Source organism: Panthera tigris, chromosome D4 (genome assembly GCF_018350195.1).
Source record: "Panthera tigris isolate Pti1 chromosome D4, P.tigris_Pti1_mat1.1, whole genome shotgun sequence".
In the NCBI taxonomy this organism is placed as follows: Eukaryota; Metazoa; Chordata; class Mammalia; order Carnivora; family Felidae; genus Panthera; species Panthera tigris.
The window spans coordinates 50724343-51301058 of NC_056672.1; the positions used below are offsets into that span (position 1 = coordinate 50724343).

At 36.6% G+C, this 576716-nt stretch overlaps 1 protein-coding gene and 2 long non-coding RNA genes across 25 annotated transcripts; 2 read left to right on the forward strand and 1 right to left on the reverse strand.

Moving 5' to 3' along the window:
• Positions 1–8053: 8053 nt before the first annotated feature.
• Positions 8054–437524, reverse strand: LINGO2 (leucine rich repeat and Ig domain containing 2). Of its 23 annotated transcripts, none has more exons than XM_042964782.1 (10): positions 437423–437524; positions 384175–384207; positions 370017–370107; positions 368865–369072; positions 358841–358900; positions 357479–357562; positions 348799–348987; positions 315924–316082; positions 203925–204012; positions 8054–10693 (listed from the first exon to the last, which is right to left on the reverse strand). In XM_042964782.1, exon 10 carries the CDS (start codon positions 10656–10658, stop codon positions 8838–8840), a length of 1821 nt encoding a protein of 606 aa, XP_042820716.1. In that variant the 5' UTR covers positions 10659–10693; positions 203925–204012; positions 315924–316082; positions 348799–348987; positions 357479–357562; positions 358841–358900; positions 368865–369072; positions 370017–370107; positions 384175–384207; positions 437423–437524; the 3' UTR covers positions 8054–8837. The 23 variants fall into 23 exon arrangements, 20 of the variants coding, with proteins under 20 accessions (XP_042820716.1, XP_042820718.1, XP_042820713.1 ...); XM_042964784.1 differs by lacking the exons at positions 348799–348987; positions 437423–437524 and adding exons at positions 404071–404109; positions 406772–406835; XM_042964779.1 differs by lacking the exon at positions 348799–348987 and having other exon boundaries at positions 203925–204009.
• Positions 31803–33002, forward strand: LOC122233175. The gene is made up of 2 exons (XR_006210670.1): positions 31803–31903; positions 32386–33002. It is a non-coding gene; the product is annotated as an uncharacterized LOC122233175 (long non-coding RNA).
• On the forward strand, positions 406951–459306 carry LOC122233176. The gene is made up of 3 exons (XR_006210671.1): positions 406951–407029; positions 410013–410070; positions 459225–459306. It is a non-coding gene; the product is annotated as an uncharacterized LOC122233176 (long non-coding RNA).
• Positions 459307–576716: the final 117410 nt, after the last annotated feature.

A 576716-nucleotide genomic window follows, 5' to 3' on the forward strand; every position in this document is an offset into this window, starting at 1 on the left:
AGGTGTTTCCTTCTAAAATTTTTTGATAGAAGGTTATAATTTTTGCATTTTGTTGTTCATAAGGTTCATGAAAAGCACCATAGTGAGAAGTCTTAGCAGCCCGTGTTTTCAGGTTTTGCACCAGCCAGTGGCAGAATTTCTAGGTGAATTTCCCCTTGGGAATTCCATTAAGGTTTCTCAATTTCTTCCTCTTTATTCCACATTAATCTTCATGTCCTAGGTTTTAGTTCTGACAATGAGGTAATTAAGAATATCGGGTTCTATAATAAACTTACCTGCTTTAAAGGGAATAGGTAGGGACTTAAAATATTTATTTTCACTATATTAAATAACACAGAAAAATTAACAGCCAGCTAGCTGGAGCAGTATGCTCATAACTGAGGAAAATTAGGGGAAAACAAAACAAAAACCTGATTAACTTCTAAGTGTACAAAGCAGCACATGGCCAGAGGGTCTCTATAAGTAGAACCAACAGACAGGCTGAGTTAGAAGTATGTTTTAGCTTCCATTTAAAAATTTGACTTAGTTATGTTACCTTCTTCCCATTGTTAAAGACTAAGTCCTGAAGTACTGGAACCATTTTCTCCCTGATCAGTGTGTTTACTGGCCAACCTAACTTGTGATATATTTGTTGGTTTAGGTGTATACTCAACAATTCAAAATTCCACTCATGGATAATCTGTTTTAGTCATGTGAGTTTAGTAGTATAAAATGAAAGTCACGTCAGAGATGTGACTCTTACCCACGCAGCTGTGGCATTATTAGAAAATCTTCAGGGAGAAGGAAATCCCTCTCTGGTGGCAAGCTCTTCATTTTGCAATTAAAGAGGCCAGCAGTCTCAGAATTCTAGTATTTGTTGCTGTGTAGAGGTGAATCCCAGGCTTTCTTGTCATATATCAATATGGCTTCCAGGTACCATTCCTGGCAGCATGGTGCCACCTCCTCCACTTATTTCTTCCCTGGAAGGCACCTGACAAACTACGGGCAGAGGGGAGATGATATAGATGACAGCTACCTGAACACAACTCCCCTGAAGCCCATTCCCTTAAGTACCAAAGGTAAGGAGAGAGAAGCCCTTTCCCTTAAGCACCAAAGTTCAGTAGAAAGATTGCATGTTGGTTTTTATGTTCTTAACTCTTTCACTCTTTAACACTGGGCAACCTCCTTCCTTTGTTACCAATTTGCCTGAAGACAAGATATTTTTCTTCTTAAATTCATGGTGCCATCCTATCTTATGTCTTGAATCATTGATAGTTGGCTGAGTGAAAAGTAACTCAGAATAACTAGATGTTATATGTATGCCTGGCTGAAACCTTCATGCCTAAAGTCATGCCCATTACTTGCTCATGTAAATAAGTCAAATGGCTTTGGGGTAATTTTTCAAGTGATATTAGGATTTATCTTCACTAAACTAGAATATAGTGTGTTAGTATTACCTAGATTTGGATATCCAACAGATCAAACCTTGGCCCCTTGGTAATTTTGTGTAGAAAGAACTTAACAGCTTGGTCTCTGATTTGTGCTCTGAGAAGTCTTCACGTACTGTGGCATTAGAATCAGATTCCACTGGATCTGCGTTTTCCCTGACTGAAGATTATTAGATTATTAGATCTAGTAACAGTGCTAAAAATACTTAAGCAACCTCAGGTTACTGGTAAGGCTCATAGACCTTACCTCTATCAATAAGGAAGTATTTTCTGATGTATGACTCCAGTTAGCTTTTCTTACTCTCATTTCTTAATAATACCCCATTGGATTTAACTGAGATGTCAGATGCTTAAGCCCTTCGCATCTGTGAAGAAAACATGTTTTCTTATTTTACGTATTAATAAGTGAATAAGTAAAAATAAGTGAACTTGTTTTTACATGTTGAAAAACATGCCTGCAACAATAAATCAATCATAGTCAATAAGACACCACAGACCTAAATTGAGATACTTTAGTCATTAGCACTGATTGAGAACAAAAACCATGAGGCATTAAAAAAAAAAAAAAAAAAAAGAGGGTTGTAGCTTCCAATCGTGGGATGTTCCCAGAATCAGTTTTTTAGGAAAAAAAATCAAAGTAAAACACAGACACATAATCTTTTTTCTTTTTGTCTTTTCCCCTCCTACTCCATATCAGTCTTCAAAACAGTTACATTTTAAACACTTATAAAATCAAACCACCCTCTCCCACATATTTATATATGCATATATATAAACAATAGTTCTTAAATTATGATTTGGAGCATTACAAACTATATGGAAAAAACATAAGACAATTGACTTGCATTTCAAACTACCCATGTGTGTAATATATCTGATTTTAGAACTAGGGAGGAAGAGTATGTTTTCTTCCAAATAGCCTCTTAACAAAGTTTGTGACTCAATTCCTGTCTCTTGCTATCACATAGGTATGTATATGAATCAGTGTGTTGCTAAACACACATGGTTTTTTGTTTTTTTCAAGTCTGAATCTCCTAAATATAACAAATCTCATATTTGTTAATTATGTGGTATAATAGATTGTACTGATTATATTGTAGTGGAGATTAAAGATATTAAAGTAATTTAGAATAGGAGGTGTGCACCAAAATGAAGAATGTTAACATGGCAACCAAATTTCTCGACTTTTTTCTCTTTGGTCATATAGAGTAGATGTAAAATATTTGACCCATTTTCAGTATAGAAAGTTATCTTTTGAACTCTACTGGAATTAATACAGTTAACCAATTTAATAGTATGTAAATTTGCATTTTTGTTGTCTTCTAATGGCTACTTTGCATATTAAAGGTAAAGCCTTCCTTAAAATATGCAGTACACTCTTGATTATGCCAGCTCTTTTCTCATTCTGCTAAGGCTATAAATAAAGCTTCTATTTAGGGCTGGCATTATATCAACCCACCTGCTTCTAGAAGAGAGAAAAAAAATCAGAATCACTCAACCCGCAGATTGCTGTCAGCTTGTGATTATGTGAATGGTAAGTCTTAACTTTTAAAGTGTTATGTGAGATAGGTTGGAGCTTCTCTTCTCTTTTCTTTTTTTTAAGGCAATTTCCAGTTTAACAATTACCCTAAAATTTCTGAGTACCAATGAAAGAAGACATTTCCCTGGAGAGAGCATTCATTGATGAAGTGTGACAGCAGCAGGGAGATAGATGACGATGCAGAGGAGGGCAGAGCTGGAGAATGAGGGGTAATTTCAGTTGTGGTCTCAGGAAAGGAGGCAGGAATGGGGGGAGGCACCAAAGCTTTCCTCTCTGTGGGCTCTCAGGGAACTTCCTAGTCCCTGCTCTCTTCCTCCTTCTCATTCAGGATCTTCTTTCCAGGGAGATGGGGGCAGGGGAGGGAAAAGTAGTGTTAAAGACCTTGACAAACTGAGAAGGGCTGTCTGAGGCACAGGCCAGTGTATTTTGACCAGATTCCCATATTTTGAAGGAAGAACATCAGCTCCAGGCCTGTTTTAGAAAAATAAACCTTTTATAAACCTCTTACTCATAATATATATATATATATATATATATATATATATATATATATATACACACACACACACACACACACTTATGTATATATATTACATATATTTTTTCTTTCTTTTTTTTTTGGCTGCGAACATTTTTTCTTATTTTTCTTAGGCAAAGCTCACACAAGACAAGCAGTTTTCTTTCTTTCTTTCTTTCTTTCTTTCTTTCTTTCTTTCTTTCTTTCTTTCTTTCTTTCTTTCTTTCTTTCTTTTTCTTTTTTTTGCGAAATACAGCCACATTTACAGCTCCCAAAACAGACCAACCAATTTCAGAATTGGAAACTTGTCATTGTTGATTTAAACCATGATTTACTTGGCTAAACCTTGCAAATCTAGACTTATGGCCCCTAGACCCAGTTTTTGTTATGTGACTTAGCTAAATATCATAGTAAATCAGCTATCATTTTGAGCATGTAGACTTCATTTGTGAAGTTGTCCTTTCCCTATAGCCATATTTTCACTACAGTGAGAATAAGACGGCTCTCTTGGGGATAAGGAGCTAAGGGAACAATGACCTAGAGATTTGTCAAGTGTTTGCCAAAGTACCAGGAAGCACCTACTGTGCCTAACCAACACATGTCATTCTGAAATCAACAATTCAGATAAAATTTCATTATCAAGGCTTCCCACAAAAAGAGGCAGAGTTGCTCTTAAACTCCTCAATCAGAAAATATCAAGGACTTTACAGAAAGAATGGAGCTCCCAAAGGCAGTGGTGGAAGGTCTGTGGAAATAACCAGGCACATACATGATGTACTTGTCCCATGGGGAATGTTGCTAGGCCCTAATGCTAGTAATAAAGAATGATGTATCTTTACCTAAGTACCCAGTAAAATGAATAGCTTTCGCCCCAAAGGTTTGGTTACTAGATTCATATGTCATAAAATCCCTTTGGAATAGATCATGTGAGCTATATAAAGGTGACCAGGACATAGGAAACAGGGATGAAAGATAACCTAAGTTTAAAGAATTTAGGATTCTTTCTTGGAAGATAGTAACTACGAATTTTAGCAATAAAGGAAATAGAATTAAAATGGATTCAAATATCTCCCTCTAACCTTTCATTAAATTTGGTAATGTCCTTTTGTCAGGCCTTAGCTTTCTACACTGAAAATGATGTATTTTTTCTTTTCCAAAAAGCCTGAAGACATATTACATGTTGCTGAACAGTTTCTGAGCATAGCCCATGGAGTTAAAATAAATGTCTTGACGCAGAGATGAAGGGAAAACCTGGAAGGGTGAGTTCATTTACATGGAGCTGTACTTAATTTTTCTTCTCCAAGATCACATCCTCTCTTTCATACTTTCTAAAATATAAATATGTTTGTTCCTACTTAAGTCATGGAAAGTGACAAAAGTCAGGCTTCAATGCAGGTGAAATTTAAATAATCCCTTTAAAAAATAGTCATCGAAGGGGTGTCTGGTTGGCTCAGTCAGTATAGCACATGACTCTTGATCTTGGGGTTGTAGGTTTGAACCCTATTCTGGGTGCAGAGATAACTTAAAAAATAAAAACCTAAAAAAGATACTCATAGAAGATTATACAACTTCTGGGTTTCTCTGAGAACTGAGGAGAACAAAATACTTGACAGAACAATGAAAAAAGAATCTGCCTTCAACCCTGTAGAACACATCCTGAATGCTTTTGTACTATGGGGGAGTTGTTGGTGATAAGCAAAATTTCTGAGAAAGCTTGAGCAAAACTAGAAATCTGACAAATGTCCTCAGGAACTAGGAAGTATAAGTCTGGCAATTATGTTTTACATTTTTACATTTTGAGACTATTGGAAGGGTTCATAATTACAACTGCAATGAAAATGAAATGAGGTTTAAAAAAGTGAGTACTAGGAAAATTTGGACAAATAGAAATCCCTCACCAGGAACACACTAAGTCAGATTGTTCAGTTGGGTTACCTTACTCTAATGATATGCATTTCAGACACCTGGGAACATAGATCAATTCTCTCAGACTATTAGAACTCTAGCCAGAGAATTTGTTCTTCTAGAGATTTAATGCCTAGAGAAAATAAATATTTCTCTGAAAATGCTTCATATATATTATGTATGTGATACACACACTCACACACACAAAACTGAAATGCTGAACCAACCCAGCAGTTCAATTCAGAACTAAATGCAGAGCCAAAGAACTGTATTTCTTCTTGAGATACTTTAAGACAAATCCTCTGGGAAGAAGAGGAGTCAGAGATGACTACTAAGAAGAGAATTTGGCCCATGTGCTCTCTGAGCTGTTACTCTCTACTATGGCCTACTTTGCTTTAACAAAGATGTAATTTAAAGCTATAAGGGAAAATTCCTCCTGTGTAACTCCATACTAAGCCCCAGAGCAAGTTAATGGAACCCCTGGTCAGAGCTTTACAGATGTAAAAAAGAATCCAAGATCTTCTCCACTAGTGAAGACTGTAGACAATTAAGTAGCCTCAAGTTAACTGTAAATCCATTAGGTGATATTTCTGGCAGAAAGCAGCAGATTCTCCTAGAAATATCTGGCTAATACATTTTTATGATCATATCACTTAATGTAGGTGGTATTTTTTTTGTAATCTATTGGAGCCCAATTCAAGTAGTAAATTTTACTCTTATTGGAAACAGTGGGTTTAGGAATACTTCAGAAGAAGACTACTTTAGTCCACTGTTGACCAAACTGAGTTTGCTGGAACTCTAGTTTTTCAAGATGTTAACCATTACATCATAAAAGGAAGTGCTTCAGGCTCAAGTAAATTAGAGAAACCCTAAGGAGACAATATTAAACAGAATTCTTTTTTACAGGACTTTCAGAGGATTTATTAGGCTCATGTAGATTTTGAACTTCAAGAGGTGGTTAAAGAATGCAGCATTTTCCCCACTTAGTAGTCTATCAGATTTCTTTTGGAACAGTGCTTGTTAATATCTTAAATACATATTATTCCACAGATCAGGGTATGGAAGCCCCTGAAAAAGTGCAGTCTTTCTTCTTCCAATGGAATAATCACAAAATCTTTTAATTCTTTCATGGATGGGTTAACTTTAATCCAATTTCATTTGACTAAGCTGTGTTTGGTTAACTTTTAACAGAAAATAGCAGAATCGAAAAGCCCTTTTGTTAATTGCTCAGTGTTTTCTCTTTTGTTGGACAATAAGATGAAGTATTTTCTATTAAGTTTTGAAAGACTAGCCCTCCAGTTTGTTCTCTTTTCAGTTTGAAAGATTGAATTCCACCTGCACACAAGAAATAGAAATTGCAGAAAAATCTTGATCTGTATTATTGGATATATAATATAAAGTAATTGCCATGAGTGGAAAATGAATTTCTAAAAGATCGATGATAATCACTAGGAAAGTCAAATGAAAAATGACTTAAACAGGCAATTCTTCAATCTTTCTATCTCATTTCTACCCTTTATTAAGGGAGAAAGGGGTTTTACTGTGCTACTGTCCAACTGGCAAAACAATTTCTAGACCTGTCACTTTTTTATTGGGTTCAATTTAATTTTATTGAAGCTCCTCAAAATTTCAAATGCTAAAAAAAAAAAAAAAAGCCAGCTTTTTGAACGTCATACCCCCAATCAGTTATGTCAAGAACCAAACCTCAGACAGCTCCTATTCACTGTCCAAAAGGGGGCTCATTTTCAGGTCCCTCTCAAAATGTAGAAAGTATAGACATTTCCTATCTTTTGCTGATTAAATAGATATTTCATGAATACACTCTATATTCAGTGCTTTCTCAGGTCATATGAATATATGCCTTGAAAATCATTCACTGAACATTTAGCCAAATGGAATTATGGCTCATTTGAACCAGATCATTGGTGGTAGTGGCGGGATGCCATTTTTTTTTAAAACTATGTTTTAAGTAACAATCATTAATACAAACTGAATTGGACAGAGATTCTTGGGTTAGAGGGGTAAAAGTATCTGCACCATTTAACATATTTGTAGGGCTAGTGATCTTAGTTTTTCCTCACTGAGAAAAAACTAAGTGCTGTTTAATTCACCTTTTTTTCCTCACCTCTCTATAAACAAGATCAATACTTCTTGTGTACAGAAGATAATTTTCAAAATAAAGGAAGCAGGGAAAAAACCCTGAAGTTACCCATTCAAGATAATACTGTATGTACAGTAAATAGTTGAATAGAAAACATCAGAATGGTAGCTAGATATTTCCTGGCAGCAATCCAGCCTTCAGACAGCTATCATTGTAACAGATCCTCAGTTGCATTAACATCATGGTATGCCTGGATCACCCTGGTTTGTGTTGGCATCTGAGAAAAACTCCTTTTCATCCAGAGAGCTTTTGAACATCGAATTCTTGATCTCAGCTACAAGGTAAATTATCACCGTATGAGTATATACAACGACTATATGCGCTTCGATTTCCTATTAACCCATTAGTCTCAACTGATGAAAGTAAAATCAAGTTGTGTTTAAATGGATCATCTTCATTATTAACACCTACCTTGCATTTTACAGGTACAACTAGTGGCACACAACCTTCTGGAGAAACCAAGGGCTTTGTTACAGTAAACTGGTCCAGTGTGATATCACAAGTATAAAAAATATTCCATTCTGTATCAAAACTAGGCACATGCCTTTATTTATAGTAACAGAAGTTAACAGAGTTGAGCAGTTTTTCCTTGGGTCCTATTTCTTGGCATCCTACATCAGACAAACTCCTCATTCCACATATCTCCGCCCATAACTCCAGGGATCTAGTCTCAGGGTCATCTCTATGTAAAGGAAGGTGAAATCACACTTGGATCTATAATGGTGAGTAACTAAAAGCACAACCTCTCATTCATATTGCTTTAAAACATATACAGCATATATGTTTCAAAAAAAAAGAGTAAAGAATATATTGATTTCTTTGTGGTGCTGAATCAACAATATGGTATGATGCAAGGCTTTAGCAAATGATAATCAGAGATACAAATTTTTCTGTAGAGTATGTTTTAGACAAATGTGTCTTTTTAATATGTAAATCCTACATTGTAGGTTGTTCCTTTTTATTTTTTTTTCTTTTGTTTTTGCAGTGGTAGAAAATGTTGAGTAATTGTCCATGAGCATGAGCCAAAGGTTCAGGTTCATTACTGAGATCCCCAGAATGCCAATATTTGCAATGCAAACAATTAGTATCCCACTGTGAAGGGCTCTGACACATGTCTGCCTGCCTGTAGGTGGAGAGTCTCCATAAGAAGTCCTCCTGGTTCCATGGACCCTGCTTTGACACAGGGGCAGCTGTACTTGGCTGCCTTTTAACCTGGTAATTCACTGTGCCAGCTGTCTCACTGGTTACCCACAATGACACAGAAACAATAGTGTGAATGGTAGACCCTCAAATCATTTTCATGTTGAACCTCCTGGGTCCAGCCACCTCCCCTTCCACAACAGCACCATTGTTTTTTCGGGGTACATACTCAAGGTCAATGCTGTTTTTGTGCTTGCCTTTCCCTCGGCTCCACACAAAAAGGAGGAGAAAACAAAATAAAACCACTCCCAGGAATGTGAAACAGCCCATGGCTGTAGATACCAGTATTGTTTTAAGGTCCAGGGAAAAGGTATTGACATTGGTGCCATTGGAAATGGTGTCATTGGAGTCAGTCATGTACATAGGGGTCCTGTTGGCATAAAGGAAGCGATCTGAAGTGAATCCTTTCACCGTTAAAGAGGCTGTGAAGGTGTCGTTCCCAGCGGCGTTGCTAGCGATGCAAACATACATCCCACTGTCTTGATCCTGGGCAAAACGGATTTCCAAGGTGCCGTCGCCCAACACGGTGGCTCTTCCATTGGACTTGGTGGTGATAAAACGCCTTCGAGGGGTCACCCAGGAAATCACAGGCTGAGGGTCTCCATCAGCATTGCATTCTAGCTGGACCGTCTGCCCTTCATCCACTAGCAGATGCTGCAACTTCTTTTCACGGATTTTGGGTTTTTTGCAGGTAAAGTAAAAAGAAAGGGCAGTGCTGTGGAAATCCTTGAAGGATCTCTCACGGATGGTGTCTGGACCAGCACACATGGGCTGCTGGCCGCCAAATTGCAGAGTGGGATGCCGCTGCAGGATCCAGAGGAGACGGCAGTCACAGGCCAGCGGGTTGTTATTGATGCTCAGGACCTCCAAAGCCCTAGGGGAGGAGAAGACATTCTCTTCCAAAGTTTCCAGTAGGTTCTGAGACACGTTGAGCACACGAAGGAAGCGGAGCCCTTGGAAGGAGTGAGGCTCGATGGTGCGGAGCTGGGCCCCCACAATATGGAGCTCCTGAAGGCGGATCAGGTCAGAAAACATGCCTGCTTCGATAGTGCTGATGGGATTGTAGGAGAGGTTAAGATGGGTCAGATATACCAGGTGTTTAAAGGCAAGGAAGGGAACAGTGGACAGGTTGGTATTGGTGATGGAGAGGGATGTGAGGTTAAGACCATAGAGGCTATTGGCAGGCATCATATCCAGTAAAGGCCAATAGTCAATCTCTAGATGTTTCAGGTGGAACAATCTTTTAAAGGCATACACGGGCATATTGTTGATATTGAGATGCTTCAGATGCAGGCTGATGAGGCTGCGGAGGTGGGAGAGGGCTTCTGTTGGTACTGCTGTTAGGTTGCATTTCTCCAGGGTGAGCTGCTCCAAGCTCAGCAGCCCACTGAAGGCCCTGTGTGATATGTAAACCAAATCATTGTCCCCCACTTCTAGAAACTTCAGGTTATGAAGGTCTTGGAACATGTAGTCCAGTAAAATGACAATCTTATTCTCACTAATGTCCAGCTTGGTGAGGTTGGATAGCCCCGTGAATACTCCCAAAGGGACCAGCTTCAGGCGATTGCCTTTTAGGCGGAGGGAACGAAGGTTAAAGAGATTGTTAAATGCTCCTGGCTCTACATTGGCGATGATATTGTCACTCAAGTCTATCTCCTCCAGCAGAGGATATGATATGAATTCCTCAGGGTTGACACTTTTCAGCCTGTTCTTGCTAAGGTCCAAGATTTTGGTCTCGATGGGAATGCCCTCTGGGATGGCGATCAGCCGCCTTCTGTGGCAGCTAACAGATTTGTTCTGGGCGGAGCACTCACAGCGAGCAGGGCAGCCGATGGTGGATCCCATGAAGAGTAACACCACAGCCAGACCCAGGAATGGCTGCCAACATGATATGGCGGTGTGAAGCATGACTCCACTTCTTAGTCTACACCTCGGTCACGGGCCTGCAGGAGAAAGGAGCACGAGAAGTTGAGTTTGGACATGGATAGGTAGATCCAGCAAGTACAATGGAATGGACCCTGGATATGGAATCACACCCATGTGGGTTGAAAGCTGAGAGCTGCCCTTATTGCTACATGAGGTAAGTTGTTTTGCTCCCTGTAGTTTGGTTTTCTTGGCTGTAAAATGAGGGTGATAATATTAATAGCATCCTATACTTATGACAATGTCAGTATTTGACAATGAAAGAAAGACACTGGCAGAGACTGTGAGGCCCAATAGCATATATTTCACAAAAGGCTCTATTTTGAACGCAGACAACAACAACAGAGGTCAATGGTTAAGAGGAAACCTATTCAGTTTGAATCCTTGTTTGTGTCTCTAATGTTGGGATATCATCCTCTGTTCAGAATGAAGCTAATAGAAGCTTCATTCAATGTCAGGCTCTGAGGTTCAAAGTACAAACAAAGGTACATCCACTATAAGAGGTTGGGGCTTTCTTTGCTTCATATATAAACTTTCTATTAAAAACTTTCAGTTAGAAGGTATACATCCTTCAGAATTCAGTCCGTCTTAATTTATGAAGGGGTTTTCTTTTTTGAGGTAAGCAGAAAGATCTTAAACATATCTTCATATTCTTGGTATTTTAATTATAGGGGAGAGGCAGAAACAAGGCACCATAATGGCTACTATGATGATGAAAATGCTTTCTTTAAGAATTTGGGTTACACGGACAGCTGGGTGGCTCAGTTATTTAAGCATCTGACTCTTGATTTCCATTCAGGTCTTTACCTCACAATTGTGAGTTTGAGCCTGACCTTGGGCTCTGAACTGACAGCATGGAGCATGCTTGGGTTTCTCTCTTTCTGCCCCTCCCCAGTATGTATTCTCTCTCTCTCTCAAATAAAGAACAAAAAAAAAATTGGGGGTTACATAGTGAAGAGTGTAAAGAGTCGTACTTTTAAGAAAAAAAAAAATAAATGAACTTTCATATTAAATTCCAACCCAGTGAACATGTTCAACTGCAATTAAATAGGATCAGATGATGTTGGAAATGAGTATGCTTTAACTGGAGATAGTTAACAGACACTGAACTCGCTGTTCATGTGAAGAGCAAAAGATGTGTTGTTGAGCTTTGCTTCTCGACATGAGATCCTGAGGCATACACTTCATCCACAAACACCTTTTCTGTTATAAGTCTCAGTAGTGAAAACCAATATTTGTAGATAAAAAGTTATTGATCAATTTTAATATTTACTCCTAGATTGTACAAGAGCAATTAAAAGTACATTCTCCAATCACAGTGTTTACATATATGTTATACATGTAAAGCTATGTCTACATCCACATAAATGTATCTGTGAAAAAATAACTAGGATCAAACTTAATGGTGGATCACTAGAGGAATGCCTCCCAAATGTAGAAACAAGGCAAAGATTGAGAAAGTGCTAACGACATCAATTATATAGAAACACAGGAATTATTATTATTGGAAAAGATAACGGTAAAACTATCATTGTTGGTAAATTAATGTCTACCTTGAAAATCAAAGCAAATAACCCAAAAATAATTAGAATAGGAGAATAAGTAAATTAACATGTTACAAAATAAAAACATTTAGAAAACATAGTCGCAAATGAGTAGTCATGGCACCTCTGAGAAAGTTAAGTACCTCAGAATAAATTTTAATGAGAAATACATAGAATGCGACAAATATTCAGTCTTGAGAAAACAAAACTTACTAAAAAGAGACATATACTATGTATTTTAATAGATTCAATATTATAAAGACATTGGTTCTCAATATATACATATGTCACAGAGATAATATTTTTGGATTTGAATATTCTTAAGTTCATTTCAAAGAAGATAAAGTGAGTAATTAGAAATATTAAACAATAGGGGCGCCTGGGTGGCTCAGTCGGTTAAGCCTCCGACTTCAGCTCAGGTCGTGATCTCACAGTCCATGAGTTCGAGCCCCGCGTCAGACTCTGGGCTAATGGCTCAGAGCCTGGAGCCTGCTTCCAATTCTGTGTCTCCCTCTCTCTCTGCCCGTTCCCCCCCCCCCCCATTCATGCTCTGTCTCTGTCTCAAAAATAAATAAATGTTAAAAAAAAAATTAAACAATAGTAATGGCAATAGAATTACTCTACAAGATATTTAAATATAAGTTGTAAAACTACAATAATAAAACAGCATGATACACAAAAATGGAGTCAATGAAACAGAAAATAAGGAATTATATATAAGTATATCTGAAAAGTTAGTATAGGTAAAAGGTGGCATGTTAATTTAGTGAGAAAAATATAAATGTTTGGCTATTTAGTGGGAAAAGTTACACGACTTGTTCCAATAAAATAAATTCTAGATGAATTGAGAACTAAAATGCATGAACAAATAATGTGTTAGGAGGAAATTCAATAATTTTTTAATAGAGCTGAAAGGCATTTTCTAGGAATAAAGCTAGAAACTGTGAAAGAAAATGATCTATTTGATTGTATGTATTTAAAAAACAATAGCATAACAAACGAATAAACAGCATATCTATTCAACACCCAAAGGCAATTGTCAAATTGGAGAACAGAGTCATAATAGATAAGGGATTAAAGATAGTATTAAATAAACAGCTCTTATTAATCATCAAGGAAAAGAGGTAAATGTCAATGGAAAATGAGGCAATGAATGTAATACAAACTTAAAACAGCTAATCAATATATGAAAAGGTGACCAACCTCACGGGTATAAGAGAAGAAATGTAAATTAAGCAACAGGGGCATATCATTTTTACCTTTCATATTAACAAAGTTTAGTAATTCCTTTTATCCAGAATTAACAAGAGTAGAAGGAACTGATAGAAGAAATACAAGCTGAGACAACCTTCAAGAAGTTCAGGGAGAACAATGATGAAGGTTACTTGATACATTAAACTTAAATATATCTCAGTTCCATATGTTCATCCCTTTGAACCATTTTTTTTTCCTAACTTGTGATTTTTTTAAAGTTTTTTTTCCATTTATTTAGAGAGCATGACAGTTTGTGCTCACATGCTCACCTGCAAGTGGGGGAGGGGCAGAAGAGAGGGAGAGAGAGAATCCCAAGCAGGCTTTGAGTTATCAGCATGCAGCCCCATGAGGGGCTCCATCTCAGGAACCATGAGATCATGATCTTAGCTGAAATCAAAAGTCGGATGCTTAACTGACTGAGTGACCCAGGTGCCCCCTAACTTATAATCTTTAAAAACTACTTTATTGAGGTGAGATTGACATATTTAAGACATACAAGTTGATGAGTTGGGAGATAAGTACACATCCGTGAATTCATCACCACAGTCTATGCCAATAAACATATCCATGCTTCAAGTGGAGGGTGGATCTGATGAACAATTTTTTTTTTCTGAAGATCTATCATAAGGAAATAATTTAATATACATAGATGGATGTTTGGTACAGGTTCATCTGGGTTCACTTTGCTCTTTTTATTTTCTTATCTTCATTGAGTGGAACCCTAGATCATTGATTTTGAACCTTTCTCATTTCTAATACAAGCTTTTAAAACTATAAATCCATGCATTGCTTTAACTGCATTTCAGAAGTTTTAGTGTGTGTGTGTGTGTGTGTGTGTGTGTGTGTATAATTATTCATTGAAAATATTTTTCTAATTTACTTTGTTCTTCTTTTTTGACCCATGGATGATTTAGGGTTGAGTTAGCTTATTCCAAGTATTTAGGTAGATCTTTTCTAGAATCTTTATTTTATTTATGTAATTCTGTTGTGGTCAGAGAACTACTCTGCACCTTCCAATCTTTTGAAATTTACTGAGATTGTTTTACAGATCTTTTATGATTAGAAAGAGTCCATCTTGGTTTCTGATAATACTCATTGTCTTCAACTCATTTTGAATGATTAATATAGCCACTCTAGCTTTCTTGAGCTTAATGTTTTTATGGTATATCTTTTTCCATCCTTCAACTCTAAACATATTTGTGTCTTTGTAGTTTCTTTTAGAGCCAGCATGTGGCTAGTTCTCACTTTTGAATCAATTTCATGATCTCTGCAATCTCTGCCTTCTGTTAGATTGGTTTCTCCACTTACATTCTGATTGCATTCTCGGGTGCCATTTTGCTATTTGTTGTCTATTGGTCACTATTTGAATTTTTTGTTCCTTTCTCATCTTAATCTATTTTTAGTATAACATTTCAATTCTTTTGACTTTCTCTATATTTATGTACATTATTTTTATTTAATGCTCTAGGGATTACAGTACACATCTTTAATTTATCACAATCTATTTAGAGTTGTTATCAAATTGCTTTAGGCAAAATACATGGTAACCTTGCAACAGTGTATTTCCATTTCCATCCCCTCCCCTCCAACATCATCCTTCATGGAGAGAGATACAGTGATTTCTAGGCACAGAAAACAGTACAATGGCATGGACACAGTGGAAACACTCTGTGATTGGAGAATTAAAGTAATCCACAATAGATGGAGCAAATACAGGAGAGAAATAGAAAAGAGGCTGAAGAGGTAATTAGAGGAATGATTTAGAATGGGCTTGTAAACTGTGATAAGCTGTGTGCACTTTATCCTGAGGGCAACAGAAAGCCATTAAAGTGTTTTATGCAAAAGAGTGATATGATCAGATTTATATTTGGGGACGATTAATCTGACTGCAGCATGAAAAATAGATAGGCAGGAGGGAAAAAGTTGAAACTCTGGAAGCTGTTAAATTCATTCAAGCCAGAATAAAAGTGGTCTCGATTAGGGCCATAGGAATAGGTTTGGGTAAATGGACAGACTCAATATGTGTTTAGAAATGATTTAGTTATGGATGGGCTATGAGAGATATAGGAGAAGAAGATGCCAAGATGATTTCTAGCCTTTTGTCAACTGGATAGGACTTAGTGTCATCCACTGAGATGGCAAGCTTAAGGAGAGTTACTGGATGAGGAATTCCTGGTTTCCTCAAATTGTCCATCAGTGGGCCAAGATGTGTGGGTTCTCTGGGCAGTGTACTATTTTACTCCTTGAAAATAATGTTTTTCAAATGCTTTTAAAGTATTTCTTTGGTAGAAAAGGGAAAGTGTATTTTCTATTACAACTGCAGGACTCTTTATGTTCTAGATAAAAGTTTGATTACACACTCTGTATTTCTCAGTTTATTTTGAATTGAAGGTTAAAAGTGAGGTTTTCTTTTCTTTCTTTTTTTTTTTTTTTATAAATTCTAGAGAGTTTAATCTTCTTTGGCAGAGTTTGTCCAATCTGCATATCACCAGTTAGATAAGGAGAAAACTGGCATTCTATTTCAGATTTGTTCCAGTAATGCTGTAGGGAAAGTTTATTTTATTGTTTGCGTCCCTTAATCTGGCTGAGTGTGTCTAACATACGGAATGACAGTATCTAATTTCAGTCATAGCTGCAATTTAATCAGAAAGGAGCTTGAATAAGATGGATAGTATCTGGAATTTTTTCCTTAAAAATTGGTTATTTTGGTTTCAGTAGAAGGGTGGGTAAGTACTTAGCAAGCAGGCAGCAGACTAGCTCCCATCAGATGTGGAGTACCTTTCCTGATCGACCACAGTCTTTCAGTGAGGCAGAAGTAGGTACTTTGGGGCCATATCTCCTCATCATTCTTTGATGTAGTTTGGAAACTGTGTAGGAAGGCTGTGTTTTATTATTCTCATCACAAATATTGTTCACTTTTAGTCCAGAAGGGCCAACTGCTGACTCCACTTAGCTTTCACTGTCAGCAGAAGCCTTACAATCAAAGCTTTCTTGTCATGTCTGACTGTGACCAAGGTTTGACAAGATGAACTTCATTTCATTAAGAATAAAGCAGGAACTAAAATCTGTAGGGAGCTGACTAGGGCCTTTCTATTAATTCTGATCAAAGGGACTCTCAGGTACACTGATTATACCTTTCTAAACCTAGTAGATAAAGTTGGATATTTTCATACTTAGACTTTTTGTGTGCTGGGTATTTATTTTAGAGCTTGTGCTATTAATGTAAGAAACACAAACTAAAACATCAGGAAGTAGACTTAAAGAAGGAACAGAAATAGCAAAAATGTGGGTCCAGAAATACCTAGATCACACTCTGAGTTTGACCTTTGTTAGCTGTTGAACATAAGTAGGAAGATGATGTCTCTGATTCTCAACTTCTCTGTGAATTTGTGATAATAAAGGAGAATAAGTGTAAGGATCAAAGATGGTCCATGTAAGGTGCCTAGCACATAGATAACAGTGGTCATTATCATTTTTTTATGGGATAATGGTTTGGTTTGTTGAGAAATCATGCCAAATAAAAAAAAAATGCCAAATCATGCATTTCCTCTGAGTACAGATTGTGAGAATATTAGAGAAAAAGGTCCTCAAACGGATGATACAGTGAGAAGGAAAAATGGAAAGCTTTAAGCAGCCTACATTTAAGAAAACAAGCAGTAAAGGAAAGAAGTGATAGTTGCTGGATGTTGTTTAAAAAGTAAGTTTAGAAAAGAAACAGCTGGATTAATAGATGATAAGGTATTGATAAATTGTTTATGCTGGGAATCCTATGATTAATTTAGTTTTCTGGCAGATGAACAAGGGAACAAAAACAATAAATGGAGAGCAGAGAAATCTCTTTAAATGTTCACACTCGCTAATGGTAGGATTTTTTTCCCCAATAAAGCTATTTTGCAATAGAGAGAGGTGGGTGCTGAGGGAGGTGGGGAAGAAAAAGAAAGGATTTAATGAAAAAGGTGTCCAAAATACACCTGCAGGGATAGTGTCAAGGTGTCTAGAACTGTAAATTCAGAAATTCAGGTCTGTGCTAAAATCAGATCCTGAAGAGCTGTGAAAGTTGTTTAAGACATTTGAAAACTAAGAAATCAATTTTAGTGTAAGTCTTGAAATTCACGAGGGTTACCTATGTTCTTTGAAGGACCCCCTGTGTACACTGGATTTGAACTTTCTACATAATAAAATTTATCCTTCTACCTGATCTCCAATTACCCTCCAAAGCATCGTATTTTTACCTTTTTCTCTTGACTCAATTTTTGTAGGGTGGAAATAGAAACTTTCAATATCGAGGCTCAACCTGAAAAGCATTCAAGGAGAAAGTGAAAACAGCCAACATGAAAGCCAGATTTGGAGAGCATCCATGTTTTTTTATATTACAAAATAATATTTTTTAAACACAAGTCACAAATGTAATGATTAAATCACTCAGTGGCTCATGTAGGTAGGTGTATAGTTACCCACTACTGCAGATACCTCACTTAATTACATGCAGATTGCCAATTGTGTAAATACCTGAAGATAGCATTTTGATCTGTAGTTGGTTAGATAACTCACATTATCTATGTAGGCTTGAAACCAAATGATAATTGCAAATATCTATCTGTATGAAAAATAGCTGTTAATATGATTTAATGCAATGAAATTAATATAAAATGGTCATACAACTAGTAAATTGAACAAGCAGGACTCACAGATGTAGTCAGACAGCATATTAAGAATTTTTTTTCTATTGTCCCTTTGTAATTGATTCAAGAGAGATCAGGAAACTTCTTATTTACCTGGAGCTTTTATAAATAACTTAGTGTCCTCTGAGACTGGGATATTTGAAAACTGGTTCCTCTTATGGGGCAAATTCTGGGGCTCTTTGGGACTCACATGATCACAGGCTATCTCAGCTATATTTCCCTTGATCTGGAAGAGGGAATCTCTATTCTGGCTTGTGGAGTACTCCTGCCACTGTCCCTAGGAATAATCACCAGCTAATTTTTGCTGAGGCCCCATTAACATCCCAGTGGCATTCTTGAAAGGACCTGAGACATGTATTGGTGCTCTCATGCTTATTGCTCTCATTTTGCATGGGGAAAACTCAGTTGCCCAGAAAAACTCTGTCAGTGCAGGATAATCCCAATACAGCGGCAACTTCGTCCACTCTGCCACAAGAGGCTGTCTAGCCTAATATGTATTCTCTAGATTTCTCAGGAAGAAGTCAGAAGTCATGATGTGCCCTTAACTACAGTGGAAGACTAGGAAGGATTCCACACATCTTCTGGAAGCACTTATGTCTCTACCCTGCTTGTTGGTTGAGTCATTTGCCAAAGGTCATATAGCCTTAATCAGTAATGGCACCACCATTTCTATGAAAATTGTTCAGCTTCATAGCAGAGCTCTTAACTTTTATCCTGTGCTCCTTTAATCCTTTCTCATATAGTATGACTAAATACAACTCATCTCAGATAGCAACTATTTAAGCAACTAAGAAAGTAATGCTTCCTTTTAAAATTTCCTCATTTTTCCCTCCGGGCTATGCTTTGGTGTCTTTTTTCATGGTTCTGATTCCACTTTCCACTGGACTGTATCTATTTCAAAACACAAGTTCATTTTGTATTCAAGTGACTAGTAAACAATTAGCAGAGCTTGTTTTAAGTCATTAATTAATAGTTTCCATTTAATCTTTCCTCAAATTGGAGAGCCCTCTGTTCTTGTGATTATTTTCATCTCTTTGAAATGCAAATTATTTGCTCTTCTCCCACAGTTCTGAGTTTTTTTGGCCTACATAGAAATACTTGGACATACAGAATATGCACATTCTACTTAAACCTTTTAAAGATGAAAGTGCTTTTTGTCTAGCTTTGAGATCTCTCTTTGAAATTAATATTATTAAAGGGTAGTTGGCTAAGATGCTGAGGGCCTCACAAATGTGATATGCAGTGCTTCAAATCTGTATGGCATTATAAGGTAATGGCTAAGAGGATAGATACACAAAATAAAGTGTTTAAGTCTGAACTATCTCTTATTCTCAGTTTTCTTACCTTAAAATGGGAATTATAGTAACTACCCTACCGTTATTGTGAGAATAGAATGTCATATGCATATGATGTCAGAGTTCCATACATGTTGGCTATTACTGTTCTTTATTTGGAGAATTTACTTGAGAATTATTATTGTTATTTATCTGGAGAAAGGGAAATATTACAGATGATGGCTCTTAGACATATAAAATTTCTTACTTGAAGGGAGTACTAAAAGTCTATCCATCCTGCAGGGAAAGTTTTCTGGAAGCACTGGGTTAACCTTTTGAGGTAGATGTTAAGATTTGGTTAGGTATCTCATATCATAAATGAGAAAATTCAGGAAACCGCAATCTAGGGTAAAAATTCCTGCTGGTTAGTCATTTAAATCCCTCTGAAGGTAGAGTTAAAAAAATAAAATGTTGCCTGCCTTTCTGTACTAACTGCTCAGTCCTCAAGATCCACTCAGGCCACTCTATGAAATGTCCACATTTCTATGAAGAAATGTCCACTTTTCTATGAAGTGACCACAGAGGACCAGTATTTCTATTTCATAAGATTATTAAATTTTACTTGGGAAAATAAAATCCAATGGAGTAGAATTCTGTTAAGTAGTTCCCCTTTTAAATTCTTGATTTTTATCTATTGTCTTGTGAAAAACTGGACTCTTTTTGAAGTATGAGTCTTCACGAATGAAGGGGAATCTTGCTGGAGATTACCTAGTTTTAATTAGTTGGTGCTGAAAGCACCTAGACATTTTAGCTCCTTTCTTATTTAAAGCTGTTCAGACAAGATAGCTGTCTTAAATCCCATCTGGAACATTCTGGAAATGAACAAATATAAATTTCTGCAGGCTTTTGTAACAGATAAATCCTGAAATCCCAGGGGCTTAAACCAGTAGTTTATTAGTTCTGCTCCATTAAAACACCGAGGGACTTGTGCCTGTGTATTTTGTGTCTCCACACTCATTGAGATCTTTGAAGTCCTTTCCATTCCATATGGAGAAAGAAGGAGGATTATGGGTAAGAGAGCCAGACCTGACAATAGCACTTGTAATTACTGCTCACATTTCTTTAGCCAGAACTCAGTCTCATGGGCACATCTGACTGCATGGGAGGCTGGCAAATCGGTTTGGTAAGCAGCTAGCCATTCTCTTCCCAAAAAAATATTAATTGATCTTAATTATCAATCTAGTATGCAAGGATATATTAAAGCTTCTATTATTAGCTTATTTACAAATTATTCCAGAAAAGATTTAGACATCTGGAAAATCACCTTATCATCTATCTAAAATATCATTGATGTAATTTTGCATTCAGCTGACTTTTTTACACATTAGAAAAACAATCATATCTTGCTACACTAAGGTTCAATTGTGGCATTTAGTGTTGTACCCATCTTTGTCAGATACAGAATCACATCTAAAATTCCCATTTTTCTATTCTTAATTCATACTAAGTCATTATTAGATTCCTAGGTGACAGGATTTCTAACATTTTTCCAGCTACTTTCTAGATGAGAAAATGCAGCTTTGTGTTTTTTAACAAAAAAGCTATACAGTAAACAGGCTATGTAAGAGTATGTAATTTTTATATCCCAAGACATTCATAACAGATTTTAATGTCTAAGTAGATAGTTGTAGAGGTTCCCTTCATTTAGCAACTGATGACTGCCAAGTGATTTCTTAAATTCCCTCCGCAAAAGAGCGGGGAAACTATCAAAGAAAAAAGTATATTTAATTCAACTCCATATACATATACTAGGTACCTTCTACATGCAAGGCAGAGCTGGGGACATAGAGATGAGTAAATGGGATTCTTGTTTTCAAACATTTGGTAGTCTAGTAAGGAAATTCTGTCCAGTAAACAAATTAATGATATTAATATCATTCTCCCAAATTGGAATCAAATTATAACTTTAAACATCAAAGACACATGTTACTACATTATTTAATAAATTCAAATATTGCATAAAACCATGACCAGTCATGGAGAAGTAATTTCATTATCTGTGATTCATCTTCTCACGTTGACTATTATGCAGGCATTAAAACTATTGTTATAGGAGATACTTAACAACTTGAAAGATTTTTACATAAAAAATGTAAATTGAACAAAGTGGGATATGAATTTGTATCTCTATTGTGAATATAGTGAAGGGAAAAATACCCTTAGGTATTGAAAGATTGTAAAGAAGTACACCAAAGTGTTAAGTGTCAGAATATCCACTGCTCATAGCACAATCTATCAATTCTATTTGTTTCTTGTTCAACAAATGTTTTCAATGTCCATTATATTACACTAATTTTGAAAAAAAAAAAAACAACATAAAAACATGATGAAAACCTTTTGAAATTCAATCACAGCAAACCTCTGTGCTAGTGGATAACTGATATATTGACATGACCTGCTATGTTTTTTATTAGTTACTTAAAGGGTCGCCTTCCAAAGTTAGGGAAGAATTTAAGTCCCATTTTGGTGACCGTTTCTGTTTTCACTGTGACTATCATAGTGCTTGTCAGTATCTTAGTATTCCCCTGCATGTATTAGGTATGCTCATGTCTCATCTGCTCTAGTAGAATCTAGGTTCTTGAAGTTGCACCTATTTGCCTTCTTGGAATAGCACTTCTTAACCATGGTACGCTCAAACTGCAGGTGGAGAGTAAGTGAGAAAGGAAGGACTCAAAGTCATGGATGCTGGAAAGGGAACCATCCACAAGCCTCAGCCCGACCTGTAGAGTAGATCTTTCCATGTATACATGTGCTTTTTGTTGCCTATTTGTCTCATGAAGGAAGAAAGGTGGAGGACAGTGCTCTTTTGCTCAGCGCAGTACCTTGAGCAAAGCAGGTGGTAAGCCTCTGCTGATAGGTGATAATAACAGTAGCAGTTTCCAAATGTCATTCTTGTTATCATTGTCTTAACTTTTGTTGACTCTATACAGTAAATAGGATAAACAACACAAAATTTTCTTTAAAAATTTTGAGAGAGAGAGAGAGAATGTGCGAGCGAGCAAGGAAGGGGCAGACAGAGAATCCCAAGCAGGTTTCCTGATGCCAGCACAGAGCCTGCTGTGGGGCTCAAACCCACGAACTATGAGATCATGACCTGAGCTGAAACCAAGAGTCAGACGTTTAACCATCTGAGCCACTCAGGCACCCTTACTGTATAATTGAAATAGAGAATCAGAATGGAAATTAATAAAGGGAAAAGAATTAAAAAAACATACAATGGAAGCAAAAGGCTATTTTCTAGCTAAAATTTCTTATTTTCCAAAGTTCTGAACCAGAGACCTGTTCTCCTTCAGAGAGGTGTTCAAACTGAGTCTCCTCACTGTAGTAGGAGCATGGTAAAGTTAAAAGGCACTAACTTTATGCTTATTAATTCATGGTTACTAAACGTTTTGTACCATCTAAATTCAGAGTATTGCATTGGAATGCATCGCACACTTTGGGGGAAATACATTAAAGACTTATGGAACAGGCTTTTTGCTCCTGACATTTCATGTGTTGGGATTCTGTAAGAGCGGTAGGAGTCAAACATGGGACAGATGCTGGAATGGGAACTCTCACTCAGCCCTCTGTGGACACTCTCTACCTTCCATGCTCCCACTCTCTCTCCCAGTGCAGTGCTGGGCATGGCTTTCCATCTTACTGCTTGGCACCAATTGGTACAGATAGAGTGTTAGTGAATATTCTTCTTTCATTTGAGTTACTTCCTATGAGGGAACTGAGAAATCACATCTTAATTGATTTCTTGGTTTATTTCTTTCAGTTGCAAATATATACAAAGGGATGAGAACTTTATATGTACACATATACACATGTGTGCATGTGAGTTGATACCTATTTATCTCTTTGGAGATTATAGTCACACACTACATACAAACACACTATACATGGTAATACTGTATAAAGTATGTGTGTGTATACACTGTATAAAGTGTGTGTGTGTATAGTCACATGTATTAGGGAAGCTTGTATGTATTTGCCAGTTGATTTGTATTTTGGTAAACATTTCCTAGAGTCCTAGGGAATCATATTACCTGCTAATTAACCTCATCTGGATAAATTGTCTTGAAAGAAAACTAATAAATGACTCAGCAAACCCAAATTTTCATGACTAAAAATTACAGTCAAAAACAAAGTATGAAAGAGCTCAGCATTTAAAATAGCTTGCATAAGGTAATGGATTGTAGCAATTCCAACTTTGTTTTATGGAAAACAATGTCATTTGAGGTTTTAGTTCAGCCACTTCAAGGGTATAATTAGTGTTATGTTTGTGTGAAAACTTGAGTATTTGAAAGCAAGTGAAACCTTAATTTGGTATTTTGATAAGAAAACTGATTTAAACTAGGCCTATTAGTACCTAATAATGTGTGGCCAGAAAAAAAAAAGTCAATACTAACTAAATTTCTGGTACAATTTATTTATAGGCCTTATTAAGGACTGTCCCATTTTACATTTCAAAATAATGATAATAAATTTATGACATGCTTACTTGAATATGCACTATATTCTTCAGTCCTCAAGACAACCTCCACTGAGAGAGCAACTGTTCTCCTTACCATCTTATAGAGATGTCGAAACTGAGTTCTAGGTCAATTTTCTTGTACAAGGTTATACAGCAAAGAAGGGGTAGAAGTGGGATTTCAGCTGAGGTCTTTCTGGCGCTAAAGCCCAGTTACTTTGTTAAAAACAACTCTGGGGATGCCTGGGTGGCTCAGTCAGTTAAGCATCTGACTTCTGCTCAGGTCATGATCTAGTGGTTCGAGGGTTCAAGCCCCACATTGGGCTCTGTGTTGACGACTCAGAGCCTAGAGCCTGCTTCAGATTCTGTGTCTCCCTCTCTCTCTGCCCCTCCCCCACTCACACTCTGTCTCTTGCTCTCTCAAAAATAAACAAACATTAAAAAAATAATTAAAAAAACCTCAACTTATGCTAACTAACTTGGATGTAAATTAACAACAACAACAACTCTGGGTGACAGGTGGTATTATTTCTTTTCTATTTTTTTTTTTATGAAATTTATTGTCAAATTGGTTTCCATACAACACCCAGTGCTCATCCCAACAGGTGTCCTCCCATTATTTCTCTGTCCTTAATGGAATATGCAATTGGGGCTTAGGGAAGTCTGAGCAACTAGATCAAGGCCATTCATGCAGTAAGTGGTAGGGCTAGGATTCAAACTCAAGTCTGTCACTGACTACATAGTCTAGCTTAACCTCCTCCATCTATCTTTGCAAAGACACAGAATCCACCATAGCAGAGGGAAAAAGAACTGTTACTTCTCAACATATTTTATAGATTAAATAAGTAACATTCATTATATAACTTACTGGTTTTAGCTTTACTAAGGTCTCATAATGGTGTATTAATATTGCATGTTCTCAGCATGGCAAAACCCAAGGTGGGAAACACATTTGTGTTTGCTCTGGTGATCCAAGTTTTCCATAGATAGAATGGCCACAGAATACACCACCCAAACTGGGACACTTCTGTAAAGGGGTGGAGGCAGTATTCATAATAATGCTGGGTAAGAGGTGAAAACACTGCCCAAGGCAAAGAAGGATACATGGCCACTATCCTGGAAGCATATAGATTTCCTTCCTCATAGCCATATGTCGGTGTTTCCCTTGGATTCTGGGGTTCTGCTGTAACATTTTTTATACTGGAGGCTGATCTCAAAACTGAGTACTTTCAATGTAAATCTGAAGAAAAATATATTTGTTTCATCTTGATTAATATAGTTTTAGGAAAAAACTCTCTAAGATCAAGTAAGAGGTATGGGGTTAGAATCAAGAAAATTCTCCTGTCTTTTGAGGGCTATGCTATCTTTACAGCCAAAAGACTATAATAGTAAGGAGTTTGTATTTTAACCCCAACTAAACATCACTGATTTTTGTGTTGTTTTTGCTGTGAGAAGAGAGATGCTTATGAATTCTGTTATCCCTTGAGGAAATATGTTGCCTTTGTCTCTCCATTATTGTTTTGAAGTCCAATGTGAGAAATTCTGGATAATGGGCTGTGCTATTTTCATATCAGCCATTTCATAATTAGGGGCTGAGTTCATGCTCAAAGACTTGGAATTCACAACCAATGATCAAGAAATCATAGACATAAAGGCATGCCATGGAAACAGAAACACATCATGGAAACAGCACAGAAAGGTTCCAATGCCTGATCTTATAACTGCTGATTAATTCTGTTAATCATGGCACTTAAACCCAGGGAGCCTGTTTCCTAAGGTCAAAGATAATACATATTTTTCAACTATTTGTTGAGGTTTTTAAATGAGTTGAAGCACACAACATGGTTGGCATGTAGGAAGCCCTCAGCAAATCTTGGTTCTCCCTTTGTTTTTAACTTAAAATAGCAAAGTGTCACTGTAAGTTTTATGACTACACTGCATAACTGCATTTTTTCACATCAATAGCATAAAAAGTCACTATCTTTCTTTTCTAATCCCTCTTTCCATTTTCCTTTTTTTTTCTTGTTCTACTTTATTCCTTCTCCCCTTCTACCTCCCCCTCCTTCTCCTCTTACTCAAAGATTTAAGGTAGCCAACATGTTGTAAAATATACATAATGTATATGAAAAATTCTATTTGGCCTTTTTAAAAATACTTATCTTTTAGAGTGAGAGAGAGAGTGAGTGGAAGAGGGGCAGAGAGAAAGGGTGACACTATCTGAAGCAGACTCCAGGCTCTGAGCTGTCAGAGCCCAACGCAGGACTCAAACTCACAAACCCCAAGATCATGACCTGAGCCAAAGTCAAACGCTTGACCAACTGAGCCACCCAAGTGCCCCAGTGATTAATTTTTAAAAGGCCAAATTTGGGGGGCACCTGAGTGGCTTAGTTAAATGTCTCACTTTGGCTCAAGTCATGATCTCACAGTTTGTAGGTTTGGGCGCAAGCATCAAGCCCAAGCATCAGGCTCTGTGCAGACAGCTCAGAGCCTGGAGCTTGCTTCGCATTCTGTTTCTCACTCTTTCTCTGCCCCTCTTCCATCCTCTCTTTCTCTCTCTTAAAAAATAAACATTAAACAAATTTTAATAAAATAAAAATTATTAACCAATCTAATAAGTCAAGTTTGTAATGCCTTTGGGGAAAGATTTCAATGACCACATCTCTTATAAAGCTAACACTTAAAGAACATGCAAACGGATGACAACATTTTTCCTCTGGAGGGTAAAATTCTCTGGAGCGAATACACACATGAATATTAACTTTAGATAAAATGCTCTTCAAAATTAGTTTGATTCCTTAAAAGCAAAGAACATGTAAATATTTAAATCCCTTACTATCCTTACATGGAAACTTCTGTGTTCGTGTTCAGGTTTGTCTTTCTTTTTAAGTTTATTTATTTTTGAGAGAGAGTGTCGGGGAGAGGCAGAGAGAATCCCAAGAAGGCTCAACACTGTCAGCACAGAGACCCACGCAGGGCTTGAACTCACAAACTGTGAGACCATGACCTGAAATCAAGAGTCATTCCCTTAACCAACTGAGCCACCTATGCACCCCTGTTCATATTTTTTTATTCCTTTTTTTTTTTTTTGACTCTTGCCTTGTGGCCTTCAGTAATGGGTTTGGGACAGAACAAAAGTCACAAAAGGATTCATAAAAAGGGAATGAAGGTACATGGGTAAAAGAGGGGGCAGTTGAAGAATCAAATTGCTTTGTCTTCATTTAGGTGATGATGAGGGCATTTAAGGATTTATTGTAGGAATTTGATTTTTCAGTACTTTTTAGCATCAGCAGCTGGGTTCCAGTAATTGAACAGTGATTACTGTGTAAAGATGTGAAAAATAGATGTTAATTAGATAAAATTGCCTGAAGAGAACAGCAACGTTTGGGAAACCTGGGACAAAAGAAAGACTTTCTGCAGGTTTAACAAGGGAACGTTTCCCCTCCTCACCCCAAATCCTCCTTTCTCTATCCACTCAAAAATCCCCCTAAAACTCCTCCAACAACTTCTGTTTGTCACAAACAAGTCACTATTCCAGAGTACCTGGCCTGGGGCAACACTGAGTTATACAGGAAGCAAATGCTGTGATTTGAACTGGACTCACCACCACCACCACTCTTGTATCTTTTTTTTTTTTTTTTTAAACCAGTGAGGCCAATGTAAAGAATGAAAGGCTTTACTGTATTTTTCATGCAAGTGGAGATTTTTGGTGTTCCCAAGGGAGAGAGCTGGCTTTGTATTTTCTGGTCCTGAGAGAATGAATGAAGGTCCTAGGCAGCTGTGCTGGGATTCAGGAGAGCAGCTGCCCAGAGCTACAATCCTCAACGATGCCCCCATCTGGGTCCCTTTCCCTTTCTGTCAGGACTGAGGAAAACAGCTGCCATGGAAGATCTTTTGATTCTCTGCACTCTTCTATTAGGAGTTAAACAGGTTTTCAGAGAAAGCTTTTCAGTGGCTTTAGAGTGCTGGGGGTAGGGGGTCAGTGTAGTTTTGTAGAACGAAATTCTACAAATTGTGAAATCCCTTGAAAAACCTTCAACACCATCCGTACAATGCTGGTCACCATAAATGTATTCATTGCCACATGGTATTGCATGTTTTCATTCAGGGATTATGATAGCAGTAAAAGTTCCATCTAAAAACACTTTTCTAATTACCAAATTGAATTCTTGACCATCAGTTTGGGGTTAACAGGGAGTAGGTTAGTAACAAAAGGTTAGTATATAGAATATATAAAGAACTTATACAACTCAAAACCCCAATAAAACAAATAATCCAATTAAAAATGGGCAAAAGTCATGAACAGACATTTCTCCAAAGACGACATATAGTTGGCCAAAAGATAATGAAAAGTTGCTCAACTTCACTCATCATCAGGGAAATGCAAATGAAAACCACCATGAGATACCAACTCACACCTGTCAGAATGGCTAAAATCAACAACACAAGAAATGACAAGTGTTGGGGAGGATGTGGAGAAAAAGGAACCCTCTTGCACTATGGATGGGAATGCAAACTGGTGTAGCTACTTTGGCAGACAGTATGGAATTTCCTCAAAAAAATAAAAATAGAACTACCATATGATCCAGTAATTGAACTCCTGGGTATTTACTCAAAGAATACAGAAACACTAATTCAAAAGGATATATGCATCCCTATGTGTATTGCAGCATTATTTACAAGAGCCAAAATATGGAAGCAGCCCGAGTGTACATCAATAGATGAAGGAGAAAGAAGATGAGACATATGTATATACATATATGTATAATGGAATATTATTCAGCCATAAAAAGAGTGAAATCTTGCCATTGGTAAGAACATGGATAGATCTAATAGCACTAAGTGAACTAAGCCAGTCAGAGAAATAAAAAAAACCAGACTTTAACTATACAGAACAAACAGATGGTTACCACAGGGGAGATGCATGGGGGAATGGGTGAAATAGGTGATGGGAATTAAGAGTACATTTATCTTGATGAGCCTTGAGTAATATATGGAATTATTTAATCATTATATTGTACACTTAAAATTAATATCCTACTCTGTTAATTACACTGGAATTAAAATAAAAAATTACGAGGAGTAGGTAATTAAAATACTATTGAATGCATTTAATTTACTCAGAGATTGAAACTGCAGCCACTACTAATGTAAGTAAAGAGAAAATTTCTTATCATTTTAGGGAAAGAAAGGGTCAACAGGTTGAGATTATTTACATATTTGCCCTAATTATGTGGGGAAATTCCAAGCCTATTTAAAGCTAGAAAATTCCAAAATGTGACTTGATTTTAAGAAATGATACAACACTCAAAGACAAGAAACTTAGAAGCAAAGTACGGTATTAACTTAACAAACCTACTCCAGATACACTCCACATTCTTCATTCTGTTGCCAGAGGAGTTATTACAGATCTCAGCTTCTGATCGCCATTCTAGGACTCTAAGAACAAGAACCTGGGGGCACCTTTCCCTAATCATGTGTTTTAGCTTTAGGGACGTTGACTACAGAAATAATTATTTAGATACTTAATAGCAAAGGGATAGGAGATAAATTCTGTGTGTCTAATCTACATTTTTGGTTACTGGCAAGAATTCAGTGATTAAAGTTAAGAAGTCAATACTGTGATTAACATTCTACTTAATGTGCCCATATTAGTAACGTACCACTTAAAATATCTTCCTTCTTAGAAGTCACTATTCAGGAAAAATGTGTGTAATGTGTGTATTTGGTTTGTAATATACGACCAGTGGTATGCTGGTAAGTGTTTAACAACCTGTTCTCCAAAGAAAAAAAATGTTTGTTGTTGTTGTTTTTTACTTTTTGATGATTTTCATGGTGTTAATACTACCACCAGGGCCAACTTCCTGTTGACAGTGTGTTATCAGCACATCTATATAGTATGTGAAAAATTAACAGTTGCCTTTTGCAAAGCTGGTGTTGGATCCATCACGCATAGTAAATACACCCAACTGCTTTGAATTAAATAGCTCCATATATATATTAACCAGGGCAATATTTTGTATGTTGTATACAATTTTTTATATCAACCTTATGTGATCCACTACACTTATAAAAAGTTGTTACTGGGTATAGGAGCGTTTGGTTGGCTCAGTTGGTAGACCATGCACCTCTTGATCTTGGGGTCCTGAGTTCAGACTCCACATTTGGTGTAGAGATTACTTAAATATAGATTTTTTATAATTGTCATTGGGTACAAAATGCTGGTATGCCTCATTTTACAGCACTTCCTATACAGCTGCAACTAATTTGTGAATTTCTCAAATTCATTACAGCAGAAACTAACAAAAGGAATTTTATTTGCATGTGTTAAAATGAAAATTCCCTCTGTCAAAAAAAAAAAAAGCACATATTTATCTTTTGTGTTACTACATTTTACATCTGGGAGCTATGTGGTAAGTGAGAGGCTCTCAATCAAATTTGGTGCTGAGGATTTGTAAGCAAGTGTCTGTGAGGCTTTGTCTTGAGGACTGGAAGACAGCACAGACTGGTGGTTCTGGGGTTTGACTGGTTCTCTCACTAACCACCTGAATGAATGAAGTTGGGGAAGTTACTAAACCTGTCTGCCTCAATTTCCCCTCAGTAAACTGGGATAATAGTATCTCCCTCATGTAACTATTGCAAGCTTAAAACAAGTTAGTATATTTAAGTGGTTGAAACAGTCCCTGCAACCTAGTAAGGACCACAAATACTGCTGTTTTTATGTCCATTTCAGGTTTTATTTTGAAAGGAACTTAAGTTATGATTGTAGAACTTCATAAATACTGCTTTGGATGGCTGATTCTCCAAGCAGAGGAGCCAGCAATCTGTGTCCAAGCCCTGCAGTTCATTCCAATACACACTCAAGTGTGAAGAGGACTGTTTGAGCTTCCCACAAGGGACTTCTGTGTTCTAGAAGCATCAGTATTCTTTCCAGAGGAGTTGACTGATCAGCTGAAGACTACCTGCACTGGAATCATTGGTGGAACTTGCTTAAAATGAGCCAAATTATGTGAAAATATTGGGGCATCTGGGTGGCTCAGTTGGGTAAGCCTCAAACTTCGGCTCAGGTCATGATCTCATGGTCTGTGTGTTGGAGCCCCGTGACGGGCTCTGTGCTGACAGCTCAGAGCCTGGAGCCTGCTTTGGATTCTGTGTCTCCCTTTCTCTCTGCCCCTTCCCTTACTCACACTCTGTCTCTCTCTCAAAAATAAGCATTAAAAATTTTTAAATATTTTCTCATAATTTGTTTTTTTAACTATGTCTTTGCACGGTATGTTAATAAAATAGCTCTAGAAGAATACCAAGATGATATTGGTTCCAGGGACAGAAATTGGGTAGATGAGAGGCAGAGGAAGGAAAGAAAAATTTTTGTCTATTCTTGTCTCTTTTGAATTATAAAGGGTACACAATTTAAATATTAAATATTGAAGTTAATAAGACATATCATTATAAATATATGTAATAAATATAAATTTATATATAGTACATTATATATAATTTAAATTATATAAAATATATAATTTCATATATAATTTAAATTATATATATAATGTAATATTAATTTAACTTAATATAATTTAAAATAATCTAATTTATATATACTTTAATAATTTAATGTATATTATATATAATTTAATATATAATTTAATAATTATATATATATATAACATTTATATATAATTTAATAATTATATATATATATATATATATATATATATATAACATTTATATATAATTTAATATATAGTGAGATGTTTGGGTTTTACCCATAACATACTAAATTAGAACCCAGAATAGAACCTGCCCAATCAGAATCCTTGTGATAGATTTTCAGAATCTTCATGTAGTTTAGTTGCCTTGGTTATCATGGTAATAGACAGGCAGAAACCTACCCTGTGCTGGTTGCTTGATGTTTCATGAATTGCTCTCTTCACTAGACCAAAGGACAAAAGGAGACTTCTCTGTATGTGGATTGATGGAAACCATTATTATGGCTTGTATCACTTAGAAAGGCTTTATGTGTGATGGGATATTATTGGGACTATGAGATAGGAAACATGGGTTCTAATCTAGCCCTGCCACTAACTGCATAACTTGGTAAGACCCTTACCTTTTCTGTCCCGGAGTTTCCTTATCTATCAAATGGGGACATTAACAACTGCTCTATGAACATCACTGGGTCAAATGAGAATAGATCTAATTCTGACACAATTTCTAAAGTAAAAAATTAATGTAAAAGGTAATTTAATCTGGCATTGATTGATGGCACATTTTTGACATTTTAATAACATTTAGAATCTAGTTGGGACAGAAATCTCTTATAGGAAAAATGGGACACGAGTTTCTAAATAATTTAAAAATTGTACAAAACTTCCGTCTAAAAATCTATTTTCCCTGATAAGAAAATGCAGAGAAGATTAATTACCTGTCTTTAATCCCATTCAGGTTGTACACAGTCTGTGGATTTTATAGTATCTCTAATACTATGAAAGAGTTTATTATTCCAACAGCACTGGACATATTTGACTTAAATTGATCTACAGTGCCCTTGCCAAAAGAAAAGCATTTGCTTTATCTGAATTATTATTAATTAGCTTCCCACAAGCTGTAAAATTGCCACATGTGAACCTGCCCAAACATAAGATGGAAGTAAATGAAGTGATGGCTTGAGCAATAAAATAAAATACAGGCAAGGTGCTTTTACTTCCTGGCACACAGGCCTTTCACCTCTCTGCCCTTTGCTACAGCAGAGAAGCCGACATCTGAGTACTACATGGAAGCTGCTGGGCCTCCTCAGTCAGGACACACTCCTCGACATCTCTGCCTGGAAGTCAGTTTTCTGGGATGGAAAGTGAACTCATTCTCATGAGCCATTAAATTCTCCAGTTTCGAAGGAGAGTCCTTTCTTCCTTGCAATCGAGCTGTTGCCTCATGATGCAAATTAAACTACTCTTTTCAGCTGAGGTAGGTCCCACGTTTGCTTTTCCAGAGAATAGTTTTTGAGACCAAATGGCCTGGATTAAGAAAACTCCGTGATAATAAAAGAATAACTATAATGTATATGCCAGATGTTGTGCTGGGTTCTTTCCGTGTATCATCACATTTACTCATCACCTCTGTGAGGGAGGAACTGAGTCACCTCTAGACACAGGAGACACAGATTCTCAGAGCCCTTTGGAAATGTGCCTGATTTCACAGACTAGTAATAGGTCTGGCTCTATCATCTCTACTTTCACCGACTGCAAACATGGACCCTTCTTTCTAAAAGGAGACTATTTAAAACTTTACTTTCATTTTTTTTTAAGGGATGAAGTGGTAGGAAGGAAATTCGCTAGGTTGTAGGAAGGTACAAATTTAAATTTTGTACCCTTTATAGAGTTCCCAGGTGAGTACGCACTAGGGCAGCAGGCAGGCTAGCTGGGAAAGAATTATTTGTGTGACAGTAATATACTATGAGATCCATCACTCCCATGATACTTTACAGAACCTTCTGTATACTTTTTTTGATCTAAGTTTGGTTCCAAACACATAAATCTCTGAGAAATCCCATGAGAAGATCCCACTAAGGCACTAACAAAGATGCCTGTTCCAAGTGACTTTCTATGTAAATGCAAAAAAAAAAAAAAAAAAAACCTGTAAGCAAATACCTTCAAATTCATAAGATACTATCTTTCAATAATTATGCAATATTCATGGAAGAGTCGCTAGGCATTAGGATAAAATTTGGACTTTGTCTACATTTTCAAAACACGTTGGACCCAAAGGGAGAAAAGATGGTAGCATCACACCACGGCAGAAGGAGGCACTTCACCGTCACTCCTACTGGTAAGAACCTGACAATTAAACCTTCCTGGACAACAGGGCAAGCTTCTGCTGCTGGGAACATTCATACCCTTCTGGATGACTAATTCATTACTTTAGTAGGTAGAAAGCTCCACGGGTGCCGAGCAGTGTTTTTTCGGTGGCTTCCCCTTATCTCCTCAATGATAATTATTTTTTTTTGCTTTTGTACTTCCCCCGGTTGCCATGACTCCCTGGCTGCTAGTATAAACAAAAATAAACTATATAGGAGCATCCATTACAAGTGATGATATTCTAGGGAGAGCTTTTGACTGCATATCCTCAGAAGACAAGCTTTCTTGGAAATAAAGGAATGAGTATGATAAACAGCATTATCACTATACACTTTTTAAATATTTACTACTGTGTTAGTGAAATATTTAAAGTGATTATCTGAAATGTGCCCCCCCCCATCACAGGGGAGCCTGAATATGTCACTGTCTAATACAACTGCCTAACAATCTCACATTGCCACAATGCTTTCCAGAAAACAATTCATGCTGAAGAGTGAATGCAACTGTTTTTATTTTTAATAGGCAAGAAATAGATCCCAAATTAACTAAGTACTGAGACTAGGCATTAAGAGATGCAGCAAGCTGTTTGCCCCAGATTCAGGCTGTGCAAACAAGCCCCAGTAGGCTTCTATGAAAACATCATTTTTGTTTCAGTGGAGTGTGTGCTTGACTGCTTTTAGCTTGCTCTTCCTGGATAGTGTCACTGGAAAGAACAGCTAATAAAAGTACCCATCAGACCTGGCTACCCTGTGTGTGTTCTTTGTGCCTTGCACCCTTTGCTCCTGGGATGGGATGTAAGAATGCTTCATCTCCAGATTTAGCTTTAGTAATGATTCCATCCTGCATTCTAAAAACTTTTCAGGCTTCTTTAGACTCTAAATGAGCCATCTTTAGCTGAACTGCAGTTCAGTGTAACAGATACCTTTAGAGGGACACTGAACATGTGGCTGAAAGTGGACTTAGCAGGTCCTAGCAGCTAGATTTTATTTAATAAAGTGTCTCCGTGACTGATATATAATTTTCTTTAATATAACATGTAGCAGCAAAGCCTAAGGCACCACCAGGTAGCTCTGTAGAACTCTCCTGCACACCTTTTACTAAACCTAGTGATGCAAAGTTGAAAGCTGGAAAATACAGAGAAGTAGTTCTTTTGGATTTGTAATCAATATCATTGAGAGTTTACTGTATGCCACATACTGTGCTTAGCACTTTCTACATCATCGAACTCCCCTAAGAGAAAAATGGCAGTATTTCTATTTTATAGAAGAACACAAAGCTGAGAGAAATTAAGTCATTTGCTCAAGCTCATGTAAGTGGTAGAACTGGCAAGTGGTAAGTGGTAGAACTGGAACTTGAACATTGGTCTAAACTCCATGCACTCAACTGCTGAACCAGAGAGAGGAAATTCACTTCACATTGTGAATTCACTTCACTAATCTGTGGGAGTGGCTAGATGCAGCACTGGGTTGAGATGGCTTCAGAGGCTGAGTGTGTGAAATCAGCAACAAGGAGAATCAGATTGATCAGCAGTGCCAGGATTTGCCATCTTTGCTTCATCTTACTGTCCCTTGGTCACTCATCCATATGTCCTATTTTGGTTTCTTGTAAGTTTCACATTACGGAAAGAAAAGCAGTGAGGGGGAAGACTTATGGCTGGGTATACCCCTGGCCTCTGTTTTACTTGGTGATCTTGGGGGTAGTCACTTAGTGTGTCTTTTATTTATGATTTGAAGAAATAAAATTGGTTGGTCTTCACTATTACAGACTTTATGTGTAAATATGCATTTTAAAATGATAATATCAACTAAGTAATTTCTAAATTGCCTTGTGAATTTTGTTTTATATTGTTTTATAGTCCCCTTCTGTTAGTAATCTACCTAAATGACAAGAGAAAATAGAGTAGAGGTACATTAAAATATATAATGCTCACATAAAGCAGAATCTTGCCTTTACTTCCCCTCTAGCTCAGGTCTGCACCTCACCACAAATATTTGGAAGAGTATTCTGCTGTGACCCTTTGATATTAATGGCAATAATAAAATGAAACATCTCCTGGTTATATAACATTAAAAACTTCTGTTGTCACATATTGAAGGACAAAGGCTTACAAAGGAAAAAAAAAACCCTAAAAGCAACCCCTTCTAGATTTAAGAAACCAAACCCTTCATGTACCTGAGAACGGATGAAAATCAGTGTTGTTTTATGGTCATGAAAATGTGGCTCCTCAAAGGAGGGATCACATCTCTGCTGTGTCGTAATTGCCACTTCACTAATTAAGGCTGCCGGATTCCACCTCGCATCCTGTGTTGACATATGAAGGGGCCGGAGCCTGGGGTATGTAGTTCCTTTCTCCATCAACAGATATTCTGAGTGCTTTCGCTTCTCCTTCAGTGGGTAACATGAATTTTGTCTTGATACCAAAATGCCAAGGTGCAAAGGAAGGATCCCTGTCTAGTCAGGAGGAAGAAAATAATGTGTTCCTTTATTATCTCTTCCTTTGACACTGAGGAAGACAAAGGCCTGGCTCTAGCTGTAATGTCCTCAAACCTGCAACATGCCAAGTACCTTTTTATGCCACCGCTCACTAATTCCCCTGGAAATGAACTCACAAGAAAATTTATGAATAATCCATGTTGCAGGTTAAATCTGAGGCCCTCAAAGTGAACTGCTTTTCTAGCAAGATGGTACAGGACATAGCCACTGGAGGCACACTGTTCAGCATTCTGACCACCCAGGGTTGCACATTATTTCGTTTCCCTCTGAGTTCAGGAGACAGAACATATTGCCATTGCCTTTCAAGAAAGTATCTTCAATGTTTTGACCGCCATCGACAAGATGATTAGCGTGCCTTTAGCCATCTTTGTGAAACAGCAGATGTTTGCCTTGGCATTTTTCCAGCCCTCCTTGTGTCCTCAAGCCTAATGTTTGTTTTTCATTAGTCGGTGTGTTTCTCATCTCTCATCCTGTGTGATGGGGTTGCTTCTTGGCCTTGCCATACAGTTGCTTTAATTTCACATATAAGAAGTTGGCCTACTTGGGGTGGCTGAAGATATTCCCTTAGCCCTGGCCCATGTCATCTGGGAAGAGGCTTAGGCAGGTGGGGGTGGGGATGGGGGATGGGGGGGCGGGGAATGCAGAAGGCAAAAGGATCCTGAAGTGCTATTTTCTTGATGAGGACTCTGTGTTTCTGTTTAGCTTCTAATGTGACATAATGAATTATGAACTAAAGGTAATTGGGAGATTTGTGCCCTCAGTGCAGAACAGAAGTTTAATGTATGAAAGCAAACCACAGGTCAATTAGGAGAGTTGATCAATATTTATATTGCTCTTTAATGAAAGGAAATAACCCTGATAGATTCGCCTTGAAATTGCTGATGAGTATGTATTTGTAGTCAACACATGGAGCTTTTCATTGATCTCAGTCAAATTAAAATTTTATTAACAAGTCAGACACCCATCTGTCTATTTCCAGAAGTTCCCTTTAAAAGCCAGTTAATACTACTTGCCTTCTGTTTCTCTCCCTCTGCCCCCTCCCTCTCTCTCTGAACTAACATGTAAGTACCTGGTATGTGCTAAACACTTTCCCGTTTATATCTCACTTAATCCTCCTAACAAAGTTGTAAGGCAATATTATCTCCATTTACAGATAAGGAAATTGAGGCAGAGCAAAGTTAAGTGTCCTGCCCTTTATCACACAAGAAATCAAAAGGAAAACAAGGACTCAGAGAGTCCAGGTTTTCTCTGACCCAGAAGTTCATGTTATTTCTGTAACCCCACACCATCTCCCGGAGGCAGGAGGAGGGTAATTTTGTAGCCGGCCCTTATTTGAGTGTAGAAGATGGGGAAGGTTGAATGATGACGTTGACAGGAAATGTGCCCAGACAGTGAGCCTAGGAGTTGACTCAACCCACCTGGGAGGGGAAGGCCTTGGGGCTGCGGCTCCTGCCTCATTTAGAGAGCAGAGCTTCATGTCCATCTAGATTAGTGGAGGACCAACCAGTCAGCATGGTGCCTCCAGGTCAAGTGATAGAATTTAGCACACGCGACCCCACCACCTTCTGCAATTCAGTTTGGTCCCTTGGTTTTTAGAGGCTATAAAGCAAATACAACAGAATTCTGCACAGTATTTTTACTCCCTGACTGTTTGGATTGAGTCTCCTCACTTTGTTCAAAAGCCGGTTTTAGACATCCAAGCCACATGCAGCACGTTAGATAGCGTGAAGTTTAATCAATAAAATTGACTAGGAAGGAACTCAAAAGCCACACCGCCTGTTTCCATGCTTGATACACTGGGAAGACACTTAGTTCTCATCTTGTGTTTGATCTACAGACTCTTTGTGAGAACTCTAACTTTTCCTTCCTGCATGAAATTTTAAATTATAGCTTGTGTTATGTGCTGTGGGCTGCGGGGTTACTGTGGCAATTCACTCTGAGAAGCGTCTTAATGAAGATCACACTAGAGGTCAGAGTTTTTTCTCTGTTTCTCTTCTGCACATTGGGACCCTGTTCCCAAATGTGTGGTCTGATGCATATTCACAATCTCCTCATGAATATACTACACATAATTCATAATTAGGCCACTGTTAGGAATCAGCTCTTTGGTATAAAGGAAATGAAACGTACTTAAGGAACTAATGTGTGAGAGATTTCCAGAAACGTGAGCAACAGTTCAAACCAGTGAAAACACACACTGGCATGCAAATGGACACACACACGCATGCCCATGTACACCCACAGGCCCAGATGCACACCCACACTCAATTCAGTGCTGCCTGCCGGTCAGTTCTGTCATAGGAACATTACAAGCATTAACTCAATTATGGTAGGTTCCATTTTCTTCCTGCTTTGAGAATGGGAAATGGAGGCATGAAAAGGTTAGGTGACTTGCCTTATTTTGCTCGCCAGGCTGATAAAGGGCAAAATGGGGATGTTAATACTAAGCAGTCCAGGTATAAAGGACGCATTCTTAACTATGCTACTATCCTGGCTCAAGATTTGTTCTGAGAGCAGAGACCATAGATGTGAATCTCAAACCCAGCTCTGTGATCTTGGAGGAGTCACTTAAATGATGCTCATCTTCAGTTTCCTATCTATACGCTGTGGTTAATAATATCAACCCCGTGTGACAGATGAGAGGAGTTAATCAGAACACAAGGGCATTATGTAAACTGTAAAGTGCCATACCCATGGCATGAATCAGTTGTGGATGCAGCGCACAATCTACATTGTGTCTTCCCTACTTTGTTCTCCTCTGTTACCGACTCCATCCCACAATGGATGGGACACTTAAAAAAACATAACACTTGAAAATAATTTCTAATTAAATCCAAGCAATTCTTGAAATGTCTTCATAAATCATGATGCTAGCAATAAGTGTATGAATATGTGATTTTATGTCTCAGAAAAATGAGGAAATAATTTCAGAGCAGTGGGAACAATTTTTTTTGCTGCCTACTTATGGAAAATATGTGCAACTCGGAGGCTCTGTAAGTCCAAGTGCTAACTCAATATTTATTAATAGAGACACTGTCATCATCAAAACCATGAAACAGGTGAAGACTGGTATTCTGCACCCTAAGTGCAAGGACCAGAAGTGCTCATTTGTCCAACGCAGGTGCAACCTCAGCAGAAAAGAGTCACCATGAGGAGGTGATGTACAAAGTGGGATAGGTCCCAGGTTAACTCAGGGTTTACAAAACTGAGTTCAAGTCTGGCATCCATCCCCAAGTCATGGAGTGCTTACTACTGTGCCAAGCCCTGTAAGGTAGGTAGGGGAGCTAAAGAAGCATAGAAGGATCTGGTTCTTGCATTCCCTGGGGCTCTCCTGCTTTGCTGGTAGCTATGTGGCCTTAGGTCAGTCATTCATCTAAGAAAAACCTTGGTTTCCATATCAATAAAAGGGAGCAAATGAAGATTCAGAGAGGTAAAGTCCCCTTTGAAAGTTCATAGGCTAACTGGAGTCACCACAAACACTGGAATGAACCCTTTAGACTCCTATTCTGTGCTTTCCATGCCTGGATTTCATTATCCCTTCTGCAATTTGTAGCAGAGCTCGCTGCATTTACTTAAATTTGGCTACAAAATGCTGAGATACAGGTAATTAATTTGTGTTCACATTCTGCTAGGGTTTGCTTTTCATTGCCAATGTCCTCTTTTTTTTTTTCCCCAAGACTAGAAATGACTGCTCTTTGAAAAAAAATAAATAGTTAAGATAAGCCACAGACTGGATATATTTTTGCAAATATGTATCTGACAAAGGGCTTTAATCCAGTTTATAAAGAACTATAAGTGATTAATTGTAGAGTGTTCTCAGATTTTTTTTTTCTCTTCTTACACACTAGAGATTTCTGGCAAGGTCTGCATCAGAACCTCCCTTCTCCGTCCCTCCTCTGCCCCAGATGGGTGTAGTTTGGGCCAGTTGCTGGGCTCTGCAGGGGTAACTGATAGAAAAGGGGACAGGAGAGAGGGAAATAGGAGAAAACAAAACCAAGGGCTGTGGGAGTTTTCGCAGGTCTGGGAAGGGGAGCTGTAGTTGTGTGGGGCAGTGGATTGGGAAGAATCTACAGAGATTTTAAAATTTATTGCTGGGGGATTTCCTGTCCCCTTTATGATATAGAATCATGCTGGTTTGAGTTGTTTTAAAATTATTCTTGGTTGCTGGAACTATGTTCATTTAAGTACAATACTGCTCTGAAATTGATCCATGAGGGTCACAGGTTTATGAACCTTACAGCAACTGCTGGCTTAATCGTATTAGCAGTGGAAGGCTACATGTGGACCTTCCCAATGCATCTTGGATGTGAGAACCAACCAGGCTTTAATAGGTGAGCAATGAGCTGTAGCACAACTGGCTGAAATCTACCAGGGGAAATGGTATCAGCAAATGGAATGGGATCTTCTGAACATTTGTCTTGTTAAGTACAAATACCTACTTCAACACTTCTTCAAAGCTCCGAGTTAGAAGGAAGATATCTTACAGTCTATTCTTTCATTATTATGCCACCTGGTGGCTGAAACTAGCAGTCAATAGGCCTGAGCTTTGGTCACTCTAGATTGAGGTCTGGGGAAAATACAGAAAGAGCTTTGGTCTTTTCTGGGCTGAGGAGATGGAATTCGAGGACACTGACAAAATCAGCGTAATATTTAATCTACTTTATGTGCTTCGAACTCTGAAGCAGAGATCATGGCTAGCTCTTACCCTTTAAAATGTTACATTCTAGAAACAGAGGAGGGGAGGAGATTGGCATTTACTGAGATCTATTAGTTTATATTCATCCTCTTTTACTTTTTAAAGTCACTGCAACACCCCATGTTGTGGTTTTAGTAGAATTCCCATTTTACAATTGGGGAAAGACTTAGCTTAAATGACTTGCTCAAGTTATAATTATCACAGTAGATGTTGAGGAGAAGAGAATAGGGTATTTAATTATAAAATAAAAGCTGTAAACAATGGTGTTTGGGGGGAGAAGTTTAACTGAAGTAAGAATTTCTGTTTAAAAAGAGAAATTTGGCACATGTGTGTCTTGACTCTGAATTATTTTAGTTTGACAGTTTAGGTGTGATATAAATACATGGAAATGAGACAACAGAACTGTTAGGACATTCTTTCTGAATGGGAAGAGAGGGCGTGTCTAACTGTAGCTTCTCACTCCTCAAGATGGGTGTCACAACACATCAGCTATGTGCATCATGTGTATACAACATGGATTTATTTTTCTCCCACTCTTTGGTTCTGAATGTGCTTTGATGTGAATATGTGATAATTTTAGTTAGTCAAAATAGTATTTCAAAGTTTACAGCTATACAGGATGAGTAAGTTCCCAGCAATCTGCCGTACAAGATAGTACCTATAGTTAACAGTAAATATTGTGTACTTAAACATTTGTGAAGAGAGTAGGTCTCCAAGTAAGTGTTCTTAACACAAAACAAAGAACAAAAGGACAGAAGAAAACTTCTGGAGGTGATGGAAATATTTAGTACCTGAGTTGTGATGACGGTAACAAGAGTGTAGACATGTGTCCAAACTCACAAAATTGTATATGTTAATTAGATGCAGTTTTTTGGTATACCAATTATACCTCAACAAAGCTGGGGCAATGAGAAAATAAACGTGATCCTATTTTCCTCTTAGAAAAAAATAATTAAGCAGCTGCAGGGCAAGGAATGAGGCATATGGTTCACAGTATGCATCCAACAAAAAATGTCACGATACCCCTGTTTTTCCCTCTTGTTCTTAGATACAAACAAGATACTGCTATCAGATTCTCAAAGTCCTTGGCTTGAACCCTGACCTTAACACTTAGTTGTACATCTTTGAATTTTTTGTAATGGTACCAACTCCCTCAGTCTTTGTTTCCTCATCTGGAAAGATGATAATGCCTTTCAGGTATTATCAGGAGTATTACTGGTATGAAGTGAAAAAATAAAAAAAGAAAATACTTGAGCACAATGTAAAGCATATAGCAGTTGGTAAAAATTATGGTCCCCAATTAGTCTTTATTATTATTGTTATTGCTCTTACAACTTATATTATTTTACTATTCTTCCAGTGGTTTAGAGAAAAGAGTCTTTATATGCAAAATCATCTTGCAGTTTCCTACCACTTTCCCGAATATTTCAGTTAACAGAGCAGAAGAAAGGTAGATAACATATCAGGTGCAAACAGATAGCAGTGAGGTAAAAATTGCAGTGGTGAGAGGTTGATAGTAAAAATCAAACTAAACATGTTCTTTTGTCATTGACTGACTGGAACTGAGGATTTTCAATTCCCTCTCTAGCTTGAGAAACTTCTTCCCACTGGGAAGCTTTCACACCATGTTTATAACAGAGGAGAGACAATGTTATTTTCAGAAATTCCTCTGAGAAAGGGAATTGCATTTTGGGGGAAAGTATTTTGCTGGGTGGTAGATGTTGAGGTACTGAGGGGCCTGGTGTGGGCAGAATTATTATTATAAGCCTTCGGGTGGACATGATTTGGGAGAGGGAGAGAGAGAAGGGAACGAGCATGAGAAGACAGAAGGAAAGAGCAGAAGACAGCCTACTGCCTGGTGTGATGTCCCACCTCTGCCCCTCCCCCCACAATCTTCAGTACATCCTCGAAAAACAGAAAAGTAAAAAGAGGGATAAAATCACCAACCACTAATAAATGATTGACTGAGGCAAAGGGGCAGAGTACTTTTGAAGAAGTACCAGTGACCATGGAAGCAGGAGTAGATGTAAGAGCAGGTATGAGGAAGGGAGCCATTCATGGCCATTAAGGAATGAGTTTAATACTCCCAGGCTATGTGTTGGGTGTGAGGGCACAATTTAACCAGAATGTTAGGAGTTGGGCTTCTTAGTAGCATTCATTCATTCAACAATACTTACTGAGGGCCTACGATGGGCCAGAAAGGCTGAGGACCTCTCTCTGGTTTAGCACAAGAATGCAAATGAAAGAAGAGAAATACAGGTCTGACTCTGAGGGGAAGTGAGGTGAAAGTAGACCATGATTGGAGCAAGGAGAGCTTCTTCCTTGAGCACTTTCTCCCCAAAGGGTCCAAAGCTATTCTCTAAATGATGCAAAATCATACATTCTAAAATCATTTTTTTAACGTTTACTTATCCTTGAGACAGAGACAGAGCATGAACAGGGGAGGGACAGAGAGAGAGGGAGAAACAGAACAAAAACAGGCTCCAGGCTCTGAGCTGTCAGCACAGAGCCTGATGCGGGGCTTGAACCCACAAACTCTGAGATCATGACCTGAGCCGAAGTCGGACGCTTAACCGACTGAGCCACCCAGGTGCCTCTAAAATCAACATTTTAAAGGTAAGTATGTGACAGGATGATGTTGAAGACTACAGGGAAAGAAGCTAAAGAGAGTGAGATACACACAAAGGTAGAAAATCTATGGTACCTTTTTTGGGATGCTCTATCACCACCCAAGATGATAAAGGACATGAAGAAATCTCCCTGCAGATCATTTTCTCAACTCAGACTCAGGAAGAACTACTCATGGGGAGATCGTCTATGGGGTGAGGGTGGGATGTAGTAATTGCCACTTTTTCATACCATCTCACTTAGGATTAACTTGTTTTGTGAGCTTGCATACCTATTATCCTTTCTACATCTCAGTCTCCTACTCAGTTGAGTTCAAAAGCCCACCTGAAAAGGTATTTATGAGGATAAATGATATGACATAAAATAAGCCAAATTTCTGTCACTCTAGATTTTCTTGGTAAGTAGTTACTACTTTTGAATTTGAATGATAAACATTTTCAAGGTGGCAAAATATGTCTATAGTCACAGAACAGTTTCTCACTTTAAAAATTAATTGGTTTAAGTACAGATTAGAATTTGAACTTTAGCTTTGAAAGTCCCATGCTCCAAACAGCTGAGATAATAACTCTAGATGACTTTTACAATAAATAAACAAAATGTTTGTTTTAAAACCATTTGCTCTGAATGCCAAAAAAAAAAAAAATCATTTGGCCCTGGGAGAAATAAGATTACATGTGTAAGTAACCTCTTGGCTTTATACATGAATGCTATTATCTATTGCTCAGACTATAGTCTTAGAAAAATATCATAAATTCATGTGGAGCTAAGTTCAATTTATATTGGAATGAGGTGTCCAACTTCATTTATGACTCTTATCCAAAAGAAAAAGACCCAAATTCAACTGACCTCTGACCAAACCCCATCTTCTCTAACTCTTCTCATCTCTGTCCATGGCACCACCCAGCATCCAGTTACTCTGGGCAAAAACCAAGAAGAGCTATCCTGATTACTCTCTTTCTCACACTCCCCTCCTCCCTGCCCCACACCGATTCAATCCATCAGCAAGTGGATTGACTGTGCTATCTTAAAAAATAATAAAACTTGAGATATTATTTTGCACTTCTTCCATCCTGCTACCCTCATTCAAACCATAATTATCTTTTGCCTCAAAGACTGCAACAGCCTCTTCATACCCTGCCTCTCACCTACCTGCCCTTCTCATTTCCATGAAGTATCCAAGGCAATCAGGTCACTCTTCAACCTCACTGTTTCCAAAGTACACATCAGAGACTCTTGCATATTTTTATTATTATTTTTTTATTTTTGAGAGAGAAAGAGAAAGAGACAGAGAGTGGGGGAGCAGCAGAGAGGGAGACACAGAATCTGAAGCAGGCTTCAGGCTCTGAGCTGTCAGCACAGAGCCCGATGCGTGGCTTGAACTCACCAACCGTGAGATCATGGCCTGAGCCGAAGTCAGCCGCCCAATGGAATGAGCCACCCAGGAGCCCCTATATTTTTAACATTCAGGTTTGTCTTCATCCCTTAATCGTTCTTCTGCAGCTATGCTAGCTTTATTAATACCTTTGAACTTTGCCAGATCTTTCCCACCTTGAGACGTATGGCATCTCTCTTCCTCCCACCTGGAAAGCCTTCCCAGAAAGCCTTTTGCATGGCTTGCTCTTTCACTTAGTTCAGGCCCCCATCCAAGGTCCTCTTATTATCCTTTGCTCTCACCCTGATTTATTAGTGTCCAAAGCCATTCTCCTTCTCTGAAACTGTATTGTATGTTTATTTACCTTGATCATGTAGTTTCCCGACAGAATAGAAGTTCCATTCAGACGGGAGCTTTGTCCTATCCACTGCCTCATTTTTAAAGTATGCAGAGTGTTTCTAATAAACACATGCTGAATGAATGACAGATTGAGGTGGGCATGCGTATGTATACAGAAACACCATTAATGGAAGGTTCTGGTAGGCACTGGGTGACAACATGCTTTGGGCAGACATGAGATCATTGAGAAAGGCCAGCATCATCATTGTTTATGCAGCAATTGTATCATCATTATGTTCATTATATAGCCAAAGACCTATGACCAGAACAAAAGGACAAACAACCATGGGTCAAACACTATCTGCACACTTGCATACACACTGTCTCACTTAGTTCTCACCCCAGTGAGACAGTTAGTTTCCTCATTTAGGCCAGATGAAGAAATAGAGACATGAAAAGGTAACATCACTTGACGAAGTTCACACAAAAAAGCAGTGGAGCTGGGATTTGAACTTAGGTTTTATGACTTTAAGTCTAATGTTCTCCCCTAAACCTGTTCCTCCTATATTGCTACTAATTTTAGAAAAGATCAATAGAAGGAAAGAAGATGAGCACCTGGGTGGCTGAGTCAGTTAAGCATCCGACTTCAGGCAGGTCATGATCTCATGGTTTGTGAATTTGAGCCCCATGTTGGACTCTGTGCTGATAGAGCCTGGAGCCTGCTTCAGATTCTGTCTCTCCCTCTCTTGCTCTGCCTCTCCCCTGCTCACACAGTCTGTTTCTCTCTCAAGAAAAAACATTATTTTTTTTTCTAAGTTAGAAGAACATTTATAAAAGAAAAAATTACTAGCAATAACTACCCACTATGCTAAGCACTTTATGTATATTATCACAATGAGTCTTATCACAGTCTTGTGAGAAGAAATAACATCCCCATTTCAAAGATGAGATTAAAGTATTCAGTGGTTGACTAAGTTGACCAATGTTACAAGGCTGGTAAGTGCAAGAGTCAGAATTAGAACTCAGGTCTGTCTGACACAGAGTCTGTGTGCTTAACCACTCTGCTCTACCACATGATCTCTGACAACAGGCATCAAGCTCCTTGCTCCCTGTAGGAATGAGATGTTAGGAGTGTCATGGAAACAAGCCTCACACACTCACTCTGCTATCTGGCATCTATTTCCTCACTGTGCCTAAAAACAGACAACTAATTTTGATTTGCTGAAGAAGCCCAAGAGTTCGGGGGCACTGTTGTAAAGAGCCACTCTTCATGGCTAAGTAGCCTCTCTCAGCTTAGTTCTCACTGAATACAGAAGGGTCAGGGCCACCCCAGGAAACCTCATACTTAACACAGAAGAACTAACAAAGCATCAAAAATCAAGGAAAAATAATGCAAACCCTAATTATTCTAAGCTCTGCTTTTCTTCCTCAAAGCATTTATGTGCAGGTACTCACACCACTGCATAAGGACTATGGTTCAACGCAAATGCAAACACACACACACACACACACACACACACACACACACAGAAGGGCTTCTCCACATTAAGGTGTCCTATTGAGCTTGTCTATAGCTTTCTCTGAAGGGCTTACAGAGGGTGTAGTTTTTCTCTCCAGGAGGATTCATTTGTGGTTTGATCTTTTTACCTCAGAGCAAGCATATGGACTATATGGCCTCTAAGGTTGTCCCATAAGCCCTCAAGATCTGTGCTCATATGATAAATCAAAACAAGATAGTTCAAGGCTCTACTTGCATTGTTTTTCACTGGCAACCACAATAGTGTACTTCTTTCAGGTTTGGGCAGATGCCAGTGTGAGAATAGCTTTATTTTTAGAACATTGGAATCGGCTGCCCAGGAAAGGATCTAGACAGAAAGGGAGGACGAGACAATATGAAGGGCAATGTCATACACTTAGGAACATAAGTGTTCCTAAGTGGTTATGCAAACATAGGGATGATATAACTTCACATCTGGCAGACATCGCCACTGGTTGTTTCTCCCACCTCACCAGACTCCTATAGAGCATTTTTGAAGACAAACACTGAGGAACACATATTATGTTCTTTTTGTCCAAGAAAGTCTATTAGGTATTTGCATTATTTTGTGAGGAACAGGCAAGCATACTAAAATATGTATTTCAATGCTTGCCACTAGTCATCTCAGATATCTTCCATTTAAAAAAATTGTCTTTGTGTCCAGTCTCCCTTCACCTGCCTCTCAATCACAAGATTCCAGTTGTTATCAAAAGCATACATGCACTTTCACTGCTATCTCTAGTCAAACCCATAACCTGGTGATGGAAAATCCCCATCCTGGTTATTCAGATTGATTTCTATTACTTTTCTGTTTCTGTTGAGTTACTGGAAAACATAATACTGATAATACAGTTGGCTGTATCCCCAAATAACTCACCATTAGTTTGATTGCAAACACCCCTTCTGTCCTTTACTGTAACCTATTACTGACAACACTCACTTTATATACCTTCTAAGATCCTTATATATTCTAACATTTGAATCCTAATCTCAGGAAGGGCTAAAGATAGGTGAAAAAATAGTAAACCATTCACATCTCAGCCACAGAAATAATAGCTACCTAAATTATGATATTTTGGCTCAGATTAATATATACAACCTTCATTAATTTATTCAACATTTATTCTTTGCACCATTCCCTGTGCAAATTGCTAGAGCAGAGGCAAAGGAAAATAATCTCTTGGTGGAATGGTGGGTAGATAAGGAAAAGAAGAAAAGCAGAGCAAAGCAAAACAAAATAACCCTAAAAACTACAGTTCTACAACAGGGTAAATAGTATAAGAGAGGTGAGAACAGCATGCTATGAGAGAAGAGAGGAAGGAGTGATCAAAGCAGACAGAAAACTAGTAATTATAGAGGTTTGTGTGACAATATAAAATAGCCTAATGATATAATGTAAAGTGAAAATGAATAAATAATTCATTGGGTTGATACTCTGGACCCATATATGGATAGGCATGAAAAGACAGTGGAAGTTGATAGGGTAATATGGCAGATTTCTGGCTGATTTTTGTTTTACTTTCTCTTTAATTTTTGTAATAAATAAAAAATTTAATGAGGAAGCATTAACTAAGCTAATGGAACCTCGTGTGAAGCATCACTTTCTAAAATAGATCTTGCCTAATTAAGACAAGGCACAAAAACCTGACAGACTTCCTGTAATAGGAACATGAAGGCAATGTCAGGATCAGTCTCAATGCCACTGAAAAGACCACATGTGGCAATGATGGGAACTATATTTTCCTTTTATTAACTAGAATATGTTGTCATTAGATAGGAAGCCAACCGCAGAATCAATAATTCTCTGGATAAAAGGCATTAATCACTTGACCATGGATAATGCAAGAGATATACCGACCAATATGCTAAATTTATGGGCATTGATAATTTTCTGGACAAAGGGCTAATGTTTCAAGTATAGGTGAATTTGGGGTTCTTTTAATATTATACAACATATTTGGTAACTTTTTCGTCTTTTTCTTTTCCATTTCACACGTATCCCAGGTTAAGACGTAGATTTTTTCTTTTTTGGTAACTAGCATTTTGAGGCTGGATTGTGGATAATTTAAGGATTATCCTTGGTTCTTCATAAACAATATGTCATTATTATCTTTGACTTCTTCCTGTTCATATCCTATTTATCACTAAAAGTGCATCTCAAAGGAGTGCATACTCCTTCTATGTAGTCTTTCTTGTCAACACAAACCCTAAATGGATGATTTTTTCCCCTTTCTTCTCTCCTGCCTCTTTAAGCATAGGTTAGTAATCAATTGTTTCTTAGTGTCTAAATATTTATGTGTACTAGCCTTTATGCATACACTTAATTGTGAATTCCTTAAAGAGAGGCAATTTGGTCTTTTACCACTTACCCTTAGTAAGTAGCACAGGGCCATAAACATATGAAGAACTCAATAGACACCTATTTTTTTTAAAGGATCGATTTATATTATCATGGCACACACATACATATCTATTGTTTTCTGCTTTAGTTGACTTGGGTTTCAAAACACCTCTTGTGTAGGCATATATCAAATTGAATTTTTAATCTCCCAAAGAGGAATGTAATATTCACATACTTATAGTCAGCAAGATTCCTTACAAAACCATCAAGTTACTTCTGACACATAATGGTTTTTGCTGGTTTTCCACCAAATTTAATCAAAGCCCAGGACAACTTTCCGCAATATCTTTGGGTGAACCACACAGTCTGCCCAAGGTCAGGGCTAATTATCCACATTTACACCCACCTGGCAGATGTGAAACACTCAAGACATGCATGCACTCGTTAATTGGGGGTCAAGCTGTTCTCCGCAGAATTCAGCAAAACTCCAGCTGCAATATAATGGCATTCATTTTGAGGTAAAATTCCCAGGTCATTAAGCACTTTGAGATGTGGTTCATTTTGTATCAAGTGAGAGGATCTGAGTCCAGATAAACTCCATTCTGGATCTGTTCCTAAAACTGTGTGACTTCAGTCAGCAACCTTCCCCTTGCTGAGTGTCAGACTCCTACCTTAAAACATAAAGTTGTTTTTCTAATGCATTACTAAGTACTGTTTCTGCTCAGACTATGATGCTCTAGTATTTAATTGAATACTTAAAGCTATTTTTTATTGTGCACTTACTATGTGCTAAGCAGTATATTTTTATGAGTTTGCACTGTGAACTAGGCAGAAATTAAGCCAGCTTGGGTTCAACCATAATGAAGATGTCTTTGGTAAAATAGGTCTGTTTTTTGCCTTGTCTGAAAGCTACTCATAAAGCCAGCATTTGTTTTCTAAGTTCTAATGGTTCTAAAGCAAATTGCATACTACTTTTAATGCTGTCATTTTCCAGCTACCAAGTAAGTCATTCATTCTCAAATTGTGTTCAGTGGAGCAGTTGATACTCCTTCCAAAGTGTAGGCTTCCAAGGTATTTATTCTGAACGGATTTCAGGAAATAACTTTACACAAGCTTTTTTTCTAAAGTGGACATAAGTCTGTGATTTAAAAATTAGAATTAAAAAATTGCTATTAAAAATTAGAATGTGTTACTTTTTGTTTAAAATACACTTTACTTGATACCTACTGTGACAGCTTGTCTCCAAGATGACAAAGGCCTTGACATCTTTTATCCCCATATACATGGCCATTCTGCTCTTGAAAGGGAAGGTCCTTTCTTCTTCCCACTTGAATTGGAGCTGGCCAATGATTACGTTGACCAATAGAATATAAAGAAAATGGTGCTGTGGCTTCTGAGGCTAGGTCGTATGAAGTTTTTCAGCTTCTACCTGAGCATTACAGAACGCCACTCTGGGGAGGCCCGCTGCCATGTCAGAAGCCTAAGTGTTCTTAGACCACCATGCTATGCAAAAACTGAAGCTAGCCATGTGAAGAAGCTTCCTGTAGCCCTCAGCTGTTTCAGCCATTCCAGCCCAGGCATCTGTGAGGGAGCCTTCTGATGACTTCTGTCTCAGCCATCATCTGACTGAAGGTGTACAAGAACCCAAGCAAGTACTGCCCATTTGAGGTCTATAATTACCAGTGCATGAAAAATAAAAACAAATTATTATTTTAAGCCACTACATTTTGGAGGTGATTTGTTGTCACACTATATAAGTGGAAAATATGCTAAGCTCAAAAGACCGTCTTAGGTAGAAATTTATTTTTATATACCTTGAGTACCTCAGATTCTACTAGAGGGTATAGATTTCAGGGTCAACCCAGAGTTCCTACATACTTTTTGTGCTGGTTAAAATCTTATAGAGAGTAGAGAATTTAGGCATACTCAGGAATGCAGAATCAAGAGGGAAAAGGTTCATAGAGCCAAACCTCAAATATATCTAGAGGAGGAAAGACACCTTCGGCCCTGGACCTCAGGTTATTCAGACATACTGATTGGGTAATTAGAAGGAAGAGGAATAAAGGTCTGAAAAGAAAAAGAGAGGCAAGTGAAGGACTTCTTTGTATAGAAGAACACCAAAACCAGTATCCTGCCATACTTTGGATAAAGCTCTTAATGGCCTCAGGCCTAGAGAGCAATCAGAAACAAAGGTATTCACTCCCTTGGTGACCACATGGTGACTGAAAATCAAACAAACAAAACAACACACACACACACACACACACACACACACAAAACAAGACAGAAAGCAGATGGTGTAGGAAGGCCAGTGTCACAAAGCATAAAGCACATCAAGGATAATGGATGAATGCCTGGCTGAGAGGCTTCGGTGGAAAGAGAAAATTATACTGTGCGTGCAGTATTCACGCACACAATTGTAATTCACATTTGATTTCCCTGTTTCCACTTAATTGTGGTGCCTAACTGTGAGAGCATGAGGGTGTGCATGTGAGGGTGGGGTAGATTTTCTATGAAGGATGCCCATTAAACTTCTGTCCTCGAGGTAATATAGTTATGGTGGGTGACCTGTTCCCTCTGATGTCTCCCTGGCAGGGACTGCCTGCTGCCCATGGCACCTGGGATGCCATGCTGGAAGTCTTCCTTGGAAATGTTAGAGAAGTCAGTGTATGTGATAATGGTATCTCTAAGTCCATTAAAAGACAGACTGTCCAAATGAACATTAGGAGAGAGAGAGAGGCAGATGCTGACTCTGAGGACTTGGGAATTCTTAAGTACATGTTACTTAACATAGAATGGAAATTGTACGTAAACAGAGGGCAGAATAGATTTTAAATGACAAAATTCTCCTCTCATTCAGTATTAGATCCTCTATACATGATGTCAAATAATTGTTGTTATGGTACTTGAAATGAGCTTTTGAGGGGATTGAATTGTTTTCTAAAACATCTTTCTCAGATATGCAACAATGATGTGATATTGATTTTAGATACTTACAAGGATAAGCTCAATGAAGAGATCAGACGTAAGTGAAAGAGAGCCTAAACACCACATGTTTACTAAAGAAGTGCTACAGAGTAGGGATCATATTAAAATATGAGAAGTAGGAGCAGCATTCAAATCACAGAATGGCAAAATTCCAAAAAAATCAACGTCTAAGCAAATTTTTCCAACTTGCAATATGTTTTTAACTGATACAACATTAAAAAGGATGGTTGGCTTTACTGGGCAGCCTTCAGAAGATAGACACAATATAGCATGGAAGCAAACAATAGTACGAACAGGCCTAACAGAAGGGATAGGACAAAGAAGAAGAAAATGAGAAGGAAGATCAGATATTTTCCTTCTGGCTCATTCATTATAAAGTTAAAAAATTTGAGCCAATCGGATTTGGCCGAATTCTTTAATAAAGGTATTGTAGAAAATCCTCTTTTTAGACAAAGGACATTTAGATAAACATTCCATGTTTATCAGGTATCTAACTCTATTGACTAGAACACAATCACTGCATTCTTGACACCCTATTCAATCAGACAAGCATTTATTGAGTACTACCTGAATGCCTAATACTGTGCTAAATTTTATAAGGGCTAGTTCTGACATTTTTGCATTTTAGAGACTTAAAGAATTTTAATAAGTGGAGAAAGTACCATAAAGTTGACAAGTTTTTAAAAATTTTGCCAAGAAAGCACACATAAAAGAATATAACTCCTGTCTATTCTTACAATTATGCTTCACTATAGCCTAGTAGAAACATTAGCCAGACTCTCAGTTGGGAGCCACTGCATTGTGCAGTACCTAAAATTAATATAAAACATATTTCCACCTGCCTAGACTCCTTCTTATGTCACTTTAACTTAATTTTTAGTTGAGCAGTGCTTAAACCTGATATCACTTTCAAGACAATTGCAAATTAGTGTTATAAACTGTTTTAGATTAGCTGATCAGTACATAGCCTTTCAATCTTTAATTTGGACATTATCTGTTTAGGATCCATAATCACCATCAACTTATTTTTACACAATTTCAAAGGAAGATTCTTAATCTAGTACAGATATGTTCAAAACTCCTTTAAGAGACCATAGAATCCTTTCTTCAAACGAAATCATATTCAGGAAGACCAATATCTAAAATAGATCAAAGTGAGCTGTTCTGATTGAAGCAGTCTGCTTGCTTCCCCCGCCCCACACACACCGAAGTAGGCTCCAAGGCACCTCCACACAACCCCTAGGGCTCCAGAGAGCAGTCGTGAACAGCTACTGATCTAACAGAGCCATAGACTTACAGAATTTCTAAATCAGAAGATACCTTAGAAATGATTACAAATGATAGAATAGCAGAGCGTAAGAACTTTAGAGCTCAACTAGTTTACCCCTCTGAAATCACAGATAAGAAAACTGGGGCCCAGACAGGTTTCAAAGGAATTCCCTAGTGTCACATTCATTGCTACTTAGCTGCAGACACCTGACTAAACATTAGGGCTCTTTGACTCCATTCGAATGCTTTTCTTATCTTAATGCAACTCTCCTGGAAGTACTATGCACAGGGAAAATGGCAGGGCCATTTGGAAAATAATTAATTAAAGCACAGACAGTATCTAGCAGAGAAGAGGAAAATCAGACAGGAAGAAAAAGGAACGGACAAGTGGATCGTATCTATTCCTAATTCCTGTTGAATTCAGAAGAAATAGAAATGGAATCATTGTCACAAGAGGCTCACAGTCTAGTTAGTATAACGACAAAGAATGAGGTGCAAAGGCATGTTAATGACTCCTGTGAGGTTCTAAGAAAACCCAGCTCCAAGTGATGATGTGAAGTTACCCAAACTCTTGGTAATCAATTGGAAGTTACACAGGATGAGGAAAACTTGCTGCCTCATAATCATAGTGGGTTAAAAATTAAAGTTTGGAACATAATGTGACAATCACATTTCTTAAAGCTTGGTTGTTTCCCCACAGCAAAACTTTCATAGGCCAGAAAGAGGTTTGTATTTTCATCTGACATAATTTATAAAATCACAAAGAAACCCAGTAATACTCAATAGTGGCCGATATGAAAGACATTTATGAAAAAAATTATTTTTAATGTTTATCTATTTTTGAGAGAGAGACACAGAGACAGAGACAAAGCACAAGCAGGGGAAGGGCAGAGGCAGAGGGAAACACAGAAACTAAGGCAGGCTCCAGGCCTCTGAGCTGTCAGCAGAGCTCAATGCAGGGCTTGAACCCAGGAACTGTGAGATGGTGACCTGTGCCAAAGGTGGAAGTTTGACTGAGCCACCCAGGCACCCTTGAAAGGCATTTATTTAGACACCTGTAGTTAGGCTGTCTTTGTTACGCAAGAAGAGGAATTTTCCATTATGCACATAAATAGGCAGTGTTTTTGAAAGTGGCAGGTTACTGTGGTTTCCCTAAGTTGGAAAAAGGAAAGATTTAACCACTTTTTTTCCAACAGCATGTGACTTTCAATTGGGTTTTTATTTTAAAAATGGTATGATTAGCTGAGATCATACCAATTCAGTGGTCCTCCTTCATAGTCATGTCAGAACTTGTCTGTTTTTCTGGAATGTTCTCTGCCCACCATGGACATTTCTTAAATTTAGAACATAAGCAGCCATTTTAATCTTAGGTGATTTGGTTGCCAGGCTTCTTATCTTGATCTGGTGTGGACATAATTATTTCTGTGCTTCCCAAATCCTCTGAGAGGATGTGAGAACAAATGAGATTAGATTCCAAAATTTTTCTCACGTCTTCTTTTTTTCCTCCTTCTTCCTCCATTTTTTTTTTTTTTTTTTTTTTTTTGCTAGTTCTGTTTCCCTCCTCCCTTCTTCTCCATAGCATATATACTATATCTAATTCTCCACATATCTTGGGACATTTGGAGTTCAATGTCCCAAACTGGTATATTTATTTTGTATGTAGAAAGTTCAATCTTTACTTTTCCCCCCAAGTTTTATTCAAAGAATGTGGCTACTCCAAAGCGTCTTGCTGGGCTGTAGGCCTGTCTACTTTGAGTGTGTTATGTTTGGGTGATTTCTAAGATTCCTTTTTCAGTTGCTGAGCAAAGTAAAAGTGGCAGTGAGTTTGGATATATTTTTTCATATATAATCTTTTATTTTGATTGTAGCTTTGACAGGAATGCATTTTGCAAATCCTCACCTCTCCAGGGCAGCCAATTCAGAGCAGAGGGAAAAAAAAGACTTCATGAGAAAGCATCCCAAAATGCATAGATGGTCTTATCATTTTGAGATAGTCAACCTGGCCCAGTATCCCTTCTTTGTCTGGTTTCTATTAAAGCTATTAAGAATGGATTCAGCAGACTGCACTTCCTGTCTATCTTCCTGGAGATGTAAACCCCCATGGCATCAGAGTCATATGAATAGGCCTGTATGTACAGATAAGCAATTATCACTGGGGTAGAAGAAGAATGATAAGGTCTAGGCCTATCACAGGGCAAAGACATTAAGATTTATTTCCAGTGTTACCAGGAGAGCTTTGCTACCCATGCAAAGCTCCTTCTGGGAGGAAAAAAAAAGGAAGAGAAAAGCATAAGAGGAGATTATATTTCTTGCAAACATTTATCAATCAAAACAAGTAACTCTGAATGCAAAACTGAAACACAATCACAAAGTCAATTTTAAATGGGGGGAAAAAGCCACAGAAAACATGGGTCTTCTGAGGATTAAAAGGAAGAAATCCTTACCTAAGATTAAACACACACACACACACACACACACACACACACACACACCTTACCGGAGATCAAAATAAAGAAAGGCTATGAGAGGGAGGAATCGTCAAGAGATTGCTTTTACAAATGATTTGGGATTGAAATAATTTATACAGCTCGTATTCTGCCATTGAGAGCAAGATGAAAAATTTATGGAACTGTATAAAATGACTTGCATTAGATCAGAACTATAAAAAATAGAACACAAGCTCAACTCCAGAGATTCAGCAAGATTTTTTTTTTATTAGGAAGTCCAAGTTGTCCATGGAATGCAATTTTAATCAGGAACTTGATGATGATGCATATTAATTCCAACAAACCCTTTTAACCACAGTATCTTTTGCCCCAATAGGTCTACAATGAATTCTCAAGGAAAGATGAAAACACTATTAGGGAACACTTCCTACTGTGTGTTCTTTCTTAAGGGCCTCCTGTATGAAATGAAAACTTCAAGGAATCAGCCAGTTCAGGAGCTAACTAGTAGATCAAGGAATACTAAAATAATTTATCACAATCAACTTCCATGGTTCCATGTCTTAGAAATGCCTTCCACTAACAGTGAACAGCAATGCCTGATGAATATTTATGACTGAACAAACTGAGGGAGCAGCTAATCCACATATAATGAGGTAGTCTTATTCATTTCATTCACTCATTCATTCACATAACAATTTTTTACGGAACACCTAATATGTGTTAGGCACCAAAGTGCTGGAGATGATGAAGTCAACAGACAAGACATCTGTCCTTTTGTGACTCACACAAACTTGTATTTCACTAGTCTGTTAGTTTGTATTTAAATCCTTTTTTGAAGCCAGGAACTCCTTCTTCAAACAAAATCACTTATAAAGCATAGAATAACAGACTTTTACACATAGAAAGGATTTTAGATAGTAAAAAAGCTCAGAGGCATGCCATCTAAAACAACTCCTTAATTTAAGAAATGTAAAACCTAGAGTAATTTGTCCAGTGCATTACATTCTGTATCACAAGGAAGTCTAAAACCCAGCAAATGGTGATATGCACAATAATAACTGAAACCTAAGAGAGTGCTTTATAGGAGAATTGAAGACAATTGCATTGGTAGAAGAAGTAGGCAGGAAAGGCAAAAAGAGCTATGCATGACAAAAGCAAAGAAATTGTCCTTGGTCAAATAGAGCCTTCAGATTCCTACTCCAAAAATAAGCAGTAAGCCTGACTATGAAAATATCCTTTTAATTATTTTCTTTCCAAAAGGATAACCCCACTTATCTTTATTTCTGGAGTATTAAATTACTCTATTGAGAGTTAAAATGAAATGTCCTTGGTGGAACTTCTATCAGTCACCAGATGCCCTTATGAACAGAACAAAATGTTGGAAAAAACAGAAAGAAAATGATTTTTTATCACTGTTATAGCTAACTTCCAACAGATTCATACCTATTAAGAGTCTGTATAACTGCAATAGCCATTCCTAGCAGTTGCAGAGCAATGTACCATTTCCTAAGGATTATCACATTGTATGTGCACAACTAACACCAATTTCTAGTCAATTAGTGACTTGGTCAAAACCAAAAGAAATCAAGATTAGACACCAGGTTTTCTGACTCCAAGTTTGGTCTTCTTTCTACTGTATCATGATCCCTCTCATGATCAGCCTTATGTCCAAAAGGTTCTGCGGGTGACCTCTTTCTCTACTTATGATAACATTCATGCGCCATCTTCCACAGAACTTGGACATGTAGATTCTCCATGCATGTTTGCCAAATGACCATTTTTGGTGAAACCAGGGGGCTTTTATTATATGTTCTAGCAATGCTCCCAGCTCATAACATCTGTCAGGAGAATTACTCCACCCCACTCTCTGATCACTTTCTGTGACAAGTAATAAAGTAGGGAGAAATTCAAACATTCTTTGTTAATGTGAAAACTAATGGAAAACACTAAAGTTTCACTTAATTCCCTTATGATTTTTCTCAGTATTCTAGTATTTATCCATCCAGTAGCTGTAACATATCTGTTCTTACAAAATATACATTTATCTATCAGTATTATACATAAAATTATATGATAAATAATGTGTATAATATATACTGTGACCTATGCAAATATAATTAGGAAGGCATAGCTATACTTCTCCCAAATCACAATGAATATATCAAAGTTAAGTATAATTCTACTCTTGCTATTTCTATGCAACACTGTATTGGAGTTTTCACCCAGGGTAATTAAGCAAGAAAAAGAAATAAAGGACATACAGATTGGAAAGAAAGAAGTAAAACTATCTTTTTTTTTTTTTTTTGCCATATGATCTTGCATGTAGAGAATTCAAAGGAAATCGTTCATAAACAATTAGAGTAAATGAGTCCATCAGTGACTCAGGATACACTATCAATATAAATATATAAATGTAAGTTGCATTTTTATGTATTAGCAATGAACAACCTGGAAATTCAATTCTGAATTCAATTCCATTTATAGTAACATCAAGAATAAAATAGGACTTTATCTATCTATCTATCTATCTATCTATCTATCTATCTATCTATCTTTTAAAGTTTATTTAGAGAGAGTGAGAGTGTTGAGCAGGGGAGGGGCAGTAGGAGGGGTGGAGTGAGAGAGAGAATCCCAAGCAGGCTCTGGGCTGTCAGCACAGAGCCTGATGTGGGGCTTGATCCCAAGAACTTGAGATCATGATCTGAACTGAAATCAAGAGTCAGATGCTTAACCAGCTGAGCCACTCAGGTGCCCCAGGACTATATTTAACAAAACAAATGCTAAGATATAAAACATTGCGAAAAAATCTTAAAAGACCTAAATAAATGGAAAGACAGTCTACATTCATGGATTGGAAGATTTAATATTGTTAAGACGGTAATACTGTCCAAAAAATAATTTACAGGGTCAGTGTAATCCTTATCAATAACCCAATTACCTGCTTTGGAGAAATGGAAAAGCTTATCTTATAATTCATATACAGTAATAAAGAACACAAGTAGTCAAGACAATCTTAAAAAAGAAAAATAGAGTCAGAAGACTTCTACTTCTTAATTTCAAAACTTACTACTAACAGTGTAACAACCACACTTATCTTTATTCATAAAGGATTGTCAATTCACTATGTTGTATACCTAAAACTAATACAACATTGTAAGTTAACTATACTTCAATAAGAAAATTTTTTTGAAGTAACAGCACTTAAAATACTGTGGCAATAACATAAGGATAGACATACAGACCAATGGAATAGAACTGAGAATCCCAAAGTAAATCCTTACATTTACAGTTACCAATTTTTAATAAGGTGCCAAGAAAATTCAAAGGAGAAACAATCATTTTTTCAATAAATAATCCTGGGGTAACTGGATAGCCATATGCAAAAGAATGTAGTTGGACCCCTACATCCCAATATACTCTGAATGGATCATAGGCCTCAGTGTAAGTGTGAAAACTATAAAATCTGAGAAAAAAAAGGATGAGTAAACCTTTACGACTTGGCATTAGGTAAAGCCTTCTTAGATACAACACTAAAAGCAGAAGTGAAAAAAAAAAAGATGTATTGGACCTCATCAATATGAAAGACTTTTGTGCTACAAATAATACCATGAAGAAAGTACACAGATAACCCTCAGAAGGGGAGAAAATATTTGTAAGTCATACATAAAGGGGCTTTAATCTAGACTGTATAAAGAATGCTTTTAACTCAGTAATAAAAAGATAAGTAATTCAATTAAAAATGGGCAAAGGATTTAAGTAGATGCCTCTCCAAAGAAGATGCAAGTATGTAATATTTTACAGACACTAAGTATGTAAAAGGATACTCAACATCATTAGGTGCTGGGTGGGGGTGGGGGGGAGGCATATAAAAATCACAGAGAAATGTCACTCACCCAGTAGGATAGCTATAACAAAAAAAGACAAACAACAAGCATATTGGCAATTATGTGTACACGTGGGAACACTCGTACATTCGTTGCTGATGGGAATAAAAACCAGTGCTGTCTCTATGGGAAACAGTTTGGCAGTTTCTCAAAAAGTTGCTATGGTAACATTGATTTATAATATGACCCAGCAATTCCATTCCTGGGTATATACCCAGGAGAAATGACAATATATATCCACAAAATACCCCTGTATGTGAACATTCATAGTATCATTATCCATAATAGTAAAAAAGTGGAAACTACCCAAATGTCCATCAACTGAATGAAAAGATAAAATCTGATGTATCTGTACAAAGAATTATTTTTTGGCAATAAAAAGAGATGAAATCATGATACGTGTTACAATATGGATAAACTTTGTAAACATTATGACAAGTGAAAGAAATTAGTCACCAATGACCACATATTGCATGTTTCCATTCATATATAATGTTCACAGTGGCAGAAAGTTAATCTGTATTTTTCAGGGACTGAGGCATGGTGGTGAAAGAATAGATAGAAAGGTCACTGCGAAAGGGTACAAGGTTTTCTTGGTGGTGGTGAGGGGGAGGTGAGAGAAATGTTTTAAAATCGATTGTGAATAAGTGTACATCTCTCTGAATATTCTAAAAACCATTGAATTGTACACTTAAAAATATGTACAGTCAACAAATTTTGGCCATAAAACCATTCTAACAAAGGAAAAGTTAAGTATAACTGATTTATAGGGAGGTACTTTGAGTTTGAGAACAATGACTCAGCAAGATTCTGTCCTAACTAGTTTGCAGTCTGGACACTGAGTCTCAGTTTCCTCACCAATATTATTCCAGGTGATTATTTTTCAAACGTTATAAAGGTTTTTTGTTTTGTTTTTTTAAACTTTGTTTATTGATTGATTGATTGAGATAAAGAGACAGAGTACAAGCAGGGCAGGGGTAGAGAGAGAGGGAGACACAGAATCTAAAGCAGGCCCCAGGCTCTAACTCACACACCTCAAGATCATGACCTGAGCTGAAGTCAGACGCTTAACTGACTGAGTCACCTAGGCGCCCAAATTTTTTTTCTTTTTTAAATAAGTTCTTATAGGGAATCTCAGTGTATAACGAAGAAAAGAGCCCAATATCCTCGGCTGAAATGGGACTGGTGTTTCTAGGTCCTGCCCATGCAGGTTTCTCAGGTAGCTCCTGCAGCATCCTCAGGCAGGAACACTGTGGGCTCCATGGTGTTCCATAGAACACTGTTTAAAAAGCAATCTAGGGGCACCTGGGTGGCTCAGTCAGTTGAGTGTCTGACTTCAGCTCAGGTCATGATCTCACAGCTTGTGAGTTCGAGCCCCGCGTCACACTATGTGCTGACAGCTCAGAGCCTGGAGCTGCTTCAGATTCTGTATCTCCCTCTCTCTCTTCCCCTAACCCACTCGCATTCTGTCTCTGTCTCTCTCAACAAAAAAATAAACATTAAAAAAATTAAAAAAGAAAGCAATCTAAATGGGCTCAGGGATGCTTTCCAACCTTAACATTATAGTGTTCACTGCACACTGCCTACCATCATGGGGTTTTAAGCACTCAAGCAGGTGTGACCCATGCATGCTTCCAGGAAGAGCTGGGTGAAGATCAAGGACATTAAATCAGTCAGTTGGTCTGGGGATAGGGGGTGTGAGTGAGTAGGGATGCAAGAGAATAAGGAATAATGTCAAAAGTATAGAACTGGGTCAAATTGATTTTCAGATCAACACTGAGAAACAAAGGCTAGATTTTTTTGTGACATTAAAAAAAAAATTAACTGATGGCACCAGAATTCTTCTGATGGAAAGAAATACATTTGTTTAGGAAAATTCCTTTAAATGTCCTTTGGGAGTAGATGAATCCCTAAAGGTGTGAGTATTTGGAGTAAAGGAACCAAGTACTGTGTAAATTCTTCCATATTGGAGAGTAGCAGGAATTTGGGAGTATAGGGGTGCAGGGAAAATAATAAGAATCCCTGACTTGAGAACATGAATGGATATGTGAAAAGGTTTTTAAGAAAGGAAGAAGTAAGCATTTCTGTGATGCTAACTCTTCTCTACCTCCCTGCCCCGACCCTGATCTTAAGTTTGCTGCACACATAAATGCCTGGTGATTCAACAGTAGAAAGTGAGGCAGATGGGTGAGGTTAGAAATGTCTTTGTCCCATTCTTCTGCATTAGAAGTGATGGAATTTGATTTCCTGTATATGTGGGTTAGAAGCTTCATCACCCTAGAAATTGTTGAGGTCTGTGCATTGGCATTCTTCAAGGAAAGATTAAATACTCTAGCCATAGTCACAAACTATGAGGAAGCCTCAGGCTAATCATTTGTGATGGTATTTCCAGCAAGAGAAGTGGCCTGATGAAGATCCCTCCTATGGTGGACAGCCAGAAAAGACAGACAGAACTTGAACTTGGATCCAAGGAACAACTCCTATGAGCCAACACCTGTCCTACAGTCCCGGAAAATGTGTGTCGCACCTGGAAACCCCATGTTTCTTTAGGATAGGCACACTGTCACTCTTACAATAATAGGATTATGAAATGTACTTCTTCTAGAGCCCAGTAGAGCTAGATTATTTTCTTTTATGCCAGCTTCATGTCAAAACAATGCTACCTTGCTTTTTTCCTATATGGGTTGAGAACCTCACTACAGGTAATTAGATTCCTCTTATCATGGTGCAAAATAAAGCACATTTCCCTATCTGTCTTTGGGGTACAGGTATGGGTAGGAGTGGAAGGGAAGGGCAATTCTGAGTTCACATGTACGTGAGTTCATTCATGGGGAGGGTGTGAAGGTGGGTAGGAGTTACTCTCATGTTGACTTTTTGCCCTTCCTACTTCTGAGAGGATGGAGAATTTGTAAAGTGCTGGCTTACCTTGCTTTCTAGATGTGACCAAAAGGGTTATAGATTTTTCATAGTTTACCCTTCAAGGGTAAAAATAATGGAGCATTTGTTAGTCAAAGTCAGGGTCTTCTAGTTTTTACCCCCTCTACTGCCTTTACCAAAGTCCATTCAAGGACAGTGAATGGAAAGTAATGCTGATCATATAATCTGGCACACTTACTCAATCTGATCTCATGCTCATGAAAGAATCCCTCTAGGGCAATAGCCAACTTGTCTCTTGCCGACCCCTTTACATAGCCTGTCTAAGCCACTTTACTCTACAGTTTATATTCAATTGAGATAGGGAAAATCAAAGACTCCATAAAAATTTGCTTTTTATGCCTATTCCTCCTTCTATTCTTGATAAGACCTGCACCTCCACCTTATTCATGCCTCAGAATGCAAATAGTGTATGTCCTCCTGGTAGGGGATGAGGAGTTAATTATTTCTTTGGAATAGAAAACATTTTTTATTTTTTTTAACGTTGATTTATTTTTGAGACAGAGAGAGACAGAGCATGAATGGGGGAGGGTCAGACAGAGGGATACACAGAATCTGAAACAGGCTCCAGGCTCTCAAGTGTCAGCACAGAGCCTGACGTGGGGCTCAAACTCACGGACCGCGAGATCATGACCTGAGCCGAAGTCAGCCACTTAACCGACTGAGCCACCCAGGCACCCCTGGAATAGAAAACATTTAAGGAAGGACCAGCTGAGAATGACCAAAGCTATCGTAAGCATATTCCAGACTACCAGCACTAGATATCTCCATGCCAAGATCCCCTGGCTTGAACCCTCATCTTTGTTCTAACCGTTCCTGGATGCCTGAGAGGACATGTACAACAGACCACAATCCTCAGTAAAGACCCCCCAGATCCCAAGCAAGGCCAAGACTCCCTCCTTTCATGAGTCTTCCAGACACTCTGCACCTGCACTCACTCTATACCTTCAATAAACTCTGCTTTCACCTCCCACTGGCTCGAGTGTGCTTTCTGTCCTGCAAGCAGCCAAGGACTCTCTTAGGTGCTTGGACCTAGCCTGACAGCATCACAATGACTCACCTAGAGTTTATATTAACTAGGGTTCACAGCTTCCCAAGATGATCTTTTGCTCACAGGTGTCACTTACCTGGACAACACTCAGTAATACACCAGGGAGACTTCCTTTTCTTGCCATTGACAGTATTCCCATTTAAAAACTGTCAATCTCAAATTGACTATTAAAAGAAACACCGTTGCTTTAAGGTTCTATTGCTTTTCTGTGATTCTCACTCTTTGGAAAGCATTAGAATCACCTCTAAGGCTTGTTCACACAGTATGCTGGGCTCCACCCTGATTCTGATTGTGTAGATATATAGTGGGGCTTGCCTGACAATTAGCTTTTCTAACAAGTTGACAGGTAGGTTTGACATTGTCGGTTCAGGGTTAGCAAGTTGAGAACTATTGTTTTAGAAACTTTAAAGCTATAAAATATTTCAATTCTATCTTAGCATAGGATATCTTGGGTGTCCTTTCTGGGCACTGGAGTGTTATTCACAATCATGTTTTTAAAAGGGTGGTGACAGATAAGACATTTGATATACAGTTTTTTTTTCCTATTTCTGCTTTCTATTTCTTAAAAAAATTTTTTTTAATGTTTGTTTATTCTTGAGAGAGAGAGAGACAGAGTACGAGTGGGGGAGTGCAGTAAGAGAGGGAGACACAGAATCCAAAACAGGCTCCAGGCTGCAAGCTGTCAGCACAGAGCCTGACACGGGGCTCAAACCACCAAACTGCGGGATCATGACCTGAGCCGAAGTCAGATGCTTAATCAACTGAGCCACCCAGGCACCCCTCTGCTTTCTATTTCTGATCTTCTTCTTCCTTTGTGTTTGTTGTTGTTATTCTTGTTTTATGGCTCTTTGGTTTTGTTCTTTCTTTCTTCCTGCCCTCAGCCTGAGTCAGGAGAATGGCTTCCCACATTCCTGATGATTAGAATTTATAATAGGAATAGTGGGAGAAAGAAGCACCAAAGTAAAGCTAATCTGCTCATCTGCTATACTTAGGGAAAGCTCTCTTAAACTGGTGCAGTCAGTCCTTCTGCCTAATCAGTTAGGAATCCATCCATCCATCCATCCCTCCATCCAGTAATCAATCATCCAAATATCCGATTTGATCCTATTTTTAGAAAAGCTTATTCGTTTATTAAAATTTTTTTTAACATTTATTCATTTTTTGAGAGACAGAGAGAGACCACAAGTAGGGGAGGGGCAGAGAAAGGGGGAGACACAGAATCCGAAGCAGGCTCCAGGCTCCGAGCTATCAGCACAGAGCCTGATGTGGGGCTTGAACTCATGAAACTCGAGATCATGACCTGAGCGTAAGTCGGGCGCTCAACCGACTGAGCCACCCAAGCGCTCCTATTTATTTATTTTTGAAAGAGAGAGAGAGAGTAGGAGGAGGGGAGGGGCAGAGAGAGAGGGAGAGAGAATCCCAAGCAGTCTCCATTCTGTCAGCACAGAGCCCCATGCGGGACTCGATCTTTCAAACCACGAGATTATGACCAGAGCTGAAATCAAGAGCAGAGCACTCAACCAAATGAGCCACCCAGGTGCCCCTTGACTTGACCCTTTTATTACTATTTATAAATATTAAATACACCTGTCCAGAGGAGTGTGGAAAATATGGGTACAAGTTTAGCAGAGGCTGACTTTGTTAACTCTATCATTAGTTTCCTATGTCTACATTGGCTTTCCACTTTGAAGGCTTCGCCTTGCTTTATGGAAGGGTTCTAGCTTGCTAATAGGAAGTAAAGTGTTCCCACAAAGAATAAACTTAAGATTCTTCTTTTCTGTACATAGACTTGTACTTGGAATCAAGTAAATCAATTGCAAGGTCATTTATTGCCATAATTCTCTTAGCATTGCTAATTGGTTGATGACAGGGTTTTAACTAATCTTCTGAGTTTTAGATATAAGGATATTTTTAAAGAATGCAGCATTCATTGCCCTTCTTTTCTTTTCAGTTATTTCTTCAATTCCTAGAAAGTACTAGTTACATCACTAAGGTGAGGAGGCACATGACCTGATATTCTGCTCTGTTATTTCTGCAGTGAAGTTCTTCATGCCTTGGTATTTTGTGATCCCACATATCAATCACCATTTCTAGCATGTACAGTCTTCTTGCCACCACTGTGAAGGATGTGGTTACCACCCAGAAATTACAGCAAGTTAATTTAAAGGTTTTATTAAATCACTCTTAGAAGCACATGAACACAGCTGGTGTTCTTGAGCATTTGGAAAATTAAATCACTCTTTAGAATTAGCCAACTGAGCTAGAAGAAAATAAAGAACACCCACCAAAGGGGGAAAACTGAGAAAAATTCCAATGACTAATGGTTTTTAATTATAATTGCCTAATAGTCCCTTGGTAGAAGTGCTACTTAGGGTTTTGTTAATTCCTGCCACTGATCCATTAGGCGGCTTCATACATGCGCAGGCACCTAGACCAGAGCACACAAGAACATCAGAATATTATCTAACTGCACTCAAGTGCCTTGAATTAGATCCATTTGATGGCACTCTCAACCATCCTATTAGCAAATGCTGGGAGTATGAGAAATGATAAGCAGCTTCCAGATGATATAGTAGTTAATAGTTTTACGCTGGGGCGGGGAAAAAAATAGAATGTAACAAAGGAAATATTTAGTTTATGTTAAGATTTTAGTTTTAAGTCCCTGCTGATCATGAACGCTATTATAAACATTCATATGCTAGTTTTTATGTGGCCATAGTTCTCATTTCTCTAGAATAAATTCCCAGAAATTGGATTGTTGTGTCACATGGCAATGTGTAGAGGGCCTGACTATGAAGGATCCCATGAGCTAATTCTGTCTGTGATGGTGGTTATAAATCTAGGCATTTGTTCTATGTGTCAGTACACACAGAACTATGTACAGAATTGAGTCCACAATTTCTAATGGACATTAAAAGTTTTGATTATGAATATGCATAGGACAAGCACCAAATGGGACCATCATGTATTGAAAATTTCAAACTAACACAGAATTTTTATAGCCAAGTCCCTAAAGAGCAAATCACTAATGAAAGAATTTTGAGGTTTGATGTTTAACTAAGAAGAGAAGACCACTACTCTTTCTTCCATCTCTAAACTTTTAAGTGTTTAAGACCATCTGGCAAATTTTAACAATAATTATTTGGCAATTTTTAAAACCCTCATTATATTAGGAAAACAGGCCTTAGAATCAAAGATCATTTCCATGAAGGGGAAGAGATACCAGAGTAATCCTGCTTTGATGAACATAGTAAATAGATATAAGAGCAATCATCACAAAGCTGGAGGTGTTTCTGTCCTTTTTCTATTCTCAGGAGGAGCCCCACTTAGATGATCATTCCAACTTCTCTTAAATGCTTGGATGAGAGATGAGATGTAAAGAAATCTTGAACTCTTAGTTATTCATTCGTTAGTAACAAGTATACTTTGGATACAACTACATACCATGCACTCTGCTAAATGTTTAGGATTCAGTGGTGAGCAAACCAGACTCTGACTTTACAAGAGAAGAGGGCAAATAATCGTACAAATATTTAATTAGAGATTGTGTCCCATTTTGAAGGGAAATTTAAAAAGACCCCTGAAAAGATACCTCAGGGATACTTTAAGGAAATGTATCATTTCTCAAGTTCAAAGAAGGTGTCCTTGGGGAAGTGGAATTTGATCTTAATTTTGTGACCAACTACCTGCATTTCCAGATTCTGTTTGCTTCTGCCTTTGCATTCTGGCTAATATCTATGAATGGTTACTTAGGTTATTTGCTTTAAGGACCTAAAATTACATTAACCTTGCTAGTAGATACAATGGCAGAGGCTTAGGCAGCACTCTGAGCAGAGGCCTCGCATTATCCCCAAGATTTCTGATCAAATTCCCACTGATGAAAACACTTACACCAGATCATCTGAGGTACAGCGTTAAGTTGCAAGCCCTCTCATCCCCTAATTTACTTTGATGATGAAGGGTTTAATTCTTAGATGTGTTATCTGGAAATAGGAAGGAAAAATGATCTCTGTCTGACAAACAGAACATTTCCAATTGGAGGCAGAAGCCATTATATTGAGAAATAGCCATTTTCAACTATGGGAAATAGGGGAATTCTTTTTTCCATTATTTAGCAATGGATTAGCAAACATACACTAAAAACTCACTATGATTAGGGAGCATTGGGTTAAGTACTTTGAGAGGAAACAAAAGAAAACAGAACCTTGATCTGGTCCTTCATGGTGCTCTGGATGGAGAAGTACAAAACACACCAGTTAAATGAACTAAAGACAGTATCAGGGAATATTATAAGTGAGAAATAACCAGACATATTTACTCTATGAATGTGAAAGAAATGCCAAATAAAACATTGGTCAGATACATAAAAATTTAACAGGGTTTATCTTGAAGCAGTGGACTTATGGCAGATTCCTAATTTATTCTTTTTGCTAGTCTATACTTTCTAAATTTCCTTCCATAAACTTTTTTCTCTAGGAATACGAAAACAATAAAAGTTGCATTAAAAAAATTGTGTTACTATGGACCTCATATCTTCAAGCTCATTGTTTCTTTCTTTGGCTGTGTCGTCTACTAATGAGCCCATCAAAGGATTTATTTTATTTTTATTTATAGCATTTCCTTTTGATTTTTTCCCCTCAGTTTCTACTTCTCTGATTACATTACCTACTTCTGCAGGTTTTCTACATCTTCCACTAAAGCCTTTAAGATACTTATTTTAAATTCTCTAGTTCCAAAATCTGTTTCATGTCTGAATCTGATTCGGTTGCTTACTTTGTTTCTTTAAATTGTTTTTGTTTTCTTTTGTTTGTTTGTTTGTTTTTGAGTTTTAAAAGGCCTTGTAATTTTTGCTGAGAGATGGACATGATTTATCAGGTAATAGGAACTGAGGTAAATAAGCATTTACCTACGAGTTTGATTTTTCTCTGGCTAGCAGTTGGATTATTTTTAATGTTTACTGGATCTGCAGGTACCAGAGGCTTCAAATTCCTCAAATAACTTTGCTTTTGCCTCCTAAAATAGTCTATGCCTTGCAGTTCTTTTAGCTGTAATCCACTACAATTATACCAGGATACTTAGTGGTGATGAGGTATGAGGAGGAGAAACGTTTTATAATCTTATGAACAAATCTCAGCCTTTTAGTGGTACTACGCTTCTTGGCTCTGACCTTCACATGTATTTTTTAGCTTCTCTAACCCTCAGGTCAACAGGAAAGCTAGCGAGTGCCAGAGTCAGAGAAATGTCCTTTCCCCTGGAGGGATAAAGCTCTGGTAGGCTTTTTTTGTTTTGCTTTGTTTCCTCAGTTGACATTTGCTATGGAGAATGCTGTGGGCACAGTTCACAATAGTTACTCTTCCCCTTCACTGTGAGAACCCAGTAAGGTTTCTGGAGTTAAAATCCACAAAATATGGAGGTCCTCCTAAGACTGTGGCCCCTAAGAATTTCTCACTCTTCAGCTAGCTTATACTCTGCCTCTAGCAATTTACTGTAATTACCATTTAAGTTTTCCTACCAGCTTATGTCTCCAGAAGCTTCAGTCCAGCTAAGCAAATCTCAGCTATGAGTCCTCAGAGTCATTTATGGACTGAATATTTGCATCCTTATAGAAAGGACAACAGAAAGAGGAAGACATTAGAATGTGCTCTCTCCACCACCTGAGGATGAGCAAGAAGGCGGCCATCTGTAAGCCAGGAAGTGGGTCCTCACAGACATCAAATCTGCACCCCCTTGATCTTAGACTTTCCAGCCTCCAGAAGTGTGAGAAATAAATGTCAATCTTGTAAGCCACTCAGTCTATGGAATTTTGTTATAGCAGTCTGAACTAAGATGTCCTCTCTCTGTAGGTTTCAGGGAGAAGTTTGCCTTGCCTCCTCAATTCTCTGATGGGTCCAAGAAAAATCACTGATTTTCATTTTGTTTAGCTTTTTCTAGTTATAAGAACAGGAGTGACAGCTTCCAAGTTCTGTATTGGAAGTGGAACCAGAAATAGCCCCTTCTTTTTTATAATTAGGCATATCTGGTGATACCTTTGAACAAAACTGTATGATTTTAAACATATAAGTGTTTTCAGAGTCTGTTGTTTAAGTGGTGAAGGCTGTGCTCTACTCATGGGTGTTCAACCTAGGAGACAAGAAGAGATGGCATTTAACTCGTACAAAGGTGCCCCAAGGGCTGACTGCTGACTTTCCTTGGCAGGCTGAGGCAAGGGAGATCCAAGCCCGAACTTGTCCACCGCAGCCATTCTAGGAAGTGATCAGCGGCCCTTCCCAGCTGTTTTGGAGTACATTCAGACCTACCCTTAGAATTTCTCTGCCCTGCTGAGGACTTGATAGAACAGGACCACCAGCAGAAAGTCCTTTCAGATGCTTCACTCACTCCCAACCTCACTCTCTCTGGGAAGATCAGAGTTTTCCTTGGTAATTCCTTCACCTCTATTGTGTTTCTTGCTGCCTGTTGCCTGCCTGGGGCCTGGCTGACAATTAACATTTGTAAGCAACAAGTGCCTCTCCGTGTTCCATGGTCACTGACACTTAATGGACACCCTCTTCCTTCTGGGGAGCAAAGGGGTGAATGTGAACTTGACTTCAGTAGAGGGGGGTTGGGCAAGGCAGCCAACTTCCCCAGTGTGGAGCCAAAGGCTGCTTCTAACGGAGCAATTTGACCAGCATTTTCCCAGCCCCGACAAGGAAATCAGGCCCTTACTGGAAGGGAGGGGCTGGTGGCTATCGAATCTGGTAAGGATTCTGGCACTGCACAAACAGCAGGCAGCCCTCATTTGTTTTGCTGCCTAGCACTAGGGCAAGATCATTGTTTATTATGGCTCCAAGGCAGTCATCATTTCACATAATGTGAAGATTTTTTTCACTCAATTTACTTTCATGCTTTGGGCTGATGAGAATAATAATCACATGTTGATTACTGGTACCTTGACAGATGATGCTTGGAAAAACGCAGGTCACTGCGCATTCTAACCCTGTTTTCCCCTCAAACATTGAAGGTTGTGATTTGGAATCTCACTCAGTTGCTCCTTTTCACATCCCCAAGTTTCTGATGCCAGGAAGACCAAGACAAAATATTTCTTTCAGGGGCCCCCAATTCCTGCAGTCTGTGCTATGGGATAATTTATGCTGATTTGTTTTAAAGAGACAGGCATACATAATTCATGTCCCGTGCATTGCAGTTTTTGGCCATTGAAAATACTATCTCTCTTTTGGCAGCACTTGCAGGAACTAGCTACAATAAACATTTCATACCTCAGTGGACACTCTTTTCTCAGCTAATAGGAGCCTGACTAAATGTAGAGACTCCATCATGAGAGGAGTGTATTTAATGGTGAATTCAGCTGAGTATTTTTTTTTCTTCCAAAGCATAAAATGAGCTTATTATCAGTATCAATTGTTGGTTTTTCTCGAAAGGAGTCAAGGTGTGAATGGGCATGAAAGGGAAATTAAATTGAAAGTCTTGGTGGTTTCATGGTTGGAGGCCAGTTTAAAACTCAAACTTACTAACTGCTTTTGAACTAGCCAGGAGAGTTGTAGGGTCAGAAAGTGCGTAGATATGAAGGGAGGCATCGGGACAAGGCTTCCTACTTGGAAGGCAGAGGGCCAAACTGGAGACTTCTGTGGCTATCGGGGGGCACTGCTAAGGATGGCTGAATTTATACCTGTGTAGACTATAGTGGTATTAAGTATAATCTACACAAATAGAGCCAAAGTGGTCTTTAAAAATGCAAATCTCATCAAGCTGTTCCTCTCCAGAAACCCCTTCAATGGCTTTTCTATTCCAAATGGGATGAAGGCCAAGGAGCCTGCATGACCAGGGCTCTGCTTATGCTTCAACCTTGTCACGCCTGCTGCCCCCTTCTTTACTGTGCTCTAGCGAAGAAGGCTACTTTTCACTTGTCCATAACTGCAGGCCTTCACCTGAGAAAGTCTTGCTCTTACTGCAAAATTCATCCTAAGTGCCACTTCTTCAGGGAATTGTCCTATTTTTTCTGGCAAGCTTAAGTCCTCCTCATAAATGTGCTTAGGTACATTTTTGCTTCCGTAATTTTTTGGTTATTTGTAATATTTGACTTTTCTGTCATTGCACTAAATAGACTAGTAAGTTCCTTACGGGAACCTAGACTCTGACTCAAAGATACATCCTTTTAGGGCATAATAAGCCCTCTATAAGTAGTTGCAATCTGAGTGAATCAATTAGAACAGTGGTTCTCAAACATTTTGAGCAGCTGGTTAAGGCACAGACTGCTGGGCTTCAAGTGTTCTGGTTCATGGGAGTAGGATTCCAAAATCTGCAATGAGTTCTCAGATGGTGCTGGAACCATGCTTTGAGAACCTCCAGTATTGGGAAAGCTTTCTACACCTGCACTCGTACCATGGGGATCCCAAATCAGAAGATTTGCACTAGATTCCATCTCTGCAACTAGCCAGCTGGAAGTCCCTAGGCAATCCCTTCTAGTTTCTTCCTAATCAGTTAATAAATCCTTTTTGCTTCGTCCTTTATGGTATTCCTTGTACCTCTCTATTCTTTCCCTTCTGCTATATTTCTGGGTGAGGACATTATAACCTCAAACTTCAACTACTATAACCACATCCTAATCATTTTCTTGGTCTCCCTGTCTGCCCCTGGAATCCCTCACTTATTTTATTGCCAGTTTTAAGTGCCTCAGAGTCCTGTGTGACCATGCCCTGCCCTTATCTAAAATCCTATTGGTGACATCAGCATTCAAGGCTTTTCACAACTTGGACCTTCTGCTATGCGTGTTGCTTCCCTGGCCCTAATTCAGCATGAGACTCCTTGTAGCCTACTGCACTTACTATTTATCCATCTTTCCTTACAGCCTGCCACCTCTAAAGGGGCAATCACCATGCCAGCCTTGACTTAACTAACATAACCTTGACCTATAGGTGTTGCAACATAAAACATTACTTATATTTTTAAGTAGGTTCCACTCCCAACATGGGGCTTGAACTCACGACCTTCAGATTGAGTCATATGCCCTACCAATTGAGTCAGCCAAGTGCCCCAGAACATTACTTAACAGAAAAGTCACTGAACAACAGTGAGGCCCCCATGCTAGTAATAATCTTAGAAGGCACTTAACTGGGGTTATTCTATGCCAGATTTTTTCTCATCACTTTACACGTATCAATTTACTTAATCCTTACAATTCCCTCATCTTACAGACAAGCAAACTGAGGCAGAGAAATTAAGTGACACATTCAAGGTCTTGCTCAAGGATTCAAACCCAGGAATTTGGCTGTAGGAGTTCATGATCTGACTTACCATGCTATACTGATGGAGGAGTAGCCCGAAATCATGCCTAGAATTATCTAGAGTATGAAGAATTTGTGCCAGTTTATTGAGCATAACAGAATAACATGAGAAAATAAATTTTTGAGTACCTACTATGTGTGGGGACCTAAGACACATACTGGGGAATTAAGCATGGATATGATACAGCACCTAAGAGGCAATCTAGTACTATTGATGGAGTCACTGAGTTACTGTGTCCTATTTCTCACCTTTAAGTGAAGAAAATAAATTCTATTTCGCAAAGTTTCTACCAGGATTAAATGTGAAGGGTGTATTGAAAGCATGTATCACAATGACAGACACACTGTGGCTCTTTAGGAATTGACAGCTACCATCTTATCCCTGTTCTTGAGCAGTTTTCTACATATTTGGGAAACAGGAATTGGTTGTGGTCCTCTTGATTTAAACATTCAGCTACTGTAAATAGTAGCCTCAACATATCCAAGAAAGAACGCCAATTATGTCCAGGGTAGCCCCCAAAAGCTGTTTAGGAGGGATGGGTAACATCAAACTAAAGAGGAAATCAAACTTGTAAGTCATAAAACTATTCCCAATGAAGTTTTTTTTAAACCATTCACTTATTTAATAGTTACTTATTGAGAACCTAGGCATTAGCAAGTATGCTAAGCTCCAAGAATACAAGAAAAAAACAATAGTGCTTATCTTCTTTCTCTCCAAACTGTTTTCATCAGCCATGCTATATTTTGATTGGCTGGTATTGACCCCTTTGACCACGTGTTAAGAATGATTCTGAGGCTGAGTTGGGCTTATATGGAAAACATAGCAAAGACCTTACACTTGAATGAAACTGGAAGGCGTGGGTGGGTAGGTTCTTTTTCTTTTTTTTTTTTTTTTACATTTATTTATTTTTGAGAGAGAGAGAGAGAGAGAGAGAGAGAGACAGGGCACAAGTGAGGGGGGGGCAGAGAGAGCGAGACACAGAATCCGAAGCAGGCTCCAGGCTCTGAGCCGTCAGCACAGAGCCTGATACTCACTGACTGCGATATCATGACCTGAGCCGAAGTCGGACGCTCAACCGACTGAACCACCTAGGTGCCCCAGGGTGGGTAGGTTCTTAACATAACTTTTCAATAACTAGGCAGGTACAATACCACGACATAAAGTCTATACTTCTATATCCATTCTCATCTTCCATTTTCTCAGCTTTTCAAGCTCCTCTGCCTGCCAAAGCAACAGTTGTATCATGAGCTGATATTATGGACATTTAAAATATAAATGATAGAAGTAGGATTTGGGTTTCTATATCTACTGTATATACATAATACCCACAAGAGACTCTACTGATACACATATGATCATTGAAGGTAACACCTGCACATGTACACCTACACATAATCCATATGCATGTTTGTATACAGACACACATACTCAACACATATGTGTAATAATCCAAAATTTACCTCTTTGGGACATATGGGACCGGTTTAATTTTGGTGTAGCAGGCCCTAAGGCCCATCAAACACTGCACAGATAAGCACTTATTAGATGCTTACTTGGAAGGCTCACAGAAGCTTTCATAAATAGGACTGGCAGGCATAGATGAGAGAAGTATATAAAAAGGCTCTGTGTAGAGAAACTCCAGCACTGTGTCTTTCTCCCTATGAAGAAATCTGTTTAATTCTTATTTTGTTTGGTGATTTTAAAACATCCAAAGTAAAGACAATTTTCCGTCTCAAACAGTGACTTTCAAATTTTATTGCATATTAGTATTACTAGAGACTATCAGACAAACACAAGGTCAGACCCACCAATCATCATTTCTTGAGGGTGGGATCCAGGAATCTGAATTTTAACAAGTGTCCCAACTGTTTTGCTGCTTTTCATCTGTGGCCAACACATTGAAAATCGCTAAGGTGTAAATTAAAAACAGGCAGGGCACTACTCCCTAGAGCTGTTCAGAAGACAGAAAGAAGATGCAAGGCTTGTTGATCTATTTGGCAGGAGAAATGACTAAGCCGCTTCAAAATTGAGAGGCAGGTGGGGAAGTTTAGCACTCAGATTACCAGCAGCAGGAGCAGCTAGGATGGGAACCACATTGACAATGCAAAGAACAGTCAAAAATAAGACAGGAACTTGCTGTCAGGGAGATACACGAAGTGTCCTGAATACGCAATAATAAAAGACAACTTTAAACAGCATATATTGAGATATTAAAAGTTTATAGGGGCGCCTGGTGCCTCAGTCGGTTAAGCATCCGACTTTGGCTCAGGTCATGACCTCAGCGTTAGTGAGTTTAAGCCCTTATTGGGGTTTGTGCTGACAGGTCAGAGCCTGGAGCCTTTTTGGATTCTGTCTCCTTCTCTCTCTGCCCCTCCTGTCTCTCTCTCTCTCTCCGTTTCTCAAAAATAAACGTAAAAATTTTATTTAAAAATTTTCTAATACTTAGTATGAAGGTATTAGATTGCTTTCAGATTTTTATTTCTTTTAAAACTTCTCTGAGTGGTTATTTTACTACTTAAAAATAGAAATACCTTTTTTCTGTTGTCTAAATAAACATTTTCTCTTCACTCATATACATATGCATATGCTGATATAGGTTTCACATAAATTTCATCACTGGCTAATGGGAATTGTTAACTGTTTTAGAGAGTAAGGATAAATATCATGACATGCTGTGAAGATTAAATGCAACACTGTGTGGAAAGTACTTAGAATAGTTCCTGGCAACTAGACATTATCCAACAAATTATATTTATTATTATTAATTATTAATGTGCAATTACATGACTTCAAAAGCATTTCCTGTTGGTTCGATCAAGGTTGTCGGTCAGAGAGCAAAGCTATAAAGGTGCCATCATTCAATAGTCCCCAGGTAAGTAGCCAGGCTCCTACTGAAGGAGGACACAGATCTCAAGTGATGAATCTGGAATCCCAGAAATCAGAGCGGATGGTGCAAGATTCCAAAGATCAGAAGATAGGAGTAAACCTGATCTCTAAGGAGAAGCTATTCTGACCTGTAAAATCCTTCTTATATTTTAGGACATACCTGTTTGTCACTGAAACTGCAGGTAAAGTCAAAGTTTGGGGAAGTAGCAGTAGGTGTGCACTTGGGCGTCAGTAACTCGTGCTCAGCACAAACAGAGGCTTGAGAAAACACCTTCCTTGAGTGAAGCCATTTCTCAGATTCTGAGATAGAAAAGTATAAAACCAAGTGCATATTTACCTTTCACTTTTTTTTTAAGTTTTATTTATTTAGAGAGAGAAAACACAAGGGGGGAGGGGCAGAGTGAGAGGAGGACAGAGAGAATCTCAAGCAGGCTCTGCACTGTCAGCTCAGAACCTTATGTGGGGGTTGAACCTATGAACTGGGGGATCATGACCTGAGCCGAAGTCAGATGCTTAACTGACTGAGCCACCCGGGTGCCCCACTTTCTACTTTTTCATCTTAATTTCCCTTTATCAAAGATGTTGAATTTTATTGAATTGACACACTTGATATTTACATATGGACGAGTAAGTACAATACTCTAAACTAATAGACCCACTGGGATTTAAGGAAGTTACAAAAAAAAATCTTACAAAACTCCTATTGCACCCAAGATGAGACACAAGGCCCAGACACACTTGCCTCATGAGCTAAATATCTGGCAATCACAAATACATAAAACGGCTTGGGAATGTCAAATAAAGGAAGCACTGATCAGCCAATGTGCTTTAAGTAACTAACAGCAGACACTAAGTGGCTGTGCAGGGTCCTCGTATCACTGACCCTGAGGTAATATGCACCATCACTGCAGTCTGAGGGAAGCTAATAAATATTCTTAGAGGCAAAATTCTAATATGTTGCGGCCCTACCATACATTATAAACAACAGACCAGAATGTAGTTTGAGAAGGTGGTACTGGTAAGAGCAGAAAATGAGAGGGACTGGTCCGTTTATGATGGAAGAAATAAAATCTGTAAAAGGCAGACAAGGATTCCAAATGAAACCATGGAGACATTTAGCTACTATTTCTGAAATATTATAAACTCATGTCGTCTTTTAAAAATGGAAACAAATCGAAACAACAGGACATAGCATTATTTTGTTTGCAAACTATACATGATTCCGTCACACCCTCAGAGACTCTGATAATGTACATCTTGGCGTGCAGGGAGGGCCTTAGCGGGAGTTAACAAGATGCCCCTTAATTCAAAGGGTAATTAATTACACAGGCTTTAGTAAGTGCCTATGTGCTAGACACTCTTCTAGGGTCTGGGACGAGAACAGCAAACCAGAGGGACACGAATCCCTAGCCTTGTTTTGCTTGCATTCTGGTGTGTGTGAAATCCAAAGAATGAGGGCACACCTATAGTCTGTCAGCGCTAAGTGCCATGGAAAGAAAGCTGGGAAGGAGGAAAGAGAGTGCCAGGTAAGGAGGCGATAATTTTAAACAGGAGGCCAAGGAAGGCCTCACTGCAAAATAACATTTGAACAAACACTTGAAGGGAGGCAGCAGGTGTGTTGATACCTGGAGGAAGAGCATTCCTGACAAATGGAACAGCAGATGCAAAGGCCTCAAGATGGAGGCATGCATGGCATATTTGAGCACCAGCAAGGAGGAAGTGGAAGCAAGAGGGAGAATGGGGGTGGGGTGCTGGGGTGGGGAAACAGGTGAGTAAGATGAGCCAACTCGTGGAGGTCTCTATAGACTGTAAGACCTGGCATTACATGCAAAACCATCACAGGGTTTGACACATCTTACAATGAAGAAACATTTTTTTAATGTTTATTTATTTTTGAGGGACAGAGAGACACAGCATGAGTGGGGCATGAAATGGGGCAGAGAGATGGAAACACAGAATCCAAAGCAGGATTTAGGCTCTGAGCCATCAGCACAGAGCCTGATGCAGGGCTTGAACCCACGAAGCGCAAGATCATGATCTGCGTTGAAGTTTGACGCTTAACCAACTGAGCCACCCAGATGCCCCTTGTCTTACAATTTTAAAGGGTAACAAAAGATTCCAAGGAGGAAAGAGCAGAAACAGAGGGCTTTAGAAAACTACGGGAACAATCCTGCTGAAAGAAGATGTGCCTTGCACCAGCAGGCGAGGGGGAAGGTAAGAAGCCATCAGATTCTGGGCATCTATTGAGGGAGACCTGATAGGCAGTGTGAGAAAAAGGACTTAAGATTGATGTCCAGGCTTTTGGGCTGAACAACCTAAGGATAAAGAAATCAGTGTATGCTGTTCAACAGTGCATGCAAATGTACTCAGCCCAATGAAAAAGATATGGATCTGGAACGGATATCACAAAACTATGTTTGATGCTTAAAAGGCAATGGATGCAGAATTGGAAAACTCTCACATGATCCTTTCAGTCTCCAGAGATGGTGACAAGAAACATTGCTGCCCTTGAGAATCAGGCTCTTCCTTTTTCTTTAAAAGGTACCAAGTCTTTCTACTTCACATTGAATAGCAATATCAATCAAGGACATAAAATTTCAATTTCTTAATATGTGCTAATACGAACATTTACATGGCAGCTAACAAACCTATTTGGTCTATGCAGTACAGATTAATCCAGAGTCGTGTTTTTCAGGGGACAGTAGATAGCATTGGTCATTCTTGAATTCTTTCTACCCCAGTACTGCCCATGTGGTCTTAAACACTTATGAGTGGAAAACTTATGACCTCCTGAGAACAAACTAAAGAATTAAACTTCTGTGGGCCTTTTCTAAACAGGAATCCTATCTTACCAGCTTCTGGATTGCCAGTGCCCAATAGTACCTGGCATGTAGCATGCATTCAATATATGTTTCTTTCATTTCAGTTTGGGGGTAGGAAGGCCAGATGCCTGTATAATCCAATGGAAAATCAGAATTAAAATAGTTTGTTTTCCTAAGATAGATATGCGGTTCTCTATATTCAGAAATGGTAACTTGAAGTTGTACCTGATATAGGTCCTTAGGGAGCAGGCTTTAATGAAGAGATAAGAATGACTTATAATTAGTGTATCAATCATTTGCATGTGAATGGATGCTTGAAAGCAATTTATTCTCTTAAGTAGCTTAAATATTCCATGGTAAGTGTGTTTACCCTATTAATTTGCTAAGCAAACATTATCTTCTGAGTCAGAACAAGGCTAAACTTCAGCCCACCCTCCTGTCCTCATCAGTAGAAATTCTGAATCCTGTATTTGACTTGTACATCTTTGACAAACTGAACTTGCCAGGCCCACACTGCATTTTGTGGGAGCCAGAGGGTCTGAGGGAGCAGGAGGGTGGGTAGGGAGCAGAGAAGAAATTTTCCTGAGAACAAGGTTTTAAACCATAAAATCACTTCCCTACTTTTCTAACTCTGAGGTTTGGTTCTAGAATCATTGATGGAGTCTAGTTGATGGAGACTTTATAATGTTAGGTCAAGTTCTCCCCATACCAAGCTCCTTTTTGGCTCTGAACAGATTATTAAAATTCAAGAAGTAGTAACTCTTTCTGGAGACAGCCCATACAGAGGATGTAATTTCTCTGTTACATTCAAAATATCAGTGGTGGGTATTGTTAGGGTTTGGAGACTCTTATTAAAAAAACTGGAACCACCCACCATGTGTTTATTTTGTTTGGCTTTGCATAAATCGAGCAGTCTATGCCTCTATCCACTTCAGTAGAAGTGGATGCATTTTGACACATTGTTTTCGCGGGAACTTGGGGTCGGCCATGGTCTTGCAATGCAACCTTACTTAACCTCTCAAAAACTCAGTTTCCTCATCTATGAAATGGGGACAGTGAGCTACCCGCTCTGTATGTTGTTAACCATGATTATTGTTTTTCCAGGGCTGGTTGGGCACATCCGGGAGAGGCCTGCCAGCTCCTTTTCAGTTCTATACTATAGGGCAACAAGCTGTCTGGAACACATTCATCTATCAAAGGAAAACAAATCATTGCAGGGAGATATTAGTGATTCTATTCTTAAACTGTTGGGCAAAATGACACTTCATCATAATCCTCAGGATCCTCCTTAAAATACCTGCAATCTGGCATGTTGTTGTGGTAGCCAACTGCGTGCAAGGCAGGCAATCCCTATTAAAAGTTGTTTGGAGATTAGAACTCAGAGAACAGCTGGGTACCTTTGTTACCAGCAGGCTGCTGACTCAAAATGAAGGGAAGAGAAAAAAAAATCCTCACTGGGATGAAGAGAGGAGAGAAAAACCGCAGAGCTGGGGGCGAAAAAACAGCTTTGGCCTTTGAAAACAGATTGCTCTGCTGTCCTGTTATGAAGTAGGTGTATGGGCATTCACAATTCCACATGGAGCCTCATCCAATTCTTTGGGAAAAAAAAAACCCACAACAACAACAAAAAACACAACATGATAAAAAACCCAGGGCCAGGTGCAGGCTGTTTTCTCTTGGTACTTCCTTTGAGGAGGCGTTTGTTGCTCTATTTATATTATGAAAGTGCACACACTGCCCTGTCTCTCACTGCCCGCACTCCCGTCAGCCTCCAGGACTGCAGGAGTGCTGACCGTAGAAAGGATCCCTGGGAGGAAACAGAGGGAGATGCTGTCCTTGTCAACAATTTAATATGATTCACATAACTAACTGCTCACGCCTCACCCAGGCAGGCAACTCTTCATGGATTTAGGTGCAGAGAGGTAAGAGAAAATATTCCAACTCGAGAGTACTTCAGGCACTCCCACACAGGCTTAATGTAGCTTGCTGAGATGGGCAGAATCGATTTTCTTAGCCCCTTTTACAGATGAAAACACAGAGACCCAGAGTGGTCAAGCAACCTGCCCAAGGTCACAGAACGAGGTCACCAGAACTAAGTGACAGACCTGGAACCATGGCATGAGAACTCATGATCCACTGCTGAACATACATGTACATAGGCAGATCCTGTGGCATCCCAACGTACTTTGGTTTAGCTGAGTCATAACTGATCCAGGCAGCAGTGCCCATGACACGGAGGAAACAGTGGACAGCCAAAGGGATACAATGTTAAAATGAGGATTTCCACTGGGCTTTGCCTTATCTTGTTTGAGAAAGAGCTCTGAACCTGAACATTTGAGAAGATCAGCCTTTGTAGCTTCCTCCTTTCTCTGGTTATTTATCGAAATGAAATTCCTTCAGCTCTCAAGTGAGATGAGCAGTGTGCCAGAAAACTAGAATACACAGCACAAGCAGAAGCCAGTACTAATGCAACGAATAATTCAAAGTCTGTACCATTCTCAATTTGCTTCCACCGTCTCATTAGTTATTTAGATGGTGTCAATGGTCTATGTGAGGATGGAGGTAGCTTTGGTTCCCTTTGCGCACGTCCAATGGGCACAGCAGCGTGCGCTACACTACATAGGGACTCTTGAATTCTTTTACCAAATGCTCACTGAATTAGTAGTGTGTCTTCAGAACAATATTCACTCAATTAAGAAATAGTTGCAAGAATGCCAGGGATGGTGAAGAGCTGGGAATGGGGAAAGATTCAGTGCCCTCTGAAACGGGAGAGTGTTGGAGACACTGTGGCAATTCTGGTGGGATGGGGTGAGGGGTGGCCTAGTAGCAGTTATCAAAGGTTCTTGCCCCTCTGCACAGGCTTACTGCTCTGCCATACTAAACGCCAGGCAGGCAGCTTTATAGGTGGTAGTGAGCGGTACAGCAGAAGGGGTATAAGTTGCTATGTTACAGGGTTTTTTTAATGTTTATTTATTTATTTTGAGAGAGAGAGAGAGACAATGTGTCTGCATGCACATGTGTGAGCAGGGGAGGGGCAGAGAGAGAAGGAGAGAGAGAATCCCAAGTAGGCTCCATGCTCTCAGCACAGAACCCCACCTGGGGCTTCGTCTCAGGAACTGTGAGATCACTGACCTACGCTGAAATCAAGAGTCGGATGCTCAACCAACTGGGCCACCCAGGCGCCTTGCCATGTTATGGTTTGAAAAGCCTCCTGGGAAGTAAATACATCAAAATTATCAATTAGATAATTTCATCATGGGCTGATTTTTTCTCCTCTTTTTTGTATATTTTGAGGATGGGATTTACTTTCATGTTGGCAAAATCCCAATAATTACCTTAATTTTTTTGAACTGTTTCCATTCTGCCTATGATTAATACTGTTCATAATGAGCTCATGTCATCTGTGAAATATTAATAAGCATGAAGAAATAACCAGGATCATCTACCAAATTTATCAGGAAGAGTGAAGATTTTGCTGAGTTCAGTTAGTCAGAGCTTGGCATGAATTTGGCCTGGTCATGTGTTTAGTCTCCTCGAAGGGCATTTATTTGGCAGATAATGATTTCATCCCCGCCCCAGTCTGTCCCTTTCCTCTGGGCCCTTGTGAGTTCTATTCTTGTAACACAACTTCAAATATCACTTTCTCGAAGAAGGGGCGGTTTATTTTTATGAACTTCGGCAGGTATTCCTTCTAAGAGATGCCTTCGCAAAGCTTCATTTGCTCTGGAGGTCTTCAGCCCTCCCCATAGCCTAGCAGCCTCTTCCTAAGTGAACCAGCTGTATCTCCCCTTTTGCTCTACCTTAAACATGGGAGGTGTTTGCTTCCTGGGGCCAGGGCTTGCTAGGGCGTTCAGCCGCCTGCACACCAGCTGCTGCTCTGTTCCCCAGTGCACATCTTGTAACAACACAGCTCCTTTGCCAGTTGTTGAATAGGGAGAGGGGCAGCTGTGAAGGGCAGAAGAAAGCTGATTATTCATTTTCTTTCCTTTGGAAATTCTGCTTTGGGATCCTGGTCCTACTCAGAATGTTTCCCCAGAAGCCCATTCCATTTAGCGCTTTTGCTGGGGAGCATTTTCTGTTCATTTTCCAAAATATATCTCTTCCAAGCAGTTGGTTAGTTGGGAGAATACACACACACACACACACACACACACACACACACACACACACTCCTAGTTAGGAAAGCTCAGCCTGGCGCCTGGCTTTTCTTTGTGTCCCAGAAGCCTAGAATTTTAGCAATGCACAAAGAACTCAAGTATCCTTAAGTGTGATACTTGAATGATAGGGATTCTCAATTCAGTCTATAAAACAATGATAGTATCTCTAGGCTGCAGAGCACACTGAAAATTCATCCTGTTCTGGCTTGGAGAACAAGGTTTTATTCCCAAAACAAGTTCTCAGGGATGACAGCCAGTGACCTGTCATTTTTCTCTTACGTGTTCAAAAACACTAGGTAAGCTAATAATTGCTGTCCTGTCTTGAGAGACCCTTTGTTTCCTCATACTTGTGTGGCTCCAGTCTTTAGAAGCCAAAGCCAACTACCTCTTCAGGTGGGTCAGTTAGGAAATGCTCAGAAGTATCAGTTGTGGATTTTTGAGTGTACAGGAGTCTGGGGCTAGCTATGAGCACTGGGCAGACTATATCTACCACTGGAGTTCCTTTCCATTCCACAGCTACTGCAAACCACAGAACATCGATGCATCTCATTAACTAATGTGCCTGTTTTGATATTCAAATATTTCCTAAAGAAGCAAAAATTATTTATTAGCTTGTAGCACCTGCACTCGAGAAAATTCAGCCCTCAGGGTCTTTTGGTTACAATGGTCTGAAGTTGCTTTTATTTTCCTAGTTCTTGTCAGCACAGTGCTGCTCAGTTGATACGTGTTCTTTTCTGTTTTATGATTTATGCTTCAGAAGGATTTGTATAGGCAAAATGGATAAAACCATAAATTTCCTTATAGGACATATTTTAAGGGACATTACTTTGAATTTGGAACCTGTGTTCTCACTGTGAATATCAATGGCTTTCTCAATACAATTCAATAAATAATTTCAAGGGCAAAGTCTCATTTGTGAAGGCCCTTGACAGTTAATAGGACTAACTTCAGACAACTATAGTAGTGATTCTGTATGCTACCATGTAAAATAGAATCCAGTATTAGTAACCAGGAACTAGAATAGTAGAATTTGTTAAATTCAACATAATGTGATCATCAGCCACATATGCTATTATCCAGCACAGAGCCTCATAATTAATAAATCTTATACACATTTGTCTTCAGTTTGAAACATTTAAGTATCTTGATTTTTCCCTTAATAATTACATGCATTTCAGGGGCAACATTCTTATTGAAATTTGAAGACTGTCTTAGGGCATTAAAATTGAAGTTAAGTCAATCTTTCAAACATACAGGACTGACATCACAGTAGGGATATGTATATTGAAAATGTATTGTTACTTATTAGTGAGAAAGGTCTGTATGAATGTAAAAGATTATTAGCTTTTTTAGAGCCTCTTGCTTTTAATCTTTTATTATTTAAACAAGGCAGAAATTGAAAGAGCAGAATAACACATGCATTATAATACTAATACTCATCAGGGTATTGATCTGATGTGGTCATTCAATTCCCATCCTTCAGTTTTGAAAATTAATTCTGGTTGGAATGGTGCCAAAGAAGAATGTAGTTCCTTTATTTAGTAAAGTGCTTTGAGACGTAGGAAATCCTCCTGGAGAATGTCAGAAAAGGGTTAAATTTAAATGAGCCCCACCAATACAAAGGGGATTTTGTATTGGTGAGGCAGCAACTATAGTAGAAGCCAGAGCATCACACATTAAGCAGGTTTATTTTGTTTTGTAGGTGAAAAGGCAAATTTTTGAAAGGGAAACTCTAGACCATGTGGAAGTTATGTACTGTTCTGAGGTGATCTTCTTATCAGCAATTGCCGCATTAGTTATTTATTTTCACCAAAAGCAAAAGGACACATGGGTGCTCCAGATGATGGGAAAGAAGAGGGGCCATCATGACAAGGTGGAGGTGTGTGAAATCCAGGGTAGGGCAAGCTTTATCTGGAGAGCCAGATTCTGTCCTGGGGCTCCTGGTTAGCTAAACCATGGTTGTCAGGAAAACCACAAAGATTGAAGTTGGCAATCTAGCTCTAGTAGACTATGGCTATTTCTTTGTCTAGAGGGCAGAGTTTGTAATTGATGAAGGCAATAATCTTTTGGCGAAAAATGGCTTTCATTTGAGAAATGTCCAAAGAAAAAGTGCTGCTTTGGGAAAGTTGAAAAGGATGACAATCAAAGGGAAAATACGTTAGCTCAAAGACTGACACAGCCTAAATAAAACAAGATGCCTCCTGAGAATCTCTTTAGATGGAGGAAAGAGGTTTCTTCTCAGCAGGACACTTGAGTATCATGAATGGAAAAATGCAAATAGACATGTGTCAGACTGAAGATGAATTAGGGGAAAGGGCTCTTTAGCAAGTTAAAAAAATTCAGAGGAAGTGTTGATAATCAAGAATATTTCTAGAAACAGGAAATGATGGGGGTGCCTGGGTGGCTCAGTTGGTTAAGCATCTGACTTTGGCTCAGGTCATGATCTCACAGTTTGTGGGTTCGAGCCCCGTGTCGGGCTCTGTGCTGACAGCTCAGAGCCTGGAGCCTGCTTCAGATTCTGTGTCTCCCTCTCTCTCTCTGCCCCTCCCCAGCTCACACTCTCTCTCTCTCTCTCAAAAATAAATAAACATTAAAAAATTAAAAAAAAAAAAGAAACAGGAAATGATGGTTAGCTTAGTCTGGACAAAAGTTTCTAAACAAAACTTGGGCCTGGAAAATAGCAAACTATCTATCTCTGCAAATGAGGAACTGGTGTTTAAATAAGAAAGGTGTCATGCTCATTATATATCAGGGCCTCTGCACACATCTTGATGCATCTGTGTGTAATCCATTCATCTGTGGATGAATTTGCTTATTCTGGATGAGTTCTTGGTTCCAAAGTTCCAAACTTCGGCACTCCATTCAAGTGGTGCTAATATAGGAAAACAGGAGTCTGGGTGGAACCAAGCAAGGGACTGGTCATAACCAATGTCTGCTCCAGGTACAGAGGCAACTCTGAGTTGGACCTATGGTTACACGAACACTAGTTTTGCAACCAACAGCAGCCCTCTCTGACTTCAGTCTAGGTTCTTAGCAAGACCCACAAGGTCTTTTCATGTCTTCTGTCCACTGCTCTAGCACCATCTATTGCCATTCTTTGACTCAAACTATAGACTCCAGTCAGACTAAATTGCTCACTGTTTCATAAATTTGAACACTATTTACTTTGCCTGGAATTGATTTCTTCTGCTTGTTTGCTTGGTAGGTGCCTATTCACCCTTCAACAGCTCAGATAATCTTTTATCTCATTCAGGAAGTCTTCCCAATCCCTTGGATAGTTTTATTTACTTCTTTCTTTGCACTGGCTTTGTACCTTATAGGCTTTTTATTCATTGCACTTTCCCATTGCATTTAAATTTTTTTGTTAGATGCTTATTCTCTCTGTTGTCTATGAACACTTTTGGGGGCAGCGACTGTGTCTTATTCATTTTTGTGCCATGATTGCTGGCCTAATGCCAGAACTTCCAAGACAGGGGTTCAGTGAATCATCACTGAATGAGTGAATGAATAAACTAAGAACTCAGGAACTCAAATAAGGATCACTATATATCGTCGCCTTCAACTCTACCAACTTTTGATGCAGTATCTCCAAGTTGACTTCTTAAACTACCTCCTCTTGCAAGGCAGTTATGTTAGGTGCCAGCTACTCTTGAGTTCTTTACATTAAATAACTCATTTAGAATGTCATCACAGCAGTGTGAGGTTAGCATTAGGAATATTCTGAGGCATAGCAAGGTCAAGTAATTTTTCCAAGATTACACAGACATCAGTAACTGAACTAGCACTGAAACATGAGAATGAGTTGCAGAGCTGAGCTCTTAACCACCAGGCTACACAACCTTAATAATGAGTGAATTTATGAGTATAGGGCTCTTAGCTACTTCTGAAAAATGAGCTTGCAATTTCATTTTCTGGGATGATAAGAGTATTTTAGCCTAAGCAACCCAACATTTATAATGAATTTAATTTGAGATCATGCTAGGATAGACATTTATCATGGTTCACTTAAGTAACTGTTCATTAAGTGGCTGGGGAAAAGGAAACCACTATGAGACCAGAAGAGGCCTCTAATGAGAAAAAGAAAAGGATGTGGGAAACCAAGAATCTGAGGTATTGGGAACATGTATTATAGAAATTTATGTAGATGTGCACATGCTCATCTTCATAAATTGTAAAAGCATTGCTTATATAACTATTATACATGTAGTTGTCCATAGCCATGTAGAGGTCACAGAAAAATACTCTAACAATGTATTTCCAAAAAACACAGGATTTTTTACCTGTATTTTTCAAACATTCATGAAATATATTCACAAACCACAGTAATGTATTAAAATGTATTAAATATATTAAAATTCCTATTTGTTTTCTGTATTCATAAAACCAAGGTTGCTTGCCTCCTAGCATATTTTTCTAAATATTTTCTAAATGAACTGTCTGAATTTCCTTCTCCTGGGCCATGATTCTTTTTGATTCTCTACTACAAAATGCCAAAGAAGGAGCTTGGCATGGAGAGATCATCCTGAGAAAATAGGGCAGGAAAAGAAGTTTAGGGCAAAGGCAGATCTCTTTTAGTAGGAAAGGGGAAGAGGGCCTCTGTATATCATTGTTGTTCCTCCAACTCACAGAATTGAAACACAAATACAAGCTGCCTGTGGGGCTCCATTAACTGAACGTTCAAGAAATATACTTTTCTATAAATGCTTCTCAATAAACTAAGGTTGTGGCCTTAATTTAAAAAAGTTACACTAACAAAGGTACATATCAATAGATTTGACTATATAATTTAAAAAGTTTTTAAAGTTGCACACATAATGAATTTAACTGCAAAGAGAATCAGACTTTCACATAGGCAAAATGCAAGAGAACACATTACTGTCTATACATTCTTATAGAGGAAGCACAATTCATGGTTGGGAGAAGGAGAAGAAATATAAGAAAGCTTAAGAAGAAATGCCAGCTAGGCCACCTTGAAGTATAGGAGGTGTGCATGTGAGCATTTGTGTGTATTTGTGTGTGTGTGTGTACGTGCAATTTAAGTGGGATCTCTTATGATTCCACTGAGTACGTATAAGACTTTAGGACCCTGAGTGTAAACAGCCTCATATCTGGGCTGACCTGCTATCCACTGCTGAAGAGAAAGGGGTGAGAATATTTGTGACTTTATCACATATACTCTCTGAGTGAGGGCTAACTTACTCATGAAAAATCTCAAATTCCTGATGTCATTTGACCAGACGAACTATTTAGTCTAATAGTCTCTGAGTTAAAATTTTGTTCCTTAATAGATACAAATACCAGTGCCCCACTTATTTGGTGTTGGGGCTCACAAGAATGTCAATTTCTGTTAGATTTTGTCTAGGAAAGTTTCCCTCTCTGACCCACTGCTCCATGGGGTCACACAGGGCTGAATTTACTCCTCTTCACACATTTACCACATTCCCCCAAAATGGAAACTTTATTAAAACACATGCCAAGCTTGAGCCTATATGCTAATCAGCATTAGATAAGGTAAGCTATTTTATTTTGGTCCTAGCAAAATTTTCAAAACCATTTTGCTACATTTGCTCCATTCAGAGTATAAATCAAATGTTGAATGATTATCATTGCCTCCTTACACACTACACTTTGCCTTATTATTTTTTTGTTGATGGTAGCAAAACAGAACAATGTGGCTTGGTGTTTGGGAAGCCTTCACTACCAAAAATGAACCCAGATTTCAAAACCTGTTGAATTGGCAATTTTCTAGCAATGGTCTAGTGTGACTTTATTCTCAACTTTAAGTGGTTATTCAAACAAAGAGTGCTTGAAGTCTTTTTTTTTTTCCTGAGCATAAGACAGATCACTCAATTGTTAAAACAATTTTCTTTTCTTTGCATTTTAAATGAGAAATTTCTTCTTGATAGATTCATGAAAGTTGCTCTATTATGACACATTGGTTTATAATCCAACTTTTTATAATGATTCTATTGTTCCAACATTGACTTAGTGCTGCCTACCTTAAGGACTGCTGCTGTTGGCTATCACCCCTTGAGCTCCTACTACTCAAGATCTACTTTGCCCAAGCTGCCTCCAAACCTGAAACAACATTCCAAGGAAGTTTTTATTAATCCTAATTTACTGACAAAACACCTGAGGCTCAGAGAATTTAACCACCATCTCTCATAACACACAGACTAATTAGTAGAACCACAACTTTGAACCTGGGGATGACTGGTTCCAAAATTAATGCTTTTTTTCCCTACTACAAAATACATGCTATTTTCTTGATGTACTGCCCACTACATATTGGGTACTGAGCTGGGTGCTACAACAATAAAGGGATGTCTACAGTATATGTTCTGCCCTTGAGAAGTTTTCAATGTGGAAGGAAAGACAGTCACTTGCTGACAGTATCTATGGTAGGAAGGCTTCATCAAGCGGAGTCTCATTCTCTGGCTAGGTATAATCATATCAGAGGACTGCTGCTAACATTTCCTCCATAGAACCCAGGGTATAAATACAGTGAAATACCAGAAAGTTACCACTGTGGAAGCTGAAAAAATGTCCTTTCAAAAGATAGCCAAGACTTGCTTTGTCTAAGTCAAACACCTATCTTTTCATATAACACTTTGTTAACTGTTTTCCCAGAATTTGGAGGTAGAAGAGACTAATAGCAAAGAAGCCAAAGTCTAGCCTTAGGTCCAGATCAACAACCCTCCATGAGTTCATAAGGAATGGTAGAGAACAGTGGAATGGACACTTACGCTGTTGTCTTAATATTCAAACTGTGCTGAATAACTGAACTTCCGGAAACCACTTCTTATGTGTGTGCTTTGCATATAAAATCTACTGTGAATTTCCCTTGAGTAAAAATAGTAATACTAATTGTGTAGGGTATAAGGTGTGCTGCATGTTTTTGTGCACATATGTGGGTGTATGTGTGAGAGAGAGTATGCAAGACAGCATGGCAAATATTGGCTAAAACAGAAGGTCATTTTAAGAAGGGGATTTTTAAAATCCAATCCAAATGAACTTTCTGATTTTTTAAAATCTCAGTTCTGATTTACCAAGGCTTACAGTCTATCAACAACAAAAAAAGAGAGTTACAGAAGAAAAGGATAATTTGAACTTGATATAATCAAATCACTTCATATTTGGCAGAGATGATTTGGACCCAGAGAACTTAGACATTCTCTCAGGGCTGCGTATGTAGTGACAGATTATAATTTATGTATTTTTTTCCTTCTTCATGGCACTTTACCTTACAACATACAAGTTTGTATTTGTGATTATTCCAATTTGGAATTTTTTTTTAAATTTTTTTTTAATGTTTATTTATTTTTGAGACAGAGAGAGACAGAGCATGAACAGGGGAGGGGCAGAGAGAGAGGGAGACACAGAATCGGAAGCAGGCTCCAGGCTCTGAGCCATCAGCCCAGAGCCTGACGCGGGGCTCGAACTCACGGACCGCAAGATCGTGACCTGAGCTGAAGTCGGATGCTTAACTGACTGAGCCACCCAGGCGCCCCTGCAATTTGGAAATTTTTACAACTTGTTCAACTTGGAGTGAGGAGTGCAGACATAGGCATCAACCCCAAGTAAAAAGATTTCTTCTTTCAAAACCCACCAACTATTCTAGCACCACCTCCTTTGCAGTAACTAAGCCAATGAGGTATGGTAGAAATAAAACAGTGTTAGATTCAGACAGAGCTGGTTTAGAAGTTTAGCCCTATGACTTTGACTTTCCTAGCTGTATGATTTTGGCTAAGTTACAGAAATTATTTGAAGTGGGGAGAATAAAATTTACCTCGCTACATGCTTCTGAAGATTTAATTAAATAAAGTATATTAAGCACCCAGTTTAATACTGGTACAAATATTAGTTACTGTCCAAGTCTGGTGAAAATGGTGGATACAAATGAGTTAGGGTCTACATAGGTCATACTTCCTTTTTTTCCACATTTGCTTTCCATTTAAAACTCTAACTTCCTGACTTTGAAAGGCTGACTGTAGGACCACCTCTTGAAATAAGATAAGTGACCTAATTTACTTCATTATGAACTGACTTGATTTACTTTGTTATGATACGTGGAGTAAGATGCTAAGACGATACATGAGGGTTCTAAAATAATGGCTCTGTGAAGGATGGAGCCTCAACTTAGTGCTATGGAATGTCTGCAACTGGGTCCATGGCAGTGTCATTCCTTAAATCCTTATCTATGCCCTCTTTCATCAGGAAGTATCAACAGCTGACGTTACCCCTATCCCTCAAGAATGAGAAATGGTCAAAAGCCAGGATGTCATTGGCCCACAAGAACCCAACAACTACCATTTTGTTGCTAAATCTTTGCTACGTTTATTGCCTGTAAAACATCTGTCTTGTCACCATTGCCTTGCATTGTTGATGTTCTGTCCTGCTGCATCAGGAAACATCTTCTTGTTGTGGGAATAGCTGTTTTTGAAAGACTGAGAATAGAAAATTCACCCCATTAATACCTATTAATCCACCATAATCATCACCTACCATTTGGCCCTTCTTGCTCTACTCTGCAGAAATCAGTGTGTTCCAAGTCAAACTGTCAACTTATATAAAACTGTCAAGGCCAACAAGAGGGTTTGGGGAGGAAAAGATATGAAAAAGTCACTGGTATACATTGGGAGTTTGATGATGAGATAGGTCTTTGACTGTCATGTGAATGTTTTTAATGACATACTCTGGTTTCCTTGAATTTTGTATAGATGTTATAGCAAAGAAGGTTACTTAACCAAAGGCCATCATTTTTCATCCTGAATGCTGGTATTAGCTTGTACAGGATATGAAAGGGAACTATAAAGCTTAAAGGAATTTTTTTCTACACATTAAATTTCATTGTGTGCCTTATGGAAAAATTCACACCTTTAATCTATTTTTCAGTGTTTTGTATCCATTTCAAAATCCCACTAGAATCTCAAGATGATAATGTGCTTGCTTCCTTCCTGTTCTGCAAGGAACAATACCTTACATTCTTTACTCTCCCTCCCCTTCTCCTCCTTGTATGTTACGTTTGACTGCTTTCCTCCTTCTTCCCTTTAACAACTATTAATAATTATATAAGTGACAATTCTTAATAATATCAGAGAAAAGTAATTAATGTTGCCTTCTCTTATGGATCTAGAATTGCCAGATGCCTGGTGCAGTAGCATGGGGGAGGGGTGAGGAGCAGAAATAGTGTAAACATTTCCACAGAAAACAAGTACACTCTGGTCTCATGTAATGTAATATAATTTTAGTACATTTCATGAATCAAATAAAAACAGTTCCCAGAAGCACCCATGCAAAAATAGGGGCACCCTGCCTGATCTAACCCCTGGTGCTAATGAGACACTCTGTGGGACAGTCTGGCTGCACTGACCAGACAAGTAGAAGATGTCAGTGTGTACGTCTTGGGCATTTGAAGCTGGCACTTTTCAAATTTCCTTGCTGCCTGGCAGGGGAAACACTTCCTCAGACACATGTTAAAATTGTAGTAAGAGTGGAATAATAAGGCTCTGGCAAGTCCTATTTCAGAGAACCAGCTTGCTTACCAAGTGTGTTGATCATGTGTCCTCAACACATACATACACACATCACTTAAGAGCATTGACTACTCTTTATACCTCATATGGAGGAAGAATTTTCATTTGAGAAAGCTCACCCAAAAGTAATCTGTTGAGTGATATACAGTATGTAAAAGAAATGTGGTTGAGGGTGAGGAGGAGATGGGAACCAAAATCATGCAAATGTCTATCTGCTTAATAATATTAAAAAAAGAACACTTCCTTGTTCAAAGCTTAAAAAGTATAGGAAATGCTATTGTAGCTGTTGCTCTATTTTTAAAAATATTTCTTTATGAAAAGTTTCAAACATATACAAAAGAATGAGATAATGAATTCCCATGTACCCATCACCAAACTTCAGCAATGATTAAATTATGGCCAGTTTTTTTTTCATCTGCCCTCCTCATCTCCACCCAATCCTCCACCCTTGTATTAGACTGAAACAATCCTGACCTGATTACATTTTTAATAATTCAGTATATATCTCTAAAAACTCTTTAAAAGTCAGTGAAAGCTAGAAACTCAAAACTTCCTTATTATCATCAAATATCCATTTAATCAATGTTCACTTTCTCCAATTAATTCCATTTAAAAAAAATTCTATTTTTTACATTGTGTTTGGATCAAGTCTCAACTAAGGTCATCAAATTGCAATTGATAGGTGATATATCTTTTACTTATCTTTCAATCTCTAAGTTTTTAATCACAGGGTTTCAAGTAACCTTTGAATTCTAAACTCCTGTTCCTTGTACTAGAGATTGTAAATCTGCCTTTAAAACAACTTGAGCCAACATAAATGTCCAAATATGGATAAGTAGTTAAATAAACAGTGGTGTGTGCTTTTGGTTAAATATAGTTGAAAGAATGCCCTCTCTGGGGAACCTAGGGGAAGTTATTTTTGAACTTCATTGTATCATTTGTAAAATGAGAATAAAGGAATAAATTAAACTCAAAGACTAAATAAATTGATATACATGCATCTATCACAGTGATCAGTGCATAACATCATGACATGCTGGGATGTTTTTGATATAATTTTAACATATTTAATACTCAGACATTTTAAATGGACATTCTATATTTCCCTCTCAATTAAAAATGCTAAGTTGTAGCTGAGCAATGAGGTTACTATCCCAGGGAACAAGAAAGGGACACTGCCTCAGATCTCATTGGTCAGCTTTAATTCTCAAAAAAGACTTTCCTAGGAGACTATCTGAAAGTCACATTTGTGAAGTAACAGCAGGAATTTCCAAATTTCAAAGTTGCCCTTTTTTTCACATGAATAGTTTGGCATTATAAGGTTCACACCAAAACATATAGTAGTAGTTAAAGAGAATTTTAAAAACATCAAGAAAAAAGAAGACAGCTACATACTGGGGAAACTCCATAAAGCTATAAGCAGATTTTACAACAGAAAGTTTGCAGGCCTGAAGGGAGTGCCATGATGCATTCAAAGAGCTGAAAAGAAAATCTTCAGGTTTTTCAGCCAAAAATCTTCAGATCTATCCAGCAAGGCTAGATCATTCAGAATAGAGGAAGAGATAGAGAGTTTCTCAGACAAACAAAAGTTAAAGGAGTTCATGACAACTAAACCACCCCTACAAGAAGTGTTAAAGGAGACTCTCTGAGTGGAAAGGAAAGACCATAAGTAAGAATAAGAAAAGTAGGAAGCACAAAAGCAGTAAAAATAAGTAAAAATCAGTCAAGGGACTCACAAAATAAAAGGATGTAAAGTATAGTACCATATACCTAAAACATAGGAAGAGGAGGAGTAAAGAGTGGGTTTAACCATAAGCCACCATCAACTTAATACAGACTGCTATATGCAGAGGATGCTATATACAAACCTAATGGTAATCACAGATCAAAATCCAGCAACAAATATATAAAAATAAAGAGAAATGAATCCAAGCATATCACTAGAGAAAGTCAACTTATGGTGAGAGAAAAAAGTAAGAGAAGAAAGCAATGGAGATAAACTACAAAAACAACAATGAAACAAGTAAAAATGGCAATAAATAAATACATACTTATGAATAATCACTTTCAATGTAAATATACTAAATATTGTAATCAAAAGACATAGGGTAACTGAATAAATAAAAAGAATAATAAGACCCATCTCTGCCTAGAAGAGACCCATTTCAGATTTAAAGACACCTGCAGATTGAAAGTGAAGGGATGGAAAAATATTTATCAGTCAAATGGATGTTGAAAGAAAGCTAGGATAGCAATACTTATATTTGAAAAAAACTTTAACACTGTAACAAGAGATAAACAAGGGCACTATATAATCATTAAGGGAAGACTAACGAAAGGATGTAAGAATTATTAATATTTATGCACCCAAATAAATAAAGCAATAAGTAATTAACAAAAAATAATCAATTGTAATATGAAAATAGTAGGGTGCTTTTAATACCCCACTTACATCAATGGACAGATCATCCAAACATAGACTCAACAAGCAAACAGTGACTATGAACGACACATTGGAACAGATGGATTTAACAGATATATTCAGAATACTCAACCCTACAACAGAATATACATTCTTTTAAAGTACACATAGAATATTTTCCAGCATGTATCACTTACTAGGCTACAAAACAATTCTCAACAAATTCAAAAAGACTGAAGTCATACCATGCATCTTTTCTTACCACAGCACTATGAAACTAGAAGTCAACCACAAGAAAAAAATCTAGAAAGACCACAAATACATGGAGATTAAATAGACCACAAATACATGGAGATTAAATAATATGCTACTAAACAATAAATAGGTCAAGCAGGAAATCAAAGGAGAAATCAATAAATACATGGAAACAAATGAAAATGAAAACACAACAGTTCAAAACTTTTGGGATGCAGTAAAAGCAGTTCTAAGAGGGAAGTATATAGCAATGCAGGTGTATCTCAAGAAGCAAGACAAATCTCAAATAAACAATATAACCTTATACATAAAAGAGCTAGAAAAAGAATAAACAAAACCTAAAAGTGCCAAAAGGAAGGAAATAATAAAGATTGGAGCAGAAATAAATGATACAGAAACAAACAAACAAAAAAGAACAGATCAATGAAATCAGAAACTCGTTCTTTGAAAAAAATCAACAAAACTGACACACCTTTAGGCTGACTCAAAAAAAAAAGAGAGAGAGGATTTAAGCAAAATCAGAAATATAGGAGAACAGCCAACACTACAAAAATACAAAGGATTTTAAGAGAATATTATGAAAAATTACATGCCAACATGTTGAACAACCTAGAAGAAATGGATAAATTCCTAAAAACATATAACCTACCAAAACTAAATCAGAGAGAAAGAGAAAGGTTTAACAAACTGATTATCAGCAATAAAATTGAATCAGTAATCAAAAAACTTCCAAGAAACAAAAGTCCCAAGTGAATTCTTCAAACATTTAAAGAAGAGTTAATACCTAATCTTCTCAAACTATTCCAGAGAAATAGAAGAGGAAGGAAAACTTCCAGATTCATTCTATGAGGCCAAGATTACCCTGATACCAAAACCAAATAAAGACAGCACTAACAAAGGGAACTACAGGCCAGTATCTCTGATCAGCATAGATGCAAAAATCCTCAACAAAATACTCATAAACAGAACCCAACAATATATTAAAAAATCATTCACCATGATCAAGTGGGATTTATTCCTGGGATGCAAGGTTGATTTAATATTCACAAATCAGTCAATATGCTACATCACATCAATAAGAGAAAGTATAAAAACTATATGATCATTTCAATAGATGCAAGAAAAAACATTTGACCAAGTACAACATGCATTCATGATGAAAAACCCTGAACAAAACAGGTTTAGCAGAAACATACCTCTACATAATAAAGGCCATATATGAAAAAACCACATCTAACATCATACTCGATGGTGAAAACCAGAGTTCTTCCTTAGGGTCAGCAACAAGGCAAGGATGTCCACTCTTACCATTTTTATTCAACATAGTACTGGAAGTCCTAGCCACACCAACCTGACAAGAAATAAAAAGCATCCTATTTGGTAAAGAAGAGATAAAACTTTCACTATTTGCAGATGACCTAATACTATATACAGAAAACCTGAAAGACTCCACCAAAAACCACTAAAGCTGAAAAATGAGTTCAGTAAAGTCACAGGATACAAAATTAATCTACAGAAATCTGTTGCATTTCTATACACTAATAATGAAGCAGCAGAAAGAGGAATTAAGAAAACAATCCCACTTACAATTGCATCAAAAATAATAAAATACCTCAGAATAAGCTTAAGCAAGGGGATAAAAGACCTGTTCTCTGAAAACAATAAACACTGATGAAAGAAACTGAAGGTACACAAACACGTGGAAAGACATTACATGGTCATGGATTGTAAAAACAAATATTGTCAAAACATCTATACTACCCAAAGCAACTTACATATTCAATGCAATCCCCATCAAAATACAAACAGTATTTTGCAGAGGATGAGAACAATCAATCCTAAAGTTGTATGGAACCACAAAAGACCTTGAAGAGCTAAAGCAATTTTGAAAAAGAAAAATAAATTTGGAGGTATCACAATTCCAGACTTCAAGTTATACTACAAAACTATAGTAATCAAAATAATATGGTACTGGCATAAAAACAGATACATAGATCAATGGAACAGAATAGAAAGCCCAGAAACAAACCCACAGTTAAATGGTCAATTAATATTCAACAAAAGAGAAGAATATGTAATGGGGAAAAGACAGTCTCTTCAACAATTGGTGTTGGGAAAACTGGACAGGTGCATGCCAAAGAATGAAACTGGACCACTTTCTTACATCATACACAAAAGTAAACTCAAAATGGGTTAGAAAGTAAATTTGAGACCAGGAACCATAAACATCATAGAAGACAGCACAATCAGTAATTTCTCTGACATCAGCCATAGCAAGATTTTTTTCTAGATATGTCTCTTGAGGCAAGAGAAACAAAAGCAAAAAACGATTGGGACTATATCAAAAAAGAAAAAAAAACCTTCTTCACAGCAAAGGAAATAACCAACAAAACTAAAAGATCATCTACAGAATGGGAAAATATATTTGCAAATGAAATATCTGATAAAGAGTTAGTACCCAAAATAAAGAACTTCTGTAACTCAGAACCAAAAAAAGAAATAAACCAATTTAAAAATGGGCAGAAGACAGAACAGATACTTTTCCAAAGAAGACACAGATGGCCACAAGACACATGAAAAGATGCTCAACTTCACTCATTATCAGGAAAATACAAATCAAAACCAATGAGATATCACCTCACACCTGTCAGAATGGCTAAAAATTAAAACTCAAGAAATAACAAGTATTGGTGAGGATGTGGAGAAAAATAAACCCTTGTGCACTGTTGGTGGGAATGCAAATTGGTGCAGTCACTGCAGAAGACAGTATTGAGTTTCCTCAAAAAATTAAAAATAGGACTTCCCTACCATCCAGTAACCTCGATATTAAGTATTTACTCAAATATGGAAGCACTAATTCAAAAGGATATATGCACTCGTATGTTTATTGCAGCACTATTTACAATAGCCAAATTATGGAAGCAGCCCAAGTGTCCAAAGACAGATTAGTGGATAAAGAAGATGCGGCATACACAATGGAATATTATTCAGCCATTTAAAAGAATGACAAACACCAAACCAGACTCTTACCTATAGAAAACAGATCATTAACAGAGGGGAGAAGGGTGGGGGGATGGGTAAAAAGGTAAAGGGTATTAACAGTACACTTATTTTGATAATCACTGGGAGAAAAAAGAGTTTAGCCTCATGAAAATGTTTTGAGATTTGTTTGGTTTCATTTTTTTAAGTACACAGAAAATGTAGAATCAACAATATGGTAGTTCTAACCAGGCAAGATGAGGGAACAATTTAACCCATGCTGACACAAGGGAGAGTCCAGAAAGAAGGGAGAATTAGGAGAGGTAGGTGAGAAGCTCATGTGTCTTGACTTTTCCTATGAAGCAGATGTTTTCAAGTGTGGGGAGACTCTTCCCAATGTTGAAGAGAAAGCTGAAGTCACAGGGCTGTTACCTTTTGTCCATTTGGAAGAACCTCACCTTCAACTCAAGATGACATCCAAAGTAATGTAGGAGAGATGGTGTAAAACTGGTTAATAAAGATGGCTCAATAGATGAGCATAAAAACAGTTCCCCTGACTCCCTCCAAATCCTTCATGCATATTCCATTCTGGATTCTCACTGTCTCAGTAAGCTCAGGAAGGTGGATATGAGGGTTCTGAGGTGGCCAGTGAGCTGGCAGAAGTAGGCTTTGGAAGAAAAGAAAAACCTGAAAACTCTTTTCCCCAATACCATGATCTCACATAAGCCATTTACCTGTCCACCTCACCTCCCTGCTCCCAACAAACAAACAAACAAACAAACAAACAAACAAACAAAATCCTCCCAGATGCTATCTTGTAAAGAGGCAGAGGGAGGGAAGGAAATCTGAAATATGCTTAGATTTAACCCAATCCTGAGAAAGGAAGAGGGTTGAACTTTACTGACTCTTTCACAGACACAGGCTGTTTAAGCTAGAAAAGACTAAGACATCAATCATCAAGTTTAAGTGTTCCAACTACTTACCAGGTTGATGAGAAAATTAAATCAGCTCTAGCAATTTAAAAATATGTATTCTCTTGGCACATGTAGTTGTATCATGTAATTTGATTCCTTAATACACAATGATAAAGGGAAAAAAGAATTTAAAATTTAATGCCAAGTTAGATTATATAGCCATGTAGAACAAAGCTTTAGAAAATGGAAAAAAGATCAAGAATAATCACTATAAAATGTAAATAATGGTTGTCTTTAGTTTTGGGATCCAAGGGTTCTATGCTTCCCTGTTTTATTTAATCATAATACTTTCATTTCATATGGAAAACATATTTTTAAACCTGGGGAATTTACCACATGGAACACATTACATTTAATAAACAATGATTGAGCACTGATGTTTCACAAGCACTGCACTAAGCACCATGGTAGATACAAAGATAGATGAGACATTGTCCCAATGCCAAAGGAATTCACAGCATGGTGGAAGAAACAAATGGCTGAGTGGCAAGGGGAATTCAACATCTACTGTGCCCTGGCTACAAGAAATTGAATTTTGCCATCTAATTCTACCCACCCTCAGAGACTTCAATTCAGTTTGATGAGGAAAAAGAGGAAAATGAGGATCATTCCTCAATGTTTCCTTCATTTACACATCTGTGCTTTCAAAAAAAAATAGGTATACAATGAGGGTGCTCTATGCCTTCACTAATGGACAAAGCTTGGTATTTATGTATTGGAGACTTTCATGCATTTATTGGGATACTTGAGGTTCAACTGAAACACTTTCTTAGGGATGACATCATGAAGCCATCTATTGGATGCACCACTTAAAAATGAGGTCTGTTATTTCAAAAATTAACTTACTTTAGATGCAGTACACAACTCATCTATTCACAAATATAGTTTACTTTTGTGTGATAAACAATTAAGAGTCAAACTTTAGAGTTGTAAAGGACATTAGAGTTCATCTAGGTTAGTAGTTTTCAAACTTGAGCATTCATCAGTATCACCTGGGGGTCTTGTTAAAACAGACTATCGGGTGCCTGTATGGCTCAGTTGGTTGGACATCCGACTTTTGATTTCAGCTCAGGTCATTATCTTGCAGTTTGTGAATTTGAGCCCCATATTGGGCTTCACGCTGACAGTGCGCAGTCTGCTTGGGATTCTTTCTCTCTCTCTCTCTCTCTCTCTCTCTCTCAAAAATAAATAGTCAACTTAAAAAAAAAAAACAAACATAGATTGCTACCTGATTGACTTCTGGGGTGGGCTCCACTCATTTGCATGCCTAACAACTGTGGTTTCTGGCTGATGTTAGTGGTCCTCAACCTACACTTTGAAATTACTCATCTACACACTCTCTCTCTCTCTCTCTCTCTCATTCATAAATAAATAAATTAATTATTTTTATTTTTATTTATTTTTTTTCAACGTTTTTTATTTATTTTTGGGACAGAGAAAGACAGAGCATGAACGGGGGAGGGGCAGAGAGAGAGGGAGACACAGAATCGGAAACAGGCTCCAGGCTCCGAGCCATCAGTCCAGAGCCTGACGCGGGGCTCGAACTCATGGACGGCAAGATCATGACCTGGCTGAAGTCGGACGCTCAACCGACTGAGCCACCCAGGCGCCCCAATTAATTAATTTTAAAAAGGAGCACCTGGGTGGCTCAGTTAGTTAAGTGTCCAATTCTTGATTTTGGCTCAGGTCATGATCTCACAGACAGTCATGAGATTGAGCCCCATTTAAGATTCTCTCTCTTCCCCTCTCTCTACCCCTCCCCCACTCACTGTCTCAAATAAACAAACAAGTAAATTAAATAAATAAATAAATAAATAAATAAATAGAAATCGCTAATCTAGATCAACTTCCTTTGTAATTTAGCAATCTTTTCCTGTAAACTTGGTCTGTGCTCAAATACCTCAAAGGAGGAGACACTCACTAAAATACAAAAAAACACCTATAAACAAAACAAGCCATGATATGAATACAAAAATACCTAGTGAAATATCAATAATAAAGAAACACAGGGGAGAAGACCATCCTTGATGAAGACCATCCTTGATGAGATAATTTACTGTTCATTGCCTATTAAAGTAGCTAATAAGTTAGAAACATTGTTCTTATTGCTGGTCAAAGTGTAGGCAATCTGTTATTTTCATTTATTTAGAGTGACCATTTAATTTGATATACTACTTTTGGAAAGCAAAATTGAAGAATAAAAAAGATGAATATATTCCTATCCAGTCATTTTAGTCTCTAGAATTTCTTCTAACGACATAATTCAACAGAAACAAAAATGTATGCACAGAACAGCTATGTATGATTCCAAAAGACTAAAAAAAAGCATAAATGTCTTAGAGGAAGAGATTCAATAAAATCAACTCACTGAAATATTATGCAGTAATTAAAATAGTTATGAATACATAGAAATGTTTAAAACAACATAATCAATGAAAAAAGCAACATACATGTACTTTTCCATTTTATATCTTTAGGATATATGCTATTCTGACTGTAAAAAGGTAAATGCATGTGTATGTAAAATGGAAAATGTGGAGGTGCTAACAGAGGAGGATTATGTTTTTATTAAACTATTTGATTTAGTATTCCTTAAATTATTAGTAAACATTATTTAAAAACTTTAAAATGTTCCCATTATAAATTAAAAATAATTTTGAATTCTCGTTCTGTCATGGACTTAGTTATCTCTTAACTGAAAATTTGTGTCTGAAAATGTGATAAATGTATATAAAATCCTTATGCACATTAGCAATGTGCAACATGGCAGCATCAAGCGCTTTGTGGCATTATCATCATCCATGTATTCACCTAGCAAATTTTTTTTGTAATTATTTTTTTTTTGAGAGAGAGAGAGAGCAAGCAGGGGAGGGCAGAGAGAGAGAGAGAGAGAGAGAGAGAGAGAGAGAGAGAGAGAGAGAGAATCCCAAGAAGGCTTTGTGCTGTCAGTGTAGAACCTGACACAGGACTCAGTCCCACGAACTGGGAGATCATGACCTGGGCCCAAACCAAGAGTTGGACGCTCAAGCAACTAAGCTACCCAGGCACCCCTTAATACTAATACTCCCCACCCTGGGATAACAGTTAAAAGGATATCACTATGATAATAGGGGACATTTGAGTATGGATCATAAATAATGTTATCCTACCACTGTCAAATGCCTTATATGTACTAATGTTTTCATGGTTATGGAGAAGAGAATTGTAGGTACTCACACATACATGCTGAAATAGTTAAATAGTCGGAACAATATGCCATCGTTTGTAATTTATTTACAAATATTTATGCCATTAAAATGTTTATGTATTCATTATATAGGTCTGGGGATATATATTGAGAGAGCACTTGTGTGCATGTGGGAAAATGTTCAAATTTGGTGATTTTAGATGAAGCGTATTGTATGTTCACTTTGTTACCTTCTTCCTTCAGGTAAAATCACCAAATTTGAACATTTGTATGCTATCCTATCAGAAGAAATTGAAGAAAGGATGAAACACAGTTCTGTTTTTAGCTAACCCCTTTCTCCAAGATATTCTCCATGCTTTTATTTACCTATATATAATGCTGTGTGACAACCATCATTTCAGGAGGACTTCTGGCTGTGACAGCTAGGTGAGGCACATTTCATGGTATCAGAAAAACAGACATCATCCTAACTCCAGCATTCTCAGCCAGTATAAATTTTGTTTACTCCAATGGAAAGACCAAGCCCATAAGAAAGGATACACTCAGACATTATTGGAACAAGTTCGTAACAAATATGACAAATCCTCAGTCTCCTGCAGAAAAGTTAATCTATTTTCAAAGTATCTCTCTACAGCATTCTACGTTCTTACATCTGGTCTACTGAGTATACATTATTTTTCATATCTCTCATTAATTCTGGAAACAATCCTAGCAACTTCCATTTGTTGAATACCCATATGCAACAGGTCTTTTGGCTATTTGCATATGTGATATTTACTTATCCAAAAATGTATTTATTAAATGAATATTACATACCAGGCACTGTTCTAGGCATTGGTGATAAAGCAGGGAACAACAGATATAAATCTCTACCTCTTAGATCTGATTATATCCTGATGATCTCACTCAAACCTCATTTTTGACCTTTAATCTTCACAGTAAACCCCAAAGGGAGTCTCGGTAAGATTTCAAACCTTGCCTACCTAGTATAACAGTTGCATTCCGATCATACCCTTTCAAATTCCAAAGTACCATTTTTCTTCTGTAGCAGCCTCCTTCTTTCCAATAAAACAGCATCACTGGAACTTGAGGAAATTTGCAAGGTGATGTAGTGTTTTAAACAGAGTTATGATCAAGAATAAAGGTGTGCCTGTCATAGAACCATGCCATCCTCTGCCCACCTCCCCCCCCCCCCCAAAAAAAAAGGATACATAGGTTAAGAATATTTAAGAGTCTGGGATGCAGAGTTTGCACAGTGAAATGTTGAAATTCTTGCATTTAACAATAAAACTGAGTATAGAATATTCAAAGTCACAATTGCCCTGGGCACTGTAGGCATTGCCTCCAATTCCATGTTTCCTGTCTCTCATTATACAGTTTGGGTTGTCTCTTGCACTGTGGTCTCATCACTTTGATATGCTAAGGAGCTCTGAATCAGCAGTGGGTGAATTGGGCCCAGCCAGTGTTCCAAATTTAAATTTTAATTCATTAAAGAAGCACGCAGTTCTCTGCAGTGAATTGAACAACAAAATTATGAATTCTGAAAAAGTCCAAATATATTCCTATGGCAACTTGATCTTTGACAAAGTAGGAAAGTGCTTCAAGTTTGAGAACTGCTTAATAATGAATACAACAATAATCTTCAAGAATAGAAATTTAAAGTACTAATACCAGCAATTAGAAGTAATGACTAGTTTATTAGGCTATCATTTGAACATTATTTCCGCTTCAACACAAAGCACACTGCTCATACCTCATGCATAGGAGGCAGTATCCACTGTAGGGAATTTGGGGGCTTCCACCAAGTCAAAGAGCATAGTTCTGGGACTGTTGGTTGTTACTATTGAGCACATCATTTCACACAGACAGGCCAGGACTGGCTCTAGCACCATCTGCCAGGGATGACACAATGCAGCCAGGAGGTCCTTCATCACCAGCACTCGACACTTAATTTTATAGCATGGATTTTTCATGTGAACTTGTGGCACAGGTCCTCAAGGATGGGACTGAGCAATCCTAGCTCTCACAGCAAGAAAGAACCTCTGCTATTCACTCCCAAGCTTTCAGACAGAAAGGGTCTCACAATGACAGATGATGAATTAAAGCCCCAAGGAGATCAAAGGTAAGTGGGAGAGACGGGACGTCTATTAGTTCTCAAATGCAATAAATTTGGCATGAAAGTGTGTCCTCACAGGAAAATACCAATTATTTGGAAATTTTATGTGAAAGTTATTTGAGCTTGCAGACACTAGATAATTCATACTGTAGTTCACTTATTGTATATATGCATAAATAAAAATCTGCACTCAAATTTGGTTCTGAGTCCTTTTCTGGAATACCATAGTTTGTTGCAGGTTCAGGTAGTGTTTACAATCAAGGCATTATGGCCAGTGTCAGGGGTTGCAAACTAAACCTCTAGTCTAGAGGTTCTCAACTCTCGCTGTGAGTTAGGATCACCTGGACAATTTTAAAATAAAGTCATGTCCAGACTTCAGACAAGATTCTGATATAATAGGTCTATATTGGATACTGGTATTTTTAAAAAAGCAGGGATATAAATGCTAAAGGCAGGGAATAATCTCAGCTACTTTTGATCCTCAAAGCTGATTATGTCTTCCCAGCTGGACCATAAGTTGCTTGCAAATGGGATTATGGCTCCTGATTTATTATTATCAGTAATAATAATAGCAGTATTATTTTCAATAGCTAGCCCCAGGAAAGATATTCAATAAAATATAAACAACTATTAATTAACAATAGTCATGGTCAGGGGAGGGAAGGAAGGCCAAGTACTATATAGTCAGTGCTTACTATCAGTTACAGGTTGTTGAGGGTCCACTATATGCACTTCTGTATCTCTAGTAATTTGTATAGAATATGTCACAAAGTGTTTGCTATAATAAATACATACTGAATGAGCAAGCTAATATCTACTGTAGATAAGAAAAAGAAGAAAATGAAGCTCGAAATTCCTTATCTGGGGTCACATAATTAATGTGATTCAAGATAAAGCTCATCACACCAAAAAAAGCAAACTCTTTTCCAATATACCATGCTCACGAGATTTGTCCAAAGGTACTCTATGGACAACAACTTTCATAGATATCTTGCCTTTCAGAACTAGGGGAGATGTCTGATCTATTTGTAACTTCGGTGAAAATTTTATCCCCCTCCACCAGCCAATGCTATTACTTAAAAATGTAAACTTATTACAGACACCTTTTACACAGGGCAACCTTAGCCCACATTGTGCCACTGACCCAGCATTCCCTGAAGAGCAGAAACAAGTGGTGGACCAGCAGGTAGAAAACACAATCCAGAGAATAGAATTGATAATGTTATAGAGCTGTACCTAAGTGTGATGTGGGGGCGGGGCTCTGATGGGAGAAGGGAGGAGACTGTAATAGAACTCAAGGTGCCCATGTTCCGAGATGCACTGGTGACCTTTTCCTTTCATGTACTTATCAGGCTGGTAAGAGAAATGCTGACCACAAGAGAAGCATGAGAGACAAATTCATGGAGAATCTAGGATCTTCTCTCACCTTCTTTTCCTCTCAGTTGAGCTAGAGGAACTGTGGTTGCATCTCAGTCTTTCCTTGTGACTTTGCATTTTTGCTGGTTTGGCTGTTTTTAGCATTTTTACTTAGAGGCACCAGAAGGTGTCAAAAGGTCATTAGTAATTGATCAGAAGACAGACATTTGGTAAGACCTGCCTTGGTCTCGCTGTGTTACTGCCACACCCACATGCATATACACCGACTTCTTCCTGTCTATACCTTAACTGACACACAATATGTTATGAATTTTAGAGAATTAATATATGTTATATTTATTGGATGAAGTTTGAAGTTCTATAGCCAATATTTATCAAGCTTTTAGAAACAGGAAACTTAAAATTCTTATCAGTGCTTCTTTTTATTCCTACCTCTAAAGTAAAGAAGGAGTAGCAATGATTTGAGTTTGTCTTTCTTTTGGTGAACAGTGACTCTCCTAATAAATAGAAAATTATAGTAAATAGATTTATAAGTAAAAACCAAAAAAGCATATTGATATTATCCATGGGTATCAAGTCATAAATAGAGATGATTATATTATAAATTATGATTTCCAAGGTTTTTTAAGTGTTAAGTTTTTACACTTACATCTAAGTCTTTGTTTTTTAATATTGTTATTTTATAAATATAGCCTTTCAACTATCTGAACACTACTTTCACACATTCTTCAGTCTTTCCCACTTGCCTAAGGTTACAATATTATATAAATGAGAGATTCCTTTCTATTTTTCTAAAATGTCAACACCTTTCACATAGGCTTTACTAAAACTTAATTTGCTTTCTGATGAAAACAAACCTTCCCTCCACCTCCCTGAAATAAACCTTAACAATAAAATGCGTAGCCTCCCAGAGGGAAGGTAGATTTTAATCAAGAATTTCTAGAAATCATAGTATGCTTTACTTACAGAATGCATTTCAAAGCAAAATGCTGAAAACTCTTTTCTTCTTTTCCTTATGATTTATCCTCCTGTATGAATTGGCTTTATTTCTTACATTCTTGCAGGTTTAATTCCTTATGACAGAGAAGATCTCAAATTCTCTTCCTTTTCCCTGTAGTCACATGGTCTTCTCCTCTGTTTTTAAGTGGCTTGATAGCATCCTGATAGAGAAGGAAGGCATAGGTGGTGGAGAAGGGCTGCTCAGAGGAATAAGTCCCAGACGTGGACTCTGAATGGATTGTACGCCTTTCCCATTTCTTTCATGCTCAATATTGCATCTCTGTTGGGTCTCAAGACATTTATGTCAAGTCTATACGCATAAAGCATAAGAACTTAGAAAAGGAAGAAGGCCCAACTGTAATCAAGGGTGAAGTACTTTTGTGGCTTCCACACTGAATTGGACTCTTCACTGGAACATTAAGGGCTTCAATACATTTTCTCATCATTTTTCATTACTATCATGGACTTGCATAAAAAAAAAAAAACTAGGCTTGCTTTTAAGTTAGGTTTTCATGGAAGAAAAAACTGAATTCTTCTTTGTTAACCATCTGCTATGTTACTTTAAAAATTTATCTTTTTTTAAGAGATATATTCTGAAAATTCAGTATCTTTTAAAATTTTAAATAGCTTTCTTTAGTCCTATTTGAAGCCTTTGGTCATAATTTGAGTAAGTCTTGCTTCATCTATGTGGTCACAACCTATATTGGTTTCAGAGTAGGATATGGCAACTGTGAAGAGTTTATGTTTTCATCCTAAGCACTCTTTCCATGGGAAAATTACCCTTCCCACATCCTTTGATAAATATGCAGAGTTCATGTGGTTCATCTAATCTCCTTCCCATCCAGTGATGCTCCAGTGATTTGCATATAACCCAGACCTGACTGGACAACTCTGCTCCTGGCAAAGTGATCAGCCTAAGCCAATCAGTCAATGGCAGGATCTATCAAGGAAAATATATTTTGGGATCTGCTGCTCTAAGAATGATCTTGAAGCTGACACCAGCCATTCTGTTGGTGTATGGTGAAGAACCAGGGCCCATGGTTAAGCTTATTTGAGTTGTATTTTTGTCACTTGCAACTCCAAAGATTTATACAGAAAGTTGATATGCTGGCATTTCTTTTGCAGTGAAGTGTCATACTATCTTTAGCATCTTCACACTCAGCCCATTATTTTTTTATAGAATGACAGGAATGGATATGACCTTAGATTAAAATGCTACATTGTTTTTACAAAAATACTATGTTATATTAGATGTTAAGAGACTGTCTTAATTTAGGTTAATCTTAGAAGCACTTTCCATAGAGAACCCTATATAAAATGACTGCAGAGCACTATGAAATACAATTAAAATCTACAGGTTGATATAATGTTTGCTATTCTACTTTTGAAGTTATAAGTGTTATACTTACAAATGGGGTAATTGATAATTCATTACCAAAAAAGTCTACATTAAACCAACTTGTTCTTGTCTATCCTGATAAGGTATTGGATACACTAATTTTTTCCAAAGTCTTTGTTCAGAGGAAATATATTCCCAAGGAAATACATTCCATGCCTAACTCATTTCAGAATCATCAAGCTAAGCAAGGTTAAGCTTTTCTTAGTTGTTATTTGCAGGACTTCTCAAAACTCTATGTTAATGGATACCGTCAATCTACAAAAAGGAGACAGTATTCAACCTTTCTTAATATTATTTAACCATGGAATCATTTGTCACTAAGCATTGTCAGGGACTAGTGTTCTACAAGATACACTGGGAAATTCCAGTCCATATTGTTAAAATGGGCCTTGTACACAGTGCTTGCCAGTTAACAAGGCATATTAAGAGAACCGTCCAAGTGAAAAAGAGATCTCTCTTCTTTATGTAATTTATAAAGCAGTAGGGTTGAGAATCCAGAATAAAAGGATGTGAACACCAGATCTCCCACTTACTAACTGCTCATTGAGACTGTGGTCAATAGATATTTTCTGTGAACAACAAATAGAATCTTCTCTCTTCCCAGGCTCTTCTTCTCCTACTTTTACCTGAAGTTAATTCCTTATTCTTCAAGAGAAAGCTCAATCATTGACAACCTTCCCTAATGCCCTCTCTGTTCCTATGTACTGTTACATCATAAGACATACCACACTGCATCTTGACCCCTATTATGCTTTGAGCTATCTTAAAGCAAAAAAAATGATTTGGTCATTTTTATATCTCTGGAGATAAGCATAATTCCTGACATTTAGGCAGTTCTCAATAAACAGCTCTACCAATTCAAAAATCATCCCTCTTAGCTGTTTATGTTTGCTAATGAAGAACTCCAGCTGCTAGTTGATATTAAAAGCCTTAATAGGTCAAAATATTTGATGCTTTCATCACTAAAATCTATTCCAGTAGACTCCAACATTGGTTGCTCTCACTAACGGTGGGAGTGAAGGTGTGCAATACAATCACTACCATGCCAAAAGAAAATAGAATTTATATTCATACATTTTTTTCTAATTAAGAAAAACTTTACAGCTATCTAAAATACTCATTGTCTTCCATACACAGTCTATATTGCAAAAGGTACTCAAAGTAGTTTAAGGCAAGAGAGGAAGTGCTACCATACATAGGTATAAAAGTGATGACCTAATTCAATCCTGGTTTTTCAACATACTGCAGTTGCTTAATTTAAGTTCAAAGTTTCTATTCCTGGGCTTAAACTACATGTCACAAAATAGATAAATGGCTTTCAAAAACACTCTGCCAGCAAACCACAGTTTGAAGATACAGCAGAAATAAAAATTATACAAACACAGATGAACTATAGGCAAACTGCAAAATAGACTTTCCTGTAATTTCTAATATAGCCTTCCAGCCAATTTACAAGGTCAACACAGTAAGTCTAATTAGGAAAAAAAAAATCCAAATTTATCAAGGAATTTTAAAATATGGACTTTTTAAAATGTAATAGATTGGCTGAGATTAGCTGATGGGATGAAGACACTGCAATTCCTAAGACATTAAAAAATACACCTTATTCAATGTAATGTAATCTACTATTAAACATTTACATTTTCCTAGGTATGTTTTATATATATATATGTATATATATATACATGTATAATAGTTATACATACATATATAATAGTTATATATATTTACTATATTTTAATACATATTGTTAGTATATGATTTGTGTAATTATGAGTTTTATATATAGTTTATTTCTTAAGCACTGGGAGTAAGTGGGATGAGTTGGGGGCATGAAAGGGCATAAAGGTATTCTGTATCACTGCCAGAAAGTCTTAAGACCAATGCTTTGTTGGAACTTCCCAGAGGGACAGGCTTGATAGTGCTCAGATGTTTAAACATTACAGACACAGATAAAAAAAAAAAACTTATACTGGAAGAGAGAGGTCAGATACCAGATTCAGATGTGAAGCTGATACAGCTTGCCAGATTCCCATGGAATGCAGTCCTTAGTATTAATCTGTATTGCTACAGGATTGATAACTACCTTCTGCTCTTCCTCTTTTTCTATTCAAAGATTTCATTGAGGAATCAGTATATTCCATTTCAGGGCCATACGTTCATCAATATCCAGTTCTAGCACCATGTGTCCTAATATATATCATAATACGTATATGTACTTACACACATACATGCATTATACATATATAATTATATATATACATATATATAAAATTTCTAAATGTACTTTTTTGAATAACAGCTTTACTGACATAATTTACATATAATACAATGCACCTATTTTAAATGTACAATTCAATGGTTTTTAGGGTGTTCATAGGGTTGTGCAATCATCACCACACTTTCATCAATTCCCCAAAAAGTCCTGTACTCATTAGCAGTCACTCTGGCAACCAGTCATCTACTTTCTGTCTCTACAGATTTGCCTGTTCTGGACATTTCACATGCCTAATATATTTCCAGTATTACCTTTACTCCTAATGCTACAATTGATTTCTACCCACATCAGATGGACATAACTTTCTCTGACATTTTTCTTGCTCTGATAGAAAGGTATCATAGAGGCAAGGCAAAAAGCCTCAGTATCAGGTTAGTTTCTGGAAAAATATAGAAATTGCTAAATATAGCTAGGAACAATTCATACTTTTTTGTTTGTATGTATAGAAATGGAGGAATATAATAAAATGTCATCCATCATTACAGATTCTTTTGTTTTTAAGGCTTACACATTACACTTGATTGTTAATGCTTAATACATTTGGAACATTTTTTTCTGGACTATGCATATTTTTTAATCCTGCCAGTCTTTCATTTACATAGTATTAATTGGGCCATGTAATATATGGCAGTTGCTCCGTGTGATTTTTACAATAATCCTATGGCAGAAAGTAGGTCAGTATAATTATCCACATTTTAAAGTAAGGAAATTGAGACTAGAAGTAAAGTAAATGCTCCAATCATGCAACTAATACAAGGAAGAAATAAGAACTGAATTTAGGTCTTCACACTCTATCATGTGCACTTCCCACCACATTACATTTTCTACAAGCAAACCACCATAGTCCTGACATAAAGACTGTGTAAGAGCTAACTCCATAGACAACTTTAGGAAAAGACCATTTTCCTAAGTTACGTACGATTATAGTTCGGACATTTCTACATGCAACAGAAAGATTTCATTTTAATTGCTATTGTGGGTCTGGGCATAAAGCCTTATATAAAAAAAAAAAAAGAAAAAGAAAAAGAAAATCCCTTTTCTGGTCTGCTGTCTTCTCCAATGGCCCCAAACACAGAAAGGCTTAGATATTTGAGCTCTAGAATTCACCATTTCCTCATCCACACCTCAGTACACAATATTCTCTACTAGTTATTAAATCCCAGTGGGTTTGTTGCAAAAAAAAAAAAAAAAAAGAAAAGAAAAACATGAGACAAAAACTAATGTGCGATCATTTTACACAAAGATTCTTAAGCTAGGAATTCAGTAGGGGGAAAAAAACCACAAAGGGAAGAGAACTGGCAGATTACAAGGTCAGCCCCCATTGGCCACAGCAGTGGCATAACAACATCAGAGCAATGTCTAATCACCTTACCAATCATTGTGGTCTCTTGCTGTGTCTAATATAGTGTCTCAGGGTAGACTGCCACTCTTCTAGCTTTTAAGTGCCTTCAGCTTGAAGACACCGACATTTCCATGAGGTGTACATATTTAACCTGGGGCTGGAATCATCTTCTGCAGTCAACAGGCTGCCTATATGCAGGCTGGGTTTCCAGAATCCATTGGCACAAGTCCTCTGAGGCAAAACAGGGCTAAGCCAGGTAGGCCTGTAGTGATGGATCAGCTGGGCTTGTCTTGGTACAGTAACCTAATAAACTCCAACTGTGGAAGGCACCACTGGTTCTGCGAAACCCGACTGTTCATAGTAACAGGACTTTTTCCAAGGCGGTTGGTGAGAAATTCAAGTGGTCCTGTCTGCTAGTAATATCCGGGGCACTACCTCATCCATTTAATTAACCCCCAGAGAGCTAGCTAAGGAACTGTTCTGATTACAAAATAATGGGTCCATCAGGCACAATTAGTACCCAAGTGAAACATGGCAGTTTGCATGAAAACGACTGAAGTAAACAATACTAGGCCCTGAAAGGGGCTGTCTTCCTAATTAACCCTTAGAGGGCTAATCTGTTTGCCAGAACAAAACCTAATGTCATGCCTTTGCCAATTGGCATGCTAGGGAAATAGTTTTTGCATCAGATCTTGCTAGGCATGGCACTGGCAGGTGGAAATGCCTAATCCCTAAAGACTTACACCATGGAACATGTGTAAGACACACAGGGCTTCATGAATTTATCAAGCAGTGATTTGCTAAGGCATTAATGGATATATTATAAAGAATGAATCCTAGAAAGAGTCTTAGAAAAATCCCACTTCTTGGAAACATTGCATTCATACTCTTGCTACTTGAGAGCAAGACTTCTTTTTTTCTGATAGTTCCATAGAACCTAGCATAATGCCCTGCATGCAGGACATGCACAGACTCAGTTGTGGGTGTGGTTTGATTCAGAGTGATATTGGGAAAGAGAAAAACTAGTGGTTTTTCTGGACTCTAAGTAAAATAAACCAATCACTGTTTCAAGATCAATTTTAATCATCACATTTTTATTCTGAATTCTGATGAGACTTTGTATTTGTTCTTTCACTGCCATTTCTTTAGCCCCTAGAGCAGTGCCTGATATAAAGCAGGTGCTTTCTAAAATATTTGTTGAATAAGGATATGAATGGCTTAAGAAGGGGTTACTGTGAATGAGATGGTGGGTGGGCAGCAATCACCCAAAAACACAAGTTTAAGAGCTGAGTGATAGAAAGGGCAATGATTTATATTTGATGTGGTAGGGTTTTTATTACCTTTACATACATGTATGATCTAAAGTATCTTCTTATTTTCAAATTATACATCTTCTAAAAGTCCAAGGTGGTCAGATTAAAGATGGTGGTTACTATTTTTAAAAAGGGGGGGGGGCACCTGGGTGGCTCAATCGGTTGAGTATCCCACTTCAGCTCAGGTCATGATCTCGCAGTCAGTGAGTTCGAGCCCCACATTGGGCTCTGTGCTGACAGCTCAGAGCCTGGAGCCTGTTCTGGATTCTGTCTCCCTCTCTCTCTGTCCCTCCCCCATTCATGCTCTGTTCTGTCTCTCAAAATGAATAAACATTAAAAAAATTAAAAAAAAAAAGATGGCGGTTCCTAACTGAAGCAAAACTCCTCCATTAATCCTCAGGTTTTAAGTCTTCCAGGGGCCGGCATGTGTTGGATGCAGTATGATTTGATGGTAAAATGAAGCCCATTTGGATCCAAAGACCCTAACTTTGAACAGGGACTTTGCCAAAATTCTCCTATGTAAACATCTTTTATGTCCCTAAACCAAAGTTACCTTACCTATGAGAGTAATACTACTCACCTTTATCTTCATGTAAAGGACTCATAATTGGTAGTGGTGATGATAATGATTACAACAGTGATTATAATGATAAACTTTTAATTCTGATGAATAAGAAAATTATGACAGCAGCTCAAAAATTAAGCAGAGCCATACTCAATTGTTCACAGGTACAGGAAAGAACTTTGATTCAGTTATACACATGTGCACACACAGTTCCGTGCAGTAATGTTCTGGATAGAGATCTTGGGTATGTTTACCCAGAATAAAAGTAGCCAAAGAGGTTCTTTTGTGGCTTCTTCTATACCCAGAACAGCGTATCGGAGAGGTGTGTCCTGTACCAGGATGCAGCAGCCAGATTTGTTCAAAACCTCTGCTGACATTCATTGTGGCAGAACCGGCACCCTGTGACATTATTTTACCTAATCTTTAAGCAAATGAAACTTACTGACTGGATACCAAAGGACAGCCTCAATTTTCTTCATAATTTTGATTATCAGATCAGCTAAGCACATATCAGATTCTCAATATGTTTGTCATCAGGAGGAGAGAACAAAGTCTGAGAAATATAACTAGTTGGCTTATATTTCACTTGGGCAAAGGAATACCAACAATCCTGGCTTTTATTTGTTTGTTAATCACAATTATTTAGATCTATGCTGTGGCACCATGGCTAGCTATCACAGTAAGAAGTCATGATCTTATGCTTAAAGGAAAAGCTTCTCAGTTGGGCTCCTTGCTCCTTGTGGTCCTAAAATTGTATCATGACCTCAGTCAGCCCCTTTGGGGCTTCCTAGATGGAAACCTTAGGTAGGAGAATAGGAATGCTCCTGAGGACTGATCCAGGTCTCTTTCCACACTACACTTAAAGTCCCGAGCTTAGTCTCCTCTTATTGAACTGCCATCGAATGACAAGATTTACAGGGAGGGAAATGTATTCCACTCCAGGAAAAAAAGTATCTTCTGTTCTTCCTCCAAGTCTGACTTAACAAGATCTTTAAAAAATAGAAGGGGTCTTAAAGAAACCCATCTGGCTTCTGCATACCAAATTTGCTCTAAATTCCTGGGAGTCAGGTTAGGCTGTCAATATAATCTGAGCCATCATGTGCTATTCATGCTTCTCTGAGGTCATCAATGTCTTTGCTTGCTATTGTTACTATTCTACAAAAGAATGGTGCTTAGTGAAGTAATTTCTTCTTAACTTCTACCATGTGCCTTCTATAGACTACATTCAAAAGCCTATTTTAAAATTCTATACCTCATCACCATCCTTCCTTTAGAAACTTAAATGCACTCTAGACCTCCCTACCTATATTGTTTTTTTAATAACTTACTCACTTAATAACTAGTATGTACAGATAAGGAATATGCACCTCAGTCCTCTTATTCTATGCCAGCACTGAAAGTTCCACAGATGCAGGATCACACACCTCCTTTTTTTAATGATTTATAAGCATAAAACATTTTGTAGTAACGGGCCATTTAAAAATTATCCATCAGCAACACAGGTACCCTGTCAATCTGATCTCCAGGGACCCATTTTTAAATTGCACCTGTAAAATAAGTTGCCAATAAGAATACTGTACGTTTACCAAAATTTACATTAAAGGGTATAAGATTTCATAAAATCTCAGATATTATCATTACTGCATTGAATGTGATAATAAGAGAAACTAGGTCTCACTGACAATAAAACCTATGGTATTTGAAAACAAGAGGGCTCAGATCTTTGGGCTTTAATGCAAAGAGGTCCCTATCTGCAGTTATTAGGTTGTGCTATCAGCAAGCTGTGTGACCCTGGACGATTTCCTTTGCCTCTGTGGAACAGTTTCTTCCCTGCCAAACATGGCCCACAGGATTGTTGTGTGGTCTGAGAAATTAACACCTCATTAAATTCTAGGATGCTAGGAATTTCTAGATCCTAAGTAAATCTTGGGTAAGAACGTTAATTTTGAGAAACAAAGGATGTGGCACAAACCATGAATCTTTAATGACAAGCTATTACTAATAATACCTCACATTTTATTGACAATAGTTTATAAGTCATTCATCAACACATAAACTTTCTTGGTCATCACCACCATGCCAGGAGGCAGACATGTTGGGCATTTTAATCTTCATTTTATAGATAAGACAGTAGATAGTGAGAGAGTTAAAGTGACTTGCCCAAAGGTACCTGCTGAGATTTCAGTCTCTTAATACACAGTTTAATTCTTTCCATTTTGCCCTGAATGCAGGAGAAAGCTGATCTTAGGAAATACACTCAGTAAAGTTATAGCACAACACTTTTAAGCATCAACTAATTCTTTGAAATGGCTGAAGCCTGTGTCACCTCCGGAGTGCCTTTATTTACCTTCTGATTGAATCCCTAAATTGCCCAGACTTCACCAAAACCTATCTTTTCCTTCTTACACATGCATGCTTTACCTCAGACTGCCATACAGAATACTACAGATTGGGTGGCTTAAACACCAGAAATTTATCACAGTTTTGGAGACTGAGAGGCCTAAGATCAAGGGGCTGGCAAGGTAGATTTTATCCTGAGCCCTTTTCTCTTACCTTGCTGGTGGCTGCTGTCTCCCTATGTGCTCATGTGTCTTGTTTGTGCCCCACATGAGGTGACATGGGGGAGGGAGGAGCTATTTCTCATGTCTTTTTTTATACAGGATAAACCCCATCAGGAAAGCTCCACCCTCATAACCTCATCTAACCCTAATTCTCTTCCAAAGACCCCATCTCTAAATCCCATCATGTTGGGAATTAGAGCTTCAACATATGAATTTTAGTGGGAGCACATAAATTATACAACACATACAGTTAGTCTATAATACACACATTCGGTCTATAATACATTCATTCATTCAACAGTAATCATTATGGGCTTACGTGTAATAACCTGTACTCATTTACTAGTGAACAAACAAGTTCTTTTCCAGAGATATCACACTTATTATATCTTCAAAAACAATTCTGTTATGTGAGTAAAGCAAAAATCTTATTACCGTCTTATAGACGAAGCTGAGTCTCAGAAGGAAAATCAGTTTTGAGCTTTTAAAAAAAATTTTTTTTAAACATTTGTTCAGGTTTGAGAGGCAGAGAGAGACACAGCATCAGCAGGGGAGGGCAGAGAGAGAAGGAGACACAGAATCTGAAGCAGGCTCCAGGCTCTGAGCTGTCAGCACAGAGTACGACACGGGGCTTGAACTGATGAACCATGACATCATGACCTGAGCCAAAGTTGGACGCTTAACCAACTGAGCCACCCAGGTGGCCCTCGAGCTTAGTTTTAAATCCAGGAATTTTGAGTGCAAATCCAATTCTTTCTCTATATCAAAGCAAAGTAATGTGTGGAATATAAAGGTATCCACTCATGCAAAATAGTTATAGAGAACGTGCTATTTGTCCACTACAGTTATTCACATGGTGAATAAAACACACTGAATCGTGCCTCCCTTCTGAAAGCATATATTCTAGACCTTTCACCATCCAGCAACAAGCAGTTAGGAAAGACACATAAAAACAAAACAAAACAAAACAAAACAAAACAAACAAAAAAAACCAACTCTACAGGGAAGCTAACAATAAAAAGCCACCTCGCAGCAAAAGCAGGAAAATGGTACAGAACTTCAGAGGACACACAGATTGTGTGTGATAAATAAAACACAGAAAAACTTTCACCTAAGGGGAAACTCTTGAAGTGAAGTCTGGAGGAGAGGTGGAATGGGGGTGCAAGCAAGGAAAATAGAGAGTCTAGCAGGTCCACTAGACTGTCAGTTCCCAGAGGAAAGGGGTTTTGTCTCTTTTATTAAGTGCCTAGAACACAATTATTGTCATACATTAAGTGCTCAATGTTGACTGAGCTAGCAAAGGATAATTCTAAACATAGAAATACTATAAATGCCATCCTGAAGGAGGGGAGATAAAGCTCAAGGTGTGTCTGTGAGAGCTACCATGGCAAGAACAGATAGGCAGCCTACTGCCTTTAACCTAAAGACCAAACAGAGATTAGTTACTTACTCAGTTCCCTTAAATACATTATAATACTCTCCCTGATAGATAAGGAGATCAAGCCTCAAAGATATTGTGTACCTTCCACAGAATCAATCAATAAATGAATGATAAAAACTGGATTTATATTATGTATCCATGTCCAATTAATTCTAAAGTTTAAGTCCTGTCTGCAATGCATTCTCTTCATTCTGAGAATAAATACAAATGCAGATATGAATATAGATATAGATATAAAAATGTACTCTGGAATTGTATTTGTTACCCCAGAGTGAAAACAAAAAGAGTCCAAGACAGATTGTTCATGAAATGACTTTATGAGTTTCAACCATTCAGCTGCCGATGTATTTGTATCCTAGTATATGCTGCATAAGTCCTCAGAAAGCATATGTATAATTGTCTAGGTGAAACATAGGCTCGGTGGAACAAGAAAGGCCAATCTTATCTTCATCCTTCTACACGTAAGTGCTTACTCACAAATACCCTCTCTTGTGTCACCTAGTATGAAGCAGGATTTACTTAATGAGTAATAAAGAAGGCTAAATCCTTTTATTTTCCTTCTCTTGTGATTTCTGGGAGAGGGTTATTTTAACATTTTTATTTATTGACATTTGCTGTTGATATCTTGCATGCACTGTGGACAGATCTGGAAGCTTGACTTCTCTGTTCTACATTTTAAGAGCCACCTTCCCTAAGAAAACACAGCTACAGACACACCTTTTGACCTTCCTCTTCAGAGATGTTCCCAAGAGGCGGACATGCAGGAGAATATTAAGTAGAGTTTGTACTCGTTTGCCTCAGAACATTCCCCACCTCTGAGTTTCAGCAGAAGCAAAAGCCTTCAAAATCCCAACCACAGAGCTCACTTTGTGAAGTGACTGCTCAGTCAAGAAATGAATCTTGACAACACAAAGTAATACTTCACCTAGACTACACCTATCAGGCCAAAAGGTCTAGTGCAATTTCTTTGGAGTGAAGAATCATATATGCCTTCCCACTAGGGCTTTGAAATATTCCATTTCCTGACTTGAGCTTTTAAACTATAACCACTTGGTAAATGAAGGAGAAACTACCCCTTTGGGTTTTTTTTTTTTTTTAATTGCTAGGAAGTAAGGTAGAAACACAGCAAATATCTTTTGATCATTTCATCTCTATCTTCACCAGTATCAAATTGTCTCACTCAAATATTGCTGAGGTATCAGGAGCTTTTCTTTTCTTTTCTTTTTTTTCCTTTTTAAAAACATATATTCAAGGCTAGGGAATGAGACCCTACCAGTACATTTGGTGCTTTTTAGGCCACTCATAGAACAACATGGCTTCTGGGATATCATCATTGGCACATATCTGAATTTGGTTCAGATTGGTCTCCTGTTCATCATTGATCACATGTTGGATGGGTATTTACTTAACCTCCCTTGGTCTTTGGTTTGAATTCTTAGCTCATATATTCATCCTGATTCATGACATCTTCACCACATATCCTAGTCCTGGGCTTAGCTGATCTGGATCTCAACAGACCGCATCTCGAATTCTCTTCCTGATCACCCACCAGACTTCTCACAGGTTTTACCAGCATTTGAAGGAAAAGAATGAATACAAGCCCAACCCGCCTTCTTAGCTCAAGTCAAAGGCCACCCCTTAGCTGGGCTACCTCAAACTTGACACTTACTTTCTCCATGTCTTTCTCTTTCCTGGTATGTTGAATAAGGATAGAAATAAATGGCCTGGCCTGCCCCAGTTTTGTTGTGGGGATGCCGTAAGTTCATATATATGAATCATTCATATAGAGGACAAATCTCTTTTTAGGTTAGTTCTCTGCTGCCCCTCCCTGGCTCCAAGTTTCTATAATTAATTTAGCCATTTTAAATCAATTTAAATTTGGGTGGGAATTGGCCCTTTAAGTCTTGATAGCATCAGCAACTAAACCAGTGATAGGAAAAACTTTTAAAAAATATATTCTGGTTTATATATAAAAAGTATAAGCCATATATATTGGTTAAGGTTTTACTCAAGTCTATTTACATTTAGCATCCAACCCTTCGGACTTATTTTTCAACTCTGATTTCTTTATCTCTGTGTTTTTCAAATCAATCTTTATTTCTGTGCCATCAAGAACATTTTTTGATGGAGATTTTCTTCCTTCCTTCCATCCTTCTTTCTTTCCTTCCTCCCCGCCCCCCTTTCTTTCTCTCTCTTTCTTAAAAGATTTTATTTTAAAGTAGTTTCTACACCCAATGTAGGGCTTACACTTACAACCCCAAGATCAAGACTCATATGCTATACCAACTGAGCCAGCCAGGTGCCCCTGATGGAGATTTTCTTAGAAGAGTTATCTACAGTATCTCCAAGATTTTCTTCGAAATATCAGGATATCCATTTTACTATTTTTGAAGTTGGATTTTCTTGATTTTATGACAATATATCAATGGAGACTTTTCAGAGAGGACAAGGAGGATTCATTCTTTCCTTATATAATTTGTTGACTGAAGCATCAAGGGAATTCTGTTGTCTATCATACCATCCAGAATAATTGCTTAGTTTGTTTATAGCCAGGCAATGACAACTGCATCCCAACTGCTGTCTGCCTGACAACAGTTGAAAAGGTCTCATCTACTTTAAGACCTAACTTGATTTCAGAGAAGACAAAATGTGAAAAGTGTCTATCTTAAAATTGATGAAAGGTTCATCTTTTTGAAACTTTATTACTCATGATCCCTGCCATGGTTGTGTAATGCCATCCATTTTGTTTTATAATGATTTCCAGGATATGATGAGATGTTAGCATGCCCAACATTCACTAGCATATAATGCCAGAATCCTTTATTCCACTGATCTTTATCTGACCATCTAGCGTATTCCAGGTACTTTACCTAGGCATTGCAGGTACAAGTGATAAAAGACATAGCTGCCTGCAGAACAACCACATTTTGTAATTCAAACTGTATAGCAGACTAGTACAATGGAAACTTACTGCAGGAAAAACTACCAAGTCTGTTGATCCAATCACCTCAGTTGACAGATAAAGAAACTAAGGCTTGGAGATAAGAATGCCAGATACATGGGCTAATTAATGACAGTTGTATGTACTGTATTTTGATTTTTTTTTTCTGGAAAAATTTAGGAATCTATCAGGTGAAAAAAGATTAACACTGTGACTCTAATATACTTTAAAAGAAGATGATTTGTCATGCACTCATTCTATTTTGATGGTTTTATTTTATATGAGGATAAATAATAACGCTGGTGAATGGTCATTTAACTTTTCTTTTTATTTTCTTAAATCATGGAATTTAATTTTTAAATTATAGAGTATTTTATACTTATGAAATCATATTTAATGTATTCTATAGAAGATGCATGAAAAGGGCTAAAAGAAGACCTACATTAAGAAACAGAGTATTTCATGTATCATTGCATCCTCTTATGTAGCCATTCCCTCCCCTCCCCTTATAGGTCATCAGCATTCAGAACCTATTCCCTGGCATTTCTTTGTAGTTATAATACATATGTATGGAGCCTGAAATATTGTTTAGTTTTGCATATTTTTGAATTTTATATAAGGAGAATCCAAGCAAATGTATTATTCTCCTGACTTTTTTTCTGTTCAACATTACATTTATGAGATTCATGTTGATGTAAGTGGCTGTTTCATTTACTTCACTGATGTTTAGTTAACACTGAACCAAAATTTATCTCTTCATTCTCCTGTTGGATATTTGTGTTATGTCCAGTTTTTATTATAATCAATGCTGTACATTTATTCTGATGTACATATATGACTGTTTCTAGCAAATATATATATATATATATATATATATATATATATATATATATATATATATATATGAAAAGAATTGCTAGTTCATTAAATGTGCACATCAGCAATTCTCCTGGATAATTTACACAGATACTAGAAATATATGAAAGTTCTTTCTTCATAGCCTCACCAAAACTGCTTGTTCTGCTTAAAATTTTTTTCCAACTTAGTGGATGTAACAGTAGCATATTGTGATATTAATTTGCATTTCCTTGGTTAAAAATGAGACTAATTATGTTGTCATGTATTTATTGCTGTGTTGAGTTTTCTCCTCTATGAAATGCCTGTTTATTCTTCTGCCTTTATGTTTTTTAAGGAGCTTGTCTTTTTCTTAGTGAAGAAGTTCTTTATATATTATGGATACAAATTCCTTTTTGGTTTTATATGCTTGAAATACCTTCTATTTTGTGGCTGCTCTTCTCATTTTTTTGTATCTTTTGATGAATAGTTTGCCATTTTAAGTAGTCAAATTTGTTAATTTTTCCTTTATTATTTCTGCTTTTTGTGTCCTATGTTAGAGGGAAATATTCAGTTATTTTTTTCTTCATATGGATTAACAATTGTTTCAGGAGTATCTCCTGAGTAGCTCATCTTTCCCTCATTTATTTTCAGTATTTTTTCTGTCATATTATTCTTTGGTCTATTTGTCTATTCTTTCTACTGTGTCATGTCTTAAAAAAAATAAAAAAAAATTAATTAAGTAGGCTCCACACCCAATGTGGGGCTCAAACTCACAACACTGAGATCAAGAGTCACATTCTCCACCAACTGAGCCAGACAGGCATCACTTAATTACAATTGTTTCTTAATCAGTTTTTGATTTCTGGTACTAGAACTACCTGTTCTTCTTCATGAATTAGCTTTCCCTGATCCTTTGCTTTTCTGTATACATCTTAAAATTATATTAGGATTTTAATTGGAAATGCATTTGATTGACTGAATTTTTTTCTCAATATTTTCCCCTACTGGTTTGATATGTATACACAATAATTCCATTCTGTTAGGGGATACCATTAAAAGTGTCAACATGCCAAATCAATGTAGTCTAAAGTTAATCAGTACCTTTAACCACCTCTCAAACAGTAAAAGGATCTTAGATGTTTTAATACTGACCTCCTCCTGGCTTACTTTATATTGCTTTTAAACAGCTTTTTTCCCCCCTCTCTCATTTTTACTTCTGTAAATTACACACTATTATGTTTGTTTTCAAAGGATATTGCTTAAATCTACCAACATATTTTATTTTCTTTGCTCACTTTTCTTTTCTCATCTCCAATTTTTCTCCAGTATCACTTATTTCTCTCTGAAATAATTCTTCATAAGTGAAGATCTTTTGTTAGCAAACTTCAGTTATTAAAATTTTTTATGATTGGATTTATTTCACCCTGGGTCTTGAAAACAGCATTCCATTGGGTTTAAAATTTTAGATTGACAGCTATCTTTTGTGGCACATTCCAGATTCATTCCACAATTGTCTTCTGGATTCCACAATTGCTGTTGAAAAGTTACCTGTAAAAACTCCTTGCTGATTCTTTGTAGGTGAGCCATCTTTTTCCTCTGGCTGCTTTTAAGAGCTAAACCAAGGAGTTCATTGAAATTCTAAAGCCTGTTCTTTCATCCTTTGTTTTGGTCTTCAACACAAGACACTGAAGTATATAGCGACCATAGCACTTACGGGTGCTTTTCACTAACATTTTTTACATGTCTGAATAAAGTTTGACTTTACAGCTCAGAGAAACTCAGAGGTTTCTATCTCATACAGAACCACAGTAAGCTATTCTAAGAGAGAAACACTTTGGCAATGTTGACAAAAGGCCAGAAAAAATTCTGAAACCACAAGAGTACTGACAGTCAATGGGACACCAAGATACATTCCTACTACATGCTATACACTTACTACTTGTTTGTAGAATAAATGAGTGAGTATTCAGACCACAACTTAATAAATCAAACTGTTCAAAAGGGAGTAAGAGTTAAGAACAAAAGGATGGAGTTCATTGACTATGATTAATTCATTTCCAAAAATCACATATGAAATATATTTTCATCTACTCAAGTCAGCCTTACTAAAATGTGGTCATATTTTACTTACTATCCTATAGTAAGTGATAGGAACTTGACAACTTATGAATTTATATATAAGTATGACATTTATTTGTCATATTTTATTAGCTATATTTACTCATTCATGAATGAATTCATTTACTGAAAAATACTGTTTAAGGTCTTCTATACTCACCCATATTTTTATCAATTAAATGAGTCAAAACCAAAGGCTTATTTTTTTCACAGAGAAAGTAAGCAAAAACTCTTAGGCTATGAAGGAATCACATCACGAGGGTGCTATTTCATCACAACTGGGGAAGAATATTTTCATTGAAATGACAACTAAATTGAATCAAACAGTTGCAAAAACTAATAACCAATGGTCACTCCAATGTTACCTAGAGATCCTTAGACATCTCTACTTTGATGCCAAAAACAAAGAAGAAAACACCGAAAAAAAATAAAAAATTTAAAAATGGAAGAAAGCATCCTCAAGTCATGTTCACCTTGTAGCTACTTCCCTTTGTCAAAGGAATCTAGCCTACTGCTCCTTTGAAGGAAAAGGGAAGGCCTGATTTGATGATTAGGCTTGCAGTCTAGAGAAGGATTGGCTTATAATTTATCTGCCACGTATGTTATTGTTAAGCAGTGGTAAACAATACATTTAAAAAAAAAATTTATTTATTTACAGAGACAGAGAGAGAGAGAATCCCAAGCAGGCTCTGCACTGTCAGTGCAGAGCCCGATGCAGGGCTTGATCCCACGAACTGTGAAATCATGAACTGATCTGAAACCAAGAGTCAGATGTTTAACCAACTGAGCCACCCAGGCTCCGAAAATACATGTTTTTTCGAAACTCAAAGCACAATAAATACAGCTCTTGCCTAAAAATATGCTGGTGAAGTATTTATTGACAGAAAAAACAAACTCCTTTACTTCTACTTTGAGTCCATTGTCTCTGCCAGTGAGAAGGATGATCAAGCTAGTCCGAGAGGGACACACACTAGTGAGAAGACACTGAAGCCCAATCTGGTGGCATAACTCTCAGGAAGCATGTGTCTCCTTCCCAGATGCAACTGAAGATAAGCTTGTACAAGTGCTGTCAGCAACATCTGAGGCACATCTAGAACAGAACAGGCACTAAAAGACTGCTTAGAACAGTTTCTTTTCCAAACACCTTAAGGACCTTAAAGACATTTCTAAATATTATTTTAAAATAGACTACATTAAAAATACATTTGTGAGCAATTAAAAAAGAAATGGCAATCCTGGGAGGTCCCATATATTCTCTATCAACAACTTCTATCATACTGACCTTAAATGATTTGAGGGTAACATCTCTAGACTCTTTTGCTAGTGACTTCTTAGAGTGGGAACACATTTCAGTTAGATAGTTTGTATTTAAAAAATGGAGGCAAAGATGAAAATAAGTGTTTAATATCTAGTGCTTGACTAATTGTTATTACCCAAAGTGAACTGTATTGTCTAACAAGATGGAGACCTTTGGTGAAATGGGGAACCCTTTCAGGTCCTTGGTTTTCATCTGACCAACATTTTAATTAAACTTAGAGGTAACAAAAACTAGAAAGACAATTATTACATTTTATAGCAGAATCAAGTTTTGAAACAGTCTCAATAGCCTAGAAAGAGAGTCTAACATTTGGATGTAAACATGACTTACCGAACAAAATTTGACAACTTGGCAGGTTAAAAACACTAGGGTTTTAGAAGAGTGTATTCAATATAAGAAGGTGATGATAAAAAGCAAGGCCTCTACTGCCTACATCAAAAAGACTCTGGAAAGTACTTGATGAGCATAAGTTAACCTTTCCATAAGCATTCTAAACCTTTTCTTTTTATTTCAGTATAGTGTAGGTTATAGATAGTATAGGCTTCTGATACTCTTCTTGTCAGTTACTTTAAAAGAACTAATCATGTTACCTTATATTTATTAAACTACATCATGATTTTACAACTTGTTCTTTCTCTCCCCCCACACCTTCTTTTACACTCTACACACACACACACACACACACACACACACACACACACACACAGTTTGGTTTAGAGCACACTAAGTGGGCATAATAATGTTTCAGATGGCCTCTGCTCCATGTGGTACCTCTTGTATACATGTTGATACTTGCAATTCTTTTTATCAAGGATAGATGTCAAAATATATACACTTCTCAGACTATCTCCTTCACTTTGAAGGTTTAAAATGCAATTTGCATGATGGCAACACCCAAATTTACACCTCCATCTCTGATCTTCCTATCTCCAGATTCACCTATCTCAAATTGTTGACAACTTTACTTAAATGTCACAAACATAACAGTTTCAAACAGACCATGAAACATTTCTTTCTCATATGTTCAGTTGTTAGTGTGCTACATCACAGTGAATAGCATCATTCTCCATCCAGTTGCCCAAGTCAAAAAATTTACGTATCACCTTTGATCTATCTTCCCCTTACACCCTGCTCATCATCAAGTCTATCAGCCCTATCTTTTTTTTTTTAAACGTTTATTTATTTTTGAGACAGAGAGAGACCGAGCATGAATGGGGGAGGGTCAGAGAGAGGGAGACACAGAATCTGAAACAGGCTCCAGGCTCTGAGCTGTCAGCACAGATCCTGACGCGGGGCTCGAACTCACGGACCGTGAGATCATGACCTGAGCCGAAGTCGGCTGCTTAACCAACTGAGCCACCCAGGCGCCCCTATCAGCCCTATCTTTAAAGTAACTCCTGATAACAACCAATTCTGTCGATCTTCATTGCTACCCACAACATTTCCCACCATTTCCAAAAGCATCCTTGTGACTCCCAATTCCACTTGTGCTTCCCATAGGACATTCTTCAAATAGCCAAAGTCATCTTCCAAAGGACACACCAGATTTTTCTCATGTCCTTGTTAAAATCCTCTAATGGCATTTTATTCCAATAAAAAGTTATCTGAATTTCTACCATAGCATATGAACCCTACCTGATCTGGTCTGGTATAATTTTTCCAGCCCCTTTTCCACTTATGCTCACTTATTCACTAGAATCAAAGCATGATGGGTTTCTTCTATTCATTTGAACACCTGATTGGATTTTTCTACTTCCCTTGTCTGAAATTCTTTGCTTCCAGACTTTTAAATCGTTTTCTTCCTGTCACTTGCATCTTAGTTTAAATGTTATCTCCTAAATGACAACTCCTTTTACCTCCCCCAGTTACTATCAGAACATCCTATTTGATTGTCTTCAAAGCAAGCATCACTGTATGACAATTATCTTGTCTATTTCTTTACTGCTTATCTCCCTTTCACAAGAGCATATACAGTAATGGGATCCTATCTGTAACTGCTTAAAACCTAGAACAGAGCATGGTGCAGAGTAGTCAATAAATGTTTGTTGAATGCATGGATCTTGGAATAAGTGAAGAAAGGTTTAAAGTATGGGTACTTAAATTTCATCAAAAGTGTAGTGTTAATCAAGAAAAACAACTTAGAGCAGATACTTTTAGCTTGGATGGGAGGAGGCCACGAGGAGAACATCTTTGGACCTCTGAAATGGAAAAGTCATCAGTGGTTGGACAACAGCAAGTGGAAAAAAATTTATGTGGGGAGGGAGGGCCACCTGGAACACAAGACAAATTGCATTTTCATTGGTTTGAGTCCAGAACTTCCTTTCTGGAGGATTCACTAATGGGACATAACACTATAAACCAGGGTTTTCAACATCAACACTACTGACATCTTGGGTGAAACAATTCTTTGTTGTATGGGCTATTCTAGGCATCGGAGAATATTTAGCTGCATCCCTGGCCTTTGTTCACCAGATACAATTGCATTTTTCCATTTGTCACCATCAAATATCCTCAGAGAGGAGGTGAGGCCAATCACCTTTGGTTGAGATTAACTACAGTAAAATTTTTTTGACACTGGCCTTTTTATCTAGTTTTTACACAAAATTATTTGGAAGAAATCACCTATTAGGGTGAACCATTGCAAAATCCTCAAAAAAGGGAATAAAATAGGGGGCAAAATGCCTTAATTTTAGAATTGGCTGTGGCTTTTATGAGGATATATAATGGCAATGTTTCTTTGGGCCCAATGGTAACATTCAGAATTTTATTTTATTTTTTATTTATTTAGTTTTTCAAAGCAGATAGAAGTTTATTGAACACACCGCAGGACAGCAAAGGAGAGACCATCTATAATGAGGCAGTGGGTGGGGGCTATTGCTTTGTTTTATTTTTAATGTAATTTATTGTCAAATTGGCTAACATACAGTGTATAAAGCATGCTCTTGGTTTTGGGGGTAGATTCCCATGGTTCATCGCTTACATACAACACCCAGTGCTCATCCTAACAAGTGCCCTCCTCAATTCCCATCACTCATTTTCCCCTCTCCCCATCCATCTTCAGTTTGATTGCTATATTTAAGAGTCTCTTATGGTTGCTTCCCTCACTCTCCATTTGTAACTATTTTTTCCCCTTCCCCCATGGTCTTCTGTTAAGTTTATCAAGATCCAAATATGAGTAAAAACATATAGTATCTGTCTCTCTATCACTGACTTATTTCACTTAACATAATACCTTCCAGTTCCATCCATGTTCCTGCAAATGGCATGATTTCATTCTTTCTCATTGCCAACTAGTATTCCATTGTGTATATAAACCACAATTTCTTTATCCATTCGTCAGTTGATGGACATTTAGGCTCTTTCCATAATTTGGCTGCTTTTGAAAGTGCTGCTATAAACATTGGGGTACATGTACCCCTATGTATCAGCAGTCAACATCACTCATCATCAGGGAAATACAAATCAAAACCATACTGAAATACCACCTCAAGAGTGGCTAAAAAGAACAAATGAGGAAACAAATGAGGAGATACTGGCGAGGATGTGGAGAAAGGGGAACCCTCTTGCACTATTGGTGGGAATACAAACTGGTATAGCCACTCTGGAAAACAGTGTGGAGGTTCCTCAAAAAAAAAAATTAAAAAAAAAATAGAACTACCCTACAACCCAGCAATAGCACTACTAGGAATTTACCCAAGGGATACAGGAGTGCTGATGTATAGGGGCATATGTACCCCAATGTTTATAGCAGCACTCTCAACAACAGCCAAATTATGGAAAGAGCCTAAATGTCCACCAACTGATGAATGGATAAAGAAGATGTGGTTTATATATACAATGGAATACTACTTGGCAATGAGAAAGAATGAAATCATACCATTTGCAGCAATGTGGATGGAACTGGAAGGTATTATACTGAGTGAAATAAGCCAGTCAGAAAAGGACAGGTATCATATGTTTTCACTCAAATGTAGATCTTGAGAAACTTAACAGAATTTTAAAAGAAGAGCGTTTTTTTCCATTGTAATTCATGGCAACTTCAAATACAAAACTCAAAAGTTTTATGGCATTTTGAGTGGAGAATAGGCTATACAAATAAAGAGAGCTGTTTTGAATCTCAGCTCTGCAACTCACTATTTACTAGCTGTGTGACCTTGGATGACTTACTCAGTGAAGCTGAACATCAGTTTCCTCCTCTGTACAATGGGAAATGCAATCCCTGGTTTTTTTTTTTTTTTTGAGAGGTATCGTAAAGATTAAATCAAGTAATGCATGAGATTGGCCTGGATGAGTGTGTAATGCAGAATAGATTCTTTTTGAATGAAGGCATTTTTTTTTTTATCAAAGCACGTTTTTCTTTTCATATCACACAAAAGTAGCTAATGCAAATGTATACAATGGTACAGAATCAATATACAGTGAAAACGCTGAGGGAATGTCTATTATTTCCATGCAAATAGAATTTGAGAGGAGTCAAGTATCAATTAAGGTACTGCTTTCTGATTACACACTGGACTTCTTGATCACAGAAACCTTCTTAATTAAATCTGATCTTTATGCTTGACATGTGCTATCACACTCTCATCTTCTGATTCAATAATTTCATTTTGTTGAGGTATGCCTTCCTGCCAGAAGCAGGTGGGGGTGCTCCTATGTCACCTTGGGCTTTGAAGCACATCAAAGGTAAACGAAATAGAAAATCATCCTTTGAAACTTTATTAAAAGAGATGAAACTTTAGGGCCATGACCTTTAATTGCTGATTTTGAAAGACCTCATCTCAAATTGGTAATGGAAAGTTACATCATCTCAGCAAGATTATAATAACCAGTCTGCACCCAAACTGAACACAAAACTTTCAATACAATTACAAAGTGTCAGATTAGAAAAAAAAATCCTGTTGTTGATTGTGTGATTTAGGGGCAAACCTCTAGGTCTATCTTGGCATGGAAATGAGTCCCAACTTAATAAAACATTTTCATTCTTACAAAGCTGGGAGGATGGCCTCTTACTATAATCCATGGGCATGGCATTGGGGTAGAGCTTTGTAAAGATACATTTTGAAAATGGCGGTAGATAAATAGGCAAATAACAAGCTTTGCAAACCTAAACTTGGGCTTTTGAAGCCTGTCTTATTCAGTGTCTCTAATCTCAGTTTTATTAACTTCTTTATTTTATCTTTAAAAAATTTTTTTTAACGTATATTTATATGAGAGAGAGAGAGAGAGAGAGAGAGAGAGAGAGAGAGAGAGAGAGAAGCAGAGCTTGAGCAGGAGAGGGTCAGGGAGAAAGGGAGACACAGAATCCAAAGGAGGCTCCAGGCTCTGATCTGCCATCACAGAGCCAGAAACAGGGCTTGAACTCACAGACTGTGAAATCATGACCTGAGCTGAAGGCAGACGCTTAACCAGCCACCCAGGTGCCCCCCACTCCCTCCTTTTAAAAAAATTTTATTTACTTTTGACACACACACACACACACACACACACACACACACACACACACAGTGTGAGCCAGCGGGGGAGGGGCAGAGAGAGAGGACAAAACAGAATCCCAAGCAGGCTGCAGGTTCTGAGCTGTCAACACAGAGCAAGACAGGGTGCTCAAACCGCGAGATCATGACCTGAGCGGAAGAGCTGCTTAACCTCTGTCTTAGTTCTTACCTGTGACATTTTATCTTTCTCCTTCCTTGCTGGCTTCCCCAGTACATTGAAAGCACCTCCCAGTTTTCAATGCCTTCTTTCAAGAATAGGATTATACCTGGGGTGCCTGGGTGGCTCAGTTGGTTAAGCATCCGACTTCAGCTCAGGTCATGATCTCACACTCTGAGTTCGAGCCCTGCGTCCAGTCCTGTGCTGTCAGTTCAGAGCCTAGAGCTTGTTTCGGATTCTGTGTCTCCCTCACTCTCTGCTCCTCCCCCACTCATGCTCTGTCTCTATCAAAAAATGAATAAACATTTAAAAAAAAGAGTAGAATTATATTCTGAAACCCACATGCTTTGCTAAACATCTTCTGTGAACAAGATTCCCAAACAGGGGATGCTTTTAGCAAGCACCCATGTCCCTGTAGGCAGGAAGTCTGAACACTTGCTCCAGGATAGCCAAGTGGAACTCTATAATCCTTAGCCTTGGCCCCTTTTGACTCTGTAGAATAAGTCTGGTTCTCCAAGGAGTGATAAATCTTATATGGCTGAGCCACTGGATGTTATTTAGAACCTACTTCCATAAGATGCTTTTGTTCTAAGGGGTTAGATTACAAGAAAAATATGCCACTTCCTCCTCCCAAAAGATTGATCATCCCTGACTGTTGGTTATTGAATTGGAATAAATGCATCGCATTCTAAAATTTCCTTTGTATTACAAAGCAAAAGCCAGGAATTTTGTTTCCTGGAGTCCCCTTCTCTTTATAGTTTCAGGATAAACTATGAAGATTAAATAAAATGTCACATGTGAAATGCCAGGCACAATGCCTGGCACAGAGTATGTCATCAATTTGAGGTGTATTCTCACTCTTCCTCAACTTTGGATACTGATGCTACATTAAGAACATGCATAACAAATCTAATGAATGTCTAATCCTGAGAAGGTGATCAGATATATTAATTAATCAATAGTGATCAATTTTTATTGAAAAGTGTTAATTGTAATAACTGCAAAACCTGGAACTGACCTAGAAGTCAAAGTGGGGAAGGAATAAAGAATAGTTAAGAGGACACATGTGTTGAGAAATTCATATCCAAGTAATTGGACATTGTATGTCACTTCAAGATTAGGATCCATTTTTTAATTAACTAACAATGATTATGCTGTCATTTTACTGTATTATGCCTATCTTCCTAGGCCCTCTTGGACCTTAGAGTATAATCTGATGAATTATTAATTAAAACAGAATCAGTACATTCTGAAAAGCAAGGGCAGAAAAGGAAGTGGCTCTACTCACAGCCCTCACAGCGTAGAGTCTTAAAGAATTTGTTTTAGTCTGGCTTGGGATATTAAATTTTCCCTAAAAAGGACAACCTTTGTTGGTATCAGAATCATTTTATTACACTCTGTATTTTTTGGCTTTCAAAGACAATTTAAAAGTATCATTTACTTAGCATCTATTACACACTTTGAGGTCATATAACAACTCAAGATGGAAGAAGAGAAGTAAAATGTTTGCAATAAAACACAATCTATGTCCATCCCAAGGAAATAACTAAATAGGTGTCAAGCACATGGGCTGAAGTTAAGGAAATAAATTATTAGTTTACAGGCACACGGTATGTGTCAGGTACTTATTAATATTATCATAGCTAATTCCTCAAATTTATTAAGATACTGTGTTAAAAACTTATGAAGGAGGTGTTCTTATTCTCATGTAAAACATGAGGAAATGAAGACTCATTTTGCCTAATGTTATGGAATAGATAAAAGAACTAGAAACCAAACCCTCTGGTGACAAATCCTGTTCATCTATATACTGCCATCTTACCTCAAAAAAACAAAATCAAAAGCTCAAACAAAATGAAACACTTTTGATTAGTTGTGAATACCAAAGACATTGACTTGCCCTTAATAGGTACTTTATCGAGCACTACTGGGCATTATGGAGATTCATGGGCTAGAGAGTCTGTATAAATAATTCCCCTGGGAATACAGAAAGCCAGTGGTTGGGAAAGCTTTGAAACAGCTGAGGGGCCCTGGAGGGTGAATGTATGAGAAAATCTTTTGTAGGAGCAGGTACATGGGGCTTTGGTTTAAGGTTATAGCTGCCACTGACTACTGTATCAGACACTTTGTGGGAATTTTACACACAGTATTTTAATTTAAACTTCAAAATACACTTAGAGCTCTAAAGCATTATTTTTATTTTACTGATAAAGATTCACAGACAGGTCAAATAACTTGTCACAGTTCACAGAGTCTAGCTAATCCTTAAGTTACGGTCAGAAACATTATACCATAATTTACAATTAAATGTTATAGTATATAAAATGCTTATCAGACATAAATTTTACTTCAGTGAGATGTAAAAGTCCAAGCCTGAGAAATCTTGTTTTATCTGTAACTCCCAGACCATGAAAACTGTAGGAGAAATGGGTACCTTCAAAATGGACCATTCCAAGCACCTTCCATACCTTTGGGATACACAAGAATGGACAAGGTAAGGTATCAATCTTTAATGGTTCTTACATCTTAGTATCTTTTCTGAAGGCCTCAGAGACACTACAGCTGTCATAGTCTGGTTTTTAACTGAAAACGCCAGCAGAGTAAGATTAATTGTTTAGCATTGAGGAAATGTATTTCTGATGTATCAAAAAACAAAAACAAAAAAATCCTACTGAGTTAGAAGCTGAGAAGTGACATTGTCCAAGGTGACTATTCTGTGTATTATTATTAGAACTCGTGATGGTCAGTCTTACACCTGATTGGTAAAGCTGAGGCAGAGCAGCCCTGTGTCCCGGACAACATTCCAGCTATCCCAGAAAGTGAAACATGAAAAAAAAGGATGGATACCTGGTTAACTCATGAGAGTGATCAAGGTAGCAGGACTCATCTAGGACACATAAAGTCACCAATATGGGAAAGGAAGTCCGCAAGAATAACATGTGGTCAACTGGCAAAGAGAAACAATTTAAGGGGCACCTGGGAAGTATTTTACCAAGCAGCATGATACTTAGGAAAGTTATGTGTTTGTAAGTAAACTGAGGCAGCTCTCTATGTACAGAGATAAGGACATCTCTAAAGGTAAATTATTAAGTAAACCAAATGTCAAAGAAAACCACAGGCCCAAAATGGCATCACTTAGATTAAGGCAGTGAACAAAGACTTAATACCTAGCTGCAGATGTACCACCACAGGAGCTTGACCAGTCAACATGGCATTTCCTGGTCAATGCTGATGGAAATTTCCTGATAGACCCCTTTTGCTGCCCTGAGGAGCAATGCATTCCTTGCTAATATACTATTCTTTTCTTCTTTTTTAAATGTCCTCTCTTTGCCTTAGCAATGCATTCCTTGCTAATACTATTCCTTTCTTCTTTTTTTTAATGCCCTCTCTTTGTCTTTAAAAACCTACCTTTTGGGCACCTGGGTGGTTCAGTCGGACACCTGGGTGTCTGACTTTGGCTCATGTCATGATCTCAAGGTTTCTGAGTTGGAGCTCTGCCATCCTGCTCTGTGCTGACAGCTTAGAGCCTGGGGCCTGCTTCAGATTCTGTGTCTCCCTCTCTCTCTGCCCCTCCCCTCCTTGAGCTCTGTCTCTGTCTCTCTCTCTCACAAAAATAAACATGAAAAACAATTTAAAAAAATGTTCTTATATGTGGCACAGCAGAGTTCCCCTCTGCTTGCTAGATGGAATGCTGCCCAATTCATGAATCATTTGATAAAGCCAATGGGATCTTGTTGATCAAATGCACTTGTTGAATTTTGTTTTTTAACACAAGTAAAAAACAGTGCGTGTGTGTAGTGTGTTCATATTTATATTAAGAGAAATAAACAGATTTATACAAATACTTACATCACTTATATTTACATAGGACAACTCCAGAGGAGTATCTCCCACTTAGAAGGAGCTGGGGGACAGAAGCACGAAGCAAACTAACTTTCCACTGAAAACCTTTTATGTCACAGCACAATCATATATTACTTTATCTGGAAAATAAATATTTGAAATAATAAAACATCCGTATGTGCACAAATGTTTCTGAGCTGGAAAAAACAAACAAACAAACAAACAAACAAAACCCCAAAACAAACGAATCCAAAAAAACAAAACAACAAAAAAGCCCCCAAAACCCGAAAAACCCTGTTGAGAAATGCTGCACTGTTTTCAGAATGAAAAGATAATGCTGGTTCACATTCAAAAAGGAGAAAAGTAGACTAGGAAGAATAGAAACAGCCCACATTCTGTTGCTCTCCCCTTAAAACCTGGACTCTCTAGATACAGTTTTTACAAGATAGACAGCCAGTATTACTAACTTTAAAATGCAGTTTTCCTTCCCAAACACCTCTGTTATTTTCCCTCATTGGAAGCAAAGAATATACTCCAATACATCCAAGCTGAGCTCCACGAGGTCCTAATCTCATCTCTCCTGCCTAAGAAAAGGTAAGCAGATCTTAAAGCTAGCTCAGGCATACTTTATCTCGAAGCTATACACTGTGAGTTTACATATGTCAAAAGTGAGCTTAATGGTCATTTTCTAAGAGAAAAACACAGCTCAGATGGTATCATGAACAATGCAGTGAACCCTGGCTGACTGAGAGAGCACAACCCTGAGTTCCAACTTGGTCACATGCTTGTAAGACTTTAGTGGAATCACTTCATCAGTTTCTCTACCATTTACCTCAAATCTGTAATTTTACTGAAGTTCCCTTCAGTACAGGGAAAATTTAAATAGCCAATATGCTAGGTTGATTGCAAAAATGGCTCTAATTCTTTCTCTCCCTGTATCCCTAACACTTACAACATAACTTTGAAGTTCCTTTCATTAAAAGAATGAATTTTCCCAACCTGTGGATTGGGGCTGGCCTCATGACTTGCTTTAGCAACTACAGTGTAGTCAAGTGACAATGTGCCAGTTTCAAGCTCAGGTCTTACATGACCTTGCATGCTTGTGCTCACTCTCCTGTACCTCTGCCACAAGGACAGGTCCAGGCCAGCCTTCTGGAGAACCAGAGAATAAGAGGGTCAAGTCATTCAGGTATCACAAACAATAGCTAGTGGTTGTTTTACCTTTTAAATTTTGTTTTAAAGTAGGCTTCACACCCAGCACGGAGCACAATATGGGGCTTGAACTCACAATGTCGAGATCAAGACCTGAGGAGAAACCTAGAGCCTGATGCTTAACCGACTAAGCCACCCAGGGGTCCCATTAAACCACTTAGTTTGGAGGTTGTTACTTGTGTCTTATTGCAACAAGACACAAATTGTACAGTAAGAACACATGGCACTTTTAAAACATTGTGTTTTACTAGTATTTGTCCTAACCATCATTTTTATGAATATTTCAGTTGCAGGAAAAAAAAGAAGCACTTCTAGGTAGAAATATAAGTGTATCATATCCATGGGGAAATTATTTTTCTCTTGGGTTTCCTATGTTTGAAAGGTTGTCTATCAATAAGAGTAAGCTTCTTCCACTCTTCATGCAATCTTGATCCCATCTGGGTGTTTTTTTTTTTTTTTCTTTTTTTCTTTTGTTGTCTTCTTGAGTTAACCATAGAATAGATCCTTTTATGGAGTGTTCAGCACTCAGATGCAGAAATATACCAAGAGTATCCAACATGTATCTCTATTCTCTTGCGCCCCACCCACCCCCCATGCCATTGCCAGAAGCTTTGAGCCAAGGACACAGAGAGCCCTCACCTAGTTCCTGAGATAATCATAGCTGAAAGAGTAGCTCATTGTTTCATGTTTCTAGATCTGTGACATGAGTGGCCAGCCACCAGCCATAGCTGCTAGCCTTCAAGAGGCCCCACTTTCTGACATAGCAAGCAAGGAAAAGCCTTTAACACTAGTGGGAGAAACCCTTTGACTACAGCATTCCCAACCATTAATATTAATATATGAATATATATTATCGATTATATATATATATATCGATTATCGATATATCTATTATATATATTAGTCAACTGTCCAGAATGCCATGTCCCACGTCAGCAAACCTTAGTTTCTGTGTTGGTTTTCCTAGAAGAGAAATGCCTATTCTCACAAATCAGTTGCTTAGCACCTAACCTAGCTCCAAGACCTTCCTTTGCTCCATGAAGAGAAAGTAGTCTGCTTTAACCAATCAGCAGGTGCCTAGTATGACTTCCTTGTTCCTTCATGCTTTTGTCTAAAAAAATTTCTCACCTTGTATAGCTCTTCTACCCTCCTTTCTATCAGCTAGATTGGATGCTCCCCAATTCATGAACTGCTGAATAAAAGCCTACCATATCAGTAAATTGCCTACAAAAAAATGTTCTTGTAAATAAATATACATATGAACATGTCTATCTACCTATCTACTTATCTACATGTCTGTATGTAGTGATGACACCTGAAACTCAGATATGTTCTAGACAACACACAAGACCTGCATCTAGGATACACATTTGGACCCTGGCTGGGACAGCTATGCCCTTTAGATTCTGGCCTTTATCATCAGGGTACCTTGATAAAAGCCAAATTTTAGAACCAAGTTCTTCTATCTTTACAAACACCATAGTAGTCAGGATTCGGTCCAGTTGTGGCTTCTGTCCCACCCAACACTCCATCTTGGGGTGTGTGGATGAAGCCCTGGGACATCTCAAGTCCACATTCTCTCAGGGTTGAAAAACATATAGAATGCAATTGAGCAATGACCACAGAAATAGAGTCCTTAGCATGGGGTTCAGATCAAACCTAAAAAAAAAACAAACTCAAAGACAGTTTGCATTATCCAAGACCAAGCAGCTTCTTTCCTTATTTGTGTGAACAATAACAAGAACGTCACATCTTAAATGATAGTGAACATTTTATAACATCAGGCCACATAAACAGTTTATTGAGCCCTTACCATGCACCAGGCATTGGACTAAGTGCTTTGTATGCTTTACATGCTTTTAATTCTTATCATAACCTCATGAGTTAACTGCTATCACTATTTCTACTCCATGGCAGGGATAAGTAATGCCAAGAGAGGCTAAGTAACTTGTCCAAGGTCACGGAGTTAGCAAGGGGTAGAAGTAAGATTTAAACCTGGTTGTCAGACCTCCAAATCCATGCTTTTTATCTTTCTCCTAGTTCTCCTAGCTGCAGTGTTCAAGGGGCCTGGGTTCTGCCTCCACATGAATTCGAAGACTAGTTCTAAGACTTTGTCACCTAAGAGATAGGAATGTAAGAGGCAATTTATACAGCACATTTTCTTCTAGAATGAAAGCACTCATTTCCTTGACATACTGCTGCAGACACCTCAGTGGAAAAGATCCCTGGTCATTACCAGGAGCATTAGTGGCAATACCTGACAAGAAGCAAAGGTTCCTTTGTTCTGATAATGACAAAGATGGGTGTGTGGGTGAATCAGGCTATGGCACTGCAGTGTAACTTGCTTTCAGCATACCAACATCTTTGGGTCACAGTGAGTCTTAAAAGAACTCATTCACAGATTGTATTTATTGCAGCAATTAGCACACAGTAAGTACTCATTAAACATCAGTTTCCTACAACTGTCACCTTTGGCAAAACTTTTAATATTTTTCCAATTTAATGTTTAATATCAGTCACATTTTGACACTTTTTCAACACTCAAGAAACCCTTTTGTTTCTGGAAAATGGCATTTTAAAAGCACCAGCTTCTAGGCTGAAAATGCAGTGTGCTACTAGCCTCAAAAACCCCTTGCCATTAGAGGGTCATTTGTACACTCTCAACTAGGAGCCTCAGTGTTGGTGGACCGAGGCATGAGAAAACAAGGACTGCTAACCATGTCCTGGAAAGATCTTGAAATGTGAATGCCTTTCCCAGAAGCTAAACATGTTTTATTTAGCTTTCTGTGACCATGCACGACTTTGGACATGGGGCCAGAGCCATCTTTTAGGAGTTTGTAATGAAGGTACATGCTCGAGGAAGACCACTATTATGTCACTCTCCATGTTTATTGAAAATTCCGAATCCTCTCAACACATCTTGGGTCTGGTACCCAGCAGAGGACCTGGCACACGGTAGACACTCAATAATTATGATTTGAACAAGGAGCTCTTTGAAAAGGCCAAATGGCCAAATGCTGTTTATAATTAGTGTGAAATATCTCCTGAGTCCCAGAATTATTTTCACAAAATTTGGTATAATGGATATGACCTAATTAGGGAAGAAAACGGCTGTGAGATATATAAATTGACTGCCAAAGGAGGAAGAGTAGCTTAATTAAAAAGACTACCTCAGATAAGACACTGGGAAGAATGTTAGCTATTGCCAAAATAACATATCCCTGTGGTTGTTCATATTTTAGCGAGCTATTGGAAGGGACAAGAAGTAGTTTGTCTGTATCTCTGTAAGATCCCTTGCTCACCTCCACAACCCAGAATCTCCCAAAGTGAATTCAGAGTATGCCATGGTTTATATTATAAAGAAGACCATCTTGGACATAGTCTCTAAATCTGGTAAAAACAAAAAAAATCTATGTAGCTGTATTTTGCAAGATGAAGCAACAGAGAGGATAAACAATTTCATTTTATCTATATGTTTTATACTAAAAAAAATCTGTTCTTCTGACAGTATTATAATAACCATGCATTTGATAACCTATGGGAAAAGTCCCATGTATGTTATTGATCTTTTTTTTTTCCCCATTAAGCATCTAAAACAGTAAATACACTACACATGAGACTAGCACTCAATTTTCATGTCTTTCATTAACAACATTTGAAATGAAACTGTAGGAGCCAAGCAAGGGCAGGCTGGTATAGCATGAAGATTATTTTGAATTAAAAAAGTAATGAAAACACATAAGATTCAGGAAAAGCCCTTTACTTCCTCCTTGACTGCCTGAATATAATTTATATAGAAGACTGCTCTGGAAAGAGAGCTATCACCATAGATGTCTACATTATGGTATGAACTAGGCATGGTAGGCAGGGAGGAACCTCCCATGGCCTGTTAGATCAAAGTCCTCTCTGGCTCACTGAGCGGCCCTGCAAAGCTTTGTTTACTACACATTTACTCTTTTCATCTTCCTGTAAATTACATTCCTTCCCTTTGATGTCCCAGACCCCTGCACCCTTCTCCTTAATTCAGGATGACATATATACCTCATTTTGTCCATCTTTGGAACTTCCGTATCTGTATGGATTCCCTGTATGTACAAAATTAAATTTTGTTTTCTCTTGTTAGTCTGTCTCATGTCAACGTGATTCTTAGTCTAGCTAGAAGGACCTTCAGCAGCAGAGGGAATTCTTGCTTTTGATGATACCACGCCAAAAAGTAGGACTGTGCCACACCATACGGTTTCTCCCATTCCATCAGGCCCTCCAAGTTAAATGCGAAGTCCCTATGATGGAGCTATAGAAGTCCTCACATGTAAAGTTGCTTGGAAGCATACTGCACCCTAGGTGGCCTCTTAGTGGGACTAGGAGATAGGATTTAAACGGACACTAATTGCATAAAATCCATTACAGAAGTAATGAGAAGATAATCATACATATATATCTAAACCGGTAACATGATATTTTAAAAATTTAATAGCAATCTAAGTAGAATTCCACAATTAAAAGTTTACCATTTGTACTATGTCTGAACTCAGGAAACTTTTCACTCAGAATCTGAAAGAAATTAAAAATCTTATTTCTCCCTGAAGGCAGAGGAACACCGTCAGGATGACCTGCAAAAGCCTTTCAAGAGGCACCTGGGTGGCTCAGTCCATTGAGCATCCAACTCTTGATTTTGGCTCAGGTCATAATTTCAAGGTTCCTGGGTTGGTTCTTGCGTGGGGCTCTGCACTGACAGCATGGGGCCTCCTTGGGATTCCCTGTCTCCCTCTCTCTGCCCTTCCCTATGCGCTCTCTCTCTCTCTCTCAAAAATAAATAAAAAGAAACATTTAAACAACGCCTTTCAAGAAAAATACATACTTCAGCATAAGAATACACACAGGTCCAGCACCCACCACCGACAGGTTGTGCTGGCTTTACAACTCAATTAGCATTTGGTACAAAGATAATCCCCACTTCCTCCCTGCAACTACTCAATTATTAACCTCAACAACAAGATGTCCACGCCTCCCTGCCTTTGGCCAGCAGGTAGTAAGTGCCACAAAGGTGGGCTTAAAACTGAGGAAGCTTACAAGAAAGGGGGTAGATAGGCTGAACCCCTAGTTTAAGGGATGTCTATAAATGGGTCTTTTTTTTTTAGTTTTTTTAATGTTTATTTATTTTTGAGACAGAGAGAGACAGAGCATGAACGGGGGACGGTCAGAGAGAGGGGGAGACACAGAATCTGAAGCAGGCTCCAGGCTCTGAGCTGTCAGCACAGAGCCCAACGTGGGGCTCGAACTCACGGACTGTGAGATCATGGCCTGAGCTGAAGTTGGACACTTAACCGACTGAGCCACCCAGGCGCCCCTATAAATGGGTCTTGACCAATGCTTCTCTTCATTTGTTCTAGAAACTGAGTTTTAAAACTCTGTAATGTTACACATTTCTTTGTTACTGTTTATTTTTTAAGCTTGCCCCAGTGGTTTGCCTGCACTCAGCTCACTTCTGTTCCTCAATATAATGTGTCTATGTCAGATTACAGATGGTTTAGCACCTAGCCTTTCCTGATTTAACACAGTTTTACCCTCAGGGCATGGATTCTTCTCCATTCCTCTGTGTGGTAGATATCCTCCCTGTAACTTTGATATTTTAATGTGGGGATGCTGGTCACTGGTGAAAGCACATATGGATTAAAAGAGGAATTCCTAGCTCCATATGGAGATGATGCTAGTGCCAACTGGTAGGTGTTATACATTATAAGATGTCGAGAGTTCACAAGAATGTAAGAACATCATATGTAATGAAGAAAGTGGAGCCGCCAGAGCTTGCACCCATCTTGACAAGGGTCCATAGCTTACTTGGGATACAGAATATTTTGATAATGAGATGATGCTGTGATAAGACGAAACAGAATATGTTTGTATTTTCGACACGAGAGGAAGACTTTTTTACATAACCTTTAGGTTTAGGGTAGTCTTACAGCTAGCTTTGAAATGTGTTTCATGCTGTAAGGGTGCTAGAGCCTCCCCCCTCCCCCGACCCTTTTTTTCTTTTTAGAGAGAGAAAGAAAGTGACAGAGAGACAGACAGAGAATAAATTCTAAGCAGGCTCCGTGCCCAGCACAGAGCACAACACAGGTCTCGATCTCACGACCATGAGGCACCCCAGCCCCTCTCCGCAAATTTAAAAGAAATCTTAGAAGTTATAGGTCACACTGACTTTGAATTCAAAACATTATGATCAAATTATAGAAAGACCCTAAGTACCAGGCAGGGTAACAGCATTAATAACATTACTGATTAGATTAACAAAGTAGGCAAGGACTCCTAAAGGTGAATTTTTTCTATCTTGTCACCTCCAACATACAAAAGCCTAGGCCCCTATCATATATACTTTAAGAATATCAGTGGGGCTAAGTATCCAGCAGTAATTATAAAATGGCCATTTGAATCATTACAACAAAGTAACAATACACAAAAAAGACTTTTTAAAAAAATATATCTGCACAATTCATCTGACCTTTTGTTTTGTTTGTTTGTTTTGTTATAGCATAGTGTTCATTCTATGAGGGAGGCTTAAATACAGTGTGGATAAAGAATGGAAGAAACCTAGGCTTGATCCTCTCCCTTAATTCCTACATATAATCAGTGAATAAGCCTTGCTGATTTAGTCCATTAGTATATATGGATACTGTCCATTGTCTCCATTGTAACTGCCACTACCCTGGACTAAGCCACCACTGTATCTCACCCGGGTCATCACAATACCCTCCTGTCACTGAACGTTTATTTTGTTCTATTTTTTATATTAAAGACAGAATTATTTTAAGAATGTAAATATGATCCTACTAATCTTTTTTATTTTTTTATTATTATTATTTTTTAACGTTTATTCATTTTTTGAGACAGAGAGAGACAGAGCATGAATGGGGGAAGGTCAGAGACAGAGGGAGACACAGAATCCGAAACAAGCTCCAGGCTCTGAGCTGTCAGCACAGAGCCTGACGCGGGGCCCGAACTCACAGACTGCGAGATCATGACCTGAGCTGAAGTCAGATACCCAACCAACTGAGCCACCCAGGCGTCTCTGATCCTACTAATCTCTTAATACACTTAAAACCCTAACAATGTCTTTGGAAAATGGACCCATATTGACAAACTAGCTTTTTTTTTTTTTAAGTTTTTTTAATCTTTATTCATTTTATCAGAGAGAGAGAGAGAGAGAGAGAGAGAACAGGGGAAGGGCAAAGAGAGGGAGATACAGAATGCGAAGCTGGCTGACTCCAGGCTCTGAGCTATCAGCACAAAGCCTGACATGAGGCTGGAACTCACGAACTGAGATCAAGACCTGAGCTGAAGTTGGACGCTTAACCGACTAAGCCACCTAAGTGCCCCGACAAACTGGCTTTTGAGTCCAGGAAGAGTCTGGTCTCAGCAAACCATCTCCAGTTTCATTTTCCACCACTCTATCCCCAAATCATCAAGGCCTAGTCTCTCTTAATAGTCCAGGTTAGGCCTTTCCATTATGCTGCTCCCACTGTCTAGAATCTTCTTTCACTTTTTCTTTACTTGACCAAGAGCTGCACATTCAAGTGTGAACCTACTATCAATTCTCCACCATGTTCTTGCCCCCAGTATCTGCAGTATTTTCCAGTCTTGCAGCTCTGTGTAATTTTCCTTTTAGCATTTAATACAATTACATCCAAAATATTTGTGAAATCATTTGTTTCAATTGTTTTTCCATTATATTGTAAGCTGCAGGGGGCAAGGGCTGCGTTACTTACTATTTTATGCTTCACACCTAGCACTGTACTGAAAACATAACAGGAGTTCAAAAATTATTTGATAAATCAGAGAATGAATTAAATCAGGAAAGAATACCATATGAGGGCCTCTCCCACAGTAACACCAGTGGGACCACCCAGTCCAGAGAAACAAGAGACTCCTACTATGGGCTGTCAGTGTGTGTCAGACACGAAATATCCAAACATAAGGCAATACTCCTTGCTTTCAAACAACTAACTCCTAGTTTAGTGGGCTCAGACAGAAGCAATGGTAGATAAATCAAAATATAAGGTAGTGATGCTAACACAAGTTTGAACAATGTAATACGAACTGCAGAGAAATGAACACATGCAGAATGAGGAATTAAAAGCTTACTCTTTTGTAAGGTTATAAAATATAGTCACATTTGAGTCTCAAAAAGAAAACTAATGGAAATTCAGTGTTCAGATGATGTTGTCAGCCCACACTGCTGTCAGGCTTGCTTCTGGCCATTAATGGCTTCTCACCAATTGAGAACTGAAGCAAAAGGACCCCTGTGGAAATCACGGTTACAGGTACCTTCTTCATTTCAGGCAAGATCACTTCTCATCCTCCAGTTTCACCTGTTCTGTCTTCATTGAGTTGATTCAACTTCTAATCCACAATCTCTTTTTATATCTAACTTCTAAGATTTAGGGCTCTGCGATTGAGCTTTATTTATGATTTCTTTCACTCTAAGCTCTGCTTTTACATTTGCTGTCTCTTCCTGAACCCTAAAACGGCAATTTGACAGGGTATTTTAGAGTAATTACATCATTTCAACACGAATGAGTAAAGATGTGGGGGGTGGAGGTAAGAGGAAGCTTAGAGAGAGACTGTCCCTCTTGAATAGCTTCTAAAGTTATACAATTTTAAAAAGTTGGAGGGGAGAGTAATATGTTCTCATGTGGTTTAAAAGAAAAGGATAAAACAAAGTTACTTGGAGGAATTTTAAAGCAAAGCCATAAAGCAATAATAGAAAGCAGGAGAATGATGCTGGTTTTTAATCCATTGTAGCTCCCTCTAATCCAACACCAGTACTGTTCCCCCTCTCCACTTCTGGACCCATTCTCTCTATAGTTAGACCTTGACTTAACTATTCCATTGATGAGGTACCCATTCCAAAGGCAAATCTTGAGCATAGAACCATATTTTTTTTCAGCTTTTGATGAATAAGTCCTGAATTTGCCAAAGGCTATATATTCCTACTAACAGAGAAACCAAATGTTGGTCTACAAAATTAAAGTTAAGACAGCACTTCAAAAAAAGAAAAAAGAAAGAAAACTATAAACATGATTTTAACTAGGTCACTTCAAGGCTATTGGTAAGGGGGAGAAAAAAGGCTTCTAATTGCTTGCTATTGTCAATGCTGCACACAGCCTAATACCTCACAGTGTGCAGAGTAAATTAGAATGACTTTTCATTGACAAAGATTAAACTTTTTCATCATTCCCAAATTCCTGGGGATTTCTCCTACTGCTTCCATGTGTTTTAAGCTTTTCAATTAAATCTCCTGGGTAGTAGTTACAAAAATGCCCACTAACAAGGGAGTATTTGTCTCTGGGAGAGTTAAACTATTTTGGGAGCAGTTAGTCTAGGTTGTTCCTGTGTATGTTGTATCTCTCAGCAATGGTACCTCATCAGCACACAGAGATAAAAGCCACATAAGTTTATATTCTCCTGCCATCAGAACTGAACTAATGATAAATTTAGTTTTGGAAGAGAAGGAGTTTGTGAAAAGTCAGGAAGTCAAGAACAGTCAACCTTGATAACTCACTTGTTTTCCGTGGGATAATTTATTTTGACATTTAGGAGCATGCACCAGGAATAAAAGCCCTGGTGAACATGCCACTGTAGACTGGTGTGACAAATATAAGCCTCTGCCTTCCAATTTTCCATCAGCTTTGCCTCCAACTCACCTTGATCCCTCCCACTGAGTGTTTTGAATGCTTTAGTGGGCTGCCACAGAGACCATGCTGGAATCACAACTGTTTTCGTCTGTTCCTGGGCTGGAGCAGTCAATTAAAATCAGCTTAGAAGCAGCCCTGGGAAAGGTTGTATTTTTTTCTAAAAAGTATTTCTGGTGGGACTAAGGGAAAAGACAGCTTTCAATTTTAAACAGTATATATATGCTTGTATGATAGATCAAAATGGCCATGAGGGAAACCGGCAGCGTGGAAGGCTATGGTGGAAATAACAATAATATTTTAAATTCAAGTATTAATTCTGATTGAAAAGCACAAACCAGAAAAGGGGGATCCCTAGCTGCCAGGATCGAGGTAAAAGATAAATCTGTTTAAGAGATCTTTATTTCCTAAAACACAAACTTGCCTTAAGCAAAAGAACATTTGCGAGGTATTATAGATGCAAGAAGAGGGCAAACAGATCACCAATTTTATTTTAAATATGCTGTATGTGTTTAATTAGTTTCAAAACAAGGATTAGTGAGACTGCAGCTGGGAAGAAGGTTTGTTGTTGTTGTTGTTGTTGTTGTTGTTGTTGTTGTTTTAATTGAGGAGCTTAAAAATAAGCTCAATTCAGATTTGACAGACACTTAAAACCCACAGCATCAGTGATAAATTGGGCATCTCAAACCATAAAGAGGCATGTGACTGTGATCCCTTCTTACTACTCATAGGCATGAAAAAAATCTTCATCAGCTTTTATTCCAAGATTTTATTCATAACAGCTTGTAGCTACTATGCCTACTTTAAAAATGGGATACAGGAAAAATTAAATGACATGCTTCCATGGAAGCCTGGTAGTCCAGTATTTACCTTAGCATTTACTGAGATTGGGAAACTGGAGGACTGTAGAAACAGCCTGTTCCATAGTGATTTATTCTTAGGATCGCTGCTTGAAAAGCCAAGCTGGAATGTTAACTCCCAAGGATCCATACTGAATCCAAGATACTCTGTGGTTTGCCTTACTGCATTTTCTGCTTAGTTCAACCTAAAATATACTTCTATCTAGGCCATTAGCACTTCTCCAAATTTATATTATCTATAAGTTCAGGAAGAATTCTTAGTACAGATTTCTGCTTTGAAAACATGTGACCTATAAAAATAGAACCTAAGACTCTTTGAACTTTTAAGGACAGTTGAAAAGCATAATTAAGTTAAAAAGTAAAGAAAAATGCAGCTGCATTTTTACTTATATGCACTGTGGCAGATTACGAAAATGATCATGACTCTTCTCAGTTCCCCTCATCAAGAGATGGAGTCTATTATCACCCTCCCTTGAGCTGAGAGTTGAGCTGCCCTGCAGCTTGCTTTGGCCAGTGGGATGTGGTAGAAGTGAGGCTATCTATGTTGATTTGGGTCCCAAGATGCTCTACCTGCATGTATTCATTCTTAAAACCCCGAGCCACCATGTTAACACATCAAAATTAGCTTGCTGGATGCTCAGAGATACATGGTCTCATTTACCTCATGCCCCCATAGCCAACAGCCAGCAAGGAACAGAGATGGCAAACCTGACCAGCAGCCAGGTCTGCATTTCTCAGGGCCACCCTCTAGCAGGAAGATTCAAATGAACTCTCTTATAAATTGCATTCTCCCTCTTATGACCTCATTTTTGGTTTGAAGCACAAACCTGCCATCAATTCCTCCCCCTGACCTTCTCCCAGCATAGAGCACAGTTAAGGGGCACTTCCTCTAATGAACATTTCATTTATATATATTTTTCTTTTCTTTTCTTTTCTTTTCTTTTCTTTTCTTTTCTTTTCTCTCTTTTCTCTCTTTTCTTTTCTTTTTAATGTTTTTTTTTTTCATTTTTGAGTGAGAAAGAGAGAGAGAGAGACACAGAATCTGAAACAGGCTCCAGGCTCTGAGTTGTCAGCACAGAGCCCGATGTGGGGCTCAAATCCATGGACTGTGAGATCATGATCTGGGCTGAGGTCAGACGCTCAACTGACTGATTCACCTAGGTGCCCCAAATGTGTATATTTTTCAATGATAATTTCACTATCACTAAGAGAGAATACTCTAGCTTCTCTAATCTTGTGGTAAAAATAATCTCAGTCATTGTCTACTCCTGTTTTCTATCTCTTTCCACAAAGGTGGAACAAGTTCTTCTTGAATTTACCATAAATTAGCTGAGTCATCCTAACAAAATTTGATGCTCCTCCTTCTTTGTTAATGCCAATTTGATCAGACTTCACATTCCAAATAAATGAAAGAAATGTTATTTCATTTCCATTCAAGAAATACATTCTTTATAGTCAAAAGATAAAATATAGTATGGTAAAAATAAAGGTAGACTCTCTGCCACCCCCCCCCCAAAAAAAAAAGAATAAAAAAGAAATGTGTTAATATGCAATTTTAACTGAACTGCTGGGCTCACTATATAACTGAAAACATCCTCCTTTAGGCATAGATCAATCTGCCGTATGCACAACTTCGGAAGCATGGGGACCCAGACTCACTCATCATTTCAACCTGATTGCAATTAGAGTTCGGAAGTCAGATTGGCACACTTTATTCTCTCGGTATGCAGTAATGGATATCTAGAGAGAAGGTAAGAATATGCATGAACAGCTGAAGACAAAAATATTCTACTTCTGTTTTCCCTCTGAAGAACTATTCTGAAACATCAGGGGGTATTTTTTTCTTGTACTAATGAGAAGTCACATTATTAGGAAGTACTCAGAAAATGTGCTCTCTGGTGAAGTTCTCATAGAGTAAGTTTTTTTTTTTTTTTTTCATTCTGCTACTATTCTCTGGTGTCCTATTTGTGTTAAGCACTCTTTTAGGCTCTGAGAGTATCATGACAAACAAGGCAAAACAGTGTACCAATGAACCTTTTATGTCTGGGGATATAAATAATAATAATGAAAAACGAAGAGATAAATAAATAACAAGAAAAATACCAAGTAGTGATAACTGTCACTCTGAATTCAATAGGGCGACTAAATAAAAGAAAGATGGAGAGGTGCTATGAGCTGAACTGGGTCCCAAAATTCATCTGCTCTAACCCTTAATGTGACTATAGTCACATTAGAGCTTTAGAAGGCAATTAAAGTTAAATGAGGTCAGAAAGATGGGCCCCCATCTGATAATACTGGTGGCCTGACATGAGGATAAAGATCTCTGTCTCTCCATTCTCTCTGTCCCATGTGCACAAACAGGAAAATCTACATGAGGCCATAAGCTTGATCTTGGACTCCAGACCAGAGAAAATCAATTTCTAATGTTTAAGCCTCCTCAACTACTCTATTTTTTCCAGCTTTGTCAAAATATAATTGACATATAATATTGGATAAGTTTAAGGTGTACAATGTGCTGATTTGCTGCACTTACATATTGCAAAATGATTACCACCATAATGTGGTCTGTCATCTCCATCATGTCACACAATTACCACTTCTTTTTTGTTGTGAAAACATTGAAAATATACGCTTTTAACAACTTTCAAGTATATAATACAATATAATTAACTAGTGCACCCCCTCCCTCACATGGATAGCATTAAAGAATATGAGAGAATGAGATTTTGAAGAGGTAGACTTATTTCATCTCACCCCTGACCTAGAAATTTACTGTAGAGGCTACATGACTCTCAAGTGATTTGCCTATTTCCTACTCATGTACACATCCCCAATTCATTGTTCTTGTCTTACTTTCTTCTTCTTTCAGCGTCTCTCCCCAGATCCCTCTTTTTCTCTCCCCTTCCCTGCCATCTCCAGGAAAACCCACAATGTATTCTTAAATTCAACCATCCAACATTTCTGTTCACTAGCTGTGAAGCCTTCTCAAGTTATTTAAACTGTACAAACCTTGGTTTACTTATCTATAAATTGGGGACAGAAGGGCCATATCACAGAGCTATTGGGAGGATTAAATAAAATAGTACAAATAAAAGTGACTTGTCCAGGAAAAAACAAGTGCTATTTACTTATATTTTTCTTTCCCTATCTTAGTTAAGTCTCTCGTGCTTATGCAACTACTCACTACACAAGCAAAAATTTCTGAGTCTTCTCATGATGTTCTGATGGTGTTTCTTTCTCTGGAATGCTCCATGCACCTCTCCTCCATTCCTTAACTACTCCTCCTGGTTAATTCTTCTACTTCTTTGTAGTTTTTCAAATCTCACTTCACTCCTGGTTATGTGTTTTCATAGCACCATGCAACCCCTCACATTTAGCACTCATCACAATTGTGTATTTACACTCATTTGTATGATTGGTATCTTCCACTCAATAGTCAGACCTATAGAAGAGCAGGGATTTATTTTTTTGTTCCATTTTTTTTTTTATCTCTAGCAGCTGTCATAGTTCTTAGTGTCTAAAAGTTACAAAAATAGTTTTAATCATTTTCAAACCTTCATTCTAATTGCGTTTCTTCACTATTAGCAATTCCAATTTTTTATTTTAGAATATAAAATAATTTGTGGAAAGTTACTCAACATTGTATCTCTTTTTTTTAATTCAACCTGTAAATCATGGGGTAACTCTGTTTCTTCTCCTTCGAAAAAATCTATGACCATCTCTACTTTGCAATTTTTTGAACCACCCCATCTATTTGTTTCAAAAAATTCCTACTGTTTTACCTCTAATAGTTGTATACTTACCCCCAATAGTTATAGGACAGTGTGTTTCTTTATAGTAATTTGAAAGGCTAAACTTTTTCCTAAACACATAGAGCACAAAGCAAGGAGGACCAGTGCTAATTGTCTGGTACAATTTCAGATGTAAACTTCTGTTAGTTGGTTTGCTTGACCTCATTCAGGCTTCATTTCTAGGGGCACTGTGTAGTGTATTTTTTTTTTTTTTTTAGCTAAAACATCCAATATGCTTGACCATTTTTAAAAATAGGTCAGTCATCAAAGCCTAAAATTCGGATCTACTGAAACCTCCCCTATACTTATCTCTTCTAAGAAAAAGAAAGTCATTTTAGAGACTGGCTTCATGTTTCAGGACAAAATTGAAGAGCCTGAGGTGTAGTCTTCTATAAGAGTTGTTCTAAAAGGAACACAGATAGGAGAATAACAGCAGTGCAAATTCATTGATGCTCAGACATAAATGCAAGCAAAAAGTCAGCTGCACTGCCAGAAACTTGTTCAAATGGGGGTAGATATAGGCCTTAGAGCTCTCCCTGAATGGGCTTTCCCTTTGCACTTGATTCTGAAAGCTCTCTCCAGCTACGATGCCAGTGATTCAATGCCGAATGCCATCTTTGAAAGGGAACACAGACTCTGAGGTCCCTTCAAAGTTGTAATTAGGTTGTTTCCCTTATGAAAAGACTGGAGGAAAGGGGTGTAAGCCAGTTCTCTCTTCTCAGATAAAATTGCCTTTGAAGAGTCTTCAGGCAGCCAAGTATGCTACAACTATTAAACAGCATGCCACACCTGATGCAATGATTTAATGCTCTGCTATACTTCCATGTAAGGAGAGTGCAGTGGAAAATTCCTTTCTCCTTACACTGGCCATTGATGTTTTATACACACTCCATGGCACCTTCATCTCACTTAGAAAGGTCTGAGAGTAACATCAAACCCAACAAAGGGAGAGTGAACAGAAGGAAGCATTAGACTTTCACTCAGGAGTGTAACTTGCTGAGCCAGAGGCCTCTCAGAGCTGCCCAGGTTACTTTTCCTGTTAGGTTTGTCAAGAATAAGAAAGACAATGAGTAGTACAGAATACAGCATGGGTCTGTTAGTTTCTGGCAGCCAAGGTCTCAAAAGGATGAAAATAAATATTCAAGGATGATTGTTGATTAAGTGTCAAGCATCATTCCAACACTTTGTTGGATTTTCCCATGTAATACATCAACCCGGTGAAATAACTATTTTATCATATTTTGTAGATGAAGAAACTGAGTCACAGCAAGGGATAAAATCTGCTGAGGTTCACACATGGATATCAGCCTCAAAGCCATCCAGGTCTATCTGAGACTTAAGCCTGTGCTTTGTCTTCTACTCTATGCTATTTAAAAATGGGGGGGAAAGAGGCTAAGATTATGAACTTCTATTTCTGTGAGCTTCCTGGAATTACATGGAGAAAAATGGCTGTAGGGAACTTTTAACTCTGACCATATATGTAATTAAATTAGAACCTATTTTAGGAAGGGTCTCATCACAGTGAATGTGACAAGGTCATGGTTATTGTTCTCCTTCAATCACTTATTCATGCAACAAGTATTCACTACCCCTTTCCCCAAGAAGTTTAAAATCTACTAGAAATGGGGAAGATTGGGAAAAGGTGATTATAGTGCAATCAACATTAATTTTACAAAGTAACATGTAAAAGGCTTTTAAGAGACTTATCTCCCATTGCTAGAAATAGCAAAGAAAGCTGCAATAGAGATATACAAGAATTTTTAGGGGCATGTAAGGAGAGGGGTAAATAATTTCTAGTGAAGTCATCATATGTGAAAGTGATATTTAAGTCCCATCTTGCAGGATGACTGAAAATTTACTAGTAAGATTAGGCTGATGAATATAACAGTAACAAGAAATGGGCATGGCAAGAATAAAGGCACAGAGCATGAGAGAGTCCGGAGAGTGCAGGAGTGTGAATTGAATGTGGAAGACTGACAGAAAAGTACTGCAGGTCTTACTTTTCTAAGTGGATAGCACATTTTATTTAGATTGATTTGGAACTACTGGAGTATCATGCCACCCATGTAATACAAAATATCAAGTTATCTCTAGGTTTTAAGAAACCTTAGTGATTTTTTTCATCAAAATCAAATTGTAAGTATAACGTTAGCATAATGAACATAAAACAGTGCTTCTAACAGTACAATAGCAGGGACGCCTGGGTGGCTCAGTCAGTTAAGGAGCCAACTCTTGATTTTGGCTCAGGTCATGATCTTGAGGTTAGTGGGTTCAAGCTCCAGGTTGGGCTCTGCACTGATGGCGTGGAGCCTGCTTGGGATTCTTTCTCTCCTTTTCTCTCTGCCCTCCCCTGCTCATGCTCTCTCTCTCTCTCTCTAAATCTCTCTCAAAGTAAATAAATAAACTTAAAAAACCCCACAAAAAACAGCTTAATAATATATTCCAAAAGCTATCCAATTTTGGGGGTAGTAAGAATGGATATAAGGATCAGAGAGCTTGACAGTGGGGGGGGGAATGAGAAGATGGTTTATCATGATTTTTGGAAGGCTTACTGGCTGATATGTAATCTTCAAAGATCAATACAGGAATAAATTCTAATTGCAGTACACATACACAAGTATATATACAGTCATTACTATAAAAGCTAGTAAGTACTAATTATTTTGTGCTCATCCTTTTGAGGTTTATTAAAATGTATCATGTAAGGTTCTTACCTAATATATGGAATATACATTTAGCAGAGAACAAAACATAAATATATAATGAATACAGTACACGATAAAAGCAATCCGTAACAGGAGTCTGGGATGTTAATTGCAGAATAATCCTCTTCTGTTTAGTGACCTAAGGCAAAATATTCTGTGACATTTTATATAGAACTTGAGGTTACATATTTATGGTGAAGGGTTTGGAATTAATTGTATAATTTGCCCTTGGTCCTTGAATCTTTACCAGCCTGACCTCAGGAAAATCTTGGTTAAAACATTCTACATTTGGAAATAAAGTAAAAAAAGTAGTGGGGGTTGTTTTATTTTATTTTAGTTTTTACTTTAGAGAAAGGGAGGAGTGAACATGAGCAGAGGAGGGGGCAGAGGGAGAGAGAGACTCTAAAGCAGGATCCATGCTCAACAAGGATCCTGACACAGGCTTGACCCCAAGACCTCGAATCATGACTTGAGCTGAAATCAAGAGTTGGACACTCAACCGAAGGAGCCCCCTAGGCACCCCAAAAGTAGTGTTTTTTTTTAAAGGAAGTTCTTTTCTGAGTCTCTGATAATGGAAGAACCCACTTGGAATAAATTCTGGAAAACTCTGGGTCTTGAAAGGAATCACAGGTGTGTCAAAATGTTTAAGCACCTAGGATAGCAATGACCAAACCCAAAGACCCTTGTCAGCATTCCCAACCTGGAAAATCGAATCTTAGAAAGGTAGAATCAGAGATTGTCAAAGATAAAAAGGTGAGACAACCTCATTTTATAGATGAGAAAACTGAGGCCCAATAGATGTCACCTAAGTTCACTCAGGTAGGTAAGAGACATAGATCATCCAGATGTCTTTATTCCTATTGCAGTTATTTCCCCCTTATAGTCTATGTCACTCAGTGCTCTAAGTCAACCCTTTGAATGCCAGAATCATATTTAGGCCATCTTGGTATGCTCCTAAGCCTAAGGCTTTGCACATATTAAGGTCTTAGAAAATAATTGATTGTCTCAACAAATTAGGACTGAGTGAATTGAATTCCTATGGAATGAACATAAAAGATTAATTGAAAAATCCTACAGGATAAAGTCTCAGTTCCCAAATTATTATCAATCAGTCCACCTAGATCTGTATTGGAATTCCAATGTGCATGCATTAGCAACTGTCTGTATAAAATGCAGTCTTCTGCTGGTTCAGGGAATTAGAGACCCATGTTGAAAAGGGGTTAGGAGTTCAAGCTATATTCAAGCTGGTTTATCTTAGATTCTTTCCATCCATAATCTACAATCACTAGCGAGTTTTATTCTCAAAAAATGGAGAATTGGACAGGTTTACTGAAAAATACCTCACTTCTTTACTATGAAAGACAAAATCACTTTAAAATGTGATATTTAGTCATAATGAAGTAGTTAAAGATAGGCTCTGAAACGAGAATGCCTGCAATTGAATCATATGCAACCCTGGGCAAGTTCATATAATGTAAGTGTCTATTTCTTAATTTTTAAAATAATCATTGTCCCATTATAATACATATATAAATCATAGAAATGGGATAACATAATAAGGTGATGACTAAGTAAGATATCTAAAGTATTTAGCATTGCAACTGATACAGAATAAACACTCAATTAATGGTAAGTTTTATTAATTGTACCATACCTTGTATGTGATATCTAATTCTTCCTTTTAGGAAGATGTGTTACTCCCTTTCTGGATTTATTAATTAAAAAAAACTGCTAATGAGTCTGATTCTTTTTGGAAAACATTACAGAGGACATGATTAATTAAAAGTCTAAACTATTTATCAATAGGTCTTGAGTAAAATTTAAAGCCAATCACCTGTATTGTATTTACTCTTAGAAATAGGGGTACATGCACCAGGGAACAAAAATCTCTCCAGATTTCTAGTCAAATCTTAAGCAATTGAACCTGAATTCACAGATCAGACCACAGCTTAAAATACTGTATTTCCTTTCTTCCCATATACATATTGTGGAGAAGATGGGGGAAGGTGGAATAAATGAAAAACAAATGCGGTTTAATTTTGAAATCTCTGAGCTATATTTAACTTTCAGTTGGGAGTGGTTCCTTAAAAGGTAAAATGGCAACTTAACAAGTAAATTTTCCCTAAAACAAACTGGAAAGAAATAGGATTGATGCAAATGGAACTAAGGAGAGAACTAAATAGACTATAAAAGCCCAGGCTGCTATCCCAAGCACAAAAAGATGTGGAAAACCAATCTAAGGTAATTTAGTTCATCACAAAAACACATTGTCCAATTGGAGGTACTGTGAATAATACCTTAGCGCCTGTCACAATAGATGGGGACAGTCTTTCTTTTATTCTTTTATTCTGAGGCAATCTCTTTGTGGAACTTTATTTGTATAGCTAACAATCTGAGTGAGGGAGCTCTTGTGAAGACTTGTGCACCGTTATTGTTGCCAGGGAAACTGGGTCTTAATTTTCAGTGGCTTAATGCCAAAGAGAACAGGGGATAGAAAGGGGAAAAAAAACACACAAAAAAACCACAACTTGGTAGCACTGAATTTGTTGCAGATTTTCAATGTTAAAGGGTCCTCTTTTGGGCCCACAATTTCAAGTCTAACTTTAAGTCTCCCTCCCTCTCTTTACCCCACTGGATTCAAATGCTCCACCAAATAGTAGTTTGATTTTCAGTTGATATGGCAATATAGTGATTATCATTCAGAGCAATTTTAGATTCAAAATGGAAACAAAAATTAATAGAGAGTATAGGTCCTTGTTCAATTCTAATGGAAACAACGCATAATTATCTTTCTGACAGGTCAAACCAGCTTATGGGGAAAAGCCTACTATTTCAATTTACAAGGTTCTTCATGCCCAGATCAGAGAGCTTTTGTATGAGCCTTTGTGACATATCATTTAAGGGCACACAATAGTGAGTATTTCATGTGAAATAGATGACATAAAAGCAAACCTGTTTAGAAAGAAGGAAAGAAGAAAGAAGAAAGAAAGAAAGAAAGAAAGAAAGAGAAAAGCTTCACATCATCATACCCAAAAAAGATCTGTTCTATATCGATTTACTTACAATCTGTTTCATTTGAATTTTTTTAAAGATTTTTTTTAACATTTATTTATTTTTGAGAGACAGAGAGAGACGGAGTATGAGCAGGGAAGGGGCATAGAGAGAGAGACACACACACACAGAATTCGAAGCAGGCTCCAGGCTCCAAGCTGTCAGCACAGAGTCCGACACAGGGCTGGAACTCACAAACTGTCAGATCATGACCTGAGCTGAAGCCATACGTTTAACTGACTGAGCCACCCAGGTGCCCCACCATTTGAATTTTTTATTTCTCTCAAAGTTATATTTTAAATACATTAATAGATGATTTTGGGTATTCGTGGCCAAAATAAAATCTGGACTGTACATTTATGGAAAAAAAAAAAAAAATCACGTAAAACAAACCAGTCCTTGAAAGAAGCAAGAGTGAAAGGAAAGGAAAAATAGGGAAAAAGTGCTCAGAAGAGAGTGTATATGTTATGCTACCTTTCAGTACAGAGGTTTATTTTTCTCACAGCATATAGAAATTTACTTATTTGTAATGAAAGTGAAAGTAGCTTTTAAATACTGGTAGATGTTTTTGGTTTTATTTCACATATATTACGAAGGCATAACTCACACATGCTCTTTTAGGACTGACGTTCTTTCCCTGCTCTTAAAAGGAATTTGACCTCCTCAAATTGTCTATCCTTTGTCTTTGATTATACTTACTTCTTTTTGCATTCTTCCCCCCAACGCTACCCCCTTTTTTTTGTTGGACTTGGTAGTACTCCCATGGAACCTTCAGGAAAACAAAAGGACCTAGTCCTTTTCCTGCTTGGAGCTACTGCAGGCTGCAGATAGGCAATCTAAATGAAATCAGCTGTGTCTGCTGGCAGAGAGCCACGAAAGACAATAGGACAATAGAATCTAAAATGTGCCCCTTACAAGAATGTTCCTCAGAGAAATACTCAAAGATTTATGAAATCTATCTTTGAGAAGATTGTTTTACTTAAGGGAGGGAGCAAACTCTTCTAAAAACTAGTGAATAGAGAAAATCCAGGCACTTAAGAAATCTAATTTCTTATCTTTACTCCACTAGAATATCAATTAGTGAAAATAGGCACAGAAACTAAAGAACTGAATTATGTATATAGCCTTTGTGCTACTAAAAATAACTATCTTGTAAAAATCTAATAGTTAATACTCTTTTAAATTCATAAGAATTGAAATATTCACAATATTGCCCCAAAATAAAGGCCATTACCTTCATTTTATGTATGGAAGAAGATTAGCTAGGAAAGGACTTGGCTTACCTGGAAAAACCAGAACCAAAAAAAAAAAAAAAAAAAAAAAAAAATTCCTGCTCTGTGTGAAACTAGCAAGTAACAATTCTCTTTACTTCATTTCCTCACCTTAATATCTTCAAGTGTCTTGAGATAGTATGTAAGGAAGGTGCAAACATAGCACATAGTAGTGTATGTTTTTGTAGTGTTCAGCTTTGGGGGATAAATAACTAGTTTGAAAAGCAATTACAAGTAATTTTTAGCGAAGAAAGACACATGCCATGTGATATTAGTAGTGCAGTATTTTAATATTGTTAAAATGTGTTGAACATTTATAGTGAAACCAAACTATATATGCAAACACAGGAATTCAGAGGAGGAAAATAACACGTGTTTAGTATCCACTATGTGCCAAATACGAAACCTCACCAAAACTCAACATCTCGTAGTGTTGATTTCAACATTATTATTTTATATATGGGAACAGAGAATTATTAAGTTTCTCTCACCTGTCAAGTCTCACAGGTCCAGAAAGGGATAGGACAGAAATGTTTGGTTCCTGAACCCTTATTTTCCCACCATGTTACAGAAGGGGAGCTCTATGGGTTTCAGTGTGAATGAACACTGTGCATATAATTCCCCTTCTGTACTTCTCCTGGGAGTCAAGAGCAGGGCATCCTCAAATTAATGCTGACTTGGCCTTTTCTCAACTTTTCCATTCCAATACCACCATCATGGCATTAACAAAACCACATTATGTTTTGTAATTGATGTGTCTTATTTCATGTACTTTTGAGAGTTCTATTACATTTCCAGCTATTGTAATTCTTCTGTGAAATTTGTTGGGAAGCAAGTGTGTAGAATACATGCTCACTGGTACCTATTTTCTGAGGATAGGATTAGAAATATTCAATTTATCAGAATATATGTATAGCATGTAAGAAATTTCTTTTATATTCTTTAGGTTTTGTGTTTTAAGTCTTTGGGCCAAATTCTTAACATTTGAAAAATACTGTACTACTGGTGAGTATTTTTTTTCTCATTTTTGTGTTCACCTACTTCTTGTTGGAACCAACGTTGAAGTAAATAGTTGACAAGGCTTGAATAATGCTGAATAGAGGAAAGGGACTTCACAATTCTCAGGCTTTTTAAAACTAAAACTAAGAATAGTAATATTTCTCCCATTTTCAAGGATGGGATTACTGAGAATCACATTCATGTTTCCAAAAGGCTATCAATCTATTTAGAAAAATATGGATAAGAAAACAACTAAAAAAATGTGCTATACACTTTGATTTATATTTTATCATTATTCGTAGTATCTGAGACATGTAAGTAACCTAAGTGTCTCTCAGTGGATGAATGGATAAAGAAAATGGAGAACAGAATGGGATATTCTTTATAAATGAATATTATTCAGCCGCAAAAAAAGGAAATCCTGCACTTACATGTGTAATAATAAAATAGAAACGTCAAAATCATAGAAACACAGTAGAAAATGATTGCCAGGAGTTGGTGATGGGTACTTACGAGTTTTTAGGTGTTAGATGAATAAGTTCAGAGGATCCAAAGTAAAATATAGTGCTTATAGTTGATAGCACTGTATTGTATAACTGAAATTTGCTAAGAGAGTAGAACTTAATTGTTCTCACCACCAACAGAAAAAGATAAATATGTGAGGTGATGGATGTATTAAGTAAATGGGGGTATCCTTTCACAATGTATATGTATGCCAAATCACAACAGTATACACTTTAAATATCCTACAACTTTAGTTGTTAATTATACTTCAATGAAGCTGAGAGTAGAAACAAAAACAAACCACCTTGATTTACTTGGCTATGTGAATGCACAGGCAATCTGGATTTGATGACAGCATTGGTTCTCTTAATCTACCTGGTCCTTCCATGTCTTCTTACTCCTCTCTCTTTTCTCAGCTGTAGGTAAGTCCTTCCCAAAGTGCATTCTCAGGAATTTAGGAAGCTTTCCAGAGATGGAAACTAACTTCTTTTAAGAGTGCACTTGCCTTGGGTAAATTCCTAGGAGTGCTATTGCTGCGTCATAGGGTAAGGTCTATTTTTAATTTTTTGAGGAACCTCCACACTGTTTTCCAGAGTGGCTGCACCAATTTGCATTCCCACCAACAGTGCAAGAGGGATCCCGTTTCTCCACATCCTCGCCAGCATCTATAGTCTCCTGATTTCTTCATTTTGGCCACTCTGACTGGCGTGAGGTGATATCTGAGTGTGGCTTTGATTTGTATTTCCCTGATGAGGAGCGACATTGAGCATCTTTTCATGTGCCTGTTGGCCATCTGGATGTCTTCTTTAGAGAAGTGTCTATTCATGTTTTCTGCCCATTTCTTCACTGGATTATTTGTTTTTCGGGTGTGGAGTTTGGTGAACTCTTTATAGATTTTGGATACTAGCCCTTTGTCCGATATGTCATTTGCAAATATCTTTTCCCATTCCGTTGGTTGCCTTTTAGTTTTGTTGGTTGTTTCCTTTGCTGTGCAGAAGCTTTTTATCTTCATAAGGTCCCAGTAGCTCATTTTTGCTTTTAATTCCCTTGCCTTTGGGGATGGGGTACAGGAATACTGATGCATAGGGGCACTTGTACCCCAATGTTTATAGCAGCACTCTCAAAAATAGCCAAATTATGGAAAGAGCCTAAATGTCCATCAACTGGATGAATGGATAAAGAAATTGTGGTTTATATACACAATGGAGTACTATGTGGCAATGAGAAAGAATGAAATATGGCCCTTTGTAGCAACATGGATGGAACTGGAGAGTGTTATGCTAAGTGACATAAGCCATACAGAGAAAGACAGATACCATATGGTTTCACTCTTATGTGGATCCTGAGAAACTTAACAGAAACCCATGGGGGAGGGGAAGGAAAAAAAAAAAGAGGTTAGAGTGGGAGAGAGCCAAAGCATAAGAGACTCTTAAAAACTGAGAACAAACTGAGGGTTGATGGGGGGTGGGAGGGAGGGGAGGGTGGGTGATGGGTATTGAGGAGGGGACCTTTTGGGATGAGCACTGGGTGTTGTATGGAAACCAATTTGACAATAAAGTTCATATATTGAAAAAAAAGAGTGCACTTGCCTACGTTGTCCTCATAACACAGAGTATGGTGTTTAGCACATACCCCAACTCAAAACACTTTTGTAATTGATCTGGTTAAGCAAAATGGGAGCCCTTTCATAAAAGAGAGACAAGTAACTGTTGATTCTTCAAAATTGACATTAACAATATATCCAATTCTTGGCATAGAAAAAAAACCCCACAATCTTACGGGCTATATTATGGGATCAGCCTTGTCTTAATCTATTTTGAGGGGCAGAAATACAATCCCCACTATGATAGAGATATCATTTGTAGTGTGGCTTAAAGGACAAGTGGCTTATTCCTTAAAACACGTGTTTGTTAATAGTCTGAAGGATCCCATATGGCTCAGTGGCCACGAACCTTGGTCATAATCGACAGTTCTAACCCCAGCTAGATTCCAGAAATCTGATTCCACCCTCTTACTTTAAAAACCATGTTAAAATTAACCTGTTAAAGCTATATACTCAAGTTTAAGAACAAGATCTAAGGTAAGACTTTGGGAGAACTAGTTTACTTCTTTTTATACACATGGGAGATTGTACTTCAGTTGTTTACCATCACCAGTAATCTCAAAATCAAATAGGTGCAAAGAAAGGAAGGTTTTCTTGAGCACAGGCATATTACATTTATAATAGTGCACATTATACCATCTGCACACTCCTATTAAGAGACAACAAGAAAGGACCTCAGGGACAGGCTGTATTTATCTTGTTCTTACCTTCCTTTTTAATAGTTACACGCATATGGTCCAGATATGATTTTTTTATTTATCTCTGAGTAAACAGAGATCAAACTTCTTTCCCCTCCTGAGTTAAAATACTAGCCTCATTGGTAATACCCCATTGGCTATCTGAGAAATGGGATAACTAGTGAGGCAGCTGCTAACACTCATTAGCAATGTGCTGGAACACCAAACAGCTGTTAAAAGGATATAGGTATCTTTCTTCTGTGGTCCTTACCCTGGCTTTTCATTCAATTCAAGCAATCTATAGTGAATAAATATTAGTAATACCAGCAATCCTACAAGGGGTGACTGCTCAAAAGATGATGATACTTTTGTGTCATAAAACAGAGGGCTATATATCATTCACACTAAACATTCAGGATGAGATAGATTCGTAAAATGGAGGTTGGCAGCTGGCGGTCTCCTAAACGCCCTTTCAAATCTTTAACTGTGACAGAGAATTGTGCTTCTGATAGAACACTGAAACTTTAGAGCCAGAAAACACAGTTAAATACATACATATTTTTAGCAAACACACTGTAGGAAGTAGAAAGAGGAGGAAAAATGTGTGTGTGCATGGGCTATTTAGCTATTTAAGCTTGTCAATACTAGAGGGGAGGTGGAGCAACAAATTACTTAAGACCTTTAAAAACCCTGAGAAGTATGACAATCTATTGGTTTAAAAGGAATTAAGGGGCATGTGGTTTATTACAAAATTAAAAATAACTTTTGATTTGAGACATCTATTTATTTGTTTTAGCAGTATGTATTTACAAATGTGTTTGTTTCAGAAGGTACTATACACAGAACAGCTTAAATATTAACACATACAAAAACTTCTTTTAGCATGTTTACTTGTTGAATATTTTAGTATCGCTTTTGGAAACAGTGTGTGATACAGTGTCTGTCCAAATGTTGAAACTAGGTTACTATGGTTCCTCTAGTATTTTTGTAGAGCCAAATTAGATGCAACCTTATTAACATATGCTGGAGAGTACAAGATTTTCTTATTGTCTCATCCCTGGGATAGAGGGGTTTCAGTTCCAGATCATTATGGTGCACTTAGATTTTCAAGCCCAGAACTCAGGGGAAATAAGAAGAGAAATACAGGAGAAGAAATTAAGTGACCTTGTCTTTTGGGGAAACAAAAGAGTGTGGGCTGAATCCATGAAACTAAATAGTGACATTAATGAAAGACTATAATACTGCCTACAGCTGATCAATCACTGAGAACAGAGCAGTTACATCTAAATCGAATTCCAGAGGTCCATTTTTTACATTCTCCAAATGTCTCTAATTGCTAGCATATTTATCCCATCATCTGTGATAAATGCCCTCTAGTGAAAATTGAGTACCCACCAAACTGCCCCTGGACGCCATACCAATAGGATCTCAAATTCACATCATTCAAATTAATCTTAGCATGGCTGACTTACATGAAGAGGCTTCAATATTAAGCAGCTCTGTAATGGCAGAAACAAAATCACTCTCCTCTTCAACAGTCTGTGATGCTAATTCCTCCAAGTCATTCTGTAGCCAAAGTATGTGTTATTATCATATTGTGTTTTACTTTAGCAAAGTGAATTCAAATAAAATTTCTAAAGATTCAAAATAGCAGATACCTGTATTTCATGGACTGTGGCCATCATAAAAATATGAAACCTAGTATAACTACTAAATAATCCCATCTGTCAGGATATTTGGAGGAGGTTCAATCAGAAGAATATAGCCAATAATGATAGCTGTAAGTACACAAAAACCGTCCTGACTGTTCAGTGAGACTGATAACACAACGAGAGCTGTTTATGGAACTCTAACATTTTATAGTGAATCTCCCTGATGTCTCTGTCCCTTTATTACCACACCCATTGAAACCTGCTGCATGATATTCCCAAATAGGAATTATGTGTTTGAGATGGTTTGAGTTAAATTAACATGCTACTTGGCAGAGCTTAAGTTCACTTTGGGGTACCTCAAAGAGGCAGTCACACAACAATTAGAGGCTTGTGACTCTCAGTTGGCAGAGATTTGCCATATGAATTAACAAGCCACTGACAGAACAAACAAGCATCAATTTTAAATATATGGGACAAAAAACCCATGACAGTGACACTATTTTCAGGCATTAACTTAGTTCCATTAATAGCTTTTCAAGTAGAGCAGCTCAGTGGTGACCAATATGATAATACTCCCCTTTATAGAAACAACATTCTTCAGGAGAGCATTAAGGGAAAAGAAAAATAAATATGTACATAGCATTTTCTATGAATGAAACATTATGTTGGATACTTTACATGCATCATTTATACTAGTCCTAGTAGTCTTAAAAGGAGCTATTTTAAAGGTGAGAAAATTGGGACTTACGGAAGTCCCTTAGGTATTAAGTAGAAGGAGTTATGTTGGAGCTCAGTTCTGATACTGCCACAAAGATGGCCACTAGCAATTCCTTCCTTCCTTGTATGTATATGCCACTGCTCCCCTGTAGAAGTGGAAATGAAAGTTCCTTCCTTTGAACGCGGGATGACTTTGTGAGTTTTGGCCAAAAGAGAAAGGCAAGCGATGTTTGTTTTCACTCTTCAAAGACAGTGCCTGTGTTCAGTACAACTGCACTGTTTGAACAGAGAGGTCCTGGAAGATGAGATATTACACTAGCCCCAGTCAAGCTGCCAAAGCCAGCACTAAATAAGGCAGAGATAAACTTCTTCCCATTAAGCCCTGCCCAAAGTGCTTAATTATGTGGCAAAAAACCTGGACATTGTGGTTCTAAGCCACTAAGTTCTTGAGAGGTTTATTATACAACAATAGATAAATAAAGAAGATTCCAAAACCCTGGCTATTTCTATTTTGTGTTATGGCTTCCATGGTTATCCAGACTTCCTTCACTATTAATTTAGTGAGGGATGAGGAAACACTTGAGACAAAGGGGTGCTCAGCATGTACCAGTGGACAAGAACAACTTTAAGGGTTGTTATTTTAAGCAAAAATGCATCGAGTAATTACATAGTGCCTGGCACTGTATTAGGGCATTTATCCTCACTATAACACTGTGAGCTAGGTACTATTTTGAATCCCTGTTTTATAGGTGAAGAAAGTAAAGCATAGTGATCAATACTTGGCAGCTAGGAAGTTGTAAATTCAGAATCATAACTATGCAGTCAAATTCCAGAGACTAACTCTTAATTCCTGAGTTCTATTGCCTGGATTTTCTTGCCATTGGTATTTGAATATAGCCAATTGAAAAAAGTAGCTATGACAACAGTCCTACTTTTATAACTCTCAACTGTGATGCTTGATTTGAAAATGCTGGACTGTATACTACCCTAAAGAAATTTCCTTGGAGAGTACATAGAGAGCATAAAAAATATCTCCTGGTTGGAATGCCACAAACACAGAGTTAGAAAACAGGACACTTCACATAGCATCAGATAAGATAACACAGACTACAGAATGCAAACCTTGGCATATGAAGAGTCCTCTAAGGTGTGTTGTCACCATGTTCCTTGCCATATGTGAGAGCAATTCCCTGGCATGGAAATAAAATTAGTATTTATATACTTAATGCCACTTTTGCTGTGATTCTTCTGGTTCAGTGCAGAGTTTGGTGTTGGAAAGACCTGAGTTGGAGTAGTGGCTAGCCACTGACCAACTCTGTGACCTCAGAAAGTTCCTGACTTATATGGACAAAATGGGGACAGTGAGGTCTAACCAAGGGAATTCTTGTGAGGTTTAAGTGAGATTGTGTGTGAATATATTTGTACATATGTATATGTGGGCTACTATTTTTATGTATTTCTCCTTCTGTTGCTTTTAATCACTATAATCAGAGGTGATAAATTTGGAGGCTAAAAGAAAGAATGCAAAACTGGAAGAGAGTCAAGAAATCTGCATTAGAAAATAAGGTGGAAACAAATGAAGAAGATATGATTCTTCAAAATCCAAAAGAGGAAATTCAATCACATAGCCTTTTCATTAAGGGTCTCCATTTAAAAAGACTGAATCAGATTTCTATTGTCCAAAATCTCCACATGTAGAACCCAATTAGACAGTGTGTTATTAAATGTTCTAGAAAGCTCTTGTCAGATGTCAAGCTTGTTTAATAGAGTTGTAGGATGATAGATTAAAAAAAAAATACCTTTGAGATTACATAGCTCAGCCCCTTTATTTCATAGATGTAAGGTAGCTTTAGAGAGGGAAAGTGATTTGTACAAGGACATCCAGCTTGTGAGTTACAGAATAGGCATTGGGATAAGGTTTCCTGACTCCCCAGCAAGAATTCTATCAAAAACTGAACGTTCTCTTAAATGATGGAAATGTAACTTGAAATAGCAGTAACTGGTACATAGTACTGTGACTCTTGATCAGCCTACGTACCTCATCACTGGAAGAGCCTACCCAATTATATCTTTTCAATCAGTTCCCAGAATAGGCCAAATCCTCCTTAGGTGAATGGATATAGGACCGTTTATTTAACTCTTCCTAATACACTTCTGGTAAGTAAACAGCTATGATAACATCAACTACCTGAACTAGGACAATATGGGGAGGGGGCATCCCTTAAAAATAGCTCATCAGTTTTTATTAGTGGTCCAGTTTCACATTTGGAAATTTTCATTGACTAAGTATACAAATATGTGGTGTACAGCTATTCCTGGTAATAATAATATAAAAAATATAGACTTATGGGGTGCCTGGGTGGCTCAGGTAAGCCTCTGACTTCAGCTCAGGTCATGAGCTGAATACACACAATGGAGTATTACTCAGCAGTCAAAAATAATGAAATCTTGCCATTTGCAACTACATGGATCGAACTAGAGGGTATTATGCTAAGTGAAATTAGTCAGAGAAAGACAAATATCATGACTTCACTCATATGAGGACTTTAAGAGACAAAACAGACGAACATAAGGGAAGCAAAAATAATATGAAAACAGGGAGGGGGAAAAACATAAGAGACTCTTAAATATGGAGAACAAATAGAGGGTTACTGGAAGGGGTGTGGGAGGGGGGATGGGCTAAATGGGTAAGGGGCATTAAGGAATCTACTTCTGCAATCATTGTTGCACTATATGCTAACTAATTTGGATGTAAATTAAAAAATAAAATTAAAAAATAAAAAAACTAAATAAGTAAAACAAACACTAAAAAAAAAAAAAGAGACTTATGACTGGGTTATTCAGTTTTTTTTTTTTTTTTTTTGGTTTATAAAATTAAAAACATTCATAATATAATACTTGGGAAAAAAGAAAAGCAGATAGGAGAAAAATAGGCTTTTCTTTTTATAGAATGAGAAATAACTGTAAACAGGTCTTTGATTTGACCCAGAACATATGAATCTTTGTAGTACAGTAACTTATGTTCCAATGGACTTCTATTTTAGTTGAATTTCTTTCCCCCTAAAATACGAAACCACACAGTTACCTTTTCAGACTACTTCATATGTTTCAGGGTCCCAAAAATATATTTATTGATCTTCCAGTAAACTCTTGGGGATTGTGTTGATTCTGGTGTTGATTCCTGTGTGCAATAGAGGACTTTTCCAGATTTAGAGTTGTGACTTAGTTTTAACCACGAGTGTGAACTCCAGACCCTCTAAAATAGATCTTAAGACTCCTCATCAGAGTTTTGAAACTTGCTGCTTATTTTCTGATTCAGCTGTATTTGTTCTGCTATGATTGTATTACTTTTGGATTCAAGGTCAGCTACCAATAAGTCTGATATTCAACTCTCCCTCCAGCTCTGAGGCTGTAGCATCTATTTAAACTTTTCACAAGGAGGAGGGTATGTTGGAAAGCAGTGGCAGACTTGCTAAACTTGAAGTTATTTTTCTTCCAGATCTAAATTTTAGTCAAGTTTTTGAGAACCTCTTACCATGTGTCCACTGACAACCATTTAACCTCTATTAGGATAATCTGTAAAAATAGAACATTGTTCATACCCCTATCTGGAACACCAGGTAGTACACATTAGTACATGTGCTAATATAACCAATGGTATTCGAAACCACACTATAAAAGGCATTTAGAAATAGGATAATAGTTTGTGCCACAGTATGGGAGTTAAAGGGTGGGGGAGTTACTTTAAGGCTAGTTAGACCAAAATTTGGGATAAAAGAGCAAAGTAAGACGTATTCTGATTGGCAGATATGCTGGGCCAAATGTACAGACATAAGATAAAAAGTTTAGATTTTTAAGCAGTCTAGTTTGGCTATAGAATAAATCTTATGCTTATCTATTTCAATACAACCATTTGGGGCTTCCACAATAGAGCCCCACATCTGTGTGTGTTTCAGTTCTCTATCTCCATGCATAGGCTGACAGCAGTCAACCTGATAGACTTGGGATTTCCCAAACATGTCTATTCCTCCCCATTGCTGCTTTTTTTAATGTTTCTTTATCTTCTAGTCTATCATCTGCCCCACCCCCAAATATCCTCGTAATGAAGTTTAAAAAAAGCAAGTAAGTTCGTTTTGTGGTCCACTCGGATAAACTTACAGGCTTTTTTTTTGGGGGGGGGGGTAACATGTGGGAAAAGATTTTCAAGTCACTTTCCAGGAAGAAAAATGAAACAAAGCCCTCCATAAACGATTAGTGATGTCAACCAAGGTGTGAATTTGGGAGTGGCAGTACAGATGTCATGTATTTTGCCAACACTATTCAAGGCTTAGATAAAGTATCCACCCAGGTCCTAAGGTTGTTTTGGGTCCTTTTCATCAGATGGACATTTTCTTCCTTGAAATCCCACTACGTTTTGTATTTGTTTTATGCCATTTAACTTATTCCACTTTATATGCTTGTACTTGGCTTATCACTGGCAATATATTTAAGCTCTTTAGAAGTAAAGACTATCTAAATCATCTTTTTTATCTCCCCAAAATGCCTAGCATAATAACTATATACTTAATAAATATTTCATGAAGTGAATATAATGTAGGGAAGGAGGAGGATCTAAGGCTGAAAAAGTAAATTGCAGATAGATTATTGAAGCATAAATAAGAGAGGTCAACGACTAATTGTTCTAGAATGGTTTCATGTATATTAGTTTTATCCCCATAATAATTAGATGCTATAGGGCAAGGCCCTTAATATATCCCTACTCACAGATTCCAACAAGAGTAGGTTACTGACCCACCATGTAGCAGCTGGAAAGAATCAAAGAAAACAAAATTTGTCAATATATCATAGCTCCAAGCTGCTTCCAGGGAAATTTTCATTTTGGGAGAAAAAGTAGGTTGAATAAAAAAGGAAAGATACACCTGGGATGAAACCTGAGTTTATAAAAGAATGAAACCTCCTTGACACATTGTGATAGAGCATAAATTTAGCAGATCAGTGCTTGAAATCCATAATCAGATCTTAAGGGTGCCTGGATGGCTCAGAGGGTTAAGCAACTGACTCTTGGCTTTGGCTCAGGTCATGATCTCTCCATTTGTGGGTTCGAGCCCCAGGTTGGGCTCTGTGCTGTCAGCACAGAGATGCTTGAAATTCTCTCTCTCCCTCTCTCTCTGCCCCTCCTTTGCTCCTGTGCAGCATGTGCTCTTACTCTCTCTCAAAATAAATAAATAAACTTAAAAAATAATAATAATAATAAAAAATTTTAGCTCTACCTTCACCTTTGTGCCCTGGGGCACATTAAGTAGCTTCTCTAAACTTAAATCCCTTCCATTGTTTATTATTTTTGTTTTGTTTTCTTTTTAAAGAGAAAGAGAGCATGTGTGTCTGTGGGGGAGAGGGCAGAGGTAGATAGAACCTTAAGCTGACTCCACACTGAGTGTGGCTCAGGGCTAGATCCCATGAACCTGGGATCATGACCTGAGCCAAAAATCAAGAGTTGTATGCTCAGCAGACTCAACCTCCCAGGCTCCCCAATCCCTTCCATTGTAAAAGAAGTATAATTAGATTGAGTGCCAAAAAGTTCAGTTAAATATGCAGCCTAATGTTAATAACTTACTTTAGGAAATCCAGAGACATGTAAAGCTTGCCTATGCACATATGATCTTTTTCCATATTATACCTCTCTGCGATCTGTGTTGCCACTGATCCTGATTTCCTTTTATAGTTGATTATATTGATTGAGTTACCGAAAACCATTTCTAAATATTTGTGATTCTAGATGGCCTATACAAATATAAAACTCATTTTGTACAAACTTATTTGTAGAACTGTTGGAGAATAAAATGAAATAATGTCTTTAAAAAACTTTCACATAGCTTAGTAAATGTGATTTCCTCCAATCCTATTATATCTCCAATCAAAATCATGATCAAGAGACCTTCTAAGTCAAGAAAGAAGATGCCAAGGGTTATGGCTATCAGTTAAAATCATTTCAGTTACTTCAACTAGATAACTTTCATTTCTATGGCTAGTACTTTGGATTTCCTCAGGTTCCATGGTTTGACAGAAAATTTTAAGTATAACTTAAAATAAAATCTTTAGTTAACTGCTTTATACAATCTTACTCATTTATGTCAAAGCCCATCATTTAAAAAAATCAGCGTTTTTACACGTAATGTAACTACGGGTGCTTTTGGTTTCCTTATTTTGACTCCTTGAAAAGACTGAGTTTCACTCTGTTGCTCCATGAGGTGAAAAGTACTTTGTGTCATTAAGGTCCTAGAGCATTTCATGCCCTTCCTTTGGATGATACACTTTCAAGGGGGAAACAAAGATGACCCTGACCTGTTTGCTTTCATTGAACACTTATGTGAATAGCGACAGTTGACACTTGTTCCAAACTAAGACACTGCATCAACTTGAGCAGACACTCCTGTCTATCAAAAGGTAATCTCCACATTCATGAAGAAAACAAAGTAAGCTGTAGGTAAGGCTTTCAGTTCATACATTTAATGCTAATATCCTAAGAACAAGCAACTTAAATGTCACAAAATCCAGACAAAGGCAGAACTAGGCATCTGCCTCATATCAAACGACAGAACAGCTGACATTTATTAAGAGGATTATTTGAACAAAACTGTTCAAGAAAGCTAAGATTGTCCTGCTCACAAGTAACCTTTGGAGATATTAGGAAGATAAACAAAAAGTATATAAAAGATTGAATTATGTTAGTTCTTGAATATGTATATTAGGAAGTGCCAGATATATTAATCATATGCTGTATATGTATTTTGAAACTATGATGTATCATCTATTTAAACTTGGGAGGGGATGTATTACTATGGTTTGTTATAAAAAAACTAAAAAAATAATTACCTATTTTCCATATTAAAGGTATGCTCTATATTTATAATTATGGAAATATATGTTGAAATCCCATTAGCCATTTAAGTAGCACTGCCAATTAGAAGGATGATGTATGAGCTCTGAGAAAGGATATGGACTAAAATTGAAGTTAACAACATACAGTCTATAAAATTAAGTCTAAGATATTAGAAATATTACTTGCTAGGCAAACCTACACAGCACGAGTGAAGTTTTGAATTTTAATTATCTTGGATCACTGAACTGAAGAGCAGTTTGTTCAAGGACAAGCTCAGGGAACACCAACACACAGCTTAGAAGCATGGGTCATAGAACTCAAATTCCTTTTGAGTGAAATGCAGTTGTCTGTCTACCTTAATGCCATTCCTCCTCAATCTTCTTTTCTGGATCCTCTACTTTCCCTTATTTTTAAATGTTGGTCTTCTTAAGGTTTAGTATTGGATCCTTTATATTCATTACCCTCTCCAGATATGATTTCATCAAATTCCATGTTTCATCAAATTCCATTTGCAATTTACTGATACCCCAATTTAAATCTCCTGTCCAGGACCATCACATTAGTTCCAGATTTGCCATTTCTTTTTCAGATGTCTTACAGTATTATCTAACATACTAAAATGGCATGTCTGAAAAGAACTCTCAATGTGTTGTACCACCATCCATCCTGCTCCACAAAATTAAAGTTGATCAGACCTTCCTGGATTACTTTTTCTTCCTTGCATACCACTCTCAGTAAATAGGACTAAACGAGGCTGTCATTAGGGAGAAGTTGCGAAGATGATGTGTCTAATAGCAATGGCCTATCAAGGAAATGTTACCAAAACACAGAGGATCCATAAAGGAGGGAAACAGTTTAAATCTGGGGAGAAGGGGTCACTGTTTATAGTCTGGAAGTCTACTTACACCATCAGCTAGGAACCTCTTGCAAATAGCTGATAGTATGACTTCACTAGTCATATTTATTCAAACACAAGTAACAGAACAGTAATGGACATGGCATGGTTACAAAAATTCTTTGAACAAGGTGGTAAGAAGCAGCAAAATACAACAATGGATGAAAAATATTCTCAAAAAAATCATGATAGAAAAGAAACGATGTAATCAAATATTTCACCATAGACTAATGTCTACGAAGTGACTGCCATAAATAATGACTCTAATCAAGAAATGTAAGAACTGAAGGAAGAAATGTTTGGACAATGAGAAAAGATCAAACACCAGGTGATGGAATATAAGAGAGTACTCAAGAAATTTTCCATGGAAGAAAATATAAAATTACTGAAGGAAGATTAAAGGAAGCATACAAGAGAATAATGGAAAGCAGAAATGGACTCAGAAGACAGTAATGAGTAGAGGCAACAGAACAAAACCTTATTCTATTGATTTATGAACCCTGTAGTGGTATTATCTACTCAAAAATAAAATTCACAGCAAAAAGAAGGAAATCATAGTGGGTCACTACCATTCTTCAAACCCACCAATGGCCACTGATGGATTTTAGAGTGAAATCTAAATTCTTTGCCATTGTTTGTCTTATGTCACTGGCTCCCACTCTCTTAACAATCTCGTCTTGCTCCTTTCCCATCAGCCACATTGATCTCTTTTTATTTATATGGCTGTTCCTTCAGCTTCATACATGGTTCCTTAGAACTTCCCACAGCCGAGGCTCAACATATTGTCATAAAAAAGCCTTGCCTCTAACCCTTCACTGATATCTAAAGTATTTACTAGTGATACTTTGTTCCACCATCCTATTTCGTTCTTTGATAGCCCTTATCACAACCACAGTTATCTAATTATTTACTTTGTTCACTTAGATTCTCCCTTCACAGAAATGTAAGGGTCCCCCAGAGGCCTGTATAGTCCAGCACTTGGCTGGCTGCCAGCACTTGATGAAGTCCGATGGCTACAGGAAGGAGAAATAACTTATTTTTAGGGTTTCTTCTAGTTCTAATGTGCTAGGACTTACATATAGTACTTCACTTTGTAGAGGCTGACAAACCCCACCAAAAACATGTAAAAAACTTTGTCTTTATCTTGATTTATCAAGCTAGTAATCACATCATTAATTTCATTTATCCATGTAATTATATATATATATTATATATATATATATAATATAATATATATAATATATATATATCCATCTATCCCATTGGTTCTGTTTATCTGGAGAACTATGATGATATAGATTTTGATAAGAGTGGATCTAGAGGAAGAGAATGTTAAAGATTAGTTTTCCCATTTGGTTCTTGGGTTTCTGGAATTGGCTCTCTAATGTGATTAAAGCTGCTACTGGCTATTCCTAGTAGTAAACAGAATACTCATAATCCATGGCATGATCTGGAAATGGGGGGTATGCAAAATATATCCACTGAATATTCCCAATCATGTAAGAAGCACGAAGTTAGGTGGCTGTGTATATGATACTTCTGAACAGTTCTAGAAAACTAACAAATATAAGATAGGCCAGTTGTTCCTAATGTCACTGAACACAGTGGTAAAAAAATAAATAAATAAAAAAGAGTTAAGGGTTTAGAACTCCCAGCTCAAGCACTGCATAAATGACCTGAAACCTTCTGTCTGTGCCCTGAAAGAGACCCGTGTTCCTTGTACCCATAGGGCTAAGCTTGTTTAAAATGAAAATGGAATCTCATAACTGGCTGAATTACAAGGCAAGCTGAACTTCCAGCCTTGCAGAGTGTCTACTATTAAAATAAAGCATTGATTGGAAAAGATAGGATCCTGTAAATTAGAGAGGGGCATGTGAAAAGACCCTGATGAAGCTGGGGGCATTTAGCCCCTCATGAATCTTCTGTGTCAGTCAAAGAAGACTTTCCCACCTCCAGTGGATGTAGCCCTCCACATCCAATAAAAGAAGCCTACTCAGCCCCAGGAATAGTGGCCTCTCTACTCCCATCTAATGGGACTAACTCTGCATTGCCTGAAGAAATAAGAATGGTCTTCCCTAAGGCAGTTGCCATGCAATACAATGCTGATTCCCCTCAGGACCCCCATCAATCACCCTTTTTTGCTTCTAGGCCTATAAGTAGTTTCAAGTCTCATCAGGTCTCTAAAGGTGAGATACATAGTGTGATCCATAAGGAGGTGCTTTATGCTCCAAAAGAACTATTTGAGTTTTCTAACTTATTAAGACTAAAATCTGGGGAACATACATGAGAAGAGATATTAAGATGGTGGGTTGATGGTGGAAGGAACATGAAGTTCGATCAGGCTGAATTTATTGATTTTGGTTCATTAAGCAGAGATTCTGCATTATAGTTGAAGCTCAGGAAATTAGGCAGAGCTCTAAAAATTTGGTTGGTTAGCTAAAACATGGACCAAAAGGTAGCCCACAGTGAGTAAATTAGAAATGTCAGAACTACTTTGGTTTAATGCAGGGGAAGGAAGTCAAAGGCTTAAGGAGATTGGAATATTAGAGTGGCTTTGTCATGTAAGAGTTTCATCCACACTGGGAAGGCCCAGAAAACATACCTTTACCAATAGAACCCGTCCATTTTTGAAGAACTCTGTTATCACTATTCTCTGTAGGCCAGGGGAGAATAGTGGAAACTCATTTATAGTGGAAACTATAGTCACGGATTTGGAAAATTTAAATGCAATGGTAGTAATTGGATCCTGGGTGGCAGAGGCTAAGTGGTAGCACTCAACTGCCCCAATACAAAGCAGACATAGTTGCTTCAATGGACAGCAAACTCAAGTAGCCGTTTGGACATAATATGTTGGCCAGTTGGTCATAGTATTCCCAGGAGTAAAACAGGGAGAAAGTCTACTAAATTATCACTTGATCTATATAGGCAGAAAAGTTTTAAGTCAAGTGAATACAAGTCTAATCCAAGTCATAAAAACAAAATCACAGCCCCTCAACGAATTCCCTGAATTGAGCTAGGCTGCAAACACAGAACTAGCTGAATGAAAGAATAAGAGGGTCCTCTCAGGGAAAGTCTCTAGTACACTATCCCAAATATATACTGTTAATATTTCTCCTAGCCATCCCTAAAGGGACCTACAACCTTTACCAAGGTGCACAGGAGAAAAAGAAATAATCAGACCTTTTGAGCACTACTGGACAGTGGCTCTGAACAGTACTTATCAGTGACCCAGCATGTAACTGTGGTCCAACAGTCAGAGTACGGGCTTATAGAAGTCAGTTGGTCAATGGTGTTTCAGCTCAGGTCCATATCACAGTGGACCCAGTGTGTTCTCACACCCATTCTATCACGGGGATGCCTTCTACAAGGTATCATATTGGTCCATTACGTTGATGACATCATGCAGATTGGATCTAATGAGAAGTAGTAATAGTAAGATATTTGCATAAAAGAGAAGGGCCTGTTTTCTCAGTGAAATTTCTAGGGATCCAGTGGCATGGGATATGTCAATTTATCCTATTTATTTATTTATTTATTTAATTAATTTATTTATTTTTAAAGTGTTTATTTTTGAGAGAGAGAGACAGACAGCGTTGAGCTGCTCTGCCACTTGGGCCATATGGTCCAGCAGATCCAATGGTGCTTGAAGTGTTAATGGCAGATATGCATACTGTTCCAAGTCTTTGACAGGTCCCTATAGGTGAATCACAGTTCAGGCACTTAGCATTTTAGAACAAAGCCCTGACATTCTCTGCAGAAAATCACTCTCCTTTTGGGAAATAGCTCTTGGCCTGCTGCTGGGCTTTAGTAGAAACTGATCATTTAAACATGCGCCACCAAGTTACCATGCAACCTGGGTTGCCCATCATGAACTGGGTTTTATCTGACCTACCAAGCCATAAAATTGGGCATGCACAACAACATTTTATCAAATGGAAGCGGTATATACAAGATTAGGCCAAGAAAACCCTGAAGACACAAATAAATTACATGAAGAAGTAGCCCAAATGTCAATGATTCCCTCTTTTGCTATACTACTTTTTTTGATATGGCCTCATAGTAAATTTAATATTGGTTGACAGAAGAACATGTTTTGGCCTGGTTTATAGATGGCTCTGTAGAATATGAAGGCATCATTCCAAAGTGGGCAGCTGTAGCACCATAAGCTTGGACATCCCTGAAGGACATTGGTGAAAGGAAATCCTTCTAGTGAGTAGAACCTTGCGGCATGGCTGTTCATTTTGTTTGGAAGGACAAATGGCAAGATGTGTGATCTTATACAGATTCATGGGCTATGGCCAATGGTTTGGCTAGATGGTCAGGGACTTGAAAGGAGTATGGTTGAAAAACTGGTGACAACAAAATTTGGGTAAGAGGTATATGGAAAGACCACTCATGGGCACAAAACATGAAGATATTTGTATCCCACATGAATGTTTACCAAATGATCTTGGCAGAGGAACATTTTAATAATCAATTGGATAGGATGACCTGTTCAGTTAATGTCAGTCAGCCTCTTTCCCCAGCCATTACTGTCATCGCCCAGCGGCTCCTGGACAAAATGGCCCCAGTGGCAGAGATGTGGGTTATCAATGGGCCCAGCAATATGGACATCCACTTACCAAGGCTGATTTGGCTAAGACTACTGCTTAGTGCTCAATCCACTATCAAGAGACCAACAGGAAGTCCCCAGTCTGGTACTATTTCCTCAGAGTAATCATCCAGCTACCTGGTGGCAGGTTAATTACCACTTCCATCATGAAAGGAGTAGTGTTTTTTTTCATGCTGAGTATGAGGTAAGAGAAAGAGTTTCTAGAAAATATATGCAAAGTAAATCACTCAAACCTGAATAGACAAGCTCAACATAAGAAACACAATGTGAGTATTTTTCTGTTCATTTAACAAATTACCCACTTTTGGGAAATAGAAATAAAACTCCTCTAAGACATCTATCTACTGTTAGCTACTGAGTGCCCAACTCTTTGCTGCTAAATGCTTTATATACTACCAGTTTATCCTGATAAAATCCCTGGAAAGTACATATCATCCTCACTTAATAGTAAACAGGCCTCAAATAAATTAAGTTTGCTCAAGATCACTCTGACACCTAAAATCAAAGTAACCAGTGACCAAAGTCTGATGGTAGCCCCATCTGACTCAAGACCCTCAGTCTTTACCATTTGGCTTAGGTCACTTTTTCCAAAGATTAAAGGCAAACCAATCATCAATTAACTTAGACTACTGCTCAGTATATCTCCCTGAACTCTTCTGATATTTTTTCTTTTGCTTTTACTTCAATAGTATCTATAATAAGTTAGAAATCCTTATCTTTATTAACAGACATGGCTGAAGATTTTAAAATGTACTTTGTCTACATGTATCCAAAAGGAGAGGCAAACAAAGATGCCTTTCCAATACAATCAATGACAGAGTTGGGGATTTTATAACTCTGTCCCTCTCATCAAATGCAGAGTTGATGCATTTTTTTTCCCATGAGGCCATTTTTTATATTTTAATCAAAATTAAGTGATGTAGTGTGATAGTGTAACTTTCTTTTATTTGCCCCCAGTCTTTGATTAAAGAATTATAGCCTTGCTTTGAAAAGCAGACATTTTTTTCAGTGACTCATTAAAATAATCATGAACTTTATTTCACTTCCTTTTGTAATAATACTCATGTCCTTGAGTCTCTTGTAAGATCATATAAAAGGTTAATGATGATAAAATTAACAAGCATCTAAAATAACTGTTCTAATAATCCTAAAGAATTTATATAAGCTAATACATTCATGGCCATTTCCATGTATATAAGTCAATAAATCTGCACAAGATTGGACTTCCAAAAGGAAAGATCTTTTCTTACATTTCACAAATGAAAAATCCAGGGACAAGGAAGGTGAGAAAGCTCCCCTCATCTCCAATATTTAAGCACTGTTATTTGTCCAAGTAAAGGTTATTTCTCCTCTAGTGGTCAATTTCACTGAAATTTTATCCCTTTTCTATCAGTGATCCTTAAAAAGGCCTGGCTTCTAGGAGGGAGTGGTCTGTTCAATCACACCTGAAGCTATTTTTCAGGTTACTTAAGTATCAAAAAACTTAGACGAGTCTGGCTGAGTGCATCATTATCTACCACTGCAGAGTGAAAGCCACACATGTACAACTCATCAATGCAGGGTCTGGACTTTAGCAATGACTATATTGGCCTCTTAGTTGTTACGAAAAGGTCACCAGAGTCATAACCTTAGCACTGGCAACTTGCTCTTGGCAAACGAAATCTTAGCTTCCAACAGCTTTCTGGAGCTGGTTTTAAACACAAGATCCACACACCCTTATTTATATAGTATATACACATGGTGGGTATATATGCCTATGAAGTAAGGTCTCCTGGAATGGAATACATCCTTTTAAATTTATTATCTTTTCCTATTCATCCAATTATGATACAAGCCTGGTATATCAACTACATTACTGTATATTCACTGGGGTACAAAAGCAGGAAGCAAAACTGATAAGAAATGTAGATTTTAATTAAAGGCCAGAAAGTGAAGCATTTCCCATGGTTAACAATGGAAATGTTTAGATTCTGTACATGGCTCTTTTCACTGACTTCACTTCTTACTGTGAGATTTAATTTAAAATGCAAAGAAATTTTACTGCCAGAAAGGTTTATAGAAATTGCTTATAAAATACATTGAGATGTGCATATCGGAAATTAAGAAAGGTATCACAAAAACATTTTTTAAGTGAAAATATAATGAACACTCTAGGTATAAATATAAAAAATTTTATGTTTTTGTTTTGGGGGAAAAAGGTCAAATTGAATCATCCTCAGTCATCCAAAAGGACCACTGAACTCACTCATTAACGCCCTGGGATAACATTTGGTCTTGCAATTATCAAAAAACATCTATGGCATGCCATTCAATTCACTTTACCAACACTTTCCTTAAATTTCTTGAGAGGTCTTTTAAGTAAAAGTTACTTTTATATGAGATTGATGTGCATGCAGAAATAGACAACAATTCCAAGATAACCTTGGTCTTTCAATCAAAACAAAATTTTACTCTTCCATCTAAGAAAACCTGAATCTTAAAGACCTAAATAGTTGGACTTAACTAGCCTATCTCACAAAACAAAATGAATAAATAATACTTCTGGGTTATCATGAAAATTTCTTTAATGTCCTCTGTAGACAATGAGCCTAGGGAGGCCAAGACAATCTAACCAGTGGTAATCAAAAACATTTTTCCCCTTTAACTTCACAAAAATTGAAAAGTTTAATCTGTAACACAAACTCAGAAGTGTTTACTGAATACACCAGATGTGTTAATGCATATGATAGAGTGATTTAACGTTTGCGAACTGTGTAACTTGTCACTGCCATGTTAAATTACTCAGAGGTCATGTTTACCAAAGGAGAGAAGCTGTGCTTCTGATCACATATTCCTTTGAATGTACACACATCACTGAAGTCTCATTTCTTGAATTTTTTTTTTCTTTTCCATCCTCACTGAACTGCTGGGGTGCATGGATGGCTCAGTTTGTTAAGTGTCTGACTTCGGCTCAGGTCACAATCTCACGGTTCCTGGGTTCCAGCCCCGCATTAGGCTCTGTGTTGACAGCTCAGAGCCTGGAGCCAACTTTGGGTTCTGTGTGTATGTGTGTCTCTACCCGTCCCCCACTCATGTTCTGCCTCTCTTTCCCTCACAAATAAGTAAACATTAAAACAAAGAAATGTGTAAGGAAGATGTAATTTTGAAAAAAATAATACCTCTATGTCTTTTCCCATAAAGTTCCAAGTCACTGCAAGCTATTTTCCATTTGAGAAACTTCTACTCATACCTTAAAACCTGGCTCAAATTATTATCTTCTTGGAAGTGCTCTTTAACCCCACAGAGTTACCACAACTCCCCGAATTTTCCCATAGTGTTTTGTACATATATTTTCTGTATTACTTGGCAAATTATCTGGTAATTATTTGGCTAATAGTCTGCCTTTCATACTAAGTTGTAGGCTCCACGAAAACAGAGGATTCTTACTCATGTATGTATCTCTAATGTCTATTACATGGCTTCACACATGGTTGAGTAATCAATATTGTTTTCTTAAATAAATGACAAGTGTTCTCTGCTAATTTCTTTGTTTCATAATTACTTAATAAGGTCACTAGTAATTATCAATATAACAGAGTTCATACCAAACATCACATTGCTTTGAGCCCAAACCAGTAATGTTCAAATTAAAATTTGGTTGAGTATCCTAATACAGAAAATTGCTCTAACTATTCAACCTGAATGAGAAAACAAATTGTTTGTTAGCTGATTAGAGAAATGTTAACTTATTTTGGTCATGATATTAGCTGGAAATGGGAAATAGAACAGACTCTCACTTGTTAATATTTCTTAATTATAGGCCTGGCCCTCGTTTTTAGAATTTTTAGAAACTATACTTCCTTTCAGTGGTTCTCAACTGAGGGCAGAACCCCTGTCAACTATAGGAGGGTTTTTTGTCAATGTGGTATAGGGACACTGACTGTCACAAAATTGGAGGATGCTGGTGGCATTTAGGAGCGAGGAGCTAGGAAATCCCACTCTCCTGCAATGCTTTGGAAAACCCCACACGAAAAAAAAAAGCATTCACCCCAAATCTTAATGTTTCATTACATAACACTTCAAGTGATCCAATAGTCATTCTGTATTGATTTGTATTACTAACTTTTGCAGACTTAATTACACCATGAAATACATTCCAGTCTCCACATATTAGTCTATACATGTAATGGCATTTCATGGTCAAGCACAGTCTTTAGCTATACTTGTTAACCAGGTAGTATTCATAATGGAAAATTATAAGGAAAAAAAGTAATATACTTCTTTAGCATGTCTCTAGGTTGCTGGGACATTAAGAAGAATTTTATGGATGAGTTAGGAACAGAAAGTTATTTTGTGCATAACTTTTTTTACTTTTCTTGCATGTATCACAAATACTAGTTTTTTTTTTTCTTTTGAAACTGACTGGGGTTTACTTTCTTCCACTGTGGCAATTATTAATGTATATGGCTAGTGATAAGGTGTTTCCAGAATTTCCTAGTAAGTTCACCCTCTAAGAGTTAAAGCAGCAAGGCTAGCACATGACATCAAATATGTGTAGTGTTTCCTCTAAGTATTTTAAGCAAAGAAAGACATTTAGTGACAGGTGTTGTTGATAATTTGAGCTACAAGCTGTGTAGCATTGGGTGACTTACCTTTTCTGACCCACCTTTCTCCAAAGGTGACTGAGGATTTTTTATTCAGTTAAATGATTAAATAACCTAGTATATTTCATATATGTAGCAAAGGATCTGGCTCAGGAAACGGTACATAAGATGATTAATGTCAAAGAAAACAGTTTATCAGTAGTACTTACATACCTGAAGAAAGAATAGGTGAATAAAACAGAGCAAACATAATTTTGACTTCATCAGTGGTGAGCAGTGACTTAAGAATAAGCTTCTTTGACTCGCCCATCCTGAGGGTTTTTATCTCACTGACAGAAATATCAGTGAAATATTCCTTGATAGGTTGAAAATACTAGCTCTTGAGATCACCAATAATTCAAAACATTTGCTTCCCTGCTCACCAAATAAACAACTTCTTTTGTTTATTCATTCTGGTCTTCCTAACCTGAGTACGTGTGCTGAATGGAATATGTAAGCACTGTAGTTCTACTGGAAGTCTCTATTTTCATTATGGATTAATACTTTTCTAGGTGGTTCACATGAAGTTTGGTTACTAAAAAGCTATTCAAATAGCTTTCCATTTGATCAATTCTAGATGCATTGGCAAAAATGGAATTATTGCAGCTACAAAGCTAAGAGTAGGACTCCCAATGAACTATTTGTCCAGATCCCAGCTTGGAAGGCGCTGTGGGGGGGCCCTGAGTGGCAAGTGAGTCCTACCCCATAATCACTCTCATGTGGTATGACCGCAACAAGCAGTAAATTTGGGGGAAATACCCAGTTTGATATCTCTTTTGATCCTTCAGCTTTGTGTCTCAATGGAATATTTAAAGCAATCAAGATTCAAAGTCCTAGAGAGTCAAAGAAAGCAGAAGTGGTAAGTCAAATATAGACTGTAATGACTAGAAAATGAAGAGCCAGTCAAATATTTTAGATGGAGAAAGGATAAGTGCTGTTTTGACTCTGTGCAGATACTTTACATTTTGAAGTTGATAATCCCCCTTTTTAAAAATAATCTACTTTTTATTTTAAAGAGAGAGAGAATGAGCTGGGGAGAAGGGCAGAGGGAGAGACAGAGAGAATGCAAAGCAGACTCCATGCTCAGTGCTGAGCCCCACGTGGGGCTTGAACCCGCCACTCTGGGATCATGGACTGAGCCAAACAAACAAAATCAAGAGCGACCCAGACACCCAGACAACCCCTTTTGTACAGAAGACTAGTAAAATCCCATCTCTTCAGTTTCAAGAGGCAGAGGATCATAGCAGTCAAATATGGAATGAACAGGCAAATGAGCAAATAGTTAAGATGGTTAAGGAAATAGTTGAACTAGTGAATGAAACTGCTCAATATTTTCAGTATGGACTAAGTAATGACTGAAAAGAAAAAAAGTTTTCAGTTGAGTTTTACATATGACTGATAAACATCAACAAAAAAAGGTATTTAGCATAGAACAAAAACATAAATAGAAAACCTGGTGATGAAAAAAGAGAAAATGAGGCTTTAGCATCAATAGCAAGTACATTTTTCTAATCAAAAGAACTAGTAGATTACTTAAATTACTCCTAAGAAGGAGAAGGAACTCAGATCCCCAAGAGATATTTCAATCATAAGGAAAAACAGATGAAATAAGATGTAATTCTTAAACCTTTTGGGTAAATTAGTTTCTACAAAAATTTCAGTTTTGACTCCTTGCCCTAGCATATGCCACCTTTAGGAAGGATAAATTATTAGTGTGGGAATGCCTTAAATTAACAAGGTTCACAGTAGATATACAGGATGTAGATAAATAGATTAGTACGTAGGTAGTCAGATCAATGGATGAAAACTAATGGACAGAAAGACAGATAAATTAGTTTATTTTTTTAAGAAATTTTTTTAATGTTTATTTATTTTTGAGACAGAGACAGAGCATGGGCAGGGGAGGGGCAGAAAGAGAGGGAGACACAGAATCTGAAGCAGGCTCCAGGCTCTGAGCTGTCAGCACAGAGCCCGACGCGGGGCTCGAACTCACAAACTGTGAGATTATGACCTGAAGTCGGACCCTTAACCGACTGAGCCACCCAGGCGCCCCTAGATAAATTAGTTTATAATCTTCTTTAAATTAATTGATATTTGAAGTCCTTCAGTAATTGTGTAAATGGTCTTGTGTTATAGAAATATATGCTATTTCCTTGGAGTTTCAAGGTAAACAGTAAGTATTTAAAATGAGAAAAATACATTTTCAAGACTTCCCAGATATAGGCTTATCTTGGCTAATTCACTATTTCTCAAAAGTGGCTACAAGCCAGAATCCCCTGGGTTGCTTGCTGAAAATACAAATTGCCAGAATCTATACCAACCCACTGAAACAGAAAATTCCAGGGTAGGAGTCTGGGAATAGGAAGTTTTAAAAAGCACTTCTGAGATTCTTCTGGTTCCAGGATTTAGTATAACCACCTCCATAATTACAGGAATAAGAGTTCAAGATGTACTCTTTCAAAGAATCAATTTCAGTTTGGGAGGAAAGCAAGATAATAAAAGGTATCTGCTGGGGTGTATATTTACTTCATTTCTCCAAGAATGGCCTAAAGGCAACTGACTATGTTTAAGCCTCTGCTAAGTACTGGAGGATGGGGGTGGGTTAAGGGGAGGTGGTTATTGCCCAACAACAACCACAGAAGATGAAACTCCTGCTCACCGAGAGATCTCAGTCTTGTTTGGTCAACATGAATAACAAGACAAGTTGAAACTTATGTAAGACAGTATATGATCCATATATGATTGAGCAAGCTCAGTGATATTGTCAAAAGGATTATTAGTGTGGGCTTGGGTTTAATCAGTTGCAAAACCAGATGGACTCCTACATCCATGTTTGTCCAGTGGGGAGGGTATTTTCCAGTAGAAACATCTGAAAGGTGAGATTTCAATACACAGGCAAACAGCCATCTTAAGTAAATGAACTCAGTGAGGAATAGAAGCAGAAAAGAGGATGGGAGCTGTCAGATCAGGAAGGACGCCATCCAAGGAGAACAATCCAGCATTTCTTCTCCTTTCTCCAGTCAGTCATTTTATACTCATGATGTTCTGTGAACCAGAATTATTAGGCTGTAAACAGAAATGCTCACCTCTAAGTTTCAAAAGAAAGTGGTGGTAAAAATCACCAATGTTTACTCGAAGCTGAAGATATTGGGGGTAGGATAGGGAGGAAGGCAAGGATTGGGGTGGAGGGATGCAGCAATCTGTCAGTGATAACTGCACAGTGTTTTTAATACATTTGACAGTTTATAGTTTAAGCTATGAGGTACTATGGATTTGCATGCTTTGGGTATTTTAAACAATTTTCTAATGCTACAGAATATGAAATAGTCTAGAATAGTATTATGTTTTATAGCATAATAATATCAAAATGCTTTCTCAAGAGTACCACATTATCATCTCTTTTTAAGGAAGGAATTCTGATGCATAATTAGAGTTAGGACTAGATGTCTGTACTCTATTTCAGTTTGGAGATCTGCCTCTGACCTACTGTTGTGAACACTTGGAAAAGGTTTGTTCCATATATGAGCATACCATGTGTTAATTTTCTTTCTTCCTCTTCCCCCACAGAATTTCTTTCTTGCCTCACCAAATATGAAATTTGAGCAGAGGGTCTTCAAGTTCCCAGTCTTAAGCATTTTTAAACATTTTGTGTACAACTTCATTTTAAAAAGTTCTTCCTTTTCTTTCTTTTATTCACGAGTAGTTTCAGCAGAAGTGGCAGAAACTCCTTTATTCTCTCCCAGGTTCAATACTTCAACGTTCCTGGATAAGAATTCTTCCTAATAAAACTTTATATTTCCCAAATTATCTGGGCCTGAGCCCCTTTGGCTAATTTGTTCTGTGCTAAGGTTAATCCTGATCTCCATGTCTCTTTGTTGAGCAAACAGATGGGAAGGGACAAATTTGTACAGCACTGTCAAGAATGATTTAAATAAAGTTCCACTTTTTATTTTTAAACAGCATCTTGAGAGAAAGTATTTTCACAGTCAGCCCTCTCTAGGGCTCCAATCACAACAGGACCAAACATCCCTCATGGGTTATGAGCTACTAGCTATACCACCATTGGCCCTCTTCAGATCTAACTGCCCACAGGTTAAGAGCAAGCAGTCAGTCTTAAACTGCCTCAATAGTCAATGGAGTGGTTATCTCTGGGCCTCTTTCCCCAACAATCCTTGCCTTTAGGAGGTGTCAGAATTTGGAAGGAGATGAGCCAATGTCAATTTCTACATAATCACCTTACCCTACTACCATCTACAGTGATCTCAACATTTTCTTTTTTTCTTTTATTTTTAGTTTTTTTTTTAAGTTTATATATTTATTTTGAGAGAGGGGAAAGGAGGAGAGACAGAAGGAGAGAGAGAGAATCCTAGGCAGGCTCCACACTGTCAATGCAGAGCCCAATGCGGCGGCTCAAAATCATGAACCATGAGATCATTGCCTGAGCCCAAGTCATACGCTAACTGACTGAGCCACCCAGGCACCCCTCAGTGTTTTCTGAAATGAAGACATCAACAGTGCTCACTCTATGCTGGGATCTGCTAGGTACTCTAAGCATTTCCAACAATACAAACTCCTCTAATTTACTTGATCCTCATAATGACCTTAGGAGATACAAACTATTATTATCTACAATTTACAGACGAGGAAACTGGTTTGAAGAGGTTAAGTGATCTATGCAAGGTCACACACCTAATAAAACTTCCAGAAAAAAGAAATTAGATCACCTCCACCAAATGACAGAGATATTTAACTTTCAGGAAAGCCATGTGAGAAAAAATGTAATTAACATATATTCATGGGGATCTTTTTTTTTTCTATGCCTGTATTTTATTCACCCCTAGACATATCAGGTTAGGGCCAAAGTGAGAGAAGACTAGACATCAAGTAGGCAGAACTGGTAGTAAGTGTGTGTGTGTGTGGAGGGGTCTGAAATTCTGGAAAAGTTGACTGATGACATCCTTTTCATAAGGTTGCAGTAGCCAAGAGGATCATACCACTCTAGAAAATTCCCTCTAAAACCCCTTTTCCTTCAATATAGATAAGAAAGACTTCACCAAAAAGATGCTAGAACTGATACATGAATTCAGCAAAGTTGCAGGATACACAATCAATATACAGAAATCAGTTTCATTTCTATACACCAATAATGAAGCAATAGAAAGAGAAATCAAGAAATTGATCCCATTTACAACCGCACCAAGAACCATAAAGTACCTAGGAAGAAACCTAACCAAAGATATAAAAGATCTGTATGCTGAAAAGTATAGAAAACTTATGAAAGAAACTGAAGAAGACACAAAGAAATGGAAAAAAAATTCCATGCTCATGGATTGGAAGAAGAAATATTGTTACAATGTTGATACTAACCAAAGCAATCTACACATTCAATGCAAGCCCAATCAAAATTGCATCAGGATTCTTCTCAGAGGTAGAACTAACAATCCTAAAATTTGTATGGAACCAGAAAAGACCCTGAATAGCCAAAGTAATGTTGAAAGAGAAAACCAAAGTGGGAGGCATCACAATTCTGGACTTTAGCCTCTACTACAAAGCCGTAATCATCAAGAATGTATGGTATTGTCACAAAAACAGACACACAGACCAGTGGAATAGAATAGAGAACCCAGAAACGGGCCCACAAATGTATGCCCAACTAATCTTTGACAAAGCAGGGAAGAGTGTTCAATGGAAAAAAGACAGTGTCTTTAGCAAATGGTGCTGGGAGAACTGGACAGCAACATGCAGAAGATGAAACTGGATTACTTTCTTACACCATACACAGCAATAAATTCAAAATGGATGAAAGACCTAAATGTGAGACAGGAAACCATCAAAACCCTAGAGGAGAAAACAGGCAACAACCTCTTTGACCTCAACTGCAGCAATTTTTTGCTCGACACATCCCCAAAGGCAAGGGAAATGAAAGCAAAAATGAACTATTGAGACCTCATCAAGATAAAAATCCTCTTCACTTTACAGGAAACAATCAATAAAACTAAAAAGCAACCAACAATATGGAAGAAGATACTTGCAAATGACATATCAGATAGGGGTTAGTATTCAAAATCTATAATGAACTTACCAAATTCAACACCTGAGAAACAAATAATCCAGGGAAGAAATGGGAAGAAGACATGAATAGACACTTTTCCAAAGAAGACATCCAGATGGCCAACAGACACATGAAAAGATGCTCAACATCATTCATCATCAGGAAAATACAAATCAAAACTATAATGAGATACCACCTCACACCAGTCAGAGTGGCTAAAATTAACAACTCAGGAAACAACACATGTTGATGAGGGTGTGGAGAAAGGGGAACCCTCTTGCACTGTTGTTGGGAATGCAAACTGGTGAAGCTGCTCTGGAAAACAGTGTGGAGGTTCCTCAAAAAATTAAAAAAAGAACTACCCCACGACCCAGCAATAGCACCACTAGGAATCTATCCAAAGGATACAGGAGTGCTGATTCAGAGGGGCACATGTACCCCAATGTTTATAGCAGTGCTTTCAACAATAGCCAAATTATGGAAAGAGCCTAAATGTTGATCAACTGATGAATGGATAAAGAAGATGTGGTTTATATATACAATGGAATACTACTTGGCAATGAGGAAGAATGAAATCCTGCCATTTGAAACAACATGGATGGAACTGGAAGATATTAAGCCAGGTGAAATAAGTCAGTCTGAGAAAGACAGATACCATGTTTTCACTCATATGTGGAATTTGAGAAAGTAAAGCAGAAGACCATGGGGGAAAGGAAGGGGAAAAATGTTTTCAAATAAAGAAGGAGGCAAACCATAAGAGACTCTTAAATATAGAGAACAAACTGAGGGTTTATGGGGGGATATGGGGGACAGGGGAAAATGGGTGATGAGCATTGAGGAGGGCAGTTGTTGGGGTGAGCACTGGGTGTTGTACGTAAGTGAATCACAGGAATCTACCCATGAAACCAAGAGCACACTTTATACACTCTATGTTAGCTAATTTGACAATAAATTATATTAAAAGAAAATAGCAACGCTACTAAAGCAACAAGACTCCTAGGACTTCACATTGCTTTTCACCCATTGTCAGGTATAAGATAAGAGAAGCTCTATACTGAAGATTTGATAGAAAAGAAAGAAAAAGTAAAAATCAAAAGCAAAAATTAATAAGTTAGGGATAAAATCTATAGTTTGTTTTCTTAAGTTGTTTATTTATTTAGAGTGAGAGAGCAGTGGAAGGGCACAGAGAGAGGAGAGAGAATCCCAAGCAGGCTCTGCACTGTCAGCTCAAAGCCTGACATGGGACTCGAACTCATGAACCATGAGATCATGATTTGAGCCAAAACCAAGAGTTGGACACTTAGGTGACTGAACCATCCAGGCACTGCTATGGTTTGTAGTTTAAAAGAAACTAATAAAATAAATAACCACTAGCTAGTTTAATCTAGAAACACTAAGAAAGTACAAATACTGATCATAGTTTGAGAAGGGAAAGAATCTGAACTATAAAGAAAATTAAATGTTTCAAAGCCTAGATAAAATGATTGATTTTCTAGGAAAACATAAACTACCAAAATTGACATGAGAAGAGATAAAAACCCTAAACAGGTCAACAATCTTGAAGATATTAAGAATGTTGCCAAAAGTTACTTCCTGAAGTAGTGTCAAACTTAGTTGTAACATTAAATTGTTTTATCCTTAAAAGGAACACATAATTCTTATAATACTTAGGGTATTTCAGAAACTAATAAAGGCAGGTTTGTTATTTACAAAGGCAGAGAAACACTTAGACCAAACCCTGAGAAATCCAACACACTCAGATGAGATAACTATACACTAATTTCACTTACTATGACCAATGGAAAAAAAAACTTAAATAAAATTTAGCAGTATACTATGAAAATAATTAATTATGACCAAGTTGGGATTATTCTTGAAAAGCAAAGATATTTAAGTATTAGGATACCAATAACTGTAACTGACTATTGGAGATCCATAGAGAGAGAGACCATATGATTCCTTTAATAGATGCTTAAGAGACATTTGATGACATCCAACATTCTTTCTTCATAAAAATCTTTAATAAATGAAGATTATATAATAATTAACTAAATATGAACTTATATTTATACAGGAACACATACAGCTACATATACACTATATATATAAAATATCAAAGGTCAATACCATGTTTAGATTTAAAAGTGATATTCTAGAAGCAATGCTAATAAAATCAAGAGAACTTAAGCCTCTCTTTTATCACCAGTGATGTTTAACATTACTCTGGATATGCTAACAAATATAGCTAGACAATAGTATTATTATGATTAAATAAAATGTAATCATTTAAAGATGATATGATTATTACAACTAGAAAATCTAAAAGAATAAAATAAATTTGATTTTAACAGAACTTAGATTTTTTTTTACATTGTAAACAATGACATGTAAGAAAATTTAATGAAAACAACCCTACTTACTATGGCAATAAGACCATAAAAATTCTTGAGAATGAACTTAAGAAATGTAGAGGTTGTAGAAATTATAAACTAATGAAGAACTGAATAGAGAGACATATTTTGTCCTTGGAATAGATGATTCAAAGTTGTAAAGATATCAACGTTTCCTACATTAATCTAGAAATGAGATGCTTCCTTCCCATAAAAATACCAACAAAACTAAAGAATTGATTTAGAAGACGAATACATAATAATGTACAGAAAAATCTTAAGTATAATGAAGGTTTATTAACTCTACCAAAGATAAGATCTATATTAGTAGATTATGGTACTTGTCAAACAAGAGATTGATCAATGTTTAGTCCTCAACTTAAGAGGGGACTCCAAAATAAATCCAAGTATGTATGGGAATTTAATGTGTTTAAAAATACATTTTAAAGTAGTAGGAAAATAGCTCTTAAGTAAATGTCACTAGGACAACTGGAAGCTATTTGAAACTAGTAAAGGTAGTACTTTACTTTATTCCTTATTCAAATTCCATAGTGGATCAAATGTTTAAACACAAAAATAAAAATACAAGAGTACTAGGAAAAAATGTAAGTGGATGTAACTTGGGGGTAGGAAATGCTTGGATTATGACAAAATCTTAGAGTCATAAAAACACTGATAGATTTAAATAATAAAAGTCAAAACCATCTATTAGTTTACCTTAAACAAATTGTTAATGACTTTGAAAAAATGTAGCTTAAAAATAATTAGAAGCCAATAGACTAATATCCATAATATATAAAATGCCTAAATATCAATGAAGAAAAAAGGTAAATAACTGGCAATGCTCAATATTAATAAAGTTATAAAAATAATGTATTTGTGATTAAAATACTGAAGTACGAATAAAATATTCCTCTTTTCCTTTATACTGGAGCTATGTTATTTGGCATCACCTATATCCTGGGGAGGCAAGGACAAAAAACAACAACAACAACAATAATGGAGAGGATACGTAAGGAATTCACACTGAAGAAAGCAAGTATGATTGACACAAGCAAGGCTTATCTCAGCTTCATGAATGGGGGTCTACCAAGTACTTTCACATACACATTCATTTAGTGCTCAGATTATTTGTACTTAAATATGACAAGAGTAATATTTAGAAAGGAAAGAAAGATCCACAATTAGTAATGGAGAGTCAAGACTTGAAAGTGCTTCCATTACTCCATTTTATTGCTAGTGCTATGACAAACATCACTGTACAGTTAAGTGCTTCTGTTTGAAGATACACTATCTTTTTGGGGTATAGGGAAGGAAGAGGTGCATATGGGAGTTGGATGGCAAAATCCAAATTTCCATCTAAAACATGACTGTAGAGCCCATTTATTACCATAACAATTTATTTACTTGTGATATTTCTTCACTTATAAAGAAAAACTCAGACTTTGGGCCAGACTACTAAGACAGTTTGTCTACTCAAACTAAAGCTCACTCCCTTCCCTGTGGGGCCAAATTTCAATTTGTAAAGGCTATAAATCAAATATGAGCACATGCTGATCCAGATGTAAAAAAAATCCAGGAAAAAAATACGGTCTTTCCATTTCTGTATTGTTTGGTCTGTTTGGACACATACCTGTGAGTGGGTTTTTATTTATAGAGACACAGTACAGATTGTATATTATTTTCCTGTTATAGAAGAAATGAGGCTATATTCACAATGTACCGTATTTCTGGGCATCAAAATTACCTTCTACCTGTATCAAATCCCTGTGTTTCCATAATGAAGAGAAAGTCTTTGTGTTCTAATGAATGATACTGTTCAATTTATCATCAAAGTTCATGAATTTCCATTTTGCAGCATTCCCTTTTCAAACACCTATGGACTTGCAATATGTGTTCCAACTACATTTACAGAGATAAGAATCTCATCCTAATAATGCCCTAATGTTGGATTACAAGGAAGAACACAATACTGGGTTAAAATGAAAGAGTTTTTCTCAAATGAAGCAAATTGAAGAAACAAACTAACAACAGCCAACTGAACTTTTTTCATTTCTTACTTTTAGAAGTTTTAGAAATAATTTGCTTTATATTTCAATCACTAAATCCCTAAACTATTAAAATGCAGAAGTAAAAAATATCAATATATGGCAACTGCTTATTGGATTTTAATTCTCCCCTGTGAATTCCAGTCAGAAATTCTCATTATTGGTACTTTATTTATTGGTAGTTTATTTATTTGTAGATATTCTATCTGAGAGCATTAAAATTCATTAAAGATAAAAAAATATGTAAACCATTGACAGGTAATGGTTTCCAGCTTTGGGGAAACAAGTTTACCTTAATAATATAATAAATTTACTCTATGAATTCAATTTCTCTATGCTTAGATTTCCCATAAATTTAACAGCAGAGATCATAGCCAGGAATCTACAAGTAATGGAAAACAAGGTCTCTGAGAAGCCACATGCTAAATCAAAGGATCAGTCATGAAAAGTTATGCCCACAAGAGGGGTCCCTATGTTCTCAACGAAACTTTAACTTTCTTCGCACACAATCCTAAAAAGTCCTATTTCCTCACATCCACTCTTACCTCCTTCTTTTTATACAATGGTCAGAGTGGTCTTTGTAGGATAAAAATGTGATAATGCTACACCCTGCTTGACATAGAATATGCCCAATATATGTTTGTAGAAATAAAATTTTTAAAAATATGCTCTACTGAAATGGTATAATATTAAATCACATGGAGATGTATATAACTGCTTACAATCATAAGACAAAAATAGATTCTGGATTTGTGGAAATAGAGGGTATAAGGTAGTTTAGCTAGATGACTAACCACTACTGATTGGAATCTCTTATTTGTAATTATTCACTAAAAATAGAAAAAAAAAACCATCTCTATTGCAACAAGTTTCTAAGAAGTTTTGGGACTTATTCCCTTTTCCTCTTATGTGCTTCTTAAATATACATTGAAGAGACAGTTTCAGACATGGTGGCTTCACAATATAGAATATTCTCCATAAACTGAGAACAGGCCAAAAGATGCTACTCCCTTTAATAGAAACCAACAGTAGTCGATATAATTCAGTGACAGCAACCACTCCCAGGTATGGTTTTTAAATATGCAGTAGCTTCGATTAGCATTGTTAAAGAATAACTACCCATCAGGCAATGTGCTAGGCATTTTAAAAATATATTCTCTCATTCAGTCACAAAATACTCACATCTATCTTATCACACAGGCATTTTAATTCCCATTTTGCGAAAAAAAGTCAGAGACTCAACTGCTCTTAGTGAAAATAAGATGTCTGCCGAATCTCTGGTAAATCAAAATATCATTAGCATGATTTTCTGTGACATCATAAAGGAAATGGATTGCTAATTTGCATTGAGTCTAGGAAAATGAAAATCAGCCAGGTATAATATTAGCATTAAGCCAGTAATATCCAGAGAAGAGTCTCTGCATCAGGTAGATGATGGAGCATTCCACCTGCTAAAAATAAATAAATGAACTCTTTAATGGAACAAGATGTACCTTTAGACTGCTTGGGTACATTTTAACACTAATGATAATGATAATGCTAACTAATATTGCAACTTAGGGGCACTTTCTATGAATCTCACACTGGGCTCTGTTTATATGTGTTATCTTATTTAAGTAGTTCAACTCTTTCTTAGAAGTTATTTTTACATTTTTAGATGAAAAGACTAAAGATCAGGTAGCTTAAAATAATCTCTTAGAGGAACAGAAGTTTTGGATGAAGGCTTCTGTGATTCCAAACTCTGTGTTCTTTACTTCTAGCACATGAACTCCCTGAACAACTGTCTGAAGGTATCATATCTCTGTCTTTGCATGACCATGTGCTCACCAAAACTCCTGGTTATCCATATGGCTTCCCACATACTTGACCGAGATATCATCCTAGATAATGAACACTCAAGCTCTTTGAAGGCAGTTATCCTTATTGTAGATAAATGTACTGGCCTTCTTAGTTTACTCCTCTAGAGTAAGCTTAGTGACAGATATTCAGTCCCTCAGTCTCAGAATTCTGGGAGCAAATTAAAGAATTAAATTTTTGAGGTTGAGTATCTCCAGAACAGAAAGACCACACCCATGCAAACCCCCGACACTCGGGTGTCTCTTTTTGAAAACTGGGGTTTATAATCAGTCATTTTGTCACGTTCTGCAGACAATAGAAGACCATCTGATGAAGTGCCCCATATCCAAGCCAAGTTTATCAACAAGAATTTCTTGAGAAGAGATCTTTATATTAGAAGCACAAGCCTCTGATATGCCAATGAAGAGTTCTTGGGTAAAAGAAAAGATACTCAAAGATGGTTAGATAGGGGCACCTGCGTGGCTCAGTCGAGCATCTGACTTTGGCTCAGGTCTCACAGTTCTTGAGTTCGAGCCTCACATTGGGATTGCTGCGGTCAGCACAGAGCCCACTTTGGATCCTCTGTTCCCCTCTCCCTCTCTCTCTTTCAAAAAAATAAATAAAACATTAAAAAAAGAAGGTTAGATAAAGGAGGGTTTCTTAAGGTTGTTGGGGGATTCTGGAGGCCAAGGGAAGCAGGCTTCACTTCTACTATCCATTTCCTTTCTCAGCATTCATAGGGTCTTTCCTTCCATTTGCCAGTTTCTCTCTCTCAAAATTGGATTAAAAGTACCTCAGAGCTCATCAGAGCATGTCTAATAGACAAGGCCATGGCAGCGGGCACTGAAGGACCATTAGGTCATACACAGGAGAGGATTACCCTTGCAGTTGCTATTTCCACTTACAGCTTCTCTATATAGGTATACAGTAATTCCTGAAGAGAAGTTACACAGGGGAGGAATCCATGCAGTCAGTATTCAGCTAAGCAACTGTCCTTCACACAGTATGTGCTAAGGAAGAAGCTCATTTTGCTTCCAAAGTGTGTGTGTGTGTGTGTGTGTGTGTGTGTGTCTGTGTGTATAATAGAAAGGTATACAATACATAAAAAGGTCAGAGCAAGGAGAAAAGAGTATAATAAAGCAAAGCTAAATTAGAAGCTGCATGGACATGTACATGAGGACAGACTTGAATAATCAATAAATTCTCAGAGAATCCATCACTTTCATGCTTGGTTTAAGGAGATAACGGCTTCACAGATGTATAAAAATGATGGCTGAAAACATTTATTTTGCTACCTAGATTATCAATTGGCATATATAATAAAGTATTTAATTTTGTTCTATGAATTCTTTAAAAAAGTTGTCTATACAAGGTTTCTAGGCATTATAAATGAGGTAAATGCACAGAGAATTAAAATTCTGGAACTATGTTATGGCATATTTTAAAGTCAAAGTCCTCTCAGCTAAAAAAAAAAAAAGTAATAAATTCTTTGTTTCAAATAAGTTTTAATTGGTGTATGTGCAGATTTATTTTTTTTAGATAACTGACATATGAACCATTTTTCTGATATTAAATTTTATTAGAATAAAAAGATTACTAAAAAAATACACATGAAATTTTAAATTCCTTGATAACTTTCTGGGATTTCCAAGGAGGATTTGGAAGTCTGATCAACAAGAACCAAATGGCATGTTTCCTGCTTTACCTGATTACTTAGCTAAATAAAGACAGTAACATTTATTTCAACTATGTTTCAGGTAACTAAGAACATCTGCTATAATTGAACACAGACAGTTCCTTTGTCCTCTCTTGTAAGATAGCCTATTACCTACAGTTGTGGGGTAACTGAGATTTTTTTTTTTAACTATGAAAAGGTGACTGATATTTGTTCAAAACAGAGAGCTGACTGGAAGCTCTGAACCCAGACCCATTGAATGGGAGATGTTGGTTCATTTGATTGCTGACATCATATTATGAGTGCCTAACAACTTCCGGGGAATGTGCTGCCTTATAAAAGGGAATCTACAGCAATTGTGAAAAAAATTAATTACTCTAGGACATTAAGGTTAATAGGATCATTGTCTAATATTCTAAGAGGCAGGGAAGATCTGCTGAACTGAGCATGTCAGGATATTAATTGCACTGATTGTAGTCTATTGGAGTCCAACAGAAATAGTGTCCACCTCGTGTGGTATCTCAAGAGAGGGCTCTGGCTTACAGTGATTTCTGTGAAGTGGCCCATTCATTAAAGGGGATGATGGTCCTGTAGACCTATCACATTAAAAAATAAAAGGAATGAGAAAAAAATTCTAGTGCTAACTTATTTGTTGCCTCACCAATGTTCAGTAATTGGACAAAATTTCATCCTAATTATCTTCTACTTTTCTGTTCCTTTATATCAGGCTCTACTCATCAATTCACATGGCTAAATTGTCCCATAAAGACAAAAATCAGTATTTGTCTTTTCTGTTACACCTTTACTTCTACTGTTTGCTCTTCATATCTATGATTTGATACTCTACAAATGTGAATTAATTCATTCTTCCCTACCCATTCATTTACTTACCAAATATTTAATGATGGTTTCTAAAGAGGGGTACATTTTTCATATTTTGTTCATTATTGTACTTTCAGTGTCTGGCACTATCTAACAATGGTTACTGTATGAAAGAATGAATGAATGACCGAATGAACTTAGTGTCAAGCACCATACTGACTGCTGGTTTTTGGCTCCATACCCCAGTTTATTAGTCTCTTTGATACTATCCTTTGTCTCCCTTCCTAGCATTTTAGACATTCATACCCACGACCAGTATTTGATGTTATTCCATCTTCCAATTTTGATCTTTCCAGTGTTTGCAGAAGGGGACTTAAATCTGGCCTCACAGAATCTCATCCATTGCATCAATAGCTTGACCAATGTTCAGCCAAAGGTTGAAGAACATGGAAGGCAAGGTTAAGATCACAATATAAATGCATAATATTTACATAGAGAAATTTCTAATAGGCTTTCAGTTGTATAAATATATCTTTGGGCCCTAAGATTTCTCAAGGAAAGTCTATTGTTCCCTAGTCCCCCAGCACCACTTGGGGGTAAAAGAGACTTAAAGTATAGAGAAAAGGCATTTGGATGCATGATGATATGAATACCATTAAGAGCAAAAAAATGTTGGCTGGGAACTTGAATATTGTTATCCAGGTTATTTTGCCAATTAAAATACACAGCATTTAAGTGCAACTAATGATTTTTCATTGAAAGCAAGTGAAAGTACTTAAACACAAACTCATTAAAAATCATTCAGCACCAGTACCAACCAAAAGATAGTATTATCCTCATTTGCTGATGAAAAAACATGAGACAAAAATCAGGTAATCCTCCTCAAACTAGAAAGGAAGTCCATTATTACAATTTCTCACCTTCATTTATATTGCAAATCAAGCGAGAAGGATTCATGTATAATAGCAACCAGCTAGCAGAGAGTAACTTTCCAGGATGCAGAATTCAGACACCATTTATCTCCTCTCATAGGCAGATTCTGGGAGACTATTACCAAATGCTACTTTAGAACTTTTCACCTTTGGCAGTTTTCACCATTTCATTACATCTCTGTAAAAACTTGCATTTTCTATTTTATTCACTACTAACAATCCATTCCTTCCAGTTAAACTTTACCCAAAAACAGTATTCATAATTTTCCCAAAGTTTCATAAAACAGTGTTCCTCAAAATGTTTCACTATTATGTGTTAGAATGGCTATTATCAAAATGACAAAAGAGAGCAAGTGTTGGTGAGGCTCCTCAAAAATTAGAAATAGAGCTGCCATATGATTCACCAATACCACTTTTGGACAAATATTTAAAGGACAAGCAGTCAGTATCTTGCAGAGATATCTGCACCCATATATCCATTACAGCGTTATTTATAACAGCCAAGATATGGAAATAACCTAAATGTCCATGGGTGGGTGAATAAAGAAACATAATATATATATTCACAGACACACACACATATACACATACACAGTGGAATATTATTCAGCTTTAAAAAAGAAACCTTGCCATTTGCAACAACATAGATGAACTTGGTAGACATTATGTTAAATGAAATAAACCAGATCTAGAAAGACAAATACTCCATGACCTCATTTATATGGGGGATTTAAAAATGTTGAACTTATAAAAGCAAAGAGTAAAATGGTGGTTGCCAGGGGCTGGGAGGGTAGGGGAAAGGAGTAAATGTTTGTCAAAAGGTACAAACTTCAAGCTACAACGTGAATAAGTTCTGGGGATCTAATGTACAACGTGGTGATTATAGTTAATAAAACTGTATTAAATAGTTGAAACTTGCTCATTGAGTTGGTCTTAAGTGTTCTTAGTATACACACACACACATGCAAAAGAAACCATAATTATATGAAGTGATATGGTAATTAGTTTGAGAGCAATAATTTCACTCTATATGCATATCAAAACATCACCTTGTATACCTGAAATACATATTTTTTAAAATTTTCTAAGTATGCCACAACAAAACAGCCAACCCCTCATCCTCACCTCTGCTCTTTGAATCTAATAAAGCTTCAACCTCTAAAGCTCACTTACTCAAATAACTGCTAGCTCCCTTACCTCACATCTTCTACCTTTGGCATAAAGGAAGTCATCTTAAATTCCAGAAACTGGTTGAAAAATTACAGGAAAAGACTGATTCACCTGGCTTGGGTCAGATACACAGCAGATCAACAAACTGGAGCTACTGAGGCAGAGAAATGGTGTAATACAGAAATTCTCTCAGAACCACATGGCTTTAGTCAAGGAGTAAGCCTTTCCCCACTGCAGGACAGAATACTAGGGAGATCCAACAGCAGTAACAAGTCTACTACATGGCTTATTTTAATATGAAATGTAATCATTCCTTTACTATACATTGCACTCTGCATTTCAGGAAGATATTTTATATTTTTTTTTCTGCATTATTTGTATCTTCTTATGTATTACTCTCTACTCTGGAGATGACTGGATGGTGGCAGTCTGGGTGGGGTTCTGGGATCCCAGCAATTGCCCATAGAAGCTATTGCTTACATGTGGCTTAGAGAGGTGCATGTTAACTAAACAAAAAATACAGGATGGCACGGTGAAGAATGACAGGGAGACTACCTTTTGGTGCATGATTCAACACCGGTGAGGATAAGGTGTCAGGAGTGCTTGTGGAAGGCCAAGTGCTGAAACATTCTAAGTAACAGGTTTAGAGGTTTAGATTTTATTCTTTAGGCAACACAGATACATCAGAAATTTTAGAGATGGAAGTTACACTTATATTCATGTTTCAGAAAACAATTCTAGCAAAAATGTGTATGGCCAATTAGAGGGACAAGAAACCAGAGGCAAAAGATTACTTTAATAAGTTTATTATAAATATTCCACACATTTGAGAGACATTGAAAAGGAGGCATCCACACAATCTGGAGCTAACTGGTAGTTAAGAAAAGAGCAATAGTCAAAGGTAAGACAGACTTTGAGCTACAGGGGGAACATCAGGCTAAGAGGTTAAAATTAGTAGATACTTAATGTAACCTGAAATTAATGAGTTGTAAATTGAAACTCTTTCTGTCCTTTTTAAATAGACCATAAAGATATTTGAAATAATCTTTTTTTTTAAGTCATCTATACACCCAGTGGAAGGCTTGAACCTACAACCCTGAGATCAAGAGTTGCATGCTCCACCAATTGAGCCAGCCGGGTAGATATTTGAAATAATGCTATGGTTAAAATTTTTCCAAAGGACAGAAGAGTCTAAAATTCACTCAAAATAACCTTTTGAATTCAGATGGTAAGATTCGGGAGAAGTGAGTCACAAGGCCTAAAAGTAATGTGTGATGGTACCATATGTTGCTTCTCTCAATAACTTTTTTACTTGTTCTTAAAGACAAAGACAAAAATAAATAAAAATAAAAATACATGTTCAAATATCCATCAACAATATCAAGAGTACAGATCATGGTGGATAGTTACTTTTCCTTTGTGGACTACAGAGTCTGCCTAATTCAATAATCATTACCACACATACCACAATCCTACAGCCCAATTTTCTGCCTAAACAAGCTCCAACTTGCCTATTTACAATTCACTGGATTTTATTAAAACTCTATTAACAATTGTTCAACTGATTTGACTTCTTGGTATAAGTAACAAAGTCCACAACAGCCTGGAATTAAGATGTGTTTGGCCCTGACTTGTAACATTGATCAAGTTGCAACCAAGGAGGTCAGCTTTCATTTGTTCAGGAAATGATTCTGCCTGTATCTTTATCTAAGCCAACAATGTCAAATTAATCAGGAAGGAAACTTAATAAATGTTGGGAATTATTCTTTGCTTAAATTCAATAAAAAAAAAATGAAGCCCTATTTCAATAGTGGTATCATAGGTAAATGTTATTAAAAGTGACAACTCTAAAGAAATATCTGGTGCCTATCTAAATTGTTCATTTTCATTTGAACTACAGGTATATATTTTGACCTCTGCAAATGCTTTATAAACTTAGGATTCATGATATTTCATTCACATGAATGAAATTCTAGTGAATTTGTATTCACTGGATATTTACAGATCAGTGGCAATGTGTCAGGCACTATGGTAAAATATAAGATGATAATAATGAGTATATTAATAAAAAATAATTTTTCATGTTACTATTTGCCAGAAAATTCTAAGAATTTCTCATGTATTTATCATTAACTTTCCTTAAAAATGTTATGAGATTTGGAAACTTTTATTACCTCTGTTTTACAGATGAAAATACAAATGCAAAGTAATTTGCTCAATGATACATAGCTTTAAAAGTATGGAAGCTGTAATTTTGAACCAGATTAATTGTTTCTAAAGTCATTCTATGGTAAAAGATGAATAATGATGAATTACACTGGAGCATGACAAATAAATGTCTTGAGAGCACACAAAAAAATCATCTTGACATCCAGCAATCGGGAAAGCCATCAGGGAGGTAACATAGGCAAAGTGTCTGGATAGCTTTATGCCTTTGAGGTGGCTGGTCCACTCCCACATACATGGTTAGCAGGCACCATACCATCAGGATAAGTTCTTGACATCATGTCTGTAGGTATGAGCACCAAATCTTGAGCAACTCTCTCAACTCTCCTGACCCAGTTCCATATGCCCTTTGCTCCCTGTCTCGTTAGTATATTGACAGAAGACTTTCACTCATCATATGTAATATTGCTGGCCATTTCTCCTCCACTAACAATTTTGTCTTTCAACTTGAGTTTGACACCCACAGGTTCCTTGGTACAGTTTTGTCTAGAGTCATTTGGACTCCGCTACAGTGAAGCACCAACCTCATCCCTGTGCAACTCTTAGGCTGGGACAGTCTTCTTCCCAGTTAATCTCTTGGACAAGAAAGTAGACATGGAGTCCTCTTAATTTTTCATTGTTAGTTTTTCTAATTTTGACAAAGCTACTTTGAGTGCAAACCCAGATTTCTAAAATAAGAACAAGTGCAGTCATAAAGTTTACCATCTCTCTAAAGAACAATGTTTTTTTATAGGTCACTGTACAACATTTGCTCAAAACAGAAGTGAATCAATAGTATTTTATTGGTCTCTTTCATGCTAACTCTTTGTTAATGGCACACTAAATCTTGTTACTTTTTTGAACTTCATTGCAGAGACCCTATAACATGTATTGGGATATCCAGGGCCCAAAGTTTGGGGTTAAGGAGTCTGATTGTGGAGGAAGGTCAAGTACAAAAAGGATGGGAGATAATTCTTGGATCTACTTTCCACTACTCCTGGTTTTACACAAAAGATGCTTAGTTTTGTTCAAGTCATACAGTAGCCTAACCAAAAAATCTGCATTCCCAAATACATTATTACCATGCCGCTCCCCATTCATTTTCAGGTGTAGGGGAAAGCAAAGTAAATGTGATAAAATGAATGATGAAAAAAAAAATCATTGAGCCTGTAAAGCTTGTGGTTTTACCTATAATTGTTTTCCATTTCTTCCTTATCCATTTTGAACTGGCATTTTTTCCTCTAGAAAGCTGAGGAAGGCTTCTTTTCAATGACTTTAACTATTTTCCTCTCTCCATTTGCCAAATCTAAGTATACTGAAGGAATTTCATACTTAATGATTAGAATTGATCACTAAATTTGTTAGCTCTGAAAACATAATCTATTTTATATATCAAAAACTTTATTTTTCTTCACAATCCCAGCCTAATGGGAAAACAAAACGAAGAGAATAGTCTAAAAAAAAAAATCAAAGCAATTCAATGGAACTATTATTTACCAAACACAAAACCACCAAACACATCAATAATATGCCTCTTACCCTTTAGGCATCACCTTCCAAAACATACTTATAATTTTCATGCATTTATTCATTTAACAAACGTCCCGCCCCCAAACCAACTGTAAACCAAACATTGTGCTAAGTACAGAGCATATGGAGATGAAAAAGACATAGCTTTTGTCTACAAGGAGCTTCTAAACAAGAAAAAGAAACCAAGTACTCACAATATAGTGGATCCAACAAATTTGTTTTCTGGAGCCTGACTGCTTGTGTATAACTCTTGGTTTTGTTACTTACTAGCTCTCTCAACCTCAGCTTCCTCAGCGAGGAAAGAAAGATATAGAAGGGTTCTCATCCCATGTGTTTGTTGTTAAGATTAAATGAAATAAGGTACACATGCTTCGAGCAGTAACTATCTCACAGGGATCAAGAATTAATTATTATTGTGAACAATTGCTACTTCACAATACTAAAACACTCTCACATGCACTCACAAAGGTTTAGAAGCCATGGGGCATTCAAACACAGTGGTTCAATGGAGAGATGATTTATTTTTATTTGGTGTTAGAAGGATGCTCAGGAAGACTTTAGGGCATTTGTGGCAGACAGTAAAGAAAGAATGTGATTATAATTTATTGAGATGAGGCAGGACACAGGAGATGGATTTGTTTTTTATTTTATTTTGAGAATGGAATAAGTGTTGCTTTCCAGAACTGTAGAATTTGACACCCCCCCCAAATATCTAATGGGGTTTTCTCTAATCAATGGTATTAGCAATTTTTTTCTTTCTTTCTTTTTTTTTTTCTTTCCCAAATTCTAAACTTGGGTTCTTCTATCTGGTGGAAAAACAAATGGGCTTTTAGATTCTATCAAGTCCTGTCTAAATTAAGAATAACTACTACTACTTCTGCTACTAGTCTGTGCTAGTTTATTTACCTACTTGGATGTGACTCTTTTGGGGTATCTACTGAACACCAAAGATGGTCAATGATTTCTAATTGATTATGGTGAGAGAAAAGTCTGGTTGTAGCTCATGCCATTATGGCTAAAGCAGAAATTGTTCAAATTGGCATCTGATGGATTTAAAAATGTCCCAGGTGACTCTAATAGAAAGCCAAGTTTGCAAACAATTAGTTTAGGCATAGTAGTCATCTCCTTCCCTATGCATTTGGAAAGTTCTTCATAGGAGTAAGAAGGTGGTTTTTCTAGCCAGTTTAAGTGATTATATGAATGGTTGGAGCCAAGACCTAAAGATTTCTGGGACTTAAATTGCACTAAAGTAAAGCAACGGGAATATACATGCTCTACACTTGGACAATATAAATAAATAAACTGTCAGTTCCATCTGCACACAGTAGGAGATGTTCTCACAAACGACATTAGAATAACCATGTGTGGTTTTGCCATCCAGTATTCCTTCAGATGTCTTATCCTTGAGACATACCTTATCCCATTTAAAAATGAACCACAAGAAAAAAAAAAGTTAGAGAGGGAGGGAGGCAAACCATAAGAGACTCTCAAAAACTGAGGATAAACTGAGGGTTGATGGGGGGTGGGAGGGAGGGGAAAGTGGGTGATGGGCATTGAGAAGGGAACCTGTTGGGATGAGCACTGGGTGTTGTATACAAACCCAATTTAACAATAAATTTCATATTAAATAAATAAATAAATAAATAAATAAAATTAATATATAATGCAAGATATAAAATAATGTATAAATAAATAAATAAGAACTATATATCTGCATCTATGAGTTCAATTCTTTCAAGCTTTTAACAGGCAAACAAAATACCCTGTCCAAACAAAACAAAAAAAATACAAACTTCTATGACTCATATATGCACTAACATTTTGTAATCATGTCTTAAAGGATATGAAGAGCTTTATCATTTTCCTTATTATTATTTTTTTAAGTAGTCTACATGCCCAGCATCCAGCCCAATGTAGGGCTTGAACTCACGACCCTGAGACAAAGACCTGAGCTGAGATCAAGAGTTGGAGGCTTAACCGACTGGGGCACCCAAGTGCCCCCCTTATTTTTGATTTGTATATTTTGAAAATTTAACTCATTCTTCCATAGAGTTGAGGCAGCAGCACACAGAACAAAAAAATACCAGATCAGCCATTACCCATACACTAATTTTTTTTTGGCTAACATTGGAATATTCTTTAAAATAAGTAGAGTTGGTGAGAGACAGTAAAGGGCAATTTTTTTTTGTATAAAAGATTTATTTTCATTGTATTTGAAATAGAGTAGTCCAGAAGCCAAAATGAAGCTTTTAGAAATGAAGACTTACTGGGGAAAAAAAACCCAGAAGAAAATATATTTAATAATAACATATAATAAGTATAGGGGTTCTAACTTATTGATTCTTTCAAAATTATTCATTATTTTATCCATTCAAAAATTATTAATCAACTGCCTATTGTGTCTAGGCACCATTCTAGATTCTGATTCTAGATTGTGATAATGTAGCAATGAATAAAATAGACAATATCCCTGTCTTTATGGGGCTTGCAATTTATTAGGGGGACAGACATGAGGCAAATAAATAAATATATGTAATATATAGTTAAGGACATAGACTATACAATATGGAAGCCAGAATTGAAAGATGAAACGGCAGCTGGAAGGGAGAGTGAGGTAAAAAATGAGTTATCTGCTTTGTTTTGTTTATTTATTTACCAAGTGAGAGAAATCATAGCATGAACTTTGCTCTGGAATTCTTTCTGTCTGGATTGCTTTTTTTCCCCCGAACACAAATCTAATTTTCTTATATGCTTTGCTCAAATGTCATCTTTTCAGTGAGGCCTTTACTGATCATCTTATTTAAGATTGTGCCCCTCTCCACCTATCAGCACTCCCTATCTGATCTATATCTTCTATATTTTAATTACTGCTTTTGGTTATTATCTGCCTTAGCCCCATAACAATCCAAGCTCCATGAGGGCAAGAATTACTTTCTGTTATGTTCACTGCTGAATCCCCAGCGATTTCAACAGTTCCAGACATATACCTGGTATTAAATACATACATCTGAATGAATGTTTGAATGAATTAACAAATAAGCAGCCAGCAGAGTGTTTTAACATATAGGCGAGGCAAGGAAAGGACATCGGTTGGGGTGAACAGAATGAACACTACAATGAACAACAGACAATAATAGTCTCTGCCATCAGTACCCACCTTCTAGTGACTGGAAATAAACAGACAATCCTACTCCAATGTGATGAAAGTTCTGGGTGTTCTGGAAACACAGGAATTTCCTCCTCTGCTGTGAAATGAAGACAAGCTAATTGAGATGGGGTAATAGCTAAATGAAGACTTGAATATTAGAGCTACCCAGGTGAGGAAAGGCAGAGAGAACAGCATGTGCAAAGTAACTGATGATAAGGGAGAGCTTGCTACCTTATGGGAACTGTAAATATTTGAGGGTAGCGGAAGTTTACAGGGTATTTTAGGACACCCTGAACATAAAGGACTTGATGCAGAGGACAAGCGAGAGTCACTGAAGGGTTTTACATAGGGAGTCACAAGATCATATCTGTAATGTTGGAGAGAATGATTGGAATGTGGATACTAGCAATAGTTAACTTGGCATTAGGTGATAGTGGACTCAACCTACATAGTGGCATTAAGGGTGGGAAGAAGCATAGAAAATCTGATGATAGTGCATGCCCTTCCCCAGAACAAAAGAAAAAATTTGTAGTTCAAGAAAGAAGGAATAATAAATCCATTGATGCCTTCCAGTGGTAAATAGGTTATTTGCAAAGTAAGATTAGCTCCTAGAAAACTTCCATAGCTGAACCTTTCTATCTGTTCTTCTTTAAGTGCTCACAAGTGTGGATTGCTTCTCTAAGTATCATTGTGCATGCATGGAGCTTCAAGGCTAAACAGCAGAACTGGGGAGGGACCCTGGTTCTGTTGTGTCAACTATCTGAAGCATCAGGATGTAGAAGTATCTTTTGTAGGAGCCAGAAAAGATATCAGGTGTTAGTCTAGGAAAGAAATTGTCTAGAAGGGCAGAAGACAACTTTCCGGACCTTTTTTCCTACTACCTTTATTAAGCCCTTGTTCCTTTCTTTCCCTTGGCTTCACCAAGAGCGTTGTGTTTTGCCCTTAGCCTGAAGTAAACAGACATTGTATTCTGTTCAACCTCTGATGTTAATTCTGCCTCTTAAGTCACCCTTTCGTCTTCTTCATCTTGCTCATATATCTCACACACATACATGCATGTGCACACAGACACACACAGACACAGACACATACACACATCCTACATTTTTACTCTGGAAGCTCTATCATAATGCTCGGGGTCTATTCCTAATTTTGCATCTCTGTCATGCAACACAGGTTTTACTGTCAAAAAAATGTTGGAATGAATGCAGGTGTGCTAGATATGAAATGAGAAATAGTGTTTCATATTTATAGGAACACCGACTGAAATACCTGAAGTCGAAAGAAGAAAAAAAAACAGAGTAACTGTACCAAGAGGAAGAGAGGAGATGCCAGTATGATAAGTGTGTCTTAGTCCAGTCAGTCTGCCATAACCAGATACCACAGACTGATTGACTTAACTAACAGAAGTTTATTTTCTCATAATTCTGAAGACTGAGAAGTCCAAGATCAAGATGCAGGCTTATTTGGTTCCTGGTAAGGATTCTTTTCCTTGCTCATAGTCAGCTGCCTTCTCACCTCAACGGTGAAGACAAAGAGAGAACTCTGGTGTCTCTTCCTTTTCTTATAAGGACACAGGCCCTATCGAGTTAGGGCTCAAACTTATGACCTCATTTAACCTTTATCTCCTCCTCATAGGTCCTATTTCTAAATACAGTCACATGGGGGATAGGGCTTCAACACATGAATTTTAGGGAAACACAATTCATTCCATAGCAATATGCCTATTTAGTGAATCTCTGACAGATGTTCACAAACTCAGTGCTTTTATGTTCAAGTGTTTCCCAGCTTTTTTACATCCATTAACAGCTTTTAAAATGTCATGCATTAGGCATGTGGGCAGTGCTCTAGGGACTAGTGGTTTGTTGCACTGCAAGAGTCTGCACAATGACCTACAAAGAGGCTTGCTGTTTAAGCCAGATGACCTACATTTGAAGTCTAGTTTTGACACTCCCACTTTTGGGCAAGTAAAGTTATTTACATTCTCAGTGCTCATCTATAAGATAGAGATAATACATCCTGCCATGTTGTTGTGAAGCCTGAAGGAGTGACATGTATGGAAACATTTGAGGTACAAAAGATGTTCTACAAGTACATGGCCTTTAGACTTCATTCAATCTAGTCACTTGTCTCAGCAACCATCAAGATTTCATTTCTTATTGGTAGTGTGCTGATAATTGGCATTTACTGTGTGCCAGACAGTGTTATAAGTCACTTTAAGTTTATGTCGTATCTAAATTAATCTTCACAAACATGAAGTAGCTGTTATTATTACTCTCAAGAAACAAAGTCAGCTTCTACCGACATAGAAGAACCTAGTGGCTATTGTTCAGCCTATTCAGAGACAGAAAAAAAGCTAGAATATGTAAGACAAGAAGTCCCTAAATTCTGAGAAACTACTTAAAATTTTTCTTAAGTTTCTTTATTTATTTTGAGAGAGGCAGAGAGAATGTAAGTGGGGAGGGGAAGAAAGAGAGAGAAAGAGAGAGAGAGAGAGAGAGAGAGAGAGAGAGAGAGAGAGAGAATCCCAGGCAGGGTCCACACTGTCAGTGCAGAGCCCGGCATGGGACTCAAACCCACAAAACCATGAGATTATGACCTGAGCCAAAATCAAGTCAGATGCGCAACTGAGCCACCTAGGTGTCCCAAGAAACTACTTTTGATTTCACTGAGATTCCTAAGATTATGGAGGAAGGTGGCTGGCATTAACAACCTCTAATGACTGCCCCTACTTCTGAAAGGGGTGGTCTGTTAGTTTCCTATTTCTACTGTAACAAGAAGCAAGACCATCGTCACCACAGTAAACCAAAACCAAGCACAACCTGAAATAGGAGAGAGGGGTGGGGGCAGAGACTATGAGGAAACAAACACCAAGTCTATAAGGAAGTGAATGGAACAAACATGCAGAAAAGAGGCAGAGATTTAGGATGTCCTTCATTAACAAGCTCTTTATTCCTTATTAGATACCTTTCAAACTCCTGCTTCTCGCAACCAGAACAGTTTTAATTAGAAGCATGCTTGAGCAGGGTGGAGGCTGTACCTGAAAAATCCTCCACCTACCCTAAAACCCCATGAGAGCATGGAAAGGGGTTGTTGCAGGCGTCACAGAGGATGGGAGGCTTGGAGGGTAAAAGATAAAGAAACTACAGGCATGGACAGAAGTCCTAAAATCCAGGACTGCAGGGATTTCATACTATCCCCATATGTACTGGAGTTTCCCTACTCAATAATTTGTTGTCATGTTTCTGCTCTCCCAATTCCAGCATTGCTGTGACCAAAAAACAAACAAACAAACAAACCCAAAAACACAGCTCTGGTTCCTGTGAAGTTCTGATGGCTGAAATGCAGTGAAAACAGCATCTACACCATGGCATCAGCTGCCACTGCTATATCTGACGTTACTGAGTATTCACCAGGTACTGTGCTAAGCACTTTCCCTGCATTATCTCACAGAGTTCATACAAGAAGCCTACAAAGCAGAAAGTAGTATTATTTTCATTGTAAACATCTTAACATTGAGGTAATCTTAACCTACATGCTGAATGTTTCTGTGATGGAAATACATTAATCCTTTTAACATAAATCCATAATAAAACTAACACATTTACAGGCAGAAAAAGGAGCTTTGGAGAGAAATTTTAGGGAAGGATAGAGAAAGGAGTTCCAAGGGTTTGCAGTGATGAAAATGTATGGTCTGGCTTCAATTCATTGTCTTTAGGCATGAATTTCTTTAAATTTTTTTTTCCCCTGAAGCTTTCTTCTAGCTCCAACTCCTTTTTTTCAGTGTGACAGAAATGTCTTGCTTTTTCATCTTCTACAAATGAATGTTAAGGAAAAGAATACTGGCTGAAATACTGCCTTTTGCCTATGGCCTATAGCTCACATGCATTCATGGACTGCAGAAACAGGGGCTTGGGGCAGATGCCAACTCCTGGAGTCCAGCATATGTCATTCCAAGCTTGAAACTCTTCTCTTTGACTGTGGTTATTAGAATCAGCCTCTAGGTGCTCACCTGTTTTAAACTATTTTTTAAGTTTATTTATTTATTTATTTTGAGAGAGAGAGAGAGAGAGAGAGAGCGAGCATGAGCAGGGTAGGGGCAGAAAGAGAGGGAGACAGAAAATCCCAAGCAGGCTCCATGCTGTGAAGTGCAGGGCCCAACATGGGGCTCCAACTCATGAACTGTGAGATCATAACCTGACCCGAAAACAAGACTTGGGCACTTAACCAACTGAGCACCCCCAGGTGAAGGCTTTAATTCAGCAGAGGCAGTTTCCCCTTCAAAGATTCTCTTTGATTATAGTTTTAAAGACAGCTTAAAGATTTCAAATGTTTATTTTATATATGTAAAAATGAGACATGTTAGGATCATTGGAGTTTATCAGTGAATGAAAGTGGGAAACCATGGAGCATCCAATAATACACTACTGAAGTCACTGCTTCACCTGCTTCACATTGCCCACATTCTTCCTTTCAATTCTGGAAAGATGTGGAAGATCACTTTCCTTAAAATGCATTTATATCTGCTATTTTCTCTTATATGGCAGGACCATACTGTGAGGCAGAGAGCTGAACTCTAGGGGAGTGGAAAATTGGAAAGTGAGATATAACAGGAGAAAAAAATTAAAAAAATATATTCTTCTTGTTGAGGCTTTAAAAGATATCACCAACTTTCTGGCTTGTACATGGAAGCCAGGAGACCATAACATGAACAACCCATCCACTTCCAGGAAAAGAAGGTACATTTTGAAGAGAGATGCAGAGGGGATAGGACCATCTGTGAACCACCAGTCCAATCTAGAAATGCCATACAATGCAAGTACTTTGACATATAGGCCTTTTAACGACAGAATGATTATTAGAGTGTTTCAGTTTTGGGGTGCCTGGGTGGCTCAGTCAGTAGGAGGCTGACACTTGATTTCAGCTCAGGTCATGATCTCAGGGTCATGGGATCGGTACTGACACTGGAGCCTGCTTGGGATTCTCAGTCTCTCTCTCTCTCTCTCTCTCTCTCTCTCTCTCCCTCTCTTACTCTCTCTCTTTCAAAATAATACATAAACTTCTTAAAAAAATAATGTTTCAGTTTTACTCTGTGTATAACTAGTGAGGAAATAGTTTTCACTGATTTATTTAGTCTAGTATGTATATATTAAGAATCTTCTGTATACTGTGCCTGGTGTGTTTTATCTTGTTTAGCCACTAGTAATTTCCTTTATCTTTAGGGAGTATAAATTATTCACTTAAAGTCAGAAAATCTTAACTTCTTTATCCACCTACTTTTTCAATGGCTAAAATCCAGGGCTAGTATAAAAGTTAGCTGGTTTCTACAAACTCTGCTTAAAGATTTTACTAATCCTTTATAGTCTACCAAGCTAAGGGAAATCATATCCAAATGAAAGAAATATATAATGTAAAAAGTTGACATTTTTTTGTTTAAAATAAAGACAATAAAATAAATATTTGCTAAGGTATTGGTGTGGATGCACTAATCAAGGGCTTACCAAGGCTAACTTTTTATAGACAAACAGAACAATTAAAAAATGCATATACCATGTTTCTGTTAAGTTATTCCAAGGGCCATTTTCTTGGTAGAGGATTTGGATTAATTAGGGTGACAGCTGCTTGGTGTGAGCTACAACATTTCTAAAATGAGAACCCACTCAGAATTATGAGCTTTCATCCCTGCATTAATTGTAAACGTGCAAAAAAAGAAATGTTCCATTCTTAAAGATGGAGAAGTAGACCAAAATCAACACATAATAGGTCAGAATAGAACTATGCGAAATGACTTGCTTTCAGGTTACAAAATGCCACTCGTTCATGAGACTTTATACATGCCATTCCTTCTTTGTCCCACATCTCTTGCTCTGTTTCTCTTTCCATCACACACACACACACGCATGCACACACATGCACACACACACATACACACACTCTACATAAACATATGCACTTCTTCAAACTATCACACACTGTCTCATTTCAGTTTAAATGTAACCTCATACAGGGAGATGACTCTGATTTAAGTCTATTATTATGTGCTTCTCTTAGTTTCTCTCACTGCATCCTACACTTCCATCACAACACATGCCATACTGTAGATGACTGCCTGAACACATGTTTGTATCTTCCAATATACCATACATTCTGATGAAGTAGGAACCATATCTACACATACTTAGTCCATCTCTGATTCATAAAAGAAACTCACAAACTGGCTATGAAGTTAGTGCTTCAATGAAGAAATGTTAAAGAATGACTTGTAAGTTATAATGAAGTTTATTGAATGGATGAACATATTTAGTGACACAATGTGTCAGTCAGTTGAGGTGAGAGGAGGGTAGGCTGATTAATGACAGAATGAGAAAAATAACAGTCCACAGAGGCAAAGAGCCCTTCCAAACTGTCCCTAGGAGAAGGGGCACCCTCAGCAAAGCTTCATCCTTCTGGTTCTGCCAGTGGATGTGTGTTCATCATTGAAATGAGTGAGTTAAACTTCCTAAACCTGATATCACTGGACATTTGAATCATATAACAAACTCTTGTGGATCTGGTTCCAGGTGCTCCAAAGCAAACTTATGCTTATAAATCAACTATAAGGGGTTATGATGAGAGATTATTCTATGAGAGAGAGGGAGACAGAGGGAGAGAACCTTACTCTTATGCTCTAGGCACTTATGAATCAGATTCCTGGGCCTGCAGAACAGAGAGCAAGACCCTAGACTAAGGTAAATTCATGAAAGTAATGCCTGTAATGGCCTGTACATATGTCTGACCAACTGGGAATTTTGACAAAGCAATTCTGTCTGGTCACATCATTCAAACTTCTATATTAAAAGCTAAGCAAAGCGGAAGCCCTCCAAACAGTAGCCTTTGAAATAGAAAAACAAATAGAAACCCATTAATTTGCTAATTGCTCTATATATCCTGTTATTGTTAGTAATTTAAAAGTTTTATTGAGCATAGAGTATGCCTAATTCTTAATTATGCCACAAGGAATATAGATGATGTGTTAAGTAATGTTTTTAAAATTCAGGATTTATTAAAATTTTTTAACGCTTATTTATTATTGAGAGACAGAGAGAGACAGAGCGTGAGCAGGGGAGGGGCAGAGAGAGGGGGAGACACGGAATCTGAAGCAGGCTCCAGGCTCTGAGCTGTCAGCACAGACCCCCATACAGGGTTCGAACTCACAAACTGTGAGATCATGACCTAAGCTGAAGTCGGATGCTTAACCAACTGAGCAACCCAGGTGCCCCAAAGTCAGGATTTATTTTATGGAAAAAATTGTCATGCATTCTGAATTAACTTATGTCAAATTACACTATTATTTGGTCAGATGGGAATTGTTAATCCTTAAAGTCCTTACACAACTATATAAAAAAAGAACATTTAAAAATTAAATGCAGGGGTGTTTGGATGGCTCAGTCAGTTGAGCGTCAACTCTTGATTTCATCTCATGTCATGATCCCAGGGTCATGGTATTGAACCCCACCTTGGGCTCTGCTTGGGATATTCTCTCTCTTTCTCTCTTTCTCCCTCTCCCTCTGCCCCTCTCCCCCACTTGCCCTATATCTCTTCCAAAAATAAATAAAATAAAATAAAATAAAATAAAATAAAATAAAATAAAATAAAATACATTATTAAAAAGTAAATGCACATAAGACTGAAAATTCAATTAAATTCAAATTAACAAAATAAAGGACAATTAATGATATTACTATTTTGAAAGTAAAACCACTATTTGTAACAAAAACACTAAAACATGGAAGTGATTGTTAAGGAAGTTTTTTTTTCTCTTTCACATGTGTATACTGTCTGGTTTATGTAATGTTAGCTCAGGGAGAAAGAGAGACAATGAGAATAAGGGGCAGGGGGAAGACAAAGATGCCTTGTCTATTTTGTTAATCACTCTATCCTTGATGTAAGATGCCTGCACATGGTAATTGCTTGATAAAACCTTGTACATTTAATAAAAAATAAATTTTCTGACTGCTTTTCATTATTTAAAATTCTGTGTAGCCATTGCTGATGCAGTGGCATTGTTTTGCATTGACTTAGTGGTAAAGCTTCATTTTCCTATTCAGTAACTTTCTGTCCTTTATTCATTAGTCTGGAGCAATAAGATTATTATTATTTGGTATTATTGTAAATTCAAACATGGTCAAATATGGTCAAGCAACAAGGCTATTATAATGCGGTCATCAAGATCCAAGTTATACATATATTCTTATTTTCAAACCATGGGGCAAAACTATAACCAGAGTTCTGGATTGGACCTTGGAACAGAAAATAACATTAATGAAAAAACTGGTGAAAGACAGGCCAGAGTTTAGTCAATAGTAATGAACCAGTTTTGGCTAATGTGCCATAGCAACATATGAAAATAACATTAGGGGAGACTGAGGAGCATAGCGAAATCTCTATAATATCTTTGAAATGTTTTGGCAAAGATACATGTACCTCAATATCTTAAAACTTGTTTTTTTTTAAAGTAAAGACAAAATTAAAAAAAATTTTCTTTGGTATTCTCCAGTGTCCCCAGAGTTTTATGTCAATTCTAGAAATACTGTGCAAATCATGGTTCTTTCACAAAGCAATCTATAATCCAGTTGAGACAAAGGAGACACAAACTAATCTGAGAACAGATAAGTGATATTGAATAGAAGTACAGTAAGATACCAGAGAAAAAGGGATGTGGGTATATAAACTATGGTCATCAGATAAGACTTCATGGACCTCTTGAGGTGGAAACTGATTTTGTTGATATATACATGCTTCAGATAGGTAGGGGGCAGAGAAAATATTCCAGGTAGGGGAACAGGATGAGGGAGAGTATGAAAGAAGACATGATGACAGTGGATGAAAGGACTAAAACTGGACAGGAAGTAAGGATTAGAAAAGAATGAAATGTAAGATTAGATAAGGTAGCTGAGGTTTGACAGTGGTGGGCTATGAAGCTGAGATGGTTGATTAGCCCTGAAGAGGAGTAAATTACATCTGACTGTGCTTTGAGATCCATGAGGGCAGCAAATGAGTCTTATTCATCTCTTTGTGCTCAGAAACCAGCACAGAACTAGATGCAAAGAGTATTTCTTAATGTGGGGCAAATAATTTTGCACATACATCTTTGCATACATTTTCATTATAAATTGAGATCACTTCCTAGAAGTAGGATTTCCTGGATATATATAATCACTAATACCTATTGGCAGGTGGCTTTCTATTGTGTAAGGTGACTATCTGGCCACACCCGCATCAGTGAGTGTATTGAGAAGAATTCAATTCACTCTACGCATTCCATGTATAGCAGGTTTTAACATAGGGAACTTGAGGCTTACATATCATTGGAAGGTCCCAGAAAGCAAATTTGACTGTCATCCAAAATCTCAACCTATAGCAACACCATCTGTGGTTCTCAGTAGGTCACCTAGAAGCTTCTTTGAGCCTCAATAACCTCTGATGACACCCACAAACTATTTCAGTCTGCAGCCTAATGCAGATGATCTTCAAGAGGCTAACCCTGAGGCCACTTCAAAGTCTACACCTGCCTTGTGTCTAACTGTAACTGCCTCCAGAGAAAATTGTCCCCTCTTTCTTTTCTTCCTTCCAAAGCTCTCCCAAGTTCCTCTCATTGGCAGACCGGGACATGGAGCCATAGGAGAGGGAGGTTCTTAGAAATATAGTTTTAACCTCTCCATGATTCAGACAATCCAATACAACATCTTCAATGAAACACTGGTAACCTAATGAATGGATGTCATTGTTGTAGAAATTTTATTACCACTCATGTAATATAAATGATATATCAAATATTTAAAAATCTGCTTTATAATGTAATGACTATGAGATAAGATCCTAGTTCAGGGACAGTCTCACTTCTGGACCATATGTGGTAAGTCATTAGGGCAAACACTGAGTTAGTTATGGTTAGTCTAAGGAGGGTTCCAGATCTAGTTCACTCTTATTAAGGTGTTTATTTCTAGATCCTCTCCATCTCAGACACTTGATCTGTAGATGACCTGTATTATCTCCAATAACTCTAAGCTATACTGGATGAAGCTTCTGGTTTGGTCTCAGCCTAGGTTCCAGTTCTGATAGTGAAGGTTAAGGGGCCAAAACGCCTGTGAATATATTGATATCACATCCTCAGTATGAAGACAAACATCTTAAGGGCAGGAATGACACAACCTTCACTCTTACCTGTCTTCCAAAGTGAGAGAGAGAGGCGGGGCGGGGGGGAGAGCGAGCTATGTGTCACTTTCTGGTTGAAAATATTTTTCCATGGCATCTCCTAGTATTAGAGATAAAACTCTAACTCTTCAGTATTGCATTCAAAAATCTTCACACCTAACCTTCAAACCTGTCTTTCAAACTCATCTCCTACTAGCTCATCATGTGCCTTCTGCAGTCCAGTCACAAGCACTCCTTTGTTGTGCTTCTGTATGGATGCCCTCCTAGGATGTTCTTACCTGGAAGATTTTCTCCTCCAAAAAAATTCCATCTGAGATTTCACAGAAATCTCAATATACCAGCCTCCTTGAAACTTCCCCCCAAAACAACCTCTTTTCCCTAAATTAATTGTGACCCTTATTTCTACAGCACCACAGAACTTTGTCTATTTATCTATAGTAGCAGTTTTCATACCAAATTTAAATTGTTTAGATAAGATGCATATCTTCTCTATTAGATAGCTATATCATTAAGGGTGAAATAACCTACATTTTACTCTTAGGATTTCTATCACCACGTAGATTATGCTCAATAAAGGTTTAATTGCCTGAATTTAATAAAATGGCTGACATTTGTATAATACTTTAGAGTTTACAAAATGCTTTTGCATGCATTCTTCCAATTAATTCTTACAACAACCCAATGAGGCAGATATTTTTATTATTTCTATATTGCAGATAAGGAAATTAAAGCTCAGGAATATTTAGGATCTGTTCAGCACACCAAAGACTCACCACAAATGCTTCCTGATTGATGGCTTAATGTAGACAAGTGCTCACTGCTGTCTGTGCTTTTATAGGAAACAAAAACACAGGCAGTCTTCATTCTTGAGCTTGGTGTCAGTGGCCTGTGCTTCACATATGCTATTCCATCATTAAAAACACAATAATCACATTTTCAATCTTTCCTTACAACTCCGCACACAAATATGAGTCAAGATATGGTTCTGGCCTCATCTTTCTTACCTTTCTTGTAAAAGTAGCACCATAATACTCACTTGCCAAGCCTTCTGAATCTAATATAATTAGGTAGCATTTGCAAAGTCCTAAGCATCCCTTAAAATTTAGGAGTTGTATAAATGCAAATGTTATTATGGAAAGGTGGAGATGGCACTACCAAATGTACATTTCTTATTTCAACATGAAGGATTCCTTCTGTTATCTTCTGATAATATTTTACCACTGTGCTGCGTATTTAGATACAATTAGAGACAGCTTCATAATGGATGGGGATTTGAGTACACATATGAACAGAAACAGGACAGAAAACTTGGGGTATAACTAGCTTGTTGCAATAGGGCTTACAAAAAGTTCTGAATCAGAACTGGCCAAATTTCTAAAAGATTTTTCACTCTGTATCCCAGTCACTCCCAGGGCTTCTAGGGAATTAATTTATTCCTTCTAGTTGTCTAACGTCAGATGCTTCAGGAACTTCTGGGTTAACATGTATATGTTCAAATCCCCAATCCATTGCTAACTTCTATGCACCTTTCTGAGCCCCAGCATCTTTCTCTGTTAAGTGGAAATAAAAGAAGTAGGTACCTGTCTCATAGGATTCTTTTGTAGATTACATGTAATGATGAACGTAAACCTTGGCTTAATGCTTGAAACATATTAAATGTCAAAAAATATTATGATTTACAGTGGTGGCAATAAAATAAGAGAAGCAATAAAAAGAATGGCTTCAGAATTCTAAGGGACCAGGTGTCCTCTTGGGCATTTCAACATATTCTTAAAAGAACTTTCTGAGGTAATTTTCAGCAGCATCCCCATTTTACAGGCCAGAAAACTCCAGCCCAAATCGTGGGTGATTTGGAGGTCTCACTATGCACTATTGACACTGCCAATATAAATGGCCTGTGACTTATGATGGTTCGGCTTCATATTTTCACTTTATGATGGTGCAAAAACAATACCATTGAGTAGAAAACACACTTTGAATTTTGACCTTTTCCCAGACTAGTGATATGCTGTAAGATCTTCTCTCATGATGCTGGACAGTGACAGCAGGCCTCGGCTCCCAGGCAGCCACACGATCGTGAGGGTCAACAACTGATATGCTTACAGCCATTCTATACCCATACAACCATTCTATTTTTCACTTTCAGTACAGTATTCAATAAATTCCATGAGCTATTCAACACTTTAGTTTAAAGTAGGCTTTGTGTTAGATGATTCTGCTCAAATAATGGTATTGTAAGTGTTCTGAGTGCATTTAAGGTAGGCAAATCTAAACTATGATGTTCAGTAGGTTAGCTGTATTAAATGCATGTTTGACTTACGATATTTTCACCTTATGATGAGCTTACTGGGACATAAGCCTATCATAAGTCAAGGAAGATCTGTAATTCATTTATTCTACAGCCAACCACTTATTCTTTGCTTTTTCGTTCTTCTTTTTTAAAAGGGGGCATCTGTTTTAGACCTCCCAATCTCCACCAAGTGTTCTGAAGTCATACAAAAAACTATGCAAATTAAGATTTTTCTTCCTTTTACTGCCCTCTGGACAGATCCTGAAGCCTTGGGGCCATGAAGCCCACTTGTAAATCATTGCCAACAATCAGCCTTCCATCACTTTATCTCTGCCTTGCTCCCTGAGCTTTAACAGGCTGAAACTGATTGGCACAGTGCTATCTGCCTGACGCTTCAGGGCATAAACCATAGGGTGAAATCAAGCTGCAGACACTAGCAGATCCCGCAGTGTTACGATAAAACTTAAATTACAACTCAGAGAAGACAGCGTATACGTTATATTAAAATGTCTGGGCTCTTAGTCTTGCTCTTAAATAGCAAGAGGAAACTTGAAACCACAGCTTACAGTCTCATTGAACTTGTAGGATTAAATGTTGCATATGAATGGAATACACATTCAAAATATATAGCAAAACGGCAATAGATACTTCTGCAAAAACTTGCTAAATATTAAATATGGATAAAGGCTCTCAGTTAATTTACACACCAGAGATGTTTTGATTTTAAAGTACTACAAGCATTAATATTCATTACAGAAATAAGATTTGATAAGCAAAGAAGGAACATGCACAAAGCGTTGGTGATAACAGGAAATTATCTTCTCAATGTTTAGAGAACATTTTGCTCTCCATCCTCACAAGTTAGAGTTGACACTGAAAGTTATGTTCCCTCTAGACTGTGGGTTTTCTTCTATAAATGTGCTCTTTTCATAGCTGGATTCTTGTGTTTTTATTCTAGTGATGACAATATAATTGATTCTAGTCAAATTCATATTATGGATGTTATTATTGATAGCTGGAGGGTTTCCAATCCAAGAAACTTTCCAGTGGGAAAGAGGAGTCAAGTGAATAATCTAGTGCAGCAAAATTACTTCTATTAGTTTCTTTCTAAGTTGGAAATGATACATACTCCACTTTCAATTTTTCTGAATCCATGCTCCATTGAGCTATATCGGTTTTCACCTTTAACATCAGCCAAATAGATTTGAAAGGAGATGAATTGAGATTCAAAGGATTATATAGTTTTTGAAGGTATAATAGAGCCAACTAAAATGAATTGTAGTTAGAGAGGGAGGGAGCCAAACCATAAGAGACTTTTAAAAACTGAGAATAAACTGAGGGTTGATGGGGGATGGGAAGGAGGGGAAAGTGGGTGATGGGCATTGAGGAGGGCACCTGCTGGGATGAGCAGTGGGTGTTGTATGTAAACCAATTTGACAATAAATTTCATATAAAAAATAAAATAAAATGAATTGAGTAGCAGCTTGGAGTGTTAATTTTTTTAAATGAATGGAATTGGTGACTATTAGAACCACTTATTTAAAGGTCTTCTCATATTTTATTAGAAACCTATACTTGAAAAGATTTATAGCATGGCCAATAGATTCTCTTAGAGCTGGACCACTGTGTGTATGTGTGGAAGCATTCTGTTTTAACTCATTTTTTTTATATCATAAAATGGATATATAGGATTTCCCCTTAAATAATTACTTACAGAAATATACATAATCCCAGGCTTATGATTACTTATTCACTTTGCTTTCTTTCTTACTTTTTTCCTCACTGGGAAAAACATGGTTTCTAAGAGTGCCAATTAGACAGGAATTTGTGGCTAGAACTCTTTGGTATATTAAATGAGGGAGAAAAAAAAAGAACCAACTCCTAAATTAAATGCTTGAAGTGAATCATCTATTCTCTTCTTTAAGTGTGTTAATATAAGGACAACTTAGGTAATCACAGGTTCAGAAGTCTATAACAGTATTAGCCCTCATATCTGTATTTTCTATCCTGATCATTGATCTGCCACTCACGATGTGACCTTGGGTGAGCAGCAGTCTTCTGGTGCTTCACCGTGGATTAGGGAAGTAAAAGCAGATAACTTTTCTATAAGCCAAAGACAGCTCTTCAAGGTTGGAAAAGCACTGGGAAAACAGGGGAGAGTCTGCTTTATCAGCCACCATTGGGCTGCCTCTATTGCAGGTGCTGACTCACTCAGGTGAACTTTCTTTCAGTTGCTATGCGGTCAGGCATATTGTCAGAGATAAGGAAGGTTCCTGGTGAACTCAGCAATACTTTGCTGGAGCATCTGTCCTATTAATGAGTGTGAAGTTTTGTATTTTTGGATTGTAAATGAAATTTCCACATATCTATTATGCATGTGAGAATAAAGATACACATGTGTGAAAAGCATTTACAAATTATCCCCTCTGTTTAGTATTTGCATGCTTGCTGCTAGAATCTTTCTTAGCAAAAGGCAGAAAGGCCAGTTCCTTGACATTGCTTCCCTGTTCTGTTTTTTCATCTCCCTTCACTGTGTTCTCCTTCCCATTTCATCTTCTTTTTAGTTTCACTCAGGTATAAAGGATTGTTAACAGCATAAAGGTCAGCTAAACAACATGGTTCAAAAGATAGAATTCAAGAAATAGCTGGAGAGTAGAAGATTTTTGTAGGCAACAGGATGGTTGCCAGTTCCACTTATTCAATAAATATCATTTTTTTTCCTATCCTCTCCCAAGAAAGAGAACTCCAGGAGTATCACCACACACACACACACACACACACACACACACACACACACACATTGAAGGATGCACACTATTTGCGGAAGGGATGAATAAACAATAGACTGTTCACTAGTCTAGCCAATGTGGTTATTCAAATTGGAAGCTATATGCCAACGTAGTCTCCTATGCACTTTCATAGAAGCAAAAATCACATAATAAATGCAGATTGTGTTAATATGTTTGGAAATCTACTGTTTTGATGTTTGTTAGTCTCCACTCAGATGGAGACTCATTTCCTAACCCTCTGCTGTAGAGACTAAGGTAAGTTGCTACCACTGTCCAGCAGAGATGGATGGATGGGGAGGAAAACAGCAAGCACAGGAAGTCTAGGACTGGGCCTCTTTGGGGCTGTTGCTCTTACTACCAACCAGCACATCCACTGATTTCAGATTATACTTTCTGAGCTGCCTGCAATAGGCATCAAAATTGCCAATAGTTTGCCAAGCAGAAACATTAAACAAGAAGTTTTCTATGAGCAGGGTTTGGAGGATTAATCAATTCCATTCATTGTTGTTTGAATAATGCCTCATTATTAAACACCTCAGATTTTCTAGGCAAAGGGGATGGCTTAGGCCAGTGGCTCCCTAAGTGTAATCCCCAGACCAGCAGCATCCATATCCACTGAAAAGTTGTTGGAAATGTAAATTCCTAGGCCCTGTTCCAGACCTATTGAATTAGAAATGCCAATGGTGGGGCCAGAAATCTATGTGTTAGTAAGCCCTTCAGATGATCCTGCTGTACATTCAAGTTTGAGAACCATGGGCATAGGGAATTTTGTGAAGCCCAGTGAAAAGTTTTCAAACTGACAGCAAGGACCAAACTCTGCTTACAGTTCATTGAAAGTCACAAAACATTAAGGCCTATTCAGATTTCTCTGACAATGTCAGCAGCAGGGCCAATTCTTGTGTCCCAGCATCCAGAATTGTAGGGAATAAGCTTAGGAATTCCCTTAGCTTGCACCGATGGGTTAACAAGGCATAAAGAATTAGAAAGCCATAGGATGTACACACCCAAGTTTGGGTAAACAAGATTAGGTAAACGGGGCAAAGGCCCCCAGTATAGGACAAGCGGGGCAAAGGTCCCAGTATAGGACAAAGGTATAGGAATAGGGAATCTCAGGATGAAAACATCCAAGATGAGGTAAACAAGATTAGGTATTCAGGGTGGAAACGCCACCCCCCCTCCAAATTTACAATAGCAGAAAGCTGCTTTGGCCAAACAAATTAGGTAAACAGGTAAATAGGGCTATAGACCTCAGCAGGGCAAAGTTGCCCAGAGCACAGCTAATTAGCAAAAGAAAGGTGTCTTGTTGACCCTGAGGTAGCTTGCTCTGTCTTTCTTGTCCCCTAGACCAGTTTAAGTAAACAGAGGTGATGCCTCACGTTTGCTATAAATAACCTTCCAACCGTGCCAGGATTTTGTTTTGTATTAACTCAACCCCCTAACACCACATATCTTCAAAATGCCCTTTCCCTCACGCCCATGAGTTAATGTTCATGATTTCATTGTCTTTTTGTGCACACCCATCACCATGTTTGTAAGACTTCTGATCCTACATCACCATCTTTGTAAGACTTCTGATCCTAATAAAAACAGAGCAAGGGTCCTTACTCTGGCCTCTTGCCTCCTCCTGACATTAGCCTCTCTCACATTGTTAATCCTGTGTCCTGCTTTCTTGCTGGACAAGAGGGAACTCCAGACCCAGAGTCTACAACAGAGAATCACTGCTGAGTTAGTGTGCACAGAATGTACCTTTCATGCAGGGAACAGCAACTATGATGCATGGTTGAAATCTAGTTCACTGCATATTTTTGTAGATAAAGTTTTACTGGAACACAGCCACACTCATTGATTTGCTTCGTATCTATGATTGCTTTCATGCAGCAATGGCAGAGCTGAGTCATTGCAGCAGAGACCTTATAGATGAGAGTTCCATAATGTGGCTACAGAAAACTGTGGCAAGGACACTGCATGGCATTCCACCATCAGATTGAGATCAAGCCTGTAAATATATAAGTATCCATGCAGGGAAGTATACAGGGTACCATCAGCCCACACTGGTATCTTCTTGGGAATGAGCTTATGTAAAAATATACTATTTTGGAAGGCTGCTTGAAGAGCCCAAGAAGATGGGGCTCATCATAGTAAAATTTGGGGAAGGAAAAAGAAGAAAAACAGTTGGAGTAGGATTGGAAAATTCATATGTTGCAGTTTCCTTCTCATGCAAAAGAGAGACATTACCAACCAGTCATGATGCTCCTGTTCTCAGAGCCCTAACTGGGTTCACAACCCTTCTCAATACAACCCTCTAGGCAGACATTACTAATCTTTTGAAGTTGGTGCTTTAGAGTAAACTTATTGGTCATAATGTTCCTGGATTAAAGAACAAGTCCAGGAACGGTTTCCATGAAGTCACTCTCTACAACATATGTGGGAGAGTTCTGGGGGACTCAGGAGCGTAATCAGGAATGAGAGGTTCCCTATAGGAAGTATGAATTAGAAAGGAGGAGGTAGCCTCCTCTTTTCCAGAGAAGGAATGGAAACAAACAATATTCCAGGTACTTTCATATATGCTGTTTTAATCTTCTCTATACTCCCAAAAATTAGATTCCACCATCTTTTATGGTAACTGTAGCTCTTAATAACTTGTTAGAGGTAACATACCTAACAAATGACATGATGAGGCTCATCTGGTCAACACTAAAGTCGCTATTTTTCTGCTACCACTTCTACCACTACACTGTTTTGTCAAAGGCTGCATTCTTCACAAATCTTACTTTTGAAATTGAACTTGAAAGTATGGTTTATTTAAATGAATGACAAAGTTGGATTGAGGAAAGGAGAGAGAAAAGAGAAAAGAGGAAGACGGGGAGGGAGGGAGGGAGGCAGAGAGAAAGAGAGAGAGACTCAGGCGGATAGAGACACAGAGAAAGGTAGAGAGAGATAGGCTAGGGATATAATTCAGAAAGTATATAGAAATTTCTTCTAAAAGGAGAAAGTAATGACAATAGAAAACTTCAACATCAAACTTTCAAGAAGAAAGCTAAATGAAAAAGGCCTAAAATAACTACCTCTACACATAGTACAAGAAAACATCTGCTGCTTTGTCTGACCCAGGAGGCAAATATTCATGTACAAATTCTTCCTTCTCTGGAGAGCCTACTAATGGTGTTATGGCTAAAGAAGGACAGGAGGAATTAAAAAAAAAATAAACTCTTTCCAAAACTTTGAAGAGACAAGATCAGAGCTGGATTTATGGGTAGGTGAAGTAGGCGATTGCTTTGAGAACTGTTAGGAAGGTCCAGCTACTCTGAAGTAGTACCCATCCTAGGTACCAGTTTTCCCAAAACAGCACCTTTTGAAAATTATTCCTTTGATCTAAGCATTGCCCTCTTCTGGATCTCCTTTTAAGGGTAACTAAATTTGGTAGTGATAACACATTCAATCAGAGTTCACCAGTGTGCAAAAAACAAAGAGTGAGCAATAATGTCTTGCATGTAAATTTTAGGGTTTTTTTTTTTCAATATTATACACAATGCAGAATGTTTGAAGCATTTTTTCAGGACTTTAAAACTGTAATAAAATCTGTCTTGTAAATACCATAGCACTATGCCAGTGTTCATCAGATGTGTTTCCTAGAATACTCATTCTACATAATTCCCCTTGATTAAACAGTATAATGGTAAAAAAAAAAAAGTAAGTGTGGAAAATGTTGCCTATTTTATTCCCTTTATGGTATATAATAATTAGTAGAAGTCATCAGTGGCTCTGAGAAGCCCCTATAGTAATGGTATTGAACCAATTTTTGCCCAAATGTATTTGTTCAAAAGAGTCTTCCCCTTCCACTCCTTGGCGGTCACATTCATCAGAAGACTGGAATGCAGTTTTGGAAACCGAGCTGCTAAAATACAATTTCTAGCACTTCTTTCCACTCACAGACTTTTTATCCCTTAGTCATATTGGAAGCTTTGATGGCTAAAGACACTCCTACAACTTTATAGTCCATAAGAGTTACCTGGAGGACTTTTCGAAACAGTTTTTAGACATGCTCAAAATCAGTTATTCTAAGTAGTGGTCAGGAAATTTGCACTTTTATATCCCACAGTCTGGCAACTTACATAAGAATAATTTATAAGAGTATATTTTGAGATATAAAAGAGATAAAAGACTCTCCACCTTAGGAAGCCTAAATTTTAATCATTAAATGATCTTATCTAGGTGGATTTGATAAAATCAGAGAGCAAAGTCTTACCATCACAGATGTTAGATTTTGGAGGACTTGTCTGTACCCAACTATCTTCTTTCATCTTCCATTTATCTGGCTAAAGCCTTTATTCACCCTGTAACTCCAGAACCCCTCATCCCATTCTGGATCCAGCTTCATGCCCTTGCCTTCTTGACCTTATTGCATGACTAGACCTTTGACAGAAGCACATCTGATACCCATCCATCCCTCTGAGGTTCACAAACACATCTCCTTCTCTCCAAGGAGTCTCTGGGTACCGTATTCTTTCTCAGCTAGGATCCATGGGGTCCACACAAACATGAACAAGTTCAGGTTTCTTTTGTACTTCTTCTAGAGGGATAGAAGGGATAAAAATGGCATTACAGCATCTGAGGTGCTGGATCAGAGAAGAACTACCAGGAGAGAGTCATAATCCTTCATTTTATCTGTCTTTCACCCAGTCATTCACATCCCTCCTGGTCTCAGTGCTTGCCTTGACCTCATCTAATAGAAGAACTAGAATAGTCTGGAGAGATGGAGACTCCTATGCAAGCTAATATTTCTTAAATAAAAAGGGGATCCTACAGTACACAGGGTAAGTCCCATGGAGGCTCTTGTCTTACTCTCTGACACTATGAGGTACAGCAAGTGAAGTTGTATTGCTCCAGTGTCTGTTTAGGTTAATGCAATCATAAATGGGAGACATACTTCATTAAACAAATACTTTTGAAGACCTGCTGTAGGCCAGGTACTGCTCTAAGTCCTAGGGATTCAACAATGAAAAAGAGACAGAAAAAAAATCCCTATTCCCATAATGCTTATGTTCCAGACAGATGAGACAGATGATGAACAAAATAAACAAGAAAAATATATATTACACTATACAGAGATAGGTTTTATGGAGAAAATAATAATTAAAAATGACTAGGAAGTATTGATGTGTGTGTGTGTGGGGGGGGGGTATATAACTGTAATTTTATTTAAGGTGGTCCAGGAAGATTTAAGTGAGGAAAGAATAGTAAAAGGTAAGAGAAGGAAACCAAACAGATATCTGGGGAAAAACAGTGTCCCAGATAGAGGAAACACAGGTGCAAAGGTCCTGAGGTGGAAACGACCCTGGCATGTATGACAAATAGCCAGAATGCTGGAGAGGATGAACAAGAACAGGCCTAGCAGTAGATGAGATCAGAGAAACAACTGAGACAAAATCCCCAGGACTTTATAGGCTATTGTGGTTTTTTCCCTACCTTTTATTGGAGGTTTAGAGCAGAGAAATGGCATGATCTTGCATATGCTTAACAGGATCTCTCTGGCTGCTGTGTTCAGAACAGATGCAACAGGTCAGTAGTAGACACAGTAGACTGGAAACTGTAGCAGTCATCCAGGAAACAGATAATGGTGGCTGAGATGGGGATAGACACAGTGAAGGCAGATGTGGGTACATTTTAAAGAAAGAGTCATCAGGATTTCCTGACGGAAAATAAAGAGAGGGTTCAGAGACCACTCCCAGGTTCTGGGCTTGTACTACTAGATGACGAGAACTGCCATTAAACAAAAAGGGAAAGACTGCAGGAGGAACAATTTGAGGGTGAAGATCAGATTGGTTTCTGACATTCTAAGTTTGCAGCACATATTTCAAATCTAGAGTTCAGAGTAAAGATCTGGGGTGGGCACAAATGCTTTAAAATTAAAGAGAAGGAAGGAGTTACAAGTCTTTTGTGTTAGGCAAACACATGCAAGCTGACTAATTTAAACAATGGTGCACAATCGATTACTTCTTAATACATACATGATAGCATGATCTTTAAGGCTTTTCCATGGTCTAAACTTCTGATTTAATTTCATGCTAAAACTAGAAAAAGAATTTAAAGCACTGAAACTCCTTAGTACTGGATAATTGCCTTATAATTCCAAATGATGATTCACTCCTTTATCATTCTTCTTATACTAGTCACCTCAGACATTTTCATAGCTTCTGGTCTCAGCTATCCAAGCTTGTAATTAGTTGCTCTTTAGAATAGGTTCATTAATCCCTTTAAATTTTTCTCTGCTGTTTGCTTTGGACTCTAAATGTTTCTACTTGGCCCTTCTTTAGGCCAAATCATTTCTTCTGCTGTCCAAAGCTTAGAGCCTTTGTACGAAACTAGATGGCTAGAGGGCTTTTCAAATGAGCTGCCCCCACACTAACTCCTAATTCCTTTTTACCTATTCACTCAGGGCTTCTCTTTCCATGTGGGTGAACATTACACTGCACTACCTGTTTTTTTAATAGTTCAGATAATTCCTTTTGATAAATAAAATACAGCATATATATACACATGTATATATATATATACATGTATATATATACATATATATATATATATATACATGTGTATATATATATATATATATACATGTGTGTATATATATATATATACACATGTGTGTATATATATATATATATATATATATATATATATGTATTTAAGCTAAATTGTTTCCTTCTCTCAGGTGCAGCATACCCTGACTTGTCAACATCATATTTATAAACAGCCCCTACTTAGGAATGGCCAGGCTCTTACCACCACCTCCTAAAGTAGAGGCACTACAAGGGCAGAGTTGATGGGACCAGAGGGGAGAGGTCTGAGACTACTATCTCTCCTCTAACTTTGCCTGGGAGAGGCTCAGCCTTAAGGAATTAGAATTCACTCTTATCTTTTCCTCTATCACCAAAAGTTGGGATGAGTGAATTTCTTCCCACTGCTTTTGGATATAAAAGACAGAAAGATGACAAGATTTTCCTAGACATTCTGATGGTTTCTAAGGACAATGTTTAGAATATGGAGACAAGCCAAAGAAAATGCAGATATGGTGACCATATCTAGAGCTATGGTTCCCTGTTACCAGAATCAAGAAATAATTAGGTCAAAGAGGCCATCTAGGCTGGGATGGCAGCACCATCATTTATGTATGATTACCACAACACAATGTGTTCAAATTTTAAAACAAAGGACTTTCAAATTAATTTTTGGAACACGATCCATCCTTAATGGTGTATAAAGAAAAAGCCTATGTTAAGCAACTGCTTAAGATTTGGAAGGGGGAATAAGGAAAGAAAAAAATAACAAACGGGTCTAAAGATTTGTATCAGTTACGAAGAGAATCGTGGCAAAGATTAGAGACTGTGTAGTAGAAAGTTCACATTCTGAGGCCAATTTTTGCAGTAGGTACAGACTGTCCTGAAGATTCAGAACAGAGTTCCTGAGGTTATCTTTATACACCTTCTGAAGCCACTCAGAAATGAAAGATAGTTAAAGCAGTGATCATTTTTCTTATATTAATCAGAATGGAAAGAAGCAAGATTTAAGAGATGATTAAATTTTCAGTGCTTCAACCAGTGCCTAATATTCCATGAAGAACAGAAAACTTGAAGCTGTTCTGATCAAGACAGCACTAGGCGTGTGTATGAGCATGTGTGTTTGTGGGGTGTGTGTGTTAACTCATGTACGCTTATGTGGTGTGTGTTTGAGGGGTAGTAGGTAGTGATGGGGGAAGAGTGAAGAAGTAATGAAAATAATTAAGTGACACAGCGTTTTCTACTGTTTAGAACAGATCTACTTAGAGAGGGTGCAGTTAACTAAGATCTCTTAGTCCAGAACCCATGAACCCCTGGGTTACTAACATTGTACTATTATAAAAGTTTCAAATCTTTAACAAATGTAGAAATTCTGACTCATTATGGCCAAGAAAGCCATGTTTTCAATAGTCTCCTCAGGTCCACACTGATTCAGATGCCAGATTATCTCCCCCACACTTTCAGAATTTCTAGGCTGATCTGTCTGTAAATGGAGTTGATAAACTCCCCCAAGTTTTAAAATTTGGGATGTGATTGTCTTTTTCTAGGGAGGAAATCCATAGCTTATGCATCGTCTCATGGGGTTCTATAACCTCACCAATATCCTAAAAACAAAAACAAAAAAGGACTGTGCCAATGGAAATCAAAATTTCTGGTATTTGAAGTTTTTCTATTTATTCAACCTACAGGTACAAAGTAAGCTATTCATCAGTAGAAGCTGGGGCAGGGCATACCACAACTGGGCCAAATTAACTGATGACACATAATTGTGCTGAAGAAACATCTAAATAAAAATATAATTATATTAAAGAATTATGAGAACGTAAGAACCAAACAGATGTCTACTCTCTTGTGGTTTTGTACTGTGATGACCAAATGATCTGTAATTGCATAAGTGGAGAAAATTATCTTGCTCTTTATCAGCCAGGTGCCAATTAGGATTTTGAAGGCAGCCTGTCTTAAGCATCAAAGAAGGTGCTCAGTCTCTGTTTCTTAATTTCTTTAAAATAAATGGCCAATCTGAAATCATAGCCCCCTGAACAGAGTTTAAGAGAAAGCATGAAAACAGTCCATGGCTAAGCTTGCTCTAGGCATGCAAGGCTGGGCTTATTGCCAAGGAGACAACTCTGTGTAAAAAAAGATAAATGACTGAAATAACTCCTGGTCATAGTGGTAAATGGAGAAGGTATTTTACAATCAAGTTTGCAGCCTTCCACTTTTTCCTGGACTTTGAGTTCACTCCCTAATCAACATCTCACAAAATCAAGTATCAGTTTTTGTCCAGGCAAGAAGAATGCAATTTATTATTATCACCTTGTTTATCCAGGCACCCCTTCCTCCTTTTACTCCTTCCCGCCTCCTTCTTTCCTTCCTTTCTTGCCTGCCTCCCCTTCCTTTTTTCTTTCTCTTCACAAATATTTAATGAGCATTTACTATGTCCATGCTCAATGTCAGGAACATTACATAGGCTTAGGGAAAACATATGGTATGAATAAATGTTACCAATAACCTCAATGATAAATCCAGTGATGACATTTCTATCCTCATCTTTCTTGACCTCTCAGCAGCATCTATAGATCTAACCACTCCTTCTTTCTTGCAACATTATCTTCCCCTGACTTTCATAAAATTACAATGATCTGATTTTCCTCTGATTCATTGGTCTACTTGCCAATTTATTTCTCTGGGTCCTCATCCCCTACGTGACCATTAAATGTTGCACAGGTGTATGTCTTAGGTCACCTTCTATCTTCTGTCTAGTTATCTCCTCTACTCCTTGGGCTGTACATGCTATCTATATGCTGATGACTGCCCAATTTTCATATTCATCCTGAGCCTCTGTACGGAGCACTAGATTTGTATATCCAACTTCTTACTTGATATCTAAATAAGATGCTCTCTCTCTCTCATCTTTGGTTATACCCCCCTGGCCTGACTCTGGTGGTGACATGTCTCTTAGTTCAGATTATTTAACCAAAGCCAATCTGTCTCTATGTACTTGTAAACATTATCACTGCAAAAATCTATGTGTCATAATTTTTTTAAAAAACACTAAATATTTATGCTCAATGCTGGCTTTATTTTTGATTAATCAGTTTATCAGAGTGGCCAAACTGGGATCTTTTTTGAAACAGTATATACACAAACCCACAATATTTGATATGTGGTGTAGGCTGCATAATTTTGAGAATACATTTTTTTTGTGTTAAAATTTTTGTCTTTGAAGCTGCTGTTTCCTTCCCAGGGGGCATGAAAAAAAAAATAATTCCAACAGTATCCAGTGAGTCACATACTAAAGACATTAAGGGCAAGAGATAATTGTGGAGATGGAGAAGAATTTAACTAGTATGTCATAATATATACTGCTGAATGGCTCACAATTGATGGTTACTGGCATAGTACAAATTTAATTTATTCCTAGAGGAATCAGGATGCAAAGATAGGTTACCCGGATGCTCTCAAAATTTATGCTGGGATTTCAAATGTTTTGTGAAATATTTTTCATGTTATGACTAATGTTATTATTATAAATATGGTTTCAACCCCAATGCTTTTCCTCAGTGTAGTCCCATTTATCCTTAGCTATAACAGCTAGATTCACATTTACCAAACTGCTTTCCATTTACTGTGCTATTTTAATGCAAAATATGATTAATTAGGAATATGTGTTTCAAACTCACATATGTGTTGTTGCTCTTTCATTTTTTAAACTAAGTTATTTGCAATGTGTGAAAAATTAAATGAATGTCTCCTATGATTTCTTAACTATTAAATATATGTGGAAATAAAATAAGAGATTACTTGAATGACAGATACTCAAAATGCATTTTCAATGGGGATACTGCTGTGTCATTAATGTTTACTGCTGTCAGCAGAAATGTTCTTTTGAAAACCACTTTACTGAAGAGATCTCTACTTGTAACTATTTTCAGCAGTAAGATAGTGTATTAAGATATATATGCAGTAAGCAGGTTGCTAAAAAACATGATTTAGCAAGAAAAGCTAGCTTCATACTCTTGTAAGTGGTATAATTAGGGCTAACAGATATTTAAGTAAATAGCAAGCAAAAATTTAAGGAGTTTGAAAGGTATAAAAGTGAGCGCCAGGGGCGCCTGGGTGGCTCAGTCGGTTAAGCGGCCGACTTCGGCTCAGGTCACGATCTCGCGGTCCGTGAGTTCAAGCCCCGCATGGGGCTCTGTGCTGACAGCTCAGAGCCTGGAGCCTGTTTCAGATTCTGTGTCTCCCTCTCTCTCTGCCCCTCCCCTGTTCATGCTCTGTCTCTCTCTGTCTCAAAAATAAATAAACGTTAAAAAAAAAAGTGAGCGCCAAGTAAAAATCTTTATAATAATTGGACAGTAAAATAAGGCAAGAGGTGGAAATCTATTAATTACATCAAGAATCCTAAGGAGCCAACAGATAATTTCTCAGAAAATAGAAAATACATAGAAAAGCATGATATCTAAATGTAACCACTAGAACCAGAATACAAACTGCTCATTCTCTTTAGCTATTATACAACAAATCTCATAACTCATTAATTTATGACAGCAACAATCATTTTATCTCTCATCTGTTCTGTGGGTAAGGCATTTGGAAATGACTTTCGGCAGTTCTGATGCAGAGTCCCTTACGTTATCCCAGTCATGTGGTGGCTGGAGCTGGCACAACCAAAATCTAGGGCAACGAGAACCAGTCTAGGCGTCCCCTACACTTTGTGTGGTCTCTATAAGCTGGTTAATTCTTCATGACAGTCTGGTAGTCTCAGTGCAATCAGACTGCTTGTGTAGAAGCTGCTTTTTTTCCAGAATGACCAACCCTAGAAAGTAAAGTGGAAGTGCTTGGAATTTTTGTGACTTTGCTTTGGAAATCATAGGGCATCTCTTGTACCTTAATTTATTGGGCAAGGCAGACAAAGTCCAGTCCAAGTTCAAAGGGAGGAGACACAGACCCCATCTTTCCAAAAGGGGACTGTCAAAGTAAAATTGCAAGAATGTATGAAATGGGAGATATTGTTGGTGGTGCCATTTCTGGAAAATACAATCTGCCAAACCTTCTATATTTTCAGAAGAAATATATAAGAGAAGAAACTGAATATAGACAATGAATTATGGCATAAAATATAATAGTAACGAACAGCATGTGCCAAGTACTTTTCTAAATTCTTTACAAATACTAGCCCAATTAATCCTTACAATTCTGTGAAAGATACCAGTAGAATCCTTATTTTTTTATTTATAAAAATTTTAATGCTTATTTATTTTTGAGAGAGAGAGTCGAGACAGAGCACCAGCAGGGGAGGGACAGAGAGTGGGAGACACAGAACTCAAAGCAGGCTCCAGGCTCTGAGCTGTCAGCACAGAGCAGAATGTAGGGCTTGAACACATGAACTGTGAGATCATGACCTGAGCTCAAGTCAGATGCTTAATCAAATGAGCCATCCAGGTGCCCCAAATCTTTATTTTATAGATGAGGAAACCAAGACAAGAAAAGTAAAATAAATTGCCAAAGGTGCTGCAGCTAACTGATTGTTGAGCTTGTATCTGAAGCCAGTAATCTGACTCCAGGGTACATTCTCTCAATCCCTTAGTCATATTTCTCTCAGAATAGAATGAAAACCTAACTTATGTATCCTAACAAAAAGTGGCCAAATGCCTTAGTTAGAAGGAAAAGCCAATAAATTCAATTAAAAAAAAAAACTCCAAGTAAATGCTACCTGAGAAATGTATGTAAAACAAAGTGACACTGGAATTATAGAAAGAAATGAAGGGTTTTGTAAAACATATCTGTCAATGAAAACAACTAGAAAAAGTTAAGAGCATTGTGTTAGGTAGTTGCTCAAAATTAGCATGTTGGAATATATATATACATATATATATATACATATATTATACACACACACACACACACACAAACTAGCCATTTACAAAGAAAATTATAGGAAAAGACTAATTTACAATGGAAACAAAAATGTATATCTAGGAATAAGCTTGACAAAAAGTAAGAAGAATTTAAATGAATTTTAAACTCATTTCATTTAAATTCTTCTATTTGACAAGGAAACAAAAAGATTTAAATATATGTAAAATTGTTCCATTTTCTTGATAGGAAGATTCAACATTATAGGGATGTCTGTGCTCCTAAGCTAATCTATAAAAACTGATGGAATCTTCATAAAAATACCTCTAGATTTCTTGGTGTGCCTGGCTGGTCCAGTTGGCAGAGCATGTGACTCATGATCTCAAGGTCTTGAGTTCAAGCCCCACATTGGGTGTAGAGATTACTAAATAAATTAAAAAATAAACTTAAAAAATTGATTTTTTTAAAAAAAAAAATCTAGACAAGTTAAATCTAAAAATTATATGGGAAAATATAAACAAGACTATCTGGGAAATTTATGAAGAAAATGAACAGAATAATTAAAAGAAGTTAGTCTAGATAATATTTAAACATGTTATAAGGCTAAAATAACTAAAACAGTATAGTATAAATTAGTAAAATTGATTAAAAGGATAAGAAATGAAATGTAGTACAGTATATAATAAAAATAATAAAGATAACATGGCAAATCAGTAGGAATAGCATGGATTGTTCAATAAAATGCTATTAGTCCACAGTAATCTGGAAAACTAATAAAGTTGGATTATTCCTCATATTCTTTTGGAATCTCAGATCTGTGAAGGTTTCTCTAAATATTATATAACACTTTAAAACTATTAAAAGGAAAATGTATAAATTCAATTTATAAATACTCAGGAGAATTTGCATAGCATAAAATTTATTAAGTCAAAAGATAAATAGCAAACCAGGAAAAAAAATGTTTAGAATTCATACTACAAAGAGCTGTCAATTATTTTACAAAGCTTTCCCAAACCAACAAGAAATAGACTATTTGGATAGAAAAAAACCAGAAAAGACTATTGATCATCCCCACTTATTATAAAAGAATTCAAAGTAAAATTAGTGGGATTTTTTTTGTGTGTGTGCATAACAGATTGGGAAAAATAGAACAAGTTTGATAATGCACCATGCTAATAAAGGTATTGGTAGACACACTGTGTAAATGGGAGAGATATCTGGTTAAAACTTTAGGATGATAATTTGGCATAACTATCAAAATTACATATGCACATAACACTGTGACTCAAGCATTTTGTCTAGGGAGTTTATTCCATAGAAATGTATTTAAGGAATGACACAGAAAAACAGAGTAAAAATATCTAAAGTTCCATCAATAGTGGTCTCTCAAGGTAAATTAGAATGTTTTATTAAAAGTCATGTGAGTCCTATATGCACAGATATGAAAAGATTGCTGAAAGCCTGTTACAGAATGATATGTACAGAGTTAGCATTCGTATTACTTATAAAGGTGCGCCTCATTTACTTACATCACATGCTCAAGTATGCATACATTTTCTTTGCATGGATACATGTAAGAAACTGGTCACAGAGGTCGCTTTTAGGAGGAGTGGGAACGAAGACAGAGGTGAATTTACTTTTCACCAACCACATATGTTTGCTTAAAATGGAAAAAAAAATGTTTCCATTTTCAACTCATTTTGACATTTTGCCATTCTTCCTTTTTTTAACTATGCTAAACATGGAACTCATTTTTAAAATGGAACTGTCTTGGGCCATCTGGCTGGCTCAGCCAGTAGGGCATGAGACTGTTGACCTCAGGGTTGTGAGTTCAAGCCCCATGTTGGGTGTAGAGATTACTTACAAATAAAGTCTTTAAAAAACTACAATGACATAAAGAAGATGGTGGGTTGCTAGACTGTGGCAAGGGGGTGACTGCAAAAAGGCATGAGGGAATAGTTTTGAGGTTATGGAAATGTTCTGTATCTTGATTTTGGTGGCTATTCCACAGCTGTATACATTTGTCAAAATACTGAATTATACCCTTAAAATTGGTAACTTCTATTGTAGGCAAATTAACTTCAATAAAGTTGATTAAAAATTTTTAAAAAATACAATCTTAAAATGAAATAAAATAAAATGGAACTGTCTTGAGGAAATTCCAGCTCCTGAAAGGTCTTAACTACCATCAAAAATCATCATTATTAAAAAAAAATCATTATCATTTTTCCCCTGATACTCTTTAGTTTCTTTTCTTTACCTTTCTTTTTTTTTAAGGACATCTCTCAAGGAGACCTGGTAGCAGTTGCTAAGAAAAAGATGACCCTATTATTTAGTGCATTTCCAACATCTAGTTTGGTGAAGTTTAGGACAGATGTGCCATTACATCCATATATAATCTCATGGAATCATAGGATCTCAGAGTCAGTTAAATGTCCCATCTACATTTTTAGGATCTTTTGAATGATTTCCTGACAGTGCTCTGGCTCAGTCCCTGCTGAAAGATATAAAAGTTTGACAATTCTCTTTGCTGTAATGAAAGTAAAAATTTTATTGAACGATTTGCTCAGAATATTATGAAGATTTCTTAGATGATTTCTTTTCCATGTATGGCTTGAAAAAAAGTCATCACCTACAATCCTGTTTTTCTGTGAAACCCAATTTTGCCAGAACACTACCCCCGTGTGCATACATGTATCATGTCTCTTATTCCACAGCATTTCAATCTCTTACGTATTTATCTAACTTCCCTGTAGATTGTTACTTATCTTTATTCTCACTGCCTGCTTAGCACATCACTGACACATTACAAGTACTCAGTAGATGCTTTGTAATGAAGGCATGCATTCCATTAAATCCCAGAGTTATTTTTTCCATTATGCTCAGCAGTTTGGAAGATTATGGGCAACTTTCTTCATTTTGAGGTAATTCAGCTTTGATTCTTACATTGCAAATGAATGTGTCTGTCTCCATCAATAACTGTTTTTGATAATCTGAATTGACAAATGCCTAATAAATTTCCTATTTTCAAACTTACATTATACCAATAATCAAGAGAAATATGATATATCATCCTACTGAATCTAATTCCAGAAAATACGTGAAAATACAAGTTCCCCAAAACAATTAACATATGATAATCAGAATTGTAACCATAATAATTTAAAGTATTACTACAAGACTCCAAAACCACAAATCATAAAGATAACCAAATAAAGACCTTCATGGTTACTTTGTAAAAACTGAAATTCAATTTCAAATGTCAGTTAAACTTAATTTAGGAAGAAAGGGAAACTCCCTGTGTAAAATCAAGTCTGATTAGAAAACAAACAAGCAAACACAATGACAACAAAACACTCTCCACAATAGGGAATTTTTAAAAGCAAAAAGGAGTTCTACCTTCACAAATAATCCAGAGCTATTAGGGGCTCCCTTATTGAATAAGCATTTAAGCTAATGTAGTTCCTGCTAATAGAGTTTTACACTGAAAAGTCATGACTAAGATAGGTAACTTTCCTTCTGGGGTTATTTTAAACAAAAAGTGTGTTACCTAGGTTTGAGTTGCATTTAATGACTTCTCAAATTTCCTTCCAGTTTTATCATTTTATTCCTTTTAGAAAGAAAATAAAAGGCCTACAAATTTGGGAGATGAAATAAGACGTTTCTAAGATGAATCACATAGGCTTTATCTGAGGTAGCATTCTCATTGTATAAAAGAGAACTAGGCCATGTAGGTTAGAGTAATGATTTTCCCAAAGCAGAGACAGTTTTTTAAGGAAAAATCAAACATTTACATATGCCTTCAAAAATACAATTCCTCCTAAAAAATAAGTATTTAATCAGAATATACTTTCTCCAAAGGCATGACTCTTTTTGTGCAAAGTATTCTTGATAAAAATCTGCATGTAAGTTTAGTTGTTCTGTGAAGTTGAATATTTTAATTGTAACAGATCTGTTTAATATAGAAAGAACATAAGTAACTAAGTACTCATCAAGCATCTATTTTGATTACAAAAAATTTCTCTGTGCAGAATAATATCAGCATTTTAAAATTCCTTTTATAAAATGTTAGAAAATAAAGAGGAGTTATTCGAAGTAATGTTGGTTAAAAACAATGGATCAATTTCTATCCATTTAAATACTAAGATGATTCTACAAAGAAATGTTTTTTTTAATAAATAAATCACTGTGCAAGAACTTTGACCAGGTTACTAGCTTTAGCTACTGGGCTGGAAGATTTCAGAATTTTGTTTGTTTGTTTTTTCCTGTTGCCTTCTTGATTCAAAATCATACAGCTATCTTTAAGACCCGGGTGTTTCTGGTTTGTCTTTCTTCCTTCCTTCGTTCGTTCGTTCCTTCCTTCCTCCCTCCCTCCCTCCCTCCATCCCTTCCTTCCTTCCTTTCTTTCATCTTTCTTTCTTTTTTCTCCTTCTCCTCCTTCTTCTCCTTCCTCTTCTCCTTCCTTCTTCCTTCTTCCTCCTCCTCCTCTCCTTCTCCTTCTCCTTCCTTCTTCCTTCCTTCCTCCTCCACCTCCTCCTCTCCTTCTCCTTCTTCTTTTTTCCCTTTCCTGAGGAAGAAATTGTGTCACTTGAGCCAGGTTGCCCTCTGATGATGTCTCCTCCCCCCACACTTCTTTTCTCTCCTCCTCTCCTCTTCCTCCTTCTCTCTCTACCTTTTAAATTCCCTTGGTACCTTTAAATTCTTAAAATAAATTTTCCATTGCTCTGGCACCTGCTGTCCTCCTCTCTCTCAGATGAGCTGATTCTAGTTCATTGGTCCACAGACTTTAGTGTTCATCAGAATCACCTGGCATACTTGCTCTAAAATTCTGGTTCTCCCATACATCAGTTTGCTAGGGCTGCTGTAACAAAGTAACACAAAGTGAATAGCTTAAACAAACAGAAATTCACTGTTTTACAATTTCAGAGGCTAGAAGTCCAAAATCAAGGTGTTGCCAGAGTTGATCCCTTCTAAGGGCTGTGGGAGAGAATCTATTCTTTCTCTCTTTCTACTTCTGCTGCTTTGCTGGTAATCTAGCATTTCTTGGCTTGTAGATATCTGCCTTCATTTTCAGATGGCATTTTTCCTGTGTATTTGTGTACATGTTTCGCCTTTTTGTAAGGACACCATTCAATTGGATTAGAGACCAACCTTATTCCAGTATGACTTCATCTTAGCTTGATAATTACATCTGCAATGACACTATTTCTAAGAAAGATTGCATTCTGAGTTACTAGGGGCTAAGAATTATAACATGGGATATTTTAAGGGTACACAGCTGAATATATAATACCCTTTATGAAAGTTTGACTCAACAAGGCCAAGATGGCAGCTGGTGAATTGTATTTTTAACAGATACAATTGGGAATTTTGATGCAGAGCTTATCAGCTAACAACTCTTTGAAAGCCACTAAAATACTTGGAAGTGCAAGCTCACTTATGAGTTTTTAGAGGTGGTTGCAAAGCTTTTTCTGGCTTTTCCACCAGAAAGACGTTACACTAACATTTCCTTCAGAGTCCCATATATTGCCTGGAAAACAAAACAAAACAAAACAAAACAAAACAAAAGAGAGACTTTCAATGCAGAAAACCATAGCTCAAATCCTGTTCCTGTGATTTCATCTTTCATTAGTATATAATCTTGGACGAGTAAACTAACTTTTGTGAGCCTTTATTTTCACAAATGTAAAATAGGAATAATATGAGCTGGGAGGAGAAATATAGGAAATATGCCTAGAACAAATTAAACGGTAAATAAATAATAGTTATAACCCTCTATCCTTAAGCTTGGGTCATGACACAAAATAATATTCTTGGAATATCTGTGGTAATGGACATTTCTCAGACATATATTTTCTATCTAAATTTATGTAAACAAATAGGGAGTGGGAAAACTCATTAAAATAATTCTATTTTTTTTAAACGTTTATTTATTTTTGAGACAGAGAGAGACAGAGCATGAATGGGGGAGGGTCAGAGAGAGAGGGAGACACAGAATCTGAAACAGGCTCCAGGCTCTGAGCTGTCAGCACAGAGCCCGACGCGGGGCTTGAACTCTCGGACCACAAGATCAAGACCTGAGCCGAAGTCGGATGCTTAACCAACTGAGCCACCCAGGCGCCCCTCTAAGCTATTTTTTAATGTGCAAAACAGTGCATGTTTAGTGTGCACTATAATGTAAACTCTTTAAGGAGTTTTGTTTTGTTCACTGCTGTAATCTTAGTATGTATTGCAGTACGTAGGGCTAGTAGGTGCTCAATAAATAATTAAGCATTAAGCAAATTTCCAGATAATTAGATAAACAAAAGGCAGTGAATTATTCCATTTTTAAATTTTTTTTAATGTTTTATTTTATTTTTGAGAGACAGAGAGAGAGAGAGCATGAGTGGGGGAGGAGCAGAGAGAGAGGGAGACAGAATCTGAAGCCGGCTCCAGGCTCTAGGCTGTCAGCACAGAGCCTAATGAGGGGCTTGAACCCATGAACACAGGATCATGACCTGAGCCGAAGTCAGATGCTCAACCAACTGAGCCACCCAGGCACCCCAGGAATTATTCCATTTTTAAAACTACAACAAATCTATAGCCTTCGACATATAATGACTGAGGCTATATTTTACACGATAATATACAGTGAAAAAATTATGTGACATTAAGTATTCCTATAAAAGATGAGTTTATTTATTTTTCTGTCATTCAATAAATTTATTTTATTTATTTTTTAAATTTAAATCCAAGTTAGTTAACATATAGTGTAATAATGATTTCAGAAATATAATCTAGTGATTCACCACTTACGTATAATAACCAATGCTCATTCCAACAAGTGTCTTCCTTAATGCTCCTTGCCCATTTAGCCTATCCTCCCACCCCACACCCCACCAGCAACCCTCCGTTTGTTCTCTGTATTTAAGAGTCTCTTATGGTTTGCCTCCCTCTCTGTTTTTATCTTATTTTTCCTTCAATTCCCCTATGTTCATCTGTTTTGTTTCTAAAATTCCACATATAAGTGAAATCATATTTGTCTTCCTGTGACTGACTTATTTCACTTAGCATAATATACTCTAGTTCCATCCACGTTATTGTAAATGGCAAGACTTCATTCCTTTTAATTTCTGAGTAATGTTCCATTATATAAACACATAAGTTCTTTACACATTTTGGATACTACCCCTTTATCTGATACGTCATTTGCAAATATCTTCTCCCATTCTGTAGGTTGCCTTTTAGTTTTGTTGATTGTTTCCTTTGCTGTGCTTTTTATCTTGATGAGGTCCCAATAGTTCATTTTTGTTTTTGTTTCCCTTGCAACCAGAGACATGTCAAATAAGAAGCTGCTGTGGCCAAATCAAAGAAGTTGTTGCCTGTTTTCTCCTCTTGTGTTCTGATGACTTCCTGTCTCACATTTAGGTCTTTCATTCATTTTGAGCTTATTTTTGTGTATGGTATAAGAAAGTGGTCCAGGTTCATTCTTCTGCATGTCGCTGTCAGTTTTCCCAGCACCATTTGCTGAAGAGACTTTTTTTCCCCATTGGATATTCTTACCTGCTTTGTCAAAGATTAGTTGGCCACACATTTGTCAGTCTATTGCTGGGTTCTCTATTCTGTTCCACTGATCTATGTGTTTGTCTTTGTGCCAGTACCATACTGTTCTGTTGATTACAGCTTTGTAATACAGCTTGAAGTCTGGAAATGTGATGACTCCAGCTTTGGTTTTCTTTTTCAGGATTTCTTTGGCTATTTGGGGTCTTTTCTGGTTTCTTACAAATTTTAGGATTGTTTGTTCTAGCTCTGTGAAGAATGCTGGTGTTATTTTGATAGAGATTGCATTGAATATGTAGATTGCTTTGGGTAGTATCAACATTTTAACAATATATGTTCTTCCAATCCATGAGCATGCAATGTTTTTCCATTTTTTTTGTGTCTTGTTCAATTTCTTTCATAAGCTTTCTATAGTTTTCAGTGTATAGATTTTTCACCTCTTTGGTTAGGTTTATTCCTAGTTATTTTATGGTTTTCATGCAAATGTAAATGGGATCTATTCCTTGATTTCTCTTTCTGCTGCTCCATTATTGGTGTATAGAAATACAACTGATTTCTGTACATCGATTTTTATATCCTGCGATTTTGCTGAATTCATGCATCAGTTCTAGCAGTTTTTTTGGTGGAGTCTTTTGGGTCTTCCAAATAGACCCACCTCTGAGAGTAGTGAAAGTTTGACAGTCTTCTTGCTGATTTAGATGCCTTTTATTTCTTTGTGTTGTCTGATTGCTGACGTTAGGACTTCCAACTCTATGTTGAATAACAGTGGTGAGAGTGGACATCTTTGTCATGTTTCTGACCTTAGGGGGAAAGATCTCAGTTTTTCCCTACTGAGGATATAGCAGTGGGTCTTTCATATTTGGCCTTTATGATCTTGAGGTATGATCCTTCTATCCCTACTTTCTTGAGGGTTTTCATCAAGAAAGGATGATGTATTTTGTCAAATGCTTTTTCCACATCTATTGAGAGGATCATGTGGTTCTTATTTCTTTTATTCATGAGATGTATCACATTGATTGATTTGCAGATATTGAACCAGCCCTGCATCTCAGGAATAAATCCCACTTGATTATGGTGAATAATTCTTTTAATGCATTGTTGGATCTGGTTGGCTAGTATCTTGTTGAGAATTTTTGCAACAATGTTCATCAGAAAATTTGGTCTGTATTTCTTCTCCTTTTTAGTGGGGTGTTTGTCTGGTTTTGGAATCAAGGTAATGCTGGACTTGTAGAATGAGTTTGTACGTTTTCCTTACATTTCTATATTTTGGAACAGCTTCAAAAGAATGGCTGTTAACTCTTCTTTAAGTGTTTAGCAGAATTCCCCTGGAATGCCATCTAGCCCTGGACTCTTGTTTGTTGGGAGAGTTTGATTACTGATTCAATTTCTTTACTCGTTATTGGTCTGTTCAAATTTTGTATTTCTTCCTGTTTCAGTTTTGGTAGTTTATATGTTTCTAGGAATTTGTCCATTTCTTCCAGATTGCCCAATTTGTTGGCATATAATTGCTGATAATATTCTCTGACTTCTCTAAGTCTTGTATCATGATACATTACCTTTGTTTGCCTCATTTTTACTGCTTAATTATTCTCCATAATTTTATCATCTATATCGCTGATTCGCTGCTGTGCTTCATCTATCCTTGCTGTCATGGCATCCATTCAAGATTGTATCTTGGTTACATTTTTAATTTCATCCTGACTAGATTTTATTTCTTATATCTCTGTTGAAAGGGATTCTATGCTTTTTTTCAACCCCAGCTAGTGTTATTATCGTGGTTCTAAATTCGAGTTCAGATATCTGGTTTATATCTATGTTGATTAAGCCCCTTGCTGTCATTTCTTCCTGTTCTTTCTTTTGGGGTGAATTCCTTAGTTTTGTCATTTTGGAGGAAAAATAAAATTAATAAAATAAAAAATAAATATTAAAAAAAATTAAATAAAGGAAGCTAGATCCTTGGTGTGTTTTGGTTTTCTTGTTGAAGGAAGCTTGATAGAATAGAGAGAAAGGGATAGAAAAGTAAGAAAAAATTTAAAAATTAAAAAAATTATATAATAAAATAGAATAAAACAAAATGAAATACAATAAGAATTTTAAAAAATAAAAAAGGTAAAAAAATTAAACAAAATTTTCTCTCTCTGTATCCAAGAAAGAAGAAAAAAAGAAAGAAAAAACAAATTAAGCAAAAACGGAAGCAAAGAAAATGAACAAATAAAGGAACCAGCAAACAGAATGAAATGTGAATGAAGTTACATCCAGTTTCCCCAAGAACTGAAACTGTGAAGCACTCTATAATCCATACACTAAGCAGGTGGAATGACTTGTGCTGGTCTTCTAGGGAATGTGCTTGTAGGGTACAATTAGGTGGGGGTTGGTGTAACAGCTCTGTTCTCCACTAGGTGGCACTTCTTAGCTTACTGGGGTGGATCAGTGTGGCGCTCATGTGCAGGAGAGTGCAGGAAATGGCTTCACCCTACTCCTTAGTGTTTGGCACAGGATTTTTGTGCTCTCACCAAACTGGGACCAAAGACCACTCCTTTGACTCAGGCCTCATCCACCCCCCCACCTCTACCCTTTCTGTTTCCAAGCTGTCCCTCCAGAGTTTTATCTCAGATGGGGTTGTGTTTCAAAACCTCACACTTCAGAGTACCCTGTGGCTTGGGCCCCTGCCAACTCTCTGTGGGAAGGTCTCACTAAGCAATAGCTAGGTGCTGGCTTGCCCCAGAAAACATTCATGTGATCACGCAGTGCCAGAGGTTCAGAGATTATGGCGAAGCACAACATACAGTTGGCGCCAGATTTCACTGCACTCTGGCGTCTTTGTCCCAAAACCAGCAAACGTGGCTGCTCTCTGGGGTCTGCTGGACCTCTGTCTGTGGGGAGACAGTATGGCATCTACTAAATACACTATAGGCAGGGGGACCTCTTCTCCTTGTGGCACATGGACTCCTTAGACCATGCTGCCTGCTCCTGGGGATTTGCCCTACTTCCTCACCAGAGCACCACCAGGTACTGAGTTCTGAAAATTCAGACTCTGTGTTCTACTGTTTATAGAATCCTGGTGGTACTGAAAACCTCTCCCTTTCTTCCTATCAATGGCTTTTGGGAACAGATTTCTTGTCCAGTACCCTGTGAGTGTTTTCACTCTTTTTCTCTCTTTGTCTCCAGCTACTTTCAGAGAAGTACTTTTCTTGCATGATCCTGATGAGATGCACTCTCCCTCTTTCTCTTTCTCTGTCTTCTCTCTGCAAAAACAGCTCCCTACCCTCTGCAGCTTTTCTCATCTACAGTTCGCCTCTCTGCACCTCACACCTGCCGAATTCTGTTTCTCAAGTTATGCAGATTGTTGTGTGAATCCTGAGATCAATTTCCTAGATGTTGAAAATGGCTTGGTGCTGATCTAGCTGCAATTCAGGGATGAGACAAGCTCAGGATCTCCACGCTGCTCCCTCATCTTAACTCCTCTCCTCTTTTAATAAATTTAGATGATACTTTGTTGAACAATATTCTATGACATGATGAACAAGGATTAGTGGCAGCAAGTTGCCCTATCTGCCAAAATATTCCATCTATACACAAGCCATGCTTTTTCAGGTAGGATAGATTAAGTCAAATTAAACAAAAGTACTAGAAATCTGACTGACCTCCTGGACACTCCAGGTTCATGAACATGTAACAGGTAGAGGAACTGAAAGATGATTTCAAATGACAGCATAGTATTTGAATGTGTTCATACAGCATAATTCATTTAATTCATTGGAGAGACTTTTATTTTATTTCTGAGGCAGGTGAAGTGTAAGGAACCCATAATGACATATGGAAGGATTCTGAAAATCAAAGTCATGGTTGAATTGGGATAAGCATTGCTTAATTAGTTAATCTCTCATCAGAGATTTCCATAAAGAATATAAATGGACCCAAAAGAAATATAGACTATAAAATAAGACAATAATAAAATGCTCAATAAATAGAATCAAGAAAAATGCCATATCATACAAAGTATTATTGCCGATGGAATAAATAAAATAGACATATCTGCATCACCAAAGGTTATAATTAGAATACAACACTTTTTACTGACTTCCTGAAAGCTACTAGCACTGAGCTCTGGATCACAGAGTGTTTAGTGGAACACGATTTCATGGGAATATAATGGGTGTAAAAAGAAACAAACAAATACAAATAGATTACATGGTCATTATGTTTGGGAAACAATAGGCTAAAAAACATGAAATTTTTTTCCTGTGGTTCATCAGATATTAAATATTCCAGTGTGCACTTTGAGTCCTCAAAAAGGATCACAGAGTGTATTTGGCCTTTTAAAAACTTATTTGACACTGAGCACTTTTATTTACTGAATGTCACCAGGGGCTAGTGTTCCATGGAGTGCCCTTTAATATTGGTTTTCAGGATATTCAAAGCCAGGTTTGCAATGTCACTGCAGCAACTATTTTTTTTTCTTAGTTCTATTTTTCCTAGCCCTCATTCATATCCATATATATGTATCTATAATTATATCTCCATCTTTATATATCTCCCCTAGACACACACACACACACGCATGCACACACACACACACACCATCATTTTTCTATTGTATGTATTCCTTGTGAATCTTTTGTGGAACTGTTTGTGTAGAGGATTAATTACTAGTTATCTCATTAAATCATGAGTATTGTGTTCACATTTGTTCTGTAACAAGAGGACCCAGACAAATTGTAAAACAGTGATGCTCCTTCTCCAACTGTATTATTATACTTTTCCTTTGTTTCTGTGTCATCTTTCTCACTATATTTCCATAGTTACTTATTCTGGTCATGCTCTCAGTTAGTTGCTAGCTACATTTATCCTTACATAGCCATATGGCAAAACTGCCTCCTAGGCACATATTGCATGTAGCTGGTGTATGGGCATAACATTGAATGACCATCCCTGAGTTTCAGAACCTGCATTGAGGTTGTCTTCATCAAAGTATTGTTGGAAGAGATCATTGAGAGGACAGGCCTACTGGTTGACCTAAGAGCCAGACTCAGGCAATTGAAAGCTCCCCACCCCCTCCCCTGTCCTTGGAATGTATATTTTGCCCACTGTTTCCCTAGCCGGAGCCACTTCAAGGACACAACCTTGAAATAGTAATGTGTTTTTGAGACCATCTGGATGGTACACATAACTGAACTCATGAACCCATTAAAGCCTCTGTATAAACATTTAAGAATCAGGTGGCTGGGGGTGGAGAGCTATTCATCTTACAGCTACCTAAGACAAGCCTTGCAAGTAAATTTCCTTGCTTATTAAAACTGCCACCTACCAATGTGGAGTGGCTTCTTGCTTTTGTCTCTCCTTGCTCTCCATGTTTGGGGTCACATTCAAATTTCTCTTTACAAGCTATGGGTAGGGACAGATCAACCATCCTCACCCTGGGGAGCCCCCTAGGTTTCAAACCAAAAAGTATTAAAGAGATTAATTGCTTATTTAAAATGGAACTCTCTCCAGGAGAACTTTTGTATTTAATGTTAACTTTTTTTTTCCTTTTTCAATAAGTGGTCTTAACTGGCACCTCTGTAAACGATATCAAAGAACTGCTTCTTTCACCTGAAAACAGAGAAGAAACTATTGGAATTGTTAAGAAGTGGGTCTTCGGAAATTTTTGAGAACTGTTTCAAGGCAAAAATGGGTACTAGCTTCCTTAGCTATCTAAATGCTTGGGGTTCATGTGAATTATGGGGACTTTCCCCCCTGAGTTTAAAGGGCATATGTCAGTGTCAAAATCAGGTGTCAGTTGTGTAGAGAATGGGCCCAGTAGACTGGTCCTTTGTGTAATTTTGTGAAAGGATATTGCTACTGAATTATAAGGAATGACCTTGATATGTGACCATTAATGCACTTCAACAATATGTGTTAAGTTTGCAATCCCAAAGCCATAGCTGACTCTGTTCTAGGTAATGGGGGACACAGAAATGACAAAGACCCCATCTTTTGGGGTTTATATCTGATTTAAATTTAACTCACAAGCAGGCAGTCAGAAATATTTGGGTTTTAATAGCATGTTGACATAACTTGATGATCACATGTGTAGAGTCAGGAATGAATATCTCTTACCCAAATGTTTCCTTTTCCGACATGCATGTTTGTTTCGTTGGCCTTTTTCCCTGGAATTCCTTTCTCCAGATACTCACATCTGGATCCTACCTGTCCTGCGGATTTTAGCCCTAATGGCACATTGGCAGAGATGCCTTCCCTGACCTATAGCAATCCTTTATTCTTGGTCATATGATCATCTTCATATTTATTCCTCCATAACACCCAACACCACCTGATAGTAATCTATTTAATCTACTACATCTTTGGTTTTTCTGTGATCTCTAACTAGTATGTTAACTGTTTGAAAACAGAAGCCTGTCTACCTTGAACATCATATTTTAAGTTACTTAACTAGTTATTAAACTGAACTCATTTTAATTTAACCCATTAAATTAACATACTTAACTAGTTATTGAATGAATACTACTCAATTAAAAGAAAAATGAAGAGAAAAAAATGGCAATATTTACCACTTTCGACCAGGTAGGGAATCATTTATTTTGGTGGCAAGAATATTCTAGTCACTAGAGAGTTGTACTCTCTGATGAAGTGTAGATGATTCATTAGTCCTCCTCATTGTCCAGAAGAAATAAACCATATATATATATATATATATATATATATATATATATAATTTTTTATTGAGTCCAAGCTCAGCAAAGAAGTGCAGTCTAAAATGTTAACTTCTCAGATACCCTGACTTCCATTGAAATCGATACTATAGCTCAGGTCACCAGACAGTCTTTATAAATAAATACACTGGAATTTGGTTTAAGTATCTATATCTTATGAATTTCAGTATGTCAAGCCATATTTCTTGTGCTGGATAATCTCTGACTATAACTGTAATTGACTGCTTGATCTATAAAGCTGAAAGTAAGGTATTTGAGTGTAGTGATCATATAAAAAGAAGTTACTCTAGAAAGCCTTCTCTGAGTAACCAGCAGAATTTTTAGAAGACATCTCCAAGAGCGATGTGAGTTCTATAAACTTAATAATATTGAAATCAAACATAAAAATATGAAAATTCCCAGTTTGGTACTAAGTATAAAGCTTAAAATTTTTTTAAAAAATTATTTATTTTTGAGAGACAGAGAGAGAGACGGACAGAGTGTGAGTGGGGGAGGGGCAGAGAGAGAGGGAGACATAGAATTTGAAGCAGGCTCCAGGCTCTGAGCCTTCAGCACAGAGCCCAATGCAGGGCTTGAACTCACTGACTGTGAGATTACGACCTGAAGTCCAACACTTAACTAACTAAGCCACCTCAGCACCCCTAAGTGTAAGGCTTTTAAACAGCGTTATTTGTTTGATGAAAATGCCAGTCATTTTAAGACACATTTCAGTCTCTACCATCCAAGTTTTCAAAAGAAATCATTGCTAAAGGCAATCTGTCTGGGGATAAAGATCACCACTTGATAGCAACTATTTAATTTTTTTTTTTTTTTGCCTCTGGTTTTCTGTAATATCCAATTAGAATATCTCTGGAATTTGCACATTTAACCAATAAGTATATTTCCATATATTAGTAAAATATTATCTCTTCAAAATACGTAAGTCACAAAAACTTCATATTTTGAGAAACTTGAGAAGTCAAGAACAAACCAGTATTGACAATCTGAAGCATTAATACATTAAGATCAGAACGATGAAATGCACTTCCTTCTACAGCTTTCTTACAAGGAATCTTCTATGCACTAGTTTAAATGAATTATTGAAATACCTTATAGATTACTACTGACTGATTCAATGGCTAATTTACTCATTTCTGCCAGCATGGTAGTCATGCAAATCCAACTATTTTTGCACATTTTGATAATTTTTGTTCATGTAAGATCCAACTATGTATTTTCACTTTAGACCAGAAATATTAATCAACTTCAGACACATTAGGTGTACCCTTTGGGATACAGATAAAAAAATATTTCTCTATCTTATTTTCACTGATAAATATATGAAAAATTCTTAAAAGTTACACCATCAAAAATTAAAATTTTAATCACATGGTCTGATTTAAGTCTCATATATTATGTATTTGCCACTATTGGTAACATTTCTATGATAATTTTTCACTCTATCTAAATACAGTTCTTTTTAATATGATTACCTATAAATAACTGGCATTCAAAGAAAGGTTACCATTGAAATTCATGTCAAATGTAATTATTTCCCAATTTCCAACTGTAAACTAGTCAACTGGAATAATCACAGCTTGGTAAGAAGATTTAGACCAGTTAATATCATTTAGGATTCTTAAATACCAATTTCATATCTTTTTGTTGCTTTACATAAATTGTAAAGAATTTATAAAGATTTCAGGTAAGCTAATTAATGCCTTTAAAAGTCTTTCTTAATGTTTTATTCTTTTCTTAAAGACTTGCATGATTTCTTATGATAAACAGGCATTTGTCATGAAAATAAAATATAAAACTGACCAATAAATTTCTCATTAGGAGAAATAACTCTCTACTCTCATATTCAATCTAAGAACAAAAAAAGATCTCCATTCTAAATTATCTTTATTTTTCTCAATCCCCATTCTGATTCATTAAAAAGCTAATAGAGATTCCCATATTTTAAGTTTATGTATATATCTCAGCTCTGGAATATGAGTTATAGGAGCCCAAGAGAAAAGTCCATAAACCAATTTTGGAAACCTCTGAATCTGAAGACATGAGCTGTTGATTCCATGCCTAAAAATAATTATCTATGCTTAATTCCAAAAATAGGCTTTCAGGGTCTGCCAGTATTTTAAGAACTGAAGGAGAAACTTGAGTTGTTTTTTCTTCCTTCCTTCCTTCCTTCCCTCCTTTTTCTTTCTTTCTTTTTTCTCTTTTCTTTTTTTTCTTTCCTTTCCTTTCCTTTCCTTTCCTTTCCTTTCTTTATTAAACTTGGCTTTTGCTTATGTCCTCATGGGGCCCAGATAATATTTCTATGCATTTGTGCATAAGTAGATTGGAAATTCAAGGCCTGCTTTTTGGCTTACATGAATGCTACCAGGTAGATCTACTTTCCAATTCGATCTCCAAACATAGCTCTTTCTACACAAGTACTAGACCATTATTTTGTCCACCAGTGTCCATTATTCTGTGGCTGAGTTATTTTTTGTTAAAGCTAATGCTGGAATGCTTACAGTTGCGCCTAAGAATGTTTCAAGGTTATAAATATACAATTGCCAATTCATATTCCAAATGCATTCAAAACAGACTTTATGTTTACAATTTTTAGTTTTGACATTAAAAATGACTATAAGCCTCAGGGCCAAAACTATTGTCCCTTACTCCATCAGCACCCCAGGAGGAATCATATGTAATCCTTAATATTTTGATACAAATAATAATATTTTGAAAGTCATTTAAAGTATTTTACAGCAATGCATCTTGTGGTGGATCTTCTTTATTCATTGCCCATATCTCTAGAGAATAATTTTCCAATCTCATATTTAAGGAGATAAGAAGAGATTGGAATTATAAGCCTTATTGCAAAGTTCTGGTGGGGGTGGGCTAAGGGAAAAGTTTGGCGAGGGCACAGTGGGTTTTGGAGGGAGAGTCACAGTTATTTCTAATTCCCTGCATTCAGAATGGTCCCTTCTCTTTATTGTATATGGTTTCCTGGACTACAGAGCCTTCTTAATTTAATTTCTATAAAAAATAAAGCTCCCAAACTATTTTGGATGGGTGAACAGATCTGGGCTTCTAATTTTCGTATAGTCTTTGAAACAAGACTTCATCTTCAATCTCAGCTTTCTCCATGTCTTCATAGCACATGACGTCTATAACTTCCAAGCATCTGGGGGATATACAACCTGAATCACCTCACTTCACACCTGCTTCACTCTCTGCTGACATTTAGACTTCCAGCTCCTCTGCTTTGCCAAGTCCTTAGCATGTGGCTATTTGATTTCTATTTCCCATCATTTCATTGATACCACTTCTCTGCTGTGACCTCTTCTTTCCTCATTGTCATTTCTGGGTGTATTCCTGTATAGCTAAATTAATAAAGTTTCAGGAGAGAAGTAGAGATAATGCATGCATTCCATATGCCATATTTCTTTTTCATCCATTTATCACACAGAGAAAAATCTCTAGAATAAGCATGTGTAATCTTGAAAGCAGTTATGAAATTGTGCATGCAATCTCCCATGTTCTTTCTAGATTTTTTTTTAAAGCACCCTCTCATGGATTTTGTTGATCCACCCTCTAAACATTTTATGATGATATTGGCTTTAGTTTTAACATTAGAGATTTTCATACATCAAACATATATTGAACATCTGATATATGTGATACCTGGGTTTGGTGGTGGAAACATTCTGTTAGATTCATTGTACACATCATTCTTTCTGTCTTACTCTGTTAGTTGGATTTATCTGTATTGAACACATAAATTTTATGAACACTTTCTAACAGAACCTAGCTTTAGTTTCCTTTGGGAATTCTGTTCATACTGCAATTAGTCTTACAACCCTGTTGGTACTCTCTGGTTACAGTGGCCATATATTCTAAAACAAAAATCAGGATCTATTGTCTGTTGGTCTTAAAAAGAATTCTTTTTCCTGACTTGTGGATTTATCTTAATGGAAGTATAAACATCAAATCACCTTTAGTAATAGTTCAGTTTAATAAAAATATTTTGAAGTATGAGTGAGCACTGGGCTAGTTTGAGGAGATAAAAATATCTCTTAAAGGAACTTAAAGGATAAGTATATAGCTAATAAATTCCCCATTTTGAAAGAATGCATCTGCAGGAAATCAGAAGTATTCTAGAGGATCTTAGGAGTGTGGTGGAATGAATAGTATGGTGTTGTTAACCAGCAACTGGTAATATTTTAGGAAATTAACACCTTTCTCAGTGTATTTTATATTTTATTTAAACAGATAAGAAAACAGATTCACCCTTCCAGGCTTATAAACATGGGAAGACAAGCTGTGAAACTACTCACACAAAAATAAAAAATTCTAACAACTTATCTTCTTAGCTTTAGGGCTATAGGCATAAATAATTTAAAAGAACCTCCAATTTGCTTGCTCTAAAGCCATTTCAATGCAAACAAGCAAAATCCTGAATGAATTTCTTTCACTCTTTCAAGGCAAAAACAACCTGTGTTCTTTGTGGCATGAGTAAATCACATTGACTTGGTTGTGTTAAACTCCGAGCCTAGTTATTTCAATGTTTTCCCAATTCCTAATGGGTTCTTGGTAGTGGCTACAGCTCTAACCATGCTTCTCAGTGACTTAAGGCGCTGAATCAGATTTTATTCTATTTTATTGTTTTTTTATTTGAGTATAGTTGGCACACAATGTTACAGGTGTACAACACAGTGAAACAATTTCTCTCTCTATTATGCTGTGCTCAGCACAAGTGTAGATACCATGTGTCACCATACAACTCTATGACAGTATCATTGACTATATTCCCTATGCTGTGCCTTTTATTCCCATGACTTATTCATTCCATAACTGGAAGTCTGAATCTACCACTCCCCTTCACCCCTTTTGCCCATCTTCCCACCCCCCTGTCCCTCTGATATCCATTTTGTTCTTTGTATGTATAGGTTGGATTCTGCCTTTTGTTTTCTTATTTATTTGTTTTGTTACTTTAGTTCCACATATGAGTGACATCTAATTGTATTTGTCTTTCTCTGTCTGACCTATTTCACTTAGCATATTATCCTCTATGTCTATCCATTTGTTGCAACCTTGTTTATGGCTGCATAGTATTCCTGAGTGTGTGTGTGTGTGTGTGTGTGTGTGTGTGTGTGACATCTTCTCTTCCCACTCATCTATCAATGTACACTTAGGTTGCTTTCATAACTTGGCTCTTGTAAATAATGCTGCAATAAACATAGGGCGCATATGCCTTTTTGAATTAATATTGTTGTTTTCTTTGGGTAAGTACCCAGTATTGGAATTATTGGATTCTATGATATTTCTATTTTTAATTTTTTGAAGAATGTCCATACTGTTTCCTACAATGGTTGCACCAATTTACATTCCCATCAACAGTTCATGAGGGTTCCTTTATCTACACATCTTCACCAACATTTGTGATCTCTTGTCTTTTTGATCATAGTCATTCTAACAGGTGTGAGGTGATATCTCATCATGGTTTTGATTTGCATTTCCCTAATGATTAGTTATGTTGAACATCATTTCATGTGTCTGCTGGCCATCTGTATATCTTCTTTGGAAATATGTCTATTCAGTTTCTCTGCCCATTTTTAAATCAGACTGTTTTTTTTTGTTTTTTGTTTTTTGTTTTTTTTTTTTTGGTGTTGAGTAGTAGAAGTTCTTTATGTATTTTGGATATTAACTCCTTATCAACTATATCATTTGCAAAATATCATTTGCAAATACTTTCTCCCATTCAGTAGGTGCTTTATGGATTCATTGATGGTTTCCCTCACTATGCAAAAGCTTTTTATTCTGATGTAGTCCCAAGAGTTTATTTTTACTTGTGCTTCCCTTGTCTGAAAAGACATATCTAGAAAAATGTTACTGCTGATGTCAGAGAAATTGGTGCCTATACTCTATGTTAGGATATTTATGGCCTCAGGTCTCACATTTAGGTCTTTAATCCATTTTTTTTTAATGTATGGTGTTAGAATGTGGTCCAGCTCCATTCTTTTGCATGTAGCAGTCCAGTTTTCCCAGCACCATTTATTGAGATGATTTTCCCCCATTATATATTCTTGCCTCCTTTATCATAAGTTAATTGATCATATAAATGTGATCAATTTATCTCTGGACTCTTTATTCTGTTCCACTGATCTATGTGTAGAGTATATTTGTGTGCCAGTACCTTACTGTTTTAATCACCGCAGCTTTGAAATATAACTTGAAATCTGGAATTGTGATACCTCCTGCTTTGTTCTTCTTTCTCAGGATTGCTTTGGGTATTTGAGGTCTTTTGTGGTTCCATACAAATTTTAGTATTATTTGTTCTAGTATGTGAAAAATGCTGTTGGTATTTTGACACACATTGCTTTGAAACTGCAGATTGCTTTGAACAGTATGGATATTTTACAATATTAATTTTTCCCATCTATGAGCATGAGGCATCTTTCCATTTGTTTATCTTCAATTTCTTTCATCAGTGTTTTATAGTTCAGAGTACAGGTCTTTTATCTCCTTGGTTAAGTTTATTCCTAGGTGTTTTACTCTTTTTGGTGCAATTGTAAATGGAATTATTTTCTTATTTTCTCTTTCAATGATCCTTTTAATGTATTGTTGAATGTAGTTTGTCAGTATTTTGTAGAGAATTTTTGCATCTACATTCATCAGGGATATTGACCTGTAGTCTTCTGCTTTTGTGGTGTCTTTGTCTGGTTTTGGGATCAGGGTAATGCTGGCCTTCTGGAATGTATTTGGAAGCTTTCCTTCCTCTTCTATCTTTTGGGAATAGTTTGAGGAGAATAGGTATTAATTCCTCTTTACATGTTTGATAGAATTCACTTGTGAATCCATCTGGGTCCTGGACTTTCATTTTTTGGTAGTTTTTTAATTATTGTGAATCAGTGGATTTTAAATTAATAGTGTTCAAGACAAATATATTGAACAATTTCTTCATGCTTCGGTAGTCCCTGGACCACAGATTTGTAAAACAGAACCTGATAGAGTAATTGGGAATTTTGTCATTTTCTATCATTAAAGTCAGGTTAATGTGGTAATGTTAACACAGAGAAACTTTTTAGCCTGAAGAATAAAAAAAGTAAACAACTTGTTTTCTTTATACTAGATGCTATTCATTTGAGCTAACAAGACAGGAGATGGCACAAGTGATATTTTTATAATATTACAATTAATAGCAAGTTTTGTAACTCTTCTAAAAATGTAATTATATTACTTTAAATGGAAAATCTGCTGTGTATGCTTAATACGGCTGAATCAAAAGCTTCCACACTTATGTAGAATTTGTGTAGAGAACAGAATAACCAGCTGCAAAACTGCTACAGTTCTATGAACGTTGTTCTCACATCTACCCTCTGATGGATTCTATGGATACTTTGTGGTTTTGGGGGAAATACTATGTTTTTAAAATTAATTTCTTCATGCAACTTCTATCCAGTAAGACAGGAATTCCAAATGTAAGTGTAAAGATCATATAACCAAGAAAGGAGCATCATCCTCAGGAAGCTACCAGGAATGTCTAATAGAGCCAAGAACTGAGCTTTAGCCTAAAAGTCTACTATTCAAACCAAATTCTTAATGATGAGGATTCCCTCATGATGCTATTATTAGTATTTCTTATATAAGTTAAGTGAGAAGATGCATAATTTTATAAGCATTCTGAATTCTTGTTTTAAATCAATATCTATTTTCCTAATCAAACCACATCTCTAAGCTTTTAACAAGTTGTAACATGGGGCACCTGGGTGGTTCAGTCAGTTAAGCGTCTGACTTCAGCTTAGGTCATCATCTCATGATTCGTGAGTTTGAGCTCCACATAGGGCTCTGTGCTGACCGTGCAAAACCTGCTTGGGATTCTTTCTCCCTCTCTCTGCCTCTCCCTCCCCCTCCACTTTCTCTCTCTCTCTATCTCTCTCTCTCTCAAAATAAATAAAAAGTTTATTAAAAATAAAAATACTAAGTTGTAACAAATAGTGCTGCTATAAACATTGAGGTGCATGTGCCCCTTCGTATCAACATTCTTATATCCTTTGGATAAATACCTAGTAATGCAATTGCTGAGTCACAGGGTAATTCTATTTTTAATTTTTTCAGGAACCTCCATATTGTTTCCCTGAGTGGCTGCACAAATTTGCATTCCCACCAGCAGTGCAAAAGGGGTCCCTTTTCTCCACATCCTTACTAACATCTGCTGTTTTCTAAGTTGTTAATTTTAGTCATTTTGACAGGTGTGAGGTGATATCTCATTTGTTTTGTATTTCTCTGATTTGTTTTGTTTTGCTTTGATTTGTATTTCTCTGATGATGAGTGATGGTGAGCATCTTTTCATGTGCATGTCAGTCATCTGGATGTCTTCTTGGGAAAAGTGTCTTCATATCTTCTGCCCATTTCATTTCTTTGCTGGATGATTTTTTTTGGGGGGGTGGAGGGGTGTTGGCTTTGGTAAATTCTTTATAGATTTTGGATACTAACCTTTATCTGATATGTCATTTACAAATATCTTCTCCTATTCCATCGGTTGCCTTTTAGTTTTGTTGATTGCTTCCTTTGCTGTGCAGAAGTTTTTTATTTTGATGAGGTCCCAATAGTTCATTTTTACTTTTGTTTCCCTTACCTCTGGAGACATGTTGAGTCAGAAGCTGCTGTGGCTAAGGCCAAAGAGATTCTTTCTTCTTTTCTCCTCTAGGGTTTTGATGGCTTCCTGTCTCACATTTAGGTCTTTCATCCATTTTGAATTTATTTTTGTGTATGGTGTAAGAAAGTGGTCCAGTTTCAATCTTCTTCATGTCATTGTTCAGTTTTCCCACCACCACTTGCTGAAGAGACTTTTTTTTCCCCATTGGATACACTTTCCTGTTTTGTTGAAGAGTAGTTGGCCATTTGTGGGTCCATTTCTGGGTTCTCTATTCTTTTCCATTGATCTATGTGTCTGTTTTTGTGTAATTACCATACTGTCTTGATAATTAGAGCTTTGTAATGCAGCTTGAAGTCTAAAATTGTGATGCCTCCAGCTTTGGTTTTCCTTTTCAAGATTGCTTTAGCTGTTCGGCGTCTTTTCTGGTTCCATACAAATTTTAGGACTGTTTGTTCTAGCTCTGTGAAGAATGCTGGTGTTATTTTGATAGAGATTGCATTGAATATGTAGATTGTTTTGGGTAGTATCAATATTTTAACAATATTTTTTCCTCTAATCTGTGAGCATGGAATGTTTTTCCATTTCTTTGTGTCTTCTTCAATTTCTTTCATAAGTTTTCTATGGTTTTCAGCATACAGATCTTTTACATCTTTGGTTAGGTTTATTCCCAGGTATCTTACGTGTTTTTATTGGTGCAAGTACAAATGGGATCAATTCCTTGATTTCTCTTTCTATTGTTTCATTATTGGTATATAAAATGTAAATGATTTCTGTATGTTGATTTTATATCCTGTGACTTTGCTGAATTCACATATCAGTTCTAGCAATTTTTTGATATATATATATATATATACATATATATATATATATACACACACAATAGAATACTGTGTGTATGTATGTATGTATATATATACATATATATACATATACCATATATATATACATATATACATATACCATACACACACACACACACACACACACACACACACACACAATAGAATACTACCTGGTGATCAAAAAGAACCAAATCTTGCCATTTGCAACAATGTGCATGAAACTAGAGTGTATTATGCTTAGTGAAATAGAGAAAGACAAACATCATATGATTTTATTCATAGGTGGAATTTAAGAAACACAACAGATGAACATAGGGGAATTGAAGGAAAAATAAAATAAAAACAGAGAGGGAGGCAAACCATAAGAGACTCTTAAATACAGGGAACAAACAGAATTGATGTGGGTGGCATAAATGGGTGATGAGCATTAAGGAGGGCACTTGTTGGGGTGAGCACTGGGTGTTATATGTAAGTGATGAATCACTGGGTTCTACTCCTGAAACCAATACTACACTGTATATTAACCGATGTGAATTTAAATACATAAATTTTACAAATTGTGACAAATATGTGCAGGATACATAATGTTTATTTATTCAGTCTGCCAATCATGGACTAACAAACATAGATTTTTCAAGCTCTTGTAATTAATTACTATAGCCCATCAAGGGTCAGTTATTTATCAGTTAGGAATCATGACCTAGATTTCTTGGATTTACCAAGAAAAATGTCAATTCCATCTCTGGAGTTTGAAGGCAACTTTATTTCCTGGCACTGAATTATAACATAAATCACTCTCATCTCTAGAGAGCACTTGTCAAAAGGTTTAAGCACTCAGGTATCAGAATATATACACTAATTTTGAAGGTATATTTTCAAGGTCTTTCTGGCATTGTCAAATGTAGAAGTGACTTGACTCCTCTTATGGCCGGAGTTTTGTCTCTCTATTTCCACTCCAAGGAGGAAGGAGTTACTAGTTTGATTAATTGATGCTGGACATAATGGTGGTAATGAAAAGACATGGACAGAGTTGTTTTTTAAAAGACAGAAATCTATATTCTGCAACCCTTATCTTGCATTTCCTGCTTGAAATTTGTAAGCAGAACCAGAAAGGGCTTTAACCCTCAAGATAGTTCATTTATATTCATGTGTTCTGAAATTCCCCTTCTCTCCCTCTCAGTCACCTCCTCCATGCCTTCTCTCAGAAATGAGCAAATGTAGATTCCTCAAATATGGATTCTGGAAGAGTAACTTCTCTTTTTTCTTGCTTGCTTTATTCTTTCCTTTCCCTTCCTTTCCCTTTCCTTTCCTTTCCTTTCTTTTCCCCTTTCCTTTCCTTTCCTTTCCTTTTCCTTCCCTTCCCTTCCCTTCCCTTCCCTTTCTTCACTCCTCCCGTTTAAAAGTTCAGTTTAGTATTCTTATGAATAAATATGATTTAAATATCACCTTCAGAGTGATATACTTGTAGTTGAGAATGACTAGTTTAGACTTTTAACTGGAGGTCTAATTGGTTCTACCAATAGAGACAATTGTGGCAGAATGAAAAGAATAGGCTTTTAACTAGACTTATAATTCAAATTTTGGACTGGTTAAGTAATCTTGAAAATAATAACTCTGAACTTCAGTTTTCCCAACTGGGGAAATGGAAAATAGTATTTTTAAAAGACTTAAGGATTAAATGAGTTCAGTTGTATGAAGATAACACCATCATAACCAGGGTCATAATTACCATCATTACTTCTCTGTGTTGAATGATAAGCCTGTTACAGACACAATTTCATTATTAATAGCCCCACCTACAACTTGGAAAATAAGGACTCAAGGAAATTTGACCATTTTCTCTAAGGTAACATGGCATGTGAGGATCAGAGACAGAATTCGAACTTATCTGTCACATTCTAAAGCCTAAACTCTGACCTAGTATGACTTCCCACATGTTCCTTTTATTAATATTACTGGTTTCTCTCAGGGAAAGAATTATGGGCCCCCTTTAGGTCTGGATCTCTGAAGATACTCAGCTACGTTATACAAAATAATGATTTTAATCACATCAAGCTCATTTATATATTGACTGGATCTATGTTGTTCAATACAGAAGCCACCAGTTACAAATAGCTATTTAAAAAAAAATTAAATGTTTATTTATTTTTGAGAGACAGAGAGAGACAGAGCATGAGTAGGGGAGGAGCAGAGAGAGGGAGACATAGAATCTGAAGCAGGCTCCAGGCTCAGTCCGCACAGAGCTTGATGCGGGGCTGGAACTCATGAACCGTGAGATCATGACCTGAGCTGAAGTCAGATGCTCAACTCAGTGAGCCATCCAGATGCCTCTAAAAATAGCTACTTAAATTTAAGTTAATTAAAACTAAAGAAAATTTGATTGACTTATTTTGCTTAGCATAATATATTCTAGGTCCATCTATGTCATTGCAAATGTTAAGATTTCATTCTTTTTGGTGGCTAAGTAATATTGCACTGTATGATAACTAACTAAAATTTAAAGTTAAAAAAATCTAAGTAAAATTTGAAAATTCAAATCCTTAGTCACACTAACCACATTTCAAGCACTCAAAAGCCACATGTAGCTTTACCATATTGAGCAGCACAGGTATAGAATGTTTCTATTAATGCATACATTTCTATTAGACAGCGCTGAACTAAATTACTTTCAATGAGGACATGAAGAAATTTGTTCATCAAGGAATTTGTTTGTAACCAATCCTTTGCCACAGAAGAGAAAGCATTTAATTAGAAAATTATTGCGTTAGATCTTAACACACACATACACATACACATACACATACACATATGTCCAAATAGGCAAACCAAATATACAGAGAGCTAACACTCGTTCTATAATATTTTTCATTTATGGTCACCCCGAATCTGTCATTGTATACAAAACTTTGTTCTGTGTAATAACATTCTTAAGCAAAACATAGCAGATATACTGCTGTGTTGATACTTATCCACTTCAACAGATTCTAATCTTGGATAGTCCAATATACATGCAGGCTTATAAAACTGCATAAACATTAGTCATCCTCATTATTTGAAAGTTCCCAGAGAGTTCATTTCGTTGGAGAAGCTTCAATAAGAGAGGAAGGGAGTATAGTTATTTAAGAATCCCTGTGTTTTTCTAGAGGAAATTTAACAAGGTAGGAGGGATGGGATTCTGATGTGCTGAGCCAATCTTCAGAAATAGTCCATACAGCCACAAAAATATGGAAAATGAAAAGCCAGAGTGATCAAAGAATTTCAGGAAAATAAACAGATAAGCACACAGACACAAAATGAAATGAATCAGCATGCCTTTGTTTTGCCTCGTTTCCTGAGGATCTATCGCAACTGGTGGTAGAACAGAGGCTTATTAGAAACACATACATTCTTTTAGTTCCTGGATCCTGGTTTTTCTGTGTTTGTTTGTTTTTTCTCTTTTTAAAGGAAGCAGAAGCCACTTGTGGAACATTCATTTATCTTCCTGTTCTTTTTCTGTTGGTCAATAAAGGTAAAATTACCTAGCTCAGTTTATAAGTAGCCATTTATCAAATACTTAATAAAAATAAGTATCTCTAGGAATCACTGGACATTATATTACCTAGAATTATACACGTATTAAATTAAATTAATTATTATTTTTTTGGGGGGGTGCCTGGGTGGCTCAGTCAGCTAAGCATCGACTTCAGTTCAGGCCATGATCTCACCACTCATGAATTCGAGCCCCGCGTTAGGCTCTGTGCTGACAGCTCAGAGCCTGGAGCCTGTTTCCAGTTCTGTGTCTCCTTCTCTCTCTGCCCCTCTCCCACTCACGCTCTCTTTCTCTCAAAAACAAACAAACGTTAATTTTTTTTAATTATTATTATTATTTTTTAACTTAAGAAGGCTTCATGCCTAGCATGGAGCCCAATGCAGGGCATAAACTCATGACCCTGAGATCATGATGTGAGCTGAGATCAAGAGTCAGTTGCTTAACCAACTGAGCCACCCAGGCGCCCCTGTACATGTATCTTAAATGCTGTATATTGTTATTTATTAAATGCATAGTAATGGATTAATTTACCTCTGGAAAATGGCTTTTCAAAATTACTATCAACAAAGTAGGGTGAATGTTTTTAATGTAAAAAACAGCTACCCTCCAGCTTGCATTTTGCAATTATCAACTACATTCTAAGTATGTAATAGTCTTTGGTTCATCCTTCAGTGTACATATTTAAAAAGAATGGACATAACTTTACCATTAGGTAGATACTTAAAAGGTGTTTATGAGAGATATATTATTTTTGACATTTACACTCAGAAGACAAGGAAATTCAACAAAATGAAAAAATATTTTTCCTATTTCAACAGCTCTCTCAGATATTAGATAGGCAGATATAATTTTAACATTACGATAGAGACACCAAGAGCTAAAGATGGAGTTTTTTAAAAGTACGCTGGCATCTTTAGTAGCAAATAAAATAAACTCTTCTTGATTAAGGATCCCTTTATATTTGCATATATAAAGCTAGTGAAATAAAAATTGCAGATGGACTGTGACATCTGCCGAGTCAGTGGTCTGAATATCTACTCTCCCAATAGCTGACAGTTACTGAAGTCTTGAAGATACAATATTCAATCATTTGTGAACATTTTTTATCCAATAGTGTTGCATCAATCTGTAGAAAGTTTTGTTTACACTTGAAAGTATACTAAAGGATTTTGTCACCTCTTCAAAGAAAATTTGTTTCATTCCAACTACTGAGTTTCATTTTCTCCGGAGAAAATGTTAGAGTGTATTTCAGAAGTGTCCCCATGGGGACTTTTCCAACTCTGTCTGAATGACAGTATGAAGGTGGTACTATAGTTCTGACTGGGTGATTTTTTTCATATTCTTTACCATCAGTCCATACTGGGAGCCCACAGAAATGCAGATCTAAAATAGAACCTAGCTCAGAACACTAAGAAAATGATGACAAGTATGAAAATAACTATTGAATATGTAAAATAATCAGAAAAGCTATAGGTCATAATTATGTACATTGAGTGAAAATTCAGAGTAGCGTCAATGGTTGTACATACATTCCATGGTCTTTGGAGTAATCTGGTGCTATATGGGAAACAATACTAATCTCAAAATGGAGACAAATTAGCTTCTTTTTCCATCTTGTCTGCAAAATATAATTTAATTATAATCACACAGTAAGGGTACATTCCAAGGCTCTTAAAACCTGAGTTTAAATGTGAGCACAAGGTGGATCAAATGGCATGTTTTACACATCCCTACTGTGCTTTTAATAATATAGAGAATTTTTAAAGCAGGGATACTCTTGCTTCTACAGGAAGTGCCATAATTCTCTTCATGGTTTCTTGGCTTATCAGCAAGGCAGGGATACCCTAAATGTAACTGCCATTGCTGCTTTTCCACTACCAGGGCCAGGATGTCAGCCAATGAAGATATTACCAAATGGTGAAAGACAAATTTGAACGTGGGTAGTCTGGTTCTGGTATCCAGTATTAAGGTTCTCCTTTAGAATTCATGTACACATTTCTTACAGGAAAATAAGACACAGAGAAGTCATCATTCCCCTTCACTCCACATCTGTAAGACTTCAAGGTTTGTGCCTGAGGAATCAGCACATGGTAGAAGGGCAAAAGCTGACCTAATGAATTAATATAGGAAAATATGGGCAGTCAATGATTACCATGAAGGTTTCAAGAGTCGAAAATGATTAGAAGTCCACATGGAATAATATTATGCAAATATCAGTCATAAGTTGAAATGCATGCTCATTTGTACACGTAAATTAGAACCTTTATAATTAAAGCAAAGATTTTTTTCATTGTGATGCTTAAATCACATTTTTGACATGAAAAAACAAATGAATCTCTTCTTTTTAGGTGTTTGATGATTCAGTGTCTATAAACAACTGGGAAGCCAAAGAACTAAACAATAAATTTTGTATAAAAGAAATGTGAGTTAAGCATTTTTCATGCATGTGTGTGTGTGTGTGTGTGTGTGTGTGAACTGAATTGATCGAAGTGTCTAATGCATTACATTGACATGATTATGGCAGCATATAAAATACACAGGACCACAACTCATCATGTAAACAGTCTTCAAAGTCATGGTATTGATTTCAATTATGATGTCTTTCTTGCTAATGCATTCTGTACACCTGTTGGTATGCAGAGAAAGCAGGATTAAATCAAATCGAAAGCCATACCTGTAATAAAAAAGGGTTCATGTAGCCCGAAAAAAAAAGGACAGAAGCAAACACTGTGAGCTATGAGAGCCATTCAGAGAAATGTGCTCAATGGCATGAGTTTTAAAATCGCCCATAAAAATGAATGCATTATCTATCTTTTTCTCTCTTGGCACTTCTGCAGTTGACATTACCACTGTCTGCTGTGTTAAGATTGGGAGAACTAAGCTGGAAAATGTGATAGCAAATCCCTAACTCAAGCTGCAGTATATGGAACAGGCTGTTAAACTGCCATGTTAGTGGAATGCATAAATGTCAACATTATTTTAGAATGATTTATTATATCCATAACAGTCAAAATAAATAAATGTGGCCCCATAGTACACAACCCATTGATGGCTATTCTAATTCAGGATTTTGCAGATGACATTTTCTATCAGGATGACATTTCAGACCTTTAAAAACAAAACTGAGACTTTTGCTGGGCATTTCTAAAGTTCTCAGCATAGTATTTCAATTATTTTGGAAGGAAGTGTGGTTAGCAGAAGAGTGCTATCAAGTATTTAAATGAAAGAAGACAAGAAAACAGAATACGTGATATAATTTGTTTTGATGTGCACTACTACAGAAATGGCAATTGTAAAGATGACTGCTTTGTGAAAGTGTCTTCAATCTGATTGCTGTGTTGACAACACAAAGAACTTTACAGATGAATTCTACTGACCAGAAATCGCAGAGTAAGAATAACTATGTGGGTTTAGAATGCAAAACAAAAAATTATACCTGCATACATGATTTAATATTCATTTTTTAGCATTTATGGAATACAGTGGATTATCTACTGGAATTTTTACAATAAAACGCAATAAGAGCTTCTAACGGCAGCAATATTTTTTAGAATTTAGATGGCTCATTTATGATCATTATTGAAGTCAGCGAATTTCATAGTTGCCATCTTTAAAAAAGACTATTCTAAGAAGTGGATTAATAAATGAGAAAATTTCCATAATATGAAAGAAAAAAAGATATTTGAAGGTATTCATATGATATTTTAAACTTCATTCTCTTACATAAATAAGAAGTCCAATGGTTATGCCAACATTCTTTGCATTCTGCAGATAGAAAATGGTACAAAAACTGCAATACACTTGTTTTAGATCAATGGGAAGAAATAAAGAGACATATATTAATTTAATTATACAATCATCAGTGCTGATATGTATGTATGCGTGTAGTATACATATGGATTAAGTCGTGTAGTTTTATATATTTAAAAAATTTTTAATTTAAAAACTGTTTAATGTTTATTTATTTTTGAGAGAGAGAGAGAGAGAGAGCCAGGTGCAGAGAGAGAGAGGGAGACAGACTCTGAAGCAGGCTCCAGGCTCTGAACTGTTGGCACAGGGCCTGAAACAGGGCTCGAACTCACAGACTGCAAGATCATGACCTGAGCCAAAGTCGGATGCTTAGCTGACTAAGTCACCCAGGCGCCCCTTTTATATATATATTTTAAACCACAGTACCCTCTTCAGGGTGAACTTCTGAAATAAATCCCAGTAAAACTGATTACATGATTTAGCCTTTAAGTTAACAAATACCAAACATAAATGAAATAATTCCTATATCTCTCTAGGGTAATATACTTAATTTTTTTTCAAGTTTTTAAGTTGAAAAAATAAAGACAAGTGGAATCAAAAAAGAAAAAAAAAGAAAAAAAAAGATTTTATAAATATGAGCACGTTCTGTAATATAGCAGTTCAATTCATACCCTTTTGCACAGAATACTCACATTTTTACTCTGTATAAGCAAATATCACCATAGAAAAGTCACTATTTTAAAATGGAATCTTGGAAACAATTTTTCTTGAAATGCTTTCTTTATATTTTTCTTCTAATTTCCTTATTTTCCCAAACTGAGGTTGTCTCTTTTATTGCCCTGATTTCTAAAATAGCCTCCACATTTTGAGTTCTATAAAAGATACGTGGTGATTAATAATGCATACTGGTCCAAAAGACACCCCCCAAACTAACTTTTTGTCTCTCAAATATTGAGAACATTCATGACTATATGAAACAGGAACTTCTTTTAATGTGTAAGATTAACAAGGAAAAACATAGTGTCCACAAAAGACAGGGTATGTAGTTTTGTGATACTCTGTTACTAGAAATAACATATCCAAGTGAAATAAAAATAGGAAAATTATCTATGATGAGAATTGAGGTGATAAGTAAATCGCACATTCTAATGAAATAACTTAGAAAAAGGCTTATTTTTAAATGGCCCAAAATATATACTAAATACAAAACCTAATTTGGAAAGGGACAGAGTGAAGATAGAGTGACAGATATGCAGACCTAGATCTATAGACTGGAGTCTGGATTTTGGCTCTGCAATGTGATATTAACCCTATGTAAAGTTAAGAATTTAATCTTGAATTTCAAATTCAGTTTTTTTAGTTACATAAATGCAGACAGAGTCTATTCAAAGAAAAGCAAAGTCTGAAAGCTGGGTAAGTGTGCACTTAAAAGCAGACTACATCTTCAGGAACTCCATCTCACACTCCACTTAATCATCAGGGCCAGTCCACTTCCCAGCTTGAAAATCAGATCTACCTGTGTCACCAAAACCAAAGCTGTCCTGAAGTAGGGGAGTCACATGCTCTCCACCATGAAGAACAGGGGTGAATAAGCATGGCCTCCATGAATTTCGTGTCATTTCACAGCCCAATATCCCTTGCCACAACCCTATTTCCTATAACCGGATTTCTTCCCTGAGCACTGGATGAGGAACACAAGATCCTGATATGCCAATGTTTGACTATTCTCTTCCTGGACACTGACGGACAGATGACTGACTTGTCATTACAGACACAAGGACCTTGACCTTGCCCTTGACCACACTTTGCCCATGAGCTTGGACAACCTAAAATTCTTCTGCACTGGTGATCATTGGCCAGAAGTTCTAATCACTTACTCTTTTGGATATCATCTCAGCCAGACAAACATTCAGGTTTATCAGGCATCATCTACAGCTAGATTGGTTTTTTTCAGAGTCTAGGTGACTTGGCCCAGTCAGTCACTACTGGTATCTTAGCAACCACATCCTATTAACTCTCCCTTGCTACTCCTCTGAATTCCAACTGGAGTAGGCAGGAAATATTTATGAATGCCTTTATGCACAGGCATCCTTGTAGATCCTGGGCATATAAAAGGGAGCTAGAAGGAAAGAATCTCTGTTTCAAGAAGCTTAACACTCAGAAGTATCAGCTGCTTTAGCCATATTTGCTCTTTCTTTAGACTGTTTGAAGAATGGATATTTAACTTGGGGCTTCCTGTTCAGTTACACTCCTTTACATTTCAAAATGATAGATATGCTTGCCTCATTCCTTACTTTAGAAATTCTTTTTTTAAGGTCACATAAACAGGAAAAATAATGTCAAGCAAAACTTCATATTATCACTGTCAAATTGTCAAGATATTTATTTCTCTTATTGGAGGCAATATGAATACATATTCTTCAAATTACAATTTTCCTACAGAATGCCTGTCACATAGATCTTGTATCAAGATTATATTAAGGTTCTGTTTTGGCAAATGATTTTAACTTCGTTCAAAAAGTTATCACGAAACACAGTCTAGATATGTGGCTCTTCTTGTGAATTTTTAATTTATACCCTTCAGAGTTACTTATGCATGTTGTAGACAAGTGCTCTACAAACTGTGTTTGTTCTACAGGACCCTGCAGATGCTATACAGTGTGTGGAAAGAAGTTTTCATAGGGTAATACAATTGTGAAATGCTACATATTATATTTCCTTCTTAGAGATTCATAATGAAGATTAAAATATTAAGAATTCCAATCCTACTGTAGAAGAAAACTGGGTGAATTTTAATACTAAACTTTCCAAACTGATTTCACTATGGAACCCTTTTTTAAAAAATGTAGTACTGCTTTTCACAATGGGTTAACCATTTGAAATCACATCTTTTATTTTTTGTCTCCTATCAGGCAAAAATAAATTCCATGGGAAAGGAAACACTTGGGCACCAGTAACACATAGTAAGTATTCACATAAATGGGTCCAAATGAGAGAATAAAATACTTCTGTGTGTATTTATTAAAGTAATGTTATTTGAAATTGTATTCAGAAATGTTTTTGACTAAAGGCTTTGAATAAGGCTTAAAAAAGGGTTGAATTTTTCAGATTTTTCAAGTCAACTAGGAAAAGGATCCCTTTACTGTGAACTCATCCATTTGATTTGTCAGTAATAAGTTCTCTTCCCAGGTGTGTTGGTTTAGATAGTTCCATTTTACAAGGTACTTAAATCCCAGAGTTCTGACCAGCAAAATTGGCATCAGACACCTCATAAATGCCAACAATTAGGCTCCAGGGAAATGGAGGAGGAGATGCCACTGATTGCATGCCAAATTTGTACCTCTAGTGCCAAACAGGAAAGCAAAATAAACAGGCACATTGCTACCAGAAAGGGAAAAAAAACATGAAAAAGGAAAAGACAACCACAAGACACAAATTCTGAATCAAAAGAACTTTCCTACTCTTCATTGGGGATAAGTGGAGGTGTGGGGGTCAAAACTACTCTTTACACAGAAAGCATATTATTCTGTGGTTCATCATCATGTAAGAAATAATCAGGCAATTTTTTAAAATTACTGGTAGGGGCACCTGGGTAGCTCAGTCAGTTAAGTGTCTGATTTCGGCTCAGGTCATGATCTCATAGTTCATGGGTTCAAGCCCCAAGCTGGGCTCTGTGCTGACAGCTCAGAGCCAGGAACCTGCTCCAGATTCTGTGTCTCCCTCTCTCTCTGCCCCTCCCCTGCTTGCACTCTCTCTCAAAATTAAACATTAAAACAATTTTTTAAATTATTGGTAGTAAGGGGAGATATTAAACTTTTCAATTATTGGTCTGAATTAAAAATACAGACTATGCACAGAGATGGAATAGGAGCTTGCCCCGCCCACTCCACACATTGACCTGGTTAAAAAAAAAAAGGATAAACATAAACAGAATTTGAGGGGTCATGTTTACTCACTGCTCTAACAAATGTGTACTGAACACACAAATAAACCACTTAGAACTGTGTGTATTTCTTACAAGAATTATGGCAAATACTTAGTAAGCAATGCCAAAAATAGAATCTAAAAATAATTAGAGAGTATGTAAAAATGCACAATCTGTGTGAGATGAAAAACACAAAAAATTTTTAAATAAAAAAGGTGAATTGAGTCTATAAAAAAAATACAGACTATGTGAATTGTAGCTATTTCTGGACAACAGATGAAACTAAGATATTTAATACTTCCTCTTACAACATAACAGATGAAGAAATGTTGATAATTCTTATAGATTCCTGACTATTTTTTACAGAGTCAGGGGGTTCTTTGGGTATCTCAACTTTATTTCACATTCACTAATGTACTTAGTTGTCACTACATTAAGAAGTGTGGTTGTAAACTCCACACTTTTCCAAAGAAGACCTCCAGATGGCCAACAGGCACATGAAAAGATGCTCAATGTCACTCCTCATCAGGGAAATACAAATCAAAACCACACTCAGATACTACCTCATGCTGGTCAGAGTGGTTAAAATGAACAAATCAGGAGACTACAGATGCTGGAGAGGATGTGGAGAAACAGGAACCCTCTTGCACTGTTGGTGGGAATGCAAACTGGTGCAGCCACTCTGGAAAACAGTGTAGAGGGTCCTCAAAAAGTAAAAATAGACCTACCCTATGAGCCAGCAATAGCAGTGCTAGGAATTTACCCAAGGGATACAGGAGTGCTGATGCATAGGGGCACTTGTACCCCAATGTTTATAGCAGCACTTTCAACAATAGCCAAATTATGGAAAGAGCCTAAATGTCCATCAACTGATGAATGGATAAAGAAATTGTGGTTTATATATACAATGGAATACTATTTGGCAATGAGAAAGAATGAAATCATGCCGTTTGCAGCAATGTGGATGGAACTGGAGAGTGTTATGCTAAGTGAAATAAGTCAGGCAGAGAAAGACAGATACCATAAGTTTTCACTCATATATGTATATATATATATATATATATATATATATATATATATATATATATATGAAGTATGGTTGTTTCTTTCCTCCAGAATATACTAAGGCCTTGTTTGGATTTCCATCAGAGTAAATAAATATCTTTAGCTAAGACACGTCCATCTCTGAATATTCCAGTCTAAATCTATTTTGGAAAAAAGGCCCTCACAACATTTATCAGAAAATTGTATCTATATTACCTTTTGTAAAATGTGCTATGGGTTTAGATTTGGGATATGTTATAAATCCCACTTCAAAAGGAAAAATCCAGGGGCATGAATATATTTATTTTAAAAATAAAAATGAAATTCACAGAACAAAGACAAAAATATATACCTGAACATGTTTCTCATTTGATTAATTATTCAACAGTAACATTTTTGTGGCAGAAATGTTTCCCATTCAATAATTTCGAATTCAATTCTACTCTGATAAAAAGTGTGGCAAATGTAGGGAAGCACTGAATATTACTTTTTAAATATTGCTGCAACTTAGTATAAGTGTAATTTAAATAGTGAATGAAAATAAATGGCGTTTTCAGGTATTATATGACATTGTTCCTATAAAATTCCAGTCTAAGTCATAAATCACGGCTTCTGAATCAAATACCTAGGTGCAATGATGCATTTCTAACAAATAACTCATTTTAACTATAAAAAGCACATTGACATGCAGGATTTTGTAATCAGAGGTTTTCAGCTGCTCACCTTAAATTAAAACCTGAATTAGGAAGGGACAAAATGAAAAAAAAATCAGTATTATTGCGGGCTTTATTTTAACCAAGCCACCTTTTGAATCCAATCAAAATTAGGCATTTGCTTCTTAGTCTGAATCACAGACAATTCCTGTGATAATTAGGCCTATTTAATTTGGTTTAATAAATATTTAGAAGATTCTAAATGTACACAAAGCACTGAGTAAAATGGGAGGTAAGTCAGATAAATTTTTGCAGTTAAGGAGCTGAAAAATCCAGAAATGGAGAAAAGTCAACTATATAAACAGTGTTATATTCGAGTCATGCCATGATAAGTTTCCAAAACGAAGATATGAGGAGAGGGAGATAACACACAGTTTTAAATAAGCTAGGATTTACTAGGCAGAAATGAGCAAGAAGGTACTCTAGGGAGCAGCTGGAGTATAACCATATTGGGCACAGAAATAAAATTATCAGACATTTCTAGAGAAAAGGAATAGTCCAATTGCAGGATAGTATCATGACTTGAAGAGGAGACTGACCTGAAAAGGAGAATGGAAAGGAAATTGGAGTAAGAGGTCTTGCTTTCTAAATTAGAAAATTAATACTAAGTTAGGTAAGTAGCTACTACAGACCATTGAATGGCCCCGAGTAGAAGAGAGATTGAACCAGTGTTATATCATAGAAAGAATAATAAGATGGCAATCTGGTTGGGATGGAAGGAAAGAAGGTGGAAGCACGAAGACCGATTTGAAGACCAATGCAATAATCCAGATAAGAGTTGGGGACAGGACAGTCGATGGTAGTTATATGGAAATGGAGACAAAGGGATGGATGCTGGAAACATCATAGAACTTAACTTAAAGCTTCAAGGCCTGACTGTAGATTGCACATAGAAAAAGAGAGTGAGAGGAAAGGAAAAGCTAACTCTTAAGATTTTGAATTTAGATGATAATCACAAAACCATTAACCAAAATATGGAAGTAAAATGTATGAATGTATCCTCAGAAATAAAATAATGAGTTTAGGTTCTGAATACTCCTAGTTTGGGATACTAATGATACCTAGTAGAGAAGGCTACAGGTAATTATACCCTGGGTCAGTGGGTAAACTGGAAATCACCTTTGTATGGGTGATGACTATAATCATCAGTCTGGATGAAAGAGCATAATCACACAGTTTAAGAAACTAAAAGACAAAAGTTTTTTAATGTCCACATTTGATGGGGCAGGGAGAGGAGCAGGCAAAGGGGCCAGCAGGTGAGAAAGAGAATAGCAAGAAAAAAAAATGAAATACCTATAAATTAATAAGAAATATGTTAGATCTAAAATATCATTACTGAAGGATATAACATATTATTGGGGAATATTCAAAACACCTTAATGACAGGACTATGTCATGTTCCTGGGTGGTAAGACTGAATATTTCAAGAATATTTATAGATGTTAAATTTCCTCAAACTACTGTATATGTTAGACATAATGCCGATCAAAAACCCAACAGTGTTTTTCTAGCAATTTGATAAAATGTTGCAACATTTATGACAATAGCTAAAATATATAACTTTCTACACACAACACCATGACAATCCAAAGGAAAACAATGACAGTTTTAAATGCAGTAAAAATGTAAATTTCTTAAAAACCAAACCAAACTAAACAAACAGCCACAGAAATGGAATGTCAGAGGAGATTAGACCAAAGGCCCTTAGTGGTCAAAGAACGCTGGATGACTCAGGCACAATATGGTTAGCTCATCGGTGGTTTTCCTCAGAAATAGGCAATTTAAAGCATTATCAGCATTCGTAAGTACTAGGTCAATTTCTCCTAAAATTTTAGAATAAATAGGGTTCTTAAGATTTAAATTGTTTTCAGGTATACAGGTTAGTTCTGAGGCAAGTCAAAGTTCTAATCAGTATCATTTGGGGAACATCTCTAACCCACTGGTTTGTGGTGAAGACAAGAAATAATAATACATGTAAAGTGCTTATCACAGTGCTTGGCACATAGCCAAGCACTCAATATGTCAGTGGATGGTATTGTAGCTAATGGTAAACCCCTCCAATTTTCAGATGAGGGATGTGAAGCTCTGATAATGCACACAAATCCAACAGGAGTTGGCAGAAGAGGAACTAAAGTCCAGAGACCCCTGAAGTCATCAAGCTATTTTTAAACACTAATAAACTTTTGGTCCTCCTTTATCATGGCCACCCTCCTGTATAGGGCAGATAGAGTAGGAGCCCAGAAAGGAAAAAAAAAAATAGAAGTTCAACATCTCTTTATCATTTTCCTCTAGGTTCTTTCAAGCCATCTGGTCCAGCTATAATTTATGTCATATTTAAAAGTGAGAATGGTGCACTGCATATTTAGCTACCCTTCTCTAAAATGGAAATTCGGATTCTATATTCTTGTTCTATTTTTCCCTTCTATGTGGCTGGTATACATTCCTTAACAATAAAAGCAGCTCTCTCTATTTTTTTTGTCTATGTTAAACATTAAATATTTAGACTACACACTCAAGTAACATTCGAAACTCAGCAATTAAAAACAAAAAAGCATAAAATGGCTCCTAAAAGAACTGTTTAGAATCCCTCTAGTTAACGGCCACATACTATGCAATGGAGTTACAAACAGATCTTCCACCAGAGGGCTTTTGTTTTGGTTATAATCCTTCTGGGGATTCCAGTGTGAGCACTATGGATGCATAGCTTACCATCACGTGGCATTCAAAGGAGAGCTCAGGACAAATGGCAGGTAAAGGTGCCATAGCATCTACAGAATACCTGAAATGCAAGCCTTCCCCATTCACCATGTAGCAAAAGCGTGTGACACTCTGACAAATAATAGGCTATTTATTAATTACCCAGAGAAATGATGGCTTTATTATGCTTCATAAATAAATAAATAAATAAATAAATAAATAAATAAATAAATACTCAATGTATAGCAAGACTCATCTAGATTCCATCCAAATATAATTTACTGAGCATTATTTTTGGAGTCAGGTAATTATCCAAGGAAAAGTTTCCCTCCTCTTAAAATCATCTAGCATAAACTCCCCTGCACAGTATCTTGAGAGAAAGGCAACAAGTCACTGCAGTAATACTTGTACTATATTATATGAATTTCTAAGATAGATCTGCTTCTGTCTTTAGAAAGCTCTGTGTGTTAAAGAGATCAACTTTTTTACTCAGCCAACTTCCTATATAGTTTCTACCCTTTGATCTTAGTTTTGCCCTGTGGAATTATACAGACTAACTCTAATCCCTTTTGCACACAACAATATCATGACTTTATCCCACACATATATTCCTTCTTTTGGTTTAAGTACCTCTAATTCCTCAGGGGAAAATGTTGGGATTTAAAACTTTATATCTAGAAAGTTATTATTTATATTAATAGCAGTATAGCGATATTCACAGATAAAGCAAAAGTTTAGGAAGTATTACATCTGTGTATCATTCTTTAAAATACTACCTGAACCTATTCAAGGAGATTGAGAATGTAATCTGAACTAAAAATGGGAGATATGTTATACACTGATCTGTGATAAATATAAAAACTACTTAGGTAAATCTTAAAGTAGCTGAAGATGTGTATGAGAATAAATATATGTCAAAATTCTTAGAATCATATTTGAAAACAGTAATTTAAAAATATTTTGGAACTCTAAACATACATACTTACAAAGAATAGGATGAGGAAAGTAAAAGTATACAAAACACCTCCTCTTACCACTAGCACAGGTTAGAAAATATCATTTTTGTTCTTATTTCACTAAAAAATGTGATTTTTAAAATAAAAAGTTAAGGAGAGAAGTTCATACATACTTTCTAAAATATTGAAAACAAAGCAAACAATTTTGGGTTATGACAATCAACATGTGTTAAATTTCCTAGTAAAAGTCTCTGATACCTTTAGAAGGAAAAAGGAAAGTAAACTTAATATATGTGGTTTATAAGGAAATTACTTAAAATAAATGTAGGGACATGGGGTGCCTGAGTGGCTCAGTCGGTTAAGCACCCAACTCTTGATTTCAGCTCAGGTCATGGTCTCTCAGTTCATGAGAAAGAGCCCTGCAGCAGGGCGTCTGCTTGGGATTCTCTCTTTCCCTCTGTCTCTAATCCTCCCCCACTCATGTTCTGCCTCTCCCTCTTTCTCTCTCTGTCTCTCTCTCAAAAACAAACTTCAAAAAAAAAAAAAAGTAGGGACAAATATCAGAGAAGTAAAGAAGAACAGCAAAAACACTAGGAGTGGGCATATAATTTTAGATAAAAAAATAATGCAAATACACAGTCAACACAAAAGAGGTATATAAATAAAAAGAAAATACCCTAATGATGTAAGTCACAAAACTTCTGAGCTCAGTAACTTAACATCAAAGTGTATGCAGCAAAACTGTAAAAAACACAATGATAATTAAACAGAAATACATTAGAAAATTTAATACATTCTCTTTCAATTTTTGCATAGACCAAATAAAAAATGAGAAATGAGGTCATAAAATTTTAATAAGATTGATGACATAAATGTTGAATTATGTACAATCCTAATAGATAATTCACCTTTTCATGTGTCTATAGACCATTAATAAAAACTGTAAATAATCTACTGCAAAATAAAAATAAATTCATTGAGTTCCAGAAAAGAACACCTTGTAGAAGCCAGTGATCTGACCTTAAGGCAATAAAAATTAATAACAAAATATTTACATACATACAGAAGCTAATTAATTAAAATGTGAAAAAGTTGAATTGATAAATGAATTCAAGAACTGATTCTTTAAAAATAAAACAGGTAAACTCCACTAGGAAAGCTACTCAAAAATTAAAAGCATACACAGATTCCTAAACTAGAATGTAAAAGAGAATAGATGTCGTTTTTATCATACATAAAATCATTCTATCAAGTCTATTTCTGGGCCAAGTATCTTTTTTAACCTAATATCTTATACTTTAACTACTGTAGCTTTATCATGTGGTTTGATAGGACAAATCCTCATCTTACTAATTTAAAATATGTTGTATATCACCACCCAGTTTTTATATTAATAATTTTTACATGGTTGAAAAACACAATATTTATTGAGATTTTAATTGAATTGCGATACATCTACAAGTTAATTTGGAAATAATTTACATTTATAAAACATCTTCGTCCCGTACAGGAAATGCCTTTGTATACCCATTTATTTCTTGTATGCCTGTCCGTTGTGCTTTTTCTAGATACTACTCCACATAAATCTTCCACAGTTAATCTTAAGTGTGTTAAGTATGTATTTTTGAAATCAAAATGGTACCCATCATATTTTTTTGCTTGCTTTTAACCAGTTAGACTAACAAATCAGGAAGATAAAAAACTTAACTACTGAAACAAATCATGTATTTCTGATAAGTAATCAGAATTTCAACTGTGATCATTATTTATTTAGCACACATTTCTTCCTTACCTATCATATAAGGAGGTAAGGACACATAACATGGAGATCTTGATATGTAGTTAGGAAAACAGATCAGTGTTGAGCAGCAGAAAATTTGAGGGTAGAGGAAAATGAGACAAAGTGGTTAGCCTTGGGGAAAAGGAATGATACCACCCCTATGGCCAAATAAAAACAGTAAAGATATGCAAGGATATCATTGAATTACAGGGCGAAGGAGGTCAGCAAGAGAAAGGAGTTCAGGATATATGCTTAAAGCAGAGCATAAAGGAGAAAGGATTTTCGCCTTTGCAGAAGCCATTCACTGATATGCCACTTCCAAGAAAATCTGAACTTTCAGAATAGTGATGTGGGAAAACTAGTTTTCTATTGGTATTTAAAAAGTATAAACACTGAAGAATTCTAAAATGTTAAAGAAATTTTTGATATTTTTTATTAAAAAGAAGTGTGGAAATCTGGGATTTAGGAATGATCCTAAATTAAAAAAAATACTTGTTTATTTTTGGGAGAATGCAAGCAGTGTGGGGGCAGAGGGAAGGGGACAGAGAATTCGAAGCAGGCTCTGCGCTGACAGGCAGACAGCAGAGAGTGGGATGTGGGGCTCGAACTTAGGAACTGCGAGACCATGACCTGAGTGGAAACCAAAAGTCGAATGCTCAACCGACTGATTCAACAGGTGCCCCTAGCAATTATCCTAATTTCTAAAATTAAAGAGAAAACAAGATTATGGTCTCCAGCCATCTCTTACATTTGGAAACCAGGATAAGATATATTAAGTTCTAAGACACCTAACACTCTCTTCTCCAATGGGTTTCAAAGGACATATTCCCAGATACAGTAAAACTCTATAATGGTTTTTGAGAAACTCCTTGAAAAGTCCTATTATCCCTCACCATGTCTCTGTAAGGTAAATAAAGAAAAGGGGCTGTTGCCTCCATTTTACAGACGAAACCATCAAGACACTCAGTTTCAATGATCAGTATAAGATGCTAGCATCTTATCATGAAAAGACCCAAAATATTCTGATTGCTAGGCGTTAGGCAAGAGGATACATCTCATGCTTTACTTATGTCTAACCCGATCCTTTACACTTATTTGTTTCCGTAATATTTTCAATGTTAATATTTAATGTCTATATTTTAAATAAAAGTAAACAGAATAAAATCAACACACATCCTCTTCCTCATTATATGTATAAATACATGTAATATGTGCATACATTCTCAAATTCAAAGCCCATCATAACAGATGATTCTAGAAAATTGTTTCTTTCCTATATGGCATCTTTTGCAAGAAACTCAGCATGAACAAACAGCTGAAAGGTAATGTTAGTTGGAAAGAAGTCTGTGTTAGTTTCACTGCTGTGACTGTTGATAGCCAGTCACCCTTTTTCAATGTGAAGTACTTCTAAGGGCCATCCAAACCTAGCTTTAGTCTTTTATGATTCCATAATCAAGAGAACAAATTAGGGGCTTACATTTCTCATAAGAGAGACACTATGACATGTAAAATATATGTGTGTCATATCTCCACTGATATAAACAACATATATTTTCCTAATACCTTTGTCCTCTGCTCTATCTTTTGCAAAACAAGCCAGATGACCTAATTAATTGAACAAACTTGAGATATAGTGAGTTTGGACATCTAAACATATCACCCTCTTCCTTTTTGAAATTTTTTGACAACACGAACTCCATGACAAATCTTAAGTCAAATTATCAGATGCTTACGTATATTTGGCATGATGACATTGCCTTTAAGGTGATATATGGGAAACAAAGGAAGGGCAATCCCAAATACCTCACGTGAAATCCTTTGGGAAATCTCATAATTTACACACGTAAATTATGCCTGATTTGATGAAGAAGGGAAAATAAAATGGTATTTGTCATTATAGAATAGGACTGGGTGTGAGTTGATATGTTGGTATATACAGTTACTTCCTTTTAGTGTTTATTAAAAGTTCCTGTGTTGATTCAGCAAGTAAAGTCTCTTAACATAGGTCTCTCATTTAACCATGCTAGTGTTGAGAAACAGCAATTTTTTTTCTTTTTCTTTTTAAAGTTTGTTTATTTAGTTTTGAGAGAGAGAGAGAGAGAAACAGCATGGGGGGGGGGAGGGACACAGAGAGAAGGAGAGAGAGAATCCCAAGCAGGTTGTGCACTGCCATCACAGAGCCTGACACAGGCCTCAAACTCACAAAACAATGAGATCGTGACCTGAGCCAAAACCCAGAGTCGGACGCTTAACAAACCGAGCCACACTGGTGTCCCGAGAAACAGCAATTTCTATAAACAAACTAGAATTAAATGTCTGGCTTCAGTTAACTTTGGGAATCCCAAGCTTGGAGATGGTATTATTAATCTAAGTCATCTATTAATGGCATAGCTAAACAGTAAGTAAACATAAGTAACTACGTTGTCATTTAGAATACCTCTTACCCCACCTCAAACATGTATAGTCACTAATGTACACAGTTATATATTTACTAACATGATTCTCAGGAAGATATTTTTTTAGGAAAAAAAAGGAAGCACAGTATACTTTGGAAAATGCTTTTTCAACCTCTTATACATATATACATGTACGTACATATATATATATATATATATATATATATACACATCATATATACATACATATGTATTATAGGATATCATATATATAAGATATATGTGTATATATAATGTTTATATGTAAATTCACTTTGGCTCATGTGGCTATTTTAACCATAGGAAAATCTTAAACTTTTACTCAAAATCCTCTAGATGAATTAAACTCAGAAATGTACATTTCTTCTGGTGGAAATACACTTCTTATGCTGTAAAGGAAGTTTAATATATTTGATATGCTCAGGCCAGTAACTGAATTTGGATCAGCATATTAATCTTTATTATTCAAGATGCTAGAATCACCATGGCTAGGAGTGTATTTAATGAGCTTACGGCAAGTGAATTGCAAGAAGAATTCTTTAAAACAAAGAATAAGAGTCAAAGGAAGGGAAGCGATAAGGACAATCCTTAATTTTTTTCTGCTTTTTTTTTTTCATTTCATAATCATGTGCTTTACAAAGAAGGTTCTTTAAATTAATGGGCCATAAGAGATTTTTTTCTGGATTGAAGTAGGTTGATTAAATAATCAAATTCCACAGCCTAATGGAAATAATAAACCTCCTAAAGTCCAACCTTGCAAAAAAAATCCCACTTGAATTTTATTGGAGAGAATTTTATATCAATGCTAAATGAGATGGCAAGCATGCATGAATAATTATTTCTACTTACTGTTCTCATTAAAGAAAAAGACGAGTATCATTCTTTTAGTCAGAAGTAAAAATTCTTCCCCTATCATTATCATTAACTTGACTTGCTTTATATTTTTAAAAAGTGTTACTTTTAAATTCTTCTTTGAAGTAATAGAAGGAATAAGTAATTTTAATCAAGCAAAAGGGGGCCACCTTTCCCTGGATCAAACAATTATCTTAAGTTTTCAAGAAGAGTGCTACAAATATTCTAATGGAAGGGCAACATTTGGGTGCCATGCCGATTGTCTTCCACTTCAACATTCACTCTCAGATATGAAAAACTTGATTATAAAGACAAGAAAATGTTTTGTCTTTACACCAACAACAAAGGACTGAAAGTTGCCCAAGAGTGAGTAAAACTCATAGCTCCTGACCTCATGGGCCTTAAAATTCAGTGGTTAGGAAAGCAGTGTTTTGGGAATTTCTGGATATTAGTAACATCGTTTTGAGTCTTTATAACACAAATGACCTTCATGTCACTATTTTCAAAATATGCAGATAGACTTCTCCTTCTGGGAAAAAGGAGTATATGTACTTTTCTCTATTTGTCCATGGCATATACACAAAACAAACATAACTCTGTGAATGGTGGAGAACAGTCAGATTGGCCCAGAATTTAACATCATGGTGAGTTCCCTGGGTTTTCTTTTCACCTTAGATATCCCACACTTGGAACTGAAGAAAATGGCAACACAGAAATACCAACAGGTACAAAAAAACAAACAAAAAAGCTCCATCAAAGGTCTTCGTTCTAGTGAAAAGGCCAGGAAAGGGGCAGCTTCACAAGGCAAGAAACTTATAAAAAGTAACTGCTCTATTCCAGCCAACACCACGGAAACGTCTATAGTCCTATCTCCATTCATGCCAGTAAAGGCTGAATGAGGAAACAAGGCTTCCATCTTGAGAGGTTATAAAAAGACACCAAACATCCTTGCCAGAGGTGTGTCAGAAAAGGATCAAGTAGGAGGCTGAGATTCTCATCCTTGCCAGTAAATCGTGATGCCAGTGGAGGTCACGTGGGGAATCTGCACTTTCACTCCTATGTGGAAGTAATGAGGTATCAGTCCCCTTCCCCTTGAGGGGGTATCATAAGAGGACTAGTGGAGTGTCAGGACTTTCGTCATTATCCAGTGGTGATGAGGCCACCCCCACCCCCACCATGGTGTCAGTGGAGACCAAATGGTCAGCTGGAAGTCCCACCCTGTTCAGCAGTATTGAGGAGCTCTCCCCATCAGGGTCAATATAGGCCACATGAGGAACTTGGATTTCACTTCCACCTGGCAGTACAGGCTTATCTTATTTGATTGTGCTTCATTTCATTGTGCTTCACAGATATTGTTTTCTACAAATTGAAGGTTTGTGGCAACCCTGCATTGAGGAAATCTATCAGTGCCATTTTCTAATAGCATTTGTTCATTTTATGTAGTTGTGTCACATTTTAGTGTTTCTCACAATATTTCCAACTTTTTTCATTATTATTATTTTTGTTATGGTGATCTATAATCCATGATCTTTGATGTTACTACTGTAATTGTTTTGAGGCATCAAAAATCATGCCCGTATAAGAAGGCAAATTTAATCAATGAATGCTGTGTGTGTTCTGACTGCTCCACCATTGAGCTGTTCCCCCATCTCTCTCCCTCTCCTGTCACCCTGTCACCCAACAGCTCTGATGGAGATGTACTATGAGGTTCATGTTATTTTCATTCCTGCTAACACAACTCCTATTCTGCAGCCCAGTGATCAGGGAGTCTTCAATTTTTAAGTCTTATTGTTGAAGAAATACATTTTGTAAAGCTATAGTTGTCATGGACAGTGATTTCTGATAGATCTGGGCAAAGTACATTGAAAACCTTCTGGAAAGGATTCCTGATACCATTAAGAACATTTGTGATTCATGGGAAGAAGTCAAATTATCAACACGAACAGGAGTTTGGAAGACGTTTGTTCTAAAACCCATGGATAACTTAGAGGGGTTCAAAACGTCAGTGGAGAAGTAAGCGAAGTTGTGGTGGAAATAGCAAGATAAGTAGAATTAGAAGTGGAGCTTGAATATGAGACTGAATTGCTGTAATCCCATGATACAACTTTAATGAATGACAATTTCTCTGTATGGATGACCAAAAACAGTGATTTGTTTGAGATGGAATATACTCCTAGTGAAGATGCTTAAAGATAGTTGAAATGACAACAAAAATTTAGAATAACACAAAAGCTTAATTGCTAAGGCAGCAACAAACTTTGAGAAGATTCACTCCAATTTTTAAAGTTCTACCATGGGTAAAATGCTATTAATCAGGATTTCGTGCTGCAAAAATTACTTATGAAAAGAAAAAGTCAATGCAGCAAACTTCATTGTTGTCTTGTTTTAAGAATTTGCCCCAACTTCAGCAACCACCACCATCATCATTCAGTAGCCATCAACACTGAGGCATGGTTAGCATTTTTTAGCAATATTTTTAATTAAGGTATATAAGTTGTTTTTTCAACATAAAGCCATTGCACACTTAAAAGACTATAGTATAGGGTAAAAATAACTTATATGTGCACTGGGTAACAAAAAAATTCACTTGACTCACTTTATTGTGGTGGTGTGGAAACAAATCCAAAGTATCCTGTAATAAGGTGCCTTCTCTCTTTCTGTAAGGGTCAATACAAATTTTGAAAAAAGAAAAAAATAAGAAGGAGCCTAAATTTCTCAGGGTAGTTGTAAAACTACTTCTTGTCCTAAAGAGATAAGGAGTTTAATTTTCATTTAGATGTGTATATTAATTCCATTTTTATGTATATTAATATATTATACATTACATACAATATATAATATAATAATATATGACACTAATGTATATTAATGACAGATACATTTAAGTTAAGAATAAAAAAAATCAAAACCAAGAGGGACATTATATAAGGGAAAAGGGTGAATCCCTCAAGAAGACATAGCAATATATCCCAGTGTATCCTAAATATGTATATCCCAAACAACAGAGATGCAAAATACGCTAGAGATTATGGGAAAGATTGTAGAGGGAAGAAATGCTGGAGAGAGTTAGGAGATCTTTTTTTTAAATTTTTTTTTTTTTTATTTTTTAGAGAGAAAGAGAGAGAAGGAGAGAGAGCACGAGCAGGGGAAGGGCAGAGAAAGAGGGGGACAGAGGATCCAAAGCAGGCTCAAAGCTGTCAGCACAGAGCCTCATCCTGGGCTCAAACTCACAAACTGTGAGAACATAACCTGAGCTGAAGTCCCAATTTAGCTACCCAGGCACTCCTAGAGTTAGGAGATTCAAATTTATTCACTCAATAGCTATGTGACCTTGAACAATTCACTTAATCTCCTCATACCTGTTTCTCTATTTTCCATAAAATGTGGAGTTAAATCCACTCTAAAATTTTAGATCTCTCAGCGATTAGGTAATTTCATATGTTCTGGAATTTTCAGAACAAGCACAAACATTTATAATGGTAATTTTTAAATAGATATTTTTATGTTTCTAAAGAACATTTGAAATGGTTTATACAGAGATTATTATATAGACAAAATGGAGGTTAAGAAGCTGTAGTCAACAAATTTTAAAACAAATCATGTAAATGTCTTACTTGAAGATAGCATACCACTTTTCAAACGTCCTTAGAACAACTAAATTGCACCCCTAAGCCTAATGCCCAAATTCACAAATCAAAGTATAAATGATTTAAAAAATAGAAACCATAATTGAGAGAATTCAGCAGAACATATTTTCACTCTAAGCCAACATTATTCTGACCTTGAATCATGAGTTGTATCTTAAGAAATCCAATCAAATCACAATAGTCAGTGAAAATAATACTATATTTACTATATACAGTAACATAAATATGCAGAGTATATAATGTAATAGTATTAGAAAATATTACCCTTTAAAAACCTTGGAAATGATCTCCTTCAACTCCTTTTTTTTTAAGATTATTCATCTGAGAGAGAGAGAGAGAGAGAGAGAGAGAGAGAGAGAGAGAGAACACAAGTAGGGGAGGGGGAGAGAGGAGAGAGAGAATCCCAAGCAGATCCTGCACTGCCAGCACAGAGCTCAATGTGGGGCTAGGACCTCAATGCGGGACTCAGACCCACAAACTGCAAGATTGTGACCTGAGCTGAGGTTGGGGGCTTAACTGACTGACCCACCCAGGCACCCCCTCTTTCTTTATGCCAGTTAGGAAATTAATAATGGAGAATTTGAGGTATATACCGAGTAGTAGAAGCACTGGATGAGGGACTCCAGGTCACTTGGTATTCACTTATGTCAATATGGAGGCTGTTACAACTACAACAAAATCATAATGTAGATTGGACGTTAATTTACAGAAAAAACATTAATAGATGGTCTCAATTTCACATATGCAAAGTAAACAAAAGAAGCTAGTGTTTAAAGACTAAAACTTTAATAAGCTACCTGTTGAAGTGAAAGGTAAGCAACTAGTAAGCATTTTCAGAGCAATTATCTAAGAAACTGCCTCATGTTTCAACTTGCTAAAAAAACAGTTATTATTTTCGTCAATAAACAGGTGAGAAAACAAAGCAGAGAAAAATTAATGAATGTTTTCAAGTCACTATAGTACGTATATAGATTTTCAAGGGGTATTAGAATAGATGTACTTTTTTTTTTTACAAGAGTATGGTTTCATTAAATCTGAAAAAGTACACTGTAGGGTACTGACAGGTGCCCAATGAGAAAGCTGTCGACAAACATTTTTTTTTTTTGAATGCTTTAACTCTGCAAGGTACTGTACCAAACACAATGATATGTCACAAAAGAAATAGAAGGCATGACCCCTGACCTTGTAGAAATTAAAAACAAAGACTGGTGTATGCCAATGATTTTTAAATGTATGATAATCTGTCATCATAGGTGAGCAAGGAAACATGATTATTTCCTTCACCCAATCAAGAAGTAAATATATTCCTAAGTATTCTCAGCAGTAAGTTAAATGTTTCCTCTTACTTGCATTATATTTGTGTAACCATGGTTTAGTAGTCTCTCTTGGAAGGTAAATAAATGTTAAATGAAGAAACTCTTAAATTCAAATGACATGGTTGATTAAGATGCTAGGAGTTAAAATCCCAGGGTTTGGGGTCTCACCTGGGGCCAAATGCCATTTCCACCACTCTAACCATGTGGCCTCAGGGCCCTAGCATGACTTTCTGGATCTCAATTCTCAGAGTCCTCATTTGCTAATAAAAGGATAATAAAAAGCTAACCTCAGAGCATAATTTTAGAAACTAAATTATAATACACTCAAGTGCTTGGCATACTTCCTAATACATAATAGTTACTTAATAAATTCTAGCTATTATTAACATTAATATTAATAGAACTATAATTAATTCTAAAATGTGTTAGATTATATGAAAAAACACTTATATTTGGGTGCTGTTTCCACTGTATTATTAGAATATGGCAATAAAATGGCATTTAAAAATAACTAAAATGTGCACAAAGGTTGCCCCTATTTTCTCTCAACTATTTCTTAATACACTACAACCAGTTTTTGAGAATAAATAGACAACCTTTTAGGGCACTTGATTTACCTGCCTAGATAAAAGATAGACATATATGTATTTATTTCACATCTAGTAGAAGACTACATCATCATGACACTCAATGAAGAAAAACCTTATAGTTTGTGGCAATTGATAGCTTTTAAAGGCACTTTAAATTCCATGAGAGGGTTCACTTCCATCATACCAATCTTTTAACCTATTTATAAAGGTGCCAGGGAATTTGTCCTTTTACTGAAAGACAAAATTTACTTTTGTCTAGAAGATACAGTTCCCTGAAGGCTGTCACTCAAACAACCATTTTACATTATGGAATACCATATCTAATACATAAATTAATGTAAAATCAAAATGTACTAGAGTTCCTCATTTACTAGAGTCCCTCCATTACTTATCTTGAAAAATGGTACTTCTTTTTCTCAATTTTATGTCAAAATAGCTGTAAAAATAGATTTCCATATAGCGCAAGGGAATTAATTAATTCTGTTGTGTTGTGTTTTTAGCACTCAAAATTACTTAGCTGTTTCTAGACTTATAGTAACATCTGTGCAGGTGTTAAAGCATCCTCTCACTGGGAATGTCTCTTGGCCTTCTTCTCTAGCGATTCAGATCTTACTCTTCTGGATAGCAGTACTCTACAATGACAAAGAAAGACGAGCCAGCTTCAGACTGGCTTGAAGCTCTGCTCTACCATTTATTAGCTGAATATTCTGGGGAAAATTACTGAATCTCTCTGTTTCACTTTTCCTTGAAATTAGGATTATTGTGAGGATTTGGAAATATGATATATGTAAAACACTTAATAAAGTGCCTAGTACTTGCAATGTACTCGATAAACACAAGCTATTATTTTATTATTATGATCACTCTTCAAGATACAGCTCAGATGCCATCTTTTCCATGAAACTTTTATTGACCTGCTGTAGTGGGACAGACATTCTTCTCTGACTTTGCTTCTAACACAACTCTGCTGGTTCTCCAATTTGGCAAGTTCCTTAGCATTGCAACTCCATTTCCTAGCCTAGAGATAGTAACAGCTAACTGTGCTCATATGTGCGACGTGTGCTCTCTCTGAGAGGCTAAAGTGGAACATTTGCTCTTTTCTTAGATGTAATTTCAACTTTTTGAAGAATTGTTTTTAATTTTATTTTTTGATAGAAAGAGGAAGGAGAGTGAGAAAGTGAGAGAGAGTGGGGGGAGAGGTGAACAGGGAGAGAGAAGGGGGGGAAGAGAGAGAGAGAGAGAGAGAGAGAGAGAGAGAGAGGTGAGGCTCAGTCTCCCGACCCTGAGATCACAGCCTGAGCCAAAATCAAGAGTTGGACACTCAACCAACTGAGCTACCCAGGTGCCCCTCAACTTCTTGAGGATTTTTAACTCAATGGATCCCAAACTTTATAACTTATTATGTTTCCCAGATAGGACAGAGAAGTAGCTTTTATTGTATAATTCATGCACCATTAGAATGCTCTGTGAATCTGCAGAAACTGTGAGCAAAACATCATGTATATTACAAATATGCATGAGCATTTTTCTGAGAAAATGTTTCCGATTTTTTGTTGGATCTGCAAACGGGTCCATCACCCAACATGGAAAGATATGGAGCAATGATTTAGAGACAGATTTGTGACCTGACTTCAGTATCTGAATAGGACTTCCTGACATTCATTTTATGAGCTATCCTCATTCTTTGCTTCATTTTTAAAATTTCTTAACGTTCATATTCTCCTTCAAAAGTAAGATGGGTTTTGCCTTACCAATGGCCAAAACAGAATAGGTTTACGTTAGTCCCTTTCTTCTCAATATACCTGATTGTTATTATATACACATCGTAAAGTTTTAATTTTTAACATTACCTCCTTTTATTTAACAAATATGAATTTGGTGCCTCCTTTATTCCAGATAGGGTTCTAGGACGTGGGGACTTAAAATTAACAAGACAGAAGTTTCCTGCTGCCCTCATATATTTGTTTACTAATGCAAAAGACAGACACTAAACAAAGAATTAGATTAAATAATAGGTTAATGATATAATTTTAGATAGTTCCATGAAGAAAATGAAGATAATGGAATAAGAATGATGGTGGCAGGGTACATTCCATAGAGCAGCTTTGTAAAGTTTCACTGAGAAAGTGATTTTTGGGCACGGTCCTAAAATGATATAAAGTAACCAGCCATGAGAATAGGAAAAGAACAGTGCAGACAGAAAAAACAGAGAGCACCAAAGAACAAAGTTGACATACTTGAGAAACTGAAACAATTCATTAAAATGACAATAACAAAGTAAAAATATTAATTGTTTTAGGCTGATTAAAGTTACATTTTATTTTCATTGTAGAAAATTTAGAAGATATATAAAGGAATAAAAATAGAATAAACAGTTCACAAAAAGCCTTTTAAAAGTTTGGTAGGGCACCTGGATGGCTCATTTGGTTAAGCATCTGACTGTTGATTTCAGCTCAGGTCATGATTTTATGGTCATGAGATCTAGCATGGCATCTGGCTCTGTGCTGAGCATGGGGCCTGCTTCAGATTATCTCTCTCCCTTTCTCTCTGCCCCTCCCCTGCTCATGCTCTCTCTCTCTCTCTCTCTTTCTCTCTCTCTCAAAATAAATAAATAAATAAGTACTATATTAAAAAATTTAAAAAGTCTTGATATTTTGGTATATTTCCTCCCAGAATTTTTAGATACACATATAGAAAATGGAAAGATATAAAATATCCAGCTCTGTACAATTTTTGTTCTGCCTTTTTAATTTATGTTTTTTAGTTAATTTATTGTGAGGAACATCTTTCTAGGTCACTAAATTATTCATAAGCATAATTGTGAATGACTGCATATTATTGCATCATACAAAAAGTATCTTTTATGTAATCAATCCTTATGTTGGACTTTTAGGTTGCTTTTTAATTTTTGTTTTTGTTCTGGAATAAATTTGGCAATCAACACACTGGTGGAAATATTTTTGTCATTATCTTTATATAGTTTTTTGGATTAGAAGTCTGGAAGTAGAATTCATTTTGATCTTACATGTTAAAATAGCATAGAACCTATCTTAGACTTATTTGACTTAATGCACACTTAATATAAAACAAAACCTTTAGAGCACCTTTTCAACATACCATTTTTTCTATATCAGGCATACGGTATTACATTTATATGTCCCCCGGTCATTTAAAAGTATTCCTCAAGATAGAACACCATTCTAGCCTGCAGGAGAGCGGTCTTTAATAATTCCAAAACTGAGATAACATTTTGGCAATGATGGATATATTAAAATTTGTACTTACAACTTTACTTTGAGCTACCTTGATCTCCACTGTGTTTTGGCAACTCTCTAATCCACTTGATTATTTATTGTCTCTCTACCTTATCCTAGAGCTATTTTTGCCCAGTGGAAGAGCAACATCAATAAACTACAAGACTTTATTAGGTTTATTCAACAAATGTTGATCTCTCCTGTTGGGCTTAATTTGTTGGTGTGTTATCATGATTCTTTTAATACATCATTTAGTGACCTTTCCTTCTTAATATTGTAGAGCCTGTGTAACATTAATCCTTTTATGTACTTGCATTTGAAGATGAATTATTGGTGTGCAATTACCATTCGTGATAATTATAGTGTTGTTGACTAATACATGAAAAGAGACATAGAGCTAAGCAACCAAGGCAATACACTAAAAGCTACAGGGTAACAAGTTGTGTACCCTTGTCTTCCATTGACTCGGAAGACCAACTTGAACAGGCAACTTAACCTCTTTCCTAATAAATACATCCTTTTGATGATGCATCTGTGCTATCTGTCAAGTGCAAACGATATCCTGTATTGATTCTTTTCTTCAATGATAGAGTGTGTGTCTAATCAAGCTCATTTTAAAGTACTTCACAAATACAAAGGCTAGAAAAATATTGAATAAAGCTGCTATGTTCACTGAAGTAAAAATGCTTCCTGAAAAAATATATTTCTAATTAAGGGTTATAAGAAAAGAGAAAAATATTTGTCTTCCATTGTAACAGAGGAACCACTCTTATGACTCTTACCTTATTTTTCCCAAAAGTGAAAATCGAGAACAAAGGTCTCTACTAACATAAATGTAAGATATCTAAAATTAAATTAGATACTACCTATTTGTACATAAATATATTAAAATACCATTACAGAAAACTGTTGGCCTAAACATTCTTGAAGACACACACACACACCTAATACCATTAGAATTTGCAACTCTTTCTTTAATATTCTGCCCAACTTAGGCTTCTTATGTATGCTTCATTAAAAATATCTTCTAGGAATTTTTTCCCAGTCTGTTGAGATTAATAGTTGTTTCACCAGAGAGCTTTTTCAGAGAGGTTTAGAAATAAATCTGAATCCCACAGCCTAACAGAAGCTGTGAACTACAACATGGAACATCTTCGACAGTCATTGGGGTATTACTTTTCCCTTCTCATCTGTATGTTCACTGACTTGCCAACCATAGCAAAGCTTCTACGATGTGTCTAAGTCATATCCAAGAGGAATTGCTTTTTTCTTCTGAAGCCTGGAAGCTTAAGCATGCATGTTTTTGACTTTTCAAAAAATGTATTGAATATTTCATAAGTTAAGAAATTTAAGTTTTAAGGCCAAAATTCACAGGAGATTTGGTCCCATATCACCTTTATTTGTCTTCTGGGTAGATGTGTATGGGTTTTGTTTTTATTTTATTATTTAAAATTTTTTACCTTTTCTGGAATTAATCTGTATGCATGCAATGTAGAACATGCCCTAATGAGAAAAGGCTTTGTTCAGGTGCTGTAAAGGGTGTAAAGGGTGCTGCTTACTTGATCCTCCTTGTGTTGGTACCAGAATCCTGACTGAATCTGCTAGTTAGAATATACACAATTTATCTTTTGTAAAATCAACAGAGGTTCCTAAACTTGAGATTTAATCAGGATAAAATAAGAATTAGCTGAGATTAACTTAAACCAAAATATATGATTGTGGTAGGATATATACATTCAGCCTCTTCCAATTGGAAGCCTAATTATTTTTGTTTCTCTACATGGTACTTAAAGAAGGGTGTAAGGATCTTTTCCTTTACATCCCAGAAAGGTTTGGAGATTAATTTCTCCCACCCCTACAAGAGAAGGAGTAATAATTTTGCTTGGCAATACTTTGGAATTTGGATTTATGAGCCATATGAAGTCTACTGAGGAAACAAGAAAAGAATTTTGACAGAGGAGGAAGAGATAGAGGGAGGGAGAGAGATGGACAGGGGAGAGGGGGGAGGGAGAGAAACAGACACAGGGAAAGACAGAATGAGAGAGAAGCTTACTGAAGGAAACAGAAAAAAGCCTTTCCTCAGATTACAAGGAGATTAGTAGATGTAGCTGGGGATATAAATTGGTCCTGAAAGTCTAAGAGGAATGGTTCAAGAAGGGAAAGACTAACAAGTGAAACTAAAAAAGAATGCTGAAAGGGATATTACCTAAAGGTCCAGAGCCAAATGGTAGCTCAGTGAATATGTAGCAATGACCAGCCCTGATTAGAACAAGATTCTCCCTTTCCTAATTCAAAGCCTTGGCCAGTTAACTCTTCCATCTGCACCAGTAACTAATATCTCACAAAATGAACATCCAGCAAGAACAGTGACTGCCTTTTCTACAAATTTTAGCAGGAAGTCAGCAATTATTGTCTCCCGTGGGCACCCAATTTTTAAGAAGCTGTAAGAGCAAAAATGAGCAGTAGGCTTCCACACTTACACCATAGAAGGGATGGACTTGACCTGAAGAAACTTCAGACTCCATAAGCTCAGAGAGTAGATGGTGATAACACTAACAAATGACTGTTATTTGTCTTGAAGAGTGAATGTATGTAGGGGTGCCTAGGTGGCACACTAGGTTAAGCATCTGACTCTTGATCTCTGCTCAGGTCATGATCTCACAGTTCGTGAGTCTGAGCCCCACATTGGGCTCTGTGCTGATGGCATGGAGCCTGCTTGAGATTCTGTCTCTCCTTTTCTCTGCCCCTCCGCTGCTTTTTTTTCTTCTCTCTCTCTCTCTCTCACACACACACACACACACACACACACACACACGCACTCTCTCTCTCTCAAAATAAATAAATCAATTTGAAAAAGAGTGAACGTGTGTACAATCATATATACAATGACCACATCCACCATTCAGAATGTATCAAATAGTAACTTTTTTTTTAAAGTTTACTTATTTATTTTGAGAGAGAGAGAAGAAGAAGTTGGGGAGAGGGAGAGAGGGGGGCAGGGAGAGAGAGAATCCCAAGCAGGTTCTACACTGTCAGCACAGAGCCTGATGTGGGGCTCAAACTCAAAAACCATGAGATCATGACTTAAGTCAATGTTGACGCTTAACCAACTGAACCACCAGGCACCCCTCAAATGGTAATTTTTAAGTTTTTTTCATTTGGGAACATAGTAATTTCTAAAATGGGAATTATACTTGGTCACAATAGCAAGCATAATAAGGAGAGTCCTCTCTATTAGGTAAAAAGAAAGACTAATGGAATTAAAAACTATCTGAATTAGAAGGGATTTTAAAGTCTTCTAGGCAAAGACAAATTCCATTTCACTCTTTTGTTTTGTTTTGTTTTGTCCCCCAGCCATGCTTAAATCCTACCAGGAATATTGACATCACCAGTTACTAACAAAGGTCATGGCATTTCCAACATACCTACAGTAATATTTCAATCATTACTTCTTGGATGTAAATGTAACAGGACTTGTCTCTGCAACATAGGAAACTTCCATCCACAAAATCTCACTATAGTAGTATCTGAAAGAAAAATCTGGGCACATAGTCCTTTCTGTGTTCTTAATAATATTCATTTAGGTTTCAAATGCTTTAAATCAGACTAAAGAGTTGTCTTTTATTCCCTACCAGGTGAAAAACACATCTAGAAAAAAATAATAACCTGCCTTAAGATTAGATGACAGCATGTTACTCAAGCAAAGAACCATGCAATTGCCCAGAGATGGTAATTATAGACTGCAATACAGACAATTAGTATTTGCTAAGCAATGGGAAATTTCATATGTTAAGCTGTCATAACAGTAGGTTTTATTATTAGGAGATACTGTAGTTTAATGGGCAAACTTTGGACTGGTGTTAAAAGGTCATAAATTAATTTTTTAATTGACAACCATCTTGCTTGTGATTACAGACAAGGTATCTAATTACTTTGCTCCATCATCTGTTGAAATACAAATACTCATATTTTTAAAGGACAGTTTAAATTATATGTACAATAAACCCATTTATGCTAAGATACCAAGCAAAAATTAGAAAACAAAATATCCATCTGCATATCACTTTGGTAGGACCTTACTTTTAGGGTTATTCAGTCTTTCTGGGCTTTTTTTTTCTTTTCCTTAAAATGGAAGCAACAATAGTACTTCACCTCCTTGAGATGTTATGAAGAATAACTCACATAAGATAATGCTTATAAATCACTGAGGAATGTACTTGTTATCTAAAAATGCTCGGTGAATATTACTTCTGTGACTGGTATTTACTATTTAAAATGCCCTACAATGGACGAAACTTTTTCTAATGTTTAGGATAACTGTCAAGGTAAACCATGGGTTCTGAGAGCACTTGTTGGGAGGAGCACTGGGTATTAGGTGTAAGTGATGAAACACTAAATTCTATTCCTGAAAACAATACTGCACTATATGTTAACTAACTAGGATTTAAATAAATAAAAAAGTAAAGGGAAAACAAGAAAAAATAGGCCATGAAATTATCCTCAAAATAAAGGTATAAGGATGCAAATGACTCATTAGAATATATGAAGTTTGTATTTACATAAGAGTATTTTACAATTGATTGTGAGAAGCAAGGCTTTTCTCTAAAGTCTCATTTGTTCTCTGTGGTCTCTTAACAGATCTTCCAAATAGTAGCACTAGTTTGAAATTCCCTGAAAACTAGAAATAATGTAGGCTCATGGAAAAAATTAAAAGGGTGCAATTACCTGTCTATTCTGATGAGAGGTACTAACTGAATACAAAGGCATCTACACATAAAAAATATTACATTTCAATAAGAAAACAACCTTAAAACATATTATTTTAAAGTTTACTGATTTATTTTGAGGGGTGGAGGGAGAGAGAAGGTGGGGAGGGGCAGAGACAGAGGAGAGAGAGAATCCCAAGGAGGCTCTTCACTGTTAGCACAGAGCCCGAGGTGGGGGTCAAACTCATGAACCATGAGATTATGGCCTGAGCTGAAATCAATAGTTGATGCTTAACCGATTGAGCCATCCAGGTGCTCCCTAAACCACATTTTTAAAAACATACTATAGAGTCATAAAGGCAAATGGGATTTGAAAAGACACAGAGCACGAGCTTTTATTTCAGGCTTGAAACATTTCTGTAATATTATTGATAGCTAGTCACTCAGGCCATGTTTATATACCATCAGTGACTGGAAACATCACTTTCCAAATCATCTCAAGCTAAAGTTGGGCAAAAGAGGAGCCATGGCCATAGAGGAAGCACAGGTTTTTGGAGCGGGATACACTGGGTTTATATTCTGGTTCAGCCATGTATGATGAGTGTCCTCAATAAAAACAGTGGTACTAAGTCTCAAGACTACTCATATGTAACATGTAGGGGATGGTCTCTACCTCTGGTAGCTTTCTGAGTTAACTTGTCTAGGCCAGTTATTGAATTAAACACTAAGCCAGGTGTTGCTGTGAAGGTATTTTGTAGATGTGGCTAACAGCCATGAAGATTTCTTGGGGAAAAAGAAGCTCTGTCTCAGGAGCGCCTATGTTGCTCAGTTGGTTAAAACTCTGACTTTGGCTCAGGGCATGAACTCACAGTTTGGGAGTTTGAGCCCCACATTGGGCTCTCTGCTCTCAGCACAGAGCCCACTTGGGAAAATATGTCCCCCTCTCTCTGTCCCTTCCCTGCGCATGCATGTTCTGCTTCTCAAAAATAAATAAAAACACTTCAAAAAAGAAGCTGTGCCTCAAGACTGTAGCGTCAACTCCTGCTGAGTTTCTGGTCTACCCTGCCCTGCAGGTTTTGAACTGGTCTGACCCCATTACTTATGTCTCTCTTTTGTGTACTTTCAAAGGATGGATGGATGGATGGATGGATGGATAGATAGATGTTTAAAATTTTTCTATGCAATGATAAATTTCATCTCATTTTTTTCCCATCAGGAATAATGACACCACAAGTTTCTAAGAAAGCTCACAGCATTTCATTGTGTTCACAACAATATTTGAATTGTTACTATCATTACCATGTACTATATATGAATATATTATTTAATGCATTTAATATAAAATTAGAGATATACAAACTTATACAATGTATAAATAGGATATATAATAATATCCTATTGGCTTTGTTTCTCTGGAGAACACTGACTGACAGACTACCTCATAGGAACCCATCTTCTGGAAATAAAAAGGGCACTCAATAAATCTGACTCCTCATGGCCCCTTTCCAAACATTCTCTGAAAATGGTTTTCCTGTAGCCTCTTCTGCTAGTCAAAGTTCTACCAGAGTAAGTGTTGTGAATAACCCTAGACTGGATATGGTATTGGTACTATAAATAATATCACTAGGACAATTGACAAATTCAATATGGGCTATAGCTTGAAGTATTGCCCTTAATAAATACACTGTATTTATAAAAGAGAATATTCTTGTTTTTAGGAAATATGCACTCAAGTAATTAAAGGGTACAGAAGCATGACATATACAACCTACTCTCAAATGGTTCTAGAAAAAGATGAATGTATGGAGATTTATAAAGCAAATGTGGCAAAACCATAACAATTGTTGATTCTCAGTAAAGAAAACATGTAAACGCCCTGCACTGTTCTTTCAAGTTTTCTGTGTGTTTAAGATTATTTTAAAATAAAAAGTATAAAAAAGAGGCAAGTGGAAAAGGTAAGTAAAATGGTACAAATGGACCCAAAACAAAGCCTTGGTCTTGTTAGCACCTTTCTCAGAGCACCTGACCTAGTTTGTGTTCTCTGGCAGTACTCTTTGCTTAAGCTTTAAGGCGTTAGACCATCAGACTTATTGATAATCTTGTGCCTTACAAACTGACTGATCCCATGGTCACATTCAAAGTGGGAAAGGGGTTTGGCATCTGACATAATCTGACTGAAGCTTGAAGATGGAAAACCACAGTCATTCTTCCATCACTGGCTTATATTTCCATGTTTGGCTGACTTACTCGTAGTTTTAAAACTTAATGTAGTTTAATAACATTTAAACACAGTCTGTTTTTTCTTCAACTTGCTCAGGATTTATGTATCATTTCAAAATCCCTCCTAAGTTAAAGCTTGCTAAAGCTGCTTCTTGGGTAAAATGAGGCACCAAGACAGTCCAACAGGCCCCATTTGACAAAACACCCCAAGAGCACCATTTACTTTGGGGCATTGTAAGGAATTTGTCAGCACATTACTTGAATAGTAAAATGTTTCACAGAGAATGAACTTTACTCAGATGATTACTACCAAAAAGTTATAACTTCCGGATGAAACTTGCCACCATTTTCTCTGATGCAACTAATTGTGACCCACCTAATGGAAATAAAAAGCCATGCAGATCCTGCTGTTTTCAGAGCGAATGAGCCTCAAAATTCCCAGATTGCTCTCAGAACTCAGCTTCCTAGAAAATGTACATTTGGTTAGATACCCTATCATTTCAAGTCCAAAGAACATAAAAGTGTTTCTCTTTTCTCTTCTCCACCTCAGAGTTCTTGTTGCGTGTACATCTCATGGGTTCTCTCTTCCATTTTCTTGACATCTGGATGTCTGTGGCCTCTTGATCCACAGGCAATTGAACCAGAAAATCAAAACTCAAACCAGGTTCAGCTCCTTGCTCTCTGCCTCTTCAGAGATCACAAGGACTTAGGTAGAATGTCTGTAACTGCCTGTGAACCTTCCCCTGACTCAGTCATTCCTGTCCCTTGTGCCCTGAGTAAGCCCTGACCATTATTAATGCCCACCTCAAAGTAGCACATATATCATCATCCTGCACCACAGGACAGCCATAAACATCTTAAAATAATGTACTAACTGTGCTCCTTTGCACATCTATCTTGGGCAAACCTATCACCAGAGTACAGAAAAAAATGTTAAAGAATTGTGTTACTCATGTCTTCAGAGTACAGAGAGGAACTGAAGAATGGGTTCTTTCAGATTTCAAGATGGTGGGAAATGTCCTGTTGATGTAGAGTGGGTGAGACTTCATAACTGCACCTTTTCTGCTATAGCAAAGTTACAGATTGTCTGTTTGTATTTCAGAGTTAAGATGGTTCATATGTCTCTGTCCTTTTTGTTTTTATTGTTCTTGATGAAGCATTTAACTCCATTAGTGTAACAGCCATTTTCTCCTTTCAAATCTTCTTCTTGTTTCACTTGATCAATCCTATACATGACTGACTAATTGATCTTCCCTCATTTTATTCTTTAGCTTAAAAACTAATAAAACTCCCAAATCTTTACATCAAGAATGAATTTCAGACTCTCTTATCCAGGCTTTAAAGTTCTTTGGAATTTGCTACAACCCCCCTTTTCAATAACTTTCCTCCAATAACTTTCTTTCACGCTGGCTCTCCACATCACTCCAGATAAACTGGGTCATGTATTGTCCTCTAAATACACCTTGTTCTCCTCCACCTGTGGGCCCCTGTGGGCAATCTCCAGCCTACAGTGCCATCTTAACCCTGATCTGACAAGATTCCACCAATCCTTTAGGTCTGGTTTCAATGTTTCCTCTTTTATGAGTCCTTAATGATTATCTCAGACACAAACTCCTCCTATTCTGTATTTCTGAAGCAGTTCTCATATGGCTAAATAACCCGTACTTCCACTGTGAACTCCAGGAGGTCTCAGTTTCCTTCCAGGATATGGAGTCTAGCGCAGTGTCTAAGAGCAGAGGCTCTAAACCCAGATAACACAAGCTCAATTCTTGCCTCCTCCATTTCCTGGCTTATGATCTAAGCAAATTACTTACTAATCTTCCCTAGCCTCACTTTTCTCATTTATAAAATGGGTATTTAAAGAGGTTCTCCTTTTACACAAGGATTAAAAGTGTTAATATATAAAAAACACTTAGACTAATGCCTTACAACACAGTATCTACTATGTGAGTATCTGCCAATATTGGTGTTATTTCTGCACATCCCTACACACATACAAATGCAATAGTGCTTTGCATATAAGGATTCTAAAAATATAGGTCAACAAATATCCAGGCAGCTTATGGAGATGTGCTCTTGATTTTCTACAGTCACTCATCTCATGCACTGACAAAATTGGGGGAACTGATTTTTAAGAGGAAGATGTTTGGTTAAACACTTCTTTGGCTAAAACTAAATAAAATTTTAAACTAAATTATAAAACAAAATCTGTGAAGTTATTGGAGATAAAGAATGAACAATCTTATAAGTTAGATACTCAAAGTCCTTCAGGAAAGCTTGGTGACATAACTCTAGAACAGAGTTGGCATGACACAGCTAAGAAGATAAAATATCACCTTCCAGGTTTTCAGGTTCTCACATTTGTTGAGCTGAGTGATTTCATAAGAAAGTCAATGTGTGGGAAACCAGGGGTCCTAGATTTTATTTCTGACTTGTCAGAGAGTCCATTTTGAGTATAAGAAGATTCTCCACGTGGCCTAAAATAAAACCGTGGTGATATTTTTTCCAAGGAATTTTTTTCTGATTTATAAAATGATGTATATCTAATTGACAAAAGGCTATAAAGTTAAATCACATTATTACATTTTAAATCAACTGCCTTTCCCAAACGAATTAAAAGCACATCAGATCAGGACTACATAACCACTGAACATGGTCTTCCACCTGAGGCAAGACATGTCAATACCTGGAAAATCACTTATCCCTGATTACTACATTCTCTAGTTATGCATCATCTACATGGAGGGATCATTTTGAATCCAAGGTTTAGTGTACAAGTCCTGAGTGATTTTCTCCATTTATCTTTCTCATCTCAGTTATTCCCTTCCTCATCCACAGCCCCAAGTCATGAGCACACACAAGTACTGGCATTTCCCAGAATGCACCCTGTTCTTCCCAGCCCCTCTATGTCTGCACATGTAGCACCTCTTTTCCCCTCCCGGCATGGCAAACTTCCATACATCCTTTAAATTATAGTCCCTATGTCACCATTTGCTCCTTTCTAGATTTGTCTGAGCATGGTTAAACATCTCCATCTCTTGTGTTTCTGTAGTGCCATAATCACACCTCCATTGTTTTGCTATTACAATCACTTATTCATGTATCTACTACATGATTGAACCGTGAAGGCCCAGAGGACTGTGATGTGGATCAATTCATTTGTTGGTCTATTGTATCCAGTATGAAGTAGGTCCTCAAAAAATACTATTTCAACGAGTGCATGGATGAATTTCTATCTCTTTCTTAATGGAGCATTCAGCTTTCTGTCCATGTAAATCTCCTACAGATTCAACATATCTTACTTTTATATAAACCAAATCTGTTTTAATTTTCATTTAAAATGTCATGTTTGTCACCGACATCCATTTATACTTTTCAGAACACTTTCTTCATTCATTCCAAATTCTCCCCCAAATTACTTAGGGGTTTTAAGGACAAAGTGACTGCTCTCATGCCTAATACAGGATCTCACATTTGACAGCAAAGTAAGTATTCTGAATTTCAGAACCAGGATTTTTATCAATAATTCCTCCCCCATGCCCATCCTTTAATCACAAAGTATTTGCATATGTACACAGTCCACTGTGCTGGCGTATTGTCTTTTCCCCAGTTTCATTAGTATAGCCATTCACTGAACCATTCACCAATCCATCCATCCATGCAGGTGACGATTCCTGTTAAGCACTTATTGCCTATCAGGCACTGAGCTCAGGCCTGGAGATCCAGTGATTAAAAAGACTTGCCCTCACAGAGCACCCAGTCCACGGAGCAAGCCAAATAACCACCACCACCACAAGAGATAACACGCATTCAGTTCTAGACAACAGTGCAAAGTACAAAGGATGGAATGCAGGAAAGCACGGATTCTCTGATACTTTGTAAAGACAGATTTGAAATACCTCAAATGCCATACCTGTAAGGATCCGAGGATACCCTGGTGTCCCCCCAGTTCATCCTCTCCACTGACTTTAGCAAAGGAACAGGAACCACGTCCTAACCTCTCCACGGAGTCTCTCAGTGGCTCTCAATTACAGTCAGGAAGCACTTTATTTGAAACCCACAGAGCCCTTTCCCCCTCAGCTAGCCTGTGGGGTGATGAAAACATGGGAGCCGAGCCTATCAGTGCTCATATCAAGCAGCTGAAAAAGTTGTAGCCCATGAGTCATGGCTCTTTTCATGTGTTTCCAGATCTGTGGGAGGAGAGGCCTTTGGCTGGCAGCACTGGCAATCTAGCACCTATGATCATCACTGGGTGGGGGGCAGGGGAGAGAAAGATGCTAGAGCCACCAGGAGAGCTACATAACCCTCCCACCTCCCTAAAGTGTGCATATCCCCACTGCCACCACCAGACCATGCCTCAAAATAGTGTGAGAGCCAAAACCCACATTTTCAAAAAAAGGGACAAATAAATTAAGCTTCTCCCACCCACCTCCCTTATGTGCAGCTAAGGAAAATCAAATGAAATAAACAAGCAAATTAGCAGCTGGTAGGTGAGCTTCAGATCATGCATATGTTTTGAAGGCTCTGCCAAAGGGCTCTTCCTGAATTGGATTTGTTCTGTTGGGAAGATAATAATTAGTGATCATACTACTAATATTAAGGCCTAACATCTATTGAAAGCTTACTGTATACCAGACACCAAGCTTACAATTTACATGCATATTCTATTTAACTGTTAGAAACTTCATGAGCTATGACTGTAATCCAGACTTTACAGATGAGGAATTTAAGGCTCAGAAGGTCCTAACCCATTTGCCACGGTTCAAACAGGTAGCAGGTCCCTGAGTGGATCCCATGCCCATTAATGTCTGAAACCTGATGCTATTACACAATATACTTTCTTAAACAGGAAGGAAAATATTCAAGTAAGATCATTAAAGCATTGGCATTGTTCCCTATCATCAGTTATTAAGCAACCTATAAATTCATGTGATTTACATTTCAGCAGCAAAGTCCTCTTGCCCCCTTGCTCTGTATTGGTAAGAAACAGTAAAAAGAAAATACTTAGGACTTGAGTTGATCACAGGGGGAAAAATAATTTTTCTCCATTGTTCCTAGTTTGTTTAGGGAATGTTTCACCCAAATTACTACCTTTATAGACACATATTTACAAATGCCTTTTATCTAGTAAGGAATTGGCTTTATATTATTATTTAGCATAATTTAGAAAGAATTTTCATGTTTAGAAAGGAATAAATATTTTTAGTGTCTGTCATCTGCAGTCTAAAAGGTTCCCAATAAAGAAAAACATAGCTCCTGGGGCGCCTGGGTGGCTCACTTGGTTAGGCACTCACTTCAGCTCAGGTCATGATCTCATGGTTCATGGGTTCGAGTCCTGCATTGGGCTCTGTGCTGACAGCTCAGAGCCTGGATCCTGCTTTGGATTTTGTGTCTTTGTCTCTCTCTGCCCCTCCCCCACTTGTGCTTGTCTCTCAAAATTAAACGTTAAAATTTTTTTTAAAAAAGTAAAACATAGCTCTTTAAATAAGAAATGAGAAATCTGGTATTTTCATTTAACAGTTATTAGTTAGGGCACCTGGGTGGCTCAGTCAGTTGAGCATCTGACTCTTGATTTCGGCTCAGGTTGTGATCTCCCAGGTTGTGAAATCAAACCTCACAGTGGGCTCTGCACTGACAGTAAAGAGCCTCTCTCTGCCCCTCTCCTGCTCTCACTCTCAAAATAATAAATAAACATTAAAAACAAGTTATTACTCTTCCTCAGAGATCACACAGAACTTGTAAATAGCGTATCTGTAGAATATTGAAGATGCCTGGATAGAAGGGGATTTAAATAGCTTTAACCATTTTTTTAATTTAAACTGGAAACCTCCCAGAAACCAGCCCTCTAAAAAGATCACAGAGTTTTCAGGTGGGGTAAGAAACAGACCTAGAAAAAGCCCTCCCATGGAACTCTGAATGCTGAAGAAGAAAGCAAAACATGGCTGTATCCATTCTGATGCCTTCAGTATCTGGGGCAGTTGGAGAGAAGAGAGGGGTCTCCAACGAAGCCCCTGAAGGCTTTTTACTCAGGGAGCTCTTCAACTGTCCTCCCCCTATAAAATCCCAACCTGGCTTCAACTTGGAGAGTTACCTGGTCTTTAGGTGCTTCTGATGCACATCAGCTTATTAAAGACTTTAACCTCTTTGGGGGGTCACTTGAATTAGTTTCTTTTGACATCATTAATTATATGCCTCTCTGCATTAGAATGTAAGCTTCTTATTAGTCCTTATCACTAGGATCCATCTTTCTGGTTCTCCACCATCACTAGAACTTAGAATAATGCCTCTCTCATGGTAGGCACTCAACAAATATTTGTGGGCTGACGTTTATTTTAAAAGGGAAATAACTCCTTCCTAACAACTTATACAATTGGTTCTTGCAGATCATGTGAGCTACCACTTGTACTCTGGCTCCTTGGAAAAGAATGTTTATTCCAAACGCCCTAGTTATCTTGCTCTTGAATGCAGCCCCAGTAAATGAAGCTTCTTATAATTCTATTTACACTGATTTTATGGACTTAACTATCAGTTAATCCTGTCAGAGGAAAAAGCATAGTGGTCCTTTTGTATAGACAAATGAAACAGGGCTAAAATTAACCACACTTGAATAAGGAAGCCACAAAAACTATACAGAATCTTCCATTCAGGGAAAATGGTCACTTAATATTTTTTGCTAACCAAGCCCTTAATAGTGAGCACTATTTGAAAAGCTCTCAAATACCCTGGAGCCCAGGAAAGTCAGGAAAGGACTGCACAAAAAATTCCAAGCTACCAATCAGAGGAAGGAGGCCATCAGATTGAATTGTCATATTATGTCCATTTTGCTTTGCTCCTTACTATTTCATTTAATTAACTCCTTCTGCATAAAAGGAGGTTAGGATTGTGGAAGAATTGTTACTATGACTTTGGGTAAGCAAGGGTCCCATTGGTACAAAAAGGGAGGAAATGCTTTAATCCCTTAGTAGGAGCTACAGCTAAATGAATGGTTCCTGGCATTGATATTTAGAAAGTAAGCCTGACAGAATCTCTGTGATCTTCTGACATGACAACGTTTACACTTTTATGGACCAACAGGAGGACAGAACTAATTTCTTTAGCAAATGCTCCAGGCACAGTTATTATCTCCCTACCTGGAGAGCAATGGACAAAAGGAACTCGATCTTCCTCCAAATGCTAAGTCCCATTTGATGGCAAACAGACTGAGCAGGGGCCAGACTTGAGCTATAGAGAATAGTTAAGAGGCCATTGTATCAATCCAGGAGCAGAGAGGATGGGGAAAATTGGACATATTTGAGAGCTAAAGTGGATTTAGAATTAATATTTACTGTAGATGATGGTATATATGAACATATTCTTTAGAATTCATGTTATTGCATTACATCAGTGACCAAAGCATAAAAACATTAGTTCTAGCAATATTTGTCAAAATTATGTTTCTAAGACACTAATTTATTTTCAGCCATTTTCTCCTCTGTTCCACCACTGCCCCTTATGCAAACCTCTATTGTATTATTCTAAGTTCCATTTGTAAGAGTACAGTTACAAGAGTAACTAAGGTCTTTTTATGAGGATTTTCTTTTTTTCCAGAAATTTGAAAATGCATGACTAATGTTTGGGTTACAGTGACATCCAGATATATTTGATAGCACATTTTAATTTTTCACTGAGTCCATAAATAACTTGGAAAACTTCCTCCATTATAAATTAGAAGAAAACCACATGCATAATGCTAACTGAACTGCGCATATTGCAGATTTTTCTTCATTTGTCTCTTAAAATTGGATTTATCTCCCAATTATTTCAAACTTCCAAGACAAATTCACATACAATTTTATTAAAATGCAGTTTCTTTGTGGGCTACTTTTGCTAGGTCAAACACATTCACTCAGTTAAGATGAAGTGCGATGAAACAAGTTTTACATGAAGCAGTAGGAATGGTAGCAGAGTAGCTTGCTCCCTCAAAGATGGCACCCTCTTGCAACACCCAACATGGTATGTTATTTCTGTCTTCCAACCAACTTTAAGATGTTGCATTTACCACTGTCATCTTTCCTCAACAGTAGCTCATGCCCTTAGTGGTGCTCAAGTATATTCACAGCAGTTTTAACAGGGTCTTGGGAATGAATTAAGTTTGTTGCTCATAGGCATTTAGAGTAGATAGAAGGTTTATCCTCCTTCAGCTGTAGAGAAAGCTTTTACCAATTTCCTGTCATTGTGGGCATCTTCATTTCTGGACCCAAGTCATGTCTATTTTCAGTTCAGAATGCTGGTCTTGTCTCCTCTGAAGTCCATTTTCTAGATAGAGCAAGTCAAGACTACTCATTCCCCACCCATGTCAGTCCTCTGTGACTTCAGTCTCTTCTGTCTTCAATACTTCTTATGCTTGCCTCATCCTCCTTTATAAAACCTATTTCCTTTCTCCCGTATGATCTCCTTTAATTCTTAAACTCTGCCCCTAAGTTATTGAGGGCACAAGAAATACCACACACATGATCTCTTCTAGCATTAACATGTCAAGGCAAACCACTCAAGTCAGATTCATCACAAGGCACTAAAATTAAAAAAAAAAAAAAAATTCAAGGCCTGTAACTTTAAAAAATGTCAGGTTAAGTGAATATCAAAAAATGTCAGGTGAAGTGAAAAGAAGGGATTTTAAGAAGTGAGAGACCCACCATTCATGTTTTTCCTATCTGTGTATAGTATGGAATAACTATTATCCAAAGACAAAGAACAGAGTGGGAAAAATTCAATGCTGACTTGATGCTATGGTGATCAGGGTGTGGAGCAGAGTACAGTTAGAAGAGGGTAGCAATGGTATATGAACTACACATATCTGCTCTTGATTCCTGGTTCCTGGCTCAACTGTTAATGTGTCACATTGGGCAAATTATTTAAACTTTGTAAGCTTTAATTTTGATTTACATAAAACAAACATAATAGTACTTCCTCACAGAGTTTTTGAAAATGAAAGATAAGTGAAGTGCTCACTGCATGGCTCGAGTCAGAGGGATTTTACTATCAAAAATTCTGAAATCTTCGTATCAGGAACCTGCTATTTTTGGATTTTAATGTGATGCAGCTCTAGGCTTCTTTAATTTTGGCACTTATTTCCATTTTTTTAAGTGTATTTATTTATTTTGAGAGTGAGACAGAGAGAGAGCAAGCAGGGGAGGGGCAGATAGAGAGGGAGAGAGAATCCCAAACAGGCTCTATGCTGTGAGCATGGAGCCTGACACGGGGCTCAACCTCACAAACTGTGAGATCATGACCTGAGCTGAAACCGAGAGTTGGGATTAACCGACTGAGCCACGCAGATGACCCCGTGATATCCATTTCTAATGTAGTTGTCTACCATCCTTTTAATGCACCCACAGCTATAGTCACAGTGCTATGTTCACGGTTTCCCATACAGACCACAAATACTTCTTTGTCTTCGCTCATCTTCATTTTCAGTACCACCTCTCCCCACTATCTTCCTCTCTCCTTATACATCTAGATCCTGCCTCATGAAGCTTTCCCAGATTGCACCGTGGCTCAGTCAACTCACCTTTCTCAAAATATCTATTCGGTATATAACATGCCATTTGCCCATATCCTCTCTTGGGTCTTGCCCTAGGTATTTTGAGATATCACTGAAGGGAATCAACATGGACTCAAAAATATGAATAGTCACTACTACCCTTTCCTTCTTCGTCGGTAACACTGATATTTCAGTTAGGTGCTGCTACCTTCACTGAGCACTGATGTCTCTGCGTGACACCGGGGATACTTCCAGACCCTACCTGTTTGAGTACTATTAATTAGCTGAGTAGCCAGCTCCTTGTTTGGGTAGTCAGTGATTAGCCAGTGATTAGTGTTTGAGCAGCCAGTGGAACCCTCCGGTTCCTCAAATGGACACTATTCCTTAGGCAAAGTGGGAGACAATGCCTCCGTTCCATTTGCTATCATCTATTAAATGACAAAAACTTGGTATCCATGACCTTATAGATGTGAGAGTAATATCTCATGAATATTAATATATTACAGACGAATTTCAGCTCTATGTCACAGTTCTTTATTTCTCTTTAAAATTCTCATATGACTCATTTGTGAACGGAAATGCTATGTTGGGGACAAATTCAACCAGCTCATCACATCACTCTGCCCCTCTGATGACTAAGACTTGCTTATTAGGTCAGGTTTGTCTACTGATTCTCTTCGTTCAGATTTTTTTCTTCTTGGAAGCCCCTCAGTCCCCAGCTCTGGAAGCTGCCCCCAAGGAATCTCAGGTTTTCCCAAATACGAATCTTCTAAATGGATGTAGCTTAGGCATAATCACAGAACACACTATCTTCATATCATTTATGCTGTTCATTTTACCCTTAATCATTTACTCCTTCAAGTCATAATTTAGTCTTTTATGTGTTTTTTGTCTTATCTCTCCATCTGGATTGTCAGTTCCCTTGGGACAATGAAGGGAGTATCACAAGATCTGAGAAGGAAAACACTATGTTACGACATTGTAGATATTAATAAATACTTTCTGAGTGATTTTGGGGGAAATGTTAAATGAAGCAATAGACAGAATGGCAAAGAATGGACATCTGAAGATGATATGAAAAGTGTGCAGGCAGTGCTCATTAATTCAGCAAACATTTATTGGGGAGGTACTAAATATTCATCACTTGGGTAGTTACACCAGGGACAAAAGGAGATCTCAGTCTAACAAAGGTATTCAGTATGTTCAAAGGTATATCTTTTTTTTTTTCTTTCATGACTGTAACAAATATAAACTTAGGGTAGTATGGGAATGAAGGCATGCAAAGAAACCCAAGAATGTTAAAAGGTTATGAATTTCATTTCTTACCAATAAACACAGTGTACTACTGATGAAGTTATTAGATCACCTAAGGATCATCTTTGTGTGATTTCCTTTATGTATAGCTACTACTTGGAAGTTTGTTTCAATGAAGACAACATCCCTTTGCAGAAGTACAGGGTTCAGGGCAGAAGTAAAGCACCTTCAAGTTGTTTAGATGTCATGGTGATCTGAATGGTTGGTCTTTATATATCCAGTAGTAAATACATTTGGTGCTCTCCAATTAAAGAACTGGGTCGTTCTCCCTGCAGGCAATTCTAAATGGGTAAAGGCAATGTGCCAGGCCAGTGCCCAGTTTTCTGTAGTGACTTTTCTATTGGATAAGTGCAAAATGTGTGTTTTTCCTAACAGTCACATGGCAAGTGCCTAAATCTTCCCTAGAATAGTCAGACCTTGAATTGACTCACATTTAAATATTAAAACCCAGTGATTGTTTTGTCTATAACAAATAACCCTTATATCCCTTTTTCCTAACCACATAAGATAAACAATATAACATATATCATACAAAATTATTTAAAATGGTCCTTTTAAAGAATTTCATTCAAATACAAAATATCTGCTGACCTGCAAACTCTGAAAAGTAGCTGTTTTAATTTTGTTTTAAACAGGAAGAGTTACTGAAAATGAAGGTAGGTGGGATGTGAATGCATGGGCAGAACAGGGTGAAATTTACAAATACCTAGCACACACTATAAATGTCACTCTTTGCCAGTAGGAAGATAATTTTATTTTAAAACATTAGAATAGAGTGTACAATTTGGAAATGCTAGCAAGGAATTTTACTTTTTTTTTTTTTTTAACACACTTAATTATTGTTGACAGAGACAGACAGAACATGAGCAGGGGAGGGGCAGAGAGAGAGGGAAACACAGAACCTGAAGCAGCCTCCAGGCTCTGAGCTGTCAGCAGAGCCCGACAAGGGGCTCAAACCCATGAGCTCACGAGATCATGACCTGAGCCTAAATCTGACACTTAACCAACTGAGCCACCCAGGCGCCTCTAGGAATTTTACTTCTATTTTTTTTTAATGTAATATTCAAATTTGAATGTCAGTCTAATTGATTACTAAACTAAATAAGAGAGTGCATACCCTTTTGTTTTGACCAAAGCCTCAACTGGCTATTAAAATATATCCACTGTGATAAAATGTCATGTGCCTATTCATTCTTTCATCCATTCATTAATTCACTTATTCATAAATACCTATTAAGGGACTGTTAGGTGTCAGGCTTTTTTTTTTTTTTTTTTTTTTTTTTTTTTTAATTCACTCACTTATCATCACTTCTTTTTGTCAGGACTTATTTTAGGGGTAAATATTCCTACAATAGGTAAGAACCAGTTCTGGGCCTTAAAATGTTTTTAATCTGGTGGGAAAGGGAAATAGAGATGTGGACACTAATACAGAGCCCTAATCAGCTAATACAGTGGGAAGTGAAATCACAAATAGCAGTGTGTTTGTTACTAATTGAATTATACTATCCTAAGGCAGATCTGGCATATATTTACATTCATCTTTATGCATTTGGAATTACTTGATTCTCATTTGTAACAGATTTGTTTCCAAGTCTAAATTGCAAATACCTCCCTGATATATTCAAACCTCAGCTACTGGGTTTCTGCATTTGAAAGATTCCTGTTTGAACCCATGACTGTGTCCAAATAGGGAAGAAAATGCCTTGTGGAAAAGGCAAGCTGAATTTGCTATTGATATTTATAATCCAAGCATTTGAGGAAACTTCTATGTCCGGTCCCTGAGTTCCACTTAAATTACACCCGTGATTACATTTCACAAAGGATGCCAGATACAGAGGCCAGCCACACACTCGCCTAGGTAGAAGATTATTACACTTGGCAACTAGAAAGGTACTTAATGCAGTTACCTTCTCATTCATTAGAGAACACAGTTTGAAACAGGAAGGTTATTTCCAAGATATGAGTCCCTTTAGTAGTAAATGCATCCGATTGACTAGAATGAGTTATGGGACATATCACCTAAGGGTGAGACAACTACAGCTCGTGGGTGAATGATATGCAGAATTTAGGACAAATGAGATCACACTATAGTTTACCATTCTTTTCAGGACAGGTATTTTTTTCTCTTTTTTGGAAGTTCTCCAAATTATATCTTTTAGAAGGTTCTGGCTTAAGAATTCCCTTGGATGAAAGATCAGTTGGAGAAAATACTACCCATTCCGCTGATGAAGCATGTTTTCATTCTGCTGCAGGCTCATCCGGGAAACAAAATGTTACTTTTTTAATAAAAATTATCATAAATTAGCTTAAACATTATACTGTAATAACTGTACTCTTTTGGCTTACATCATATCAGATTTGATAAATGAATTTATATCAACTACATCCAGGAGATATTCAGAAGTAGGGTAGGAGACTTTCTACTAGAGGATATTTACAAAGCTTTAGAGCCTAACTAAATTCCAGTAACATAGACACATAAAAAGGGATTTAAACTCTTAAAATTTTTCTATCAGTATTAGTTTTCCGTGTACTTTGTTCATATAAATACTAACATTTTCATGAAATCACATTTTCGAGTCACATTTAAATACCATCTGAAATATTTCCAGTTCTGCAGATAGAATTTTTGTTCTTAATCCTGATAATTTACATCATATTTGGCAGCCCACAATACTTTTACTAAACATTCTAGAAAACACTGTTCTTTTCAACCATCCCATAAAGGCATTTCAGCTAAGCAAAGGCATAGAAGAGAGTAAGGTTGGATTACCAGTCATCAAAACTGACAAAAAATTAAGTGATCTAGTCCTAATGTGATTGAGAAGAAAAGGCGTATGTTCATTTATACATGCCAGCTCTGTGGGATACTATCATTCTGGGAAAACAGGAATAAGTTAGAATTGATCTCTGCCTTAGAGGACTCACATTGTGGTTACAGAAGCAGATGTAATGGAAGTATGGAGAAGGAGAAGTATGGAGAAGTATGGTAAGGGGTTGAGAAGGACAAATAATAGCCAGATATGCATGACAGATGGTAACAAGCACTGTGTAGTAACACTAAGAACCAAATAAAGTGCATGCATATGAATGTCTCAAGAGGCAAAAAGAGACACATTGAGAAATAGCGCTTCATCCTCAAGTATGGAAATGACATGTTGCTATTTGCTCTCAGCTGTAGGTTTGAATGGATGGAAGACAAAACCAAAGATAAGGAAAGGTGAAAAGACTTCTGTGGCCAAGCATTTTTTAAAACCAAAGACAATTCTTAATCTTTGAGACTCAGTTCTGGATCCACCTCCTTCATAAAGCTTCCCTGAGACCTCTAGCCTCCCAGGACTTTTTCTTCCTCTGAATCTGTTGTTTCTGTCATCTATCCAAGTTCCTGCCTGACACTTACAGTACCGTCTTTTTTCTTTTTTGCTAGTGTTACATATCTGTGTTGCTTGGCACAGGCATCATAAACTCCTTCAGGGTAAAGTTAATATTTAAGAGTAGCGACGGTCTTTAATCTATGTGGAAGTGAAAGCAGACAGAAATGGAGACTGTTTCCTATGGCCTTGTGCCCCCTGCAAAAAAGACTTTCAGCAAAAGTTTCCTAATGATGGTGCTAATGATGTAGCCTAACACTAACTGGCTTTGGCTTCATAATTAGGGCTGCATTTTGAATGTGTAAAATGTAGCTGTGTATATAGAATTCGGCTACCAAGAATATGAAAGTGAGGTTACCCTCTGAAGAGTAATTCCCTACTAAAAGGAACTCTATCTATAAGGGTTGCCTTAAAGTTACAATGTCTCTCTGGTTAAAAACAAGGAGATGGAGAACAGTGTCAAGACTTGGCTGATATGAAAAAGAAAGTTATAACCTCATATCTAGAGTAACATATCTAGAGAAGGGATATACTGGAGGTGATGGTATGTTTGGATCAAAACACGGGAAATCCCAAAGAGGGGAAAATGTTAGCATGCTCATAGGTTGGGAGGAGAGAAAAAAAGAGGGAAGAGTATGTGTGTATGGGGCAGGCAGGGGGGAGAGGTAGAAGAAGAGGAAGAAGAAGAAAGAGGAAGAGGAGGGGGAAAAGGAGGGAGAAGGAAAAAGGAAGAAGAGGGAAGGAGGAAGGAGAGGAAAAAAGAGAGGAAAAGAAATGGGAGGGGAAAAAAAAAAAAGAATAAGAATGTGACTGGCCAAAACCTCTGTACTTAACATCAGAGTTGTAATCTTGTGGGAAAAGATCGTTCAAGATCATTTATATTCCTCTGACCAACAATCCTCCATTTATTCAGGAAGGGAGTGGCAATTGTTGCAGTTAAACCTAAACCTTTTCTTTTTGAGCCAGTCCTTATCATAAATTACTACACCAGCAAAATGCAATTGGCTGCAAAACCCTTTGTATATGGAACATACACCTCCAGATCAGTGTTCCACAAAAGCATGCTGGAAAATGATGTTAAATCACTCTGGTGCTCTCCGTTAGGGGAAAGAAATGCTACATAGATGAAAGACAATACATTACTCAAATTATTTTTAAAGTTTACTTATTTTGAGAGAGAGACAGAGAGACAGAGAGAGAGAGAGAGAGAGAGGCAGAGAGAGGGAGAGAGAACCCCAAGCAGACTCTGTGCTGTTAGCACGGAGCCTGACATGGGACTTGAACTCACAAACTGTGAGATCATGATCCAAGCTGATTAAGAGTCAGATGCTTAACCGACAGAGCCACCCAGTCGCCCTTCTCAAATTATTTTAATTGTGGCCATTTATGTAGGTATTCAAAAAATTATAGGTACATAAATTGTGGCATTTATGCCAAGAGTTATTTATGAAGTCTATGTAAATTCTCTGTTGAAAAGAGGAAACCAGTTTGTTAACTGGTATCATTAGCAGCAAACATGTGCTCAGAATCAGGGCCTATCATAATGGCCCTGCCCTGCATAATGGCTCAGGACTAGCACTAATGGGCCCTCCATAAAAAAGAGATACTCTACCTCTTAAGCAACTTTCAAATTCATGGAAAAGCAATATGCACACATATGCAAGAAAAAATTACAAAATATAAAAATACATAGAACAGCAAATGTACTCGCATGTATAATGGCATAAAGATTGGAACATTAGTCTCAGGAACTGAAAAATAGGATAATAATATAATGGAATACACACAGGTTTTAGACAAAGGAGATCTTGGGAGATCTTGCCCTCACACATGCGAGCTGTGTGAGCTTGGAAAAGTAACTAACCTTTCCAAGTCCCGGTTTTTTTCATCTTGAATATGTGTGTAACTGTGTCTATATTTCAGGGTTATTGATATAAAAGACTTACATTGATCCCAATATTCAATTGAGGGTGGGTATCATTATTATTTCATTCCTACTGTCCTGTTGGATGCAGTAGAAAGAGACATGATATAATCAGGTGTTGGTTATCATATTTCTGCAGAAGAGACTTTGTAAAGATTGACTTCAGCAGTATCTTAATTTCATGCTAAATCTTATCCTTAGAATAAATAACTCCCTTCTAATGAAATGTTCCCCTTGCTCACTCAGGGATTTCTTGTCACTCAGTTCAAACTCATCACACACGTGCTATCGAGCTGGTAACCCCTGGCATGATTCTGCTTCTTGACTGCCCAATCAACTGCACAGCCCATCACTTCAGCTACTTCCAAACCACGGTGCATCCCTGAATCTCTCTCCTCTCCACCAATGGCTTCCTCTGCCCCTCACCAAGGGCAGCGGTGAGCTGCCAGGGCAAGATGAGCATCTTTCTGGACCTGGCTCTTTGCAGAAACTCACAGTCCAATCCTAGAAAGTCCTTCGCCAAAGCCTGGAATCCTTTATTTACCTCAGAGTGATTCATTTTCAACAGACCCTCCCTCGGTTTTCTAGTCTACTTGTCTTCCCTCACATCTCAGCTGATTTATCTAGATTCTGCCATTTGTTGACAAGAATAGGGCCACCCAAAACCAACAGTCTATGAAGCACAGGCCAGAAATTCATGGAATTGTCTCTAATTTATCCCCGTTCTTCTCCTATATGGTTTTAGGTGGCATGTTGTGAAATGAATCATGACAGTTAATTTTTAAAGTATTGTTTTACCACGTTAAAAGCAGTTTTAATCCTAAATTTTCATTTTAAAATTAATAACAGTATTTTTGTGTAAAATACATGTAACAAAAGGAAAGGTTAAAGGCATAATTACATATATACTACTTGATTAATGTCAGGGACCTCTAAAGACAGTATCTATGAGTATATGTTAAAGTAGTATTTCCATATTAGAGAATTATGTCAACAGATCAGGATGATTTGTTTGCTACTGTCAGATATATGTTAATGTTTCCTTTAGTGGCTTTCAATGTGTTTTATTGATTCTAAAGACTATAATTTGGTATGAAAAACCATTCTGGTCATATTTGGTTTTAAAGAAAATGCTATTCACCTCAATATCAAGGCACCCAGCAATGTGATTATAATATAACCAATAACGGATTGGGCCTTATCTTAAAGTCATAACACTAACCACAATACATAGACTTGCCATTATCCTAAAAAGGAAGTTGTTGCTATAAAGAGATTAGACCCAAGATCTCCTCAAAAAGCCTAAAGAAAAGAAGTGCTTATATGGGAAAATGACAATTAAAACTAGCACCACAACAACTAACAGTAATTGAGTGCTTATGAGGTGTGTAAATGCTAAGCATTTTACATATCATTTACTTCTAGGGACTAAGGATAAAATATTCTGACATTTCACTGAAACAAATGAACTTCTAGGTAGAACTGCTACATCTATAGACTATTAGTAGTAATAATAACAATAGACTATTAGTGGTAATAATAATAATAATAATAATAATAAATGTCAGTAACTTTTATATATCAGTAATTTATAAATCAGTATATCAGTAATTTATAAATAGATATATTTTTATATATATCACTTATTTATAATGTGTCAGATATTCTGCTGAGTGTTTTATATGTGTGATCTCACTTAATCCTCACAATTATACATGGGACAGCTACTACTACGTGCATGTTACAAGTTGGGAATCAAAGTTCTCAGATGATAAATGACTTACCCAAGGTCATATAATTTGTAAGTGTCAGAGTTTGGATTCAAATCCAGGCTTTACTTAACGACAGGGCCTTTAATTGAGATAGTATATTCACAACCACAATTTGCTATAACCTGTCTTCTTGAAATATGAAAGGGTAGCTTGCTAGGATAGCAGTAGTCTAGTGACTTCTACCCAGAGAAATTCACACCCAATAGCATGGAAACAGGGAAAGCCTTACTTCTTTCTTCCAAGCATTTGGGATCTATAAAAATAAAAATTCAAAATTTGTGACTGTAAAATAGAACCATACTTTACTTATAAAAGCAACAAGGCATTTAATAATTTTTTTCTTCATCCTTTATTTTATATTAAATCATTCATATGCATAAAAAATTTTTGTCATCATATGATTTAAAAAAAAAATCTTTGGCTCAAGTCATGATCTCATAGTTCGTGAGTTCAAGCCCCATGTCAGGCTCTCTGTGCAGAGTCCTCTTCGGATCCTGTCTCCTTCTCTCTCCCCTTCCCCGCTTGCACATGTGCACTCTCTCTCAAAAATAAACTTAAAAAAAAATCTTTCACTAAATAATGGCAGTACTGCAAGCTATAAGATGCCTTTGATCTAACACTGGGCAAGATGAACCGAATGCTAGCTGGCCTCACTAAGAAGAGAGCAATTGTATTTCCTGCTGTTAACACAGAAGTTATGAATTTGATCTCAAGCACAATTTTTGATATTCATTCATTCACTCATCAGATATGTTTATTGAAAATGAATGTGTCCCTGAAATTAAGGTCTTAAGAGAAGAAAGACAAAGACCTTGGTCTCACAAATATTACATTATAGTGAATCATATTTACATTTCCTTAGGTATGCATATTTTGAAAGAAATTCTTGGATTTTTCCCAGACTATAAGAGAAGTTCACTGAAAATAGATGATTCAGTCATACAAAATGTACTGAATTTGGTGTACTACTGGAGAGCCTTCAACAATGGTAATTTTCAACAAAATAATTGGGGTGAAAGCTGGGCTGTGAGTTAGGAGTTTCCTATAGCAGAAGTGTGAATGCACCCCGGCTCATTAGAGGACTATGTCAAGGAAGGTTGGGCTGAAGTTCACCATCATTCAATTTGTGTCTTCTTCAGGCTCCCTACCCCGGTTATTTTCCACAGCTTTAAAGTGTTCCCTATCATTTTGGCCAAATGTGCACAGTGCTGGAAAGGACATACTTTCAGCAGAATTATTTAATTAGGTTTAAGTAAGCACTACATGCCAAGTAGGGTAGCTTTGCTTTCTGGCCATAAAAATGTGCCTGCGATGCACGCTGCATTCCCAAGGAGTGAAACAGTGATTGATGGGATGATAAAACAATGAAGGGAAGGATAAAGCCTGAGAGATAAAAGTCTCAAAAGGGAAATAAAGTAGGGTAGCAGCTGCCCCCATCTTAATTGAGGCATAAATTTCAGGAACAGGATCTGAGGTTTAATTTCAAGCACATACTGGGAGAGAGTTGTGAGTGTGTATGTGTGTGTGTGTGTGTGTGTGTGTGTGTTACCCGTGTAGATGATGGAAAACATGTACATTAACTTTTCATCCTTTGTATTAAGAGTTTTCAAACCACTTATAAAAAAGGAGAAAGTTGCAAATGTAGAAGTTTCTGGATTATCACTGAGAGATACTCATTTAGTCTGAATCAGTGATGAGTAGGACCTGTTCCAGGCACTGGTGACGCAGCACTAGAAATGACACATTTATGCACTCATAGAACTGTATACTCTGAGTTTACCATTTGTCTCTGCACATACCTTCCTTGCCCCTACGCATCCCATGCCGTGTCTTTAAGCACAGATTCAATTACATCAGGTCCATATGTATAACACCGTAGCTGTGCACACCAAGCACTCCAGTCCAGCCCCTACCTATATCCTCCATCTCTTCCTGTATGTCTCCCTACTTTCCAGGGGCAAGTCTCCCATTCTCCAAAGGCAACATATATTTTTACACCATGGTGGCTTTGCCATACTGTTCCCTGAACTTAGAATGCTGTTACACCCATTTCCCATCAATTAAAATTCTCCCTACCTTTTTTGTTTGTTTATTTATTTTTATGAGAGAGACAGACAGACAGACAGACAGGGAGACAGACAGAGAGAGCACATGAGCAGGAGAGGGGGAGAGAGAATCCCAAGTAGGCTCCCCGTTGTTAGCACAGGGTCCCATGAGGGGCTCGATTCCATGAACCCTGAGATCATTACCTGAGCTGAAATCAAGAGTCAGAAGCTTAACCGACTGAACCACCTGAGTGCCCTTCTCCCTACTTTTTAGCGATGCAGCTGAAATGCCTCTTAAGCCTCAAGACCTTTGAATACTCCTATCAGTTACAACAGTCCTTCATCTTAGTTTCTGGAGAATTCTGTTTGAAATATATCATCAAACTTTTTAGTTCATTTCACCCAAAGTTGAGCTGTTTACATGGCAGTTTCACCCTGCTAGATGAATTCAGGGCAAGGAAGGTTGTTAATTTGTTACTGGCCACACAGTGCTTTACATCTTGTTGACATTCAAAAACTGAATTGTAAATAAATAGGTAGCTAAAAGTATTTAAGATTCCTACAAGACTTTTTATGATGAAATCAGTTGCCTCGCTAAGTTCTCCAGGTTCTTAGAAGATCTCAAAATAAGAATAGTTGCACAGGTAAGAATGTCCATTGCTCTCTGCAGAAAGTAAGGGACACATGGCATATATGGGTGCTGTGTAAATGTTTTCGTGAATCATGCTGGAGACTGCATATCCCATGACATGGGGCATGCTGTTATCAGAAGCGCTTTTGAAAACCTCACCTTTTATATTTTGTATTTCTTGCTTAATATTGCTTCTCCATACAAACATACAACAATGTAATCCTGAGCTAGGCAAACCTTTACTTTTAAAATGCGTTAAGAAAGAAAAATTGCTTTTAAGCTAAGGAACAGTACAAATTGTTATGGTTTTGTTATAAACTTGTGAGAAGGAGAATTGGGAAGCCTTGACACTCTTAACTTTATGGAGGAGCTAACATGCATCCCTATAAAAAACACAACTACCGTCGTTACAACAGAGAACAAAAATGAATTTAAAACTAATATAAGCTATAAAACTATAATGTATAAATTTTCTGTTCCTTTTTAAAGAGTTAACCTGTCACTGGGAAAATACATGAATTCACTGTCAAATCTTTTATGTGCTTGGGGCCCTTCTACAATATATGTTTTTATACAGAACAGTAGAGTGTACTATCTCTGTACCTCCTAATCAATAGGATTCACTTTCAAAAGGTTGACTGAAGAGAAAAGAAGTCATGTTTCTTGGATCAAAAGCACTTGTACACTTTTTCTATATTGCTAACTTACAAAGTTCAGAAAGGTGTTCTAAAGAACAAAAATGCTGATCTCACAGTACAGGAGAACTCTTCCTTGTGACAAGATTAAAGCAGTGCTAGTAATCGCATTATCACATGAGGCCCTTCAAAACTGGTTTCATTTTATCCTTCTTTTTGTCTTTTTCTTCTAAGTCTGATGTTTTAACATGGAACCCAATTTTGTTGAAAATAGAGAAATAAGCACAATCAGGATGGAATTTATTTTGGACTCAGACATTAAGACTTAAACATTTAAGAATATGTAAATCTGGGGCACGTGGGTGGCTCAGTCCACTAAGCATCTGACTTCTCTCTGACCACCCACGGTTTGTGGCTTTCAGTCCTGTGTTGGGCTCTGTGCTAACAGCTCAGAACCTGGAACCTGCTTCAGATTCTGTGTTTCCCTCTCTCTCTGCCCCTCCCCTGCTTTTGCGCTCTCTCTCTCTCTCTCTCTCTCTCTCTCAAAAATAAATAAATAAATAAATAAATAAATAAATAAATAAATAAAACAGGTAAATCTATCATGAAGCATTCTTGTTATAATCGTTTGCTTCATTCTAATGCTACAAAGCACGGAAGCAGGTTGAGGTATAGTCCCTTTTATTTACAGACTAGCAGAACTCTTGTAAGTGTGCATAACTCCCCCTTGCCACTAAGCACGACAATTGTCCACAACTCAGTTTATCAGTAAGGATTTCTGCCATGAGTCTGGTCATCTATACTACTTCTAATAAATTTGAAATCTGTGAGTATTTTGAGTTTTTTCTCTCTTGATATCATCTTACAGACAAATAAGTTATTATGGGATTGGGAAGGCTTATTTATCATACTTTAAAGAATCAATTATTTTCAGTCACTTCAGAAGTTCTCTTTTATACCCAAATAATTATCTTACGCTATAATTTATTTATTGATGACTGAGTTCTACCTACTTTATTTTCAGAAAGTAAGAAAGCTGTATTGGTTTAAATAGTTCAAGTGACTTAGAATAATCTCCCTCCTTTTTTCTCAATTAATGCATTTTACTTATATTTTCTGTTTCTATAACTGAACTTAAAGAAAATCATGCTTTGGGATGCCTAAAATTCAAAGAATCTGAAAAAGCTTTGATTGGTCTTAAAGTCAGAGCACAAGAATGACTACTGCTTCTCCCAGGTAATTGTTGATAACAGATTTAAATTATATTATGGAGGAGGCAGACAGTTAAGGAGAGAGATAAGAAGGTCTGGCAAACTATAGGTAATGGTTGAGAAGAGTTTCCAGAATGCAATAGATAAAAGTCGCAAAAAGAATACTTGAATAAAAGCATAACATTTTAAAATCTAAGAGCCACAATAATGAAGGATGTCATTGTGTCGCCATTTTAAATAATACTTACATGAACCGAAATTGGAATGATAAATACTTACAAAGAAATAAACGGCAGAATAATGGTATAATCTTCTAAATTAGAGTAACCCTGAGGCATATTTATAAGATCATATGCTATAAACCGACACTCACATTTCGATATCGTGTATAGTACAACAACTTAACAGCAACACTTTTCCTACAACACCTTCAAAAGTACAACTGCTTATTCCATTATAGTTCAGAGTAGTTACTTAAAGAGGAAATCTCCTTAGCTTGCAGTTTTGGGCTATTGCATCCATAGTGTCTTGGGTCTGCTTTATATGTATCTTAAAATAACTCCTTTCTCCTCTTGAGAAAAAATGGACTCAATTATTACTCTATACATTCTCCTAAATCCAAGGGAGTACCATTCTTCAACAACCTGTTCAGTGGACTTAGAAAATAAATAGAAAAGCTGTACATTATTCAATGCATCTTGGCAACACACTAAAACCCTTAGAGCAAATGATAAATGATCCAATGTCTTCTTCAAATCTTACCTGGTTTACTCTTTTTAAAAATCCAACCCTTGCTGTCTACCATGCAAAGCTCCTGGCCACTGGCTGAAATCCAAACTGGGTAGTTGATCATGATAATTCCAACATGTCATGGGCGGCAGCATCTCTCAGAGTCCCACAAGCCAACTGCTTGAAGTGAACCTGCAACAAACAAGGTATTTCTTCATTTTAATGGAAAAATAGTGAACCATGACCTAGGTCTAGCAGGCATCACTAGTTAATCAATAATGGAATCATGAAAGAGTATGTGAAGGGCCATAAATGCCTCTCAAGATGCTGATAAACATTAAAGCCAGAAGACTGAAGTTTATGTGCTACAGAAGGTGTTTTTGCAGAGTGCACAGTCCTCTTATTGATCTATTTAAGCTGTCGGTATAAATAAACATTATTGATATTAAAACCCACATATTTTTGGTGTGTACCCCTTCTCTTTCATGTAGGTGACCACTTGGGGTAATCAGAATAATTTTCTGACTCTACCTATAGAACGCTTAGGGTAACTGAGCAAAGAGATTCAAAAAGGCCAAACTCATCACCAGCTAAAGAAAATTCCACATGTTGGTTTAGATCCAGGATAGTTTCCTTTGTGAGTTCTGACACTCTGGTCAGTGTCAACATTCACTGTAAAAAACGTGCATCACGTCTGTAGGAGAGCATGTGAGAAACACCTTTAAGGGGCATATATGAGGTACTGCATATTCCACAGCTACCTTTATCCATGTTGAGACACAGACTATAAAACAGTAACCAACATGAACGTATTGTAGTCAGAATCTGTACACAAAGGAAATGCCCACAGCCCAGGGAAGTAATTACATGACTGAATTTGGGGACAGCGTACTACATACCTAATGTTTCAACTATCAATGTCTGTATGACTAAATATGGTGTTTAAACTTTTAAGCATGTTTGATTTCAATTCAAGGAGGAAAAAAAAACATGCATAATCAACAACTCTTATTATACTCGTACCTGCCACACAAATAACTCTGTTCAACAGAAATTTAGGAAACCAGTGAACAGATTAGCTTATTGGGCTTTCCAGGATAGACTTTAATGACTATTAGGTTTTTTTTTTTTTTTTTAGCTACAGCAACCATATTTAGTTATGCAAATACAAAACCAGAATTATTATTATTTTCTAAATAGTGCAACAGAAATGGTTGAGAGGCTATTCTAAGTCTGTAGGGGGACTCATGTGGATGATTATGTGCTGCAGATTCATGGACACAGGTGCAAAAGCTGATTTTAACAAGCCACAAAATGATATATCCTCATGCACCTGTGATTAGAGCTTCAAGTATTCCCAGAAGGCAATGGGGAGACTTCGTTAAAAGGCACAGTAGTGAGATATCCTATTGTGCCATTTCAGCAGAAATGGTAAGAAGGCAACGGGTTGAAGTCAAGTACATACTTCAGACTAAAATGCAATATTTCAAAGTAAATCCTTAAAAGGAGGAATGTATACCTGGACACTAAGCGATCACTCTGCAATTCAGAACAGGAATGCGGACACTATTACTGACCCACCCAGACCCCCACCTCCACAACAAACACATCCAGACACACACATGCACACACAAGGCTAAAATGTTCTAATCTGTTGATTTAAGCCCTGGTATTTGTTAAGTTAAAACCTTAGTCAACTTATGGATGCAAAATGTTTCTATGCATGCCAAAAATCATTATTACTTCTTTTCTGCGTTATGTATGCTCTAAAAATTCAAATCAATTCCCTTATAAAACAAATATGTTCTCATGAGTGGTAATCCTTTTTGGTCTCTTGGAAGCCATGTAGGATACTGAAAGATGTCATATGCTGGTGGACCTAATGACAGGGAAGTGTTTATAAACATAATCTCCAAGCTCCCAAACTAACTTTAAATGAAAACATTTTGAAAGCCTCTTGCTTTAGAAGCAGCTATCTGTGCCCTGGTGTGACTTCTTACACTTCAGTTCTGCTACTTACGACAAAAAAGTAAATATAAGTAAATCAATGTAGCTACTTGTTTTCTAAAATGAGCTTTATTTCATTATTCAAAGAGGATGCTATTGATCCCTTCTTTGAAGGGACAGGTTCTGTGTATTTCCTTCAGTACTGATGGTTTTCCACTGACTGTTGATAACTGACTTATCCATGACCCCACTTATTTATTCCACAAATTTTAATTGAGTACCTCAGTTGTTCCAGGTATGGGATTAGGTGCCTGGATACAAAATGGAAAGACACATTCTCTTCCCATAAAAAAGACTGTCATCTATTCTATTCTGATTTGTTAGCATATATTTGTAACAACGAAAGGAAGCAACATTAGACCAAATAAAACGAATTGGCTTTATTTTTTATCCTACTCATATATGACAGACCATGGGATTTTCTGAAGTTTGTCACTGAGCACAGCATTATAGGTCAAAGACAAAGCTACAATATCAAATGACTGATTCACACAGTTCACTCACATAAAGTGTTTATTGGATGTGATGGTTTTGTATCACTGTTAAGTTTTTCTCCATAAGCCAATTAACTCACAAAATGGTTCAGAAAAATCCAACCAACTTGTACATTGATGTTTCTAGCATCCAACATAGAGTCAGTGCCTCCCAGATGTGTGTACTGGGCTTCACATACAATCAATCCTGTGCTGTCCACATCACAGTTCATGGATATATATATATATATATATATAATATATATAAATATATTTAAATATATAAATAATATAATATATATATTATATTATATAATATAATATATAATATAATATATATATTATATAATATATAATATATATAATATATATATTATATATATAATTATATAATATATATAATTATATATATAATATATATAATATATATAATATATAATAATATAATATATAATATAATATATAATATAATATATATATTATATATATAATATAATATATATATATAATATAATATAAATATATAAATATATAAATAATTTAAATATATTTAAATAAATAAATAAATATAAATATATATAAATATATAAAATAATATATATATATATTTATATATATATAAAAAATATATATATTTTAACAGGTGGGGGTGTTGTACAACAAGTTGCTTCACACACTTTTTGTATTATCTATTCCATTTGTTTCCTCAAAAAGATATACAAAATTAAATGCATATATTTTTCTCAAAGAGAAGTCCATGGGTATTCGTAAGAAATACTAATTCCATGACATTGGTTTAAAACCTTATTCTAATACCAATGCTCAGAATGAAGAAAAAAAAAAGACTTAAAATAATTTTTTTTTACTTTTCTCTCTTTCAAATATGCTATCAAATAGGAAAACAAAAACAAAAGGTACAGATAATGCTTTAAATAATACTCTTGGAAATTAAGTGATTTTTACTAAAATCAGTATGGTTTCCAAACATTATAATTTTCTTCTATTTTCTCATCTTACATTTTTTGAGCCTCTGCTTATTACTGAGATGACTTGTCTGAGACCAAGCCTTTTTAAAAAATAAATGCGGGACACCTGGGTGGCTCAGTTGGTTGGGCATCTGACTTCAGCAGGTCATGATCTCATGGCTTGTGAGTTCGAGCCCTCAGTCTGGCTCTGTGCTGACAGCTCAGAGCCTGGAGCTTGCTTTGGATTCTGTCTCTGTCTCTGTCTCTCTCTCTCTCTCTCTCTCTTTCTCTCTGCCCCTTCCTCACTCACTCTGTCTTCTCCCTCTCTCAAAAATAAATAAAAACATTAATTTTTTTAAATAAAAAAATAAAAAATAAATGTTATCCTTATTTTTAAGAAACATATATTTTTTTTTCTTGAGAGAGAGAGAGAAAGAGCGAGAGAGAGAGAGAGAGAAGTAGGGGAGAAGAACAGAGGGAGAGAGAGAGAATCACAAGCAGGCTCCATGTTTAGCATGGAGCCTGAGTCGAGCTCAATCCCAGGATTCTGGGATCATGACCTGGGCAGACACCAAGAGTCGCTCAACTGACTGAGCCACCCAGGTGCCCTGAAACTTGCATTCTTTGAAACTGAATTTTGAATGAGGGCTTTTTACTGCACATAAATTATACCTCAATACTGTATTCATGAATTGTTGACAATGTTCAAAGAGGTTCTAGATAGGGGCATGGTATACAGAACTTATTGATAAAATCCTGTTGTGCATGAATTTAAAACAAGTGCATGAAGAAATTCAAACACTCACAAACACTATTTTCTTGTTTCTTGGTCTGGCCTTAAGTGCTCTGAAATTGAATTTGGGTCTTCTTTTTCTTTATGCACACTACCACTACCCTTTTAGTTTATCTTATTGCTTTGAAGAAAGCTTTCCAAAGGATCCCCTCAGCACTTAGGCACTCATTTTATAAACTATTGATTTGTACTTGTTGATATGTTGCTCTTTAAACTTTATCTCAGGGATGTGCTTCATCTTCCCCATAGAGGCATGCTGCACAGCCCTCTGGGTAGCCGACAGAACTGGAAGAGCATTCAGCACTCTGAGCTCAGTGCATTTGTTAAATGACTGCTTGGTGCATTTTGCAAGCTGTGTATCTAGGTTACTCATTTCCCCACACAAACATCAAGAATATAGGAATAAGTAGGTTACCAACAATCAAAGTAATGAGGCTTTCTGCCTTAGAAGTTTCAAATATGTTCCTTTTATCAGTGATATTGGAAAAGAGAAGGTGCTACCATTTTTATTTGCAAAATGATTGCTTCCAAATTCCTTTTTTCCTTCTTCTTCATTTAGTCAGATGTACAAGTCACAGATTATTTCCCAGCAGGCAGGGGTCATCAAAAAAATCTATGTGCCTATTGTTGTTTCATATATGGTTTCACATTTAATTTTGTCAAAAAAACATGCAAAGTAATGTAATAACACCCACTTCAAGGTGATTGAAATAAGAATCAGGGAGTGGAAGTTATTGTCCAAAGACATAGAGGCTTTGAAAAATGGAGCTTAAATGCAGTTAATTGATAGTGCTGTACTGTCAATTCCAAATTCTTATAAATTGAGTTTGAGAGATGTTCTCAATATATATATGGAAATCTGAGTCTCAGGGAAATGAAGTGACATACCAGAGGTCATTAGGATCACAGTAGGATCTGGATGAGTACATAACCCCATGATACACCTGTATTTCTAATACACCACTCTCTCACCCAGCTTACTTGGCATGGTGTCTAAACAACTTTATAGATTACCAACTCACTTGATTTTAAATAACCAAGCTCTGAGTAGGTTTTATTTTGGAAAGAAGATACCAAAAGTCAACAAACAAAATAACAGGATTTCTGAGTACTCAATTTTAAATGAGTTTAATTTTCTGAAAGCAACAGATGACATTTCTCTCTCTCTCTTTAAAGCCATGTTTTTCCAATGGAAAAAATATAGACACAAGGAGAAGACTGTGATGATAGATTGTGACAAAGATGATGATTAGATTAAAATATAAATAGCACACTGGCATTTTTTTGATGCTCATTTGGTATGTTTAGCTACATTGTAACTAATTACAAACTTAAAATAATCTTCCAAGATACTCATTTAATATTTTTACTTCAGAAACCTGGCAGGAAGCCCCATGGGTGACAAAAGCAAAATTTAGGGTAATTCTGTCAATATCTGAGAATACAGTGCCTGATACTAAAACACAAACAATTCTCTTCATTTCTATCTTGGCTCAAAGATGCCTAATTCTGAATTTGACTATGTTCTATAAACTTTGAGAATTAAAGTAGTCCATATTCCTGTTGGTATTTTCCTTAAATGAGGGATCCAATTAGTCACATTTCTAAATTTTCTACAAATGACACTTGTCTCAGTACTTTTTCCTTTCTTTCCTGTTTTTTCCCCTTCTTTCCTCCTTTTCTTCTTTTCTCCATTGTCTTCTTCTTTACCTTCCTTCTTCCCATCCTTCCTTCCACTCTCCCTTCTTTTCCGCCTTTGCGTTTCAACAAACGTTTAAGCATCTATTGCATTCTGTATAATGTGCTTGCTCCGAGCACAAGGCAAGTCCAAAGATTCAGTTCCTGCCCATGTAGTGCTCATCATCTGGCCAAGTGGACAGAGAAGTGAACTGGTGCCTCATGGAAGAGGGGCAGGGGACCCAATATGCCTTCACTTCAGAATATATTATACTTGAATACAAAAATAGTTCTTAAAAATTTGACCCTAGCTTGGCAAGCCTTGTCAAATTAGAATTTACAAACCAAATTTAATCATGTGCTGGAAGTTCCCAAATACCTCACTCTGAGTTTATGCTTTGTAGAACAATCCTTTAAATTCTCAGAGCTCATAAACAAATGTCTAAGGGTCAGTTGTATCGCTTAAATGTGAGCTACAACCAGAAGCCCATGAGCCAGACAAAAGTGAGCTGAAGAAAGCAAACTGAGCTTAAGGACATTCCAAGCAACATTCTAAATGTGATTTTTGTCAGACAGAACACATCTGTGAACTGGTTTTGGTCCTCGGCCACCGGTTTGAGATCCTGCTTTACAACCACTGAGGGGTCATCACTCACTGCTAGTTTTGCAAAATCCCCGGTAGTTAAAATTTTCTCTTCAAAAAGTCTCTCAAAAGGGGTAGAAAAAAATCTCTCTAGCCTAGCAACTAGCTCATCAAAATCACCAAGGAGTGTGTTTAATAATGTGGATCCTTGGGCTCTTTCCCAGAATTAATAATTCCCCATTTTTGGAGTGATATTGGGAATTCTGCAGATGACAGTTCCCCAGATTACACTTAGACATACTACTCTTTAAGAACTACTCTCCTAGAACAAAACATAGTTTTGACATGTTTCATTATTTCTCCACAACTTTTAATTTATTACACTTATTTCTCTTTTAATTTCAAACAATTAGTCTATTTTGGAAGAAATATTCTTCCACAAGTTGCATAAATTGAGAGATCCCCTTCAATGATCAATATTTTTCCTTCAAATATTTAAGAACTTAATATTCAATATACACATGATCTTCATCACTCTTTTATCTAATACAGCTTTATTGTTTTCATTACTAAGGAGACTCCCTAAGAATAAAGAGAAACCATGATGAAAGACTATTATATAACAATCGTAAGAAAGGAGGAATCAAGATAAACATTAATAAAAGAGTGGGGGAGCACCTGGGTGGTTCAGTGGTTAAGCCTCTGACTTCGGCTCAAGTCAGGATATCCCGGTTTGTGAGTTTGAGCCCTGCACCAGGCTCACTGCTGTTGGCCAGATCCCACTTTGGGTCCTCTGTCCTCCTCTCTCTCTGCCCCTCCTCCCCACCTCAAATAAATAAACATTAAAAAAAGGAAGAATCAAGTTCTCTTTGGTGTAAGGAAGCACTGTACAAGGAATGTGAAACAAGAAATGAAGGGGCTTCGTAATCTCATTACGAGTTTGATTTCAAGAAGAAACTTGATGTCTCTGTACATGACCACCATCAATAACAGGGCCACACATAGCATGAGTTTCACAGCAATTATACTTCCTGATGGATGCAGTCAGTGTATTTGAGATTTGTAGCCCCAGTTACAGAGGTAGTGATGGTGGAGTTTTTCAGGAGTTAGATAGTTTTCTAGAGAGAAGGATAGGAAACTAACAAGTATTTGGCAAGTAGCCACTGTAAATCAGTGTGCCATGCTGAGTGCTTTCCACATATCTTCTCATTCATCTTCATGACAAACCTGGGAGACAGACGTTTTCATTCCCACCTGGCGACTGAGAAGAACTGGAGTCAGAGGCAGTGAGTGGCTGGCAGGTGGCCCAAAAGCTAAAAGGGAGACTGACTTCTTGATTGAATAGGCCGTGTTTTTTCTGATATAAATAAATGGTCTGTATGTTGTTTGCCTATCAATTTGCTTTTTTCCAGGTATAAGTCCATGTCAACCATTTCTCTTTTCTATTTCTAATGCTTGCTTTCCTCTAACCACTACATTCCATATTATCCCAAAATCAGGAACTGAGGGATAAAATACAAGAGAGACAGGGTAATGTTTTTTCTTTTTGGCTGTCCAAAAACCAACACACTTCTCTTCCCATGAGCTCTCTGACTTTTACTAGGAAAGCAGGATGGAGCTTGAATTATTGCATTATTATTGCATGTTGTATTATTAACATAAAGATAATCTTGGAGAAAAGAAACATTTCCCCTACTACCTGGGGGAATGAGAGGGGCTTAGATGTGATCTCACTCAACCAATATGACCTAAGCTTGGATGTTTGGGAGAATGACACAAAGATTAAAAAAAAAAATGTGTGTGTGTGTGTGTGTGTGTGTGTGTGTGTGTGTATGTGTGCATTTTAAGGTCAGACTCGTGCCAGTGGTGGCTAAAACACTAGGCTTTCCTGCAATGTGACCTTGTTTATTTACCCAGCACCTAGCCTCCTAAGCTTTCTTGTTCCTTTCCAGAAGCTATTTTTGTGAGGTTTGCATCTACTGCTAAATTCTTTTTCTGCTTAAGAGAGCCAGAGTCATTTTCCAATACTTTCAACTAAAACCTCTGATACATAGATCTGCTTTTCAGATTGATAGGAAATCTACTAGGACCCACCTGGGAGACTGACCCAAAGTAACATGGAGTATATCAAAGAGAATAGCAAAAGAGAGAGGAAAGCAGGAAAAAGAAAATTTAAATAGAAAAACTGTGTTTGAAGTTATGAGGCTTGATTTCCGCTCAGGTCAAGATCTCACGGTTTGTGTGATGGAGCCCTGCATCAGGCTCCATGCTGACAGTGCAGAACCTGCTGGAGATTCTCTCTCTCCCTCTCTCACTGCTCCTCTCCTGCACATGCTCTCTCTCTTTCTTTTTCTCTCTCAAATAAAATAAAATAAAACTATAAAAAAGAGAAATATCTGCACTCCCATGTTCATTGTAGCATTATTCACAGTAACCAAGTAGTAAAAACAACCTAAATGTCTATCAAAGGATGATTGCAAAAAGATGTTTTATAAATACACACACACACACACACACACACATTTCAGTCATGAGAAAGAAGAAGTCTTGTCATTTGCTACACCATGAATGGACCTGACCTTGAGGGCATTATGCTAAGTGAAATAAGTAAGATAAAGATAAACACTGTATGACATAACTTATATTTAGACTCTAAAAAGCCAAAATAATCAAACCAGAGAATAGCATGATAGTTACCAGAGACTGGAGGTTAGGGACATAATGGGATGTTGGTTAAAAAGTATAAACTTTCAGTTAGAAGATGAATAAGCTCTGAAGATCTAATGCATAGCATTGTGATTATGATTAGCAATGGTATATGTTTATAATATGGTATCATACACTTGAAAGTTGCTAAGAGAGCAGATATTTAATGTTCTTACTACAAAAACAAAATGTTAAGTATGTGATGTGATGGAAGTATTAGCTAACAGTATGGTGGTAATCATTTTGCAATATGAGCCTGCATCGGGCTCTGTGCTGATGGTGGGGAGCCTGCTTGGGATTCTGTCTCTCCCTCTCTCTGCCCTTCCTCTGCTTGTACTCTCTCTCTCTCTCTCAAAATACATAAATAAACTTAATAATAAATAAATAAATAAATAAATAAATAAATAAAAGTTTTGGGGGGACAGAGGCCATTCTAGGTTTTTTTTTCATTTCCACATGAATTTTGGAATCAGTTTGTAATTTCTGTAAAAAAAATCCTACTGAAGTTGTGGTGGTATTAAATGTATAAACTACTTTGGAGGAAATTTATACCTTAACAATAATGAGTTTCCCAACTCACAAACACAGTATATTTCTACATTTATTTAAGTCTTCAATTTCTGTCAGCAATGTTTAGTAGTATTCAGTATATAGGCCTTGCACGTATTTTGTGCAAGATTTATCTCCATGTATTCAATATAATTTTATGCTATTGTAAATGGTATTGAAGCTTTTTGTAGATTTCAAATGCCTAATGCTTTGTTGCCAAAATATGGAATTACAGTTAATGTTTGTCTGTAGTTCTTGTATTCTGCAACTATGTTAAACACAAACATCAATCAGTCCTAGTACTTTTTGTGTGGATTCCAATGGATTTTCCACATAGAAAATCATATTATCTGTACTTAAAAGCAGTTTACCTCTTCTTTTTCAATCTGGATGCCTTTCATTTCTTGCTTTATTGAGCCGGCTAGGACTTACATTACAATGCTGAATAGCAATTATGGGAGCTAACATCCTTATTTTTTTCTGACCTTAGGAGGAAAGTATCTTTCACCATTAAGAATGATATTAGCTATAGCTGTTTGTAGTGTCCTGTTATCAGTTGATGAAGTTATGATTTATTCATAGTTTGTTCAAGGTATTTTTTAAAATCAAGAATTGATGTTGGGGGAACCTGGGTGGCTCAGTCAGTTAAGCGTCTGACTTCAGCTCAGGTCATGATCTCACAGTCCATGAGTTCCAGCCCCGCATCGGGCTCTGTGCTGACAGCTCAGAGCCTGAAGCCTGCTTCAGATTCTGTGCCTCCCTCTCTCTCTCTGCCCCTCCCCTGCTCATGCTCTGTCTCTCTCTACCTCAAAAATAAATTTAAAAACACTTAAAAATTTAAAAAAAGAATAGATGTTGGATTTTGTCAAATGCTTATTCTGTATCTACTAAAATGATAATGATTTTTCTTTAGTTTGTTAGTATAGTTAATATGGTTGCATTGATTATTTTCTAAGTGTTAAGCCAAAATTTTCCCTCCCAGATGTTTTTAAATATAACTGACATAAGCATTGTGTAACTTTAAGGTGTACAGTGTGTTGATTTGATATGCATATACATTGTGAAAGGATTTCCTTGGGTAACACCAACTGCCACCTCACATATTTATTTGGTGGGGGGAGGGGTCAGTGAGAACATTTAAGTTCTACTTTCTTATCAAATTTCATTTACATAATACAGTGTTATCAGGTATAATCACCATGCTATAGATTACATCTGCAGATCTTATTCATCTTATAACTGGAAGTTTATACTCTTTCACCAATCTCTCCTATTTCCCTCACCCTCCAGCATTTGGCAACCAGTGGAAAATAGTTTGAAGTTTCTCAAGAATTTTTTAACATATGTTTTCTTTTTTTAATGTTTATTTATTTTTGAGAGATAGGGGGAGAGAGCATGAGCAGGGGAGGAGCAGAGAGAGAGGGAGACAGAAGCTCCAGAGCTGGCTCTGCACTGACAGCAGTGAACCCAATGCAGGGCTCAAAGTCACAAACTGAATGGTGAGACCATGACCTGAGCTGAAGTTGAACACTCAACCGACAGAGCCACCCAGGTGCCTCATGAAGTTTCTTAAGAATTTTAACATATACCGATAACAAAATCTAGTCATTTGACTTCTAGGTCTTTATTCATAAGAAAGAAAGCATATGTCCATACAAAGATTTATATACATCTATTCAGAGCAGCTTTTCGGTTTTAGTCAATGGTTGGAAATTACTTAGATGTCCCTCAATAAGTGAATGAATAAATAGTGTTATATCCATATAGGAGAATTCTACTCTGTATTAGAAAGGAATGAATTATTGTTTTATGTAAGTAACATAGTAATGATTCACAAAATAATTATGCTACATGAAATATGCCAGATTCTCCCACCCTAAAAAAGAGTATAAACTCTATTATTCCATTTATATAAAATTCTAGGGAAAAAATTCAAATTAATTATAGTTACAGATAGCTGTTAAGTGTTTGCCTGGTGATGGGGAGAGGGAACAGAAAGGAGAAATTAAAAGGACATGCAAGAAAACTTTTGAGGGTGACTGATATGTTTATAACTCAACTGTGATGATCGTTTCATGAGTGTATACATGTGTCAAAACATACAAAAAAAGTACACTTTAAATATGTGCAGTTTTTATATTTAAATAACACTTCAATAAAACTGGTTTAAAAAAACATATGAGATATAAATATAAAGTTTCATCTAATTATCTCTTTGAAAAAATCTTTTCTATCTGTAGTAGTTGACAGAGAAAAACTGTCCCAAATCTTGTTGGGAACAGAATTTCCTTGAGCAGAGAAACCATTGCCCTTCTACTAGGAAGAAATTTACAACCCTGATAAAATGTTGAAGAAATTTCTAATGAACTTTCACAATAGTATGGCCTCTTTTAAAATTAAGAAGCCACTCAATAGCTGTTAATCAGGCATTCTAATGCTCTTTAGCTACATATTCTTTTTTCTTGCATCCAGATAGCAATGATTACATAATCAATCTTTTTACTTTAAAAGTATCTCTACTGAGAAAGAATATTTTTTGGTCAGCTTAGCCCTATGGTCTTGCAGACTTTTAAAGAATATTGTGACATAGGCTCTTAACAAATTTGTTATATTTTTTATTTTTAACATGAATCATCTAAACAAAGATGAGAAGGATGGAAGGAGGTAGGGGGAGAGGGGAACAGAGGATAGTCCAAAGGAACAGAGAAATGACTAGTGGAATATAAGTGAAATTTTGAGGAGGAAACAAAAGACTTTAACATTTTTTAAAAGAAAGTGGATGACTATGAATTAGATTTTGAAATTAATGGTAAACTTGCAGAGTAGCTGAGTAAGAGGATCACAGGGGCATGCACAGTACTGTGTAGTATTGTAGTGTTTTATTCTGATTAAGTGACTTTATAGTATCTACAAAATCATTACTTTGGGTTCAAATAACTCCCTCTCCCTCTACCAAAAATATATTTCTGCCTTTACATAAGATAGAGTACAATTACTATTGGCCTGAGAAAACTTTAATAGTTTTATTAACATGTGCTAATGTGAAATAAACTCACAATGGCTTATTGAGGTTGCTGTTTCCATTTGAAATAATTGCTTATATTACATTCATCCTATAGGAGATTTCATGATGGAAGAAATCACCTTGTGCCTTTACACTTAATCAGAGCTCTGCTGTGTCAGGAAAAAAGGAAAGCCTGACCTTCTTGCTTTTAATGACCCAAAGGGAGCTATCTATTACATTAAATGCCATGACAACCCACAAAATATAAAGGATTTAAGGCAGAGACAATATATCATCCCAACTTCTCATACAAACTGATTAATAGTCCAGGTACTAAGCAAAATACCAACAGAGAATAATCCTGACACCTGTTCCAAGGACTGATGAAGAAACTATGCTGAATGAAAGTTTAATCACTGATTTCCTTTGCACATCCAGTTTCCTAACGAGACCACATAATTACAAGTGAGAAGATTCAAATCCTTGGCTAATACATAATTATATCTGGAATCATAACTACTAAACTAGGAAATTGAATCATTTCAAGAGGATGTTTTTCACACACAAAATAGTCAGGGATATATTTAACAAGGGGGACTTGTTTTCTGTTTACAGATATAAAATCTTAGGTACAATTTTGGAAAGACCCAAAAAGCTTAGCAAAAGGATTCTGATACTTTGTGGAAGAAAAATTCAGTAAAAAAAAAAAAAATAGTATATGATATTTTGTAAAGGAAGCTTTTGCTAAGCTTCAACTCTAAAGTGTTCATTAAATTTTGGAAACAGTTGACAATAGACATTTTTAAGGGATGATTCAGATACCTGCAGTTTCACATGTAAAGATGAGAAGAAATTGAAATCTGTCAAACATTGTCATCATCATCTTTAAGGCAGCCCACTGTTAGACTGTTGGGCAGAGAGGCTGCAAACTCTTAGAAACACCTTGCATTTTTTATCTTAAATTCTCTTTTGAAGAAAGTTGCTTCTCAAGTTCAAGTTTTAAATGAAATCAGTGTCAAGTAATAAATGCTTTCCCTAATGTAAACTGAGAACTAGGAGAAATGTAAGGAGAACCAATGAATATTAACTAGAAGTCCTATCCACATTATCACTCAGCTTGACGGTACTTCGTGTGTGTATGTTAATGGTTCTTGTTTGAAGAAGACCTCAAAATGTGGATAGACAGACTCAGGGGCTGGATACCATGAGGACTTCAAACATTGTGACCAATGAGAACTGACTTAATCTTGTTAAGTCCTGTAATAAGATTGTAGCATGGAATCCTACGCTTGAATGCAGCTGGATCCATGGTTATGGTGATCAAAGAGTTGATCACTAAAACCCCAAATCTTCCAATTTTAAGCTCAAAACAAAATTTAGAAATGAGAGAGTCATTGAATTTTAAGGCACTTGAGAAACCTAACCATGTCCTCTAACTCCTCCCCTTCTAACTCTCTCCTGTTCCATTTTCAAGAAATAACTGAGCACCTTCTATATTCAAGGCAATGAGTTTATTTTACAGTTAAAGAAGTTGGCATACAAAAAGATTAGATGGTTTCTCCAAAGCAAGTTGTGTGATTTGGCCTGTTTTGTAATTACCATCACAAAATCAAATTCTCTAGTCCATTGCTCTTTGGCTATGTCATGTTATATCACATTAAAAATCTGAATTTATGAACTTCAGTAGAAAACAGTGGCAAATAATAAATATGGAAAAATTATAGGGGTAGAGAAATCTTTATGATATTCTAATAATCCCCAAACAACCATTGTAAGTCATAGATCAATAGAGACATACCGTTGGCATATCTGATGTAATGTGATTTTTAATAAGGAAAACATTTACATCTTAAACTTATTCCCTGAATGTTCTTTATTTCTGGAACCTTTCTAGATGACCAGCAGTTCTTTTTTTTTTAATATAAACTATTTTTATCACTTAAAAACACCATATTCATATTGCTAGATTTAATAAAAAGAAGATAAGATGGTCAGTTAACTGAGAGAAACTCAGTATTGGTTGGATTATTTAGTGGTTTAGATCATCTCACCAATATTATCCAAGAGGAGTGTGTCACTCCCCAGAATGCACAAGAATGCCTAATGGAGACCAGCAAGAAAATTCCAGAACTTCATTTAAGTGTTTTGCCTTATTCTTCCCTAATTTCTATTTTAAGTGTCTTTATTAGAGTAAAAACTATGCATATCAGCTTCAAAGTACACAATTCCTTGTATAGGGTACAATAAAGTTGTAGGACTCATAAAGATGTTAAGGGCACAGGCTCCAGGGCCAGGCTGAATTTAAAGTTTAAAATAGCTCTATCATTTACCACTTACCTACCTGCTTAGTACAATGATGCAAACAGAAGACATCAAGGAGATGTAAAAAAAAAAAAAAAAAAAACCACACACACAAACTAAGTACATAAGAGTGTAAAGGAGGGTGTATAATTTATACTGAGAAGTCAAAGAAGACCTTCCAGATAAACATTTTAATCTGACACTTGACTGGTAAGTAAGAAATAGGATGGGGACTCTTAGCTAACGCTTAGCTGCCAGCCACCCGAAGAATACAGAAGGCCCCTACTTATTTTGCTTCCATTCATTGGTAAAACTCTTTCACTGCAACTGAGCATATACTATGTATGAGGCATTCTTTTAGCTATTTCACATGTGCGACAGCATCCATGACTCATGATAACCTTACGTTGAAGATATTCTCTTCTTTAGAAAAATAAAGCTCAGAGAAGCATACCTTTTTCATTACATTTATGTATGCCAGTTAAAAAAAGAAAAGTTACACAGGCCAAAGTGAAATTTTGAACCATGAAGATTCAGCTCAGCTATTCTTGAGGCATTCAGTTAGCACACTGGGCATTTTGTCAGTATGACTTCCAACTTGTGTATTTGTCAGACAGAGACGTATAATTATCTTGAACGCAATATAGAATACACATTGTATATTGAGCTTACATTATTTATCTCAGTTTGGAGACCTAGAAGCAAAATTTTATCTGATGATACTTATTTCTTTCCAATATGTGTCACATAATAGCATCCCAAGTAGACTTAACTAAAAATCTTATAAAAGTGGCTAAGAAATGTTTCTAGCTTAGTTTAAACATGTTTGGTAGCTTTACCAGTGAAAACTTTTCAGATTGTCATTATAAGTAGAATGTGTCAAATAGCTAAAAGTAGAGTTGGTCTAGGTGAAATATGGTTGAGGTAGGCCAGAAGAGTTGTAATGAACATAATTTGAAATTTGAATATTGTACAGTTCAAATTTAATGGATTGAACAGCCACTTCATTAATCTGAAAAACAGTATTTTTGTAAAAGATATCTTTTCAACAGGAACTTATTTTATTTGCCTCCTCCCCATTCTGTTGTCCTTGTTCCCATGAAAGTGGGTTGATGGTAGGGATGAAATATTGTATTAATTCGTACACAGTACAAGAACAGCGAGCAGTGTTAGCAGTTACTAACTTTCAAAGGCTCCCAGTCTGGTCATTTAAGTCACACTTTTGTCTGCCACAAAGGCTATGGTCTAACTTTTAGAGGCTCAATGATGCAATCCCGTCAAATCCAGCTCCAGATTTTGTTGGAATTAAGCATATCAAAACAAGAAGAGATAAAAAGGTAGCTTGAATGGTCATTCTCTCAGACATCTGTGCAGTAAGTCAAATCAAAAGATCATCAGCAAGTAATTCACATATGCTGCAGCCATACAAGAAGCAACAGAGTTAAAACAGGTACTCGCCCTTCATCCTGCCATGATTCCCACATCCTTTCAAGGTTCACTGAGTGCATACCAGGCTGCTATTATACTGATGTGCTTCACAATTGGAACAAAAAGATTCAAAGCACTTCTACCCTCAAAAACACCTAAGAGAGGCAAAGGAAGGGGGTTTAATTTATTTCTCTGGACACTATTGATTTATTTGTGAATGTGTATCATACTGTTGGTTAATCCCCACATTTCTTTTGTGGAAGAGAAAATTCATGTTTGCAAAGCATGTACTGGGTTGGTCTTGGTAGAAGTCTCACCAAGAGATTCGTTCACCAAGTCTGAAGAGGTTAAATGGCATCCCCAAAGTCACTGGATTTGCAGCTATCAGTAGTAGAAGGAGACGTTGGATTGGCTGGAACTGAAGCTCGTGTTTCTCCAAAACCATGGTCAAAATGGTTTGTTCAGTTATCAAGCTTCAAAGGGCAAAAACCAAAATTGACTGTCCTAGTGATGAGATTCTGCCTGGCAATATTAGTCCTGTGGTGTTTAATTAGCAGGTATGATCCATAAAAAGCTATACTTGAAAATGTTCATGTTATTAAAAATTGTAATAATCATAAAACCCTCACTTCTTGAATGCTTCCTCTAGGCCAAGCACTGTTCCAAGCAAACGCTTAAGAAACTATCTTATTGAATCCTCATGAAAACCTTATTATTTTCCCCCTCTTACAAATCACAAACTGAGGCTTAGAGAAGCTCAGATACTTGCTATATTCACACGGTCAGTGAGTGGCAAGCACAGCCTTAGAATCAAGGGCTGACTTAAAAGCTTATTTCTTCAGTTAACAATGTAAAACTTCTTACAGTGAGTGACAACTTACCTGTTATATTTATCCTAATAAATAATCATTAGATTGTCATATAATCTAATCACCAGATAACCTAACCATTGGGAAGTAATAACTGCCCAAACACACAGAAAGGGGAGAAACTTTTAACGCAAGAGTCAAGAGATACAGGTGAGCTCAAATTTAACATAACACAATGTGTAGTAGGAAAATGGCTTCCATATAAATTTCAAAGTAATAGGAGGGTCAACCATATTCATTGGCTTGTGGTTCTCTCCTCTTCTTCATTTTCAAAGCCAGCAATGGTAGGGTGAGTCCCTCTTATGCTTCAAATTCCCTCTCCCCTTCTTCTATCTCACCTCTCTCTTTACTAGAGCCAAGAAAGGTTCTACCCCTTTGAAGAATTTATATGGTTAGATTGGTTTCTTCCCATTTAATCCAGGAAAATCTCCATCCCCTTGTAATGTTAATCATACCTGTAAATTTGCATACCTGTAAATTTCCACATAAGGTAAATTATTCACAGGTTCCAGGGATTAGGGGGTAGTCATCCATGGGGGATGACAGTAGGGTCATTACACTGCCTACCGCAATCCCTATTCAGCAATATAAAGAAGTAAACTACTGACATGCACAACATAGATGAATCTCAAATTTACCACGCTAAATGAAAATGCTGTATACTGCATGATTCCACCTGTAGGACTGACATTTGGAAAAGGCAAAATTATAGAGATAGGAACAGATCAGTGATTTTCAGCCATTGAGGATGAGAGAAAGGGACAGACTACAAAGAAGCTTGAGGTGACTTTTTGAAATAAGAGAAACACTTTACCTTTTTTTGTGTGTGATGATGGTTATATTGTTATATGCATTTGTCAAAATTCATATAACTGAACTCCAGAAATAATGAATTTTACTGTGTGTAAATTATAATACGGCAATAAACTTGATTTTTTTAAAAAAGAGAAGAAAAAAGTACTAATGGCTCACTAAGTCACCTTGAATCTCAAGATGCTAGAACTGGAAGGAGGGCTTATTAATATGGTGATACTATGTCCCTAATTTTTTGAGACTTTCCTGAATGCTTTAGATTTCATGCATTCCTTCTGTGGAACTCCAAATATGTCAATATTTTAGTAGGCCAAATATATTTCTTACACCCAGGAAAAATCCCATCACATCTCAGTTGTTCCAGTTTTGGACTGGAAACATAATTACTATCATTCTCAAAGGTCACAGAGCCTATTCCCATCATTTTAAAGAAGAAGCCAGTGAGATAGAGTAATTTGCTTGAGGTCACATATCTCATTAGTATGAGAATCAGAAGTAGAATTCAGGTCTCCCAGTTTCAGCCCAAAACTCTATCAGTGAACTGAAGGATTCCTACAAGTCTAAGGGAAACTATAATTGTTTCTGTCAATCCCTATATTTAAGCATTAATGAGACACCTGTGCAACCACACACATTGTGAACGGAGCTGGAGTTAGCACACATAATTGGAAACAATTTTAGCAATTACATTTACTTTCCAGATGTGTATACTACTCTTGGACCCTTGAGGAATGAAGTCATACAGCATTAGATTTAGAAATTGATTAAACAACCAGATACCTTTCGGTGTATTGGCTTTAACCAATGTGTTCTAGAAACGGGTTGGGGGAAGTAACTTTGGCACAGGACACAGATATGGAAAAGGCAGAGAGGCAGTACTATGTTGCATACTTTAATGAGGAGGGCCAGATCACTCTCTCTCTGTGAATGGCAGCTTCATTTCCTTCAAAAGATCTCTTCTCAAAGATGCAATTCAACAGAGGATTCTCAATCCACACTGAGAATGGGCTTTGTTTACCTGCCAAGTCCTTCGCACATCTGTTCCCCTTCTGTTTCTTTCTTGCTGTTAAAAAGCCCTGTTTCATCATGGCAGGACACTGAAACTCAGGGAGCACTTCTCCTAGCTTCAGTAACAAACAGATTCTTATGGTACAGAATTACAGTATGATCTGATTGACAGCATCTGTAATGAAATGCACTTTGTCTTGCAGCTGGCAATTGGTGGCATAAAATACAGCTCCTTTAATCACATTTCTTAGGATGAATGAGTTTAGGTTTCTTTAATTTTTGTTGCTTTAAAACAATTTTAATAATAAAAAATTCATGCATTTGCACTCATTCACACCTTTCTCCCACTCAAATTAAAACACTCCCTTTGATTAAAGAAATGCTTAACAAAGAGTTGAACACCAGCTATTCCATGTATTTGTGTATATCTGTCCTGAGAAAATGCCCAAAAAATTTTGCCTCCTGAAATTTAAGAATGAAGAAGTCTGAGGGGCGCCTGGGTGGCTCAGTCGGTTAAGCGTCCGACTTCAGCTCAGGTCACGATCTCGCGGTCCGTGAGTTCGAGCCCCACGTCAGGCTCTGGGCTGACGGCTCAGAGCCTGGAGCCCGTTTCAGATTCTGTGTCTCCCTCTTTCTCTGCCCCTTCCCCGTTCATGCTCTGTCTCTCTCTGTCTCAAAAATAAATAAAACATTAAAAAAAAAAGAATGAAGAAGTCTGAGATTTGCTCAAGAATTGAAACATTTAGCAAACATGTTACCACAGTAAGCTACAAAGATACACTCATCCCAAAAGTTATAATATGTTATTGTAAGTAGAGAAAATTAACCGCTGGTAGTCAAGCAGAAACTACCTGAAAGGCATACAGAAGCCAGTTTGATGAAGACTGAAAGTTAGGAAGGCTGAGTTCAAGTTCAGTTCTATCATAAATCCTAACAGTTATTGAGGGCCTACTATCCTCCAGGGAATTGATGTACCACATTAGTTAGGGCTTTGGTTGCAAGCAACTGAAACTGTCACTGGCTAAAGAGATTGTGTTAGAAATATATTAGGAGATTATCAAACTCAGTGGAAAGGACAGAGAAGCAGATCTGGAACCAGGTAAGAGCTATGCATAGGACAAGGAAGTAGAAACTACCATGTCCATTCAGTGAGAACAGACACCACACATTTTCAATTTCACTGTTAATCTTGCTTCACATTCAGATTGCAGAATGGAAACATATGCTCAATTTATCTCAGGACATGTCTTGGGTTGGGGCATGTTCAGGGCCCACACAACTACATTCCCCAAAGAAGAGATAATTTCCCAAAAGGAATTTCAGTTGAAGTTAGGATGAAGAATGGCATACTAGATGAGGAAAACAAAAACAATTCTTTACATCCAATGCGTGAGCCTTCACACATTCACCAAGGAGATTTACTGTAAATAAAACTAACATCATTGTAACAGCTTTCCATTCTATTTGGAATGATCCAAATTACTTATCTTGGTGACTAAACCTCCTCTCCGATTCTGTCTTGCAGCACTCCCCCCTTCACAAACTAATGCTGAGACATACTGGGATTTTTTTCTCTTTTTTAGACATATCAGGCTCATTCTAGTCTTGGGCCTGATATTAACTATCTCATTTGTGTGAAATGTTTATCCTCCCTTACTTTTCAGGGATGTATCCTTCTAGTGGATGTTGGCTCAAATGTCCTCTTCTCGAAGAGGTTTTCCCTGGTCATCCAACTTAAAATGAACCAGTGACTTTCTATCATACAACACTATTTTTCATCACTGCTTTAAAATTATATTTATTGTCTCTTTCCCCTAACTAAATCACAAGATTCCATGAGAGTAGGAAATCTCTATGTATACTGGACAGTTCCCAGACACAGCAGCCACTCAGAATATATTTATTAGACAAATAATTCTCACAATAACCATATGTAACAGGTATTACTATTTCTATTTTATAGAAGAGGATACTGAATTTAATAAAAGATAAGAAATTTGCATGTCAGAAATTTATGTATGGCATAATTCAAACTCAGATATGTTTATCTGGATCCAAGGCCAGGATCTTAAATGCTGACATATATTGATTCTCCACCATTAGCTGTGTGACTTGAGGTGAGTCACTAAACAGAATAATGATTTCCAATTTTCTAGCAGCAGAATCTTTTCTTCTCTCTGAATAAAATAATATGTATAACCTCAATAAACTGTTCATTTGATATTTCCAGAGATAAAATATTTACTTATTGTGAAATCAACCAATGGAAGTAACAAGGTTGCCTTGACAAACACACATTTTAACAATTTATTTTGGTTGTATAGGATGAGAAAATCCTGATTTATGCATACAGTGAGCTTAAAAAAATCTCCTTCAAATCTCATACTCATTGATTGGAGATAGGACAGGGAAATCTTTATTCCAACAGTGCACCAAAGGGAGTTAACTTGGAAGCATGTGTTCATGTACTGTTGGTCCCTAATGCATTAATATTTGATGCATAACGCTATTCAGAGAATGGGCTGTTTATTATTATACCCTCTAAAATACAGTGTTTATATGTTACCTATGCAAGGAAAATTTGTGGAATTCCTGAAACATCCTCAAGGAAATACCAATTTAGAATTGGTGTGCCTAATGTTATTCAGGACTACATATACTCTGTAGGCATGCTCCATGTCTTCTGATACAACTATGATAATTCTGATAAAAGAACTTAAGACATAAGTCACAAAGACCCTAAGCAGTCTTAAAATAAGCTGCAAATACTCAAAAACAGCATCAAAGCAAATATGTTTTCAGGGAACTATGGCAGAATAATGGACACAGGGCAGTAACCAGTTGCGATTAGTCACATCTGCTTTAAAAAACCGAAGGCTAATAGCACTATGTATCAGAATAAGAGAGTGAGAAGGAATAGTTGGATACCTAGTTTGTAAAAAAGCTGATAGAATGAATCCATGGCATTATAATAAAAAACACCTATAAAGCCTACCCTTCAAACACAGACAGGTGATCAAAGCAGACAGGTTACCATGAAACAAACTGGAAAGCTGAATGATAGAATCACTTTTCTAAGTATCTTCCTTTCTTTGCAGATTCTATAGAAAGTCACAAGAACTGATACAGTCAAAAGCATTGGTGTGATACACTGGGGAAAATATTTGTCTAAAAGCACAATGTTGGACAAGTGAGGTTAATAAGTAGAGTCAGAAGGGATTAACAATAAAGCTAAGGAAGCTTAGGAGTCAGAACGTCTTGCTGGCATGGAGCCCAGTCAAGGCTCAATTCCTAGTTTGGTAATAACAATTTTTCATCCCTTTTCTTAATGAACCACCCCTACCCCCAATTTTATAAGCTTCACACCCCAAAAAACATGAATCTGCTACTGGTTTCAGCACTGGATTTTAATAGCGAGAGAACCAGGTACAGGCATTCATGTTAGTGTGAGTAGGGCACCATGCTGGTTATCACAAGTCTCTGCCCCACCCCACCGCCCCCTCATTCTCTCTTCTGTTCTCTCTCTTCTGTCATATCGCCCCTCCCCCTTTTCTCTTCCCGCCCTCCCTTTCCTCTCTTTCTCATTTTCTCTCATACACATACTCCCTTAACCTCTCTCTCCTCTTCTGCCTCTTTCTTCCCTCTTTCAATCTTTCTCCTCTCTTTCCAACTCTCTATTTCTGTTTCTGTGTCTCTACTTATCAGTCTCTCTCTCTTTTTCTCATACTTGCCAAGACAGATTTACCATTCCACTCAGCTTAACTAAACTTCAGACAGTAAGGCTGAACTGTAGAGTTCTTCCTGACTGTAAACCCATGACCTTTCTCCTTTGTTTATTTTTAGCTCCCTTACTTTACAAAACTTGCAGTTGTAAATTCCTTCTCTTCCCCTTTGAGATATAAATCTTCTTCCAGCTCTTCTCAGTTTTATAACTCAGGAAAATCTCGGGCAGTGCCGTAACACAGGAATGGGCCTGGGAGCCATTCCTCTGAAACGTAATCATCAAGAAAGATTGGGCTCCTATTTCTCAGTGTCCACGGAGGGTAGGAGCCTAACAAGCCCCACTGGCAAACACAGATGGCCGAATCATATTGCCCACCTTTCTGTTTCATGTCGCCAGCACTTTCCCACCAGCTCAGCCCAGGGCTTACAAACTCATTTATCTTGTTTCAATGAGTCAAGCTCAGTCTCTCTCTCCTATTGCAATAGTTCAGAATAAATTGATCCTTGCCTGGCTGGTTCTATCCAGTGTCATTTTCTTTGACAATGTGTACATACAACCTATTTCTATATTGTTGCAGATAAAGCATTTAATGCATCCCATTGTCTGTCCTTCCTCAGAGACTTTAACCTTGTTTTTTCTATTCTCCCTGGTTCTTCATTTCCTTTGAGTGTTCACTTAAATCTGACTTTCTTTGACATTCCTACCTATAAAAACTTGTACTTCTATATCACTACCCTTGTTTATTTCTTGTATAACGTTCTCCACAATTAGTAATTATTTGTTGTTTATTTGTTTATTGTCTGGTTTCTGCATTTGACTATACAAGTCTGTATAGATCAGCAACTATAATTTGAATTGTTCACTGTTGTTTTGTTTTGTTTTGTTTCTGTTTTTTCCCCTCAGAATCTAGCACAGTGCCCTGACACACAATATATAATAAATATTTTAAAAATAAGTCATTGAGTAAAACACATCAACAGTATTTTTCTAATCCTAAATTACAGCCTCTGTGATCCACAGACATTAAGAAGGCTCAATATTCTCTGGAGATCACATTCACGAGGGAATCAGTATATTACGTAACATATGTGGTAACTGTGGCCTGTTTGCTGTGTGGTCAGTCCTGGGCACATAGGTGTCATCATTGATAGAGGTGTTAGGGGAAAGCTAAGGAAATCATTCAAGTTTTCACACCCATTAGCCTGCTGCCTTCATTCCCACCCACTGCTGAATGAGTGTTAAGTAGGCAGGAAGAAAGACATTCAGAACCGCTGGCAATGTAGTTCTTCAAGTGAGGGGAAGGTACCAGCCTGATTCAAAATTCTTCCTCAATCGCATTTTGTGAATTAGGTGGAAAATCTCCCTCTCATTTTTGTTTCCTTCCAGGCCTAGCCCAGCCCCACCTCTCCCTCTGTGGAAGGCCCTGAGTATGGAGGGTCCTCGTCCCAGAGTTTAATAACTACAGGCCATAATTCCTATTACAGTCAACCTGGCAAATTTCCTCCCAGAATTTTATGTTTGTGTTTCAAAAATAGAAATAAGCACTCTTGCTTCTGTCATCTTTGTGACAAGTCTGCCCTGATATTACACAGGTATGGGCTTTGTACTGCAATAAAATAATTCATTAATTTTAGTTTCGTGTGATAAAATCTGCTGGCAGCTGTTCTACTAAAGCCAGGATCTACTAAAGCCTGATGGCAACACAGAAGTCACTTGCAAACAGGAAGAGTTAGTTATGTGCCTGCACAACCTGCAGTCTCAGCAGCCTTTCAAACCTTCTGACTCTGTGAACGTAGGCATCTAAAAGCTCTAACCAGGAGAATAACAACAAATGTGAAGCAAGAAGAATCACAATGGAAGAACTTGAGGAAAGAGAAAAATCACATAGGGGATCTAGGGGAAATTGTTGGAAAAAAAAAAGAAACCTTTGTCATTTATAGGATGTCTAACAGGAAGAAGATAATACTTCTCAGCTGAGCATTATGGGGAACATTTGAAGAAAGCTGTCACTTGCCTTTTCATAGGAAGAGAATGGATGTTAAGAAAGTAATAAAGTATCAAGAGAAGAAAAGGTTGTCAGTGATATTATTTATGCCAATCATTATGGAAAAGTCCACTGTGCTTCCATAAGTAGATCTGAATTACTTGGAAAGCAAGGACAAAACTAAATAAAGAGCAAAGAAAATATCTGAGATACTTTCACAATCAAACACACATCTTCAGAATCCTTACAGAATATATGATTCTTATCACTGAGGAGCTAGGTATTATTTTGAGAACCAAGGAAGGCAGGGAGGCATTTCCAGAGAGATTAGAAAAGGAAAAAAGGCATCTTTGGAAATGCATAAAAAGAAAAAAAGAAAAAAAAAACAGGCATAGTGATGGCAATCATTTAAAATATTAACCTTAATTTCAGTATTGGGAATGGCATTAAAACAAATCATTAAGATTTTTAAGGCACTAAGCACAACATGAGGAAATTCATATTATGCCAGATCACTTTAATTTGCTTCATTAAGGAAGTAATGCAATGTACATAAAGAACACCATATGTAATTCATCCAAATGCGAATAAGTAGCAGGATTCTGTCAGTTAACTTTTCAGTAAGCTGAAAATACCACCTCAATATCACATATTGATCAGGTGAATAAGTGATAGGTAGGTAAACCAAAGGTAGGTGAGGAGAAATGCCCCACTGAGATTAACAAAACGGAACATCTAATACATATCTCTTACTTTGTTGACCCTAAGTAGCCTGATTAACACCACTTAGGGAATATTAATAGAATAAAATTAATACCCTTGACTCTCAACTTCGCAGGCTCTCATTCTTGTCCATATAATACCAGGCCTTATCTCTTACAAAATCATTCCTCAAATATTTCTTTGGTGCCTCACTCAGGCTCCAGCCACTTGCTAAGTCACAAAAAGGGCTCCTAAATCTTGAACTCTGTTCTCAACTTCCAAAGAAGCCCAAACTTCCTTATACATTTATTTCTACTCAGTTCATTCCAGCTCTGTCAAGTGGGGAAAGGTCCTCCTGTGACAATTCTCTACCTCCTGTGACAATTCTCCCCCAAGGTACATGGCGAGTTCCTTATTCTCCTGCGTCCCAAAGACCCTCTTGAAGGCAGTCTGTTTTGCTTCTTACTGAACCTCCTTCTCTTTACTGGGCTCAGACTTGAGGGCATGGGGCTGAGGTGGTGGCACACGCCACTCTGTCTCTTCAGCCAAGTCATTATTTCTGGCATCGATGCATAAGTTTTGGCTCTTGTCCAGTTAAAAATCCTCATGCTAATTAACTAGTGGTATAACACATATGTACAGACATGATTGAATCAGAGCTTGGGTCAAGCCTGAACATGCCAGCATATACACAAAGGCTCTACACCATTGGCCTAGGTGTTCTGTCTGGAGTATCTTCCTTTCCCATCCTCTTGTCTTTTCCCTCAATTTCTACTGCCACCACTACAGTCCGCACATTCCTTGTCCAGCTAATTCTAATTTGTCCTTCAAGACTCATAGGGCATGACTTTTTCCGGAATTAGATACCCCTTCTCTGTGGTCCTATAACCCCTTATGTATAAATCCATTAAAGCACTCACCATTATTATTGGCTAGGTATTTAGCTCTTCTGCTAGTTATATTTTTAATTTTAAAAATAGGGTTTATTATTTTTTAGCATGCTATGGTCTAAATTTTTTCCTTCCCCTCAAATTTTTATGTTGAAGCCCTAACTTCCCATTCTCTTTTATTTGGAGATGATATTTTTGGGAGGTACAACTGACCCTTAACAAAACAGGCTTGAAATGTGCAGGTTCACTTATACATGGATTTTTTTTTTTACAAATATAGTATGGTTCTGTAAATATATTTTCTCTTCCTTATGATTTTCCTAATATTTTCTTTTCTGTAGCTTACTTTATTGTAACAATACAGTATATTATACATAAAGCATGCAAAATACATGTTAACCAACTGTTTATGTTATTGGTAAGGCTTCGAGTCAACAGTAGGCTATTAAGTACCTAAGTTTTGGAGGAATCAAAAGTTACATGCACATCGACACCCCTAACCTCAGCATTGTTGAAGGGTCAACTGTAATTATGGCTAGATGAGGTCATGAGAATGGAGCTTGCTTTCTCTCTACACACACACAAAGAAGAGGTCAGGTGAGCACACAGAGAGATGACAGCCACCCATAAGCCAAGAGACGAGACCTCAGAATGAAACTGAAACTCACCTTGTAAGCACCTTGATCTTTTTTTTTTAAATATAACTTATTGTTAAATTTGCTAACATACAGTGTGTACAGTATGCTCTTGGTTTTGGGGGTAGATTCCCGTGATTCATCGTAAGCACCTTGGTCTTGGACTTCTCAGCCTCCAGAACTGTGAGGGATAAATTTCTTGTTTTTAAGTCACCTAGTCTATGGTATTTTACTATGTCAACCTGGGCTGACTACGACCAGTTTTGTTAGGTTTAGAGAACAACTGAGCAGAAAGTAGAGTGCCCAAATGGGTCCTCATCACTCCTCCACAAGTTTTCCTAATTACTAACATCACATATTTATGGGTTACCTTTGTTACCATTGATGAGTCAATATCGATAAATGATTACTAGAAAGTCATTTTTAAAAATCTCCATATCCTCAGGGATGTGCCTGACACATTGCAGGTGCTCACTCATTGTTTAAAAATTTTTTTTAATGTTTATTTTATTTTTGAGAGACACAGAGTGCAAGTGGAGGAGGAGCAGAGAGAGAGGGAGACACAGAATCCGAAGCAGGCTCCAGGCTCCAGGCTCTGAGCTGTCAGCACAGAGCACGATACAGGGCTCGAACTCACAAACTGTGAGATCATGACCTGAGCTGAAGTCAGACGCTTAACCAACTGAGCCACCCAGGCACCCCACTCACTCATTTTTTATTAAAATCATGAAAAACTAAAAGAACGAATAATTGGATGAATAACACATATCTCTTGAACACATGATTCAGCCGCAAGAAGATGTACCATAATGAATTGCTGATGAGCTTTTCTCTGTCCCTACTGTAGATAAAAGGGGCAGAGAGAGCTTCATCATCTCTCAATGTCCTCTTGTATGCTAGGTGCTTTATAGTACGTTCTAGTCTCACCTTCACTTTCAAAGACATGTGGTGTTCAAAATTTACCCAATCATTACAATACTGAGAGTAAATTTGGGACTAGAGAATGATTTTGGTACTTTATATATGAACTCTCATATTTCATCAATTCTGTCTGCCTCATTTAAAAAATGAGACAGATTTTTCAAGGAGTATCCAGATCTGGTAGGCTCCTATTCTTGCCTGTAATCTATTTTTTAGGTTACTCATCCTCTTACTACCCACCCTCCCCCAGCACAAACTTAAGACTTAACTGAATACTGTTATTGTGTCAGCATTGCCCCCCAACTGCTCCCCAAATTGGTCATGGACCCAAGGGTTTTTTCTTTGTCAGAGATAGCAAACCCAGGCTGCTTTCTAAGCACAAGAGTAAGAGTAATGGTGAGCATTACAGACCGCTACAGTTATTTCTGGGAAGTTCTGGAAGAACCTTCGTTAACACATCTTTAAACATTCAAGATTCTACAGTAACATTTTACTTTCAGCTCTAGAATATGATAAAAGCACCAAGCCCCAAACACAGTAAGCAACTCAGATAAATACTGTTGATTGACTGGGTCACTCTAAAATATAATCTGAGTAGTACTATAGTGCTACTCTTTCTTAGAAGGATTTCACTTTTGTTTTTGTTTTGAAGGATACAAGATATAAAATAATCCCAACATTTAGTGATTATATCAATAATGTGGGTTTTACCATTGATAAAATATTTATTACAACTTAAGGAACTACCAAATGTGATGGCTTTTTAGAATTGTACCTAACACAATGAAAGGAATATTGTAATTTTAACAGTCATTCATAAAGGTTAATAAAATAAATCTTAAAAATGAGTCTTCCATAATACAACTGACTAAATAACAGAGCTATTGCTTGACACTAAAATAATAAAGAATTCAGAGCCACACTGTCTGGCAAGCTACCTTTTCTTTCCTTAATTCTGGTCAGGTTTTCCCTGTCAGTATTTATAGTTTTAGGAAAGATTGAAAATGCTGAGAAACAAAATGGAAGCTGTTATGTTAAGTAAGATTAAACAGATTTTATTATTGTAGGCCTTTTCAGAGCTTGTAATATGCTAATGTAACTCAATTATCTGAGAGGAAACTTAATATGCATTCCAATCATATTTTGAGCACAACACTGTTTTTGAAGTATACAAGTTAACACCTTGAGGAACAGAGTCCAATAGAACACAAATTTGGGAAAAGGACGGAATTAAGCATAATAAAACAGAGCTTTTTCTTTACAATGTACTGAATCAGTTGTAGGACTATGGTGCTAGGAAGTCCTCAAATTTTGTGTACTTGGTCTCACCCTAGTCTGGCCCTGCCTGATATGTTTCTCGACCTTAGAGCGACTGGTCCTTGATCATGCCCTGGCTGAGTCTTAGGCCCTAGGGTCATAGGTCATGCCCTGGGTCATGCCCTGGGTTGCATGAATTGTTCAATTCAGTACTCATCCCCTTCCTCTCCTTCAAGAAAAACATTCCTTACCTTTGAATGGGGTTTTACAATTTTCAAAGTGCTTTCAAATACAAACAATCTCCTTCAAAAAAGTAGTAAATCACACAAAAAATTCCTGCGTGGGAATGTTTATGGCAGACTTACTCATAATTGCCAAAACTTGGAAGTAATCAAGGTGTCCTTCAGTAAGTAAATTGATATATGAACTGTGGTACATCAAGACTAAGGAATCTTATTCAGTACTAAAAAGAAATGAGCTATCAAGCCATGAAAAGACATAGAATAACCTTACGTGCATATTACTAAGTGAAAAACACCAATCTGAAAAGGCTACATAATGTACAATTCACACTATAGGGCATTCTGGAAAGGACAAAATTATGGTGACAGTAAAAAGATCCATGATAGCCAGGGTTGGGGGAGAGAGAGGTGGGATGAATAGGCAGAGCACAGAGGATTTTGGGGGCAGTGATTATGATTATGATACCATAATGACGGATACTTGTCATTATACATTTGTCCAACCCAATAGAATGTACCATATGAAGAGTGAATCCTAAGGTAAATTATGGACTTTGGGTGATTATGATGTGTCAGTGTAGATTCATCAGCTATAATAAATGTACCATTTGGTGGGTATGTTGATAAAGAAGGAGGCTATGGATGTGGGGGGGTGGGAGGGTGGGTGGAGAGTATATGGGAAGTGTCTGTACCTCTCCTTCAATTCTGTTATGAACTTAAAACTATCTTGAAACATAAAGTCTTTAAAAAATGTTAGCCAATATGTTTGAAAATGTTAATAAAATATAAAGTAAAGTAATGAATTAGATAGAGTGTCTTTGCTTGGTTAATCATGAAACAGAGGATTCAGACTCTAAGGACCTGCCCACAGTTACCTGGCCAGTAGATTGCTACCTAGTCTGGGGTTATAGTTTCTAATTCAAGCCACTACACTGAATTTACTCTTCAAAATATACCTGGCCTGAGACTTACATCTGAGGTTCTTTGGAGATGAAAACAAAACACATCTTCAGTGGTTTAGAAATCTTACAAAGGTACTTCTTACTGTGGTACTATCTAAATTGGCCCAGTTGAGGGGCGCCTGGGTGGCTCAGTCAGTTAAGTGTCTGACTCTGGATTTTGGCTCAGGTCATGATCTCATGTTTTAGTCTGTGAGATCCAGTCCTGCATAAGGCATCAGTGTGGGGCCTCCTTGGGATTCTCTCTTTCCCTCTCTCTCTCTGCTCCTCCCCACTCACCCATGTCCTCTATCTCTCAAAAAAAATTAAAAAAAAAATAAATTGGCCCTATTGAAATGGGATAAGAATTAAGTTACTATAGGGAAGAGGGATGGGAAAAAGTTTAGTAACAACCAACCTCAAGATGGAGATGTGCTCATGTAAAATTGTGACTTGTTTCTTCCAACCAAAGAAAATAAAACAAAAGGAAGTGAATAGATTTTGATTGAAGCAAATCTTGTTTAGTCATAAGGAACTGGATCATGCCTGGAAGAATATTTAAATTCCTAAAGGGGTTTCCAAGGGAAACCTATAAAACTCTGGCCCAGGAAAAGTCCCTATGAAGGTATGCATTGGGCTGGGGTACCCACTGGTCTGGGGGCAGGGGTAGACTCAGTGACTTTACTTAAATTATTTTCTAGTTCTGTGAGCTGGTGATCAAATGCAGAAGGAGATGGGGATCAGGTAGATGTCCCCAGCCCTGAAATTTAAGGCGAGCTGTTTTAACAGGAAAACAAAAATGTTATGATTCAGAAATATGTATCTTTAATGTGTACAGTTTTACTGATCAGAATCCAGCTGGCTTCTTCAAAAATCAGCCGGTGGAACGTGGAGGCCCATCTAACAGGAAACATTACAATATCAGCGTTCTAACAAGTCATGAGTCATAAAAACAAGTGATTAAGTTAGGGGAGCATCGTGTCCATATCTTTGTGTGTTAACAATTGAAGGCAAATTCTTTTATTTTAGAACACAAGTGATTAAACAGGAAGAATCATTGATTCCATAAAAACTAACTACAGCTGCTCTAAACCTTCTTTAAAAGAAAGAGATCTTTCAAGGTATAGGTAATGGAGGTCAATCAGCAATTCTGCAAGGACACCAGAGACTTTTAAAGGGCCGTTTTGTATAAGGTTAATCTAGGTGGGAGGCCAAGGCACATTCAAATGTAAAATAGTAAGACCTTTAGGAGAGCTGCCTAGCAAAGTCAAGCCACAATGCTAACTTCATGGAGCTGATTAGAGAGGAAACTTTTTTTCCTTCTAATCCAGTGCTAACCCACTCTTCATTTTCAAAGTACATCAAATAAAAAAAATGTACATTACTATTCAGGAAATTAAACTAAATTGAAACCAGACAATTCTCAAGTGTACATATTAAGGCTATGATGTACTCTAAGGGTATTGTTAATGAACTTTCAAAATGCAATCATGTCAGGGCCTTGCCATATCCTTTGGTTTATGCATACATAGTTCTTTAAAACCCACATAAATACTATAAAAGACATTCTAAAATGATATCATCCTTTTTCCAAATCATTTAAAAAGTGTACATGAGTAGACATATTCTCAGTGCATTAAAACTAACATTGTATCCATTTGAAAAGAGGAAAGGAAATGAAAATATTGCTTACAAATGACCTTATTATATAATTTTGTCAGCTCACTGTTTCACAAAAGAAAAGGAACCATCAATTTGGAGCACAGTAACATTAGCAAAATTATCAATAATTTATCTAATGTTGATTTATAGTTCATATTTGAAGATGTGAAGATATGATTATAGGATTCCCCTTGCGCTGCAGGATTTGCTTCTTTGCAAAAGCAGGAACTGCTTCTGCCTGGAAGGTTTGCTTGAACACAAAGTTGCTGTTCTGCCAGGTGGATATTATGGATGCATATATATTAAGTACTGCAGGAAATTCAATGGAATATAGGAAAGAGAATCACCTGAGAGCTTCCAATCTTTTTAGGAAAATAAGCAAAAAAAAAGACAGTATGAGTGAACAACCTCTATTTTCATAACCTATGTTTCTATTTCTTTTGATGGCGAATTAGCAAGCTAAACTAACTATAAAATAAGTACTATTCAACCAATTGTAACATACATCCTTTCAATTGGAGAGTAATTAACAAATTTAATTGGAAAATATCCACAAAATACAGTTCAATGAAATGATACATGTTTATTTTCTGGAATTATATACTTGAACTCTGTGCCTGCTTTCTCATCTACAAGTGGGATAATAATGGTATCTACCACACAGAGTTTTCGTAAGGATAAATGAGTTACACACAATGCCTGGTGTATACACACACACACACACACACACACACACATATATATATATGGTACATTTTAAATAAGTGTTATCCTTACAGAATAGGTTTCTGGTGGGGTTGAGAAGTAGAGTACTTGGATGGGAATTATCTGTGAAATATCTGTGCCTTGCTGTGTAGAAGCATGAAGACGTGGTGAACCACAAAAGGTATGGATTAAAGTGCCCCAAGGAGCTAAGCTTCGTCCTCTCATGTCCAAGGTAAACACTGGAGCACTATGGCCATGAACCTGAAAGAACCCTGAGGTTAGGACAGTGGGCACCATGACAGTATCTAGAGAGCTATGAAGAGGCCTCCTAAGGCCTTGGCACTATTTAAAACACCAGAATTCAGGCACAAAGACAGGGCAAGGGTGATGTGAGGTTGGTTGGAAAAGCCTAGGAATGACTGAGTCGAAATTCCCTGCCAAGCCAGTGAGATAAAGACCAGGAATGGAAGTTAGTACAGAGATAATAAAGATATGTGATGTTTCTTGCCTATCCATGCTGGTGGAATTAGCTTCATTTCTGCTAAAATCATTCAGTTATTATTTTTATCATCTTCCTCATCCTCTAGCGACCCACCATCTCTGATCTACCCTCTCTAGGACTTCTGAGGCTAGCAGATAATGTTGGGTCTAGGAGGGGGTGCTGGTGTCACATTCCGAATACCCACCAAATCATGGATAGAAACCACAAAAGTCTTAGCATTTAAGGCATTGTTAAATTCCATGCATATACTACGTGCAGAAGAGTGCTTTTTTCTTATCTACGAGAAGAATGAACACAGAGAGAAGTGCTCAAATATGTAGCCCTAAGGCATTTACTTCAACCAAGACATTTTGCAATCATCTGTGATGTATCAAAAATATACATGAATTTCACATTCTATTACACAAAATATTCATGCTTGTATAATGTGAAAATCGTTTCTTCTGCACACCTTCCACTCCCAATTTTCAAGGAAAACTGATGTTCCAGGAGAATGTACTTATCCTGTGGATTTGTGAAATGCTGGGCACCTGGCTGTGGGGCTTCCTTAACTGTAATCTTTGCCCAGTTTGAGAAACATGTTCTCTTTTTCTCATAAAAAAAATTCATTAAATGACTTTTTTAGATTTTAGAAACCATACACACTAATAGTTAACAAGCTGAAAAATATAAAAAATACCAAACAAAAAAAACAAAACAAAAAATTTTAAATGAAAAGTGTTGACCCACAGAAAAGACACAGTTGACTTTTTCCCTTCATTCATTTTGTAAAACGTCTGTGTAATTCTATGAGATTTTTTCCACATGTACAGATTCCTATAACGACCACTGCCATCAATACAAAGGTCTGTTCTACCACCCAAGGAAACTACGTGTTGCTTTGTACAGTCCTGCCTTCCTCCCTTTCCCCATTGTTCTGACAATCCCACACATCACCTCTATCTCTGTAATCGTGCCACTTTAGAGATCATGCAATATGCAATTTTTTGATACTGGCTTCCCCATCCCCAGTATAATGCCCTTAAGATCCATCCTAAATTGTTACATGTATCAAAAGTTTGTTCCCTTTTATTGCTGAATAGTATTGGCATGGATGTACCACAGTTTACCTATTCATCCATTGAAGGATATTTGAGTTGTTTCCAGATTTTGGCTATCTTCAGTAAAACTGCTATGGACATTCTTATATAAGGTTTCATGTTTTCTTCTTCATAAATAAGTTCCCAGGAGCATAATTGTTGGCTGTGGCAATTATACATTTATTTACTTTTTTTTTTTAAGAAACTGCTAAACTGATTTCCAGAGTGGCTTTACCATTTGCCAGCAATATATATGAGAGATTTATATTTTCATCCTGAAATCATTGTTGCACTATATGCTAACTAATTTGGATGTAAATTTAAAAAACAAAAAAAATAAAACAAGTTAAAAAATAACAACAAAAAAGAGAGATTTATATTTTCACATTCTTGACAATATTTGGTATTGTCTTCTACTTTTGTTATTCCTGTATATGTGTAATGGTATCATACTGTGGTTTTAGTTGGTATTTCTCTAATAGCTAATCATGTTGAATATCTTTTCAGGAGTTTATTCACCATTCGCATATATTTTTTAGTGAAATATCTGAGTCTTTTAACCATTTTTTAATTGGAGTTTTTTTTTTTTTTATTGTTGAATTTAGACAGTGCTTTATATATTAGGGTTATGAGTCCTTTGCTGGATATAGGATTTGGAAATATTTTCTCCCAAGCAGCAATTTGTCTTTTATTCCCTTAACAAAGTCATTTGCAGAGCAAAAGTTTTAGTTTGAAGTTTATTTTGGAGGCTACTGGTCCCCAATTATTCTAGCACCATTTCTTAAAAAGACTCTTTTTTCGTTGCACTGATTTTCCACTTTTGTTAAACATTAGTTGGGTATATTTATGTGTATTTGTTTCTGGGTTCAGAAGCATGCTTGTCATAAAATTATTTGATCATTACCAGTGCAAATTTTGCCTAAAAAAACTCGTGTTGTATAGCAATAAATTTAACATATTTTACTTATTACTAGTATACTTTTTTTAAAAAATATATACACTTACAAGTATCAAAAAAAAAAAAAAATTTGGGCTGGCCACACAAATCACAGAACGAATTCTATCAGTAATTCTTTAAATAGCCAACTGTTCTGCTATAATAAAATGTGATTCAATTTAGTTAAAAATTTGCACATTGCCTTTAAATGTTTTAATAGTTTAAAATACTATGTAAATTAATATAACATAATTTCATATTGTAAACAATAGGTAGGATATTAAAAGCATAAATATTATATACAGAATACATAGCCCTGTAAACAGATAATATTCCTGAAAGCACAATCTCATACTTTATAGAGTAACAGTAGAATCATGAAAAAAAAAATGCTATTTCTGTCTTTTGTGCTTTTCTGTATTTTACAAATTTTCTACACAGCTCATGTATCACTTTTGTAAAATGGAAATAAATCAATACTCAAAAATAAAGACTAGAATTTAGCTGGAAAAATTGCCCTCTAAATTAAAATAAAAATTTGAGGCTAAAAATAAAATACAATAAGACAAATCACTTTGTAACTCTACTGAATTATTAAACTAGGGGCCTGACTCATCCTTTTCTCTCTCTCTCCCTCAAAGTTTTATTGAACACCAATGGTAATCAAAACATTTTCCTATGGTCTGTGGGACAAATGATGCAGAGTTCTGATAGTTCTTTGGAGAAGTTGCAAACTAAAGGGCCCCTTCACCCTAAATTCAGAATGACTTTTTTTTCTTTCCTTCTTTTTTTTTTTTTTTTTTAGGGAAGGAAGACAATTAAAACTACAAGAAAAACTCTGAAACTGACTATAGTTTTGCATGTAGCTATTAGTGGCTCAATGTGGTTACTAAAGTTTCATTTTCATAATACTGAAGCTCACCATATGATTATCTATCCAACCTCTATTCATGGTAATTCTTAAATGTTTGAATGTCTGTGTTAGCTGGTAACTATAATATCTACCTTCCATGAAACAGTAAAAACACAGGAAGTGGATTAATACTGATGCAGAAGAAGTTTTTTAATGACTAATCTAGTAGTGCAGAAATGCTTTTCCATGTACTGAATTTCAATTATATACCATCAATTTCCACACCTTTTTGATAGCCCTCCACCAAACACACAAACAAAAAAAACTATAAAAGCATTAAAACAATGGCAGATGGAAGTAAACAAGTGTCTCCCAAATCTTGGGAAATGACCTAAAGCACATTCTGTAAGCAGAAAACTCCTTTCAAGTCTTTTGTTTTTTCTTAAAATGTAATGTGACTTTGTTTATTCACCAGACATAACAAAATGTCCTTTATGACCTTTCCTAACTTTTTCACCCCTTTCAGAAAAGATAAGATATAAGGTACTAATAAATTTTACCAATAAAATAATGATTTGTCTTCCACTACCATTATTACAACTAATAATAATAATCAGTTAACTTTTACTGCCTTTGACTTATACTGTGCGGTTTTAAATTTGTTATCCACTTAATCTTTAAAAAAGTTTTTATAATAGGTGGTATTTAGAAATTTGAAATTGATGTTCAATTTCTACATCTGAAAAATAGGATAATGATAGAATTTATCACCTAGATCGTTATAAGTGCAGAGTGTGCTTAGGATTCTCTCTCTCTCTCTCTCTCTCTCTGACCCTCCTCTCTCAAAATAAATAAATAAACTTAAAAAAAAATAAAGTGTTAACTTGAATGGCTGGCAAAATAGTAAGTTCTCATTAAATGTTCAGGACTGCATAAGTTCAATAGTGCTGTGGCTGCAAACATTTTTAAGTGTGAGAACACATTTTAATGTCAACACATTTCTGAACCTAAATTTAATTACATCTGTTAACTAGTGATATTAGCATTTACCAACTGAAGAAATAGTTAAAGACTCAATTCAACAAAGCCTTAAAATAAATTTCTATTTTATTTACTATAATAAAATCTGCAAGTACCTGGAAAATGTAGTGAACAATATGTATTGTTTCCAGGCAATGGTTAGAACATTGTGAGAATGTTCTCATTTGAGAATCTAGTGCAAGAACCCATCTCCCTATTTGTCAGAAGCAGGGAGCTCCGTTCACTGAAATGAAAGGTATTGCGTAACTCTGTTGATGGGGCCACTGCACCGGAGCTCTGCCCTCTCTGCCTGTAGCCTGTTCAGCCACAGGTACCTACAGGCCCTACCTGGCCTTGGATGGCCTCCCAAAGCCTTGTTCCTTACTCTTGGTCAGCCTCCCTCCTAGATGTAGAAGACCTGGCCTTACCTCTGCAGCTCAGTAAAACAGGGAAATGGTATAGACACACTGTTGATTCACCATCAGGCAAAACAAACTGCTAGTGAAGAGCGAGGATTGTTTTATCAGCTACACCTAAGGTTGAATTCTGACCCTTGCTCTGTGACAAGAAGGAAGTAATGTAATTAACGTCAGTCTCAGTTTCCTTATAGATGTAAGGTGATAATTTCTAACTCATAACGTTAATGTAAGGATTAAATGAGATAAGTTATGGAAAGCTCTCGAGCACAATGTGAGGCATATAATAAGTCCTCAGCTGGGGCGCCTGGGGGCTCAGTCGGTTGAGCATCCGACTTCAGCTCAGGTCAGAATCTTGCAGTTTGTGAGTTCAAGCCCCGCGTCGGGCTCTGTGCTGACAGCTCGGAGCCTGGAGCCTGTTTTAGATTCTGTGTCTCCCTCTCTCTGCCCCTTCCCCGCTCATGCTGTCTCTCTCTGTCTCTCAAAAATGAATAAACGTTATTGCTGGGTCATAGGGTAGATCTATTTTTAATTTTTTGAGGAACCTCCACACTGTTTTCCAGAGTGGCTGCACCAGTTTGCATTCCCACCAACAGTGCAAGAGGGTTCCCGTTTCTCCACATCCTCTCCAGCATCTATAGTATCCTGATTTGTTCATTTTAGCCACTCTGACTGGTGTGAGATGGTATCTGAGTGTGGTTTTGATTTGTATTTCCCTGATGAGGAGCGACGTTGAGCATCTTTTCATGTGCCTGTTGGCCGCCTGGATGTCTTTTTTAGAGAAGCATCTATTCATGTTTTCTGCCCATTTCTTCACTGGATTCTTTGTTTTTCGGGTGTGGAGTTTGGTGAGTTCTTTACAGATTTTGGATACCAACCCTCAGTTTGTTCTCAGTTTTTAAGAGTCTCTTATGGTTTGCCTCCCTCCCTTTCTAACTTTTTTTTCCCCTTCCCCTCCCCCATGGTCTTCTGTTACATTTCTCAGGATCCACATAAGACTGAAAACGTATGGTATCTGTCTTTCTCTTTATGACTTATTTCACTTAGCATAATACTCTCCAGTTCCATCCATGTTGCTACAAAAGGCCATATTTCATTCTTTCTCATTGCCATGTAGTATTCCATTGTGTATATAAACCACAATTTCTTTATCCATTCATCAGTTGATGGACATTTAGGCTCTTTCCATAATTTGGCTGTTGTTGAAAGTGCTGCTATAAACATTGGGGGTACAAGTGCCCCTATGCATCAGCATCCCTGTATCCCTCGGGTAAATTCCTAGCAGTGGAGGGGAGAGTGGGTGATGGGTATTGAGGAGGGCACCTGTTGGGATGAGCACTGGGTGTTGTATGGAAACCAATTTGACAATAAATTTCATATTAAAAAATAATAAATAAATAAAAATGAATAAACATTAAAAACATAAGTCCTCAGTAGTAGCTAATGTTATCTTACTAAAACAGGAAATAGCTCAGCAGGACATAACTCTTTATGAAATGCACAATACTTGAAAAATGCATCATACACCCTCTGAATGAAGTATAAAGCATTTATAAATATACTAAAATTGATCTGAAGTCATAACAGTATTATTCTAACATATATCACACCAAAAGAAATAGAACAATGCTTATTTTGGAATTCTATAAGAGGAAAGAAGGTATCTATAAGCAAGAGACATCTTTTTTTTCTTTTGCCATATTCTTGACAAACTTTCTGAACAAAAGTGACCTAGTAAAGAGCTTCCCTCTATTGGCTTATTTAAACTCAAGTAGTGGATGTAACTGGGAAGAGTTTGGCTAATTTCTAAACGGTGCAAAACAATTTAAAGAAAAAAAATACTCTAAAGAATAAACAACCTGTCTTCAGAGCATGAAGAAGAGGCATGGGTTTCTGATGTTCATTACAGAAAATATGTATAATAGTGAGAAGGTTTTAATAGAAAAAATTGTTATTAGGTCACTCAGCACAGTAATAAATGAAGTAATCACAAGGATATTTTAGTAACAGAATCATTCCTTCATGCCATTATTTTCTTAGAAAATCTAGCAATAAGTTCAAGAGCACAATGCAACCTTTTCCCATTCTCTTTAAAGGGCAAATATTATGCATAGTAATAAAGCAACCTAATGAGTCCTTAAAGGAAAATACATCATGAAACAAAAAACTAAGGACAGTAAGGACTAATTTCTCATTACATACTGTTATCTAGTTGTGTAATGAACAAAGTTTACATAAGTAGATATAAAAGAAGTTTTCAGCTGAGACAAATCTTCAGTGAAAAGAATATATATACCTGGGCCATTTAAAAATCTGTCTCTATCACATATAAGAAATCTAAAAGTTGTAACTCTGTTTTTTAAAAAATATGCTGACAACAGAGGTAACTAGAAAAAGGTGTTTTGACATTCTAATAACAGACTGTGGATAGAGATTTAGTTCTATCTCATATATTACTTATTTGTTCAGTCTCATTTTACTACTAAATACGTTACTAGTCATTTCAGTCATGTGTTACTGCTATATTTTGTTACTTAGACTCACTTAAATCAACTCTTTATTGTTGCGATATTATTTTGTGAAACACAACTCTGTAACGGTGACATCTAAAACACAGTGCAGACTGAAAACTAGCCAAGAAAAGACCCATTTCATAGTGATGAGGACTCATTTCTCCATGGAAAGAAGTTAACAAAACAACTGGAGAAAAATACAACCAAACCAAAAGATGATGTTTGTAATAAATATATTCAGAAAAGACAGGAATTGTAGAGTAATTGCTGCTTCCTGAAAAGAATAGTCTATCCCTAAAAGGATCATAATTATAAGGTGTATAACGCTTTCTACTTCACATTATCTTTTCCAAAATTCAATCATAATTCATCATCATGTGTATTTTATAGTTTGTGTTGCTTCCCTTAAGTCTCACACTTAGTGGGCAAATATCCCAGGACTGGTTTCCAAACTACGAATCCTTAGCTTTTACCAGTCTACCATAATGTTCACAGAAACAAGTTAACCTTAGTATCCCATTATTGTAAATGGTAGAACTTGCCCATATACCCACAATGGAATAATATGTCTAAGTTTCTTCCAACCTCAGATCCTCACTGTGACGAATCACACATTACCAACCTGTCTTCATCATGGGGGAGAGTAAGTAAACAAGTTGCCGGAAGTACAAGCCTCCTGTATGACATATTTCCAACTCCCCCAAAAGGAAAGAAAATTGTTTTTCTAAAACTGATGGTCAGGAAAGACTCTCCTTCTTCTGAGATATTGTATGTTAACACCCTTCTCTCTGAAAAATGCTGACACTAGAAATGACTAGTCTCCCGTTTCTGGACTTCAAGGAAGTACAAAGCAAAATCTGCAACAAAAATGATGGCTCTCTGTAGTTGTCTGTCTGTGCTCTCCTTATCTGGTGTTGTTTAACCTTGTCTTTGAATCCATATCTTTGCTTGTCTTTTATTTTTTATGTTTATATTGCCATTGTCAAATAAATATTTCCACTGAAAGGTGTCTCAAATGCTACATGGCCAGTTTAGCGACCTCAGAAACTTCATTCCCACAACCTCCCATGCCCATCCTGACCAGACATGTGCAATTCTGGCCCCAGCAATGCACCACCATTCGGTGCTGCTGGGACCTAAAACCTGCTGGCAGGTCTCTTCCTGGCTGCTTTTTAAGCTTTAGGCCTTTGGTGAATATCCGTCCTCCCCCCCTGCTTGACTTCTCATGTAAAATGTTAAGAGTTCAATTCTGGAATATCAAAGAGGTTTTTCCATCAGAAAATAACCTCAGATAAGCACCATATATGTGGAGAGAAATGTTACTAATTAAAGCACACCCTAGACAAGGTTGTGTGAATAAAAAAAACTCACAAATGTAGTTTAAAAATAATTAAATATTGTTTGCAAAAGACTCTACAAGGTTAAAACATACCTTTTTTTTTTCTCCTTTAGGAAATGGGATGGCCAGAAAAATGACCCTCAGTGAGTGAGCCGTTTCTATTCATTTAAACGAAACCTACAGACAAAACAGCTAGAATTGGTCTCGGTGCTCCTGATGATCAAAGTTTTCCATTTGTTTTAGGTAAGGGGTTTTATTAGGAGATTTTTGATGGCAGCAAAAAGCTTCTGCTGGATGGACAATGATTTCCAAGGGATTGCAAAATGGACTTAAAGATCTGCTCTAATCATAACACAGAATTTCCATATGGTCACTTTACAAACCATATGACAATCATCTTTCATCAGTGTTTCCCACAGAAAACTTAGGACACAGTTAAGCATGATGTCAAACAGATAAGGATTATCTGATTGGAAATCCAGAATATCATTCAGGATAGTCAGAGTAAGCCATGGAATGAAGGTTTATAATGAGATAATTACCAGTTAAATTTTTATTTTACCTATTGTCTAAATAAATTGCCAACAGCAAATACTATTGATAGAACACACACACGCATACACACGCACACACACACAATTGCACATCTCTTCCATTTCTTGGTCTGAAGGGCTCTGGCCCTGCTTATTTTGTAATGGAAATAGTACAATAAGTAGGACTGAGAAGAAGGTTGAGGTAAAAGTTTGGAGAGTTCTGGCAAATTAACAAAGCTGAGCACAACTTGGCCTGTATAGGTAACCTATTTATAAGCATGGTGATAAAAGCATTTGGGACTGACATAAGAATTTCAATTCAACTTTCAGATTTAGGGCATTTTAAATACTGTTGAGTTTCTCATTATAATGACTTAATCAACATAATAGAAAAAAGTCCATATTCTTTCTGAAAACTGGTTAAGGATCTTACTTACAGACCTTAATCCTTAAGGCCTTAGCTAAGAAATGGTGTAAGTCAGAAACAAACGGTGGTAGCTTCCCACTGGTTCTGTAAAATACGCACAGAGTTTCACAAAGCTGTCCTTATCTGTGGGGGCTGGGAATCAGACATGTTCACAACCCACTCAGTCTACAGGTTGTAAGAATTGGCTGGTAAGCGAACCAGGAAACGTTATAAATGAAATGTCTCCGTCAGGCATCAAGGAGGGAGGAGTAAGCATTTCTGGTTCAATTGTTCTTATGGCAACCAAGGATGAAAATTTCACATTTATCAAAATTTCAAAGGAAAACTTTCCAGAACAAAACTGATTCACCTGTATCCACTAATGTGTTCTCCCTGCCTGTAGCCCTGTCCCTAGCTCTGTAAATTACTATCCCCTTGGCTTGTCAAGGAAAGTTTGCAACATTAAGTGTCTACATTTATTTGTAACAATAACAACAAAATGACAGAAACAGTGACCTTAATTCTTCACAGATTCCACTTCATAGCTGAAGAACAACTTAGATCTCTTCTAAAAGGCTAAGACAGAAAAATAAACAGAGAAAATGAAAAGTCTCAATAGTTCAAAAGAAAGAGATCATATGAGCACTAAGAAGAAATGTTGCCCAGTGAAACAGAGGTATTATAAAGCAGGAGAGAACTTTATAAACACTCTAAATAGTAAAACCTAAAAGTAGAAAAACACAGTCAATAACAAGCTATGACTAACTAGGAGAACCCTAAAAACAGTGATAGCAGTGAAAGCATGTTCCATATATTTACAAAGAGACCACAGTACTAGTTACTGACAGATTTGTAGTTTCCAAAGTATATAATTAGTGAATTAGGATATGAGATCAAGGATCAACAGAAAGCAAAAACTTGGAAGCTAGATTAAGAGATAGAAATTATGAGAAAATACAATCATATACATGGAAACTATATCAAGAGCTCCAATATACATGGAACATAAAAGTAAAAGATGGGAACACTATCTCTGAATTAGGGAAAAAGTTAAAAGGTCATGAAGAACCTGGTAAAAATCAATGCAAAAAGACCTTTACCTGCATATGGTGAAGTTCCAACGTTTATTTATTTTTGGGACAGAGAGAGACAGAGCATGAACGGGGGAGGGACAGAGAGAGAGGGAGACACAGAATCGGAAACAGGCTCCAGGCTCTGAGCCATCAGCCCAGAGCCTGACGCGGGGCTCGAACTCACGGACCGTGAGATCGTGACCTGGCTGAAGTCGGACGCTTAACCGACTGCGCCACCCAGGCGCCCCTGAAGTTCCAAATTCAAAGCATATAGGAAAAAAAAAAAACAAAACCTATAGGCACCCAGAGAGGGGGGAAAAAGAAATATATATATACATATATTACATATTATATATTATATATACATATATTACATATTACATATTATATTATATATATTACATATTACATATTATATATTATATATATTACATATTACATATTATATATTATATATATATTACTCTATATATATATTTTGTATGTATATGTGTATACAGACCAAGTACAATTTTTGTGTCCTTCTGATGAAATAATAAATAACATCCATCTGAAAAGGTATTCCAATCAGTCAGTGAGAGCAAAGGGTCAAGAGTCAAGAAAGGGAAAATATGTAGAATGATGGGAAAACAATGGTAACTAAAATCTTACAACATGGGGGCACCTGGATGGCTCAGTTGGTTGAGCGTTGGATTTCGACTCAGGTTATGAACTCACTGTTTGTGGGTTTGAGCCCCACCTCGGTCAGGCTCTGTGCTGGCAGCTAGGAGCCTGGAGCCTGGTCTGGATCCTCTGTCTCCCTCTCTGCCTGCCCCTCCCCTGCTTGCACTGTGTCTCTCTCTCAAAAATTAATGAACATTAAAAAAATTTTTTAAAATTCTTACAACATGGTACATGGAAAGTAATAAATATCAGTTAAATCCATGAAGCCTATACACTCAAGTGTTAATCTAGGGTTTGATCTGAAAATACATATGAAGACATAATCCCTGAAGTAGCTATCTAATGTAAAAAAAAACAAAGCAATACTTTCAGATTATTTCCACAAAACATTGAAGATGAGAATGTACTGACTTGCCAAAGTATTTATCTTACCCAAAGAAGAATCCATTCATACAGTTTCATTCTTGAAATTGGTAAAGATATGCAAATATATATTTAAATCTCCCACAGTTAAGGGTATATAGAAGGTTATTAGAATGTGAAATCTCTCCTATTCTCCTGTGGGAGGAAACTAGTTGCAGGCCATGGAAGATGAGAACACTTGATCATACAGAAAAGGTTAGGATACAAAAAAAATCCTAAGAAGTCATAACAACAGATAAGATAAAGTAAGACAAGAGGAAGGAGATCAAAACATCAATTATCACAATATAGGTGACTGGTTTAAACTTTCCTTTTAAAAGACAAATGAGTTTAGTTTATGATCAAAAGAAAATTTTACCTATTTGATATTAACTGGAATCATACCTAAAATAAAATAATATCTTGAAAAGGATAACAAGAAATTTGTGGAAAAGTATTTATTAGGCAAATGCAAAGTAAAAATATTAATATCAGAAAACAAAACTCACAACTAAGATTTTTATAGTCTACTGTTAAAACCTATAAACCAGAATTCAGATCTAAACATGGACCTTTATGCACATGGCAGGAACATATAAAAAAATTAAAGCTATTTAGAAGAACATATACAAAAATTAAAAGCTATTTAGAAGCTATTTAGAAAAACACAAAATTAAAAATTTTGGGGGGATTAACATACTGTTCTAAGTCAAACAGATCAATTATTCAAAACATAAATAGGGAAAAACAGTATCTTGATTCAGTACTATATATTGAAACTGAACTGCATAAATAATGATCATATACTTTTTTTCCATACATAAATAGCATATTTGGAAAATAATTACATTAGGTGTCAAAAATCAGTCATTCTATTAAATAAAATTTACCATTAATATTAATAGTAAAAAATAACAAATTATTGGTAATATTTTAAAATTATTAATTAATTCTCATCTGGATGATTATATCAAAATAAAAATTAGTATTCTTTAAAAAAAAATCAACCAAAATTAAAATGGTATTTAGTCAAAATGGTACTCAAAGAAAAAACATATAACCTCAAATGTATTTTACTTATTTATTTATTTATAGAGAGTGTGTGCACATGAGTGAGTGAGAGGTGAAGCAGGGAGGCAGAGGGAGAGGGAGAGAGAGAATCCTAAGCAGGTTCCATGCCTGGTGCAGAGCCCATGTGGGGCTGGATCCCACAACACTGAGCTCATGACCTTTGCCAAAAATCAAGAGTTGGCTGCTTAACCAATTGAGATATCCAGGTGTCTCTGAATGCATTTATATTTAAATGAGAAAAATTTTAATACCTCAATTAAGCATTTGTTATAATTAAGAAATTTAAAAATGGCAATTAAATACTTTACAATATATGCAAACTTGTGCAGCTACTCTGGAAAACAGTATGGAGGTTCCTCAAAAAAATTAAAAATAGAACTACCCTACAACCCAGCAACTGAACTACTAGGTATTTATCCAAGGTATATAGGTATGCTGTTTCAAAGGGACACATGCACCCCCATGTTTATAGCAGCACTATCCACAATAGCCAAAGTATGGAAAAAGCCCAAATGTCTATCGATGGATGAATGGATAAAGAAGATATGGTACATATATATACAATGGAGTATTATTTGGCAATCAAAAAGAATGAAATCTTGCCATTTGCAACTACATGGATGGAACTAGAGGGTATTTTGCTAAGGGAAATTAGTCAGAGAAATACAACTATCATACGACTTCACTCATATGAGGACTTTAAGATACAAAACAGATGAACATAAGGAGAACAGAGTTTGTTGCTGGAGGGGTTGTAGGAGGGGGGATGGGCTAAATGGGTAAGTGGCATTAAGGAATCTACTCCTGAAATCATTGTTGCACTATAATGCTAACTAACTTGGATGTAAATTCATAAAAAAATAAATTACAAAAATTGTATGGAAGAAGGAATTAACAAAGATAATAATTATACAAATAAATTAAATCAGATACAATAGACAAAGGTAGTCTTGATAAATACCAATAATTGGTTCCTTAAGAGAACTACAAAATAGACAACTTCATAATACTGATAAAGAATAAAAAACAGTCTGGGGTGCCTGGGTGGCTCAGTCGGTTGAACATCTGACTTCAGCTCAGGTCATGATCTCATGGCTTGAGTTTGAGCCCCGCGTTAGGCTCTGTGCTGACAGCTCAGAGCCTGGAGCCTGCTTCAGATTTTGTGTCTCCCTCTCTCTCTCTGTCCCTCTCCCACTCACTCTGTCTCTCTCTCAAAAATAAATAAAAAAACATTAAAAAAAGAATAAAAACAGGCTATTTAAACACTTATTCAAAAAGGAAGAAGCAAAATATAAAAATAGAAAATTTGAAACTATATAAGAAAACATTCAATATTTACTAATTAATATCAAAACCTGGAAAATTATGTTGGTCATGAACAATTTAAATCATAAAATATCAGGAAGTTTCAGTTAAAACACTAATGAAATAAGCATTACAAAAAAAGAAAGATTATTCAAAAATCTATCCTCTCCTAAGAGGATAACTGGTAAAGGTCCAGTTAATTTTTCAGACGAGTTCTGTAAAACTTTCGAAGGATGGAGAAGTCCTAGGCAACTTTATCTTAGAGCAGAGGGAGAATACTTTTTCTGTAAAAGGTCAGACAATAAAAATATAGTGGCTTTGAGAATCATCAAGTCTCTTGCAATTACTCAACTCTGCAGCCATAGGATGAAAGCAGACACAGACAGCATGTACTCCAGTGGGCATGACTGTGTTTCAATACAGCTTTATTTATAAAAACAGGTGCTGGGCAGGTGGTAGACTGCGCATCATAATATGCTGATTCTTGCACTAACATAAGGTGATATAGACTTTCCTAATTCGCTTTAAAAAGGTAATATAAAAATCCTAAAATCTGACCATGAGAAAACACAAAGGGAAGAAAAGACTACTCTCACTAGGATTATATACGCAAAAAGTCTTAATTGAAAATTAATGAGTACATTCCAGGATTATATTAAAAGAATAACACATTAAATAAAAGGATTAATCCTAGTAATGTAAAGACAGTTCCTCTTTACATATCTGTTACATTAGTAACTCTTCATATTAAAAAGGCAAAGGAGAAAATATGATCTGTATTGATATTCCTAAAACACTTGAAAAGGCTCTTTCATAATATTTTTTCATAAAAATAATAACATATAAAAACATTAATAACAATATAGAAGAAACTTTAATTAAATTGAAAAAGTATTTATATGAAACTACCTGGAAAAATTTTTTAATGATAAAACACCAGATATATTCCAAATTAAGATAAGAAATCAGTTGTATTAGTATTAGTTTTATTCTTTTGCATGCATTATAAGAGTAAACAAAAGACACAAATAATGAAACATAAGTTTAGCAAGATAACTTGTGTGAATTTTTTCAAACAATTTTGTCCATATAAATTATAACCAAATACATATTCTTAAGAAAATATATTTGGAAAATTATATTGATAATAAAAACAAAAATATAAAAAATTCCATTAAGCTTAAGAAATACATAGGATAAACAAAATTTTTAAATGCATAAGGAATATCAAAGGAAATAAGTAGACAGAAACTATAACTCTATAAAACAACAATATTGTACAGATATCTCTTCCAAAATTAACCCATAAATGGTATTCAATTGCAACTAAAATCCTAAAGGCATTTTAATGAGGGGTGAAGGTGATAAGGAAGGTATCTATACAAATCAAATACACAGCAATAGATAAGATTAGTCTAGAACATATCAATGAAATATGTTGGAGGAGTATTTGGAACTACATTATTGTATACTGAAATCAGGCATAAAGAAATATAATTAAATAACTATGCAATGAAGCCACTACAGACAGAGATTCATGGAAAAGAATACAAAATTTAGAGACTGAACTCAATGGCCATTAACAATTCATTATATAGTAAAAGTAATAATTCAAACAAGTGAGGAGAAAGTGAATTATTAATAAATATTATTGAGGCCACCTTCTAACCAAATTTATACAACTTTTCTGAGAGAAAATTAGCAATATATAAAGAGTTTTCTAATATATGTATCCTTTAAGGTAATTTGACTTTAGGAATGCTTCCCAAGAAAATAATCAGACAACTGCCTGATTATCACTTTTTATTACACAGTGTATGCAATAGGAAAAACTCAAAATAACCCAAATATCCACCAACTGAAATTGGTTAAATAAAATGTAGTACAACATACAACCAAAAAGTGGAACACCATGTAGCCATGAAAGTTTTTAATGTGTATATATATGTACGCATGCACACATCTATGTCTAAATATATCTATGTGTATAAATATATAGATTAGGATGAATATATATATATGCATATTGGATATATATGTATATTGATATGTGTATTATGTATATTGGATATAAACATACATATACACATTACATATATATCCCTACATATACATATATATGTCTACACACATTCACATATACATACTTGGAAACATATCCAACATATATGGTTTATATGACTAAGTGAATAAAGTACAATAGACTATAAAATGGTATAAAACTATTTTTATAAAATGTTAATAAAAATGTACCTGTCTATTCATCTATAATTAAGAAAAAAAAAGTGTCTGGATATAAATACATACAAATATTGATGCTATTTATTCCCAAATGGTGGGATTAGAGATTATTTTTATTCTTTCTTCTTTGCTTTTTTGCATTCAATGAAATTTGTTGGCTTGAAATTTGTTTGAGCTTTATTCTCAGGGTAGGAAAAAGAGCCATTTAATTAAAAAATCTATAAATGAGTAAGTGGCACCAATATCTGTTCTCAAAAAGGAAGATACTATTTTAATGATTTCAGCTAATAAAAACTCAAGGATTTAGCAAATTAAGTTTGCAATCCATATTGCCTTAGATCGCATTGCCCAACATTTGGCATAGTTAGCTCCAGAATAAAGTATGGCTAACTGAGAAACTAGTTTTCTAAAAAAAGAAAATAAAAACAGTTTAGCTCCACTGTTCCCAAACTTGCCACTTTCCATGGAAGCAACCCAGGGCATTACAGTAAACTTATAAAAGTGCCATAATTATTTTAAAATTTCAAGGGAAATAAAGTATTAATAGACAAATATAAAATACTGTACAAACTATTAGCTGGTGGTAGTTCACAATCTCAACATTAAACTTTGTTTCATTCCTTTTGATGATGTCCTATCTTTGTGAAGCTGGGTTTTTAATGATTGATATGATAAAAAAGCAAGTATCAGTTGAGAATCAATTTGGAGCAGGAGATAAGGGTTACAGCATTCAATCTGATTCTAAGATTTTAGAGAAACTGTAGTGTCTAACAAGTACAAACATCTGCTTAGTAAGTGTGGTTATTTAAGAATGAAATTAAATATTTTTTCTTTTAATTTAATTTATGTGTGTTATTTTTTCACTAGCTATCAAGTTGTTGGGACATAAATGCTTAGAAAGTTATTTGAGCCTAACTATTTGGTAAATGGAATTGTTAAAGATCTCATTTGGCCTATTACTAAGACACTATGCGGAGGATGCATCATGAACCTAGAAAGATTGGAAATGTCTAGCCCATATCATAAACTAGTACACATCAACCTAGTAATAGGACATATTCAACTATAGGGTAGCCCCAGCAGCCTGGTTTCAAACTATGAGGGTTAGATCAAGTAATAATTACAACTGAACCTGATCATGTTTAATTCCTCCAAAATTCCATCACAAAATTGAGGCATTTTGAAGGATGACTTTCAAAAGGAAACAAGCCCAATGTGGGGCTCAAACTTATGACTCAGAGATGAAGAGTCACATGCTCTATGGACTAAGCAAGCCAGGTGCCCTGATGCTAATTATTATTAATTTTGCTTTATTTTATGGTAAATATGAAAATAAGTTTAACTTCTTACTCAAAGAAATATAAAGCAAATAAGGCATAGGCCCACAAAAATGTCATAAATACTACCTATGACTCTAAAATTACATAGTCCAATGATTGTGTCTTGTCTTTAGAAGTTCTAAGACTTCAGAAATCTGAATGCAATTATATTTTTAAATTCTCTCAAGTCATAAATACATCAATCTTCAAACAGTAGCTTTTAAAGTGAAATGCCAAAACTCCTGCTCAAGACAAAGAGGGTGCAATGAGTTTTTAAAACGATATCTTGCAAGCTATTTTTTTGTCACTTTAAATATCTGCAACATCCAGATTACAATATAGCTTCACAGAAATTTTATCTCCTTGTTTGACCAAATAGCAAACAACTTATGCATTTCAAAGAGTAAGAGTTTCTTACAGTCTTTAAAAAAAAATTTGTCCTATCATATAAATTCACATTGAAAATTCTTCTGATACAGCTTTGCATCTATCAACTCCTCATTCACAATAAATTCGATATAAGATATATTGTAAACAGCTAAAAGCAGCCAAATAGAATCTAATGATATCATGTAGAAAATGAAACGCCAACTGGAACCAGAGCAGTGTCCTACTTCATATTGCTGAATTCATACTGTAAACTGGAGCCACGTGAATGTGGCAGTTCCCACCATGATTTAACTCACGTCCAGAAGGAAATGGGCTCTCGCTTATAAATGGTGCCAACAGACCTACCCAGGAAATTCTGAAGCTGCCTCTAATAGAAACAGAAATCTACTCTAACTTTAATCCAGAGGAAACTGGTCTTTTAAACATATCAGTCTAGGGCACCTGGGTGGTTCAGTCAGTTAAACATCTGACTCTTGATTTTAGCCCAAGTCATGATCTCACAGTTCATGGGTTTAAGCCCCACATTGGGTTCTGCGCTGACAGTGTGGAGCCTGCTTGGGATTCTGCTTCCCTTTATCTCTGCCCCTCCTCTGTTCGCTCTCTTTGTTTCTCTCAAAATAAATAAACAAAATAGGGGCGCCTGGGTGGCCCAGTCAGTTGGGCATCTGACTTCGGTTCAGGTCGTGATCTCGCAGTCCATGAGTTCGAGCCCCGCGTCGGGCTCTGTGCTGACAGCTCGGAGCCTGGGGCCTGTCTCGGATTCTGTGTCTCCCTCTCTCTCTGACCCTCCCCGCTTCATGCTCTGTCTCTCTCTGTCTCAAAAGTAAATAAATATTTAAAAATAAATAAATAAATAAATAAATAAATAAATAAATAAACAAAATAAACTTAAAATAAGTCATTAAAAAATAAAATAAACATATCACTCTTAGGCACTCACATCTATAATGCTACTTGCCTGTCTTGATATTTCATCTATTGTTTCTCTCATCGCTCCAGGATTCATTACCAATCTCAGATCCCAAACGTACCTCTCTGTGTCTATGTGTATGAGCATGTGTTGTTCCGAAAAGTTATCCTTTCCAAAATAACATGTGACCCCTACAGTAAACTGCTGAGCATTTCTGCATTCTCTGCCAAAAGGTACTAGACACCAGCAGAAACATACATCTATTTTCACTTCTGAAGTAACAAAAGGTTTCTTTAGGAGAGCAAGTGAGGATGGGTCTGTGGAATTACATATGGAGCCTTTCTCCCTCTACAGATGCAGTGAGATCCCTAGAGAACTCTGTGTACTTCTCTGGAACTCGGTTCTGCATGCTGATCAGCAGGCCCCACAAGGATTCCCGGTGAAGAATCGAAACCCCAGGCTAAGAAAGATTTGTTTTGTGTAGTTTCAGCACGTAAAACTCACACTGTACTCCTTGGGAAACGTGGCCTGCATAAAGGCATGTGTATATGTGCATGAAGAGGAAACATCTATCAGCAGAGCTTTAATTTATTGCCACAAGCATGGGTACCATCATGCCACACAAATGTGCAAGAAAACCTTTACTGGTCAGATGAATTTGGCCTGACAGAGAGTGATAAATATGAACTGAGAGATTATGTGATAGAAAGCAGATTTGCAGGAAGTTGCAATCATGTTTATAGTGTTTAGTTGGATGTTTAATCACTTCTATCATCTGTAAAGAGCGATTGATCTAATGATAGATTATGGAATTATCTATGAAAGAAAGCAATGAATCATAAACCCCTCATCCATACAATTGTCAAAGTGTTGTAACTGTCATACATCTGTCACAAAGACATTTGTTTCTGGATGTCATAAACTAAATATGTGTCAAAGTGGTCAAATGACACTATAGACACTATAGACACTATGGAAACAAATCATTGGAGATCACAGCTGTTTTCCTAGCTCCAACCAGCGTTCATGTCTCAATTATTTTTCTCCCTGTCCTTTGAAAGACACAGGTTCCCAATTCTTTAGACCAGACCCAATTCACATTTTGAACAGCCACTACACATGAGATATTTTTACACATATGCACTTGGTCTACACCACTCACTTACCAGATTTGGTTCCTCTGCAGCTACAGAAACTGTCTGTGAGAAAGCTGAATAAGTGCCTTGTGGTCATCCAGCTGGCAGCAAGGATCAGATCCCAGGTCTGTTGGTTTTACCATAAAGTTGGTGCTTTTAACCACTGCACTATGCAGGTGTTTTTTCCCCGGAAAACAATGTTAGGCTAGATACAAACTTCCACAATCAAAACAAAATCCTAGAGTTACAAGGAAATGTAGAAATCAGATAATCAAAGTCCTAACACTTGAGTTATCCTAAACCACATTTCTAAGTGATAATCACCCAGTGTCTGCCTGAATAAGGTCGATAACAATACTGCCCATAATGCAATAGTGGTCACTACCACACTGTTAGATAGGATATCTTTGGAGGGACATACTATGTCCACTTATTAGAAAAAATTGACGTTTCCAAAAATAACAAAAAAAACCCTCAATATTTCCAAACTTTACTACTTTCAAATTTATCCCACTAACACACTATATTAGTAATCACTATGCTTTATGTATTTTGGAGATTATCAAACCAATTCTACAATTGATTTAGAAATACAAAGTAATGTGAATAATTTAGGACCATGGTGGATTAAATTTAAAAAAAAATAGCTGGGACATTTCCTTGAACAGATTTTAAACCACCACATTTTGGTCTATGTAAAAAAAAAAATCCCCTCAAATCCAGACCATATCTAATGCCAGAGACCACTTGAATTATTAGAAAGCTCATCCTTCTACTGAGCTGAAATGTTTCCCCTAGCAGCTTTTACTATTAGATCCTATTTCTAACCTGTGGAGGAACACTGGATAAGTTTACTTCTTCCACTGAGTGATGACATATGTCTTGGAACAAATATAGAAATGGGGGTAAAAACTGCTCCAAGAATTTTAAATGTGCTATATACTAACTTGAAGGTAAAATTGTGTTTATTTAAATAGACATAGCTAGGCTCCCATGCAATCAATGTCCCTAAATGAATATACTAATGCATTCCAGAGCAGAATATATGATTTGTTGCCATTTATTCCAGAAACAGAGATCTTGGTGAACACTCGGGATGATGAGTAGTTAAAACAGATGAAGTACTTTAAACCTTCTAATAATGTATGGATCTTTCAAGTTTGCAAAGTGAGTTGTGCTTACTTATCCTTCAGGTTTTAAATTAACCATCTGTAAAATGGGAACAACCAGAAAATACAGTCTTCTACTGGGTAAGCTTCTAGACACTCTTCAGCTACAGAAGTAAAGCAAACAAATAAAAATTATTATTTTACTTGAGAGACAGACACTTCTTGGTCTTTTCAAGAAAATAATTCCATTATATGGCATAAGATTAAATTAATTTAGAAGTAGAGCAAATATTCAGGGTTAGAAACAGTATATATAACATGTATATAAGACATGTTGGGTTTTCATATGACAAATACTCCAAAACAGAATCTCAAATTTGCTGTGTTTCAAAAGTCAGAAATCTCTTTGAGTGGAAACAATTAATATAACCAAGAATTGGGTTACAGATAGTCATATAGCAACATTTTCACTTTAGATAATGCTTTTTTACTCTGAGCAAATGAACTGCAGAAATGTAGTAAATGATATGTCAAACAATAATGAGGTATCATTTTTTCTTGCATTATACAGCATCACTTACAGACAGGTTCAGTGTTAATTACAATTTCATGTTAATGTTTTCAAAAAGACATCAAGTGGAAGAGTGGGGAACTCTCACAGAACAAGGATTCTACAAATTTTGTGTAAGAGTTTTCATTCTCTGTTCCCAGAACCTAGTAGGGAATTGATATATATCAGCAATATCAATTAAATAAATTAAATTAAGAAATTTAAAAAGTCTATATGCATTCTTTGGACACAAAAGGGTAGCTAATGAAAGTTTTAACATTTGTAGTGATTTTAATTAATGTTTTAAAATTTCAACTAATTTCATAAAAAGGATAGACTTAGAGTAATATATTTCTCTCTTCATCTAGACTATTAAAACAAACTATCAAAACCATTTTCCTTTTTTTTTTTTTTTTTTTTTTGGTGAAAAATAGCACAGTGTAGTAGCTATAACAATAAAAGTTACTGAGTTCTTATTTTGTGCCAAGGCTATTTTAATTGATTTGCATTAGTTAACTTAGTTGATTCCTGTAACAGCCCTATGAAGAGGTATAATTATTATCTCTAATTTTAGATGATAAAACTGAGGAGCACAAAGGTATTTTTCCAGGGTCACAACTGGGAAGTGGATTCTAATCCAGGAGGCCTGCTCCAGGGTCCACGTCAGCCACCAAGCAATATTTCCTGTCATACATAACAGTGTCTAGTTTGTAGCAGATGCTAAATCCTTAGTTTTCAACTGATGAGTCATAAACGGAAAGAACGGTTCACCAGATACTCTGCCCCAAATGTGATGAAATGTAACCAAGCCCTTTTCCATGGGTTTCAAGATGAGGGCCCTCTGTCAAAGAAGCTCAGAATTCAAATGTGCACTTTGCTATTCTTGCTCTGATGGTGAGAAAGATACAGTAGCTGGGCCCAAGACTCCTGGAGTAGGTATGTGGGCCAAAGGAAGAAAACGTAACCTGTCTGTGCTTCAGTTCCCTTATTTATGAAATGGGGAAGATGCTGATGCAGGTGGCGGGAAAGATGGTACCCATGCTGTAGGGCGGACGTGAAAACTATATGGCCAGTGTCAGAGTCTTAGCTGCTATGGTCATTATTATAGCTCAGTTTCTTTACTGACTCCCTTCTTAGCACACTTGAGGTGAGGAAATCTTTTTATTCATTCCAGAAAGAAGTTATTTGGGCTGATTTGCCTGTCTTGTAAAGGTTGAATCCAATCCAACCACTGCAAAAGGGGAATCTGTGTGTCTGTTCACTCTCATTAGCTGTTGTCAAGGCTTGCTAATTCCAGATTGTTCCGAGACACCAGGGAGAGTGAGGAGGATCACAGAATGCAAATTTTCATGTGTTAGATGCCCTTGAAAATCAGCAGTTCTGTTGCCTATTTCCTCTACCTAACCCAAAACTCTGCTTCCAAAAGCCATCAACTACAGGGAGGGAGGACATGTCCTACACCTCTCCCAGTTTGGGAAGGGGAGTGAGCAAACTGCTCTCAGCCATGCAATGTGGACAAGAACTGGGGAGAAGTGCCCCCCTCCCAGACTGCCAGAGTTCTGAGAGTCCACCCCAACTGCCTCACCCTTTCTTTCATCTGAACCCTCACAGGATGTGCACAGCAAACAGATTTGGGGTTAAGTTGCCCAGAGAATACTGTACTCTCTCCAAGCGATACCTCCTTCCATACAGCATAATTTCTGGATAAAATTAACATCAACCTTCTTAACTGCAAAATGCAAACAAACAAAACATGGATCCCAGAGTAACCCCCACCTCTCAGATACCCACATACCTGCCCTACCCCTGGCTCTGAAATTACAAAAATATATGAAATTATTTCTTTCCTAATTATATTCTGTGTAATCAGAAATACATTTTTTAGCATGATGCTTTTTTCATCTCAATCACTAGTATTTAGATGACAGGATGCAAATAGATTTATGGAGTGTGACACAAAATTAATATTTAAAAGAGCAAAGAATGAGCAGTTGCTCTTTTTCTTCAAGTCCCTTTAGAATCCACAGAGAAAAAAAAGGTACAATGCATACACATTGCAGATAGTTACAAAATGAAGATGTTGAAACATTGAGCCTTCGCAGCAGAAATTGACCAGGTAATGCACACTTGCATTTTGCCTAACTGCTTGACTTTGCAGGCACACTTCCCTCTTAGAATCAGTGTTCTGTATGGTGATGACCTTCCGAAACTAGTCTATTAGCTGAGGCAGTGAGATGTAGCTGCAAGTTCCATAGAGACCTAGGTGTGAGTCCTGCTTTTATCATTTGCCACTCATGTGAATTGAGGTTAATTAGTTAATTTCTCTGAGCTCCAGTAAGATCATCTATACAGCATCAACACTACAACTTTTCTCCTGAGGTTCCAGTAGACTAGAGATTATAGTTGGAGCCTCCTTAGCATATAATATGCGCTTACAAAGTGATGGTCATTAGTGTAAACACTGAATAGTGCACACAATTTATTATTTTAACTGTACCTAGCTACTAGGTTAGAGCAACAGGGTTTTATTTGTTTTTGTTGTAATGGGAAAATATAAATTACAAGGCTCACTCTTAGATGGTAGAGCATTATTCCCTTAACCTGGCAGCCAGAGAAAGACTCTATGCTTCATCGTAGCCCCAGACTTTGGTTTCAAAGAGGTAGTTGGGGAATAGGAGAGTGAGTGGTACACCAAAGAAAGAGTAACTCCAGCAAGGTATTACCTTCCCTCACCAATGTGCTTTATAATTACAACGTTTGTACACACAAGCAGATTGCCCACCTCTTCCAGCTTTCTAGGATATTTTATCTACTTATTTCCAAATGAAACTGCTCCAGCACCCCTTTCTACATGATCTGAGAAGTCTAGTGCCTTCCATAAGATTCTTGAGGGCAACAGAGATGCACATATTCTCCTGCCCTTCCCGCTATATTCTTGATTCTCTCACACCATCTCACCCATGGATGCTGTTTGCAGGCTACTCTGCTGTGCTTCCAATGCCAGCCACAACCTCACCTCTTTCATTCCTAAGTATGATGTCCAAACACGAATCAGAATATATAGGGATCAGCTGGAGGGAAGCAGGGGAAGGATACAGGAGAGCACAAAGACAAACACATTTAACTATCAGACACTCTACTCTAAACTCCTTCCTACGGGCAAGGTGCTATGATAGTTTCTATGTTGTCTTAGCCTTCCCCTCTCTTCCCTTTCTATCCTATCCTATCCTATCCTATCCTGTTTTAAAAATGCTGGAGTCACCACCAAACTGTTTCATAGTCCCCTAATGAGTCATGACTTGTGGTTTAACACACTGTTCAAGATCCCATATATCTATTCCATCTGGAGGGGTTAGTTCACATCTATGGGGTCCTGATTTTCAAAACAAAAAACAAAACAAAACAAAACAGTTATCTGCCTGTAAAAAGTTATATTATCCTATCCTTAGATTGTGAAACAAGATAGTCATTTAATTACTTAATAGATTTTTTTCTTCCTGTTTCAGATATTATTTCATTTATTTTTATAGAAACTTTATGATCTAGGTAGACAGACTTTATAGATTTCTGTATCTTTTAAAGATGAATAAACTGAATCATAGACAGGTTGGGTGATTTTCTCAGGTCACACGGATGGTGACTGAGTCTGATTTGGAAGCCAGATTCATTTCCATCTCTTTCCTACTTGCTTATCAAGAATGGCAGAATGTTCAATCTGAATGTTCTAGATGAATAATATTTATTAAAAAAGATACAGATCCCTGGCTCCACTCTGATCTATAGAATCAGAATCTCTAGAGTTGGACACAGGAATATGCACTTTTAAAAAGGTCCCACAGGGAACTGGTATAGACCAAACTAACTGAATCATTTTCCTAAGTGCCCTATATGAGGGGCAGGGGGGAGGAGTGGGGAGGAGGAGGGGGGAGAAGGGGGGTAAGGAAGGGGAAAAGAGACAGGGGAAGGGACACATGAAGGGACAGGGCAAGGGAGGAGAGAAGGGAAGGGAAAGCAAGGGGAGGGGAGGCAAGAAGGGAGAGGGGAGGGGGAAAGTAAGGGAGGAAGCGAAGGAAAAGAAAGGGAAGAGGAGAGGAATGAAAGAGAGAAACCAGAACTTCTGGACGCTTGAGTAATGGTTTCATTGTTTTGTTTCAAAAGGATTTGAGGAATATAAAAGTCAAATACCAATGAATATTGTGCAATTATAGGTAAAGCAAGAACAAAGACTGAGTAACGGAAGAACTAAGCCTTCAAGAAAAGTCACTTGGCTTTGACTTGGACTGTAATTCTTCTAACAGCTAAAATCAATTAAAACAGTGTTTTGAAAAGTTTTTAAATCTGATGGTATTAATTTGGTTCTAATTCTCCCAGCATCTGAACAAAAGAAGAGATGTCTGTTGCATTTTTATTTTCTAAGTCAGAACTCAAGGGAACTGCTTATACATATGGTCAAAGTGCAGAGAAACTGTGAGTTTGGAAACCACTTATGCATCTCTTCACCAACCCAGCATAATCACAGAATTGTGGTAACAATACCAAAGGAGTACCTACTGCACATCAAGCACGGTAAACGGATTATCCTATTTAATATTCATGAAACTCTTAGGATGCATCCGCATGTTATGGGCAAGAAAACTCCAAGTTAGGGATTTTATGCAACTTTTCCAAAGACATACACAGTAAGTGGCAAAACAGGGCTTCGACTTGGGATAGTTCACCTCCAGAGCCCATGCCCAGCTGACTCTCAGGTAAATGAACAGTGAAATAACTGAGATAGGCAAGCAGTGGTCCTACTGGGAGGGAGAACTAAATTAAGGCTGAGAAAATGGAGAGAAGGAACAGTATGTAAGAAAACCAGCAACCAGGCTGAATCGGTAATTGTTTACCAGGAAGCTGCAGAGGGTGGCTCCTCTGCTGGGATGTAATTCCATTTGAGCCAATGGAGGCCATATCTTATCTTTGGCTCCCAGTAATAAGCCTTCAGGTAATAGTCATGCTAACTAATAGAGGTTTGGGTTTCTTTAACAATAAAAAGAAACTCAGACAGTACCACCGACTAGAAAAGGTGAAACATAGGACTTTGTCATTATTTGACCTCTGATAGGCTCACAAATTAATCATTCCCACCAATCAGTGGGTTCACTGGCATTAGCCAGTCAGACAAGACTATCTGGACATCGTCACCTGAAAAAGAAATCCTTTATTTCAGACAAACTGTACATTAACAGAATTCCTACTATTGTCTTCATGATGAATTTCTGAGATTTCTACATTCATTAGATGTCTTTGGGGTTGACGATTAGTTTGGGGTACAGTTGAGCGGATTAGCACATTTAAATATTTATTATGTGATAATTAGCATGTACTTAAACTATACAAGGTAATTATTTAAATATAGATTGAAGGCTAGGGAATTTCCACAGCCTTTTTTTTGTAAGCTCAGCCTCCTCTCTTATAAATAATTTGGACTCCTAGATTTGCCTCACAAGCCTAAGACCTGAAAGTAAGTCAGACATTATAAGATGGGCTGTTTGAGTTTTATGGTGTAAACCGATAAGGTCCTCTGCAGATATTAATGCCTTATATACAAAATCAGTCTTATGTACAATGTTTTATACTATATACACTGGTATTTTTGTTAACTTTGAGTTATTAATTTAAGACAAATATATACAGTAATATATTCTCTGTGAAGCACTTAGCACACAAAGCTCAGCACTTAGTAAGTGCTAGAAATGTTTCTCTGTCTTCCTCCTTTCCAAACCTAGAACTTTTCTACTGCATAACTTATACCTGTCTCTCTGTTTCTCTTCTGGCCCATATTCATACTTTCTTCCCCACATTGCCTTTATCTCCAAAGAGGAGATGGTTTGTCAAAGAAAGATCAAAAGAGAAAATATTAATTGTAATTATACTCCTGAGGTACAAAAATGCAAAACAGTTTCAGTGTTTGCTCTGTAGATAAAGATGGTTATGATCCCTGCTGGTCACATGAGTCAGCAGAACAAATATCACCCAATTCATTTCTATCTTAAAATAGTAGTAATCCTAAACTCCCTGAGAAACTGGAATAGAAAGTAAGCCACAATGTCGACTCCCTCTGAAGAGGATGCTTTGGGATCCTTTACATGATTAGACATTATGATCTATTCTGTGAAAGCCAAGGATGTTCTGTAAGTGACCGACTAGAAATAATTCTTCATTTTCTTTTGCGAGAGTTTGGTTTTGTTTCAGATGCCGTCTCTCTGTTCCAAGTACCATCTACTGCTGCCTGCTTTATTTTTTCCCTGTTGTTTTTGGTAAGATGAGCACCACAGTCAGATTGGCACCATGCTGCTAAAGCTGACAGCAAGCACTTTTGGTGGTCCTCTGAAAACAGCAGCACTTTGTTCTGTGTTTAATGCCTAAGATGTGGAATCTGCCGAGGCACCTGCCATTTTATACAACTCTCTAATCTTCCTCTTTATTAGCTGTCTGGCAACATTATCACACTGGCTGCTTGGTTTAAATCTTATTCACTCTTGTAATATAAAAAGACAAGAGAATGTCCCTGAAGATAGAAACTTAGTCTCTTGCACTGTAGACAGTTACTTTTTTTTTTCAATGTAATTTTCCTTGAAACAAAAATCCTTTTATATTTCCACAGGAAAAGAGAATATCTCTTTGCCTCCTAAGTAAATATTTTGCATAACAATTGTCCAGATGTGCAAGATGCCTACTGAAGCTTTCTCTAATGACTAATCCTTTAGATCAGTTGTTTAAAAAGGCTTACGCTTAGTATATATTCTGATTCATTTACTTATTTATTTCATTCATTCAGACAACATTTATTGGTTCTTGCTATGAATCACACACTATGCTAGGTTTTGTGAATACCAAAAAGAATAGCATTCTTTGGGGAAAACAAGTAGGGAAGATAAACTCACAAAGACATGAGCCACAACATGTCAAGTGTTATGACAGAAGTAATGGCCGAATGTCCTGGAAACAAAGAAGGATTTCTGTCTAGTTTCGAACAGGGGAGTATGAGGAGATTTCACAGAAGAGGTGGAGATATTTGAGTTCACCTAGTCAATATGTGCTAGAAAGGAAAGAAGAGGGAAGGACATTCTCAGTAAAGAAGATCTGAAGAGTTCAGCTGGAATAAGGGGAGCTTGGTAGGGAAGACCAGGAAAGGAGACTGGACATGCCACTTGGACCAGAATGTAAAAAATTAATTGGAACTAATTAGCTGGAATTCATTGCCTAGGTACTGCATGGCCAATAGAAACATGGCTCAAAGCTAAGAGCTGGAACTGGGCTGCAGAAGCAGTCACTATAATACAAGAACAGTCATTACCAGAAAGCAAATCGGCAACATCCTATGATGCAAGATCCTGGAGCCACACTTCTGTCCTAAAAAGGAGCTCCAACAGGCCTGGGTGAAAGTTTATCACAGAGGTGGCAGCTGAGGAGAAAAAGAGCAGCTGATGGGGCCTGGGAGAAAGCCAAGCTAGGGAGGAGAGAGAGAAAAGGAGGGCAAAGGAAGTTTCTCCATCTGTTTGGGGGTTTAACCTTACCCTTCAGAGTTAAAGAATAAGAATGAGAGCTGGAGGTACAAAGTTCCGCCTGCCACGGGCCCCTTTTGTTTCTCCCCTCCTCTTCTTCCCACAGAGAATATACCTAGTTTGAGGCTAGCCCAGAGACCTAAGAGGCAGAGGAAAGGAAGGGTGTTCCTGGGCGGAGGATATATACAGGTCTGACTGTGTGTACCTAGGGGTCCAGAGTAAAAAGCAAGCCCTTACCGTTTATGGGGTCTCTGAACTTTTCACAATGTTAAATCTGGGGTCAAATTTGGCTCTGATTGCTGTGATTCTTTACATTTTTCTTACTTCTTTAAGCAGTCAAAGCCTGTTGTTTTCTCTTGCAATCCCTGCGGCTACTATACTAACTACAGCTTGCTTCCCTAGTGGTCTTTGCGTTTCTGGAGCAGCAACAGGGCACAGCATCATCTAGTTTATATGAAAGAAGAACCCGAAACATAAACTGGTTGGCCTCCCGGTGCTAGTGTTTCCTCATATTTCACCCATTATATGATCATCTGGCTGTTTGAAAAAGTACCTGGGAGGAACTCACAAGTTACCTGTGCCCCAGGATAGCCATGTTTTACAGTAATGTTCCTCCTTATATTGAGCTGGATATGTTTCCTTCTGCTTTCTGGTTTCTCATATTATCACGTGGAACCATAGGCTTAATCACATCTCTCTTCCACATCAGACTCCTTTTGAGATTTGAAAATAGCTAACACATTTTGCAGCTTCTTCAAGGGGGAAATGAAATGAACGTTGGAGGACTCACTCATCAGATATTAAGCTGGGATCATTCACCTTAATTAGCTCCTTTAATGGGGAAAATTAAAATGAAACCCAATATTTAAGCAAACAAACCAGAAAAAAAAAAAAACAATAAAGGAGGAAATGATTTCCCCAAGGTAAGTGGCAAGGTCAAGATTTAGAGCTAGAATAAATCACAAATTATTTCTATTTAAAACTATATTTACATTTAGCTTTTAGTTTTATCAAGGTAATATAGCTTCAGAGTTTAAAAAGCCAGGTAACGCAATACTATGCTAATAACATACTAATAATCATCACCTGCCTCATCAGCTGATTCAATTAGAAGTGAGTCCATTGCTCAGTCCACTATGTATGGTGCCTCTGTCCAACTAATAGTGTTATTTGCATCCATCCCCATCTTTATTGCTGGACATATATATACATGTACATGCGCTGTATTTGTATTATGTATTCATATACAGAATATATATGGCTAGGACAAAATTTGCTAACATTCGAATACATTTAGCATTTCTGTAATCTGCCAATTCCCAAGATTAAAATTCTGAATGTCTTTTTGACTTATTAGGCTTATTTATTTGGTATGTTAAGTTACTTTGAAAGCACTGTCAAACCAATAATGAGAAGTCTTAGGTCGCTTTAGCTTTTTAATTTCTCTCATTAGAAAACCTGGAGTATATGCCAAGATAAAATCAGAGAGGTGTGAGGGACAGAGGAAAGATTTTAGTCAGAGAGACTAGGGTTGAACTACATTATAAAATGTTGGGAAAAAAAGGAGAGAGAGATATATACGACAAAACCTGCAAGAACTAGTGCGTAAGGGGAATTTAATGGTTTGACATTTGATAAGATTTGAAACATTGCATTGTGAATACATTGATAAATGGGGAAAGGCAATTATGAAAATGGTTTCTGTGGTTTATAAATCTGATCACCTTAAGTCATCTTTGAAAGAGTCACATGAATACTGGAATTTCTCTTTAATTAATAATCATCATCTAATCTGTGTTTCTGTGAATGACACTTGATACAGAAGTGCAAGAAAATAGGTAATTAACAGCCTTCTGCATTTGTGGTGCTCAAATCTACAGACACCACTCCCAGGGTGAAAGTATTAAACAGCACTGACATGGAAATAAGAGCTACATCCTATTTTCAAATACACAGGAAGGACAAAAGGAAATTAGATTCAGAATCTGTAATAAAAAGGAAATTAGTTTTTTTATTTGTAGCCTTTCATCTATGTTTTTTAAAAAAATAAGTCCATTAATATTTAGCCTCCGAACCCTTCTTGCTATCTGCTAAAGAGATAAACATACATTCATATTTTCAATTGGTCTTCTTTTCTCACTGGCACTTCTAATGGTTTAGGTTGCAAATCATTAAACCCAAGTCATCCCAGCTAAATGAAATGTTTAAATGTACTTTTTAACCACCCTCTCATATTCTAATATATATACATATATATTTACACATATATACACATATATACATATACATATATACGTATGTATACATATATACATGTGTACATGTATACATATATACATATATATACACACACACACACGCACGCACACACACAAGCACATACTATGGCAATGAGTTGATTTTGATCTATTTACTTTTCTCCATTCCTGTAGCAAAGTTGGCAAAAACAAAACAAAAGAGAATTCAACTTAAACCCAATAATATTTGCTGGCTTTCTAGTAACCTTCAGTGATTTAGATTTTTTTTTTTTTCTGGGTCTTCTACAAATGTCAGTGGAATTCACAGAGCTGAAAGAGAGGTAGGGGTTCTTGACAAGGTTTAGAGTCAAAATAAACTGCACAATATTTACTTAGAATCCTACAAATATGGTAAAACACAAAGAAATAGTAGCCATGAGCTCTCAGCTTATGGAATTCATGATATAGTCAGGGAAGTGAGATGGTCTGAGAAGCGCCTAACAGTGGAAGAGATGAATAATAATTTTAGTCAAAAGGATGGTATTCAAATGCAGAGTTTCAGAAATAGTTTCCATTCCAAACAAAAGATCTTCCTATCTTCTTTACCAAGAAGTCTGGGATGGCCCCTGGTAAAGAAGGAGTTAAGCAATGTGATTGTGGTCCCTATTTCATCACTAGTGAACTCAGTAACTTAAAAGAGTTGCTTAACTTCTGTGGGCCTGACTTTCATTATCTCAAGGGAAAATAGATTAAAATGAGTAATAGTTGAAGTATTTTTTAGACCTAAAAATCTGTAACTGTGACTTCTTTTCATGAAAAGGGCATGAATATACCTCCAGTGGCTAATGCAAACCATAAGAAAAGTCTACATACAGCAGATGTAAGTGACAGAGAGTCTAGGGGATACTGTAGGGATAGATTGGGTGTCTGAGGCAGGTTCAGAAATGAGGCACTTCCATCAAATATCTAAGTATTTCCTGGAGGTGGTTCTGGAGTCATCAATATATATTTTTTCTTTTTATTTCTCCTTAACAACTGTACTTTCACAAGATTGGAGATCATGAAGTTTTACCATTTATCCATGGAATCCAGTGTAGGCACCATAATCTCATTTCAACTGGTAATGTTTCAGACCCTTACAGATGAGAAACCTTGTCACTGCAGAGCTACAATCCCCTTTCATCCAAGTGTGTTTATGCGATTTGGAATCTTGCTATCTCAGAGGCCAGATTAAGAACTTTTAGTAGTATCCTGCATTGCTGGGACTATGATATTCCTGGCATTTTTTATGAGACTGAATTAGAAATGTCATTTTCTCCAATGGATCAGAATTATTTCCCTATAGAAAGTCTAAGTTTAACATGTATATATACTTGACAGAATATGTGTCAAAATGAACCTTGGGGCTTGGATGTGAAGATGGCAAATTTCTCTTCCTTATGTCATCAATCTAGTGGACTTTGGAGTGTCTGTTGCCTCTCTAAGGGAGACTGAACAAAGTGGAATCATTTCACTCAGACCTCTAGCTTTTGGGCTTACGATGAGCTCCAGCACTGAGAGGCTGCTGTTGGATGACCCTTGTATATTGGTGACTTGGCATAAGATCACTGGCCAGTCTAGTTGAGGGAAGGCTGACTTTCCTCATCTATTTTGATACACATGGACAATGCATACATACGGAACTACAGATGTCACCAAGAGATCCAGTTCCCTCCCTTTCTATTGTTCTTCTACTCTGCCCTTCAGATTTCTTAGCATTTTTACTGCTATGGATGAATGATTTCCAATCTGTCCTTAATGTTTTCGCTTTCCCACCAATCTGCAGTCTCTCCTCTGTCTACCAGGCCTCATCACTATGAATGAAGGGACTCTGCACACAAAGGCACAGACAATGCTTATTTCTGTAAAAGCAAGATTTGAAAGCTGGTACCAAACCTCTCCTTCAAAGCATTGACTCCTTCTTTACTACTATTGTTTCTCTTCTCCCCACAGCAACCACTCAAATTGCTTATTTCTCTCACCTTGGTGATATTTTTCAAAATCTTATATTTAGAAAAAAGTAGATGTGGTTTGCCACAAGATGTCACAGTTCGATGGGAAATCCCAGGTTATATTTTCACATGGAACAAAGTTTACCACATAATGAATACATCTCTGATGGTGAAACATTAAAGATCAAGTCCATGAGAGAAATTTAATTCAGAGAAGTAAAGATGCTGCCTACCTCTGATAATAATGTTTTACAATAACGATAATGAAACAAAGTAATAATGGTAGCTATCATTTACTGCATTCTTACAATATGGCAAAGTGATTTGTAGATAAATCATCTCATGTATTCCCTAAAAACCTTATGAGGTAAGGATTCCTATTTCTCACACTTTACAACAAGGGAAAGCAAGTATTAGAGATGTTAATAAGCTCACCCAACACACAAATAGTAGATGGGTAAACAGGATTCAAACTTGGGCAAGTTGATTCTAGAGCCTAACATCTCAACCACTACTTACTGCCTCCCAATAAATATTATAATTAAAGAGATTGATGGCTGAAATAATTTAGACTATTTTAATCTAGATTAGTAAAATTAAATTAGGTTGGCACACAGACACTAGAGTCCCTCCCCAATTACGACAGTTAAGTTTCTGAAAATATCTCTGGTTACAGAATTTTCTACTGAGGATCTCAAGACCTTATTTTTTAAAAAATTAGATTGGAGAAATCAAAGACAATAAGGGAATAATTGAGAAAGCCTTTTTATAGTAAGTATACCAAAAATAAATAAATAATACATACCTACAATAAATAAATAAATAAATAAAATTTTGAAATTTTAAACATAAAGCATACTAATGTTCATTAAAATGGAACAATAAAACAGCCCTCCAAATTAAAACAATATTTATTCATTTTAATGTTAGGACTATTGTACTTTCAAATTTCCACTTACTAACCCTTTGTCAACAGAAAATTTTCAGTCTCTGCTTCCCATGAAGTTTGCTTCAATCTACTTCTGATGTTCTTACAAAGAGCCATTTCATGTGCATCTGGAATGCTTTGTTCTTTTTAAAAATTTATAGTATAACACATCTATCTTGGTCAGAAAGTCTTAAAATTGCTAACAAGGTAAAAGGAAAGAACTGTATATTAGTATTTTGAGGAAGGGTGACTGATTAAATTATAGACTACTGTATGTGGATATACTTCTCAGCTTTGTGATGGCAAATTACATATAATAATATATATCGCACAAGAGTGAAAGACATTACACGATACATCATTATACACAGAAGACTCTTTTCCTTATTATCACACTGATTTCCTTTTTTACCCTAATTATTTGGGAGTAGACATATCTGAACACCTATTAGCTGAGCAATATCATGGAAACATTGCTCCTTTATCAAATACAGCAAGCTAACTTGAAGACCTGTGATAACAGGTAAAAGTTTGCTGCCAGAGATGGAGAGAAGGGTTGGAAGTGGGTGTAGGGTTGGGAATATGGTGAAGGTAAGACAACAAAATATTCACAGTAGAAGATCTGATGGCAGGGCTTATATACAATACATAAGTACAAAGCATTTACTGAAAAAAAAAAAAACGGTAAATGGATTAATGGATTAATGGGTGAATGGATAAATGAATGGATGAGGTAGAAAAATATTGAATATTTCCAACTTTACAATTTTGACAAGGATTTAATCAGGTATTATATTTGATTGTTATCTTGCATTCTGTTACAATCTCTCTTGTACTTTTCCATCCACGAATGAGAAAAATAAAAACATAATGTCCTCTAATCACTATTTGTGAGAAGCTAAGGACGTATTTTGCTTTGCTTCTTTTATACTGTTTCATATTAACAAGAGGTTTTAAAACATCATGAAAAGTACCAACCTTGAAAGCTGCATTTTGTTTTTCTCATCTCACCTAAAAAAATAAAAAAGACAAGAAAAAAATAGCAAAATTTAAGTGAAAGCCAATTAAGGCAACACAGCAGTAAAAAGAGCATTTAAAAAAAAAAACTTTTACCCATTTTCCCTTGACAAAGGAGACACATTTAACTGTGAAGAGAGAAACACTCTGATAAAACTTTTTTCTCCCTAAATAGTTTTTTAAAAATATATTTTGTACTTTTTGTACTTTGTGATAGTTTGCTTTTTAAAATTTTGGAAGGCATAGCAATTATGAGTGACAATGAGTAAAAATACAGAGGGGTGTTTAATAGAAATGATAAAACTAAATTGCATGTAAGGAGAAAATATATAGGCAGCAATTAATCAACCTATGGAAATTTGCCATCATGATAAGATTTGTCGATAAATTCAGACAAGAGTATCTTAAGAGGCTATTACAATTTATTCTCAGATTCTGTATTTCTATTCTTGAATGCTTATTAGAATATAGGCTTTTGCTTCTTCTCCCTCTTTGCTCCCCCAATAATCTGTTCTCCCTTATGGACCAAGTGATTATTGTGTTGTTTATAATAACTGTTCTACATTCCTTATGGAAATTGTAATTATGATGCTGAATATTCAAACTGCAAGCCACTTTTCTCAGGGAAATTGTAATTATGATAATGCAGTATTTACCCAACCAATGTTTTCTAGTCATTGTTCTCTTTGAGGAATGAGGAGGTGAGAGAAAAAGCACTGAAATAAAACATCCTGTTGGGATCTCAGATATGTATTCTGGAAAAGCATCATCATCATAACAACAACAACAACAATAGCTAATAATTGCTATATTGCAGGTGTGGCACAATCAGGTTGACATGTGTAGGAACAGGTGTGTATTTCACGCAGGTGTACGTGAATTACACGTTTCTCATTTAACCTTCACACCAAGCCCATGAGGTAAATAATATTACTATCCCAATTTTATGAGGCTCAGAAATATTGAGTAATTTACCTAATATCACACAGTAGTAAATATTAGAGTAAGGTTTAAACTCAGGTCTGTTGGACTTGAAAAATCTATGAGCTCATTGTCAAAAGCCTCCCTTTCGTTCACTGGTATCAGTGCACATTGGTGAATTGATTCGCTCGCAGTCTCTCTTTTCCAAAACCAGTGTTTCTTAGTCTGTGTGTGGCATAGTCAGCTCCATGGCAGATAGACACTGGCTATAACCCTTACTCCCCAAATATGGAATTTATTACCCTTACCCTGAGAATGGGAATAAACTTCTGTGCAGAGTGAAATTCAACGCCATCTTTTTGAAGGGCAATTTGGCATTATTCAGTAAGATTAAAATTTTTCATGCGCTCTGATCCACAGTTGCACCTCTAGAATTTATGTTAGAGGTATCTAAGTACTCATTACAACATTGTTTTAAATAGTGTAAACCTACAGAAGCAGCCTGAATGTCTCCCAAATACTTCGTGCTACAATAGAATACAATAGCATATTAAAGTTATTAAAAAGACGGGTTCATGCTACGTGTCCTGGAAAAATGCCCAGAAAACACTGTTAGGTTAAAACAGTAAGTTGTGAAAACAGTATATATAATTTGATTCTGCTTTTGTTAAAATATAGATGTTTATTTATGTATATGTACCATCTGATTTTGCATAGAAGAAAAACTAGGGGAATAGATACTGAATACTTACAGTATCTTTTAGTAATAAGTTGAAAGGGGAACTTCCCCCCATGATTGAGTTCTCAGTGCTTGAAATGTTTATAGTGAACATGCATTTTTTTGATAAGCAGAAAAGAAATTTTTAAAAATAGAAAAAGACAGAATCAAGGACATCCAAAAATAAACACAAATATTATAGTATTTCAAAAAGAAATCCAGCAAAACAAATAAAGGTAAATCCAATGTCAATCAGTGAAAATTATTAATAAGTGAGCCCCTAGATAGGATGGGAACTGGGTCTCTCCTTAACTCCTCTCATCTGCTTGCCTTACCTCTACTTTGCAAGATCTATACAACCAGGGCCCCAGCAAGGATGGAGACCCTATCCTTTACTCTCTAGGAAATCAGCAGTAATTGTTTAGGATTTTTTCAATATTAATAAACAGTGCTTGAGTACCTATCATATACAAGAACTTTACAGACGTGCTTTTAAATCCTGTAATGCAAGACAGGTATTTTTACTTTCGGTTTTATACATGAGGAAAATTAGGATCACTGAAATAATTTATTTACCCAAAGAGTCCAAGTTATCCTTCATTCTCTCTCTCAGATCTCTTTTTTTCGTTTTTTAACCTGGCACATTTACCAGGCTTGATCAAAAAAGAAACTAAGATTAAAAAGAAACTCAGAAACTAAAACAAAACAGGAAATAAAAGACAAGAACAAAAATATATAAACTAATGGTTTCTTTTTTAGCAGACTACATTCTAGCCACCTGATAACTGTTTTACGTAGCTTGAAGATTTCCAATATCTGTTCTTGGTTCTTCTCTCAGCTTTACTCTCTAATACCCTTCCCAAAGAGTTCCATTGCCCTCTCTCATTTCTTTTCTAAGTCTTAGAATAACCTCTCCCTTGTTCTTTCAGTGGAACCCATTTATTTCATATATAGGCCACACAATGAATATTTCTGTTCTCCCACACATGGAAAGGTTAATGAGCTGTCCAGCCTGGTAACAATAGGGGTCAATTTCAAGCCTCAATTTCAGCACTAGCCCTCAGGGAGACCGATCAGCCACTTGACTGAAAGCTGATTATGACCCTGGACTTCTTCCACCTAAGAAGGAGCAGTGAATCATTTTCACTTAAACTGAAGCAAATTCCAAATATGTGTTTGCTTAATTGCTTGCAGGGCTTTGTTTAGCACCATAATCTGACAACCTATAGTGTTTGAGGCATCATTACATGATCCTCCATAATATCACCCAGTGGAAATACTTTCGACATCAGCAGTGGGCACATGTTCATGGCATCTACTCATCTCAACACATATGGCATGACACAGAAGCTCTGGCCTGATAGTCCCATGCAACACCCTTTTGACAGTATGGCTGAAACACCCGTGTGAAGATGGTATCCGACAATGATGGGGTGTCACCAGAAGAATACGATAAATATTCCAAATCAAGACCTTTATTTAGTACTTCATTCTCAGTAGACAGAATGTATACATGGGTCTAGGAACCAAGGAGAGGAGGTGGAATTGGTTGAACTTAGCATCACTCCCAGTGGCATAAGTGGGGAATTGGTGGCTCCTGTTTCCACAAATTTAGGGTCTGGATCTAGAGATCCCAATTTTCAGAAGTAGAATGCTTCCGTGAGGGGACACAGTAGGAGTCCTATTAAACTTTAAAATGTATTTTGATCCAATCACTTTGAGCATCCTATGTCAGCTGTCTGGCAATAAGAAGAGCCACCATATTGGCAGGATAACTGATTGATCATCGTGAGGAAGTAGAGCTGCTGTTCTACAACAAGGGAAGGGAAGAGCTTCTGGTAACCAGGTAGTTCATAGAGCATTTTCTTTAGTATTTTCCTGCCTATTTTTGATAATAAATGGACAAGTACAGTAGCCATGACCTATGCAAATGGTGAGGAGGTTCAGACCCCTCAGTAACGGTCTGTGCCAGCCCACAAGGTAAACTACATATATCAGTAGAGGTACTAGCCGAGGAAGAAGGGATTCTAGAATGGGTAGTAGAAGAGAGAAGACAATAGGAAGACAATATGTATCAGTTGTGGCCTTGAGACTAGCTGTGCTGATAGGGGCTGTAGTCCCCCATAATCTTTTTCTTGGAGGTTTTCTCAAGAAAGGTGACTGCTAAGGGATCCTGGAGGAGCTGTTCCCAGATAGAATAAACTTATTATATGAAGCAAAAAAAGCCAAGTATCACAAGGAGTAAACACAGTAGATGCTGCAGGACATTGCCCACATCTGCCTTTAGGAAATGGGAGTCATTTCCCCAGTTGCCTGAAGTGTTGGCCTCCAATGGCTCACAGCTGACTCCCTCTCTGGAGATTTCCCTCCCTCTACCAAAGGGAGCTGCCTTACCCAGATTATTTACCGTCCCACAGGCAGCTCACATCTAATGACTCACCAGTATAGGAGTACAAATGCCAAGCCCCCTTTTCTCTACTTGGGACAACTCCAACGATGTTGATCTCAAGTACACTACCCAGAAAACTTCCTGCATAAAATCTTCCATCACAGGGGCGCCTGGGTGGCTCAGGTGGTTAAACATCTGACTCTTGATTTCTTCTTAGGTCATGATCTCACAGTTTGTGGAATCGAGTCCCTCATCTGGCTCTGTGCTGACAGTGTGGAGTCTGCTTAGGATTCTCTCTCTCATTCTCTCTATGCCCTTCCCCTGCTTGTGAACACTCTCTCTCTCTCAAAATAAATAAACTTAAAAAAAAAACAAAACAACACTTCCATCTCAGTGTCTCTCAGGAAAATTGACCTAAAGAAAGATTACAAAACTCAGAAGACTTGATACTGAGCACTGAATGTAGATATGACTGCCTCTTAAGCCCATAGCATATCCATTGTATCTTCCTGTTTCCCATAAAGAACAGTTTAATTTAATTTTAAACATATATTTGTTTAGGCAGTAAACACAGTCAATAATGATATGTTTAAGCCTATAAATCAGAAAGCATTCTTCAGTGTTACACACTATATACAATTACGCTGCCACTGGAACATTAAACTAATGTATTTATACCTCTTGAAATCCAGACTGAGATAAATTAATAGACATCTATACACACACACATACTAATTTATATTATAGTAAAATATGTATGCACATGCCTTTGCATATATGTGTGTACATCTGTATCTATGTTATAAAACATATCTCAAGGCTAATTTCAAGGTTAATTTGGCCAAAATCCCCAGTTATGCTAGACTATTTTCTTTTTTTTCTTTTTACTTTTGATGTTTATTTATATTTTTAGAGAGACAGAGAGAGACAGAGAGCGAGCAGGGGAGGTGCAGAGAAAGACAGAGACTGAATCTGTGATATCATGACCCGAGCCAAAGTCAGGCACCTAAACGATTGAGCCACCCAAGCGCCCCAATGCTAGTCTATTTTCAAAGAACAAAATGATAACTTTTGATCATGCCATTTTTCTAGGAAAAAAATCAAGACTTCTCGGTTGCAAAAAACTTAAAAGATTAGTTATGGAACAAAGGCTTACATTTGCTACCATAAATGTAAGGATTTTATCAAGCATGAAATGCAGTAAGAACGATTTACAGTCCCGTAAAATATTACCTCAGGCAGCCTTTACAATCAGAACACACAAGCTACCTAATTCTCTGCAGTTTTGAGAGAATGCAGTTAGGATTTTACAACCAGTGAACAGAGCAACTCAGTGGTCACCATGTCTCTGTAGTCTCTTTTCTGCAAATCATTGTACCTCTTCACTCTGTTCCTAAAGACATTTTGCATCACAAATTACTTGATCTCATCTACCAACTCTTAAGACTGGATCAAATTATTACCCTCTTCTGCCTCGATGTATGTGGCATCTTTACTTATGCCCTCCTACCATTATACTTCATTACGGGCTCCACAGGAAAAATAAACACAGGGTGTTAGGTGGTATTGCTCTGACACAAAACTGAGAATAGAAAATTTCAAGAAACTGGCTAGAAAGAGGGCAGAAAAGAGTGGTTACACAGAGAAGAAGGCTTCCTAACTTTAGTTTTATCTTACTCATCTTTGGTTATTGGACAAAAGGTTATCATTACACTATTCCATTGGGAGCTAGGTTTTGACAAAGTCTGAAATATCTGAGGGATGTGAAAAGTTTCAACTTGTGATAACTGGGAACCTGTAGGAACCTCCCCCACAGGACTGCATTATACATCCCCTGTGGAGATGTGGGTCAATAAAGCAAAGCACAGGAAATATTTTGAATGAAGCATGAAGCTAAAGAATTGGATGCTTTACTAAGAAGTAGCAGGTTTTGTACAGGACACTCCACACAGTGAGCTTTAAGTTAAAGACATCCAGACTTCCAGAAACACCTCTACAAGACCATTGTTCACCTAATGATTGATAATTCTGTAGGACTGTACAGTCGGTTATTCTAAATTTATTCTGGGGCCATTCATTATTCTTAAGGAAAGTCATTAACATGTAAACCTGTAAACCTCAGGAAGACATCAACATAGATTCAAATCAGTTCATTAATCATTATAATTGGGGTTGTGGAAGACACAGAGATGTTCACAACCTACTCACAAGGAGCTTACCTTGACTTATAAGGCCAGTACAATTGGCATTCTCTCAAACCTGCAACAGCATGTGACTACTCAGTTCCTAATGAGTAATATTTTTGGGTTCAGGGAAGAGAGTCAACTTTTTGCCCATGACACCCAGAATGAGCATAGCTGAGTGAAGTCAGTACAGAAAGCGACATGCTATATACTATATTTAACATCACGCTAGTACATATGAAAACACAGACCAACAAACAGATAAAGACTTACATATAAAGGCATGGGGTTGACTCTGTAACCCCAGGGTCTCTCCAGCACAGAGCATATCAGAGTGGAAAATTATGTTCTAAGAATTTAATTTCGATGCATTTTTTAAAGAATATTTGAAATTAAATAACAGAGAGATGTTGGGGAATTGTCTGAATTTGCAGGCTGGAACCAGAGAAATGGTTTGGAGATGAGTAGGCAGTTTATAAGAACCGTTGAAGTGGCACTTGCCAGAGAGTAAAGGCAGGTTGTTTTATGTTTGTCTGCTTTAGTCCTCCTGACAGAGATGGCAAATAGAACCCAAATTAACTAAGGTGAAATCATGCCTTTCTACAACTCTGGGAAAGCAGTATCATTTAAAAAGTACTGAACAAGGAATCAGGAGGCCACGGTTTAGTCTGTACCCCGCCTCCAAAGGGTTATCTGTTTCCAGACAAGGTGTTTTCTCAGCCTGAGGTACAAGTTAAGTCTCAAGAGGCAAACTAAGCACAGGAAAGGTATACAGCTTGACACATTCTAAATAAGTGACAGCTAGTAAGGTATATCCAAGCCCAGAATCCCAAGGGGAACCTAAAGGGATACTGAGAAAGACAAAACCTAAGTGGAAAACAAAGGAGAAGGAATAGAATGAAAATATGAACCTGAAACAAATGTCAGGGAACATACGGAAAACTGACTTAATCCCACAGTAAGCGAATGTTTGGATACACAACCTAGATCCTAGAGATCATATGACACAGCAAGAAAACGTGGATTCTGTTGATTGCTCAGGAATCACATGGTGCATTTGTGGCCTGATGTCAAGGCAGACTGTAAGCACTGTGCAAAAGGGACATCTCTCTTTTTCTCACAGTAAATGGCATGTGGTTAGTACTCGATACATATCTTAGAATGAGTGAATGGTGTGACTAGATGAGATAAAAGGGATAGAACTAAATGGGACAAATATAGCAAATAACTGAGTGATGAACTAAAGGTAACAAGATGCATTTGATGAATGTCATTGGTTAAAAAAGCACTGGCCTAGGAATCAGGGAGCCATTGTGTCATTACAGGTGTCTTATAATTTTTAAACTAGTCCTTAACATCATTCATTCTTTTAAAATAAAGTAAGAAAGCAATATAATGAAAAACATGAGATTCTTTACTTGGTCCTCTCCCCCCATCCTGCTCTGCCAAGTAACCACCTCCCCACTATGTCAATTAACATAGAGTGATTTAGACAAGAATACGGAATGGAAGTATGACTTTTGAATCAATAGGAAATGTGATGTGTCTCCCACACACTTTAGTGCTATCTTAGGCTTTGTTATTACACCCACAGTATATAAAGGAAGGTAGGAAATGAACCTGCTTTAGTGTTCAGTTGTCATATCAATAGGGAGCATTGCTTTTGTTTTGGAAACCAGATTTTATGAGATCTACAAACAAATCGAACATAATCTGGGAGAAAGGCTGAGTTAGTGAAGAAATTCAAAATAAAATAAGGTATGGCTGAAGGAACTGAACATGATCAGGGGAAGCATGCAAATTGTTTTGGAACATCTGAATAAAAACCATAAAATTTTAGCTGGAAAGATTCAAAGTAACATGATGAAGAATACTAAAAACGGTCTCAAGATGGCTTTTATTGCCTAAAGACAGAGGCTGGCAAACTACAGGCTGCCTAATCCAGCCCCACTCTTTATGCTCTTTATATATTGTTTATGTTGGCTCTCCTGCTGCAAGAGCAGAGACGAGCAATTTCGACAGAGACCATACAGCTCACAAATATGTTCACTATGCAACCATTTACAGAAAAAGTCAGCTGGCCTTGAGAGATGGACAACCATTCCTTCATTTATTCATTCACTTAGGAAACATGTTTGAAGCACATACTTGACTCTAAAATGTATAAGACACTGGCAATATATAGTAATACACAGTATGTACCTTAGCCTAGGTACCAATTTCCCTGTCACCAAACATAAATAAACTAGGCGATCATTAACAGAGGATATTTTAGAGGGGAGAAAAATCATGAAATAAATTATTGGATTCAATGACTTCAAAGGTTTCTTTCAAATGCAAAAATTTTTTAAAGGGAAAGTTTCATGGAAGAAAAAGCCTTGAAAAACTGGTAAATGGAAACAGAGAAGTAGGAAGTGGGGTTCCTTCAGGTATGGAGAAGGGTCAAGGTGGGTGATCAGAAAATAAAAATCAGTCAATTTGGATAAGCATATTAGAGTAGGAGTGAGGAAATACAGAGGAGGTATGTTTGGAAAGGCCAAAAGAACCATAGTGTGAAGGGTATTCTATGTGAAGCTTAATATTTTTCAGGTATTTCAGACAATAGGAGGCTACAAAGTGTTTTTAAAAAGAGGTAGTATAAATAAAGTTAAATCCTGGGAAGATTGATCTGACAATGATATATAGGACAAATTGGAGAAGAAAGAAAACTAGAGACTCAAAATAAGAAAAGCACAAAATCTACAGACTGGATAGAAAGAGAGAAGCAGAAATGGATGTGTATTTCACATGAAGGACATGTATTGGGTCTACAGCAACTCAGGCTTTTCAAGAACAAGGAGCAGGAGCTGGATGTGACTGGGGCCTGTCCCTAACTGTGTATTTCTTTCTCAGGGCCAAGGGTTTCCTTTATACAAGATCCAAAGAAACATGGTAAACTCCATCTTGATTTGAGTCAATACCCAAGGAAGTCCAACACTGGCGGGTAGAAAACAGTGTGTTCAAAACAGGATCCCTGACAGTAATTATGGCTATATAGGATGGTGTTTGGAATCTTACAGCAGAACCCATCAGCTTTTTCAGGGCACTAGTTAAAAGGTAACAATTGAGAACTTGGTGTGTCAAGTCTGGAAGGAAAGTGCAGAGCAAAACAAACAGCCAGAAATTCAGTAATAGAGTTCTGATTAACATGGTAGAAATAGAAAAAAAAAAAGTGAGTCTGTGGGTATTTGTATACCAAGGGCTGCAAGAATAATTACACTGCATGGTTGGTGTGCTTGAGGCTGTTGATGTATTATGTAATTTGGAACTGGGTGCGGCCATGCATGCAGATAGCAGATTTCAAGGAACACAAGGACTGCCCATAGAATAATTATAACAACTTTTATAGGGAGTTCAAATGTGTCCTTAGCAATTTGGGATGGAGTGTACACGTATATATATCAAATACACAAAAGATGCTTATGTCTGAATGGGCACCATCAAGAAGAAAAATAGACAACAATCTTTTCAAAGATTATTATTATTCATAGATTGTAATTGTGGCTCTAAAAGGAAATCTTCATCTTCTGCCCATAGTCAATTGTATCTGATGGAAGTCCTCAGCTTGCAGAAAGTTGATAATATATTGACAAATGAGGAAATCACCCAGATGGGCATTTATGTTGTACTTCTAACCTAACCATCCTATTGTAAAGAGAAGAAACCCAAAGCTGCAAATTTGGGGAAGATTTTTGGCCAAATCATTAAGAGTCCTGCCCTGTAGGTCAAAAGGCTTAGGGCATCATTCAGATTTGTAGATTTAATTTTTCCTTTTACTGCTAATAAATTCAAAGATGTCTGCATATTGTTAATACACATAGTGAGTATATTGCAGTGAGTACATTACAATGGAAAGAGCAGTCTTTGGCTTCAGATGTACCAAGGTTGAATCCCAGCATTCTTACTTATTAGCTGGAAAACACTGGATGAGTTCCATAACTTCTCTGAACCCCAGTTTTCTTATCTATAAAATGAGACTTAGTGAGATTATACACAGATAGTGCCTCACACATACTAGACACAAAATAAATATCAGTTCCATTTCATCTTTAATACTGTTTTAGATTATTAAACTATCTCAGCTAGTGGCATTTATCATCTGTGACATTTAAAATATTAAAGCATTATTAGAACATCTCAAATGTCTAGTATTCAGACAAAGATGTTCTCACATTGAATAATTCACATGGAAAGATTCACATGAGAAAAGTCATTAGGTATGTCTTTGTAAAACAATCACATCAATAAATCACATATTAAGTGGGTTTAGCTAGCCACCTATAGCACATTATGGACATTAATAAGTGTTCATTTATATTAAGGACAAACATAATATCCACAGGGTGAGTCAGCTGAATACCAAGTAAATACATTTTATATTTCCTATGTTGTACCTCAGCAATACTTAGAGCAAAGCCTTGAATCTCACGGGGCTCATTCACACACAGTCTGTAGCTCTTCAATACCTAAAACCCTCATATAGAAATATTGTAATTAAGTTCTACAAGCCACACAGTATATTTAAATGGGAAGTGCTAAAGCATAGTGGCTAATAATACTTGCTCTATTTTTAGATACCCTTGATAGGGCTCTTCAACTTGCTGTGTGATCTTCAACAGGTTACTTGACCCCATGCCTCATTTTCTTGATTGGTAAAATGCGGTGATAATAAACAGCATCTACCTCATACTATGAGGACTGAACGAGAAATTGCTACAATTAAAGCACTTGCTACTTTGGAATCATGATTTTTTCACACCTCTTTCCAAACAAGATTTGTGGGGATTTATGATGTACATGACACTTAGAACAAAAGGGACACAAAGAATAGGAACGCTACTGTAGAAGGTGGTGGTAGTGGAGGCGGGCTCTTCTACTCTGCCATAGAGCTGATCTGCCTCAAGCCCGATCCAGAGCCAAGACCCCTGGTTAAAATCCTTCATGTGTACCTCATCGCCTATAAGATGAAGCTCATTCACTCTACATGCATTTGAGGCCCTTCGTAGGGTAGCCTCTTGCCTACCTTGCCGGAAGCATTCACCCTTTCATTTTTAAAGTTGAAACACCATAGATCTCTAATCTTTTGTTGTACACATTGATCTTAGATTTTTGCTCTGCCTCTTGTTTTTATATATAGTCCCTTCTCCACCCCGAATGCTTTCTTCTCTCTTCCTTAATTCCCATGAAAGACCTTATTGTATGGGAAGGTTTATGAAAGGAAGTCTGGACTACTTGGAAGAAGGTCTCCAAAAAGGCCAACATATTAAAGGCAGTAGAGACTAAGAGGAAATCAGATTTCTCAGGGGATGCCACCTGGGAAGAAGGTAGTCTGTGCAGAGAATCTCCCAGCAAGTGAAGTCTTTAACATAGATAGGAATTTGGAGGTGAATGAAAAAAAGAGGGGTTTGTCACCTCCCAGCCCCAACCACTAAATTAATGTTGAATGTTGATTTATGCTAATGATACTTAGTAATGTAATTCTCTGTAAGAGCATCTGTACAATATTTCAGATATTCCCAGAGGTGCTTAGAGACAGAGGCAGTAAGTCAACCAGATAATATTGTGTGAAATTAATTAAACAGTGACTTTAATATAAGGGAGCTCTGAATTGGAAAATACATCTGTTGCATATAAGCATTTTCTTCCACCAACACCTGTGGTGCTTAGGTTTGCCTAGCATTCTTGTGGTAAAAGATTTTGGAGTAGAAAAAGTTACAATCTTATCCTAATGCATAAAATAAGGTAAAATGGATTGAGGGCAGAATTACACCTATGAAAATTCTTTTATATATTTTCATATGCACTAAAATAAAACGCTATACAATATAACATAGAAATTTGCACATATTGAATTAGTGATAAAGAGTACTATACTCCTTATTTATATTTTAAACTGTGGGTAGATAATTTCAAAGCTGTATTCAGATAATTTTTTTAATTTGGTAATTTTTAATAATGTAATAAGGAAATCTATCATCAAAACAACAATTAGAAAACTGACAGCATGGTCCTACTCAGCCCCAAACAAATGATCCCCCTCAAGCAAAAAAAAGCAATCAGAATTCTACATTCATTATTCTCTTCCTTCCATTTTTCATAGTGTCGTATCTATAGGCATTTTTATAAAAAGGAATATATATATATATATATATATATATATATATATATATATATGTATATATGCAAATTCACTTATAATGTTTTCAATTTTAAAAAGTAAATATCTTATATTTAATTACATGGGCTTTTTTTCAGTTAGCATTTTATTGTAGTTATTGATATATTTGGATCTACTTCTACGTTTTCATTTACTTCAGTTTGACATTCTGTTCTATACTTAAAAAAATTATTTTTTAATGTTTATTTTTTTGAGTGAGAGAGAGACAGACAGAGTGTGAGCAGGGGAAGGGTACAGAGAGAGGGAGACACAGAATCTGAAGCAGGCTCCAGGCTCTGAGCTGTCAGAACAGAGCCCGACACGGGGCTTGAACTCTTGAACTGTGAGATCATGACCTGAGCTGAAGTTGGATGTGTAACCGACTGAGCCAACCAGGTGCCCCTGTTCTATACTTTTTAAAATAATAATCATCTCCCTTTATTTTTTCCATTCGTTTTAAAACAAACACGTCACATTCATTGAATTCCACTCCTCAAAACACATCTTCTGTAGACTTTTAATTTTGTATTAGTTTAGATATATTTTATCTTTTTCTTTGCTCTTAGCATTTGACAAAGCATAAAATATATATTTTTTAATGTTTATTTATTTTTGATAAGAGACAGACTGCAAGCTGGGGAGGGGCAGAGAGAGAGGGAGACACAGATATGAAGCAGGCTCCAGGCACCAAACTGTCCAGCACAGAGCCCCATGTGGGGCTGGAACCCATGAACCATGAGATCGTGACCTAAGCTGAAGTCAGATGCTTAACCAACTGACCCACCCAGGTGCCCCAAGAATAAAATATTTTTTAAAACACCACATATTTATTACAATATCTCCGAAGACTTCTCTATCTTCTTATTTAAATATTTTATCCAAATTCTTCCCAGTGTGGATCTTTGGCAAGTTTCATAGGCTCTGTATATAATAAAGTAGGCTATCTTCTCACATTTAAATAACAGCTAGATATCAGGTCTTAAGTGCTTTTAATACTTGAAAAGCATTCCACTGTTTTCTTGTATCCAACATTGTAGTTGAAAAATCTGATATTAGTCTGATTCTTGTTTTCTTTCTTTTTTTTTTAATTTAATGTTTTCATTTTAATTCCAGTATAGTTAACATACAGTGCTATAATAGTTTCAGGTATACAATATCATGATTCAACAATTCTATACATTACTCAGTGTCGTAATGAGTGTATTTTTTTAAGGATAACTGCATTCTTAATCCACATCACCTATATCTCCTATCTCCACCCATCTCTCCTCCCCTATAGTGAAGAGTCTGTTTCTTGGTTTGCCTCTCTCTCCTCATGTTTTTCCTTTACTGTTTGTCTTGTTTCTTAAGTTCCACACATGAATGACATCATAGGGTATTTGCCTGTCTCTGGCTTCTTTTGCTTAGCATTATATTCTCTTCTTCCATCTATGTTGTTGCAAATGGCAAGATTTCATTATTTTTAATGGTTGAATAACATTCCATTGTATATATGTATGTATGTATACCACATCTTCTTTATCCATCTATAGATGGACACTTGGACTGCTTCTATAATTTACTATTGTAAATAATTTTGCAAGAAACATAGGGGCACATGTATCCCTTTGAATTAGTGTTTTTGTATTTTGTAGGTAAATTCCTAGTAGTGCAATTACTGAATCACAGAGTAGTTCCATTTTTAACTTTCTGAGGAAACTTCACTGTTTTCCACAGTGGCTGAACCAGTTTGCACTCTCACCAATAGTTCATGAGAGTCCCTATTTCTCCACGTCCTCGCCAACACTTGTTTCTTTTGATTTTGATTCTGTCAGAACGTTTAGACATTCTGACAGATGTGAGGTGATATCTCATTGTGATTTTGATTGGCATTTCCTTGATGATAAGTGATGTTGAGCATCTTTTAATGTGTCTGTGGCCATGTGTAAGTCTTCTTTAGAGAAATGTCTGTTCGTGTGTTCTGCCCATTTTTAATTGGATTATTTGTTTTTTTGCGTGTTGAGTTGTATAAGTTCTTTATATATTTTGGATACTAACCTTTTACCAGAGATATCATTTGCAAATGTCTTCTCCCATTTAGTAGTTTGTCTTTTAGTTTTGTTGACTGTTTCCTTTACTGTGCAGGAGCTTTTCATTCTGATGTAGCCCCAATAGTTTATTTTTGCTTTTGTTTCCCTTGCCTGAGGAAACATATCTAGAAAGAAGTTGCTACGTTCATAATCAAAACAGTATGTTTCTTGTTTCCTTGATGTGATCTACTTCCTCGTATTCATTCTTTCATTCTATTAATATTTACTAAATCCCTACTATGTAATGCACTAAGTTAAGCAACTGAGGCATAGGAGTAGACAAGATGCTTAGCCACACATTCTTGAACGTTGCCTTCGCGTGGCATGCAGTTAACATGGGCACACATGTTTTTAAGGCCAATTTTAATGGAAGCGTTACCTTCCTTTCATGATCTTAAAGACTTATGCTCAAAATCTCTATACCTATACTATTTGCTTCACCTGATTTGGTACTCCCAGCTCCAAGTTCCTGCTAAATTGTAATTAACCTCACCTGAAGTGATTTAAAATTCACTTGATTTACCTAGACAAGATTTCTCTTTGTCATAGCTTTTGAAAAGTTATGCAGAAGTAAATTCACACAGAGGTTAATTTTATATAAGAAGAACTCATAATTGAAGGTTAGCAGGGAGGAATTGCTATATTCAACTTCATGTCTCTACCCTGAATTGAGAAAAGTAGAGAAGGCACAAATACTGTTACGCTTCATAATGCTGTTTTCCTCTTTCTAGACAAATAAAATTAGGCTTTGTGGCTGGGAAGAAGTTCTATGCAGCTTAGGGAAAATTATGAAGCAGAAGGAAATGAAGTGAACCAAAGATAAATATTCAAAATATAATCTTGCCCTGGAAGTCTCAAATGTACTAAATCCTCTATGAATTGCGTTTCTTTCCACAAAAAAAATAGGATATGCTCATAGACAAATATATATGCATGAGTTTCATTAGTATACCTTTCTGGATAACCACAGCAAGGCACAGCCATAGACTCCGAGAAGCCAAAAGAAAATAAACCCAGACAGGAAAGAGGGATGACAGTTAGGGTTTATTAGGGAAACCTGTATATCCTTGGAAGCTGTGTGGACTTTAGTTTTAATGGCATAATAGATTTCAACATATATTTTCTTACAGAATGTCAATAATAAAATACTACAGCTTTGGGCCTTCTGGGAACTCAATCATGATAGCAGCTAATTGCCTTTGAGAGGAATATCAACAAGCATGAAGTGTCTCTTCTTCCAATTAAGGTAGACCTACTAGTGGAAACCTTGCACATAACACATAGCCCACCTGACATATATCCCTCTGCCTGCTTGAGGAGCACCTGTTAGCAAAGATTTTATCACATATGTTATAGTTCTCTTATTTATTTAATTTTTAAATGTTTATTTATTTTTTAGAGAGTGAGACAGAGTGTGAGTGGGGGAGAGGCAGAGAGAGAGAGGGAGAAACAGAATCTAAAGCAGACTCCAGGCTCTGAGCTTTCAGCACAGAGCCCAATGTGGGGCTTGAACTCACCAACCATGAGATCACGACCTGAGCTGAAGACGCTTAACCTACTGAGCCACCCAGGGGTCCCTGTGCTTCTCTTTTTTAAAGGGGAAGGACATACAGTGTTCTTATAGAGATCAGGGACTGCCCAAGTTCATTGTGCAGAATTTGTCTGTGCCCTTTGACACTGTGGCACACGACAGAGGCCAGTCTTCTAGTTAGCACCTTCATTTGCTGCTAAAAGACACTAACTACCCGAGAAAGAGGAACTTGCATATGTATGTGTATATTTACTTCCTTTTCTTTTGCTTTATGTTTCCCTAATACTGTACATATCCTCTTCCAACTCATGGCAACTGCAAAAATATATTTTAAATAATTACAAAAGAAGATCAAACAAACATACATACTAGTGAATAATTCTAAAACTAAAGGAAACTTTTGTATTGGTCAATGTCATTTCAATAGAGATAATAAGGTCTATAAATCTAAGAAATACTACACCTTCAACTAATAAAAGGTAGATACTTTCAATGTACCTTGTATGCTATATGAGAAGTTCAGTCACACAGTCTTCAATATGGGGCTTCTAATTTTAAAAACAAACTACTCTAGATAGTTTCTTTATAAGGTAAGGGTTTCTTAGAATAACTTGTGAGTGTGAATACATGAGAAAAATCATTAACAAAATAACTATTTTTATTTCAGCCAAAATAAAGGGAAACATAACATTTTCGTATTTTATATGGAAACAAAAAGGATATCACACATTTTAAGTCTACAGAGCTTACACAGTTTTAAAAAACAGGTATTGAAAACACAATAAGAATGCTTATAGGGGCACCTGGGTGGCTCAGTGGGTTAAGTGTCCGACTCTTAGTCTCGGCTCAGGTCGTGATGTGGTGGTTCATGGGTTCAAGCCATGCATCAGGCTCTGTGTTGACAATGGGAAGCCTGATTGGGATTATCTCTCTGCCCCAGTCCCTTGCCCCTCAAAATAAATAAATTAACTTAAAAAAAAAGAATTTGTATAAACATTGTGTTGGGGTAAAGAATTACAATATAGTGAGCACTGTGTACCTTCCACCTGGTGTAAGTAATAGACGATTCCCATTAAGTGAAGGACCTCACAGGTCCATTGCTGATACCAGCTACTGCCCCTCCCACCTCCAAAGATAAATTGGTTCACCAAATTTAGTGATCATTGCCTCACTCTTCTTCATAGCTTTACCACACTAGTTACTACCCTGAAACATAACATCCTACTTTGCATACTTCCAAGTTCATGTAACTAGATTTGCTTTTTTCCTGTCAGTGTTTTGTCATTAAGATAGATTCATGTTGTTTTGTGCAGCTGTAGCTTATTCACTCTTGTTGTAGAGTGTTACATTATGTGAGTATACCACATTTTTTCCCTTCATTCCACTGTTGATAGGCATTTGGAATTTTCCTAGCATTTCGCTATTATAAACATTGCTGCTGTTAACATTCATGCATGTGTCTTCTGGCTCAGGAGCCCTGAGACACAGAAGCAATAGTTTTTCATAGGTTTACAGCTAGGAGTGGTATTGCTGAGCAACAGGGTATGCATATGTTCAGCTTTATTATAGTAGGCTAAACTGCTTTCCAAATCTGTTTCTTTGAAACGTGGACTTCAAAAATTTTGTTTCCTTGCTAAGCCTTAATATTATGACTTTTTTTAAGTTTATTTATTTATTTTGAGAGAAAGGGAGAGAGAGCAGGGGAGAGGGAGAGAGAGAGAATCCCAAGCAGGCTTTCTGCTGTCAGCACAGAGCCAGATGTGGGACTTGATCTCACAAACCATGAGATCATGACTTGAGCTGAAATCAAGAGTTGGACACTTAACCAACTGAGCCACCCAGGTGCCCCAATGTTGTAAGAGTTTTAATTTTTTCAAATTCTGTATCTCACTCTTGATTTTATTTTATTTTTTATTTTATTTTTTTTAAATTTTATGTTTATTTAGTTTTTGAGAGAGAGAAAGAGACAGAGCGTGAGGGGCAGAGGGGCAGAGAGAGAAGGAGACACAGAATCAGAAGCAGGCTCCAGGTTCTGAGCTGTCAGCACAGAGCCCAATGCAGGGCTTGAACTCACAGACCATGAGATCATGGCCTGGGCCAGAGTCAGGTGCTCAACCGACTGAGCCACCAGGCTCCCCATCACTCTTGATTTTAATGTATATTTCTCTGTTTTTTAATGAGGCTGATGATACATGGTTTCTCATCTGTGATATGCCTGTTGAAGGTATTTCTTGTGTATTTTGTGATCTTTTACTTTGAGCTTATTTTTCCTTGAAGCTTTATCTGTGGAAATCTTTTATGCCTGAGCCAAATGTGGATTCACTCAAACATAATTTGCCTTTTCTCCTGCTACTGATTTAGAAGTTTTATCAAGATGCAAAAACTTAAAACTAAACATTTGGCTTGAGAGTTTGTTTGGATCCCCCAAGTAGAATGAATTCAGGCTGTAAACCATACATGAGGGCTTACTGTGGTTACTCAAATTCTTGGGATTTTTTTTCTCTTCACTCAATGTCAAGATTCAAGGAAGACAATGATTCTTGCCATTTCTTGGGGTGTAGATGGCTTATTGGTAATTTACCTTAAAACAAAGGTACAACCCTTTACATTCCCAGCTTTTCTGGGGCATGACAAGGCACAGTGACGTCACTCTCACTCCCCATGACCTGTAAACATCACTACCCCAACTTCTGCCCCATTTCCTAGAGGGTTCAATAGTCAGCCCCAATGCATCATCTGGCAAGGAACCTAGTCGTCTCCCTAGAGAACATGGAAACCAAGCATCTCAGCTTCACACACACACACAGACACAAAGACACACAGACACACACACACACACACACACACACACACACACACACTGAAACCTTACTGTGATCAATGAATCTGGAATTTTGCAATTGGAAAAATCTAGAAACCATTTTAAATTCACAGACATCTAAGATTTTATTGTGTCATTGAATAGTGCTTTTATTTTCAACTGCATATGGAAGGCACATACATTTCCAAGTTTAGAGGAAATGAAATCTTAATCTAGCCCTGGCATCATGTCCCACATTCCATAATCCCCTTTCTCTTGCCCTATGTCAAGGTCTGGATCATTGCTAAACTGCCCTGAGTCAATTTGCTAAACTACATGGAAAATATTTTTGTGGTCTGGAAAAATTATGTCTTTTTGTAACTGAGCAATCTATTTCCTATTTTTATTTGATTCAAATTCAATTTTTATAGCTTGATGAGCCATTTTCCTAACAATAGTTAACATTTTTTTGAGTGTCTATCTGCCAGACTATATGTTAGTGTGTTTCATCTATTTAGCAAATGCTTGCAACTCTTCCTGATGGCCCAAGGTTGCCTGGCTAGTAAATGCCTGAGGTGTATTCTACATCATCAGGTCACTGCTTCCACACTGACTCTCTACAACACTGCCATGCATTGTGAGCAAGTAGCCTCCCCATTGTTCAAATCCAGCAGGTGACTGCAAAATTAAACTATTTCTTTCGGCACAAACAGATTCTGAATTGTTTGGCGAATAACAATGAAAGAACACTTTATTGTAAACTCTTAATTCACATCCATGCATATGGATGTTTACCCTGAAGCTATGTATTATTTAATAATTATCTGGTTAAATCACTTTATGTATCAATCTATTAAGTACAGAATTGCTGATATTTCTAGCTTTCATGTTATGAACAGCTTCCATTGTTCTCCTGATATTAAAATGTTGACATATGCACACAAAATAGAAAAAGGTTTCCTTTGAATGCCACATAAATGCACAATTAAAAAAGAAGCCTTCAGAAAGGAGTTTGTGATCACAGCCCACTAGACCTTGATATATACATACACGTCTGCCATCTCCTAAACCTGCCTGTGTTCCAGTTTCCTGTAAAATGGGGAGAAGACACATTTAACTTCTCTCAGGTAGAAACGATTTAATGAAGACATGAATGCAAAGCAATTTGGTTTCTTCAGAGCTAAGAATTTTATAAACAAAAGGCATTATCATGATGCTCTTGTTATTATTCACTTGTGCTATAAAAGCCTCTCAAATGCAGCCAAAGTATGAAAAAAATCCAACCACATCGTTGAAAAAGCTTTTATCTTCTTTGCCCTTCTATCTTAGAAGCATTAGTTTAAAAAATGTCTGATGTACTTGACAAGTCAGAAAGAACTATTGTTACAGATGGAAAAGTAATCTATATACAGGTACTGATCCAACAATATGACTGCCAGATATGTAAAATCACTAAAACATAGATGCAGCTAATTGTCAGAATAATTCTGATTCACCTTTAGTTTGCTTGCTTATTGACCCCTTAACTTAAATTGTTTTTTTTTTCCAAATCAACTTTATGTTGGTATAATTTATGCACAGTACAATTCACACAGTGTAACTGTAAAATCAGTGAACTGTGACAGATTTGTAAATCCAAATAATCACTACCACATGGATCAAGATATAGGATATTTTTATCTCATCAGAAAGTTCTCTCGTGCTTCTTTGCATAGATGCAGTTTTAACTCATTAGAAATTAGATCTTATATTTATGTGGATAGTATTATCTTGGATTAAAAAATCCAGTGCCTAAATTCCTGCCTAAGGGATGGGGGGTGGGGGTGAAACAGCTGGAATCAGCAGTTTTTCTACTATTTATGAACTACCATTTCCTCAGAAAGGCCTTCTCCATCTAAATTTTTTTAATGCTTATTTATTTATTTTTGACAGAGAGAGAGAGAGAGAGAGAGAGAGAGAGAATGAGTGGGGGAGGGACAGAGAGAGAGAGGGAGACACAGAATCTGAAGCAGGCTTCAGGCTTTGAGCTGTCAGCACAGAGCCCAAAATGGGGCTCAAACTTATGGACTGCGAGATCATGACCTGAGCCGAAGTCGGATGCTCAACCAACTGAGCCGCCCAGGTGCCCAGGCTTTCTCCATCTAAAGGCTTTTTTATTGTTTCTTGTCATACCCTGTCCTTTTCCGTTATTCCTTTTATCATAATTTGTAATTACATATTTATTGGTGTGTGTCTGTGTGCATGTGCATGACTATGTATGTGTGTATGAGTATACGTGTATTCATTTAATGTTTATATCACCCACTAGACTTAAGACTTTCCACAAGTAGGGATCATATATATAGTTTTTCTATTGCTTATATGTTGTTAATTAATGACTGACACTCTTCTGGCACATAGAGGTACTCAATAATTATCTCTGAATATACCATTACATAGCTGATTCATGTATACAACATTTATTAAGTGCCTACTATAGGCAAGGGGACTGCATTGTACTGAAGAGTTAAAGGTGGAAAAGAATGCACAATAAGGAGAAGCTACTTTTGTCAAATCCATGATTATGTTTCTAAAAACTAACACCTCGGTTATTACCATGTTTAGTCAATTAAGATATATGCTCTTTTAATTAGGATCCAGTTGACAACATGTATGAGGGAAGAAGGGCTACTCTTTGAGAGAGAGTCATGCTGTACATTCAACACATTTCGGAAAAGACTGGCTTTGGCTTCAGACACTCCTGGGTCCTATCTGTGCTATTCACTAGCTGTTAGTCCAGTTATGAGTCACATCATCTCTCTGACCTATGACTTCCGCATTTTTAGAGTGGAGATAATAATAGTTCTAGCCTCATATGGATGGTGTGAGGTTAAATTATTTGTCAATCGTATGTTATCTGAAAGGGAGAAGACAATTGATAGCCAATGCGAGGATGAAGCATAAATGCTGGTGTCAGAAAACCAGAGTTTCAAATCTTAGTCCTACTGAGGACGTAGTCCTCTGTTTGAACCAGAGTTCAAATCTTAGTCCTACTGTGGGCAAGAACTGTGACCTTGGCTAAAGTAACCTCTCATGCCTCAATTTCATCATCTCTAAAAATAGCAATAGTCACAGTCACTTTATAGGATTGATGTGAAATGACTTAATGTTTAGAAAATGCCCTGATACAGACAGACACCTAGTAGGAGCTCAGTAAATGGGAGTTAACACAACTACTCTCATTATCACCATTAAGCTCTCACTGTATACATGGTACCAGGTACTAATTAGTACCGTGACATGTATTAATTTGAAAATATTTCACGTGGCCACAGATATGCCTAAGCGAAGAAAATGTAATTAGTCAAAACTGTATTCCCTAAAGGTGCATTTGAGAATCAAATACAAAATTCTATAGTGAATTATTGTCTATTAATTCAGAGCAGAATATCAATGCAATGGAATGAGTGCAACTGTATTCAAAGGGAAAAACTGTTGATTTCACTATTAGAATTTGAATGAGTAGTTTAACAAATTATCTCTTTCATCTCTGTAGGTAGGCAATACTCACCCAAAGAGCAAGATTGTGAATGGTATTGAGGGTGAATATATAATGGGACAAATCTTAATTTTTAAGACAACCTGTGTGGAAGACATTTGACTGATAAATTGTACATAAAAAAGTCTCAGATTAAAATCTTGCCTGAAATTAAGAGGCAAGCTTGTAGTCGAATTAACATTTGAATTCTAGACTATCTATTCCAGTGTTTACCTTGTTTTATGGAGTATTTCTTCTATCAGTGCTGCATCTGCAGCACTGTTACCCTGCAGCACAGGGTACAGGTACCCTTCTAGGCACTGGGCACACAACAATGAACAAAGCACAACTATTACCCTCATGCAGTTCACATTCTAGAATACAGGATAAGAAGAACAATATCTAGTAGAGCACACTTTCTCTCTATTACCTCATTTAGTCCTTACAGTCCTCTGGGAGCTCAACAGGGCAAATGACATCTCCATTTCATAGGTAAAGAAACTGAGGTTAAAAGTAAGTTACTAGGGGCACCTGGGTGGTTCAGTGGGTTAAGCATCTGACTTCGGCAGGTATGTTCTCACGGTTTGTGAGTTCCAGCCCGGTGTTGGGCTCTGGGCTGACAGCTCAGAGCCTGTTTCGGGTTCTGTGTCTCCCTCTCTCTCTGCTCCTCCCCCACTCGTGCTCTGTCTCTGTCTCTCTCTCTCTCTCTCAAAAATAAACATTAAAAAATTTTTTTTTAAAAATGTAGGTTACTAAACTAGCAAAGCAAACAACCAGGACTAGAGCCTGTATCTTCCGGCTCCAGATCTAGTAGTGTCTTGCTGATTGACAAATCCATGAAAACTGCAAATTTTACCCTTAAGGTAGAGGAGGTGTAATCATATTGACAGCAATAGAGTGAAATACAAGGCAAGAACAAATATTTATCCTTAAGATAAGGATAGGGAACGGTGGTTGGTAACAAAAGACAGATAAAGAGCTGAAGAGTGGGATGCAAGATCAATTGTCAGATGCTGACCCAGAGCCTTACCATGTGGAACACATCAGAGTGACTTCCAGCCTTCACCAATTCCATCTCTCTGATGACTTTCTTATGAGGCTACTGTGTCCCAGTGTAACAGGGCAAGCCAGAGGTGCCAATTAGCAGTCATTCCCATAGCCCAAGCAACCATCAAATAATGACTAATGGGAGTTGGCATATCCTTACCATTTGCCCCTTAGGTGGGATAACTGTGAGGAAGGGGTTCCCACACTGCCTGTTGGAATTCCCCATGAGGATTCAACTCCAGTTATCAGGATGGCTAAGTCAGGTGATATATCCTTTACTGCTTCCTGTCTTTTCCTTGTCTCACTCCCCAATCTCTTACCAATGATTCTTGGGACTAACTCCAAATAAATTCCCTACAGTAAAATCTTCGAGCCACATTTTCTGGGGGAAATCAAGACTAAGGCACAGATTGATTTGCCAAAGTAAGAGTACCCAGCCAGTAGCTTTAGAATTAATGGGTCCATGTCAAAGCCATATCTGATATATCCAAAAATCTCTTGCAAATGGAATGTTTCACTCTGAACAGAGTGTATGCACCATTGTCTGTCGGGCCTTTTGTCTTTAAGGGCTTCACTGTAAGCATTCTCCAAACATGAATGCTCCCAGGGATATGTAATGTAGTGTTTGCTTACAAGTCGAATGGGAATTGTGTCTTCATTAACAAAACAGAATCAGATCACAGTTAAGGCTTGTCCCTCCTTTCTTCATTGCCCTCACCACAAATGTTTTCTGTCCACCTCTTCCTATATTCCTGCCTTTCTCCTTCATTTCCTCCCTCATTTTCTTCCTTTCTTCCTTTATCCCTAAAGTATATATAATCTTACGAAAATCATAGCCTTTTTGGAAGAAGATTTTTTTAGTTAAGAAGGTAGGCAGATACAAGAAAGCTGATGAACATCATCTTTCCTCTCTCGATGTCTTCTGCTTTCTAAACCTCTCAGAAGATTTGTGGAGGTAGGTAGAAGTACCAAGTAAGAAAAAAATTATTAGTATTGAGCTATACCTAGAGCTCTTTTTTATTACCCAATACAATATGCATAGATTCTTATTAAGAAAGAAAATCCTCAGTGAAGCAAATAATCCATTTCATTTTCCAAATGAGCACAGTGTAGCTAAAAGAAAGAACAGAATTAACAATAGAATTCGCAGTCCAAACCCCTTGTCATTTCCTTCCTTAGGAAAATGAACACAGGTGGAGAATGTATTACTTTCATTATAAGGTAGAAAAACTAAACTTGCCCGTCTTTTTGTATTTAACTCCCAATTGGCATAGAGCCATTGCTGTCTCATTCATTAGATTATCAGAGCTCAAACAACCACCTACCTATCTTTGCACTTGGGAACAGAACACACTTTCTTATTTTATTAAAAACAGAATCATTGGTATAAGAAACAATACTAACATGTACTTCATAAAGTCAGTCCTGGCCCATCATCATAAATAACTGCCCACATGTAGCAAACAGATGAAAGCCCTTTCATTCTATTCCTTGAGGTAAGTTCTATAATCACAAAATAAACCAGGTCAATTATGTGCTCCTTAGAAACAAAAGACATAACAAAAGTAAAATATGCAAATAATTTATTAATGGCAAACTTTATCAATTAAATTTCATGTGAGGTGTGCTGGAAAATATGATTTTATTAATTGCAATATTACCTCAAATTGGAATTCTTTCTCTTTTTCAATGCCAATGTATTAGAAAACTACAAGAAAAAAAATGGTTTCACTGCCAAGAAAGTGGATTATGTTACATGAAGTATATTTCAAAAGTATTTCAACTGTTATATTGAAGTAAAGACCAAACAAAGACATGGAAGTAAAGCCATCTCTAAATAACAGAAGTGAAATAAAACTTGGGTCCTGGCTGCTCACAGTGGGAAGCCAGTCTCCTGAGTATATGTCAGCATGACAGGAGACATACCAAGTCAATGGACAAAACTGGATCATGCCCTGGGATGTCAATGTTACTCAGTGGCAAGTAACTTAGAGTACCATTTACTGTTTAACACACACACACACACACACACACACACACGAAATAACATACATTTAGTATTTATGTTAAGGCACACTCACTCTACTTTTGATACTATTTTCTCTATTGTTATGGTAAATGAGGCTACAGTAAACTCAAAGTCATAGAAATGGTGTAAATTTGAATGCAAACCTTTTAAAACTTCTTAAGATAAAATATTACCATTCAGGTAAGTTTTGTAATTACAGTTGGTCTGTTTGGGCTCTTGCCCAAACTTCTGGAGGGCAAGCTCACTGCTCTGGCCTTAAGAAGTGTTTTAGAAAAAACGGAAAAGAACTTATTGAGCTTGGTTATTAGTGACTGCAAGAATTTCATCATACTTTTGCTCTTTGCATGTAAAAAGTTAACATTAGACCTAAAATTGGGCCCTTTGGTCTTCAATATTTAGATTTGTGTCATAAAGCCAGAAATGTGTTCTGCATCAGATTCCACTTCACTTGTCTCAGGTAAAACATATATTAAAATTTTGATTAAGTTAAATTAAGTGTCCATTGGGCAGCAGGAGACTGAGGGGAAGGGTCAGTTAACTACCATAACTCACACCGAACGTTGGGTTACATAATAGAAAAGTGGGAATCCCTTCCAACAGGTATGTGGCACCTCACTTCTGAGACTCATTTCCTTCCTCTCTGCAAAATGTGATAGATTGACTATTCATTCAAAAGACACTTACATAGAGATTACTGGCTGCCAATGGCTATTCTTAGCAGTTTGCATGCATTGACACATTTAATCTTATGGCAAAGATCTGAGTTACAAGTGCCATGAATAATATGCAAACTAAATCCAGCTAAGGAAATAGAGGTAGATGGGAGTTGGGTGTTTTAGATAACCTGGTCAGGATATGTAATTTTTTTTCATATATTATGTATTATATTGGGAATTGGCTGTTTATATAGGAGTAACATCTGAGTTATCCTGTCTAAAGTAAGGGACCATCCATGTAACTGTCTAGGAGAACACTGCTTCAGGCAGACAGACCAGCAAGTACAGAGACTCAGGTAGAAATATTCTTGAGGTGCAGGGAACTAGCAAGTTGGTCAGCTTTCCAGAGGGAAGCTAGCACAAAGACTAGCTGGCAGAGACTAGAGGAGCAGGTGAGATCAGAGAGGAAAAGAGTTTTGGTTTACTCCATATTTGGTGGAAAACGAAAATGACTCACCACCAGCCTTTCTAACCTAGCCTATTCCTTTACTTGATCATGATAAGAATTTACATATATAATTTTTTTAATGTTTTTATTTATTTTTGAGACAGAGAGAGACAGAGCATGAGCAGGGGAGGGGCAGAGAGAGAGGGAGACACAGAATCCAAAGCAGACTCCAGGCTCTGAGCTGTCAGCACAAAGCCCGATGTGGGGCTCGAACTCACGGACTGTGAGATCATGACCTGAGCCAGAGTCGGACGTTCAACCGACTGAGCCACCCAGGTGCCCCACATATATAATTTTTTAAACAATTTTTAACAATGCCCTGAATCTTTTACCTTTGTTTATACATTCTTTTCAGGAATGTCTGTCTCTCCAGCAACCCTGTAAATACATCCTTCCTCATAAGCCTAGACTTAATTTTCTAAGAAGAATTCTATCATTTGGCATCTAGTGAGTTTTTATAATATGCATAATTCAAATAACTTCTATGGAAGAGGCAGCAAAGGTAGAATAGAAGCCAGAGTTTTCAAGATCTTCTTGGGACAAAAAGATTTATAAAATTAAAAACTTCAGATCTGTGTAATACAGTATATAAGTCTACCATGGAGGATATGACCACATTAGCTAATTTAAACCATGGGAACATTACACACTGCATTACTTAGAACAGCTTCAACATTTAATAGATATGATGCTCTGTAGTATACTGTATGTGCTAGCTCATGTTGTCTTAAATTTTTTTTCCTAAGGAAAAAGATAAAGAGTATAGATTGTGTCTTGTCACAAAACTGGATTCTAATCCCACCCCCAGGGTCATTTCTTCTGATAGACACTAAAGTCAAAGGGTCGAGGACCAAAGGTGTTTAAAACCAGAAAAAAAGAAAGAAAGAAAGAAAGAAAGAAAGAAAGAAAGAAAGAAAGAAAGAAAGAAAGAAAGAAAGAAAGAAAGGAAGATTGGTCCAATAAAAAAAAAAAAAAACAGAAAATAATAAGTATTTAATACAGTGTCTCCAACATGTATTATCCTTGCTTCCATAATTATTAAATTTAATACTCATAAAAATTATATTTGAAAATAAAGTTGGTGGTAATTCCCAAGTATGCCCCAAATTGCTGAGAAATCACAGCCAATCATTAGTTAAGTAGAATATTTATAAAAAAAATAATTTCAAAAATAAGCTTGAAAAATCCTTTTTTAAAAAAGTATATTTATTTTGAGAGAGACAGCATGAGCAGGGGAGGGGCAGAGAGAGAGGTGGATAGAGAGAGAAATCTAAGTAAGCTTTACACTGTCAGCATGGAGCCTGACGTGGGACTCAAACTCATGAACCGTAAGATCATGACCTGAGTCAAAACCAAGAGTCAGGCGCTAAACTGAATGAGCCACCCAGGTGCCCCAAACTTGAAAAACCTTTAAATTTTTTATGGGAAAAGTATATTTAATGTGAGAGGTGAATGTATTTTACTTTGCATGCTGTAATGCAGATGAGTCCTTCCAAATGGGGAGTGCTGGGACCCGTTCCCTTCCAAAGCAGCTCTACCTGGCCCTGACTTTGTAGCTGGTGAGCCTAGAGGTGTCACTTCTCAGAGCCTCTTTTTTTTTTTCTTACTACACAATAGAAAACAGAATACTTGCCTTGTTAGATGATTCTGAAAAATAGAAAAAAGACATGCAAATTACTTGAATTTATGTCAGACGCCTAGCAGAACACTCAATAATAACTGGTTGCTATTATTAATTATTATTATTATTATTATTACTATCATTATTATCCTCATCAATCATTATCTATGTCTGTTTTAAGTGAGTTTGCCTTAAGGTTCCCATGAAAGCTGTCATCTCATCAAACTGTATCCTTTATACCCCTTCACGGCATGGAGTGCTGCCATACATGTACTTGTTCCAAAAGACTTTAATAAATGACATTTAAATTGAGGGACGAAAGTCATAAGTTGGGAAGAATAGAAAATTATTATTGGAGTTAAATTGGCACATTAAAAGAAAGCTACCATAAATGCCAGGTTGGGGGCTGAAACAAAAAGTCAGTCGGTGTTGTGATTATCCATAGGAGCTGGAAGGGGAATATTTGCATGCCCCATGTTGTGTGGAGGTAAGGCTATTTTACTCCACAGCTTATTACAGGATTGGTGATATATACAGGGACTGTGTTATCTGGCTCACTACATGGACTTAGAAAGCATTTAATAAATGAATGGATTTTATTAGCTGCAAAGCACTAATGATAATTTAATATCCAAATCCATTCATTTTACTTTCTAGCATAAGCTTAGCAGATACCCTTTTCTTAATCTTGTTATAAATAAATCTTTCTGTAGTCATTTCCTTTCTTTGGTTCTCCTTTCCAGAAATCTTGCTTAAATAATTTGATTTGGAGTTAGAGCTGGCCTAGGTATAGTTTGGCTAAAATGTAAAATAATTTGTTAGTAGGGATTAAACTGTATTCAGAAAAGAGTTAAGCTATAAAGATAGAAAGAAAATGTAGCATTTTGAATATGCAGTTGGGGCCAGCAAACTATTCTTGTAAAACCTGGAAGCATGCTGAGAAGTAGAAATCCCTGCTATTAGCTTCTTAGAGCAGGTAAAACTGTGAATAAGGACCAGATTGAGAGAGAAGTCCTAAGGAGACAGTATGTACCTTTTGTTATCTTTGGCTTCTACAACCTGAGCTTTTATTATATTTTTATTCATTTAGGAAATTTATTTTTTTGGGATTTTTTAACGTTTATATATTATTTTGAGAGAGAGAAAGACAGAGTGTGAGTGGGGGAGAGGCAGAGACAGATGGAGACACAGAATCTGAAGCAGGCTCCAGGCTCTGGGCTGTCAGCACAGAGCCCGACATGAGGCTCAAACTCACGGACCATGAGATCATGACCTGAGCCAAAGTTGGAGACTCAACTGACTGAGCCACCAGGTGCCCTTGACCAGGAAATATTAATAAACATTTAGCCTTAGGGTAGTCAGAGAAATGCACATTGAAATCATAGGTGATACTATTTCCACCCCAATGTAAAGTATAAAATATTAAAGGGTTAGTGCTTCCTATGATGGTCAGGAAAAGTTTCCTAATAGAGGTGGCATAGAACATTAGGAGGAGTTCCCAAGAAGGCAGAGGGGAGGAATTATTTTATTTATTATGTCAAATTACGGAATTTAACTTAAAGACACTTAAAATTCATTCTATTTCCAGAATTCTAAGATTCTTCAGATTTATTTATAGAAGGAACATTTTAAAGTAATATCCATAATAAACATATTGAAAGTATTCACTGAAGAGTCACTATTATAATAATGATGTAACCAGTATCATACTTGAATTAGACATTAGGTTTATAAGACTGAAACAGTCCATGGCCCAACAAAAGCAGTCAGTTTAATTTTGCAGATTTATTTTATTAGAAGCAGGTAGTAGTGGCAGGTCCATCCATGTGGACACAATGCCGCTAACGCAGAGGGGCTCTATTGTGACCCTTTGGCACCAGAAAGACCAATTTAAGATACAATCATTATCTTTGAACAACAGCATATTTTGTGAAGATAATTTATTTGGAGTCAAAAGACCTGAATCCAAGTGCCACCTCAGTCTTTTATTATCTGTGGGAGCCTACACAACTCATGGATTTTCCAGAATTTCAGTTCCAGTGGTGTGCATACCAGCTTATGGGAGCCAATTGTGAACATCTCTTCCTGACTCTAAGCTCAGTGATATTACATTAGTAGACTGAAATGAGGAATGGTGGGGTGTGTTTATATCAAAGAAACTAGCAACCGTGGCTCCTCCTTTCCAAAAGAGTTCCTTGAAAACACGTACCAGTATACCACTGGGTTAAACAATGTGTTGTTAAAGAATTACATGTGATAGGACTAAGGGATATAAAAGTGCCTTGCGAAACCCAACATGTATTTGTTGTGTGAAGGTTTTGTCAATAATATCATTCTATGCCTAGTGTTTTGACAGCTCAAACCTTGAACAAATAGTTGTCAAAGACATCCTTTATTGAGTTGTGAGAAGAGGGTAATTAATGAAGGCTGAAATAGGCTTTCTAGAACTTGAAACTTTCTGCAGGTGCAGCAAATCATGAACAAAGGATGGGAGATAAGGGAACAACCTGAATCAGGAAAGGGAGCACATAAAGCATTCTGAAAAATAAATAATACCAAAATGTGAGGGCACATAAATTTTAGGCAGAACTACAAATAGTCTAAAAGATATCTTTTATTTTTTTTTAACATTCTAGAAAAGCCTGACAAGATCTTTTGCAATCATTTTTTTCTTCTTATTTCTTTACCTGATATTGAATCAAGTTGACTGTTCCTACCAAAAATGAATACATGGAAACGTGTTTGCATTATTAACAATCACATGCACAATGTTTATGCATGAAAAGATGAAATATAGGGGCACCAGGTGGCTCAGTCTGGTAAGCCTCCAACTGTTGGTTTGGTCTCAGGTCATGATATCACCATTGTGAGATTGAGCCCTGCAGTATCCGTGCAGAGTCTGCTTGGGATCCTCTCTCTCTCTTGCTCACTCACTCACTCAAAATAAATAAATAAATAAATAAATAAATAAATAACCTTTTTAAAAGAAAATATGAAATATAATATTAGAATATTTTAGGAGTAATTACATATGTAACGGGCATGTAGTGGTGAATAAAGATTTCAAAGTGTTCTTTAAACTGAGAAAGTGTCCTTTAAACTGAGATGAGGGTTGGAGAAGATGATGGAAGATTTTTGGCACTTAAGTGATGAAAGGCCTTACCAGGGAAACATAAGTAATTCTGAACTCCCACCCACATGGTTGTAGTCAATGTCATGATGCAGACTGGGACCCCTCCAACCTTTTCTATTTTCTCCTGTTACAAGCACTTAGAACCATACAACTAAAGAAAAAATAAAAACTTGCTATCAGCATTATGAAACAAAGAGCAATTCTTATTTCTCTTATTTATAATTCTTCTTTCTCCCCTCCCCCCATTTATTAAAAAATGTTAGTATTTGAAAATAGGAATAGTCATGAAGGAAAAACCTCATATTATATATAAACATAATGCTGTATAGATGATAAAACATTTTTAAAAGTGAGATTAGAGTATTGAAATCATTATCAGGGTGTCAAAAAATATTAAGTGGTAAATGCAACAAAAAATCACCATCCCTGAAACACATTTTTGTCATGAACTGTCTTATGAGTAGAACCTTCAACTTCTTTCCTTTCACCCTCTCAGCCCCTGGTCCTCCTCCTTTCTCTGTTCCCCTCTCCCTCCTTCCTTCCTTTTTCCTTTCCCCAGTAAGTCATTGCTTTCCTTCACTCTCCCCTCCAACCTATCATCTGTTTAGTTCATAATTACCTTTATAAAGGTCATTTTATAAGACACAGATCTGATTATAACACTCTGGTTGAAACTGTGATATTACATATACAATAAGAGCCAATCCTCCCCCAACTGTATCCCAGGCTATCTTTCCCCTTGTGTTTCTTGCCTCTTTTTTCTCAGTGTACCCTAAGCTTCAAAAACAAATCTGCAAGATAGTTCCCACGTGTCTTAACACTTCCAGCCTCCGCTAAAAAGGAGGCAAAATGTGTAGCAGAAGAAGCAGGGCAATTAGCATAATCAAGATAACAAACCTTTCCATTTTCCCTGAAAGTTTCTTCTCGTCCCTCTGTCCCTCTGTCATTCCTCCCCCAGCCCCAGAGAACTATGAATCTGCTTTCTGTTACAATATGACCATTAGGTAAATCAGTATACTTCATGAAGAAATTCCCTGGGAAGAAGGGGAGGAAGATGGTGGCAGAGTAGGAGGACCCTACACTCATCTCCTCTCACAAACACAACTAGAAAACTATCAAAGCATCCTAAATACCCCAGACACTGACATGAAGACTGAGAGAACAGACCCCAAAACTAGAAGGAGGGAAGAGACCACATTGAAGAATGAAGGAAGTGTGGAGACCTGGTTTAGGGGAAAAATGGACCCTGGGTGCTACAGAGGGGAGGGAGCCATGGTCATGGAGAAAGGAGAGAAAGAGAGAAGAGCATACAGGGATGTGCACAAGAAAAACGTTTCCCAAAGCCACTGGCTTGGAAAATAAGAACTGAATTTCGTGAGTTCTTGCAACCAGTGGGGCTTAAAGCCTGGAGATTTAAAGGTCAGGGGGCTTGGCTGATATAGAGCCTACAGAGCACTGTGATGCTCCTGGAGAGGAGGCAGGCAAACAACCCAGGGACAGATAGCATGGAAACAGGAATCTGAAGAACACCTGGGGCACATGAGGAGGGGGGATTACTTGCTATTCTTGGAGCACATCCCTGAGAGGCAGAGTTCACACAGATGCCTCTCCATGAAAAAACATATGGCCTGTGACATTTTCCTCCCCAACCCTTCAGGATAAACACAAAGCCACCAGCAGGAGACAGTACAGTGTGGACACTGTCTCCCTAACGTGCTTACACCAAGCCCCACCCCCTGGTACTCTGGAGGGACTGCCCTTCTCATTCAAGCTTAGCTCAGTCCCAGCCTGGTGGATCCCTCCCCCAGAAGACCAGCACAAACCTCTATTCACACCACATCTGGTGACCAAAGAGTTCTGCAGTGCCTCAGTTCTGGTGGAATTGGTGTCAGGTCTTATTTCAGAAGCAGACCAGAGTACCCCTAGTTAAATCTCACCACATTCAGGTGAGGGACAAAACAATGCCCACAGAAGTCAAAGAGAGCCTCTGCAGATGACTGGCCTGAAGGACAGAGCAGCCAAAACACAACAGCAGAGCTCCAGCAGCATACACTGGAGACATTCCCTGAAGTGCCAGGTCTTGGGCACTACCTGCCCTCTTCTTCATAAAGCCATTACTGTTACAAGCAGGAGACTTAACTGGCTTTTCTTACACACAGAAGGCAGAGGCTTAGACAAAATGCGAACATGGAGGAATTTATACCAAATGAAAGAACAAGATAAGGTTATAGCCAGAGATCTAAGTGAAACAGATATAAGATGCCTGATGGAGAATTTAAAGCAATAACCAAAGATATTCTCTGGGCTTGAGAAAAAAATAGAATACATCAGTGAGACCCTTACCACAGAAATAAAAGAGTTAAAAAGGTATCAAGCAGAGATGAAGAATACAATAAACAAGATTGGAAACAGGCTTGATTCAATGAACAGTAAGCTGGAAGAAGCAGAGAAATAAATTAGTGACCTAGAGGACAAAATAATGGAAAAAAATGAAGCTAAAAAAAAAAGGAAAAGAGAAAGAATTATGCAACACTAGAATAGACTTAGGGAATTGTGTGACTCCATTAAAAATACAACATTCATATTATAGGAGTTCCAGAGGAAGAAGGAGAAAAGGGAGCAGAAAATTTATTTCAAGAAATAATAGCAGAAAACTTCCCTAATCTGGGAAGAAAACAAACATCCATAGGAGACACAGAGAACTCCCATCAAAATCAACAAAAGTAGGACAACACCAAGACATATTGTAATTAAACTTTTAAAATACAGCAATATAGGAAAAATCTTAAAAACAACAAGACAAAAGAAGTCCTTAACTTATAAGGTAAGACCCATAAGGCTAATTGCAGATCTCATAACAGAAACCTGGCAAGCCAGTAGGGAGTGGCAAGATATATTCAAAGTATAGAATGGAAAAATCTGCAGCCAAGAATACTCTATATGACAAGGCTATCATTCAGAATACAAGGAGAGATAGAGTGTCCTATCAAACTAAAACTAAAGGAGTACATGAACCCTAGGCCATCCCTGCAAGAAATATGAGAAGGGACCTTTTGAATGGAAAGGAGAGTCTAAAAGTGACAAAGACAAGATTATAGAAAAACCTCCAGAAACAATCACAAAACAAGTAATAAAGTGACACAAAATGTGTATCTATTAATAATTAATCTGAATGCAAAGGGACTAAACACTCCAATCAAAAAACATAAGGTGTCAGAATGGATAAAAAAAAAAAAAGACTCACCAACATGCTGCCTATAAGAGACTCATTTTAGACCTAAAGGCACCTGGAGATTGGAAGTGAGGGGATGGAGAAACATTTATCATGAAATGGATGTCAAAAGAAAGCCAGAGTAGCAATAATTATATCAGACAAACTAGACTTTAAAACAAAGACTGTAAAAAAAAGACAAAGAAGGGCATTATACAATCGTAAAGGGAAAATCCAACAAGAAAATATAACAATTGCAAATATTTGTGCACCCAACATGAGAACACTCAAATAAATATATATAACAATTAATGACAAACAAAAAGAACTAATTGATAATAAAACAATAATAGTAGAGCATTTTAACACCCCAAAGGTTACATCAATGGACAGATTATCTAAATAGAAAATCAACAAGAAAATAATGGCTTTGAATGACACACTGGACTGGATGGATTTAACAGATATATTCAGAATATTCCATCCCAAACAGCAGAATTCACATTATTTTCAAGTGTACATGGAATATTCTCCAGAACAGATCACATATTAGATCACAAAACAGTCCTCAATAAATACAAAAAGACTGAAATCACACCATACACCTTTTTTTGATGACAGTGTTATGAAATTAGAAGTCAACCACAAGAAAACAAAAATTAGAAAGACCACAAATACATAGAGGTTAAATAACATGCTAAAAACAACAAAAACAACAACAAAAACCAAAAATCACAATGAGCTAACCAAAAAAAAAAATCAATCGAATTATTTTAAAAATACATGGAAACAAATGAAAATAAAAACCCAGTGGTCCAAAACCTTTGGGATGCAGTGAAAGTGGTCCTAAGAAGGAAATATATAGCAATATAAGCCTACCTCAAGAAGCAAGAAAAATCTCAAATAAACAACCTAATCTTAAACCTAAAGAAGCTAGAAAAAGAATAAATGAAGCCTAAAGTCAGTAGAAAGAGGGAAATAATAAAAATTAGAGCACAAATAAATGATAATGAAACTAAAAACAAACAAAAAACAAAAACAAAAACAAAACAAATCCAATAGAATAGATCAATAAAACTAGCAGCTGGTTCTTTGAAAAAATTAATAAAATTGATAAACATCTAGCTAGACTTCTTAAAAAGAAAAGAAAAATGACCCCAATAAATAAAACCACAAATGAGAGAGAAGAAATAACAAATAACACCACAGAAAAACAAACAATAATAAGAGAATATTATGAAAAACTATATGCCAATGAATTGGACAACTTGGAAGAAATGTGTAAAATTACCAAAACTGAAACCAGAAGAAATAGAAACTTGAACAGACTTATAACCAGCAAAGAAATTGAATCAGTAATCAAAAAAATACCAATAAACAAAAGTCCAGGACCAGATGGCTTCACAGGTGAATTCTACCAAACATTTAAAGAAGAGTTAATAACTGTTCTCAAACTATTCCAAAAAATAGAAAAGAATGGAAAAATTCCAAATTCATTCTTTGAGGCCAACATTACCTGATACCAAAACCAAATAAAGAATCCACTGAAAAAAAAGAACAATAGGCCAAGATCCCTGATGAACATGGATGAAACATTCTAAATAAAACACTAGCAAATCAAATCCAACAATACAGTAAAAAAAATAATTTACCAGGATCAAGTGGGATTTCTTCCTGGTCTGCAAGGGCAGTTCAATATTTGCAAATTAATCAACATGAAACACTGTATTAATAAAATAAAGGATGAGAACCATAGTATTATTTTAATAGATGCAGAAAAATCATGTTACAAAGTATAACATCCATTCATAAAAAAAAAAAAAAACTTAACAAAGTAGGTTTAGAAAGAACATACTTCAACATAATAAAGGTCATATATGAAAAACCCACAGCTAATATCATGTCAATGGGAAAAACAGAGTGTTTCCTCTATAGTCAGGAACAAGATGTGGTTGCACTATCATCACTGTTACTTAACATGGTACTGGAATTCCTAGCCACAGCAGCTGGGCAACAAAAAGAAATAAAAGGCATACAAGTCAGAAAGGAAGAAGTCAAACTTTTACTATTTGCAGATGACATGATATTCTCTATAAAAAATCCAAAACACCCCACCAAAAATTGCTAGAACTGATGAATGAATTCAGTAAAGTCACAGGATACAAAATAAACATACAAAAATATGTTGCATTTCTATACACCAATAATGAAGCAGCAGAAAGAGAATTGAGGACAAAATCCAATAAGATGCCTAGGAATAAACCTAACCAAAGAGGTGAAAAACCTGTATTCTGAAAACCATAAAACACTGATGAAAGAAATTGAAGATGACACAAAGAAATGGAAAGACATTCCATGCTCCTGGATCGGAAGAACAAATACTGGTAAAATGTCTATACTACCCAAACCAATCTACACAATTATTGCAATCCTTATCAAAATTCCAAAGCAATTTTCACAGAGCTAGAACAAACAATCCTAAAATGTGTATGGAACTACAAAAGACCCCAAATAGCCAGACAACCTTGAAAAAGAAAAGTAAAGCTGGAGACATCACAATTCTGGACTTCAAATTATATTACAAAGCTGAATTGACCAAAACAGTATGGTAATGGCACAAAAAATAGACACATAGATCAATGGAACAGAGTGGAAACCCATAAATGCACCAAAAAATACACGGTCAATTAATCTTTGACAAAGCAGTAAAGAATATCCAATGGAAAAAAGACAGTCTCTTCAACAAATGGTAATGGGAAAACTGGACAGCAACATGCAAAAGAATGAAACTGGACCACTTTATTACACCAAATACAAAAAAAAAAAAAAAAAAATCAAAGTGGATCAAAGACCTAAATGTGAGACCTAAAACCATAAAAAATCAGAGTGAAGAACACAGGAAGTAACCTCTTTGATATTTGCTGTAACAACTTCTTTCTAAAATGTCTCCTGTCTCAAGGGAAACAAAAACAAAAACAAAGTATTGAGACTTCATCAAATTAAAAAACTTCTGCACAATTGAAGGTAACAACCAACAAAACTAAAAGGCAGCCTATGGAATGAGAGATGTTTGCAAATGACATATCTGATAAAGGGTTAGTATCCAAAATATATAAAGAACGTATACAATCACAGCCACAAAATGAATAGTCCAATTAAGAAAAATTGGCAGAAGACATGAATAGGCATTTTCCAATGACATACAGAAGGCCAGTAGACATGAAAAGATGCTCAGCATCACTCATCCAGAGAAATACAAATCAAAACTACAATGAGATATTACCTTGCACATGTCAAAATGCCTAAAATCAACAACACAGGAAACAATAGGTATTGGCGAGTATATGGATAAAGGGGAAACCTCTTGCACTGTTGGAGTATAAACTGGTACAGTCACCCTCGAACACAGTACGGAGGTTCTTCACAAATTAAAAAATGGAACTACCCTACGATCCAGCAATCATACTACTAGGTATTTACCCAAAGGATACAAAAATACTAATTCAAAGAGATAAATGCACCCTGATGTTTATAGCAGCATTATCTACAATAGCCAAATTATGGAAACATCCCAAGTGTCCATCAGCTGATAAATAGATAAAAAGAGGCGGTATATGTACTATAATGGAATATTTCTCAGTCATAAAAAAGAATGAAATTTTGCCACTTGCAATGACATGGATGGAGCTAGAGAATATTAAGCTTAAAGAAATAAGTCAGAGAAAGACACTCATATGTGGAACTTAAGAAACAAATGAACAAATGGAAAAAAGAGAAAGAGAGACAATCAAGAAACAGACTCTTGACTTTAGAGAACACACTGATGGCTACCAGAGGGGAGGTGGATTGGGAGATGGGTTAAATAGGTGATGGAGCTTAAGGAGTGCACTTGTGATAAACATCAGAGTTGTATGGAAGTGTTGAATCACTGTATTGTACACCTGAAACTAATATTATACTATATGTGAACTAACTGGAAAATAATAAAAACTTAAAAGAAAAAACTGAAATTACCCTACCTAAGCCAGAAGTAGGACTTATTTAAATTTAGTGGGCCATATTTGGGAGCACATGGGATGCTACAGTGCATGGAGGTCACTGGTACTGTTGCTGTCCACTTTGTCTCATGTCTCAGTATAGGCAACCTGGAAATTTTCTTTATTTGAAAAAAAAAAAAGCTTTATTTGGAAAAAAAAAATTTTTTTTCCGATAAAGTAACACATATTCACTGAAAAAGTACATAAATGCAGAAAATATAATAAAAAATTAAAATTACCTATATCTAACCATCCAGAAAATCTGTTTACATTTTGATACTCTTCTTCATTGACTGAATTGTGTCCCCTTCAATTTTTGGGTTGATTTTTGGGGTTTTTTTTCTTGGTTTTGTTTTGCTTTGATTTTTCTTTTTTTTCCTGTTCCTTTCTCTCTTTTTTTTCCTATTTTTTAAAGGTTTATTTGCTTATTTTGAGAGACAGAGAGAGAGAGAGTGAGCATGCATGCACACATGCACATGAGCGAAGGCAAGACAGAAAGAGAGGGAGAGAGAGAAATCCCAAGCAGGTTCTGAGATATTAGCACAGAACCTAATGTGGGCTCGATCTCATGAACCATCAGATAATGACCTGAGCCAAAATCAAGAGTCAGACATCTCACTGAGTAAGCTACCCAGGTGACCCTCCCCCGCCTTTTTTTTTAATCTTAGAGAGAAAGAGAGCATGTGAGCAGAGGAGGGACAGAGAGACAGAGAGAATCTTAAGCAGGCTCCACACTCAGCACTGAATCTGATGCAAGGCTCAATCCCAATAACCCTGGAATCATGACCTGAGCTGAAATCAACAGTTGGATGTTCAACCTACTGAGCCACCCAGGTGCCCCTTTTGATTTTTCAACGCCTCAGATTCTTAATGTATCCAGTAGAGAAGATACACTAACTAAAATTATTGTTAGAAATAAATGAGATGACATATGCAAACCATCCATTAGGATAACTCTGACATTTTGTTAACTTTTGTGATGATAAAGATGATCATCCCCTTTGCCTCACCAGATCTTCTTCCTCCTTTCGCTATTGTTTCTATATCCCAGGAGGCTGACAGTCATGGACTTACTTAATCAGTGAGCTCCTTTTCCTCTGGCTTCTGGTTCAATCAGGCCAAAGGGAAGTTCCTGCAGGAGAAGCAATAGTGGGAAGAGAGGGACCTGGGGATATTTATTCCCAATGCTTTGCCATCTTGAAAGGTAAAGGGTTGAGTCCCATTACTCCCTTCAAAAACCACAGTTCCCATAATGCGGCCCCCTCTCATGGCTATGGTTATTCTCTTCAGGATCTGATAGCAACCTTTGCTTGTTCCTTCGGGCTCGGAGTGGTAACTCATGTCATGGGACTGCCTTCTGTCCTGTCAGGATTCTCACTGATACAGTAATGATGATAGTCTTTGTCTAAAATGCCATTATTTAACTTCTTCTAAACCTACTGAGGCCCTACCCAGTCTTTAAAGAATAACTGAAATGCCACTGTTTTGAAGAACTATCCCCAAACTGCTCCCCTCCCTTAAAAAAACAATGACCTTATCTTCTCCTGGACTCTCAAAGCAATATGCTTAAAACTTAAATCTATTTTGGCAAGTATCAGAGTCTGAATAATAGTGATCTGGTTTCTGCCTATAAAACTGTGAGCCTAGTGGATATCTCACATTGGGTCTTACTCAATTTTACACCTGTGAGCAGTTGGCACAGCGATTCACCTGTGGATGTGAAGGGAAGACTTTTTAAATTAAACTAAGTATTTTTCTGGGCATGAATTCTTTTCTTCCCCTAGTTTTTTCTAATAAAGATTAATTTAGTCTCTCTGCTTTCTCTAGTTATCTCTCTGATTATCTCTTTACCTAGATTATTTTTTTTTCCTAAAAGAGGAAAGTCCAGAAGCTGATCCAAATACCAAAATTTTTCTCCTTAAAGAACAAGTGAAAGTGGGCAACACTTGGATAGGAATAACTTATTTTTGCTGATAAACATTTGAAAATGTTGCCCAAGTTATCTTAAAAAAACACTATATTAGTCAATTTACTCTTTCCATATTATCTTTCTTTTTGTTTTTCCTTTCAGCCCAGCATAATAACTGAACTTCCTGCCATTGATTATTCACCCTACTTATGTTTTGTGGGGTTTTTTACTAACTTATTTTTTTTTCTTTTAAATTATTAAATCCAAAAGGTACTTTTTCAAACATTTCAAAACTGGAAACCTTGGGGCACCTGGGTGGCTCAGTTGATTAAGCATCCGACTCTTGATTTTGACTCGGGTCATGATCTCACAGTCAGTGGGATCCAGCCCTGAGTCTGACTCTGCGCTAACAGCCAGAACTCTGCCTGGAATTCTTTCTCCCTCTCTCTCAGCCCCTCCCCCACATGATTGCACATGCTCGCTCTCTCACTCTCTCTCAAAATAAATAAGCTTAAAAAAACCTGGCAACCTTAAAGATTTTATTTCCTCTAAATTGTGTTACTGAAAAGAATATTCTAATTGTTAGGAACAGATTCTCACAGTGGATTACTGTATATTTGTCACAGTAAAATAAATGTGACTATATTTAGAAGAAAAAAATATTAAGTACGAGAGAGCCAATACCATTACTGGGTTGAGTTATTTCAAACTTGACTATTGAGAGGCTAAATGTTGCCACCTTGGGATGTATAATGAGAAAGGACCACATTCTTTTGAAATGCTCCAGGGCATTTGCCTCATTTAAGTGCCTGCATTCAGGCTAAATGTCGACCATCAGTTCTTTATTGTAAGCTCACTTTGTAAAATGAATTGTTGCCACTGTAAATATGGTAAGGCTGAAACACTGCATCCATAAGTGACTTGCAGTGACCTCTAGAGTAGAAAGTATTAGCTGTTTAAAGGTCTAGAAGAACAAACCTGTTAGAACAAGAAACCTAGCTGTCCCCCCCCTTTCCTTCCCCCCCCCCCCCCGTACAAAATTCCAGATGGACTATACCTTTGGATTTGGCCTATGAATCTTTGAACTGAGGAATTTCATATAGAGGAGGTCAGAGGAGCATTCATTCTTAATTAGATTAAAAGAGATCTAACTCAATGTGGAGGAATGAGCCTCTCTTCACAGGAGCATAGAAAGGCACCTCTTCAAAACAAATTCCTGCCTAGGAAACTTAGGCAGAAACTCTTGATTAGATTCACTGACACCAGAATACTCCGGAGGCTTAAAACTCTCTAAGAACACTAAATGTGTATTAAAGTAAGTTGCATATTTAATTTAAGCTATTTTATTTTTTATTCTCGCTTGGGCTGCATTATTATTCAACATTGTGATAGTAAGATGTGTCCTTTCAACTGAAATATAACGGGGTCCTGCCAAAAGAGCGCTCCTTCTGAAACTTCTCTTGCAGTTAGGTCAAAAGTTGTGTTGCTATTCGTGTTTTCTCAGGAGCTCAGGCCCCTCTCCTCTACCTGCAGGTCTCACTGTCACTGCTAAGTCAATTTAACTCATTATTCCTCGGAGCATACTCACTGACCAACTCCTTCCTCTAACTAGCTTTTCCTTAAGACTGGAAAATCTACTAGATTTATATCTATCACGATTAGCTTTGCAGGATTCACCACATGGTTAAGTAGAGACACATTCTCTCTTTCACATGCATTCATTTGAGAAATAAAAGGGTGAAAACACAGTAGAATTACTACACTATTGTGCTTGCTTTAATTGCTCACTGAAAAGTTTTAGAGACAATTATTTTTAGAATATAAGATATTTTTTTCTTTCTACCAAGATTTTAGCCAAAGGCTTCAGACTATTTTAGACTCCTCCTCCTCACTTCTCACATCCCTATCAATATTTATCCCTTCCCCACTTTGTTATGTGGCCTCGCTTCCTTTTTTTTTTTTTTAATTTTATCAACCAAGTGTAGATTAAAGGTTAGCTCATTTCTTCATTCATTCAGTCAAAAAGCATCTGTTAAATGACTGCTATTGATTTGCAAAGCATCATGGCACTTCATTTCTTCTGGTACACTATGGTACTTAATTCCTTTAATCATGCCAACAGTTTTCTAATTATTCTCCACAGCTCCACTTCCTCCTGTACCAGAAACCCATTAAAATCCTCTTTATCTTTTTGGTTTCCAAAATTTCAATGATATACAAAACCTACTGGTTTTGATTTACATTCAAGATATTTAGTATGTAGCTGCTACCTACCTGTCCAACTTTGCCTCCCATGATTGCCAAAAGTACTAAATCTATGATAATTTCTACCCAGATCAATTAGCTTGCTATTCCCTATATGCATTTTCTACTTTCTTATCTCTGAACAATAAACTCATATTTTTAAATCAATTTAAAAAAAACAGGTGAAAACAACAACTTTCTATCATGACCCAGATTCTCAGTATGTATGATTTGCTTTGGCATTTCTCAACAAACATGGGGCTATTTGCAGCATTTCCCAAGAAAATAGTTCTTCTTGTTATTTTCTATTTATTCTTCAAAGTCCAAATTAAATATATAACTAGGATAAACATGCTTTCTATAAAAAGGTATTGTGAAAGAGCTGTTTTAATCCTTTCATCCCACCAACATCAGTCCAGATAAAAGAAGCTGAACTAGCCAAAATTCTGTCAAGAAATGAATTTCCAACTGCATTGTTTACTGAGATTTGGATCATGATGGTTCTACAGTGTAGACAATCTGGATAATCACCAGCAACAACCTCAGTTAATCTCTTCATGTCTGCACTGGGTGCAGGTTACTCAGTTAATCTCCAATTGCAGGAGCTAAGTAGTATAAGTAGGAGGACAAGACACTAAATTTTGTTTCTAGGGACGTGTATGTGCATATTTTTTTTAAATTTTTAATGTTTATTTTTGAGAGAGAGAGAGAGACATAGCATAAGCAGGGGAGAGGCAGAGAGAGACAGACAGACAGAATCCAAAAAAGTCTTGAGGCTCCAAGCTGTCAGCACAGAGCCTGACGTGGGGCTTGAACCCAGGAATGGCAAGATCATGACCTGAGCTAAAGTCAACGCTCAACTGACTGAGGCATCCAGGCACCCCAATGTGTGTGCGTATTTTTATAATGCATTTATAGGGGTACCTGGGTGGCTCAGTCGGTTAAGTGTCCAACTCTTGATTTCGGCTCAGGTCATGATCTCATGGTTCATGAGGCTGAGTCCCACATCGATTCTGTGCTGAAAGCGAGGAGCCCATTTGAGATTTTCTCTCTCTCTCTCTCTCTCTCTCTCTCTCTGCTCTCCCTGCCCTTCCCTGGCTTGTGCTCTGTGACTCTTTTAAAATAAATAAATAAACTTAAAAAAATAAAATGCATTTATGGTGGTTTGCTATGATGTATAAACTATCAAGATAAGAGAAATAGAAAAAAAAGAAGGAAAAAATTAAAGATAGAAGAAGAGAAGGGAAAAATAAATAAGAAAAAAGAAGGAAGGAAGGACAGAAGGAAGAAAAATTGAGGCAAAGAGGAAAATGGTAAAACAGTAAGATGAAGCCAGAGTCAGAGTGAGGTTATAGAACAAACCACTTACGATAGAAAAAATTAACTTCTTCATAACTCAGCAAGTTGGAACAGAAAGGGTAACCACCCACATGTAAGGGTGCTATGCAAAGGTTATTATTGCTCCTTGATGAATGAAATGATTACACCAAATTAAAGGTAAGTATTCAGGTTTCAAAGCGCACCTAGTTTCCTGTGCCAAGATGCTACTCATCACAGAGAAGAGGTTTCTGAGGCCACAGCACAACGAACAACATGAAGAATGGAACGTGGATTTGATGCCAACACTTGCAAATTTTCTTAAGGGTTCCTGCTAATTTGCAGTAGACAGCAAAACAAGTGTGAAAGTGTGAAATGACACATGCTGGAGGGAGGGGTGGAAGCTGGGAGGGGGAAGTGGAAATGGTTCTATTTTAAGACGATGCTTAATTTCATTATAATCAACTGTTAGCCTTTTTCTTACATTACTGTTTACTGAAACACTGTACTTTTCCAAATAAGTATATGCCAAAGTTTCACCCATAAGGCCCTATGGAAGCAAGGAGACCATAAGATTCACTCTAATAAAAGCTTCTTACTAGGCCAAGACATCCTAATAGGACACAAACTTATAAAACAATGTGCATTTGAATAGTGTACAGGCAGTCTGATTGTTGATGGGGCAAAATGAATCATGGTGGAGTAGTAGGAGACACAGGGAGGGGGAAGCAGAAAAGAGAAGCAATCTGATTATTTTATTACCTTCCTTAAAATTCTTTCAATAGCCCTGTCGTCTATAAAGGGAGGCAGTGTTGAGTGACTGCTGGTAAGACTGGCACTTGTCTTTGACAATAGAAAGTCTGGGTTCACATATTGTCAGTAACTCATGGGTACCTTGGACACATAATTTATTCCCTTTGAAATTTAGTTTCTTCATATGTAATATTATAAAATATATTATAAATATTTACCTCTATATGATTGCTTAACTGAGATCACTTTATAGACAGCACTGACTACAGTGTATACCAAATAAGAAATACTTGAGAAAATCTTGAGTATTATTATTATTAGTTGGAACATGGACTGGTAGATTTTGAAGAGCCTGAGGATTTCTCTTTTACTTATAGATGAAGGGACTCAGGCTCAGGGATGTTTCTCAATTTTCTCAAAATCATCAGAAAAGGAAGATGGTCTTCTGTCCCACAATCATAGCCCTTGAATATGACAAAGGAGAACAACTCGCTTTGAAGTTCATAAAGGACAAAAAATTTAGAACATTTGCCTCATGGGTGGTGTCTGAATTTCTAACATATCCTGCAAAAGATTCTGTAACATTACTAGAAATGAATTTCATGTTCTTCAATGTCATATTCACTTTATTATTGAAGGATGTGAGGAATAAGGGATATCACCTTAACTCATACTGGGCCCCTGTCAACAAGATTATTTTCATGTAAGTATTTTTTAAAGTTTATTTATTTATTTTGGGAGAGAGAGAAAGAGAGAGAGCATGCACACACACACACAGAGGGAGAGAGAGAGTCCCAAGTAGGCTCTATGCTCAATGTGGAGCCCCAGATGAGGCTTGATCCCACCACCATGAGATCATGACCTGAGCCAAAATCAAGAGTCAGATACTCAACCAAATGAGCCACCCAGACACCCTCATGTAGGCATTTTTTAAGAAAGCATCATTCGTATGTTCAAATTAAAACTTTCAGAGAATTAGTAGAAAAAATTTATGTTGTGTGCCAGTTACTAATGGTAATTATTTTCTGTGCTTCTGCCAAGTGATTATTTGCTTGTCTAAGTTCTCACTCAAGTGATACTTTTACATAGGGTTCAGGCATATCTCTTTCAGAAAAGCAAGTCAACATAATTTTAATATCTGCCTCAGTTTTCCTTTCTGAGAGAAGAAATAAGACCTATCCCACCTATTCCTTATGGTAGCCTGCACATGTACAGAATTTTACAATTCAAGTTGAACTTCGCTGTTGATAGTGGTGCTCCTGAGTCCCTTTTTTTAATCTGATGTGGTTTTCTTGAATAGTGTTAAACGGTTCAACATAATTTGCAGTTGAGATTCTGATGTACAGATTTTAAAAAGGCTTAAAATTCAGATTACTTCAATGCTGACTCAACAGATATGCAAGTGTGTGAGTGTGGTGTGTGTGTGTGTGTGTGTGTGTGTGTGTGTGTGATGTGCCAAAGCCATTGTAAAGGGTAATGGAGCACTGAAGATCATACAGAAGGGTGCCCAGGACACCATGAACAATAAGGCATGGGCACTGTCATTATCCTTCTCCTGAACTGACCATAGTCATTGCACGCCAGAGTGGAAGGTATGTCAAACTTCACCTGGCTCATTAATTTCAGTCCACTAATGATGAAAGTGAGGCCCAGGAAGATAAATACTGTAGACTTTGCTATTAAGAGAGAGAGAAAGCATGAGAGACAGAGAGAGGAGAAGTAGGAGAAAGAATAGGAAAGATACAGAAAAGAACAAAGGTTAAAATTTTACTCAGCTTTCTTAATAATTTATTCATTTTATTTTACAATATGTATACAATTAAATTACTAACCAAGAAAGCTCGAAGGTACGTGAACTACTCAGAGTTGAATAGTTGTTTGTTTTATGGAGGTTTTCTGTTAAAAATAAGACACTTCCCATATTAAAATAAAAATGCTGGGGCGCCTAGGTGGCTCAATCTGGTAAGCATCTGACTTCAGCTCAGGTCATGATCTCATGGTTCGTGAGTTTGGTCTCTGTGCTGACAGCTCAGAGCCTGGAGCCTGCTTCAGATTCTGTGTCTCCCTCTCTCTGCCCCTCCCCTGCTTGTGAACTATCTCTGTCTCTCTGTCTCTGTCTCTGTCTCTCTCTCAAAAATAAATGTTAAAAAATTATTTAAATAAAATAAAATAAAATAAAATAAAATAAAATAAAATAAAAATCCTTGAGAGTCATTAACAGGACTGCACAGGCATAAAGATAAGAATGTTTCCCAGATCAGCTAAAAGACTATTTAGACTTTTTGCTCAACTGAAAAAACAAGCATACAATAGAAGAAAACAAAAATGAGTGTGAGAGTCATGAGTCCCATGAGATTTCCTAAGACTTAAGTCCTGGTATTAATGAGAATGTGAGGTTGCTGCTTCATGAACTTCCAGTGGCTTGTTATTTCCAAGATGAAGACCAAAAAAACAGTAAGGGAAAGTTTGTTCTTGGTTAGAATCTCTATTGGAAAATTTGGAACAACAGACACAGTAAGTGGAAAATGCATGGTGTATGTTTTACTTGCTTTTTATTGCAACATAAACTCTAACAATTTACTCTGATACCCAATTTACTCTGATATCCTGAAATTTCAATCATTTGTATTCTAATACAAACTTGAAAAGTCAATTGTTAAGCAATAACTTCAACACTTTTCATAGAATACTTTTGCAAATGAGGTAAAGGTCCACAGCTACACAGTAATTAATTGATGAGAAAAAGGTCTATTTCTCTTACAAATAGCTTTCCCCCTCAGTGACGACATGCAGGACAATCAAAACTGGCTGAGATTCCAAAAGTTGCTAAGAGGTTCATAAAGACACACTCCTGAAGGCTGCTAGCTGCAAACATTCTCAATACCAGCTGCTTGTCGCTGGGAATTCTTTTTCTTTTTTTCTCTTAAATATTATAAAACATCGTTACCAATCAATTGAGTGGGGAGACTATTTTAAAAAACGAGACGAATTTTATAACTGATGTATACAGACACGTGGTACGATTAGTTATATAAAAATCAGATGTACCTGAAAAATAATATTTAATGAATTGCATGATCCTTTTTTAGGCCTTATTTCAAAATCAATCAAGGATCTAGAGAAGCAAAAGAATTTTGTCCTTAGCTTTTTTCTCCTCAGTTTTTTTTTATTGTGGTAAAATACACACACCATAAAATTGACCATCTCGACCATTGAAACCACTTTATTGAAATGACAGACATATAAAAAGCTGTGCCTATTTAATGTATATAACAACTCAGTTGCGGGAAATAAGCTTAGGAATTCCCTGAGCTTGCACTGATGGGTTAACAAGGCATAAAGAATTAGAAAGCCATAGGATGTGCACACTCAAGTTTGGGTAAACAAGATTAGGTAAATAAGATTAGGTAAACAGGCAAAGGACCCCAGTATAGGTCAAAGGTATGGGGATAGGGAATCTTAGGATGAAAACATCCATGATGAGGCAAACAAGATTAGGTATTCAGGGTGGAAATGCTCTCCAACTTAGTACAATAGCAGAAAGCTGCTTTCACAGGAAGCAAGGACCAAAATAGGTAAATAGGTAAACAAGGTTATAGACCTCAGCAGGGCAAAGTTGCCCAGACAGGAGCTAATTAGCAACAGAAAGCTGCTGAGGTAGCTTACTCTGTTTTGCTTGTCCCCTAGGCCAGTTTAGGCAAACAGATGTGGGGCCTCATGTTTGCTGTAAACAACCTTCCACCCAGCACCAGAATCTTGTTGTATATTGACCCAGACCCCTAACACTGCATATCTCCAAAACCCCCTTTTCCCCATGCCCATGAGTTAATGTTCATGATTTCATTGTCTCTCTGTGCACGCCCACCACACTGGTAAGCCTTCTGATCCTAATAAAAATGGAGCAAGGACCCTTACTCAGTGCTCTTGTCTCCTCCCGGACATTAGCCTCTCTCCCATTTTTAATCCTGCATCCTGCTTTCTTGCTGGACAAGAGAGAACTCCAGACCCAGAGACTATGAAACTCAGTAAGTTTGCGGATAAGTATACACCTGTGAAACTATCACCACCATCAAGACTGTAAACATATCCATCACCTTCCCAAGTTTACTCCCAGTCCCTTTATTATTATTTTGTGTATGTGTTTATGATAAGATTAACATAAGACTCCCTCTCAGCAAATTTTAAATACACAATACAATTTTTAAGTGTATAATTCAGTAGTATCAAGAACATTCATATTGTTGTGCAACCATCCCCACCATCCATCTCCAGAATTTGTTTCATTTTGCAAAAGTGAAACCCTATACCCATTAAACAATAACACCATGTCTTCTCTACTCCCCAACCCTGGCAATCACCATTCTACTTATTGTCTCTATAATTTTGACCACTTTAAGTACTTCATACAATATTTCTTATTGTGACTGGCTTATTCAAATTAGCATGTCCTCAAAGTTTGCCCATGTTGTAGCATAGGTTAGAATTTTCTTTCCATGGCTGAATAATATTCCCTTGTATGTATGTACCACATTTTGCTTATCTATTCATCTGTTCATGCACACTTGGGTTGTTTACATGTTTTAGCTATTGTGAATAATGCCATGAACATAAGCATACACATATCTCTTCAAAATTCTGCTTTCAATACTTAGGGGTATATACCCAGAAGGGGAATTTCTGGATTATATTGTAAATCTATTTTTAATTTTTTGAGAAACTTATATACTGTTCCCTATAGCAGCTATACCATTTTATATTACCAACAGTGCACAATGGTTATAATTTATCCACATCCTCAACTACACTTGTTTTGATAGTAGTTATCCTATTGAGCATGAGGTGGTATCTCACTGTGGTTTTGACTTGCATTTCCCTAATAATTTGTGATGTTGAGCATCCTTTCATGTGCTTTGGACATTTATGTATCTTCTTTGGAGAAATCTCTATTAAGTCTTTTGCCTGCTTTTGAATTGAGTAGTTTGGGTTTTTGTTGTTGTTGAGTTTTAGGAATACTTTATATTCTGGATGTTAATCCCTTAACAGATATATGATTTGCAAATATTTTCTTCCATTCTGAGAGTTTCCTTTTACCCTATTGATAGTAGCTTTTGATGCATAAAATTTTTAAATTCTCATACAGTCCAATTTATCTATTGTTTTCTTTTGTTACCTATGCCTTTGGTGTTATACCCAAGAAATCATTGCCAAATTTAATGTCATGAAGATTTTGTCCTATGTTTTCTTCTACGAGTTTTATTGCTTTGCAGCTTACATTAGGTCCTTGATTCATTTTGAACTAATTTTTGTATATAGTGTTAGGTAAGGGTCCAACATCATTATATTGTGTGGGAGGTCCAGCTGTCCCAGGATCATTTGTTGAAAAGACTGCCCTTTCCCCATTGAATAATCTTAACATCTTTGTCAGTCAACATTTAGTCATATATGAGAGAGGTTATTTCCAGGGTCCCTGATCTATTCCATTGACATATATGTCTGTCTTTATACTAGTTACATACTGTTTTGATTACTACAGTTTATAGTAAGTTTTGAGATCAGCAAGTGTGAATCCTCCAACTCTGTTCTTTTTCAATATTTTTTTGCGTATTTGAAGTCCTTTGAAGTTCCATATGAACTTTAGGATGGATTATTTAATTTCTGCAAAAAATGCCATTAGGATTTTGATAGTTATTGCATTGAATCTGTTGACTACTTTAGCTAGTACTGACATTTTAATCATTTTAATTCTTCTAATCCATGAACATGGGATAAGTTTTTTATTTATATTTTCTTTAATTTATTTCAGGAATGCTCTGTAGTTTTCATTGTAGAAGTCTTGATAAGTATTTTGTTATTTTGATGCTATTGTAAATGAAACTGTTTTCATATTCAATAATCAGGAATCTCTCAGCAGAGAAAATCCAAGAAACTGATGGCTTCACTAGTAACTTTTGCAAAATGTTTAAAGAATAAATAACACCAATCTTTCTTAAATTTTTCCAAAAAAATGGAAAAGAAGGGAACACTTCCAAACAGTCTGAGTCCAGTTGCCCTGATACCAGAGTCAGACAAAGGCATTATAAGAAAATAAACTAATATCCTTTATTAGGACACAAAATCCTCAAGAAAACTGAATTCAGGGGGCACCTGGGTGGCTCAGTCAGTTAAGCAACTGACTCTTGATTTTGGCTCAGGTCATGATCTAACAATTTGTGAGATTGAGCCTGGTATTGACCTCCAGACTGACAGCACATGGAGTGTGCTTGACCTCCTCTCTCTCCCTCTCTTTGCCCCTCCTCTGTTCGTGAACTCTCATGCTCTTTCTTAAAATGAATAACATATTAAAAAAAGAGAAAGAAAACTGAATTCGGTAGCCTATTAAAAGGATTATACACCATGACCAGGTGGAAATTATTCCTGGAATTCAAGAATTTTTCACTGTGAAAATGGATCAATGTAACAAACCACACTAATGAAATGAAGGAAAAACAGATGCATGATCATCTCAACTGACACAGAAAAGGCATGTGAACAAATCTACTACCCTTTAATGATAAAAACACCCAACACAGTAGGAATAGAAGAAACTACCTCAATGTGATAAAAGCTGTATATAAAAAACCTAACGCAAACATCATGCTCAGTGGCGATAGACTGAAAGCTTTTCCCCTAAGATTAGGAAGAAGGTAAGGATACTCATTTTTGCCGCTTCTATCAACATCATACTGAAATCCTAGCCAGAGCAATTAGACAAGAAAAGAAAAAAAAAAACCATCCAAATTGGAAAGGAAGGAGTAAAATGATCATTGTTTGCACATATGATATTATATATATAAAACACTAAGGATTCTACCCCCTCCTCCCCCCAAAAACCCTGTTAGAACTAATAGGTGAATTTAACAAAGTAGCAAGATATGAAGCCAATACCCCAAATTAGTTGTATTCCTATATACTAGCAACGAACCATTTGAAAACGAAATTAAGAGAACAGGTCCTCGGCTTTTTAAGACTTTACATTAAAAATATATTTAAAGCCAAGAACAGGAAATAAAATACAAAATATGCACTACAAAATTTGAATTTTCACTGAAAAATGTAACTTTCATAATAAGCTTTTAATTTGTTATTTTATTTTTCTTAAAATCATAAGTAGAATAATTTAATTTTAGATATGTTGGGGTTTATCTATAACTTACACTTTCATTTTATGGTAGAAAAAGTGACTTGCCCCAGTTTTCACACATGGGTCTTTATTCATATTCTATGCTACCTGTTTCTCCCCTCATAAAATGAATATACACAACTATAGGTAAATGTAATTAAGGAATACAGAAAAGAGAACTCTATTACATATAAACAATTTTTCTCTTTAGCTCTCTTGCTCAGTAGCTCCGTAGAAATGGAAAAACCATTGCTTTCTCTGGGCTTAATTTTCCCCATGAGGAGAAAAAAGAATGGAGGGGATTCTATCAGTGCCACCTTTCCTGCACAGGTGGCCACAGTGGTTTTCTAGCTGTGCTCCACTATGTTGAAGGATTCAAGAGATCACGTCAGGGACTAAAATAGAAAACTGGGGCTTGGATGTAGATAAATTCTGTGTGTCATTTGCTATGCAGGTGGAGCTTGGATTGCCCCTTCCTATTTCACATATACTTCATGCAGAGGCTAGGCTTATGTCTGGTATAAATTGATACTTGGTAAGATTCAGATGATTAGAAGTCAGAATTCTGCCACTAATGTTGATTATTACAATTATCCAAAGGACTGGTGCTTTGAAAAGAGGCTTTATAAAATATAAGAAGTATTAATATTATAATTTAATCAGTATTAGTTTAATAATACTTATTTAATTCCAGCATTAAAAGTGTTTCTTAATAGAGCGAATCACATAGCTGCCTCCTCCAAGATATATATCAACACTGATTTAGCATTGTACATAATCAAAACAGCAACTTAACTTTTTATAAGATATTTTTGACAAGTAAGCTTGTCTTTTTTATAAATTATTTTTACCCCAAGATTCCCTATTCTAGGCTTCCACCTACCAAAATTAAAAATAATAAGACTTTCAAAACTATGCTTTGTTAATGTTCTTTGGGGGGAGATACTCATTGATTTTTTATGACTTCATTTATAGGACCACAAAACTGTAGTTCAACCCTATTCATTCTAATATAGCTCTTGAAGCAGATAGAAACCCATAAAACTACTGATAAGCTGAAACATTATATGTATAAGATATATATGTATGTGTTTATTTAGACACACACACATATATAGAGATGTTTCAAAATAGTTTCTTTGTTATGTGCTTGCTGGCCTTTAAAATCTGCTCAAAAAGCAGAGGGCAATGGTCTCAATTAGATTGAGTTGCTATAACAATTTACCATAGACTGGGTGGCTTACAAATATTTATTTCTCACAGTTCTGGAAGCTGGAGATCCAAGATCAGGAGACGGAATGGTCAGGTTCCTAGTGAGCACCTCCTTTCTGGTTTATAGAGGGCTACCTTCTTTCTGTGCCCTCACCTGATGGAAAGAGAGCTAGCTAACTCTCTAGCCTCTTCTTATAAAGACACCCACCCTTATTGTGAGGGCTCCACCTTTATGACCTAATTACCCTCCCCAAACATGCCGTCTCCAAATACCATCACACTGGGATTACAGTCTGAAATTTTGAATTTTGAGGGGACACAGATATTCAGTCCGTTGCAGCAATGATGGGGTTAATGCTTGGTAATGTTTTTCCAAACCATAAACTGGTTTAGAATAGAGAATAGAGAAAGTATGCCTTGGTAATTGTGGATTTAGTATTTGCAGTTCTGACTATTTGCTTCAAATCCTGAAAGTTCCTGATGTGTAGTAATCTGTTAGACTGCTGAATTTGAATCATCTTCTGCTGGGGTCAGAGGGGAGGTGGATGGGGGGTTACCCCTGAAGAGTGGCAATGAGTCATTTATTAATGAATGAACCAAGCTGACCATGCTACAGTCTTATCTCCAGTCTGCTTCACTGTGTCTATAGTTTTTGCTGCAGAAATAATTGATGTTTGTCTCTGAGAAAATAATGGTTTTTACACCAATAATATATTCTCAGGAAATCATTAAGGATATGCATTAATATTTTTTGAGTACAAAATTATTGAAATGTTATTTATTAGAGTAGAACATTGGAAATAAATCTAGAGTTCAAAAAATAAGAAGGCTATTTAAGTAAACATATACAGAATGTGTAAACACTGAAATTCTGTGTCTAAAAAATGATGCTGTCAAAAATTATTGAATGGAATGGGAGGTTAGTCATTAATTATACTGTTAAGTGACAACAGCACCACATACATATAATGGAAGAGAGAGATAAACATAGAACAGACAAGAAAACCCAGATTTGTGCCAAAATCCCTCATAATAGTAAATTCTTCAAAATGCATTTAGAATATAAATCGATTTGCATGTTAGTTCCATCTCTGTTTTTAGCCTCCAGCTTGTCTATTTCTACTTTGACATACTAAAAACTTTTTTTAAAGACAGCAGCCATGTTGATGTATTTAAAATGAAACTGGATGTTAATACCTTTCAAAACCTTTAATGGCATCTGATTATATTATGATAAATTCCAAACTCTTTAATGTAGCATGCAAGGCCCTGCATGGAATAGCCTGCCCACATCTGCCCTCTCGCATCATGATGCTCTCCCTGGACTTCACTCAGCTCCTGTCACACTGACACTCCTCCAAGCTCTTCCCATCCAGATCTCTGGATGTGCTATCCTTTCCCCTGAAATATTCTCTAGTTGCTCATTCCTCAGGTCCTATAACTCAGCTTAAATGTCATTTTTTCACATATACTCACAATCTTAGCTAAAGAAAGCCATACTGTAGCCTGTATCACTTTCTGTAACCATCACTCTTTATTTTATTTGCCTATGTGGGCCTTTAAAGAAAAATAACTAGACAATAAGTTCCATGAGGGTCATAATCATATCTGTTTTATCATTAATATATAGTGGCTGACACATAGGAGGTGCTAAAAATAATAGTACATGAATTCATAAACAACAATCTTATTTTGTATACTTACATGAACTATAGCTTGATCTCTATTATAGTCAGAAAAGCCAACAATAATTTAAGACATTATTATGATTTTAATTTTTACAAAATACAATATACCCTATTAAATCAGTTTTGAACAAAATTAGCTCCCTTTATCTTTATAGTTTTTAATTTATTGAAAAAAAAGTTTATTGATTTTAAGTATTGAAGGTTTTCATGTTACTCAATGAGTTAATCAAAATCTTAGGCAAAATGCTCATCACAGCACTCTTAGGTGACAGAAGAAGCTACAGCAGGTGTATGTATGACAATCTAGTTTCTCTGTTCACACAAGTAAAACAATAAAATGATATCCTTTAAGTAAAAGGAAACATTTTCTGTTAAATAAAATACTTCATCATTTTCTACTTTAGTTAAAGATACTAGATTAATAAGCTTGGACAGAAGTTATCATTTTAATCAACAGCATTCCTGAAAAAGAACAGAATTGCTACGGTTTCTCTCCTTTGTGATTGTTCTTGAATTTAGCGCACACACACACACACACACACACACACACGCTCTGTTTCTCAGAATATTTTGAAAATCTCCCATTTACTAAAGTGTGTCATCACCTTACTATCACTAAAATAGATTTTTAAATTAAATTTCCTTCAAGAGATATTACCTTTTGTGAAGCATTAATTATTTTTAGTAAGAGATAGGGAAACTCAAGATTACAATGTGCTCCAGATGAATTACAATGAGTGGATGCCTTCTATCCCAGCATATGTAGTTTAAATCCCATATGAGAGACCCTCAAAATGTCTATCAAGAAAAATTTTGACATGTTATCTCTTCACTGTAAGTATCTTAGAAAAGGTCAGAATCTGTCTGGGAAGCAATGAAGAGTGGAGTGGTTCTACCCAGAGAGCTGGACATTCTACGAAGCTGCTTTTACTAGACTATATTTAAGCTGTGAATACTAAGATAAAGGCATGTAGTATAGCATATGCTTTTTAAGTCTAGTGCACATGTTTTCCTACTATACCTTCAGAGATGAGAGATTATATGTGTGCACTCAATCCGTTGGGCTAATAAATACATGGACATTCACAAATGTATTTATATACCCTCACAGCCCTTTACAACTACACAATTTACTATAAATATCAAGTACATAAGTGTGTAAGTTGCAACCATGCCTCTTGGCCTAGTGGGGAAGTAAAAATCACTGCCCATAGAAACTTTTTATTGCAATATAGTAAAGAGTTCAGATAAACAGACTCTTTCAATTACATTCTGATGTGTAATTTATAAAAGATGTCAGTTGGGAGAATGGTTAGTCTGTGAAGGACTCTGACAAAGCCAAATTACCCCTGATTTTCTTGGGCATGGAATGGGTGGAGAGGGAAATTTCAAGTCAACAGGTAGGTTAAACCAAGCTCTATTGGGAATGGCTGTATGTAGCTCAATGGAGTTCAACCCTATTCCATCAACAGGCAAAACCCTTAAAGCCAACACAGTCCTAGGCTTTGGTTACATAGAGATGAATAAGTCTCCCACTCTGGTCTGAAATTCTCCAGTCTCATAGGGAGAGATGTAAATACATAAAGATAATTATAGTGCAGTGTACCACATAACAAGTAGGGATAGAATCTGGAATTGGTCTGGAAAGATGAATTATAGAGTCGGATATAAACTTAGAACTAAGAAGTAAGTTATCAACATCGTAGGAGAAAGGCATTAATATGGTCCTATAGGGTTGCTCTGCATAAAGTTATTTATGTATGATTCTTAAGGAGGAAAAGAATACTTTAAGGGGAAAAGAAAATTGAGGGGAGAGAAAAAAGGTATCCATATAATTACATAGTTGGTAAAGAAATACCTCCACTTTCTCATTATTCATCCCAAACAAGGCAGAAAGTTAGGAAAGGAGAACGGCCAAAACACAGATGCCATCCCATTTCAGTGATTCCAACAATGATAGAGAAAAAACAAACTTTCTGACATGATGTTCCCATACCTTTCCTCTTCTTTGGATTTCATAATAAGTAAAGAAATTTTGTAATACAAAAACACCTGAATTATATTCTATTCTAGCCAAATATCAGGGTCAGGGATTTAAGGTGCCACACAGTCCTCATTGACATCTTCAAGATATGGTGTTGATTTACCAATGCCGGTGAGCCAACATCTGACTCAGCTATTTTAGAATTTGGTGCCATTCAAGACAAAAAATAAAATATAGCTGGTATCTTAAGGCTTTAAGTCTAAAACACATATTTCAGATCTTAAACTCCCATACTAACCTAACAAGCAGATAAATAACCAATTTACAGAGATTTATGGCATTCATACTTTTCATGCATTTTCCTTCTCCTCTTTGACTTCCTTTTTATCCCTTTCCTGAATAGAAGAGGAGGTAAATTGATAAAAAGAGATATCAAAATATATGGGAGAGAGTAAATATTCAAATTAATTTGAAGATGAACCACAAAAAAAAATTGAGAAAGAAACTAATACTTCAGTTTCACTTAGAATAAAGCACAAATAAAGATTTGATAGTGGAACATTTGGTTAGTTTGCTAATATAGAAATGTATATATTATGTAATTATTAGGGGATGATGATTCCATATAGTTTGTGGACTAGGGAGAAAAAAAAGGAAGTAAGAACAAAATAAATGGAAGGCTCCAGAAAATCACCATCCTCATCCCATTCATTTAAGGACTATTTATTATGTAATGGTTCAGTGCCTTCAATCAAAAATGTATAATAGGGAATTTGATATAAAGAGAATATTATAGTATTAAGAAACTTGAAGGATGAATGAATATACTTAGAAAAGAATGAAGATAATTTTGTCAATATCTTTCTGCATGAGTACTTCCGGTTGTATTTATGGAACATCACAGGTGACAGTACATACCCAGAAACTGAACACATTCACATATAGTTGACACAAAGCAAACTGAAGTTAAAAAAAAGATTTCAAGGTATGAGTCCAGACTAATCACTCTGAAGAGATTCTAATTCTCAGGCTTCATTCCTGTAAGATATTTTTAAGTGAGCCCAGGGTAGGTCAGGCGTCTGCTCAGGTGATTCTGACCACAGACCACATTTAAACACTGCTCTGTGTAGAGCTACTTCTTTCCTCCCTTAGTCTTTCTAAGTACAGCAGTGTGGTGGCAAACACTTGGTAATGGGAAGTCATATCTACTATTACAGCCTGTGTCTATTTGTAGGTGGTTAAATCTTCATTAATATAAAATGATAAATTGCTGGAATATTAATTATATTTTCTTTAAAGAATTCTCCATTATTGGGGCACCTGGGTGGCTCAATCAGTTGAGCATCTGACTTGGACTCTGGTCATGGTTTTTGTGAGTTCAAACCCCACAGAAAGTTCACTATTGTCAGCGTGGATGGGATCCTCTGTCCTCTCGCTCTCTGCCCCTCCCTCACTTGTGCACACGCACCTTCTCTCTCTCTCTCTAAAATAAAAATAAAAATATTGAAAAGAAATTCTCCATTATTTCCTTATTGAATATTTATATAATATTCATATACATTATAATTATAAATTTCATTAAATATATGAGCTAAGGTTAGGCACTGTGGAAGAAAATATATGGAAGGGAAAGAGAAAGATTTGACTTCAAGTTCTAATGCTTATCTCTTGGTTGAATGACTTTTAGAAAATTCTTCTCTACCCAAAATCAAGGAAAACAACCACATGATCTTTCTATATCCCTTCCAAAACTTAAATTCTATAATTATATTCAATGGCAATTCAAGACATATTAAAATTAAGTATATTTGCTTAGTTATCTAATTCTTTATAGTTAATTATTGTAGAGCATACCTAATTTTAAATGTGGTGCCATAGTTAAATGTCACAATGATAAAATAAAAGCAGGTCACTTTAGCATATTTTATTTGCGCTTTATGTCAGGGATAATTAATTATATTTGAAATATGGCACTCACTTTAAAATCATCATTTGATTAGTTTGCTAATACAGAAATGTATATATTATGTAATTATTAGGGGATGTGATGATTCCATATGGTAAGAAAAAAAAATCCCTTAATTATGTAACAAAAGGTTTATGTTTCCCTAAAAAAAAAAAATGTCAAGCTGCTATTTCATTCCACATGGTTGAAATCTTACTGATCTCTACAAACTCTATTCAAATGTCACTTCCCTCAAGACTTCCTTAAAAATAATCAATTCATATCCTCACCTTCAGATAGTTTATCATTTACCTCCTGTGTGATATTTATGTACGTTGTGTGATTTCACATTTTTGCACATATTATACTGTATGATGTATATCTTCCTCTTTGCCCACTAAATTGTGAGCATCTTAAGAGTAAAGACTCAACTACATTCATTTACATATCTCTCATCCTGGAGAAAATATGTAGCACAAGATAGGTTCTGAATAGATGTTTGTGAGTAAAACACATGATTATTTGTTTATCAAATTATAAATAAGCATATGATTAATTTGTAGTCATTTTCTCTGATAACTCTACAACTTAACTCTTTTGGCAGGAAGAGGAGGATTGAATTATGACCCTTAGGCATAAAGTATAAAGCTATACTGAGCCATAATTGTAATGAAATGTAAGAGAGTTCCCACTCTTTTCCCCTATGATGACTGCTATTTCAAAGTAGCAATTACCAAATTCTTTCAACAATACATTTGGTGCTCCTAATTAGCTGGTGCCCTGAGCATGTGTTTAGTGTTCTTGCTGGGATTGAAAACACTTAATATTTAAGAGAATGGGTCCTAGAATTAGAAGGAATTAGACTAAGCCCTAACTCTGCCATTTATTAACTATGTAATGTTAGACAATTTACCTCTCTGAAAATTGCTTGCCTTGTTTTCTCATCTGTAAACTAAGGGAGAAAACAATACCTACTCTCCTAAAATATACAAGAAGATTAAAAGAGAGTATTTAGATTCAGTTCTTAGCACATACAAAATATTTAATAAATGTAAAATTATAAACATTGGTATACAAGTGCCCCTATGCATCAGCACTCCTGTATCCCTTGGGTAAATTCCTGGCAGTGCTATTGCTGTGTCATAGGGTAGCTCTATTTGTAATTTTTTGAAGAACCTCCACTCTGTTTTACAGAGCAGCTGCACCAGTTTGCATTCCCACCAACAGTGTAAGAGGGTTCCCATTTCTCCACATCCTCACCAGCATCTGTAGTTTCCTGATTTGTTCATTTTAGCTACTCTGACCGGTATGAGATGGTATCAGTGTGGGTTTGGTTTGCATTTCCCTGATGATGAGTGATGTTGAGCATCATTTCATGTGTCTGTACCCCACTGTTTACAGCAGCGCTTTCAACAATAGCCAAATTATGGAAAGAGCCTAAATGTCCATCAACTGATGAATGTATAAAGAAGATATGGTTTATATATACAATGGAATACTACTCGGCAATGAGAAAGAATAAAACCATGCCATTTGTAGCAACGTGAATGGAACTGGAGAGTAATATGCTAAGTGAAATAAGTCAGGCAGAAAAAGACAGACACCATATGTTTTCACTCATATGTGGATCCTGAGAAACTTAACAGAAGGCCACGGGGGAAGGGAAGGGGGAAAAAGTTACAAACAGAGGGAGGGAAGCAAACCACAAGAGACTCTTAGATATGGGGAACAAAGGGTTGATGGTGAGTAGGGGCAGGGGAAAGTGGGTGATGAGCATTGAGGGCACTTTTTGGGATGAGCAATGGGTGTTGTATGTAAGCCAATTTGACAATAAATTATATTAAAAAAATAATAAATAAATAAATAAATAAATAAATAAATGTAAAGTTAGTGTCCATAACCTCTTGTTTATAATGGAAATTTTGATTGTAAAAGGAAATGTTTGCCCTGTTTCATCATTCGATATAATTCTTAATATTGGTTTAAAATAGGCTTTTTCGTTGTGTTAAAGAATTACCTATGTACGTATGTATGTATGTATTTATTCAAGTTTTTATTTTAATTACAGTTGGTTAACATACAGTGTAATATTAGATTCTGGTGTACAATATAGTGATTCAACACTTCCATACATCGCCCAGTGCTCATATCACAACAAGTGCATTCCTTAATACCCACCACCTATTTAACCCATCCTCCACCCACCATCCTATGACAATGGTCAGTGTGTTCTCTACAATGAAGTGTCTGTATCCTGTTTTGTTTCTCTGTTTCTTTTTTTTTCTTCCTGTTTTTATTTGCTTTTTTTTGAGTTTATTTATTTATTTTGAGAGACAGAGAAAGAGAGAGCAAGCAAGCACACACATGAACAGGGTAGGGGAAGAGACAGAGGGAAAGAGAGAATCCCAAACAGACTCTGCACTGTCACAGCAGAGCCCCATGTGGGGCTCAAACTCACAACTGTGAGATCATGACCTGAGCTGAAATAAAAAGTTGGACAATTAACCAACTAAGCCACCCAGGTGCCTCCCCCCAAGTTTTGACTTAAATTAAAGAATTATCTTTTTAAATCTGGAATAAATATTGTTCATTTCAACAAGTGTATTCTTAGTATCAATCAAAATACTCATATATATTTTTCTGCTTTGATCTATAAGTGTGATGAATCAACACTAGTCATTTTCCAATTTTAATTAATTCTAACATTTGCATGATTCACATATGTTATTCTTTTACTAGATTACTGGATTAATGTTTTCATATTGTTATTTTACTGTCTTTTTTTGTTTTAGTTTTACAAATAGATTGTTTTGATATCAGAACAAACGAACAGAGGAGATTCCATCTTTATCTTTTTTTTTTTTTTAATTTATTCACTTTTGAGAGTGAGAGAGACAGAGCACGAGCAGGGGAGGGGCAGGGAGAGAGGGAGACACAGAATCCGAAGCAGGCTCCAGGCTCTGAGCTGTCAGCACAGGGCCCGATGTGGGACTGGAACTCACGGACTGTGAGATCATGACCTGAGCTGAAGTCGGATGCTCAACCGACTGAGCCACCCAGGCATTCCCCCATCTTTATTTTTGAAGGGCCAATAATATAAAGACTATTTGATCTTTGTGCTTGCTTACTTTCAAAACTTATTCTTGACTTTTTGTTTTCTCTCAAATTTATGTAGTAGGAACACAAAGAAATACATATTTATTAAGTATTTACTGAGTGATAGACACTTTGCATAAATTATTTTTGCAATACACTTCTATAGTTAGTATTATTCCTATTTCTTAGATGTGGAAACATATTCAGAGTGGTTATTCTCTTTAACTAGGTTTTTGAAAACACAAGATTTGTATATAGGCCAGGCTGACTCCATTAGACCATCCTATGTCTAATCACAGAATTTAAAATGGAACAACGTCCTTTAAGAACACATTCCAGTGTGGAAATGGATGGGAAAAAATACTACTTCTCAATTTTACAATTTTGGAATAGACCAAGTTTAGTAAAGAAAAACAAATGGAATTCAGCAATTAAAAATGATATTCAAAAATAATTTAGCAGTTTTTAAATTTCTATTCTAAGGCAACTAAGTTTGCAATACTGCCAATAATATTATAAGAGAATAAAATTATATACATATATACAAATTATACATATATGTATATATATTTAATATATATATTAAATTCCCCTTAAAATTTTTGAAGTATGGGATGAAAAAGAGATGGATCATAAAAAGTAATAAGTAAGTTGGCTATCAATATACAAGTTGGCAGATATAATATAAAAATATTATAAAATAAATTTATTGTGGAAAAATGTGAATATAAAAGAAAAAAATTAAATCAACACCAAATGACACATTTGCAGATTTGGCAACGATATAGTAAGTCAAAAGTTAAGAAAGCCTGGCCTCAAATAGGGGAGTCTATCACTCAGGCGTTCTATACAATTTCTTACAGTTCTCATATTACCATATTTGCAACCTCACAAAGAAAATCTGGCTGCCCAAATAAAATTCCATCCCCCAAATACCCAAACATGGTGATGTGTAAATATAAATCAGAGAGTGGCCAAATACTCTAGAAGTAATCTTTTACTTGTTAAAACTGTTAAACTTCTTATTTAAACTGAACCACTCAAAAAGCCTCTTCTTAATTACAAAATCAGTTTTAGGAAGCATCAGATGACATTTTCTTGATATTTAGCAACACCATTTAACAGATAAGATAGGAACATTCCTTCATGATTACACAAATTTCAATTTAAACTTGTTGACTCACTATAAATCCTTGCTTAATCCTTGCTTCATCTGTTCTACTATATTTTCGTATATATTGTTCCTGATTAATTAGCACATGTATGTCACTGTTTGCCAGAGAGACAGAATGAGGCAGAGCAAAGGGATTATTTATATTCACTGCTATGGGTGAGGTGAGGATGTCGATTACTGTGGTTCTGGCTACAGGTCACAGGACTGGACCTTAGTATCATTGTTCTCTATAAAGGAAATGTGAACCACATTCAAAGATGTAAACATACACATACAAAGGTGTAAACACACACAAAGGTGTAAACTCTATAAAATTCAGGAAACTTTACTCTTGCTCCTTTCCTCCTTTTCTTCATGTCAAATCCATAGGTTTACACAAGGTAAAATAGTCACACCTTTTACCTTTTACACAAGGTAAAATAGTGAGTTTATATCTTTTCCCTGTATTTATCATTATTTTATAGCCAAACTGAGAGGAACGAGAGTTTCCCATCTGGTAAACAAGCCCTTGTGACTTAAGATTTTGAAGTATGAATGCCAGCAAGACTAAGCAAATTTCAAAGATTCTGTAATTGTTGAAGATGCTATGGTTGTTGATGGGGTATGTCATCAAATTACAATTTAAGATTTCTCATGGCAAATATCAAATATCTCTTCTTCTGCCCCAGTTTTTCTGAATACTATGGAATAAAGGTTATTATGACTATTGAAAAGTGCAGAATTTAGAGAAAATTTGGAGGTGATGTAGCAATTTATAAAATCTTTGTAAAAATTTCCCTTTCTGAAGAGAGCTTGTAATGGAGGGTACCTTGCTAGATAACGAAAATATCCTAAGATTCTGCATGTCAGAACAGACTCCATGCTTTCCAAGTTCTCCTGAGACACTGGAAAAGAAATGGACTATCCAACTTAATTAATTAAAAAAAAATAAATCCATGAAACCATGCATCTTTGACAAATCAATTAACGATGCTGCCTGTTGCTAAATTAGCTGACCTTCTGTTTAAAATAAAATTTCTGGGATGGCTAGTGGCATAGTTTAAAATTATCCAAGGTAATTCTGAAGGAATAAATCTTATAATAACTATATATATTTATAAAACTGTCACATATGAAGTAAATTGCATTAGGCAATACTTGAATCATTTTCTGCTCTATGTTTTTCACAAACACAAGGTATCTCTTTTGGAGGACTAATATCAATTCAACAACAACAAAAAAAGAGAGGCAAAAAGTTTAGAATGTTTAATTATTTGTTCCGTTCTAGGATTTCATTTACAGAAATAGCATACTGCCTTTTTTTTCTTCCTCCTGTCTTCCAGGTGTTAATTTCAAAAGCAGGTGCATCCTATTACACTGTATGTTAACTAACTGAGGTTTAAATAAAAACTTTAAAAAAAAAGTAGGTGCATCGACTATTCTATTTTCCAGGTTAGGATTTCAATGGAAACATCATGAAGTGTCCTGGCCAGAGCGGGGCTGTCTTTCCCAGGTCTCTGGCAGCGGTGTTGAGGCTGATTACATGGACCCATGCCACTAATTTCCATTGATTGCTTTCCTCTTTTCCACATTGTATGCCATGCTAACTTATAAGGAAATTAAGCCACTTGGTACTATCACTTCCATATAAGCCATGGCAGATTACAAAAAGGGTGACAACATTTTTCAGCTCTTCTCATCAAGAACAGGAATGTCTTGCGTCACCATTGAAACTATGTTCGCCTTAACTTTTGTAAATAAGATGAAAGAGGTCAAGTTGTATAAATCCCAATTCTAGGCCTCAAGAGCCCTTTCTTTGTGCACTAGGTGAATAAATATAGGCTAGGCTGCTGGAGAAAAGACTGGGTATAAGAGAACCAAGGACCCTGGGCCAACCGCCAGCCAATTGCTAGACGTAAGAGTGATACCACCTGGGGCCAGTCAGCCCCATTTAACACACCACCTGACCAACTTGAACATATATGATCAAGCCCAGTAACACCAGCAGAACCCAGTCAAAAGAAATGCCCAGAAAAATTATGGACTAAATTAATGGTAGTTGCTTTTAAGCCACGATATTTGGGAGTAGGATTTCACAAAGCAATTAATAACTGACATATAGCCCCATGTCATTTTAGTACATCCATGCAACAGCAAATTATTTACTACATTTTTGTACTATAATTTCACCTAGCACCCAGTTATTGCAACCATGCTAGATTTCTTTTTTACACTCTCTGTAAAATCAGGCACTATATTTACCTATACTCACGCCAATTGTTTCCACACATAACTACTGGGATTACATGAGAGTGTAGTACTTAAGGGGTCAGGTCCGAGCATCTCACAGACCATTTTTAGAACCCTTCCCACCAATATTGAGCCTTTGTTCTTAGACAAATGAGTAAATTTTCCTTTTTTCCTGTAAAAAAATGAGGATAATAATACCTACCTTATAGAGCTGCAGTGAAGAGAAAATAACATATTTAATGTTTTATGTGTAGTAGGTATTCCATGAATTTTTAGTTTTAAATTTTCCAGCACATTGCAGTGGCCCTAGTGATTTTGATTAATATATAACTAATATATTATTTCATCTCCTCTAACTCCCATGGTTTCTTTTCCTTAAATGCCTTTATATTCTGTATCTTCATAACGAAAAAAAAAAACTCACATAGAGCTTACTATATGAAAGAAATGACTGCATATACTCTCAATAGTGTGCAATGCTGCGGTCTTTTTCCTTTTATCATGACCTGGAACATTTCCATTGATATGGTTGATACCCAACATTATAGCCTTTTTATTTATTTTTCATTTTTTGGGATGGGGGTAGCCATTTTTCTAATTAGAAGCAAACTGAAAGGAAAATTGCATTTAATGATTCAGAACAATAAAATCAGGGCTCTTATCTGCTAAGACATCTTCTCCAAGGAGTAATGTCTTCATATTCATTGCACCAGCTGCCTACAACCTATGATAATCAGATATATTTTCACAACATGAAGGCTGTCTAAAGAAGTCAAAAAGGAAACTCCTTCAATGAGCAATTTCTTTAGAGTCTGACTATGGGTTTTTGTTGTTGTTGTTATTGTTCAATGCAAATAAATTTCTTTTTGAAATGTCTATTCAGTCTGTTTCTTTTTGAGATCCACTTTAGCCATATTTTCATTTCATGATTAAATTCATCTATACTATAATTTGCTTTACTTCAGAGGAGATAGACTCATTTGCTTTGAAGTTGAGCACATTTAAGATACTTTGAACTGTATTTCTGAAACTGTATTACTCAAAATGAAATTTTTCTTTTTGCCATTATGCAGGTCAAATGGAAGATTAACACACACACATACAACACACACACACACTATAATACAATAATATAAAATAAACATTTTTGAAAAAAAAGGCTTAAAACATCCACCCTGAAGTAAATGTGCCTATATTTATATGGCTATAGAAGAGACACACAATGCTTCCTAAAGCACATGATATATGTGAATATTTATTTACATAAAACAGTGGATGGGTAAATAGCTAGCTAGATGGATAGAAAATTAACCTAAAAAGTTGGAATCAGTTCAGGAATTCAAAGTACCTGCTCTTAATTTTTAAAATTGAACTTTGGAAGGTGACCAAAATGGTTCATTAAATTCAGATGACCAATGACAGTAGTGTACAAGGGGCACTAAAACTCAAGTAGGTGACACTTCTGAAACCTAGAAATAAAGTCGATTTACTCTGTACTTCTGGGGGATAAGTAACTGCCTCATTTACTGAAAAATACTGTCATCTGAAATATACATTGGACTTGCAATACCAGGACTGAACTCATATATCTGAAAAATAAGTAACATTGTTGTTGATGTTTTTACATAACATTGTAAGTTCAGTGAATCAAAAGTTACATTTACAACCATATCAGTTTAGAAGGTGGAAAAGATGGGGAATATTTTGCATGGAATAGCAAAAGTCTACCACCATTGCTAGAAAAACAACTCAAAACAATGTTTTATATTTTTTTGTTGTGTGTTAATTTGAAGGGAATCAATAGAAGGTTTTTTTAAACATACAGTATGCTGTAATAATTTTTATATCCATTTCCATGTTTGTAAAAGGTAAGGATGGAAAAGCTGAGAACCACAGGGCTTAAATGGGGGTTTAAGGTCCATTCAAAAGGGTGAGGCTCAGTAGATACCATCTGAGGGTGTGTGAATGGAAGGAAGGAAGTTACATCCAGTGCCTCTTCCTTGACTTCATGCCTAGATCGTTTCTGTTTTGATTAGCAACAAGAACACAGACCACCACTTGCCTGCCAAACCCCTCTTTAACAGTCAAGATCCAGCTCAGATGTTACTTCTTCCCTTCTTTCCTCTATGATCTCATAGCATGAGGTTCAGATTTTTATCAGAACTCTTATTATATTTGACTGTAGTTTTCTTTTTAAAGGCATCCTCTTTTTCTCTCTCCTTCTTTTCATCCCTTCCTCCCTTCTTCCCCTATTTTGTTCTTGCTCTCACCTAGGCTTCTCTGCAATGTTAGTATCCCTTCAGAGGGCAAGGAGATTAAATTTTCATCTCATTGATTCATCCATTTGCTTGATACAAACATTTGTTGAGCCCTTACTATAAGACAGGTACTTTACGAGTGACTAATGATACAAAATTTTTTTGAAAAGCACAGCTTCCACTGTCAAGAGACATTTTATCTAATTGGGAAAACTGAGTAGTATATGTATGATCACTGTATTACCTCAAATATATTATGAAGAGTAAAGTGCTATGAGATCAAATGGGAAGAACCCTTCATATGGAATGAAAGGGTCCAAGAAAATTTCTTGCAAACAAGGACATTTAATGGGAGGTTTGTAGAATAAATGGGAGGGGAAAGAGTATGTGTAAAGGCTTAGTGGTGAGATAGATCATGATCAGCAAATAGGGAAGAGGTTCCCCATTACTCAAGCGTAGAGTGAATGCCTATTGTTTTATCACAGAGTGTGCCATGTAGTAGGACCTTAATAAATGGTGAATGAAGACTGAATAAAGCTTTGTGAACAATATCGCACGGTTGACAAGTCTACAAAATGGAGCTTTATTTGCGGACAAAGGAGGTCAGAAAGGGAGTTTAGGGTCTGCTTCTTGCCATCATTCAGTACACAGTATTAACTAGCTGAGGCTTTCAGTGATATGTCAAAATACATCGTGTCTTGAGGGTAGAGAGGTCAAGAATAGCTTTATCTGTGAGGGGTCTTTTTAGCTACCACATATTATGATAAGTAAACAGAGCCAGGCCTTTTAGCACCCAAGCGGTGTTTTAGAAAACCTGCACTCTGGTTTTTCATCTCTCAGATGTTTTGTATTTCAAAATTCTTTTCATTTCCTGTTTCTCTTTCATTTAAAAACCACACAGGAATCCTCCCTGTATGCCAGACACCATACTATATACTCACAAGGATACAAAAATGTTAAGACACGAAAGACATAGTCTAGAGGAAAAGACAAACTCATTAAGAACTCCCTTCTTCTCAGGGTTCTGCTAGAAGTAAATAGTGGGAAACTTGAGGGGTTTCTTGCAAGTTACCTAGCCCACCTGCTATTAAATGTTCCTTCTTTTTTATTTTTTATTTTTTTTAATGCTTATTTATTTTTGAGGCAGGGAGAGACAGAGAGCATGAACGGGGGAGGGTCAGAGAGAAAGGGAGACGCAGAATCTGAAATAGGCTCTAGGCTCTGAGCTGTGAGCACAGAGCCCGACGCGGGGCTGGAACTCACAGACCCCGAGATCATGACCTGAACCGAAGTCGGACGCTTAACCGACTGAGCCACCCAAGCGCCCCAAATGTTCCTTCTTATATCGGCCTGTGTGAAGGGGTAAGGTCTCTTCACCATAGCTATTTTTATTTATGGAGCATCATGATGTACTTTGCATTTGATATATGTATTCTCTCCTTAATCTTCACCATAACTCTTTGAGGGAATAATTTTCATTTCTAATACAAAGAAGCTGAAGCTGTTTACTTATAAAGGTTAAGTCATTTGCTTAAATTCATACAACTAATAAGTGATAGAGATAGATTTTGCAAAGGCATGTCTCTCATTCTTAAACCCTGGGTTTTGAATTTCTTTCCTGACATTGCCTTCTTGCCAAGCATATCATGATCCCATTCCCCAGACTCTTAAGTGAATGTAAAATCAATCCAAGATAAGTATCACGATAATACATTCTAGACCTTATTCTCCACTCCCCCAAACAATATCACATCTGTGTTTCTCTTGCACTGACTGTGTGTGTGCGTGTGTGTGTGTGTGTGTGTGTGTGTAATACAGTTAGGTACAGCCAGGCCAGGAGCAGCATGAAACATATACAATCATTTCCCCAGGATTTTTTAACACAGCAAAATATTCCTTAATCATAAAAAGGTAACGGGTTGAAACCAGTTATAGTCATGCATCACTTCCTCATTTAAAATGATGCCTCTCCTAATAATGTAATTTCACAGAACAATAAACAAAACAGCCATCTATTTGGTTTTTATATTTCATCTCAGGATCAGGAGCAAGAGTTTCTGATATTTGAGAGGATTCTTTGGGCAATCTTTGAGAAAAGTGTTTAAGAAAATCACAATGTGAAAAATAAGCAAGGGTGGAAGGGGGAATCTTGTCTGCCTGAGCCCTCTGCTTGATAAAGCGGAACAGCTGCTTCTCCATAAAGGAAGGAAACTATAAGGTTTAGACTGTGTTTTCATTTTCCAAAAGTAGGCCATTTTCATGTCTAATCAATTCTCTGGTTCATCAGAATGGTTAATTGCTGAGAAAGTCATCTGATCAAAACAATTGGACCTTATCAACTACCTGGCAATGCAGTGGGGTTTTCAGTCATCAGCCTCAATTGACTCAAAAATGGGTGATTTAATCAGAGGAGTGAGGCTATTATAAAGCTTGACCCTGCTTTGCAACAGGGCCATGGTGGACTCAAATGTATTTGCCATTGGTTATAGCAGTAGGAGCACAAACCTTAGAATCACAAGTCTTAATTTGAAACCACCTCTACCATTTAGAGATGACTTTTGCCAATTTGATTTTTTCAGTGTTCCTTCAACTGTATAATACTAAAATTAATATCTACTGCATATAGGGAGAATGTAAAATAGCATGAAATAGTAAACTATGAGTATATCCTAGTTCTGTTCTATTATTCTGTAATTAAAAGGCAATCCTAGCAATACAAGCAGGTAGCTGGAGAAAACATGATTCTTTATCTCACCATAACTATCTAACTCATTAAATAACTTTGGTTGAAATAAAGCACGATGTTTACTTACATACTTTTTTGACAATTGTATCATAGCAGTGGGAAATGGAAACGGTACCATTCTAATAAATCATCTTAACAGCTCAGTAAGTTTTTAATGTTGGCTTAGCACTTTTATCTCTTTAAAGAAAAATGAGATAGACATAAAGAGTTTTCTGCTATTATTCTGCCTCTGCAAACTTCCAGAACATACCATAAAGGCACTGTGCATTAGGAACACATTGCATATCCTGACTTTTTTCTTCGCAAAACCTCAGAGGGGATTTAAATGTTAACCCCAAAATGTCATATAGTAATAATAAAGCCCTCTCTTCTTTCCATTACAGACTAAGGGCAATGTGTTAGTTCCAAAGATATATTCCTTTGGTTTATGAATCATATAAAAAAAAAGTTGCATCAAGAAATATCATGGTCTCTTTAGTGGATGAAGCCCACCTCTCCTTAACCATTTTTTAATATGTAGTGGCAAACTAAAAATACGGAGCTCTGAATAAGTGATAACATTATATGGGTGGTTCAATAGGCCGAGGTCTTCCACTTTTCAATTGACAACCCTGAAATGCTAGAGATTTGCAATAACCCAAGGAATTCTTTAGCTTTTGTGTAGAAATTGGTGGCGAAAATAGTCAAGTTTTTACACAAAACCAGTTATTTACTATCCTTACCACCACTAAAATATTTCTAATTTTTCATTTCTGTCTGTTCTTTGTTGGTTTCTTAACCTTATCAAAAATGCTGCCCATGGTGTTCATTTGGACCTGAATTCATATATTTAAGTTGAGAAGTGAAGGAAAAGAGGGGTAGAAGCAAGAAATTGAAGATAGCCCAGACAGCGTGTAATGAGATTTGCAGTTACTCAACAAACATGTATTAAATCACTGCCTTTGCAATCCCCTGAGGCACCTACAAGGATAAGTTAGACATATCTACAGATTGCTCCCATTGAGTTAGATATACATGTCTGATTCCCAAAAGCCATCAGGAAGGACTCTGAGTAAGTAATCCCCATGTTGATAGAGGAGGGATAGTGCTTTCCTACAATGTGTGTGTGTGTGTGTGTGTGTGTGTGTGTGTGTGTGTGTGTAATTTTAAGTAGTTTGTTACAACTCTTTGTTATTAATTTTTTTTAATGTTTACTTATTTTTGAGAGAGAGAGAGAGAGACAGAGACAGAGTGTGAGCAGGGAGGGGCAGAGAGAGAGGGAGATACAGAATCTGAAACAGGCTCCAGGCTCTGAGCTGTCAGCACAGAGCATGACATGGGGCTCCAACTCATGAGCCACTAGGTCATGACCTGAGTGAAGTTGGAGGCTTAACGGACTGAACTCCCCAGGTGCCCCTAGTTTATTGCAACTCTTAAAGATTCATATGCATATGCTTCATTCCAATGCTGATTGAGTAATTGAGAACAGCTGGCTGGAGCACAGTGTAGAAAAACACCCTGAGGTTGCTTGCAGGCTTGACAGAAGAGGACCCTGGTCAGAGTGTTGGCCACATGAATGAGGTAGGTGAAAGGCACCAACTGTGTTTTCAATGTATCATCCGAGGACCCACGAGATAAAATTCAAGCTTACTAGTATGGCATACAAGATGTGTACTCCATATTGCATCCTATATTTTGGCATAGCACAAAGGATAAGATACTTACAGTTTACTTGATGTGTCATACTGTTTCATATCTCAGAATCTTTACTCGCACAACTCCTTTTTTCTGGGATAATGTATTTCTCATCCCAACATCACTTTCCCAGAGACTTCTGATATCACTATAGCCTAAACAGATCTGACTTATTTTGTTTCCCCGCATTACTCTGTAGAGGACTTTAGCATACTACTATATATATATATATATACATATACACACATATATATATACACACATATATATATACATATATATATATATATATATATATATATATATACACAAACACATACACACACACACACACACACACACATATATATATATATATATATAATGGCATTGTTTGCATTTACTATCACATGAGTGATCTATTTCTGAGCAACAAATTTGCTCTAGAACTTAATAGCTTAAAATAACAAATATCTGTTTTCTCGTGGTGTCTTTATCAGGAACCTAAGATTGGCTCAGTTGATGGTTCTGGCTTAAGGTCTTTTATTAGTTTGTGGTCAAGGTTTTCAGCCAGGGCTGCGGTCATTTCAAGACCTGGTGGAAGCTGAAAGATCCATTCCCAAGCTCGCTCATATGATTGTTGTTAAAGCCTCAATTTCTTTCATGCCATTGGACTGAGGAGTTCAGTCCTTCACTGTACCAGTGGGTTGCTCCATTGGCTTCTCGCAACACAGCAACTTGCTTACCCCAGTACAAGTGATTCAAGAAAAGAAAGAGGCCCAAGGAAGAAGCCATAGTCCTTTTAATAATCTAGTATCAGAAGTGACATCCCATTATATGCCACATTCTATTCATCAGAAACAAGTTAGTAAGTTTAGCACACACTTAAAAGAAAGATATCACACAAGGGCATGAATACTGAGTCAGGAATCATTGCCAGTCATCTAAGAGTCAGCATACCACATACAGTATCTTCCCCAACTGGGATGAAACTAAAATTAATTTCTCTGTGTTTTGCTATCATCTGCCTCATGTCTGGCACAGAAAATACAGAAGAAAGGAAGAAGAAAGGGTGGGAGAAAGAGACAGTGAGAACCACCAAAGTCAAATTACGAAGTAAATCCCTTAAATAATTGGAAATTACCAATCTATAAAACTATTATTTGGAAGAAATAAACACAGTTTTAATATCTTAACCAAGTTTCCAATTCATGAAATTTCTAGTAATGTGGGCTTTAGGTACAATACTTAACAGAAAAAGAATTTGCAGCTTAACAACTGTTACATAGGTCTAGAAAAGAGTCTCTGAAGTTTGAAAAAAAGACCAATTATGTTCATTCTCCCAGTTCATAGAGGCTCCTTGCAGTATATTTTGTGACTCTTCCAAAAGGCCCTGTGGCTGAAACACTGGCATTTTGGATGCAGTTTTATGTAATAAACAGAAGTTCAATTAACTTAAATGGACTATCTGAAATGTTTTATCTGAAGTGAATTCTAATTTAGGCTGATTTCTTCTCAGATGCAAGATGGAAAAATGTCCAGCCTCTTGCTTAAAAATACTTGATGTGGCATTTTTTTCCCTTTGAAGTGTAGCTTTTACTCACATACTCCCTCCCTCTCCTTAAACATATAGATGATGGGAAAACACACATGATTAAAATCTGGTCCCTGCTCTCCGAATCCAGGGCACACACATCCAGATAGCCATCTGACCAAATAACCATAACATAATGTGAATGTACTAGTATATAAAATAACCACAATATGTGAAATAATATTATGTTTATGTAATATACAAAGTACTGTAGGGTCATAGGAAAAGGGTGATTATTCTTGCCTGGGATAAATCAGAAGGTCACACACATTAGATATGATATAAGCCTTAATAAGAAAAAAGTAAATATATGGTGGTTTGTCGTCTTCTTTAAAAGAAAGAAGTAATAGGAGGAAGATGATTTATTTATGGGTCAAATTTCCTGAAACATTTACTGAACTGTACTAAAAGCCCACTTTGACATTAAAAGACATTATTTGACCTACCATTGTATTGGATTTCAATAAATCATTCTGTCCTAATAAACACCAATTTAATTAGTAAAATAACAAAATATTTACTATTCCACATTAAATAGGAGCATTTCAATTGTTGTTTCAAAAAAAGAAAGGAAATAATGATGAAGAATCACAAAGCAAAACCTTCCTTGTCACTGTTCAGAGAGGCAACTATAATAGTTTCCAGTTCAGCTTAACTGTGATTCACTTTGTAGCAATTTAAATATACATACAATAAATTTATTCACATGAGTTAATTTGATTGTAGCTTTAGAACTAATGAGGGACAGTTTGAATGCTTTCAGACCTGAATTCTGTCTCCATTTTCTTTGCATTTATGGTCACATTAATCATGAAAGTAGAATAGGAAAATGTTCTAACATATACTTTAACTATATTAATTGCACTTTTAAGACAAATGATTCTTATGTTTGTATTTTATTCTGATTAATTACTATAATAGAACATTACAGATAAAAGGGCTGTTAACTTAAGCTTTAACTATATGTTCAACTTAGCCAAATACACTGAAGATTAATCACAATTCCATTCACAGAAAACAAATGTTGTATGAAGACTTGTTTGAAATTCTAGAGAGAGTTTGAACAGGTGGGAAGTGACACTATATAGCCCTGTAAGAATATGCATCTTTTTTATTCCAATCTTGGGTTCTCTTGAAAAAAAATCTGGGGGCAGGAAGACTAGACAACAATTGAGCATTCTTAGACATAACTTTTTAGCATCAAAATAGCTATCATCTCTCTGAAATAGCAGTGAATTGCAGAGGTGGAATAGCTAAGATGGTTTGGTGATGGGGCATTACTGAATAAAATTTAGAGTTGGAATTTAGAAAGTATATAATACGTGATCTGGAAGACTTTCTAAATTAAAAAAAAAAAATTCCAAGTTAGTCAACTCTGTCCTCCCCTCCCAGCTACCTTATTCCAAACCTATAAAATGGGAAGATCTAGACCATTGGATATAGAGATTGTTGTCTATAGTTCTTTCCTCTTATTTTTTCCACAGATATCATTTGCAAATCTGTATGTCAGGTATTGTGCTGAGCCAGATTGGCCTCTCGACTTAAGGTTTTATGACCCAGCAAGAGGAGACAGACCTCATTAAATATAACACTGTGCTGATGGAAAGAAGGTACAGATTGGAGATCTATTTCTAAAAGTGAATACAGTAATCTTGATTAGAGACTTGAGAGATGCTATTTTTTCTTTTCTGCATTTGATTTCTGTCAAGCTGGAGGTGTTCTGTTTCAACATTCTCCATAAATGCCTCACTCTCTTCTGTTTTCTGGTCCAAAACTGTCAACATATTTTCTTCAAATGGGAAGGTTAAAACAATCTAACACAAATGTTTCTCTTTACTTTCTTCTCTGATCCATATTTGAACCCACCTTTATTTCATTCTCTACTTTCGTTCACATCCTGGATTTTCTCTATTCTTTTTGAAATGTTTACTGGCCTTTTTTTCTATGCAAATGTTCTATTCTTAATATTAACATTTGCACAAAAGAAAAATAAGGGAGTTGGAGTGCTCAGGTGGCTTAGTGGGTTGAGCGTCCAACTATTGATTTTGGCTCAGGTCATGATCCTAGGGTCCTGGGATTGAGCCCTTCATCAGGCTTGGGGCTAAGCATGGAGCCTGCTTAAGATTCTCTCTCTCTCTTCTTCCCTCTTCCCATCTCCCTTGCATATAATCTCTCTCTCTCTCTAAGATTAAAGAAGAAGAAGCAGAAGAGAAAAGAAAAGAAAAGAAAAGAAAAGAAAAGAAAAGAAAAGAAAAGAAAAGAAAAGAAAAGAAGAGGAATAAGAAGGAGGAGGAGAAAGAAAGAAAAAGGAAGGAAGGAAGGGAGGGAGGAAGGAAGGAAGGAAGGAAAGAAGGGGGAGAAAGCATTGGTGTAACCTATAAAGAAAATATTTTACCATTCTACAGATGGTTTAGACCACTCCATATTCTCTCCTGAACAAAGATAACATGTAAATTTTTCTTTTCTCACACTTTCATTCACTTTTTAAAATGTATTACCTTTTATCAAGGCTGACATTTTTTTTTCTTTGGCAAATTTTACTTTTGGGAAAAGGACTATATCACACATAGAATTTTTTATAGTAAAAAATATAGGATAAGCATTTGATTCATAAATATTCAGACAAAATCACTAAAGAGAAGAGTTAGGCACTAGAGACCAACTCCTATAGGATATAAGCACTTTAATTCATGCTAAATGAATTAAAGGGAAAAAAATTTTATTGTGAAGTAACTCAATTCTTATTTATCATAAGTCATTTTAACCATGTTTCATAATTTGATGACCTAGAAGTTTTAGGAGTGTGTAACCTAAGAATTACTCCTATCACATCTATAATAGAAATATTATTATACATACGAAGTAAGGTTGTTGTGCTTTGCTGCCAGGAAAACTCCTAAATTAGGAAAAGCTGCAACACCTTATCTTCTAAGTCTATGGAAACACTCAGTGAGGCAGTGGATAAAACAGGAGTTGCCCCCACATAACTTCTCATGAACTCAGCTATGAAGTTTGATGCCCAACTGTCATTCCATCTCCCTTCAAGATTTCTGCAAAGGACTAATGAACTTAATGAAGAATGAGAATGTAATGGAAGATGAACAACGTAGACTGGTTGTTGGAATGCAGGGTTATATATCTGCCCCTTGGTCTCCATTCCTGATTTATAGGAGAGAATATGCCTTCTACTGAGAATATGCCTTCTACTTTGTGCATAAATCAGTTCTCTCCTTGGACAATGGAGCATCAGAATAAGGAGGAAAGTGATACAACAAAAGACCAAGTAATATTGCAGTTATTATGTACAATGGGGTCAATAGAGAGTAATAAAAATGAATATAAAAGATAACAGAATGAACAAAACTTGGTAAAGTCTTAGATAAATCAATGGAAACAGTGGACTGGGAAAATGTGAGGTTTTAGAGGAGTAAATGCTGATTGACTGACAGGCTGGTTCATGTTCTTGCCACTTACTTCATTCTTTGGACTTCTATTTGTGTCTGTCAGCAGGATCCACAGTAAAGAGCAGTTACTAGGAATCCCAACTTGGAGCTTTATTAATACCTAGTCCTTCTTTCTGTTCTTAACATAATCAATAGCCCAGTCTACAGTATCTCAGAAGCTTTTGAACAAATTTTCCACAGTAATAACAGGCAACTACAAAAATTTTAAACATTTTTTAACTTGATAAAGTCAAGACTTAAATCCATTCTTCATACAACTGTAAATACTTTTGAGATCCTAAGAATATGAAATCTTAATGGAGATTCATTTCTTCTAAGACTTTTGTAACCTAATCATTTTGACTATTGGCAATGGACCTAAATGTATGTCATAATACCTGGAAATAGTGACTAGCTCAGTCAGGTCTCTGGCAGGAAACAGATGGGATAGTCTGTCTGGGGGAGAAAAACAAAGAATATAAAGGTGTGACAAGGTGTGAGAAATAAAGAAGAGTTACTGCAGTACTCCGGGTCTAGCAAAGGCAAGAAAGTCCTTACCACAAGGCCCAAAGAAGAAAGATTAAGGAATGGTTATTGGGACCTTGAAAGCATGCTTCAATGGACAGGGCCACCTGATAGGAGCAGTAGCATTTAGTAAAGGAATGAAGCCACTCTGTGAAAGACCTGGCAGAGAGTCAATTTGGGATTAAATATCCTAACCTCATTCTTCTTCCCATCTCTAATCTCTTGGTACTGTCTCCATTGCTTAAACTGAGAAAGCCAATGGGTGAAGAAGGAACACATGTCAGTCTTTCAGGGAGTATAGAAAGGTAGGGAAGGATGAAAAAGGGTTCTGAAGGACAAACATAACATATTTGGCACATAAGACCCTTCCATAATCTGTGAGTGCAGCATAAAAATGCTGCCAGACAATTAATTCATTTTTCCTCATACCATTTTTAACAGTTTAAATTTTCATTGCTAACACTGTAGAGCTAGCTACCTCTTCCTCCCCCAGATATATTTAAAACAATGAAAAAAATTGTTCTATACAAGAATAAAAAATAAGTGATTTATGAGTACGGGTAAAATTACAAAGTTGGAAGCATTAGCTTTGCTTCCAGTAATCTAGTTTTCTTCTTTCCTTGTTCCACCAAAGGCCTAGGGCTCTCATGATGACCCCCTTTCTTAGCCTCTTGACCTCTGTAGCTGTCGAAAAATGACATCATCTAGCTAGTTTTTTTTTCTCTCCCAAGCCAGCTATTTGCAAAGAGTGGGGATAATTTAAGCTTATAAATCTTCACTAATGCCATTGAAGGTTAATACCTTTGCCTTACATTTCAGAAAGACAGGTATGAAAGATAATTTTAATGTCAGCAAGAAGTAAGAATAAAGGAAAATATAACAAAATTGCCCCATATGCCAGTATCCTTGTGGTAGTCACAGTGGTATTTATTAAATACTTGTGGTTTTCCTTGACATCTGGTATTACTGCACTTCCTTGCCCACTGTGGTTAGTTGTGGTCATGTGACTTGCTTTGTCCAGTGTGATATGTGTCACTTCTAGGGGAAACTTTAAGATCCAATATCTGATTCATATTGCTATCTCCTTCTCCCTGCCATGGGGCCAAACAATGTTCCAGAGAGCGGCTTCCCTAACAGCCAAGATTCTGAACTGAGTATAACATGCTGGATATATGCCACCAACAAGCAATACATTTCAGGTTTCTTTGAGACTTTGAAATTTGGTCTTATTTGTTACCATGGTATAACAGAGCCCAGGATGACTGACAGAATACTAACCTAATCATTAATACTAATACTAATCACTAATATCTTATTTCTACACAGTGATAACTTGTTATCCTCAAAATCTTAATTTTATTATTTTGTTTTTAAAGAGCAAAAATATACTCAGGGGCATGAACATTTTGTGTACTGATATATCTGGGATATAGAAGGCTCAAAAAATTCTGGGATATTAAATACGCAAACTTAAGTGATTATATTTCATAAGGCAAAGATTTAAACAAAAGTGTAAATAGTGTGATTGTATAAAGTTACAGGTGTACTTTCAATGAAACATACAAGGACATTTATAAAAATGTGCTTCTAGAAAAATGTTTTATAGCTCCTCAGAGGAATTTGGAAATATTGCCACTCTGGAAAAAGTAATCCCTAAATTATGAGGCTACAAGGTTATTTCTGATATTCCCAAACTATTGTCCTAATGAGTTCTTCGTTTTTTTTTTGTTTTTTTTTTTTGCTTCTTAAATTGTCTAGAGCTTTTTAAGTTGAAGTTAGGCTTTTAAAAAAAACATAGAAGAGGAACAAGAAAGCAAAAACTCTGCAAATAAAAATAATTTACCTTTGGATATAATTAAAAGACATAAATGTCTCAGAGAACGCTTTTCTGTTTCAGCCTTGAGTGCTCTATGGAGTGGAGGTAAAAACAGAGATCACATTAAAATGAAATTAATCAGCTGAAACATACTACATATGCCTCAGTGATTAACAAGAATATTTTATTTCTATCAGTTATGCAAATGAGAACAAGGTATTTTAAGGATTTCCCAGTTTGCATATTAATTCAGAATATATAAAGCAATTTGAATAAAAATGACCTAGAGGCATATATCAAAAAGTCTGTATACAAGCACAGCATTACAAACTCATTGGCCCTTTTGTGGTATGTTTACTCATCCTTTTCATCAGGAAGTTTACATCTTTAACTAATTTTCACTCAAATAAAGAAGACTTTTGTTTCAAGAGAAATGTGTAATCTATCACTTCCCTAATCTTTTATGGATTTTAGCCTACAGTTCAAATTACATATTATTAAACTTCAGGGAACACCAAATCTACGTTGGGCACTTAATGAAAACACAGATGCCACTGTGATTCCAGAAAGTTTGATTTGCTGGTCAGAGGTCAGATTTCCCAGGTTATTTCTGATGCAAGAGGTCTAGTCACTATCTATTGAGAAATCGCTCAAGACAGGGCCCTTGACACCTTGTAAAGGTATTGGACATTGATTTTCTGAGTTTTCATCATGCATTTATAGATACAATGCTTTTTATAAACATCCTCTTCTCTAACAACAAAGGGGAAAAGAACATTTTATCCTATTGATTTATTTTCCTTGATAAAGAGTAAACTATTCATTTTTATGAAGTGAATAAACCATTTATTATTCAAGTCACTTATTGAGATTTATTGCAAGGAAATAACTCTCTAGAAGTGTCTAATTTGCAAAAATTAGGCTGTTATAACTTATTGTGTTTAAGAATGTGTTAATTGTCTCTGACTTCCTTGAAGCCAGACACATCTAACTTCATCCACTGTTTCTTATTGAGAATACTTTTCAAAATTTACATTGATTAGACCATTTTATTATTGTTTTACTGCTTCATAAAAACATTTCAGCCACTGGCAATGCCTTTGTACAAGCGTATGTCTTTCTACTTGACTTGTGTGAATTCTGCAGGCTCTCATTTTCCTAGGGATCTCTGTGATATTTCCTGAACATAATAAAAACGTTGTTCAGTTTTACAGAATATAAAAATAAATGGACCCTACTAATTGTCATTTGGTCAGCTTACTTTGCATTTCTGTTTATTTCTTCTTTAAGGACAAATGAAATACATCGTAGAATAACTGGAAAATATTTAGCAAAAAATGAATAAATGAATGACCACTCCCTAATCCTACTAGATGTAGATACTGTTACCAGATCCTTTACCAGATGTAAATACTGTTAAATGTTTACTTTATATAATTTAAATTTTTTATGCTAAGAGTACATACAATTAAAAAAAATCAGTTCTATGTTGTGTAACCTACTTTTTTTCCTATTTACCTACCTATTTCCTTCTTTAATTCTTATCACCTATTCCTCTGTCTTATGCTCCCTGTTTTGTTGTTTCCAGGTTTACTGAGGTATAATTGGCAATAATAATGTGTAAGTTTAAGATAATACAACTGTAATAATTGACACATGTGTATATTGCAAGTGTTTACCGCAGCAAAATTAGCTAATAAATCCTTCACCTCACATAATTACCTTTTTTTTTTTGGATGTTGTTATGGTGAGAATATGTAAGATCTACTCTCATAGCAGGTTTCAAATATACAAGACAGTATTGTTATCTGTATCACCATGCTGTATGTTAGATCCCTGGAACTTACTCATCTTATAACTGAACATTTTCACCATTTGACCAATATCTCTCCATTTCTCTCACCCTCAAGCCCCTGATAACCAGCAGTCTACCCTCTGTTTCTGTGATTTTGACATTTTTGAATTCCACATGTGAGTATATACAATATTTGTCTTTCTCTGCTAGCTTATTTTAAGTAGCATAATGCCCTCAAGACCCATCTATGTGTCCCATTGTGCAAATGGCAGAATTTACTCCTTTTTATGGCTGAATAGTATTCCATTATAGATATATATCACATGTTCTTTATCCATTAATTTGTTGATGGACATATAGGTTGTTTCCATGCCTTGGCAATTGTGAATAAAGCTTCAATAAACATGGAAGCCCAAATATCTCTTTGAGATAGTGATTTCATTTCTTCTGGATATATGCCTAGAAATGGGATTGTTGGATCATATATATGGTAGTTCTATTTTTAACTTTCTGAGGAACCTCCATATAGTTTCCATAGTGGCTGTACCAATTTATGTTCCTGGTGCACTGACAGTGCACCAGGAACCCCTTTTCTCTATTTCCTCATTAATTCCCTGGTTTTAGAGCCAAAGCTGCAAATGTTTCAATTAGATGCATTAACATTCGTTTCATTTTAAAATATAGACTCTCCTTGCAAAGGAAACAAAGAGATTGCATTCAGGAGAACCCAGAGTCCTCTGCTGAATAATTATACATTCATTTTTCCTGAACGAATCTACGTTTCATTCAGGAGTGCGATCACTGATATGTGAATTCTTATGTCATTTAAATATATTCTTATTATAATTCATGGTCTTTCGTTAGATGAGATCATAATCCCCTGGTTATAAAGGCATATAAATATAGTGGTAGAAAATTTGTTTTCTTTGGTAGAACTTCATTACATACTATACACTTTAATATACTTGATATACTTGATATTATTAGCCTAAACAATGTAGTTTTTTTACAAATTGAGGATTTCTAAAGATGAGACCCCCAAAATGGATGTACTGATAAGCTTTAAAGTAAGGACTACTCTACTTATAATTTTATATGAACCATGGCATGTGCAAAAGCAGAAGAGGAAAGAATAGTATGTTAACAGGCCAAACAGACAATGGATGAAACATGAAAAAGAAGGTATGTTCTTGTACCATTTACCCTGCTTCTATCTTCTACCAAGTGCTCACCACTGTCCTTACTAAGAATGGCTGGGTAAGTGTATTAGAGTAACAACAGTGACAACAACAACAACAACAACAACAACAACAACAACAACATTTATCCAGTGCTAACCATGTGCCAGGCACTGTACTAAGAGCTCTATGGGTCATGTCTTTAAGCCTCCCAACAACACTGTGATTACCTTGTTTAAGTTAACTTGGCAAAGGTCACAGAGCTAGTAAATGATGGTGCTGGAAGCCAGAGTCCAGACAATGTGCTTTTAACCACTCCACCATGATAATGTTCTCAATGAAAGCATATGTTCTTATGTGCTGTATCTTAACCTTTACTTTCAGAACCTACCATTAGTTCTTGATTCACTCAATTCTGAGTGCTTTTTCAAGGTAGGGATGATAAACTTTCTGTTCTGCAAAACAACTTATTACTTTTCATTTGATATTTGCCATATGGTCGTCCCAATGCCCCCAGTGCCTAAATACACTGAGGATTGCAATTAAAGCCACAAACCTAGCTCATCCTCCACAGATCTGGCATAATCTGGCATCGTCTGATTTGCGTCTGTTGGAAAAGGAATAAACCGGAGAAATAACTATATACATAGCAGTAGCCTGTGAAGGAGACAAAACTATGCCACTGTAGGTGGGGTTCTAGCAACATTTAAAATAATTACACATATTTTACTATTCCCTTTGTTTCATCTCAATAAAATACGTCATGTCCGTATGTGATCACATCTAAAAAAATTAGTACATTGCATAGGAAATAGTATTCAGCGCTGTGGAAGAAACTTGAAATTACATGTTTTGGAAGCAAATCTTACACAAAAATTTAAGAAGGCAAAGGGGAAAAATGAACCACTGCTGCCTAATGACAAAGTTACCTCTTGGTGGCAACATTTTTAAAGATGAAATTCTGTGGCTATAATTATTTTCGTGATTAACTTTTAACCAGAAGGTAAAAGAATATTATGGGTTATGATTTACTACTTCACATTACTGGGGGTATTTGCATTCAAAAAAGAGACATTCTACCTGATCTCATATGTAATTAATTGTCCTGCTCTGCACAAATGGTCACACAGTATTTAAGAAGACACATCAAAATTTTAGTATTATTCAAAAAGACAGACTAAGATATAAAATTATGCAGAAAATATATAATTTTATGATCTGGGAGGAAGTTTTTCTTTCATCCAAGGATTCTAGGGAATATTTATTCTTCATTTTTACCTTGAATTATACGTATTATTATTACGCTTATTATTCCTACCAGCAGTTTATAGAATGAAACACAAATGAAAGAATCCCAGAGTTTTGCAGCTACTCTGAAGTGTCGCCACAATAAATTCAGAATAACAGAACCTGAATATGCTCCACGGTCCATTTTGCATTACAGGTGCCTCCCCAGGATGCTATCACATATGCCCAAGCATTTATATTGTAGGATTTATATTGGTGAAGCCATATTGTAAAATTTCAAATACTGGAGCTCTTGGCCATTGTAAGCTGGGTTGCAGAGGACCACAATGTTAAGAGCACAAATTTTTTTTTTTTAATTTTTTTTATTTTTTTAATATATGAAATTTACTGTCAAATTGGTTTCCATACAACACCCAGTGCTCATCCCAAAAGGTGCCCTCCTCAATACCCATCACCCACCCTGCCCTCCCTCCCACCCTGCCCTCCCTCCCACCCCCCATCAACCCTCAGTTTGTTCTCAGTTTTTAAGAGTCTCTTATGCTTTGGCTCTCTCCCACTCTAACCTCTTTTTTTTTTTTTTTTTTTCTTTCCTTCCCCTCCCCCATGGGTTTCTGTTATGTTTCTCAGGATCCACATAAGAGTGAAACCATATGGTATCTGTCTTTCTCTGTAGGGCTTATTTCACTTAGCATCACACTCTCCAGTTCCATCCATGTTGCTACAAAAGGCCATATTTCATTTTTTCTCATTGCCACGTAGTATTCCATTGTGTATATAAACCACAATTTCTTTATCCATTCATCAGTTGATGGACATTTAGGCTCTTTCCATAATTTGGCTATTGTTGAGAGTGCCGCTATAAACATTGGGGTACAGGTGCCCCTATGCATCAGTACTCCTGTATCCCTTGGATAAATTCCTAGCAGTGCTATTGCTGGGTCATAGGGTAGGTCTATTTTTAATTTTCTGAGGAACCTCCACACTGCTTTCCAGAGCGGCTGCACCAATTTGCATTCCCACCAACAGTGCAAGAGGGTTCCTGTTTCTCCACATCCTCTCCAGCATCTATAGTCTCCTGATTTCTTCATTTTGGCCACTCTGACTGGCGTGAGGTGGTATCTGAGTGTGGTTTTGATTTGTATTTCCCTGATAAGGAGCGACGTTGAGCATCTTTTCATGTGCCTGTTGGCCATCCGGATGTCTTCTTTAGAGAAGTGTCTATTCATGTTTTCTGCCCATTTCTTCACTGGGTTATTTGTTTTTCGGGTGTGGAGTTTGATGAAAGAGCACAAATTTTGAACAGGGTCCAGATCCCTAACACTTATTAGCTGTTCATCCTTGGGCAACAATTTAATTAACATCCACCCCATTGGACAAGCCTTGGCTTTTTCCTTTTTCCTCATCACCTCATTCAATCAGTTACTAAGTCTTGCCAATTCTATTTCCTAAACTTCTCTTTACTTCATTCATTTGTCTCTACCGTTTTCACTTCAAGGCACTGTTATCTTTCCCCTTCACCCCTGCAAAAGCCTCCTAAATGGTATTCCTTCATCCCTTTGTGCTGTTTTCCAGTCCATGCCCTAAACAGCAGCCAGAATAATCTTTCACAGAGCAAATATGATTATAGTTCACTCCTAATTAAAACAAACAAAATACAAATACAAAAGACAAAATGCAAATACAGAAGACAAAAGTAAGACTTTTGAAGACAAAAGGCGTTTGTCTTCACATTCCCTTTGGGCTCAAATCTAAAATTAACAGGTGGCCTGCAGGAAGACCGTGTAAGATCCAAAGTCTCCTTCCTATGCTCCCTCTCACTCTGCAATCATACTAACTTCCCTCTATTTTCTGAAAAGTGTATCCTCCTTTCCCATCTCTGAACCTTTGTAGATGCTCCTCTCTTTGCCCTGAATAATCTGCCCTCTTCCCCCAACCCCACTGCCAATCTCTCTTTGGTTGTTTAGCTCTTATACTTGTGGACTCAAAAACCTTCCCTGACTCCCCCCACCCTGCAACCAACCAGATCAGGTTTGTCTGCTATATAATCTCATATCCCTTCTGGATTTCTCTGTAGCACTTTTCATAATCGAAACTAACAGATATGTTCTCTAATTACTTGTCTAGTATTTCTCTAGTGAGTTGATGGAAATCCACCTTCCATCAAAACATAAATTCAATGAAATTATGTGAATAAGAAATTGTACAATGAAATTGTATAAACAGGGCCAACTTTGTGCCAGAGACATAACAGAGAGTTAATCAATAGCTGTTGAATAAATGAGTGGAACACTACACCTCGGGTTTCCTTCTGTGGAATAATAATAATAATAGGAATAGAAATAATAATGCTTATTTCATAAGATTGTGATGGAGGTTGATGAGATATCATGCCTAAGGCCTTAAACACAGTACCTTTAATATAGTAGGCACTCTAAATTGATAGCATTTTAAAAATATAATTTTAAACACCTTAAACTCCTGTGATGATACAATTTACATTGACCTAGTAAATTAATAACTTATTTTTACTTTTTTTTTTTTAGGTAACACTAATTGAGAACATGGGCAAAAGAGACCAAAATAATCACTTAGAAGCAAGTTGCTTATTTGTATAAACCTAGCATATTAGATAAAAACCATGTTTTCACTATTTAAAAAAATAAATAGGGTGTTCTATGTGAGAGATGATTAAAATATAAATGCATACCTAACACTGGACCAGTATATAAATTACCCAAAATTCTTAACTGGTTTATACCACAGAGCTTTAGGTTTCTTGATTAATGTAGGAACTCAGCTCTTTTTACTGTGATCAACTTGGCATATCAATCAATCAATCAATCAATCAATAAAAAGAATAGACGTTGATTACAGTAAGATAGTGAAATGTTTCTCAAGACATCTTTGTGGATAAAATCGAGGATTATGGTCCTATTGGAGGATTCAAAATGTTCTAATTTCAACTGATGTTAATCAGAAGAGAGTTCTCTATTCTTTTCCCTATCCTGCTCATTTTTATCAATGAAGCTTAAAGACAGAAAAGTTATGTTTCTCCAAAGAGTATATTACTTAGAGCTGAGAATGAGGGAGTGGGGACAGTGAGGGAGATAGCTAGCCTATTTCCTGGCAGAGTTGATCAAGATCCAAAAATATCTTGAAAAGATAGAATAAAGGACAACATTAAAAATGTCATAAAATGCTACATGGGTTTGAAAGTTGTACAAATGCAAAATAGGAAAGACTTGTCTGGGTAAATGCAAGGTTACATTTTTTAAAATCCTACAACTGTTAATGGTTAATGATGTGACTGGTAGTAAAAATTAAACAACAGCAGCCACAAGAATCATTTACAAGCTACCATAATGAAATTTTTAGATTTTATTAATAAGCATGTAAAGAATTAGAAAGCATTTTGCCTATGAAATTTCAAGTCTCACATTTTCAAGATTTTTGATAAGTTACAATGAAGAGAGAAGGCAACCATTAAAAATATTTTGCATACTTATTGTATGTATAAACATATATGTTAAGGGAAATTTTAAGAGGGGGAAAAAAACACAGCTCTTGATTCCAAGGAACTTACAGTTTCAAAAAGGGGAGGATCCAAATGCAGATAATCATAATAGAAATGAGAAATTGAAAGGCTCAGAAATGAAGTAAAGCTAAAAATGCTGTGGAAATCAAAAACAACTCCTACTGATCATGAAGAACAAATGACTTCCAGGTGATGGTGGCATTTAAGCTGGGCCCTGAAAGATTAGTAGAATTAGGCATATGGAAATAGTACACCAGATAGAAGAGTGTCAGAAAAGTATGGCCACAATAATAACAGGGATGAGTTTGGGAATGGTGAATTATCCAGTTTGACTGAAAGGTAGAGCAAATCAAAGGAAGTAACAAAGGAACAAATGAAAGAAATACCACTAGTAGTATAGGGATGTAGGTGGCCTGTCAAGGAGATAGACAGAACTTATTTTATGGGTGAGGAGCCTGTGTGGTTCAGTCAGTTAAGCTTCCGATTTTAGCTCAGGTCATGATTTCATGGTTCATGAGTTCAAGCCCCGTGTTGGGCTCTGTGCTGACAGCTCAGAGCCTGGAGCCTGCTTCAGATTCTGTGTCTCCCTATCTCTCTGCCCCTCCCTCACTCATTCTCTCTCTCTCTCTCTCTCTCTCTCTCTCTTTCAAGAATAAATAAACATTAAAAAAAGTTTTAAAAAATTAGAAGAAACTTATTTTGTGGGCTATGGAATCGTATATCTTTATCTCTTTATATATACCTATCTATCTATCTATCTGTATCTAGTCAAAGCCTTGCTACATATTTAAGACCTAAATATTTGAATGGGAGAAATAACAGTTCTAAAACTCATTGTACAGAAGTAATCTTAGTTACACCATCGAAAGAGACCTCAAATTCAGTTACAAAAGCAAGCTGAAATATTCAGTAGTTTCTGCCCGTGTTAGAAAGTTGGCTGTGGCTGACTCTCTTTCTCTTACCCTCTGGATTTTGGGTTGAAGGAGGGAGGATGGGACTGTTGTCAGATCCCTAGACACACAGTGACTACCATTACATATTACCCACCTGTATACCCTTCCTGTTATGTCCATCTTTTGGATCGAAACTTCCTGTTTATGGGGTTGTCTGAAATACACCTGAACTGTTATGCTCTTTGGACATAGTTCCTTAGACTGCCTATCATTGTCTCTTGAAGTGTTATTGAAATGGGATCTGTAGAATGTCTGTATGATTCACCTGAGATGTCTCTTAAAATCAGATTGCTAAGTTACAATCAAAACCTACTGATCAGATTTTGGGCATTGTATCCTATGAACATGCATTCTAGAAAGCTGTCTAGGTGAATTTTAGGTTCACTTAAGTTTGGTTATCACTCCTTTATAACAAATTGCCTTTTTAATGAGGCATAATTAATTTAAAGAAAGCCTAAGAAAGTAGGTACTACTCAGATGGGAAAAAAAAAAACCAGAGTAGGTTTGGGAGATGGCATGATCCTCATTCATAAACATCTAGAATGGCATCAATTACCTGGAAGTTAGATTGGATCCCTCTTTGTTCTTTTCTAATTCTGAGATTAAGAAAATGCCTGAATAAAAACAGTATTTAAACATTGCAGTCTGACCATTCATATGAAAGTTAAATGTTTTTCTACCTAGTATACTTTAAAAATTAATCTAACCCAAGAATGTTATTTTCCCAGCTTTATTAAGATATAACTGATATATAACTTTGTGTAAGTTTAAGGTGTACAACCTGAAAATTTGTATCATGTATATATTTTGAAATAATTACCACAATAAGGTTAGTTAACATATCCATCACCTCACATAATAATTTTTTTTAAAGTAAGGTGAGAAAATTTAATCTTAATAATATTTTTTTTAAAGTAAGGTGAGAATATTTAATCTTAACAACATTCAAGTATACTTGAATGTATACAGCAAGGCTAACAACAGTCATCAAGCTGTGTATTAGATCCCCAGAAAGTATTCAATTTATGACAGAGCATTTACCCCCTTTGACCAACATCTCCTCATTTCCACTACCCTGCAGCCTCTGGCAACCACCATTCTACTCTATTTCTAGGAGGATGTTTTTTAGATTTCACATATAAATGAGATCATACAGTATTTGCCACACACTCTCTCTCTGACTCATTTCACTTAGCATATGCCTTCAATATTCACCCATGTTGTTACAAATGGTAAGATTTAATTCTTGTATAGGGCTGAAGAATATTTCATATATATGTCTATATACCACATTTTCGTTATCCATTCATCTGTTGATGGAGACTTAAATTTTTATGTCGCAGCTACTATAAACAGTGCTACAGAGATCAAAACTAAACCATCCTGCACACCTAGAAAACTAATTTGGAGGATTAACACAACAGTCTACACAACCTGAACCACAGAACTCAGCAGGTACATGGCACAGAGGGGTGAACTAAGAGGAGAGAGAAGCTGTGGAGGGCAGGGAGCTGTTTTTGCTTGTGGAGAGAGGGCGGAGATGGGGGGAGAATACAGGAAAGGCACTCCCCCACCCCCCAAAAGCAGCTGGAGATAACGAGAAAGAGTGGACTGAACAAAAAAGGGAGAAAGGAGAAAAGGACTGCAAGGGACTGAATAAATAAAGGGAGAAAGGAGAAAGGATTAAATTTAAATTAAGGTTTAAATTCCATTAATACTCTATAAACAGGGGGAGCACAGAGTCTGAGGCTCTGCAGCTTGATACATGGCAGTCCTCTGGTGGGAAGGGTGAATTCCCAGGAACAGAGTAGAGTCCCAGAGGTCCTCAGGCCACACAGGGAGAAGCAGTTACACTGCTGTGAGTACATTTAGTAGAGGCTATGTGGCCACCAGGTCCCAGGAGACCCCAGAGAACAACCACATTTCCTGTGCTGGAACAAGGTAGTTGGGGTGCCAGATGTATGTTGAATTTTCCATAATCCCTGAAACGTGCTACTACCCGATCAGGTGAACTTTTTCTGGAGCAGGCTGGCACCCACCCACAGTCTCTAGGCATTGGTAGCAGCACGGTCCCATGAAAGTTCCTGGGTGCTGCAGGCACCCGGCCATTGCTAGGTGAGACCTCGCACAGAGGGGCAGAATGGGTCAAAGACACAGTCCCTCAGAAATAAAGGGTCAGGAAAAACAGCCACATCTGAGATAAAACTCAGGAGGGAGGTGCTGCCTGGGGCTTGGTCACAGACAGTATATAAGCGGGGAGTGGGCGGAAGATAGGATGGGAGCATGATGGCTGATCAGGGAGAACAGAGTTGTGTCCCCATTTTCACACACCTACAAGCCCTTCCACCTCAGTAAGCTAAGCAGCGCCATCTAGTGGAGAATGGAGCCATTACACTAAGCCCTGCCCAACTGGGCCAACCTGGCTCTTCAGGAACACAAATCTCTCTGCCTGCTTAGTTTACAGACTATAAAGCACTTCATAGTTTGACTTTTAGGGGAAAATTTGAATCATATTTCAGTGAGTTCACTGGTCCATCTATTCAATTTTCTTTTTTTTTTTTTTTTGTTTTTCATTTCTTTTCTTTTTCTTGAATATAGAAAGAGAAAAAAACATGTTTATTTTCAATTTTTATTAAAAAAATTTTTACTTTTGTGTCAATTTTTTCAAGTTTTATTTTATTTCCATCATTTCATTTCATTCTATTTCAGTGTATTCATTTTTTTCAAATTTTCAAACGATTTCCTTTCTTTTTTTTTTCTCTTTCCCTTTCAAGCCCTTTTCAATATCCAGACCAAAACACACCTAGAATCTAGCATAAGTTATCTGATTTGTGTGTGTGTGTGTGTGTGTGTGTGTATGCATTGTTGTTGTTTTTAATTTTTTAATTTTAATTTTTTTATCTTATATTTTTTTACCTCATTAATTCCTTTTCTCTCTTCAAAATGACAAAATGAAGGCAATGACCCCAAAAGAAAGAGCAGGAAGAAATGACAGCCAGGGACCTAACCAACACAGATACAAGCAAGATGTCTGAACCAGAATTTAGAATCACAATAGTAAGAATACTAGGTGGAGTTGAAAATAGATTAGAATACCTTTCTGCAGAGATAAAAGAAGTAAAAGCTAGTCAGGATGAAATAAAAAATGCTATAACTGAGCTCCAATATCAAATGGATGCCACAGTGGCAAGGATGGATGAGGCAGAGCAGAGAATCAGCGACATAGAGGACAAACTTATGGAGAATAATGGAGCAGAACAAAACAGGGAGACTAAGGCAAAAGAGCATGATTTGAGAATTAGAGAAATCAGTGACTCATTAAAAAGGAACAACATTAGAGTCATAGGGATCCCAGAAGATAAAGAGAGATAAAAAGGGATAAAAGAGTTATGTGAGCAAATCATAGCAGAAAACTTTCTAACCTGGGGAAAGATACAGACATCAAAATCCAGGAAGCACAGAGGACTCCCATTAGATTCAACAAAAACCGACCATCAACAAGGCATATCATAGTCAAATTCACAAAATACTCAGGCAAGGAGAGAATCATGAAAGCAGCAAGAGAAAAAAAATATCCTTAACCTACAAGGGAAGACAGATCAGGTTTGCAGCAGACCTAGCCACAGAAACTTGGCAGGCCAGAAAGGAATGGCAGGATATATTCAATGTGCTGAATCAGAAAAATATGCAGCCAAGAAATCTTTATACAGCAAGGCTGTCATTCAAAATAGAAAAAAGTTTCCCAGACAAACAAAAATTAAAGGAGTTCGTGACCACTAAACCAGCCCTGCAAGAGATTTTAAGGGGGACTTTCTGAGGGGAGAAAAGATGAAATACATACATACATACATACATACATACATACATACATACCAAAAGCAACAAAGACTATAAAGGACCAGAGAACACCACCAGAAACTCCAACTCTACAAGCAGCATAATGGCAAAAAATTCATATCTTTCAGTACTCTAAACATCGAGGGACTAAATGCTCCAATCAAAAGAGACAGGGTAACAGAATGGATAAGAAAATAAGATCCATCTATATGCTGTTTTCAAGAGATCCACTGTAGACCTAAAGACACCTTCAGATTGAAAGTAAGGGGATGGAGAACGATCTATCATACTAATGGTCAACTAAAGAAAGCAGGAGTAGCCATACTTATATCAGACAATCTAGACATTAAAATAAAGACTGTAACAAGAGATGAAGATGGGAATTTTATCATAATTAATGGGTCTATCCACCAAGAAGACCTAACAATTGTAAACATTTATGCTACAAATGTGGAGGCACCCAAATACATAAATCAGTTAATCACAAACATAAAGAAACTCATTGATAATAATACCATAATAGTAGGGGACTTCAACAACCCACTTACAGTAATGGACAGATCATCTAATCAGAAAATCAACAATGAAACAATGGCTTTGAATGACACATTGGACCAGATGGACTTAACAAATATATTCAGAACATTTCATCCTAAAGCAGCAGAATATACATTCTTCTCTAGTGCACATGGAGCATTCTCCAGAATAGACCACATACTGGGACACATTACAGCCCTCAACAAGTACAAAAGGATCTAGATCATACTGTGCACATTTTCAGACCACAACACTATGAAACTTGAAATCAACCACAAGAAAAAAATTCCAAAAGGTAACAAATACTTGGGAGACTAAAGAACATCCTACTAAAGAATGAATGGGCTAACCAAGCAGTTAAAGAGGAAATTAAAAAGTTAACGGAAGCCAATGAAAATGAGAACACCACAGTCCAAGACCCCTGGGATGCAGAAAAGGTGGTCATAAGAGGAAAGTATACAGCAATCCAGGCCTTCCTAAAGAAGGAAATAAGGTCTCAGAAACACAACCTAGCCTTACACCTTAAAGAGCTGGAAAAAGCACAGCAAATAAAACCCAAAACCAGCAGAAGACAAGAAATAATGAAGATTAGAGCAGGAGGAGGTCAAACTTTCACTCTCTGCAGATGCCATGATCCTCTACATGGAAAACTCAAAAGATTCCACAAAAAACTGCTAGAACTGATTGATGAATTCAGCAAAGTTGCAGGATATAAAATCAATGCACAGAAATAGGTTTCATTCCTATACACCAACAATGAAGCAACAGAAAGAGAAATAAAGGAATCAACCCCACTTACAATTACACCAAAAAACATAAAATACCTAGGAATAAATCTAACCAATGAGGTGAAAAATCTGTACACTGAAAACTATAGAAAGTTTATGAAATAAATTGAAGAAGACACAAAAAAATGGAAAAATATTCCATTCTCCTGGATAGGAGGAACAAATATTGTTAAAATGTCAATACTGCCCAAAGCAATCTACATATTAAATGTAATACCTATCAAAATAACACCAGCATTCTTCACAGAACCAGAACAAACAATCCTGAAATTTGTATGGAACTAGAAAAGACCCCAAATAGCCAAAGCAATCTTGAAAAAGAAAACCAAAGCAGGAGGCATCACAATCCCGGACTTCAAGCTGTATTACAAAGCTTTAATCATCAAGATAGTATGGTCCTGGCACAAAAACAGACACTCAGATCAATGGAACAGAATAGAGAACCCAGAAATGGACCCACAAATGTATGGTCAACTAATCTTTGAGAAGGAAGGAAAGAATATCCAATGGAATGACAGCAACATGCAGAAAAATCAACCTGGACCACTTTCTTATACCATACACAAAAATAAACTCAAAATGGATGAAAGACCTATATATAAGACAGGAAGCCATCAAAATCCTCGAGGAGAAAGCAGGCAAAAACCTCTTTGATCTTGCCCGCAGCAACTTCTTACTCAACACGTCTCCGTAGGCAAGGAAAACAAAAGCAAAAATGAACTATTTGGACCTCATCAAAATAAGAAGGTTCTGCACAGTGAAGGAAACAATCAGCAAAACTAAAAGGCAACCTACAGAATGGGAGAAGATATTTGCAAAAGACATATCAGATAAAGTGTTAGTATCCAGAATCTATAAAGAACTTACCAAACTCAACACCCAAAAAACAAATAATCCAGTGAAGAAATGGGCAAAAAGACATGAATAGACATTTCTCCAAAGAAGACATCCAGATGGCCAACCGATACATGAAAAAATTCTCAACATCACTCATCATTAGGGAAATACAAATCAAAACCACAATGAGATACCACCTCACCCCTGTCAGAATGGCTAACATTAACAACTCAGGCAACAACAGATGTTGGCAAGGATGTGGAGAAAGAGGATCTCTTTTGCACTGCTGGTGGGGATGCAAACTGGTGCAGCCACTCTGGAAAACAGTATGGAGGTTCCTCAAAAAATTAAAAATAGAACTACCCTACGACCCAGCAATAGCACTGCTAGGTATTTATCCAAGGGATAAAGGTATGCTGTTTCAAAGGGGCACATGCACCCCACCAATGTTTACAGCAGCACTATCAACAATAGCCAAAGTATGGAAAGAGCCCAAATGTCCATAAATGGATGAATGGATAAAGAAGATTTGGTATATATGTACAATGGAGTATCACTCAGCAACAAAAAGAATGAAATCTTGCCATTTGTAACTACATGGATGGAACTAGAGGGTATTATGCTAAGCGAAATTAGTCAGTTAGAGAAAGACAAATATAATATGACTTCACTCATATAAGGACTTTAAGACACAGAAAAAATGAACTCAAGGGAAGGAAAGCAAAAATAATATAAAAACAGGGAGGGGGACAAAACATAAGATAGACTTAAATATGGAGAACAAACAGAGGGTTACTCGAAGGGTTGTGGGAGGGAGGATTTGCTAAATGGGTAAAGGGCATTAAGGAATCTACTCCTGAAATCATTGTTTCCCTATATGCTAACTAACTTGGTTGTAAATTTAAAAAATAAATAAATAAAGTAAAAATAAAATAAAATAAATAAAGTAAAATAAAATAAAATGAAATAATAAAAAAGAAAGTTTGAGTTAAAAAAATAGTGCTACAATGGACATGGAGGTATAAATATCTCTTCAAGATAGTGGTTTCATTTCCTTCTGATATATATACACAGAAGTAGGATTGGTGGATCATATTGCAGTTCTATTTTCAACTTTTTGAAGAACCTCCATACTGTTTTCCATAGTGTACCAGCTTATATTCCTACCAATGGTATATAAGTGCTCTCTTTTCTCCACATTCTCTCCAGCATTTGTTATCTCTTGTCTTTTGATAGTAGCCATATTAACAGATGTGAGATGATATCTCAGTGTGGTTTTGATTTGTGATGATTAGTGATGTTGAATGTTTCATGTAATTGTTGGCCATATCTGTCTTCCAAAAACATTATTTTTATCCGTATATTATTAGGATAGAGCATAGTATTCTTGACTGTCAGTTGAATTGTCACTATGAAAAACATAACTTACATTTTCATGAATGTATGTGTACATTAGTTCTGCTGGAAGATAGTCTGGGTGTTTTTATTTTATACTTTTCTTCAACATAAAGAGTGTAGTCAAGTCATATAAAAAAATGAATGATTAATACTTGCATTTAAATGGCCCATTATCCTCATTGATTTTTATCACTTAATTGAGGTGAACTGTATGAATAAGCCTGAGTCTTCTTTTTGTTTTGAACAGAAACAGTCTTAGGAAATTTTCATGTGTTGAATGGAGCATCTGTAGAGTAGTTTAGGAGACAACAGCTGTTAACTTCAATGTGAAAAGAGATGAAGATAAAATTTTTGAATTGAAGTATAGAATTTGTGTAAATTGCCTAACAAAAATATAGAATCATGTACCTAATCAACAATAAAGATTGATCATTAGTTCCGAGCCTTTAATGCTCCTCTATGTTTCATAAGAACTCTATTTGAGAATAGGGTTTCAGTGATCCACCTGCAAAACTCCTTACTAAGATTGCTCTTAAAATTACTGTCTCACCAGATTTTAAAGTAACAGCCAAGAAAATAATCATATTTGAGAGGGGAAACAAATAGAAGAGAAATGGCAACAGAATGTTCATCTGACCTCCCAGGCTATGGTCTAACACCAGCAAATGAAGTTTAAAAAGTGAGATAGAATGTGTATGCAAAAATTTGGAACTTTTTACTTCTTTGATCAAATTGATTAATGAGTTAAGTAAAACAGCAAGAGAAATTCCTTCAAATCAATCAACATTCACAAAATAGACAAATTCAAGGATTTTTATTTTTTTATTAAAATCTTCACATTGCGCTAAATTGGGTTCACACTGAGTAGCAATGGTCTTAGAATGTTTTCAACCAGTTGCTCACTAAAATGCCTATGAAAATAAACCTTCATCAGCTATGTAGACTCAGAATGGAAGGAAGCTAAATATAAATCTATGTATCTGTGTTTGCACCTTAGCAGCATTTTGCTGTTCATCTGCATGAATATTTCATTGTTAAATCATATACTATAAAGATAGATGTGAATTCAGAAACATTCATGCCCTTTAAATATTTAAAATATAGGTTAAATATGGTTTATGTAATTTGACCCTTTTCTATAAAATTCCATCAGGAAAGGTCCAAAATAATGAAAAACATTAAATAACTATCAATGTGAGATATTTTAGATATTTAAGAAAACATATAATTTTAGTGTATGTTACCGTTAAAGTGTTCTAACTATTAAAAATATACTGCAATGGTGAAATGAGCAGATGTAGACTTCTAAAAATATAGAATACAGGGAAAAATTAATTTTCATCTTATTTACATGCTTCACTTAATTAGTAATTTATACAATGTTCATACTTACTACTTCAAACACAATCACAATAAATAAGACAGATGAAGAAATTACACTTTTCTTATCCCCATAATGACATGCGATTTAGACTATCTGATTTTAAATTAGGTCTATATAAAAAAAATCATTCACATTCTACTTAAGTAAAGAGTAAAAATGATACATAGTACACACACCCTCACCTTAAGAAGCCTACAGTCTCTAAGGAAATAATCACACTAAGTAAAATAATAGAGTTTTCACAAACTACAATTAGTTAGTAGAATACTTGAGTCTCATGGGATGTTTAGTATTGTTTCCATACTAATGGTTTCCATAGAGAAATATATATGGGAAACAATGTATATTATATAGTCTGCTCTTGAAAATTGACCATGAATATCAGAACCAAAGAGGCTCTGACTATTCCTGGAATAAATACACCTTTGTAATTTTACTTAACACACAACCCCTCAAATTTTTTGGAGCAGAGGATATTCCCTACTCCTTTTTCTCTCTGCAGTAACACTTGTTGGTATCTTACAAAACTAATTTCCTTGAAACATGATTTGGGGAATACCTCAATAAAAGTATAAATTAGGCAAAACGACTGCATGCCAAGTGAAGTGGTTACATCTGGGGTCAAGGAAGCTTTAATAAACATGGAAATGACTGAGGTGGGTCTTGAAGAATGAGTAGGAATTTGCTATATCCAAGAAAGAAGAGAAGTCTAGGCAAAATATAAAATCATGTGTACAGGGGTGTCTGATGACTCAGTCAGTTGAGTGTCCAACTCTTGGTTTCGGTTCAGGTCATGACCTCATGGTGTGTGAGCTCAAGGACCGCATTGGGCTCAGTGCTGCTGGTACGGTACTTGCTTGGGATTCTCTCTTTCCCCATCTCTCTCTGCCCCTTGCCTGCTGTCTCTCAAAATAAATAAACTTAAAAAAATACTACGTACAAATTTTCAGAACAAAATGGAATGTAAGGAAGTGAATGGACCTGCAGAAGTTCAGACTGAGAGAACAGGCAGAAGACAATCAAAGGTCTTACATGTCTTGCTCAAGATGTGAACTTTTGGGGGCACCTGGATGGCTCAGTCGGTTAAGTGTCCAACTCTTGATTTTGGTGCAGGTCAGGATCCCAGGGTTCATGAGATTGAGCCCCACACCTCACAACTGGTTCTATGCTGACAGCATGGAGACTGTTTGGGATCCTCTGTCTCCCTCTCTCTCTGCCCCTCCCCATCTCACATGCACACTCAAGGGTGCAGTTGCTCTATCTTTCTCAAATAAATAAATAAACATTTAAAGATGTGTACTTATGGGGCACCTGGTTGGCTCAGTCGGTTAAGAGTCCAACTTTGGCTCAGGTCATGATCTCAGTTTGTGAGTTTGAGCCCACCTCTGACTGCACTGGCAGGTCAGAGCCCAGAGCTTGTTTCGAATTCTGTGTCTCCCTCTCTCTCTGCCCATCCCCTGCTTGTGTTCTCTCTCTCTCTCTCAACAATAAATAAATAAACATAAATAAAATAAAATAAATTCATGGACTTTGAACTTTGCTGTGCAAAACTGGAAAGCCAGATATACAAAATTGGGAAGAGTTTCGGATTTGCATTTAAGATCAGTGACTTATAAAAATACACAGGACATATTTGAGGGGGATCATACTGGAATAAGAAATCAAAGCGTGATATATAATGTTCCATAAACTTTTGTGAATAATTGTTAAAAAAACATTTTTATTTATTCAATATTTTCTCAGTATCTTCTTTTGAGCACTATGCTAGTCAATGGAATATTAGAGTGAATAAAAAAATTCCTTGCTCTAAACAAATTAAATTTATTAACAGAGATATTCATATAAATAGATAAAATATAGTGAGGTACATACAATTCCATAATTTATACTGTACAGCAGATATTCAATTAATATTTTTGGTTGAGCATAATGGATGGACAGATAAATGTTGAAAGTAATATCAGTGTGGTATTAAAATATACAGGAGAAATATGATGCAATTTTTTGTCTGTTCTGCTTAATAGTAAAATTTTGAAACATCTCTAAAGTTGTGAAGTAAACAAAACATTCAGATACATTTTTAATTTAAAGACAAAAAAATTTCATATTTGCTCTTCTTTGTTTTTAGAGATATTTACTTTTAAAAAGTTTATTTTTTTTTAATGTCAAACATATTGTCAAATTGGTTTCCATACGACACCCAGTGCTCCTCCCAACAGGTGCCCTCCTCAATGCCTATCACCCACTTTCCCCTCCCTCCCCCACCTCCATCAATCTTCAGTTTGTTCTCAGTTTTTTAAGAGTCTCTTTTAAAATCACTACACAGATTATAGGGATTCTGAAAAAAAATTTAAAGAGGAGTAAAATGATCCAATTCACATTTCTAGAAAATCATACCAGAATTCTTGCTAACACTAAAATACATTCAACCAAATGTGTGCTGAGCCCTTTATTTCATTGATGTTCTTGTTGCTCAAGATATTTTTAAAAGTCTTCTTTGGCAACCACCTTCAAAGCCCATGGCACATTATTTAAATAGCTTTCTAATTCTGTACTAAGCGCCAGTGACATTACAGTTGTTTTTCAGATTAGTGCCATTTAAAAAAAAATCCTTCAGGTGGCTCTTCTGAACCATGTAGATACTGAATATTGACCCATACCTTTGATTTTTACTATAGCTGTCATGCAGTCTGTCTGCATTCATGGTTGGATTGGTGAAATTAGAGGACTATAAAGATTAAGATGGACCAAGGACTTAGAAATAGATTCTTACAAAACATGCCAAAAATGGTCTTGAAAAATAAATGGCACCAGAGGTAGAGAAAAAACTCTTAAAGAGGTTACTTAGAAGAGCACACACACACACACACACACACACGGAAGGATGCACAGTAGGACTTTAGTCTTACTATCTCATGTTATTAACTTTCAGTTTCTTAGATTCACAAATAATAAATCCCAGTATATTAAAAACACAAGCCAATTTTACTGTCCTTAGTTTCCCTTTTGTGATAGTTTGTTAACATTGTTTTTCAACACTTGTACTTAATTTTAAGGGGTGTATGTGATTCACCTCCCTCCCCTCCAACTCAAACCACATTCAGTGAACTCAGACAGAATTTTGACAAGGGTTGATATAATCCCTAGAGAATAATGTATTTAAATGATCAATGAGCGGGCAAAAAATGGACAACAGAAGGTGGAGTAGAGATAAGGAAGTCTGTAATAAAAGAAGGTGCTCGAAGGTTACATTTTGAGCAGATTTTTGGTATTTTGGATATACACATACTTAGTATAGATTTTTGATTATGAAACTTCAAGATAAAGACACTTGAACTGAATGAAATAAAATGAAAGTGTGGGAAGCAATACTACAAAAGGAATCAATTCAAAGCAGTGAATTATCACAGCTAATTCCTTTAAATAGGTTTTTGCACTTGACAGAAATCATAGAAAATGGATTTCCCCCCCAAAATAAAGGATCGCAAACATTTCTGAAACTTATTTTTTCCTTTGGGACAATTTTAATACGGATGAAAGAGCTTCAGATGAATGAGTTAGAGTAAAAAACACTACTTAACCATCTGCTAAAACACAATGCGAAACATTTTCAACACCTCTCAGCCTCCTTAGCTGAATTTCAGAATGCAACCATTAGTAATAAGAATAAGCACTAAGGATTACCAAAATCATTTTGTTTTTATCTTTGATGTTTCTAGTTTATTTTCAACCCCCTTCACTGACTTTCTCTATTGCCTTTCCATTTCCTGAAGTTTAAAATTAAATTTCCCTTCTGCCTGTATATAGGAAATCATCATACTTGCTACACAGAGAGAATATGAGTTAGAGGAGAGTCATGGCAAGAGGTATTGGTGACAGGACAAAAAACATTAACATTTGAAGTGATCTTCAGTTCACACTTCTTTTTCCAGAGTGCAAAGATCGCATGTCTGCTCTTATATATTGGGCTATTAAATTAGCTCTATCTTTGTTCTAACTGATAAACACTATTTGTACAAGTGGATACATTTTAAAGAAAAAAAAATTTAAATATATTTCATAAGAAAATTTTAATTTACAAAGTATTCTGAATATTAGTATGATTTTCTACCTAAATGCTTGCATGATGCTGATGATGCCAAATCCACCCTACCTTTAATGTACTTATAAGAAAGTTATACTCATATAAAAAGCAACAAAACAGGTTGGTTCTTAAATGACAAACAACAAAAGCACACAATCAAAATCCATGCCTGAGTGCAGGACACAGTTAAAATCGGGAGCCTAAGAGGAAAATAGATGGGTGGATAGAAAAGTGGATTAAAAAATACTAATAGTACAATGAAACGGTTTTAAGGAGGGACTACACCAACACAACTGTGTTTATTATTTAAATATTTACTCTCATAGCAGTCTGGGAGAATAGGCCAGGTTACTCTCCTGATTAGAAGCAGTCAGTGGCATTCTACTCTCCATAAGGACTGGCACAAACAACGTACATAAATAAGACAGCCTTTACTTAGCTCTGAAATCACATCTCCCACCTGCCCCCAACCATACACAGCACATACCTGCAATACTAAACACTTTGTAGTTCCCTGACTACACCATGGAATTTTTTAACCATGTGCTGTTCTTTCTGCTCATGCTGACCTTGTAACTGGAAAGCCCTTGTGTACCAGATTGATCCATTCATCTTTAAAGACTTAGCTCAGCATTTTCGTACTTCTACATTTCATATTCCCCATATACTTTCTTTCCTTTCATTTTTATCCTCAGACTTTTTGTTTCTCAAATGATAACTTGCATTCATTAGTGCATTTAATTCAGGTTGTAAGGCTAGTAATTGTTTAGTGTTCACTTTATGCTAAGTGCAGTGGTTACATGTTTTATAAGTATTGTGCTATCAATTACCACATCAAGTTTCGTAAGGTAAGTACTATTGTTGTTACCATTTTACAGACAAGCAAACTAAAATAAGTGTTGAAGTCACATGCTAGTTGGTGCTAAGACCAAGATGCAACTTAAATATGATTACAGAGGTTGGCCTGACTCCTCAGCCTATCCATTTGCTTCTATTCTACCTCCAAACCAAGAGTTACTTTGATAATGGGCTGCCTCACTTACAGCTGCCTCAAGGGCTTTTCTGAGAGTGTCTACCCTCTCCATGGTTTCTACCTCAGAGGTATTTCTAAGGAGGAAAGGAAAAAAAATAAAAGTTAACGAGAACACTGAAAGTACAATTTGGGCTTTCTGAAGTCTCTTTTCATATAAGAGGTCTGCTCAAATCTGCAGAGTACAGACAAGTGACTATTTCAGCTCTGTGAAGAACTACTTAGTGTTCTACACATTGAAACCTGGGCCATCTTTCTCTCTTCATTTCAAACTATCACCTGGGAAACCCATGAAGACTCTTTTCCTTGATATGCATGGCACAAACTGGATATAGATGTAGATGTAGATGTAGATATAGATATAGATACATACATATTGAATATTTGTTAATCTGAAGCTTCTAATTCAAGGAATGCCTATAAACATAAAAGACATGATTTGAAACAAGGATTCTTTTGGGGAAACTACATCCATTATGAAGGATCATTGGTTTTACCACACACCCATGCTGTGAGTCATCCTGTATTCATTCTTCATGTGCATGTATTCAAAATAATGTTTGACTTTTTCTTCTCTAAATGTTGTATTTTCCTCACTGTTTCCTTAGTTTTGGAGCCTCCAGAACTATGAAAGCATTAACCATTTTCTATAATTTTTGAGGAAAGAATACTTTCTTAAAATTACTGAAGTGATATTAGGTAACCACTTAAATCATAAGTGAACATGATCTTTCACAGAGCTAATTCCAGAAGGAAACAGTCAAGTAGTACATCATGGAAATGTATAAAGCTATGGAGATAAAAGAAAACTTAATCTGTCACAATGGTTAAAAAAAAGTGTTCATGGTCTCTGTGCATGACCTTCCTCTTCCATAAGAAAAGAACCTTCTCTCTTTCCCAGGACCAGTTATACATCTCATTGTATAGTAAATTTTTTTAATTTTTTTTTTTCAACGTTTTTTATTTATTTTTTGGGACAGAGAGAGACAGAGCATGAACGGGGGAGGGGCAGAGAGAGAGGGAGACACAGAATCAGAAACAGGCTCCAGGCTCCGAGCCATCAGCCCAGAGCCTGACGCGGGGCTCGAACTCACGGACCGCGAGATCGTGACCTGGCTGAAGTCGGACGCTTAACCGACTGCGCCACCCAGGCGCCCCTGTATAGTAAATTTTTTAAAGGCTGTTCAAAGAGGACTGAAATGCTGGCAAAGTGCACAGTGAAGTCTTAAGATATATTAATGAGACTAAATCATATGTCATAATGTTGTCATCTCAGTATTGTCATCTAGTCACAAAGAAAGCTTTAATGTAAATACTATTTACAGAAATCTAAAACTACCTTTGCCGTTATGGAAAAGAAAGAGGAACCTTATATATAATTTCACATTAATGGTTTACTTTTCTTCTGTAGCACCATTACTTCTTTGCCCCAAGTTGCTTAAAGGTATACATTTTGATTTTTTTTAATGTTTATTTATTTATTTTGAGAGAGAAAGAGAGAAGGAGGGAGACAGAATGCAAGCAGGAGAGGGGCAGAAAGAGAGGGAGAAAGTGAATCCCAAGCAGGCTCTACACTGTCAGCTCAGAGCCTAATATGGGGCTTGATCTCACAAATCGTAAGATCATGACCGGAGCCAAAATCAAGAGTTGGACATTTAAGTGACTGAGCCACCCAGGCACCCCTACATTTTGATTAGTAACACAACTCAGCCAAAGTATTCTCACTGAAAAGAATTAGCAATCAATCCAGGCAGGGTACCACATAGCAAATTTTAATGAGAAGATGTTACAAGGCAAATTACAAAGAGGACTATAATTATCAATTTCTCTCAATGCTGCTCAGGTTTATAGTACTAAGGATAAAACAACTGGGAAAACTGAATTGATGTGAATTTATGAACTGGTAGAATTACTTTTAAGAGATGAACAACAAATTGTTCTTTTAGCTTTAGTTCACATAATGTACCAGATGTCACATATCTCAGGAGCAAACAAACAATTTGTCACAAATACTTCTATGAAGTTTTTTTTTTCTCTAGAATGAAGAATGATACTTTGCAACCATAACATAAATTTCTTGAAGGCTCAATAAATGCTCTACTACATTTTTATATTTCCCCGTGCCTAATACAGTGTGAGACATGTGTTCAGAACTCAAAAACCACCTGCAGATTAACTAAATTTCCTATTGTTTTCATTCAACCTTGTTTTTATCCCAGGACAAATGATTAGCCTATTCATCATCAAGAATGCCTTCATTTCAGTTATATTAACTGAATCACTGTTAATAGATGTCTTTTTTTCATATCTAGAAATACTGCCAAGAATTCAAGAAGCTTTGGAGCTAAAACTCTGTCTTACACTGATCCTCTTAGGACCTAAAGTTCCCTCTCCAAAATCATTTTCCATTAAGTATTTCCTTATTATTTGCTCCCTGGGCTCTGTGCTCCTGGTTCCTATTTAATGACTACTGTCAGGCTTACTTTAGTTTTCAGAGACACATCCTCACCTTCTCCCCCATCCTACTCCCAAAACTTCCTAGATCAACTGCCCACTCTTGAAGGTCTGACTTGGCTCACATTCTAACTACACCATCCAAATTGAACACTGCCCCAAAATTAGATAAGGTGAAAATTAAGAAAAGAAAAAGTCAAAAGAAACTATGAAAAATCTAAAGTGCTACATGCCTATTTTTAGGGAATTCTGGAATCAGGAGCAAGCTGTTAATAAGATATAGAGTCCAAATGTGAAATATGATTCTACATTACAGAATTCCAATGCAACAAAAGGGATTTATTTAATAATCATCCATAAAATAAAATCCTGGCACCAGTAAATGTATGTTCTATTCCAACACTCCCAACAGTAAATTACAAAAATATTTTGCATTGATTTTCATGAAAGTAAATTATGCTCACATCATGAGAATAATGACATAACTAAACTCTAAAGAAATAAAACATATTCTTCCATGATGTTCTGGTTCTTTCATTGGATCCTCTGGAAATTTGCATTTAAAAGAATTAAATGGCATTCATGATGAAAACTCCCAGCAAATTAGGTTTAGAGTGAACATACCTCAACATAATAAAAGTCTTATGTGCAAAATCCACAGCTAACATACTCAATGAGGAATAACTGAAAGCTTCCTCCCACTTAGGTTAGAAACAAGACAAGGACGTCCACTCTCACCACCTGTATTCAACATAGTACTGGAAGCCTAGCGATAGCAATCAGCCAAATAAATAAATAAATAAATAAATAAATAAATGGCATCCAAATTGGTGAGGAAGAAGTAAAACTTTCACTATGTGTAGATGACATGATACATTATATAGAAAACCCAAAGGACTCCACCAAAGAAAAAACACTAGAACTGAAAAATAAATTGAGTAAAGTTGCAGGATACAAAATCAACCTACAGAAATCCATTTCATTTCTATACACTAATAATGAATCAGCAGAGAAATTAAGGAATCAGTCCCATTTACAATTGCACCAAAAACAATAAACACTTAGGAATAAACTTAACCAAACAGGTAAAAGATCTGTACTCTGAAAACTATAAAATATTGATGATAGAAATTGAAGATGGCACAAAGAAATGGAAAGACAATCACAATCCATGCTTATGGATTGGAAGAACAAATATTGTTAAAATGTCTCTACTACTCAAAGCACTCTACACACATAATGCAATCCTTATCAAAATACTAACAGCATTTTTCATGGAAGAAAAACATACAATCCTAAAATTTATATGGAACCACAAAAGATGCCAAACAGCCAAAGCAATCTTGAAAAGCAAAGCAAAGCTGGAGGTATCACAATTCCATACTGCAAGTTATATCACAAAGCTGTAGTAATCAAAACGGTATGGTACTGGCATAAAAATAGACACATAGTTCAACAGAACAGAAAAGAAAATCCAGAAATAAATCCACAATTATATGACCAATTAATCTTTGACAAAGTAGGCAAGAATATTCAAAGGGAAAAAAGCAGTCTCTTCAATAAATGGTGCTGGGAAAAATAGACAGCTACATGCAAAAGAATGAAACTTGACCACTTTCTTACACTATATACATTGTACCTCTGAAACTGGTATTACTGTATGTTAACTGGAATTTAAATAAAAACTTTAAAAAGTAATTAATAAAATGCCCATCTCACCAAAACAACAATAACAAAAAATGAATTAAGGACCTAAATGTGACATGTGAAACCATAAATATCCTAGAAGAGAGCACAGGCAGTAATTTCTTTGACATTGGCTGTAGCAACACCTTTCTACATGCATCTCTTGAGACAAGGGAAACAAAAGAAAAAATGAATTATCAGGACTGCATCAAAATAAAAAAACTCCTTTACAGCAAAGGAAACAATCAACATAACTAAAAGAGAATCTGCTGAATGGGAGAAGATATTTGCAAATGACATATCTGATAAAGGGTTAGTATCCAAAATATATAAAGAACTTATACAACTCAACCCCCCAAAAACAAATAATCCAATTAAAAATGGGCAGAAGACATGAACAGACATTTCTCCAGAGAATAAATACAGATGGCCAACAGAAACATGAAAAGATGCTCAACCTCACACATCATCAGGGAAATGTGAATCAAAACTACAATGAGATATCACCCCATACCTGTCAGTATGGCTAAAATAAAAAATTCAAGAAATAATAAATGTTGGTGAGGGTATGGAGGAAAAGGAACACTTATGCACAGTGGGTGTGAATGAAAACTGGTGTAGCCACTGTCAAAGAAAATATGGATGTAACCAAAAATTGAAAATAGAACCACACTATGACCCAGTAATCTCTCTACAAATTAAAAGGGATACATGCACCTCTATGTTTATTGCAGCATTATTTACAACAGTCAAATTGTAGAAGCAGTCCAAGTGTCCATCAATAGCTAAATGGATAAAGAAGAAGAGATATCTATATCTATATCTATATCTATATCTATATCTATATCTATATCTATGTCTATATCATCTATATCTATGTTTATATCTATATATATCTATCTGTCTATATACACACACAATTGAATTAATTATTCAGCCATAAAAAAGAAGGAAATCTTGCCATTTTCAACAACATGGTAGAGTTATAGAGAGTACAATGTTAAGGGCTAATTAGCCAGTCAGAAAAAAACAAATACCATATAATTTCGGTCATATGTAGAATTTAAGAAACAAAACAAAGGAGAAAGAGAGAGATAAGCACCCCCCCCCCAGATTTTAAATAGAGAGAACTGGTGGTTAATAGGTGAAGGGGATCGAGAATACATTTATTTTGATGAGCACTGAGAAATGTATGGAACAGTTAAATCACTATATTGTACACCTGAAACTAATAACACTGTATGTTAACTACACTGGAACTAAAATTAAAACAAAATTTAAAAATGAAAGAATAGGATTGAGCACACTCAATGCAAATACTATGTATTTCACATGTAATTGCTTTTCTTGAATCTTTACAATAAGCCCCTAAGTTAGGTATTTATATACCTAGTTTACAGTTAATGAATCTGAGCTCCAGATATGTAGTGACCTGTTGAAGGTCTATAGGGAAGATAGTAATCTCCACCTCATTTAGGTTACTGAGAAGAATAAATGGAACTATAAGTTGAATCAATATCAATGAGACACTGATTAAGCCTCTCCTAGGTGTCACATTTAATGTTTGTGAGTAAAGGGACATTTGGTATGAGTATTAGTGTGAGCCCAGGGTCATATATAAACTTTTGCTCCTCCTGGTTAGGTTAATGTCTTGTTCACAGTTGTTTTCAGAGATTCAAAGTTCCTGGTCCATAGAAGATTGTCTAAAAATACTGTATTTACCAAATTAATACATGATCATCTGGCATTCTTAAAAGAGTAGAAATATTTAGAGGACTTCAAATTTCTACACTACTGTAATACCATGTTATGTGCTTTGCAGTTTGAAGTGAAGACAGTATGTTTGCCTATTTACCCTGAAAGAAAATATCTGCTGAAGTCATGTAAGAGAACTTATAAACATGAAATACATGTCCAAAAGAAACCAGCAGCTAACTCCCATCAATTTATTTTTAAAAGGGATATCATGTATTCATGTCTTTCTTAAACATAGTAAACATATGTTCATTTTTCAGCATCTAAGGGATTTACTTCAATATCCGTAGTAAATTTTCAAATCTGTACATTTGAGTGTTTTTTATTTTATCCATTGCTATTCTGTCAACTGTCCCTTCTTGACACTGCCAGTACATCTACCTTGAGGAGACTCTCCAATTCTCTGTAGTCTGGAAAACCAAGTCATCGGACTAGTTAAATTTATGCTTAATATAAGAGCAAATACATTACGTGCAAAACCTCACATGAGGTGTGATATCTGTCCTTAAATCTCAGTATCCTTTTACAATCTTAGAAATGTTCTTGGTGGTTAAGGTTGCAAAACCAATGATCTCTGGATGAATGAAATATTCGTGTGTTTGCAAACTTTCTGAGAACTACTAGAAAAATATAGCTCTATGCTCACCTAAATGCATTTTCCAATACTGAAAACAGCTTTGCAGTAAAGCAAGACTTATTAAAATCTGGATTAGAAGCTACTTCTTAAAACTGAAAGATGCAACTAGGATTATACATAAGAATGGAGTGCAGTAGGGAAAAAATGAGCAAACTGAAAATCTTCATGCGATGCAGGTAGAAAAATGTTCTTTCAATGAAAATACAACGTTAAATATGGTACATTTACAACAAGATATTTTCTTCTCCCTTGGGAATTAATTTATTTAATGTATGGGTATTTGACAAGGGGTTTCAAGATGGATGGTATTCTATGGTAAGATGTTTATTCCAGCCTGCAGGACAAGTGCGGGGAAGTTAAGAAAATATGTTATCTTTCTTAAAATCCACATATGAGTGAAATCACATGGTATTTGTCTTTCTCTGACCTACCTATTTCATTTAGCATAATATACTCTATCTCCAACTACATCATTGCAAATGGCAAGATAACATTCTTTTTTATGGTTGAGTAATATTCCACTGTGTGTGTGTATGTATGTATATATATGTAATATATATTATGTATATATGTATATGCAATATACATTATTTATATATGTATATATGTTATCTATCTATCTATCTATCTATCTATCAATTCATCAGTCCACAGACACGGGTTGTTTCCATAATTTGGCTATTGTAGATAATGCTGCTATAAATATTGCAAAGGGAAAAGAGAGAGAGAGGCAAACCACTAAGCAGACTCTTAACTATAAAGAGAACAAACTGAGGGTCATTGGAAGATAGGTGGGTTGGGGGATGGCTGAAATAGATTATGGGGATTAAGGAGTGCACTTGTGATCAACATTGACTATTGTACAGAAGCGATTAATCACTATATTTTACACCTGAAACTAATAAGACATTATATGTTAACTAACTGGAATTTAAATAAAAACTTTGAAAAAAAGATAAGTTACCAAGAACTCCACCTCATATTACAAGATTAAAAATGTCTAGAAACCCAGGTCTCTATCATAACTACAATTTAATTAAAAATTAATTTTAAAAGTTTGTGAATTAAAAAAATAATCTCCATAGGTTAAAAGTACCCAGATACCATTGCAACTATAGTATGATCCTAAACACTTGGGCACAAATCCACTCCTGCTTCTCCTTCCTTGTCATCTTCTTTTCCTTTTTTTCTACTAATACAAAGAGAAATCTAATCTGCCACAAATATTTGATTCACCATTATAACATACAATGATAGCAGATAGTACTGGAAATTGAAGTTTATTCTAAAGGAATACGAATCAAAATAATATTCAAGATGGGCATTTGGAGCATATTACACAATGTTGAGATAATAATAAGACAATTCTTGATTGACCTCAGTGGGAGCCTAAAGTGCTATACAAACAGGTCTTTTCACAACCTCCATGTTCTCCCCCTGCCATTCATCCCTCACTCTCAGTTATTTAGGGGATTCCTATAAAATGGTGTGCTCTAGCCTTTTAGGGCATCTTAAATTTTCACTTATTCCGTCAAAGATTTTAACACATTTTGTGTCAAATAAAGTATCCATGACTTAGACTAGACACATATCCATTTATTTTTATTACAAATGACTAAAAACTAAAAAAAAAATAATAAAAAGGAATGTTGGATTATTTAGGATGCAAAGAGATTACTCTAATAGTATCAAATATTTGGCACTGGTGTCCTGAAAGATAGGAGTCATTCCCACCAACTGATACATCAGCTTGTCTGACATCAGCACAGCTTGCAAATTGGGTCATTAATGATTTCATTTGGGGTGAGGAGGAGCAAGGACACAGGGACAATTTATAAGAGTCTAGTACAGACAAAGATTAAGAAAAATAACAAGATCCAAAGACAAGTGGTTGAAGTAGCAGTTCCTGATTATATTTGTTTCAGATTCTCAAGCAAGAAACAGTAAATGGTTTGAGATATGTGACATTAAAGTTATTGCAACAGCTCTACTTGTTTGTATTATTTAATTTTTCTTAACTATTCCATGAGTTAGATATCAACAGTCCGCCTTACATATGAGGGAACTAAGGTCCAAAGAAGATAAGTAACTGGATATAAGGTTACAAAGCCAATACCAGTGGGGCCAAAATTTGAAGTACGATCTGTCAGCTTCTAAATCCTGTGTTGGTTCTCTTCCAAAGTTATCCTTAACTTAATACCAACGTTTATATTTATTTATCTTTGCTTAACCTCACTCCTAACTCATGCTATTTTTTTAATCCTAGAACCAGGGAAACTGAATGGTCTTCCCAGAGAGCCTAACCCTATCTATGACTGCATAGGCAAAGAAAGAACAATTATATAACCTTTATTATTGTCAGAAATCATTCCAGAGTCCCCAAAATGGTATTCTTTTCTGCAGTATAATACAGAATTATTACAGACAACATGCTTTAAATCATGTTTTAATAATCAATAAAACAAAAAGTAGCACCCTTATTTTCATTTCATAATCAATAAACAGGGTCCCATGCTGCACCAACATTCATCATATTCTCACCAAAATATCTTATAGTGGAATTTCCAATGGCATTTCACTTTCAACAGAGGTCAAACACACTTGGTGCATAAACAAATATAATAATAGGGGGAAAATGGATTTGAAGATTTGTCCCCCTTTTCCTCAGACATTATTAGAGGGATCTAAAAATTGACGTAAATTGTATATAAATGATTTTTTTAGTCTGTGGTATTATTTATTGGAAATAGGAAAGTTTATCATAACTCTTGCTCAGACTCAGAATATCAGTGCTGGAAATATCTTTAAGCATCCTCAATTTTAATTACTTTCCTCCACCACTCTATAGACAAGAAATAGAGGCTCAATGAAGTAATGTAAATTCATACAGTAACTTGGCTTTTAAAGGATAGAAACAAGTAGAAATCAAGTTCAATGCATTTTCAAGGGACCACATACTGCACTAGCCATGTACTATACTAATACCAACCACATTTTCCATACTAAAATCTAGAAAATTACCTAGCCTAAAATTTATAAGTCATCTCAGGGATACCTTAATGACAATACTCCCCATTTGTTTTGATCAGAAGTTTTACAAAATAGCATATATCTGCAAATTGTGGGAACCATATGAAGGGCTGGATACTTCGGATAGAAAAGCCTAGGGCTAGGAATTGACATTGTAGGCTGAGGGACCATATGCTCTGATTTGCCAGGCACAGTCCCAGTTTATACTGTTATCCCCGTGCAATTATTAATAGTGTCCTTTTCACTATCAAGGATTTCTTAGTTTGGACAACAAAGTTTATGATCACACAAATTTTAGAGTAAATAAATATTGCCTCTAGTTTTTATCATGAGAGCCTATAATTCCTTGTATAGGTATGTAATATCTTCACTAAAGGAAAATACTATTATAAAGTAGAGCCTAACCATTAGTTTCAATTTAATATGAAGTAATTTATCAAATTCTTTTCATCTGATACCTAAAATATAATTGATTTGTTAAGGGAGTGAGATGTCAGTGGAAAAGACATTGGATCACTAGGCAAAAAAAAAAAAAAAAAAAAAAAAAAATTGGAAAAAGGAATAAAAAGTGAAAAGGAGGAAAACATTTGCCTATCTTCCAATATGGCTGATCAAAAGTCTGGATTTTAGGTATATTAGTACTTTGCATTTCTAGTGAGTAAAGGACCAAGTTACATGAAGTAAAAAGATTTAGCCTTGAAGGTTAGAAGAGAATGGTCTATAGAAAGGTCATCTGAGCTGCTATAAATGCAAAATCATGGACTTTTACTTGAATTTACAGACGTGTGTGTGTGTGTGTGTGTGTGTTTGTGTGTGTGTGTGTGTGCACGTACTTTGTAGTTGTGTGAAAAAATGCTCACTTGATATGGCTTCCATGAAGAGGAGAAGCCAAGTTGACTTATCAGAGAGTTTTATAATTCGATGATCAAAAAAAGAAGTTAAGGGATTATATAGTGATTTAGTTAAATTAATGTAAGTCTATATTAGCTGTTTTAATTGAGTATAGTTCACAGAGAAAAATGTCAATGGAGCTTATAAGTTTAAAGTATCTTAATGACAGAGAACAAAATGGGGGTTGATGGAGGGAGGTGGAGGGGTGACTGGCTAAATGGATGATGGGTGGTAAGGAGGGCACTTGTTATGATGAGCACTGTAAGTGATTTCCTACTCTTGAAACCAGGATTACACTTTATGTTAACTAACTTGAATTTAAATAAAAACTTGAAATAAAAAAGAGAAAAAAAAGTGTTTTCAAAAAAAAAGTATCTTGTATTCACTTCTTCCTGTCCTAATAAAGACTATTATTTTTTTGTCATTTGAATTTACAAGAAACAAGCTTGTTATCATTTTAATGTACTTCATATTATGCCTGTATAAGAAAAGAATCCATCAATGACACTTTATTAAGAATGTTTCTATGAATTTGCTTGATCAGTATCTTGCTAGGATTTTGTTTTGTAGAATCCATTAAGACAAAACATTTTTCTAACATCCAGGGTTGGAAAGAAACTGCCATTCTGTTCAGGGAAACTTTTCTCACTTCATAATCCTGCTAGTCTATGCCATGAACCCCGATTTCATAGCACAAAGTTCAGATATTTTTTCTCCTTGTAATTAAATAAAGGAATTCTATGTATCACAGAATCCAAGCTATATCACTGTATCACTATAGAGTGACTGGCATAAATTCTATTTCAATGTTATAATGTAACTACTTCTCTTTCTTTTCTTCTGCCAGGAAAATGATAATAATGTGCCTAGAAGGGTTTTTACATGTTCATTTTTCTTGAAGAATAAATATGCATGAATAGAAATGAAATCTAAGTTTTATGTAATGGTTGTTTGAATGGATGAGAATTCAGCGCTCCCCCTGCACTTGTTTTTAAATTTTTTATTTTTATTTATATATTTTTATTTTTTTATTATATGAAATTTATTGTCAAATTAGTTTCCATACAACACCCAGTGCTCATCCCAAAAGATGCCCTCTTCAATGCCCATCACCTACCCTCCCCACCCTCCCACCCCCCATCAACCCTCAGTTTGTTCTCAGTTTTTAAGAGTCTCTTATGCTTTGGCTCTCTCTCCCACTCTAAATTTTTTAATGTTTATTTATTTTTGGGAGAGAGAGCACGAGCTGGGAGGAGCAGAAAGAGAAGGAGACACAGAATCCGAAGCAGGCTCAGGCTCTGAGCTGTCAGCACAGAACCTTATGTGAGGCTCAAATCCACAAACCATAAGACTGTGACCTGAGCTGAAGTTGGATGCTCAACTGACTGAGACACGCAGGTGCCCCTGAACTCTCCCCTTTTTAATAATTCCATCTAATGTTTTTTTTTTCCAATGCTTTACATGACTATTATTTCCAGTGATTTTTGTTTCTTTAGCATAGGCTAAACATAGAGTTCACTTTATGTAAAACTGATTACAAGTGTTTCTGTTTTAAAGCCATGTTTTCGGGGAGAAATCTGTAAATGACATCAGGGCACAACTGGGGAAAATGGAGATGCCTAAATGAATGGATCATAATCTCCATAATTCCTCTCAATTATTTTTATTTCTTTGTTAATAAAGCCTTTCAGAAATTCTTATTTAAGGCCATTTGTCAGGTTTTTATTTTAGGGTAAGAAGATGGCTATGGAAAATGAATTAATAGCTCACTACCTTAGACTTTCAGCAGAGCATTGATTTCACTAATATGTTACTTGAATTTCAGGGTTTTTTTTCTTTTATTAAATCTAACAGAAGGCATAAGTAAAATTACCCAGACACCTCTATATCATGCACACATCGCTTAGCCACAGGAATGGTGCTAGACATTGATTAAACATTACTAAAATTATTGCTTATAAATAATTCAAAACTAACTCTGGTGGTAAGATGCAGAGACAAATGAAGAAGATTTGATCTACCAATAAAAAAAAAATTCAACTTAGTTGACTCTTAATGTCAGCTTTTTCTCCCTTTAATCATATGTTAGAGTAGCAAACAATGTAGGTGGAACAAGTTTGACACAAAGACCATACCGACTCTCTGGTAAAAGTAAATATGCAAAACAATATAAATAACAATACTGTTATAATTTTGGCTTATAACTTCACACTTTGTTTTCTACAAGATTTAAAAGACAAATTCATAAGAAATAACTATACATCTGTGTTAACGGATACACACTATACATATAAGGGTGGTAAAACCATAAAGTAGTAGAATGTTTGCATGTGACTGAGGTTGGTATATGGAAAAGGTTTGGAGATAGATGATGGTGACAATTGCAAAACAATGTGAAGATGTCCACTAACACATATCTATACACTTAAAATGGTTAAAATAGTAAATTTTATATTATGTACATTGCATTACAATAGATAGTGCATTTGGATCTAGCTAATTTCTTTTTTCCCTAGTTTTATTGGGATATAACCAACATACAGCATTTTGTAAGTGTAAGATACACAGCATAGTGACTTCACTTACAAATATTGTGAAATGATTAATACAGTAAGTTCATATCCATCATCTCATATTGATACAAAAAAAAAAAGAAAAAAATGTGTTTTTTTAATCCTTGGATGAGAACTCTTAATGTCTACTTTCTTAACAACTTTCAAATAGAGCATACAGTAGTGTTAACTATAGTCATCATACTGTGCATTACATATCCAGTACTTACTTATCTTCTAACGAGAAGTCTGTACCTTTTGATCACATTCATCCAACTCCCCCACCCCCTACCCCTGCCTCGGGTAACCACAAATCTGATCAAGCTAATTTCTGATAATATGGTTTCATTAAAAATAAAACATGCCATTTCACAACCTAGTATCACATCTAAATTGTCTCAATAACACATCAGCCAAACACTCACCCTGTTTGGAAACTAAAAGTGCTGGAAGGAAATGAGCCATTGCACAGCCCACCAGAGGAAATGCCTGGAAAAGTGATGGAGCTGTCACGCTTGCTGCATAGGTGAAAAAACCTAGGCCCTCTGTCAAAATCTGACACGAACGCTGCCCTCCTGGATTGTTTCCACGCCTATTGCCCATGTGTCATCCCTAGTTTCAAATGGCTGGGCAAATAATTAGTTTTCCCAACACGGAAATGGAGTGTGCAATCGCTCTCTTGCAACAAACTCCAATCATCACCATCCAACTGTGATTCTACTCTCATAAGATTGGTTTGTAACCAATGAAACAAGACAAAATTGATAGATTGCATTGCATTAATTAGCTAAAGGGAAAGTAGAAGTTCAGCAAAATTGGGAAGTTGGATTTTAAGTTGAATGAGATTGCTAGGCTTCCATACATTTAATAACAGACGTTATTAAATACTTTAAAACATTTCCTAGGTAAAGGGGAATTTTAGGTCCCTTTAGATCAAATTTTCATTTAGTATTCTTAATACCTCCTCTAAATCTCCATTTGCCTTTTAGTTTGGAAGTACCCAGAGAATGTTGATGTGGAGTAGCAATACCACAATTAACAGCCATTATGGAAATATTATTTAAAACCACAATGGGATACCACAACACACCCAACATAATGGATAAAATAAAAATCCCTGATAATTACCAAGCATGGTAAGGATACAGACCAACCAGAATGCATATACCTTGCTGGGGGGCATATAAATTAGTATGCCACTTTGGAAAATTAGTAGTTATTGACTAAAAATGAACACAAAAGTCCCATACAAGTAATTGTACATCCAATAGAAATGTGCACTTGCATGTCCCAAAAGGCATGTAGAAGACCGGAAGCACTAAAGATCGGCCATGATGGAATAGCATATAGCACTGAAAACTAAATTACTCCTGTACATAGAAATCTCACATAAATAATGTTGAGATCAAGAAGTACACAAAGAACAAACTCTATCAGTCCTTTTTATAAAACTCAAAAAATGTAAAATAATGTACAATATTAGAATTCAGAAAAGTGGTTTCCTTATAGAGGATTGGGATTTATGATCAGAAAGAAAAGAGCACCTTCAATTTTGTTGGTTATATTTTATTTCCTAATTTGAGTGGTCATTACACGTTTGTGGGCTATGCCATATTTATTGAGTTGTTTACCTATTATTTGTGCACTGCTCTTTTAAAATTTTTTTTTAAATATTTATTCAGTTTTGAAAGACAGAGAGCAAGCAGGGGTGGGGCAAAGGGAGAGGGAGACACAGAATCCGAAGCAGGCTCCAGGACCCGGACTGTCAGCACAGAGCCCGATGCGAGGCTCTAACTCGCGAACTGTGAGATCACGACCTGAGCCGATGTCTGACATCCAACCGACTGAGCCACGCAGGTGCACCTTGTGCACTTTTCTTAAGTATATTTCAATAAAACCTTTGATTAACCAATGAGATATGACTATTTTCTATGTCAGAAAATAGAAGAGATTAAGACAGAAAAATTAAAATCACTTATTAATCATTATTTCACCGATGCATTGACTTCAAGTATTTTTCTTTTTTATTATTTTTTTGAGAGAGAAAGAGAGAGCAGGCACATGAGTGGGGCAGGGGGAGAGAGAGAGAGAAAGAAAGAGAAAGAGAGAGAGAGAGAGGGAGAGAATCCCAGGTACGCTCCACCCTATCAGCACAGAGCCTGATAGGGGTTCAAAGTCATGAACCGTGAGATCATGACCTGAGCTGAAATCAAGACTTATGACACTTAACCAACTGAGCCACCCACGCAGCCCTCAAGTCTTTTTTTTTTTTTTTCTAAATGTATGGTCATGCATGGAAAAGTATTCAACATTGATAGTTTTTCTAGGTTAACACAAATTACCAAAATTGTCTAAGGAAAACAAGAAAACCTGAATAGACCAAGCTTGTATCGTCCAGAAGCATGAAGCAGTATATCAAGCAAAGAAACCCACAAGACTATCAGATTCACGATAATCTTTGTCTGTTTACCCCTAGATTTTCCTAACTTTTAAAGAATATGAAGTTCTGATGCAATATGAAAAAAAATCTTAGATCTTAGCAAATAAAATCTAGAGTTTTAAAACCCTGCCTATTTCTTTCTTGAACAAGTCTTTTTTTTTTCCTAGTGATTCTTTGATGACTGCTTTTTTTATTCCTTTTCTCTTTTTTTCATAAATAATTGCCTGTATGTTTGATTTTTCTTTTCCATATTGGTAATTTTTTTTCATCATTTCCTCATTTGTCCTGGTCCTCTGCACTCTAGGAGTGCTTATTCAGTTTGCTTTCCACAAAGCTGATTACATTATTTGTTGCCTCCAAAGGCAGATTTACTTCGTCTGTTACATTTTCTGTTTTTTCTCAGTTCTTTGCATTTCAACTTTTTCAATTTCTATGGCTTCTATTTCTAAGTCAATCAATGCATTTGTAAGGATGACAAAAATTTTTCTAAAATATTTTTTTTCTTTTTTCTGTATTAACTCATTGTTTTACATTTGTTTTACCTCTGAGGCTTTCCATTTCTTGTGTCACATAATCACTATCCAGCTTTGTTATGGTTGTTATTGCTTGTTTCCTGACTGGAACATGTGATAAAAATCTATTGAAGGGTAGTGTTTTTCAACAAATAAGACCTAAGATTGACCCTTAGCTCTTGGTCCTACTGATAACTTAGTTTTTAGAAGAAAGCATCTACTATACTTCACTGTTGAAATGTAGATTGTGAACAACCTCAGGCTCAAATTCTAAGCAGTAGCAGGCAGTTATATAAAGCACTCCTGCTAAAATGTTGATAGACCATCTTTTCTCCCAATTCTTGGTCCTCTGATCCTGATCTAATACGTATTACACAAACACATGCACACACACAGTACTACTGTCTCTAGTCCCATTATCACTGCATGTATAATGTCTATTGGGACTATCTAACTTTCTCCTTGGATGTAAGGAGTGAGAGGGAGTAAGAGAGATAATCCTCAAATGGATAAAAAGGCACTGACTGAAGAGGAGTGAACAGGTATGACTACCTAACTTTCTCAGTGATACCATTCTTGGATCTGTGAGTCAGGGTGCAGAAAGTGAAGGGCTGGGGTGCCCGGATGGCTCAGTCAGTTAAGTGTCTGACTGTTGATCTTAGCTCAGGTCATGATCTCATGGTTCATGAGTCTGAGCCCCATGTGGGCCTCTGGGCTGATAGTGTGGATCCTGCTTGGGATTCTCTCTTTCTCTCTCTCTCTCTGCTCCTCCCCTGTTCTCACTCTCTCTCTCCCAAAATAAATAAATAAAAGCTTTAAAAAAAGTAAGTGAAGGCCATAGTCTGTCTATATTATTTAAGGCCATATTTTTATTTGCTCTGCTTTAGATTGTGAATTTCTATTTAGTGATGTGGAAGTCTCTCCAGAAGATAATAATGTATTGGCTGAAAGTCCGTGTTTTGAATGTTGTCATAAATTTCCACCATCTCTACACCCTTACAGCCATTTTAAGCTCCATCAAGCACTGTTAAGTTGGTGGAACTGTAAAAGAACAAATATTTCTGACATCTTAAACTATGATAAAAAAAATCCACCAGCATCATTTGGAGAAAAATTTAATCTTCCTCTAATATTTACTCACAACCAAAGTTATTCTTGAATATCTGTACAATCCTACTTTGACACAGACGGCACATGTAATAAAATAGCACATGTAAATATTTGGATCCATTTCAGTAGAACTGAGAAAGCCACAAAACCATCTTACAAAGTAAATTTTCATTGCTGACGCAATATGCATCTTACTGTGTACCAAAAGTGCTGCAATTTTCTTTAGTAGTTTTTGAAATGAACAAGTAACATTTATTTTCAGGCCCTTTCAATGTTGTGGTGAGATGAGTTCATTTTCATTTTGTAGCTGGCCAAGAGCCACTTTTATCTCTTAGAGTTATACAAGGTCTTTATGCTGCTTGGGAACTGATAAGGCCCAGTATTCTAAATACAACCTAATTTCTCTTTTCCAACACTAGACAGAATGAAAAAAGAAGAGACAAAAAACATATTTTGAGAAATTCTTTTAACATCACTTATTAAAAATTTTAAGTCTTGATTTCTGATAGGTAAATTTAAAAGAAATCATTCCTATTAACTTCCAATTGTTTTTCCATTTTTTAATGTCAATTATTTCCTATAACTCTGTAAAGATACTTTGTCATTGTCAGTTTTCTTGCACTTGTTTCATTTGAACAATTAGGAATTTGATCTTCTTGTACCTTAGATCATAATACAGGTTTCTGGCTGTATGTTGAGGCTCTATGAAGTAACATGAAAAGGGCTGCATTTGAAAAACGAAGGCCTAGGATTGAACATTAGGTCTGCCTCATATTAGCACTATCAGTGGTTCCTTAAGGCTTGCTGTCTGGTCTACAGGCTAGTGTTAGTCTGCAAATGCTAACCGGTCTGCACCAAAAGGAGTATGGAAAATAGAGTATGGAGAGAAAGCATTAAAAATTTTTATACCTATTTTATAATTTTATGTCTATAAAAAAAGAATAATGACAATTAATAAAAATGTGGGCTTGGGTATTTTGTGTCTGCCTTTTGATCATTTTATTTCTCTAGTAATTAATGTTTGCAAAAACATTCAGTCTGCAACAGATTCAATGTTTATAGCAGCATTATCTAAAATAGCCAAATTAAGGAAACAGACCAAGTGTCCATCAAATGAGGAATTGATAAAGATGTTGTAGATATGCATAGATAGATATAGATACAGATACAGATATAGACATTTAGATACATATATTTAGACAGATATATAGATAGATATAATATACAGAATATTACTCAACCATAAAGAAGAATGAAATCTTGCTGTGTGCAATGATGTGGATAGAGCTAGAGAGTCTTATGCTAAGGAAAATAAATAAGTCAGGGAAGAACAAATACCATATAATTTCACTCATATGTAAAATTTAAGACACAAAACAAACAAACAAAGGGAAAAAAGAGAGATAGGCCAACAAGAAACATACTCTTAAATATAGACAACAAACTGATGGTTATTAGAGGGTGGAGGCATGGATGAGATAGGTGATGAGGATTAAGGAGTATACTTATGATGAACACTGGGTATTGTATGGAATCACAGTATTGTACACCCGAAACTAAAATTACACTGTATGTTGGCTCACTGGAATTTAAATAACAACTAAAACAACAACAACAACAACAACAACAACAACAAAACTGACCCTTAACCATAGAGTTTGAGAAACACTGAGCTTGTAAGACATCCAGTGAGCCAGTTAATCTCATGGGAGGGACCTCAATTTTTCCATCTTTAAAATATATATAGTGACCCCTACTTTGTCTTCCATACAAGGTATGCCAGTAATAAACAATTTTACTTACTCATAAATTATTTGTAAGCTATAATGTCTCTTATAAATATACAGCTATTATATTGTAAGCACTAAGCATTTGGGAGTAGCATGGCAACTCAGCTAAAAGAAGCTTGGCATTTGTTAGATAGCCAATAAATGTTTGCTGACTTTATGAATGAATACAAGTACAGAAACTCTGGCATTAGACAGGACTGCACTCAAACAACTATCAGAGTAGTATGTGATTTAAAGACAAGTCACATAATTTTTAATAGTACAATTTCTTCATCTGTAAAATCAGAGTAATAATAGCTTCTACCCTTAAGCATTGTTGTGAGTATTCAATGAAATAATGCAGTAAAGTGGTTAGCATTTAGTACTTGGCACATGGAAAATATTCAATAAATATTAATCTTATATCTTTAAGCTCTTTTTCTATGCTAAGGAAACAAATCAATTGTTTACATGCAATTTCTTATGTAGTTCTTAGGAAAACATAAGATAACTGCCATAATCTCCATTTTCAAACAAGGAAAATAAGACTCAAAGAAGTAAGCAACTGCCACAAAGTCATGAAACTACTATAATACCATGTCTGTCTATAACAAAATGTGTGCCTATTCCTGCAGAATACCATCTCCCTAAGGTCTTTGAAGTAAATAAAGAGAATGAATGTCACAGTCTCCTTTTAGATGCATTCTTATTTTTGCTTGTGAACTATGTGGGATTTTTGCATGAAAAACAATATTGGCAGATGTAATGACACAAAGTAAAAGATATCCAGGCATCACTTTTGCCACTTACCAGGCTGATTTGTTGGGCTCCTCATGCTGACAGTGGCCGCTCTCCATGTTCTTCTCTGACCTGCTTCGCATGACTCTATTTCTAGGCTATCAAAAAATAAGTAAATAAAACATGTTAAAAAAATGATACTTGATTCTAGAAGGATCTTCATATATTAATGACCACAACAATAACAATTCAAATTTGCATAGCACCTGTTTTATAAAGCTTTTAAAGAACCACAATAGGGATTAATCCACTTCACATATTTGGGGTCTTGCATCTTGAAAGGAAGTACATTGTCATCTTTATCTTGGAATTCTCAGAATGTAAGGAAGTATCTACCACCCAGGTATTCATTAAATTACTTTCTTTTTTATTAAATAGATAAATGGATGAAACTCATGTGCAAATACACTGATATAGCTGAAGACTTCAACTTTTCACTCCAGAAGGCAAAATGTTATTGTGTTACAATTTTTTACAATGTAGATCTGAAGGAGCAAGTATTTTTACCTTGTCAATCAACCTGTCATTGGAAAGGTTAATTTGACAATGAAGTCAACATGCAAATCTCAGATTATTCTTCATGGTTTCAGTAGTTATCATCGGAGGAATCTCATAATCTGTTATCAAAAACAGTTATGGTTTAGCAGCTCTTGGGTGACTTGGTCGGTTAAGCATCCAAGTTCAGCTCAAGTCATGATCTCGTGGTTCATGGGTTCGGGCAGGTGTAGGGCTCTCTGCTGTCAGCACATAGCCTAGAGCCTCCTTCAGATCCTCTGTCTCCCTCTCCCTCTGCCCATCCCTTTCTAGCTTTCTCTCTCTCTTTCTCTTAAAAATAAATAAACATTAAAAAATAGTTATGGTCGGGGCGCCTGGGTGGCTCAGCCGGTTGGGCATCTGACTTCAGCTCAGTTCATGATCTTGCAATTGAGTTCGAGCCGCGCGTCGGGCTCTGTGCTGACAGCCCACAGCATGGAGCCTGCTTCAGATTCTGTGTCTCCCTCTCTCTCTGCCCCTTCCCTGCTCATGCTCTGTCTCTCTCTGCCTCAAAATAAATAGACATTAAAAAAAATAGTTATGGTCTATTTATGCAGGAAATTTCAATACAATCAATTAAAAGCTAGAATCTAGTTTTGAAATAATTGTAAAGTCAAAAACGGGAAATGAAATGTTCTTTTTAGAATTAGAATCGGGCTTTTCATTGTCTTGATGAGTCTTCTGCTATTTCCCAACTCTGTGTCAACTCCTCCACAGCACACAAAAAGAGAGAAGGGTAAAGGAGAGAGGTATGTTTACTAAGAAAACAGTAAAAGCTATCCCGGGATATTTCTTATTAACTCAAAGTATAATGAGGTGAAAAGTTCTTTTTTTCCACCTTTATTAATTGAGATATACTTGACATATAACACTGTGTAAATTTAAGGTGTACAACACATTAATTTGATAGTAATGCTTTCTTAAAAGAATTGGGATGTCAGTCACTTTCCTTCAAACTCAAACTTGTATGTTAGCTTTTCTACTTGACGTTACTGTTAGTGTGAGCACTCACAATAGTGATAATTATTATTTTGTTGCTTACAGTATATCAGAAACTGCTCTTATCATTTTATAGGAATTATCTAATTTAATGTTTACAATAAGTCAGTAAGGTAGATATTATTAACCTCCCTATATTTACAGATAGGAAAACAGAAACCTAGTTTAAATTATTCAAGATCCACTGCTGTTAACAATTAGGGTAGGATTTGAACCTTTCCCAGAGCCCATTATCTTAATCTCCAAGGTATCTACTACCTTTTAAATTTACTCCAAACTGGAACTCTTAAATTTCCTCATGTACCTTCCTAGGTCGTCCCTACTTCCTAGGAAATTAACACATACGCTTTGTACTTAAGTCAGAAACACGAAGATCTTTTTAAAATAACTTCCTTTTCCATGGTAATTGCAAACCCTACATATAGCCAGAATCCATACAGCTCTCTCCTCTCACCAGTTGCAGCCACCATAATCGATCATCTACAACACTGCAAAGCCTTGTACCTGTTCTCACTGATCCCACTTATGAACCCTTCTACAATCCACTGCTCACACTCTAGCCAGGGTAGACTTGATGGCATAAACCACAATTTTACCACCTGGCTTAAAATTCTTCAGTGGCTTTGTATTGTACGTGGAATAAAACCCAATTATCTTTGCATGGCCTACGAGCTCTGACATGAACAGGCCACAGTCTATGCCTCGAATATCACACAGTTGTTCTCTCATTTTGGCGGGCTTCTGCATGTTCTTCTCATAATAAACTCTGGTTTCAGTACCTAAGGACTCTGCTTTTCCCTGGAATGCTCTGGATTGGAACCTTTTTATGCCTTAGACCTCAGTTCAAGTCACTCTCTCAAAGAGGTTTTTCCTGAACCCCCAACGTGTTCTCCTTCTATCACAACCTATAATCGTTCTTTTCATTTGTTTGTCTGTAATCTCTTTTCCTCACTGGAATGCAGAATCCATGTGGACAGGATTACAGCCTCAACTAGGTAGCACCAAAAAATTTCTGCTTAATGAATGTGTGGATAAATGGATACATGTTAAAGTATATTCAAACTAATTATTCTTCATTATTTTTATTCATTCCTGAAAGGAAGACCAAGGAATCATTTAAAGAATTAGTAGGGGCGCCTCGGTAGCTCAGTTAAGCATTCGACTCTTGGTTTCAGCTCAGGTCATGATTTCACATTTCTTGAGATGGAGCCCCACTTCGGGCTCTGAGCTCATAGTGCAGAGCCTGCTTGGGATCTCTCTCCCTCTCTCTCTCTGCCCCTTCCCAGCTTGTGCTGTCTCTGTCTTTCTCAAATAAATAAATAAACTTAACACAGTAATAATTAGAAAAAACGAATAAATAAATAGAAAATCATAAAAACTAATTTTTTATATTTTTCATATATATCTGTTCTTTTGAGATATTAAAACAACTCCCATTTAAAAATGAAATAAATTGGGGCGCCAGGGTGATTCAAGGTGTTAAGTGTCCAACTTTGGCTCAGGTCCTGATCTCACGGTTTGTGAGTTAAGCCTGGCATCGGGCTCTGTGCTGACAGCTCAGAGCCTGGAGCCTCCTTCAGAATCTGTGTCTCTCTCTCTCTCTGCCCCTCCCCTGCTCGCACTCCATCTCTCTCTCTCTCAAAAATAAATAAACATTAACAAAATAAAGATAAAATAAATTTATTTATGTTTTTTCCTTAACAAGTAAAGACTATAACTGTATGCATTAGTTTATATTTTTTCTAAAAGTGTCCTCACTGGGGTTGCCTGGGTGACTCAGTCGCTTAAGCATCTGACTTTGGCTCAGGTCATAATCTCACGGTTCATGAGTTCAAGGCCCGCGTTGGGCTCTGTGCTGACAGCTCAGAGCCTGGAGCCTGCTTCACATTCTGTGTCTCCCTCTCTCTGTCCCTCCCTGGCTCAGGCTCAGCTTTCTCTCAAAAATAAATAAAACATTAAAAAAGTTTACTTAAAGATGTGATTAGTTTAACTAGCAACTCTTTTTTGTTTTCCCCTATCTGAATCATTCTGCAAAAATATGGGCAACCCCACGAGACTTTATTTCTCTTTCCTCCCTCTTTGGTTTGGTTTTGTTTAAAACATTGCTTCTCAAATTTAAAGGTATATGAGTGATATATGTACATTAATCAAATCGTGATTTCTGATTCAGTGAATCTAGGGCAAGGCTCAAGCATCTGTATTTATCACAAGCATAAGTTACACTGATGGTGCTGACCCATTGACCACACTTCGAGTAACAAGAATTCAGAATACAGTTAGCAGTTCCAGATGATTTCAAAATAGTACTTTAATCTTTCATTGTGGTGTGTGTGTATGTGTGTTTTCCATTTGCAAAATGGTATTATGACCATAACTAATAATTCTTTTTCCACTTATAGTCCCTTTTTCAAAAAAGTGCCATTACTATGAGATAAACAATACTAAATAAGCAGTTAGAAAACTGTACATACTTCTGTTCTTATTTATAATTTATCAATAATCCCAAATATTTTCCTTGCTTTGAAAATAAGTGTGTGTCTTGATGTCACCTAGCATAGACTCCCTTGAATTTATTAATACATAACAAAATAAATTAAACACTTGCTTTTTGTAACTGGCTAATAAGATTTTAGGTAACTTTATTTTCATCTGCACATTTTTCTATATTTCCAATATCTTGTACCTTACAAATTTTAGCTACTGTTTATTGTCTTACAATACACTGTCCTAAATATATGTGTTTGTATAACTTCATATATATGTGACATTATCTCATTTAATTTATAAATTTATAAAGTGTTAATAAAAATTGTTATGATTTTTAGGCTTTTACTAATGGCCAAGTACTGTATTAGTGCTTTGCATCTGTTAATTTAATCCTCATTAAATTTAAATAAGCCATTAATATTCAGAGTTTTTAGGTGCAAGAATTAGTTTGAGGTTATATGGTTTAAAAGTGGCAAAACTTTTGGCACAAAAACAGACACAGATCAATGTAACAAAATAGAGAAACTAGAAATGGACCCACAAACGTATGGCCAACTAATCTTTGACAAAGCAGGAAAGGCTATCCAGTGGAATAAAGACAGTTTCTTCAGCAAGTGGTGCTGGGAAAACTGGACAGCAACATGCAGAAAAATCAACTTGGACCACTTTCTTATACCATACACAAAAATAAACTCAAAATGGATGAAAGACTTAAATATAAGACAGGAAGCCATCAAAATCCTCGAGGAGAAAGCAGGCAAAAACCTCTTTGATCTTGCCCGCAGCAACTTCTTACTCAACACGTCTCCGGAGGCAAGGGGAACAAAAGCAAAAATGAACTATTCGGACCTCATCAAAATAAAAAGCTTCTACACAGTGAAGGAAACAATCAGCAAAACTAAAAGGCAACCGACAGAATGGGAGAAGATATTTGCAAAAGACATATCAGACAAAGGGTTAGTATCCAAAATCTATAAAGAACTTATCAAACTCAACACCCAAAAAACAAATAATCCAGTGAAGAAATGGGCAAAAGACATAAATAGACACTTCTTCAAGGAAGACATCCAGATGGCCAACCGACACATGGAAAAAAATGCTCAACATCACTCATCATCAGAGAAATACAAATCAAAACCACAATGAGATACCACCTCACCCCTGTCAGAATGGGTAACATTAACAACTCAGGCAACAACAGATGTTGGCAAGGATGTGGAGAAAGAGGATCTCTTTTGCACTGATAGTGGGAATGCAAGCTGGTGCAGCCACTCTGGAAAACAGTATGGAGGTTCCTCAAAAAATTAAAAATAGAACTACCCTATGACCCAGCAATTGCACTACTAGGTATTTATACAAGGGATACAGATGTGCTGTTTTGAAGGGGCACATGCACCCCGCCAATGTTTATAGCAGCACTATCAACAATAGTCAAAGTATGGAAAGAACCCAAATGTTCATAAATGGATGCAAGGATAAAGAAGATTTGGTATATATATATACAATGGAGTATCACTCAGCAACAAAAAGAATGAAATCCACAACTACGTGGATGGAACTAGAGGGTATTATGCTAAGCGAAATTAGTCAGTTAGAGAAAGACAAATATCATATGACTTCACTCATATGAGGACTTTGAGACAGAGAACAGATGAACCCAAGGGAAGGGAAGCAAAAATAATATAAAAAAAGGGAGGGGAACAAAACATAATAGACTTTTAAATATGGAGAACAAACAGAGGGTTACTGGAGGGGTTGCGGGAGGGGGGATAGGCTAAATGGTGAGGGGCATTAAGGAATCTACCCCTGAAGTCATTGTTGCACCATATGCTAAGTAATTTGGATGTAAATTAAAAAAAAAGACCAAAAAAAAAAGTGGCAAAACTGAGATTCAAATTCAGGTATGCTGAATTTTGCACTATTTTCATAATCTAGGGAAAATCAATATTTTTTGAAGAATCAAGCAAATACGTGTGTGATAGAAGATATTTGAGGTAGTCAATAGTAATACAAAAGGAAATATATGACTCAATTTCTATATTATATAATTTATAAAGGAAAATATGTCAAAATAAGAATTATTTGCAGGGGAAAATCATTATTAATTCTACAGGATGAAAGTCCTTGTTTCCAAAGTTTAGCAAACTATTATTTTATTGCTAAATGTTACTTGGATTTATTACTGATGAAGATCTTTCTGAAAGCATAGTTTTTTCCACTGATGAATAAATGGGAAAGCACAATGAGATATTGAAAGAAATAAGTTTTAAGAATGGTGGACCCATGAAACAAGGATATCCTTATCTCTGACGTTTTCAGCCAGATTTACAAATAGCAATATATTCCACAAGCAGTTCTCCAGATTCCATTAACAAAATAGTCAGCATTGGTCATACCTATTCACCTTTTCTCCCATTATGAGCACCTTTACTGAAGCATGTCTTAACTATTGGAATTATTATATATACATGTAAACACACACACACATATGCATATGAGGGGATTTTTTTGTAACTAAAACTCTTAATACATTGTGAGAAAAACTTAACAGGGGCACATTCAAAACAGAATTTCAAACTCTATCAAATTACTCGTGTCTAGTTTGATAGATTATGTTTTGATTTCATATGGGGTTCACTTAAATTTCCAAAGAGTTGATATTATCATTGTAGTTTAATAATGGTTTCACTTGGACTCAGTAAGAAATCAAAAAAATTCACAACACAGGAAAAGCATAGTCTCTTCCCATTAGGTGAATGTGGCTCTATTCTGAATGGAGTTTAACAAGAACTGGCCAGTTTTTATTATCTTCATGACTTCTGAGAGCCAACTTAGCATCTTCTTTGCCTGCATTGTCTAATGCTGTCTTCAACCTCTTTGTAAAGAAACACGTAAGTGACTCCACAATAGAATGCAACTTAACTGATGATGTTTCCAAAATACTTATTCAGAAAAGTTGATTCTCTTCAGGGTGCCTGGGTGGCCCAGTTGGTTAAGCATCTGACTTTCACTCAGGTCATGATCTCGTGGTTTGTGGGTTGGAGCCCTGCATCAGGGCAGAGACTGCTTAAGATTTTCTTTCTCCCTCTCTCTGTCCCTGTCCAACTTGCCTGTGCTCTCTCGCTCTCTCTCTTTCTCAAAATAAATAAATAAACTTTAAAAAAAAGTTGATTCTTTTCAATAAACAGATATGGAAGTTCCTTGTAGAATACACAACAGTGGGGATTACAATGATAATAGTCTAGATAAATTTCACATAGGGGTAAACAGAAAATAAATTGTATATAGAAGTGTGGGGGGGGGAAGGGATGGTTCAATACTTAGGGGGGAAAGGAGTTTTAAGAGAAAGAATCCAAGAATTTTAATACCCCTGGGTTATTGTCTTACTGATTGCCTCCAAACTGGCTTCTTAGAGTTTAGCCTCATCCTTACTCAATTTATTCCTAAAATGCTTACACGCTTTCTAACCAATTTTCTCACATTACTGTAATGTTAATTTTTTTAGTATCGAAACTCTTATTTCAGACCTTGATTCTTCTATAATCTACAATTTAAAGAGGATAGATGGACTTTCCTGAAAAACAAAGGGTGTTGCTACCTCTCTATACCTACGACTCCTATCCCTCTTCTTGTCTCTATTACTGCAACAGATTCTGAACTGAGTCATCTGCCTCCAGACCAATGGTTTTGCCTCCTTTTCTTATAAATCCTTCACTGATTTCATCAGATTAAACTCTCTAAATCAAAGCTAGAATCCTGTCAATTTTTTTTTCACAATGTTCCTAAGGCTCCCCATTCCCTACAAAAGATGAGGGCAGAGGCGGTGAAGGGAGCCCTGTTTCTGAGTCCTTAGCCTGGGCTCAAAGACTTCCACTGTCTTTAATCTACCTTTTCAGACTCATCTCCAATGTGCAAATCCATAATGCAGAAGTAGATTGCAAACTGCAAAGATCTTTACAACTGGGAGTGGTTCCATTTTTAGAATAAGTCTATGAAATTATCCTTATTAGTATGTTTCAGTTACCCTAAGCCTTTATTTAGTCAAGCTACTAAATAGTAGAAACGAGGTTTGGATCTTCTACCTTCAGAGCCCATCCTGCATCCCCTAAATCTTATTTGTCCTTCAGATTGCATGATTAGCCACTTTTTGAATGTTTTATTTTCCTTTCTCTGAATACAGGCCTGTGTCTATTTCTGTTCAGAGGAGAATCATTGTCTTTCCCTCTATTTGCATATATTTATCATCTACCGAGACCTTGATCAAATCTCTCTGTTACTTTCAGTTAGAAATGCCCTCTCTCTGTTCTGTGTAAGTTATTGTTGTGCTTTTCTTATAGCATTTTCTACTTACTGCAATTTTTTTAAAATTACTCCTGTTCTAACTATTTCTCTCATTCATTTATAAGCTCTTCCTGGGGCAGTCATACTTTGGTTCGTCTTCACAGACACTTTCTCTGGCTCAATGCACTGTGCATAGTGAATGTGATATAAAAGAGGAGGGGGGATTCCTCCACCCACCTTGCCTTTTTTTTTCTGGAAAGGTAGTGAAGTGGTGTACTGAGAGCATAGGCCCATCATAGGTTATGAAGGTCATGTAGACACAGTTTAAGATTCTGACCTAGCCCATGCTGCTCTACCCATTGGCTTTGTATTTTAAAACCTAAGAATTGCAAAGCATCCAAATCTCACTTTAGCTACACACGTTGAGGACAGGTAGATTCATTTAGTATAAAATAACTTTTCTTAGAATTAAGTCTGTTTCTCTTTAAATCTATTAACATCATTTGTCTTGGTCTCCACTACCACAGAGCACCTGGCTGATATTCCTGTCTCTAAAGCAATGGACTGTATGTTGATAAAGTACATTTTTGTGTACTGTGGGCATTTTGGAAATAGCTCTTGGATCAAACGAAATGAGTTCCAGTATAAATAAAAAACCTAAGACATTGCAGACGGCACTTGGCAAAATATTGGTGTGATGGTTAGAAAGACGCAGTGTGATCCTCTGCAATTGAAGTTTTGTGTTGAGTGCAGGGTCCAATAATATGAGTTGCATCTTGGAACTTGCATGTTCAGTGAAATCTGTATTAAATCTAAATATAAGCTTTGTTACTCTAGTGAAATTTCAAAAAAAAAAAAAGATAAAATACAAACTATAACTAGATTGGTAGTTTGAGTCACATTTAACTCTCAAAATAACTGTTTAATATGTAGTTTCTATTCTAATCAAGGTGAGAAGTGAAAGAATATTCACTTTATGTCTGTTGCCTTGCTGTGAACATTATTTCAAATACACTGAAACATGACTTACTTTATTTATTTTAAAACCTCTGGCACATTTTATGGTTTGATCCATTTTCTAACACTTTCAAAGCTGTAGTTCATTAAATTACACTTGTTTCATATAAGCCATCCTGAATACCTACTGTTAACCTATAAAGATTGGGGGTACAAGGATTTACTTTCAATACATTCTACTTCCTTCATTCAGATCAATGCAGGCAGCCTCCTAAAGAGCTATCATGTTTGATCACTGTAGGGAAAGCTTCGGATTCTAGTAAGTTAGGTAGAGAAGTTAGTAAGAGAGGTAGAGAATGACCTTAAGCTCTATCTGCAGCATGAGCAGTTGACCAGGGGTTCCAATATCAACGGTAGGTTCTAATAGTACGACCTTTTGTTTGTTTGTTTTTGTAGAGTCTTTTATTTTTTTTTAATTTTTTTTAACGTTTATTTATTTTTGAGACAGAGAGAGACAGAGCATGAACGGGGGAGGGGCAGAGAGAGAGGGAGACACAGAATCAGAAGCTCTGAGCCATCAGCCCAGAGCCCGACGCGGGGCTCGAACTCACGGACCGTGAGATCGTGACCTGAGCTGAAGTCGGACGCTTAACCCACTGAGCCACCCAGGCGCCCCTTGTAGAGTCTTTTAAATGTTTATTTATTTTTGAGAGACAGAGCATGAGCAGGGGAGGAGTAGAGAGGGAGACACAGAATCTGAAGCAGGCTCCAGACTCTGAGCTGTCCGCACAGAGCCTGACATGGAGCTTAAACTCAAAGACTGTGAGATCATGACCTGAGACAAAGTTGGACACTCAACCGACTGAGTCCCCAGGAACCGCTAGCGTGACCTTTTCTAAAACGCTCTTCACCTGAGTGAGGTGAGTGAGAATTGCTAGGTGAAATTTGGCTGTCATTGATTTGGTGATAGCTCAGTGCTAAATAATCACACAATCTTCAAGTCATAAGTGACAAAGGCCTCCGAGGTTATCTCCTCATTGGAATGGAGGTACTGGCTTTGGCTCACAAGGGACCCACAATGCAGCTCCAGTGGCATCAAAAAAAAGAACTGGAACAACAACTCCAACTATTTTATATGTTTATTTACAGTGCAAGTCAACTTTTTTGTACTGTCACACATTGGCCCAAGTTTCACCCTCTTGAACTATTCAGAAGATACAGAATCCTAGTTTTACACAGCAGATCTTTAAATAATTGACAGAAGTTATTATTGCCCTGCAGGGAAGGGGAACATCTTTCAGACTCAACATCACTACACTTGGACACGAAATGACAGACACATTCATCAAATGACATATTTCCAGATGTCTTACTATTCTGGTCATTTCCTTTTGGATGCACTCCAATTTGTCAAAGTCTCCTTTTAAGATATGTTGAACATCCTATGACATTTCTGAGGCTTCCAGCAGAATGGGACACCCTGAGAATAACAGTAAATTTTTCTCGTTTGTGAAAAATAATGAGGTCTAAAATTAAATAAAATTTCCACTTCTCAAAACTGGACACAGAAAGAACCAACCATGAGAATATTCATGGATCAAAAATTCAACACTAAGCTTAGTGGTGTTGTGGAGTCGTTTCTGAGAAAACATGGGCTATGGTCTGCAACCATGGGCAACACTTGAATGCACTGTCTGCATTGTTTGCTCTATCTCCAAAATATTGACCTCTCTGTGAGAAAAGATGTCAGTCAGAAAAAGGACTTGAGTCATGACTCTCTCCTTAGCCAGTAGCCTGAGTGACCTTGGTTAAGTCACCAACCTCTGTGCTCATCAGTTACTTTATTATTGTGATGGTAATTTTATGTGTCAATGTGACTAGACATGATGTGTCCAGATGCTTGGCTAAAATTATTTCTGAGTTGACTGTGAGGGTATTTCTGGTGAAATTAGCATTTGAACAGTAAAGCAGTTTGCTCTCCCCAATATGAATGGATATCATCCAATCTGTTGAAGCCCTGAATAGAACAAAAAGTTGGAGGAAGGAAGATTTCAACCCCTCCTGCCTAATTGCTTGAGAAAAAACATCATTGATCTTTTCCTGCCTGAGGTGTTCCTGGTTCTCAGGCCTTCAGGAGCTATACCAAATTATACCACTGGCCTTCCTTGGGCTCCAGCTTGCAGAAAAGCAGATCTTGGTACATCCAGCCTCCACAACTAGGTGAACCGATACCTTATAATAAATCTCTTCTTATACATGTACTATTCTTACATATAATAAATGTTATATGTTATCTGTAATATATATATTAATGTTTATTTTATTTTATTATTTTGAAGAAAGAGTGCACACATAGCAGGGGTGGGGTAGAAAGAGAGGGTGAGAGAGAATCCCAAGCAGGCTCCACACTGTCAGCGCACAGCATGATGTCGGGCTCAAACCCATGAACTGTGAGGTCATGACTGGAGCCAAAATCAAGAGTTGGACACTTAACTGACTGAGTCACCCAGATGCCTCTATAATAATAATAATATTATATATATATATATATATATATATATATATAGTACATTTATTTATTTATTTATTTATTTTACATATATCACCTATTGGTTCTGTTTCTCTAAAGAATCCTAATACAATCACTAAATCAAAGTTTTGCCTGGATGATCTCTAAGATCACATGTAAACTATATTTAACCTGGTAGGAGATTTCAATTTTTCAAAACTTTTTGTTAGTCAGGAGTCCTGTCTTTGATTTTAATATAAGCCCAGATTTAAATCATTTTTTATCTTCAGTGAAATCTGAGAAAATGCTTCACCAGCTCCCATAGTCTTGCTTTTCACTTCTTTATTTTATTTGCTTACCCAGCAACTTACTTTTGTGCATTCTGTGAGCACAGCACAGTGCTTGGCAATATGGATGATACAATATATATATATATCATGGCAGCTCTTTCCCTTGAAGAACTCAAGCCTAGTTAGGTAGACAAGATGCTAGATTTCAATGTAAAATATGAGTGTAAAAATATGAGTTATCAGATAATGATGACAATGGATGATAATGGAATTCACAGGTAGAAAAGATCAGCATGGCCTAATAAGATGGAAAATACTTGTGAAGGAGATGGAAGGAAATAGGGCAGCTGATGACATAGAATTTTGATAGCTGGGAGAAGGGAATATTTACATGCTTGCCAGAGTGATCAAGCATTTAGATAAAGAGTTCTCGGTTGTTCTGGAAACTATGCAGTGGCTGCATGTAACAGGCCTGAAACATGTAATCACTGGTGAGAATCCAAACATAAACACAGGATTTCAGCAGCCCCTCATACACACAACGTCCCACTCTGCTCAGCTAAAACAGTACCACAAGCAATCAGAAGGTTTTACAACCCCTCTGGGCCTGGGCAGCATTGTAAGTGCACATATTAGGAGACTTGAGAACAGAAGGGGACCTGGTATCTACTTCTGGGGTCTGGTATATATTCAGAGATATATATTTGAAAAAACAAATAAATTTGCTCTCAACTAGCACTGGAGGGAACGACTCTAAAAGTTCTGCTATTGCCAAATCATTGTTCTTAGCACCTCAACTAACTGGTATGGCCCAGGTTTCATGGTTTTAATTACAGGAAAAAGTGACACAACTCTTAATGACTAACTTTTGTGGCAGGAACAAAGGCATGAGCCTTCAGAATCATTTCCAGTGTGTCTGGAAAGACATCAATTTGAGAGGGCTGAGAAGGGCTGAGGATATCCTTCTGATATCTGAGTAAGAATCCCACAGAACTGAACTGTTGGGTCCCACTGCTAACCTCTTCCAACAATCTACTTAAGGGAACCTCTGGCTGCTGATGAATCCAATCATGTTCTTGAAGAAAACAGACCCTGTGGTGACAAGTAAAAGATTTTGTGCACTCATTTCTTACACTCAAGTGAAGTATATGTAGACCCATCATCGGAAACAGAGTGTCTGGCAACTGGTGTGCCCCAAATGGCTGATGCAATGTAATAGTGCTCAGTAAATATTTACTGAGTAATTGAGTCTGATAGAAACTAGAGTTGCTTTGTGTCACTTGGAGAAAAGATATGTTTATTACAATCAAAAGATTATCTTTAGAAATTTCCTCTGACTCCTCCTCCTTAAAGGAAAATACATATACATACGTTGGCATGAATGTGTCTGCTCATGTTTGCATGTGTGTGTGTATTGCTTTCTGTTGCTTACATTTCTGTTTTCAAAGTGTATTCCTTCATGCACACAAAAGATTTTCTCATATTCAGCAGTGCACTGGTGATAATAGGCCTCCAACCAAATACTCCTTTAATATCATAAAAACATCTTCAGTTGACTCTTCTTTAACTCATGAAATACAATCCTAAGCTCCAAGGAACAAAACACTAAATAGAATTAAAAAAAAAAGAATAATATAAAATCATAGTCTGTGGGCAGGAGATAGAACTTGTAGTCATCCCCTGAGGAGTTGAAACATAGAGCTAGAATCCCTTTTGTAATACTTCAGTATACTCCTATTAAGGGCACTGATTTAGTTGAGACAAATGGAGAAACCATTAACATGCTCAGTGCCAGGTGGGGAAGGCAGGGCAGTTCCAGAGGAATGAGGCTTCAAGTCAGTGTACTAGGAAGGTATAGGGTGACAAATGTCAGCAATATATATAGCAAACTACAGAAATAAGAAGCCAGGTTCTGCTTTGGCTGGAAGAAAACCCGAGGTTAAAATTGGTCACTAATCTAACAGATAATATTTTGGAGACAGACACTGGTCCCTTTGGTGCAGCAACTAGCTTAGTGTCATCCTCTGTGCTTTACTTCTAGCAGGCTCTCGCCTAAGACTCCACACAACATTGGCATCCATGATAAATACCCTGTTGAAATGTATCTCTCCCCACTGTAACTGAGGGAGCACATTATAGAACAAGTTCGTGTTTCCCATGTTTACCTATCAGATATTTCTAGAATGCAGGTAACATGGTCCAACATTAAGTCAATCTTATTTGAATGAGCCTGACATTATTTTAGAAACCACTAAATAGGGTTTGGGTCATATGCATGATAACTCTTACACCAAAACTTTTAAGGAAATTTGCCTAAAAATATTTGAAAGCCAGTGGCTCCTGGGCAGCTCAGTCAGTTAAGCTTTTGACTCTTGACTTAAGCTCAGGTCATGATCTCATGGTTTGTGAGATTGAACCCTGCATCGGGCTCATGATGATGGCACAGAGGTTGCCTGTGATTCTCTCCCTCTCCCTCTCTCTCTGTTCCTCCCCTACTCGTGCTCTCTTTCTTTCTCAAAATAAATAAATAAACATTTATTAAAAAAAACTTGAAAGCCAAACGTATGAGAGCTAATTCAATATAATCAATCCTCCCATGAAATATCCTCTGCTTCTTCTCAATTCACATAAAATGTGTGGGAAATATCAAATTGCCCAGTGGAAGACTGAGTAAAGTATACACAAATATCCCTAATAGGCCCACAAGAAAGACTAATATAAACAGCAGCATAAATCTTCATCTTTTCTGTACTGTGACAACTCAGGCTGGAAATGCAGTTAGCTGCATTCAGACTTGGCCCTAATTTATTGCTGATGTGGCATAAATGTTAAATACAGCTGCTGCAGCCATTAACCCAAACTCCTTAATTAAAGAGGGAAATTATGCAATATTTTTTCTGCTTAATTTACCAAGGTATTCACAGTCAATACAGGTTTGTTATTTAAATGATGAGACTTCTCGGTTGTTTATATGACCCACAGCATATAGATTACAAAACAAAACAACCTAGAAAAAGAATTAACTGTTATTCCTACTCAAAAGACTCTGAAGTATACTCAAATGCATGCTCTGATACTTATGCTCTTAAGCATGGCCCTTCAGACATCTATTTTGCATATATGTACATTTTCTCCCTTAGCAATCCAAATGATAGTCATTTCACTAGGATGTAACTTGTTTCCACCATTCCCAGTGGGATGGTTTTGAGTAGTGAAAAGCTACATGAGACATAATGATAGGAATTATAGATACTAAAGTATCAGTACAGATTCTTAACATTGTTGTGTTTTTTAAAATTTGACAAATATTTGGGAGTGCTTCTAGAACCCTGAAAAGACTTCAAGAAGAGAACTGAAAGATATGCAATGATATCTAGGATTTCTGGGGAAAAGCTTTGTTTGGTAAAAGAAGTCTCCCTTTCAAAGTCTTGGTGTTCAAGGTCCATGTGAAGACAGGGAATCCCTGAGTTAAATTTGCTATAACTAGCCCATTTTCAAAAACTAAAAGTATAAATAAAGTGAGGCATATTTTAAAATCTTAGTTTAAGGGACGGACTATGGACAAAAATTTAGAATTATTTTAAGCACATATTTTATTCCTTACCCTGCCTTACATCATCTTTGATGGCACTTATCACAAATATTGGGCTAGATGGGCAAATAATGAGACCTATGATGGCAGCTCCTGTTGCTTTATTATCCTAATTGCACTCCTTAGTTTCCAAGAAACTTGGGTTTCAAGTACTCTAAGTCAAGGTACATAAATGGGCAAAGTTACTAAATACTTTAGCAAAGGGACACTCCCCTGATGAACTAAAATTGATCACTTACTGGGGCGCCTGGGTGGCTCAGTGGGTTGGGCAACCGACTTCACTCAGGTCATGATCTCACAGCTCATGAGTTCAAGCCCTGCATTGGGCTCTGTGCTGACAGCTCAGAGCCTAGAACCTGCTTCAGATTCTGGGTCTCCCTCTCTCTCTACCCCTTCCCCACTCATGTTCTATCTCTCTCCTTCAAGAGTAAATAAACATTAAAAAAATTATAAAACTGATCACTTGCTAATTAAGTCATATTGTAAACTTGTTCAACTCCTTAGCAGAATCATCCAAAGTGATAGATCCTAAGATAGTTAAGGCAGCACAATATAGTTTAATGGTTAAAACACTTGCTCCAGACCTTCAGTTAAGATTTTAGCACCACTGAAAGAGGGCTCTGCCCCGTTGTGATCTCAAAATTTAGCCAGGTTCTTCTTTCCAGCTTTGTCTCTTGGCTCAGGCTGAAGACCCTAAGGGCAAAACATCACCTAAAGGGAACTGAAACTACCCCCTCAAGCAACATGGACTGCCCTGAGCCAGCAGGATCCCACCACTGCCTGCAACTGACTCCAAGGCAATGATTGATTTGACCTTCACTGCCCACCTGCACATACCCAGCCACTTTTGCCTGACATTTTTCTGATATGAACCTGGAAGCATTTTCAGCATTTTGGGGAACAGTCTTTGAGATGCTAGTCCACTGTCTTCCTTCAGTTGGCCCCACTGAAATAAATTCCTTCCTTTTTTCCCCACCACTCATTTCTCTGCCTTTGGATTTTATCAGCAGCACGAGGCAGAACCCGGTCTGTTTGGGACCCCTGGAGTCAGGCGCTCTTACACTGCTGCACACCGGCTACACCACTCTTACTTAACTGGTTATGTATGGAGCAAGTATTTGACATATCTAAGCCAACATTCGTCACCTGCAAAGTGTTGCAAAGCAACAGCAACCACTTCAGACAGTTGCGAGAATCAAAGGAGGTGTTACACATAATGAGTAACCTACAAAGTTAGTTATTTGCACTTTTATAAATATGTTTTATTAGTAGTATCCCAGGTGTAAAACCTAGGCATCTCTCGGTGCCTAAATCTAAAGATTTCTCTAGAAAGAATTGATCAGGGGTAATTTACCACATGGCAATCATAGTTATACCAAATTAAAGCCACACATTAAATTAATAATACTGAGTTAATAATACTATTTTCCATCATTAAATTGTCTCCTGGTATATCAGGGCTGATAAAAATTGTTCTATATATGTTTGACCAACCAACACATGCCATATATTTTACCTCATGTTCTGCGATTTACAAAATGTTTCGAAATAAGTGATTGTGTTTTTGAAGGGGGGGAGCAAAATATACCACTCCAAATTATGCTTCTCTGGCATATTGATTATTTTGGGTTGATTATTATTGAGAGATAGCAGACACAGGAGAAATTCTGAAAAATGAGTAGAAGTCATCATTTTGTAAGAGACATTTACATTTATAAGGGAAACCTCCATTTGCAAGAGTCTCTCTCTCTGAACCAGGAAGAGGAGGATGGTTCCAAATCTCTAGAAAGTGTCATCAATGGAAAAGGCAAAAACAAATCTGCATAACAACCACACCCTTATTTACTGGGTTTTGTCTGAATACTTGCAGTAACTGGCTGCCCCTTCCTCTACACACGCGTGCGCGCACACACACGCAGACACACACACCATCTTCTTTTGTCTTTAGCTGGAGATGGTATTTAAGGTGATGTTGTAGCCAATTTCTGGGAGTTACTCAGTTTTCCTGGGTATGCATACAGAATGCATACATGTTATTAAATTTCTGTTTTTCTTCTGTCAATCTGTCTTTTATGATGCGGAAGGAGAGGACATGGGGACTTCTCAGTCAAGAATATAGAAGGGTAGAGGGAAAGCTAGGTTTCCTTTCCTTCCCTACACTTTAAAAAATTTTTTTAACATTAATTCATTTAAAAAATTTTTTTTATGTTTATTTATTTTTGAAAGAGAGGGAGAGACAGAGCATGAGCAGGGGAGGGGAAGAGAGAGAGGGAGACACAGAATCTGAAGCAGGCTCCAGGCTCTGAGCTGTCAGCACAGAGCCTGACGCGGAACTCGAACTCACGAACCGCAAGATCATGACCTGAGCCGAAGTTGGACGCTCAGCCAACTGAGCCACCCAGGCGCCCCAAACATTAATTCATTTTTGAGAGACACGGAGAGACAGAGTGTAAATGGGGAAAGGGCGAGAGAGAGGGAGACAGGATCTGAAGCAGAATCCAGGCTCTAAGCTGTCAGCACAGAGCCTGAAAGTGGGGCTCAAACTCAGGAACCATGAGATCATGACTTCAACCAAAGTTGGATGTTTCACCTACTGAGCCACCCAGGCACCCCTCTTTCCCTACATTTTAATTTGTTTAGCCAGTGATTATTGAGACCTAGACTTTGAGGAAGCCAGGAATGCAAAGATATAGAAAGTATCACCCCTGTCCTCAAAAAACCTTATATTCTAAAGATGTATGTATAGTAGAAGAGAGAAGTTCTCACTATAATTGCCCACCCTCCACCACCAGTTTTTAGAATATTTATTGGGCAATATTTATGACCATAATGGTCATATGGTCATAATGACTATGACCATCATGCTTTAAGGTATTATATTTGGAGGGCAGGTAGCTTTTTTCTATAATCACTTCTTCCTTTTAATATTGTAGGTAAGCTGATGAAGGGCCTGCTCTTTGAAGGAAGGCCTGACTTTGCTGTATCTGTTCTTATATTTTGCTTATATTATTGTACGTAAAAAGAGTTTCTTCTTTTAAGTACATTGATTAGTTGATAAGCCTGAGGTTTAAGGAGGTAAGGAAAGGGGAACAGGTCTTGTGCATTTAAGAAAGCAAGCTTGGTATTCTAACCGGCAAATCAATATTTATAGAAACAGATATAGTTCTTTCCTCAAAGGTTAAGAAATGAATATGCATTGCAATAAATAAAAATCATCAGCAAATAAAAAATAATTTGCATTTATGTAGTTTTTCAAACATTCAGCTTAGTTTTAATAGAGATTTTAGTTTTCCCATATATATTTCAATAACTTATAGAACATTTAAGCAAATTATGTAACATTAGTAGTAAGAAGTACTAACATCTAAAGGGTTTTTGAGCAAACACAATGGACTTTTGGGAAGCAGAAACACTTGTATGTGTTAAAGAGTGACTTCTGGCTTAGACTGACTATGCCCCTGGGAATCCGTAAGTGTGTTTTATATATGAAACAAACAATTTGACTATTCTGGTGAGTATTTTAAGGGTCTATCGAGTCATCTCCTAAGAAAGTTTCTCTTGTGTCTGTACCCAAAAATGATAATAACATGAATTTTTTTCCATTTAACTTTGTTCTTTGTTCAGCTCGTTGAAAAATTTCAAGAAAAGGATAATTGGCCCATTATTCTTGGATTAACCAAATCCTTCCCACACTCCTAATATTCACAAATAAGGCAAGAAAATGAATAAAAGTAAAATCAGTGAGCAAGAAAGTACTGAATTCAGTCTTGTCATCAAAGCAGCCAGCAAAGTTCCAGAGGGGCACACAGGTGTATGGTATGTGCTGCTTTCAATCCCATCCCAATAAGATGGTTAAAGATGCCACATAGTGAACAGACCCAAGGGAACAAGCTATACTTACAACCCACTATAACCTGATGGGGAGACAAGCTTATATTATAAGAATTTAACAGAAGAAAACAACACTTAGGCTTAGAGTGATTGAGTCAATGGTTCCAAAATGTAGTCCATCAGCTGCTTCTTACGCGTGGTGCAAAAATCAGTTCAAGGGTTTGTTAAAAAGCAAATTTTCCAGTCTCTACTCCAAGAGAGTCCAAGATGCACAAATTCTTAATGTGCATTCTAAAAGCTCCCCAGGTAAATCTGATTAGAATTAGGTTTCTGAGCAACTGGGTTAAGCATTTTGCCCAAAGAATATCCAGTGAGTGATGAGGGCAGAACCACAAGCCACTTTTCTCACTGCTGCTTTTGTCATTAAGAGATTATCTAAAGATAACTTGGAATTGATTCACTCTATTTATATATAAGACAATTAATACACACAAAATATATTATTGGACTAAGTGAAGAATCCCAATCTATGGCCAACAAAAAACCTCTATCTTAAAGATCTACACCTTGAGAGTGTTGGTAAAGGTAGGGAGAAATGACGTTCTCATGCTAACCTGTGCTTGTATAAATTAGTTCTACTTTTCTAAAGGATCGTTTCAGGATCTACCAAAGCTACGAGGTTATTGCTCATAACCTGTAATTTGATAATTCGACTTCTACAGATATGCCTCTCCTATATATTTAAAGATGTATGTAAAAGAACTGATGTTAAATTTTTTTGTGACTGTAGAACTCTGAGAAAAAATACAAATCCATCTAAACAGAAACAATGCATATAGCATGATTTCTTTTGTGATATGAATGGTTGTACATGCATTGAAAATTCCTTAAAAATCCATAAAAAGTTCTTAACAGTGGTGAATTTTGAGGGTGACAGATGGGGTATTGGAATATGTACTAGTTTCTTGTTGCCAGTGTGACAAATTACCACAGACTTGGTGGCTTAAAACAATGCTTTTTTATTCTCTCTCTATATTATATATATATTTCTCTCTCTCTCTCTCTCTCTCTCTCTCTCTATATATATATATATATATATATATATACCACATTTTCTTTATCCATTCATCAGTTGATGCACATTTGGGCTCTTTCTATAATTTGGCTGTTGTTAATAGCACTGCTATAAACATTGGGGTACATTTGCCCCTATGAATCAGCACTACTATATCCTCCGGATAAATTCCTAGTACTGCTATTGCTGGATCATAGGTAATTCTATTTTTAATCTTTTGAGGAACCTCCACACTGTTTTCCAGAGTGACTGCACCAGTTTGCAATCCCAACAGTGCAAGGGAGTTCCCCTTTCTCCACATCCTCTCCAACATCTGTTGTTTCCTGAATTGCTAATTTTAGCCACTCTGACTGGTATCAGGTGGTATCGCAATGTGGTTTTGATTTGTATTTCCCTGACTATGAGTGATGTTGAACATCCTTTCATGTGTCTGTTAGCCATCTGGATGTCTTCTTTGGAAAAGTGTATATTCATGTCTTCTGCCCATGTCTTCACTGAATTATTTGTTTTTCAGATGTTGAGTTTGGTAAATTCCTTATCAATTTTTTATACTAACCCTTTATCTGATATGTCATCTGAAAATATCTTCTCCCATTCTGTTGGTTGCCTTTTAGTTTTGTTGATTGTTTCCTTTGCTGTGCAGAAAATTTTATCTTGATGAGCTCCCAATAGTTTATTTTTGCTTTTATTTCCCTTGCCTTTGGAGACATGTGAAGTAAGAAGTTGCTGAAGCCAAGGTCAAAGAGGTTGTTGCCTGTTCTCTCCTCTAGGATTTTGATGGCTTCCTGTCTCATATTTACATCTTTTATCTATTTTTAATTTATTTTTGTGTATGGTGTGAGAGAGTGGTCCAGTTTCATTCTTCTGCATGCTGCTATCCAGTTCTTCCAGCACCCTTTCCTAAAGGGACTTTTTTCCACTGGATACTCCTCCCTGCTCTGTTGAAGATTAGTTGGCCATATATTTGTGGGTCCATTTCTGGGTTTTCTATTCTATTCCATTGGTCTATATGACTGTTTTTGTGCCAATACCATACTATCTTCATGATTACAGCTTTGTAGTATAGGCTAACATCTGGGATTGGGATGCCTCCAACTTTGGTTTTCTTTTTCAACACTACTTTGGCTATTTGGAGTCTTTTGTGGTTCCATACAAATTTTAGGATTGTTTGTTCTAGCTCTGAGAAGAAGGCTGTTGCTAGTTAGATTGGGATTGCATTTAATGTGTATATTTCTTTGGGTAGTATCGACATTTTAACAATATGTGTTCTTCCAATCCATGAGCATGGAATATTTTTCCATTCTTTGTGTCTTCTGCAATTTCTTTCATAAGATTTTCATAGTTTTAAGCATACAGACCTTTTACCTCTTTGGTTATGTTTATTCCTAGGTATTTAATGGTTCTTGGTTCAATTGTAAATGGGATTGATTCCTTGATGTCTCTTTCTGTTGCTTCATTATTGGTGTATAGAAATGCAACCGATTTCTGTACGTTGATTTTATATCCTGCGACTTTGCTGAATTCATGTAACAGTTCCATCAGGTTTTGGGTGGAGTCTTTTGGGTTTTTTGTGTACAGTATCATGTCATCTGTGACAAGTGACAGTTGGACTTCCTCTTTGTCAACTTGGATGCCTTATTTTTCATTTTGTTGTCTGATTGCTGAGGCTAGGACTTCCAACACTATGCTATACAACAGTGGTGAGAATGGACTTCCTGTCATGTTCCTGACCTTAGGGGAAAGCTCTCACTTTTCCCTATTGAGGATGATATTATCTGTGGGCCTTTCATATATGGCTTTTAAAATCTTAAGTTATGTTCCTTCTATACTGACTTTCCTGAGGGTTTTTATTAAGAAAGAATGCTGTATTATGTCAAATGCTTTTTCTTCATCTATTGACAGGATCATATGGTTCTTATCCTTTCTTCTATTAATGTGATGTATCATGTTGATTGATTTGCAAATACTGAACCAGCCCTGTTGCCCAGGAATGAATCCCACTTGATCATGGTGAATAATTCTTTTAATGTATTGTTAGATCCAGTTGGCTAGTATCTGGTTGAGAATTTTTGCATCTATGTTCATCAAGGATACTGGCCTCCAATTTTCCTTTAATGGGGTATTTGTATGGCTTGGGAATCAAGGTAATGGTGGCTTCATAGAATGAGTCTGGAAGCTTTACTTCCATTCCTATTTCTTGTTACAATTTAAGAATAGATTATTAACTCTGCTTTAAATGGCTGGTAAAATTCCCCTGGGAAGTCATCTGGCCCAAGACTCTTATTTGTTGGGAGATTTTTGATAACCAATTAAATTTGTTCACAGGTTATGGGTCTGTTCAAATATTCTATTTCTTCTCTTTTGAGTTTTCGTAGTTTGTGGGTGTCTAGGAATTTGTCCATTTCTTCCAGATTGGCCAGTTTGTTGGCATATCATTTTTCATAATATTCTTTTTTTAAATATTTATTTATTTTATAATTTATTGTCAAACTGGCTAAACATACAGTGTGTAAAGTGTGCTCTTGTTTTTTGGGGGTAGATAATTGTTTGTATTTCTTTGGTGTCGGTTGTGATCTCTCCTCTTTCATGCATGATTTTATCTATTTGGGTCTGCTCTATTTCTTTTTGATTAATCAGCCTAGGAGCCTATCAATTTTGTTTATTTCAGAAAAAACAGCTCTTAGATTCACTGATCTGTTCCACTTTTTTTTGAATCTATATTGTTTATTTCTGCTCTACTCTTTACAATTTATCTTCTTCTGATGGATTTGGGATTTCTTTGCTGCTGTGTTTCTAGTTCCTTTAGGTGTGAGATTAGGTCCTGTATTTGGGACCTTTCTTGCTTCTTGAGATAGGCCTGGATTGCAATGTATTTTTCTTGTAAGATTGCCTTTGCTGCATTTTCTTTAACATCTATGTACTTGGAGGCTTTCCAAATTATTTGTTGTGGTTGATTTCAAGTTTCATAGTGTTGTGATCTGAAAATGTGCACAGTATGATCTCGATCCTTTTACATTTGTTAAGGGCTGTCTGTGAGAGAGACCCTATTTTGGAGAAAGTTTCATGTGTACTCAAGAAAAATGTGTATTCTGCTGTTTTGGATGAAAAATTCTGAATATATCTGTTAAGTCCATCTGGTCCAATGTATCATCCAGAACCATTGTTTCCTTATTGATTTTCTGCCTAGATGATCTGTACATTGTTGTATGTGGAGTATTAAAGTCCCCTACAATCACAGTATTGTCATCTATAAATTTATGTTTGTGATTAATCTATATATTTCTCTGTTTTCAAGTTGGGGCCATAAACATTTACAATTGTTAGCTATTCTTGGTGGATAGATCCTGTAATTATGATATAATGCCCTTTTTCATCTCTTGTTAACAGTCTTTGTTTTAAAATCTAGTTTGTCTGATATAACTACAACTACTCAGGCTGCTTTTTGACATCCAGTAGCATGATATATGGATCTCCATGCCCTCACTTTGAATCTGCAGGTGTCCTCAGGTCTAAAATGAGTTTCATATAGGCAGCATACATATGGATCTCATTTTTTATCCATTCTGATACCCTATGTCTTTTGATTGGGACATTTACTCCATTTACATTCAGAATAATTATTGAAAGATATGGATTTAATGTCATTGTGTCATCTGTAGGTTTCATGCTTGTGGTGGGGTCTCTGGTCCTTTGTAGTCTTTGCAGCATTCCACTCACACAGTGCCCCTTAGGATCTCCTGCAGGGCTATTTTAGTGGTCATGAACTCCTTTAGTTTTTGTTTGTCTGGGAAAGCCTTTATCTCTCCTTCTATTCTGAATGATAGCCTTGCTGGATAAAGGATTCTTGGCTGCATATTTTTCCTCTGCAGCACATTGAATATTTCCTGCCACTCCTTTCTGGCCTACCAAGTTTCAGGCCTGCTATTATGTGTCTACCCTTTTAGGTTAAGACCTGTTTGTCCCTAGCTGCTTTCAGAATTCTCTCTTTATCTTTGTATTTTGCCAGTTTCACTTATATGCCAAGGTGCTAACCTGTTTTTTTTGAAGGGAGTTCTCTGTGCCTCCTGGACTTGAATGTCTGCTTTCTTCCCCAGATTAGGGGAGTCCTCAGCTATAATTTGTTCAAATAAACCTTCTACTCCTTTCTCCTAATTTTCTTCTGGAACTTCTATGATACAGATAGTATTTCATTTCATTGAATCACATAGGTCTCTAATTCTCCTCTTGTGGTCTAGTAATTTCCTTTACCTCTTTTTCTCAGCTTCATCATTATCCATAATTTTATCTTCTGTTTCACCTATTCTCACCTCTGTTTCTTCTATCCTTGCTGTCACTGCATCGAGTTTATTTTGCATCTCATTTACAACATTTTTTAACTCATCATGACTATTTCTTAGGTTCTTGATTTATGCAACAATAGATTTTATACGTACTTCTATGCTTTTTTCAACCCGAGGCATTAGTCTTATGACTATTATTCTAGATTCTTGTTCAGATATATCGTTTATATCTGTTTTGAGCAATTCTCTGGCTGTCATTTCTTCCTGGAATTTCTTTTGAGGAAAATTCTGCCATTTCATCATTTTGGCTAGTTTTCTGTCTTTTACATGTCTTGATAGCTTGTTATGTGTCCTGTGCTTGTGTGTACTACTATATTAAATACGGTTCATACATTGTCCAAGGCGTGGCACTTTAGGAAGTGTTTTTGCAGTGTGTTATGTGCACTTTGTTGTGTCTTTGGCTTCTTTACCTCATTGTTGGTATGGTGGATTGTTTGGACCTTCCACCAGGTGTTCTTTGATTTTTTCATTGAAGTAACCCTGGAAAAACAGAAACAGGACAAGGGAAGAAACCTTACCCCTATAAGGAGAGAATGAAAGGGGAGGGAAAAAAAAGACCAGGCAGAGAATCAGTGAAACTATAAGGCTTAATCCAGAGACAGAGAGAGAGAAAGAGAGAGAGAGGAAAATAAAGGAGATACAAAGAAGGTGCAACAAGAATAGAACAAAAATGCCTGATTAAACAAACAACCAGAATAGAGAAAAAAAGAAAAGAAAGAAAAATATATAATAATGAAATGGTCAAGAATAAAATCAGAAACTATGAGGCTGATTCCAAAGGGGGAAGGAAAAAAAGAGTAGAAAGAAAAAGAAGGGAAAAGAAATGAGAAGGAAAGAAGAGAAAACAATTAAAGACTTAAAAATTAAAAAAAAAATCAGACTAACATACAAAACCACAGGACAGTTGTCTATTCGTGCCTGCAACTAGTGGCCATTCTGATCTGAATGAGAGGCTGTTGGGTTCACTAAGTGTCAGTCTCACTCCAGTAGAGAAGCAGTTGCCAGGCACAGAGGGGAAGGGTTTGGTGTAAGTGTGTCCCACCTCCACTGGGGACAGCTGTCCTGTTCCCAGAAGCCCCACTGTGTTGGTGATGGGGCGGGGGGAATGGCAACACCCTAATCTCTCCTTCTCAGACCAAATGTCTCAAACCATGCTGTTCAGACAGTCCTGACAGAGTAGTGCGGGAGGTCAGCCTGTCCTCCACAGTCTCCTGGACTTCCTAGGCTCTCAGCTGGGATTCAAAACTCCTTGTCTTAAAGGATCCCACTCCACACAGACTTGGTTCTGGGGTAACGCCAGTCCACCCAGGGGACAAAGGGCCTCTGGCTGGCACCTGCAGGATCTTTTGTCCTTGGAGGGGCAATATACCCTCTTCCCACAGTACTCGAGGGAGGGGTCTGTTGTCATCCAGTGTGCCCCTGAGATCGCTACCGTGCCCTAGGGCTCCCTCACCTCCAGGTGTGCACACACACGGCCAGCTCTGGTCCAGAGAAAGTTGCACAACCCTGAAAACTCCGATCTTTAGCTCTAAGGCTGTAGAAATGGCTTTCTCCATATTTTTTGTTCCCCAGTCCATGATCCAGAGAGGTTTTTTCTCTTGTTCAAACACAAAACCACACTTTGACAGACTCTCTTCTCTTCCTTTTGTCTCTCCACATAAGGGGTCCCCTCCACCATGCCTACACTGCCCATTTTATCTCCTCCAATCTGCATACATGCACCTCTGTCCTGCCAAGCTGTCTTTTTCCAACTGTAGAGATTTTTATGTCCCTCCACAGCCTGTATTCCTGGGTATTCCAAGCGTTCTGTCTCAATACAGCTGTGTTTGAGGGATGAGGGAAATTCTGGTCCTGCTACTTCTATGCCATCTTGACTCCTCTCCAATTATGCATTCTTAAATTATTTGACATATTTAGTTTAACCATGTTTACATATTAACTTTAAAATGAAATGAAATCTGGTTAAACCTTAGAAATCAAATTAAAAACTTGTGCAATTCTTAGGCAACTGTGATACATCTAAACCAGCTAGAAGAATAATAATTCATTTTTAAGGTATGATTTATTTTACTCTACTTTGTTCCAAAGGACATTTAGGCAGTTTATAGAACAGGCACCTGCAGTGCAATAGATTAAATAAAACTAAAATCTAAGTGGGGGTTAGAACTATAAAAATAAGGGGCACATGGGTGGCTTAATCAGTTGAGCATCTGACTTTGGCTCAGGTCATGATTTCACATTTTGTGAGTTCAAGACCCACATCAGGCTCACTGCTGTCAGCACAGAGCCCACTTCAGATACTCGGTCCCCCTCTCTCTTTGCCCTTCCCCACTTGCACTGTCTCTCTCAAAAATAAATAAAACATTTTAATAATAAAAAAAGAACTATAATAATAAGAGAAAGGGATTACTGCCATACCATGAGTTAAAATTACTTACTTTGATTAGGCATAAATCTTGGCTTTGTGTTCCTAAAAGCTAAAGCAAAGAGGGGAAACTGGAGAGAAAAGGTCACTCCTTATTGTTGGCACATGAGCAAATATATCAATCACTAGGAGGATATTGATTTTTCTGGTGCTAAGTCCAATGGAAAATTTCTCATGTACATCATGATACTGAGGCCAATTAGCGATGTTGTAAATAATATCTTTGAAAACAACTTTACATCAGTTTTCAAAGTTTCAGTTTCAGCCCCCTCTGCTATGACTTTGGTGAAAACCAGTATGGACAAGAATTTCCTACACAGAGCTAAATTCCATTAGGTGTTATGTATGTCCCTTGCACGTGACAATGAGAATAAGTGGGATAAGGGAACAATATCTGATCAATCTGCCTGAACTATCCAATCCCCCAGTTCTTGTGCCTTGAGGGAAGCCTATGCCAAACAAATAAAGTATTAACAGCAACATACAGCATTAACTCATATGCTGAGAACTTGAAAGCTTTCTGCTAGCCTAAAGCACAGTTTTAAAAAGAATCCAAAATTACTGCAAAGTCAGGGTATCATATAAATGCTGTCACAGTTGTAATGAAGGATATGCTATTGGCAATCTGGAGATGCATAACGTAGCTTCAGGTTACAATAAAACACCATACACTCCTGTCAAGCCCAATTTTGTTGTTTTCTTTAAAAGTAAAGCTTTGAAAATAATTTTGGGCCTCTTCCAAAGTTCTATTAATTCCTGACAGCTGTTAATTATTCCCTCCATTGGAGAAGATGCATGGAATGGTGTGAACTAATCATCAATAAACAAAGTCTCTGAATTCTAAGCAGCACCTAGAGGGACTGTTAAATGTTGCTACCACATAGAACATTTGGAAAGGTCCTCCACCTGACCTGGAGAAAAAAAAAGAAAATATGTGCTAAACTTCAAAGGACCCCTAAGAGAAACAAGTGCTGGATAACCTCAACATTGAATAATTATCCTAAAAATAATTGTAGCTTTCCTGGTTTTGTGAATTTACAAAAGTATTAACCCACTGTATTGGTCTACTTACAAATACTAGAAAACCCAAATAACTCATCCGAGAGGGCTGATTGTGATGCTTTAATTCCTGAGCTGGTTGTGATGCTCAAAGATGTATGTCTTTCAGGATACAACAATCCCCTGTCTTCCTGATCCATAGTCTTTCGTTTGTATCTTTGTTATAAAGTATCTCCAGGCAACGATTTGCATTTTTAAATAGTCAGAGGGAATTATCAAAGGAAAAAGGACAAAGGACTTCTATTTATGAAGTCCTTTTTATTCTGGAAAAAATCCCCTTGTTCGTATTTCCACCTACATTTCTTTCAACAGAATGCAACACATGGCCCACTTTCGTTGTCAGAGGATCCAGGGAAGGAAGTATTTATAGTTGGCACATTACTTCCAAAACAAATACTGGGGTTCTGTTAGTAAAGAAGACAAGTGTGGATGGATATTCGGTAGCCATCCAGCTGAGCATTATAGCCATCTAATGAAGATACAGTAATACATTTTTGGTGATATATTGGTAAATGTAGTTATCTATCCTCTACTCCCTCTCCAATACTTCCCTAGCTATTTCAGAGTAAGAAAAGTCAATAATACATATAGTTCATATATGACTTATTTGAAAAAAAAATTACTCAGTCAATAAATACATGACAAAAATCTATTAAATCCTAGAATTATAGATTCACTGAGTATTTGGTTTAGATTGAATATTAATAGATAATTAGGCTAACCTGGTCAATGAGTGTGTAATACATGCAGGATATAAAAGAGCATACAGGTATATAACAATGACTGGATAAAAATAATACTGATCTAGGGTAGAGATTATGGTAAACATTGAAGAATACCCAAAGATCCCAGGACTAACAGTTTTTACTTAAAGACTTCTGGAGTTTTTTGTTTTTTGGTTTGTTTCTGGGTTTTTTTTTTTGTCTTTAAATCTCAGAAAGAAAACTAACCTATATGGAATTAACCTATATCAATAATGTTTGTGTGTACCTTTCACAGAAGGACTTAGGCTCATTCAACCATATCCTGATGAGAAGCTGCTCTCCTCCAACATTTTAGAACTGCTATAATTGTCACCTTCTTTTCTAAGCAATAGACAAGAAATATGAAGGAAGTTGGAAATGCAGAGGAGGAACTGAGAATGTCATTTTGTTGCCTTGGTGTGCAAGACAGATGGCCTGCTTGCTTTCTAAAGCACTGAAGTAGAACATGAAGAATCAGTAAGTAGAAAGATCTCAGTCAGTTCTACCTGAAGATTCTGAATATCACTTTCATCTTATTTTTCAAATGTAGATGAAATATACCTGATAAAGTCCTGGGTGATCATACTTGTTGGGAAAGCCTGCCAGTTAATGATCAAGATGTTTCCTGTGGCTTTTGCTCATAAGCAAATGAGGCAAACTTTTTGTTCCACTGCAATGAATTCAATTAAAATGGCTGGTAACAATGATCTATACTTTATTTTGACATAATGGGTTCAAATCCAGACTTATCATTTACTAGTTGAATGACTTTGGATAAATTACTTAACTTACTAATCCTGGTTTTCTTCAAGTATAAAGTGACGAGGATACATTTCTGAAAAGTAAATGGTAAAACATACATAAAAGTACCTAGCGCACACACAGTACATAGCCAAATTAGATGTTAAACAAATGGCATGCTTTCATCCCATTCTCACTGAAGAGCCACCATGTTACAGATGGGATACTTCTACAGATGCTGGTAAAATGTCTCTCTCCTACAATCCTCCTTCATGAAGCTTTTCTAGATTGATCAGAGAATAGTGGATAACCCTCTATACCCCCACTGGATGCTATAGCTGTACAACCACAGAAGTGACATGAAGTATGTCATTTTCTAGAAACTTCTTTTTGTTGACAGGAAATGAAAATGATCCCAGACTAGAAGGTAAATGGTGAGGGCAGAGACTTTTCTTGGTATTGCTTTTCCTTTTAAGTAGCATTCTCTGTCTCCTATGCTAACCCCTCAGGAGCCATCTCCACCTCTTCCTATTTTCTTCTTACACCATCCTTACTCTTATAGTACCAGGATGAAACCCTGAATGGAGCCACCACATGGTTGTTTTGGATGGAATACTATCATGGTTAGAGCTAAATTTGAGAAGCACAGTTGTGCCTCAAGTAACGTGTGGATTCATGTGAAGATGGGGACCAAGAAAACCCACAACCCACACATCTCATCTTATTACACATTGTGTCTTCCTCTCTATTACTTGAATGCATTCCCCTATAATCACAACCTTTGTTTCTCTACAGAAACCTATGAATGCCCAGATATTTGAGGAAAAACCAACGCTATCAGTTTTATTAGGATCCTCAAGATTAAAGATACCATCATATCCATAAATACAAATTTTAAAACATAGTTTCTGAAGAAAATAAAAATAAATAGCTACTAATTTTTTAAGTGAGATGACTAGATGATTGGAGTCAAATTGAATTGAATTGAAGTCAAATTGGTTGAAAGATTGAGGCAAACCATTGTCTCGGAATGCACTACAATAAAATAAATAAATGAAGAGTAAAACAGAAGGATTAAGAGGCAGAACATTCCAACATTCATTTAATAGAATTTCCAGAGATGTACTGCAGAGGTCATGAGGTGAACATCTTTTATGAAAAATAGAAGACATATAAGATCCCCCAAATGAAAAAAATATATACATTAAGATGACTGCAAATAGAAAGGAAGTCACTGAGGACTGTGCAGAAAAGATAAGAAAAAGAGAAATGTGGCCATATTTCAGAAAGCCAATTACAAGAGAACAAAATCAGGTTATATCCAAAGAAATGAGAATCAGAGTAGTATATGTTATTTTAGAAGTTAATAGTGGAAGATCAAAGATAATAATGCAAGGTCTTAAAAAAATCTTGATCCCATGCCCAGCAAAAGAGTATGTAAATAATAGAGCAAAATTAAAATATGCTCAAATATTCTAGTTACCAACTGAAAACAGTTCCAAAGGATATATTCTAGAAAAATGAAAAATTTCTCCAAAATACACAAAAGTATAAGAATCAAGCAACACTGGTGAGCAAATCTGTCATCACTATACTTGTAGGAAAACATACTTGAAGCATCATACACAAATTGTTAGCAATCAGGAAGTATTTATTTCAACTAAGGATACAGCAGGGGCAGGTGAAAGAGAAAGCATGCTGAGTTCCCTGATTTGTTTGAATGTGGATATAGATGCTAAATAATTCCAGATGCTGGTAGAAAAATAAAACTTTTCAAAGTTTAGCAAAATTTTCAGAATCGCCACCACTAAAGAGTGGAAATAGGATGAATAAATTGTGAACCCATAAAAATAAACAGAGCAAAAACCACTCCGTTAATCCAACAAAGCCCAGTGGAAAAAGAAAAAATTAAAAGGAAGCATAGCGAGAAAAAGAAAATCTAAGCTAAAGGACTAAAAATAAGTCTAGAAATAGTGATCACTGTAAGGTGAATGTGAATTTGTTAAGTTTAAAAGCCAAAGACTATCAATTTGGGAGAGGAAAAGCAAAGCAAAGAAAATCCAACTGTCCACTTATGCAGTGTTTGCAAGCAGCATAACTAAGAAACACACAAACCCATCACACCCTACACATAGTTGATATTCTTAGTAGCTGATACTTGATAAGTTTATTTACCAGAAATTTATAGTTAACAGCCTGTTTTACAATCCATATCTTTTATCTATTTCTCTACAGATTTAGAATGCATGAAAACTGACAGAAGAAAAGCAAATTGCCAATAAACATACAAACTTGTGAGTAAGCCTGGCGATGCAAGTAAAAATGAGATACAAGTTTTCTGGTCAATTGGCAGAAACAGAAAGAGAGAAAGGGGATGGAAGGAAGGAAGGAAGGAAGGAAGGAAGGAAGGAAGGAAGGAAGGAAAGAAGGAAGGAAGGAAAGAAGGAAGGAGAAGGTGAGAGAGGGAAGGAGACAGGGAGGGAGACAGGGAGAGAGCAAGGAAAGGAGACAGGGAAGGAAAGAGGGGCAGGCTGATCATACACATTCTTAACTTTGGTCTCCAAATCTCAAGATGAGAGAGAGAAGAGAAAAAAAAAATCATTCTTGTGGTATCTTCCATTCCTTTTCATGTTTTTCCTTCTTAGATTTACCGTGACACAACCCTCTACTGGCTATATCCTTCTCCACCTACCTGATCTCACAGGTACTTGTTTATTCCCCACTCCTTAAATATCAATACTTTCAGCATTCTACTTTTCTTCTCTCTTGCCACACCATCTTTCCAAATTATCTCATTCATTCCTTTGGTTTCAACAACTGAAGAATACCATTATTTCCAGCCCAGATCTTCCTAATGAAATTCCAAGTTTTCCATCTAAATGTTCATTCATTAGTCTCTGAGAGGTATGCTAACTAACCTCAGTATGTCCAAAAAAATCGTTTACAAATGGCAAATCACTTGAACCTCACAACAAACCCTTCTTAAACGTATATTTAACGATAAATTATAAAATACCTATTTTCAGAGGGCTTAGGAGGGTATCTCACAATTGTGTGGATAGTCCAGTGATGTCTGTTATTCAGCAGGTTTGGATTGACAAAATAAACTTTAAAATCAGAAATTAATTAAGAGAACTTATAGCACCACCAAGCTCTAGAATATTTTATAATTTTGTACAGTGCAACAAGCCAATAAATGTAGCAGTAAAAACAGTCCTTGATACACAAGTATTGCTTTTTAGGGCCATAAAAATGTACTTTCGGGAGAATAGCACATTATAGTTTAAGTGAAGCTCTTCATTAGATAGTATGAGAAAATGAGGCATGAAAGGAAGCTGGAAAAGCCTCCTTAATAGTTTCTGTGCAGATAATGTAGGCCAAAGACAATCAATAGCTACGCCTCATTTATTTTATGTCTGTGAGCACTTAAAGGCAAAATGTTAGTGTTTGCTATCCTGTTGGCTTTCTTTGCTCTGCATCAGTAATGAAAAAATGGATTTGCATATTAAGGTGTAATTTTTACAAATTTGACTCAAACAACAGGCTGTTATTGTTAACCAATATGGAAGGAAACACCTTCTGTATTACAGCGGGTCCATTAAAGTCACTTCTAAGCAGCCCTGATGATAAATTTTGTAAGTTTCCAAAATGAGCCAATCAACACAGTAGTTCATAAATACGTTATAAGAATACATTAAATGTACATAAAAAATTAAGAGTTCCATAAAATACCTATTTTAAAAGTTGTCACCATAACTGATGAGGGAAATCCTGAAATCAACATATTGCGGAATGTGTAGTTTTTAAAAAGTCCCTTGGTGTTTCCATCTGGAACACACCTTTATGTATCATGTATAATGGTTCACCCGGCATCACCTCTAGGGTGATGGCATATGGGAGTACATTATATTTCTATATAAAGCCAAAAGACTTCTTTCATAATTGCTGTTATATTTATGGGAACAGAACTTAGGAGAGAAATGTTCAATAAATTAGTCTGATTGTTTTTAAGTCCATTTCTCAAAAAGAAAGTAAAATAAGTGCCATATAAAAATAGATTAATATTTGCCTTTATATAAGATAATTGAATGTTAGACATTATACTTTGAACCTGGAGATCATTTAGTATCAGTAAGGAATAGATTAAGAAAGAGTTAATAAAGTTCTTCCATAAGAACACTCTCATCAGCGACCTGCCACATCTTCCCTGGGTGTAGGGCAGAATGGTCATCACAAATGGGAGGAATCATGGGAACACTGTGATGTAGTAGAATGGGAAAGAAAACAGAAAGGAAAAAAACACCACAATAAAAATAAAAATCAGAAATATTACCTCTTTGGTTAGATTTATTCCTAGGTATTTTATGGGTTTTGGTGCAACTATAAATGGAATGGATTCTTTGATTTCTCTTTCTGTTGCTTCATTGTTGGTGTATAGGAATGCAACCGATTTCTGTGCATTGATTTTATATCCTGCAACTTTGCTAAATTCATGAATCAATTCTAGCAGTTTTGGTGGAATCTTTTGGGTTTTCCATACAGAGTATCATGTCATTTGAGAAGAGTGAAAGTTTGACCTCCTCCTGGCTGATTTGGATCCTTTTATTTCTTTGTGTTGTCTTCAGAGGCTAAGACTTCCAATTCTATGTTGAATAACAGTGGTGAGAGTGGACATCCATGTCTTGTTCCTGACCTTAGGGAGAAAGCTCTCAGTTTTTCCCCATTGAGGATGTAAATTTAAAAAAATAAAAAATAAAACTAAAAAAATATTAACCAATATATATGACATTAGGACAGGCAGAGAACAAAAGAAGGTGGCCTAGGTGGGCATGTAATTTTGGAGTTCTCCTGAAATTTATTACAGGGTTCTCTTACTTCCTCTCTGGATTTCAAGCTCCAAAAGTGAAGAATTGGATAAGACTCCAAACAACAGATAAAACTTATTGAAGGACGGATCAATAATGCATACAGTCCAGTAATTTATTCTGATTTTAACAATTATATTTCAAAACATGTTTTTAGGGAAAAGTTTATTTTCTTAATAACTCAACCTCAAAAGCAGAAAATGTTCAGAATAGTTAAAAAAAAAGGTTCTCCATTACTTATCTATATTTTCCCATACACTTATATATTTAGTCTGTGTAGTATTTTTTTTATCATTTAAAACATTGTGTTGGATTTCTATTTAGCTTTCCCCTTTCCCCTAGAAATTTTAATTTAGATACATTGCTCTGTCCAAAAATATAGCAACATAAGGGAAAAAACGCCACTTGTCATGGTATATAAGACATAGTGTAGCATAATGCTTCACAAGAGGCCTACTCCAAAAAAAGTGTAGAAGTAACCAGTGCTCACATAAGGCTTCTAAACTGGGAAGATAAAAAATAAGCCCCTACTGTGCCATGTTTACACTGGCATAGTTCTAATGTGGTTGTTTGAAAAGTGTTCTTTCATCTGTTTCTAGTCTCACTGTTCTTTTGCTGCTATTTTTTTGCACTGCATTTTTCCTAAAAAAAAAAAAAATCTTACTTCCATCACAAAAATGGAGAACTAGAAATAATTTTTCACATATTTATTAGGTACCTAATATGTGCCAGATAGTAAAAACAGTCACTGTATAAACAATAAATACATCAAAATACATCACAGTCAGTACCCTAAATCAGCTTATAATTTAGCTGGGAAATGGGATTAAGAAATGAGAAAGAAGGAAAGAAGCAGGGTGTACTGATGGAAGGATGTGTTAGAAGCACACATGAAATTAGAAGATCTTCATAGGGAAGTCAGGAAAGGAACAATGGCTTGGAGGAGGACGCAGGAAGCCATTACATGGAGAGGAAATGTCATGCGCGTACGAGGACACCTAGAAGACCAGAACAAGTGCAGTGAAATATTCAAGTTAGTGGAGATGAAAAACCAAATTATTTAACTAGATGTGGGACAATGTCAGGGGGACTTAGAATACTGTAATGAACAAATAAAAAGCAGCTTAATGGTGGAATAAGCAAGAGAATCACTGTATTAGTTAAAAATTTAAGCAGCTATAATAATTGAGCCACACATATTCAGCAAATTATCTGATGTTTAAAAACCATTACTAGAAACAGTCTAGAAAGCATAAGCTAAGGGTAAAAAATGAGACGTTTTTCATGCAACAAAGGAGACTCTCAAGACACAGAAATGACTTTCAGGTAGGGCCAAAGGCAAAAAAGTAAATAAAAATGTTCCTCAGCAGCCTTGGTTTAATCTTTATTGACATTTAAGGGCTTAGACAAGCAGGGGTTAAGAAAGCTGTCAGCAAATTTGCTACACAGTGTTTATAAAATCATAAAACTTTTCTAGGTTTTGGTAAGATGAATGTCTGCCTTGTTAAGGTCTTAATTCATGACGAATAACACACTGAATTGGAAGCCACTTCATTTTTTTTAGAAATAGGTCAAGTTATAATGAGAAATTATAAATGAATATTCAGTAGAAATGGAAGGCTTTTTGTCTCCCACCAAACATGCTTCCTTTTTTGACCTTAAGCTAACAATTGCTACTCTGAGCATCTAAAATACAATCTGCATTGGGAAACTCTTAATTCTGAGTTTCCCCTAATTCTAATATTAGGGGGAAATGGCATAACTTAATTTTGAGATTCTTTATATATTGACCCAGTATGGTTTCCATTTCACTTACTCCTGTATCATGTATCACATATTTCTTTAATGATCTATATACTTTCTAATCTTAATTCTTCAGGTTAGTAGCAGAATAGAGGCAGATTTTCTTGGGGGGTGGGGTGGGAATAGCCATTTGTTGCAATTAACCATCATCCAAAATCAGTGATGACAACAACTAAATAGTATTCTTCCTACCTTCTAACTGAAAAGGAATTGTTCTTAAGCAAGGATAATTCCAGTTTGTTTTTTTTTCTGTTATATCTGTAGGTGTAGCAACCCAGCTTCAGTGGTTGAAGAGTGGACAAACTCCTCTCGTCAATGATAACAATACAATATGAGTAAAAATGAACAGATTTCAAGGTGTTTCATCTATATGTCATAGTTATATGTGATTATCACAGCAATGCTCCACCTCAAGTAATTATAATTTTCTATCTTCCATTCAAGAAAACTGGGACTTAGTTTGAACTTCTCCACACTTTACTAAGAAACCTATTTCAGGCAAGTCATAACTTGGAGGTTCAGTTTCTTCATTTGTTAGTTGTATTATCTTATACTCAACATGTTCAATTGTATGAATAAGTGCTAATGAATGATTAATGGAGCAACATCCTAAACTTGTTAAGATGACCTTCTAGTTTTAACTGAGGAATTTTATAGCCCCCAGCCCCCCAAAATCCCCATATTCTTGATGCCTTCTTTAGTCATTTTAAACAATGATATATTCATTTATGCCACACCTAAAAAAGTCTTTGCTTACACTATGGCCAGTAAAAAGGTTCATTCCCAGGCACCATAATTGTTTTTGGGGTGTTTAGGCTATATGGATAGTTCAGAGTGTAAGAAAAATTGTCATGCTGACCACTTGCAAAGGTGTTACCCCCTGGCAATCTAGCAGATTCATTAACTCATCTTCTCTAGATCCACTAGACAACTGATTTTATTCAATTTAATTTATTTTTCTCTACCATTATAAAATTCAAAAGAGCTACAAAGAAAAGAGAAAGCTCTGTGTAATGGAAAGTTCATGGCATTTGGAATTAAAATAAACAAACAAACAAACTTAGTTTGGATCTTGTTTCCACATATTGCAGTTGAAGAATCTTGAGCATGAAGGTCTGGATAGGCAGCAAAGACTTATAGCTTAAGAGATATTCCAAAGGAGATGCCACATGGATGACACCTCTGGCTGACTGAGGCCTTTTATCCTGGATAGCTCAGTAGAAATCAGGAATGAATCTTACTGCATTTTGGAGAATATGTTTATTTATTTTTGACAGAGAGAGAGACAGAGCCTGAGGGGCAGAGATAGAGGGAGACAAAGAATTTGAAGCAGGCTCCAGGCTCTGAGTTGCCAGCACAAAGCCTGAGATCATGACCTGAGCCAAAGTCGGACGCTCAACCAACTGAGCCACCCAGGTGCCCCAACAGTGAGCAGTTATTAAAAACAACAATAGCAACAACAACAACAACAACAACAACAACAACACACACACACACACAGAAAACAAAAGAAAAAAACAAAAACGAAAAAAAAAAAACTCGACTCTCTTTGCAATAGGAATTATCTCTCCTTTCCTACCAAATAGTTTTCTTTATCAATGCCAAAGCCTTCAGGAGGGCAAGGCATATTCCCCAGTCTGCTGTAAGAAACCTCCATAGCAATGGGAACTGGAGCGATCGAAAAACTCAAAATTTCCAGCCCTGAAGCATATTCAGTGTTTCTCTCTTCTGAGCTCCAGGATTACACATCCCACTTGAATATCTAATAGACATCTCAGACTTTCATGTGCAAAATTGAATTACTGATTCCCCCCCCCACACACACACACCATAAGGAAGTGTATCAATATACATTGACAGCAAAAGATGACAAAGATATCTTAGTAATGAAGAGGTCAAATTTCAGGACTGTGTATAAGTGTGATTCAAGCTCTGTTTAAACAATACATATATGTCCTCATATATATCTATGTATGTTGACATGTGTTTGGAAAACATCTGAAAGAATATACATTTAAGTGATAATAGCAGTTATATCCCAGATGAGGGACTCCAAAAGGCTTTCATGTACTACACAGACTGATCATTAAAAATGTTTATAGGGGAACCTGGGTGGCTAAGTCAGGTAAGTGTCTGACTCTTGATGTTGGCTCAGGTCATGATCTTATGGTTTGTGGGTTTGAGCCCCGCATCTGGCTCTGTGCTGACAGTGTGAAGCCTGCTTGGGATTGTCTTCCTCTCCCTCTCTCTCTGACCCTCCCATGCTTGCACACTAGCTCTCGGTCTCTAAATAAATAAATAAATAAATAAATAAATAAATAAATAAACAAACTTAAAAAATGTTTACAATGAGCTTCTATACTATTATAATCAGGAAAAAGAGAATAAAAAACCATAGCACAAGCAGGTTTTTATTTTTTCTAAGTAAATTTATTTAAGTGTTTTATTTTGTGACTTACAGCAAACTAGGATGACAGTGAAAGGTACATCATAAAGCCAGCTTTTCTAATAATATATGTTGTCATATTTAAAAGAAAAATAACAGGTATTCAAAATCAGTTTTTTCTTAGTGGGCAGGTTAAATGTATGCGACGTATACTGGGCTCACTCCAGTCTCTATACATGACTTAGAATTTACAGAAGTATACACAGCTTTCTCAAAGTACTAATTTATGAACCTAAGTGGTATTGACATGAAACTATCTGGAAAATTTCCCTTCTGTTAGTTCAGTCTCTTACTTTGTCCATTTGTTAAAATTCCAAGAATTTCATTATATCCATTTGTAAGACAGCAGATTATAGCTTTGATATATCATTATCAATATCCGAAAACAGTTATTTGTTAAGTGCTTGTTTGCATGTGCTATTCTCTGGGGCTTGATGGTTGAGTGGTCTTTTACTCAGATAACTTCCAGCCGCACTTTAAGGTGCTACCTTCAGGCATGTACTAAGTACTAAAGGAAACTATAACTGAACCTCGTCCTGCGTTCCTATCTTTCTTTATTTATTTTGCTTACTCCACCTTTGTCTCTTCCTTCTATGGTTGACCTTTGAACAATATGGGTTTGAACTTCATGGGTCCACTTACACATGGATTTTTTTTTCTTTCTTGCTTGCTTGTGTTTCATTATTTTATTAATAGTTTTTTAATATAGTTTATTGTCTAGTTGACTAATATAGAGTGTATACAATATGCTCTTGGTTTGGGGAGTAGATTCCCGTGATTCATTGCTTACATACAACACCCAGTGCTCATCCCAACAAGTGTCCTCTTCAATGCCCATCACCCATTTTCCCCTCTCCTCTGCACCCCACCCCCATCAGCCCTTAGTTTGCTCTCTGTATTTAAGAGTATCTTATGGTTTGCCTCCCTCTCTGAAACTACTTTTTCCCCTTCCCTTCCTCCATGGTCTTCTGTTAAGTTTCTCAAGTTCCAAATAGGAGTGAAAACATATGATATCTGTCTTTCTCTGGTTGACTTATTTCACTTAGCATAATACCCTCCAGTTCCATTCACATTGTTGCAAATGCAGGATTTCATTCTTTCTCATTGCCAAGTAGTATTCCATCGTATATATAAACCACATCTTCTTTATCTATTCGTCAGCTGATGGACATTTAGACTCTTTCCATAATTGGCTATTGTTGAAAGTGCTTCTATAAACATTGGGGTACATGTGCCCCTATGAATCAGCACCCAACATCACTCATCATCAGGGAAATACAAATCAAAACCACACTGAGATACCACCTCACACCAGTCAAAATTAACAACTCAGGAAACAACAGATGCTGGTGAGGATGTGGAGAAACGGGAACCTTCTTGCACTGTTGGTGGGAATGTAAACTGGTGCAGCCGCTCTGGAAAACAGTGTGGAGGCTTCCTCAAAAAATTAACAATAGAACTACCCTATGACCCAGCGATAGCACTACTAGGAATTTATCCACACGGATTTTTTTTCAAAAAATACACATACCGTATTGTGAATGTACTTTCTCTTCTTTATAATTTTCTTAGTAACATTTTATCTGCTCTAGCTTACTTTATTATAAGAATATAGTATATCATACATCTAATAAATAAAATATGTGTCAATCAATTGTTTATGCTATCAGTAGGCTGACAGTAGTTACCAGTTTGGGTCATCAGTAAGCTATTAGTAGCCAAGTGTTCGGGGAGTCAAAAGTTATATGTATAATTTTGACTGCATGGGGGGCATTGAAGCCCCTAATCCCCACTTTGTTCTAGGGTCAACTGCACTCTCTTTCTTTATTAATGGGTTTTCTTTTTAGGTCTATCCCTTATGTGTAATGATTTTCTTGCCTTTATGCATTTATATTTATCTAACTACTGGGGTTGGGTATTTTATTAACCACTAAATTTATTCCAGAATATATTTTCTCCTTCATTTAACTAGTACACAAAATGGTTATTTGACTACTTTTCTTGAGGGGTAGGGCATATTTATAAGACCTTCTATGTCTTTCTGCTTGCATTTAATATAGAAAACCCTATTTGTAGTGTACAAAGATCCTGAAATTTAACAGAGAGAAAACAAGGTTTGCTCCTTACCTTTGCTGACTTACTGCATGTATGCCCTTTGGGTTAGTTTCTTATCTTATCTGAACACAGATATTATCTACAGTACATAAGTGATAACTTTATGGAGTTGTTGTATGAACTACATGAAATAATATGCCAAGAATCTAGAATGCCAAGTATCACAAGAATTTGTGATACTGTACTTGTACTTCTCCCAACCTAAAACTTACCTGCTTTGGTCTAAATCAGCTTCACTCTGGCCCTATTTTTACCTTCAGTTCTTGCATGATCCCCTGAGTGAGATTCCATCCCAATCCTAAAAAAAATGAGTCTGCTCTAATTTCCCTAGTTACACTTCCATTAGACTAGTACCTCTGGAGCTGAGGTTTTATATTCTGCCCCCCACCCCCACGCAAAGCATTTTAGATAATAGAATTCAGCCATTTTACTACAATCCTTACAGTTTAAAACTACTTCCTATTATTGTATCTCCTATAGGTTTGCTTTTTTTTTCTTTTAATGTTTATTTATGTTTGAGAGAGAGACAGATAGAGTGTGAGTAGAGGAGGGGCAGAGAGAGATGGAGACACAGAATCTGAAGTAGGCTCCAGGCTCTGAGCTGTCAGCATAGACCCTGACGCAGAGCTTGAACCACGAACTGTGAGATCATGACCTCAGCCGAAGTTGGACGCTCAACCAACTGAGTCACCCAGGTGCCCTGCCGCTTTTTTGATTGAAGATCTGGCTATTGACCATCTTTTGAATTACTGCTTGAAATATTTTCCTGGTTGAATATTCTTCAAGTCAGTGGTTTACAACCACTATCACCACTGAAGATGCTTAAAAGCAAATATGGTTTCCTATATTTTGTTATGGACTGAGTTGTGTTCTATTAAAATTCTTATGTTGAAGTCTTAATCCCTAATGTGACTATATTTGCAGATAGGGCCTGTAAGGAGGTTATAAAGTTTAAATTTCTTTTTTTAATGTTTATTTATTTTTGAGAGAGACAGAATGAGAGTGGGTTAGGGACAGAGAGAGAGGGAGACACAGAATCTGAAGCAGACTCCAGGCTCAGAGCTGTCAGCACAGAGCCCGACGCGGGGCTCAAACTCGCCAGCCGTGAGATCATGACCTGAGCAGAAGTTGGACGCTCAACTGACTGAGCCCCCCAGGCCCCTCAGGAGGTTATAAAGTTTGAATGAGATCATAAGGGTGGGCCTTCATCTGATAGGACCAGCACCCTTATAAGAAGAAGAAGAGACACCAGAGATCTCTCTCTGTCCTCATGTGCACAGGAGAGGCCATGTAAGCACACAATGAAAAAATGGTCATGTATAATCCAGGAAGAGACCTCAGCTGAAACCATCCTGACAGCACCTTGATCTTAGACCTTTAGCATCTGGATTGAGAGAAAATAAACCTTTGGCTGCACCACCCAGTCTGTGGTATTTTGTTACGACAGTCCCAGCACACTAATAGATGCATAGTCTAGATTTTGGTTGCTCTGATATTTAAAAATAAAAAAACACAACTAAATACTTTTGCAAACAAATAAAACAAATAACACTAGAGTCAGTTCACATTTGGATTATTTCATAATTATAACTGATATTAATGTAGTGACATTTGTTCAGCCTGCACTGTGACACAGACAAATTCTTGTCCTAAGGCAGCTTGCAGTCCTATCCTCTAAAGTGCTCAACTATTTATTATGGCTTGGAAATATGAAAAAATTAAACTTTTGTGGAAATTGACCCATACTATTGACAGAATTCAACTGAAGACTTTTTAAACATAGTTATTAATATATGTCATTCTTGCAAAATATTCTAGCTTTAATCCCCATTCAGAAACCTGATATGTTGCAAACAGGCAAATAAACCTTGGCAGACATAGGAATTCCCATCTTGTCTGCCCATCAGTACATCAATTTGTGTTTATGCAATAACTCCAGTGGGTTAACTGCAGCTGAAATTGCTACTCTGTCTCAAAATGAACATTTTTAAAATTAAAATGTACTTAGTACTGTGCTTAAAATCCACAGCATTTCCTTTAAGAATGACAAAGCAGGTGATTTTTCAAGGTGCACCCATATATTCTCAGATTCTGGATATGTCTGTAATCTCCCTTATATTTAAGTGCTAGCAAAAACACAATTATAGAAAATGCATTGTCACAGAGAATTTGTATTTTTTATTCAATATCAAAGAAGCAGTTGAGTAAACATTTCCATTCCTGGTTGTCACCTGGTTGAGTCCTACAGTGAGAATTTTTGTTAAAATTTTTTTCTTATAATATTTAGACACTGTTAAACAAAAATGCTAGATTATTTTATTTTCGTCAACACTGTTTTGTAAACAATTCGGAAAATTTTCCTATAAAATTTACATGCAAAGAGTATATTTTTCTTCATCATGTGTATATTATTCATGTGGTCCTAGTATTTTGGAAGGGATAACCAATAAAAAAATTTTAAGAAAAAACAGAGTTTGATAAAATATACGATGTTTATAAAAGGACATAACTTTGTAAATTCAGGTATAGTAAAATGCATGTATTTACTTCATCTCCCTCAAAGTGGGAAGGATTTCCTGTATAAGGATCATTTCAAAATGATTCTGATACTTTACTGTCTTCACAGAGAATAAAAACCAGATTTAAGTTAACTCATGGTTTTGGAAATAAGAGAGAAGGAATACAATGTCCTGTTGTCCTAGCCATTCCTGGGTAATAATGAAGTGCAGATGGTTCTGGAGGCACAGGTCCTGTGTGTGCATTCCTCAGGGTTCTACTTCCTCTAACCAAGGGACCCTGGGAAAAATACTTAAATTATGCAAGCTACTTCCCAAGTCTAATGTGGTATAACAATAGTATCCAGTTCAGAGAAATGAGTAAGAATTAAAGAAAAACAATGAGTAAAACCCACTGACGAATATTTAACACCCTCATCATTAATTTGTTGTTGTTATTCACATCATTGCTGTTGTTGTCACTGGTATTTAAAAAAAAACATTTCGGGGGCCCCTGGCTGTCTCAGTCTGGAGAGCATCTGACTCTTGATCTCGGGGTCATGAGTTTGAGCCCCACATTGGGCACAGCTATTACTTTAAAAAAACAAAATAGAATAAACATTTCATCCCAGGAGGTAAGAACTCAGGTTTAAATCCTCAGTTAGGCCCAGGGCCTGGATCACATGACACATAGATACCCTCCTTGACTGTCAGATTCTAGAAGATACTTGAAAACATTAAAAACAGTAAGACTTGTTTCTAGGTCATCTTTTTCCTTTCTCAAGTTTTAGTAATGATGCCAATTCAGAGTAATTTCGAAGTAACGTAAGTATGTTAGGGGCATACGTTGCTAGTCTGGATCTATGGCAAAATGTACAACTTGATTATCAAGGTGTTGCAACAACTTGGCACATATCCCTTAGGCCCTTCATGCCTGGTAGGCAGAATAACTACCTCCATTTTTCAAGGTGATTAAGTTGATTAAATAAGAACACTGTGATTCTTCATTCATTCGTCTTCACTTAACCAGATGGAAAGGTCTTTTCTACAGACAAGGGATTCTAAGTGGTGTGACTCAATCCTTTTCTTCTTTTTCTGTCCCCTCTGCTTCCAGTACAACTGCTACCCCTTCTAAGAGAGCCCGTCTCTAACATAACACTAATTCAAAGACCCTTGTTTCACAGTTGTGAGGTTGCCCTCCTTTCTTTTTAATTGAAACCATTTAACAGACTTTCTAGGAAATAAATGCCAGAGCACTAACCTCTGAATGCCATTTAATCACTTCTTTCAATCAATTCACATGTTTATTTATGAGAATTGCTATACCTGTTAAGTGTTGAATTAAAAGGATTGGAGGGGAGGAAGACACTATTAGGAAAAACCCAGAAAGTAGTGCTACCTGAAACATTTATGAACATCTATTGCAAACACTCTTAAAACCTGCTAAATTGCATTTTAATTATTTTGTAAATGTACTGAAATTAAAGAGCATTTGGAAAGCAGTCATCTAGAGTTGAGGAGGTATAAATTAATCACGTGGTTATATTGAATATTCAGAAATTCAGGGATCCTTAATGGAGCAGTAATAATTTTCAAGCAATATTAGAATTTCTTGGCACGTGCTCAGGGCTGCCTGGAGCATATTTTCACACTGTGGAAATGTTTACTCTACCCAGAAGCCTATTTCCCCCCAATAGAAACACAATGAAAATTCAAACACAATAAATCATTCCCAAGGTACAGAGATTCAAATGCCACAAGTACTTTGATTCACTTTGCTTCAGGGGTGGAATTTATAAATTGAAGAACTTTTAAATTTGTTAGAACATAGCACTCTGGAAATGAGAAAAGCAAAGCCAATTGGATTCCAGGATCTTATTTGGGTGTCACTCTGTGTTACTCTTGGCAGTGTCACTGGCATAACCAATAGGGTCCCAAAGTGTGGTGGAGGAGGGAGGGTGTCACTTCACCTCCACAGCCAGCAGGAGGACTTCTGACAGATTCACACTTGGAAATGATCTCAGAGGCACCCCAAGGACTGGCACCCCATTTTAAAACTGGGAAAAGGAATTTGAGAGATGAAGTGAATAAATTTGGCCCTCCAACAGTTAAATTGAGAAGAAAACTCAGGTTTCCTTGTTTGCTGCTAAATTTCCATTCCTCTCCACCACTCAAAAAAATATATGAAGACTGTTTTGCACATGCACACTTATTTTCACCTCTAACTAATGAATTGCTCATTTGCATTTGCATGATTTGTGTTGTACTTTCTACTTTTCTTGTACTGCTGAATCCTAGAAACACTTTGCCCTTTTATTGATTTTTTTTTTTTAACTGTTAATTTATTTATTTTGATAGAGGCAGAGAAAGAGGGAGATAGAAAATCCCAAGCAGCCTGGATCTGCACAGAGCCCAACACGGGGCTCAAGCTCACCAACCAGGAGATCATGACCTGAGCCAAAATCAACAGTTGGATGCTTAGGCGACTGAGCCACCCAGGAGCCTCCTAACACTTTGACTTTTTAAAGAATATTGTCACACGATCTTTTCTTTCTTTTTCCCTTTTATTTCCCTCATTTCTTCAATAAGTTGTTAAGGTAAATAGCTAGTGTCACTGATTTACCATTATTCAGTGAGGGCTTTCCTTTTTTGGAAATGCTGACCTATGTATAGCTTCTAAGATGTTAAAGTGTTTATAGAACATTCTGTGCTCTACTTAAGAAATTACTCGTTTCTCTTGTTACTGTGGTTGCTACCATCAAACTTTTTCAAACATATTTATGAAAACTCAGGATGTAACACAAAAAGTTACAGCCCCATAAATGAAGTTGTAGGATGAGAGAACTGCCAGATAAGAAGTGTTACTTGGACTGTATACCTTCATTGCACCTAAGACGTCAGGAAGAAAAATCTGTTTATAAGTCTAGTCTGTAGCTTGTCTTTTCATCCTCTTCAAGTGGGCTTTTGGCAGAGCAATAGTTTTTAATTTTGAGGGGGTCAAATTTGTGAAGTTTGACAGAACATGCTTTGGGTATCAAGTCTGAGAACTTCTTGCCTAGTCCTAGAACCCAAAGATTTTGTCCTATTTTTTTGTGTGATATCTTACAGTTTTATGTTTTATAATTTTGTATAAAGTGAGAGCTTTAGGGGAAGGTTCTTTTTCCAGCTGTCTTTTAAATTACAAATAAGAATGCTATTGATTTTTTATTTTGATTTTGTATTCCACAATATTTTTTGTTTTTCCCCTTTATTATTAGGTCTAAGAGTTTGTAAAGTCTTCTGGATTTTCAATGTACACACTGAATCATATGGCGGAAAAAAAAAGATAGTTTTACCTAAGCCTCTTAATTCTTATGCCCATTCTTTTCTGATTTCTTATTCCACTTGCCAGAGTATTCAGCAGAATATTGACCAGAAGCTGAAATGGCAGGCATCTGCCTGGGGTGTAATTTTTTTTTTAATGTTTATTTTTTGAGAGAGAGTGTGCCTGAGTGGAGGAGGGGCAGACAGCAAGAGGGACAAAGGGATTCAGAGTAGGCTCAGTACTGACAACAGAGAACCCAGTGCGGGACTCAAACTCATGAGCCCATGAGATCATGACCTGAGCTAAAGTCAGACACTTAACTGACTGAGCCACCCAGGTGCCCCTGGGTCCTGATTTTAAAAGTATTTCTCAAATTTTATTAATAATCATAATAAAGTAAGGTTTTGTGGACAAGGTAAAGAAATTCTTTTTTACAAGTTTATTGAGAACTTGTCTTAAATATTTACTGGATTTTATTAAATGTTTTTTCTATACATGTTGAAAAGATATGGATCTATCCCTTCAAACTGTTAAGAGACTTCTGTGTCAATCATCTTTGCCAAAGTGAGGACAAATCTCACTTGTTATTATTTATGTCCTACTTTATTGCTGAATTATATTTTTTCAGGGTACTTTTAAAATTCATTTAATGAAAGTCTAAGTGGTACTCTTAAATACCATATGCCTGATAATATCATATTTTGCCCTAATCTCATAAAAGTGTTTAATTTAGCTTGAGGGGCACCTGGGTGGCTCAGTCAGTTGGGTTTCAGACTCTTGATTTCTGCTCAGTTCAGGATCCCACAGTCATGGGATTGAGCCTTGTGTCTGGTTCCACATTCAGCACAGAGCGTGGAGGCTGCTTGAGATTCTTTCCTTCTGCCCCTCTCTCCCACTTGTGTGCTCTCTCTCTCTAAAATTAAAAAAAAAAAAAAAAGCCATTAACTAGGTATATAACTGTACCTGCTATTTTCTTTCCCTGAGCCCAGTGAGGAAACTGTTCTTTCATTTGCTGTCATCTAATGCTACTGGTAAAAGTCACAATAACAATAAGTCTACCGCCATTGATCTGAAGGTAATTGTCCTTTCCTTCTGGTAGCTATTAAAGTTCTATTTCTAAAATGTCTGACTGGTCTTTTTATATGTTCCCCTGTTCATTTTATTTTTATGGTTGTGTGTTTAGTGTAAATTCTTACATTTTAAGCAAAAAATTCATTTTTACTTTGAGCACAGAGGCATACTTATTTTGAAGTCTTTGTCAGATTGTTCCATATAATTAAGCTCATCGGAAGTAAACTCATATTCTAAATATTGATTTTGTTGGCTATCTTTCTTAGAAGATTTATTCATTTCTTACGAAATATTGACTTGCAGGTTTGATTTTGAGGTAAAGGATTTTATCTATTTTTCTCTCTTGGTGCATCTCTTCTTGATCCTTCCTCTCTAGATGGCTTATCACTGTCTTCACCCAACCCTCACTCCCAGGGTGCCCAGCTAACTAGTCTGGTGACCAAGCAGACATACTCTTCCCAAACTCCCTAACTTCATGCTTTCCTAAAAGGCATCAAAACTGACATTGTTTTAAGAAGTTTATTTATTTATTTTGAGAGAGAGAGAGAGAGAGAGAGTGAGAGAGAGAGAGAATATAAGTGGGGAAGGGGCAGAGCAAGAGCAAGAGAGAATTCCAAGCAGGCTCTGTGCTGTCAGCATGGAGCCCAACGTGGGGTTCGAACCCTCAAATGGTGAGATCATGACCTGAGCTGAGATCAAGAGTCAGACACTTAACTGATTAAACCACCAAGGCACCCCTCGACTGGCATGTTTTTGTGCATTTTACTCCACAAGAGGTGAGCCACGGTCCCCACAGCCAGCTTCCATGCCACACATCCAGGCCTGGTTTCTCAGGCACCACAGTTTCCTCTCTAGTTCATGGAGGTTTTTTGTTGTGTATTTATAGTCTGCCTCTGTCTTTGCTTTCTCTTTTGAGGTTTTATCTAACTTTCCAACATATAAGAACCAAGAGGGTTTATCATAAATTACTTTGTCAATTTGCCCAGAACATTACCATTCTGCCTTTAACCCACTCTGGCCAGGCTTTTGTCCTCCTAGGAAACTGTTCTTGGCAGAGTCACCAGCAAAATATCCATTCTGCCAAATCTCCTGGTCAATTCTGGTTTTCATCTCAGCAATGGTTGGCACAAATGATCATTCTCCCCTTGCTGATGCATTTTCTTCTCTTGCGTTTTAGGACTGTCTAACTTCCTTATTTCCCTCTAATTGAATGACCTGGATTCTCAATTTCTTTGGCTGTCTCTCCATCTTTCTCTTGAATTTTAATTGTTGGAGAGTCAGTGTTCCTCAGATACTTTTCCCTCTCTATTTATAATTAACATCTGATGTGATCTCATTATGTACCATGCATATGGTTACATACATACATAATATACAAATGTGATATACGTTATAATGTATTATATATATATATTATAACTATAATAAATAATTCATAATGTAAGCCATACACACACACACACACACACACACACACACACATATATATATACACACAAAAAAAATATAGTCTATTATCATTACTCCTATTTTTTCTCCTCTTACCACTGAAGATGTCCATACACTTCTTCCATGTATCCACTTTGATATCTAACACTTATCTAAGCCCAATATGATTAAAATGTAATTTTTGATTCTTCTATACCAACATCTCTTTGTCTGCAGTCTAACATCCTAGTCCACACCAGTATTTTCTGTTCTCTAGGTTCCTATGCTAGCCTCCTAACTGGCCTCCTTGAGTCTACCATTGTCTTTGACATTTTATTCTTTATCTAGCAGCGAAAGAAAAAAGATTATACCATACTCTTATTTAAAGCCACCAATAACTTTCCATTACACTTAAAATAAATCCAAACTTATCATGGCCTTAGAAGCCCTAACATGTCTCTGACTCTGCTGTCATCTGACTCTGCTGTCTCCTTTACCCAATTCATTCCCACAGACTTTGCATACATACTATCTTTTGAAATATTACTCTGGACTTGGAACCTTTTTTTTCCTTCACATCTTCACCTAGTTCACTCCTTCACATCATTTAGTCCATTTAATTGGTATCCCTTCAGAGAAGCTTTCTATAACCAGCCAACCTAAAATAAGCTCCTGTCATTCTCCATGTCCTTAACTTTTTCCTTTTTCTTCAATTTCTCTAAAATTCTTTTTTGAAGCTTTATTGGGGTGTAGGTGACAAAACTGTTAAGGTATTTAAAGTGTACATCATAAGGATCTGATGTATGTGTTGTGAAAGGTATCCTCCCACATAGTTAATCTAGTTAATTAACACATCCTTCACTATATATAAGCTGTATACATATAAATACACACACACGCATATATATATGTATGTATACATACATACATACACACATATATATATATATATATATATATATATATATATATATGCGTGTGTGTGTATGAGTATATTAACATCTAAGTTCTACTCTCAGGAAATTTCAATTACACAATAAATGCAGTGTTATCCACCGTAGTCCCCATATTGTACATTTGATCTTCACACTTTATTCATTTTGCTTTTCTTTTTAAACTATCAATTATTACCTCATATTTTAATATCTATTGTTGATCTTTATCTCACCCACTAGAATGCAAGTTCCCTGAGGGCAGGCATTTGGTTTCTCTTACTCACCACTGTTTCCCCAGCGTCTAGACAAGTGCCTAGTACTCATGTGAAATTAATAAACTATGGCATTCCACTAATGATCAGGAAGCTAATTAGACGTATCAACTAACACAGCTCCTATACTAAGGAAGTATTATATAGTGTATTTTTACATCTGGTAGCCAGAAGCATGGAGAAAAAAACACTTTTGACTTTTTCCATTAAATCTCTCACTTGTGCTCCAGGGTATAATCACAACAAACAGTAATATAGAAAATGTTAGCATTGAAGGCGTTCCACACAATAGCTCCTGTATTCTCCTTTGGTTCCTTTTTGTCTGTGCATTTTGGATTCCTAGGTTCTCTATTCTCAATGGCTGGATGTGTATAAAATGTTTAAACCCTTACATTTAAATCCCTTCCAAATAAGTGATCTTGTCCTCTCTTTTGATAGTTATACCTAGTGGAGCCTAAAATTGGGGCAAATTCTATGAACTTTTGTTGTGATAATGATATCATTCCATTATAGGCTCTTGTGACATACCTTAATAGAGTCTCAATTTAAAACTCCTTGGGATGTTCAAAGCAAGAGGCAAATAAATACTCTAATTCTTGATAACTGAGAAGGCATTAGAAATATCAGCTCTAAAATTCAGTAGACATTATCTAAGAAAACTGGCTTTCTTCGTTACTATTCAAAATTGTAGAGTATTAAAGATTCTCCTTTAGTTGAATGCTCCAGGGGGCCAACTTCACTGTGTATAGGAAGGTTCCTATTTAGAATGCCAACCTATGAATAGATTTATGAGCCCCTATAGATGCTGTGTGAGAGCCACTCAACTTGTGTGTCAAAATCTGAAGCAAGAATATAGTAGATTTGTGACAGTCAGTTAGGTTATGCATCTTACCAATTATCCTCCTGAAAATTATAGCATGACTAGTAAAAAAAAGTGGGGGAGTCCCCATAAATTATAAACATTGAGCTTGTAGAAAGAAACTGGAATCCTCAAGTTTTGTGCAAGCAAAGACATATGTAACTACACTGGGTTCAACAGCATCCCTGAAAAATTCATGCCCCGCCCCCCAGAACCCGTGAATGTAAACGTATGTGGAAGTAGAGTGTTTGTAGGTACAATCAAGTTAAAATGAGGGCATATTGGATTAGGGTGGGTCCTAGTCCAATAACTGATATCTAATAAGAAGAAGGAAGTTTGGACACAGACATGAATAGATGGAAGACAGCCATGTGAAGACAGAGGCAGAGACTGAAATTATGTAGGCACAAGCCAAGGCATACCAAGAACTACTGGAAATCATCAGAACCTAGGAGTTGCAAGGAAGGATCCTTCCTTTGATTCACTGGAGGGAGCGTGGCTATGCCAGCAGCTTCATTTCAGATCTCTAGCCTCCAAAATGGTTAGATAATAAATTCTTGTTTTCTAAGCTAACCATTTTGTGGTAATTTTTATAGCAGCCCTGGGAAACTAATCAAGTAACTAAGACAAAACCCCTATGACAATAGACAAGGACAAATGGGGAATGCGGAAGGGATCTAGTGTTGGTCATTCTCAGAAATAAACAGCAAACATTCAGTTTCAGAAAGAGATAATGGAACATTAAGTGGAAACCCCTGTAAAAGATGGAGATCAAGTGGAAGGCTATCATAGCCAGGCATCAAAGAAAGAAATGCTAAGGAAACGGCTTGGGGAAAGAAGAGGAAAAGATCTCAGAAATTTCTTCTTGCCATCCAGTCACAAAAGATCACATATTGCATAATCCTACTTACATGAAATGTCCAGAATAGCAAATCTATAAAGACAGAGAATAAATTGGTGGTACATGTGAGGGAGAAATGGGAGTGACTGCCAATGGCTATAGGTTTCATTTTGGGATAATGAAATTTTCTAAAATCAGACTATAGTCATGGCTACAGAACCCTGTAATATATATATATATATATACGTATATATATATAAAAGTATATATATATATATACGTATATATATATATATATATATATTAAAAGTCATTGGATTATCCACTTTAATAGGTGGTAAACTTCACGGTTTGTAAACTGCCTCTCAATAAAGCTGTTAAAATAACAAAATAAATGATACAGTGACAAAATTTAAAACATTGATATCGGAAAGACAGACCATATTATGAAGAAAAAGAAGTTACCCAGAACATCAAGACATATACTAGTAAAATGATTAAGCTTTAAAGATAAAGAGATAATCCTTTGAGCACCCAGCCAGAAAAATCAGCTGATTCACAATGGGGCAAGTATCACACTGGTATCGGGCTGCTCTGCTTCTCAATAGCAACATCCAGCATCACAGAAGAGCAAAGGGACATCTACAAGGTACTCAGGGCAGTTTCTATCCTCCCCTTGCCAAGCTTAGAACATTTATTAGCCTTTCTGGATTCACTTCTATCAATACTGACATTTTAGATAAATCTCAATGAACTCCAGGGTTTTCCTTTAATATTAATAAGCAGATATACCTTATACCTGTGTTTCTGAGAGCAGACCCTTTGATCAAATGGCATTCTACCACTGTGTACAAATATCCCTGGATTCTTAGGCTGCTTCATTTGCTGAATGTCACATCTGACAGGATCCGTGGTGTCCTGCCCCACCTTTCCAATTAGGCTTATTTTTGTTCTACAGTGTAATAAATACCTCTGAGCTTGTTATTGTATCTTACAAATGAATTGGTTATTACTCTAAAAGATTCCAGCAGCTTTCCTAAAAATTAAAATTAATGTTTGTCTCCTGGGAGTAATCAAAATATGTGTTCATGACAATGTAGTTTGAAAAACAAATCAATGTCTTTTTTATTCTATTAAATTTTATATTATCATATTAAAATACTGCATTGTTGAAAAATTAACTCTAATTCACTCTGTAAAGTCACATAGAAACAATTTTCTAGGAGCATAATAATAGCTCATGATTTTTCTCACAGGAGTAGTAGCATCATCTTATGCATTCCACACACCAAGTGACCTTAGAGATTATGTCATCCAAACTTTTCATCATACAGGTGAACAAATTTGGTCCTTAGAGAATCTCTGAGAGTCACACAATTATAGGGTTGGGGCCACATTTGGTTTTTGATGGTCTAATACTTCTTATACTTCCCCATAATCTCCTCTCTTCCTCTGTTTAGATCTGTACTCATGAGTATTAATTCATTGCACAAATATTTACTCATTGTCCACTATGTGCCAGCTATTCTTTGAAATTCAGAAGAGGCAGAGGTAAAGAAGACAAAAAAGGTCCATGTCCTCAGGGAGAGGCTCTTTTCTGACCCCATATGGCTCCTGCAAAGTTTCCTTAAAATACTCAGCCTCTCATACCTCTTTCCTTCATCATTTCTTCCCAAGCTCCATTTTCTTCACATACTCCTGACACTCCTAAGTATCACTGGGCCACAAAGCCTGAGGTGGTATTCCTGGAAGCATTCTCTGTTCCCCTCATGGCCCAGTCTGGGCTACGTGACCTTGCTTTGTGTTCCCTTCATGCTGTGTGACTACCGCTGGCAGAGCACCATTACTTGCAAAGGTATTCATCTACTTACTTGTCATTCCTTCCTCTTAAAACTGTAATCTCCTAGAGGGCAGGGACTTGTGTCATGTTTGTTCCATTATCTTTAGTGTCTGCATAATACCTGGAACAGAATGAGTGCTCACTAAATATTTGTTGTTGATTAAATGAAGAGTGCCATATAAACATAAGATCTTGTATGATCCATTTACATCTCACTGTAAATGAGTTTAAGCAAATGAATTCTTCCTCATAGGGCTGTTTGAACCTCATTAGCTCCAAAATAGTCATTACTAAATAATGTCAAAAATATCCAATTCATTTCTAGGACTACTTTTTTCTCCATCCTTATGTCATGTATTCTCCACATGATCTCGCAACAGTGGACAGCTCATATCTACAGGAAAGCAAAATCCTCTTCTCTGTTCAACCCAGAATAATGTGCTGATGTTAGATTTTCACACACCAGAGACTGGCTTCCTTGGGCTTCTGAGAATGTGACTTTGGTTTTCTGCTAAATGCCAAATTGATTTGAAACTTCCCACATGATGATGTGAAGTGTAAAAAAGTCCACAATTTAGAACGTGGGTGCTTGTCAGGTGCTACCTTTCAGAGCTGATCTTGTGTGTGTGATAGACGGAAGGTCTATGGTCTACTTTCAGAAACAGAAAACAACAGAATCCTCAGCACCAACATAAAAATCCACATTCCAGTTTAGTTATTACACAGGCCAATTCATAATTCTTGCTCAGCTGGAATCTGATATGCAGAGTCCATAGATTCACTCAGATCAAACTTTTATCTTTTCACTACAGCATGCTCTTTAATGAAGACTGTTCACACTCTGGATTGGTAAAGGAAAAACATTCCAGGATGTCTTTGCATTAAAAGGAGCTATGGTGTGTGTGTGTGTGTGTGTGTGTGTGTGTGTGCGCGCGCGCACACGCTACATAATTGTCTTTGAATTGTATTACAAGTAACTCTATAGGAGACAATAAAATTTGGCCCACTATATACTAAATACCAAGAAAAATAATGCTGCATCTATTATTTTAGGCAAAGGTGTATGTATGTATATGTATATGTATATGTATATGTATATGTATATGTATATGTATGAATATGTATGTATGTATATGTTTATATACATATACATTTATTTAGTGTTGACATGAAAAAAAATCATCATTATTTTCACAAACAAATCAAAGCCTGCTTTAAAATACAGACATAATTTCTTCATTTTTCTCAGTTGGTAAGTTTTAGGTGCTGTTCCAAATTTTAGCAGGGATAATCCCTTGGTTTTCTCTCTGATTTAGCCTGAGTACCACTCAGAAGCAATTCTAAATCAGAGGAATAGTTTTGGAAAGTCCTTCTTGTTTCCTCCTTTCCTTTAGGAATTCCAAGTTGAGCCCATCAGGCTTCCATTTGGCAATGAAGGAGACATTATACATTGTAATGATCTATTCTTTCAATACAAGTGGAGTTATGGGAAAGAGGGTAATACAAGATGTAATTAATGCAAGTTTATTCTGATTATTAATAAACACTTATATATCAAGAATGGAATTTAGCATTGAAGAGACCAGGATTAAATCCATTACCTTCCACATACTGTATTATGTATAATTTAAGGTTCAGTTTACAAAAAATTAAATAATTTTGCATTTTAAATGTGAAACATGTCAAGAGTCTAAAACACTGTGTTTTACACATGGTTCAATAGATTATGTACCTTGGTCCTTAATTCATTCCTCAAGACCAACAACGTACAATGTCATAGTGTGTACTTAAGTTAGACAGCTTTAATTCAAAATACCAGCCTTTCCAAAGGCTTTAAAGTTCTACCTAAATTATCCCTTCAGGCAGCCATTAAGATCAATTGCAAACAAATTTATTTGCCATCTGTATTCTAGCAACTCAGTTTACTCATCTGGGAGATACAAAAGAGTTTGAAACTCCCTGTCTGTTGTGAGAAAACTTGAATCTGATTGGTTAGACAAATAACATAAATACAAAATGTAGTGAATAGTGTAAGGTTGAACACCAGTTCCTTTTCAGGTTTACAAGTCTATAAATATAAATGCAAGTAAGTGGACAGGGCTCTAAACTTACGATATATATATGTTTCTTTCTTCTCCTAACTGTTCAATCTTGACTCCATTAGTTAACGTCTCTGGGCACCAATTTCTTCCTCTTTAAAATGAGAAGATTAAAGTTGACAAGGCATTTTTCAGCTCTAACATTCTATGATTATGCCTAGAGAAAATGATCCTGGAGATTTCGGGAGTAAAAAAAGGGACCATGGAGTACTTGAAATGACCACTGAAAAGTGAGTTGAATTCCGGCTGGGGAAAGCAGGTGAAGATGGCATCCCACATGAGAAAATACTCTGAGCAATGGCTCCTGATCAGACAATTCCAGACAAGTGTAAAAGCACAATGATGGTGATGAATATAATGATGGGGATAATACAAAATATTTTAGATTATAGCAATACATCACGATGTACCATCTGCCATTCCATTTTGAGAAAATCACCCCTCAGGCAATAACTGCACTTGCCAGATCTGACACAAAATGTACAATACAGTTTTGCTCAAATAAAAACCATCTACAATTGGAATGCCTTTGCCCCAACAACAACAACGTGTGGTGTCTTCATTAATATGTTAATTTGCCCATTTCCTATCAGAGGCAGCATAAAGGCCCCATGCACAGGTTGACCCAATTAACACTATACAGTTAACTTTTTTTTTTTTTTGTATTTTTAATGTTTATTTATTTTTTTGAGAAAGAGAGAGAGAGAGAGAGAGAGAGACAGAGCATGAACAGGGGAGGGGTGAAGAGAGAGGGAGACACACAATCCGAAGCAGGCTCCATGCTCTGAGCTGTGAGCACATAGACCTATGCGGGGCTCGAACTCACGAACTGTGAGATCATGACCTGAGCCGAAGTTGGACGCTTAACTGACTGAGCCACCCAGGTGCCCCATATACAGTGAACTTTAAAAAGCACCTTCCCAAACACTGCTGTGCGAAAATAATAAAACCTGAGGGGATTTGATTTCATGGTCAAATAGGATTAAGAGAACAGACCTATGAAAAGGCTTAATACTGTTTTCAATACCAAACTAAAAATTGGTAACACATCACATAAAGACTACCTCAATGACTTATTATACATTAATTCAGTAATATTGAAACTTTCACTATTGACTTCCCTCTGCCATATTTTGATCGTGATAAACTTCTCACAATTTCCCTTCTCCAAAATTTCAATTCTTATGTATATGTATACGTTATTGTATGTAAAGCGTTTATTAAAAAGCATCCTTTTCCGCACCTGGTCCTCTTTTGTCATGTCTCATACCATTCTGCAAAATTCCCATATGCTAAGTCCTGCCTTGTCCCCAGAGATGCACAGTGGCTAGGTTGCCAACATGAGCAAATAAAAACACAGAATGCTAAGTTAAATTTCAAATAAACAATCAAAGCAAATATTTGAGCAAATATTTCTTAAGCCTTCTCCACAAAATTCAAAATGATATATTATTAGCTTCCTCACAGTAGAGCCTTATCAAAGCACACACCTAGAGCTTCTTTTCTACCAACTTTGACTTCTATCCCACCAGTCCTTGAAGTTCTAAGGCATTGGCTATTTTTCCTATATTGTCCTTTCCCCACCCTGCCCCACCTTTACCAAGTTTCAAGACTATAATCCAACATTCTGCTTTATCTACCTTTTTTTTTTTCCCTTTCCAGGGAAAGGATTCTGGATCCAGGATTCTCTTTTTCTAATTCTGTCTAACAATTTGCATCATCTGCTCTCACATTCTTGTTGAAATGTAGACGGTAGTAAATTTGCATGTACTCCGAAATGTTTGCATCAAGAGAACTTGCATTTTGCATGTTTGCAAATGTTTGCATCAAGATAACTTATTTAGGTATCTATAGTTTTCTTTGACTCAGTCAAAATACAAAGATAAAGATCATAAATATTTATATAAAAATTATTATCAGCAAATTGCCACTAGAATATATATATATGGAGTTTCCAAATGTTACTCACTTTATTTACATTTACATTTTTGAATAAACAACTCTGATTCTGCCATACACTAAGGGCCAGCTCTTGAAATTTGCAGGATGACATAAAGGATATTTAGTTTAAGTTCTCAAGGGTGAAAAAAATAGCTTTAGTGTATGAAAATCCTGGACCATTTCCAGCATAAACCTTTAAGAAGTACTGAATTATTCATTTTTATTTGGAAAATATTATGGGCTAACAGCTGAACAAATAAAATAGCATGTTAAAATTGTAGTTATTGGTATCTAGAAACATAGAAATGGTTTTTTAACTGTTATGAGAGCTTTTTACCTTATTTTACAAACTGGTAATGTTCTAATAAGAGTCATTCAGATCCACAAAAACAAGGCAAGTATAAGTGGCAAGATACTGAGCTGAGAGCAGAGACTCATTCTAACTTCTTATATAAGCAGACGCCACATGATTTTTAAAAGAGGCCATGTACCTCTGTTTTCTCATCTGAAAAGTGGGGACAGTACCTCCTCTGAGAGTTTGGGTTGAGGGAAAGAGAGTGGAATAGGTCTTCCTCACTCCATCCCTTTCTCTGTCTTGGCCCACATTTCAACCATGGCATAGGATTCAACGCTGCCAATTTTCCAGAGATGGGGTCTTGAAGGAATGGATGCACACTGAGTGGGGAGAGGAGTGAATTCAGCAAAAGGAGAAAGAGGGAAAAGGAAAAGTTTGATTTCAGCAAGCCTGAGTAAGGCCTTGCTTTAGTCCTTTGCCATACTCAGCTGAAGGAGGTCATGAGAGTTCAAAGTCCCCAATCCTTTTGTTGTTGATGTTTTTCTGATCACAAGATTTCTTCTCAGATTTTTCTTTCTAAATCCACTTCCCTCCCCCCTGAGGAAAAAAAGAGGCCTTGACCACTTTCATTTGTTACATTAGGAAACAAAAGCAAATAAAACAAAACAAAAGGCTTGAACCTGCTCCAGGATTAAGGATACTTCTTCAAACTGATGTTCCTCAAACATTTATTGTATCTGTATCAAATGTGGGGTGGAGAAGTGAAGGTCTCTAGGGAGAAAGAAAAAGCAGGAGACCTTCCAGTGACAGTCAGTGTTTGATCCCCCTGTTGGAACTCCTAGGAATTTAGCTCTGAACTCAGCTGAAGGAAGGTAGGTTACCCAGATCAGCCCACACTGGAAGTCCATATACTGTACTCTGATGGTGAAGGATGGGGGACTGGGCATCAAAGAACTCCTTCCAACTTCATATAATCTTCCCCTGAGAGTTCTCACAAATAGAATTCTCCCTTCCATCATACATCCCTAATGATGTTTAGTGCCCTTCATAGAATGTCACCCAGGACTGCCCTTTGAGAGTCTTGGCCAGGCCCTCTTGGGCCCTCTTCATGATATTTATCTTAAAAGGGAGGACTCAGGTCACAAACACGGCATTGAAGTCTGTACTCAGTAAAGACTCTCAAACTTGGGTTGCTGAATTACAACAGGTGTTACTTGTATTATCCAGCAGTGCTGAGGCTTGAAAATGAGTGCGGACTGTACAAATCCTTTTCATCACTACATTATGCCTTTGAAGAAGGCTTTGTACAGAATAAAAGTTTTCTTTTAATAAAGTAAATCTGTAATGTAATGGGAGTTTAGTAAATGGTGGCTAATATTTAATTCAATATTTCCAGTACCTAGAACAGTACCTGAATTAGGAGACATTCATGAAAATATTAGATAAACTTTTTTTTTTTCTATTTGGGTAGTTGTATTATTTCGTTCAAGTTTAACTATGTATGTTGAAATGCCATCCTGAAGACAAAACTACATTATAAGTATGAAGTTCCTCTGTTACTATAAACTGCTAAACAAATTCAAAATATTATTGTCATTAGCCCTTTTAACTTAGTGGATGGGTCTGAACTAATTGATATAAGCAGAAATATGATTAGCAATTTATTTCCTTCTTATCAAATTGGTTAAGAAATCATCTTAGGTGGGTACACAATTCAATTTTGCCTTGTTTAATGAAATCTCACTCTGTTCTTTCTGACCCTTGGATGGATGACTACCTAAATGCAAGTCAGAGATTCAGAGATACTTAAACAATGCATTTTAATTGAGTGAAACTACATGTCATAAGAAATAAATATAAATTGCTATTATTAAGTGACACTACTGAATTCTCTAAAAAAAAGGATATTAATAAGCACCTGCTTTACTCTAGGTAACTTTATTTAACTTTTTAAATGTTTATTTTATTTATTTTAAGAGAGAGAGAGAGACAGAATGTGAGCAGGGCAGGGGCGGAGGGAGAGGGAGAGAGAGAGAATCTCAAGCAGGTTCCGTGCTGTCAGCTCAGAGCCTGACATGGGGTTCAAACTCAGGAAGTGTGAGATCATGACCTGAGCCAAATCAAGAGTCATATGCTTAACCGACTGAGCCACCCAGGTGCCTTTACTCTAGGCATTTTTGACAGGTACTCTATTCTTGTGAAACTGCATAAAATAAACATTATTAAATCCATTCATCTAAAAAGGAAACTAAGAGGAATGTGGGTGGCTCAGCTGGTTAAGCATCTGACTCTTGATTTCAGCTGAGGTCATGGTACCAGGGTCATAGGATTGAGCCCTTCTTTGGGCTCTATGCTAAGCATGGCACCTGCTTGGGTTTTCTCTCTCTCTCTCTCTCTCTCTCTCTCTCTCTCTCTCTCTCCCTCCCTCCCTCCCTCCCTCCCTCTGCTCCTCCCCTGCTTGCATGCTCTCTCTCTAAAAAAAATTAAAAGTAAATAAATAAAAATAAATAAATAAATGAATGAATAAATAAAAGGAAACTAAAAGAGGGAAATATGCTAAGTGAGTGCTGGGGTAAACTGGAGAGCTCACGCCATCTTGAGAAGGTGGCTTCTACTCAACCCCAATCAATTGGGGCAATAAAGGATATTCCTAAAGGGCATTTCCTATCACTTTTGGCCTTTCAAGAAAAAATAGGAATTGGGTTTTTATATGATGCCTTCCAAGTTTTCTAATGTTGTCAACTAGTTCTTCTGAACAACAACAACAAAATTTAACAACTCTGAACAGTTGAGGTCAACACAGCTGAAGGTCCCTATACAGTCCACAGCATTCCTGCTTGTTACTGCTGTATGAACTTGTTTTCCATAATACTACACTGAATCTATTGCTTCCTTCGCTTTGTGATTTGTTTCTTGTGCTGTGTGTGCTCCTCTGACATAGGTAAAATCATATGAAGTTGGTACTTGAAACATTAGCTCAGTAAAGAAAACCTGTATCTCTATATTAATTAGATATTTCTGTAATAACACTACATATCAAATAACTACAATATCCATGTCCCACAACAAAGAAGCATGTATTTCTTCTCATGAGTTTGTGGATCGGCTGGTTTCTTAAAGGCTACATTTGAGACTGGCGATATGGTTTCTATTTACATACATTTGGCCTCATAAATCACATGGCTAAGCCCAAAGTCAAGGAGTGGAAAATGCACTCTTCCAGTGACAGGCGAGAATATGGATGCAGAGAGGAAAGAAGGTTTGGATGCAAGCATTTAATCTACTACAGTCCCTTGCCTTGATACTGGAGGTAGTTCACTGATTTGATCAAAAACATGTTAGGGTCATTCCCAAAAGTATTTTCTGGATCATCTGGGATTTTTCTTTCTCTTATATAACAACTAACACTTTTTGTGTTATATTGATTCTCTCTTGACTTTCCCATTATTCACTAATACTCCATAACCTTGTCATTTTATTTTATGGTCTTTCTAAGAAAGCTTATTTAATTGCCTGTCTTATTTTTTATGTAGTACTGCTTACTTATTATAATGTTTGCTTTCCTTACAAACTAAATACTAAAAAATTAGCAAGCAAAAAAAGCCATTAAATAATTGTACTGAATTAAATATAGAAACATAGAACAAAGGAGTAGGAATTAATGTTGTACCATCACAGAAAAATATCTGTATATACTTAAATCTCAGCTCTGCAGCTGATTAAAGCTTTACTTATTTACTTCTTGTTTTGGTGTTCTGTCAAAAAATTTTAAAGCTGTTCCATTATTTTCTATGTATTAAGTAAAATAAAAAAAAAATAGTGTACATTTTCCAAAAAAAGCATAAATGTAACAGAGAGAGACATTATGTATCTAAAACTTTAACAATGATATTACTACTGACCAGAAATATCCACTCTAAAGAAACTGCCACCCAGAAATGCTTTTGCAGAAAGAAGATGTGACCTCCAGCCTCAGCTAAGCAAGAGACCCAGACTTGAGACCTCTGACAAAGGAGGTCTTCCTTGGCCAAGGAATTTGATGAAGTTTATTCATTTTATTTTATTTTTTTAATTTAAATTCAAATTAGTGAACATACAGTGTTGTCATGGCTTCAGAGGCAGAACCCAGTGATTCATCTCTTACATATGATACCCAGTCCTCATCTCAAAAAGTGCCCTCCTTAATACCCATCACCCATTTAACCCATCTCCCCACCACCTTCCTACCATTAACCCTCAGTTTGTTCTCTGTATTTAAGAGTGCCTATGGCTTGCCTCCCTCTGCATTTTTATCTTATTCTTATTTTATAATGTTTTTTTCCTTCTTTCTTTCTCTTTCTTTCTTTCTTCCTTCCTTTCTTTCTTTCTTTTTATTATTATTTTTAATATATGAAATTTATTGTCAAATTGGTTTCCATAGAACACCCAGTGCTCATCCCAAAAGATGCCCTCTTCAATACCCATCACCTCCCCTCCCCTCCCTCCCACCCCCCATCAACCCTCAGTTTGTTCTCAGTTTTTAAGAGTCTCTTATGCTTTGGCTCTCTCCCACTCTAACCTCTTTTTTTTTCCTTCCCTTCCCCCATGGGTTTCTGTTAAGTTTCTCAGGATCCACATAAGAGTGAAACCATATGGTATCTGTCTTTCTCTGTATGGCTTATTTCACTTAGCATAACACTCTCCAGTTCCATCCATGTTGCTACAAAGGGCCATATTTCATTCTTTCTCATTGCCACGTAGTACTCCATTGTGTATATAAACCACAATTTCTTTATCCATTCATCAGTTGATGGACATTTAGGCCCTTTCCATAATTTGGCTATTGTTGAGAGTGCTGCTATAAACATTGGGGTACAAGTGCCCCTATGCATCAGTACTCCTGTATCCCTTGGGTAAACTCCTAGCAGTGCTACTGCTGGGTCATAGGGTAGATCTATTTTTAATTTTTGAGGAACCTCCAAACTGTTTTCCAGAGTGGCTGCACCAGTTTGCATTCCCACCAACAGTGCAAGAGGGTTCCCGTTTCTCCACATCCTCTCCAGCATCTATAGTCTCCTGATTTGTTCATTTTGGCCACTCTGACTGGCGTGAGGTGATATCTGAGTGTGGTTTTGATTTGTATTTCCCTGATGAGGAGTGACATTGAGCATCTTTTTTATAATGTTTTTTATTAACGTTTATTTAGTTTTGAGAGAGAGAGAGAGAGAGAGAGAGAGAGAGAGAGAGAGAATGTGAACAGGGGAGGGGCAGAGAGAGACAGAGAGAGGCAGAAAATCTGAAGCAGCCTTCAGACTGACAGCAGAGAGCCCGATGTGGGGCTCAAACTCACTAATGGTGAAATTATGACCTGAGCTGAAGTCGGATACTTAACTGACTGAAGCACCCAGGTGCCTCTATCTTATTTTTATTTTAAATAATAAGGCAATTTTTATGTGTGTATGTATGTATTTATTTAATCTGGTCACTCAGAACTCATAGGTTTAGGGTGTTATTGACTAGGCCCAAAATGTAGGTAAGGAAGTAAACTCTGTTCTGAAAGAATAGTTACCAGAGCTTAAAAATATACATTGCCAGTAACAGATTTTCAACTGTCTGTGCTTAAGTATGGTGAGGAGACTTTAAAGATGAGATAATCCAATTTTTATGTAATTCCTATTTTTTGCTAGAATTTCTTTTATTTCTGTCTTCCTTCAAATAAGTAAAAAATTCACAGATATTTATTGGTTAGGGATTTTTACTCCTTGTAAAAATAAACACTGTGTTTCCTCAAAGAAATATTTTAAGTGTAGTCACAATTTTACCCAAGCAATTTTCAATATTTTCCAGTCAAGTTAAAAGCAAAAGTGAGGTCAGTAAATCTAGCTGCCACTATACATGTAGGATAGCTGAGCAATGATGCATGAGTGAATACTCCCCCATGCCCAAAGCCAGTTGTTTGAGAGAACCTTGAATAAGCAAATCATGCACAAGAAACAGAGGTAGACAGACTGTGGCTGCATGGGTCACCGCAGAACTCACTGAGATTGTCTTAAATGTTGAATATTTTCAGTTGTTGTAATTCAGTGAAAAACCGTTTTAAATGCAACCTGTAAATAGAAATCTAGTCAAGATCCCACCAACAAACAACGAACTTGACAGAGTTTGAATAGACTATGCACCACAGTAATAAGGCTGAGTTTTAAAACAAGCCACTTAGTACTGTGCAACTTTTAGGGTAAATGGTAAATGATTGGTAAAACCATGCTACCCCCTGGGATCTAGAAACCTTAGGTAGCTGCAAAACTGTGAGCAGCAAGAGAAATACCCTGCTAATTCTTACATGTGCTTTCAAATCAGTCTCCTCATGTTATAGCCATTATATCATGGGTTCTGGAGTCAAACTGAAATTTAAATCCATTCTCCATTCCATTCCTCATGCCAGTGTAACTTTGAACAACTTACTTAACTTATGTTAGTCTCAGTTTCTTCATCTTTAAAAAGGAAGTGACCATCCTCTTTCTCTTAGGGTACTTTTGATTATTGAAAAAGGCAATGCACATAAAGGGCTTAGAGCTGTGTTGGATACACAGGAATGAATAATGTGAGCTATCTTCAAATGAGTTTTCTGAACTTTCTTTATATGTACCACGTCATTCTGCTTCTAGTCACTGCTAAAATGTTCTGTATTCCTTTTATGTGTAACTACATACATTTCTAGGATGTCTGATGTGAGCAGACCAAACATGAGGACATACTAGGGCACTACGGCACATGTCTCTCAATAACAAATGACAATGATATCTACCACTCATTGAGGAAGTTATTCATGGCAGACAATATTAGGCTTCATCTACATTAGATTAAGCAATTCTTGTAATATAATAATTATTTTCCTCTTTTTATAGATGATGAAAAAGAGGAATTCTTTGAAGCTAATAACTGGCAGAGACAGAATTCACACTGAGATGTCTGGGAACCTAAATTCAGACTCCCTATTTCCAAGAGTGTCTCTGTTGTGGGTTGAATTGTGTCTTACCCCCATCTCCCCAAATTCTTATGTTAAAAACCTAACCCCAAGTACTTAAGAATGTGAGCTTATTTGGAAATAGGGTTATTGCCGATGCAATTAATTAAGACAAGATCATACTGGATGAAATAAGATGGGCCCCTAAACCAATATGAACGATATTCCTCATTAAAAGGGAAAATTTGGATACACACACACAGGGAAAATGCCATGTATAGCTGAAGGGAGATATCAGGTGATGCAGCAGAACCCAAAGAACGCCAAGATTCCAGGAAACCACCAGTGGCTAGGAGACAGACACAGGACGCTCTTCCTCACAGCCCTCAGAAGGAATTAACCGTGCAGACATCTTGTTTTTTAACATCTAGCCTCCAGAATTGTGAGATAATAGATATCTACTGTTTAAACCACCCAGTTTGTGGTACTCTGTTATGTCAGCCTTTGCAAACTAATACAGTCTCCTTTGAATACACAGGTCTCCTCTCTTCTCTTTCTCTTTCATTATTGATTCCTGTTAACATTTGGAATACCAAATCATTTTGATTATTTTTGAGTTCTTCCAATAACTAATTTAATTTACTGGAAAAATGATCATGAAATTCCAGAACTACGTTTACTAGGTTGCTCAGAACACACGCCTTCCACAGAGAAACAATGGATGAAGTAAACAAACGAACAAACAAACAAAAATGTTTTAGACCATTAAATTTAATGAAAAGACAAATTAGGCAGAATTGAAGAAAAATTTAGTAACCTAAAAACAGAACTGAAGAAACTTCCCAGAATTCAGCTCAAAGAAACATTTAAAGATAATAAAGTTATATGTGAAGGGTATGAAGCGAAGTTACAATATATGTGCAATAACAATTCTGTAAGAACAGAGTAGAGAGACTAATGGAAGGAGAAGCAACATTCAAAGTGAAAATAAATGCAAATCATCCATAACTGAAGACATGAGTCCCCAATGTAATGCACTGTAATGATGTAATGAGTGTTAAGTAAAGTGTTAAATAAAGACCAAACCCAAACTTAACATTTCATTTAAAAAACTTCCTAAGTGTAAAAGACAATGCCACCTAAAATTCCTAAAAATTAATGCTTACTCTGTTGACAACAGCCTTACAATCAACCACAACGGAGAAGAGAAAACAGTGGAGAATACATTTAATGAGTCAAGACCAAGCATCTGTCACTCTAGAATTGCATACCCAATTGAGCTTTCAGTCAAGAGTGAGGTCAAAATAGACATTGTCAGTCAAAGGAAGAGTGGATTTACTACTCACAGATCCTGCTGAAATAAGTACTAACAGAAGTACTTCAAGAAAATGAAATTTAACCCAGAAAATGGCAGAGTATAAAATAAAATAGTGAGCAAAGAAATTAATGAATGTGAAAGTAATGAATATGAAGAAAACATGATTGACAAAAAAGAATGGGAAATCATTAAAAGGAAGCAAAGAAAGCAGAGTACAGAAAAAAAGCATACTATAGAAAACATATGTATAAGGCATATATCCAAATATATTATTCTTCTAAAAATATAGGTGGATAAAACTTTCATATTTAAAGCCAGAGATTCTCCAAGTGTATTTTTATTTTTTTAATTTTTTAATGTTTATTATTTTTGAGAAACAGAGACAGAGCGTGAGTAGGCAAGGGGCAGAGAGAGAGGGAGACACAGAATCTGAAGCAGGCTCCAGGCTCTGAGCTGTCAGCACAGAGATTGACATGGGGCTCGAACTCACGAACCATGAGATCATGACCTGAGCTGAAGTTGGCCACTTAACTGACTGAGCCACCCAACTGCCCCTCTCCAATTGTATTTTTAAAAGGTATAACATGGTTACAAGAAGACATGCCTAAATATATAGGGGTTTTTTTTCAGTAAGGTTGAAATTAAAGATATAAAAAGATCACCATATAAAAAGATCATCATACCAACCTAAAAAAGGTTATGTAGCAATATTAAAATGAGACAAGATTTTCAGTAAATGTATTTATATAGTAGGTTATTATCAGTATGTAAGCTACACAATGATGGACATTCTATATTCTGCTGTATTGATTGATAAGTCCTAAATGTCTACAATATTACCTGATGCATTAGCACTAAGAAATGTTTGGTGAGTGAATGATGAATGGCTACTAACAGAAAAAAAAAACGTATCAGGGAGTTAGTACAATTCTGAATCTATATGTAATTAAAAATTTAGCCTTGAAATATAAAAGAGCACATATCACATGAATATGATTGCATACGTGTGCGCGTGCACACACACACACACACACACACACAAAATTTTAGAAAAATAAAAAATAAGGCAACAATTTGCAAAACACTGTGAACCCTGTAAAGAAATCCTCACTACCATCTGCCAGACTATCCCACCTGTTGGAGCTAGACAATGGGACTGCTAAATTACAGGTGCGGTGACTCATACGAATAACACTACTGTGCACTATCATGTTTGTGTTCTCATCTTTGCTTATTTCATAATGGCACGAGGTGCATAGATAAATCAGTCATCTTATTTAGCTGAGTCCCTGATGCTAAAAGGACAAGGTGATCTTCAAGTTCTGTTTTCAGTGTGATTATGTCGCTGTCTCCTTCACATTCCGCAATAGCACCTGGGGAGCATGCCATTGTGAACTGTTAATTCAACTCTAGCTGTAAAATGAGTCCAGGTTCAGCAGAGAGCGTAGGAGCAGCTGATAAATAATAAGAGATCCCACAGGCTCCACTAGCTGAATATACTTCAACAGGATGACTGAATCACTTTTTTCCTCACCCTTTTAGTCAGTGATGCTCCAAAATTTGGCAAGGGTTTCTAGACAGAAAGCTAGAGTGATAGTGTGTGTCAGGGGAAGGGAGGAGGAGAGATTCCAATCCAAAGGAAATTGCACAACTCTGAAAAAACAGTTTGGCAAGACTGGAACCACAGACTCTTATTTCTCTTCCCATAACTATCTCATATGGCTACAGCAGTAATGGACTCATTTAGTTAACAATTTTTCAGTCCTCTTTGCCTTTTCTTCCACATACTATAGAGAAACCATATCAGTGCCATGACCAGTCTCAGTAACAAATTTTTATCTGTTCGTTTAATGAAGGAATGATCTCAGTCACTAGGATTTAGGCAACAAAGACGTAGAAGTACCATCATTATGCGAGCAAGTGTATAGCTTAAAAATCAGGTTAAATCTATATTCTGGCAAGATGAGATCTGTTTTGCTATCACAAAGTGTTTCACTTTGTTTGTTTCCTGTCACTTCAGTGTCATAGACAAGAGTCTTGACCAGGTGGACACCTACTTAACCTATTGAACTGAGCTCTGAACTCTCATTGAATTTTGTAGGTTTTTTTCTTCATGTTTCAGTTTAAAACAGTCTTTTGTTCCTTTAATGGCTTGATTTTCCTAAACCAAGGGCCAAGTCCACACCAATGTACTTGTTAGAGTAAATCATTTGAACATATTTCTGGTAACATGCAAACAGGTTAAATACAAAGTACTACTAGATAATGCCAAGATGAGAAAGAATGAAAATAAAAATGTCATTGCTAACATTGTTGTAATGCAGTAGGAAGAAAATAAAACAACTAAAATTATGTACTGTTTCCCAAAAGAAAATCATTTCATTTCATTATCTAAGATAACATACAGAATGTCTGCAAAGGAGATTAATGGCTAACTTACCTGAGGACCCCGGAAAGAACTCTGGGATCTAGTTCTAGATGTGTGATCTAGTTCTACAGTGAGATTAAAAACAAACACTTCTCTCCAAAAGGAGGGACACATTTTCTATCATACCATTTTTGTGCTTTAGTGAAATTCACAGGTCCTTATGAGGAAGGTTTAATTAATCAGAAACTCAATTTTCAGAACAACATCCATTGGCAGAAGAACAGATTATCAGGAGAACATCATGGGTAGAAACACAAAGGCAATTTTTATATCAAGTTGACTTTCCGGATAGGGAAGAAAATTGAGAGGCTTTGTTATCTAGTTTTCAAAACCATTAAGAGGTCTGGGAAGCCATGTCTATTAATTATGCAAAAAACAAAGTAACAGAGTTGGCACAGCAACAAAAATGGTCTCATCTCTTTGAAACAAAATGCCCAAATATGCTCATTAAACCCAAAACTAACTGCATCTCCTTGGGGTATAGCGTAAATCATTGCAGGGAGTAGATGACCAAATTGAGATTAAATAAGAGAACACACCAAATGGGTTCTTCTGGAAAAGCAGTCCCAGAAGCTGAATCTTAATTCTCAGTAAAAGTTAAAATTTCATGTATTCTAAAGTAAGAGTAATATTGGATATACATCTTTGTGGTTTGAGAGCGGCCTGGGAACCTGAGGTAGGCTGTTTTCAAACAACAGAGAAAGGCTGAACAATATTATCATGGATAGAGGCTGTTACAGATTGGATTCTCTGGAAGCAGATGCCAAGACTGAGTTTTGGGATGCAAACTGTTTGCTAGGAATAGGCAACTGGGCAAAGAAGGGTAAGAAGCGGGATTAGGCAAGGGAAGAAGTCAAACTGTAATGCTGGCAATAAAGCCTCAGGCAAGGAACCCTGGAGCAGACAGTGCCTGTGAGAGCTGCCTTGCAACAGACTGCCAAGGCCATTCCCACCTCACTTAGTCGCCAGGTGCTGAAAGTGTAAGGAAAGCAAAGTGCCCTTTCCAGCTGAGCAAGAGCCTGAACGATGTGGCAGCTGTAAGCCATCTCTGCTGATAGGCCTTCCTTGAAGCTGGGTCCGGGCTGAGCATGTCTCTACCAGAGGCCTAAGGAGAAAATGGTCCCCTGAGTGACTTGTGTGCCGTGGACATCCAGAAACCATCAGGACAATGATGCCTAAGAATCAAATTTAAGTTTGTTACATTTTATTCCAGTTTATATAGCCGATCTTTTCCCCCATCATGACTGATTCACCCTAAATAGTTCTCTTTAGTGTGATTAAGAATCATTTAAAGCACTCATTGAAAATAAAGATTATACACTATGATCCTTCTGGATTCTGAGTCTTGGGAGGAACGACGAGTTCAGGGATTGGCATCTTTGCTGCTCATCTGTGGTATGAGAGTGATATGGTGCTGGTACCACACACTTGGAGAAAGCATTCCTAAAGCTTGAGAAAGCTCTGCCACAGACAAGGGTCCTGTGTGTCAGAGTCTGAAGGAGGAGAGCATTGTCTAAGACAAGAGGGCAGAAGGGACAGGGTGAGAATGCCAAGTACAGAGCACAAACACACACAGGAACAGCACCAGGGGAGACACAAGCTTCAGGACAATCACAAGAAAATGTGTTCTTTGCTAACCGTTCTGGAGTAGATGATCTTCACGAGAAGAGAAGAGACACTTGTAAAACACAAATAATGGGTCAAACGATATATTTACCCCATCGGGAAATGACACTTGCACATAAATACAGAAGGCAAATAAAAGACTACAGAGTATGAAAGTTACCCAAGTG

What these genes read in the sequence shown, in the direction of transcription:
- LINGO2 (XM_042964793.1), bottom strand. Translation starts at nt 10,658, where the DNA reads ATGCTTCACACCGCCATATCATGTTGGCAGCCATTCCTGGGTCTGGCT.